Genomic DNA, 490,566 nt, shown 5'->3' with positions numbered 1-490,566 from the left:
AGTCATTGGTAACAGCTAATAAATAGACTGAATGTTAGCTCTAATGCAGATTAGCATCCAATTGTCTCATTGTACAGTTGACTACAACAGTTTTCACACTCCACCTAACCTTTTTATTGTAAGAAACTCCTTACCGTCAAAACTCACTATCCTTTACATAAACATGTTAGCCTTCCTCCTGCTGCTCATTGTCTTGACACTGAACTCACCGTTCAGATCAGGTTCAGTGTTTAGACCAAAATTATACCTGAAAGTACCAACAGTTTTGAAGGGAGGTCTGGATTATATGAGAAAAATGTATAGGGTCAGAGATTTTTCACTTAGCTGGCACTAATTGTCTCTTTGTTGGGCACACTTTCAGCAAAGGCCAGAGACTGAATGAGTCGTGAAATAACTTATCAGTTCATCCGTAGAAGTGTTTCTTCCCTGTAGTATAGGGAAGCTGTAAATGTAAGTTGTATAGCTCCACAGAAACCGGTGGTCGTTAGACAAGGGTGTGGAAGTACTGAACCAACCTGGAGTTATGGAAAATATTTTAGCTCCCTCCTTTCCCTGATCATGTAGGATCCAGCAATATAACTGGTTTCAGAGTAGCAGCCATGTTAGTCTGTATTCGCAAAAAGAAAAGGAGTACTTGTGGCACCTTAGAGACTAACCAATTTATTTGCGCATAAGCTTTCGTGAGCTACAGCTCACTTCATCGGATGCATAAAGTGGAAAGTACAGTGAGGAGATTTTATATACACACAGACCATGAAAAAATATACATTGTAAGGAGAGTGATCATTTAAGATGAGCTATTAGCAGCAGGAGAGTGGGGTCGGGGGAGAGAAAACCTTTTGAACCTTATCACTTCGCTTATGCTCAAATAAATTGGTTAGTCTCTAAGGTGCCACAAGTACTCCTTTTCTTTTTGCAATATAACTGGGTAAATGTCGCCATTTGTCCTGTCAAATTACCAAGGATATTTGCTTCCTTAAATTACTCTAACTCCTAGCTCAGTATAAATATTGTTGCCTTAACAGCTCTTAAAATGTTACAGTATTTTCAGTCCCTCCCCACCCCCGCACAGGTTTAAGGTGCCCTTTGTAAATACTTGGCTCTGTGAAGCACAGAGAGAATGCTCTTTCACTGCTGTGTACAGTGAGTGTGAATTGATACATTACACCACATTAAAGGTTTTTTGTTTGTTTCTAATCAAATTTCAGTATTCTCCAAATCTCACTTGATACATGGCTAGCCATTATCCAGTGTAAGATCCAGATCTCAGAACATTCCTCAGCCTGTAGCCTCTTGGTTTATTCTGGCGGATGCTGCAACCAATTTCTAATCCAAAACTTTAAATCTTAATCCTTGAGTCAGTACCCCTTCCTTCTGGAGAAATGGGTGGGACTTTTCTTTCTTCTGTTTCTATTTACTGGCTGGCCAGAGATTATGTTCAATCACAACTGTTGTAATGAATCTGAAAGCAGCAGTTTAATTATTCATATCTACCTGTTTGAGCATCTAGTATGGGGGCCCCGATTATGATTCGGGTTCCTGTGCACTGCAGCAGCAATACAGGTAGGAGAAGACTGCCCATCCCTCCATGGTTTACTCATCTCCCACCGGCCCAAGACAGGTGACCACCAGGCCTGGAATGTAAATCAGTGTTCCTATGGCAGCGCATTGCAAAAGATTTGATGTCCGTGGGTGCTCCAAAGGTCTGCCATGTGGATTGTAGGATTGGGGTCTCGGTGTAGAACTTTTAGTTGATATTTTGTAGTCTACAGCAGAGATTTCCATGTTTTCTTGTTGATCTAATTGCTCCTGCAGTTCCTTTCTAATGATCGCTGTTGACTCCTGTGTTGTTGGTTGTTTGTGTTTTGCTGTCTTTAAGGTTAACAGTTTAATTACTAATGCTTTCAACTAGCCAGGAAGACTAGTTATTGTGGGTGAAATTCACCCATGTGGAGAACCCCTCACAAAACATATGCACCACTTAAGTTCTCAAATAGGACTTGTGTCTAGACCTTGGGTGAGTCTCTGCACAGGGGTGAATTTCACCCTGTAATGAGAAGTTTCTAACAGTTCATGGCCATGGAGGCACATTCTCCCTAGTCACTAGATAGGATCAGGGGTGGCAGATTTGTATAATTTTTGATGGTGCCCCCGGCAGCACACTCACCTCACACCACTGTCACTGCACGTGCTCCTAGGGACCCTTTCAGATCCAGGAAGTTCCCTCGCCTTCCCTGTGGTGGGTGCACGGGGGAGGAGGGGGCTGCCATCACATGTGCACCTCCTCCTCTGCTGCTGCCCCACTGTAGTCTCACTGGGGGTAGGGCTGCCCCTTGCCCAGCATGGGGCAGGAGCGGTGACTGTGGGCGGGGGGCCCCTGTGCTGGTGGAGGTTCCCAACTGAAAAGGGAAGGGTCCGAGGCGGAAGGGTAGGGGCAGGGTCAGCCTGCCGTGGCACTAGTGGGTCGGGGGGCACTAGGACTGTGCAGCGGCAGTTGATGCCTGGAGCCAGCTGAGCAGAGCGCAATGTGGAGGCAGCCACTTGCTTGAGGCAGGGACACTCTGGGGCTTGGGGGAGGCGCGCAGGGGCAGCAAGTGGTGGTCGGGGAGGCGCGCTGGGGCGGCAGGCGGGGCTGGGGAGAGACCTGGCCCCAAACATTTGTGGCGCCGGGACCCTGGGCACTGAATATTGCTGGAGCCTGGGCACCACAGACCCATATAACTCGCTGCCCTTGGACAGGATGTGGATTCGGAAGGAAATTTAAGACCTTTGTTGAAAAGACATTGTTCCCCTGTCCAGTGACCTATCTAATGGAGAGCTGAGTCAGTGCAAGGAACTGATACATACTCCATCCCGAAGAGGGCAGGAATCCACCCCCAATCCATTGATGCACAGCCATTGCAGAAGCTGAAGAATTTATATAAAAACATAGATATACTGTGTTTTAATGAAACTAGAGAACTCAGTGTTACCACAAAGATGTATTTTAAATTGTCCCATGAGCCATCTAAGATAAAATGTGTAAATAGTGATATTAGATAAAAATAATATATATATTAAAAAAATTCTTGGTAATGTAGTTAACGCCACCTAAAGTTACCAGGAATTAAAAATTATAAATATAGTTGGAATGCCTGAAAACTCCTACCAGGATTGGGACGCTGATATGCTGGGAATTCTGTATCCATTATTTGTCATTTTTTACTATATGTTCGCTTTTTGCATTTCTCTCCACAGACTGTACAGACTTTTCTATACAAACTACTCTGTATAACTCTTTTTCATTGTCAGTGTAACTTTTTTTGTGCACCACCACATTCTCGTTGTGCAGTGTTTTCTACCAGCAAAGGAAGGGTATTTTTCTGTTCTGTTTAGATTTGTTCATAGATTCCAAGGCTAAAAGAGAGCATTGTGATCATCTGGTATGGCCTCCTGTATAACACAGACCATAGAACTTCCCCAAAGGAGTATATCTTTTAGAAAAACATCCAGTCTTGATTTAAAAATTGTCAGTGATGGAGAATCCACCACAACATTTGAAGTTGTTCCAGTGGTTAATTATGCTCATTGTTAAAAATGTATACCTTATCTCTAGTCTGAATTTCTCTAGCTTCAATTTCCAACCATTGGATTGTGTTATACCTTTCTCAGCTAGATTGAAGAGCCCATTTTAAATATTTGTTCTCCATGTAGGTACTTATAGATTGTAATCAAGTTAACCCTTAACCTTCTCTTTGTTAGACTCAATCCATTCAGCTTATTGCTATAAGGCGTGTTTTCTAACCCTTAAACATTCTCACTGCTCTTCTCTGAACCCTCTCCAATTTATCAACATTTTTCTTGAACTGTGGACACCAGAAGTGGAGACAGCATTCCAGCAGTGGTTGCACCAGTCCCAAATACAGAGGTAAAATAACCTCTCTACTACTCATGAGCCACAGTGTCACACTGGGAGCTCATAGTCAGCTGATTATTACAACATCCAAATCTTTTTCAGAGTCACTGCTTCCCAGGATAGAGTCCTCCATCAGGTAAGTACAATCAATATTCTTTGTGCCTAGATGTATACGTTTGCATTTAGCTGTGTTAAAATGCATACTGTTTGCACCCAGCTTACAAGCAAGCCACATTGCTCTGTATCAGTGACTTGTTTTCTTCATTATTTACTACTCCTCCAGTTTTGGTGTTATCTGCAAACTTTATCAGAGATGATTTTGTGTTTTCAGGTTAGGTTATTAGGTTTGGTAATAACTATTTTTTCTGAATATATTTCAATATAAAAATAACAGGCTAATCAAAGGCCTAAACTACTTGACAGTGTTCTCTTTAAGAAAATAAGATTACAAATATTGTACATTTTTTAATGAATAAAAATGACCTTTAATGAATTTGGTACTTAAAACTGTATTGTTACCACATTGTTCACATGGCCTGTTGTAGGATTGTTTGTTCCATTTATCTGCAACCATTACACATTTACTTGATTTTCTTCTGCAAACTTTTCAGGACACTGAAAAAAACCTCTGGAAGCAGAATCTTGACCTGATGGTAATTTAATTTTTCTCAGTTCTAACAAGCAGTGAATCATCATAATTTGATGTGATCACTGGTGTTTGTTGGCCACCTTATGTAAAAATCAAGTAGATAAACTTCCTCCAAAGAACAAAGGTGACTGTAGAGAAAAGACTTAAAGGCAGATCTTACGACACGTGGCTCTATGTTAGGAGGGTCTCTTCCCACTGAGGCAAAGTTTCCTAGTCAATCGGAGACAAATCCTGCCCACTTCCGTGTTGCTACCGAGAGCCCCAGATAGTCAAAGTTTGGATTAGTGGGTAGGATTTTGGGAGCCCTTATAGGACATAAGAATCTCCTGCATCTCTGGAAGTGCATCTAGTCACTCTGGTACATTCTGTATGTACCTCTCTTGCTACAATATTTATTCTTTTGACAGGGGGTCGGGGGTGAATAGAGGTCTGTTTACATCTTATTGTGTGTTTAGTGCCTGACTGCCCTTGGTAATGTTATGCTGCTTGCATCTTCACCAGGTCAAGGGAGTTGTGGGACTTCCTACAGCAGTTCAACGTTTGGCTTTACCATGGCAGGAAGAACTGTGTAGGATATGTCTGATTCGTGGAAGAGGTAAAGACGCGTGCCCTCAGGAGAAGAAAAGTGTGACACCTCAGAGGGGGGTTTGTAAAGTATTGAGCTGTTTCACTGTTTAATGCTACATCTATGGCAAATTGTTGAGTTTGTCCCTCTTCAATTTTAACTAAAGGTATGTCTACACTGACGGTTTAGTTCCCATCTTGAGATTATACCTGCACTAGTTCTGATTGAACTAGCATGCTAAAAATAGTGTAGCCACAGCAGGGCAAGCAGCTAGTCGCCCCAAGCATAATCCTGTCAAAAACTCTAGTTATGTACTCAGGGTGGCTAGCCCCTCCTGTGGCTACATGCTATTTTTAGCACGCTAGCTTGATCAGAACTGGAGTGGGTATGTCTCCTCAAGCTGGGAATTATACCACCCCACTTGAAGGGTGGAGGTATACTGTGTAATTGGCTCCAAACCACATTAGCCAGAAAACTAAGTACTGCTAAGGAAAAACTGGAGAGAGACATTTTTTTTATAGCCCCATTGCTTTCTAAAACTACAAATTACCTCCCCGAGTTCTCTGTCAGCACTCTTCCTGGGGACTCTGGCTCCAGTGTGGCCCTAATGGCCCTCCACCATACATGAGGGCATTCAAGCCCCCTGTGAGAGATGTGGTTCTAGTGCCTGCTTACAGCCTCTGACAGTGCTGTTGTAATATCGACCATAACAGTCCCAAACGTTACACCTGGGTTAGCTTATGGATTCCTGCAGAGATGGAGCATTTTTGTTGGAGCTGGTTGGACAAGGCTTTTTCCTTCAATGAAAAACTTCATTTTTGGCAAAAAATTAAAAACCAAAATATCAGTTTTCAGGCATTCAGCATTTCAATGAAGGGCAGACAAAATTAGCGAAAAATTTGCTGTAGTCAAAACCCAATTTTCAATCAAAAAATCATTTAGATGGAAAAATCTTTGACCAGCCCTAGTTTTTGTACATTATTGACTTTAATCTTGTACAGTTTTGGGAATTTTTTTCCTCCTTATTTAACCAGTCATGTAGTAGTTACCGGTAGTTAAACTTGACAGAGCAGTGATGCTTACAAAATTAATCAGTAGCAGTGAGCGTTACAGATTTTAGCCTGTTTCTGGTTGATCTGGTTGGTATGTAATGAGGAGAATAGTAGTAGATTGCCATTTGGTCTTCCAAACCATACATAATGTATTATCCAAGATTACCAAACGAAGTGTAACAATTATTTTTGAAGTTTGGTTCTTATGTGTATGTCTCCATGTCAGTAGATGCTGTGCTGTAATTTTGTTTTGGGTTTGTGAAGCTATTATTAATATAATGATGAGTATTATAAGACATCCATTGTTGGAATATCTGGGCACTCTTAAAATGGCTTAGATTAAAAGCAATAACACTTCTACAGTATGGCAAGCAAATGCACCATATGCCTCCTTTTACAGAACAGAGACAAAATGTAGTTTTTTGTAATGGTAAAAGTTAATATATTTGTGTGCAGCAGGCTGTCTTGGTTATATGAACCTCAAATTATATGGATTTTAGTTCTGTCACCTATATAAAACTTTACATAATGTAAGCATAACTGAAACAGGCAGCATTTTCTGTGCAATTTGAAGGTGACAAACAGTCTGAGTAGAGAAAGAGGACTTGACGGTAGTCAGAATTGCCCATTGAGTATCCCTTCGTTTGCATATAAAGGTTATGTAGTGTCCAGGGTTGGGGCTGCACAGTTGTAGACTGGAAGAACTGGAGGGTGTTAAATACAGACTTACTGGGACCATAAAGAGAACAGAGAATTCTTACATAGCTAGGATGTAGAGCAACACTGCTATGTCCTGATTTGGCTATAGGCAATTAAAAGCTGACCCATTCCTTGGGACTAGTTCGATGTGTATGTGTCAATCAGAAGAGTCTGATATTTGCATAAGATCCTAATATTTTGGCATCAAAGTGCTGCAATTCTTAATAACAAATTTTCATTTATGTATTGCAGTGGTTTTCAACCTTTTTTCATTTGCAGACCCCTAAAAAAATTCCAAATGGAGGGCTACACCTCTTTGGAAATCTTAGACATATAGTCTGCGGATCCCCAGGGGTCCACAGACCACAGGTTGAAAACTACTGTTCTGTGGTAATGACAACCTTTGCAGATCCCTTAGACATAGTCTGTGGAGAAAACCACTGATGTACTGTAAAATAACAGAACGCATCAGAAATCCGAGATAAAAAAAATTTAATCTCTCTGTGGAAACAGTGCACTGTTTTACAAATGAATTCATTTGGTTTTCAGTACTCCTTTTTATGTAAGTACAGCAAACGATATACAGACCATATTCTCCCCCCTACTCCTGCAGTTCTTTTGTCCATAAAATGAAAACTGAAACACAAAAGGCACCAAGCAAGAACTCATTCTAACAGAACTTCATTATGACAAGACAGAGATCAGAACTGGTTACAGTGTTAAACAATGTCCCAACAATCCCAACTGTTTAAAATAATTTATTTAAAAAACAAATTTGGTGGCTGACTTCTTTTGATTGGTTACAAATCTGTAAAGTTTGAAACCAGCACTGGACATCAAATTAATTTAAAGCAGTTTGAAAAAATTGCTGCTTTTTATACACACATTTGTACAGTTTTTTTATTTTATTTTTTTAAAAAAGTATCAAAATTTAGAGCCTTCAAACATATTTACAGTTTGCTGTTAGTGTTATCACAGACATGTACAGCTCAGTTTTTGTTCTTTCCTTCATGCACACAGTGCATGGACTTGTAGTAGAAGAACTTTGCACATCCACCACTGTTCCAATTGGAGAGAATAGCCTAAGGGGTGCCAGGTCACCTAGGACTGGTATGATAGTCCCAGAGTTGCTCAGCTTTAGGAACAGGTGAGAGTGAAAGGTTTTGTAAGGCAGTGGTCCCCAAACTCCTCCACGCTGCTCCCAATGGTCTGCACCCTCCCCCAGGAGCACAGTTGGGGGCTGGAAGCAGGGCCGCAGTTGGGGCCAGGAGTAGAGCTTGATGGCATTCCCTCCCTGTCCCGAGCTCTGCCATGCCCCCCTTAGAGGGGCATGCCCCACAGTTTGGGGACCACTGTTGTAAGGATTGGTTGTTTTGGGTTTTTTTCCAATTACCTTTTCAGCCATCCTACCAAGAGCTGTATATTCGAGGGCAGTCTGCTGACATTTTGTTCTTTAACCCCTTTCCTGTTGCTCCACATTCCATGGACAACCTGCTGTGGTGAATGCACTGTTATGGTGCTGGATGTTCCAGCTACAGCCACTTGGAATATACCTGCTGTGAATTCTAGGTATGCAAGTTGGACTGCATCTCTGTGCTTCCTAACACTTCATTCATTTTAACAGTGTTAACAATCAGTAGCAGCACAGCAATAAAAGATTTTGTGATGAGCTATCTCCAGGGAGTTGATATATGACTACCAGACAGAGAAAATAATCACTTTTTATAAGCTGTAAAAAAGATTCCCATGGAGGAGAAAAAAAATGACAGATTTAGGTTTTCTTAAAAAATCCTACACCAAATAACCTCCATGGAGACAGACACGGCATAAAGCTATGTTGAATCCTATAGGAGTTTCTTCTATGTGAGATACACTAAGTGAAGAGAAGTCACTGTATGAAGACATTTTGGATGTAAAGATTTTTAAAAAAAGGAAATCAAGGGTGCTAGTGCCTGAGTCCTGGCCAGTACATTTGTCTGGGCTTGAAATACAAAGTAAACCATTTTGACAGCAGAAATTCATTATGGGAGTGCTTCATTCATTGACTGTCCTATTGTACAGCTGTTTCTTACTCCAGTGGCTTTAGACTTCAAAGCAAATTTTCCATAAACATTCCTTAAGAATTCAATCCCCCTAATTCCCATAGACTTGGGCTAGTAGTTTTAAAATATATTTATATGTATATATATGTATATATTTATATGTCTATATATCTATCTAGTCTAGACAGATATATGCACAGCAAGCCAAACATACAAAAAATAAATACTCTCACCCCTCTTTACAGAACAAATCTTATATCCCAATTTTGTTAATAAATATTCTAAACCGCTTGTATAGAATTTTTTTTACTTATGTTGATGGATAGCCACAAAGCATGTTCAACCTATTTACAAAACCTCTATAAATATAGTTTTAAAATGATGCATAGCTATTGAACCCGGCTGGTTATGTATACTGGGTTAGTAGCTCAGCAGTAGTAGCCTCTTCACTATCACGTAGGGGTAGTGCAACAAGTTAAAACGTGTATAAAAGATTATACATACAAAACTCTCACATCCTTTGGATGTTTGCAGTTCATTATAACTTTGTGGTTACCCTTCTGCAACATAAATAGTAATTAATTAGGGGGAAGAAAAGGAAAGGCGGGGGAGGGTTCCATGATCCAAAGTGAATCTGTTCAGTGCATATTATGCCATTAGGTATGGGACTAGAGCAGCGACTTGGTCCTCAAGGTAACCCATCATCTTCCAGGCTCAATGCTACACGCTGTGGAGGAAGGAAAACACAATAGTGGTAAATGCTTGAGTGACAGAGAATCATTTGATCTCTTTGGACCTGATATCTTACTCATGATGAATAACACCTCCCCTCACTAAAAAAAAAAAAATCCCACTGATTTCAATGGAGTAACCCCTACACTGAGTAGTACTTATTAGTACCTGGTCCTTCATGCCTCCAATTCCTCCTCCCCCAAATGGGGATAAGCATTATTTTCTTGCACTACAGATGTGGTGGGAGGCCAAGTTCATCAATGTCTGTGACACACATTAAAATCCTCGGATGGGAGGTATGACAGCAGCGCAAGGATTGCTATTATTACTTAATCCGCGATATTGAGACAGTGCCCTTCCTTGCTCCTGCACTGCTTTTACTCCTGTCTCTTTGTCCTCCCCCTCACGACTCAGTTACTGTTCCTACACTTCATCCAAGCTGCCTGTTTCCTGAAGGGACACTCCCTTGAAGAAACCACACTGTGCGGGTTCTGGTGTCTCCATCAGCAAGTCCCATTATGTAGTTACAGCAGAACCTGTAGAGGAAAGCATTACTCCTCCATCCCATCTCTATGCTAAGGCAACTTTCCTTGACTCCCTTTGGAATCTCATTCACTCTTCACTGCAGAGCATTTCACTTTTTAGTGGTTTGTATCTAATTATATAAGCAGAAAAATATTGTGTTCCCCCTAGCAAATAGAAACTGGACTTTATTGTTGGCAGGAAAAGGCAGTGGATGGAAAAGAGTAAGGCATAAAACTGACTGCAAGCTGGGGGCAGGAGAAAAATCCTCCCCACCGGGGTACAGCCTAACATTTAGCAGCAGTCATTGTCCCTGGTTTGAAAAACTCGTGTATAGGACAGCCTGTTCATTTTTCTTGCATGTTATTAGTGCTTACCACTACAATGATGGGTGTGTCAGAGACATGAATTTCTCAGTGGGGTGACTTGCAGGGATTTAAGCATCCAGTGCCACTAGAGACAGGGTACCTGACTAAATGGACAATTGATCTAATCTCATATAGTAAATTCCTACTGTATGTTCCAAAGATATGGCAACATGAGCTACATACAAGTCTAAGAGTAATCTAAAAGGCAAAAATTTGACAAACCCCTCATTTAATGTACTGTCTGATGCCAAGTAACTGTAATCAACCTCATGATCAGCTGAGATAATTCTGTAGTCAAACCTTCTTAAGAAAAAGCTTTTACTTTGGCAGCTTGCTCAGAGTTACTTACTGCTGGGTAGACATGCCCAATTTGTGCAGTCCGCCCAATATGGATTTCCTCTTCATCCTCTTCTTCTGTTGTCTTTCTGTACACAGGGTTATCAAAGTTCATGCTTTTAGTGTTCTTCCTTTTCCAATTCCTCCAGATGAGGTACCCTCCCATACACAGCAAACCAATGACCACTGAAGAAAAGAAGAGAAAAAGCTGTCATCTGGCTACTTGGGGAAGGCAAACATAGTCCCATGTGGATCTCTGCTCCTGTACCCTTCAAACCTGCAGTACAGTACAGTAACTCCTCACTTAAAGTCATCCTGGTTAACATTGTTACGTTGCTGATCAATTAGGGAACATGCTCATTTAAAGTTGTGCAATGCTCCCTAATAACATTGTTCGGCAGCTGCCTGCTTTGTCCACTGCTTGCAGGAAGAGCAGCCCGTTGCAGCTAGCTGGTGGGGGCTTGGAACCAGGGTGGACCGGCAGCCCCACTATCAGCTCTCCCCTCCCCTAAGTTCCCTGTGCAGCAGCTGCCCAGCAGGCTATCAATTGCCAGCAGTGCAGCTGTCCCTCCCCCACTGCCATGTGCTGCTCCTGCCCTCTGCCTTGGAGCTGCTCCTGGGAGCCTCCTGCTTGCTGTGCTTTGGGGGAGGGGGGCTAATGTCAGGGTGTCCCCCTACCCCCTGCATCTCCCACTTATCCCATCTCCATAGAGCCGGGGGGACGAACGACGACAGGGGATACCACAGGGCTCAGGATGGAGGGAGCTTCCTGGCAGAAGCTACGGTCTCAGCTTGCTGATTAATTTAACAAGGCAGTGTACTTAAGAGTGGGGTCAGCATACTTAAAGGGGAAATGCGCAACACCCCCCCCCCCCATTCATGCTGCCTTGTAGAGTGTGAGGCTACATTAACAATGAGTTAACCCTTAAGGGCTCAGCCAATTGCTAGTTTATCATTTAGCAGGAGGAAATATCCCACCCTCTAACTCCACCACCTCAACCAAGCTTCACAGTCATCATCGCTATGCACAGTATTAAATTGTTTGTTTAAAACTTATACTCTGTGTGTGTGTGTATATAGATATAATAGTATTTTGTCTGGCAAAAAAAAAAATTGCCGGGAACCTACCCCCTCACCCCCCATTTACATTAATTCTGATGGGGAAATTGGATTAGCTTAACATTGTTTCGCTTAAAGTTGCATTTTTTTCAGGAACATATCTACGACGTTAAGTGAGGAATTACTGTGTTTCAATAGTCCTTTGTGCTCCAGAAAAGTCTTTTACAAAAAGTTGTCAGGGAGTCTCATTCTAAGCTTAAATCAAACTTGCTTACCAAGAAGAACTACAACTCCAATAATGGCTGCTCTAACAGTTGATCCAAAACCCTGCCCATCATTGGCATCTGTAACCATAAAAGAACAGTTCTGATTAATCAAACAGCACTAAAGATGGACCATAATTATAATGATAGCTCAAATTTTTTTTAAAAAACTAGGTTAAATTTAAAGGTATGTGGTCTATAAATAATATCTATTGTGTGCTTATATTTGATAATTAATCATCTTTAAACAAGACACTGAATCATAAAATAACTACTTAATAAGCCTGAGCCAGCAGCTTGCCATCTTCCTTAATTTTCATATCTTGCGCCCTGCTATATGGCTGTGTCATAACCATACAGATTCACTTCTAAATAATAATAAACACCTTTGAAATGTGAGGTCTGTTAGTTTGCTAACTCCAGATGTCACTCACAACTGGCACAGTAGGACACAAGGACTAGGCTCTCAAAGGAAATGAGAACCCAAAACAAGGGTTAGCGTTGCTAAGGGGCCTGCCCTTTAGGAAGAACTGGACATACCCCCGTACAGTGACAGGGCTTTATAGAAGGGCACAGTTGACTGCTGAATATGGCCACAGAAAAGCACATGACGTTTGACCAACTCCCTTCTAAACCTCTTCATGCTGCCCCTTCATTAGCTTAACTATTAGGTGAAACCAGGTGCTCCCTCCCTGTTAGAGGCTGAATGCGATGCTGCTACAGCATACCTAGGCCCCTGCTGCCCAGGGACTGTGTAGACCGTGCTTAGGTACCAGAGTTGAGTCTTCTGAAGTCAGAGCACACTAGGGCTAGCTTTAAGAAGCGCTGATGAAGAGCGGGGGGTGTCTCTCAGACAATCAGCCTTCCAGTCTGAGAAGGACCAGCTTGGGGGAGAGCTAGCCCCCCCAAATCCCACACAATGCTAAGAAATACAGCACTTTGCATTACCTACTATCTGTTTGTCAGTGTAAGGTACTGGTAGTACGGATAGAGTGCTACTTATGGCTGTTTCTAGGTATTGAAATATCTCATAAGAATTTCATGTGTAATGGTCCATTGGTTCTCCATGTGAATGGCTCATGGTGTTGTTTCTCCTGGCTCTGTGTGCATGTATCTATTTATGTGGCCACCATGGTACACCCACACCCTGAAGACTGCGTGCAGTTCTGGTCACCCCCTCTCAAAAAGACTTATTAGAACTGGAAAAAGTACAGAGAAGGACAACAAACATTATTAAGGGTGTGAAACAGCTTCCATATGAGGAGAAATTAAAAAGTCTGGGTCTGCTCAGCTAAGGGGGACTATGATAAGAGGTCTATAAAATCATGAATGCTGTAGAGAAAGGGAATAAAGTGTTATTTACCCCTTCACATAACACAAGAACCCCAGTGAAATTAATAGGCAGCAGGTTTAAAACAAACATAAGGAAGTTCTTCTTCACATAACACACAGTCAGTGTATGGAACTCATGGCCAGGAGATGTTGTAAAGGCCAAAAGTATAACTGGGTTCAAAAAGAATTAGGTAAGTTCATGGAGGGTAGGTCTATCAGTGGCTTATTGGCCAAGATGGTCAGGGATGCACCCCATGCTCTGGGTGTCCTCCAACAGTCTGAAGCTGGGACTGGATCACTCAATAATTGCCCTGTTCTGTTCATGCCCTCTGGCACCAGTCATGGTCTGATGACAGTATACTGAGGTAGCTAGACCACTAGACTGATACAATATGCCAGTTCTTTGTTTGGGCACAAAAAGGGAGGGTAGTTTGTAAAAAATCTGGCCTGTAATGGAAATTCTCTGTCTCTGTCAAGGAGAGTAGATGACTCTTCATCTTGTGCAACACAGCTCCCTTTGGTAGCAACACAGCCACCAAGCTATTGCTCTATCAGGAGAAGAACTTTGTGGTTCCAAGCTATCTACATAATGCATTTGAATTATCCTCCTGTGGAGGTGACTACACCAAAGAATGCCATGTGCAATAGCTAAGTTGAGCCTGGAAGGTTGCCTCAAAATTCAAGGGAATGTCATACAAGAGCGAACCAATAAATGTTAATGTCTCATTCTTCAAACTGTGTGTTTTGCAATCTTAACAGAATTAGCACTAAACTCAGAAATATACTGAATTTACTGTGACAAATCAGGAATAATAGAAAAAGAGCTAACTCCTTCATCTACTGAGACACCAATGCATAGAAAATAATGTAAAAGGTAGTTTATCCTTTTAAATTAATCCCCTTGGCAGGTAACTCTATTAAATAGACATTTTACCAGTTAATGAGATAGGTACCATAATAGTCCTTGTTAGAAATATTTTAATAAACATAGAATCTAATTATTTTCAGCTGGGGTTTGGAAGGAGATTTACATAGGTAAGAATGATAAGAACGAATTTGGAAGATTGATTCTGCTTTCTCAAGAGCACTATGCACTGCTTAGCATCAAGTATCATGTGTCCTGTCTTGCTGATGAGAACAGGAATGCATGATTTATTTCTACACCTGCTTTGCAGATACAATGGAAATGATGCCTCTTTTGCTCAGTGCCATGTTTGAAAAGCCAGAGGTCTTCTGTCTTATTGTTTTTAATCAATTATCAGTGAAAGGGGCTGTGTTGGAGGTGGAAATCTTCCTCTCTGTAGAACAGCAAGATTATGGAAAGGCAGTTCAGCTTCCCTGCATTGCCCTGCCAATGTGTTGCAACCCTGACCTACAGGGATCACCTCTAAGAATGGGAAGGTAGTTAAATCCTTCATGGTTTATTCAGTACTTAGCCTCTGTAGAGACCGACAATAAAGAAGCCAGATAGTGCCCTCTGCTGGCAGTATTTTTTGCGATGTGGACATCAATCCACGGAGATACTCGTTTTAATGGAGAGCTTTGTCAGAGGTATTTCAGAGCAGGGCTCCATGAACTTTCAGAGCGCTGTGCTGAGAAAAACAGGTGCAACTTTCTTTGAGAAATAGGAACCTTAAATGCTGTGGGTGTAAGACTGAATCCCAGGGAATCAGACACGACAACCTGGAACCAAAGAGTTCAGAGAAACTGGGAACACTTTTCTATTATCATAATGAAGGAGTTGAGATGAAAAATCTGATTTTATTTCTGCCCATATATGCATGCCTGTGTCTGACATGCATATAGCACATCTGGCCTGCCAGCTCTCATACTAGCCCATGGATCTTTGTGATACTCTTATGCCTGGCAGAAAGTAAAGAAGTAGGAACCTGAATCTTACAGTGCTGGGATAAATTGCTGTTTCCAGTTGTCATTATCTTTGTGCCTATTAGGCTAGACGTGGTTGTGGGTAAGCCAACACCTGGGGTTGTGATGGAGAATTGTGATACAGCTCCTGAGCTCTCTCTACTGACATTGCTGGTGTTGCTAGTTGTTGCTGTAGTGATGGTGGAAATCATAGTTGTGGTGATGGTGGACACCGGAGTTGAAACTGGCTCAGTTGTTAAGGCAGCTGGAGGATCTGAAAAGCAACCCCATATAGTTAAAACAAAACAAGGACTCTGAAATCTGGTAAAAGAAGTCTAAAAAGCAGATATCACATGGCGTTAAGGAGCACTCCTTTCCAGATTTGATAATGGATAGAATAGGAGTCTGGTTTCCATTCCTGATTTGTTATGTGGCCCATTGCCTTGCTATACCTCTGTTTGCCCATGTGCAAGATGGAAATGAAATAATTTACAAAGTTCACAGTGGTGTAATGATGCTTAATTCACTAATATCTATGAAGTGCTATGGGTGGAAGGTGACATAAAGAAGTTCAAAGTCTTTATCGTACTTTTTTGGCTGTGGGCCCCCAAAATTCAGAACTCGCACCATATGGAAATATTAGGTAAAATTCACCACTAGTAGCTCCCAGGAAGAGACTAGAGTTCACTAAAGATGAATGTGGCCTAATATTCCTAAATATACAATATACGCCACTCACACCTCATGGGGTGGTGTTAATGAATGATTTTATTGACCAGCTTCACTACCATGATTTCAAACCACTCACATGTGTAGCACCTGATCCAAAGCCCACTGAATTTAATGGGAGTCTTTCCATTGAGATCAATGGGATTTGGATCAGGAACTTCATCTTTGTTCCCTTTCATGCATTTAGCTTTTCTGATTACTCTTTGTGAATAAACAAATTTTCAATAAAGTGACCCTCCAGACCAACAAAAATATCAGGCTATGTGCAAAAAGGTCCCAAACACACAGACTACCATAGCTAATGGTTCCTGCACTGTTGTGAGAGAGGGAAATTTCACTGATGATGTAAGTTGGTTTCATGGAAGGGTCGGGTACAACTGGTGTGGCTCGAAGGAGCTTGTGCCGAGTAACACCAGGCTAAGAGAACGGTCCCTGCATTAAGGTGGTTGCTTTTACCTTTGTAGCATTTCTTCATATCAGGGTGCAGCCACATGTTGTCAGGACAGGCACACGTATACTTGGGAGAATGGAGAGAGATTTGCGGTGCGGGAAGACACAGGTATTCACAGCCTCCATTGGGCTGGGAGCTGAGCTCACAATAATCTGGAGCTGTTCAAGGTGGGGAGGGGAAAAGACAAATGTATTGTTTCAAACCATGCTCATCAATTTATCTTTGTTCATAGGAAAGAGACCCCTCCCCCGAATGAGATTCTGTTCTAACTCAGAACCCCTAGGAGTTTTCCATCTTCTAGAGCTCTTCCATTTGTATGCAGGAAGGTAGCAGTAGCCGCACCATTGTGCACTCCCACTTTCATATACTATATGCAACAGTTTTGCTTTGCTTTGATGGTTACAGCAGGGGATGGGGAGTCAGGACGCCTGGGTTCCATTCTTTGTTATTCCACTGACTGAGTAAGTCACTTAAGGCATTGTTTTCAAAGCATCCTCTAATTCTGGCCATCCAGCTCCTGCTTTTCAGCGATGCTGAGAACTCATACCTCTAGTGGAATCACTGAGAGCTACAGATACTCAGCATTTCTGAACATCAGGCCCTCACTGTCTCATGCTGGGTAGACCTTAAAATTTTCAGCTTCACCTCTGCCTCAATTTACTTGGCTGCTTAATAACTCTTGCCTCACAGGTGTTTTTAAAGCACTATGAGGTCTTCAGATGAGAGCTTCAAATTGTCTTGTGGGGTTTCCTGCCCAATACTATAGATCAAATGTACCCAATTTACAAGCAAATCATGATCTGAATTTCAAGTTTGTTGATGATCGTCAGTAATAAAAACTCTTCAGTTAGAATTTTGTGCTGATTATGCTGAACCAGGAAAGAGTCCAGCTCCTCTCTTAGTTGTGCAGGCTTTTCAGTGCTAGCCCCAGTAACTAGTAGGACAAACATTTTTCTCACTGAGCCTATCTGACCTGGAATACACAGGGGGAGCATATCTACTGAGTAAGAAGGTGCCATTTCACAGCTGTTGTCTCATAATACCCACAATCTCAAAGCTGTCTCCCAGCCATGTTTTTCCCACTAAGAAAACGGTGAGCAAGTTACTTTGTTCAGAGTTCTTTCGAGTCCTGAGTGACACTGCGAAAAAGTGTCACCTAAAATGAACAGCAGGCAACAGGCTGCTCTGATCACTCTAAGAGTAGACTTCCAAAGGAAAGCTGCTAATTAAATTATTATAAACAAATTGCAGGTTTTTCAATAAAAGCACCCGCTGAATTAACTATGCAGGAATTTCAAATATCAGGCATTCATTTTATATTAGCAGTATCTGCCTTACCACTCCATCCAAGACAACGGGGAGGCATTTTATTTACCAGCTTAAATGAATGAATGGTGTTTGGACTATGGGAGCACTGATGGCATGCCTTACCTTTTGGCTGCTTTAGCTCGTGAAAGACCACAATATCATGAGGGTTATTGAGATTCTCTGCTAAAATGGAGATGTCCAGGCCATTCAACCTGTTTGCACTAAAGATTGCTTCGTTCTCCAGGTCAGTCCAGAACACCTTATCCTGCAGAACACACACAGGCATTTTGATTTGGGTAATGCAAACCTCATGAAGTGTTCGATTCTGGTTCTCCAGCAGCCCCAAGGGCCATTTGGGGCAAGGCTGCCTACATCTCAGCTTCTTTTGCACATTAATCAGAGGCATTTTAAGTACATGCAAAAAAAACAGGTGCTAATTTTTCAGTATGTTATTGGCGTGTCCTCTACTCCAGCTGGAGACAGTGGCAGTCAGCACTTTGCAGAATCGCAAACTAAACGATCTAGAGACATCTACTAAGACTGAGAAAATCTTGTCATTTTGTGGTGCTGCTGGATCATGACATGCCACTTTTGCCTTTCCAACACAAAGATTCAAGTGTCTCAGTGTCAGGAGGTGGTAATAGATCTAGAGAGCAATATTTACAGAAGGACAAAAAAGGCTTAGTTCCTTAGCCCTGGTCTACACTGGGGTGGGGGTGGGGGGGTCAACCTAAGAAAGGCATATCTTAGTTCGACTTACCTGGCCGTGAGGACGGCAGCGAGTTGACCGCTGTCGCTCACCCGTCGACTCCGCTTCTGCCTTTCGCGAGCTGGAGTTCCGGAGTTGACGGGGAGCACGTTCGGGGATCGATTTATCGTGTCTCGAGATGTGATAAATCGATCCCCGATAGATCGATTGATCACTACCCATCGATCCAGCGGGTAGTGAAGACCTGCCCTTAGAGTAGCTTTGGGGCTGGGTGGGAGGGGAGAACACTCTGAGCAGGCTTGGATACAGAGTGGCCATGTCCATTATGTTTAGTGAAAGAAGAGTTTTTGTGACTCCAGTGGCCGTGGATTTTGAATAGGATTTGAAGGAATTTGTTAGAAATCTTAGTGATCCCTGTACCACAGTGAAAGTGCCGGTGAAAGCTGATCTTCCTTCCCATTCCAAAGATGTGACCTCGATTGAGCAAGTATCTCTGTAGGGCAAAACCACTTATATTCTTAAAGATTCTAACACTGCAGCAATGGATAAACACTAAAGAAGGAGCATCCAAAAGACCCACTTCTATCTCCTGCAATGATATCTTTAGAAGCAAGTGGCACTTTACTGCAGATTGAGAGATACCTAAATAGCACAACATAGTAAGACACAGCAAGTGGGAACTGAAGGCTACTGAGACGGATTTAGTTGTAGGAAGGTGACCTGGCCGACAGATGAAAAGATAACACTTGCAGCGTCTTTTAATAAGATGAAATACATAGCTGGAGGGGGAAGGGTCGGTTCTCAGGAGCTAGTTCAGAGGAGATTGTCTTTTATCTTGAGAAAAGATTCAGATAAAGGAAGGGGGTATACAGCACATTCTTGGTTAACAAACACTGTAAAAGGGATTCTGCAAACACTGTTGATGTAGTGCTTAATTTAATGCACAGTCCCACTGAAATCAGCAAGGTTATGCATGGCAATAAGCACACCAGGGCAGTACGTGCCTACAGGATCAAGCCCTTAATTTTGTGGCAAGTAGAGTGTGAATCCTTCGGCTGTCAGGGCTGCGCACCAGAGCACGGCCAACTCAGCTTGAAAGAGAATGAAATGTCTGGGTTTATGTTTAAATTGGATAAGTAAATGACACTTTCCTGGGGAAAATCCTGCCATCAGACAAGTGCACTGGGTCCTCAATTCTTCCCAGGCAGAGAGGCTCCCCACTAACATCACAGCCAGCTCCCAAAGGGCTTGTACAAATTTCTATCTGGGTACACTGATCCTTGTTGCAGACTGTCAAGCAGTAGCATATAATGTCTGCGCAAACAATTAGCAACCTGCCAGGCTGAGGAAGGGAGCACACGCTGCATGAGCCTGGGAAAGTGCAAAGGAAGGAAATCACAGTGCAGATGAGTTGTAAGAAGTGTTCAGAGCAAACTGCAGTGTCAAATTCAAAGCCATTAGCGCACATAAATCCCTGCCATACACCCAGATGAGAGGACGCCCTGTGTTCAAGGGGCTTGATCCTAACAGGATGCTTTAGCGCCTCCTGTGAAGCTCCCACTGAAGTCTTATCTCACAGGAGATGCTCACTCAGCAGGATCAGGCCTTTAGTTAGTGAAAAGCTATATGTCCTGACAATCATAGCAAACTGCCTGTGTTTTCTCCTGCCAATGATTTGGCCATTACACAAGCAGTTAACATGACTAAGATCAAATTTTGCCATTAGCCCACTTCAGTTATGCAGGCGGTATCAGTTTAGGCAGGGTGCTCTTCCCCACCACAAAAGTAATGCATTACATAGCAGCATTTGACTGATTGCGTCTCTCAGTGAAGGAATACTCCTTGCTGAACTCACATCAGATTAATGGCTTTTTGCAGCAGCTGACACATCCCATGAGCTTCCTGTGCTGTGCTCAGGGCACAGCTGTCACGCAAGAGGTGTGTAGAAAGAGATCCTGTGGCTTCCTGCACTCCCCAGCCAGGTCTGCACCCTTCTTCACGCTTACCTCAAACACAGCTACTCCGAAAGGGTGGCTCAGGTCGTCAGCAGAAGAGATGAGAATTTTCCTGTTGCCGCCACTGAAGTCAATGCTGGAAAGTAAGTGCAGCTTGGAGTCCACCCAATAGAGACGCTGATTCAGCAAATCTGAGACAGGAAATGTGACAAGGCAGAATGACTGTACATGCAACTATAGCCTTTTTTGCTATTGCCTGATCTTTTCCCTGTTGGCCGAGTGGCTACTTCTCCCTGGGCTGCTGAGCCCTGTTATTTATGATGGTGGTTGAAACTTTGGTTCACTGCCCAGATGCACTGAACCAGGCGCCCATAAATAATAGGCTCTTATGTGTTTGTGAGAGATGCTCGATCGCCAGCCTGGATCGTGACGTAGTCCCCTCTCTGATCAAGTAGAACAGGCCAGCGGTCTTGTTGGCTTCCCAACTCCACCCCAGCAATGTCCCTCAAATTTGGGCTTGTCTTCGCAGACAGCGTGACAGTGGCACTTTAGTGAAGATGCTACTACGCCGACAGGCAAGCTTCTCCTGTCAGCACAGTTAATCCACCTACCCGAGCGGCCGTGGCTCGATCAACAGGAGACACTGTCCTGTCGACACAGCAACAGCGGGGGTTTGGTCAGTATAACTGCATCGCTCAGGGGGCTGGATTTTTCAAACCCCTGGGCGATGTAGTTATACCCATATCGGGCAACTCCAGGCCTGGAGGGATCTTTTCGAAGGCTGAGAGGCTAGTTCATTCTCCAGACCACTTAATCTGTGCCTTTTACTGAGACTCCTGACAAAGGTGCAGTTAATGCTAGTAATGATGGTGGTTTCCAATGCTGAGTGACTTCACATTTTCATAAATTCATAGATTGTAAGGCAGAAGGAACCATTGTGATAATCTGGACTAACTTCCTGCATAATACAGGCCATAGAACTTCCATGAATTATTTCCTGCTTCAAGTCTAATAGTTGTGTTTGAACTAGAGCATCTCTTAGGAAAACGTCCCATCCTGATTTAAAAATTTCCAGTGGTGGGGAATCCCACTATCTCAAAGCCATTCCTGTGTTTCAGATGAAAGGATATTTCATTTCATGGACAAGGATGACACTGAGAACACAAAAGACTCCACCTTGCCCAGACGCCAAGAGGGGAAGAAGTGGGAGAAGGTGACTTGTGCCACTGTGGAACTTCATGAACTGAGCTTTTCTTCCTGTGACAAATGCTGATTTTGGATGAGATCAGCTAACCTCAATGCAAAGGGGTGATTGCCACTCATAAAAGCAATCATTTCAAGCTCTGGGTTGAAATGCTAAGCATTCATTTGTTGGTGAATTAATAACAAGGCCAAATGTTATGAATTAGTAATAGTAGTAGTAACCTGTGATGTAGTGGACAAAATTGCCTGGGTCCCGCTATCCCCAGCCCATTATATCTGTAACTAATGTCAGGGGGAGAAGAGGAGAGAGTCTGGCTCAGTTTGGGGCTGACTGGCAAAGAGGCAGGAGCTAGCTGCCTCCCTACCAGAGAGGGGTGACTAGCCTGCCAGCTGAGGCAGCCACCAAGGAGTAAGCACTGTCTGCCCAGCCAAGGGAGGCTGTGGAGAAGACCAAGGAGCCTCTGACAACTGAAGTAACTGAATGACGGAAGCCCAGAGGCATTGTGGGGTTTGGCCTCACCAGACTTATAGCTGCCCTGCCCACAGGAGCCTGGGACCGGGGCAAGGTACCAGCCAAAGCCAACGAGAGGGAACTATGGGAGGCAAGCCACCCCAGCGAATTAGACTTTAAGGTCATGCCCCACACTGAAGAGACGGTGGTTGGAAGTAGCCCAGGACAGTGGATTTAGACTCCCTAAGGCCCTCAGGGGTCGACTCATACAGGGTTGTGAGCTGGGACCTGGTGGAGAGGGAGGGCCCATGTCTCCCTACTCCCTCTGCCTAAAAGAATGAGGCACCTTGATGAGGGAAACAAGGGCCAGAGGTCAGGCATGCCAACCATAGGCTGCCTGACCCTCCAAACACCCTGTTACCTAACCCTTCCGCACTGAGCGGGTCTAGTGGTTTTTATTCTCCTTCACTTGTTCACATCAAAATTCCTGACTGCAGTACTAACCAGGGTTAGTGCTGATCCAATGTACTACTGATTAATTTAGGGCCAGACTGCCACTTGCTCTGCAAGTTCAAAAGAAGCTTCCCCTCCTTGTGCAGAAGCAGAGCACAATTTCAGTCCCTCCTTGTGCCACCAGGGTGCAAGATACCACAGATAGGGGACACGGTGCCACCCCTGCAACACCTCAACCAGCATAGCTGGACTGGTGGGCAGGGGGAGTATGCTGGCCCTCATGAAGGGGGATAGCAGCAGGCAGCTGCTCCCCTTTCATGCCAGGAAGCTCCATACGTAATTCTGCCTCCATGGGCTTCCCATGGAATGGTACAGCTCTGCACCATCTCCAATGAATGGCTGTACCTTATAGTCACAAATAAGCCCTTAAGCATCACAGCACATTTATATGGCACTTTTATAAACATGGAGTCAGTCACATCCCTCTCCTGACGAGCTTGGGATCCTGTCAGCATTCACTGACTAGCACAGTGCTTGCTACTGTGATGAAACTACTTACCGTCCTAAGCTTTGAGCTAGTCAGTGAGTGTTGCCAGGACTGCGCCCTAAAAGGAGCAAGGTAAGACATGGGTCAACAGTTCAAGTACAGGAGGGTATGAAGGATGTTCATGGAGGGTCAACACCCTGATAACCTGCCTCAGTGGAGACATAGATCACATTACACCATGACCCTCTGTATTAGAGGGAACTTGCTGGCCACTTGTTTGTGTGACAAATGCTTGTCATATCAAAGAAGCCTGGATTTTCAAGGATTATGTTGTTTTTTCCCCATTCCTGTATAACAATAAACATAAATTTAATGAGGCCACAAACATCAGGAGCTTTATCACTTGCACTGATCTATTACTGATTCTGCGACTTACCTAGTGTGATGCCATTCGGCCACTCAATGTTGTCTGTTACCAGCACTTGCCGATCCATACCATTCAGGCCAGATTTTTCAAGTTTAGCTTTGTCTCCCCAATCAGACCAGTACATGTATCTGAAAGAGCCATAGAAAGGAAAAGTCAATAACTCACACTAAATGCAGGGGTGACCCTACCCCAAGAAATCTGTGTGCATAATTTGAGTAGGTTTCTTAAATCAGGAGGTGTGGTACCCTTTTGTACTCAGTGGTTTAGGCCTTTGCTATTCTAATCCATTTTAACATCTGCGCAATGGAGCTGATGGGTTCCTACTGTATGATCTAACCTGAAGAGCACGTACCACAGGACTGTATTACACCAGGGCTTAAAAATATTCTTTAGCACATGTGAAATAGCTCTTGGAATTTCTGCTGGATCTTTGGCCTTCTCTGTATCCAGCACTACAAACATGTGCTCTTTCAGGTGTGCATCAGACTACCTCAGTTTTATCACAAATCATGTACCCTACTTTAAAATGGACCAGCTCATCCATATCTGACACATGAACAGTGCAAAAGAATTTCTGAGATGTAATTTCAAAGCTGCTTTTAATTGTGACCGGAGGACTCAGTGTTGCAAAGATTTACATGTGTGCTTTAACTTTCAGCACGTCAGCAGTCCCACTGCGTTAGATGGAACTACTCACGTGCTTAAAGTTAAGTACGTTTGTATGTATTGGTAGGATTGGGACCAGAGTTTGAGAGCTCATGAGAGGAGTGAAAACAAGACTGGAACATGCCATGACACAGAACTCCACACCTACCCCCGTGTCGGATCAACTGCAATGGCTCTGGGCTCGCTTAGGTCAGTGCTAAAAAGTGTTGTCCTCTTGCTTCCATCAGCAGTGGCCACAGAGATGGTCTTGTTTCCTGAATCTGTCCAGTAGATGTTCTTGTGAATCCAGTCCATCGCCAGACCTTCGGGGGAGTTCAGTTGACTGTCTATCAAAATCACCTGCTCGGCTGTGTCGCTGGCTTTGTCTATGTAGGCACTGCAAAGACAAGGATCAATTAACAACACAATAAGAACCGGTACAGATAAGCAAGTTGAAAAGCTGCAGCCTTACAAGGAGGAAGAAATGAGTTACAAAGATGAACTCGGCAACTTACTGAATTAGGGTACAAACACAGCATGATTATCTCAGACTCCCTCACTGTTGTAACCTTTATTCTTTCATGCTTTCCCCCCTGCCTTTTGCTTATGGTCACCCCTTTGTTTTGTCATAGCTATTTGGATTGTAAGCACTTTGTGGCAGGGAGCTGTCACGTTTATTTCTTTTAAAGCTCTGTGCACACTTCATGTTTGACAGGATGTCCCTGATTCAGCAGAGCATTTAATTTTAAGCATGTGACTTCAACAGGACTTAAGCACATGCTAAAAGTTAAGTGAATGGTTAAGTGAACTGATGAATAGGGATGGAGTTAAGCACGTGTTTAAAGATAAACGCACTGAAGTGTGTTGCTGAATTAGGACCTATGTAATTAATAATAATTAAGGCTAAGATTATGTAACAGAGGTGGCAGAAGCCACGGAATCCATGACTTCCAGCGACCTCCGTGACATTGGGGGTCCCGGCAGCTGAGCAGCCTCCACAGGTGGTGGGACGCCCACAACTGGCGGCGACCCCTGAGCTGCCCAGCGGCTCTGCCACCACGAGCAGCTCCCCCCCGCCTCCCACTGGCAGAGGGACCCTGGAGCTGCTCAGGAGCCGCGGGTGCCCCCCACCAGCTCCCCAGCCGCCACCACTGGCAGGGACACCCCCAGCAGCTGCTCAGCCACTGCGAGCAGCCGGTACCCCCACCCCCATAACTCCCAGCCGCTGGCGGCAGAGGGACCCTGGAGCTGCTAAGCGGCATGGACAGGGGGGTCCCCTGCAGCTTCCCAGCTGCCATTGCTGGTAGAGGCACCCCTGCAGTTGCTCAGCTACCGTAAGCAGCCCCCCAGCTCCCAGTGGCGATGGCAGAGGCAGCCTGGAGCTGCTCAGCAGCCAAGGGCCGGGACCCGCCACAGTTCCCCAGCCTCTGCTGCTGGCAGGGCCCCCCCACAGTTCCCCTGCCATTGTGGGTGATGGGGGACTGCCCCACAGCTCCCAGCCCCGCAGGGGGACCCCTCCCAGCAACTGGGTAATGGGGTCCCTGCAGCTCCCAGCTGCTGCGGGGCAGGAGGGTCCTGGACCCTCCTCCCTCCGCATTTTGTCAGGGATGTTTTTAGTAAAAAAGTCAGGGACAGGTCACGGCTTCCGTGATTTTTTGTTTATTGCCCATGACCTGTCCATCACTTTTACTAAAAATACCCATGACCAAATCGTAGCCTTACTAATAATTTTTTTTTCATCTACAAATAGCTTAGCAAAGGGATTCACAGTTATGAGAGCTGGGGAAGAGGGTTAGACACTGAACCATTATCCAAGCCGGCTGGGGCACATTAATATCAGTGACAACTTAAAAATATCTTTAAAAATACTAATAGAAAAACCAAACTTCACCTGCACACTCCATAAGTAAGCCAGTGTCACTCCTAACAACACACAGTGAGGCAGCTTCTGCTCTGTTATGCCTGTGTCATTCTGGAGTAACTTCAGTGAAGTGACTCTACACAGAATTACGCTGGATTTGCACCAGGATAAGAATGGAATCCGGCCCTATATGTGCCAGTTTTCTTGAAACAGGACCATTTAATATTGACCACAAGAATAATTTATTATATTTTTAAAATAGATGTAACTACAAAATAATGGGTCATGACATTTTCCCTTGATCATCTGAAAATATAAGACCACTCATCCACTAACATCCTATATTGTTGATCAACCTGGCCCAAGGTAATGAGAAAAGAAGCCAAGTGCTGCCAGAGTACAACTCTGGCGCAGAGAACTGGAAACAAATTAATGTCAAGAGGCAGAAAGCTCTGAAGTCTTGTATTGCTTGCAGCCATAGCAGCCTCTGCTACAATAAACTATGCAGGATCAGGTTGGGTTAATACTTTGGACAACAGACTTTCAAAGGAAGACTCAGGTGATACAACAGTAGTCCTGGTGAGTCAGGAGGTGGCCCTCTGAGCCAATACTAAATGCAAGGCACTGGGATGTACTTCTAGAGGATGGAAAAATATATTTCTGACCTCATTTATCACCTCTATTGAAGAGCCCATAGCATTTTTGTAAGACAAGAGTTAACTGCTGTGTCCTGCCCTAATTCCAACTTGGGTGATTACATTCTGACTATCAGTATTTCCCCCCACAGTTGCAATTGGAAACAGTGTTTTTTTAACTTCCTGTCCCAGACTGTTGGGCAGTAGCAGGGTGCTTTCACCCTCAATGGGGCTGCACCACAGCAGCGAGCACACTGATGTATACCCACGGTTCAGAAAATGCTATGGGATCCTTCAGAATGAAAGGTTCTTGGTTGGAGATGACATTTTCTGCAGCCCAGTGTCTCCCTCAATTCTTGATGTCTGGGCTGCTCTGCTCACTCTTGCAGCTCATACAGGCAGAGCGGCGTTTTGGTGCCTCCACTCTGGCCATGCCCATTCCACTCCTGCTGGCGGCCAGATTCTCTGCCTCGTGTAGATAGCAGTTTCCGTGCTGCTGCCTTCTCATCTGCCTAATGGTTTTTGTTTTTTTTTTTTTTTTTACTAGTTTTTGGAGCAGTTCTCCCTCGCTAGCCCCTTTCCCCACCCAAACCAGTTTTTAATCAGGTGGTGGAAACCACCTCTGCTTCAATGCCTCCCTGCTGGCTCCTCTGCACTTTTTAGGTATGGCCAAGTAGACTAAAAAACACCCAACTCCAAATGGTGCTCCTCTGAGCCTACCTTCCTGGGTTCAGCAGATTGTGCGCTGTGCTCAGCCTGCACTCAGCCTTTCATTCGTAACTCTGTTAGGTCCTGGGACTATGAGTTGGACGGGCAGGTGGGATGCCCTACCCACCAGAGCAGCCACGACTCTAATGTGGGAAAAATGGACTGGGAGTCTCTGGACAGAGCAGAGAGAAGCTCCAAGGACGAGGAGGATCCTTTTCAGCTGACTCAAGGTAAGTCCCAAGGTGCCCCTGGAGAACAAAGAGGGGAGACTCACAGGGTCACTAATCCACCTCAAAGTCTTAAAATAGGTCCTGTGGGGGACCCTTGATTGGGGTGACGCACATGACTTACATCCTGGGAGAGGCCAGAAAGTTGAACGCTTTTTGGACACACACATGAAGCAGGTAAGGACAACATACTTGCCTCGGCCAGGTCAGTACTATAAAGAATAACGGTGGCCTTGTCCTGTCTCATCTTGTTCATCACTCTTAGAATTAGTGGTGCTGGAGGGAATGCGCAGAACAGGCTGTCATAAATATAAAGGGAAGGGTAAACCCCTTTAAAATCCCTCCTGGCCAGAGGAAAACTCCTCTCACCTGTAAAGGGTTAAGAAGCTAAAGGTAACCTCGCTGGCACCTGACCAAAATGACCAATGAGGAGACAAGATACTTTCAAAAGCTGGGAGGAGGGAGAGAAACAAAGGGTCTCTGTCTGTCTATATGCTGCTTTTGCTGGGGATAGACCAGGAATGGAGTCTTAGAACTTTTAGTAAGTAATCTAGCCAGGTATGTGTTAGATTATGATTTCTTTAAATGGCTGAGAAAAGAATTGTGCTGAATAGAAGAACTATTTCTGTCTGTGTACCTTTTTTGTAACTTAAGGTTTTGCCTAGAGGGATTCTCTATGTTTTGAATCTAATTACCTTGTAAGATATCTACCATCCTGATTTTACAGAGGGGATTTCTTTACTTCTATTTACTCCTATTTCTATTAAAAGTCTTCTTGTAAGAAAACGGAATACTTTTTCATTGTTCTCAGGTCCAAGGGTTTGGGTCTGTGGTCACCTATGCAAATTGGTGAGGCTTTTTACCAAACCTTGTCCAGGAAGTGGGGTGCAAGGTTTTGGGAAGTATTTTGGGGGGAAAGCTGTTTCCAAACAGCTCTTCCCCAGTAACCAGTATTTGTTTGGTGGTGGTAGCGGCCAATCCAAGGACAAAGGGTGGAATATTTTGTACCTTGGGGAAGTTTTTGACCTAAGCTGGTAAAGATAAGCTTAGGTGGTTTTCATGCAGGTCCCCACATCTGTACCCTAGCGTTCAGAGTGGGGGAGGAACCTTGACATGGTGGCAGAGTGGTGGGATTAACCTGAAATCATTTTGAGATCCAGTTGAGATTTTTTGAACTAGAATACAGATTTTAAAAAGGAATTTTTTTTTTCCTTTGGAAAGGAAGTCCAGAAAGCAGCTGAAACTGAAAGCAGCTTGTTTTTTTTCTGCTTTGTGGCCAAGCAGAGACAAAAGGGGATTATCTTTGTGAATTGCAGGTTTTCTTTGCCTGGAGGCAGGGTACTTAACTCCTGCAGGGAAATTCACAGTCTTCCAACCCAGAGTTTTTTTTTCCCCTAAAAGTAAACGAGGGGGGGATGTTCTACCCATTTGCCTGGAGACAAAAGTGGCAGGGTTTTTGTTTTTTTTTTTTTAGGATTTTGATTTTTTACAAGGAGCACAAGTTTGAAAAGGAATTTTTTTTTTTCCCTTTAGGCTGTTGGTAAGCAGGTTTCCAAGTAGTTGGAGGTTTTTTGCTTTGATTTGGGCCCAGAGCAGAGACAAGGGAATTGTCTTTTTCTGTAGGCTGACAATCACTATCAGAGAATAGGTATCTATTCCAGCACAGCAAAATTTTACAGCCAAGTTTTGTTTGTTTATTTCTAAACCTCGGGTGTAAAGTTAGTTAAAAACAGAGAGGTTAGAATGACAAAATCCACGGCTCGACAAAAGCTGGAATTAGCCAGATTTCAGGCTGAGGAAAAACGTGCGGCTGAAGAAGGAGGAGAAGGAAAAAGAAAGGGAGGCAGCGAAAGAGGCAGAACAACACCAAGCGGCTGCTCACAGGAGAGCTATGGAGGCAAGGGCCAAAGAACTGGAGGAGAACGAAAAAGAGAGGAAACATGTGGAGGAGATGGAGAAGATAAAGGCTCAGCAGAATATACCAACAAACCCTAGCAATCCTTCTCCAGGTACCACTTCCCATCCCAGAAAGTTCCCCACCTACAAGGCAGGGGATGATACTGAGGCCTTCTTAGAAAACTTCGAAAGGGCCTGCCTTGGGTACAACATCTCTACTGACCAATACATGGTAGAGCTGAGGCCGCAGCTCAGTGGACCCTTAGCTGAGGTGGCAGCTGAAATGCCTAAAGAACACATGAACAAGTATGAACTGTTTAAATCCAAGGAGAGTCAGAATGGGGATAACACCTGAGCAATCTCGTCGGAGGTTTAGAGCCCTAAGGTGGAAACCAGATTTGTCATTTACCCGACATGCCTACCACATTGTGAAACATTGGGATGCCTGGATATCAGGAGCAAGTGTTGAATCTCCAGTAAATTTGCTCTTCCTAATGCAAATGGAACAATTCTTAGAGGGGGTTCCGGAGGAAATAGAAAGATACATCCTAGATGGGAAGCCCAAAACTGTAATCGAGGCAGGAGAGATTGGAGCCAGATGGGTGGAGGCGGCAGAGAAGAAGAAAACTGGTCGCAGTTGGAGCGGAGACCAGAAGGGACAACCCCAGACCACACCCTATTACCGGGGGCCGCCGAAGGCCCCACCTACCTCCCAAAGAACCCTCCAGACACCTTATCGTCCCACCACCCCGTTCTCCAGCAACCCACCTCGCCCCAGTGATCCGTCAGCTGGACGATGTTTTAAATGTAACGAGCTGGGGCACGTAAAGGCCAACTGCCCCAAGAACCCCAACAGATTATAGTTCATTGCACCGGAATCACACCAGAGGTCCGCAGGCCCAGATACCTCCCAGATATCCTTGGAGCAGAGGGAAACTGTGAGTGTGGGCGGGAAGAAGGTCACTGCATGGAGGGATACCGGAGCACAAGTGTCAGCTATCCATGCTTCCTTAGTGGACCCCAATTTAATCAACCCAGAGATCCAAGTGACGATTCAACCCTTCAAGTCCAACTCTTTCAATTTGCCTACAGCCAAGTTCCCTGTACAGTACCAGGGCTGGTCAGGAACGTGGACTTTTGCAGTCTATGATGATTATCCCATCCCCATGCTGTTGAGGGAAGACTTGGCCAATCATGTGAAGCAGGCCAAGAGGGTGGGAATAGTCACCCATAGCCAGGCTAAACAAGCCGTAAGGCCTAACTCTGTTCCGGAAACTTCTATCAGGACCCGGTCAGAGGTGATGGACCCGGACCCCAGGCCAATGTCTGCAACAGCAGTAGTGGATCCAGTCCCAGAGACCCAGACGGAACCAGTCCCAGAACCGGAACCAGCCGAACAACCAACACCAGACCCATTGCCAGCACTGAATCCAGTACTTGCAACCTCAGCACCAGAGGGCCCCACCGAACCTGAACCGGCAGCAGCCCATAACCCTACACAAGAGGCTCAGCCGGAGCCTGAATCCCAACATAGTGCACCAGCGGAGAGCGGTTCACAGTCAACGGAAACAGCCCCATCCCCTACATCGCTTCCAGAGGGACCAAGCATAGGTCCACAATCCAATGAGGAACTGATGTCTCCAGCATCAAGAGAACAGTTCCAGACCAAACAGGAAGCAGATGAAAGCCTCCAGAGAGCTTGGACGGTGGCACGGAGCAACCCACCGCCTCTCAGCTCTTCTAATCGATCCAGGTTTGTTGTAGAAAGAGGACTTCTATACAAGGAAACTCTTTCTGGTGGACACCAGGAAGACTGGCATCCTCAGAGACAGTTGGCAGTTCCAACTAAATACCGGGCCAAGCTCTTGAGCTTAGCCCATGATCACCCTAGTGGCCATGCTGGGGTGAACAGGACCAAAGACCATTGCGGGGGGGGGGTCATTCCACTGGGAGGGAATGGGCAAGGATGTTTCTACCTATGTCCGGTCTTGTGAGGTATGCCAAAGAGTGGGGAAACCCCAAGACCAGGTCAAAGCCCCTCTCCAGCCACTCCCCATCATTGAGGTTCCATTTCAGCGACTAGCTGTGGATATTCTGGGTCCTTTTCCAAAAAAGACACCCAGAGGAAAGCAGTACATACTGACTTTCATGGATTTTATCACCCGATGGCCGGAAGCAGTAGCTCTAAGCAACACCAGGGCTAGCATTCAGAGTGGGGGAGGAACCTTGACACAGGCCCTTCGTCCAGGGAAGGAGAAAGGCATCTCTCAGAGAGTGGTGATCTAAGTGTTCTAAGCGTCCTCTTGAGAAGAATATGGAGTACATCTTGTTGCTGAATGTGACGACTAGATACACCTCTGGAAGTGCCCACTTTTGGAATATCCTGTGAAGAATTTGAGAGTCCAACTCCCATATTTAGTCCTGGGAGAAACGCCTGCTGAGCATATCAGTTGGGACATTCTGGACTCCAGGAAGGTAAATGGCTGAGATCTGAATCTAATGGGCTGTAACCAGTTCCATAACTTGGGCACACAGGGAAGGGAATCTTGGTCCTCCCTGTTTGTTGATATAAAACATGCAAGCCACATTGTCCTTCATGATCTTGATTGATTTGTCCCGATCAGTGGTAGGAACTGAAGGCAGGCGTTCCTGACTGCCCTGAGTTCCAACAGGCTGATATGGAGACAGGCTTCCTCAGGTGACTATCTGCCCGGAGTTGTGAGGGTTTTCTCCCCACCCTAAAACCAATGTGTCCATTGTCACAGATAGTGTTGGAGCTGAGCAGATGAAAGGAATGCCTGCGCAGACACTGAATTCATTTTTCCACCAGTCTAGGAAGTTCTTCGCCTGGAGGGAAACCGTGACCTGTATGTCCAAGCTGTGTCTGGTTGAGGAATAGATCCTTCTGAATCAGCCTAGAAAGCAGAGGAGTCATAGTCTTACATACTTGGTCACGACAGTGCAAGCTGCCATATCACCAAGAGCTGCTGCAAACAGTTCCTTACTATGATATGGGGGCTTCCTTGAATTGTCCCAACCAGGTCTGCCAAAGTTATGAATCTGTCTGTGGGAAGGAAGGCCCTGGCTGCTAACAAATCCAAATGTGCCCCTATAAATCGTATTCTTTGTTCAAGGGCTAATGTGGATTTTTTTAAGTTTAGCTGGAGACCTAATTCCCGGAAGAGAAAGAGGGCTGTCTGAGTGGAAGTTAGTACTGCTTCATAAGACTGGCCCTCAAGTAGTCAGTCATTGAGTTATCAGAAGACTAAAATTGCTTCTTTCCAAAGATAGAAAGCTACTACTGCTAGTACCTAAGATCAGTCTTCACCATCCATCTTTCTTTGGCATGAGAAAATACTTTGAGTAAAACCCTTTTCCCCTGTGAGAGGATGGGACTGGTTCTATCGCTCCTAATTGAAGGAGAGAGTCTACCTCGACTCAGTATACTGTGAGAGGGATCCCTGAAGGATGGGAAGGGGAGTGGGAGGGATGTAAAGTGGATGGTGTAAACCAATATTATAGTCCACTTGTCTGTTGTAATACACTGCTAGGCCTGTTGGAAATGGGAAAGGTGATCTCCAAAAGAAGGAAGCTGGGCAAAAGGTTGCAGCTTGCGAACTTAGAGGTGAGAGAGGAGTTGAGCCCTCAACCAACCTGTCAAAATTGTTGTTTCAATTATGACTGGGTTGGATTGTTGTTTCAATTATGACTGAAGGAGGATGAGAAGCTCCTTTCCTCTTGAGTTTTTGTCTCTTTCTAGTCAGCTCAGTGGTTCTGTGAAATCCAGAGAACTGGGCTGGGTGTGATTTCTTGGTAGTTTGAGAACTGTTAAATCTCCTCTTGTTTGTAGTAGAGGAAACGTCAGTCTGGCCCTGGAGTCCTTCAGCATGTGCAAGGATTCATCTGTAGTCCCTGAGAAGAGCTTCTGACCATCAAATGGGAGGTCCTCAACAGTATTCTGAACCTCTCTCAGGAGCCCCGACAGCTGTAGCCATGACACCCTGCACATGACAACCGCTGTAGAGATGGACCTAGCGGCAGCGTCTGCAGCACCCAAGGACATTTGGAGAAAGGGTCTGGCTAATAACTGACCCTCCTTAATGATGGCCTGGAAGTACTCTCTATGCTCCTGTGGAGGATGTTCAATAAAGGTTGCAAACTTCTTGTAATTTGTGAAGTCATACTTGGTCTTGATTGCCTGATAGTTTGAGATCCAAAATTGGAAGGTCACAGATGAGTATGCCTTTCAGCCAAAAAGATCTAACATCTTCTGGTCCTTATCATAAGGAATAGACCAGGAGTAATGCTGTTTACCCCACTTTTTTACAGCATCCACCATTAGGGAATTAGGTGGGGGAGTGGGAAAACAAAAATTCTGAGTCCCTGAGGGGTACATTATATTTCTTATCTACCCATTTACAAGTTGGCAGGATGGTGGCAGAAGTTTGCCAAACAATCTTTGCTGGATACAGGAGTGCTTCATTAATGGGTAGCACAATCCCAGTGGGTATAGCCCACTGCAGAATGTCCAGGAGTTTGTGTTGTGAGACTTTAACCTTCTCAAGAAATATCTGGAGGCTGTCAGCCACCCTCTTCACAAGGTCCTGGAATTGGCTGGAAGTTGGTAAATTGCTGCCGATACGCTGTCCAAGGATCCCAGTATGGCCGTTCAAAATCAGTCCAGAAAGACCCCTGAGCAGCATGGCAAATCAAAGCTGGGTACACACATGGTTGGGTCAGTTATAAGAGACTGGTTTCTGATGTCAGCTGCAGACCATTCTTCATGCCACATCAACGATGCAGAGAAATCTGGGCAGGGCACGTGGGCAGACAACAGGGGCCTCTCTGACAAGTATGCTTTTTGGGTGGTCGAAGACACTGTGTATAGTGGTAGGCTCAGGTCTGCCCTGATCTTCTCAAACATTGTAGTTGTAGCCTCCACATGACATATATGTGAACAAACGATGTTGCTTAACAGGGAGCCCTGGTACTGGTGTGGGTCAAACTGTCCCAGTCACGATGCACATGGTTGAGAGTAGTTGTGGGTCAACCAACTTGACCTGAGACGAATGTAGCCAGACTGGAGCAACATATTCTGCTGTGGAGTATCAGAGGGCTAAACTGGATGATCAGAGAGTTTGAGCGTTTGCTCCCCATGAAGTGCTGGCCAATTTACTTAGGAGGTTGTCACATGACCTCACCTTAGCTACAGTTTTCCTCAAGTGGTTAAGATATGTGAGAGATCTGATCTAGGATTCCTCTGAGTCAGACTGGGTGGGATTTGTATTTCAAGCAATGTCCATTGAGAAGGACAGTCAGTTCTTGGGCTGCTCTGCCATTGTAAAAATGGAACACATTCGGAACAGTCTTGGTCACATTTACTGATTGTAAGTACCACCAAATACAGTATTCAGCCATCTTAGTCAAGTCAGCATTTAGGTGTCTTCAAGTTCTAGGCATGACTGTGCTTGGACGCCTAAGCAAACGTCATCTGTGCACATGAACTGTGGGACTGGGTAAGCAAGAGGTCATTTGTGTACAGATTGAAAAGCAACAGTGCCAGCCCAGAGCTTTGGGTAGACTGCTGGTTTGTCTTTTCCACAGGCTAACTCTGTCTCCCATGTGCACTTGGAAACATCTGTTGTGGAGAAGGTCAATGACGTTGACTACATATGCTGGAAGTGCTCTTGACAATTTGACTGAGAGCCCCGTGCACCAGACCACATCATATGCTGCTGGCAGGTCCAGAAATATGGCTCCTGTCTTCAGGTTTTTCTGAAAATCATTTTTGAAGAATGTTTTCAAAACTAGCACTTGATTGCAGGTACTCCAACCTGTCCAAAAGCCTGCTTGCTTCATGCTGAGCACTGATTCCACTTCTGGGAGATGCGCTTGGGAGCGAGATGCTCCAGCACCTTGAATGGCACAGACAACGGGGATATCAGTTGATAGCTTGCAATATTATGTGGCTCTTTCCCCAGTTTCAGGAGAGCAATGACTTTTGACATTAACAATGTCTTTGGAATTCACTCTTTGTGAAGAACTGCACCAGTCACTGATAAGCATGAGTCCTGAGGTGCTTCAATCATATGGCAATATGTTGTCATAACCAGGAGCAGTGCCACAATTACTGTCACTTACGATTTGGTCTAACTGTGGCTGTGAATGACTCTACGTGTTGCTGAGTCTCTGACAGAACTGGCAGCTTGGTTTGGTATGCCAGGTGGTTGGCTTAGGGATGGTGACTGCTAAGCTTTGCCGAGACAGCAAATAAAATTCCAGCATTTCCAGCTTAAGTGTATGATGTCTAGATTTTGAGCAGTCTTCCCATTGTGCCTGTCTAGCAGCCTCCAGTGACTCGATTACATGGTCAGCAATACCTGGATCACCAGAGGATCCATAGTGACCAAGCAGTTTAGTAACATTCAGCATGAAGGCACAGCATGTAGACTGGACGGTGGTTGTGCAATATGGATGCACAAGCAGCTTTGAAGATGGCTCCTCGGAATCAACTGAAAGCTTTGTAGACCAGGATGATCTGTGATGGTATGGAGATGACATTTTTCTAGAGCTTCTGTGTACTTTTTCCAGTCTGCCTTTCTGAAGTTCCATCTTGGTTTGTCAAAGGATCTAATGATTGGGAGTTGTAGGCCAAAGTGGATAATGGAAGGTCTGTGTGGGACGTCTTTCAAGACGAGACAATGATACAGGTTGGGAGTGGCCATCCATGGATGACACCCAGCATAAATCAGGAGAGCATTCTCTTGCCGGTAATTATTTGCTATACCACTTGTTTACATCCTGCTATGGCATCTCAAATTAATTACAGATTACACTTCCCCGTAGAATGTGGCAGGTGGAGTTCTGCTCCATCACCAATGGGGCACCAAGGTCTTTTGCATGAACAGTATTCAATATCAGTGCAGATGTCATTATTTTAAACAGAAGAGTTAACAGCTAATAGGTAATTCTGACACAAAAGCTCATTGTGAAGAAGATCTAAGGCCTGTGGAAAAGCTAACACAAACAGGAGTAAAAGAGACAAATGTCCTGCTGCTTGGACAGAAAACAAACTCTTGATGTAGCCATGAGAAGGGCATGAGCACCTATCTGAACTCTGGAGGTATTCACTGCCAGTGTGCTTCAGAAGAAGCAGTGTGTGTTAAATAATTCTCTGTGTATGTATGTGTAACCCTTACCCACCCCAGATACACGTTTTCTAGAGTGTCAGACTTTCAGAGTGAAATCTCAGCATCCATCCCAACCATCTTCCTATTTACACTGCCCCAGTGTGCTCACAGGGCTATTTACATACCTGGCTAGTCACTTCATTACCTCATCACAGCTTGGGCAAATTTCCCTAACCCTGGAATCTGAGCTACGGCAGCCTACAGACACCCTGTAGCTCTGTTACTTACTGAAACTAGTAAATGGCCCTCTGATCATTAGCTGAAAACCAGAACAAATCACTACAGATGCTGCAATAGGGTGCAATACCAATGCAAATGAGAGTGCACAAGAAGGAGGCTTGGTGCATAAATGAAATGCAGCTGCACTTTTTGATTAAACACACGACTAGCAAACACATCTGGATACTGTGTTCCAGTGACAAGCAGACTATGTTTTCAGCAGGTGCCTGTTACATAATATGGGGATGGGTGCCATAAAAACACCTGGAGAGGGGGATAGAGTGGAAAAAAATATGGTATGGTTTAAGGCACTGGACCACAGTTTAGGAGTCACGACTCTGTGGATCTGCCAGAGATTTCCTGTGCAAGGTTGGGCAATTCGCAATGGCTGTATGCGCAATGGGGACATAAGTGATGCAATGCTGAATGTTGCAGCACCTGGCTCTTAGGTGCCCTGCTGCTTAGTGGAATTCACAACCCCAAGTCAGGCACCCACCCAAGCTTCCCACACAATGTATGGGGAGAATTAGGCACCTAAGAATGGGATTCACAAGAGCCAGCAAGCTGAGTGGGGAGCTGTCTAAACTATCCAAAGGAAATACTGTGGGGAAGGGGTGTGGCCTAAGCCCTGCCCCTCAAAAGCAGTTAGGTGCCTAACTTCAGGCCTCCCTCTGCTCAAATCCACAGCTGCAAACCCTCTCCTGCAGTCACAAGCACCTAACTCTGTATGAAATACTTTAAATATTCAGTGGAGCAGGGACTGGAACCTGGATCTCCCAGGGAAGTGCCCTAATCACTGGACTATACAGTTGTTTCCATGCCCTCTCTGGCCCAGTTACCGGTTAAGTATTTCATACACAATGGAGCAGCTTCAGCAGGAGAGACTGGGAGAGACTCATTCCAGGATGCCGCATAGCCTTGGAAGGTGGGAGACCTGGGTTCGTGTCCCTGATCCACATCAGGGAGACAAGGCATTTGAACCCAGCTCTCCCACATCCTGGGTAAGTGCTCTAACCACCGGGGTATTGGGGGAAGGGTCCGTGGCGCTGTCACCAAGTTTCATGCAGGATCTGATCTGTTAGCTATGCTCTGAACACACCCATAGGATTGGGTCCCACTGGTGGAAGAGGTGGGGAAATGCCACATTTGTGAAATCTGCAGGGGCTTAGGTGAGTGAGGTGCCACACTCCTCAGTCCTGTCAGGACTTAGGTGGCTGTGCACATGCCCATAAGTACAAACTTAGGCACCTAGGGATTTTATTGGTGGAAATGTAGGCACCCACGGGGGCTTAGGTAGTAGCTGAGCTGTGGTTTTGTGAATGTCAATGTCGCCTAAATGTTGGACTTAGGCGGCTAAAGTATCAGTTAGGTACCTAAACCCCATTTGTGAACATACCCCTTAGTCTCTGTGCATTCCCCATCTGTAAAATGATGATAATGGCACTTCCTTTCTCCCACTCTTTGCCTCTGTTGTGTATTAGACAGTAACCTCTTCGGGGCACGTCCTGTCTCTGTGTTTTTGAGCAACATATACTACAGAGAGGCCCTGATTTCAGCTGGGGTCTCTAAACACTGTTGTAATACAAATACATAACTCCTCAGGCAATGTGTGTGTGTGCAAACTTGCAGAGGTATCTGTTGGTACCACGAAAATGCTCTTGTGTTCTCCGATCAGATACCTGGTCATATGCCTGCACGTTTTTGTAGGCCCACTTAAAATCTGGGCCAGCGTGTGTAACCAAATAAAAAGAGAGACACTCCGTGGTCCTATAGACAGACGCTGCTCACCATGCCGCTGTTCAATAGAACGGGGGCATCCTTACAGATCATCATTATTATCAGTAGTATAAAATGAACCATACTATGTGTACCAGAACGCGTACCTGCCCTGGCCCATTACCTGTATATCTTTCTGTAGAACAAATCACACCAGTATATCCTGTTTGTTGCCACCTCCACATCCAAAGCCACCACATTCTTCAGCATGGGGATGATGCGAGAGTAGTCCCTTTTCACCAGATCTATCTTACGTACCTCGTGGCGGTTGGTGAAGATCAGGTATGGACTCTTGCCTATCACAGAAAACAAACAGGCATGGCTTTTATTTTACCAGCTGACTTGAGAGCAGAGGTCCAAGTGCCACATCCAGCTCTCATTATGCAGGGCATAACATTGAGGGTGATCTCACTGAAGCCAAAGGCACCATGCTGCCCGCTTTATTTGCGGTTATATCCTGTGAGGGAGTTTTGCTGTGTACCAGAAGCAAATGTCACTATTTCCCAGAGGGGGAGCTGTTACATCAGAACATGAAGAGTCTGAGCAGCAGCAGCAGCTTGCCAGAGCAGCAGCAACATTTGCTCTTATTCTGCTCAACATGTTAAGAAGTCACAAGTGAAAGAAACACTGAGGGGTTTCTTCACTCTAGATGATACATTTTTAACTGGTGTAGGGTCTGATTCGGGTTGCTCATGCCTGGATGAGCTAGGGGGGCTGGGGGCGAGTAGGCACAGCCACCCCTCCCCAACTTGCAAGCAGGGGGCAGTCAGAGGCCTCCTCGGGGTTGCACTGCTTGAGTACGAAGTGCAGAGGGACATTAGTGCCATGTCCAAGGAGATGGGCCCATGCCTGGCCACTGGCGATTGGCTCTGCAGATAGCACATCTGGCACCTCCTAACAGGAGGGGTGGGGGCACACTTAAGTATGCTCCAGCAAGAGCTCTTGGATTCACTCAGCTGGTGTCTGTCCTTTGCAGGCATGAAGCCTCTGGCCCCAACAGCTCATGTCAAATGTAATGGCATCCACCTCTACTGGGGTTGAGGTACTAAGGCCACAGGCCAGCCCAGAAATTCTAACAGGAAATGTCGAATATATTTTTCTTATGACAAACTCAGGAGAGATGGAAGCATATTATCTGTGTTATTTTCCTCAGGAAAAAATGTATGCATCTCAGCTTCCTTTGTGACTGAGTTCTTACTCAGACAAACCTCCCATTGCAGGGAGCGTAGATATGACAAAGGGATGAGCACTGCTTGTAAGGACCGAACCCTGGAGATATGTGCTGTCAGTGACCCTCAAAACCATCAGAAGTGGTGGATAATTCTGCATAGTTTCAGTGTGTTGACCTTTGACCTCAGCTCAGGGGATCAGGTAAATAAACATTTATATCTTAGAAAAAGTGAAGATGCTTGCTAAATGAGTGCAAATTAAACTAAATCTATAATGCAAGCAGGAGTAAGCAAAGAAATGTAAAGGTCATTTTAAAATGGGCTTTTCAGTGAGCCTGAAGCCTAGTATTTAGCTTGAGGCTACTGGTAGTAATAGTATACGGTCACATTAGGTCTAGTACGAATTAACATAAGTAAGTAACCTTGGGTCAGAAGACTTAGCCATATATATCATCTGATAAATGGTCTTGACCACAAAGGCTTTGTTTAGCTAGTCTCCTTAACTTCTATCTGCACAAATGATACAATTGTTGGAGCCCCCAAAATGGGTGCAGGCATGACAAATATGAACAGAAGGCCAAAACCTAATCAAATATGGTCTTAGAAATAGGTGGGTGTAAGCAGAGGTGGAATAAAGATTGGTGGGGCCCTGGACCAGAGCAAGTGGGGAGCTCCTGCCTGCAGCCCTGCCCACATACCCACCCATTCTGTCCCTTCCCTCTGTGTCCCTGCCCTGTTCCACCCACATTCCGTACCCCATCTGCGGTCCCACATTTGCTCCTTTCAGCCCTGCCCCCACTGCAACCCCAAGACTGGAGAAGCTCTGTCCCCCAGCCACGGCCCTAGGGCCACAGTGGGGAGTAAGAGCTCCCCAGCCCTCAGACCGCAGCAGGGAGCTAGAGTTCCTTCAGTCTCAGGGCCGCAGATGAGGTCCCCACACTGGGGCTTCCCCTGCCACCTGGCACTGCTGCTGGGGAGTGAGGTTGGGGTGCAGGGGCTTCCTCTGCCCCACCCACCCAGCAATCCTGCCAGGGAATGGGGTCGGGGCACGGGAGTGCCCATTTTTTCAGGGCCTCCTAATTGGCCAGGGCCCCTGGGCAGAGATCCCATTGGCCCAGTGGCTAATGTGCCACTGGGTGCAAGGAATAAGTCCATAAAAGAGGCTCAAACCCAACCCTCAGCAGGAGTGACAACCTTAATGCTTAATCTCACCCTAAGGGGAACCCAAATTCATGAGTATACCTGATGAGGAATCTGCTGTTACTCTTGTTTTTCTAATTCTGTGATTTTTGTTTCTATTCATCATGGTATTAATAAAACTCAAAGTCTTTCTCTGTCTCTCACAGTCATCATCCTAATTAATCTCTGTGTAGTCCCCAAAGAACAAACCTATTAGTGATAAGTGCATTCTGCACCTCAAATTAATCATCAGACTACAAGTGGGAGCTTTGCTTGAGTAAGGACTGCATGATTTATCCCAGTGTCTCCTATTTTCAGTGGTGAGAAGTCACTTCCTAAAAGACTTGAACTGAGGGGAAAATATTTAAGGAAAGAGTGAGTTTATTGAGAGTTACCCAGCTCCCACTTGGAGGCAAAGGCACCCTGCACCATGGGGGATAGATGGGACACAGGGAACACTGGGAAGGGAAAAAAGAGCGATACAGGAGAAAGCTGAGCAAAGGTTCCATTTGGAGTTCTAAAAATGTGAGCCCCACCTCCACCCTCCAAGCCTGATAGGGCTCTCCCAGCAGGCACTCTGGCTTTAAAGCTACCCTGCAGAGACCCTGAGGGGCCAGGAATTTCTGAGCAGGGAGCAGAAGGGTGGGTCCTAGGACAACCCCTAGGTGACAACTTCAGCTGCCCCCAGACAGTGCAAGGAAGGGGTCCGGCGCGTACATAAAGTCTGCTGGACATGCTGACTTTAAGGACTTTTTATATACAATATATTAGGTATAATAAGAAAACTTATCTGAAATTCCCAGGACAAAACTTTACTGAGCCAGCTCCCTCAGGAAATCACTCCACCAAAGGCCAATCCCTTCCATGAAATGATATTCAACATGGCTGATCCTAGACCTTTTATAATATAGCTTTCCAGCTCCCTGACATTAGCATATTTTCTTTTGCAATGAGCTGGGACGTTTGTTTCTTTTAGAGCAAGTGAGCTGCTGCGCTGTTCTTTTTGAGATTCGTGTAGAGTTTGGGGAGACGTGGGGGATGGGTCTGCGGGAAGGGCTGGCTAATCCAACTATTTTTGATTGTGTTCCTTTTTTCTTATTATTACTTAATTTTTGCTGCACTGTTTTTAAACACCTGTCAAGAGACTTTCCTTTTTAGTCTCATCTTCAAACTGCCAACTGCTGACTGTAATCTTGAGCTGCACACACTGCTAAAATATTCTGATCTGCATGACGAGTGGAGCTGTTGCCTCGGGACACATCTGCTGTAGCAGTTTTGTATAGTTTTAAATGAATGCATTTGGCTTTTAATTTTCCTTTTGTCTCCTTTCCCCCAACCCTTGGCCCATGGACCCACGTTTCTTTATAACACTCATACTACTGGGTCAGTCGGGTTTGAGTGCTTGCCGGGGTTGCCTTACCTACGGCTTTGCAGTTCTTGGACAGGGTGTCCATCTCGTATCCCTCGTAGCATTCACATTTGTAGTCCCCTTTGTAATTAATGCAGATCTGGCTACAAGCGTCTGGATTCTCACATTCATCTATGTCTGAAAGGAGCGTTTGAAACCCATCAATAACTTGAAATCAAACCATCTGTGATGGAGCAATGCTGGAGTGACTATAATTACGTCTCTGTACAGTGAAACAAGAGACTGCTGTTTGCATGTAAATTACCTCCACACGTTTTTTTATCCAGAAGCTTGTATCCGGGAGGGCATTCACATTCATAACCGATCTTCAAGTCTTTGCATATGTGTGAGCACCCACCGTTGTTGATCGAACATTCATTTTGGTCTAAAAGAAGCATACAGATTATGTAGGATAAAGGATGTTTTTTAATTACAAGACTGAGTACGTTAAAAGGCGTTGAGGTACCCAGAAATGTTTCAGTAGCTACCAGCTGCTGGTGATTGGGAGCCAGCAGCATGGAGCGCACTAGTGACTTCACAAATAGAAAACACCCACCAAAATTCTCTCTTTCTCGGTAACACTCCAAACTGACATTTTAAAGTCCCTTTGGACTAGAAACCAGTGGCCTAAAATGCAAATCAGAGACCCTGGGGATACTGTACAAAATTCTTGGGTTCGCAGTTCCCATCCAGTCATAAATCTTTTGCTTCCAGGCATTAACTGCCTGAGAATTATCCCCATTTGACTTCCCCCTCTCCCTACTCTGGTGGCACATACCAAACTGTTTCCTTGAGCTGTAATAATCCATTCCAGGACAGTCATCCGACCCAATGGTCCCAGCTAACTGGGGAGAGTCTATGTGGTATTAGATATTCCCATCTAATACACCAGGGCAATCTATGCTGAGAGAGCCCCAGCATACACCAAGGTACAGTCCTTTGGAGATATTCCCACCTCACTTATGTACAGTCCGTACACAAGACACCCCGAGCTAACAGTGAGATGTGGACAGTCTGACTGCTGACAGCCTAATCTAACTCATGTGTACAGTCTATACAGTGATAGTCCCATCTAAGACCAAAATGCTGTCTCATCAAATGCTGTTTTTCCCCCTTGTGCAAGAGCTGAAATTGAAAGAGTAGAATTATTGCATCCTCGTAACTATAACTGGAGAGAGGTTGAGGAAGGTTGTTTTCTTGCCAGAAAAAACATTTTTCTTGTTGTTCCAATTAACCTATACAAGGTGAAGAGAAATTTCTTCCTCTGTCTAGGATTGCTGATGCAGATGATGTGGGAGTTCTGGGGCATAGCGGTTCACTTGGGCATGCAGCCCATCAGCTTGAAGCTTTACTGTAATATACAGTCAGATTTATTTATTTTTACTTCTTGCTTCTGTGGATACCATTGTGTAGCAGTGTAGCAGCAGAACCATTAAACCAGTACCCTTGGAAGAGAATAAAAACAACAACAAGCCAATTAAAGTCAACGGGCTAGGAAAACATTGCACCAGGAGAGACAGCGACTCGGATGTAGTATGCTTCCACTTTCCTAACAAAGAAATAAGCATGTTATTAATAGCAGCAAGATCACTAGGCTCTGAGTCGCTGTCCACAGAGTCGTACTGTGTGCCATAGCTGTTCTTTGACATTTATTAAATGGAAATTGCCTTTTACTATCGTTATATTGGCCTCTAGCCTATTAGGCTGAACACATGCACACACACACAGACTTCAAAATGCTATAGGTTATTGTAACTTAAACAAGGATTTGCATGTCAATCACACTTCTGGTTACAGGGGTGCTTTGTAGCATGGATATAAAAACTACTCGAGCTCTGGTTCTCTCACTGCAGCTCTTATCATAGGCCTAGAAGTAGGCCAACTGTGCTCAATTTTCTATTATGGAAGAACAGCCAATTACCCAAACTGGGGCCACATATCCACCTGACAATTTAAATAAGATGACTAATAAAACTCTGCATTGTTTGGCGCCCTTCTGAGGATCTCAAAGTGCTACGGAGAGGTGCTAAGTACACTTATGCCCCATTTTACAGACGGGGAAACTGAGACAGACAGTGGTTAAATGACTTGCTCAAGGTCACACAGTGAGCCAGTGGCTGGAACAGAACCTGTATCTCCTGACTCCCACTTCCCTGTTCTAATTACCTGCATGTTGCTGGCGGCGCCCCTTATGTTGTGCCATGTGAGCGCCACTCCAGAGGGTGCCAGAGCCGGTTCCCTCTGGATACTGCTGAGGAAAAAACTTCCGGCACCGGTGCATGTGCCGAGCACACACACCTACTATGGAATGGGCATGAGCAAGCACTCGAAGAAGAACAGCAATGTTAAATCACTGTCTCCCAAGCATACGCTCACATAGACTCCTCTGTGCTGAGTCAGGTGTGAGTGAAAGGCGTCATGCATCAATGTTCACGGGCTGACGATTCTGGGTGGAGGTGGAGAGCCTATGAGATCCCCCTGTACAGGTTCCCCGTCTCTCTGTTTGGGTTGATACGGAGTGACAGGCGACACAAGTGGCTTGGCTGGCCTTTGTCAGCTCAGGGATAAAGGACAAAAGTCAGCACTAGAACTTCAGACCTTGGTCAGGGTCACGTTTCCCTATTTCTGAATCAGGGTTTGAAAGAAAAAAAAAAATCTTCCTATATTTTTTCACCCAGTTACATTTTCTGAACTAGCCTCTTTGTACTACCAATATTTGAAGCCAGATTACTGCTGGTGTGCCAGCAATCTTTGAGGCCAGGTGTGCAAGGGTGGAAGGGAAGAGCACAAGGAGCCTTTCCCATACACCTTTGCATGTGAGCCAGCCACAATCGCAGTCCTTGCACTGCCTGAGTACTCCAAACTAGTGCTGCTGCTGGCAGTATTCTCCTAAAAGGAGGGATGAAAGCTCAATAACCCACCTATTTCCTGCACCAAGGAGTCCTCCAGGAAGAATGGAACTGCTCTTTGGTGGTGTGGTTTGGATTCTCTTGACCTTCTAACAATGTCGATGAGGCAAACAGGTGCTTATCAGAGATGTGCTTTTATGGCATCTGTGATTTTCACTAACTTGGAATCCAATGTAATTTTACACAGAGGGAATTTTTATCAGGCTCATTTGACACCATGCCCTTAATCCCTAACAAAAACCTCAATAACATGGAATCATAGAACACGAAGGGACCTCAAGAGGTCATCTAGTCCAGTCCCCTGCATGTAGAATATGGAACATGTAGAAACTGGAAATGGAAAACACCCATAGAACTCACTATCTGACAATAATACTCAGAAATCAGTTTCTATCTTTAAAGCATTTTACAAACACTAATTAGCCCACACACCAGTAATTACCTGGTGTCAGGGGGATCAGAATTTATGAGTTCCTTGCTCCTGGTCCTGTGCTCAGATCACACATCCCTCCATGAAGACAAAGTGCATTTCTTGGTGGAGTAGAATGGAGCCTCTGGGCAAGCCTCCAGTCACATCTGTGCAAGCCCAATGACCTCAGAAAGCCAGAGAGCCCAATTCTGCTTCCATTTATATCCATGCAATGGGTACAGTGTGTGCAGAGAGAGAGAGAGAGACAGAGTGCAGCTAGGAATGGCATTAGCAGCCACATGTTGTTATTCTGCTAGTCATGAGCACCAGAGAGAGAAGAGGTTAACACAGCAGCAATAAGAGGAAAGAGGTGTGTACTGTACCACATTCTTTCACAGGCTCGTCAGACCCGTCCCTGCAGTCTCTATGTGAATCGCACACTTTGACTCCATCAATGCACTCTCCATTTTTACACTGAAACTTCCTGGGGCTTTCACACGTGGACTCTGTTGTGTTGGGCAAGAGAGGAAAGCGACTAAATTAGATTAGGGTCATGATAATGAAGACTGAACATCAAGCTTCAAGAGGTTAAAATTAGCAGTAATGAGATGGTGTTAAGCAAAAGAATATTTAGACTGAACATCATGCAGGAATTTTTTTTTCAAAGAGTGAGGTCTATTAGGACTTTGGAAAAGTTCCTAAAGAAGCCCCATTACTGGACTAATTTAAAATGCTCTGTAAGGAACAACCCTGCATTGGCCTGGGGAGATGGATTAGGAAAGCTAATAGGTCTTTTAAATCTCCAGTGCCTACAATGCTCTAACTGAGCTGGACTTCTTATTGTATCATACACTGGAGTGTAAGGTGCATTGGCTAAACGTACCGTTAATGCAGCCTGCCTCATCGCTGTTGTCAGGACAGTCGTGTACCTTGTTGCACTGCTTTGCTCCATCGATACAGGTCCCGTCCCCACACTGGAACTCATCAGGGCGGCAGGTCACCAGTGCTTTAAAATGACACCAGGATGGATTTTAAATGGCTTCATACAATAGTCTTTAACCACATACAACAGACTCTTCATTTGTCTTATTAACCTGTACCTAACATGCTCCCTGGGCTCCTCTACCCAATTTAAAACATGAATTATATGCAGAGTTCACTGAGTATATTAAAGGGTTCAACAGAAACTCAGTAACTCTTTCCCTGTGCAGGGAGCTTTAAGAGTTAACAAACTTGGGCTCTGGGAGACCAACAGGGGTGAGGGCTCGTCACTGAGAATGTCCTGCCTGTGGCCCTCAGATGTTTAAACATGGCAGCTGAGGTGCGCCAGTTGATCTTACCACCCATGGCAGAGCACAGGGAGTGAAGTGGGTCTCTAAGCTTAGCCAGGACCAGCCCGTACAGGGCAAAACCAATACCTTGAATAGCAGCCCACAGCCAATCAGTGCAGACAATGGAGCTTCCTGTCGGAAACAACGGTAAGCAAGTGGGCAGCCAAATTCTGTGCTCACGGAAGTTTGAGTGGTCTTCAGCTTTAGCCCATACGAGGCGCACTGCTGCACTCCAATTCAAAGAAGATGAAGGTAGGGAGGGCCATGTGCTGACGCTGGCTACCTTGCCTCAGCTTTTTATTTATTTTAGAGACAAAAAGATTTTTTTAAAAAATACATTTTGAAACATGTCCAGCCTGAGCTCATGGGCCAAATTCATCCCTGGTGTAACTCCACTAAAGTCAATGCAGTTACACCAGGGATCAATCTAGGACTGGAGATGCTGAGTACTCAGAAGTCAAACTGAAGACCAAAGGGAGCTGTGAGAATTCAGCTGAGAGCCAGGCTTCGTGCTACATTACGGTCTGAAAACATCTCGGCAGACTCAGACCATGTTTCAAGCCTGGAACTAATTTTCCTGGTCAGGTTATTATTACTGACTCAAAACAGGTCTTCACAACAGAAACATTAAGAAATCCCTCTGCTACAGAGGGCTAGAGCCTTGCAACACTTGGAGTTACGATGCTTAACTTCTGAGTACCTGGCTGCCTAGTGAAATTCACAACCTTGATTTAGGTGCTCAGGGTCCCTACACAATGCTGGGGGAGAGTCAGGTGCCAGAGAAAGGGATTCACAGAAACCACCACACTGAGCTGCCAAAACTAGCCAGTAGGAAATGCTGAGGAAGGGGTTGGGTCTAAGCCCTCCCCCTCAAAGGGAATTAGGCACCTAACTCCACCAGAGGGAGGCGTCTCCGCCCACTTGGAATTCACAGCTCTGAACCCTTTCCCTAACCCTGGAGTTAAGCCCTAAGCCAGTCCTTTCTGGCAAGAAACCTAGGAGGAGTTGGAGGAAATGGTGATGGGCCCCCTTGTGCTCAAAAGACCAGGGGTTAGGGCACTCACCTGGGATGTGGGAAACCAGGATTCAAGTCCCTGCTCCAAATCAGGCAGGGCAGGGACCTGAACCTGGGTCTCCCACAACATCCCAGGTGAACGCAACTAATTGCTGGGCTGTAGTGTGTAGCACCACTGCCTCCTCTGTCTTCTGTGTGAGTTAGGCGTGTCCTGATGAGGCCCTGCAGGCAAGACAGGTGGGAGAATGACTGATCTGAAAATCCCACCAGGGCTGGGTGTGAGCTAGAACACCAGGTTACTCGGTGGTGTCAGGACTTAGGTGTCACTCTGCTTCAGGCACATATATGATTAGGCAGCAGCCGAGTGGGGTTTTGTGAATGCCAGTGGCACCTAAACGCTGAACTTAAGCACCTAAAGGGGCAGGTAGACATCTACGTCCCCCTTGTGAATCTAGCCCAGAGCCCCTACCTGAAGCCATGTCTTCCTCAAGGTTATGTTAACAAACGGCCTCCATAGCTGAGACTCTCATTTATACTGACAATGAATAAGGCTATGATCAAGTCACAGAGGTCGTGAAAGTCATGGAAACTGTGACTTCCAGCAACCTCTGTGACTTCAGCAGTGGGAAGCAGCAAGGTCCTCTGCTGCCCATGGGGGCTGCAAGCTGCAGGGGCTGCCAGAGGTGGTGGGGAACCCCCAAGCTTGTGGGCAGTGGGGGAACCCCTGAGCTCTCAGCCACCACAGGCCCCCAATGCTGTGGATGGTCAGGGTACCCCACAGCTCCCGGCGGACATGGGAGCCGGTAGCATCCCACAGCTCTTGGCCCCTGCAGGTGGTGGGAGAACCTCCAGCTCCCAGGCCCCGTGGGCCCCTGGAGCTGCGGGCAGTGGGGGTACCCTGCAGCTCCCGGCCCCCATGGGCAGCAGGGGACCCCTCCTGAGCTACAGGTGTATCCCGCAACCCCCAGCTGCTGCAGGTGGCTCCTATCCCCTGCGCAGCAGCCCCACTTCAGGTGGTGTGGTGACCCGCAGATCCCCATTTTGTCCCAGATGCTTTTAGTAAAAGTCAGACTAAAAATATCCGTGACAAAATCTTAGCCTTAACAATGAGTACAGAAGCTCTATAGATGCTCATGGATAGCAGCCGCCAGTTTGATTGCAAAGGAGATCTACAGCCCCCTGGGTATGTTACACATTACAGTTCAGAGGAGACCATCTTCCAAATGTTTCCTCAAAATTCTATTAAAGTAGCAAACCATTTGAAAGTCTTTACTGTTGTGTTTCTCCTTTGGGGGCTGAAGCTGGGTTTTACATGACAGAAAATCATTGCTGCTGAATAGCTATAGGAGGTCAGAGCTGATGCTAATTCATGTAATCCGAAGCCACGTGGCAGCATTTCCTTGACGATTTCACAAACTGTCTTTAAATACAGAAATTATGGCTTCTTCGAGTGCTTGCTCATGTCCATTCCAATTAGGTGTAGGTGTGCCACGTGCACGATTGTCAGAAAGTTTTTCCTCTAGCCGTATCCGTCGGGTCAGCTGTGGAGCCCCGTGGAGTGGCACCTTTATGGCAGTGTATATAGGTCCTTGCTGACACACCTTCTGCTCAGTTCTTTCTTACTGCCAGTGATGGCTGTTGGAGCAGCTCGGTCTTGTGTATTGAAAGTGCCTACTTAGCGGTCTTTCTTTGAATAGTTGTTGTAAATAGTCACCCACTAGCGTTAATTAGTTGAATAGTACTTAGCTGGAAGATCTTCCCTGATTCCCTTTCCACCGGACAGGGGCATGCCTTGGTCCCAGGGCTTTAAGCCCTGTGAGACGTGCCTGAAGCCTATGCCACGTGGTGATCCGCAGGATTCCTGCCTCAAGTGCCTCGGGAAGGGTCATCAGGAGGATAGGTACAAGATACGTAGGGGTTTTAAGCCCAGAACAAAGAAGGAGAGAGACTCTTGCCTGAAGCTCCTCCTAATGAAATCTGCACTTTGCCAACAGCCTCAATGCGCAGCGCACCGGCGTGGGAACCCTTGGCACTGAGGAACGACTCCTGTAAGAAGCATCGACATCGGCACTGCTCCCCGGCCCCGAGGCTCAGCTCCACCTCACGGTACCATTCACAATTGCCGGTGCTGCATAAGAAGAAGATGGACAAGGGTCGCTCACCGGCACGGCACACCAGTGGGGTGTGTCCTGCGTTGGGACTCCCCAGACCTGGCCTGCAAGTCCCACAGCTGTCGACTCCAGCCATGACAGGGGGGCCGCTGAGTCCAGTGCGGATGGGCTCTCCAGTGCTGTTGGACCTATCAGTGGACAGGCCAGTAGTCCTTCCCTTGTTCCCAGACCTCATCACACAAGAAAACGGCAGGATACGACATCCTAACCTGGAGTCCCGCCACCCCACAGCGTGGAAGCTCCATGGTTAAACCAGTCTCAACTTCAGTTCAGGAGGTCTTTCTCGGAAGCAGGAAGCCCTCTACTCGAGCCACTTACCTCACCAAGTGGAAGCAGTTCTTGATTTGGTCTATGCAGAAGGGTACTCCTGCACCACAAGTCTTGATCCCATATGTTTTGGACTACCTGCTCAACTTGAAATGGCAGGGGTTGGTGACCTCTTCGATCAGGGTACACTTGGCTGCCATCTCTGCCTTTCACCCAGGGGTAGAGGATAGGTCAGTCTTTGGAAACCTGATGGTAGGCCGCTTCCTCAAGGGGCTGGATAGACTGTGTCCTCAGGTGAGGCAGCCTCTTCCTCATTGGGACCTCAATCTAGTCCTTGCCAGGCTTATGGACCCCCTCTACTTGAGCCCATGGCAACATGTTCCTTGCTTTACCTATCTTGGAAGGTAGCTTTCCTAGTGGCCATCAGCTCAGCCAGAAGGGTCTCTGAATTCAAGGTGCTGACATCTGAGCCCCCTTTTATAAAGACAAGGTGCAACTTCACCCACACCCTGCGTTTCTCCCTAAAGTAGTCTCTCAATTCTATACAAATCAGGACATTTCCTCAAGCCACATGCCAATAACAGAGATCGCATGCTTCATTAATTGGATGTGAGATGTGCCCTGGCTTTCTATATCAAGCGCACAAAGCCATTTCAGAAGTCCCCAGAGCTCTTCATCACCGTCGCAGAGAGGATGAAAGGGCTTTCCATCTCCTCCCAACACATATCATCTTAGATCATGTCGTGCATCAGGACTTGCTATGACTTGGCCAAGATTCCGGCCCCAACGTTGACAGCGCACTCTACAAGAGCTCAAGAATCATATGCCACTTTCCTAGCTCAAGTGCCCATTCAGGACATATGCAGGGCAGCCACATGATCCTGTATCCATACCTTCACCTCGCATTACGCAATTTCTCAACAGTCCAGAGATGACGCAGCATTTGGCAGAGCAGTGCTGCAGTCTGCAACCAGAGGAACTCCGACCCCTCCTCCAAGAGTACGGCTTGGGAGTCACCTAATTGGAATGGACATGAGCAAGCACTTGAAGAAGAAAAAACTGTTCTTCTTCGAGATGTGTTGTTCATGTCCATTCCAAATCCCACCCGCCTCTCCTCTGTTGGGAGTATTCAGGCAAGAAGGAACGGAGCAGGCGGTGGGTTGGCAAGTAACTCCAGGGGGCTCCACAGCTTACCCGAGGGGTACCGCTAGAGGAAAAACCTTCCGACAATCTCAAAGAACAACAGTTATGAGAGGAAGGTAGCCATTTTTTTTTAGATACCCCAAAAAGAGCCAAGAGACATTAAGTGAACTACCAGCAAGTATCATAAAGTGCAAGCCATGGCACAGTGTTATTCTTCACAGCATCATACAGGATGCAAAATGCAGATTTAGGATGACTTCAGTTGACTAAACTCTAGCATGTACAGAATTGCTGCATGACATTTTATATAGCAATGACAACTGCAGCACCTGTGGAGGCATGGGGGAAACTTAGCATTTATAAATACAGCATGACAAAATAAAGCTGTGAAGCGGCACTGTCCCCTTCCCCCCAGAAAGAAGTCAAACGCACCCAATAAATGCACAAAGATAAACCTTTTGCAAAAAACCCTAAGGGAAAAAGCTTTCCCAAGTAATAAACAGTGTCCTAGGAGCCACAGCTTTGTTACCATCAAATTCTAGAAGCTAAATAATTGTGAGACAGGTAAGTGGATGGCAGACCTCGAGAGCAACATCTAGTGGACCTACTGGATCATCAGTTTCATTTTCTTCCTTGTAGGTGGCACTCTTTCCTCTAAATCAGCAGTGAAGCAATTGCCCAACCCAATCCTACACTTATTCAAGTTAGTGAGATTTTTGTCACTCAGTTCAACGAGAGAAGGCCTGCAGTTTATCAAGTAATTTGGGACTCTCAAGACAAAAAGGCTCTATGCACCTTGAATATATTTATTTATTATTAGTAGTAATATTAGTAACAATAATAAGACTCCCTAATTTAGGTTTTATTTAAAAATAATAATTTAACCAACCTTACTGTAAAGAGAAATGTTTCCATTTTGTAGAAAATGAAATCCATTTGTACGAAACCCAAACCCAATATTGTACAGCTGCATGAGAATTTGAGGGGAAACTTGTTAACACTAGTTTAGTGTCTTTATCCAAGCTGAATGGACAGCAAAATGCATAAATACCAGATGGTGCAAAGACTTAGTATGGAAAAAAATACTTTTACAATTGGAAAAGTACAGTGATCAGAATAATTCACCAGAAGTTTGAAAAGTGTGATTTTCACAGGTGCTGATCACCTGTACCTCCAACTGACCCAATGGGAACTGCACATGCTTAGCGCCTCCGAAATACGGCCACTGAGGGCCTCACATTTGGCATCCGACACTTCTGACCATTTTGGCTAAGGTTTGTAACACAAAAGCCAAAGAAGTTAATAAGCATAAAAGGAACCATAAAACTCCACAGCCTGGGGTTCAACACAGTTCCTATAAACATGGTTTGAAGCCTAACCTTCCCATGAGCCATATCCCCCACTGTCTCTCCAGTGGTCAGTTTATTGCTCTTTCCCTGAACATCTGGATAAGCGGAATGAGCAGCTGAGCTAAATTTAACTCTTTGGTCACCAAGGACCAGGTAGTCCCCTAAAACCCTATCGGATGTGAAAAGAACATTCAATTTTTAAAAATTCTTTCACTTTTATCACCTAAGTGTGACAAGGGGAACAATTTAAAAAAAGAAAAGGAGTACTTGTGGCACCTTAGAGACTAACAAATTTATTTGAGCATAAGCTTTCGTGAGCTACAGCTCACTTCATCGGATCCTCCTGAAGATCGAAACAACAGACTGGACTTCTACATAGAGTGCTTCCGCTGACATGCACGGGCTGAAATTGTGGAAAAGCAGCATCACTTGACCCATAACCTCAGCCGTGCAGAACACAATGCCATCCACAGCCTCAGAAACAACTCTGACATCATAATCAAAAAGGCTGACAAAGGAGGTGCTGTCGTCATCATGAATAGGTCGGAATATGAACAAGAGGCTGCTCGGCAGCTCTCCAACACCACTTTCTACAAGCCCTTACCCTCTGATCCCACTGAGAGTTACCAAAAGAAACTACAGCATTTGCTCAAGAAACTCCCTGAAAAAGCACAAGAACAAATCCGCACAGACACACCCCTAAAACTCCGACCAGGGGTATTCTGTCTGCTACCCAAGATCCATAAACCTGGAAATCCTGGACGCCCCATCATCTCAGGCATTGGCACCCTGACAGCAGGATTGTCTGGCTATGTAGACTCCCTCCTCAGGCCCTACACTTCCAGCACTCCCAGCGATCTTCAAGACACCACTGACTTCCTGAGGAAACTACAATACATCGGTGATCTTCCTGAAAACGCCATCCTGGCCACTGTGGATGTAGAAGCCCTCTACACCAACATTCCACACAAAGATGGACTACAAGCCATCAGGAACAGTATCCCCGACAATGTCACGGCAATCCCGGTGGCTGAACTTTGTGACTTTGTCCTCACCCATAACTATTTCACATTTGGGGACAATGTATACCTTCAAATCAGCAGCACTGCTATGGGTACCCGCATGGCCCCACAGTATGCCAACATTTTTATGGCTGACTTAGAACAACGCTTCCTCAGCTCTCGTCCCCTAATGCCCCTACTCTACTTTCGCTACATTGATGACATCTTCATCATCTGGACCCACGGAAAAGAAGCCCTTGAGGAATTCCACCATGATTTCAACAATTTCCATCCCACCATCAACCTCAGTCTGGACCAGTCCACACAAAAGATCCACTTCCTGAACACTATGGTGCTAATAAGCAATGGTCACATAAACACCACCCTATACCGGAAACCTACTGACCACTATGCCTACCTACATGCCTCCAGCTTTCATCCAGACCACACCACACGATCCATTGTCTACAGCCAAGCTCTACGATACAACCACATTTGCTCCAACCCCTCAGACAGAGACAAACACCTACAAGATCTCTATCAAGCATTCTTACAACTACAGTACCTACCTGCTGAAGTGAAGAAACAGACTGACAGAGCCAGAAGAGTACCCAGAAGTCACCCACTACAGGACAGGCCCAACAAAGAAAATAACAGAACACCACTAGCCATCACCTTCAGCCCCCAACTAAAACCTCTCCAACGCATCATCAAGGATCTACAACCTATCCTGAAGGACAACCCATCACTCTCACAGATCTTGGGAGACAGGCCAGTCCTTGCTTACAGACAGCCCCCCAACCTGAAGCAAATACTCACAAGCAACCACACACCACACAACAGAACCACTAACCCAGGAACCTATCCTTGCAACAAAGCCCGTTGCCAACTGTGTCCACATATCTATTCAGGGGACACCATCATAGGGCCTAATCACATCAGCCACACTATCAGAGGCTCGTTCACCTGCACATCTACCAATGTGATATATGCCATCATGTACCAGCAATGCCCCTCTGCCATGTACATTGGTCAAACTGGACAATCTCTTCATAAAAGAATAAATGGAGACAAATCAGACGTCAAGAATTATAAACATTCAAAAACCAGTTGGAGAACACTTCAATCTCTTTGGTCACTCGATTACAGACCTAAAAGTTGCAATTCTTCAACAAAAAAACTTCAAAAACAGACTCCAACGAGAGACTGCTGAATTGGAATTAATTTGCAAACTGGATACAATTAACTTGGGCTTGAATAGAGACTGGGAGTGGATGGGTCATTATACAAAGTAAAACTATTTCCCCATGTTTATTACCCCCACACCCCCCACTGTTCCTCAGACGTTCTTGTCAACTGCTGGAAATGGCCCACCTTGATTATCACTACAAAAGGTGTCCGCCCCCCCACCCTCATGCTGGTAATAGCTCACCTTAAGTGATCACTCTCGTTACAGTGTATATGGTAACACTCATTGTTTCATGTTCTCTATGTATATAAATCTCCCCACTGTATTTTCCACTGAATGCATCTGATAAAGTGAGCTGTAGCTCACAAAAGCTTATGCTCAAATAAATTTGTTAGTCTCTAAGGTGCCACAAGTTCTCCTTTTCTTTTTGCGAATACAGACTAACACGGCTGCTACTCTGAAACCTGTAATTTAAAAAAATGTATCTTTACAATGTTCTTATAAGTACAACAGCATCATACCTACAATGTTGTGGCAAAAGCTATCATGGGACCTGGTAGGCAGGCAAGGAGTGTGGGAGGTGGTGGGACATTGTCCGCGTGCCTTTTTATAATGAAACTGGGACATAATTCCATTTCAGTATAATTGGCTGAGTGAATACAACAGGCCACCAATCAGGGGCATTCCCACAGCAACAGGATATCCTGTCTTAGAGAGGAGGGCTGTGTTTTTGCAGAGCTCCTCAATGTGCAGAGCTTAGTTTATATGCACCAGCTGTTCACAAAATTGCAGTGCTATTTTGGAGGCTTAAACCAATGAAATCTCAGCACTTTTCTAGCTCCTCTTCAGTTCCACAGAATAGAAACAAAGCAAGAACCTGTTATATTAACTGCTACACATAACACAACTATGTTTTACATTTGCAAACTCTGGACAAAAAGACAAGCTGCTCAAATTCAACATGCACATTCCAGGCTCAAAGCTGGTATTCGCGTTGCCAATTATCCCAGAGTCTTTAATGACACACATGGGGATTTGTGCCAAACAACTTCCATCTGAGGCATTTATTACTTTTTGAAAATAAAGTCACTTTGCAGTTTTATGGCAATTTTCACATGCGTGTCTCAAAGCACTTTTCAGGCATTAACTAAGCCTCAAGATAAGTCCTATTTTATGGATGGAAGGACTGAGGCATAGAGAGTTGGAAGTGACACGAGAAGACTGTTGTAGAGTCAGGATTAGCTCTCAAGAGCCCTGATTCCTAGTTATTTGTTCTAAGCACTGTCCAATATTCCCCTTCTGTATGTACAACCTATATTTCAAAGGAGAACTTTTAAGATAACAGGTCTGGATTGTGAGGCTGATAAATCCAAACTATAGATTATATTAGAAAAATACATTTTGAGTGTATTTATATGAATTCAGAAAAAAAACAACTGTCACAGACAAATTCCTTGAGCCAGTCCATTCTATCCTATTTATTTTCTCTCTCTCTGCCAAAGCATTTTCACTAGTTGTCACCCTCAATGGGTAGCCTAGTCTTTCATTCATCCAAAATGATTATGACAACAAGTGACTGATGCTGGCCTCAAGAGAGATTTTTTTTAAGTGGTTAATATCCCTCTATTATGTATAATACAAAAACCCCAATAGCTCCACGTGCAGGAAAAGATGTCAAATTGATATCGTCTGTCCTGAACTTACTCTAATCAGCTCAAATCTATGGCATTTTTAATACCTATTGTAGAGGTATCAAAGCACCAGATGATGAATGCCATGTCATATATTTGCAATTTCTTCTGTATCTTTAATAAAAAAAAGACTTAGAAAGTTCAGAAAGAGAAGAAAACCTCAGCTGTCTGGGCCAGATCCCCAATGGGTGTAAATCAGGGTAGCTCCACTGAAGTGATTTACAACAGCTGAATATCTGATTCTCTGTTTCCACAACTCTTTGTTTAGCAAACTCAGATCCTTTTGTTTTATAAGGGCACCGACAAACCTTTTAGTTCTCCCATGTCACTTTTAAAGCTGTGTAATAGATGGTACATTTATATTTCAGCTGTGTGCTGCAGAACACGCACCATCTACCGTCACCACCTGGGTGCAGCTTTTTTATGGTTAGGAGCCACACTGGCTTAATCTAGGAATGATCAATTAAACACACAGATACTCACACACAGAGCCACATATCCTCTCTTCTCTGGTGTATTAAGGGTCTCCCTTCCCACTACATACAGCTTTAGTGGACTAATTATACTGTTATTTACACTGGTTTTACATGAGTGTTCTGAACTTCATTTACTTCAGTGGAGTTACTCCTTATTTATATCACTACAAGTGAGAGGAGAATCAGGACCTGCATGTGTCAAGGAGCTCTCCAGAGAAAGGTTGGTGTAACAGTCAAAGCATCAGTGTTGAAATACCTGTGTTTCCTGGAGCCACAGGACCAAACCCAGCAGAGGCAGCTCTGCCATTCATCTCTTTCACATAGGTAAACTGAACATCATACAATTTGCTGTATATGGATTTACTGCAGACCTTGTACACTAAAATTCCTGCCTTCTGAACATGAATGTTAAAGGTCCCAAGGCACTTTCCAAAGGAGTGGGAGTTTGCCCATCTCCCTGGCCATATTTCTTCTTTCCTTCACTATTATGCAGCTGGCAGTCATCACTGCCTCAGAGGAAGTTGCACTATGTGATGTTGTAGGGAGATATTTTGAAAAATTTTCTATACAATTGTGAGATATTACTACTGCTGCCTGCTTTATACCATGCTCCTTCAAAGCTTCCTATCATGATGGCCGGAGCTCAGTGGATACCCTTTGGAACCCATCTCTACCCATGTTGGATCAGGCTAGGGGACGTCCCTGAGTAATAAAGTACTCTCTCGCCTCCAAGGTGGGCTAAGTGTAGTCCCAGTCCTGCCAACCATTTAGCAAAGGCGAGATGAATGCAGGGGTGAAAGTAAGTCGAGTGACTTACCGGTATGCTGGGGCCAGCTCTGGACGCCGGAAGGGGCGGGGCTGAGGGGGTCAGAGCCAGCCCCAGCCCACCCTGTAACGTAAGTGCCCCCTCCCCCACTGGGGTACAGCAGCAGCAGCCCGGGGCTCCAGGGGCTATTTAAAGGGCCTGTGGCTCCCATGCTTCTACAGCCCCGGTCCTTTAAATAGCCCCCAGACCCCTGGAGTAGTGGTGGTGGGGCTCCGGCAGCTATTTAAAGGGCTGGGCTGGTAGAAGCAGGGGAGCCCCAGGCCCTTTAAACAGCCGCCGGAGCCCCACAGCTGCTACCCCAGGGCTCCAGCAGCAGGGCTCTGGAGGCAATTTAAAGGGCTGGGGCTCCAGCCACTGCTGGCAGCCCCAGGCCCTTTAAACTGCCCCCTGGGGAAGCCGGGCTGCCCCAGTACGATGCACCAGCAAGTACCAGGGCTTACTTTCACCTCTGGATGAATGTGACTTGTAAGTGACTTGACTTAGACTCCCTTCTAAACTAAAGAACTGGAGCTCAAAACGGCATTTTCACTGATTTCAACTGGCAAATGCTTCCGGTGACATGTTCCCTACTGCACCCACCTAGGTCCCTTGGATATGGAGAAGGAGAGAGGGGAGCTCATCTTTCTTTACTGGATTGAAGCTTGTGTGTAAATAGTCCACCCTCAAAGGCCAATGCCATTCCAGGGAACGTTCCTCAAGGTCTGAGTTCACTTACTTACATTGTAAGTTCTTTGGAGTGGGGACTGTCATTTTGTTCTATGTTTGTACAGCGCCTCGCACAATGAGGTCCTAGTCCATGACTAGAGCTCCTAGATACTACAAATAATTGTGCACAGAAGGTATCAGAATCAAATGTGCACTAACACAGTAAAGGGCCCCAAGATAACCCCCATGGCTACTAGCACCCTATGACAACCCCCCCGCTCCTTAATAGGAGACAGAGTCCTGCCTGGAATCGGGATCCCACGGACCCACTGCCACAATAGCGGGAGTAGGTGGGAGTAGGATTAAAAATAGCCCCGCACAGGGCTCTACTGTAACATCCTGGCTTTGTGTAGATCAGTGATGTTGCCCTCTAGGGCTGTCCACAGAGAGGATATCAGATCTACTGCTAGTGTTGACTGAGGGAGTTCACCTTCAGCTGCAGCCATTGAGGCCTACATTCCTGAACGTGAAGGACCAGCTCTGTGGCTCAAACAGATCTATTTCATCCCACGAGTAAATCAGTTCCATCATATTGCTCTCCACCAATCACATTGTTATCTTCCTCATATCCAGTCAATCAACGCTTCCCCTCTCAACAAAATCAATCCTCCCCGAAGCTGAGCATCAGTCCTTACTCCTGGGGGCATTCTGCACCAAAAAATTAAAAATTCTGCACCAAAAATTAAAAATTCTGCAAAATTCTGCAAATTTTATTTGTAAAAATAACACTACATAATCACACCAGTTTCAATTATTTTGGTAATTTATTTCAAAATACCCATCAGCAAGTATGTCTGTAACAATACAGACACACACAAAAATCCCCCAGGAGTAGAGAGTTAAAGAAACCCCTATGACAACCCAGTTCCTGTTCTCTGTCCCCCTACCCCCACGCTGGGCGGGGGGGGCCAAACACCCCCCACCAGCTCAGATATCCACACTCCCTCCCCCGCACCAGCCCAGCCATGGAGCCCCCCAGCCCAGATACCCACACCCCTCTTCCCCAGAAGCCAGCCACGGTGCCCCCCGGCCCAGGTACCTACACCCCCTCCCTCCCAGAGCCCAGACACAGGGCTCCCCCTTGTCCAAATACCCATGCCCCCTCTCCCCCCAGAGCCCAGACACAGGGCCCCCCCCAGCCCAGACACCCATCCCTCTCCCCTCCCCAGAGACCAACCACGGGGGTACCCTGGCCCAGATACCCGCACCCCCTTCCCCCAAAACCCAGTCACAGGGCCCCCCCCCCCCACAACCCAGACACCCGCCCCTCTCCCCTCCGCAGAGCCCAGGGATCCAGAGGGAGGAACAGCCTGATGCTGGGTCCCACGCTTGCACGGAGTTTCCTGTGCATGGCCCTCTCCTTCCCTCGGGGCGTGCTGGGAACTGCTCAGAACCCTCTAGCTCCTTCCCCCCAGCAGTGTCTTTTATGTGCGAGCTGGGCTCTGTTGGGTCCAGTGGCCCCTAGTGGTGGCCAGCAGCACTAAACCCCATTTCTGTGGGGGGAAAAGAAATTCTGCGCGCACAATGTTAATTTCTACAAAATTCTTCATTGCACAGTGGTACAGAATTGCCCCAGCAGTAAATCCTGAGCCCACCTTGGACTCCTATTCTGCTGCTGCCCACACCCCCTTTGATTTTCTGTATACCAGCTCTTTCTCCTGCTCCTGAGCCATCTACTCCTTTTTCTTCTCTCCCTACTCTTAAGAGCAGCTTAAGGCTATTCTGCATTTTCCTCTCCCCTCCTGAGCTTCCACTTCCCCCTTCCCCTGTTAAAGGAGCTACAGCATTTGCTCCCTGCCTTTGTCTCCGCTTCACAGAAAGCCTAACTGCCTTCTTGTACGGGCCCTTCCCAAGATGGGACTGCCCTACTAGCCTCACAGGCTGGATTTTTCTGCCCTACTGGGTGCAATGTCTATGTGGACAATAAAAATCCTATGCTTCTGATTCTAAGAGCCAGAGGTTTTCCTGGGTTCCTTAGTTAAAATGTTCAGTCTCTGCAGTTGGTTGTGGCCCTCCTCCCCAGAGCTGCCCACCTTTCAGCAGTGCTGTATGTATGTATATAGCTGTGTAAATATTTTATTTCATCTCAATCTTGTCATTATGAATATTTCAGAGAAACATTTTCTCCATTTCCCTCTTGGTCTCTCTGGGTAAGTGACCAGTTTGAGCAGTTTAGTGTCTGGAAATGGATAAAACATTCAATACACAGCAACAATGTGTTAAATACACAAAACTAACTGAAGAGAAATCTATTATTTATGATCTCTGTGCCTTTAACAAGCCAAACTCTTACACTGAAAGGGCTTAGGTTTTAGAGCACACAGTGCATTTTGAACTGGCTTCTTCAGAGATGCCTTTATTGATTGACTGTTTTATGTTCTGGATTCATAGGCAGAAAACTATATATATATTTCTTTCTTTCTTTCTTTCTTTCTTTTTTTCTTTTTTGCTTTAAGATAGATGTTTCCAACCTGTGAGCTGTGATCCCCTGAGGCAATCTAGGAGTTTTCAAACCTGTTCCCATTCCCCACCTCTGATTTCCAACTGAAACAGATATCCTCAGTCTCTTGCTACCAATTCCTCTGCAGCTAGGCCCCCCACAACCCATTCCACTACCAAAAAGCTGGGCAAGAGGGTAAATTGTTTGCAGTCTATAAGTGCTTACATGGGACATAAATATTTGATAATAGACTCTTCAGCCTAGCAGGCAAAGGTATATCATGATCCAATTGCTGGAAGTTGAAGTTAGACTAATTCAGACTGGAAATAAGGTGTACATTTTTAACAGGGTAATTAACCTTTGGGACAATTTACTATGGGTTGTGGAGGATTCTCCAACACTGGCAATTTTAAAATCAAGACTGGATTTTTTTTAAGATATGTTCCAGTTCAAACTAGATAATAATGCCCCAAAATTATTTTGGGGAAGTTCTATGGCCTGTGTTATGCAGGAGGCCAGACTAGATGATCACAATGTCCTTTCTGGCCTTGGAATCTATGAATCTTCCCCACCCCACCCCACCCTTTCTACTTCCTTTCCAGTCCTGTGTTATTCTTTTAGAACAATTAATTTCCCCCCAAACCTAAATGCTTTCATCTCTCTTTAAGGAGCTATGGGCCAGATTGTGTCACGAAGGTTCTGGCACTGAACAAGGGGCAGGGTGGAGTCACCTTGCCTCTGAAAGGGATTGTGACTCCGTGAGGACCATTGCCTCCTGGAGCTCCTGGAAAGCTGGCTCTCTCCTCCCCACCACGTCAGAGAGGCTCACATTTAAGTCACTACAGAAGCTGCTGTTTAACTCTCTGAGCCTCAGATCAGCCTCTGACTTCTCACTGAATGCAGCATTATTTGCAGCCAACAGAGTTCTGTGCTCAGTCTCATTTGGGCAGGTTATTTTGGTAATTGGGCACTCAGCTACACAGTCTGCAGACACAAATACCCAGTCTGAAGGCATGGATTTGTTGCAGCAAACATGTCATTAGAGGTCTTGGCTGAAATGTGGCCTTTAGTGGCATCCAAAAATTCCCTCTACTCCAAGGAAATCTTTACCCAGCAGACATCCCTTGTCCCCATGCTGCTTAGCCCCGGCAGATACTTACGACAATTCTGCTCGTCTGACTTGTCTTTGCAGTCCTCGTCGCCATCGCACTTCCAGTTCAAGTGGATGCACTCCCCATTGCCACACCTGAATTCGTGGGCCGCACAGGTGTTCAGCACCTGAGGCTTGACTTTGTCGCGACACTTCTCCATCAATTCATCTGAGTAGTCTTCACAGTCGGGCTGGTTGTCACAGACCCACGGCTCTGGGATGCACACGCTGTTGTTGCACTGGAACTCATTAGGGTTGCAGGTGAGTGGCGAGCACTTCCTCTCGTCACTGCCATCTCCACAGTCGTTGTCGCCATCACACACAAAGATCATGGCTATGCAGGTCTTGTTACTGCACTGGAACTCATTGGAAGAACAGACTGTGGGATAAAAACAAACAGATGAGTTGGGAGATCCTCAACCTAGACCCCAATTGGACATTGTGTCCGTATCACGAACCCACCACACACACTTCGGCAGTCTCTGCTCAGGAGAAACCCAACACTGGAGCAGGCTAGGAGTGAAAGACATTAGCTCGGCTGTGTGGAGTCCAGACCAGGAACAGCTAGGGTGTTCCAAGTCAGTAGTGATGCGCATTGGCTGCGTGTGTGTGGAGTCCAGCCGGGGCTGAAATACCAGAGTTGTGGTAGGCTATCACTGAGGATCATTACCACAACTGTGCTTAGAGCCCAGGAATGGAATAGTTGAAGGGCTGAAGGTCAAGACTGAGAAGCACTGGCCGAATTGCATGGGGAGCTTCGAACAGAAGTGCAAGGGAACTGAAGATCAGGAACAAGGACCACTGGCAATACTGTGTGTGGTCCCAGCAGCAGAACAGCAAAGGTGTAGCAAGCTAAGACTGAAGAGCACTATCAGAGCTATGCTGGGAGACAAGCAATGGAACAGCAGAGATATTACAGTCTAGGATGGAGATGCATGGCAGAATTGTGTGACACAGGCTTGCATAGCTCCTGATGGCACTATACTGAGCTCAAGCCAGTGCTATCAGTTCCTGACTTTCATGACTTTCACCAAATTCACCCCCCCAAAACTAAGCAAATTTCAGAATTTCACAGCGTCTTGTTTTGGACATATTAAGTGAGACACACAGGGTAAATATTCAATGAGTTGTGCAGGGATTAGCTGCTGAATCATGTCGATAAATCCCTTCACAAGGTACTGACTATTTCCCCGGGAAGTCACCATTCTGCATTTACATACAAATGAGACTTTTTGAGCTATGAAGGAGAACAAACTTTTTTCCTTTGCATGCCTGATTTACTGCTGAGCCAGAGGAATCTGCTCAAATTAAACTTTCAGATGTCCCAACAATGGTCACTCTTATGCAAAAAGAAGAACACAGCCGCTGGCAAGAGTTCCCTATAACTACTTTTAATTGGTACCTAATTTACTCAGTTATTAAGGGAAAAAATTCAGTTTCAGCAGCTTCGAAGACCCGGCGGAAAATTATGGCTTTTATCAATTAGATTAGATCAAATAATCCGTCTTGAAAAATGCTTCTTTTAATGTCGCTCAGGAGGCTCTCGTCTTCAATAGCAAAAGTACTTATTGCCCCTGCTGCACAGCTCCTGTGACTGTCATAAATATAAAGGGAAGGGTAAACCCCTTTAAAATCCCTCCTGGCCAGAGGAAAACTCCTCTCACCTGTAAAGGGTTAAGAAGCTAAAGGTAACCTCGCTGGCACCTGACCAAAATGACCAATGAGGAGACAAGATACTTTCAAAAGCTGGGAGGAGGGAGAGAAACAAAGGGTCTCTGTCTGTCTGTATGCTGGGTCTTGGCCGGGGATAGACCAGCTCACGAAAGCTCATGCTCAAATAAACTGGTTAGTCTCTAAGGTGCCACAAGTACTCCTTTTCTTTTTGCGAATACAGACTAACACGGCTGTTACTCTGAAACCTTAGAACTTTTAGTAAGTAATCTAGCCAGGTATGTGTTAGATTATGATTTCTTTAAATGGCTGAGAAAAGAATTGTGCTGAATAGAATAACTATTTCTGTCTGTGTATCTTTTTTGTAACTTAAGGTTTTGCCTAGAGGGATTCTCTATGTTTTGAATCTAATTACCTTGTAAGATATCTACCATCCTGATTTTACAGAGGGGATTTCTTTACTTCTATTTACTCCTATTTCTATTAAAAGTCTTCTTGTAAGAAAACTGAATGCTTTTTCATTGCTCTCAGATCCAAGGGTTTGGGTCTGTGGTCACCTATGCAAATTGGTGAGGCTTTTTATCCAACATTTCCCAGGAAAGGGGGGGGGTGCAAGTGTTGGGAGGATTGTTCATTGTTCTTAAGATCCAAGGGTCTGGGTCTGTAGTCACCTAAGCAAATTGGTGAGGCTTTTTACCAAACCTTGTCCAGGAAGTGGGGTGCAAGGTTTTGGGAAGTATTTGGGGGGAAAGACGTTTCCAAACAGCTCTTCCCCAGTAACCAGTATTTGTTTGGTGGTGGTAGCGGCCAATCCAAGGACAAAGGGTGGAATATTTTGTACCTTGGGGAAGTTTTGACCTAAGCTGGTAAAGATAAGCTTAGGAGGTTTTCATGCAGGTCCCCACATCTGTACCCTAGCGTTCAGAGTGGGGGAGGAACCTTGACAGTGACAAACCACACTGCTGAAATAACACTGGTAGCTGAGACATAACATGGGAAGCGCATCTGGAAGACACCAGAATCTCTACTACGTGGAGTTAAGTACTAGCTTTGAGGGTGTGGCAAGAGCACCGGGAGAATGATCTAATAAGGCCATGTCTACACTGTGAGCTAGGGCTTTGATTCCCAGCTCACGCAGACATTGACACGAGCTCTCATCCAGCTAGTGCACTAAAAATCGTAGTGCAGCTGCCTGAACCGTGTGGGTCCATACTCAGCACAGCTATCCCGTGCTGCGCTCCTGCTACCACAGCTATGCTACTATTTTTAAGCATGCTAACTTGACAAGAGCTAGTGTGTGAGAGTCTATATGAGAGCTGGGAATCACACCCCAGCTCAAGGTGGAGACATACGCTAAACAGTGTTATACAGAACTATTCTGGTTTTTTCACCTAGGAAGATAAGCACAGACTGCTCACAATGGAATTATTAGTATATACACTACCTTACTCATGAACTTACCAGGCTGTATGGGCAAAGAGCATAGCTGAAGTTTCTAACTCCCTGAAGTGCTCGTGTTCTACCTATCTGATCTATTTTGATATGCCCTAAAGTAAAACCTAAGAAACCCAAGTCCTCCTTCCCTCCCTGGATCAGTCCCAGCAAACCCAACTTCTTTCTACCTGTCTGGGCATTATTTTGGCTCCCACCACCTAAGTGCCAAAAGGACAAGCCCATTTGAGGAAGCAGAGGTGTTTGCCTTCCTTGGTAGCATCTCACACTGGGCACCAATGGAGACAGAATTTGATGGATCCATTTTTTGATTCAGTGTGGCAAATCCTATGCTTGTATTTTTAAATCCATGGTATCAAATCACTAGTGCACTAAAATTACAAATTATTAGAACCACCAAATGAATTCTTGCTTGTTCGGGGGTTGGTGGTAGAATGGGGCAGAGATGTCTTGCCAATAAGAAAAAGATTCAGGTTCCAAAAAGAGTCAAAGGAGAAGGATGCTTTTGGGCACAGACCACAAACTATTCTATGGCTGTGATGAAGCAGATTTTTAAAGGAATCTCAATTCCACCTTCAATTTTCTGGATGCAATTTTATAACTGCCATTAAGTGCATCTGAAAATTACAGCATTTGGTCATCTAGCTACCTGATTTGTTAGCACACTCAGGTGGAGAGATGTCTAAATACTAGGAACTGCATCTAAAATAACTGCACGGCAGAGCTGGAGTTCATTAAAAGAAAAGAATAGGCACAATCTCTACTTATATGTCTGTCTTCCTCTCACAAACATTTACACGGCACCTGCCTTTCTCCAAAGTTCTAATTATGCATATTTAGCTATTCTGATTAATTGGCACTTGTACAACTGAAAACAAAATGACCTATTAATCTTATCGATCTGTCTTCATCTCTGCAATCTAGCAGCCATTTCAAATGGGTAATGTTATGGCACTGTGGAGTATTAATTTGAAGTAACACAGCTATAGCCTTACTGATCTGATTGAAGAGAGATGATAAACATTAGAGCTGCAGTGACTACATGCAGATAACGTAACAGATCAAGGCTGAGCTGAGGAATACATCAAAATAAATGTTAGAAAAGCTACCTCAGAAAAAAATAAATAAGCAAAGTTCGCATAAGCTCTTGATCCCTAATATTTTGGCAGGGTTACAGCAATTTACACACTCCAACTGTGAATTAATTTCCTTCCCTGAGCTGTAATAAGCACATCTTTCTTCCTTGTTTTCATTACTCCCACCTCTGTCCCTTCTTATGTTTGTATGTGTTGCCTGTCTCCCTTTTGAAATTTGCCAAGTGTGCAAATTAGAGATGGTCACATGTATCCATAGAAAATGGGGGTCGGTCACCTACAGACAATGCAAATTAATATAAAAGCTCCTCCTCCCCTGTACACACAAACCCCACTAGAATATTAAATGTATCGAAAATCTCAAAGAATAAAAGCAATTTTGCTTTCATGCCTCCCCGAGGACTTCTGCAATGAAGCTTATGATTTCCTAGCTACTAATTCACAAGCTTATGATTATTTTATTTTGTTTTTAAAATGTGAATTCAGTGCTGATGCCAGAGAGCACTAGAGACTGAAGTCCTCTTTCCACTGAACAGGGAGGGCTGCCCTGGCACATCTTTAACCCTGGCCCAGAAGCACGTGTAGCTGCTTGTGCAGACAACGCTTCAGTGGCAACAGTGGTGACAGTTACAGTGGTGATTCCTGTGATGTGGTCATCAGGTTACTATGGACTGGACTGTTACCACAGACTCATTTTCCACAGGCCTCAGCCAGACCTCTGCCTAGGCAGTGCACACTGGCACTGTAGTGGCACCCCCATAGAGAGAGTACTCCCCATTCCAGACCCATCTGGCTCCACTGGCTTTTAAGGAAAGGAAAGAGGGAGTTATTGTCTCATCTTCAACCTACCTTGCCCCTCCCTAGCCACTTTCAGAGAGCTAGATTTTATGGAGTGTGCTAGGAAGAAGCAAAGTCTGCACCCTCTAGCCATACTGTGGCTTGCTCTTCTACAGGGCTGAAACAGGGGGAGAGGACCTCCTTACACTCTTCCTACACCCACACAGGAGCCGACCACATGGTGACCTTTTGCATGGCTTTACACCAGTATAAAGTACCCTTAGAGCAAGAAAAGGGTCGCATTATGCATTACTATAGACAGCACATGGAGAGAGATGGTCGGAGGAATAGGTGAAAGGCAATTTACACACACATCATCCTTCCCAAGTCTGATGGGTACTTAGGCAGCCCCCATTATTACAGCATCTCAGAGCTTCCCTGGGGTCATGGATCAGTGTTCATGCCGCACTCTCCATTAATACCCGGCCCCGCTAATGATCCAACCAGCAGACCAAATTCGGTGATGAATCCTGGTCACATGCCATCTGAGGCATGTTGTGCATATGCTAAGAAGTTCTTCCCAAGTATTTCAATAGAAAATAACATTAAACAGTAATTAAATACCCACCATGGCATTTATTTCTCCTTTGACTTGAGCAATTGGTTTACGTTCTCTAATTTGGTACCTGCCCTATCAGGAGATTTTTTGTATAAAAGGGAGAAAACCCAATATTAGTTTCCATTTTTTTCAGTGCAGAGAAGTAAGTGTTGTAGTCTCAGATGCAAAATCTTTTAAAATATGAAGTGATCCCAGTAGAAGTCTTGAAAATCTTTGATTGGCAAGAGTGTTGCAGCTCTGACTGGACCTTGGGCTCCGAAACCCACCCCCTTCCCTGGGCTTCAGTACCCAAACTCCAACCCAAACTGCAATGTCTACTAGCTGTTTTTAGTGCCGTAGCACAGGCCCAAGTCTATAGACCTGTGCGTTGAGACTCACTGCTACAGGTTTTAAAAGCAATGAAGTGGTACGCGTAGTGACTTACTATTGGCACCCTTTTCTCTTAGTCACTATTCAGCTAATAGGACACTAGTAGGCACTAGGATGTTGGAGGTGCCATCTTTCGGATACGATGTAAAACTGAAGCCTTTGTATAGTCAATTCTATGGCACTTTTTGTAAGAGCAGAGAATAGTTACATTCATGTCCTGGTAAAAATTCCTCATCATTTATATGAATTCTGTCTCTGTAAATTCCACATCTGGTTTCATTTGTATATGGCATTCTCTTTTATTTTCTATACTAGTGTAAGGCCATTGGGCACTGCTTAACAGTTGCAGTGTTTCAATGTGGGTAAAGCGAGTCTTATGTATAATAACTTTTCTATAAGTCAGGAATCTATAGAGTAATTACTGTGGATTTTCAAATATTAATTTGATGCAAAACAAAATGTGAAATTGACAATATCCATCATTAATAAAAAAGACACTCCATCATACAGCTGCAGAAGTGACTCCCTAATGAAGGCTGTTACTAGCTTCTCAATAATAAGCCCAATTGATTTTGCCTCCTGTTTCTCAAAAAAAAAAAAAAAATTCATTTTGCTTGAAATTACATGTGTAGTTTACAGCCAGACAAGAACTGTTTGGCAAAATTTGTGGTGAATTGACAAACAATTTCAGAGTTACTGGGGTGTGGAAAATGAGGTGAATTTAACTTTTTGAAACTTTTTTTGCAATGCAACAAATGTTGATGTCTGTAAAAAGAGTCAGTGAGGAATATGGACTATTCCTGCGTGTGATGAAAACAAAATGCATGTGATCTGGTAAAAGAGACCCTGACAACAAAGAACTGAAAACTATGAAATGGCCACCCTAAAAGAGGGAGAGCGGTCACTCATACAGTCTAAGAACAGAGATGAGACTGTGAAAAGAAGGACAGGCCTTGTGAGAGGACGTGACATATTCTGAAACCTACCCGCGTCCTAGGTGGCAGATAGGCATTACCTTGTAAGCATGATAATAAGCTGTTTATTGTTTTCAATATATTTTCTCTGTAATGCTTTTCTTCTGAATAAATAATACTTTGCTTTATGAATGCTGGCTGGTCACTTGTTAACCCTGTTGTTGCCCCACAGAGAAGATGGATGTAGGTGATGAACTAAAGTCAGATCTGCTGAGGTAGTCATAGTGAATTGCAGGATGAACTGCAGCCTAAATCCCCACTCTAGAGAGAGAGTGTTGTGGGATTCTGCCTCAAGAAAGGTGATGACTGAAGGCCTGAGACATAAGCTGGATGCCCTCAAGGAAGCCACAAAGGGGTCAGAGATGCAGTTACCTTGGAAACAGCGACAATATACATTTTCAAAGACGTTGAGGCCATGTGTCAGGTGCCTCTGTTCAAAGCAAGATTCATGCTCCTTGGGGCATTTTCCCTCAGAAGGCTACCCTCTAGGGAGGGCAGCAAAAGAGAGAGAGGTAAATAATGATGACCTTGAAGTGAATTCCTCTGAATAAAGACAGGCCTTCCATAGAGGAAATAATGCAACAGAATTGCAGTCTCACCACTATTAGTGGCTGTTGCTATGGTGATTGATATGGAGAAGCCCATAGAGATGAGGCGTGCAGAAGAAATGGTAATTCCTAATTCTAGTCAAAGCATTAATGTAGCTAAGGAGCCAGGGAAACCATTTCAAATAATCTCACAAATTAATATTTGCATTTGTCTGCTTCTTTTGCAACACAGCTTTCCACAAACACAAACAAGCTATTTTTTCCAGTCTCTGGAGCTGCATTAGAGTAATATTAGTTAATTATAACAGTGTGACCAGACTCCAGAGTTACTGCTGATAAATAATTGTTGATGCAAAAATGCGTTATTGATCTATAGTAAGTTTTCAGAGACTCATGCGTTCATTGAAAATGGCTTTATTTTCGTGGTGGTATAATTAACATACGTCCTTTATTCAGCAGTAACTGCATAGCACTTCAATGAACAGAAGAGTACTGTATATACATAAGACCTGAAAAGTCTTCCTTTTTTTAATATCTTTTTCACTAACATATGCAAAGTTACTATTAAGAACTTGCAGTGTCCTCAGTTCTGTTCTGTAATGGGGAATTGCTACAAGACTCCTGAATACTGAAACAGCACAGATTCCCTGGTTAAATAACTGAAAGGCACATCAAAATAAGTGTGATTCTAATGTAAAGAGAAAAAGGCATTACGATGCATAAGGTTTACATTGTGTAGTTTTATGTTCAAATTGCAGATACCCACAAGTGAAGAGATAAAGACCTATCTTTACGCTTTTTATGTTCTTTTAGAATGTAATCTGTTGAATCAAATTTTAGATGTTCTGTAGTAGATATAATTTTAGTAGAAATATATGCAAGAAAGCGTTTGGATTTTTTTTATTCTTGGAATTGGAACCTGGATGAGATGTGCCCACTCACATTCTCCAGACATGACTTGTTTGTTAAAATGGCAATTTTACAAATTATACTGATTTGGCAAATCACTAAGAACCGTACGAGAATATCGATTAAACTAATAGTTCCATGACATTAACATACAAATTCATACCTATCATAAAATTGTGTTGTTTTTAGTTACTCAACTAAGGTATTACAGAATAAAGCCATGATGCTGCACACGGATCCACAAAGGAAATATTATGCTCATGAAGAGTCCTACTGAAGTGCATGGGACTCCCTCTAGCTATAAGAATTGTTTGCACTGGTCCTTTTGCACGGTGAGGGGCTAACTCTGCCGCTAGGGAATTTAAATCAGAGATGTTTTGCCAGGAAAAGCAGACTGTATGACTGTCAGACCTTTAGTCCATTATACTGAGGTTCACACTGATTATGCAGATATGCTAATATGAAATAAGTTAAGAAGTACTCAAAAATATTTGTCTGAATTTCCATCTTTCCCCTTTAGAAAGATGCTGCTTCTGATTTCCTACTCTCAACTCAGGAAAGGAACTCTGCAGAGTCTTAAAAGCTTTAGATTAGTCAAATTAAATTTATCAGATTACAGCTAGATCTGCTTTAATCCCAGGGAGTTTGTAAACTCCATTTTTGTTGTGATTAGGGGAAAAAAAAGAAATTCAGATTAAGATGTCAGTGGTGCAGTGCATGCTACCTCTTCCTACCTTCAAATTCCCAAGCACAAGGATAAAGCAAACATCAACCACCAGGACCAACTGAACCACCTTTGGGTCATAACTGGTTCTCAGTTAAACACATGTAAAACAAGAGTAATTCCACTAAGTCAACAAAGTCACTATGGATTTATGAGAAAAGAATTTGGCCCATTGTCTTACACTAGAGATTAATAATATGTTTACAGTATGTTTCTTTCCTGGACATCTATAAACAAAATGGTTGCCGGCAATAACACATGACAGCCTCTCGTAGCTTCTAAACACCTACTGTCAATCACTGCATAGCTACTCACACATGTCTCAAAGCCATCTGGGAAAAATAGATTTTATTTTCCAAATTCTTAGGCAAAAGCCAATTTGTTGATTGGGTGGCCCTGTAGGAACGTCTGTGAAAGGCAGAGAGGAGAAAAACAACATTCCCTTCCCTAGAGATATGCTTCTGAATCAATGGGCAAAACAGGTAAGAAAAAAACATTCAAAATGGAAAGCCTGACTTCAGTTAGATAATCTTGTAGTAGCTATGACAACTGAGAGAAACGCAGGCTCCGGAAGTCTAGCTCTGCTGAATAATGAGCTACAAGGCTGTGTTCACACTACAAGCAGTGAGTTCACTGCCCCATAAAAATCTCTACCTCCATTAATTTCATCTGCTTGAAGGGAATTCTTCACAAGAGCCAATATTTCTTTTTACAGTGGTTCACCGCACCATTAGACCTGAATATTCACAGCATTTAGCACACTATATCATTAACTCCTCTGGAGCAAAAGACAAATCAGGAGAAAGCTAAAATTTGCCATGCAAAACCTTGTGCAAAATTTACCCTAATGATGCTGTTATCTCCAGCATTCCCACCAGAACCTGAGATCCTAAACAAGGTGGAGTGAAACTGCAATGACAATTTAACAATTTATGTTTGGAATAAAATATAAGCACGTTGGCTTGTGTTCGCTGGGCAGTCAAAGATTCCTTTTAGATGCAGCAGTAGGGGTAGAAAAAACCCACTACCATAAACACAGGCCAAATTTTCAAAGGGCAACTTAGCCTCTATTTGCAATTCTGGCAGCATTGCTACTTGGTGGGTGACCATGTTTAGAGAATTTGGCCTAGAAACTACAGCTATTCAAATGGGAAGTTCCATAAAAGGAAATCAACATTGATATAGGAATAAACTTGGAAGCAAAAACTCTTAGGCCAAGGCTGTGATCCCATGGGTGTTAACGGGATGGGGATCCCTTTGGTGTTGATTTCAATGGGATTAGGATTTGGCCTTTCACTTCTACAGTTTTTGTATAAAAAGGATTTAGAAACAAAGGGCTGCGTAGGGTTCCCACCTGTCCAGTTTTCACCTGCACAGTCTGGGTTTTGTCTTGTGTGTCCAGGTGCCATTTGGCAAGCCCTGATGTCCAATTTTTTCGATCTGTGGAAAAGGTGACAACTCTAAGCGGAAGGAAGGAGGCAGTGCAGCAGCAGCCGCCATCTCTGGGACCAGGCTGCTCATGTGGCCTGTGGTGTCGCATGGCCCTGTGCAGCCCACAGGTGGCAGGCAAGGTGAAGACACTGCGAATGACAGGGGCAGGGCCTTGAGGGGAAGAGGCAGAGAAGGGATGGGGCCTTGAAGGAAGAGGTGGAGCAGGGGATGGGTCTTGGGGAAGAGGCAGAACAGGGGCAGGGCCTTAGGGGAAGAGGTGGGACGGGGGTGGGGACTCAGAGGTCCAGTTACCAGCCATTAGAAAGGTGGCAACCCTAGGGCTGCACCTCAGTGTATTTTTGGTTCATATCACCAGCACTATTGGTGATATGACACATTAATTCTACATTCATATGTGCAATCATTGCTTTAAACTTTATACAAAATAACCTAACTGTGGACTAAACCTTCCCAGCTATACTTCAGCCCTGAGGTGAATTTTTTTAGAAAATGCAAGCAAAATCCATTCAACTGATTTAATTGTCTGAGGGCAAAAAAAGATAATTTTTCAGCCACAATGAAAATTTTCAGATGTTTTTGTGCTTGGCCAATTCACAAAACAACTTTCTTTTAAAGCTTCAAACTTTTCCTGGCCATAGTCTTGGGAAAGGGCTGTGCCATGTTTGAAGATACTTGGTTTTGAAATAACGTTTTCAAATTGTGCTCAGTTCATAGAGCTATAATGTACTGGCTAGAGGGAGCAAACTATATATACCACTGCGCATAAAAGGGAGGTATGTCCAATCTGCTCAAACGTGTCTCATCATAACGTAAGCCCTTTCACTTCTATACCTAAAGCAGATTCTCTTTTAGTTTAAGTAGTAGAAAGCTGTGTTTGGGGATTAAAAGGTACAGAATTCTGGACCCTCTGTCACCCAAAGTCTTCTAGGTACATGACGTGCAGTATGGCTGGCAGCTATAGAATGACATAGATAGGGGCCTGGATATGGGATTTCTACATCCATGAACCCTAGCCACTGGGGGAGTATATAGTGAGCCAGCTCTGGGCTAAATTCTGCCCTCTGTTGCAGTGACGTAGATAAGGAAGAGGCAACTTCTCCCACTCCAGCAGCAGGGCAGGATCTTTCTCTAGCACTCAAGATGATTGTTTATGCATCTATGATTTCAGGATACGTCCACTGTTTAAGTGTAAATAATGTAAAATATACATTAGGGGAATCCTAAAGTTTATATTTTAATTATCCAAACATCTGAAAGCAATCTTAACTCTGTCCCATAATAATCTTAATTTTGTTCCTTTGCATTAAAATAAAGTATTTCATAACAAGCCCCTACAACCCTGGGTAAAATTGTATTTTTTTCAGCAAGCACGACAATATAATGCCAGTGGAAAGAACTGCACTTTTTAAAAAATGCACCTTCAGTAAAACTGCATAAAAACATTAAGCAGTGAACCTTTACTTTAAACTGCACCTTCTTCCATACCCTTTGAAGAATATTTTATTTACTGAACATACTGATACATTACATGATTTTAGGGTAAAAGCTCCTGTTGTGAATGCATGCACACAAGGAAGAAAAGTTTAGGCTGCTATGGGAACACTGAGGGTCAGATTCCAGGAACTATGTTCTGCTTACTTGGGGTGTGGGGAGGACATCACTCTGCATCAGTTATGGAATAGTATATTTCACCTGCGCTGGCTCCAACATTAGGAAAAAGCAAAGTCTGCTTAACAGCCACCTTTGACCCCACATCTCTTCAACTGCACAGAGCAGAGGTCTGGCACAGCTAAAGCTCTGGCCCTTAGTGTGAATTTCTTGACATGTCCAATTAAAACCTCTACCTTAACATGGCATTAATGTAGGGTTTTACATTTAATTATGATAGACATTGATACATTCATCTGGAAACTACCCTCATTTTTACTGTAAGGGTGCAATTATAACTAACCACCAGGTTAATTTTTTTTGCTTTCTTGTTGTTATATAGCTCAAAACAAATGTGAATACGGAATGAGATATTTCCTAAAGAACAATGGGGATTTTCCTGTAATTTCTACTGCTTTTGAAGGAGATCTAATACTTTAAGCAGTGATAAAGTCAAAGCTGTCCACAGTGTTTAATTTCTGGATAGCCTGGGCATAATGCACAAACATTAATCCCTCCAGCTGTCCAGTAATTAAACATCATGTGAAACCCAGAGGATATCATTGCTTTCCTACTTAATCTTATTTCTGAAGGACTTTCATTTGTTAAACCTACAATCACTTTCTTTCCATTCTTGAGGATAATATTAGATTCTTCCACCAATACAAGTGCACCCAGCATATAGCTATGTTCCCACAGTAGCAAGATTTTTGCAAGAAATACATTTTTTCATCACACATTGAAATAATTAAGAATGGGACACTGGGCACATACTTAATCCATTTGGATGAGTACAATTTTACTAAAATCAATGGGGTAATTCAGAGCAGAATTTGGTCCTGTGTGTTTGATTTTTTCTGAATTGCATATGACTGAACAGCAAGCAGTGCATGTAGCTAATTAATGAAGGCAAAGAACAGAATTCATAGCGATAACAAGGCCTGGTGGAATCTGGTTTATCCTTTTTTTCAATTTCAATGATTAAGAGAGATTTTTTTATTTTTAACTATTATAATTTTTACAGCCATGGAAAATTAAAGGGGGATCGGGGTTAAATCAGTGCTAACAGCAGGGCTGCAGGGGATTCCCAGCACTGACAGCAAGGCTGCAAGGGGTTCCCTGCACATACAAGGGGCCTAAGACACTCTTAGGCAAGGTGCAGGAGAAGCTGTGGGCCCGGTCCAGCAAAGCAGAAATCCCCTGGCCAGGTGTGCAAGGAGAATGAGCTCTCAGCCACAGGGGAGGCCACCCCCCACCACTGAATGGTTCCTGCCCGTGGACAGCCCCCATGCTTCTGGCTTTCGCGTGAGGGACTAGGGCCATGACAACAGAGCCCCAAAGAGCTCCTTGCCCTGCTGACAACACTGGATTCCTGCAGATGCAACATGCGGGGAAGAAGGCAGAGTGGAGACCACTGGCCTGGGCTGAGCCAATCCCTACAGGCACAAAGTGCAGTGGAAGGCTATACTTGCTCTGACCAATAGTAATGGATTTTTTTCGTCGATTTCAGTGTGTCAGCTGAAATTAACATTTACCAAACCCTAGAGAAAGGACTTTGAGGAGGAAAGTGAAGTGAGCAGGCAAACAGGGTCAAAGAGGAATTTCCAAAACAGGGGGCATGCACAGACCAATGGATACTACTTTTAAATTCTCCAGCTCCGAGGGCATGGTGCACACACGTAACCCATAGAGGAATACTATAGGGACCGGTTTCAGAGTAACAGCCGTGTTAGTCTGTATTCACAAAAAGAAAAGGAGTACTTGTGGCACCTTAGAGACTAACCAATTTATTTGAGCATAAGCTTTCGTGAGCTACAGCTCACTTCATCGGATGCATACTGTGGAAACTGCAGAAGACATTATATACACAGAGACCATGAAACAATACCTCCTCCCACTGGTAGAGTGGGGTGGGAGGAGGTATTGTTTCATGGTCTCTGTGTATATAATATCTTCTGCAGTTTCCACAGTATGCATCCGATGAAGTGAGCTGTAGCTCACGAAAGCTTATGCTCAAATAAAGTGGTTAGTCTCTAAGGTGCCACAAGTACTCCTTTTCTTTTTACTATAGGGACCATCACCCAAAGAAGAAAAAACAGTTCTCTACTGGTGTAAATGGGCACAACTTGATTGACTTCAAGGGAGTTTTGTCCATTTGCACTTACGGAGGATTTGGCCAGGACTTACTTGTGGGAGCAGGAGCCCAGGGGTACTAGAACGTGAGCTGACCTGGCAGAGTGAGCAGTGCATCAGAGGCAAGTAATGACCAGATGTCAGCAGGGCCTTGAGGGTTTGAATTACTCAGTGAGTGACCCTCAGATTAAAAGGGCACTATAGAAATACACAGTGTTGTTACTGCCACTTAGTCATGGCATTTACATGGGTTTTATACAACACTGAAAAGGCAAATACAGGAGTCCCTTTTGGGGCAAAAACCTGTGTGTCAGATGATGGAAGGGAAAGAAGAGGGATACACACAGAGAAAAAGAGGGGGAGAGGACATGTGCTGTGACAGAGGGAGACCTCCTGAAATTTCATCTCTTTGTTTTTAGTTTTAGTAAAAGACATTTTCAGTTTAAACAACTCAAGACTGTTCATGTAAGAGATTCCTGTGACAGCCTGTCATAAACATAAAGGGAAGGGTAACCACCTTTCTATATACAGTGCTATAAAATCCCTCCTGGCAAGAAGCAACACCCTTTTACCTGTAAAGGGTTAAGAAGCTCAGCTAACCTGGCTGGCACCTGACCCAAAGGACCAATAAGGGAACAAGATACTTTCAAATCTTTGGGGCGGGGGGGGGAAAGGCTTTTGTTTGTGTGTTCTCTCTTGGGACTGAGAGAGGCCAAACAGAAATCCATCTTCTCCAACCCATCCTAATCCAAGTCTCCAATATTGCAACCAATATAGGCAAGACAGGCAAGGCGGATTAGTTTATCTTTTGTTTTATGTGAATTTTCCCTATGTTAAGAGGGAGGTTTATTCTTGTTTTCTGTAAGTTTAAGGTTTTGCCCAGAGGGGGATCCTCTGTGTTTTGAATTGGAATACCCTGTAAAGTATTTTCCATCCTGATTCTACAGAGGTGATTCTTTTACCTTTTCTTTAATTAAAATTCTTCTTTCAAGAACCTGATTGATTTTTCATTGTTCTTAAGGTCCAAGGATTCAGGTCTGTGTTCACCTGTACAAATTGGTGAGAATTATTATCAAGCCTTCCCCAGGAAAGGGGTGTAGGGCTTGGGGGGATATTTTGGGGAAAGATGTCTCCAAGTGGTCTCTGTCCCTGTTCTTTGTTTAAAATGCTTGGTGGTGGCAGCATACGGTTCAAGGCCAAGGCAAAGTTTGTACCTTGGGGAAGTTTTTAAACCTAAGCTGGTAAGAATAAGCTTAGGGGGTCTTTCATGCAGGTCCCCACATCTGTACCCTAGAGTTCAGAGCGGGGAAGGAACCCTGACAGAGCCCCTGGTCCTTTTCATGTCTGTCTGATAAAAATGTTCCCTTAGACAACTAATCAAAGGGATCAATGAGAGAGGATGTATCCATTAAGTGCACAGATTCCCCTGGACCACAGATGGGTGTGTCTTGGAAGTACACTTAAATTACTGGAAAATATCCTATTACAATAGTAATGACTGCACTGGCAGAACCTGACAGATTGTGGCTGGTCCACGGAGGAAGGAATACAATACAAGGGGCCTTCCTGCCCCTTTGCACCCCTGCACACATGGTCATCACAATTTCAGTCCTGAGTATAATGACAGGCCCCAGCTCAGGCTGCTGGTGAAACTAGACTCAGAAGGAGAGGGAAGAGGTCTTTGAGCCATCCAGCGGAGCTGAGCCAGTACGGGTGGTAGTGGCATAGGAGGAGAGGTGCACCCCCTATACCTTATAGAGGGTGGCAGAGCTCCCATTCAAAAGTTAGTCAGAATTCCTCTTAGGGCTCCTGCTGCTGCATGCTCTTTATTTCATACAACCCCATTCCATTATGGGCTTTAGCTTAAAAGGGGCATCAAAGAGGGGCTTACAAAGTGCTAGTCAGTAATATAAGCCAGCCATGGATGTAACATCCCCAGTGCAAGTGGTTAACTTCTACATTGATCCTAAGTTGAGGCTTTAATTACAGTACCCTGGAGAGAAAAGAATTTCAGTGTGCTTCATTCTCAAGAAAGACTATTGGCTAGCTTAGGTGGTTCCCTGTTCATCTCCTGAGTTTGTGGTGGGAAAGTGCATTTATGAAGGTGCAGTTTGCAATTTCAAAAATTGTTAACCCAGAATTAACTGTGGGTTTAAATTCTACCATTTAGACTGCTACATTCATGATCTGCACATACACTCAGGTACTTAGCCACCTCAGCGCTGGGATTTATACCCACAATTAATCCCAGGTACAGTGGCCGTCTTTGTTGGCACAAATCTGGACCCACAATCACTGGCACTTTATCCACTGTAGTTTGAATGATTCACATCATGGAACCTTGCACTGCTTCTTTCAAGATTATTCCACAGGCTGACAGATCTCACCATTACAAAGTTGTTTTATTATTAACATATCTCACCAATAAAAGCAGAAGCTTGTTATTGCTCATTTTGTACAGGTCTTCCAAGGAGTGCTACAGGAGGGAGGTGGATTCCTCACAGAAGTGACTATCTCTCTGTCCCTTGCAGCAATTTGTGCCTAACAGACCCACACAAATAGTCTTGCCTAGCTGTGGAAGCAGTTTTTTAGTAGGTTAATCCAGTTCTGACTGGGATTAGCAGTGGTCCATACTGTTAACCCTAGGTGTAGACAGCGCAGATAGAATAGCCCTGCTGATGTTTCTGACCAGGAACACTGCACTCAGGACTCATATTTCATGCCAATGAATGCTCCCTGGGCTGCCTATATGCATGACCATTTGTTCGTAGGACATGATGCCTGCCTGCTCACAAATTGGACAGGGCAGGGAAATCAGGAGACAGACTTTTTGATGGTCTTGACTCACCATTCACATATTATGCCAACACGTGCTCCTGCCTACCTGCATTCATGGCCAGATGTGTGGAGAGTGTGCTACCTGCTAACAAGGTGGTCAGAAACTTGACCCAAAGCAGAGATCACAAGCAATTTACATGGGCAGCCTGCACGACCCTACCAGTGGCATCTTTCTCTCTGCAGCAAGGCTCTCCTGGGTGCTAGTCTTACTGACATTTACTTCTGATCACACTTGATGACAGCTAAGAAGAACTGGTAGGCTGCCAAAGCCTGTGATTGAATCCTACGGGGTGTGGATGGCATGGCCCACACTACAAGTTTCCCACAGACCTATACACTTGGCAAAACCCTATAAGACTACTCAGCACAGTAGTGTTTGCACCAGGGCAGTCCCCTGGTAGACACCACCACCACCTCCTCTGTGTTTTGTGAGAAATGCCCATAAGCCAGGTCAGCCCTAACTCGAGGAGAGAATTCATGGCTCTGAATCCTTAGTGGAGGGAAGTGTAACTCACACACCTCCTGGGTGTGGTGTTCTATCCCATCTAGTGGGTGGGTGGGAGGGAAAGACAGAGAGAGGCCTATGGCTTTTAGCTCATGCAGTAGAGGCTCATGCATTTAGCTCCAGAGGCCACAGGTTCAATCCTCCCTGTCGACAACCGGGATCTGTCAGCGTTACGAGTGGGGGCTTGTCCAGGATTTCAACTGGAAAGTCTCTGAAGCTTGGGACGCACTGCCTTGGCTAGGGGAAGTATGTAACCCACACACCTTCTGGGTGTGGTGTTCTGTCCCATCTAGTAGCACCGAGACCACTTAGAGCAGAGGTGGGCAAACTATGGCCCCCGGGCCACATCTGTCCCGTGGGACCGTCCTGCCTGGCCCCATAGCTCCTGGCCCAGGAGGCTTGCCCCCGGCCCCTCCCCTGCTGCCCCCCTCCCAAGCAGCTATGCCGCCGCACAGGCAGCGGGCTGCAAGCACTTGTCACTCTGAGCGGCATGGTGAGGGGGCAGTGCAAGTTTGGGTAGGGGTGCAGGGGTCCCAGGCAGCAGTCGGGGACAGGGAGCAGGGGGCGGTTGGATGGGGTGGAGGTTCCGGAGCTGTCAGGGGTCAGGGAGGGTTGGATAGTGTGTGGGACTCCTGGCGGGGCCTGTCAGGGGGCAGGGGTATGGATAGGTTGGGGCTGTCAGGGGACAGGGAGCTGGGGGGGTTGGATAGGGGGTGGGATCCTGGGGGGGGTGGAGGGAGGGGGGGTGATTCGGGGTGGGGGGGGTCCCAGGAGGGGGCAGTCAGGGGACAAGGAGCAGAGAGGGTTGGATGGATCAGGGGGTTCTGAGGTGGGAAGTGGGAGGGGATGTATAGGAGGCGGGGGTCAGGCTGTTTGGGGGTCACAGCCTTCTCTACCCGACCCTCCATACAGTTTCGCACCCCGATGTGACCCTCAGGCCAAAAAGTTTGCCCGCCCCTGACTTAGAGAGAGAAACAGATTAATGAGTCTGCTCTACAGCCTTAGTTAAGAGCCATATGGCTTTTGGCTCATGTAGTAGAGGCTTATTCACTAAGCTCCAGAGGCCCCAGGTTCGATCCCACCCGCCAATGACTGCGGTCTGTCGGTGTTACAGGCACCTAATAGGAGGTGCTTCTAACTACTTTTGTAGGGTGGGGCTTAGCTCCTCCTCCCCCCCAGCATCTTCTATTGGCTAGCTTAGGTGGTTCCCTACTCATCTTGCTGGCTTTTGTGAATCCCATTCTTAGGAGCCTAACTCCCCATGCATTGCCTACAGAGTCTGGGTACCTAACTCAAGGCTGTGGATTCCACTGAGTGGCAGGGTACCCATACATTAGGCATTGCCAGGCTGAGTTTAAGTTTCCTTTTGTGGATCTAGCCCTAAAAGCCTTACATTTTGCCAACGTTCTGTAATAGTCTTTTACGCATGACTAAAGACAAAAGAGGAGTATGTGATGTAAGCAGCAGGATACGGTAAGGAAAGCAAAGCAGCAGGATAGGTAAGCAGCAGGATACGGACCCAGGACTTCAGGAAAGCAGACTTCGACTCCCTCAGGGAACGGATGGGTAGGATCCCCTGGGGGACTAACATGAAGGGGAAAGGAGTCCAGGAGAGCTGGCTGTATTTCAAGGAATCCCTGTTGAGGTTACAGGAACAAACCATCCCGATGAGTCGAAAGAATAGTAAATATGTCAGGCGACCAGCTTGGCTTAACGGTGAAATCCTAGCGGATCTTAAACATAAAAAAGAAGCTTACAAGAAGTGGAAGGTTGGACATATGACCAGGGAAGAGTATAAAAATATTGCTTGGGCATGTAGGAATGAAATCAGGAGGGCCAAATCGCACCTGGAGCTGCAGCTAGCAAGAGATGTCAAGAGTAACAAGAAGGGTTTCTTCAGGTATGTTGGCAACAAGAAGAAAGCCAAGGAAAGTGTGGGCCCCTTACTGAATGAGGGAGGCAACCTAGTGACAGAGGATGTAGAAAAAGCTAATGTGCTCAATGCCTTTTTTGCCTCTGTCTTCACTAACAAGGACAGCTCCCAGACTGCTGCGCTGGGCATCACAACATGGGGAGTAGATGGCCAGCCCTCTGTGGAGAAAGAGGTGGTTAGGGACTATTTAGAAAAGCTGGACGTGCACAAGTCCATGGGGCCGGACGAGTTGCATCCGAGAGTGCTAAAGGAATTGGCGGCTGTGATTGCAGAGCCATTGGCCATTATCTTTGAAAACCCGTGGCGAACGGGGGAAGTCCCGGATGACTGGAAAAAGGCTAATGTAGTGCCAATCTTTAAAAAAGGGAAGAAGGAGGATCCTGGGAACTACAGGCCAGTCAGCCTCACCTCAGTCCCTGGAAAAATCATGGAGCAGGTCCTCAAGGAATCAATCCTGAAGCACTTACATGAGAGGAAAGTGATCAGGATCAGTCAGCATGGATTCACCAAGGAAAGGTCATGCCTGACTAATCTAATCGCCTTCTATGATGAGATTACTGGTTCTGTGGATGAAGGGAAAGCAGTGGATGTATTGTTTCTTGACTTTAGCAAAGCTTTTGACACGGTCTCCCACAGTATTCTTGTCAGCAAGTTAAAGAAGTATGGGCTGGATGAATGCACTATAAGGTGGGCAGAAAGTTGGCTAGATTGTCGGGCTCAACGGGTAGTGATCAATGGCTCCATGTCTAGTTGGCAGCCGGTGTCAAGTGGAGTGCCTCAGGGGTCGGTCCTGGGGCTGGTTTTGTTCAATATCTTCATAAATGATCTGGAGGATTGTGTGGATTGCACTCTCAGCAGATTTGTGGATGATACTAAACTGGGAGGAGTGGTAGATACGCTGGAGGGGAGGGATAGGATACAGAGGGACCTAGACAAATTGGAGGATTGGGCCAAAAGAAATCTGATGAGGTTCAATAAGGATAAGTGCAGGGTCCTGCACTTAGGACGGAAGAACCCAATGCACAGCTACAGACTAGGGACCGAATGGCTAGGCAGCAGTTCTGCGGAAAAGGACCTAGGGGTGACAGTGGACGAGAAGCTGGATCTGAGTCAGCAGTGTGCCCTTGTTGCCAAGAAGGCCAATGGCATTTTGGGATGTATAAGTAGGGGCATTGACAGCAGATCGAGGGACGTGATTGTTCCCCTCTATTCGACATTGGTGAGGCCTCATCTGGAGTACTGTGTCCAGTTTTGGGCCCCACACTACAAGAAGGATGTGGATAAATTGGAGAGACTCCAGCGAAGGGCAACAAAAATGATTAGGGGTCTGGAACACATGACTTATGAGGAGAGGCTGAGGGAACTGGGATTGTTTAGTCTGCAGAAGAGAAGAATGAGGGGGGATTTGATAGCTGCTTTCAACTACCTGAGAGGTGGTTCCAGAGAGGATGGTTCTAGACTATTCTCAGTGCTAGAAGAGGACAGGACAAGGAGTAATGGTCTCAAGTTGCAGTGGGGGAGGTTTAGGTTGGATATTAGGAAAAACTTTTTCACTAGGAGGGTGGTGAAACACTGGAATGCGTTACCTAGGGAGGTGGTAGAATCTCCTTCCTTAGAAGTTTTTAAGGTCAGGCTTGACAAAGCCCTGGCTGGGATGATTTAATTGGGGATTGGTCCTGCTTTGAGCAGGGGGTTGGACTAGATGACCTCCTGAGGTCCCTTCCAACCCTGATATTCTATGATTTTATGATTCTATGTATCATTTATTCTCCAGTTATGTGACATAACAATGCACTGAGAACGTGTCCATGAGCTGACTGTAGAATGAGCATCTAAAAATCTCTGCTATAAAACTTGTAACCTTTATGAACCAGAGCCTGTGATTTGTTGCTATATTATTTGTTGTTGCCACTGAGTTCTGGACTTCACTCTTCTCTTTGAGCCTGCTCAGCTGAGCCTCACCATTGCCTGTACTGACATGTGGGGAGGGATAACTTCTTACTTTCTGTGCCACACAAATACCATTTCCTTGGTCCTCTCTCCCCTGCTCTTTCCTACTCTTTGTTCTACTCACTCTGATGTTCTGCCTTAAATTAGCCAGAGAGCTTGTTGGGACAGGGATTATCCTTCAACTCTAAAAAAGAAAATGAGTACTTGTGACACCTTAGAGACTAACAAATGGTCAAGGTCCCTTCCCCACTCTGAACTCTAGGGTACAGATGTGGGGACCCGCATGAAAGACCCCCTAAGCTTATTCTTACCATCTTAGGTTAAAAACTTCCCCAAGGTACAAACTTTTACCTTTTGTCCTTGGACCTTATGCTGCCACCACCAAGCATGTTAAACAAAGAACAGGGAAAGAGCCCACTTGGAGACATCTTTTTCCTCAAAATATCCCCCCAAGCCCGACACCCCCTTTCCTGGGGAAGGCTTGATAAAAATCCTCACCAATTTGCATAGGTGAACACAGACCCAAACCCTTGGATCTTAAGAACAATGAAAAAGCAATCAGATTCTTAAAAGAAGAATTTTAATGAAAGAAAAAGTAAAAGAATCACCTCTGTAGAATCAGGATGGTGAATACCTTACAGGGTAATTAGATTCAAAACATAGAGATTCCCTCTAGGCAAAACCTTAAGTTACAAAAAGACACAAAAACAGAAATATACATTCCATTCAGCACAGCTATTTTACCAGCCATTTAAACAAAACAGAAATCTAACGCATATCTAGCTAGATTACTTACTAAGTTCTAAGACTCCATTCCTTTTCTGTTCCCGGCAGAACAGAAGGTGCCACAAGTACTCCTTTTCTTTTTGTGGATACAGACTAACACGGCTGCTACTCTGAATCCTTCAACTCTGCATTTGTACAGCCCTAGCACTATGTCTGTCTGGAGTTATGCCTGATCCTGCCTTGACCTCTAACTACCAGTGTAATACGATCAGCATTGCACAATAATATAATAGCAGAAGTATAGGCCGAAATGACATTCATAACTTCCACATTCAGCATAAGCTCTTCTGAAGGATGATAATATTAAAGCCAGTTATTCCAATCAATAGATGGGAATGGCCCTAGTTAAAATGTGTCCAAAGTGTCACATTAGCTCAGAATAAGAATGCTATTAATATGAATTTAGAAACAGCTAGGAGTTTGGACATTTCAGTTGCAGTCCCTAGTCACCTTCAGCTTGTTTACGGCATGTGCAAGCCCTCAACATGGAAATTACTCCGCACACAACTAAACTTCCCATCCAAACATTTATACAGAGAACTATGTTATATTTTTATTTCAACATGTTTTCTGGCTCTGTGAAAGGAGCAGCCTTTGGTATGACAGGGAGCTCTGCTTTGAGATGCTGCAGTTGACAGTTGTGGATGAAGCTTCATTTAAACAAACAACAACAACAACAAAGTCAGCATAGAAAAGAGATTTTGACTTAGAAATATACTTTTAAAAAAAAATCAAGATGAAGCATACTGAAGAGATAAGAGAAAAGGGATAAAGAAAGATTCTAAATAGAGAAGAAACGGGAATGTTAACAGAGTATCAGTAGACAAGCTTAGTGAGGTTTATCAGATTTAGATAAAAGAGAGGATTGCTATCAATCCTCCACAAGTACTCAGAGTTTAATATGAAAGACAACACATTTGTCCTCGTCCAGGAGAAAAAAATCCTTAATTTGATAAACAACCACATCTAAAGTGCCTTCTTTACAGCATTTCAGTACTTTCCATTCCGTCTGCTTTATTTAAAAGTGAATTTAATTCATGTGAAAAGTGCTGGACTGACAGGCCTGGAGACTGAAAGCCTTTTATTTGTTTTAATGCACAGGAAAGGTGAAACAGTAGAAATATTTTCCTACCAGTGTGCCTCAGCCCAGTCGTAGACTGAGAGAGCAGCTCACCCTACATTTCTGCTCGGTCCTTGGCCTCTCTCCACTGTGGCTGCCAATTAGCATCCATAACACTGGGGGCTGTTTTGTGGCGTGGATACCTGTCCACAAAGAACTGGCCAAAGCCACTAATGTGGTTCACACAGGCTACTTAATAGCTTCAGAAGACGATAAAATTTGTCCTCAGAGTAATTTCCATGTTAAGAATTCACATGTGCATGGAACAAGCTGAAGATAACAACGGATACATCAACTGAAATGCCCAGAAAGGAAATTCTCAGAAGTTTCTAAATCTGTATTAATAGCATAATTAACCTGAAATAAAGTGATACTTAGAACACAGTTTACTACCTTTTTAGGGGTTACTTCTGAGCATTGAAAAAATTAAGTTAAATGCAAGCTATTTAAAACAGCTTTCTATTAAAAATGGACTCAATACTGCAATCCTTGTTTGCGTAAGTAGTGCAACTAAAGTGAGGGTTGCAGGTTTTAGTCCTAACATTGTTTTAAGATCATTAATTCAGCACTCAAAAAAAATCACCTTTTCAAGAAATAAGTAGTTCTGATGTGGAGCTGAAACATCCTCTAATCCGAATTTCTTTTCAGCACAAAAGAAAAATGCATTTAGTATGTACTTTTATGGAAAATTTATATTGAGACATACATATAGACAATGGGTAAAAAATTTTAAAAGGCCTAAGTCACATTTTCAAAAGTGAGGTAGGCACTTTGGAGCCTAAGTCTCAGTGAAAGTCAATGTGACTTAAGCTTCTAAGGGCATCTCTACACTGCCTTGCAGTTCAGACGAAGGGGGGTGTGAATAGCTGTGCACACCAGAGACTACATTAGTGTGAACTTGGGACCTTTTAAGTTTGTGTCCACAGCATACACACGGGGGAGTAGCTCAGCACTTTGGTGCGCACTGCTATTCACACCCCCTTAGTCTGAACGGAGGGGCAGTGCAGACAATGGGACTTAGGCTTTTTGAAAAATGCGTCACAAGAATGTAATTTATACTTATAGATCAGTTTGGTGAGCCATGTCAAGCCTTTCTATGTGACTATGTTACTGCTGTTCTTTTGAACCTGCAACAATGAAAAGAATGATCAAAAATGGTACTGGGCTAAATTCATTTATTTAATGGCTCATTTCGGTATGTTTAGTTTATGAATACAATCCACTAAAAAAAAAGGTTACCTACCTTTTGTAACTGCTGTTCTCCGAGATGTGTTGCACATGTCCATTCCAGGTGTGTGCGCGCCCACATACGTGGTCATCGGAGATTTTTGCCTTAGCAGTAGTCATACGGTTGGGTATGGCGCCCCCTTGAGTGCTGCGCTCGTGCATTGGCATACCAAGCGCCACCGGCCCTGCGCCCTCTCAGCTCCTTCTTGACGGCAACTCTGACAGAGGAGCAGGAGGGAGGGTAATGGAATGGACATGAGCAACACATCTCGAAGAACAACAGTTATGAAAGGTAGGTAACCATTTTTTCTTCTTTGAGTGCTTGCTCAAGTCAATTCCCTTCTAGGTGACTCAAGCAGTATCAGTGGAGGTGGGCTCAGAGTTCATGACCTTGCAGCAGTGCTCTGCCAAAGCCAGCGTCACCTCGAGCTTGTTGCACATAACGAGACGCAAATGTGTGGACAGATGACCAGGTAGCCGCCCTACAGATCTCCGGGATTGGTACCTGTGCCAGGAAGGCAGCTGATGACCTAGTCGAATGTGCTGTCATGATAGCTGGCAGAGGCACCTTCGCCCGCTCATAGCAGTAGCAGATGCAGGCCATGATCCAGGACGAAATCCTCTGAGCAGACACTGGGCGACCTTTCATTTTGTCTCCCACCACAAGGAACAACTGTGTTGACTTACATAACGGCTTTGTTCTATCTATGTAGAAGGCCAGTGCCCTCCTGACGTCCAGGGTGGTAGCCTGCACTCCTCATCTGACGTATGAGGCTTTGGAAAGAAGACAGGTAAGTATATGTCCTGGCCAGTATGAAACTAGAAAACTACCTTGGGCAGAAAAGCTGGGTGTGGTTGCAGCTGAGCTTATCCTTGTAGAAGACCGTATAGAGTGGCTTCAAAGTAAGTGCTCTGATCTTGGACACCCTGCAGGCCAACGTTATCATGACCAGGAATGAAACCTTCCAGGAGAGAAGCAGGAGACAGCAGGAAGCCAGAGGCTCAAAGAGAGGCCCCATCAGCCTCAACAACACAAGATTCAGGTTCCAGGGAGGGATGGGATCCTGGACGTGCAGGCAGAGCTTTCAAAAAACGTGCTGTCATGTTGTGAGCAAAGATCGACCTGCCTTGGAATGGAGGATGGAAAGCCAAGATAGTGGCCAGGTGGACCATGATTGATGATAGGGACAAACCCTGGAGTTTGAGGTGCAATAAATAATCCAGGATTTCCTGCAGCAGGGCCTGCTAGGCCTGGATACGCCGTTCCTAGGCCCAGCACATGAACCTTTTCCATTTAGCCAGGTAAGTCGCTATGGTGGAGGGTTTCCTGCTACCCAGCAAGACCTGCTGAACACGGGCTGAGCGTGCCCATTCGTTCACACTTTGCCATACAGTAGCCAAGCCGTCAAGTGCAGAGCTGCCAGGTTAGGGTGCAAAAGGCTGCCATGGTCTGTGACAGCAGCTCCAGCCAGAGAGGCAGCTGCAACAGGGGACTCATAGAACCATAGAATATCAGGGTTGGAAGGGATCTCAGGAGGTCATCTAGCCCAACCCCCTGCTCAACGCAGGACCAATCCCCAACTAAATCATCCCAGCCAGGGCTTTCTCAAACCTGACCTTAAAAATATCCAAGGAAGGAGATTCCACCACCTCCATAGGTAACACATTCAAAGGTTTCACCACCCTCCTAGTGAAAAAGTTTTTCCTAATATCCAACCTAAACCTCCCCCACTGCAACTTGAGACTGTCATCAGTCTCCTTGTTCTGTCATCAGCTACCACTGAGAACAGTCTAGATCCATCCTCTTTGGAACCCCCTTTCAGGTAGTTGAAAGCAGCTATCAAATCCCCCCTCATTCTTCTCTTCCGAAGACTAAACAATCCCAGTTCCCTCAGCCTCTCCTCATAAGTCATGTGTTCCAGTCCCCTAATAATTTTTGTTGCCCTCCGCTGGACTCTTTCCAATTTTTCCACATCCTTCTTGTAGGGTGGGGCCCAAAACTGGACACAGTACTCCAGATGAGGCCTCACCAATGTCGAATAGAGGGGAACGATCACGTCTCTCGATCTGCTGGCAATGCCCTTACTTATACATCCCAAAATGCCATTGGCCTTCTTGGCAACAAGGGCACACTGTTGACTCATATCCAGCTTCTCGTCCACTGTAACCCTTAGGTCCTTTTCTGCAGAACTGCTGCCGAGCCATTCAGTCCCTAGTCTGTAGTGGTGCATGGGATTCTTCTGTCCTAAGTGCAGGACTCTGCACTTGTCCTTGTTGAACCTCATCAGATTTCTTTTGGCCCAATCCTCTAATTTGTCTAGGGCCCTCTGTATCCTATCCGTACCCTCCAGCGTATCTACTTCTCCTCCCAGTTTAGTGTCATCTGCAAACTTGCTGAGGGTGCAGTCCACACCATCCTCCAGATCATTTATGAAGATATTGAACAAAACTGGCCCGAGGACCAACCCTTGGGGCACTCCACTTGATAGCAGCTGCCAACTAGACATGGAGCCATTGATCACTACCCATTGAGCCCAACAATCTAGCCAACTTTCTATCCATCTTATAGTCCATGCATCCAGCCCATACTTCTTTAACTTGCTACTGAAAGGCTCATCCACGTGCCGAACCAGTGCTGGCAAGGCCACACAGGGGCTGTTAGGATCATTCTCGCCCTGTCTTGCTTGATCTGCACAAGGACACTGTGAATCAATGGCACTGGCAGGAAGGCATACATCAGCACCCCGACTATGGAATGTGAAAGGCGTCTGATAGGGAGCCCCTGTCCATGAACAGAACATGTGGCATTTTCTGTTCTGCCTAGACGCAAACGGGTCCTCCTGGGGAGGCCCCCACCTCTGGAAGGTTATGCTGACCACCTCCAGATGGAGTGACCACTTGTGGCAAGACAAGAAAGTCCTGCTGATGTGATCTGCTAAGATGTTCCTGGTTCCAGGCAGGTGTGCGGCTATCAGATGAATAGCATGCCACACACAAAAATCCCAAAGGCGGAGAGCTTCTTGACAAAGGGCTGAAGACCCAGCACTGCCCTGGCACTTGATGTAATACATTGCAGCAGTATTGTCCATCAGGATCTCCACCACCTTGTCCTTCAGGTGGGGCAAGAAAGCCTGGCAGGCCAGGCGAACTGCTTTTAGCTCCCTGATGTTGATGTGGAGGGCCAGATCGTCCCGCAACCAGCCACCCTGGGTGCTCAGCTTGCTCAGGTGGGCTCCCCAGCCCAGGTCTGAAGCATTGGAGACCAGCGTCAACAACAGGGACACAAAGGGGACTCCCTCCAACACTGACCCTGGGTCCACCCACCAATCCAGGGACAACCTGATGTGGCCTGGCACCCAACCTATCCAGTCTAGGTCATGCCTGTTGGGAATGTAGATGGATGCTAGCCAGGCTTGCAGAGGCCGAGATGGAGCCAAACATGGCTGACCACGTATGTACACGCAGCCATGTGGCCCAACAACCACTGGCAAGTGTGAGCCATGGTGAGCATGTGGTTCTTTACATGGGAGATCAAGTCTGACATGGCCTGAAAATGCGCTTCCGGAAGGTATGGAGTCGAGAACCGCCCCAATGAACTCTATTTGCTGGACGGACATTAAGGTGGATTTTTTCTCGAGACTCCTCTGCATTTGCTCCCGAGACCTGCCCTTGATGAGCCAATTGTCAAGATATGGGAAGACCTGGATCCCTCGACGTCTCAAGTAAGCAGTCACTGGCGCCATACATTTTGTGAACACCCTAAGGGCCGATGAGAGGCCAAAGGGGAATACCGTAAATTGGAAATGCCGTTCGCCCACTATAAAACAGAGGAAACGTCTGTGACCTTGGAATATGGAGATATGGAAATAGGCGTCCTTCAAGTCAAGGGCGGCATACCAGTCTCCCGGATCCAGGGAGGAGATGATGGAGGCCAGGGAGACCATGCAGAACTTCAACTTTCTGAGAGACTTGTTGAGGTGTCGCAGGTCCAGAATGGCTCTGAGGCTCCCTTTTGCTTTGGGGATTAGGAAGTAGCAGGAATATAACCCTTTTCCTTCATGTCGCAAGGGACCTCTTCCACTGCCCCCACGTGCAAGATGTTCTCAACCTCTTGAATGAGGAGTTTCTTGTGAGAAGGGTCCCTGAAGAGGGGCGGGAAGGAGGAGATGGGGGAGGTGGAGTAGAAGGCAGGGCCGGCCGAAAACTGCAGGGTATAACCATGAGACACTATGTCCAGCACCCAACAGTCCAAGGTGACTTGGGACCAGGCCGAATGGTAGAGATGAAGATGCTTGAGGAAAGAGCCAGATGGATCCTGGAAGGTGACTGGGGCATCGCTCTCGACCACACCCTCAAAATGAGCACTTCTGGCCCCCGGGGTGTTTTGCTGAGCCGGACTGCGTGGGTGAGTGGGAGGAGGAAGGGTGACAGTGGCTGAAACTAGTGTCTCTGTCCCTTCTTGCAGATCCCTGATGAGACTGCCAAGGCCTAGGAGGCGAGGGCAACTGGAACTGCTTTCTCGCAGGCTGCAGTGGATGCATGCCCAGCAAGTAAAGGGTGGCCCCAGTGTCCTTTAGGTCATGCAGCCTTGCATACATCTGGTCAGAAAAGAGACCATTCCCATTGAATGGGAGGTCTTGGGTGGAGGTCTGCATTTCTTGGGAGAGACCTGCAGTCTGATGCCAGGAGCTGTGCCTCATAACCACTGCCATTGCAATCACCGTAGCCGCCGACTCTGCTGCGTCCCACGCCATTTAGAAGGAGCACCTGGCAGCCACAGTGCCCTCCTCCACCAGGATGCCAAATTCCTGGGCCAAACCCTGTGGAATGGACTCCTTTAACATATGGAGGGAGTCCCATAAGTTAAAGTTGTAACAGCCCAAGAAGGCCTCATGGTTTGCCACCAGGAACTGCAAACTGGCTGTTGAATAAATATTTCTTCCAAACAGATCCAACCCTTTGGCCTGTTTATTTTTGAGGGTCGAACTGGTATGCCCCTGCTTGTCTTTTTTATTGGCCGCAGAGACCACCAGCGAGCTGGAGGGTGGGTATGGAGGTATTCAAACCCCTTGGCCGGGACAAAGTATGTTTTCCGGCCCTTTTTGAGGTGGGAGGAATGGAGGAAGGAGTTTGCCAGAGGCCCTTGGCAATCTTAAGGACACCATCATGCACTGATGGTGCAACACAGGTTGGGGTAGAGGCTGACAGGACATTAAAAAGGTGTCTGCCTGCTCAGCCATCTTCTCCACCTCCAGTTCCAAGTTCTTGGCCACCCGCCGTAGCAGGGCCTGGTGTTCTTTGAAAGCATCTGGCAGGTTGGCCCTCGAGGGTCCCGCAACCACCTCATCTGGGTGAGGACAACGACTGCACCACCAGGGAAGGTTCTGGAGCATCTTCCCCCATAGGGGAGGGAAGCTTAGGGGTGAGCGCAGTTTCCTCTGCCTCGCCCACCGAGCATGGCTCGTGCACCGAGCCTGGTGCCGTAAGCGCCGCCAGCTGTTGCTCTGAGGTGACGGCCGATGAGCAGTGCGAAGGGGGCATTGCCACAACTGGCATTCCCCACGCACCACAATAAGGCCAGTTCACTGGCCACTGGCCATGCTGCCAAGTCGGTGCTGTCGACGTGGTTTCACGTGCCTATTTGTGCTGGTGCAGTCTAGGTGAGGGGCTAAACTGGGCTTCCGGGTCGTAAGAATTCCCTTCCAGTGACCATGGTGGGGCCACCAACGCCTGGGTTTGTTTGCTGACCGTTGCCATCGGAGACGGGTGCCTGGAGCGAGGTGATCGGTGCCAGTGCCAAGGGGCATCAGAGATGTGATGGGGAGCGCTCCCACGAGGCAGGCAACTGGGAGTACGCCAAGAGGGAGACTGACAGGCAGTAAGAAGGAACTGAGAGAGCATTGGGCGGGTGGAGCCTGATACACCGATGCATGAGTGCGGCACTCAAGAGGGCGCTACAACTGGCTCCATAGACACCGCTAAGGCAAAAATCTCCGATGACCACAAATGTGGGTGTGCACACACCTGGAATAGAATCGACATGAGCAAGCATTCAAAGAAGAATAGTTGATACTGAAACGCCACTACCCGTCACCTACAGCCCCCAACTAAAACCTCTTCAGCACATCATCAAGGATCTACAACCTATCCTGAAGGACAATCCCTCACTCTCAGAGACCTTGGGAGACTGGCCAGTCCTCACTTACAGACAGCTTCCCAATCTGAAGCAAATACTCACCACACAACAAAAACACTAACTCAGGAACCAAACCCTGCAACAAACCCCGGTGCCAACTCTGTCTGTATATCTATTCAAGGGACACCATCATAGGACCTAACTACATCAGCCACACTATCAGGGGCTCATTCACCTACACATCTACCAATGTGATATATTCCATCATGGGCCAGCAATGCCCCTCTGCCATGTACTTTGGCCAAACAGGACATCTCTACGCAAAAGAATAAATGGACACAAATCTGACATCAGGAATTATAACATTCAAAAACCAGTAGGAGAGCACTTCAATCTCCCTGGACATTCAATAACAGACTTAAAAGTGGAAATTCTTCAACAAAAAAACTTCAAAAACAGATTCCAATGAGAAACTGCAGAACTGGAATTAATTTTCAAACTGGACACCATCAAATTAGGCCTGAATAAAGACTGGGAGTGGCTGGGCCACTACAAAAAGAAATTTCTCCCTGCTGATACTCACACCTTCTTGTCAACTGTTTGAAATGGGTCACCTTGTTTATATTGGCCTCATTAGCACTAAAAAAGTGATTTCCACCCCTTCTTGACAACTGTTGAGAATAGCCCACTTCCACCTTAATTGAATTGGCTTGTTAGCACTGACCCCCACACGTGGTAAGGCAACTCCCATCTTTTCACATGCTGTGTATTGATACCTCCCTACTGTATGTTCCACTCCATGAATCTGATGAAGTGGGTTTTAGCCCACGAAAGCTAATGCTCAAATAAATTTGTCAGTCTCTTAAGGCAGTGGTTCTCAAACTTTTGTACTGGTGACCCCTTTCAAATAGCAAGCCTCTGAGTGCGACCCACCCTTATAAATTAAAAACTTTTTAATATATTTAACATTATTCTAAATTCTGGATGCAAAGCGAGGTTTGGGGTGGAGGCTGACAGCATGCGACCCTCCATGTAATAACCACACGAACCCCTGAGGGGTCACGACCCCTAGTTTGAGAACCCCTGCTCTAAGTGCCACAAGGACTCCTCGTTGTTTTTACTGAAATACACCATGAAAAATGTGCTTGTTTTCTTGTGCAACACAAATCCTGAGCTGAGCTGCATGTACAGTGGCAAAAGGAACTGCACTATGGACATAGAGAACAATTTATTTTATGTTGTAAGGTGCATGATGACAAACAGAAGGATGATATGCTCCCACCAACTAAAGTCAGCTCTGCTCTTGAACACATAAAGTCACTGTGGTTGCCCCAATAAATATGAGATCTGAATTTGTCCTTCTAAATGCCCGCATAATATTTTAAGAGATTATCTATTGATCTCACCACATTGGAGGTTGGAAATACTTACAAGAACTGTGAATAACTGAAGAAAAAAAGTGTGTGTAAGTAACACTACCGAGGAATCTTGTAATGGACCATGATCAACTGGTCAATGCACTCAACAGTTCATAGAATTATCAGCAACCGTTAAATACTGCATTCCCATTCCCACATGTGTAAATTAGTGGCTAAAGAAAACTTCCTTGGTTGACTTTTTATGATATTTCCCACTTACTGTGTTGACTTTTTTGTTTTTAATCATGAAAGAATAAATGTTTGAACTAGGAAAAAAATTACTGTCCACAACATCAAAATTAGGGGACATATTTCACGCATAGTACACAAAATCTTTTTCCAAAGACCAAAACACATGACGACAGACACGGAAAGGCACCAGTGGAACAAACAGAGAGATAGAGCCCTTAAGGGTGTAGTAACCCAGAGTTATCAGCAGTTCCAACTTGGATTCCATACTGTTGACTTAAAAAAATAAACGCATGAAGTGTCTGAGAAATGAGCTATGTCATATTGGAGGATTAGAACTGAAAGGCCTGGAGAAAAAAAAGTGAACTTCAAAGAGAAACCTTGCTGAAGAAAGGGAGATCATTTGGGCCACACACAAAAAATCAAGTGTTAATAGCCTTACCAATTTGGCTGTGTGATCTTGTCAGAACTTCTAAATTGACCAGAGGTGGGCATAGCCAGTACCTGGATGGCAGCCCTCAAATAAAACAGAGACTCTGCAAGAAGCAAAAAGAAAAGGAGTACTTGTGGCACCTTAGAGACTAACAAATTTATTTGAGCATAAGCTTTCGTGAGCTACAAGCTCACGAAAGCTTATGCTCAAATAAATTTGTTAGTCTCTAAGGTGCCACAAGTACTCCTTTTCTTTTTGCGAATACAGACTAACACGGCTGCTACTCTGAAATCTGCAAGAAGTGATGCTGGTGATTTAGGAGGAAGCACTCTTTCCCCCTGAATCAGCAATACATCCATGATCCAGAATGGGACCTGAGGCAGTGTGCTGTCTTTAGGAAGACACACAAAACCCATTGTCTACTGCCCATTTATGCCCCTACAGCACTTTCTGCATGAGTATGCATGCTAACCAGTATATCTTAACCAAATTCCAGCTGTGTTCTGTAGCTGTAACTGCATTCTACTAGAGTGACAATAGAATACTCAGTTGTACACAAAATCTACTCCACATTCCTCAAGTAGCTCCAACTGGAGATGTTAACCTTCATTTCTCCTCCTAAAATCTGCTGCATAGCATTGTCAATATAGAGTGACTGTGGAGTTTGTTGGTGAGAAAAGTCATCCATTCATACGCAATCTATCAATCACTTTAAGAGCCTTTTGGAAGAAAGTTGCTATATAGATATTAGGTATTATTATAACTCACCAGTAGTGCAACCAGCCTCGTCAATTCCACTTTCACAGTCTTTTTCCCCATCACATCTCCAGGATGATGGGATACATTTGTTGCTTGAGTCTCCACAGCTAATTTTTTCAGCTGGGCACACTTGTTTGGCTAAAAAAAAAGAAAATACAAGGAAAATAAATGTAGATATGAAAACAGCAGTAGACATTAAAAAGATATTGCTTTAGTAAATTTAATGTGGCCAAATTCTGAAACTGATATCCAGGTAAAATTCCTATAGTAAGTGGCAGAGACCATTGATATCAATGGGAATTGGGCATGTTTAGAATACCAAAAGTCAAATGCAGACACATCACAATAAAAGAACTTCAGAACTTATTTTTATTTAAATATTCAGCAAATAATTTATCAGACACATTTATTATTATTAATTGATCTACTAGTAGCTAATATGGTGGTGGGGGTTGTTTTTTGTTTTGCTTTGTTTGGTTTTTTTTTTGTTTTGGCTGCTATTTCTTTTGTACAGCAATTTCTGAATTTCATGAAGCAAGAGAGATTTCCCCTATAAGACAAGGGAGTTAAGTAGACAAGATAATCATAAACTCATAGATTTTGCACACATCCAACTATAGTTGGCTAAAAATTAGAAAAGACCACAATGAAAGGCCACAATTGAGGAAGATGGCTGTGATGGTTAAAAAACAGCCTGGTTTACAGGGGAAGAAAAGGCAGCTATAAAAAATAAAAATAATAATATAGAACAAATGGAAGGGAGGGGAACTTGATTGTATTCATAGGTATAAATCAGAAGTTAGGAATTGCAGAAAATTGATAAGGAAAGCCTAGGGACACAAGGAGAACTCTATGACACAATACAGTTAAGGAGCGTTTTTTGTTTTTTAAATATTAGGAACAAAAATATCCTGAGAATGGTAGTGCTCCATTACCAGATGGAAATAGCAGAATTATCAATAACAATGCAAAAAAAATGTTTAATAAATATTTATGTTCTGTATTTGGGGAAAAAGCAGATGATGCTGTCACATCATATGGTGATGATAACCCTCCTTCCATTTCAACTAGTTTCTCTGGAGGATGTAAAACAGAAGTTACTAAAGTTAGTCATTTTTAAATCAGCAGGTCCAGAAAAGAGTTTTAAAAGAACTGGCACAGGAGCTTGCTAGACCATTAATATTGATTTTTAATAAGTCTTGGAGCACTGGGGAAGTTTCAGAAGACAGAAAGAAAGCTAATATTGTACATTTTTGGTGCACTGAAACTATTCATGAATTTGGATAGAATTCAGCAATTTCAGCTGAAAAAAAAAAACGTTTTACAAATTGGAAATGTCAAAACATTTTGTTTCAACATTTTCAAAATGAGCCATTTCAACATTTTGTTTCAAAATGACATTTTCAAAGACAATCTCCTGTCTGTGCATAATACAGGAGAAGAAGACCATAAGTGGGGCTTGGCATGGGGGCAAAGGGAGTGGGAAATATTCCCTAGCACATCTGGTTTTGAGGAAGAGAACATATAATGACAACTGACATTGTAATGCAATGTGATCATTGACCTGCAGGAAGGTTATGTAGTATTCACAATTTAATTGTGGGCACTACATCTGTCTGTAGCAGCCAAACAGCCCGGGGGAGCAGGAGGAATGGGGAAGATAGGGACAGAAGAATTCTATTCATGGAGAGTAGAAGAATTAGGTTAATCATCTCATTGACTGAGTAATTAGAGACATTAAAAAAAAGTAAATTAGACCAGATGAACTTGCAGGACGCAAAGACAGAAGCTGTCACTTGTCACAGTTCATCAACTCTTTGCACTGAGCCAGGCCCCCATGGCTACTGTGAGTCCAAGTGATCTTTGCATCTTTGCACTGAAGCCAACTACTCAGCACAAAATGAGGGATAAAAGAGAGAGAAATTGAACAAAATCAAAGTGAGAGTACTGGAGAAATACCCAACAGCATTTCTACAAGCTTCTTCTTAGAGATACCAAGACAATTCAAATGCAATGGGACTTAACATACTGCACAAGCCATGAAACAGTCTCCTTGTAGCAGCCACAAATCATGCTTGGTTTATATATGGGCAGGACGGTCTCAAATCTTGCTTACAGAATTTAGTATGCTTTGGACTTATGTGACTAAAATGTTTAGTTCCTTCTATTCTTCTCCAGTCTTCACACACTTGGGAAGGAAATGGTTAATGTAGTATGTGACAGTGACTGTCAAACCTGTATATCCTGTGCTCATGTAAACTATAGCAAGGTCTGTCTTTTCAGAAATAGACCATTAAACAACTTGGTTAAAATGTCAGACACATCAAAACCAATTTATCACAATGAACGGCAAATGCCAAGGATGGACAACAATGCTTTATTTATAAGGAGACAAGAGCAAAGGAGACAAGAAGGTTCCATTTACTCACTACAGCCAATGACACATTCTTCTTTTTCTTTACATGAGGCTACAAAGTCTTTCACAGAACCATAGAGCCTAACTGGCGCCCCACTGTTTGGCTTCCTCTTATGCCACTGCTGAGCTTTTCAGGCTCCGGACAGCATGTATATTCAAGAAAGCCCAAGAGAACAGAATTGATTTGCTTTCAGAAGACCATTTGTCAGGTTCTCACCATACAGGTACTCTGAGAGCATGCATAAAATGTAATTAAGCAACTTCTACTGGTGGGAAACCTACAAGACTTTTAATCAGCAGACTGTATCTATGAAAAAAGCATCCTTTGTGTAAATGCACCATCTTAATGATGGGGCAGTTTTTTCAGTATCTCTGTTTTAAGAATCCCCAAGACCTTTTTTTTCTTGTTTCTTTCAGAAAGCTTTAATTAGCACAGGAAAAAATGCCAGGCAGAATGGCTTTATTTTATTAATTATTATTTCTGTCCTGTCAAGTAAATTGCTTCTCTTCAATTTCCAGTGCAGCTTTTGGATCTTTAAAACCCTACATAATGGAATCCTCATCAATGGTATGGCCTGTAATTTAAACAAAGGCTTGGGTTTCTTTAACCAGGGCCTCCATACAAACTGTCCTGGTAGGAATTCCTCCCCACTCTTGAAGACCAAGCCCAAGTCGGACACATTTTCTTGCCAGGAGATACTCCCTTTGAATTCACTGAAGGAAAGATCATGCCCTCTGTGCTTCTACTCAAGGCAAGCATTATCGCAAAAAGAAAATTGTTAGAAGCTGGTAGTCAGCAAAAAACTTAACACCGTTAAATGGAATTCTAGTTTCAATTAGGATATGCTCCTGACTTCCGGAGATTTATGACTGAGCAAGATGCATGTGATTAACAGTCATGTTCATCATGCATATGTTTGCATATACGTTCTGAATTCACACTAACTTATACTTTGTGCATTTCCACTGAAGGCACAGGGACTGCATGGGGTCTAGCTCTGAATTTGTTCCTTTCTGAATTATATGTGGCTGCTATTTTACATAGCTCTAGTTTCTGTTAACATCTCCCTTCCTTATGCATTTTCCCCTCTTCATTCAGGAGCTGGAGCAGGTCTGGGAATTAGGAGAACTGGATTCTATTCCCCGTTTACTCATTGATTCATTATGTGGCCTTAGACAAGTCACTCACGCTTCAGTTCAGTTTACTCATCTCTGTAAAACATTAAGATACTCAGTTGAAAGGTATTATAAGCATTAAGTATCCTAATTATTATTCCTATTTATCCCTTCTTCCCCTCTCCAAAAGCAAAAAGCAAACAAAGTTTTTTTCTTATAATCAGTAACACGTTTTCTATTTCTTCTAATAATCACTTACTGCTAATCATGTTTGACCAAATTCACTGACACCAGCACTGAATTTGGGCTGGTGAATTCTTTTGATATTGATACAAAAGTTATATCATAACTACTTAGGGGAACTCCCCTGAACTCACTTATTTAGGTGCCTAAATATGGATTTATATATGAATAATACACACAAAAATCAAGAACACATTCGTGGGAATTCAAACAGAAAGGCTTCATACACTACAGTGCAAAACAGATTAAGATTCCAGTCAATTCCTTCTCTTACCACATCAAGCTATATATACTGTATGTAGGTGTTTATATACAGGAGTGAAAAATTCTGTATGACCTCTCAGCTTCCACAGATGTCACTTTTCAGAGTAACAGCCGTGTTAGTCTGTATTTGCAAAAAGAAAAGGAGTACTTGTGGCACCTTAGAGACTAACCAATTTATTTGAGCATGAGCTTTCGTGAGCTACAGTTCACTTCATCGGATGTCACTGGAACTCAATATTCAGTGGCAGAATTTGGTTCATACATTATATCTATATTTACATTTTAGATATCCAGGGGATTGTTGATAAAAAAGGAGCCTTTTACCTCTAAGGTTTCAGATCAAATCCAGCCCCAGGCCAGCATGAAACATCATGATCGGTGGCTCACATGAAATGAGACTAGGGCATCTACAGTGTTGGAATGAGGACATCAAACAATCAGCACACCTGGCTTCTTTGTTGGCAGTCTCAGCAGAGAGGGAAAGATGCCTGGAGACTAATCTATCCACAACACTTATTATATGGGTCAGGACTGAGGCACATTTGCAGGACACTGGGCAGCTTGCACGGCTGTCATTTGTCTGGACCGTCTGCAGTGGAGATATATATATATATATATATGTATATGTATATATATAAATAAATAAACTTTCAGTGAGTATAAAGGCAGATTATAGGGGAAAACCCTGAAGCATGTATTATTTTGCAGCTCAAGATAATTAACTTCTTCCAGGCTTTGAACATAAATTACTATAAATGACCCAAAGACTAATTAAGAAAGGACAATAAGAAAATATAACTACAAAGCTCAAGAAACTGCAACATCGTTAATGGGATAATAGTTGATAAGCCTGATAAAATATTCACTTCTCCAGTTTGATTTGTCTGATACTGACTTGTTTTCAGAAGTTCTCTGGGGAATGGAACAGGATTTACATGGATTTAATTCTGTTGCACGAAACAGTACAGCCCAAATGCATTCTTGGGTGTTCGAAACAGAAACTGCTCTCTCTTGGGCCACATGGGTTAGAAGCCCATGGTTCTCATCCAACTCCTTTCCTCACTTAGAGATATGATTAAAATGTGCTTACTGTACCAAGGGCTCAACATGCTTAGAGCAGACAGCACGTACATTGCTTTTAGACAGATTAACACACTGCTAATTATCGTCTGAGATCAGAGTAAACTATAACCAGGAATTCAAAATCCCAGGATTAATCCTAATTACCAAAATAATGAGTGACTCTGCAGAGTAACTCTGGCCTAGACTTTTACAGGAGAGGTGTCTGTATGCTTCACAATGAAGAACAGGGGCTACTTACAAAGCTACTTATTGTTGGGATTGATGATAAAAGTGATTCCCGGGGGTCTTGCCAGCAGCTTTAATATTTATTACATAAACTGATTTGAGCACCATGTAAAGAGGCAAGATAAGTTCTGTCACAGACTGAAAAGATTCATGGGGCCAGAATTTCAAAAGGGCCCAGGAACAGATCTGCAGTGCTCTGTACCCACAACTGGAGCCAGATTTTTTAAAGAGCTCAGCCTCCAGTAGTTCCTACCGACACTTATGGCTAGATTTTTAACACAGTTCAATGTGTGGGGTGCCGAGCTCTGTTGCAAAATCTGGCCATTTCCTATCATCTACCCCTCCTAAAAGACAGAGTAATTGTAAGGGCTTATCTACATGAATACTTGGCTCGTGGCAAGCTGGGGTGTACTCCCACACTACCTGCCACACTAGCCTGTACCCCCACACTAGCCTGCTGCTCACTAGGAGTTCATGTCTCGCTGCTACCATGCACTAAAATTTCCCTACCGTGCACTTCAATCAATTCCTGTTTCAAATCAGTGCAGATCAAAGCACACTAGGGGAACTATTAGTGCGTAGGTATCATGGTGCTTGGCACTGTGGTTGTATAAGAAGATCTACAGGTTAAAACCAGGATTCTCTCTTCCCAGATGTGATAGTTGATTAGAGATTATTGCCTTCCAACAATCCATGTAACTATTTCTCATCCAGCATGCAGGAAGTCAGGGCAGAAACCCTTGGGATATAACAAAATGATATCTGATGTGATGAATGCCCCCCAAACTTTCTTGCCATTATACATAGACACATTACTGTTACAAATTCACTCAAGATGTGTCAGGACTGACATGCTGTTTATCCTCTGTGGTTAGTCAGATTCCTCCTTTTATTCTACCTATTTAGAGAGAAAGAATGAGTTCTCCCCATCCCTCTCAAATATCTGAGCAGCCTCAATTTTCTCCATCCCTATTTTACACCAGACACCCTCAGGGCCTGTTTGGCAACAACTCCACTATCAGCTAAGAGCACAACTCACCATGGAGCCTCTCACCTCCTCTCTTGAAGTGGCCAGAGAAATCCCTCCTCTCCCCACCTTTCTCTGTAAAATTAAGAGCTGGGTATGCTACCTCTCCAGATGGCCCAGCAGCTGCTTGCTTGGGAATGAGTCACCAGGATTGAACTGAACTCGGATCTTTCACATGGTGCTGTATAGCTCCTCCGCTAGGTCATGAATGGATGGACAGTGAAAGAGAGGGCAAGTGGGATATGTTAAGATGCTTAGCATGATATACTGTCTGAGAGATGTGAGATAAAGTGCTTGAAATATACAGAGTCGCTAAATATGAATGGGTATAAAACATTAGCAACAAGAACAATCTGAAATGTACTTCAGGAATATTTCCATCTTGTCAGAATTAAGTGAATGAGATAGCAAGAAGTGATTCTAGGTATTATGAGCCATTTGTCACCTCATTCCTACAGAAAAAACATACTGCCTTTCATGAGCCTACAGCCATGTGGTCACAGGGCCCATTTTCTTAGACTGGCCTACAAAGAAAATTAATGAAGCAGCAGCGCAGCTTGGGGCTAGTGTCTGGTCTAATCACTAGCGGGCAGAGCTCCCAGTCTGAGTGGAGAAACAGCAGCTTTCCACAAGCTAAACTCTGGACCCATTTGTCAGTATTTCCATGTATGTTGCTCCTTCAACCCTTTGCAATACCCTCTCTGGGGACCCGCAAGTCCAATTATCTACTCTGGGCTGACAATGGAGAAATATTAAAGTATACAGGATTAAATACTGCCCCAACCGAAAGAATTGGGAATTCTGCCATTGACTTGAATAGGGTCAGGATTTCACCCACAAGCTATAGCTGAGGATTGGCTGACTATAAGATCTGCAATACCAGATCCATTGGTGCATCCCAGCCAGTAACCTGCCTCTGATAATGGCCAATACCTGATGTTTCAGAACAAGGCTTAAAATCAAAATATACCTAACTAATTATGCCATTTGTATTCCCTTATCATTATCTTAGTTTACACGGCTCTAAATCATATAAAGAACTATTTTCACAGTGATTTGAAGAGAATAAATAATACTTATTATTTGTTATTAGTCATAAGGTTGACCAGCATTTTTTAAACTCAGGACGGCATCAACCCTTCCTTCTGATGGTGCATAGGAATGGCTCAATCCTCCTTACAGGAAGAGCTCATTACTCATTAGCAAATCAGCACAGAAGCAGCCTCCATTGTCATCTATGGGTAAAAAATGTACAGCAGAAGAGACTTCACAAGGGCTGGTTCCACAGTACCCTGTGCCCCTGCACAGATCTGGCAATAGGTCAAGCAGAGGGCATGGCCCAGGGCAGGGATTCTCAAGACAATTTTTTTGGTGGCTTCAGAGTGCAGCCACCAACGCTTGCTCTGACACTTTTTCCTAAAATACTTAATTAGCTTTAGGAAAAACAAATAAATCGGCACATAGACATGTCCAAATCATTGTAATTTATTTATTGCTAGCTAGTGAGTCTGCTGTGAAAAGTGATATTAACAAACATACAAGTATCACTTTTCACAGCAGACTTACTCAGCCATGGCAAGCCTGGGGACAAATTAAGCCCTGTATGGGGAGGTCGGGGGAGGCAGCAGGGGCCAAGGGCAACAGTGGGGGTCCAGAGCCTGAAGCCCTGCAGCCAGACCTGAAGCCCCGTGGCCGTGGGATAGGGACGGAGCCCGATGCCGCGCAGCTGGAGCCTGGGGCCTGCCACCACGCAGCCAGGGCCCGGGACTGGAGCTCAAAGCCCCATCGCTGGAGCCTACCGCCCCACCACTCCAGAGGTGAAGCCCAAATCCTGAGCCGCCCCGCCCCTGGGAAGGTGGGGAACTCACCAGCTGATTGCTCCTCCAGCGTTGTGCCCCAGCTGTCTCCAGAGGGGGCAGGGCTCAACCCCTGCTTGCAGCCCCAGCAGCCACCACCAAGTCAGTGCATCTAGGAGCAACAGAGAGGGGGAAGGGCCACTGCTTTGCCCTCTCCTTCCCCCCAGTCACAGCCCAGGAGGCTGAGGCCACAAGAAAAGCCCCTGGTGGCCGCATTTGAGAAACGCTGGTCTAGTGATCAAAAGCTGGGGAATGAGAATCAGGACAGCTGGGTTCCAATCCCAGGTCTGCCACTTAATGAGATATAATCTGGGCCAGTCACTTAGGGCAAGTCTACACTACAAAATTAAGTCAACCTAAGTTACGTTGTCGCACACCCACCACAGTAATTACATCACTTTTGAATGTCCACACTACATTCCTTGTGTTGGCAGTGCGCATCCTCACCAGGAGCGCTTGCACTGATTGAAATGTCTGCGTGAGGCATTGTGGGACTGCTTTTGAAAGCCAGTAACAGTCAGTATAAGCAATGAAGTGTCTACACTGACAAGGAATTGACCTAACTACATCAACCTAAGCACTACGCCTCTTGCGGAGATGGAGTTAAGTCGGTGTAATGGGAGAGTTACATCACTCGGAGCTACATTTTAGTGTAGATGCTCAGAGTTAGGTCAACATAAGCTGCTTCACATTGACCTAACTCTGTAGCGTAGACCAGGCTTTTACCTTGCGTCCTTCAGTATCTTCCATCTCTAAAATGGCATAGTACCTACCTGCCTTGTAGAAGAGTTATGACGCTTCCTTCATTAAATGCATGTGAAGAACTCTGAGATCCTTGGACGAAAGGTCCTACAGAAGCAGAGGCTCCTTCTGTGTATCACATGTAGGTTTTATAAACCTTGACTGTACCTATCCCTTTAACAGGAACATACAGTGCTTCCCATTCAGGGTTTATCTTCAGAGAAGAATTTATTTGTTCTTTTCTGCCATCTCCCTTCTGCTTCACTAGACACTCCTCCCTCTAATTCAGTCAGATAAAACCACCCTTAAACCTTGTTTTTATCACTAGTATTTTTATTACATTTGAAAAAAACAAATCTCCAGCACTGATTAACAAAAAGCTGGATTCCCTATATGCAAGTCCTTCAAATTCCTTTGCAATATTTACAATGTCTTTTTAGCTCTGCTGGTGAGGAAGCTTAGGACCGGGAGCCTCACTGCTAGTGTGCTTAGTCTGTGTGCTGATAGGCAAAGAGTAATCATGAAGAACACTAAGTAAAAATACAATGCAAAGTTGTATGAATTAACTAAGGAATGAGAAACAGATGAAACAGAGCCTGCAGAAGAGGCTTTCAGGGTACCAGGAATGTGCTGGGCAAATAAATAAAACAATTTAAAAAATTTGCTCAAAGTTATTTCTATATAGGCGTCTAGTGGGAAAACTACTAAACATTCTGTTTTATAAGGGAGAGATATTTTTCTACTATCGATTTCACTAACAAGGCAACAATGAGGTTCAAAAATCAAATGGCTTTGGTTGAAAGAACTTGAAAATGTACCAAGTGTTCCCTTTTCTCTCTCTCAATATTCTTTAAACTATCTATTTTTAGAACCAGCTTGGTAGTCACTGATTTAGCACCCTGCTCTGCACAAAACTGACACCCTGACATCAATCTGCCCTCTTACTGCCAGTTGTAAAGAGGGAGACTGCTACTCCGTCCAGGTACACCTGGCACTTTTGAATGCAAAGTGGGCAAATGAGGTCAGAAAAATAGGAATTGGTCCTATTCTTGGCCCAAACACTGAATCCTTATTTTGAATAAACAAAAATCACACCACCCTGAGATGAATGCTGTATACTCTGAGCATGCTCAGTCAGAATGTAGGATTTCTAAAATGGTGCCTTGGCAAAGAGCCGTGTGTGTGTGTGTTCACGCGTGGGGTGGGTGGGTGGTGTAGAATCATAGTTTTGAGGTAAATGACAACAGTGAACATGTGCAAGATTGGTGGCTACTGAGCATGTGCAGTAAGGGGTGAGTGTCAGAAAGGTCAGTTAGGCAAGCAGATAGCTGGTCAGAGCCCACACATAGGGGTCACAACTTGTTGTAAAGGTCAGAGCTATCAACCAGAATGCTGAGGTAATGGTCAAGACTGAGCATGTGCGGGTGAAGTAACTCTTTTAAAGAATAGGAAGGTATATAAAGAAAGAGCTACAATGTTGCATAAAAGGCCTGCTGCCAACAATAGTTTTAGAGTCCAGAGGCTGAGTCTGAGAAGGAGAGAGGCACGTGGGGAGAGTTGGGAAGCCAGCAAGAGAAGCCAAAGAAAAACTGCTGCAGAGAGAGAAAAGAAAGCTGGAGCGGAGGAGAGCTGACTGACCAGGAACTGAACAGCAACAGCTGTGATTTTTAAAAGAAAACAGCAAGGGATTTATAGAGTAAGCTTAATATTATTTTAATTATAGTTTACTATAAGGATAGTATAGAATAATACATAGAATTAGTATGTGTGTGTTTGTGTTTTAATTATATTTTACTTAGGTAAAGTGTAAAGCAATTTAAGATCTGCTGTCAGCAATTTGTTGCAAACTGGCCACTTGCAACAAATTGCTTCACTTAAACTACAATAGCATATAGTTTAAATGATTGTAAGTGCTCTTTAACTTGCAATAAGCGATTTGTGTCTCAGAAATTTTGTGCCTTGTTTAGGATTTTTAGATCATACTGTAATAGGAATTTATTAGTTACTTTAATAAAAAGACACTTTGTTTTGGAAAGAATACAGCCTGTGTCAATTACTTTATCAGAAGGCCATATCAGTGTCCTTCGGTGTCTTCCTTAGCAACACTGGGAACTTTTCCCTTGGGAAAAACAGACTAAGGGGGAGCAATAGGCAGGTTATTATAGCAGCATCCCAAAATTAATTTTTCGGGATAACACAGGCTGTGAAGTCTCATGTCTGTGAGCTCCAAGAAAAGAGAGGAGCCTTCAAAGGGGAGGTCCTAGATGGACTGTTGGACCTCATGAGGAAGCCCGGAGAATTGGAGCCAAGAACAACACGTCATGGTGACAGCAGAGGCCAAGATGGCAGCAGCCAGGGCCACCTGGAGAGAAGTCCTGGCCACGTTCCTACCCTCCTCCATGAGGGCAACGAACTCCTGCCTTGAATCTTGGGGCATGGAGTCCTGAAATTTAGCCAAGGAGTCCCATAGATTATAATTGTATCTCCCCAGCAAAGCTTGCTGGTTGGAGATACGTACTTGAAAGCTACCCGTCGAATAAGCCTTTCTTCCAACCACAAGTTTGTTTCGGGTTGCACTCGACTGGCCCTGCTGTCCCTCTCATTTGCTGCAGACACCACCAGGGACTTTGGGGAGGAGGGGAAGGCCAGAACAAGTATTCGAACCTGCTCGCTGGAACATAATACTTTTTCTCTGCCCTCGCTGAGGTAGGGGGCAGAGAAAAAGAAGTTTGCCATAGCCTTGACCGGTCCCATCACCATGTCATTGATAGTTAAAGCCACCTTGGAGGGAGCTGCTGCAGCCAGGTTATCAATAAGGCTGTGTGATGTCTCTTTGATCTCCTCACTTGTCAGACCCAGGTTTGCAGCAACCCACTTCAGAAGATCCTGACAGTCCCTAAAGTCATCCTGCAGAAGCAGGCTACTGAATCCCACGACAGTCACTTCTGGGGAAGATGAGAAGGCTTGCACCAGAGGAGGGGCTTCTTCCTCTGCCACTGCCTTAAGTATGTCAACTGGAGCCATCTCTGGAACATTGGTACCGGGGTTGATACCAGAGTCGGGGGTCCGGTGCCGAGTGGGAAGGAGTGGTAGTCCATCTCATGGAAACCACCAAGTAGGAGCATGGGAGGCAGGGCCTGGTACTGGGGGACACACCCAGGAATTCCAGTAAGGCCATTGCATAGGCCAGTGACCCACTGGCCAAGTGCCAGCACGGGACCGGCACTGAAGTCCGGTAGCACATAGGCTGGGACAGGTGGTCGGCTTTAGGTTGCACATAAGGCTCTCCTTCGAACTCAGGAGTCTTCTCTCAAAGACCACAGCAGAGTGGTACCCGCTTCTGCTTCCATGCAGTGCGAGGATTCTGGGGACCAGTGGCAGATCAGAGGTGATCAGGACATGGGATCAGGGACAGCTTGCCCTTTAAGATTGCTGGGGGGCATGGTGCCGGGAAGGAGCCTCCCGCTCTTTGTTCCCTCCTGCTTCCCATTACCAGAGCTGATGGGCATCCCACTGGAGTTGGAGGGACCAGAAGAGAAAGTAGGTCCCTAGCCACTTGGAAGCTATCTATTTACACTATACATTAACACTAATTACAAAAACTATATATGCTGAACTATGATAACTAATAACTAAATTAGAGTCCAAAAACCACTGGGAAGAAAGTCTTGCCAGAGCAAGAGGGGTTATTCCAGCAACCGTCACGGGCGGTAAGAAGGAACGGAGAGGATGCATGGCCCCTTATATTGGTGCATAAGTGCACAGCTCCTTAGGGCGTTAGAGCCGACCTGATGGATACCACAGAGGGAAAAATCTCCAGCAACGGCGCACATGGCAAACAAACACCTAACATGGAATGGACATGAGCAAGCACTCAAAGAAGAATTCTGAGCTCTAATCTCAGCTCTGCCACTGACACCCTTTGTGCCCTTATGTAAATCTCGTAACTATGTCTGTTTCTCTACCTGTAAAACAGGGATAATACCTACTTCACAGCGGTGTTGTGAGGTTTATCATTCTTGCTAATGTTTGTGAAGCCCTTTGGAGTTACAAAGAGCCACATAGTATTAACATTGAACTGGAAAACTCACCTTCTTTTTTGCCTTCCCCTTAGACGGTACATATCAAACTAAGCACTTAATTTTAACCAGTTGAACTGAATCTGAGCTGTGGACTTGCTCCACAATTTCTGGGGCACCAAAGGGAGAACCTTGGCAATCTTGGAGCTGCAATGCTATAAGGGAATAGACTTTAAAACCAAGGGCCTCCAGGTAAAGTCACCTATTTCTCCCTTTAATCCAGTGGTTCTCAATCTTTTGTACTAGTGGCCTATTTCACATAGCAAGCCTCTGAGTGCGACCTGCCCTTATAAATTAAGAACACTTTAACACCATTATAAATGCTAGAGGTGAAGCGGGGCTTGGGTTGGAAGCTGGCAGCTCGCGACCCCCCCATGTAATAACCAAATGACCCCCTGAGGGGTCCCGACCCCCAGTTTGAGAACCCTTGCTTTAATCCATTCCCTCCCCACTACATACCCCAGTAAATACCCCAGCAGGGTGATCTCTCTCTCCAGCAGGAGCACTCTCAGACTCCGTCCTCACAGATGATTACACGGCATGTTATTGAGACCTGGACAGAGTTCTCAGTGGCTTTAATAGGACTTTTTCTACATTGGGAGTCTTTCAAATTGAAAGGAAGGAATTGTTTTTACTGGGAACATCAGAGTGAGAAGGATACTGGTGTCCACTGACTTCTCCATCCCCACCCTAGAATTCTACATAATATTCATGCCACTTCACTGGTCCATCCTTACTGTGCTGGACCCAAAAGGATAATGCTAGAAGGAGAGTTATTTCCTACACATTCTGGCAGACTTAACTCTGGATTTTCTTGCTTTAGATGAATTAAATAGACCCTTAACTTTACTTGAGGATTTTAAACCTGTCTTAAGGGACTATCAAAGGAATTAACAAAACTCAGCTGCCTGAGGTTGCTCTTGAACTAAAGATTGGATTAAATTGTACTGGAAAAGTTAGATATACTTTAAAATAATCACTTAAGACAGAGGGCTGCCTCTGTGAGGTGGTCTTTAGTGTAGGTTAAGTACACAGAGAGAATGTGGTTTTGAGCTAAAAAGATCAAAGTCTGTCACACAGAATAGGGGTGGAGTGAATTTGTTAGTCAGCTAATTTGATAAATGAAGATTTGTAGGTTGGGATGAGCCTCATATATAAAAGATGTGAAGAAAATTCAAATGACACGCATAATGAGTGACTTGGGGATTGTCTGGGGCCATGTAATAACCATGTAACACAGGAACTGCTAAACATATAGGGCCAATTTCTGTTCTCAATTACTCCCGTGAAACGTCACTGACTTCCACTGATGTAATGGATTAGAGACTTTGGCTTCTAAATTAAAACTTAAAATGTTGTACATAAATTTGCAGGCAATACGTTGATAAACTGCATTATATAATTTTCCCCATGGCAGTCACTGTTTCCTGCTCTCACCACTTTAACAGCCAACTGGAAAGTTACTGGATGTCCAATACTATCTAAAGATAAGGTAGTTGGTATCAGTTGAATTTGTAATGAATATTTATGCTGTTAATTACATAACCTTTCATCAGTACAGTAGTTCTGCTGTTCACCAAGGACACAGATTAAACAGCTTTTCTGCTTTAGAATTTCTTTATAATTAATAATATATTCTTAGCCACTTCTAAATATAAAGCTACAATTAGATACTTTAAAGAATGCAGGCTGCACCTTTCACAAAACTCTTCTTTTGATCAAAAGAAAAAGAACTGGAGTTTGTTCAAACAGTGGAACTTACCTTTAACTGTGAACTGTCTTTTCTGTTAATTTCCACGACAGTCTAGTCCTGAAATGCAATGCTGCCTATTTCCAGCAGATGGTGACAGAGAATCCTGTCAACTAAAACTTTCCTTCAGCTAAAATTTAGTCTCCTGTTATTGCTGTTTTTTGCACAGACTCAAACTGTATAATAATGCCATCTGTTATATAGGGTCCAGTTCTGCAATTCCTACTCACACTGAACAATACCTAACTGTATGAGCACTCTGACTGAAATAAATGGGACTGTTCTCAGGGTAAATAATTGCTCATTGTGAGCAAGGGTGGCAGAATCAGCCTGATCATGTCTTTCATCCGTGCAACATCATCTTAAGGTACGTCTACACTGCAGCTGGAGGAGTAAATTCCCCTCTCGAATAGATGTACGCGCACTAGCTTTGATTAAGGTAGCCCACTAAAAACAGCAGTGTAGTCACAGCAGTGCCATCGGTTAGTCGCCCAAGTACCAACCTGTCTGCACCCTAGGTAAGTATTCAGGCAGCTATCTGATGCCGCTGCTTCAGCTACACGGCTATTTTAGCACACTACTACAATCAAACCTAGCACGTGTACATCTACCAGAGCTGGAAATCACCTTCACCTGCAGGGCAGACACACCCTAAGCAGGTCTGCTTGTTTTCCATTCCCCAACCCCATCCCTTTTTTTTTTTCTTTGTATAGGAAAGGAGAGATCTCCAAGAATTGCATAGCAGAGATGGGGTTTCTTGCCATCCTGTGTCATGTTTGAGAATCCCAGAGAGCCCGCAAGGGGAAGACCAGTGCTCCACTCCTTCCCCTTTCCAAGACTCAGGATGTTTTCCCTTTAATAGCTCTTTTTCAGCTTTGGGAATTCCTTTCCAAGTAATTTGTGTGGGTGAGTGAATAAGGTGCAGATGGGGTGTGAAAATCAGTTAACTATTTGTCTTCTTGCTCTAAATTGCTGCATCACTCCATCTTCACTTCTCCCAGAGAGAAAACATTTTCTTTCCCTGTCGAGGTGGTTAACTGAATGATGCAGTTTGGCTGCAGCTCAGCTGAAGCTGGGATGAAAGATTAGTATTTCCAAGTAAACAGGAGGGTTTACACACAGGGTTTGTTTCCCCTGCCCCTTACCTGCCTGTGCCTTCTGGGGCTGAGTCTCAGAAAGGAATAAAGCTGCTAGCTACTTCTTGGCTATTAGAAGTGATTGGAACCTGCTCAGACCATCTGTGGCTAATTGAAAGTCCCAGGTGCAGTAATTCCCAAACAGCAGAACCCGCGACAGATTGGAGTGTCTGGGATATACTGGGCCAAATTGTTGACTCGTGTAAACTGGTGCAACTCCACTGAAGTCTATTTACTCTAGATTAGAACGGAATAGATTTTCAGGCCACAAGGGGCCATTGTGTGATGAGTTATCCCTGTGCTACATCTGAGCATGAGTACCTCTGACCCTGAGCCTGCTTAAACCAGGGGTGAAAGTAAGTTAAAGGATTTACCAGTATGCCGGAGTCCTGAGCAATGGACGTGGCCTCAGCCGGAAGAGGCAGGGCCTTAAATTCCCGGGCCCTTTAAATTTTGATTCTTTGGGTTCTTTGGCCTTTGTTATGCAGGAGTTCAGGTTAGATTATCATAATGTGTTGGCCTTCACAGGTAGCTGGCTGAGGCAGGAGCAGATGCAGACTGGAGCAGAGCAGGGGCTGGCTAGAAGGGGACCAGGAATAGCCTGTCAGATCTAATAGGCAAAGGGAGTGCTCCTGGCCAAGTGGTGACATTGAGCAGACTGGAGAGACTGCAACCTGTAAAAACCAATATATCTGCTTTGGGGTCACCTGGGTGAGTCCTTGCCTCTGGATTGGCTGAACTCTGGTTGAATGGCATGAGCCCTATCACAAAGCTGCAGGCAATTGCTTCTTATGATCATCACACTCGGTCTCAGGAATGACTCATTGGGCTTAAGCCAGAGGTGAAAGTAAGCCAGTGCGCCCCGGTACGGTGTACCGCAAGAGCTGGTGCACTGCACCAGGACCGGCTTTCCCACACAGCAATTTAAAGCCCTGGGGTAGCGGCAGCGGGTCTCCGGCGGGGATTTAAAGGGCCCCGGAGCTCCAGCTGCTGCTACCGCCCCGGCCCTTTAAATCCCTGTTGGAGCCCCACTGCAGAAGCCCTCAGGTAGTAGCAGCAGGGCTCTGGTGGGGATTTAAAGGGCCGGGGCAGTAGTGGCTGCTGGAGCCCCAAGCCCTTTAAATCCTCGCCTGAGCCCTGCTGCCCGAGCCCTGGGATAGCGGTGGCGGGGCTCCGGCAGGGATTTAAAGGGCACCGGAGCGCCAGCAGGGTGTAGCGGGGGCTCAGGGCAGGGAGTTGAGGTGCAGGAGGTGTGCAGGGTATGGCAGGGGGCTCAGGGTAGGGAGTTGGGGTGTAGTGGGCAGGAGGGGTGAGGGGTGCGGCAGGGGGTCGGCGTGCAGGGTGCAGCAGGGGGCTCAGGGCAGGGAGTGCAGGAGGTATGCAGGGTGCGGCAGGGGGCTCAGGGAAGGCAATTGGGGTGCAGGAGGGGTTTGGGGTGTGGGCTCCGGCCTGGCGCCGCTTACCCAGAGCGGCTCCGGGGTGGCAGTGGTGCACACCGGGGCAAGGGCAGGCTCCCTGCCTGCCTTGGCCCCGCTCCACTCTGCTCCACTTCAGGAAGCAGCCAGAACCATGTCCCTGGAGGAAGGGGGACACAGGGCTCCATATGCTGCTCTTGCCGGTCCTCCAGGTACCTCCCCCGAAGCTCCCATTGGCCGCAGTTCTCCATTCCCGGCCAATGGGAGCTGTGGGGGTGGTGCCTGGAAGTGAGAGCAACGCACAGAGTCCTCTGACCTCCCCCCGCACAGGGGCCGCAGGAACATGGTTCCGGCCGCTTCAGGGAGCAGCGCGGGGCTTGCAGCGCCACGAGGGTCAATCCTGCAGGCTGGATTCGGCCCGCGGGCTGTAGTTTGCCCACCCCTGGCCTGAAGGTAGGCCGGGGGGTGGGGGGAGCAGGGAGCTTGGCGGGCCACATGAAAGAATCCCGCAGGCCGCATGTTTGAGACCCCTGCGTTAGGCTGTGTTAAAATGCGTATTCTTCAAATGCGCTCACCTTACCAAGGTCAGTCTGTATCACTCACTTGTCTCATCATTATTTACCAATCCACTTTTGTGTCATCTAAAATTTTACCAGGAATGATTTACTATTCTCTTCCAGATCACTGATAAAGATGATAAATAGCACTGGGCAGAGAACAGATTCCTGCAGAACCTCAACAGAAGCATCCCCATTGAATAATGAGTCACCATTTACAATTACTTTTTGCCATCTATCCGTTAACCAGTTTTTAAAGGGGGCTGCATTGTTTTTGTATACGACTAACATTTTTATTATATTGCTAATGTATTCTGTCAAATGCCTTACAAAAGCCTATGTTATGTCAACACAATATCTTTTATCAACCAATCTTGTGAGCTCATTAAAAATAAGTTTGACTGACAACAGTTATTGTCCATAAAATCATGTTGACTGTCATTAATTATGTTACCATCATTTAATTCTTTACTGGCTGTGTTCGATATTAACCTTTCCATGATTTTATCCAGGTTTGATGTCATGCTAACCACCCTATCATTTCTCATATCGTCCTATTTAATCTTTTAAAATATTGTCACATTAGTTTTTTCCAGTTCTCTGAATTTCCCCAGTGTTCCAAAATTTGTTAAAAAATCAACATAAATGGTTCAGAGACCTAATTTGCTAATTCTTTTAATACTTGTGGGTGCAAGTTATCCAGTCCTGCCAATTTAAAAATGTTTAATAGCTGCTCTTTAATATCCTCCCTAGCTACTGATGGAATATAATGTATTTCACTACTACTGCAAGATCATGCATCATCCTGCTTCTTTCTGAATACAAAAGAGAAATATTTATTAAATACTTCTGCCTTTGCTGTTTCATGATTTACAAATTTATCATCCTTATCTACTATTGGAGCTATACCATTGCTAGGTTTGATATATTTTTTCCCATTTAATTTTTATTATAATGGTTTTCAGCTTTGAGAAATTGGCCTTTGTAAAAGCACCACACATACACACACACACACACGCGTATTTGGTTAGGACTATATTCTGTTTGTACATAACAAATTAAATTAGATCACAGCTACTTGCACATAGGCAACCATCAGTTTTTAATTCAGCGATCAATTCTTGTTTATCTGTCAGAATCTGACCATAAACTGTTGTATCAGAAGCCAGGGGACTGTTATGCAATGCAGTCCATTGAGTCCCAAGAGCTAGTTATACAAGTCTTTTTCTTAACATGCTTAATAAAAAGTTATGCCTTTATTATAAGGTATACAGCCTAGCTAAAATATCTAGAAATGTGATCTCTGGCAGAAGGAGCCTGATCTAGATTAGAAATTACTGCAATTTGTTTAATTAAGCAATTTATGGCTTTCAACTTGAAAGATCACATCATTTCTCATGTAGGTCATATGTGATTTCCCTTCTAGAGACATAAAACTGAAGGCAGTCTGATTCAGAATTACCATCCCATTTTCTAATCTCAAAGAACTGCTGAGAATGTCTGAGGTACATGGGCCTGCCCCCCTCAATCATTTTACATTTGCTGTTCAGAAAGATCTTAGTTACAATGGAACAAGTGGGAACCCCCAAACCAGTGCACTCCCTGTATTTGTGCTGTCTTCCCCGAAAGAAAACAGACATCAACCTGCTAATCTCCTTCCTGAGAAGCAGAGTATGCCTGGCAGATGTTTTGGCCTGCCTTGCCTTTGTAGTCTGGGACTGGTGGTGTTGAAGCATTAGATCAGGAATTCTGACGGGTCCCTTTACAAGCTCCTGCCTGCAGTTAATGGCAAAGGTTGAGCTGAATCCGAACAGATTTAGAAGCAGTCAAAATTTAAAAGAAACTATCTTTCAAGTGCCCCCTAAACAACAATCTGAGGTAGAAAAAGCATCTGAATATTGGAACTATCCATTTCTCTGTTGGACGCACAAAGTACTATTGAGGATGTGGAAAAAGCAGACTTATGACATTCACAAACCAAAGACCTATTTCTGGCTGCTGGAAGGAAACAGGTGCCATAGTTTCAATATCCAGACTGAACTGGGCAGTTTGTAGAAGTAGCTGTTTTTGTACTCTCTGTAAATGTATTACATTCCCAAAGCAGCTTATTTTAATCAAAGTTATCATTCCAAAGGACGCAACATCCTGATTCCGTAATAAATCATAATACCAATCTATGGTTTATCCCAGCATTCAGATTGCAGTAGTACTTGATCCACTTATTCTGGGAGCACTACACCATGTGGAAAGCCAAATGCAAACTGTGTGTGCAGACTGCTGGACACATACATTGTGCTTCCACTCGCTTGAGCCTGCAACTCTAATCTTTCAGTTTAGAGCAGAACATTTGGTTGGGCTGCTGAGTATATTGGTTCTATAAACCAATCTAACCAGGTATCTGCTGCATAGACAGGGGAGGTGTGTTACTGTTTCTGATTACGCAAAAGTGTAGGGTTTTTCTTAAATCTATATACTGCATATGAGAATATTTGGGACCAAATTCTGCCTAGATTTACATGCAGTGCACTCCTGACTGAAATCAAAGGTTGCATGGATATAAATGAGGGCAAAAACTGACCTATACCGTATGTATTGTCTCTCTCTCTCTTTCATTTGACACTCACTTTTCATCTCCGCTCCTAAGACTCTAATTTAGAATTCTGAGGATCTCTGGGGAAGAATGTAAGTAATTACTGTACAGAGAAAGTAAATCAGCATGTTTGCTGATTTGAACTATCAAAATTCCTCCTTTGGTGCAATGGGAGAGACCATGTCTCAAAAGCTGAAGCCTGCAGCCCTAGTTCTCATAATACCTGATAGGCAGACAGGAATATATTCTTTCTTCTGGGAGATGGGTCACATGACAGCTTCCAGTTTTACACACTGGTGGGGGAAAAAACCTCTTTCCAAGCCATCAACATGGAAACTAAATGAGAAACTCTGATTGAATAGGAAGAATATATAGAATTGTGATTTAGCCACAAAACAGGCATAGCTGGCCTCAAATCATAAGCTTCCTGATTTAGCTTAATTGTTGAACACTCACTTGGGAACCTGAACACCAGATTCCCCTCTCACAACTGCTTCTCCTAGTACAGGGCTTGGGTCATCCAATTCAGTGGTTTCAGGAAAGCATTTGTGCTGATCCCCCAGTTGTACATATTTGGTAGAATTAAGTTATAGAAAATACTTAATAGGTCAAATAATCCATCTCACTCCATTTTCCTACTGACTCTTAAAATTGGCCAGGCAATGGGGCTTCCACCCTTTGAGAGAATACTCGACCATCTAACAGATATTATGGAAAGGATATTTTTCCTGATTATTTTAGATTAAACTGAACTTTCCTTAACATCATTCTACTACTTCTAGCTATAATCACTTAGAACATGCTACACAGATCCTTCCTCAGTATTTAAAAAGCATCACCAATTGAGTCCTCTGATTAAAGCAGGTGCAAATGGAAAGGTACACATGTTTACATTGCTAAAATAGGAGTCTCATCACAGACTGGTATGTTTCCTGAAGCCAATAACTTTTTACAATAAAGTTTTAACATGTATAATAATTTCTTATTACAAATCAACAGAAGGGGAATCAACTTCAACCCCACAAGTCTATCTATATATCAGAAAAACCACCACAAAAACACTGCAGACTCCATTTAAATTATCTATGAACAGCATGAGCTTAATTCAAGAACAAAGCAAAAGCCTCAGTGTGGCCTATTGGTGCCAAACAATAAAGGTTTCACTGTTCTTTAAAAGCAACTCCTGTCTCAGACAAGACAAACTCACGACACCTAAGACACCGCTTTCGTGGGATTTATTCCTAATGGGTAGCATATGAGGTCTCTACTGAAAGCTTGTATTGATACTCATACCAGTGTGAGATGTGTGTTTGCTTACTATTTAAGGACTAATGTAACAACATTGAACATTACGCCCTCAGTTTTAGAGGTAAAGTGAGTCACCAGAGAATCATGTGTCTTGGTGCTGACCCATTCAAGCAGGAGGCAGTTGTCACCTCTCTCTGACTAGCTGATTATGTCATGTATTGCTCAACTGTCCACTTTTGCACCAACCTGGAAAAGTCAATGGAAAATCATCAAAGCTAAACTATAAACATCGAAACCATCTGACAGTGAAAAGGAAAAATCTGACAGCGAGGGGAGTGCCCTGTCTGTGAACAGAGACAAGATACTGATTCAGTATATCACAGGGTGGAGAAAGACACTCTGGGTCATTCACTGAGAAGATATGTTGATGAGCCAGGGTGCTTCACCTAAAACTAGGTCTTGGCTCCTTGGGGCTGGCAAACGCTTCAAGAGACTAAACTTTTGGGGTCAGAATCTACTTTATTAGCTAGGAAAGCTAACTACTAATAAGTGCAGGCCCAGTCGACATTTTATTATCTTGTTCTGTATGTAAACCATTTCTTTACATCATTCACATTTGTTTCTTGTTGAATCTCTATTTTTTCTTAAACACATTTCCTTCTGTTTTACTATAATTGAAGTCAAGTGCTGTGTGTGATACAGGAACAGTGGTCTACGGTAAAACTGGCAAACTGACGTACACTGTTTCTTTGGGAATGGAGGATCTGGAATTTTTGTGGGTATCCAGTAATCGGGGCTGGATACCACAGGGGGACACGTCAAAGGGACTCGAGGGCTGGGGTACATCTATTGTCAACTGGCAGGACTGGAGTGGGCCAGAGGAGAGTGCTGGTGGTGTTAGGGGGCTGACACCCATATGGCATGGCGTATGCCAGACTCCCTCATGCTGGAAGAAGGTGGCAACAAGAAGACTCACAGCTCTCGGTGCCCTGAGAAGCGTCACCATCAGACTTACCATAACACAAAACTCCCCAATCCTACTTCCTGTATAAATCCTAATACTGGATCCCTTACACATGCATGCACTGACAGAGGCTCACATACCTGGCACAAAGTAATTTCTTTAATTAACAAAACACAGCAGATTGAACATTAAGGCTGAAACCTATGCTTATTTCAGTGAATATCTAAGGGTCCTTGAATTCTATTTTTTTAAACACATTTTGTGTGAAATTGTCCTTCTAAAAATATTACTATATTTTAAAGTAAACCAGGTGTACTGGTTAAACTAGGATAATCTGCAAAAAGAAAAGGAGTACTTGTGGCACCTTAGAGACTAACAAATTTATCTGAGCATAAGCTTTCGGATGCATTTCTTAGTCTCTAAGGTGCCACAAGTACTCCTTTTCTTTTTGCGAATACAGACTAACACGGCTGCTACTCTGAAACCTAGGATAATCTGGTAATTCAAGGAGTTTTGACATATGAGAAACAAGCAAAATTCTGTTTTTCTGTGTTCCTGGTATTTAAATAGCTAAAACATTTCCCTCTAAACTTTCACAGCCAAGATATAAAACTTCAATTATGGAGAGTAATAAGGGAAATTCTGTCCCTGAGCCATAAAGCATTAACAGGTGCTGGGACAACACAATACTATTCTTTATACTCTACTGGGCTGATTTTCAGAGGATCTGAACAACCCCAACTGCCAGTTAACATAACAGTAACCATAGGTATTCATCACTTTTTAAAAATCAGGCGATAAAAGTCTATCACAAGTATCAGAATACCAACAATTTCTAAGACACAATAGACTACATATGGAAAGGTATGGTCTCAGCAAATTTGCGGATGATACTAAACTGGGAGGAGTGGTAGATACGCTGGAGGGGAGGGATAGGATACAGAGGGACCTAGACAAATTGGAGGATTGGGCCAAAAGAAATCTGATGAGGTTCAATAAGGATAAGTGCAGGGTCCTGCACTTAGGACGGAAGAACCCAATGCACAGCTACAGACTAGGGACCGAATGGCTAGGCAGCAGTTCTGTGGAAAAGGACCTAGGGGTGACAGTGGACGAGAAGCAGGATCTGAGTCAGCAGTGTGCCCTTGTTGCCAAGAAGGCCAATGGCATTTTGGGATGTATAAGTAGGGGCATAGCGAGCAGATTGAGGGACGTGATCGTCCCCCTCTATTCGACATTGGTGAGGCCTCATCTGGAGTACTGTGTCCAGTTTTGGGCCCCACACTACAAGAAGGATGTGGATAAATTGGAAAGAGTCCAACGAAGGGCAACAAAAATGATTAGGGGTCTGGAACACGACTTATGAGGAGAGGCTGAGGGAACTGGGATTGTTTAGTCTGCAGAAGAGAAGAATGAGGGGGGATTTGATAGCTGCTTTCAACTACCTGAGAGGTGGTTCCAGAGAGGATGGTTCTAGACTATTCTCGGTGGTAGAAGAGGACAGGACAAGGAATAATGGTCTCAAGTTGCAGTGGGGGAGGTTATGGATATTAGGAAAAACTTTTTCACTAGGAGGGTGGTGAAACACGGGAATGCGTTACCTAGGGAGGTGGTAGAATCTCCTTCCTTAGAAGTTTTTAAGGTCAGGCTTGACAAAGCCCTGGCTGGGATGATTTAATTGGGGATTGGTCCTGCTTTAGAGCAGGGGGTTGGACTAGATGACCTCCTGAGGTCCCTTCCAACCCTGATATTCTATGATTCCTCCCATACAGTGAATACAACACTATGAGTTAAGAATTCCTGAGTTCAAATAAATGCTGGCTCTGACACCGATGCCCTCTGTGATTTTGAGCAAGCTGTTTGGCCCCAGTTTTTTTTAAAGTCTGTGCGCAATAGAGTACATGCTCAAGTCAGAAAAGCTTACCCACAGGCAGATCCCCATCTAGTACATGCACAGATTTTCAGAAGTATCTGCTCGTTTTGGAAGCCTGTTTTGGGGCACTCAATCTGCGTCACCTTAATGGGATCCATTGTGTCTCAAGCTGGTTGTCCAAAAATTGAGGCATCCCAAATAGCCACACATCATGTCTGAAAATCTGTGCATGTATCTTTGCTCATGTACTTTTGAAAACATAGGTCTTACTCCCTGCCTCAATATCCCCATCTGTAAAATGGGGATAATGAAACTTAACTACTTTATAGGGGTGCCGAAGGATAAATTAGCTAATGCCCTAAGTATTAAAGGGCTTCCAATGTGCTCATATTAACCCTCTGGCCACACTGAGCCCATTGAGTAGTGACAAAACCACCTGACTGGAAGTTCAGTGGCCTATGTGAACAAAATGATATTCAGCCCAGCTCCTAGTGGATCTCTGTGCCATGAATAATGCAAACTGACGCCACTTTTGGCAGTCTCAGCAAAAGTATCACTGTTCTCATCTGTTTACATCTCATCTGTTTACAGATGGCAAAACTGAAACATCGAGAAACTACTGAACTTGTCCACCATCGAGGTCACCCCACACATTAGGGGCAGAGCTGAGAAGTCAGCTCAGGTCTCTCGACTTCCAGTCCTGTGCCTGCCACAGGCCTCCTGTGTGACCTTGGCACCTATGATTACCTCTATTTTCAGTGGTGACCTTCACCACTGAAGGCAGCTTCTATATCGCTTCTCTTCCCTTCTTCCTGTCACACTCCTCTGCTTTCTCTCATGTTGCCCATATGCGTGGAGCAGCCTCTCTATACCTTTTCACCAACCTAGCTTCTTCTCCACGTTCAAACGAACCCAATATACCCAATTTTGCCAAACCACTTATAATAATTATCATAATACAATCAAAAAATTAACAAAACAATAGTTGTTCCCTGGCCTTAGCTGAGGAACCCTGTGATCTGTTTACTGTAAGCTTTGTCCTAGTCTACTTTTCACCATTTTGCTTATTTATTTTCCTCATTTTTTTGCATCACGTCTTAATTTAGAGCCCAATCCTGCAAATGGACACATGTAACTTTACTCAGATAGTAAATTCTGTGCCAGAAAGCAGATATATTGGTGTGACCCTGTGCAGAATGCCACTGGATTTAATTAGGCTCCACACAGGTGTGCGGAGTCTGACTACGTACAGGCAGTTGCAGGACTGGGGCCCTAGGTTTTGGCTCTGTTACAGTGCCAAAGCTTTACTCATTTAGTGCTTAGCAGACTTGCTGGTGCTCAGATACGGTACTGAGGTAATTAGAACTTGAAAGTGCTGTGGTTTTTGGATGGAAGAGTAGTAGGAAAACTAAATGGAAAAAGGGGTTTTAAAATGTGATTTTGAAAGTTGTTAAGTGTTCCTTTAAGCCCTTCAATACAATTTATTTACCTTACTGACTGATTGGAAATATAATGGATCACTAACAGTTTTTCATCAAATAAGCATATTATAATTATGGAAATAAAATGGGACTTTAATTATGCAAACAATTTTTAGATTGTACCACTGTAATTTTCCACTGCATTATTTCTTATAAATGAATACATTGTAGAATCTAGGAAGAGGGCACCAATACAAATGACCTATTATTACTAGCTGCGGGTTTTCTTTTGTATGAGCTATTTGTACCAAGTTGTCTATACCTTGGAAATATCTAGAGGTTCAAATAACCTTTACCCAAAGATCACACTATTTTTCCTCATAGATTAATTTATTTCACTATCAGCCAAAAAAAAAAAAAAAAAAAAAGGTCTATTGTTACTTGTTCTTTGTTTCTTCCCCCTGCTCCCCTCCCATGAGCTACATAAAAGCTCACTGCAGAATGATAAATCTAGAGGATTAGAAACACTTTTATCAGTAGCTCACACCCTTCATTCCCCACCATCCACAAATTATTTTCAGCTGTGGAAGCCTCTTTGCTTAGTCTTCAGTTTCCACAGTGACACCAATCAAATGCCTGAAAGCTGAGACATCACTTGTTGCCTTTAGTGAGACGGCCATCAATAAATAGAGTTACTTTCCAAGGTTTGCTCTGGAAAGTCTGAATACAAACGGTATTATTAAGCTCATAGGCAGTGGAGAGATTGGGGGAGGATGGGGGGACGAAGGGGAAGGGAATACTAGTTTGAGATGTCCATAGTGGCAGGCTATGGAAATCTCATATGACGATATATGAAGAGAGATTCTGAGCCAGACTCTGGTTTTAGTTATGCAGGTATAGGAGTAGTGTAACTTCACTGAATGCAAAGTCCCAGCCCCTCAATTATGGCTGAGAAGCACACATTGCAACTTAAGGGTGGGGTTCCAAAAGCAGCTTTGAGATAGCTGCATGCCAATTCAATCCCTAGGTATAAATTACAGAAGCCTGAGGGCTGCTCTAAATTATATCATACAGTGCCCAGGACAAAGGAGCCTAAATCCTGATTGGGACCTTTGGATATTACCATAGTATAAATACTTAATATGTGTATTATTATAGATGTTAATGGCCCAAAAGGGACCAATATGCCAGCCTGGGTTCAGTGGAATACTGAAAAAAATCCAGCCATACCCTCTTTCTTTCAGCCACTTCTACTATGCCAGCAGACAGAAGAGTGGGTTGCACCAGACCCAATACATTAGCTCTATGCAGTTAAAAGGGCACCCAGTACCACCAATGCAGGGGAAAATCTGGCCCAATGACTTCAATGCCATTGCTCCACCTGTTCCCCAGTGTAAATGAGATCAGTATAAATGAGTATGTGCTTGGCATGCTGGATGGTTGAACTCTTTACTTTCTTTGTTTTATCAAGAAGCAATTCTTATCCTATATGTTAGAAAGCAGAAACACTTTAATAATGCATATTGTAATCCATATAAAGCCCACTGGTGATATGAATGAAAATACTGTTCTCTCCAGAAGTCTCCCAAGAGTGGCAAAGAGTCCAGTATGTACCCTCTGACTTGTCTGAGCCTCTGTATTAAGCAGCTGCTCTTTCATTTTCTTTTTGTCTAGATGCATTTTCTTTCTCTCATTCTCCGAGATTACTAAAGTTCTAATCAAAACAGGGACAAGGAGCACAAAATTATACAGAGGATAAAAGAGTCAAGCACCAGTATGAAGATAACCATCTGTAAAAAGATAAAGGCTGAAAAGTACTTCTCATCAACAGGAAACTGAAGCCACCGAAGTTCCCCACAGATGAGCAAATATAATGAAACCTGGCAAACTGAATGAACAAAATTATAAGGACCAATTATGCAGGACTCATGAAACAGCTGGACTACTATCTGGAATTTAGGGTAATATGGCTTTCACTAGCTAGGAATGTTCCTTCTTAAAATGTCTTGCTAGTCACCTGATGTTTGCTGAAATACTGCAATAATTTTTTTAAAGGAAAGGTTCACCTAAGCATGTTATAAACAGTCATATAGATCCCTTGGTATTTGCCATTGCAGTAGCATTTGGACAAGTTTTTGCTTTTTTTCTTGCAGTCCGAACTGGAGTGCAATGTAGCCCTCTGTACTGTACACCTCAATAGTATACCATAACACAAAGGAAGCCATGATATGTCTTTGTTGATAGCACCTTCACCTCTCAGGCAGACACTGAGATGTTACATCAAGATTTTGGTATCCAATTATTACATATCCAATTATTACACTGCACTGCCATAGAAAGGGGTGCTGATATATTAGAGATGAGATGTTAAACTAAGCTGTAAAAAATTACTTGCCAGACAAGAGGCAACAAGTACAGGAGAATCTGGATGACAGGAAGAGCTTAATGCAGGGGTGGGCAAACTTTTTGGCCTGACCGCCACACTGGGGTTCCAAAACTGTATGGAGGGGTGGCTAGGGAAGGCTGTGCCTCCCCAAACCCTAACCCTATCCGTGCCCTCCCACTTTCCGCCCCGACTTCCCCCCTCAGAACCTCCGACCCATCAAACCCCCCTTACTTCTTGTCCCCTGACCACCCCCTCCTGAGACCCCCTGCCCCAAACTGCCCCCCCATCCAACCCCCCCTGCTCCCTGACTGCCCCAACTCCTATCCACACCCCCGCCCACTGACAGGCCCCCCGGGACCCCACCCCCTATCCAACCCCCCCTCTAAAGCCCCTTTCAGAATGTGGGCCTGCGAACATGGGTGGAGGACTCAGGAGGAGCAGGGGCAGCCGCACAGCTGGAGAGAAGCGGTGGTTTCCCCTTCAAAGCGCCGCTTCTCTCCGGCTGGCTGTGCGGCCGCCCGGTGCTCCTCCTGAGTCCTCCACCCGCGCTCCTGCCACCCACACAGCTCGCCTGCTCCCCTGAGGCTGCAGGTGAGCCTCCCTCCCTGCTCTCCCCTGCCTCCACAGTGCAGCCCCCTCCCACGCTTGCTGCGTGGCAAGCTGAGGCTGGGGGGGGAGGGGAGACAGAAGGGGAGGAGAGGGGACTAGCCTCCCCAGCCGGGAGCTCAAGAGCCGGGCAGGACAGTCCTGCAGGCCGGATGTGGCCCGCGGGCCGTCGTTTGCCTACCTCTGGCTTAATGCAAAAAAGAGTTGGCATCAGAAGGCAAGCAAAGAATCAATCATTTATAAAAATCATAACATCCTAAATTGATTTACATGTGCAAATGGAAGGACACAACCTGAATAGTTCTGCTGCTATTAAAGTCTATCTGGAAATATAACTTTAATCTTTTACAAAAAACACTAATTTTAGTTTTTCAGGATGGAATAGTCATTTTTTAAGTCTTTCAGCTGAGATGTTAAAACGAACTGAACCTATTTAGGATGTCACACACCACCAGCAGCATGCAGTCTTATGGCTTGGCAGAACATCCTTTTCCACCTATACCTTGCTAGAAAAGTTCATCCCATACAGTCAACCTCGCTGAGCAAGAATTTGACTCTTAAAAGTAAGAACCAGAGGTCATGCAATTCCACGACTTTTGTGATATTAACATGTGGATTATTAAAACTAAAAGAATGTTAAAGACATAACTTTCAATTGGGACAGTGAAATGAAACCAGGCAGTTTCACTTTTTTAGCTGTCATGCACTAGCATAATACTATTGTGTTTGGGTTTCTAACACAGTAGAAGAATATTCAAATTGTATTTTGCTTTTGATTTCCAGAAATTATTCCTATTCATATTAGACCAGCTGCATGATACCAAACTCCCCTCCTTTTGTTTTAACAAATGCTAAATTTTGAACCTATATTTTGTCAGGACTGTTCTGAAAAAAAAAATGGTAAAATGAAGAAGCTGATAGTTTATATTGTTATCTACCATGATTTTGTCAACCCCAGTAAAAAATAAATCATTCTGAATTCCAAAAAGCAAAGAGGAGGTGAACAGAGAGAACGATGTCTGATGGCCAAAACAAAAACTCTATCTTCCAAAGCTTCTTCATTTTTTACTGTTTCAGTTTTTATAGGCTATAAAATAATTGCAGATACAAAACCTTCACATGCTTAACCCTCACTTTCCCTCTCTTCCTCTTGTCAACTGAAACCGATGTAAAATTAATCACAGCTATAAAATGATAGCAACAAAATCTTTCATTGTCATCCTTGTTTATGAACTGTAAGAAGGCATTAGACCAAGAAGGCAATCATTTAAATGCCAGCATCTTCATAATATTTGACTAACAAATGCGTAGAGTAGATTTGAGGCATGGAAGCATCACAGACATCAAAGTATGGGATACAGCACTGAAAAGTTGTTTTGTTTCTTGTGGTATAATACGTGATTCAGGAATAAGAACAGCATAAACATTTGAGGGGACTTAATAGCTACCTCCTATGGGCTTTGTATTGGCCCTAAAACCTCTGAAAATCTAATTGTGAACTGTTACGATCCTCCTTTAAAATATTTGTTTGTTTAAATAAATATTATTTAAGGGCTTTTATTGTTGATAAAACTAACCCCTAATCATTATCAAACCTGCAAAATTAATTTACACATGTAATTCCATCTGCAGGTGAGTAAAACTCTGAAGCCAAATAACACTAAACAAAAGACATATTAACCACTGATCCAAAGGCTGACTGTCAAGAGGACAGTCTCAGATGAGGTTTGCCTACTACTGAAGGGGAAGAACTCCCCTGAGTTGGTTTCACTAGATTCCACTAAATTCAGAAGGATGGTCCTTAAACAGAGGAATGAGTAGAGCTCTGTGCAAATACAAAATTGATATCCACGAACATCCACGGAAATAAAGCAGATATCCACGGAGCTGCAGGGCTCTACCGGGAAACGCAACAGCAAAAGCAGCAGCATGTCTGTCTAGGCGGGGAGGGGTAGCTCACCGGTTTGAGCATTGGCCTGCTAAACCCAGGGTTGTGAGTTCAATCCTTGAGGGGGCCATTTAGGGATCTGGAGAAAAATTGGGGACTGGTCCAGCTTTGAGCAGGGGGTTGGACTAGATGACTCCTGAGGCCCCTTCCAACCCTAATATTCTATGTTGGGCTGGCAATCACAGGAGCCAGCGCCCCATGCAGGCAACTCTTCCAGTGTGGCTGTACTGCCCTCAGCCCTGCCCACTAGTGTGGGCACCAGGCTCACCAGCATCTGTCCCTGGTTCGCTAGTATGTGCAAGCAGCTCACATGCTCCCTGACAGGAGACGCAGACCGCTCAAGTATCATGCTGAAATGTACTGAATGCATCCGATGAAGTGAACTGTAGCTCATGAAAGCTTATGCTCAAATAAATTAGTTAGTCTCTCAGGTGCCACTAGTACTCCTTTTCATATTCCAATCAATGTATTTTATAATTATATGGTAAAAATGAGAAAATAAGCAATTTTTCAGTAATAGTGTGCTGTGATTCTTTTGCATTTTTATTCTGATTTTGCAAGCAAGCAGTTTTTAAGTGAGGTGAAACTTGGGGTACACAAGACAAATTAGACTCTTGAAAGGAATACAGTAGTCTAGAAAGGTTGAGAACCACTGAGCTAGAATATCAAGATTTAAAATTGGAATCCTCCCTAATTATACTTGGAACTGGTAATATGCTGACAGAGGTTTGTGAACAATATGAAAACTATCCTGGGTATGGAGTTAAAGTATAGTGATAATCAGAAAAAAGAGACTATAAAAAAGCCCTAATGGTGTTCCATCTTTATTCTGTCTTGGTGACTTCCATACTTGATTTGATCAAGTTGACACGTCAAGAAACTAGAGAGCCAAGGTCACACCTTGTATTGGACCAACTTCTGTTGGTGAAAAAGACAAGCTTTCAAGTTAGTCCGATAAAAGATACTGCCTCACCCTGTCTCTCTAATGTCCTGGGACCAACACAGCTACAACAAACACTGTAAGCAAGTCCAGAAATGACTGTTCTATTAGCACTGCAGCTTCAGTCTGAGTATCTGAAAATCAGGCTGTCTTCTTTCTTCCTCTTACATCGCCACACCAGTCATGATAATTTTGTAACTGGAAATTTTCATAATTACATTTCTGTATTCTCTAGCCTGTCTGCCTTATAGATGTAGTGAAGAGTTTGGGCATGGTCTTCAGCATAGCTCCATCTGTCCCATTGTTCTGCTGGAGAACACTAACATTGCTATTATCTGAGCTGCTGTATTTTATGCAAAAAATTGCCATTTGGTGCAGTGAAACCAAGGAGTTTGTTTTATCCATTGTAAAAACAGGCCCCGGGGCATCTGATATTCAATCATCTAATCTGTAATTCCTTGAAATTCTTGTGGGATATTCAGCCATCTGTATAACTACTCATAAAATAGAAGGGTCCTCGAGAATTTATCCTACCCCATCTAAAAAAACCCAACATCAAGCATCACAGTGTATACTAATAGGATTGCTCTGTTAATTGCCACTCTTGTAAAAGACACAGGGAATCTCTGTCTGCAGTACAGCCCCAGGTCCCAGAACTTGATATCTGATTCTCTCTGACTGATTTGGCCTATTTTTTTTCCTGCTCAAAGTTCAATGACCCAGTATTTGTGTGATGCCCTAAATGAGACATTCCATCATTCCCCTCCAGGACTAAAGTCTCATAGGGCAAGAAACAGTCTAACAACTTGCTTTGCAGAAACCTACAGTAATGTCCCCAAACCAAGTCAGTCATGCAGTAGATCTGGATCAAAGAGGAATAACACAAAAACAATTTATTTGGGGGTAAATGAGGAGACAGAAGTTGGGAGCAGATGTGTAGAAGGGAGGAAAGACATGCCAGCAATTACAGTATTTCACTTGGTGCAACTTAACAGAAATCCACAGGACTGAAATAATCATTATAATACACTTTTTATAAAACACCAGCAGCATGCTAGGTTCTTCAGGACCACAGAATAGAATATATTAAAAATAAAACTGTCATGTTCTCTGAGCAGCCATTTAGAAATAAAAGAGAGCACAAACTGTCTGACTTTCTGGTGCTGGCATCTGAGATCCAAATTCAGAGTCTGACTGCAAATTATATCTCCATTTAAAGATCAATTTGCATGAGTGCTGCTCATTAAACCTATCCTCGCTAAATCATCGCTCTATTATGTGTAATATGGTATTAGATTTCTCCTCTTTCAATCCCCGCAAACTCCCCACTATATTTTTCTGTATAATAATTTCTGGTATTCACTGGGAAAGTGTCACGTGTCCGATGAGGAAAAAAAAGTCAGTGCTAAATTTATGCTGCCTGAATTCCTTGATCTCATTATACATATACAATGTCCTGAGGCTAGAGTTTGCCAGCTCAGATTTTCACTTGCTTTTTCTATTCGTTTAGTTTGTGTTCCGATCAGCGCTATTACCATTTGTTAGCAATTTTTATTTTCTCTGGAGCTTTTTTTTTTAAATTGTCTCTCTGATTAAATAACCAAAATACTTCAGAGGGTATTTAAAATTTCCCTTTTCAAATGCTGCGAGAAAGCAGACAGTTCAGTTACTAGGGTGAAACAATATCAGGTGGCTAAAGCTGTAATTCTGCAAGGAGTCTCTGCTAGCTCAATAAGAAAATCCCCAACCCATTCTTTAGCGTCAAGAAATTGGATGGAAGATAGTACAAAATAAACTGCTTAATATTTGCTTCCTAGAAATTCAAGGCAATTCACTTGTAAAGGACAATGTCCTCAATGCAGAGGTCCAAGGAAATCTGCTCACCCTTTTCAGAGTCCATCACATGTCAAATGGAGCCAATATACAGCCTAGGTAAGGACGTAACACTTTCCAAAACTGTGATAATAGGAAAACAAGTTCATTTTGGATTGGGCAGTAATGACACACTCTATTGTTTTGTACCTCTACGTGCAACCGTCAACATTCCTGATATTAAATTTTGTCTCCAGCTATTTCACTATGGCCTGTGATCACACCAAGTTTCACATGCTTAAAAGAATTTTATAGAAAAAGTGCCAAGGAAAACCTACGATGCTGCAGAATTTGGTACTAGGTGACCACTGAGTCATTATGAACCAGTCATTATGAACCACTGAGTCATTATGAACTCCAACATGAAGAAAGCACTGTGTCCCAGCATGGTGTTAGAGGGCACGGTGCTGTTAAAGGTACCGTCTTTTGGATGGATAAAACTGAACTCCCCTGACCTCCTTTGATTATTGAAAGTTCCCATGATGCACTTTGGTGTTCTCACTACGTCCTAATGTGAGATAGTATACCTGCTACCTACTGAAGTTCTCCTTGTAGTTTCACCTGGCTGTGGTGTTCTTCTCTACTGTATTAAGCTTCGGTGAGCAGTTATTTCCCATGCACTTGATATTACTATGATGCAGACAGCTCACCTTGCATCTCAAAATAGCTGCTGATAGGCTTTCATGGTAGGCGGGGGATTAACTAAACCCTAACAGGCTTCCAACTACTCCTATCTGATAGATTTTTAATGATGTTGTTGGTGAGGCACCTAGAATAGAACAGCAAACTGGTACCATAAAAATTAAATGCATGATTATTTCAGAGCACCTTTTGCTGGCTGATCTATAGCAGTGAGCGTGGATTCAGAGAATTTCCTGGCTGTAGTGAAGGAGACACAACAATGCTGCTCTAAGACAGAAGGAGAATACTGTATTCCTCAAAGGAAACTTTATGTTGGTTGTACTCTGACGTTTATCTGAAAATAACACTGAAAACAAAATGTTAAGTTTATTTGCTTTTGCGTATTGGCATCATTACAAGGTGCTGAATTTCAATTAACTGACAGGCTGAAAGCTTAAATAGGGGCCACCACCGAAGTCCACAAAGGCACAATCTGATCAGAATCACAAGAAAAGTGATCCTGGCAGTTAGCATCCCAAAGCAGATGTCCACAATTAGCTGATTTCATCCTCTCCTAGCAACACAGATACAATTCTTTGTGTGTGTGTCAAGCCTCCCCTTCCAGCAGCAGCAGCTTGGTATGGGCATCAGCTATTTCTTTGTTCCTGGCGTGTCTCACCCATCTCTCTGTGACATCTCATTTGTAAAGTATATTTTTAACAGTAAGCTCTACCCCATTAGTATGAATTTAAAAAAATAATTTTCAACCTCATTTAATACAACTTTTTGATCCTGCCAGTGAGTCCTGCCTCTTAGCTGACTGTAAAAATTCCTGAGTTAATATGGCTTTCAGAGACAGTTCACCTCTCCTGATTTAGGGGCTCACCCTGTTCCTATTTAAGTCAATGGAAGTTTTACCATTGACTTCAGAGAGGGCAGGCTCCAGCCTACAACAGATCTCCAAATCAATCAATTAGTAGAAAATAAAGATAGACAAGTTTTCCCAAAGGCTGAAAAAAACTCAATGAGACTCAACAAATTCATTAACCATATACTAGTGCATAAAGTGATAGGACATTCAGAGTTGATGGAGACACTTTGAAACTCACACTGTATGAATAATTTGCTTGGGTGAACCTGAGGAGATGTGCAAATGTTTGGGCTAAAGATCTGCCTGAAAACAGATGAAAAAGGAGAGGGTTGTTTGCGCGCAGTAACCGTTTCCAAAAATACCTTGCTGGATAATTGTGCTGTTTCAAATTTCCAAGAGAGAAACAGAAATCAGTCTTCAGAGGGGTAGCCGTGTTAGTCTGTATCACCAAAAACAATGAGGAGTCCTTGTGGCACCTTAGAGACTAACAAATTTATTTGGGCATAAGCTTTTGTGGGCTATAACCCACTTCATCAGATGCATGGAGTGAAAAATACAGTAGGCAGGTATAAATATAAAGCACATGAAAAGATGGGAGTTGCCTTACCAAGTGGGGGGTCAGTGCTAAAGAGGCCAATTCAATCAGGGTGGATGTGGCCCATTCTCAACAGTTGACAAGAAGGTGAGAGTATTACTATGATATTATGAGGGAAAATTACTTTTTTTAAGTGACCCAGCCACTCCCAGTCTTTATTCAGGCCTAATTTGATGGTGCCAAGTTTGCAAATTAATTCCAGTTCTGTAGTTTCTTGCTGAAGTCTGTTTTTGAAGTTTTTTGTTGTTGAAGAATGGCCACTTTTAAGTCTGTTATTGAGTGTCCAGGGAGACTGAAGTCCTCTCCTACTGGTTTTTGAATGTTACAATTCTTGATGTCTGATATGTGTCCATTTATTCTTTTGTGTAGAGACTGTCCGGTTTGGCCAATGTACATGGCTGACGGGCATTGCTGGCACATATCACGTTGGTAGATGTGCAGGTGAACAAGCCCCTGATGGTGTGGCTGATGTGATTAGGTCCTATGATGGTGTCCCTTGAATAGATATGTGGATAGAGTTGGCAACAGGGTTTTTGCAGGAATTGGTTCCTGGGTTAGTGCTTCTGTTGTGTGGTGTGTAGTTGCTGTTGAGTCTGTGCTACAAATCAGTTTGTGCTACAAAACTAATCACAGTAAACAAGCCTTAAAAAGCCAACCTGGGGAGCAATCCTGCAAACTCTCACTAACTAGATGACTCTGAACCCCCAGTGAAAATAAATAACCTAACTTTGAAATATGGAAGTGTGTGAAAGTTTCTCAGATTGTTCACTTCTTTCACCCCACTGCTCTGTATTCACACTCAGGGTTGAGGAAGGAATTCCTTACTGGGCTTTTGGGGCGTTTTCACATTCCTCTGAAGTACTGAGCAGGGGGACTTACCCTTCAGAATCAGGTAGGCCTGTCCTACACCATCAGTTTTTTGAGTTCGCAGGGAGTAAAAGTCTTTTCCACCTTTGAATCTTCTCCATCTTCTGCTTTTATAACTCACCAATGGCTAAAGAAACTGTTTGGTTTTTTTGGTTTACTAAAACAAAACATCAGCTCTCAGGCTGGGCTCTTAAGCACAAAGTTTCAACCACATTTCTTTTAATGGGCTGAGTTGTAAAATCCGTGAAAGAGGAAACTTTGAATGGAACTGCTCCCAGACAATTAACTCTAGAACAGGAACAGTGTCACTGGGGTGGCACTTGGGTTCATGATTACCTATATCAAAAAATAACCGAATCTTGCGCAATGATGATGCTGTCACCACATCACAGGGCACACGGACACTGAGGGACTTCAGTGCCCTGGGAAGTGCAATAAGCATGTAGGAAAGCCCAGCAAAGAGTGTTTTTCTACTTCTGGAAAAGGGATTTTATACATGCAAATAAGGGAAATAAACTGTTGCATTTTACTGAGCATTATAGACATGGGCATGACATCACTAACAACAAATCAGAAAGATCCAGCTGTGTCCAGAGTGTTAAAGCCATTTAGCAACTGGTCAGATGTCAGTACTGAGAAGGAGAATAGCATCAGTTCTGACAATATTCTAAGCTGGAAGTGTTTTTAAAATGTAACATTAAGCATGTCAGTGCTTTGCCCTCACTGGCTCCAATGGACAATGCCCCAGTGTTGTGTTAATCTAGGTGATATATTGTTTTAGGAATGAACCTGGGATCTGGCAAAGATGCTGCCAGTTATGTGGTCTCTCTAATAGCAACTAATTTTAAAAATGAGTTTGATCCTCCTGCGATGAGAAATCTCAGTTACCCTAACTGCTCTTTTCTGAGGGAATTGGCATGCCTGGGCCTTGTCCAATACTGAGCCGCGATGCATTCTCAAAAAGGAAAATGAGATAGTTAAAGGGGCCTACAGGTGTTTTCCGACCACAGGCACAAACTCAGCAATGCTTTGACCAAAAAGAGGAAGAAAGCAGAGAAGATGGGAGGGACCATATAGGAATAAGACCTTCCAGACTGTTAGAATGTACATTTCACCTCTCACTGATTTTTCACCATATTATTACAGCTATGAAACTGTCCTCAGATTGTGTTCACACACAGTGGGGTGCGGTGTTTAAGTTAGGGGTAGAACATTAAAATAAAAGAATGTCGCCAATAGTTTTTCCTTTGATAGCCCACAGGGTTTATAACCACACTTCTGCCCCAAGTGATGGTGGTAGAAAGACCTACAGAACACTGGAAAAGCTTCCCCCACTATGCTAAATTTACCACACAACCAACGCATACTTATAAATTATGGGTTTGGTCCTGTGAGTTGCTGAGCAGCCTGAACTCCACCTGAAATCTCTTAGAAGTGAGGTATAAAAAAAACAGAGAGGAAAATTCTACAAGTGTCCATGTAAAACTGATAACTTTAAATTCTCAGAACTTTAAAACTACTTGCTTGATTTTCTTCAAACAGGTATGAACTTTCAATTTCAATGATCCTATAAAACAAGCCAAATTTCACATTTCTAGTTTCAGATTTTTCTTTTTTTAGGTCTCTAACTGGAACATGGGAGGAGACAGATTTTCATACTGTATTAAGAGTAGTTAGTAGCAGGGTGGACCCAAGGCCATATATGGCCCTTTGTGAACTTTGATACAGGAGTCATTTCACTCTCTACACAAAACTGAATTGATCTGGCTAAAACTTACAATAAAGAACCAAACACCTTTAGGATGAGATGAAGAATGGAAAATTTCACCAGTAAGAAGGTTTGTTTGAGAAAGTTATTAGCAACTGAAAAGCGGAAGAGAATCGAAATTGGACATCAGCTTTAATGGCAGTGCAAACTATTCATGGCCACTATACTAGGGTAGTGAACTGGTCAGTGTGTAGGTGTAGCACTGCCCACTACATGAAAGAATCAGTGCTGCTTCAACTGTGTGTTTTAGACCCTGTTCCGCTAACGGCTAACAGAGATTCTCCTTTAGCTCCAGTGGTCAGGGCCTGTGCTTGTGAAGCAGGAGGATCTCTTGTCACTATGATGTACCAAGTGGCCAAGCTGTGCAGCAGAGTGACAACCATGAAACCCTAGGTGGCCACAGATGCTTTGTAATGTACCGTGTTAAGCTTCAGGGCCTATTGTTTCTGCAGAGGAGAGAGCATTCCCTGGAGAAAATTCTCAGCGCCCCAACTAAGAGGACATTTTTCCCTGGTGGGATTATGACATCATCTTATTTAAACAAAGAAGAGAAGCTTCCCACCATCCCACTCTGCCGTGCTGTTTGATATGGTTTGAAAACTGTCTTAATTAAAAATACAAAGAGAAAACTGCTTCCATACTGGTACCCCCACTCTCTTCAATGAGCTTCTGATTTCCTGCTCAAGCTCATCTCCTAACAGCAAAAAAATTTTCTCCCACCAAAGGGTTTTTTTGTTTGTCTGAGGTGACACAGTCCACTCTCCGTCCCACTCCCATTTCATATTACAAGGAAAGATGTTTCAAGGGCACAGTTCCCCCATGCACTACCTGACGTGAAAGTAACACAGACTTCATTCAGCCTCTCGTTAGGTTTCAAGCAAAAGCTCACCGCTTGGGACAGCACAGTCACATTCATAAAATGGCTAACAAGGCTGGTACTCGGGTACCTGCACAATCCAAGCCTCGTACACAGCTTGAAGGCTGATCTTCGAGGAAATACATGCATACGTGCTAGAGGAGATGGAGGTCAAAAGAAACACTTGTGGACCTTATGCTGAACTGGTGCTCTAAACATAGCCCATTCTGCTGCCTCTGATAGGAGGTTTACAGACAGAGACTGCTGGGAATGGAACTGCTTATTTATTCAACCCACATCCAGTGACAATCAGATAGTGGATACAGCATTAATAAGAGAGCTTTTGACTAAGAAGGGGGCTGGAGGGACAGAGAGACCAAAACACATACAGTATATAAATATGTTAATGCCATCGTTCAGGTAATTATTTCAGTACTCTGTCTATGGCTTGAAAAAAATAATCCACTTATTTCCTGCAAGAGAGAAGCACAGTTATCTTTCTTAATTAAGTAGCAATGCAGAACTGGCTATCAGGCTTAAAAATAAATAAAAAATATGGTTAATTGTATATTCTTCTTGTGCTGCACGCTGGTGAAGTCAGATAAAATACTTTTCTTGTCACTGTTGCTGACCCATGGGAATACATTTGTGCAGTACATGACTTGAAATTCAATGTGTGGTTTATATTAGTTTACTCTGGTCCTCCCAAGCACAACATGAACACACAACGCATGCACGCTCATGTGCTAGCAAGTGTTTCAATTCCAGTTTCCTTGGGAGGTGCCTCTTCTATTCAGCACCAGTCAATATTTAATAACTCTTCAGTATTCCAGACCAATGGAAAGTGGATGAACCTTCTCATAAAGAGTGAAAGGATAAAGGTAAAATGCACTGAACCAAGGCCACGTATGTCCTGCCTCTTACTAAACTGGTGCATTTATGAAAGACGCTAAACTGAAAGGAGTGTTTGCTGTAGTGACTTTCTGCTTCAGTTTTTCCCCACAGCTGATCCTTCTTCTGTTACAGTGCTCACCTTTCTTCATTCATCTTCCAAGACAAAAATCACTGACACAATGCTATGACACGGTAGTGTTACAAAGTTGTGGCATTGCAACACAAGAGAAAGGCACCGCAGCATGATGAATTTCAGAATGTCACAATCCAATACAGAATAAATCTGAATTTCTTAAAGGGCCTGATCCAAAGCCCATTGATTACAATCGGTTTAGTTCAGACTCCAAATCATAGAATCATAGAAGATTAGGGTTGGAAGAGACCTCAGCAGTGGTCTCTTCCAACCCTAATCAACGACCAACAATGCAAAATCACCGGATATTAAATAAATACTACAGGGAATAATGCTACACCCTTTGGGGAAGGGATTAGAGCAGTGGCTCCTGGTATATGTATCAGTACTAATATTCCAAGCTCTTACACATGGTACTCTAGATTCCTTCTCTTTCATGATAAGATTCAGTGCCAATCTCTTGTGCACCGTTGCTAACCATGACCTATCCAGCTCTCTGAATTCTAATTTGCAACACAGCTAAGGCTGCTTTTAATCCCAGTTATACAACTGAGACAGGCACTGGGTGGTACAGCCTACATCTTAGTCTGGTAAGCTGCTACAGTTACTTGAAAGGTTGGGATCCAATGGTCCCTGTAACTTTTTCCATCCATGTGTGGAATGAATTTGTTATGTTCACTAATACCGGCGTAATGTGTGGATGTGCGCCACCAGGAGAAATAAAAAACCTAGATATAATAGTTATTTTTAAAAAGTTACCATAGGGATAATTTCTCCAGCCAGGACAGGTTAGGCATTTTAGAACTCACCACTCAAATTTAAGCATAAGAGAGAAATAAAATTATGAAATGCATAGACCTGTCAAAAATCCTAAAATAACAGCACTTTAAAAGAATAAAATTCCAAAGAATATATGTACATTGCAGGAAGTACCAAGAAGGAAAACCAACAACAATAACATAAGTATGTGTGGGGAGGTGAGAGAGAGAGAGAGAGTGTGTGTGTATGTGTGAGAGAGACAGAGACAGAGTGTGTGTGTGCTGGCTGCTGGGGAAGTGTATGAGAGACCAGGCGCTGTCTCTTTAAGCACAGCGGCACTCTCCAGTCTGAAGGCTCGTTCAGACTGCTGTAGATGCCAGCAGCTCTAACTCCCGGGCCCTGTTCCTCCTCCTCCACTCTGCAGACATGGGGTACGTTGACAGGGAAGAGGGGGACACCCCGACATCAGTGCCCCCCTCTCCCTGCCTGCTCTGGGAGGGTCCTGGGAGTAGCTGGCCAGGGGCTCCAAGGCAGAGGGCAGGAGCAGCATGACAGTAGAGCGGCGGGGGGAGAGGCACCTGAACACAAGTCACCGGATGTGCGTGGCTCCACTAATCAAGTGCGTAGCACTTGATTGATTTGTGTCACCGCGCAGGTGTGCGGCTTAGAGGGGAACACTGTCGGGAACTTTAGGACTGAATGACCTAACAGAAATTTTCCATCTCTAACTTATTCTATAACTGAACTCTGAAAATTGGGATCATCCTGCAAACTTCAGGAGGGCAGGTGACTCTGTCTTCCGTACCATTCTAAACCATTTCTATTTTCACAAGACACATAGATTATCTACAGTACTCACTGCACGTCGCTTCTGATTCATCAGACCCATCAGGGCATTCCTCTTCACCATCACATTTCCACCTGGCTGGGATGCAGTGGCCATTGTTGCAGGTGAAGTCTGATTCTGCACAGGTTTTCTTCACTGCAAGGAGGAAACAAAAAACAACATAATTCAGCTCAGGAGTGCACACACTCTACACTCCCTTGATCCCCACTAAAGGGAGCACCATACTTGTCATCCACACGAGGAAAAGTAATTTCACATTCTACACTGGCTTCTCAAAGGCAAAGAAACAAGCTGGTATCAAAGAAGGATGCTTTGTCTCTGGACAATCTGAAAATCCTATGTCCCCAATTGTACATGTCTTTAAAATAGACTCCCTCATTTCTATTTTCATTTAGTTCTTGCTAAAATGAGTCAAAGTGGGGAATACTTCATTGACCTAGCATAACTAGCTAGCTTTATTATAATCACTTGTTATATGGAATTGAAAATGTGCATTATTGACAATCACAGTGTGGCATCTGGAAGATATTAATATATTCCTTGTGTGTAAACTTTCTTTCTGCAAAATGAAGTTGCACGCAACAGCCCTCTGAGGGAAAGGCAAACAGAGGGAAAGGCATTCCAGTTAGCTAGATCCACCCAGTGGTCTAATAGTCCAGCCCTAGATAAATCAGCAGGAAAAGAGCAATGCATCCTCTACTTTAAATACTGAACATTTAAGTGTGATCCATGACCATAAATAGACAATGTTGTATTTTTTTAAAATCACGTTTTCCCCTTAGAGAATGCCATGGGGGTAGAGGCTCCTTTTATAGTTTTAACTGCTCCCCTCAAAAATAGTCAAGCAAAACTAATTATCCCCATGAGACCTACACAAATTTGCTTCCCTTTGCTGTAAACAGAACAAGGCAGATTTGTTTCCATAGCTCTCGAAAAATGAAAGTAAATAAGAGGTTACGCACTTTGTGCAGCCACTGTGGTTCTCTGAGATGTGTGTCCCCAGGGGTGCTCCACTTCAGGCGTGCACGCACCTCTCGAGCCCTTTGTGAGAGATTTTTACTTAGCAGTGTCCGTTCAACCCACATATGCGCCCTATGCCTCCCTGTACTGGATAATCAGGACATATAGGGATGTGTGGGTGAAATGCCCTCAGCTCATTCTCCATCCAAACATCCCCCAAATAACAGTCCAAAGCAGAAGGGAAGGAGAGTGGGTAGTGGAGCACTCACAGGGACATGCACCACGAAAAACTTCACTGATGGCATAACATGAACAATCTCTTCTTCTTCAAGCAGTGTCCTTATGGGTGCTCCACTTCAACTGACTTCTGACCAGTATCCCCAGATAGAGGAGGGAGGTTTGGAATAGAGTCCAGAATTGAAAATAGCACTGCAGAACCAAGTGCTGCATTGGCTCTGACTGCATGGATCAGGGCGTAATGTTTTGAAAACATATGCATTGAAGCCCATGTAGCAGCTCTACATATTTCAACATAGCCTTCAGTAATGCCGTAGCGTTTCCTGCAATCTAGTTGAATGTGCTATCACCCTTTTGGGTGGAGGGAGAGATGAATGCCCGCAGCAGCATCATAACAAGGGATATCTGGATGTATTATTAATCTCAATAGTATCTGAGTAGAGATTGATGACCTCATAGACCTATCCAGGAAGGAAATGAAGAGCTTAGGTGACTTTCTAAATTGCTTGGTCCTATCTGAGTAAAAGGCCAATGCTCTACTAACATCCAGGATATGTAAACAGGATTCCTCTAGAGTAGTGGTTCTCAACCAGGGGTCCGGGGCCCCCTGGGGGGCTGCGAGCAGGTTTCAGGGGGTCCGCCAAGCAGGACCAGTGTTAGACTCGCTGGGGCCAGGGAAGAAAGCCTAAGCCCTGCCACGAAGAGCTGAAGCCTGTGGCCCTGAGCCCCACCACCCAGGGCTGAAGCAGAAGCCTGAGTAACTTAGCTTTGTGGGGCGCCCTGTGGCATGGGGCCCCGGGCAATTGCTATCCAGTAATGCCGGCCCTGGCTTTTATATTCAGAAAACAAGATGTTGTGGCACAGGTGGGCCGTGGAGTTTTTATAGCATGTTGTGGGGACCTCAGAAAGAAAAAGGTTGAGAATCCCTAATGTAGAAAACTATCTGGCTTGGGGAAAAAACTGATAGATAATTGACTAAGATGGAACTCTAGCAGAACTTTAGGCAACAATTTAGGGTGTGGATGTAAGGAGACCTTGTCCTTAAAGAACTGTAAAGAGGGGGATCTGCCATCAAGGCTTCAATCTCCCAGATAAATATAACACAAGGGGCCGCAGCAATGGTTCCCTCAACCCACCCAGCAATATTGTTAACCTATCCAACTGTACTCTTAGCCCAGCAGAAGAAGCTGTCCTATCTCGGGGCCTCTCCTTCTGCCCCTCCACCCCCACCAACATGATACAGTTCTGTGGTGACCTACAATCCTATTTTCGACATCTCCGACTCAAGGAATATTTCCAACATACCTCTGAACAACATACTAATCCACAGAGATTTCCCTACCAACACTACAAAAAGAATTCTAGGTGGACTCCTCCTGAAGGTCGAGACAGCAGACTGGACTTCTACATAGAGTGCTTCCGCCGACATGCACGGGTTGAAATTGTGGAAAAGCAGCATTACTTGACCCACAACCTCAGCCGTGCAGAACACAATGACATCCACAGCCTCAGAAACAACTCTGACATCATAATCAAAAAGGCTGACAAAGGAGGTGCTGTCGTCATCATGAATAGGTCGGAATATGAACAAGAGGCTGCTCGGAAGCTCTCCAACACCGCTTTCTACAAGCCATTAAACTCTGATCCCACTGAGAGTTACCAAAAGAAACTACAGCATTTGCTCAAGAAACTCCCTGAAAAAGCACAAGATCAAATCCGCACAGACACACCCCTGGAATCCCAACCTGGGATATTCTATCTACTACTCAAGATCCATAAACCTGGAAATCCTGGGCGCCCTATCATCTCAGGCATTGGCACCCTGACAGCAGGATTGTCTGGCTATGTAGACTCCCTCCTCAGGCCCTACGCTACCAGCACTCCCAGCTATCTTCGAGACACCACTGACTTCCTGAGGAAACTACAATCCATCGGTGATCTTCCTGATAACACCATCCTGGCCACTATGGATGTAGAAGCCCTCTACACCAACATTCCACACAAAGATGGACTACAAGCTGTCAAGAACACGATCCCCGATAATGTCATGGCAAACCTGGTGGCTGAACTTTGTGACTTTGTCCTTACCCATAACTATTTTACATTTGGGGACAATGTATACCTTCAAATCAGCGGCACTGCTATGGGTACCCGCATGGCCCCACAGTATGCCAACATTTTTATGGCTGACTTAGAACAACGCTTCCTCAGCTCTCGTCCCCTAACGCCCCTACTCTACTTGCGCTATATTGATGACATCTTCATCATCTGGACCCATGGAAAAGAAGCCCTTGAGGAATTCCACCATGATTGCAACAATTTCCATCCCACCATCAACCTCAGCCTGGTCCAGTCCACACAAGAGATCCACTTCCTGGACACTACAGTGCTAATAAACGATGGTCACATGAACACCACCCTATACCAGAAACCTACTGACCGCTATTCCTACCTACATGCCTCCAGCTTTCACCCTGACCACACCACACGATCCATTGTCTACAGCCAAGCTCTACGATACAACCGCATTTGCTCCAACCCCTCAGACAGAGACAAACACCTACAAGATCTCTATCAAGCATTCTTACAACTACAATACCCACCTGCGGAAGTGAAGAAACAGATTGATAGAGCCAGAAGAGTTCCCAGAAGTCACCTACTACAGGACAGGCCTAACAAAGGAAATAACAGAACGCTACTAGCCATCACCTTCAGCCCCCAACTAAAACCCCTCCAACGCATTATTAAGGATCTACAACCTATCCTGAAGGATGACCCAATACTCTCACAAATCTTGGGAGACAGGCCAGTCCTTGCCTACAGACAGCCCCGCAACCTGAAGCAAATACTCACCAGCAACTACATACCACACAACAGAACCGCTAACCCAGGAACCTATCCTTGCAACAAAGCCCGTTGCCAACTGTGCCCACGTATCTATTCAGGGGACACCACCACATCAGGGCCTAATCACATCAGCCACACTATCAGAGGCTCATTCACCTGCACATCTACCAATGTGATATATGCCATCATGTGCCAGCAATGCCCCTCTGCCATGTACATTGGTCAAACTGGACAGTCTCTACGTAAAAGAATAAATGGACACAAATCAGATGTCAAGAATTATAACATTCATAAACCAGTTGGAGAATACTTCAATCTCTCTGGTCACGCGATTACAGACATGAAAGTTGCGATATTACAACAGAAAAACTTCAAAACCAGACTCTAGCGAGAAACTGTTGAATGAGAATTCATTTGCAAATTGGATACTATTAACTTAGGCTTGAATAGAGACTGGGAGTGGCTAAGTCATTATGCAAGGTAACCTATTTCCCCTTGTTTCCCCCTCCCCCCGCAGACGTTCTTGTTAAACCCTGGATTTGTGCTGGAAATGGCCCAACTTGATTATCATACACATTGTAAGGAGAGTGATCACTTTAGATAAGCTATTACCAGCAGGAGAGTGGGGTGGGGGGAGAGAAAACCTTTTGTAGTAGTAAGCACTCATTTTTTCATGGTTTGTGTGTATAAAAAGATCTTCTGTACTTTCCACAGTATGCATCCGATGAAGTGAGCTGTAGCTCACGAAAGCTTACGCTCAAATAAATTGGTTAGTTTCTAAGGTGCCACAAGTACTCCTTTTCTTTTTGCGAATACAGACTAACATGGCTGTTACTCTGAAACAGAACAGATTGCTATTGGTTTTAATTGAGGTCTCATAAGGTAACTGGGTCCCAGGTTGCAGTAGGGGTTTCTAATCTGCAGACAAAGATTCCCCAGATTCTTAATAAACCTAGGTTTCAGAGTAACAGCCGTGTTAGTCTGTATTCGCGAAAAGGAGTACTTGTGGCACCTTAGAGACTAACCAAGCTCATGCTCAAATAAATTGGTTAGTCTCTAAGGTGCCACAAGTACTCTTTTTCTTTTTAATACACCTAGATGATATGGGACGAGCAAATATGAAGAATCCTTCCACCAGGGGATGAATGGCTGATATTGTGGCCAAATGGACTTTAACTGAACTAACTGATAACTCCTATTCTTTGGATTCAACAGATAATCCAAGATGACTGAAAGTGGCACCAAGTCAGGCAGGAGGCAACAACACCAACAGAAAAGTCTCTTCCACTTCCGCAGATAAGTAGTGAGAGTTGATCTCTTTGTACTATTCAGTAACAGCTGTCGTACTTCCACACAGCAGGAGGATTCTAACCCCGTGAACCATCAAGGAGCCACACTGAGGTAGAGAACCACTAGGCTGGGATGAAGCGTACAAGCCACATCTGTGACAGGAGATGAGGAATGGTTGGTAGCTTAAATGATGGTTGGGCATATAGGTGAAGCAGGTACGGGTACCAAGACTGTCTTGTCCAGGTCTGTACTATAAGGATAACTCGGCTCTGTCCTATTTGATCTTGTTCATCACCCTTAGTATCAGTGGCATCAGAGGAAATGCATAGAACAGACCTTTCTTCTAAGATAGAAGAGTGGTGGACCAGACCTCCACTTGAGCAGAAAAGAGGACATTCTCTGTTCCTGGAGATGGCAAAGAGATCCACCTTTGGCAGACTCCATCTTTGGAATAAACTGTGGAGAATGTAGGTGTCTAGCTCCCATTCATAACCCTGTGAGAAGTGTCTGCTGAGGACATCAGCTGTGGCGTTCTGGTAGGTATACCACAGAAATTTGGATCTGATGAGCTATGAACCAAATCCATAGTTTTTCACGGCTTCAGCACAAGGATCTTGCTCCTCCTTGCTTGTTGATATAGAACATGCAGGATGCTTTGTCTATCATGACACTACTAGATTTGGCCCTGATGATGGATAGGAAATGAAGGCAAGTATTCCTGACAGCCCTGAAGCCCAACAGATTGATATGGAGACTGGTTTCTTGAGTTCTCCATCTTGAGTTTCTTGAGTTCTACGTCATGAGGATATTGAGGTGGGCTCCCATCCCAACTGTGATGTGTCTGTTGTTCCTTTCTGTCGCTCGGTGACTTTAACACCTGCACAGATGTTGAGTTGATCCTTCCACCAATCTACGGAGTTCCTCACTTGTAAAGGAACCATCAGCTGTCTCTCCAAGGTGTGTGACTGGAAAACAGGTCATTCTGAGCCAACCCTGAAGGCACAGAATTGTAGCTTTGAGTCACAAAGATGCAAGCTGCTAAGTGTCCCAGGAACTGAAGACAATTCCTTACTGTGGTTCAAGGGCTCCCCTGAATTGCTCATGCCAGACCTGACAAGGTTACGAATCTGTTTGAGGGATGGTAGGCTCTGGATGTCAATGAGTCCAAATATGCCCCTATAAACTGCATCTTCTGTAAAGGGGTTAATGTTGACCTTTTTACATTCAGATCCTAAACCAGATCAAGGAGCATCTGGGTGGAAAATAGCACTGCTTTGTAGGATCAGCCCTTGAGTAGCCACACGTTACAGTATTGGAACACTAGGATTACTTCTCGTTGGAGGTAAGCAGCCACTACTGCCAGGACTTTTGGGACAGCCCTTGGGACCATGAAAAGGCCAAAGGGAAGCACTCAATATTGGAAATGACTCTGGCCTTTGTGTTGCATGGGTATCTCCTGTGTGCTGGTGTATCATTGTATTGAAAGAGGCATCTTGTAGGTTGAGAGCTGAAAACCAATCCCCTTTCTCTAGTGAATGAATTATAGCTGCCAGAGTCACCATCCTGAACTTCTGAGACTTTCTGGCTTGTTTAAAAGTCTTAGATCAGTCTCCAGCTTCCATCCTGCTTTGGCACAAGGATATCTGAGTAAAATCCCTTGACCTTGTGAAGAGGAAGAACTTGCTCTATTGCGCCTAATGAAAGGAGACAGATCACTTCTTGTCTCAATAAAAGCTGGTGAGAGGGGTCCCTGAAGAGGGATGGGGAAGGGAGGGAGTGATGTAAAATGGATGATATAGTAGCCCAATATTCTGACATCTATGACCCACTTATCTTTAGTGATCTCCCTCTAAGTATGTTGGAAATGAGCAAGACAGTCTCCAAAGCAGGGGAGGTGAGCCGATAGGCACAGCTGTAAATAAGAACATTAGAACGGCCATACTAGATCAGAACAAAGGTCTACCTAGCCCAGTATTCTGTCTTCTGACAATGGCCAATGCCAGATGCTTGACAGGGAATGAACAGAACAGGTAATCAAGTGACCCTCAACCAACCCATCAAAATTGTTGCTTCAAAGATGAGTGGGTGGTCATGGAGGGCAATTGGGAGGACCTCTTCCTCTGAAATTTATGTCTCTTTCTGGGGGGGTTGGATGGATCTTTGGAACCCGGAAAACTGATCAGTACATGATCTCTGGGTGGTCTGTAACCTACTAAAACTTGGATACCAACGGCTCGGCTGAACTCAGTGGTGCCAGTCTCAAGTGTCTATGCTTACCCTCCTTACTTGTAGATGGTACTAAGGCTTTAAGTTCGAAGCAGATTGCAAAGAGTTACAAAGGGATCTCACAAAACTGCGTGACGGGGCTATAAAATGGAAGATGAAATTCAGTGTTGATAAATGCAAAGTAATGCACATTGAAAAACATACTCGCAACTATGCATATAAAATGATGGGGTCTAAATTAGCTATTACCACTCAAGAAAGAGATCTTGGAGTCATTGTGGATAGCTCTCTGAAAACATCCACTCAATGTGCAGTGGCAGTCAAAAAAGCCAACAGAACGTTGGGAATAATTAAGAAAGGGATAGATAATAAGACAGAAAATATCTTACTGCCTCTATATATATATCCATGATATGCCCATATCTTGAATCCTGCGTGCAGATGTGGTCACCCCATCCCAAAAAAGATATATTGGAATTGCAAAAAGTTCAGAAAAGGGATATGGAATAAATAAATAAAAAATTATTTATTAATAATTAATCAAATTTAAAATAAAAAATAATTAGGGATATGGAACAACTTCCATATGAGGAGAGATTAATAAGACTAGGACTTTTCAGCTTTTCAGCTGAAAAGAGACAACTAAGGGGGGATATGATAGAGGTCTATAAAATCATGACTGGTGTGGAGAAAGTAAATAAGGAAGTGTTATTTACTCCTTCTCATAACACAAGAATGAGGGGTCACCAAATGAAATTAATAGGCGACAGGTTTAAAGGAAGTATTTGTTCCTTTAAACAAAAGGAAGTATTTATTCACACAATGCACAGTCAGCCTGTGGAACTCTTTGCCAGAGGATGCTGTGAAGACCAAGACTCTAACAGCGTTCAAAAAACAACTAGATAAATTCATGGAGGACAGGTTCATCAATAGCTATTAGCTAAAATGGGCAGGGATGGTATCCCTAGCCTCTGTTTGCCAGAAGCTGGGATTGGGAGACAGGGGATGGATCACATGATGATTGTCTGTTCTGTTCATTCCCTCTGAAGCACCTGGCATTAGCCATTGTCGGAAAACAGGATACTGAGCTAGATGAACCTTTGGTCTGACCCAATATGGCCATTCTTATGTTCTTATCTCTCTCCTATACTTATTATACTTATACTATCTCCATTCTTATGTTCTTATCTCTCTCCTATACTTATTATACTTATTATACTTCTCCTATACTTATCTCTTATTATACTTCTAGGAGGCATGAGGCTTCACCACAATTAGAGTGGCCATCGCTCACACGTATAGCCTCTCGGCAAGAAAGTTAACATTTGAAACCCGGCAAGTCAGACATGATCTCTCAGGAAAAAAATAAGTCTCCTCGGAGGGAAAGAGAGTAGTAAAACAATCCTCACACTACTTATCTAGCTAACTATATTAACAGCAACTATAAAAACTATCTTAATTGCTAGAGAAATATTGGAAATACCAAGGCACGCTCCAGGCAGACACGCTAGGGCACCATCTCAGGCCAAGGCAGTTGAGAAAGAACTCTATAAGGCACCCGTGCACCCTATAGAGCCTTGGCATACGGCATGAGGAGCCACAGGATACATGCGCAGGCCGAACAAACACTGCTAACTGACAATCTCCAATCAAGGGCTCAAGAGGCACGTATGCACCTGAAGTGGAGCACACATAGGGATGCTACTTGAAGAAGACATAACATTAGCTGAAAAGCCATGTCAGAATTCCCCTCCTTCTCCATCTTGCATGATGCAATTTTACAGATTGAACCAGAAAGAAGAAGGCTATTGAATCCAACGCTGTGACTTATGCTCTCTCCCCTATACATATACAGTAAATGATACAAGAGAGACTAGAATTCTTCTGACTCTTGCTTGATTTGCCTTAGTATGTGCTTTACCTTTCTCTGCTTCTGGATATATAGTTATGGCATGAACTACAGTGTAGAAAATAATACCAGTGAAGCTGTCGGAGTGACTCAGAACCCAAGGAGGATAATCACTAGTTCACCTTGCCAATGCGAGACTCAGTTTAAAGGAGTAGTTTTTGTTTCTTTTTGTTTCCCGTGAAGAATGTCTGATGGAGAACAAAGTTTTAAAACAAAAAATGTATGGCCCTTATCCTAGTTTGCAGAGTAAAGACTACAGGATTTGTCCCAGAGCAGGAGGCAGGACCGTAGGGTCCTCATTCTAAACTAGCTCTGTGTGTTTGCAATAATGCACATCACTGATTTGGAGAACCAAGTCCCCTGGTATTACTTTCCAACATATCCCCACATATCCCTTAATTTACCCCATTCTTGGTAATGACCCTTCTCTACCTCGATGAGATTAAGAAACAATGCATAAATATAGCCTGGATAAGCAATAGGTATAAGGAGACTTGATAGTTTAAAAATATTTAAAGGACGTCAACTTCAAGGACAGAGAGGAATTATTTAGAGTGGCAATAGGGAATATAATTAGGAGTAACAGGCTGACATTAAAACAGAGAAAGCTTAGGCTGATTATTAGGAAAAAAACTTGCTTGACAATGTGTTAGGCTGTGAAATAGTCTCTTAAAGGAACTGGTGGCAAAGCCATCACTTGGGATATTTAGAATTAGACTGGCAGGGAGATAAACTATGATCTAATTGGTGATTTTCATACTAAACTCACAAAAAGATGATGCGAGTCAAACCCTTATCCAGTTGAAGTCACTGAGAGTCACTGAACTATTTTGAAAGAGTGAACTCCTGGCCCAAATCTTCCTAGTTCTAAAACAAGTTTTAGCATTGTGACAACTGAAAAGTGCAAAATTTCAGGGTCCATTCAGTCAAAGAAATTAAGCAAAGCAAGATAAACTCAACTGAATGTAGCTAGGAGCAGCTGATGTGAAGCTATGGGTAAAGGCTTTGTGGGACAAAAACATCCCTGAGCAACTGCTTTGCAACATAACCAGGCCCCTTGTGTTTTATTTCCTGATGTATACCACTTGCTTCTTGCTATTTTGCATATTTGCAGGCTACAAAACTATGTATTACTTCACAGTATTTTCATAGTTTGTTACTGTCAACACTACTGTACCAATGCAATCAAAAGAGAGCAACAGCTGGTTTCTTTTCTGCCATGAACATCATCAACAATATTGTCAGTAATATTTCAGTTTGAGGATGTTTATTACTGGTGACAATGTATAAAGGCAGAAAGAGCACAGATTAATTTTACAGATCCCAAATTGTCTTTGCAGGGCAATAGTTAGAAAAATCTTTTCTTGGACTTGTGAAGTGCATATAATTTGATGTGACAATAGCAGAGACAATAAACATGTAACCCTTGAATGAACTTCTTTTGTCTGGACTCCTGGATTTGTATATTTCAGATACATTAAACATTCAAGAATATTCTTGTTTTTCCTTTATAATGTATCAAATACTGCTCTCATATAGACTCTGCTCCTACTCCAACTGAATTAATAGAAAAGCTCCCATTGATTTCAATGGTATAATTTCAATGTTAGAGTTTCTATTTCAATGGTACAGAATCAGGTCCTTAAAGTCCAAATGTGTAACCTGTTGTAAATAAGAGCAGAATTTGGCTCTTCATGGGTATTTGGTTTTAGCTGAGCTACTAAAAATAAAATAAAATAAAATAAATAAAATAAAGAAGTGATGTTCTTAAAAAGTTTTGATTTGATCTTTCTATAGCCGTAAAAGGTTATAACCCAGCATAAGAACATAAGAATGGCTATACTGGGTCAGACCAAAGGTCCATCCAGCCTAGTATCCTGTCTACCGACAGTGGCCAATGTCAGGTGCCCCAGAGGGAGTGAACCTAACAGGTAATGATCAAGTGATCTCTCTCCTGCCATCCATCTCCACCCTCTGACAAACAGAGGCCAGGGACACCATTCCTTACCCGTCCTGGCTAATAGCCATTAATGGACTTAATTTCCATGAACTTATCCAGTTCTCTTTTAAACCCTGCTATAGTCCTAGCCTTCACAACCTCCTCAGGCAAGGAGTTCCACAGGTTGACTGTGCGCTGAGTGAAGAAGAACTCTCTTTTATTTGTTTTAAACCTGCTGCACATTGATTTCATTTGGTGACCCCCTAGTTCTTATATTATGGGAACAAGTAAATAACTTTTCCTTATTCACTTTCTCCACACCACTCATGATTTTATATACCTCTGTCATATCCCCCCTTAGTCTCCTCTTTTCCAGGCTGAAAAGTGCTGGCCTCTTTAATCTCTCCTCATATTGGACCCGTTCCAAACCCCTAATCATTTTAGTTGCCCTTTTCTGAGCCTTTTCTAATGCAAGTATATATCTTTTTTGAGATGAGGGGACCACATATGTACGCAGTATTCAAGATGTGGGCATACCATGGATTTATAAAAGGGCAATAAGATATTCTCCGTCTTATTCCTTTTTTAATGATTCTTAACATCCTGTTTGATTTTTTCACTGCCGCTGCACACTGCGTGGACGTCTTCAGAGAACTATCCACGATGACTCCAAGATTTTTCTCCTGATTGGTTGTAGCTAAATTAGCCCCCATCATATTGTATGTATAGTTGGGGTTATTTTTTCCAATGTGCATTACTTTACATTTATCCACATTAAAATTTCATTTGCCATTTTGTTGACCAATCACTTAGTTTGGTGGGATCTTTTTGAAGTTCTTCACAGTCTGCTTTGGTCTTAACTATCTTGAGCAGTTTAGTATCATCTACAAACTTTGCCACCTCACTGTTTACCCCTTTCTCCAGATCATTTATGAATAAGTTAAATAGGATTAGTCCTAGGATTGACCCTTGGGGAACACCACTAGTTACCCCTCTCCATTCTGAAAATTTACCATTTATTCCTACCCTTTGTTCCCTGTCTTTTAACCAGTTCTTAATCCATGAACGGATCTTCCCTCTTATCCCACGACAACTTAATTTACGTAAGAGCCTTTGGTGAGGGACCTTGTCAAAGGCTTTCTGGAAATCTAAGTACACTATGTCCAGTGGATCCCCCTTCTCCATATGTTTGTTGACCCCTTCAAAGAACTCTTAATAGATTAGTAAGACATTATCTCCCTTTACAGAAACCATGTTGACTTTTGCGCAACAATTTATGTTCTTCTATGTGTCTGACAATTTTATTCTTTACTATTGTTTCAACTAATTTGCCCGGTACTGACGTTAGACTTACCGGTCTGTAAGTGCCAGGATCACCTTTAGAGCCCTTCTTAAATATTGGTGTTACATTAGCTATCTTCCAGTCATTGGGTACAGTAGCTGATTTAAAGGACAGGTTACAAACCATAGTTAATAGTTACGCACTATCACATTTGAGTTCTTTCAGAACTCTTGGGTGAATGCCATCTGGTCCCGGTGACTTGTTACTGTTAAGTTTCTCAATTAATTTCAAAACCTCCTCTAGTGACACTTCAATCTGTGACAATTCCTCAGATTTGTCACCTACAAAAGATGGCTCAGGTTTGGGAATCTCCCTAACATCCTCAGCCGTGAAGACTGAAGCAAAGAATTCATTTACTTTCTCGGTGATGACTTTATCGTCTTTAAGTGCTCCTTTTGTATCTCGATTGTCCAGGGGCCCCACTGGTGGTTTAGCAGGCTTCCTGCCTCTGATGTACTTAAAAAACATTTTGTTATTACCTTTTGAGTTTTTGGCTAGCTGTTCTTCAAACTCCTTTTTGGCTTTTCTCATTACATTTTTACATTTAATTTGGCAGTGTTTATGCTCCTTTCTATTTACCTCACTAGGATTTGACTTCCACTTTTTAAAAGATGCCTTTTTATCTCTCACTGCTTCTTTTACATAGTTGTTAAGCAACGGTGGCTCTTTTTTAGTTCTTTTACTGTGTTTTTTACTTTGGGGTATACATTTAACTTGAGCCTCTATTATGGTGTCTTTAAAAAGTGTCCAAGCAGCTTGCAAGGATTTCACTCTAGTCACTCTACCTTTTAATTTCTGTTTAACTAACCTCTTCATTTTTGCAGTTTCCCTTTCTGAAATTAAATGCCACAGTGTTGGGCTGTTGAGGTATTCTTTCCACCATAGGAATGTTAAATGTTATTATATTATGGTCACTATTTCCAAGCGATCTTGTTATAGTTACCTCTTGGACCAGATCCTGAGCTCCACTCAGGAGTAGATTGAGAGTTGCCTCTCCCCTTGTGGGTTCCTGTATCAGCTGCTCCAAGAAGTAGCCATTTAAAGTATTGAGAAATTTTGTCTCTGCATTTTGTTCTGAGGTGACATGTACCCAGTCAATATGGGGATAACTGAAATCCCCAACTATTATTGAGTTCTTTATTTTGATAGCCTCTGTAATCTCCCTTAGTATTTCATCATCACTGTCACTGTCCTGGTCAGGTGGTCGATAACAGATCCCTACTGTTATATTCTTATTAGAGCATTATATTCTTATTATCCATACAGATTCTATGGAGCATGTGGATTCATTTAAGATTCTTATTTCACTTGATTCTACATTTTCTTTCACATATAGTGCCACTCCCCCCTGCACGACCTGTTCTGCCCTTCCGATATATTTTGTACCCCAGAATGATTGTGTCCCATTGATTGTCCTCACTCCACCAGGTTTCTGTGATGCCTATTATATCAATATCCTCCTTTAACATGAGGCACTCTAGTTCACCCATCTTATTATTTAGACTTCTAGCATTTGCAAACAAGCATTTTAAGAACTTGTCACTGTTTATTTGTCTGCCCTTTTCTGATGTGTCATATTCTTTATGTGAATGACTTGTCATGGGAAGAAGCTGCTAGCCCACCTGCCTCCGTCCAGAAATAATGAAAATCATAAAACAGGGTTTCATTTCATGCTGGAAAACTCAATGAAAACTTGGATCATTGGCGTATCAGAAAAACTGACAAGACTCCATCTGAAAAATAGAGAGCAAAGGAGTGGCACCACAGAAGAGCTCAACATCTTACCAGATAAAATAATTGTTTTTCACTTTTGAGACTATGACTAGATGGATGGAAGCATTAACTGCAACAGAAACGAGTGGCTAGCCATCCCCATAACCTGACTACATCATTTTATCCCAGTTTACTTTGCAACACTTAAGAAACTCAACTAAGCCAGTACTCACAATGAGCTAAATATCCCTGATGAATAAGTGTTGGGATCCTCATACAACTTTTGGGAGACATTCTATCATCTCTGGAATATGCACTACTTGAGAGTTAACAGCGGGTTTGAGTTTATAACAGTTCCTCACTACTGATTACATATGGAACAGTCATCACAGTATTACAGACAACCTCCTAAATAACTACCCCTCCAAATTAAATTAAAAAAACAACTCCTAATGAAATTCAAAGCATGTCTAACTCCCTTAAAGTCTTTTGAAAATCCCAGCCGACACATTACAATACTGTTACTGGAGTATTATCAAGTACTATTGTAGAATACTGTAGTATTGATTTTGTAAAGGAGAAGCCACAACATGGAGTATATTGCAGTGAACCTCATCTTTATTACAGACTTGTGGCAGGTAGATCAGTTGTGGCAGGTAGATACTACAGGTCCCAACACACAGTGTTGCATCTTGACCCAAGCATGACTGCCCTTGGTTTCACACAAACACCCTGCATGCTGGGAGTTCTAGTCCCTGCAGGACACATGTCTACACTTGCACTGACAATGGGGTTGGCTGTGAGCAGCACTTCAAACCTCTGCAAGCCACTCTTACTGGGAAAATCCTTTCCACAGGAAATCCCACGGACAGAGACTCATTGTGTTGCTAGCTACATAATGGCATCAGATAAAAGCAGAAAGTTGAGATGTCAGGAAATCCCAATGGACATCCACTGTGGAGCTCTTTCAATTTTCAGACAGCCAAAGACACCTTGAAGTAATGAAAGGGAATATTTAACCAGTGCTCTGAATTTGGCAGAGTTTTGTTACCGCTATCTCAGCAGGCAGGTGCACTTATAAAGGTGAGATTAATCAGATAATCTCACATAGTTGGAAATCCAACAGAGATCACATGTCCTTTGATACCTCACATGAGAGACATTTTAAAAGCAACGTCTCTCATGGAGTCCCTGAACTAGTCACATAAAACAATGTCAGATTAGCAGAAGTATGACTGAAGTTTTCAGGACTCCCTGAAGCCTGTATTACACCAACCAAAAATAAAAGTGTAGCTACTGAGTCTAAATTAGCCTTGCTGATCAAATAAATTTAAAGGAGAAAAGAGATGTCACAGGAGATTTATCTCAGTATTAAAGGTATCCAATATTGTGCATTTCAATGAAAATCATTTAAAACTCTTATTTAAAATTTTTATAGATTCATAGATACTAAGGCCAGAAGGAACCACTATGATCATCTAGTCTGACCTCCTGTATAACAAAGGATATAGAATTTCCTCAAAATAATTTGTAAAGCAGATCTTTTAGAAAAACATCCACACTTCGTTTAAAAATTGTCAGTGATGGAAAATCCACCATGACCCTCTGTAAATTGTTCCAATGGCTAATTACCCTCACTATTTAAAATTTATCCCTTATTTCCAGCCTGAATTTGTCTCATGTTATACCTTTCTCTGTTACACTAAAGAGCCCATAATTAAATATTTGTTCCCCAAGTAGGTACTTATAAACTAATCAAGTCATCCCTTAACCTTCTCTTTGTTACACTAAATAGATTGCATTCCTTGCGTCTATCATTTTAAGGTATGTTTTATAATCCTTTCATCAGCCTCGTGGCTTCTTCTCTGAACCCTTTCCAATTTATCAACATCCTTCTTAAATTGTGGGTACCAGAACTGGACACAGTATTCCAGCAGGAGTCCCATCAGTGCCAAACACAGAGGTAAAATAAGCTCTCTACTCCTATCCGAGAATTGCCTGTGCATGCATACCAGGATCATATTAGCTCTTTTGCCCTCAGCATTATACTAGGAGCTCATGTTCAGTTGATTATCCACCATGAGCCCCAACTCTTTTTCAGAGTCACTGCTTCCCAGGATAGAATCCCCTCATCTTGTAAGTATGGCCTGCATTTTTTGTTCCCAGATGTTTACATGTAGCCATATTAAAACACGTATCGTTGCACTGCACGTGTAATGACTAGTTTATCTGGAAGGGAAGCCGGGGCACCTTATTCAAAATCATTAAAGGCAGGCTGTTTTGTGGTAATGTGCGAAATGAGTTGATGGTTTCAATCCTAGTGGATATGTGTCTTCATCGCCATCAGTACCGGCAATATTTGCCCCTTTGATGGGAGTCTCAGCAGAGAGGTCAAGACTGAATGTACCGTACAGACGGAAGTACCCAGAAGAGGTCCCTTTGAAACAAGGCATGCAGCTCTCTAACATGAAATGATCTTATATGGCAGACATCGCCTTAGCTGTGTAGCTACCAAGATGCTAGCCTGTCTCACCCCAGCCAGCAGTCCAGACTGCCCTGCCTCTACTCTCTGGAGAGGGATCCTCTATTGCATTTCTAAGGATTTAAGATGTAAACAGTGCCTGCCCTGCTGAGCCTTTATGCTCCAAAAGAGGCTCTGCTCTAGAAAAGTTCCACCAGGCCAGTATCTCCTCAAAAAGCCTTCCCCTGCTGTCTGTGTTTTCTTGGGGCTTCATGGATACATACTCCCAGATCCCCTCCCAACCAGCCCCCAATGACAATTTAAGGCTCACAAAAAAGGATTCTGTGGCAGTTTTTCAAGGGAGGTAATTATGCCACCATTTGTGGGGTTGCATAAAATTGCACACCACACAGAATCAGTGGTTAATGAGTGGTTTGAATATTTTTGATCCTACTCCCTCCTAAAAACAATAACCTGAAAATATTCCCAGCTTTGGATGGGAAGGGACTGACAAATCCCAGACCGCATCTTCACTGGATGCTATTGATCATCCTCATTTTGCTGTGATGAGCTGGCAAGTGTGAAAGTGCCTGTCACTCAACCTTCTGAATGTCTTAGTTGACTCTCACTTTGAAAGGTGTAGTTTCTCCCAACTAGCTTATTGGGAGAGAAGGTCACCGCCTGACAAATACACTAATGGGCTCTTAGAGTTAGTAAAAATTGTTATGACTACAGCACCTAGACGCTCCAACAATGATTGTGGCCCATTGTGCTAGGCACCATAAAAAACACACACTGAGAGACTGTTCCAGCCCCAAACAGCCTACAGTCCAAAGAGACAAGACAGACAACAGTAGGGAGAAAGGAAACATTATTTGCCCCGTTTTACAGACAGGAATTTATATGCAGAGACAGTAAGTTACTTGCTTAAAGTCACTTGGGAAATCTGTGACACAGCCAAGTATTGCACCTCGTATCTCCCAAACCCCAGCTCTGTGACCTGAACACAAGACCAAATGTCCTCTCTACATAAAAAACAGCTATCGGTTTTCCCACCAAAAGTGAAACATGTTTCTGTAACTTCATGCTGCTGCACTGTGTCACCTCTTTGAATTACTTGATTCACTCTCACTAATCATTTTGTTCCCAGGCATTTGTTTCACTAAAGTCATCATTGCAAATCCTCTCAGATTTACAATGGTGACTTTAGCGCAAGGGTGGGCAAACTTTTTGGCCCAAGGGCCACATCGGTGTTGAGAAACTGTATGGTGGGCAGGATAGGGAAAGCTGTGCCTCCCCAAACAGCCTAGCCCCTGCCTCCTATCCGCCCCCTGACTGCCCCCACCCAGAACCTCTGACCCCCCCCCCCCCCGCTCCTTGTCCCATGACCGCCCCCCCGGGACCTCACCCCCATCCAACCCCCCTTGTTCCCCGTCCCCTGACTGCCCCCCCGACCCCTGTCCACACCCTGCCACCTGACAGACCCCCTGGGATTCCCACACCTATTCAGCCCTCCCCATTCCCTGACTGCTGCGCCCCCCCCAGAACCTCCACCCCATTCAACCGCCCCCTGGGACTCCCTGCCCCCTGACTGCCCCCTGGGACTCCCTGCCCCTTATCCAACACCCCCCGCCCATCATGCTGCTCAGAGAAGCAGGAGCTCACAGCCTTGCCGCCCGGCAGGAGCGCAGGCCAGAGCCACACTGGCAGTGTGGCTAGGCTGCAGGGGAGGGGGGAGCACAGGAGAGAGGCTGGGGGCTAGCCTTCCCAGCTGGGAGCTCAGGGCCCGGGCAGGACGGTCCCGCAGGCCGGACGTGGCCTGCGGCCATAGTTTGTCCACCTCTGCTTTAGTGAAACAAATACCTGGGGCCTTTGCTGACACAACTGCAGCTCTGATTCTCTGGTTTGTTGTTTTAACACAGTAAAACGCTGTTACAAGACACATGATCTTTGGGGAGAACTATATATAAATTATTTCACAGTAAAAAGTTTCTGAAAATTCCCCTCAAGCACTTGACATCAGTCTGTTCTGCTAATTCTGAGGCCTGTATAACAGGGACCATATTCATCCTTAGTAAATGCCACTAAAGTCAACTAATAGTTTTGGCTCTAGTGGCCTGTTTGCCAAATTGGACATGGATGTTTTTATGCTAGGTTTTATTCACATACATTCTACAATCAGTTTATAGTCAGACTTACATAGCATTCACAAGGCATTCAGTGCTCCTACTTGACAGCACGGTCACAGATAGAGCTATGTAATACTCCCTGACAGAAACAAGAACATAACATGAAAAAAACTTAAACGCTTCAAAGGATCCTCTATTTTGGAACAATCACAATCATCAGACTCTCTAGCTAGAGCTGATGCTGCCCTAAATCCCTTGTGGCTAAATTTCTACTGACGTAGTGGTTCTTAATGACCATCATACTGTATATATAGGGGAAACAATTGATGCAAGAAGTCAGGCTTCCCCCGAACAAATATACTGATGGCTACTTGCTTTAGGAAATTACAAAGAATTCAGATAAGTCCATAGAACAACTTCAGCTCCCACCTATAAACGTGGGTGCACCTTCTCTGATGGGGTATCAGCAAAACCAGTGATTGCACAGCTGCAATTGAAGGCAAAATTTGTCCTATTGTTCTCAGGGCTTGAACTGAGTGAGGGTGGACTAGAAAAGGGGCATATGGAAATGCAGTTCCTTTTGTTGAATGATACATATACAGAGAAAGAATAAAGGGAAAATGTCATTTTTTAGGGTTGCCATCTGCTATGATTGTTATGGGATCATTCTTATTTCAGTATGGTGGTGCCAAGTCCTGTAAGCTTAGCTGGTGGGACAGTCCCAAAATAGCTAAATGCCCATGTAACTTAATCGGATCATGCTGTTGCATCATAATGTTACAGCACTGATCCAACGTGGTGATGCTGTGTCACAGCAGCATCCTTGCATTGCATCGATTCAATGTTAGGACAGCTTTTCAGTGCATGAGTTTAATATCACACATGACATAAAATTAAAGCCAGTAACTCGACCTATAACAAAATTCACCCTTCTTATCCTGCTATACCTGAACTTCTATGCCATCAAACCCATTTTAATAACAAGTAGTCATCTAGTAGTGAAACCTTTTAACCCCTAGTAAAGTCCCTAAGACCACCCATCTGACGTGTTCTGATCTGGCTTCTAACCTTCTTAAGACTTTCAAACCATCTTAAGCTTATAGGCTCATTGTAACCTTCCTTTTCGCAGTCCTATTCAAGGTGTTTTTCTAAAAGCACTACATTAATCTCTAGATTATCCACTTCTGCCTAACCAGCTAATTGTCACTTCAGCTATGTGAACGCTTCCATAAAAGATTCTGAAGTCACATCAGTTTCACCCCATTTTAGGTTTTATTACAAACCTCAGACTTTGCCCTGGTTGAGTAATGATTCATAAATCTTTCAAACAAACCAGGGCAGAGCTTCAATCAAATTTAAGACAGTTTCAACTGAGTTCCCAGCCTCCTTACTGGTTATGGGTAAGGGTTTGTTCTAACCAAAGCAAAATGTGGCAATTTCAGCTGAGCTTCATTTTGAGTTTTCTCAAACTGAAGCATGGGTGGGAGTCAGTAAACCCCTGAGCTCTGAAGTCCCCACTGAAAAATAATAATTCAAGTCCCTCGAAACTAAAACCAATATACTTCTCACAGTGAAGGTCAGCTCCCACATCAATGGAGACAGGTTTCAGAGGGGTAGCTGTGTTAGTCTGTATCAGCAAAAACAACGAGGAGTCTTTGTGGCACCTTATGCCCAAATAAACTGGTTAGTCTCTAAGGTGCCACAAGGACTCCGCATTGTTTTTACACATCAATGGAGCTATGCCAATTTACAACAGATGAGGATCTGGACTAGTATATTTACTATTCATCTTCAAGTTCCCAAATATTTGTTGAGGCTCAAAGCAAAAATCTCAGAGTAGGTCCTTTCACTTACAACTCAACTGCAAAAAGAAAAGGAGTACTTGTGGCACCTTAGAGACTAACCAATTTATTTGAGCATAAGCTTTCATGAGCTACAGCTCACTTCATCGTTAGCTCACGAAAGCTTATGCTCAAATAAATTGGTTAGTCTCTAAGGTGCCCCAAGTCCTCCTTTTCTTTTTGCAGATACAGACTAACATGGCTGCTACTCTGAAACTCAACTACAGTTTTACCACAAGGATTGACTTCATAACCAATATAAACATAATTTAAAATATGAGGTGTATACAGCCTGTTTTTCAAACTCGAGTGTGTTCATTTTGCATGCACAGTTACCATGACTGCATGGGCAAATGGTAACTTAGATATGGAAATTGACATTTGTATGTGCAAATTTACCATGCATAAGTGGGGTAAGGAACACACAAATCAGATGCCAAAATTGCTTGTGAGAATTTAAAAAAAAAAAAATCAGACCCATAATATAAAAATCACAAATTAAATATGAAATTGGAAACCGAGCAGGAAATTAATGTAAATCTCATAATTCACAACAATACCATGATGAGATGAGGAAAATTTCCCCACTGAGACCCCTGAAATCAGGATCCATGATTTACAATATACACAGAAAGACTGGATTCTTTCAGTGGAAAATTATCTTTGCTGTCTGTATGTGCTGAGCAGAGAGGGCAGCAGAAGAGTCAGGAGTAATTGAGAAAGTATTATTGGTGTTGTGAGCAAATTCCCTGTTAGCAGTCATTTGGGAAACGTGACGCTAGCCTAGGCTCTTGAACAGGGAGCGAGATGTGTAGAAATATGCTTTGATGACTCTACTTTGCAGCTGAACAGCATGGGAAATAACAAAACACTCACTACTACTGAGTTGTCCTATATGTTTTTTCTTTATTGGAATTCTGACTGCATTGTATGAGACTTTAAAACATGATCCGGTTGATTAAAATTGAATCATATTGTTTGTACCTTCCTCTCCCTGCCAATCAACAAAGTATAAATTAAAAAAAAAGTATTGTAGAGTTAAAAAATTAACAACCTCGATTCAGTTGCCCTGATGGAAGAAAATACAGCACTCAAAATTCACAACACTTGTCAGGTTTCTCAGAAGCATGATAAGGTATGTCTAAATATGGAAGAAATTGGGGAATCATTTAGGATTTTCCAAAGAGGTTTAAGTAGCATTTCCAGTGTCTCTTGTTTGGTTTTAGCCAAATTAGGGCTCTTTTTGGAGTAAAATCTGTTTTGTTGGGATTATTTAAAAAATGGTCTGTCTTCCTGGGACACTATATTCATCATCCTGCATTCTTTACTTCCTTGGATGTCAAAAAGTGACCAAACAGAAATGGAAATTGAAAAGCAATAACCAATACTTTAAGGAAGAAAAGAGCTACACATGGTAAGTACTAGTTATGTCATCTCATGGACTCATTGACTTTAAGGTCAGAAGGGAGCATCGTGATCATCTAGTCTGACAACCTGTGCATTGCAGGCCACAGAACCTCTAATACTTTACTGGCAGCCACTGAGATATAACAATGAGTAATCCTAATAGAACAGAATAGGCAACATCTAAAAGATGATATAAAAGTCTTATTCGCTCTCCAGCTCTGTCTTATCTGGTCCACAAAGGACAAGACAGTTCTGTTGAACCTGGGCACTGGGAAGCTGGCTGAATCACACACACACACAAACATTTTTAAGAAATCTCTCAGAAGCCAGCATCAGTTGCAGACTGAACAGCAGGTTCATCCTCTGATCCAAATCTGTCAGAGAGGAATAATGCCAAGCAAATGTCTACTAACACTGCACCTAGAATCACTGGTTTGCTGGGCTTTCATGTATTGATATTACATTAAATAATGTGATCAGTCTAAAAGTTTAGCAGTCTCTTTAGCCAAACAGAGCTACCTCCACTGACCTGTTAAAATATTTTATATGCCGTAATATTAATGGCTAACATACTATAGCTATGGAATGACTAGGCACAACATAGGAATCACAATACATGCAATAATGTTTTAGACTTTTTAAAAAAACCATTAGGAACAAGTACCAACAGGTTCGCTTATCTTTAGCTCTATAATCATCGAAGCAAAAAAGACAACAGTATCTACCGCATTTCACTGACTGTTGGGAAAATCCACAATGCCTTACAAATACCTGTAAGATGATCTCATGGTTTGAAGGGCCAGAGAAAACACAAAAGACTTTGCCCTTTGTGATGCATGGGACAAACTGAAGAAAGCACATGTTACCGCGTAACTTTCATGGCTAACTGAATTTGTGAATATTGTAGAAGCAGGTTGTGGAACCAGTGTCAAAATTATTACTGGATACACTTCAACTTGCTCCAGAATTCCTGTAAACTGATGTCAAACTGAAGGGAAGCAGTAGCAGAAACCACTATGGACTGTAGCTTATCTCTGCAATATCCCTGACTAATACAATCCATTTGTTTCCAGAGATATAAAACTAGGGTAATTATTATATGTTACGATTGCTAATAATAATATCACCAGCATGTTTCATTTACAAATTTACATAGAGGAATCACTTCTCCCAGCAATAAAATGCTTCTAACATGCAGCACACTGCAGTTCAACAGCACTACAAATCAGAATAGGACAGGAAGTGAAGAATTCATGTCCACTGCAAATAGGAACTGATACAAAGAAAATGTAAAACCACAAATAAAAGAACCACAAGCAAAATAATAAACAAGGACTTCAGGAGTTTACGATTCTTTGAGAGAACACCACTGCCTAAGATCTCTCTTTCCTATATATAACAGGATTATTTGGACTGCAGAATTCTATTGTCTATTAAAAAGAAAAGGAGGACTTGTGGCACCTTAGAGACTAACCAATTTATTTGACCATAATCTTTCGTGAGCTACAGCTCACTTCATCGGATGCATTGTATTTGGCTTGTTTTACTCACCGGGTTAACCCTGTTGATTTCAATAGGGCTACTTGTCTGAGTATGATGAGAGGACTTAGCCCTATTACTGACACAATTAGGGTAAAGAAGCAACAAACATTTAATCAAACCACATATAAGTGCCAAGTACTAAAGTTGTGGAGATTTGCAATCCCTAACCCAATCTGATTTTCATTAGAGCTCCCAGCAACCTATTAATTAAAATGCATTATTTAAAGCTTCTACAGGGCTGAAACCATGGGGATCCAGTTTATGGAATTTATGCAATTACATAAAGTTGATCTAGCTACAATCCACATTCTTGTTCTTCCACCCCAGTCCTGGAAATTCTATAGTTTTCTTCCCGGCAGTTGTTCGCACAATGCCATTATATAATCAACCTGTGTATGTAACGACTTAATCTGCTGCCATGGAAATGAACAGGAAGCAACAAAGGAATGGTGTTTCTACTGCAGGACTTGGAGGAATAGTGACAGAGTAACGCAGAAAACCCAAGACAAAGAGAAACCAATTTGCCTGGTGCCTTCCAACTTAAAATAGCCCACCTCCTTTATTTAGGTACATGTTGCTGAATACACTTTCCTTTGCTACCCCGGCTTAGATAAATCAACCCTCCTTTGGAGTGAAGTGTTACAGAATGACATGTATGGATAATTCATGGCAAAAGGACATCCAACCATGGAATATTCAGAAGCCAAAAGAAAAATCAAAAGCCAAAAGAAAAATCAAAAGGAGGAATTATGTGTTCAATATATTGAGTAAGAGTTGCCCCCCCAAACATTGCATCAACTTCAAAAAGATCTTCCTCACGTTCAGAGAAAAAAAATGTTTACTCCATTATTAAGCACTCTCACTCATCAGTAATTCCCTTGACGTTGTAGAAAGAAAGTGTTTTAAAACATAGATTAATAGATATGACTGACAAGCATAACAAAGTCTGCTGAGTCTTTGAACTTATTTCTAAAGGTGCCTAGGATTTAAATAGTTTCTCTTATGGGATTTATGGGGAGGGGAAGGAAGCGTCGGGGAGGAGACAAGGAGGACGAAGTTATTTCAGAACTTTGTACTTCTTACCACTTAACATGTCGCTCATCATAATGTACTGAAAATACGAGTGCAATAAACCCAACACCAATACGTACAAACCTCCCTATGGCTACAATTGTTGTTTTTCTTTGTACTTTTTCTTGCATTCCTTGTCAAAGGGTCATTGACTATCCCTATCTAAAACCTTTACTTCCTCACTAAATTCAGTTTCCATAAAGGAGAGTCTCCTTCAGCCATGGAATCCTTGTAATTATAAGCCACTTCCAAAGCCTAAGGTGTGTTTTCCTTTTTATGGTAATACAGTGTCATTGCCATGGGATGCTGTGTTGACCAAAAGTATAGCTGGGTTCAAAAATGAACTGGATAACTCCAATTTACACCAGCTGAGGATCAGACCCCGTCCAGTCTCTCATTCAAATGCCACCACCTGAGTAACATGATGAATTATAAGTACGTGCCAGTGTACTGCTGCTAGTTATAACACACGGTAACAGGTATCCTCGCCATAAGACCAGCCGCACAGCTATCTTTAACAAAAGATTGCAGTTCTCCACAGGAAGTCTATTGCCACAGCTGTTTTCATAAGAGGACTATAGATATCAGTGCCCACAAAAATGACTCTGGGATTACTTTTATTAGCAATACCTCCCCTTTCCAGTGTTGATCATTTGGTGCTTGTCCTCCTTGGTGATGCTGTACCAGCACCTACTCTATTGAAGAACTAAACTGACGCATCATTTATCTTTCAATTTCCAACCTGATACTAGAGAGGGGTCCACAAAATTTAAAACTGAATTTTGAAACATTTCCCACCCTCAAAAGTTTTGGGGTTTAGTTAAATCCTTATCTCCAATCAAAAAACTCTAGTTAAAAACTTCACTCCAAAGCTCTCTTTGAAATGCTCATTAGGTTCTTGAGTGGCAACCATGTTAGTCTGTATTCGCAAAAATTCGTATTCGTATTCGTGAGCTATATTATATATTATAATATATATATATTGGAATGCATCCGATGAAGTGGGCTGTAGCTCACGAAAGCTTATGCTCAAATAAACTGGTTAGTCTCTAAGGTGCCACAAGTCCTCCTCTTCTTTTTTGATGAGGTTTTTGTAGACAGTTTGGTTTTCTTCATGACCAAAGCAAAGAAGCTGACAAAGGGGAGTTGTGTTGGTGATAACTTCTATGCAAAGTCACCCTGTTCACTCCAAGCCAAAGAGAGAGCAATTCTCCCAAAATGTAGGTCAGACTCAATCAGAAGAACACATGGCACTAATAGCAGATTGAGATTTTTAACTAGCTTGTTAAGAGTTTCCTAAGTCATCATATACAGAAACATTTGGGCTGTGTGAGTAATGGGCTCTTGCCAAAAGCTACAGAGACAACAGAAGGGCAAAAATGTATTATACTTCAAAGTGGCTTATATTTCCTTTATTACTGCCACAGAAGATTGTTATAACCACTTCATTGAGGTTCATGACAGAGGCAACCGAAACATGCATTTTGCTCCTACATGAATTCACCAAATTTGCTGGATGCATGTTGAACTGGAAATCAACTAGTTCATTCTTTAGCTTGAAAGGTCCTAGTCAGTCCTGGTCTAAGTAATAACTTTATGGACAAGTGTTAGAGGAAACAACCTAAAAGTAGGATTTCTACAGTTAGACAGACAACATCAATATTCTTTAGAAAGAACAATTTTCTTTTAGATACAATAAAACGGACCTGAGTTCCAGTGACTGGGACTCAACTGCTGATCCTGTATAAAACACAAAACCAACCCTTTTTAAATTTATGTCAGAGCCAGCAGCTGGACTCCAGAAGTGATGAAGTCAGTAAGGGCAAACAGCATTTTACATGAAGGTTGCCAGAATAAACACTTTAAAAGATGTAAAAGTTTGATAAATATGAAATCTAAAAGGAATAACAAACACACTTATAATAATGGGATTTCTAATATTTAACCATATGCTTAAGAATTTTCCTTTGGAACCCTCCCATTTTACAGACTACATTTTAATTCTCCAAAGGATGAAAAATAGCCGCTATCTTTTGAGCCTGCTACTATATGAATTAGCAATAATGAGTTGCAAGCATTGTAATTCAATGACCTCTCACCACATGTACATTAATGATCTGTAGGAATAGAAAGTAGCATCAGCAAAGCCAAAATCAATTTCAGGAGAAGACCAGCATTTTCAAGAACACCCCAAATACCCATTTTCCCATTAGTCTTTGGAAAGGATCATATAACTGCACCTGTTGTCAAAGCTTAAGGAACAGATGGACAGACATACTTATGTATTTCTATACGTTTTTCCTGAGAGACTGGGTTAACTGGGGCATGAGTGGGTTGCAGGGTGAAGGATCTTGTCTGTGGTGCTAGAGGTGAGGAGGCATTTAGTGGTTTTTAAGAGGACAGAAGAAAGCAAACTTTATTTTGGGGGTGGGTAGGGGCTTTTTATGGATGTTAACCCAATGAAAAATGTTGCATGTATTTTAGAAATTACTGTGTGGACAGTACCTAGAGTTCTGGATATTGAAATAAGAAGGTGACAGGAATGCACGGATCCTACTTTTTACTTTTAGGTAATGGAATTAGCAGAGCAGAAGTATTCTACACCATTAAAAGTGGGAATTAACTAGGACAGCATCATGAAAATAACTTTTAAAAGCTCCAAAATCCCTTTGACTCACTTGGAGCAAAAAATCAAGTGTCTGGTGTCTGACTTCTATCTCAAATCAATCTATTAGATAAGAGTAGCACTGGATTTTAATACCAGCAAAAGCCCCTAAAATAGCTTGGATTAGTGTGGTATGTGTTTCAACACTCAGGGTAAGGACAGTAAAGCAGAATGAGCGAGACCACACTAAGATTAGAGGCTTTGAGGTCAAGTTAAAAGGTTCCGTAGCTACCAAACTTTGTACAGCCTGATACAATCAGCATGAGGATTAGTGAGCAATACTGGAACAAAATTTCCCCTCTACAAATGGTTTCCAGTCACCTAAGTGTTGCCAAGACAACTCCAGCCATTGGAATACAAATTACCTTTGGGGTGCCACAGTAAACTCCAAGGCTTACTAACTCTGCATGCAAATTTAAATGACAACAATTTAAATGACAACTGAGTTAACAACAGCAACTATGAAACTATCACAGGAGTCAATGGTACCATAGTCAGGAAAAAATGTTACTGGCAATGGCAACAAAACAGAGCAAGAAGAGGAGGAGATGCACACACATACATACACAAAAACCAGCTTTGTAATTCATGACTGCCAGCTCCAGAGTTCTCAATCCCTAGGAAACATCACTTTTTCTTTTTCTTCTCCTTGTCCTGGATATTAACAGCAAACAAGTCCTGATGTTGGGGCAAAAACTCTGTACACAAGAAAGCCAGCCGACCCTGTATGTTGTGGGATATTTGGAAATAAAAAGGATCAGAGCTACATTTTTGGAGTGATTTTATTTCTGTCTCCTGCCAAAACGTGGAAAAGGACATACATTTTCCTTTGCCTTTGGTGTCAGTGAGCGCAGCTATCCTAAAACTCAGGCTTAGGTAGTCATCCGGGGTATTAAATACATGATCTGGATGCATGGAATGTCCTGCAAAAGGGCTGATAAACCAAGTACAGAAGCAGTTAGGTTACTGGACTGAAAAATAAAGCAATTCAGAAAATAGCTCCAGCAAATATAACCCCAGAGATCTAGGCAACATTACTAGGAATCTGAAGAGATATTAGGGCTCAGAGATGAAAATCAAAATCTGAGAGTGAAAAAACCATTGTGCCTTGTATTCAAGTCCAATAATAATAATACTTTACCCTGGCACAGCACCTTTCACTTGAGGATCTCAATGCTTTACCAGCATTGAGTCTCAGAACACCCTGTAAAGTACGTCCCTTTTGAACCAAAGGAGAAACAGAACTCAGAGGTTAAGTCAAATTTTCCGGGGTGGCTTCTAATTTTGAGTGCCTTCAATTCTGCACATCCAACTTGAGACAATCTGGGCTTCACCAGCAACTCCTACAGGCTTCAGTGAGAGCTATGGTTGCTCAGCATATTTGAATATCAAGCCCTTGTGACTTGTCCAAGTTCACACAGCAGGTCAGTGGCAGAGCTGGTAATAGAAACCAAAAATCCTGATTCCCCATCACCTGCTCTAGTCACTGCAATCAGTTGAGAATAGCAGGGGAACTTGGGGAAGGAGACTGAATTAGGAAAGATAATGTGAGGTAATCCTAAAGGAGCAGAAAAGTATTCAGGAGGAATGAAACTGATCCATTTATTTCCTATTTTCATTAATATTAATATTGAACATTTTTCATTTTTCTTGAGGTGTGTGAATACATTACTATGCAGATTTAAATACTCAAAGAAATGGAAGCTTAATAATTCTTCAATTATATCATCTAATGTTTAGTTTCAAAGGGCTTCATGGATTAAAACAGCATGAAGCACAAACAGCTGAATCTTTGTAAGAAGCCAACATCAGAGCCCTACGCAAGGATGGTGTGGTTTCATGTTTCCTTTTGAGGAGGTCTGCCAGACTAATGCAGTACAGCACAGCATCAAATCATCTATTTAATACTTCAGCAAGGTTAAGTGACCATCTGAAAACCTGACTGCAATCACACGTAGCCTCAGTGAAGATACCATGATATGTAAGGTAAGGCTCACTGTGCATCTACAATAGGTCAGATGTTGATCATTTCATGGAAGACGAAGAGGTATCTGCTCCTGGTGTTTGGCTTTTCCTCTCCCCACTGGGAATGGTGGGTTAAAATTCAGGGGGGTTGATTTCATATTCAGTAAAACTAGCCACTGTCCTCATATATGTGGGTATAAACAACCATTGTACATTCATAAAAACACACCTTGTTCAGCTTATAACACACATGGCCAAGTAGCCCCAGGAGTCTGAGGTATGTAAATCAAACGGACCAGACTGCAAAGGTCTGATATATTTAGCCAACAGAAAACCTTTGATGCTACATATCAATATGCGTTCCAGAAGCTCCCATCTTCAGAGAGACTGAAAATCAGGTTTAAACGGATTTAAATGCAGTTCCACAGGCACTCGGCTGAGTACCTAAAGGAACAGTATCGGCTTCCCAGAACTCAGTAGCCCCTGTCACTCCTGCTATGAATCAGGAAGAGCCGGCCAGCTAGCAGAGCAGCAGCAACCCAGCTTTGAGTGCAACTCTGGGTATCCCCCTGCCAAACAGCTCAGTGGAGATATAGTCTGTCCTATGGGGGCCACTCTCTCAATCCTACCTCCCCAAAAGGCAGCAATTCACTCCTAGTCAGAAGAAATGGGGCTGTGAAGAGGCCACTAAATGGGGAAAAAGGAAGAAAAAAAAGCTTAAAGTGCTAGGGGGCAGGAGAGGATGCAATAACATCACCATTCAGGAGGTGGGGACAGTGGGGACAGGGAAGGGACACACACTTCTTTCTGCCACACACATGCTCACTCCCAGCTGGAATATGCTGAGTAGGTTGTATTTAGGCTTTCCAGACCTGATCAGGCAGGATTTGGTGTTATAAAACCAGTGGTGGCTCACATGTAGGGTCTATTTTATGTGAACCACTAAAATCTCTTGGTGTGAATGCTGAATTTTTTGTTTGTTCGTTTTCTTTAAAAAAAAAAAACACCTAAACTAAACTAGAATTTGAACTATTTTGACAGGATAAATTAAAAAGACTAATTTCCCAGGTGATCACTCTAAAATCTCCATCAGGTGGCTGGCAGAATCTAACCTTGACTACCTCTGCTGCAATTTGCAAAGAAACATTTGTATCTCAGCACTATCCCATGGCTAGACTTTAATGATGCTGGGTGCATCCAGAATACATAGGGCTGAACAATCCCCAGAGTCAACGGGATGTTCAAACTCTGCCAATGGCCATTGACTTTTATTCTGTTTCATCTTTGCACTGAGCTGGCAGCCGACTGTACAAATTCCAGAACTCACCTCTCACTCTGCAACTGTTTGTTAAAAAGATTTCCCTCATCTTGTTCCCACCAGCCTCCTCCCCCAAAACAGTTTGAACCCCAGCACTATATTCTGCCCATATGTCTCACCCTTTCACAAATTTTCCTGGTCTCATTTACCTCTAGCTTCATTGAAAAGCAAACTAAAGCAGGGTTGGGCCCAAAGCGAAACCCCAGAACTTTGGGACTGTTCAAAATCCAAAACCGGATGCGGATCTAGAGTCAGTGATGCCGCTCAATACTCTGCTGTTCAGTGAAGTACTGGCATTTTCCCCCAAAGCCGCTCTGGAGCCCACCACTGGGGAAGAGTCCTGGAGAAGCTGCTGCTTGAGACAAACAGAAGTGCTGTGTTGCTGAAATGGTTGCTGTGAATGTACATGAACTAAGGGCACTCAATGGAATTAAAAGGGGACATTGAAAATTGACAAAAGGAAATACTTTTTCACGTGTGTCATTAAACTGTCACACTCAATGCCATGAGATATCATCAAGGCCAAGGGCTTAGCAGCATTCAAAACAGATTGGGCATTTATATGAATAATGTGAATATCCAGCGTAATAACAGTAAGCATGGCAAGAACAAACAAGAGTTTTAGAAGGAATATAACCATGTTTCAGGGCACACACTAATCTGTAACTAATGGGGGTTAGGAGGAATGCTGAAATAAAACAAAATATGCTTTTCCAGGGCACTTTTCTGACTCAAGGCAATCCAAAGCGCTCTGGAAACAAAGAGTCAGTTGCTGGCAGTGTAGTACCACAATGATTATGAGCTCAACAATAACTGACATGCTGCCTTGGAGATTAAAACCTGTTTTACTAAGACAGAGAAAAAAAAGATGATTGGCTTTGAGTTATCTGTTATTCTCTTCTCTTTATTTAAGCATCATGGGATCTTTAATTCTCACTTTGCATAGTGTGTACCGGACACCACAGATCAATAGAAAGCATCTCAGTTTCATATCTCATTTGCAGATCAGTGCATCTAACACAGGGGTGGGCAAACACTATGGCCTGAGGGCCACATCTGGGAATAGAAATTGTATGGCGGGCCATGAATTGGGGTTTGGGTGCGGGAGGGGGTGAGGGCTGTGGTTGGGGTGTGGGCTCTGGGGTGGGGCCAGAAATGAGGAGTTCAAGGTGCAGGAGGGGGATCGGGGCTAGGGCACGGGGTTAGGGTACAGAAAGGGGTACAGGCTCTGGCTGGGGGTGTGGGCTCTGGGGTGGGGTTGGGGGATGAAGGGTTTGGGGTGCTCCAGGCTGGAATCGAGGAGTTCAGAGGGTAGGAGAGGGATCAGGGCTGGTACAGGGGGTTGGCATGTGGGGAGAGGCTCAAGGGTGCAGGCTCCTGGAGGCGCTTACCTCAAGCAGCTCCCGGAAACAGGGGCATGTCCCTTCTTTGGCTCCTACACGGAGGCGCAGCCAGCCAGCTCTGCACACTGCCCAGTCCGCCCCTGCAGCTCCCATTGGAGCACCAAAGGGGGCCATTGGAGCACGTAGGAGCCAGAAGGGGGCTATGCCGCTGCTTCTGGGAGCTGCATTGTGCAGCCCCCAACCCTGCTCCCTGGCTGGAGCGCCAGAGCGGGGCAAGCCCCAGACCCCGCTTCCCAGCAGGAGCTCAAGGGCCGACTTAAAACTGCTGGTGGGCTGGATGCAGCCACGGGCTGTAGTTTGCCCACCCGTGATCTAACAGTCCAGCTTCTGCCACAGCAGGGTCAGCATAGTGTATGACCCACAAGTGCTGGTGGCTGAACCTGCAAAGCCTTATGGCCTAGTTGCGTGAATATGACCAAATTTAGCACCAAACTGCAACTGATGCATAAATGTACAAGAGGTTTCTTGAAAGCTGAGAAAGGAAGGCAAGATTCAGAAGTCAATTAAAAACCATTAGTCTGAAAGGGAGGGAAGGGAGGTGAGGAAGAGAGTACAGAAGGTTCTCCAAGAACCCCGCTACACAACGACTACAAGGCATAAATATGCTGAGAAGCTGTGTGATGTTTACTTCATTTCCCCTTAATTTCAAAGCACACATATTCACAGAAACAGCAGAGCAAAATAAAGAAAAAAAAAATTCCATGGAAAGCCACAGAAGTCAAGTGCTGCAAATTACTTTGGAGCTCTGGCAGGGTGAGAAATAATTTTGTACTAATGGTTTTGTCCTATTGTACTGGGAGTTGGGAAGTTCAGTCCCAGCATCATTCATCAGTAGATGACATTTTAATTTTCTTTCTATACATGTTTTCTTCAAAGGGGGAGAAATCAAAAAGATTTGTGTGTGTGAGAACTAGAACAGAGAACTTCGATTTTAGCTCCCCCGGCTGTCATAGACAATGACAAAAAAATCTAAGGCCTGGGCTACACTGTGGGGGTGGGTTCGAACTAAGATACACAACTTCAGCTATGCTATTCGTGCAGCTGAAGTCGAAGTATCTTAGTTCGACTTACTTGGCCGTTCTCACCACAGCGAGTCGACTGCGGCGGCTCCCCCGTCGACTCCGCTTACTCCTTCTGCCGAGGTGGAGTATAGGTGTCGATTCAGGGATCGATTTATCGCGTCTAGATGAGACATGATAAATCGATCCCTGATAGATCGATCACTACCCACCGATCCAGCGGATAGTGAAGACGTACCCTAAGAGAAGGGGGACAGATTTCAAGTCTTCCACCTCTAGATCACTAGTTCAAATCTAGCCAAGGTCAGGTTCTGACCAAAAATAGGTATCATCTGACACTCATGCAGTGGCTTATTGTGAAATAAGTCTGTAGTCACAGTCCTGTTCTTAGTGGACAGGTGTACAAAACCCCAAAGCCATCAAAAGTGGCATTAACTGACACATCTGCTAGCAGTGCCCAAAAATTGACTGGGCATGAAAGCTGAACTAATCTCTCACTCCTACCTGGCTCTTTCATCACTTATTTACCCTCTCAACCCTAATCACAGCTGAGGCACATTGGAAGGGCACCTTGGGGAATCTTGCGCAGAGGCTAGGTCTGCAATACCTATTTTATGGATAAATGAGGAATTTCACTCTACAAGCCTGTCAAGCTCACTTCTTTCCCCAGCACTCAATTCACAAGAATGAGTGAACAAAGACCAGGAATGTATAAGATGACCACTGGGATGCCAACTTTTCCAGGACCTTCCTCCTTGACCCAAAGGCCATATTTTCTAGGTAAGGGTAAGATGCAAGTTCTGTCCATATACCTAAATGTCCTGATCCTCTTAAGAAGAAACCAACAACTATTTTAGATCTGATGGACAGAAGAATCCCATATGTACAGCAGAAGTGGGTAATTTAATGATTTAGAATCCTGTCTCCAGCTTGTGTTATCTATCTTGATGGGCTAATAAGGGACTTATTAGAAGAGGGGAGGGATACCAGGGCTTATATACCATTTGCACCCAATATAAACATGGAATCAAATAAACAAACTGCCAATAGTCTGTAGAGCAAAAAGATTGTTATAATTTAGCAATGAATAAAAGTGCTCCACTTCGCACATCTCCCTCTACTATATTCCACCTCTAATTGCCTCTATTTGCACCAGATATGTACACAGTTCATAATTAGCATTTCACTTTGCTGCTAGACCAGTTAGGTTCCATCATACAGTGCAATCCACACACTGGGCCAGGCAGGCAAGTTTTAGCTTACTCAGAGCTGGTACAGAGCTAATGGTTACAATGAAAATAAACTGATCCTCCCTGTGTACAAAAGAGGACAGAGTGACTTTCAAAAATGCTTATGAGCATCCAGATCTGCAGATGGACTGCTTTATAATGGCGCCTTCTTATGGTGAAGTCATTTTTTCCCACAGGGCATTTGGCTTGTCAAAGTTTACTCAGCAACATGAGACTTTCAGTCTACAAGAATCAAATGCTCACTGTAGCTAAAGCCCATCTATGGGGTAGAGGAACAGCAGGGCCGGCCCACAACATTTTGGCACCTGAGGCAGGGAGCTGAAATGATGCCCCCATGCCCCCTCACTTGGACCAAAACTTTGAAACTCTGGGTCCTAGTGGCAGCCTCCCACCCCCCCACCCCAGTCTGGCACCTGAGGCAGCCGCCTTAGTTCGCCTCCTGGTAAGGCCAGCCCTGGTGAACAGCGAAAGGCCATCTGCACAATTAAGCCCTGCAATGGAGCTGTGCAGACGGGTGGCTGCAAGTGAAGTGACCACATGGAATGGGGGTGCTCAGACCTCTCACATGTCAAGCAGGCGGACCTTCATAAGTTCCTAACAGGCTGCTGCATGATGGATTGGGGGCCTGGGGTGGGGGAATCCAAGGAAGAGTTTTGTGACCACATGGATCAAGGGAACCAAAAACCAACTGAAGGACTGCAGAGTGGCAACCCATGCTGTAGTGTAGTGGTCTGCTAGAACGTTGGGGGATTAAATATTTCCCCTTCCCACATCCAGATCCTGCTTAGTGCCTTGCACATTACCAAATTACTCTGGAAATGGGTGGCTTTGGGGATGTCTACACTGCAATTAGACACCTGCAGCTAGTCTGTGCCAGCTGACTTGGCCTCGCGGGGCTATTTAACTATGGTGTAGACATTCCGATTCAGGCTGCAGCCCAAGCTCCAGGACCCTCCCACCTTGTGGGGTCCTAGAGCCTGGACTCCAGCCCAAGCACGGATGTCTGCACTGCAATTAAACAGCCCTGCAGCCTAAGCCCTTCCAACCCGAAACAGCTGACACAGGCTAGCTGTGGGTGTAGATATACCCTCAAAACAGTAAGTCTTTTTCACTCTCTTATATCCACTGCATCTTAACTCAATCTGCTTTATAGCAGACATGGGCCTTATTTCTCAAACCCAAATGTATGACATGAGATCCTGTCTGAGCCAACTGGAGACCAAACAGCGTGCTTGGAAGCACTGAAAGGTTGGCTAATGGACCAACTGCTTGCTCGGTGGCTGTTGCCAAAAATTATTTCATGTCATGTGACCCTTTGTAAACCAAGCCAATCAAATTCAATCAGGACGAAATTCTGACCTCATTTATACTGGTGTAAGTCTGAAGTAGCTCCACTGGCTTCAGTGGTGTCACTCTGCGTTTATGTTGGTATAAACTGAGAGCAGAATCTGGTCTACCATGTTACAGCTGTTTTGACTGAGAAGTGAAATGTAAAGAAACCCAGATGGTGGGTAAAGCTTTACTGAAAGCTGACATAAGACCAGCTGCTTCATTTTAAAACCATCTTTCCATTCTGTCTTCTCAAGAACACATTTAAACCATCACTAATGACCGTAGACAAGGAAGTAAGCAGCTTTTTGAAGCAAGATCAGCAGTATTACAAAGTCTTTAAAGGTGGCACAGTAATGGAAAAACTGTAGGTGGACTTGCATCCCCAATTAATTCAATTTAAGACTGCAGTTCTGCCATGAGAGATTAATCATTACCTTCAAAACAAACAAAGAATCTTAGAAACCTAACTTTCAAAATAATAGTCAAAATTGAAAGGATTTTTCTAAACTTAACCAAATTGGATGATTTAAACATGATTCATTTAACTTAAAAATATGGAAAAGATGCAGCATATTAAACTAGAATATTACCATCTTCAAATAAATTAATATGGTCTTCTACTTCCTATAAATTAATTCTTAATAGTGAATGTTTATGATGGTTTTTATTATTTTTATTTTATGCCCATAATGTTCCTATATTGTAAGTCTTATTTTTCATGTAGTTTCTTACTATGCAGTTTTACTGTATTATTTTCTACACCAGAGTATCTGTTATGCATGTTGTGGATTGGCTGTCAGGATAAAGTCTAGGCTTATAATATTTTCCCTTTATGATACTATACAATGGAATTCCATAGCCTAAATTATACATATACCTTTTATTAAATAATAAACATTTTTATAACATGAAGAATGAAAAGGAAAGAAAAATTAAGCAAAACTGCCCTCCCTTCTTTTCTCTGGGTAAGTAAGTTCATCAATATAAAGGTTAGAAAGGAACGTATTACAGCAGAGAGGTATTCAGAATTCAGAAGAATATCAACTGGTTCTGTGTCTAGACCTGCCTTGTATATAAGAGATATAGGTCTCAATTCACTCCAGGGATTCCACTAGTAGAACCCAGGTTCCAAGTCCACCACAAGGCAGAGAGAATGCTTGTGGTGCAATGGCACAAAACTGCCCACAATCTCTTCTCCACTTAAGAGGCCTGTAGCCAGTTCCAAAACAGGCTGGGCCAGATAAAGAGATGTCTCCATTACAGCTTCCATGGGGGGTTCATATGGTGACCCAGCTGGTTATAAAAGCAGCTCTCTCTTGAGGTGAAACCTCCTGTCTTGAGCAGCTGCATCCCAGCTCCAGAGGGTGAATTTAACCTTCGATCCTGTACATACAGACACATGCATGCACAGCCACAACATATTTGTATTTATTTGCATTACAGTAGCTCCCAGAAGTACCAACCAAGATCAAGGCTTCATCATGCTGGACAAACACAAGCTCAGTAAGAGTTCGTCCCCTGAAGATCTTACAATCAATATGTATATGAGCCATGTTTCACTGGTGTGTGATGTTCTCAGTACCGCAAGATGCCTACATGTCATTTCGCTGTTTTCACGGCATCTCTGCCTTTGAACTTACACATTTAAAAGTTCGGCACGTCAAGTGACTTACAAAAAGAATTTTTACTATGAGTGTGTTTGTGTTATTAAAACTTTTCAGGAACCACCATCCCACTCCAGGCATTCCACTGGGAGTGGCACAGCAGCAGCATGCCAAGGAATTATGCACTGCGCAGGGGGATACTTAATAAGGTGGTGTTCAACACTCCTACCGTAGCTTTTTAAAACCTCTTTTTATTGGAATCTACTTACATTGCACAGAACACAACATAGTTTGAATGTATAAATAGTGTCTTTTATCCAAGAGTCTTAGAAACCTGGGTTAATTCCCATAAATCCATGAGGCAGACCAGAGATATGGAGGGTGACGTCACCTTCCACTGAAACGCAGCCATTTCTGGGCTCTTTAACAATGGATGATAACATTACTGAAGAGTTTATGCAAGTGAAGAAGAATATTGTATTCAACTAAAATTGTTGGGAGAAATTTAACCAAAGCAGAATTTGAATAAGCCATGAATGTTATCTCTCCTACTTTTACGGAAAGTGCAAGGGAACCCTGAGTGATGAGGACTTCAGTGTAATGTCTCATCTCAAAGACAGCATCTACAGCAGCACAGTTCTTCCTTACTCCCATGTGTGGACATTGATTTAGCAGCAACTTAGAGGAAAGGCCAAGAATGACGCATACTGAATCTCTAACACCACTTTCTATAGCACATGGCTTGTTTTTGGCATCTCTCATATCTGTAATGACCCTGCTTAGCTGAGGAGATATAATTATATAACAGCATAAGGTGCCATGGCAGACTAGATAAGAGTTATACAATAAACAAAAGAAAACAACTTAAGTGTTCAAGTATTAGGGTATCTTAGCCAAACAGCAATAAATCTCTATCAGGTACAAAATGCTGCAGATCTCAGAACTGGGAGTGCTGCCCATTCCCAAAAGGGGTGATGCATAGATTTTAAAAAGGGAGACAACCAGCTAGTAAAGAGTGAATTGCCATCTAGAGAAGAATTTTAACTTGCTTGCTGGAAATTAGCTTTTAAACATCCACAACTGCCATGGCCTTAATTATCCATCCTCAGTTATTGGGGAATGTATTTAGCTCTTCAAATGTTATAAATAATACCATAACCATCCAACAGGACAATGCACTCCTGACCACCATCCTGTATTAAGAGACTCACATTCGTTTCTTACTAATGTGATTACATATATTTCCCTGTTCCTTCCCATACAATTTGTTTGTGAACCAATAAACATCCATATGATCACAATACATGGTGGACAAGCACTCCCTCTTGTTTACAGATCTGACAGTTGTCTAACATTCCCACCCCCGTTTTGCTGTATCATATGTGACGTGCAGCGAGAGGCCTACAGTTCTGTTCCTCTGGTATCCTAGAAGACACATTCAGCTTAGTTGCCATATTGGTTCTACAAGTCACTACAATGCAGTCTCCAAACCCTGTCAAACAGCTAAATATAAACTGGCCAGGGCTGAGTGAATGGGCACATTCCCATCTTCCTGATCCCTCATAAAAGCTTAGTCTGGGTTTTATTAGATATTCTAGCACATCATCCATCTGCAGCATGCAGTGCAGTACACAGCCTGATACACATCAGTACTAATGAACACAAGTGGCACTTTATATTTTTAAATCTAAGTGACATGGATAGATGCCAGGGTGAGGAAATGGCAAGTTGCTCATCCCTTGTCTTCCCTCCCTTCCCACAGCCAGTTCAGTGGTGGTGCTGGCAGGTATATGAAAACTGCAATAACTGAGTCTGAATGGAAATCAGGAATGTTCTAGGGATGACTCAAACTAACATTTGACTTGTAGAAACTCTGTGGGAATTCTACACTACAAAAGACAACCCAGAGCAGCAAGTCTCAGAGCCCGGGTCAACTGATTCATGCTCACGGGGCTCACACTACAGGGCTGAATGTAGCAGTGTAGACATTCAGGCTTGGGCTGGAGCCTGGGCTCTGAGCAGGCCATCCCAATTTGTATACAATGGAGCAGTTGGGCTGCATCTCAGTATAAACCACTAAGGGTCTGACTCTCCTTTCACACCAATGTAAATAAGCAGTAACTCCACTGAAGTCAGTGGGGTTACATTAGTATAAAACTGATGCGAGAGGAGAGTAAGACCCTATGGTGACAGTGGACTGCACTGTAAAAACTGACACTAGATTTGGAGCATGTACTGCATTTTGGCCAACTTGTTTAATCCATTTTAGATTGTAGAGGAGAATTTTGCCCTTAAACAGATAAAAGAAATTTGCCTAACAACAGTGAAGGAGGCATCCTTTCTCCTTCACTCATCTCATGCGATCAGCAGCTACTAGGCATTGGCTTGGCCTTCTGACTTGCCTTTGTTTGAATTATTCTGTTCGTATCACCCTTTCACCCTATTCCCTACATTCACATCAGCTTAATTTATTGCTTATTTCAATAATGTGTTTCTTTTGTACCTTGTTTATACAGAGTTCACTAGTACAGATCAACATGGCAGGTTTTTGAATTAGATAACACAATCAGGACAAATAAATACTTTCATTTTAAGCTGGTAACTGCATAGTACTTTACACTCAAATTTCATGTTTACATACTGTGGGTCTTTACTACTATCACAGTTCTTTTTTTGTCTCCCTTCTACTACAGGAAAATCTCTGCCTTGTGACATCTTCAAAGATGGAATCCTCAAAACAAACAGCTACGGCACAATGTGATTTATTTACGGCACCTGGAATAACTATAATCCATTTCAATAATGCTCCCAGCCACTGTCCAAGATTTGGGGACCTAACAGAGCCACTGCATTGCATGCTGCTTTCAAATGACCGTGCTGTTCCGATGGGTCCAGATGAGTTTTTTCCAAAGCCCTAAGGGCTCCAAATCTACTTTTGTTTTCTATACCCTCCATGCATTCTCTTCCCAGAAAGCTTTTCCCCCAACAAGTAATACTGATACCAAAAGCAAACAATTTAAGATTTATTTTTAATTTTTTTCTCCACTTTTGAGGTATCCATTGAGATAATTTGCTGAGTTGCTCCCATAATCTGCTCTAAACCCTGGATGTAGGATAAGCAGACACACATGCCAATGCAACTATTGTTGCAAGGAACAGATCATTTTACTGCAAATACATAGGTATATTTAGTGTAAATAAGTGATATTCAGAAATTAATGTTCTACTAACTGTGACTGTTCATCATAAATTCTAGTACAGCTACAGAAAATCATGTTTACTTGCATAGAATTATAATTTATCATTAATACCTGATAACATCAAGCCACCTTTACTTCCCTACTCCAGAGAAGGACAGCAGAGAATCTAGCCCCAGTACTGCAAAACCTTATTTATTCCCACTAACCTTAAGTAAATAAAAGCTACTCACATAGTAAGAGTTTGTAGGATCAGGTCCTTTAGCATATTAGCACCAGTAAGAGCCAGACACCCCCAGCCTGGTTAGTGGACAGTCATGCATAAAAGCATTGAAAGATTTTCACAATATTATACATGGCTATGCACAGCTGAGGTTAAAATATGGCCTTATGTATCTGTAATATATAAAATTCTGGATTTGTCAGGACAAAGTCTGCACAGTCAGTCTCAGGTCATGAGGTGAACTGCACAGATGGAGCCAATATCCAGAAAGCTGTCGGTTCAGGGGTTTCATCCCCCTGAATGATGAAGGGTATATTTGCTAAATGGTCCAGTGCCTCAGCACATGGAAAGGGTTGGAGAAATTTATTCCTCGTGAAACTCCATTGACTTCAATGGATTTGGACTATTGTGTTTTAGATTTTGGGCTGTAAGAGGGAAAGTGAGGTGTGGTCCAGTGATATGAGCACAGGGAGCCAGAAATTTCTGGGCTCTAACCTGGCTCTGATCCTGATACCTTGAAAGAGTCATTTAACCTCTCTGCCTCAGTTTCCTATCTTTGAAACTGAGATAATATTTACTTCAGAGTGCAGTTGGGGGGATTCATTGTTTGAAGTTTGTACAGTGCTTTGAAGATGAAAAACACTAATTATGGTTAACATTTAGATGTGAGAAGGATTTATGTTTATTTTTGCTCAGAAAAGTTCTGCCATTGATTCTGTTTGAAGGAAGTGTTTATCCAAAGAGAGGTTTATTTTATATACATAAAAATATTCAACACAACTTCACACACACACAAAAAGAGGAAAAACAGCACAGCAAGAGGGGTTCCTGGAAAAATAATGTTAACATATACAGGAAACCTGCATTGTCTGCAAAGCATATTGTAGATTTACACAAATCGTGAGGTGATCCAGCATGCGAGGTATACAAAGTTAACAAAGAGCAAAAATACAGGTATCAGATGGCCACGGATCAAAGCCTTTAGTTTCTAAGCTTCTTGACGAGCCTTGTTTGTGAAGAATTCTGCTCTTCTAAATTCCAGAGAAGATTAGTTCCTCAATACTTAAGGTATTTTACCCTTCTTCTCGCCCTGGTATCAGTGGTTTTTCTGTTGACTTCACTGGATGCAAGATCAGCTTCTTACTCCTTAACTTGGTTCTCTTGCATCTATGTGAAAGCTATTTTGTGTAGCCATGAACTGATAATCAGCACTTAGCAGAATAGGGCTAACTGTAATTGCCAGTAAGTCCCCCTGACTTTTCATGGGTCAAAGATCCTGAAGCAAGCTGGGACCCACAGCAAACAAGGTGTATCACCGCGATTTTATTGTTGCCACTACACGCTACTGTCCCTCTTATACAAGCTGCCAAGTTTATGCTACTCCTCTGGATGTTGATGTTTTAATTTTCTGTCCTTAACCAGATTTTTGCTTTAGCTCCTGGTGTATAAGGAGAGAAGCATCCCAGCAACAGGAGACATTTTTGGATCTGGATTTAGTGTGTTATGAAGAGTTGTCCAAGATCCTCTCTGCACATTTCCCCTTCCCCAGCAGAACTGCAACTGTTATAAATTTTAAGTCTATACAAGGTATGTGGCTTGTCGCTTGCCATTTGGCCTTTGAGTAATCGGGCATGATGTACTGAGTGTGCTCTAGCAGCATCTAGCATTTGTGGAGCACTTTTGCTGGTGCTTCAAGGAAATACATTCATATTTTTGGACAAATGCATTTTGCTAAGGGTGTTTTAAATATGGTGAACCAGATAACCAGCTGGTGTAAATCAGTGTAACTTCACTGAAATCATTAGTGCTATGCTGATTTACATAGGCTAAGAATCAGGCCCTTAAATGTTTTTAGAACATCCCTAGTCGTAATATGGGGGGAGGGATAGCTCAGTGGTTTGAGCATTGGCCTGCTAAACCCAGGGTTGTGAGTTCAATCCTTGAGGGGGCCATTTAGGGATCAGGGGATTGGTCCTGCTTTGAGCAGGGGGTTGGACTAGATGACCTCCTGAGGTCCCTTCCAACTCTGAGATTTAGATTTAAACAAAAACTAAAAACCACCCATACTAAAAGCTTTAGGCACCACAACCATTAATTAAACTTGCAATAACATTATGATTACCAGCCAGCAGCACTAAACACTGAAATGAAGATACCATGTTAATTCAGCCAGCCAACAGTATTACACAATCATATATACATACATTGTAACAAATCAACAATTCAGCAACATATTCATACCATTTTTGCGTTTTAAAGTGGCACAGTTCACATAAAACTTAGCTTTAAAAAACCCTTGGCTTTGTAAGTAACAGCAAATTGGATTATACAGAGAATTTTGAAATTCCTATTTAATTTCACCTTTAATCCTATTGGTTAACTACTTGGACTCAATTTGGACAATTAAATCAGGCTGGTCTATTTCTCCTTGATTACAGTCAGTTTCACTTACTGGATCTCATATACTTTCTTCTATGTAGGTTTTACATGGCACCTATTACTACAGAAATTAAGCTCCTCAGAATTAGTATAGTGCTGCTGTGCTTGAGCTCACAATATGTGAGAAAATCTTTAAAGCAAAATAAATTAAAAATAAAAATCCCAACACTTCTATTCATAATGGCCCAAATTCTCTTCCCCCACCACCCCCATTTTGCCGCATCATAGCATAACCAAAGCAGTCCTGCTATGTGGGCCTGGGGCAAGATGTCAGGAGCCAGAGCAAAGGTTTAAACCCCCAGATACACACCTGATACAGTCTAGCACAATGACTCTAATGACAGGGAATCTGGTACTACAGAGGTCCGCCGGCCTTTTCTCAATGCTACAAAAGTACAACTACAGAGGCTACAGCTTCACTGTCAGCTCTGAGGCCAAAGAAGGAGGATTTCTCCCCTCTATGCTGGTGTGGAGTTCCCCAGAGCCCAGCTGAGTTACTCAGGCCTGGTTTCAGGATCACAATTTGGGATAATATTCACAGTGCCCCTCTAAAGACAGCAGACCCTGCCTGGTGTATTAAAGCACGTGACGCATTTCTGGTTTTCATTTATCTATCTGGCTATCCCACGGTGGTCGGATAACTGAGGAAGAAAGATGGTCTAAGCTAAGAAGCAAGACTCCAGGTAACTTTATGGAGACATAATTGACCAAATTCGGATTGGGTGTGAGTACGCATACCTCCACTGCAGTCAGCAGAGCCACTCTCCCTTAGACCAGCTCTCTGTTTGTTTGAATATATTGAGTCCACAGCCCTGATGCAAGGAAAATATATTCCCTTAATAATGTGGCACACCATCTAGTATTTATTTCAAAGCCCTTCCTAATGTGCTTTATATTCTTTAAGTTTCTGGAAACTATTCTCCCAACAGTTAAATTCATTAAATGATTGGAATACTTCTTTTTTTTTTGTGTGTGTGTGTGTGTTTGCTTATACAGTGAGTTTATTCTGTGGTTTTATTTATAATGTAATGCATAAGGTGTTATTTTAACATATATTGGACAATTTAAATAAAAATATATTAACTAAATCTATTTAAACAATTAGAGTAGGTTTCTGCACCAAACATGGATATGTAATGCAATTCCATTTCCCTACAGCACATTTTGATTGATGATGATATTGCAATAAGGACGCTATGGAGGAGAAATTTCACATCGCATAATACAGCACAGTAGGTACAGCCCTCAAAAAAGACAGGACTGCTGAATCAAGAGGCAAGCCTGATTCTGCACCCACTGGCTTCAGTGAGAGGAGAAAGCCTCAACAGGCTTCAGGCTTCAAATAAAAACAATAATCTCCTTTGGGCTCTAAAAGGTCATGATGACCCTCTGTGTTTTCTCCCAGGCTGATTCTTATGCATGGGAAAAACGCCCATCAAAATTCATAAAGTTCCCACCTTATTCTATTTCAAGCCCTCAATGAAACTTTCCTCTACCAAGATGCCTTCAAATCACTGCCATCTGGCATTGATTAGACCAGTGACAAGATGAGACTTCTGCTTTCTATGCTAAACTCTGTTTCATTGTTAACACATCCATTTCATTGTTAACACCCAATCCCACCCCATTTGTCTGTCTCATCCACCTGTCGTGTCCTGTCTGACACTGAGACTGTAATTTCTCTGTGACAGGGACTGTCTTTGTTACTTGCCTGTATATCACCTAGCACAATGGGTCCCTGATCCTTGATGCTAGCTTGCTTCATACAAAAAATAAAATCAATAAATATTATTAAACATCCTCCTTCTTCATCATAAAAAAAATTATTAGGCCATTAGAGTTCTTGTGCGTGTGTGTGAGAGAGAGACCTGGCTATCGGGCCCACCTGTTTTTCCAGGCAGCACTGAGATAAAAAATCAAGTAGTGAAAATTTACAGCAAACTCTTTTTACTGTTCATGAATCCATCAACAACTGAATTCCTCCTTCACCTTTCTCTAGCATTCAGTGTCTTCTTGCACCACAGTGAACCCCAATAGTACTCAAGTCCAAATTGTATCGTTAGCAAATTCTAAAAATCAAAAATTAGCAAGTGCCCATCTGCACTTGTGGACCCCTCACTCCTGGCCCTGAGGTTGGTTCCAGCAGCTGCATCAAGCCTTGTGGGTTCCTGGCAACATGACTCCTATGGAAATGTGTTTCTAGCAACCTAGAGAAGGACGGGTAGAAGCCAAAATTGTGGAGGCATAGGGCATCTGTTCAGATAGACTTCCCAGGGTTGTGAGTTCAGTCCTTGAGGGAGCCATTTAGGGATCTGGGGCAAAAATTGGGGACTGGTCCTGCTTTTGAGTAGGGGGTTGGACTAGATGACCTCCTTAGGTCCCTCCAACCCTGATATTCTATGATTCTATGATCTTGTCATTCTGTGGAGTGTGACAGGAGAGCAAACCCTGACCCGCCTAGAAAATTATCTCCTGGAAATTCCATGAAGGAAACTATGAAGAGTTTGCTTGGTCCTTTTTTCCCACAGAAGGGGTCACTTGGGGCAAGAATCTCAGAGTGATTCACAGACTACCTAGCTCTATAGGGTACAGATAACCATATTTATTTGCCCGTAAAGTACCAGGCACATATTTAATAAATAACAATGTAAAAATCTACAGTAGCTATTTAAATCCTACAACACCACTACACAACTGCTTAGGTCAGAAAGAGAAGGCAATCTTCTAATATGACCAGGGGAGTTTTAGGGAGGCAACATTTAATTAACCGGAATTTGGCCAGTGTGTTGAAATTGTGATTGTCACTTTTTGTAAAACGTTGGGTGCCCCCATCTTTGGGTACCCAATATGAGTCACCAAAAAGAGGCTTGATTTGCAGAGTGTGGGTGCTTAGCACTTTCTGATCAGGCCCCTTCTGGTGGCTCTAGATGAGCTCTCAAAAACTGGGACAGACAAAATCATAGTTACTATTGAAAATCTTAGTCAAAATCTTTAATGACTACAAATGGTCAGATCCTTGCTTTTACATGTTGTCATTAAGAGAGACAGAGGCAGGTACGTGTGTGCACAAAAACAAATGATTTCTTCAGTACACAATTCCATCATCCAAGACTTGGCATATATCTGCTACCTGGCCAAAGACAGAGAAGTAGCATGTGTGTCTCAGGCTGTTTATATATTTCTGAAATGAACAACATTAAACTAGCTTCATTTCCTGCCAGTGTCAATTTTCTTCATATTTTTCTCCATGCTAAACTATTGGCTTCTTTCCTCGACCTCCTCCTGCCTTGTGCAAATGCCACAGGGTCTGACAGAAAATAGGGAAAAAAAACTGAATGAGGACAGAAATCTCTGAGTGCTGCTGTCTGACATCAGAAACACTACACTGTCTGTACCAGAGGTGTTTTCCCCCTCGCTGTCTTTCAACATAAATGTGCAAGCACTTTGATCTGCAGAGCCAATGAACCAGGAGGTCCCGGGATATAATGGCATTTTAATGACTGGCTTTCGCTGGGATTCTGATTACATTTAGGGTCATTTTGCTCAGTTTGCTTATGGCTGGGAGTCATCTGTGATAATCTCATATTCTTTTTCCTGATGCAGAGAAGCAAAATTTCTCAAGCACTTCAGCTGTTTTAGATTCAATGTACACCATGCATCTGAGCTGACACTCTTTCAGGCGATTTATAGACCAAAGGCCAAATTTTGGCCTTGGATACCCATATGGGACAGACATTCATGGCATTTAATAGCAAAATTTGGCCCTAAAGGCGTTACTACATTCACATACATCATGTTCCCTGAAGCATCTTTTAGAGCTCCTTAACATTTGTGTATCCAGCCTTCATGGTTGCCCTTTTGCTCTTTTATAGAGAACCAACTCCCAGATCTCCAGTCTCTTGTGTCCCTTTCCACTTGGCTCTCCGTCTGATGTCAGGACTTGCTTGGATGACTGTATGTGGAAACCTGAGAGGAACTCAAACATGAAAGGAGAGGCCACAATACTGTAAATCTTTTTGTGGAAGAAAAGTTGGGTAGAAAGAAAGATGCCTGAAGGTGGAGGCTTTTTAAAATCCAGTTTGTATCTACTTTCTGTAGAAAATGTGTGTCAAAAATATTCAAGGACACATTAGCCATATAAAAATAACCCCTGAAATGCTGCCAATGTCAATCAGCCTACAGGTCACACTGGCTGTATGAATGCTGATCCCACACACAGGTTAAAATGGTTATGTGGTTGTTTTGAGTTCCTTAATCAATATTTTAAAATACAATGTGCAGAGGGGATCATGTGGAATTTCTGCCTTTCAGGTCAGCTCCTCTTTTTTTCAGCTTAGTCCTCACCAATTTCTTCCTCCTCTCTGCTCCCTTCCAGATTGTTATTCCAGGTTAGTTTTCCTAGCGAAACTACACGTGAGAACAATTTTTCTGCTTTCAGGCACACATGTAAATCCAGGTAACTCCACCAAAGTCAAACTAAAGTGAATCACAGGTATTCCCTACCTGCTGTCTGAAATAGTGAACTTTGAATTTAGTCTGGTAGACCCAGGAGCAGGATTTGGCCTATGAACGCAGGAGAGCAGCATAAGGCTGCTTTTTCCTTTAAGTTATACTGAACTCCAAACGAGGATCAGGCTGCTCTGTGGGTTCTCAAAAAGACGCAAAGGTGAGGGAGTCCCCATACCTGTACCTTTGCACAGCATCCAGTGGTCTCTCCATTCCTGTAAGGAGTTCAGGGACTGCTCCCTCCATGCACCCCAGGAAATGCATGCACAGACTGAGTATACTGCATCTCTGACCTAAAGGAATATGGTAATAGGCTAACTCCCCCACATGGATGAATTCTCTCCCAAAGCAGGGCTGTGCCTAAATGGCATGACTGAGCCTTGAATACGGTGTTAACAAGATTAAAAGCGATTAGGATCACGGTATGGTAGTAAGAAATGGAAAAGACCTATTAAATCATGGAAACTATTCTCCGGTAAGTGGGGAATAGAGTTCCCCAACAGAGGATGTGTCAGATATTATATTATTACTACACTTCATCTTAGCCAAAAGGTGACAGTACATTATTACTAAGCCAACTGATGCAGCTAGAGCAGGTGTGAATGCAGCTGACTACAGGACTGAGAAGACGTACTGCTTTACTAAATTATGTTATCTTTAAAATATATATATTATATAGACATATTAAATGTGATGTGACAATTTGAGCTAAATTTTCATCTTTTATTTAACTGAGTTAGTATTTAAGCTATTTGAGAGTTATCAGCTCAGGCAGACGGAAAAAAAGGGGGGTGGGTGGGGGGCGTTGTTTGTGCTCATGTGCACATGCACACAGAAGTAGTATGCTTTCCACAGAAGGACCACAAGGAAGGATTTTTAAGAGTACCAGAAAAATATATTTTTGACAAAGTTGGAACTCACAGAGTGATTTACATAAAAAAGAAAGAGAAGAATTTGTAGATTCAGAGCATGAAAATAGTTCAGAAAGTGCTCAAAAATCTGACACAAGAAGAGGAATTATTTAGATGTTTGATTACTACTTCTGGCTTGTTATTTCCCAAGGGCCTTAACATTTTGAAGATTGTGAGAACGCTGGGGAGAGACAACACAATGAGAACAGTTTTTGAACCTAAAACTGATCATTCTGAACACACAGAGATTATTTCTAGGGCATCAAAATAAGAACTGGAACTGTGAGTTCAAGATTAGTCAAAGCAGAGCTGCTTTTTAGAAGTCTCACTGTGAGTAAATAGATTTTGTGCCAGTGAACACTGCTGGTCGGACAGCTCTGGAAACGAAAAAGTCCTCTGTTTAACCACTGAGCAGGTATGACATGAGCAGCTGCACCAACGTTGTCCTGCAGAGACAAGATCCAGGAGTCACTTGGATACTTTTGAAAATGTTACTCTGTGTCTTTAGGCTCTAAGATGAGACTGCTAACAAGGGTGCAAACTGTGAAGTGTACCCTAGTAACCAAACTGAATGAGTCCTTCAATCCCGTTTCAGAGAGTCCCACCACAAACCATTATTATAAGTCACTACAGAGCTTGTCTGAGTTTAACCAACAACAGGGGTAAAACACTCCAGATCCCATTGGCAAGCCCTTAACACAACCATTCCTTCTTATGGTCTTTAATATAATGTAGCTTACTACACAGAGGAAACTGTCTTCCATAAATCATCTCACACAGGATACTAAGGTAAACAAAAAAACCCCACATTTTGGACTCAACTCAACCAGTTGATAATGCATCTACAGTGCCATGTTTCAGTATAGAATTGACATAATAGAACTGATACTCTGATCTGTAATGTTTGTAAAGCTCAGTTAAAGCTGAAAATTGGTGGAATTTCTATGTCTCTTGGTTGAAACTGCTTCTGTCTCCAACCTCAACGTCCCATTTCTCCATTTTCCCACAAGTGCTTCTGCACTGCCTTCCTTGTTGCTCGTAGGCATAGAATACACTCCCTGAGATGGTCCATTATACCCAGTAAAAGACTCACTTATACTGTGACAAGTACACGAAACTTATCAGCCATCTGTGGAAAGGCAGTGGGGTTCTCCAGAATACTCCATATATCCTCATATTAGTAAATTTAAAAAAGGGGGTTTTTTTCAGCTCAAGGTCAATTTCCAAATGACCACTTTACATGTATGTCATGCCCCTTTCTCCAACCCTCCATCTCTCTCTTTGCTTTGCCTTCTTTGAGTTCAAGGTTTTCAGGGAAAAGACCTTGTGTCTTCTTTTGCGCAGTGCCCAGGTGGCATGTAATTGTTGATAGAGTGTCTAGCACATTGTAGGTGCTATTCGAAAATGAATAAATAAATCATAAGAACAGTCCTCGATCACTGTTGGTACATACTGTGACAGAGTTTCTTCTCCGCTTCGGTGGGTCCCGCACTCCCGTACTCCTCTTTCCCCCCAAATTTTCCCCACCCCTGGGCTTGCTGTCCACCTCTTGCTGGAGCAGGGTTCCCCCCACCCCCCGGCCTCCTTGACAGGGGGAGGGGAAATGGAGCCTCTCAGTTTCTGGTAGCCCTTGAGGGCATGGTGGCAACAGACCAGACACCAGTTCAGTCTCTCCCCTCTGGCAGGGTCTCTTCCCTCAGACCTGCGGGGCCCGGAAGGGCTGTCTGCCCCATTGGGCAGGGTGCAAGAATCCCTTTGCCTCTGTACCTGCTGATACTGGGACTAATATATCTGCCTTCCACGATTGTGGGGCCTATTTCTGATCCTGCCTTTGCTCATGTATCCGGGCAGAGTTCCTCTGGGCGGCTCCACTGGCTCCCTTGACACCTTCGAGGAGTAGTGGGGGCTGTCCGGGGTTCTCTGCTCTGTGTCCCTTTCAGGTTCCCTTTGTTTGACCCTTTGGCCTTCACACCTGTCCTGTTAAATTTTTGGTTGTCCCCCGTAATTATTTGAGTTCCTGGACCTTGTGGATCCTCCCCACAGGCTGGGGGAGGGTTCTTTAGCTGTGGGCGGGCACCCACTATGACAAGCGGAGCCATGACCTGCGGTAACCAGCGTGAACTGGCCTGTCGAAGAACATGAAGAAGCAGACTGATTTGGGCAAGTGGAAGTGGTGGGATTACAGCCTGTCGGCTGCTGCCCAAAAGCAAAGAGACTCTGAGATAATGCAGCAGAAGCAGAAAAAGGCCAATGAGAAGAAGATCGTCGTCTCCTATAGCCTGTCACAATACACAGATATCACAGTGATTAGCACACTACACATACATAGATCAATGAGTTTCTTAAACCTTCTGCATCTCCCTCACAACAATGATTGACTTGTTAGGATGTGAATGGAAGAATGTAGCAAAAAAACAGAAAAACATCAACATGACCTTTCATTGTGGAGTTAAAGCACTACTGTATCAATGGCCATTATTCACAGGACTCTGCACCTGAGCAGCCTACCAGGAATCTTTTCACAAGAGGTCATCTCCCAAGTAATACAGGTTAGCACCTCAGGGCTTGTCTACACTACTGGCTGGATCGAAGGGCAGCGATTGATCCAGCGGGGGTCGATTTATTGTGTCTAGTATAGACACGATAAATCGGCCGCCCATCACTCTAGCGTCGACTCAACGAGAAGCTCAAGGGGAATCGACAGGAGAGCGTCTCCTGTCGACACAGCACAGTGAAGACACCGTGGTAAGTAGATCTAAGTACGTGGACTTCAGCTACTTTATTCACGTAGGTGAAGTTGCATAACTTAAATTGATTCCCCCCTTCTCCCCCATAGCGTAGACCAGCCCTGTGAAGCACAAGTTAATTTAGCCATTAGCAAGAGAAGGTTTGACGGACCCTCACTCCAAATCACTCAAGATTTAGGCAAAAATGGATCTCTCTCACACGATACGTATATATATTATATATATATATATATATATATATATACACACACAGACACACACCAGACAAATATTTCTACAGTTTTGAAAGATTTTACTATTTCCAAACCTAGCATCTCTCTAAAAAGGTGAATTCTATTCAGTAGAATACTTCAAAATGGTACTGGGCTTTTAATGGTATCTGCTGTGCAAGGGAGTCTGGATTTATTGATTACTCCTTGTAGCAGTCATTAAGGTCTATGGACCAAAAATTAGTTTTCTAAAGCCATTTCCTATTGGTGCTGATGTGTTTGCCCTTTGCTTCTACTGATCAGTGGAGCATTCAGTTGCAACAATCAGACTGGAAGCTATTTCTTTGATGTCTTCAAAAGGTAAGAAATCATTTCACACCTTTCTGAGTGCCACTTGGCTACAGGTAAAAGACTGTTACAGCTTCTAGATATGCCTGTTAAGAGTTTATTCTAACCTGGCTGCCTAGCCTTGGCATAAAAATGCCTTAGTAGACTTTGCTTGTCCATATTAGATGGGAAGTTTTGCTTCTATGCACTTGTCTGATCTGACATTCAGTGTTTTATGAATTTGGATGCAGTGACCAATCTGGAATTATGATCAAAAGGTCACAGGGTTGGCCCTTATGTCAGGATTATACCACATGGACTAGATCCTCAACTGGGGAAGTCTGAAATAATTGGAGCTATATACACCAGCTGAGAGCATGGCTCTCTATCTGTATAAACAGAAAACACAGGAGCTAGTTCCTGTTCCTCATAAAGGCCACAAGGGATAAATGATGGAGATTTGTGTCTACAACTGGCTTACACTAATTTTTCCAGCTAGTTGCATGAATCAATCTTGTTCAAACTCTTTTAATAAGTGACTCTTTAAATCACATATTATGAAATTCAGGAGAATTACTAACCGTTATCACATTAGTCAAAGAGACAAATGCATAAGGTATAAACAAACACATCATTTATGGAAAATATCAGTGAGACCTAATCCGCAAATATATATTAGGTTGGCTTGTTATTGACAGAAAATGTCAAGTAGAATTTGTACATAAATTGGGCCAAATTCAGCCCTGATACGAGATGACATAATCTGCAAACAGCTGAGGTTAGCCTATACTTTACGATGATCCATAGAAACTTACACTGATTTGAAAGTGTTGTTTTATTTTTATATTAGAAAGTAATTTATTTTAATCATATGTCCATTCCATGTTACCAATCAGATATGAATACCTCAGCCTACTAGGAGATGAAGGTACTTCCATATGGCATTTTATCTCTCTCTCTAGATTCTAAATCAGCGATACTCAGACTGAGGCTCTTGAGCCGCAAGTGGCACTTTAATGTGTCTCCTGTGGCTTTTTGCAGCACGTGATATTAAAACACTGGGTGATTTCATTATTAACCACTCTAAGTTATTAGCCAATCAGAATGCTATTACTATGCTATTAACCAATTGTAGTTGATAAAATAATAATACTTGGTCAGTCATTTTGCTGTGAAAACTGTACACACACACACACACACACACTCTCTAAATATTTCCCTGGTGATACTGTTTAAATATGAATATACAGTACTATCATAAATTAAACAATGAATTCACACTACTGTGGCTCTTTTAGGTAATGTTGATTGCTAATTTGGATCCTGAACCACTGAGTTCTGGGTATCACTGTTCTAAATGTAACTACTCCCACTAAGAGTTGTCAGTAAAGACTGACCAAGGAAACTTCAGCAGCAAAAGAAGAGATTTCAGCTACTTGAACTTTTCTACCAACTTTCCAGGGCTTTGGGTGATGCAACGAACCGGCAGTAGTAGCAGTAAATTCTTATTTTGATGTGGACTACCCACTAAAAGGGAGCCAGTGCAGAACACATACAGCACTTACCACCACAGTATAGGTGCACTGGAAAGGTAACTGCCCTCAGTTTTCCAATTAATTATTGGATTTGACCTGTCCTCATTGTATAATCTCCATACAGGTAATTCAGAGGCAAACAAAAGCATATTTTTTGTATATATGCTAAATTATTTTAAAGAATTCTTTCAATTCTAAAATCTTACTTATTTATACAGAATAGTCTCATTCTTCAGGGTTTATATTCTATGAAGAGTTATAGAAAAAACTAAAATAGCTTGAAAGATAGAAGCGTTATTTATGTTGAACATCCTTCTAAGTTGCATCCCAGAGATTTCCAGATATTATTTCCTCCCAGAGCACAGAAACTGCTGAAAGCTATCACTACACAGTCCCTGTTGCTTTTGCATTAGTTAGTAGGGTGGGATAAAATGAGGTTGCCACAAGCAACAGCAAGTAAATAAAAATATGCCCATTTGGATGCTAAAACTACTTTAAAAGACTGATTAGGATGCTCTCTATTTTTCAGTTTGCCTGGTTGCTAACAAGTCTTCATAAATTAAAGCACTTTATATCTAAAGTAAAATAAAGCTCTTCTCTCCACCCCAGCCATCCCACGTTACAGAGACTTTTTGGCCCCAAAATGTATATCTATAGTTCAGAAAGAACAGTCCGTTGGGATAGATAGACAGATAGATAGATAGATAGACAGATAGATAGATAGATAAACATCTCAAATCAAACTAAACCTGCAGCAACTAAACCAACCAATCATAGATTCATAGATATTGAGGTCAGAAGGGACCATTATGATCATCTAGTCTGACCTCCTGCACAACGCAGGCCACAGAATTTCACCCATCCACTCCTGCGAAAAACCTCTCACCTATGTCTGAGCTATTGAAGTCCTCAAATTGTGGTTTAAAGACTTCAAGGAGCAGAGAATCTTCCAGCAAGTGACCCGTGCCCCATGCTAGAGAGGAAGGCGAAAAACCTCCAGGGCCTCTTCCAATCTGCCCTCGAGGAAAATTCCATCCTGACCCCAAATATGGCGATCAGCTAAACCCTGAGCATATGGGCAAGATTCACCAGCCAGATACTACAGAAAATTCTTTCCTGGATAACTCAGATCCCACCCCATCTAACATCCCATCACAGGCCATTAGGCCTATTTATCATGAATATTTAATTACCAAAATCATGTTATCCCATCATACCGTCTCCTCCATAAACTTATCGAGTTTTATCTTAAAGCCAGATAGATCTTTTGCCCCCACTGCTTCCCTTGGAAGGCTATTCCAAAAGTTCACTCCTCTGATGGTTAGAAACCTTCATCTAATTTCAAGTCTAAACTTTCTGGTGGTCAGTTTATATCCATTTTTTCTTGTGTTCACATTGGTACTGAGATTAAATAATTCCTCTCCCTCTCTGGTACCTATCCCTCTGATATATAGAGAGCAATCATATCTCCCCTCAAGCTTCTTTTAGTTACGCTAAACAAGCCAAGCTCCTTGAGTCTCCTTTCATAAGACAAGTTTTCCATTCCTCGGATCATCCTAGTAGCCCTTCTCTGTACCTGTTCCAGTTTGAATTCATCCTTCTTAAACATGGGAGACCAGAACTGCACACAGTATTCCAGGTGAGGTCTCACCAGAGCCTTGTATAACGGTACTAAAACCTCCTTATCCCTACTGGAAATACCTCTCCTGATGCATCCCAAGACTGCATTAGCTTTTTTCACAGCCATATCACATTGGCGGCTCATAGTCATCCTATGATCAACCAATACTCCAAGGTCCTTCTCCTCCTCCGTTACTTCTAATTGATGCGTCCCCAGATTATAACTAAAATTCTTGTTATTAATCCCTAAATGCATGACCTTACACTTCTCACTATTAAATTTCATCCTATTACTATTACTCCAGTTTACCAGGTCATCCAGATCCTCCTGTAGGATATCCCTGTCCTTCTCTAAACTGGCAATACCTCCCAGCTTTGTATCATCCGCAAACTTTATTAGCACACTCCCACTTTTTGTGCCAAGGTCAGTAATAAAAAGATTAAATAAGATTGGTCCCAAAACCGATCCTTGAGGAACTCCACTGGTAACCTCCCTCCAGCCTGACAGTTCACCTTTCAGTAGGACCCATTGTAGTCTCCCCTTTAACCAATTCCTTATCCATCTTTCAATTTTCATATTGATCCCCATCTTTTCCAATTTAACTAATAATTCCCCATGTGGCACGGTATCAAACGCCTTACTGAAATCTAGGTAAATTAGATCCACTATGTCTCCTTTGTCTAAAAAATCTTATATTAATGCCTTATAAAGATCTAGTAATCACACAGTATAATTAAAAGCAACAATTTATTTGTATAAAAAAGTAATGTATATCTCTGATACATCAGCAATTAATGTATGCAAAGTGTGATTTACATTAATAGTAAAGTCATCTGTATGCACAGAACAACTGATGTTTACACATATGTTTAGAACAGCATGATTAACGTGACCAGGCTTGGATAAGGAAGTAGTCTACTCTTCTGTCCCCAATTAGCAGGATTTACTCACAAAGTGTGATATAATCACTCTCGGGAGAGGGTCAAGGGAAATGTAACAACTGACCTTCTTAGACACTCATGTACAACAGTATATTTTAATTAGGTCTGATTTGAACTGAAATTATTTGCTAGCAGCAATTACATCAACTCTGTAAAGAAACACTTGGAACAAAGCTAAAGCAACACTGATAAATATGTTAAAACAGAACACAAGCCTAAAGTTGTAAAAACTCAAAATAATAAAATAAAATAAATAATGTATATTGCAGTGGGGTTTAAATCACCCTGATCAAATATGCCTTTCTGGCAGGGATCAACTGCACTGAACTGAAGATGCCGTGTTATCTCTGGTTTCAACCAACTGCTGGTAAGCCCATTAAAAATGCATGCGAGAAACTATTTTCTCATCCTGCAAGTCAAGCTTTATTTAAACAAACTGCAAAGAGCCAGACAATTATAAAACTACAGGGAACCAGTCACCATAAACACCTCACAGAATCTTAAAGGTACTATACAGGATGAGCAGTTACTCAAGCCCTGAATGCCAAGGTTATGTTTCCAATTTGAGTCTAAATACAAAGAACCACTACACCTCTCTCCAAAATGCCTATTCCATGCTCTGTGCTGAAGTTCTTGGGAGCCAAAATGATTGGTGTTTGGAGTTGAATACAAATTATTAAATATAAATAAAGGGGTGATTCTTAATAATTACTCTGGTTTTTGTGTCCACAGTTTTGCTCCCACTAATATCTGCAGTCACAAATGAGGAGATGCAGATGCCTGGCATCCTTTGACTAAACCCACAAATCTGAAGGTATACATCTGCATGTCCCCCTTTTCACCTACAAAACTGCAGGTAGAAAGAAGGAAGAGTGGGTTATGCCTCCTTTGAAATTTTGCCCATAGACTAGAAAGACAGAGGAGTGAGGGTTCTTAGGGTACCCAGGATGGTGAATCACCTTGTTACTACCCTGCCTCCAGTGTGAGGGAGCCTTGCTTGTGCTTAGCTGAGTGGCAGCTCCCTGACACCACCAGCCTGTTAGCCACCCAAGCACTCTCCTCTGGGCCACACCGGCCCTTCCTTTGCCTTGCAAGTTAACAATAGGTGCGTCCCAGCCCCTGTGTCCCTTTGAAGCATCCCCCTATAGCGTCCAGCCCCTTATTCACTGAACACTCACAGAAATACCACATCTGCTGTCCCCAAAGGAACAGTGTATACCCCAGCGTGTATGATTCAACTCAGGATCAGAACCTTGCTGCATATCACAACACTTAGCTATACTTACAGTGAAAACAAGATACTTTTATAAACAAAGATTCAAGAGATAACGAGTAAGGATAACGGAAACAGAAGGTCACATATAAAACAAAATCATAACACACTATCTACAAACTGAACTTAACAGGCCAACAACCTGTCTAAAGAACCTTACCTCACCCACAAAGTCCTCTGCAGCATTTCAACCAACACTGACTGTGATCCCGTTTTCATGAATGCCAATGCACTGCCCATTTACTTCCTAGGTGCAAGAAAAGGGGTGTCTTCTTTGCCTTCTATTTATAATCCCAAAATCCATACTGTATGTTCCTAGTCAGGGTAACCACCCGTGGCTTATTTTCCTGTGTACTGCTTCCCTGTTGGTTTCACATCTCCCTGTTGACTTTGTATGTAAATAGATATCCATTGTGTTAGCTTACAATGCTTAATTTATACTTCACTAAAGAGACAGGTGAATAAACATCCCTCGTCTGAGAGAAAAACTGTTTCTCACCCATGCCTTGATACAGACTTCAAAACATATTTTGGGTATATAAAACACAGCTTCTTACATAGTATCTGTACATACCTTTCACAATGACATTAATGACCAGTGTGACCTGGGCTTTCATTTAACATATCACAAGATATTATTTGGTGAACTAGAATGTACATACCTGAATCAAGACATTGCTGAAATCCTCTTGCCATTTGGCATCACAGATGGGGGTTTGCCTTGAAAAGAAAATATTTTTTGCCCAATCATAAAAACAAATGGGGACCAGCCCTCCCCAGTTAGAGTGAAACCTTTCAATATTACATGTTACGCCACCTTTGGGTCTTTTCCGCATGATACACAACTCAATACTCCTCTCATCCAAAGCCTGAAATTCCCTGATGGTTGGGATCATACAGACGTAAACCAATCCACCCATCCCCCAATACACATTATTTCTTAAAATAAACTTCCCTAGGACCTTGTTTTCTCTCGGGCTGCCTCCCTCACTCCCTATATGCCTGTTCCCTGTGCACCTCTGGGAAATGCCCAACATTCTCTATTTCAAATGACATCAGTGCGATCTAAGATTGCTCACCACCTTGCAAGGTCAGGCTCTTACACTCAGATTCCACCCCTCACCAACCAATATCTGATCAGCTTTGTTGGTTGCAGCTGAAACCAGATCTGGAATCTTCCAGAAAACTGTATTAAAACAGCTCCCATGCAGCAAGTGTTAGTGAGAGCCTGAAAAGTAAATGTCTAGATGGAGATGAGGTATAAATTGGAGTACAGGGGTCTGAAAACATCCTATTGGAAATGGGGAAGCAAAGTATCATAAGAAATTATATTATTACTATTTGGCTACCAAGACCTAGCTCCCAGAGAGCCAGCATTGCTGCCTACCTAGCAACCTGTGCATTTCTACTACACGAGTCACTGGGAGATTTGCATAGAACACACAAAATTATGGAGTAGCATCATTTCACTTGGCTAAAGGAATAAACTTTCCTGAGTGTCTTGCGAAGATAAGTGTTTGACAAACTTCAAAAAGCTACAGACTGACTCAAGAATGGATTAATGAGTCACACTCCAAGCAGAGTAAGGAACCTCATGTAAGTCTCATGATGGTTTTATTTTTCTATTCATCTGTATCACATGGATCATATTTTTGGTGTATGTTTCTGGGGAACAATCTCACTGAAGACTTATTCATAATAAATTTTGCTCCTTTTTCCTTTATCCCACTCCAAAAAAAAAAAAAAAAAAATTACCATCTATCCACAACCCTAGCAGACAAGTACTTCAACAATAAATCCTTCTGAAAATCCGGTATACCAAGATGCCAACCTCTTTCCAACACAAACTCATGTCAAAATGGTTCCAAATACAGAACATATTGCTCTCCCCAAGATGATTAACTGTCAATACCTCTGTCTTGTTTTGACAGTAAAAAATAGAATTCACAAGCATACTGCTGCACAAGAGTATTGTTGAGCCAAACAAGATACAGATATCTCTGCCTGGATCTGTTTCATTATTTAAAATTCCCAACATCTTTCTTACATCCTCTGAATATTAATGCACTGAGAGGTGAATATGAATGAGAGACTTTGTACACTTACAAAAAATATCTACAACAGGTTTCTTGGCAAGTGAACTGAAAACTTCAAGGCTAAATCAACTACAAAATGACTGTCAGAGGAGAACGCTCACACTGTTTGTAATGTAATAGGCAACGGAATTCTTGCACCACCAAATTCTCTCAAAAAAGAACAATATTCCTTCAAAATATTCAAACAAAATCAAAACCCCATGCAAGATTCAGATGATCTCTTACTTGTACTTTTGCTTTCTGTGACTCAGATAGAATTGTACTGGTCCTTCTTATTTACCAACTGGAGACAATACATTTTGTTCCAAAGACAGATAAAATAGGCAAGTTAGACGAATAACTAATTAGATAAGAAAAAGGGCTGCCCGAGAGACCTCTTAAAATCCACAAACATTCTCCCACGGAGGTTATATCCTTGCACTGCTTGGATGACAAATATCAGGGTATCTTGAAACAAGATTTCTTTACAAGGGTACCAAAAGTCTCTAAATCTAGGATGTATCATAATATCCCTCCCCGCCCCAGCCATGCAAATGAGAAAGAATTACAACTTTGATACTGGAGAAGATACTGAACAGTGAGTTTCTAATTTAATCTGCAGTTAGCCAAGAGCACTGAGAAATGGAGTAAATTGGAGATGTGGAGAACAAGTAAGTTTATTTTCTTCTTGGATCTTTCCGTGCCTATTATGGTGGCCAAAGGGAGACCAGGAAGAGGCAATATGTTCATCTTAGAGCTTATCTACCCTTAAAATGGGGCAGCAGCACAGCTACACCGCTGTAGCACTTCAGAGAAGACATTACCTACACCGACGGGAGAGTTTCTCCCATCAGTTTAGGTAATCCACCTCTCTGAGAGGCAGTACCTAGGTCAACGCCAGGGGTTAAGTCAGTTTAACTGCATCGTTCAGGGATATGGATTTCCCCCTGAGCAACAAAGTCATACCAACCTAATTTCCTAGTGTAGAACAGGCCTCAGACACTGTATTTAGTGTTTAATATCAGTCCAACTGGTCTTCTGTGCAGTCCTTTCTCACGTATGTAGGGTGTTAATTGAAAATTCATCCTTCATCCAAATTCTTCCTTCATCCAATAATTCATCCAAACAAACAAAAGGAAGGATTCAAACAAACAAAAGGAAGTATTTCTTCATACAATGCACAGTCAACCTGTGGAACTCCTTGCCAGAGGATGTTGTAAAGGCCAAGACTAAAACAGGGTTCAAAAAAGAACTAGATAAATTCATGGAGGATAGGTCCACCCATGGCTATTAGCCAGGATGGACAGGGATGGAGTCCCTAGCTTCTGTTTGCCAGAATCTGGGATTGGGCGACAGGGGATGGATCACTTGATGATTGCCTGTTCTGTTCATTCCCTCTGGGGCACCTGGCATTGGCCACTGCCAGAAAACAGGATACTGGACTAGATGGACCTTTGGTCTGACCTAGTATGGCCGTTCTTATGTTCTTATCCTCAAACACTCCTGCAAGGTAAAGACATATTATAGCCATTTTACAAATGAGGAAGTGAGGCACAGAGTTTAAGGCTATGTCTACACTAGCGAGCATTCGCCACTGTTGGAAGACAGGATACTGGGCTAGATGGACCTTTGGTCTGACCCAGTATGGCCGTTCTTATGTTCTGGTGTTCTCCAATGGCATCAATGACAAAATTTGACCCTTGATGTTTAATACAAGGTACCTGGGTATAAAGTTTACCATTATCCATGATTTGGTCCAAGATAAGGCCCCCGACTTTACACGTATTACTGAGAGCTGACAAAATAACACTACAGAGTCATTATTAGCCCAGATTCTCCTGAGAATCAAGGGAGAATCAAGAAGGTGGCATTCAAGAGGATTGGGGTGAGGGCACTGACCCCCTGGAAATTTTTTTGCCCCTCCCCTGTAGAAATTAGGTGTGTTCCAGTTTCTTTTCCCCCAGTTTCTTAGTCTGAGTTTCCTCAGATGAATGATTGTAGTCCTTACGCCATTGAGTAGAAGTCACAATTCTGGTAGCCAATGGGAAAAATGGGAGTGTATTATTGGCCAGCTAAGTGAAGCCTGGCAACTGCATTATTACAATAAAAGATGGGTAACCCTAGTCAGGAAGTGTCTGCAGAGAAACCTTCTGCAGGAGGGCTTACAAAGTATACAGAGTAGCAAAGTGGGGACACAGGGTTCTGTGCTGGAGTTTCTGAGACCAGACCCTGCCTAGCTGTTTGGAGGCAGGGGAAAAAGGAGAGGAGAGGACAGGAAAAGAAAGGAGAAAAGAGAGAGGTCCTTTCAAACTGAGAGGAGAAAGCTCCTTTTGGAGCACATGAGGGAGCATGGATGGGCTGACTAGAACTGGAATGCTGCTCTAGAGCCCAGAAGAAACCTTAGATGGACTGTCATGCTACTACAGAATCAAGAGGAAAAACCGGTTACCTACCTTTCGTAACTGTTGTTTTTAGAGATGTGTTGCTCATGTCCATTCCATTACCTGCCCTCCTTCCCCTCTTTTGGAGTTGCTGGCAAGAAGGAACTGAGAGGGTGTAGGGCCGGCGGCGCCTAATACACTGACACATGAGTGCGGCACTCAAGAGGATGTCACAGCCGACTCTACGGATACCACAAGGCAAAAGTCTCTGATGGCCGTGCATGTGGGTGCGCACATACCTAGAATGGAATCACATGAGCAAGCACTCGAAGAAGAACTCCTATAGTGACTGGCAAACAGGGCTGTGAGTACCATCTCTGTTAAAGTTGATAAGGCCTTTTGTTTTCCTTGTCAGCTGTATGCACACCTTGGCAATGCTGGTGGAATGGGAACTGATATGACTTTTATCAAACGTAGAGTTTGCAATTAGAAAAATGCACTTCCTAAAGGTTTAATCAAACACGAAAACTGCTTGGTCCACTGGAATGCAATAGTTGATTGGACTACAGCAAGGAGGAGAGATGGTCCAGGTAATTTTTTGCTATTTCTCCATTTCAGTAACAATCACGGTCCAGACACCCCCAGGGGAGAACAAGGCATCTAAGCCCCAAAGAATATGCACTTGAATCAACTGGTTGTATATAAATATATGTTAATTAAGGTCTCTTACGAAAGCTTGTATATGAACCTGATTGTTATTCTGAGCTGTCTATACAGACTGAAGCTATGAATTTGTGTATGTAAGACTATGCTCATAATTTGTGCTGCAATATTCAGCTCTACAACAGTGAGGTGAAGCAATCAAGCAGGGAGGGGCCACCTCCGCAACCAGACGAGACTAGCCCCAAGTACATAGCATTGTTCAACCGAGGAAAAGACAAAGGTGTACCATTAAAGTTAATGAGAAAATAATGAAACAACTTGAAACTTGAATCATGGAAAACTAAAGGAGAGAGGGAATTTTCCCTACCCTGAATAACTATGAGTCACCATGCCAAGAGAAAAGGATTAAAAATCCCAGCTTTTAAAAACAGGCTCTTCAGCACCTATAAAGTTTAAATCCTTTATCTTGAGAAAAGCTCCAAAATTTAATGTGGTGAATCCAGCAAACAAAAAATTTACTAATTTGATGATTTCACTTTATTCGTTGTCTTAAAAACATTATCAATTATTAATTTGATTATACTTAGTTTTTCATAACTTGAACTTTAGTTTAATGAACACAGCTCTTTCATGTTACGATTTACACTTCTATATTTCTGAATCTGAATTTTTTGGATGTTTGAATATTTCTTATAGTGAATAGCCATATAAATACAGTAACTCCCCACTTAATGTCCTCTCGCTTAACATTGTTTCAATCTTATGTCCCTGCTTCATTACAGAACATGCTCGTTTAAAGTTGTGCAATGCTCCCCTATAACGTCGTTTGGCCACCTGCTTTGTCCACAGCTGGCAACCCCCCTACGCGCCCCCGGCCCCTAGCACCTCCCACCTGCGGCAGACCCCGCAGATCAGCGCCTTCCCCTTGTTCCCCCCGCCTCCTGCCCGCGGCAATCAGCTGTCTTGTGGCGTTCAGGAAGCTGAGGGGAGGAGCGAGGACGCGGCGCGCAGCCTCTCCCCTCCCTCCCCAATGCCGCAAACCAGCTGATTGCTGTGGGCAGGGCAAGGAGAGGGAAGGCTGCGCGCCGCATCTTCACTCCTCCCCCCACCCTCCTGAACGCCGCAAACTAGCTGATTGCCACGGGCAGCAGGCAGGGGAGGGAGGGGAGAAGGCGCTGATCTGTGGGGTCTGCCAGCAGGCAAGAGGCGCTGGGGGGGGAAGGGGCGTAGGGGTGCTGATAGGGAGGCTGCCAACCTGTTTAATACCTGTATTAAACTGCTTGTTTAAAATTGTTTAAAATGTATATAATGCCTTTTGTCTGGCAAAAAATTTTTCCCCTGGAACCTGACCCCCCCCATTTACATTAATTCTTATGGGGAAATTGGATTCGCTTAATATCGTTTCGCTTAAAGTCACATTTTTCAGGAACATAACTACAACGTTAAGTGAGGAGTTACTGTATGTATTTTATTTTTCTTATTTCATAAAAATAAGGTTAAAAACGGTTCTGACTGAGACTGTGTTTTCTACTAAGTACGTGAATTTCTTAAGGAAAGCACCATTGTCCCTTTTTACATGGAGTATGCCCCCCGTGTCGATGTCCTAGCTGCAAGCCACTTGTGTTGCTTTTATCTAACCTGAAATGTAGGCACTTTCCCACCCTATCTAATGTAACTATCCCTCTATCTAAAGTATTTCTATAGCATCTCTCTCTAAGCATTGCAATACTATACTTGTTTGAGAATGCTCACCTCATGGAGAAGTCTTGGAACAGATCAAGCTAAAATAGATCTAGCTAAAATGCCTTAACACATAGCGTCCTGGAGACCCAGTGACAGTGCTATATGCTGTCATATGAGGAATTAAAGTTTGAGATGGTGTTTGGTTTCTTGCTCCCAAACAGCTAGCAGGAGGTGGGAATACTGGAGACAAGCACAAGCTCAGCCTCAGAGTGGGGGAGAAGGAACAACATTTGTGGCTGCTCTTCACTGACACATCTGATCAGCTCAAAGCACCACAGAAGAGAGCTGATGAGAATTGCATCCACAGCTTCTTCGGTACTGTGTTCCTTGATGGTGTCTTTTCCTGTGCGCCAGGGACCCAACATTTTCAAACCTGGTTGAATTCAGCAGGTACTCAGCACTTCTGAAAATCAGGCTGCTTATTTTAGGCGGCTAAAAATTGAACAGGTACCTCACTTTAGGCACCAGGGTTTAAACGTTTTGTCCATAATGCCAGGCCTGGGAGAAACAGTTACCAATCCTGTCCAATTTTGCAAAATCATAAGCACAAAGATGCATGATACAGTTTTTTAAAACACATACTGGACAATTTTTATTGGGAGAGTTGACTCATTGGGAAGACTAGTCACACGCTTCTCAACTCGTACTATGTCGATGTGAAACAACATTTTTCTGAATAAATCGTACCCAGAGTTCATATTATCACAGACAAAAGTCAGACCATTCCTGTTCATTTCAGTGGCTGCATCAGTGATCTCAAGGTTTTATATTTACATATTCAAGATACGGATTACATATTCAAGATATTTTAGGGTTGACAGGTATAATTTCATTAAAGAAGCCAATGTGTTTTTGGAAGGGCAAAGGAGGGGAAATTTCCATTTAAACCTAAATATATCCAGACAGAAATTAGCTCCAGTCTCCATTACAACATTAAAGGTAACCTCAAAATGCTTTTGGAAAAAAAATTGTTCCTGCTGCTGCAGAACCACCATGTGTCACTGGGATAAAAAGACTGCTCTTGTAGGTAATAAGCTTTTATTGAGTTCTCAGAACCACATCATCCTTCCACCTGACTTTTCAATTTCCCACATGAACAGCTCGGCGTTATACCTTCTTTTGGTATATTCGAGCAGGCTATAGTTCATGGTGAGGGAATACCTGAACCTAGTGGTAACATTCTCTTATGAATATCCACATTAAAAATTGTTCTTTCACAGCTATATTTAGGTATCATTTCACAAGCAGAGGACTAACTTATACAGAGCTGTTTACTTAAAAAATTTAGCTCTATTCCCTCTGACTATCAAACCTAAAACAAGGTGTAAACCTGCAGAGTCAACATTCTACAGCGAAGCAGACATCCTCAGCACAAATAGTTAAGACTACTTAAAATGGAGACGTCATAGCTGTGTAAAAAATACATTTAACTTAAACACTAGCACCAAAGTCTGAGGGTCAGGTTCTGCACTTAGTGACACCAGCATATAACAGAAGTAACCCACAGAAATCAAAGGACTAGTGTGCAAAGGAGTTATGCACTAGTGTGCATCTGGCAGTTGGTCTATACTAGCAATCTTACTGTTGCTGTCATCCATGGAACTGCGCCAGGGCACAGCAACGGTAGGGGAATTTAAGACAAATGCCAGGATAGACAACCTTAAAGCATGGCTCTGACAGGACCTTCAGGGTATCCATGTTCAGAACCAAGATGGGGTGGGATATGGTCATCCTTTCCTCAGAGGACAGGGAAAAGGTCAGCCACACATGAGCATGTCACTTTGTTCCAAGTGGAAGCTCATCACTCTTGTGCTCACAGAGCTTTCTCCCACTGTGCTCCTAAGCACATCTTTTCTCCTTCCTCTGCTCCCAACCCCCAACCATTCCTGCTTTTCCTCTTCCCCCACTACTCCTCTCTCACTGGTAGCAGCTTCTGCCTTGCTCCACCCCCACCCAGCTCCTGCAACCTCTCTCTCTCTCTCTCTCACACACCCTCCTTGCTGCCTGGTGCCAGCTATGGGAGCATTAAGAGCACAGGAGAGACTGTCTACTGCTCAGTTCCAAGGCCCAGCACTATAATAGCCTCCAGTAGCCAGGAGGAGCAACTGCAAGGAAAGTTCTGCTCAGCCCAGGATGAAGCTAGTCATTCTATGGGGATGACGTGTTCAGTCCAATCAGCACCTAGGAACCATGTGGGGAGGGAGCTTGTTCAATGCAGACCAAATCTTTAGAGAATTTAGTAGCCAAACTAACAAGTCTCTACAGAACATATGCAAACTGAAAGTTTTATGGGGTTTATATCTTGGCCAAATTCAGGAATATTTTCATGGGGATACCAAAATGTACATCCCTGACTCCAGGCCAAGTTTTGAGTTCTTGTTCAAAAGCAAAAGGTCCTGGAGCTTCTCAGCAAAACAGCTGCAGGATTATTTTTGACATGGTATTTTCCCCTAACCTCATTCTCAGAAACAGCTGAATCATTTACATGAAACTTTGAAAAAAATTAGCTTGAATCAGATAGCAAGCATTAAAAATTTCTATTCAAAAGATTAAAGTTTGACAAGGTTACAAGCAACTGAAAATTAGTGTCTTATAATGGGAAATGTCAGGCAAATTTAATGACAGGTGGCGATCCCAGCTTTGCCTCCAATAAAAACAACAGAGAATCAGGACACCTCACACTGCCAATCATACTCTCTAGCTGTTATAATAGAAGTCTTGTATTATCTCCCACCTTTGTATCCTGGTGAGGTGACGGTGCTATTCTGACAGGTTTCAGAGTAGCAGCCGTCTTAGTCTGTATTCGCAAAAAGAAAAGGAGTACTTGTGGCACCTTAGAGACTAACCAATTTATTTGAGCATAAGCTTTCGGATGCATTCAGTGGGGAAAAAAAAACACTGAATGCATCTGATGAAGTGAGCTGTAGCTCATGAAAGCTTGTGCTATTGTGCAAATCTTTACACTGCATCATAATGAATTTTCATTGTACAATTCAACTAAATAGAATCTCATCTTCCTCACAACCAATGAGCCAAATCCTAAGAGACGCTGAGCAACTGGTATTTCCCATTGACTTCAGCAGGAGTTGCAGGAGCCCAGAAACACTCAGGATCTTATATTACTACCCAGACTGTGTATGAACCTCTGTGTATTCCCCATTTCTTTCAACAGTGAACAATGTGGACAGTTTCAGGAGAGTTACTGGAACTGCTGTTTTATGGAAGTAGGTGAGTAATCAGAGTCTATTCTTCAAGCAATGCACACACAAAACTTTGAGGGTTCTTAATAAATTCACAGAGCAGGTATTCTGTAAGAAACTTTGCAAGCAAATTATTTTACTGTAGATATAACTGCATCAGACATTCTATATATATTTGCAAGTATTCTGCATGCATAGTGTTTAAAGGGGACATGTAAAAGAAAGACTGGTCTTGTCCCTTTTTCTCCCTTTCTTTTTATGATGCATAAAGAAAGTCTAAAAGATCTCTCTCACTTTCACACACACACCTTTTTCTGTCTTTTCTCTTTTTTCAAAGACTGGAAAACTCAGTGGACAACTGGAGAACCAGTAAGCTTATGACCTCACAAGTGCCAAAGAAGTGAAACCTAAGAAAAGACGGGATTTTATACAGAGTGTGTAAAACTCTTGGAGAGTTTTGTTCTGCTCCTTCCATTAGGGGCTGAGATAGTTCCCAATCCCTATTCATAAATCACCAAAGGAATCCTTCTTCTCTCTCTTTCTCTCTCTCTCACACACACATTGGGGGGGGGGGGGAGGAGGGGGAAGGATATGACAGGAGTTGACATTCCTGATATTTCCAAGGGAGGGGGGGAAAACAGAAAAAAACCCACATTTTTTTCATTGCATGGAAAAAGAAAACTGCCAAGTCTTCTTCATATATCATAACGCAGCAAAATAAGGCACAAAATTAATTTCCTGGCCTTCTCCCCACCCTTTCTTTTACAAAACGTGCACCAATTTTGTCTGTTTTAGCAAAAAATACGGATAGGTGGCTAAAATAGGGCAGATTATCATTAAGTGAACTCAAACACACCTGTCATTTAATTTAAACAGTTGCTCTATATTATTTAAATAGCAACAGTTTATTAAGGTTTCAGAGTACCAGCCATGTTAGTCTGTATTCGCAGAAAGAAAAGGAGTACTAGTGGCACCTTAGAGACTAACCAATTTATTTGAGCATAAGCTTTCGTGAGCTACAGCTCACTTCATCGGATGCATTCCGATGATTACTATCGGTTTATTACTCTCCCATTTTATTGAGGGATTAACAATAATGAAAAAGAGAAGCATCTCTTGCACAGTTGTAACATCCAAGTGTGTTTTTTATAATGTAATTGGTAATTAACACATAGACTAGCTAATTTATTAGGTGTAAATTAACTGTTTTTCAGCACAGCCAGGCAGCCCCTGGGCCAGCAGCATCAGTTTGGGTGTGTGGGAGGGGGCTAGGGGCCTGGAGTTGGGGACACTTGCCTCAGGGTGGGGGGCTCCCGTGCAGCTCCTAGGCAGCGGAGGGGCCAGGTGGGGCACTTCTGTGCTGCATGCTGCTTGCAGGCCCCACCCCCGCAGCTCCCATTGGCTGCGGCAGCTGGTGCTTGTGGTGGGAGCAGCAGAGCCCCTGCCCTGGCCCCTGCCTCTGCCACCTAGGACCTGCAGGAACGTGCAGCCAGGTAGGAAGCCCCTGCCAGCCCCGCCAACCCCCGCCCCCAGTACCAGTAGGGGTCCCAGCCCACATCCCCCAGCACGCGCGATACCCCCGGACTGCCCTCCCCACCCTCGAGTACTCGCAGCCCCCTGCCCAAGTTTTAGTCAGGGCGGGTATTTTTAGTAAAAGTCATGGACAGGTCACGGGCTAGTGAATTTCTGTTTACAGCCTGTAACCTGTCCATTACTTTTACTAAAAATACCCGTGACTAAAAGGTAGCCTTAATAATAATGTACAAAAGGAAGAAGTTTTCAATAAATATTCCTGGTTTGTATTTGGAAAAAAACCAAATGATGTATTCAAATCATATGATGATGTTGAAATACTTTCAATTTAAACAGTAATGGAGGAGATTGTTAAACGGCAGCTGCTAAAGTTTGCCATTTTTAAATCAGCATGTCTGGACAATTTGCATCCAAGAATTTTAAGAGAGCTGATTGAGGAAGTCTCAGAACTGTTATTGTTCACTTTCAATAAGTCTTGGAACACTTAGAAAGTTCCAGATTACTAGAAGAAAGCTAATGTTCCAATATTTTAAAAAGGGTAAATGCGGATGACCCAGGTAATTATAGATCTGTTAGCCTAACATCAATCCCAGACGAAATAACAGCATGGTTGATATGATATTCAACTAATAAAGAATTAAAGGAGGGTAATATCATTAATGCCAATCATCATGGGTTTATGGAACATGGATCTTCTAAAACTAACTTAATATTTTCTTTATGAGATTACAAATTTGGCTTATAAAAGTAATAATGTTGCTGTATTATAGTTAGGCTTCTGAAGGCATCTGACTTGGTACTGCACAATATTTCCATTAAGAAACTACAGCAACACAAATCAACAAGCCACACACAAAACGGATAAAAAACTGGCTAATTCAAAATGTAACTGTCAACGGGGAATCACTGTCAAGCAACTGTGTGTTTAGTAGTGACATGCTGCAGGAAGCAGTTCTTGGCTCTGTGGCATTTAACATTATTTTAAGTGACCTGGAAGAAAACAAAATCAACACTGGTTGGTTTATGACAAAGATTGGAGGAATAAATGAAGAGGACAGACAACTAATGAAGAGGACCAGTCACTGATACAGAATGATCTGGATCGTTTGGAAAACTGGGTGCAAGCAAACGATATGCATTTCAGTAGAAGCAAATGCAAAGTCATGCATGTAGGAATAAAGAATACTGGCCATATTTGTAGGATGGGGGGCTATATTCTGGGAAGCAGTGACTCTGAAAAAGACTCCAGGATTATGGTGGATAATCAGTTGAACATAGGCTCCCAATGGGACTCTGTGGCTAAAAGGGCTAGTGTGATCCTTGGATGTATAAACAGGGGATATCAGAGAGGAGTAAAGAAATTATATTACCTCTGTATTTGGCCTGGGTACATCTGCTGCTGGATTACTCTGTCCGGTTCTGGTGTCCATACTTCAAGAAGGATGTTGAAAAATTGGGGAGAGTTAAGAGAAGAGCAATAAGAATTATTAAAGGATTGGGAACATACCTTACAGAGAGAGAACCCTGGAGCTCAATCTCCTTAGTGTATCAAAGAGGTTAATGGATGATTTGTAAAGCTATTGAAGTACCTTCCTGGGGAACAAAAATTTGATATTAGAAGGCTCTTGGATCTAGCAGAGAAAGATATAAGAAGATACAGTTGAACAAAGTTGCTGGAAGTTGAACAAATTCAGACTAGGTATAAGCCATAACATTTTTAACAGTGAGGGTAACTAACCTTTGAAACAATTTACCAAAGTTTGTGGTGGATTCTCTATCACTGACAATTTTTAAATCAAGACTGGATGCTTTTATAAAAGATATGCTCTATTTACAACAGAAATAAATACAGGGAAGTCCAATGGCCTGTTATGCAGAAGGTCAGACTAAATCAGGGGTCTCAAACATGCGGCCTGCGGAGTTCTCTGCTGTGGCCCGCCAAGCTCACTGCACCTCCCCCACCCCCCTGAGTTATTTCCTGTGGCCAACAAGCTCCCCTCACACGCCGCCCCACTCCCGCCCCCAGCGCACCACATCCCCACTCCTCTGCCTACCTCCAGGCACTTTCCCGCTTAGCGCTTTCCAGGAGGAAGGGGAGGAGGCGGAGATTTGGGGAAGGGGTTGGAATGGGGGCAGGAAGGGGGCGGAGTTGGGGTGGGGACTTTGGGAAAGGGGTTGGAACGGGGGCAGGGAAGGGCTGGGAAGAGGCGGGGCCCAGTGATTCGGCCCTCGGGCCAATGTACTAGTCCTCATGTGGCTCTCGTGGTGATTTGAGTTTGAGATCCCGGGACTAGATGATCACAATGGTCCCTTCTGGCTTTATAGTCTATGAATCTGTGACAGCTGAGCATGCTTGTGCACTCTTTCTGATGGTGAAATAGCTGTATCAGTGTTGCAAACTAGTCTGGTCACAGGACACACCAGAAGAGTTCAGCCTAGAAGCAGCGCCTCTCTCAATTTCCTTCTACTGTTTTTCTCTTGAATACTAGTCTCTCCATATCCTATTTACCTTCCCACTCAGACGACAAATGGCAAAGAAGATTTCACCTGCTCTGCTAAACAAAGAGCAATCACTGAACAGTATCAAATTGGTGCCAGCACCGCCCTTTGCTGTATCACATGCTTAAACCCACCCACCCTCGAGTGTAACTAAATGTTCAATAAACAATTCCAGTTCCAAGTACCCTTCCTTTATACATGCACTGTGCATTGGTTCAGGACAAGAGACTCCTGCACTGGTGTAAAAGGGACAGAAGTTCAATGAATAACAGATGCTAATTCACCTTTAATGTTGACAATCCCATGTTATTAATCTTTTAGTACTATTATTAGTCATTAAATTAAAATTAAAAATTTTTTAGCTACTGAGAATGGATATTGTTATGGAAATGAGCTCTAAAACAATTACAGAATATTGTGTTTCGTAAACCATAAAATGTGGAAATGTAGTAGGTAGGTATTGAACTTTTCAGAAAATTGCCAGGAGTAAGGAAAGCATCCAATTATTCAGCATAGACTCTAATTATGAAAATATTTGATATAACTGGACTCATCAGGAAATTTACTGCCTGTCTTATCAAAATGCTTATGAAACATGTAGGAAAGAGTAGGAAAATGAATAGGGAAAACATTCCTAAGATCATCACGTTAGTCATGTGTACAGTACTTTGGCTCAAAACATCACGTGCACATCAGTACCACTCAGATTTTATAAAATCCTTAGAAGCAGGCAGGGCACACATCAGAAGTCAAACTCAACTTGGCAGGAGGCACAAACTCCCCAGAGAAGACCATAAACTTCCCACAGGGAATTAGGAAGGTTGCCAAACTTAGCAGGTGTATTGAATATAATAAGCATTATATACCAGACTTAGGACAAATATCCTTTAAGAAGTGAGCATTATATTTAGACTTAACAGATAGCCTTTAAAATAAATAGCATAGCACGGTGTTCTCTGCATGTTTAAAAAACAAGGCAGTAGCAAAATGTATAGCATGAGAAGTGGCAATCCAGGAAAGGTTAGGGTTAAAACCAAACGAAGACAATAGGCATGAGTGTAATAGGGCAGAATCTAGCCCCTCAAATACAGTGGGAAATGGTGAGGATGCTAAAGACGATGAGGAAGCTGTTACACTGTTCACATCACCATCAGAAGATGGTATATATCTCCGACAATTAGCACAAAAATAGAAATTAATTTCTAGATTCCAGATTCCCTCCTAATTTCCAAAGGATAAGTTCAGGATTACACATTTGATGTCTATTTCTGCCCCATTAATATCAGTGAAGGTTTTGCCATTGATTTCAATGGGGAAAGATCAAGGCCACTTGTAGATAAATATTACAAGTCCTCCATCTATCTGCAAGTGACGCATCAAACATGCCCCTGGGTGAGAGATCAATGAGAGTAAGTTAGCACAAAAGAAGATGGAAAGAAAAATGAGAAAGAATGGGGGTGAGGAAATCAAACATCTTTTTTCAAATACAGATTTTTTTAATCCCTTCACAACACATCTTCAGACGAGAGGAGATACATATTTCATATCAGGCTTGACAGTTACTTTGATTAATCATTCAGCTTTCTACTACCAAGAACCAAGCCAGGTCATTGCTGTTCCTTTCAGGCACAGTTTGAATCACAAATGCCATGAAGAAAATGCTGCAGTTTTCAGTGCCTCACATCTCCAGGGCAATCAGTACTGCCCCTCTGTTGCTCTACCGCCATCATTTTCACCCTGTCTTTCCTGAATTATCCTGGAAGGTTTATTTGTGCACCAGATATGCAGCAAAATCTCCTAAGACAATGGTCCTTACTGAATCTAGCTCTTATTTGGCTCAACAAATCAGACCATGCTGCTCAAGACCAATACTCACTAAAGATCAGAGAGCATATTACATTGTATAGTGTAAACTGGGTAACATGAAAGAATTTTGGGCTGTAAGAAAATTTGGACAGAACAACTTGTATTTACTTTGAGTGCCTAGATGTACAAAAAATACATGCAAGTAGATATGTTTGAGGATTTACCAGCTATGGGCCATGTCCTGTCATCAGTCTGTACGTGGAACTCAAAAGTAATTTCTCTGCAACACATGCAGAAATATGTAGAAACTTGATGGTCTGATGTTGTATAAATAAAAGTTTTATCAGCACTTGTTGGGGATGACCTGTGTAAATTCACCAATGGCCAATGTAGCCATCCCAAACTTAGGTTGATAAACTTTCGTGAGCTACAGCTCACTTTATCGGATGCATTCGATGAAGCGAGCTGTAGCTCACAAAAGCTTATGCTCAAATAAATTTGTTAATCTCTAAGGTGCCACAAGTACTCCTTTTCTTTTTGTTCAGAGTTACAAACATTTCAGAGTTACGAACAACATAACCTTCATTCCTGAGGTGTTTGTAACTCTGAGGTTCTACTGTATGTGTATGTATAAGAACACAGAGTCTCAAATATTTTCATCAATAAAAAGGAGGTCAGATACCTATGACTGATGGTGCAACATTATTCATGGATATTCTGATAACCACTACGCAAATATCAGTGAATACTGAAAGTATTACAAATTTTAGTATAAGTATTCATCAGAAAATTTGTGCCAAAGCATATTATTTGCTATTCACTATTTGTTTTTCTCCTACAATATATTTCAGTCAGCCAATCAAGAAGCAGAAACAACTTAGACGACCAACCACAGATCTCGCATAACAAACTCTGAATAGCTGAAGTGGATAGTTTGTAAACAGCCCACAGTCTATGAACACCAAAGACATAAAAAAAAATTAGGGTCTGTTTGTCAAAGATTCTCTAGCTAAAATAAGGGGCTAGATCCATAATGAATATTAGTCACCATACACAGTTCAAGCAGTCCTACTATATTTTGCCCTGTTATCTGAACGCCCAGTCTCCAAAACTCTGGGATACTGAAGTTTACAGTAGCAAGTGGCAAAGGCCAATTTAAGCTGACTGCCATAAGACTCACATTAGAACAAATCACACTCAACTGAGTGCTCTAAACCTGGCTTCTATATGAGGTCAAGGCTTCTGTAAACAAAACTGCAGCTCATCTCCAGTTGCTAGCATTCCACGGTGTTAATAGCAAAGCAACTTGAGAACAGGGAAAATTTAAGTGTTCTCCATTCCCAGAAGCCACAGCAGAAGGGCAAGAAGCAGTTTGACTGGAAGCATGAAATTAGTAGACTTTTCCTTGTTTGTGAGTGGGTATTCAGGGCACTGAGGAAATGATAGGGAGGGACTAGTCAATCCAACTGGAAAAGCAACTTTAAATTCCAGTCTGCCTTCCTTATGGAAAGTATCTGTTCACTTGGAATGAAGAAGATTCCTTGTTTCCTGCCTCAGGGGATAGGCCAATCTTCATGCATCACCAGAGAAAAAATATCTGGTCCTCTTTCTCGCAGTCCTTTCATCCCCATGGGTGAAAAGGTACACTGGAAGGCTTACAATCTGTTTCCATCTGAATTCCTCAAACTGATAAGCATTTTCAAGTGCCTGAATTTCAACCCATGGGGAGAATGGATCTGGGAACTGCCCCATTGTATGCATGCTCTCACACTCATTTTATCTACAGAAAAAACATTTGTTGTAAACATATGGAGGGACACTGCTGGAGGCCAACATTTAATGCTCTAGTTAATAGCATTTTCAAAGAAAAAAGAAAAACCTAAATACTATGGTCTGTAAACACAAACTACATGTAAAGTGACTCTCAGGTGTGAGGTGTTCAAAAAGGTTTAAGTGAGTGCTAGTCAGGCACACCAGAGCCCCAGTACACTAGGGGTATGGCCCTAAAATGATGCACAGAATGGCCAGATGCATGTATGAGAGTTGCGGGGTGCTGGTGGTTTAAACTAACTTGTGATCATTTTGAGGCATCCTGATAGGGTACTGTAATTGGATCAGGATATATTTTTTACATACCAAGATATTTAAGCACAACAGGGTTTTTAAGTGTAACACAATGCTCAGACTTATTTTCCATGGTACCCTTCCTCTGTGTAGTGAGAAGCAGCAGTCTCCCTGACACTGTTGTTTTTCTCCTGGCTAGATTATTTGATTTAGCTGCCAGCATTTTTGTCCTTTTATGACTGGGATTTTAAGCTGATACCCGTGGCTAAAGAGAATGGCCAATCTGGTCTATAACAGGTCAACGTAATAGCAACAGCCCACAACACCACAGAATGAAAAAATGGTTGGATCACACAAAGCAGCAAGTGTGGTTATGGATTCAACCCCAGAATCAGCTATGGCTTTCCCAACTACTTTATCTGGAAGATCTGAACAGCCAGTGGAATGCAGTTTATGGGTCAGGATGTAGCACAGGCCCTTAAAAATGCAACATAGTCACTAAGATCGCCTGTGCCTTGTCCAGCTTTCAAAACACAACACAAAATATGGTCTTACAAAACAAGGGTGAAGTGGTGGAAAATTAGATCAAGGCACGTACTGTCTGGCTCCTTGCTCTGCCCACAAGGGAAGGTAACCTCACTATCTTTATAGAAAACTGGATCAAAGCAGCTTTAGGTTGTAGCGGCGGACAGTGATCTAATTTATATTTTAAAAGCCTACAGGCACCTCACCAGTGAAAGATCATAGGCTGGAGGGATGATAGCTTGTAAACTATGACACTTAAAAAAATAAAGACAGAAGCAGTCCATGAGGGGAGCAAGGTTACGTTATCATTTTAAATCATGAGTTGCATATTTGCTTCTTTCCAAATCTGTACCATGCAAATGCTCAGCCAATGCGCTGCTTGTAAAGCTAAGTTAATTTCTGGAAGCTAAAGATGCAGAATGACCACTATATGAATCTGGTCATCCCTTGCCGTGAGCTGGGCTGGCCTCAGACTGGGATAAAGTTGGTTATTCTTTGCTGTGAGGTGGACTGGGCCAGGAGCCACACTTGGATCAGGATAAACAGATCATTCCTCATGGCAAACTGGATTGGATCCATTCTAAGCATCAAATTGGGATGAAATTGGTAATTTAAAAGTTACAATTGTTACTTATTATCTGTATTACAGTAGTATGCACAGGCCCCAAATGACATTGGCCCATTGTGCTGGGCGCTATACAAATAAGTATTAGGAGGCTGTCTCTATGCCCAAACCAAGGGCCTGATTCAAAGCTCACTGAAATCAAAGGGAATCTTTTCACTCTCTTCAGTGGGATATGGATCAGACCCTAAAGAGGCCTGACAAACATCAGATACTGGGGCGGGGGGAGTGAGGGGAGTATTGCTACCCCCATTTCACAAATGATGAACTGAGGCGCAGATAAATTAAATACCTTGCCCAAGTCTGTGAACTGAACCAAGCTCTCCTAGGTCAGTCCAGTGCCTTAACCACAAGACTATACTTCCTCTAAACAGTAATATTATTAACATTAATAATGAGAACTTATATTGCATTTCTCATTTTCAACTGCTGTACAAACATTAATTACACCCACAACTCCAATGGAAGTTAATGGGAGCCACAAGTACTCAGCAACTCTCAAAATCCAGTTGTATGGATCTAAGGTTGGGCACCCAAACCTTCAGATACCAAAGATGTAAGCAGCTTTTAAAAATGTGGAGCTCTTTGCCTTAGATTCCAGGAGTCATCACTGCTAGAGCCAGGATTAGAAGGCAGGAGTTCTGGCTCCCAGTCCTGTGTTTGGGAACCCAGACCACACCCCTCTACTTAAAGCAAATCACTAGAACAGATTCTACTGGGAATTTATTTTCCATGACAAAGAGAATGTTATGCTCCTTCCCTGCACTTCTTGGGCATCTCATCCCAATTCACTAGCCAGGTTTTTATTTTGGTCTTGTAATTACTGCCTGCCACCAAAGTTACTAACAGCTACAGAAGACAAATGGCGGGCTCTGAAAGCAGCTAAGAACCACTGAATTTGTCCCACATCATTACACAGCATATATTTCATTCAGCTCCTTAACTGGGCAGCACAATAAAAGCCCCGGACCTCCCTAGGCCAGATGCAATTCAGGGCTCTGGGGGAATTATCATGAATAATGACTATTCCGGAGGATCCTGTCACTAATGCAACAAGTTCAACATATATAATTGGCAAACTATCTATGGCTTTCTTTCTGTTGCTCTAGTTTTTGCTTAATTTGCTTTCTTGTGGCCTGACTCTGTTCTCACTCATGTTGGTGTAAATCAGAAGTTACTGAATGAAGCCAAAGCTATGATGCCAGAGCAAGCGAAAGGAGAATCAGGACCTCCATTTCTAGAGTCACTAGTTAGCATTCTCAACTAGCAACATGAGTTCTCAAAAAGAAAAGGAGTACTTGTGGCACCTTAGAGACTAACCAATTTCTTTGAGCATAAGCTTTCGTGAGCTACAGCTCATTTCATCGGATGCATACTGTGGAAAGTGTAGAAGATCTTTTATACACACAAAGCATGAAAAAATACCTCCCCCCACCCCACTCTCCTGCTGGTAATAGCTTATCTAAAGTGATCACTCTCCTTACAATGTGTATGATAATCAAGTTGGGCCATTTCCAGCACAAATCCAGGTTTTCTCATTTCTCATTTTTCATGCTTTGTGTGTATAAAAGATCTTCTACACTTTCCACAGTATGCATTCGATGAAGTGAGCTGTAGCTCACGAAAGCTTATGCTCAAATAAATTGGTTAGTCTCTAAGGTGCCACAAGTACTCCTTTTCTTTTTGCGAACACAGACTAACACGGCTGTTACTCTGAAACATGAGTCCTGCGATGGAAGGCTGGGCTCTTCCGCCCATGCAATCTCACTTCATTTTGGGTTACATCTCAGATCAAATCCCAATCTACAGCAGAAAAAAAAATACCCTCTTCATCCTATATCCATATTAAAGCCCAGGCTATAAACAGAGCATGTGAACTGGATTAGGGGGTCCTGATGCTCCGGAGGCATTAGCATCTCAGGAACACAACAGTTAACTTTCACTTGTACCCTTCTCTTTTAAGTAAGTCTTAAGAACATTAAATAGGAAAAGAGTTGCCATGGCAATGGGATAAGGAGAAGCAATCTAAGAGGTAAGGCTTTACCAGCTTGGGTTTACAGCACTTGCAGGTGATTTTGTAGGACAATGGCTGTATTCAGTTTCCTATTAAAATCATTGCTCTCTTTTCTATAGACAACATTAGTAATATTTCATCATCTACACAGTTCATGGGTAGGGGAGCCAATGCAGAAACACAGACTTTGAATGGAGGATGTTGGGGAATCAATGCTTTATGGTTGAGTCTAAGTTCTTTTTTCATGGAGAGCTTCTCTTATCTTTAATAGAGTAATATCCTGTACTCCAGCAATGCATTAATCCAGCATGTACCTTACAACGCCGCTCTTTCACTGGACTCACCCACACATTTGCTGTGTTTTCTTTTCAATGGAACTGATTTGCTGGCTGTATTTTGTTGTTGTTGCTACCTTGGCAGGGATGGAGGGTAATTACACAGAACATCAGTGTTTGTAATGTGTTAATACAAATCCTTTGTATTGTCAACAGAGGCACAGAACACATCTTTGACCCTGTCTCATAGTAACCACAACAATTTGCTCTCCAACGCATGTATTTTTCCCTGATTCAATTGATGCATTTCTCCCTCGCACCCATTCCCAATCTTCTACTCCCTTTCTCTGCCATTACATCAAACTTACCATACATATGGAATTCAGCTAACAGACTCACAGTTGGCTACAGGAACATTTGTATTTTTATATTTTTCATGTTTACTTCTGTATCTCAAGTTTCTGCCAAATTTCAGAGCAACCTCACAATTCCACTTCTACCATGTAAATACTCCTGGGACATGACAAACTCTGAATGACTTCTATATCAGAAATGTGAACCAGAATTCAGCCAAATGATTATCACTCATGAGATGGTGGAGAAGGGGAGCTCCCCTCCTTCACTCTGGTACATGGGGTCCTTCATCATCAACAGATTTAAAATCAAGAATGAAGTTCTGCATTTTAAACACTAGCTATCCTCATGTGGTAGGTGGAAAGTTATCCCCCTACTTAAGCATTCAGACAGTTTTATTCTCCATAAAAAAAAAGCAGTAGGAAATTAAATGGATTTTGGGGTGAAAGCATACTGAGCAAAACAGGAAAAATGTCCAGACTTCGTCCGTATTATGTGGATAAACTATCTCCAGCTCAGAGCCACAGGACTTATCACATTCTCTGTGTATGGCTAATATTACAAAATGACCTTGATAGCAAGGCCACAGCAAACTATAAGGAGACCCACCTTTCACTTAACATTCTGCCAAAACCATGGGAGAAGCAAGGGTTAAAATGGGAAAGGTGCCACTGCCATGTGTTTTCATATCCCTCCTTGCCCCAGTGGCTGGTTGTGGACTAGCACTAAGGTCTCAACCCTACTTTCGAAACCACAACAGGAGTGCTGTCATCGCAAAAGACAGAACTGGGGTACGGAAGGGTTTATACAGGCTGTTTTTATACAGGTTTCAGAGTAGCAGCTGTGTTAGTCTGTCTTCGCAAAAAGAAAAGGAGGACTTGTGGCACCTTAGAAACTAACCAATTTATTTGAGCATAAGCTTTCGTGAGCTACAGCTCACTTCATCGGATGCATACCGTGGAAAATACAGTGGGGAGATCTATATACATACGGTATGTCTACACTACGAAATTAGGTTGAATTTATAGAAGTCGGTTTTTTAGAAATCGGTTTTATATATTCGAGTGTGTGTGTCCCCACAGAAAATGCTCTAAGTGCATTAACTCAGCGGAGTGCTTCCACAGTACCGAGGCTAGAGTCGACTTCCAGAGCGTTGCACTGTGGGTAGCTATCCCACAGTTCCCGCAGTCTTTGCTGCCTGTTGGAATTCTGGGTTGAGATCCCAATGCCTGATGGGGCTAAAACATTGTCGCGGGTGGTTCTGGGTACATATCGTCAGGCCCCCGTTCCCTTCCTCCCTCCGTGAAAGCAAGGGCAGACAATCGTTTCGCGCCTTTTTTCCTGAGTTACCTGTGCAGACGCCATACCACGGCAAGCATGGAGCCCGCTCAGCTCACTGTCACCGTATGTCTCCTGGGTGCTGGCAGACGCGGTACTGCATTGCTACACAGCAGCAGCAACCCATTGCCTTGTGGCAGCAGACGGTGCAATAGGACTGGTAGCTGTCATTATCATGTCCGAGGTGCTCCTGGTCGCCTGTGTGAGGTCGATCAGGAGCGCCTGGGCAGACATGGGCGCAGGGACTAAATTTGGAGTGACTTGATCAGGTCATTCTCTTTAGTCCTGCAGTCAGTCCTATTGAACCATTTTATGGTGAGCAGGCAGGTGATACGGATTGCTAGCAGTCCTATTGCATCATCTTCTGCCGGGCAGGCAAGAGATGAGGATGGCTAGCAGTCCTATTGTACCATCTTCTGCCGAGCAGCCATGAGATGTGGATGGCATGCAGTCCTTCTGCACCGTCTGCTGCCAGCCAAAGATGTAAAAGATAGATGGAGTGGATTAAAACAAGAAATAGACCAGATTTGTTTTGTACTCATTTGCAAACACACCCCCACCCCCGCCCCCCAGTCTAGGGGACTCATTTCTCTAGGTCACACTGCAGTCACTCACAGAGAAGGTGCAGCGAGGTAAATCTAGCCATGTATCAATCAGAGGCCAGACTAACCTGCTTGTTCCAATAAGAACAATAACTTAGGTGCACCATTTCTTATTGGAACCCTCCGTGAAGTCCTGCCTGAAATACTCCTTGATGTAAAGCCACCCCCTTTGTTGATTTTAACTCCCTGTAAGCCAACCCTGTAAGCCGTGTCGTCAGTTCCCCCCCGCGTCAGAGCAACGGCAAACATTCGTGCATCTGAGTTGAGAGTGCTGTCCAGAGCAGTCACAATGGAGCACTCTGGGATAGCTCCCGGAGGCCAATACCGTCTAATTGTGTCCACAGTACCCCAAATTCGACCCAGCAAGGCCGATTTAAGCGCTAATCCACTTGTCAGGGGTGGAGTAAGGAAATCGATTTTAAGAGCCCTTTAAGTCGAAATAAAGGGCTTCATCGTGTGGACAAGTGCAGGTTTACATCGATTTAATGCTGCTAAATTCGACCTAAAGTCCTAGTGTAGACCAGGGCATAGAGAACATGAAACAATGGGTGTTACCATACACACTGTAATGAGAGTGATCACTCAAGGTGAGCTATTACCAGCAGGAGAGCAGGGGGGAGAAAACCTTTTGTCGTGACAATCAAGGTGGGCCATTTCCAGCAGTTGACAGCAGTCTGAGGAACAGTGGGGGGTGGGAGGGGAGGGGAAATAAACAAGGGGAAATAGTTTTACTTTGTGTAATGACCCATCCACTCCCAGTTACTTGTATCCAGTTTGCAAATTAATTCCAGTTCAGCAGTCTCTCCTTGGAGTCTGTTTCTGAAGTTTTTTTGTTGAAGAATTGCAACTTTTAGGTCTGTAATCGAGTGACCAAAGAGACTGAAGTGTTTTTATACACTGACCAAAACCTACACCATCCATAACACCATTATCTTTGGGAGGCTTTTTGTATAGTAAAAGATTTTGTTGCAGCAAAGGGGACCACAATGGGACAGGACAGAGTAGAAGAGTCAGGCAAAGAGTTGTTTGTTGGAAAGTATAGTACTGGTAAGCATGGACTGCATGATATTTGTATGCATCAACTGGCTTAATGCAGAATGAAACACACACTCACATGAAGGCAACAGGGGGCGTTCAGTACTATGGGTAAATCTATTTCTCACAAACAGTGCAAATGACAGGCTGATGGCTTCCAGCTTCTGCAAATAACAAACTTTCCTGGTCAGAATACCAGAAGCATTTTGTTTCAAATGCTCAGGTGAAACAGATGTCCTGACTTCCAGCATGTGTCATGTTAATGCCCCTTATATTTTTGTATATTTCCAAACAAATCAAGCTCGCAGCACAGGAAGCGTAAATAACCAGTTTCACGGTGTGTTGATTGTTATGGTTATTACGGTGCAAGCTACAGGATAATAAGAATTTGGAAACTGCAGAGACGTACTTTAGAATGATGTAGAATGAATAAGTGAGAAGCCCCCATTTTTATATCCAATCCCCTAGCCCATAAAATCGAACTGCTAACAAAACCTGTGGAAATGATTATCTTAACGTCAACTAGAAGAAGATATTTTGTTATCTTAGGTATGTGCATGAATGCACACATTCTCCCATCTACATATGCTCCCTCTCCTCTTTCTTGGGGATGCATGTTGGAAAAAACAAAATGAGATCATGTAGTTATAGGCTGTATCATATGTATACACACAAAGGGGTCAAATTAAGGTTGCACTGGCAATCATAATTCTTGCATTTCCCAACTTTTGAGCGCTTGACTTTGCAACCTTAACATTTATTTAACAGTTTTTTAAACATAATTATATATACACACAGTAGAATAGTATCAATATAAACAAATATACACAGTACAAAGATCTGAGTCCCTATATATTAGCAAAGTCCCATATTAACTTACATACCCTTGTGCACTTTCACAGAAGTGGAAGGAACTAAAAAGTAGTAAGGTGAAAGGCTGATGTTGTTTGAGTGATGAAGCCTCCTAGCCTGTGTGCTCGCTGCTGGCACGCAAACTGCAGTGATTTCTGCTCACAGCCGTGCTAGCCTTCTATCATTAAAATCATAAACTGTCAGAACACGCAAAACAAATGTCAAGCTAAATTGGTCTCACCATAAATTGGAAAGTACAATAGGGAGATGGGGCAATTGCACAACAAGGTGTGACCTCCCAAGAGATTACTGACTCCTGAGAGAGAGATTGCACACACTCAAAAGGGAGAGTGAAGTGGGGACAATGGGAAGCGATTGGCAGACTAGGTAGAATATGGGAATCCCTCAAATAGGCTAACAGTAGTGAAATGCATGAGCAGGACATATTCATTAACAGCATCCTTGCATCTCCTCCTGTCCCAGGAACCAAGCAAGCGGTTCTTCCTATCCTCATTGCCAGCCTAGTCCAAGGAAGAGGAGTGTGAAGAAGCAAAATCAGGGACCAGGAAGGAATAAGCCACAAGGTAGTGTGACAGATGGGACATGACTGCAGCGCTTCCAAAACACACAGCTTGAGTGGTGACTTGTAATGCTAAGCGCTAGTCAAACATGCTTGAAGCTTTGCAGCAGGCACTTCCACCACCACCACCGGGGAGCATGTCTGTTACATGAGTTGCTGTTTACCATAAGGTTAAAGTGTTTGCTGTGAGGAGGCTCCAGGCAACCCATCACGTATTGCACCTACTCTGAGAGCAGCTAGGGTGTTTCTCACCCTACCAAAAGCAGTGATAACTATCTGAATTTAAGAATATTTGGGGCTCTTGGTCTCTAGATGGACTACTTGAATTCCTGCAGCTTCATCCACACTTTAGTCTGTTGACCAACTCTTGACATGTAGCTAGTAAAAACTGTCTACTGTCTGGTACAGTAGAAAGCAGAATACTGCAAGAGCAACACAAAAGGGCCAAGGACATGTTCACATCACAAAGCTGATTAGCCTCACAAAGCATCACCAACAATAGCTTCATCACTTACGGTTTATCAGATGCACTAATGTGTTTGGTTTTATTTTCCGAACTGGGGCAAGATTACCTATATTTTCCATTTTCTGCCTCTACCCCCAACAATGCTTCATTCTCCATCTCTGTCTGATCTGAGTTCTGTTACCTCCTGCAGAATCTTTTCACTCCCCCCTTTTCTTTCCATTCTGTGCACTTTTCAGTGAGACTGGGGTCCTATTGACAAATAATACATGTTCATGTAATTATAGACCATATCATAACATATAAGCATAAGGTGATTGAATTAAGGTTGCAAGGACAATCTTTGTTCTCGCACTTCCAAACTTTTGAGTGACTGATGTTGCAACCTCAATGTTTTTTTATGTAGATTTTTGTATATAATTTCCTAGATTTAAAAATAAAATCAGACTGAACAAACAGAAATTCTGTCATGTGGAACCATACTGATGCCAACAAAGGTCATCAGCAGGGTTGGAACCTTTATATCCACCACACAGATCTCTGCCAGTTAAGCTAACTGAGTAAATGATAGGTTTCAGAGTAGCAGCCATGTTAGTCTGTATTCGCAAAAAGAAAAGGAGGACTTGTGGCACCTTGGAGACTAACTAATTTATTTGAGCATAAGCTTTCGTGAGCTACAGCTCACTTCATCAGATGCATTCAGTGGAAAACACAGTGGGGAGATTTATATACACAGAGAAAATGAAACAATGGGTGTTATCATACACACTGTAAGGAGAGTGATCACTTAAGATGAGCTAATACCAGCAGGAGAGCGGGGAGGGGGGAGAAAACCTTTTGTAGTGATAATCAAGGTGGGCCATTTCCAGCAGTTGACAAGAACCTCTGAGGAACAGTGGGGGTGGGAGGGAATAAACATGGGGAAATAGTTTTACTTTGTGTAATGACCCATCCACTCCCAGTCTCCATTCAAGCCTAAGTTAATTGTATCCAGTTTGCAAATTAATTCCAATTCAGCAGTCTCTTGTTGGAGTCTGTTTTTGAAGTCTTTTTGTTGTAATATTGCAACTTTCAGGTCTGTAATCGAGTGACCAGAGAGACTGAAGTGTTCTCCAACTGGTTTATGAACGTTATAATTTTGACGTCTGATTTGTGTCCATTTATTCTTTTACCTAGAGACTGTCCAGTTTGACCAATGTACATGGCACAGGGGCATTGCTGGCACATGATGGCATATATCACATTGGTAGATGTGCAGGTGAACAAGCCTCTGATAGTGTAGCTGATGTGATTAGGCCCTATGATGGTGTCCCCTGAATAGATATGTGGACACCATCTATCTAATAAATGATAGTAGTAAGTTGTCATCCTCTATGTCAGGGGTCTCAAACTCAAATGACCATGAGGGCCACATGAGGACCAGTGCATTGGCCCGAGGGCCACATCACTGACATCCTCCCCCCCTCGCTGCCCCCACCCCCGCCCCCACTCCACCCCTTCTATGAGGTCCCGCCCCTGCGCCGCCTCTTCCCACCCCTTCCCTGCCCCCATTCCAACCCCTTCCCCGAAGTCCCCACCCCAACTCTGCCCCCAGGGGGTGCAGGAGGGGTGTGGCAGGGGGCTCAGGACAGGGGGTTAGGGTGCAGGAGGGGTTTGGGTGCAGCAGAGGGTCAGGGTGCAGGGTGTGGCAGGGGGCTCAGAGCATGGGTTTGGGATGCAGGAGGGGTGAGGGGTGCGGCAGTGGGGCTCAGGGCAGGGAGTTGGGATGCAGGAAGGGTTCGGGGTGTAGGATCCAGGGTGGCAGCTGCGCCACTCCACTCCGGGAAGCAGCCAGAACCACGTCCCTGCGGCGCGGGGGGGCCTGCCTTGCCGCTCCTCCAGGTACCTCCCCTGAAGCTCCCATTGGCCCCGGTTCCCCTTTCCCGGCCACTGGGAGATGAAGTGCCTGGAAGCCATGGCAACACACGGAGCCCTCTGAGCCCCCCCTCCCCCAGGCCGCAGGGACGTTGTACCAGCTGTTTCAGGGCGCCATGGGGGGCAATCCCTCCGGCCAGATGCGGCCCGCAGCCTGTAGTTTGCCCACCCCTGGCCTGGAGGTAGGCCGGGGCGGGCTGCTTGGCGGGCCGCAGGAAATAGCCCCACAGGCCGCATGCAGCCCGCGGGCCACGTGTTTGAGACCCCTGTTGTATGTGGACCAGCACTAGAGGGGGCATGAGACACATATTGTTAGTGGGTTTCACGGATATTTGCTGACAGCAGAGGAATGATGAGACTCAGGGATCTTGGGTTCCATTGCAGGTTCTGGAGGGAAGTGTTCTTTAGTGGTCACAAATCATTCTGCCCCTGTTCCTCTCACCCCCCCCCCCCCCAACCCCCGATCCAGTCTAATCTCTTCTGCCCCAGGCCCTCCTTCCTGCCCCAGCCCTACCCCCAACCCCCCAGGCTCCTCCTCTGGGTTCCCTGTCTGAATCCTACTCTTCCCCAACTCTGGCTCCCTTCTTCGTCAGGCTCCATGTCCAGTCAGTTGCAGTCTCCTTTACACCTTGTCCCAGTCTTCTTGCCCCATTAGTCAGTCAGATCCCTAGCTCCTCCTGTGATCTCAGTTTCTTCTCCCAACTACTAGCCATTTTTGCCCAGTCAGTTCTAGTCTTCCACTCAATTCCCAGTGCCAGTCTCACCACCCTCCCAGACTCTTGTTCCAATCTACTCCCACCACCACAACCCTCATCCCAGAGCTCTTGTCCCCTCTGCATTCAGGTGAGGCAGCTTCCTCCTCAGTGCTGTCTGGATACCACCAGGGAGAGCCTGGAGAACACAGGAGTGTTATGCTTATGCTCAAATAAATTTGTTAGTCTCTAAGGTGCCACAAGTACTCCTGTTCTTTTTGCGGATACAGACTAACACGGCTGCTACTCTGAAACAGGAGTGACAGTCTCCCTGATCTCAGTTCTGGTGCCGGGCAGAGCAGTGGCTCCCAGCAGCAGCAATTACAGGGAATGTCCTGAAGATATGGGCTGAACAGGTGTGTACTTAGATTTTACAAAGGCTTGTAACTTGGTCAGATTTTCATGGGAACAGCAAAAGACACATCCCTGGCACAGAGACAAAACCTTGCCAAATTTCAAGCCCTTCCTCCAAAACATAGTGGTGCTAAAGTTATTCAATTAAATGGTTGTAAAAAAATATATATATATTTCTTTCTGAAAAATGACTGAATCATTTTTGCTAATTCTCCAAACAAAACAAACCAGTCAGAGGAAGATACAGAGCATGGGAAATTTCAGCCTGAACAATTTAAGTTTGGCAACATTTAAGCAACTGAAAAGGAGGTCTTATAATGGGAAGTTGTTGGGCAGTGCAACCAGAATAACCCATGGCTGTGGAAGAGGGCCCCTGGATCCAACCATCCAACCCCACAAAAAGATACTAGAGAAACATTCTTTTGTTAAACAATTTGTGAGAGCTGTAAAGAGAGTCAATGGCAAGGAAAATTGTTCCTCTGCCTATTGTGAATTACAGCAGCAAGGTGCCTGTGAATAAGAATAGAGCTACTTTTATTACTGTTAGTCTCTAAGGTGCCACTAGTACTCCTTTTCTTTTTGCGAATACAGACTAACACAGCTGCTACTCCGAAACTTTTATTACTGTTTCACTCCTACCATTCTTTTTCCACTAAGGTGTACAAGATTTATTCTATTAGCTGTGAGAGAACAATTGCATAAAAATCAAATATACTACATGTACCTGTTCTCTTCATAATGATCCATGACGGATACATAACAACACAAGTATTAACTACAGTACATGTAATCTATGACCAGGTCACTACCATTTGTAAACAGACATTTTCTACACATCAAGTGCTTGTGACGCTTTATTTACTGAGTACAATCCAGAATACCTAAATACTATCATTCTGCTTATCTCAAACTCTTAAATTAATTCAGTTCTTTGCAGCACTGGGTGATCATTTTATTGATGCATTCCATTTACAGCAAATCAACCGCTATCGCCTGAGATCCATTTTAAGAATGGGCAATTAATTCTGCCTATTTGTTCAGAATTCAGTTCAGATTTGGAGTAAATATCTGATTACATGAAATCCTAAATGACCGTATCAAATGGGTGAGGACTCACAAACCACCCAAATACAAAATAATGTGCAGGGGGGGAAAAGTTTTTTCCCATTTAGACAAAGTCTAAAGAATAATAACTGCAGAGGAAAATTACTATTAGGCTTATCTACAGTCCAACAGGATTTATAAATCCTTTATCAGCATTCACAATAAAAACTAGATAACAACATCTGAGCCTGCTTAGGCTAGGCTACAGTATCTTCTGACATGCACTTACTGAATTATTGGAATTTAATATTTAGTGCAGTGCCGTTTGCTAGAAGTCCTAATACATCATAACTGAGCTGAATGCCCAATACTCTTTTTAGACCACACAGATTCCCCTGGGGGGCAGGGAATACATTACTGTCATATTTGGGGGGGGGGATCCTTAATATTATATTTGTACTCATTTTAAGTGAGCTGAGAAATACAAACGGCCTGGTCACCTGAGACAGCTGTGTATGTCACTGATGCTAAAATCATTTCTCCACTCCTGTAAATCAGGAGGCCACTGCTGACTTTTCTTTATATGCAAATTGCTCTCAAGGCGCCTCCATCCAACGTTTAATGCTGCTCTTGTTTCCAAAGGAGACACAAAACTTCTCCCTAGGATGCAATAAAAATGTTAGTGTAAGGCCATGTCTATGCTAGAAACTTTTGCCAGTATAGTAATATTGGTTAGAGGTGTGGGTTTTTTACATTTCTAAACTAGCAAAAGCCCTAATGTAGATACAATTATATCAGTATGAGTCCTTTTGCAAGTATAGCTTATTTCACTCGGGGAACCAGTACAAGCTATACCAGCAAAAAACTCTTTTCTCAGTATTCTGCACTAGGAGAGTTTGCTGATATAGCTAGACAGGTATAGCTATAGCAGCAAATCTTTTCTAGTGTAGACGTGACTGAGTGAAAGTCACTAGAAACAGCTCCCTAAGCAGTGTTAGCTGACAGCTGTCCTGAAGCATTCTCCCTACACAGCATCAGGACGGTAAGTATGCACTGTTGTATGCTTTCTGCCTGGCTATACTCATCAAAATGCCTGCTTTGTTTCCGTTCATCCCCTTCAAATACAACCACTCAACTGCATAGGATGCAGAACACATCTGTCACCTAAATGTTTACCAATACATAGGATGTAAAATTTTAGTTTAGTACACAGGCATCCATAGTGTCAACCAGCTGTACAAATAACCAACAATAATCACATCTAAACAAAAAGGACCCAGAAGGAAAATACTTTTAAATAATGAAAGAAATTGATCTGCATAGAAATTACTCCCAAGAAGACCTAAGCAGGGCGAGGGGAGCAAGAGGAGGGATAGAAGGAAAAAACCTTTAGGAAGCTGAAAGTTCTGGAACCTTTTTCTTCTGGGCAACTATCAAGTAATATCACAAGAGTTCTACCTGGGGGATCTGCACCAAATAGCAGAGAGCACTGAGCTACACAGAGAAACCACAACCAAACATCAGGTCACTCAGCTGAGACCCAGCCTCCTCTCGATGGCAGGAAAAAATTTCCCACATTTAAATATTTTAGATCTGAAATACTTTATCAAATATAGTCAGTCCTGTTAGAGCCTTTAGCATAATGAAGAAGCTCACCTCAGAGGAGGGATTATTCTACCATGTACAAACTAATTGCTGCATGAGCCAGAAAGGAACTTTTCTTTTACGTACGCAATGGACTGTATGTATTGCTAGGAGGGCAAGAGGAAGCCATTTGCTTTTCTCTCAGCATCCAGTACTGCTACTGCTGGATCAGACACGAAAAGCCAAAAGACCAATCCACTATGTCAACTCCTCTATTCCTATGTAGTTAACACTGTAAAAATTTCAGCTGCTACAAAAGTCATTACGTGGACAATACTGTATTTATTTTGAGAGGCAGAAATCCTAACTGTGCTTGAGTAATGGTGGTGGCGGCACCAAGTGACAGCAGCAGTTAAGCAAATGCCAGCGAGCCATCAAAATCTGCTGTGTTTTTTCTCACTATTTTTCCAAGGATCTTGTGATTGGAAGCGAAATAACATGCATCTCCACTGAACTACATGGTACTATTCTTACTTGTCTCCAAAACAAATCAGCTGGGCTATTAGTGATGCTCCTTGTAACCCACCTTTCAAAGAACCAGGAAAGCAAATCCAATTCCCAGGGGAAACACCAGCTGTGTCCTCATCAAAGGAGGAAGCTCAGCAGCTCCATTTGGGTAGCCATTTTTCTGATCTCTTGTTAAATAACAGTATTTCACACCCAATGATGAAATGTTTCATCACCATACTTTCCATAAGCGATGTCACTCTTACGGTAGAAATATACTGCATGGTAGGTAAAGTCTATGCATGGAGAAATCCCTGTGCATGACAAAGAAAACATAGCTTCTACGTTAATAAATATTTATTGTAGCCCTTATATGTTGCCTTTCAGCTTACATGTTTTATAAGTGTCCTCCAACATTGCAGGTGCAATTTTCCACCCACATTAAATGGAAAATTAAACTCTGCTTTCTGCTGCACCCTTTTAGATGCCTAACTACCTCGGTGGAAATTCCAGAAGACTCCAATAGGTGTCTCCAGCTGGTCTTCATTGGCTTTTGTTGGTAGATGTTGATTTTGAATGGCCTTTATTGTTTTTAATTAATCCTATTAGTTCTCAACAAAAACCACCTGAATATATCCACAACTGTAATAACATCAATGAATCTGAGAGTGTGGTGCTCACACAACAACAATAGCATTGTCTCATTTGCAGTATACAATAGGCATCAGAAAAACTAATCCTTACTTCATGGTTCTTGCACCTACATAACTCATGAAACAGCACTCAGGCTGGATAAGATGCTCCCTCAACCATACCTCATTTATATTGTGTTCCTCTGTGGTTAATATAATTGCTCTTTGCATACATTTAAATAATTTTCTCCTGAATTAACCTCACATTTCAGCCATTTATAACACAGTATCGAACACCATAAACAGGGACCTCACATACCCAACCAACCAATTAGCTCAGGCCAGAGCTTGTTCTTTCCTGATCCCCTATAATGGAACTCAGCTGCATTGTGAAGTACAATGTACAGTCATTCGAGTCAAAACACTTTCCTATTCCCTTCTAATCCATGCAAGTCAGAGGCCTTCAGGAAATGAATGGCTATAATCAGTACACTTGGCTTTTAATTGAAGAAAATGCACTAGGTGTCATCAGCCACTTTACCATCACACCACACAGTCAGCAGAGGATAATGAGCCCACAGGCCCTGTGCCACTTTAACCATTTTATTTTATAGTTAACATATTATTTCACAGACTACAGTGCTGCCCGTCTCTCTCATGGTTGGGAGAAGAACCTGAGGAAGCTCACTGAGATGAGGCACCTGTATGGCCCCACTAGCAAGCCTTATTTTTTGGGTTGATATCAAGGTTTACCAATCAAGGTTTGCCTCTGCACATGACTTGGTCCAATTCTGATGAGAGTCACAGGCCAATCTGGCCAGCAAAACCCACACACTTGCTTTAATGCTACCAAATGTAGACATATGGGAATTCAGAAGATTAGACAGTAAATAGACACAAGATTGTCTTAGTTTATGGAATTGTATGTATGTTACCTTCCCTTCCCAAGCTACATATGATCACCAACCACTGAAACACTAGCCATCTTTCAGTGGGAGGTGGCAACAATTTAACAAAGCACAGTGAGCTAGATTCTGAGCTCAGTTATACTAGCATAAATCCACAGTAACTCCAAGGAAGTCAATGCAGAGGAACACCAATGTCACAAAGAGCAGAATCTGGCGTACCAATTCTGACCGAAACTACAAGGAGAATTTTAGGTGAGGAGGGTGTAAATTACGGAGAACAGATAGTCTACAAAACACACGGCTGCTGTCCATTCCCCCTTTCCTCTTCATTCTTGTTGCTTTAAAAGTGGTGGGAGTGGCAGATAAAGCAATAGTCATTGCTTGGAATTTCTCAACTTTTGAGATGTATCACAATATTAATATTAGTTAAACTCGCTGATTTGATAATTAACTTTCTGCCTAAAGAAGGCTTGATTTGATAATTAACTTTCTGCCTAAAGAAGGCTTCTGACAGAGAATTACTCACAAATCACACAGTGATTTATCACTCCAAATACCACCCAGCTAATAACTTATAAAAAGAAAATAATATTAACTAACAGTACTAGGATGTTTAAGTGTCCCATTTCAAAACAAACATGCTGTGATTTGCTAAACTACCTAACCAACTCAAATGAGTGACTTCAGCCAAGCTGACATATAGCATTTTATAGCAGCAAGCCACTACAAACTTAAAAAAAACCCAAAACATTATTCAAGTGAAATGTAATAGATCACAGAAAGTGCAAAGCCCATGAAACAACAAAAAATACAATGGGGATAAAATTCGGCATACAAAATACTCCTGATTTAAACAAGTTATAAGCATGATCAAAATCAGACCCATAGGGCATAACCCAAACAAAGCACTTCATTTTAAGCACGGCTAGTTCAGATGACTTCATCTGGACTACTCCCATGCTTAGTTAAAACCACAGGCTTAAGTGATTGGCTGGAGCAGGGTATGAGTGTGCTCTGTGAAGCTGCAGGGAGCAAGCTCACATCCGTGTTCAAATTCAGACCTGGTCAAGTCTGTTTTCATTTAATTCAACCTCCAATCAGCAGTGTAGCACTTCAATAATGATTGAGGTAGGTTTTAGAATAACTATTATTATTATTCATAATTTATTTTATGGTAGCACCCCATGATCCCAATCAGCACTGGAGCCTCATGGGAGGTTTTTAAGAACAGGTTAGACACACACCTATCAAGAATGGTTTAGTTATTACTTAGTCCTGCCCTGGGTACAGGGGTCTGCACTAAATGACCCACTGAGGTCCCTTCCAGTCCTACACTTCTATGATTCTATGACTGCGCTGGGCACTGTTTATTAAGAACACATATATGAAGACAATTCCCTGCCAAAAAGTGCCAGGGAATAATGTGTGATAAATACAGTACTGGATGCTGCTGTAATCTAGCCTGACTATTCTTGATCTCTGCAGTGGTTCTTGTCTGTGTGTGAAAGTCTGTAAGACTCAACAGGAACTGTGGCACTGTATAGGGCTTGGCAGAATGCATGTACTTTAAACTACCTACTAAATCTTAAGTATTTATAGCATAATGAGACATTCCAAGGCTCCTTCTAAAATTTAAATAAAATACATATATTAATTTAATTGTGGGAAATTTTCATTTTTTCCTCCACTGTCTGTCTAAACCCTTCCCATCATAAATTTGATCAGAAACTTGGTATCTAGAAATAGGTCGGTCTTGTTTCCATATTTCACCTTCTGACTTCTTCTAATCATTTACATTTGGCCTTTTTTAATCTTTTAAAAATCTGTTTAACAATAATTATAAAGAGAAATCATGAAGGAAAGGACACGAAGTAAAACTGCAATGAATGTTATCATTTGGTGGCCTACTTGAAATAAGTTGGTGGCATTAGTCCAGTACCCAATAGAGAAGAGTCCACATCATGATAGGTTTCAGAGTAGCAGCCATGTTAGTCTGTATTCGCAAAAAGAAAAGGAGTACTTGTGGCACCTTAGAGACTAACAAATTTATTTGAGCATAAGCTTTGTGATCTACAGCTCACTTCATCGAATGCATTCAGTGGAAAATACAGTGGGGTGATTTATATACACAGAGAACATGAAACAATGGGTGTTACCATACACAGTGTAAGGAGAGTGATCAGGTAAGGTGAGCTATTACCAGCAGGAGAGCGGCGGGGGGACGGGGGGGACAGGGGAGACGGAGCCTTTTGTAGTGATAATCAAGGTGGGCCATTTCCAGCAGTTGACAGCAGTCTGAGGAACAGTGGGGGGTAGGGAGGAGGGGAAATAGATTTACTTTCTGTAATGACCCATCCACTCCCAGTCTCTATTCAAGCCTAAGTTAATTGTATCCAGTTTGCAAATTAATTCCAGTTCAGCAGTCTCTTGTTGCAGTCTGTTTTTGAAGTCTTTTTGTTGAAGAATTGCCACTTTTAGGTTTGTAAGCGAGTGACCAAAAGGACTGAAGTGTTCTCCGACTGGTTTTTGAATGTTATAGTTCTTGACTTCTGATTTGTGTCCATTTATTCTTTTATGTAGAGATTGTCCAGTCTGGCCAATGTACATGGCAGAGGGGCATTGCTGGCACATGATGGCATACATCACATTGGTAGATGTGCAGGTGAACGACCCTCTGATAGTGTGGCTGAGTTGATTAAGCCCTATGATGGTGTCCCCTGAATAGATATGTGGGCACAGTTGGCAACGGGCTTTGTTGCAAGGATATGTTACTGGGTTAGTGGTTCTGTTGTGTGGTGTGTGGTTGCTGGGGAGTATTTGCTTCAGGTTGGGGGGCTGTCTGTAAGCAAGGACTGGCCTGTCTCCCAAGATCTGTGACAGTGATGGGTCGTCCTTCAGGATAGGTTGTAGATCCTTGATAATGCATTGGAGAGGTTTTAGTTGGGGGCTGAAGGTGATGGCTAGTGGTGTTCTGTTATTTTCTTTGTTGGGCCTGTGCTGTAGCAGGTAACTTTCTGGGTACTCTTCTGGCTCTGTCAATCTGTTTCTTCACTTCCGCAGGTGGGTACTGTAGTTGTAAGAATGCTTGATAGAGATCTTGTAGGTGTTTGTCTCTGTCTGAGGGGTTGGAGCAAATGCGGTTGTATCGTAGAGCTTGGCTGTAGACAATGGATCGTGTGGTGTGGTCTGGATGAAAGCTGGAGGCATGCAGGCAGGAATAGCGGTCGGTAGGTTTCCGATATAGGGTGGTCTTTATGTGACCATTGCTTATTAGCACCATAGTGTCCAGGAAGTGGATCTCTTGTGTGGACTGGTCCAGGCTGAGGTTGATGGTGGGATGGAAATTGTTGAAATCATGGTGGAATTCCTCAAGGGCTTCTTTTCCATGGGTCCACATGATGAAGATGTCATCAATATAGCGCAAGTAGAGTAGGGGCATTAGGGGACGAGAGCTGAGGAAGTGTTGTTCTAAGTCAGCCATAAAAATGTTGGCATACTGTGGGGCCATGCGGGTACCCATAGCAGTGCTGCTGATTTGAAGGTATACATTGTCCCCAAATGTGAAATAGTTGTGGATGAGGACAAAGTCACAAAGTTCAGCCACCAGGTTTGCCGTGACATTAGCAGGGATACTGTTCCTTGTAGTCCATCTTTGTGTGGAATGTTGGTGTAGAGGGCTTCTACATCCACAGTGGCCAGGATGGTGTTATCAGGAAGATCACCGATGGACTGTATTTTCCTCAGGAAGTCAGTGGTGTCTCGAAGATAGCTGGGAGTGCTGGTAGCGTAGGGCCTGAGGAGGGAGTCTACACAGCCAGACAGTCTTGCTGTCAGGGTGCCAATGCCTGAGATGATGGGGCGTCCAGGATTTCCAGGTTTATGGATCTTGGGTTGCAGACAAAATACCCCTTGTCGGGGTTCTAGGGGTGTGTCTGTGCAGATTTGTTTTTGTGCTTTTTCAGGGAGTTTCTTGAGCAAATGGTGTAGTTTCTTTTGGTAACTCTCAGTGGGATCAGAGGGTAATGGCTTGTAGAAAGTGGTTTTGGAGAGCTGCCTAGCAGCCTCTTGTTCATATTCCGACCTATTCATGATGACAACAGCACCTCCTTTGTCAGCCTTTTTGATTATGATGTCAGAGTTGTTTCTGAGGCTGTGGATGGCGTTGTGTTCTGCACGGCTGAGGTGATGTGGCAAGTGATACTGCCTTTCCACAATTTCAGCCCGTGCACGTTGGCGGAAGCACTCTACATAGAAGTCCAGTCTACCGTCTCAGCCTTCAGGAGGAGTCCACCCAGAATCCTTCTTTTTGTAGTCTTGGTAGGAAGGTCTTTGTGGGTTAGTATGTTGTTCAGAGGTGTGTTGGAAATATTCCCCACTATATTTTCCACTAAATGAATCTGATGAAGTGAGCTGTAGCTCATGAAAGCTTATGGTCAAATAAATTTGTTAGTCTCTAAGGTGCCACAAGTCCTCCTTTTCTTTTCACATCATGATTGGCATCCTTGCTGGCAATCTGAGCAAAGAGGACAAGGATTGAATGGACTATGGAAAGTGAACTACTCTCTCACCCCTTAGCAGGAGTTTAGGCATACTGTCAGGGGAGGGTAGAAGATGCTTACATTGCCAGGTTTCACAGACATAGTATGCTTACCAGTTTTCAGAGATGTCAGTCTGGCCACTTTCATGAGCCCTAAATTGTAAAACAGAGCAGATTGCAACCAATGTAACCAGAGACATCCTTTGAAGACTCTAATCTGGTAGGTAATTGATTTTAAAACTCGCCTTTTTATGCCACAGTGAGAACAAGTGCTGGATTCGTATAAGAGCTTGCATAAAGCCAAGCCATGGGAAACGGGAAGACAAAGCATGCCTGTGGGAAACATCCTTTTCTTTGGAAGAATATTTTAGACTATGTATATTTGTCATAAAATGTGCCTGGTACTACATAAATGTTTATTAAACTCTTTGGGCCAAATCCGCAGCTCCATACTCAATTTCTACACAGCTCTTACTCAGGCAAACTCCTGCTGACTTAAATGGGAGTGGAGGGGCCTCACTACATCCCACCTAGTGCTCAACACCTTGCAAAAATGGGTCATTTTTGCTCTACGCTTAAGGCAATGGAAAGAGGTTTTACTTGGCCTCAGTGACAGGATTCATTGTGAATCCAACTGCCAGGAGCTAACAGCATATATAACTTCCCCCACCGCCCCTATTCTTTGTTCACTGGGAGCAGGAATGTTGCTCAGAAAATTGTAGCTCTCCTTTTGATGGGCAACAGTCATACCAATAGGTCTCAAACTTCAATACTCAACCATCACAAATGCAGAAATCACTCAGAAAAATCAGAGCTTTTCATACAAAACTAGCAATAGGCTTGTAATTTGTACAGCCATGAATAAAAAGCATCTCAGACTTTGTCTAGATCTTACAATCAGGACCATGGGAAACCTGCACATAACACAATTTTCAGGTCACTCCACAATTTTCCAGCTCTTGATGTGTCAATGTTTAAATAGTTACACTGGTACGCAGCTGGCCCCATGCTGCTTCTCTATCTGCCTCTGGCCCTCCCATCTCTCTCTCACTTTCTTCCATCTCTGCGATACTATGACAGAAAAGAAAGGAGACTTTTATAAAAATAAGCACGATACCACTGGTGTATGAAGAAAGGAGTATGACCAGGGAAATATAGGAGCAGTTATCATTAATTACTGTTTATCAGATTGGGTTTACATATCAAGACATACGTATGATTAGTCATACGTTTTACATATGATTTTTTTGGGGTGTGATTTTTGTGTCTTCTGTGAAAGCACCTAGAACAGTAAATATTATTACACAGCCAGTGTGTCAGACACTTCAGGACAAAGGACCTTATTTTCATATCTTTCTGTGAAGAGCTTGTAATTAAAATAAACATACAAAGAAAGGCGAGAGCAACAATGTAAAAGTAATGCAGTTGAACAGGTTAAAGTTGAGCTCACATCATGTTCATCCGGTGATTTGGCATGGATTTGTGTGTACGTGCGCATGCTTCCATGTTGCTGACTTAGACTCATTTAGAAGAGCATTTTTGCATCAACATCTCCTGAAAACCCTCCTGACAGTTGCTAATACAACTGAGCTGGAGCACAAGAAATTCCATCCCATAATATGGCTGCCTGTCATATTACAGATAATATGTAATATTCCATCCCATAATATGGCTGCCTGTCATACACAAGGGCAGTCAGAGCCGAGGGTCAGAGCGGGGGCAAACCAGAGGCTGGGAGAAGCAGAGGAGTTCATGGTCAGGTTCTAGGTCAGGGTCAATACAAAGGGTCAGAGTCTGAGTCAGGTTTCAAGGTCTGAGTCAGGAGGCAAAGTCCAAATTAAACCAAGGTCAAGGCCAAGAATTCAGACCGGTCGTGGCAGTTACAGAAGATCCACACTGTTTCCTGGACTTGCCCTAGACTGCCCCCTGAGTTTATATAGCGCAGGGAGCCAATAAGGAGCCATGAGGCTGCTGTTTGTTAAACCCTCTAGGCAGAACTTTCCATGGTCTCTGTCCACAGTGGGTTATGTGAAGTGGAGCACTAGGTGGCAGCCTGGAGCTACCTGGTAACTCTGAAGGACTGGGTTCTAGATCTGCAGGGCCTTACACTCCCATGAGGGCAAACGCTGCACGTTCCTTTCTAATCAAGCAAGTTAAGGGCAGGGGTGAGCTTGAAGATGTGTTTTCAGGAAGGACTTGATGGAGGAGAGAGTGGGGACACAGTGGACCAATTCAGACAGAGGTCTAAAGGTACAGGAGGCAGCATGGAAGAAGTCTTTGAAACAAGAACAGAAACAAGACACGGTGACACCAAGGGTTAATTTTGCAGCTTGGGCTGAACAAGGGGAGCACATCAGAAAGAGATGACAGCAGACAGCTGGGCAGGAGCCAGGCTGCTTTGCCTTGTTCCTGCCTAAACAAGCAGATACATTTGTTCCAAATGGCAAGGGGAAACCAGCAGAGGGATCTAATAAAGGGGGACAGCATTCTGGACAGACCAATGCTAGTGTAAAGAATGGAAACTCATGATCAATGAAATGTCGAGGGTAACTATTATTACCAGGCAAACCAGCAGATATGTCAACGTTAACAAGGAAAAACTGGAATGAAAGCTCTTTGTTCTTAAAAACAACTTCACAATTCAGCGGCACACAAAGGGGCAAAACTTTCTGCAAAATTATTTAGAAAATCTGTTGCACCTCATACGTAAAACAAACCTGTCAGCAATGACATTTGTTCCGGATCAGCAGGCAGTGTGTGCGCAGGAGACTAGTGGCTACACTTGGAGAAAGAAGCTTTGATCAATAGACAAGAAAAAAAATCAAGAGTCCTTCAGATTTATCAACATGATTAATTTATCAAGGTAGAAGCTTTTATGATTGTACTGGCTGCTTTGAAGTTCTGTGAACTACACCAATTGTTTATTTATGATTCCATAATCAAACTGCATCAGAAGTGCTGGGCATTGTTAAGGCCAAGGGATTAAAGTACTTCCTAAATGGAGACTGAACACGCACACTTTGGAACACATTTAGACCTGACAGTACTTCATGTTATGCGGTGGTGAGGTGACGTAACAATAATGCTGGCATCTGCGGACAGGAAGAAATTGTGCCTTTCCAAGAGCAGTACCAGCAGAAGCAAGAGGAAAAAAATGCTCTGTAAGGAACGTCATTTTTAATCACTAAATTAAGGACACCAGAGCTTGATGCTTCTACTCAAGGAGGGTTATTGAGCTTCACTGGGCAGGAGTGATGATCTCAGGAGGTGATAGGGTAAAAGAGCAATATTATATATTACATGGCTAGCAGGCTAGTACCTTGGATCTATTCTCCTAACTAGCTGTCTAGGATCTGGTCACTCAGGAAGAACCACATTATGCAGTCCAAGCAATAGCAGTATCATAGAAATTTGAGATCTGAAAGACCTATTTCTGTAGGTGACCTATTTCTACTAGTGCAGCACTGTTCCCCACAGTATATTTTTTAGTGCTTTTTCCAGTCCCAGTTTTGGTCATTTTTCTAAAATTATTTTTTCTGTGTTCACTGGTGTTTACACATCACTTCCTAAGATTACATTATATAGCAGCCCCTATCATCACAGTATCTGAGCATCTCACAAACATAAATGAACCCACAAGAGGAGACGTAATTCCTGATTTAGTCCTAAGTGGAGCACAGGATCTGGTCCAAGAGCTGAATATAGCTGGACTGCTTGGTAATAGTGACCATAATATAATTAAATTTAACATCTCTGTGGCAGGGAAAACACCACAGCAGCCCAACACTGTAGCATTTAATTTCAGAAAGGGGAACTACGCAAAAATGAGGAAGTTAGTGAAACAGAAATTAAAAGGTACAGTGCCAAAAGTGAAATCCCTGCAAGCTGCATGGAAACTTTTTAAAGACACCATAATAAAGGCTCAACTTAAATGTATACCCCAAATTAAAAAACACAGTAAGAGAACCAAAAAAGTGCCACCGTGGTTAAACAAAAAAGTAAAAGAAACGGTGAGAGACAAAAAGGCATCCTTTAAAAAGTAGAAGTTAAATCCTAGTGAGGAAAATAGAAAGAAGCATAAACTCTGGCAAATGAAGTGTAAAAATATAGTTAGGAAGGCCAAAAAAGAATTTGAAAAACAGCCAGCCAAAGACTCAAAAAGTAATAGCAAAAAAATTTGTAAGTACATCAGAATCATGAAGTCTGCTAAACAACCAGTGGGGCTACTGGACGATCAAGATGCTAAAGGAGAAACTAAACGAATTATTTGCATCGGTCTTCACGGCTAAGAATGTGAGGGTAATTCCCAAACTTGAGCCATTCTTTTTAGGTGTCTAAGACTGAGGTGTCATTAGAGGAGGTTTTGGAACAAACTGATAAACTAAACAGTAATAAGTCACCAGGACCAGATGGTATTCACCCAAGAATTTTGAAGGCACTCAAATGTGAAATTGCAGAACTACTAACTGTAGTTTAGTACCAGATAGGTAGCCAGGTTAGTTTGTATCCACAAAAACAATGATGAGTCCGGTGGCATCTTAAAGACTAACAGATTTATTTGGGCATAAGCTTTCATGGGTAAAAAACCCCACTTCTTCAGATGCTTGGAGTGAAAATTACAGATGCAGGCATAAATATACTGACACATGAAGAGAAGGGAGTTACCTTACAAGTGGAGAACCAGTGTTAACAAGGTCAATTCAGTCAGGGTGGATGTGGTCCACTCCCAATAACTGATGAGGAGATGACTGTAGTTTGTAACATATCACTTAAATCAGCTTCTGAACCAAATGACTAGAGGACAGCTAATGTGACACCAATTTTCAAAAAGGGCTCCAGAGGTGATCCTGGCAATTAAAGGAAAGTAAACCTGACTTCAGTATTGGGCAAACTGGTCAAAACTATAGTAAAGAACAAAATTGTCAGACACATAGATGAACATAATTTGTTTGGAAAGAGTCAACATGGTTTTTGTAAAGGGAAATCATGCCTCACCAATCTACTAGAATTCTTTGAGGGGGTCAACAAGCATGTGAACAAGGGGGATCCAGTGGATATAGTGTGCTTAGATTTTCAGAAAGCCTTTGACAAGGTCCCTCACCAAAGGCTCTTAAGCAAAGTAAGCTGGCATGGGATAAGAGGGAAGGTCCTCTAATGGATTGGTAACTGGTTAAAAGATAGGAAAGAAAGGGTAGGAATAAATGGTCAGTTTTCAGTATGGAAAGAGGTAAATAGTGGTGTCCCCCAGGGATCTGTACTGGGACCAGTCCTATCCAACATATTCATAAATGATCTGGAAAAAGGGGTAAACAGTGAGGTGGCAAAATTTGCAGATGATACAAAACTACTCAAGATAGTTAAGTCCCAAGCAAACTGTGAAGAGCTACAAAAGGATCTCACAAAACAGGGTGACTGGGCTACAAAATTGCAGATGAAATTCAATGTTGATAAATGCAAAGTAATGCACATTGGAAAACATAATCCCAACTACACATATAAAATAGCTGTTACCACTCAAGAAAGCGATCTGGGAGTCATTGTGGATAGTTCTCTGAAAACATCCACTCAGTGTGCAGCGGCAGTCAAAAAAGCTAACAGAATGTTGGGAATCATTTAGAAAGGGATAGATAAGAAGACAGAAAATATCATATTGCCTCTATATAAATCCATGGTACGCCCACATCTTGAATACTGCATGCAGCTGTAGTCGCCCCATCTCAAAAAAGATATATTCGATTTGGAAAAGGTTCAGAAAAGAGCAACAAAAATCATTAGGGGTATGGAACGGCTTACATATGTGGAAAGATTAATAAGACTGGGACTTTTCAGCTTGGAAAAGAGATGCCTAAGGGGGGGGGGATATGATAGAGGTCTATAAAATCATGACTGGTGCAGAGAAAGTAAATTAAGAAGTGTTATTTACTCCTCCTCATAACACAGGAACTAGGGGTCACAAAATGAAATTAATAGGTAGCAAGTTTAAAACAAACAAAGGGAAGTATTTTTTCACACAATGCACAGTCAATCTGTGGAACTCCTTGCCAGAGGATGTTGTGAAGGCCAAGACTATAACAGGGTTCAAAAAAGAACTAGATAAATTCATGGAGGATAGGTCCATCAATGGTTATTAGCCAGGATGGGCAGGGATGGAGTCCCTAGCTTCTGTTTGCCAGAACCTGGACTTGGGCGACAGGGGGATGGATCACTTGATGATTGCCTGCTCTGTTCATTCCCTCTGGGGCACCTGGCATTGGCCACTGTCAGAAGACAGGATACTGGACTAGATGGACCTTTGGTCTGACCTAGTATGGCCGTTCTTATGTTCTTATCCTCAAACACCCCTACAAGGTAAAGACATATTATAGCCATTTTACAAATGAGGAAGTGAGGCACAGAGTTTAAGGCTATGTCTACACTAGCGAGCTGACAGCAGCACAGTTCTACCAGAGCAGCTGCGCTGCTGTAAAATCTCTTGTGTAGCCATTCTGTGCCGACGATGGGAGAGAGCTCTCCCGTCGACATAATTAAACCACCCCCAACAAGTGGCAGCAGCCTTGTCAATGGGGGAACTGTGCAACACTACCACTTATGCCAGCGAAGTTTATGTTGCTCAAGGGGTGTTTTCTTCATACCCCTGAACAACATAAGTGGTAGTGTAGACGTGGCCTACATGACCTGTGCATAGTCACAGAGAAAGACTGTGGCACAGGCAAGAACTGAACAGAGAACTTCTGAGTTCTAGGCCAGCACTCAGAACCACAATTAGCTCATGGCCACTGGTACCAATTCAAGTAATCTGACATATCTGCTACCAATTCAAATATTTTCAATATTTAAGAATCCTCCCGTTCTCAGTCTGTTCCTTCTATCAGCAAGAAGTACTATACATCCATGAAGGTTTCTACTCCAGCTGAGAAAGTGAAACAGATTCCTACAGCATGAGATATAAGTAGCCATTGATAAACAACAGGCATCTAGATAGTTAAAACCACAGGATACCATACTCATAATGGATTCTGAGTACCTCAAAGGTTGATAGTGCTTTTTCATTCTTGTTCTACTCCACTTCTTAAGGTCCTTATCAGCTGCCCAGTGCTGTGTAGCCTTGGTTTTCAATTCCTTATATCCTTAGGTGAAGAGTACCACCACGCTTCTCCATTGTCAAATTGCAGCTCACCGCTACAGAACTACAATCCCAGCTATACTTGCCTTTCAATCTCTCTTATTTAGAGTGTACTTATCTAAACTGGCATTCAGTTAACAGCCAACCTGGTTTCAGTCATATCCACTAGATCATAGTCTCCATAATTTAAAAAAAAAAAATTCAAATTCTTCTTGCTCACTCCCCATAATCTTTGCATTAATGCAGAGACATTTCAGTACACCAGTACTTTCTTATTCACCTTCTGTTTCAGAATAACTCCATCTTCAGTCTCATTTTGAAGGTGGGAAGAACCTACCAGCTTTTCTTTCTTTCTTTTTTTTTTTTTAAGTAAAAGTTCTTCCCTCCCTCAGCTCGTTTAAAAGTCCACACAACAAGCACTGACAGCTCTAAACCCATCTGATTTAGGTAGAGACTGTCTAATCCAGAGAGTAGCCATGAATTAGGGATGTAAAATATTAAATGGTTAAATGGTTAACTGGTAAGCAGTAGTTTTATCGGTTAACCCACCCTAACTGTTAACTCCCAGCTCTGGGCTGACCCGCCGACCCCAGGCCCAGGCCCACCCCAGCCGTGCTGGCCGGCCGGAGCTACCCCAGCCCCGGGCCAGCCAAAGCAGACCTAGTCCCTCCCCATTTAATCAATGAACTGATTAAATGATATAATTTTAATTGTTTAAACAGTTACCGTATATACTCGTTCATAAGCCAAATATTTTTGGTAAAAAGGTGATGCATCAAAGAGTGGGGGTCGGCTTATAAACGGGTGTACACCAAAATTTGATGATTTTAAACTCTATGAAATCATTGAATTGAATATCTAATACATTGTCATTTTGTTTACCTGGAGCATCTGTAGGCATGGAGACCCTCAGTTCCTTGTGGCCGCGGTTTGCTGTTCCCATGCCTGCGAACACTCCAGGTAAATAAAGTGTCCCGACCCGCCAGCGGCTTACCCTGACAGGCTGGGAGCTGAAGTTTGCCAACCCCTGAAATATAGGGTCAGCTTATGAAAGGGTCATACAGTTTTTACCATTTTTTACTTATCCATCTTGGGGGGGTCGGCTTATAAACGAACTGGCTTATGATCGAGTATATACGGTAACTATTTAAACAATATTTACATCTCTGCCATGAATCACAGGATGTGTTCCCAAGCTCTGTGAACTCCAAACCCCTCTTCTCTACACCATCAGCTGGGTCTCCATGATCAATCTTCTCCTTTCTTCACTTGATCTTGACACAAGAAGCATGGCTGAGAAGACTGCTCTCTTTTCCTGCTCACTCTTGATTACATAACATCTGACTTTAAATTATATCACTTGTTTCCACATGGAAAATCCCCTTCATTCTTCACGCTGTCATCCTTATCGGGCAATCCTTTGGAACAAGGAAGAAAGGCAACAGGGGTGTGGGACAGCCAGGCAAGCCCAACGGTATTCCCCCTCCTCTGCATTCACACACAGACACAAAACCAACCCTTTGCTGTTTCCCCGTCCCAATTCCTGTGAAACTTAGTCCTGGCTCTGGAAGTGAGGACATTCCAGATTCAAATGTTTCCTTCTGCCTGTTACAATAAGCATGCAAAAAATGGCTCCACTCTGTGGGGCCGCCTTGCAAAGTGGAAATAGCAATAAACCAGAATTCAATTATGTAATGAGAAATTGCTTTAATTAGCAAGTTAATTGACTCCTGAATTGTAATAAGTAAAATAACTTGTTTTTACCAGGCACAGTAATCTCTTTCAGACGTACTCTTAGGAATCAGCTCTGCATCTTCCTTGCCTGATTATAACAAGAAGGAGGATGAGTGATCTCAGAGATCTGAAATCCCTCTGCTTCCCTTGGAGATGTATACAGTTATTACTGGTTTCAGAGTAGCAGCCGTGTTAGTCTGTATTCACAAAAAGAAGAGGAGTACTTGTGGCACCTTAGAGACTAACAAATTTATTTGAGCATAAGATTTCGTGAGCTACAGCTCACTTCATTGGAAACGAAAGCTTATACTCAAATAAATTTGTTAGTCTCTAAGGTGCCACAAGTACTCCTTTTCTTTTTTCAGTTATTACTGTAGTTCACTGCAACAGAAAGAAGTAGACAGGACAGGTGCTGAGTGACACAGCTGAATAACAAACTAACCTTTTGCTTCTCAAGACCTCAGTTCAAATATGAGGCAGGGCACAAATGCAATGAGCCAAACAGTCTTTACATCATTTTCACCTTTCACTTTTATCCATGAAAAACCAAAGGTATACAGCTCCAAACAATAAGCAGACTCTTCTCAAATGAGATCTAAGATTGAAATGTCAGGGGGAGTTTCAGCTCAGACTGAGGTTCATTACCAGAGCTGCGTGCACAAGCCAGAACCTGAACAGGCAATGATTTTTAGGTGCAAAATGAAGTGCTTTACTAGATCTCTGTTGGAGCCCAGGAGAGAATAACTTGGGAGTGCTGCAACATTACATTAGCAAAGCTGAGTAGGGATCCAGGATTAGAATAGCACAGGTGTTCCAGGGCAAACCTGCAGTGTATACTCCTGGGGGAATTCTGCATCAAAAAATTTAAAATTCTGTGCACGTTTTAAAATTCTGCAAAATTCTACATATTTTATTTGTCAAAATAATACTCTATAATCACACCAGTTTTAATTATTTTGGTAATTTATTTCAAAATACCTGTCAGCAACTATGTCTATAACAATACAGAAACACACAAAAATTCCCCCAGGAGTAGAGTTAAAGAAACCCCTATGACAACCCAGTTCCTGTTTCTCTGTTCCCTACCCACCTAGAGCCCAGCCAGGGGGCTAGACACTCACAACCCCTCTCCCAAAAACCCAGCTGCGGGACATCCCACCCCTACCCCCCCAGCCCAGACATCCGTACTCCCTATACTCCCAGAGTCCAGGGACCAAGAGGGGAAAACAGCCTAATGCTGGGTCCCAGGCTTGTACGGAGTTTCCTGCGTGTCGTCTTCCTTCTTCAGGGTGTGCCAGGAACCACAGCGGCTGGGAACCCTCTAGCTCCCTCCCCCTACTCCCGGCAGTGTCTTGTGTGTGTGAGCTGGGCTCTGCTGGGGCCAGCGGCTCTGCAACTCATTTTCTGCAAGGGAAAAAGGAAGTTCTGTGCAAATTCTGCATTATGTATGGCACAGAATTCCGCCAGGAGTAAGTGAACTGGCAAAGCTCGGTGCAAGGCTTGGGACTAGACTGGGCTCAGAACGCGGTACACTGGAAAACATGGTTGAGGGTGGCCAGCTCCTGCCTGTTCTAGGTTTGGTTTTGGCCAGCGGTATTAACCCCTCATCATAAGCCTAAACAATTCCCCATGAAAATGGAAAAAGGAGAAAACAATTACCATTGTAGCTCACGAAAGCTCATGCTCAAATAAATTGGTTAGTCTCTAAGGTGCCACAAGGACTCCTTTTCTTTTTGCGAATACAGACTAACACGGCTGTTACTCTGAAACATGAGACAGAATGAACATATTAATCCTGGGGCCTGAGATATCAGGTGTGCTGTGTGCAGTCAGTCACTGGAATCAAAATAGTAATGATCACAGGGGAGGAAAGGAGAGATGGGGCCAGGTATGACCAAACTACGAAGGAAAAGATACATTTGCTAATACAGAGAGGCTTGAGGACATTTAGGACAAGGATTCTCCAGTGTGAAGGACACTGGGAGCAGACTGGTGAGTTCTGTGACATTTTTAACATCTGTTCACTAATGTGGGGGAGAGCTAGATGAAAAATAGGCACAGCAGCTAGGCAGACTGCTTCTGATCTAGGACTGAGCTTAATAGCACCCTCAGAGACTGCAAGAAAAATTGCAGTGTGAATTGGGAATGGGGGCTGCCTGGGAAAAAAATCAACACTGCAGAATCGTCACTCAACTGTCATGGGTGTGAACGAAGAATTGCATACAAATGTTTCTAAAAACCAACGTCTATGGGTTTGCTTAGAGCTGGCATTTTAAACTGAAGCCTAACAGTGTATAATAAAAACTAAATCACCATCACGTCACTAAACACCGAGCCATTGATTTCAATGGATATTACAGCAGGGATGAATTTGGCCTGTATTTGACGCAAGAATAAATATCACCAAAAAGCTGTCTTCCAGGATCCGATTAAGAGCAGCTTCTCCTTTTGGAGCCTACAGAAGCCATGAGGCACGAAATCCTTCTGCAAGACAGCCTGGACAGTGGAGCTGTTCCAGTACTAAAACTAAAAAGAGGCCCCAAATTCATTAAAATAAATTTGCAGCTTTTGAAACATGGTAACTGTAAACGTGTGGGAAACTGGGTTTGCATCATGGTACGGGATTCTAGAAGGAATCGGATGGCTTGTGAGAGTGCATCAAAGGGAATTTTAAAAACAGATTGCAGAGGCACCCTGGAGGTTGAGAGCAGAGAGAAAAGAGTTCCTCTGTGGTTGCTCCTGTTGCCAAAAATACCCGATTCAAGAGAATGATGTTACTCTTGTTGGCATCACTGCAAAGATCCCTACATGCTCCTGACCGGGAATCCTAAACCATCCATGTAGACAGACAGAAAACTTCACACTAGGTATTACTCAAAATGACCCGATACATGTGGGGACTAGAAAGTTTGGAAATTTATTATCAGTTCTATGCAGACCTGAGGTATACAGCTTGATGTATATCAGGTATGGGCATTTGGTGACCTGCCAGATCATTTTATGTGGCCCTCCACAGCTCAGGGTAGGTGATCCAGCGGCATTAGGGCTGGGAAGTGGGGTTGGACAGGGGATCGCGGGGGAAGGACCCCACTTGCACATGGACATGCGCATCATGAGAGGCTGTGGCGAGAGCCAACAGGCTGGGGCAGGGAGCCCAGCCCTGTCCCGCAGGACAGGCACGTTTCTGAGGGGCAGGCTCGCTCTACAAAAAGCCTAAACTCCCCCCCGCCATCAGTGTCACAACCCCTGGCCTGCCAAAGGGTTTTAATGGATTTCGTGGCCTTCTACTACCTTCACGTTGCCCACCCCTGATGTATACAATGAAACTGTTTGTCCTCCATCTTTATCCAGAATCTCACAGGCCTCACTTCCAAAGGTAAGTTTTTCTCACTGGGGTAAGAGGGGAGGTTGCCACTGGTGCACTTCCAGTATAGAAGCTGACCTACTGCTCTCAAGACAAATCCCCAGGCAGAGGACTCAAACTGACCCTCAATTAGCCACCACCCACATTAGCCCCAGAACCCATCCCCAAGATCAGCCTGAGGGTATGTCTAAACTTCTAACTGGAGGTGTAAATTCCAGCTGGAAGAGAGAAACCCGCACTCACTCTGACTGAGCTACCGAGATACAAATAGAGTGTAGCCACGGTGGTACAAGCAGTGGGAGGGGCTAGCTGACCTGAGTGTGTGTCTAGCTTCTTTAACAGACTTGTACTAGGGGCAACTAGCCCCTCCTGCTGCCATAGCTACAAACTATTTTTATTGCATTAGCTTGATCGGAGCCAGCACGTTTATCTCGAGTTGGAATTCACACCTCCAACTCAAAGCGTACACATATCCTGAGGGAATGATGCTGAACATACTGAAGTGCAAGTAGAGGAATATCTTCAAGGTACAAAACTCTCTCAGGCTGACATCTTAAATTGACTCCCCTTCTTGTCCCTGCAGGCTGAAAGAATTCCTTATATACTAACGTCACTGTCATCTGCCCAATTCTCAACTGTGAAGCCACCAGCAATGTTCTGGAGTTGGGCTCATGATGCATTCCAGGGACATCAAAAAGAAAAGGAGTACTTGTGGCACCTTAGAGACTAACAAATTTATTTGAGCATAAGCTTTCATGAGCTACAGCTCACTTCATTGGAAAGCTTATGCTCAAATAAATTTGTTAGTCTCTAAGGTGCCACAAGTACTCCTTTTCTTTTTGTGAATACAGACTAACACGGCCGCTACTCTGAAAAGGAACATCAAAGAAGAAGGAACTTTCCCCCCAGCCCCATGAGAAAAGGATTAGCCTAAAATGCGGCAAAAACTTTTTTTTATAGGACTGAATCCTACCGATGTAAGGACAGCCTTAATTATGTTTGATATTGAAAAACTAGGTTATTATTACCATGATATTTTCTTTATGATTCATACAATTCCTGTGTTTGACACCAGGATATCATTCATGATGGAATTACAGACTATGAGACTCAATTATTTCACTTGAAAACATAGTGTAGGGAACAATTTGCACTAGCAGGGAAATGGGAAATATGACCAAACAGGTCCTTACATATCCAACTCCTCTGATCTTATACAAAATATCGCCTCCTGCGGGGTCGGATGCAGTAGCCCTTATAGCAGTACCAACAACACTGCACAATAGTTTCAGAGCAGGGAAGGAAGATTATTTTGCCCGACTGATGTAGCAGGAGAAACTTAAATAAGCAATTACCCAAGATAAATTTGGCCTCAAAATTTGACCTGAATTTGGTAAGGAAATTGTTTGATCTACCGAATTGAGTTAAATTTGTAGTTAGGAACTTAGTATGAAACTGAAGAAGATAAAGGTATATATGCAGCAAAGCAGACAGCACACATGTAAGAGAGAAATATACCCAAGTTTGTGCAGAATAAAGACAATGTCAGATATTATGGGGCCCACTTCAAAGAATCCATTACTGGGCCTTTGGGGAAGGGAACTATTCAAAGAATACAGTATCAATGCATGGAGCACCCAAAAGAATTCTGATACTCCTGTAGACAAACAAGAAATTAGGGTGCCAAAAAAGTACTTACGGTGTGAGAGCAGTTAAAAAAGGACAACAAATTATACAGTTAAATTGAACAATTTGTTCAATCATAAAGATTTTGTGGGTCAAACTGAGCCACACCATGCAGTAAAATAACATTGCCATGCTTTAAAGTTAACACCTAACAGAGTAATAGTCCTGCTATAAGCAGGACTTGATTACCATCACATATTGGGCTGTGGCCTGGGTTTCCCAAACTGTACGGCAGACTGGCCTCTCAAAGTGTTATTTAATTCAGCAGGGCCCTTTCAGTCACTAGATGTTACCACTGACATTCAGCGATACTTGTATATTATCCATGACCTCAGTGCCTCCTTAAGCACAGGTTTGTTATACTTTATATAAAAAGTAAGACTTCTTCATATTCCCACTCACACGATCATCTTCAATCAGCCAAGCAGCTCCTCTCGGTAGGTCTGTGTACCTCCCACAATCACCCATCCTGCCCATATTAAGGCAGTGAAGACTGTGCAGAAAGCCAAAGATGAACACAGCATTATGTAAATGAAATTAATGTACATCTAGCTTCCAAATGGCACTTCTAGAGGGGCACAGACCATTCATTACACTTCATAACAAAACCCTTGTCTGGAAAGGAGAAAAGATAGACAGCATTATACGTACCGTAAGGGCCACACTCATGAAGGAAACAAGGGAACCCTCCAGAGCCAGCCATGCCGTCTGTTCATTCATCTGTTTGTTTGCTCTTTCAGACTTACACGCCTGAGCAGATTTACACAAGCAAGTGCACTCAAGAGGTAGGCAAATTGAATAGGGAGACTAAACCAGCTGGCTGTAGAGACTAGAGGAGTGAGTTGTATTCATCCTATGAATTTCATACCGCATGGGTGGGCAAAGCTCAGCCTGCAGCCCATGGAGTTCTGCAATGTGGCCCAACAGCCACTCCATCTCTATATAGAGCTGTGCCCTAGGAAAACTGCAGATCCCCTCCATCAAGTAACCTGGTTGTACTGCATACTGGGAGCTGCAGTCCTGTCCTCCCCAGGCTGCACTTCCACATTAAAGATAAGGGCAATTATTTGCTTGTCCATTTCATGTTTCTGGGCAAGTTGCTAACAAGACACTCAGGGCTTGTCTACACTTGGAATCTTACCAAGATAACTATTCTGGAATAATTATTTCAATAGAAATCCTGTTTGGCACTCTTATTCCAGAATAGGAATGCCCTTTTCTGATTCTGCTTGATCCACTTCCAAAGTGATCCACTTCCTAAATGGATTAAGCGAAATTGGAAAAAGGTGCTCTTATTCTGGAAAGAGAGTGTCCACACAAGGGCATACACCAAAATAACTCTTCTGAATAATTATTCCAGAATAGCTATTTCAGTAAATTTCCAAGTACAGATAAGTCCTCAGCAGGGCAAACTTTGGGCACTCCCCCGTGCTGCACCCTGAGCTACTCCCCTGCCCATACACAGCCCCTAGCTACCTCCTCGCTACACCCTGAGCTACCCCCCTGCCCATACACAGCCCCTAGCTAATGCCTGTCTGCAACCTGAACTGTTTTCAAACTTTTTGAGCTGAGTCCCCGCTTTGAGTTATATTTTTTTGGTTGCGGCCTCCCCACAACCCAGACAGGTGGGTCAGGGTGTGGAGCTGGTGCTCCCTCCCTGGACTCTGCTGTGCAGAGCTGTCCTGAGCCCCAGCAGCCCTTGCCCCCTCCCTCCAAATAAAAGTCAAACTATGCCTATGACCAAGGGTCCCCCCTGGCCCGGAGCCCTGAGTCTCCCCCTCGCTGGTCCCTGGAGTTTTTATAGCATGTTGAGGGGGGGGCCTCAGAAAGAAGAAGATTGAAAACCCCTAATCTACACCGATGGGAGGGCTTCCCCTTCAACTTAGGTACTTCACCTCCACAAGAAGCAATAGATGTGTCAAGGAGAGAAGCCCTCCGGTCGACATAGCGCTGTCTACACAGGGGGAATAGGTCGCTATCACTACTCCACTCACGGGGTGTGGATGTAATTATACCAATATAAATTTATAGTGTAGGCCTGGCTTTGGATCACCTTTTCTCCAGAAGCCAAACGTGATCTTGTAGCAAATACTACTTGGCAGGAGAATCTGAAAAGTCTTGGTTCTCTCTCACTTAACTGCAATTCAGCTGCAGCAGGAAAACAGCTTAAATATCAGGGGAACAAGACTTTGTAAGAATTGGCCAGAAAAGAAACAATCTGCCAAAGATGATGTAGAATCAGCTTCACTGTCTCAAAGGCTAGATTTGACATCGCTTCCTCTAACATGGGTTAGGGATAATGACATCATCTCTTCCACGATGAAATGGGGGACAGAAGGATAGATGTTTAGATACCAAGCTGATGGGCATGATGATAGGTAAGCACTAGAGTCCTTCCCAATTCAAATGATTTTATTTAACTAGTGCAAGGAGACCAGCAGTGTCATACTCCTGTCTATTTAATTAAGAAAGATACCTGGCAAAAATCTAAATGCAATACCAGTCAATGAAAGCACTGGTCTCTTCAACACACAGCTGAATTAGCTGTACAGAAAGGTGTGATACAACAAAAAAAACTTCAGAAGACTTATTAGCAGTCAGTCTTGTAAACGCATATGGAGAAGAGAAAAAACTCTCAAACATTATCCTATTCATCATCATCTCCTGAGAGGAGTAATCATGACCTTCTTTACGTGGTCTTTCATGGAAAATTAAACTGGAGCATTTTCACTGCCGTATCAGCTAGAATATGATACAATTACCTAGGTGACAGGCTAACCAGTTTTCCTTCTATCTAGCATAATTACCTGATTGAACTGATGGAGCAATGCAGAATTCAGACTTGCAATTCTCCTCTCCTGGAGCTGCTACCTATTTAACTTGCAACAAGGATTCTTTCAGAGTGACAGAAAGCGTTGGCACCATTCTGTCATGTGAAAACATCACAGGCACTTCCACCAATGCAACATGCCATAATGTTAACAGCATGACACTGAAAACTGTATTTGGGCATAAAAAGCTGCAGGCTTAACTGAAAACTGCTTAGAAAGTGCTCCTGTCTCTAGAACCCAGATACCCAGCTCCCAATGGGGTCCAAACCCCAAATAAATCCATTTTACTCCATATAAAGCTTATACATGGTAAACTCATAAATTGTTTTCCCTCCGTAACACTGATGGAGAGACATAATACCTGCTTCCCCGGGTATTAATTCCTTGCTCTGGGGTAATTAATAAAATCACCTTTTGCTTATTAAGTATAAAAAGTAGGATTTAAGTTGTTCCAAGTAGTAACAGACAGAACAAAGTAAAATACCAAGCAAAATAAAAAAAAACATGCGAGTCTAAGCCTAATAGAGTAAAGAAACTAAATACAGGTAAATCTCACCCTCAGAGATGTTCCAATAAGCTTCTTTCACACACTAGACTCCTTTCTAGTCTGGGCCCAATCCTTTCCCCTGGTACAGTCCTTGTTCCAGCTCAGGTGACAGCTAGGGAATTTCTCATGACGGCAGCCTCCTTTGTTCTGTTCCACCTCCTTATATAGCTTTAGCATAAGCCAGGAATCTTTTGTCTCTCTGGGTCCCCAGCTCTCCTTCTAAATGGAAAAGCCCCAGGTTTAAGGTGGATTCCTGGTGCAAGTGCTAGACGAGCCAACTAGGGGGGGAGCTTTTCTTGACCTGCTGCTCACAAACAGGGAAGAATTAGTGGGGGAAGCAAAAGTGGACGGGAATCTGGGAGGCAGTGACCATGAGTTGGCTGAGTTCAGGATCCTGACACAGGGAAGAAAGGTAAGCAGCAGGATACGGACCCTGGACTTCAGGAAAGCAGACTTCGACTCCCTCAGGGAACGGATGGGTAGGATCCCCTGGGGGACTAACATGAAGGGGAAAGGAGTCCAGGAGAGCTGGCTGTATTTCAAGGAATCCCTGTTGAGGTTACAGGGACAAACCATCCCAATGAGTCGAAAGAATAGTAAATATGGCAGGCGACCAGCTTGGCTTAACAGTGAAATCCTAGCGGATCTTAAACATAAAAAAGAAGCTCACAAGAAGTGGAAGGTTGGACATCTGACCAGGGAAGAATATAAAAATATTGCTCGGGCATGTAGGAATGAAATCAGGAGGGCCAAATCGCACCTGGAGCTGCAGCTAGCAAGAGATGTCAAGAGTAACAAGAAGGGTTTCTTCAGGTATGTTGGCAACAAGAAGAAAGCCAAGGAAAGTGTGGGCCCCTTACTGAATGAGGGAGGCAACCTAGTGACAGAGGATGTGGAAAAAGCTAATGTGCTCAATGCTTTTTTTGCCTCTGTCTTCACTAACAAGGACAGCTCCCAGACTGCTGCACTGGGCATCACAACAAAGGGAGTAGATGGCCAGCCCTCTGTGGAGAAAGAGGTGGTTAGGGACTATTTAGAAAAGCTGGACGTGCACAAGTCCATGGGGCCGGACGAGTTGCATCCGAGAGTGCTAAAGGAATTGGCGGCTGTGATTGCAGAGCCATTGGCCATTATCTTTGAAAACTCGTGGCGAACGGGGGAAGTCCCAGATGACTGGAAAAAGGCTAATGTAGTGCCAATCTTTAAAAAAGGGAAGAAGGAGGATCCTGGAAACCACAGGCCAGTCAGCCTCACCTCGGTCCCCGGAAAAATCATGGAGCAGGTCCTCAAGGAATCAATACTGAAGCACTTACATGAGAGAAAAGTGATCAGGAACAGTCAGCATGGATTCACCAAGGCAAGGTCATGCCTGACTAATCTAATCGCCTTCTATGATGAGATTACTGGTTCTGTGGATGAAGGGAAAGCAGTGGATGTATTGTTTCTTGACTTTAGCAAAGCTTTTGACACGGTCTCCCACAGTATTCTTGCCAGCAAGTTAAAGAAGTATGGGCTGGATGAATGCACTATAAGGTGGGTAGAAAGCTGGCTAGATTGTCGGGCTCAACGGGTAGTGATCAATGGCTCCAGGTCTAGTTGGCAGCCGGTGTCAAGTGGAGTGCCCCAGGGGTCGGTCCTGGGGCCGGTTTTGTTCAATATCTTCATAAATGATCTGGAGCATGGTGTGGATTGCACTCTCAGCAAATTTGCGGATGATACTAAACTGGGAGGAGTGGTAGATACGCTGGAGGGCAGGGATAGGATACAGAGGGACCTAGACAAATTGGAGGATTGGGCCAAAAGAAATCTGATGAGGTTCAATAAGGGTAAGTGCAGGGTCCTGCACTTAGGACGGAAGAACCCAATGCACCGCTACAGACTAGGGACCGAATGTCTAGGCAGGAGTTCTGCGGAAAAGGACCTAGGGGTGACAGTGGACGAGAAGCTGGATATGAGTCAGCAGTGTGCCCTTGTTGCCAAGAAGGCCAATGGCATTTTGGGATGTATAAGTAGGGGCATTGCCAGCAGATCGAGGGACGTGATTGCTCCCCTCTATTCGACATTCGTGAGGCCTCATCTGGAGTACTGTGTCCAGTTTTGGGCCCCACACTACAAGAAGGATGTGGATAAATTGGAGAGAGTCCAGCGAAGGGCAACAAAAATTATTAGGGGTCTGGAACACATGACTTATGAGGAGAGGCTGAGCAACTGGGATTGTTTAGTCTGCAGAAGAGAAGAATGAGGGGGGATTTGATAGCTGCTTTCAACTACCTGAGAGGTGGTTCCAGAGAGGATGGTTCTAGACTATTCTCAGTGGTACAAGAGGACAGGACAAGGAGTAATGGTCTCAAGTTGCAGTGGGGGAGGTTTAGGTTGGATATTAGGAAAAACTTTTTCACTAGGACGGTGGTGAAACACTGGAATGCGTTACCTAGGGAGGTGGTAGAATCTCCTTCCTTAGAAGTTTTTAAGGTCAGGCTTGACAAAGCCCTGGCTGGGATGATTTAATTAGGGATTGGTCCTGCTTTGAGCAGGGGGTTGGACTAGATGACCTCCTGAGGTCCCTTCCAACCCTGATATTCTAGGATTCTATGATTCCAGTACCAGATGACAGGTCACATGTCCTGTGAGACCCCAAGCCTTCATTCTTCCCAGCCTGACTCACACAAAGGCTTGCAAGTAAACAGAGTCATCTACAGTCAACTGTCCCGGTTAATGGGAGCCATCAAGATTCCACCACCACCATTAATGGCCCACACGTTGCATAATTACAATAGGACCTCAGAGTTATATTTCATATTTCTAGTTTCAGATACAAGAATGATACATTTATACAAATGGGATGACCACCCTCAGTAGATTATAAGCTTTATAATGATACCTTACAAGAGACCTTTTGCATGAAGCATATTCCAGTTACATTATATTCACACTCATTAGCATATTTTCATAAAATCACATGGAGTGCAACGTCACAGTCTCCTCTTTTTGTAAGCCTAGGATCACAGTCTCCTACCCCAGGAAATGACTCCCATAGACTTTAATGGGAACATGGTAGAAAATAGGGATCCTAGCTGTTTGCTTGGTAGTGCTGCTATCCAATGCAAATGAAGTGGCAACTGGAAGAAAGTGAGGTTCAGTGCTGATGAAGCAACTGACAAGTACCAATCCACAACCTTTCTGAGAGGCAGAAGGTTTCCCAGAGCTCTTCATGCTAACCCAGACAAGGATACCGCATGCAGTAGGTAAGGTAAGCCACAGAATTAATAATTTTATTAAGATAATGTTGAAGTAAAAGAAAACGGTACAGACAAAGGCAACACCTTACCTTGCAATTGAGAAGCTGTTTGTTCACCCAGCGGCCTCTTCTCCTGGATAACACATATGTTTATTGGGGTACCATGTAAAACTACCTCTCTCTGGAGAATGAAACTGTCTCTTTGTATACTAAAGACTGCGCTAAAAAATCTAACCAGCATAACAAACAGAAGCGCTGTTCACAGCACACTCATGAGACCAGCTGAATGAGACCAAGGGGATGAGCTAAGGGAGTTTGTTTACATCTCTATAACCAAAGTGTCTCTGGAGCTACTCTACTGTAGCTAACTGGGTTCTAATCCATGGAATATAGGTTTCAAGGAAAGTTGATTCTAGCAGAGTGCTTGCTCCCACAGGATTTCACAGGTGACATGCCTGCCACATGGTGAAGTGGGATTTATTCAGTACTTTCTTCCTCGCTTTCCTTTCTTCTTCACCATTACCTCTAAAGCTAAGACAAAAATCCTTGGTGAAGATGCACACCAGCAACAGTTGGCACTAAGTACCAAACACTGCCCAGTGACAAATATGGCATGTCCTTTAATGGAAAAATTCTTAGGCTCAGACTGCATATGCATTATTATACTATTAATTATTATTACTACTATTTATTATTTGTAATTATTGCAGTGCCTAACAGTCACATTCAAGGATGTGCCTGGCAAGTGTAGCCAAGGAACAAAGCTGGACTCTTCATCCTCTCATGCTGCTCTTTAATATCACCACTAGAAAATCTGCTGAGTTGGCTCAGTTCAAGTAAACAGGGATAAAAGCCCAAGTTCACTTTCTGGGGATACCCAGAGACTGGTTGCTGACTCCATGATATACATTACACTGAACAGGAACCTGTGGATGAGCACATAGACCTCACTCCGGTTGGCATTCACCTTCATTGCTGGTACTGCTGAAGAAATCAGCCTTAAAGGGAAGTGCGGCTGTACTTAGCTGAGCCCAAGTACCTTGCCATGTACAGTAACTAAGGTTATGTCTACACTGCGCCCCTTACAGCAGCGCAGCTGGGCTGCCGTTGTAAGCTAAGCAGTGTAGCCGCTCTTTGTCGCCAAGAGAGCTCTGCTGATGACAAAATAAAACCACCCCCAACGAGGGGCAGTAGCTTCATCGCCGGGAGAGCTCCTTCCAATGACAAAGCACTGTCCAAATCGGAGCTTTTAGTTGTTAAAACTTTTGTCATTCGGGTGTGTTTTTTTTCACACCCCTGAGCGACAAAAGTTTTAAAGACGAAAGTGCCAGTGTAGAAACAGCCTTAGGGACAATAAAGTTCCGCCCACACTAAACAAATAAACTGATTTTTAAGCCATTTACTTCAATGGAGTTTTGCATATTATACGAGCTGAGGATATGGACCTACTTATTACACCCTTAGCAATCAACTTTTTGTCCCAACAATACCCAATATGCAAACATAATCATGGCTGACTACATTACTGATGGAAAGGCTGAAAGGCCTGACAGACAGATCCTTCCCAGTGCTATCCTGGAGCTGACATTGCTCTGTTGTGGCTGACAAAAGGAGCTTACAACTAGTCAAATAAGCATGGGCAGCGCATATTGTAGGCTGAGGGATGCTATGCCTCCACAAACAGCCTGTCCTGGCCCCGCCCACAGTCCTCCTGGAAGGCCCCCTCCTGCTTGCCCTTCCCCCTTGGCCCCAGCCCAGAAGGCTGCTTGTCTTCAGGGAAGCATGCTGTGGCTGTGGCTAGGGCTAGGGTGGCTGGGGCTGCCTAGCGCTGGGGGGCTGGGGACGCTGGCCTCCTGCTTGGGGACTGGGGTCTCATGTTTGTACAGGCCTTCTCCTAATGGAACCACACTGATAACATCCACCTGGCTGGCCACCAACTACACTTTATCCCTTTTGATATAATAATATGATACTGTCTCTGTGGTCCATCTAACAGAATCAAAATACTTCCAGTATTTCATCTGTACCAGCATAGTTACCACTCCATGCAGTAACCCATAACACACGTAAAACCATTTGGAAGCAGGGCAACCTTAGATGTACTAGTGAATGAGATAAAAAAAAGTTTTGCACTAGAGAACAAGATAAAAAAAAGTTTCGTTCACCTCTGCTCAGCAAACAAGAAGGTTGTCCTGTCCGCCCCTCTTTTTCCCTTCCCCCATCTCTTTTCTCTCCCTCAATCACCTTCCCCTCATCATAGATCATAGAATATCAGGGTTGGATGGGACCTCGGGAGATCATCTAGTCCAACCCCCTGCGACCAATCCCCAATTTTTGCCCCAGATCCCTAAATGGCCCCCTCAAGGATTGAACTCACAACCCTGGGTTTAGCAGGCCAATGCTCAAACCACTGAGCTATCCCTCCCCCAAGGGGAACTTGTTTTCCCCTTCCTCTCATCAGGACAGGGAAACTTGTCTTCCTAGCCAGCAGCCTCCTTGTGCATTCTGTACTCTGAGGATGAGCTCCCAGAGTTTGGGATCTTTGAGCTAGATGACTTCTTCTTGAAGTGGAACTTCTCCCAGGGTCATGGGTGCCCCCTTCTCAAATGTTGGGCCCTAGCTGGCAGCTGTCTAGTCAGTGCCTAAATCTGCCTGTTTTCGGAATAACAGTTTTCTGTTAGAACACAACACACACAGCTCCTGTTCAAGGAGAGGGTTGAAGGAGATTTACACTAGAGCAAATGGCAGTAGGCCAGACTCCCCACAGCTTTCCCACCATTCTTTGATTCAGTACAAGCTGAGCCAAACATCCAGATTCAAAAGGTTTATGGAAAGTGACTAGAAATGTTTTAAAACACACTCTATGTAAGTCACCACACTTGTGAGTCCCACATAATCTAGTCATTAGCCAGCTCTGTATTCAGGAAATCACTGATATATAAACCAACTGGCATCTGGCAGCATTCCAATACAAGGGGACTATTGACTGTATATGATGAAGTCTGTGCCTAAAAAGCATCCCTTCTAATAGTGGGATGGGAACCAGTATAAGGGATACTCTCTCTTTGCAGCCAAATTTGGTGGTTAGTAGTACCTTTGGGACATTCGGTGAGAAAAGATAATGAGATCCTTACCCCAGAGACTGTTGTTAAGACTTAACGGGCCTCTGGCTTCATATGGTGAAGGGATTGGCATGTGTCTGCAGCCAATAAACCTTATCTGGATGGAGCAAAAGAAAAGCTTCAGAATGACAAATTATGCTTCTGAACATGCAAAGAATGTTTGTAAAATTGTAAACCCATCGAAAAATAAATGCATACTTATTTCACCAGTTTTTCTGACTGTGGACTCTTTAGAGCATGAGCACATCTCCCTGTGTCAGGGTACAGCGCCCATCACATTGTAGGCGAAACCAGAATTCAGACAACAGCTCTGTAAATAAGGGGCAGTCCAAGTACAACTCCGCAATAAACACTGTTCATAGAACTTTACACTGTAGCTGCCCTTTTTGTTAATATGAAGGAAAGCACAGGACCCACGAAGCAATTCTGTAATTTCATCCAAGGAAGGGTTTTGGCCCCAGTGACTAGATCAGTGGGAACTGGCAGGAAGTTGGTGTGCATTATGTCTCTTACCCTGCTATTCACTTGCTGTGTGAACTTGAGCAAGTGACTTAACCTTCATGTGCCTCCGTATCCCCATTTCTAATAAGAAGAAGATAATAATGACCTACCTCACAGAAGTTCAATTAATTAATACAGTACTTTGAGATCCCGAGATGCCTTGTTAATCCCTGCACTATCCCACTGGATTTCTCTGGTAAACTAACAACTCATTACTCAGCTACATTAATGATTGACACTGGTATTTATACATGTATTGTATGTTTCAGACAGATGTGTTGGCGAAGAAAAAAAAACCTCAGCATCAAATATATTAAGCCTGAAGGGGATAGCAACAGCTCTTGGTAAGAAAACCTCCTGCTGCAAAGCATGCATTGTTAAAGAAATAGTGAAACACAATCCTGATCCTAATGAGATCATCAGAATGATTTTCTGTGATCCTGAAATTACTCCGCTGTTATTACACAAAATATGCACCAAATTCTCATACTATAAACTCTTAAAATAAATTCATATACTAGCATCTTTTATTAATGGGGACCATTTGGAACAGGTTTACAATTTCTCCTGCCCCATTTCCTACAGCTACCCCATTTGCCTTGACTTCTACTTCCCATAACACATGCGTGCATGCAGGGCTGTCCCTAGCTATTTTGGGGCCCTACGCAGCCCCCCCACAGGGTGGAGGGGCTGGCTTGAGGGGTCAGAGGGAACCGCCCCCCAGCACTCACCGGCGGCGCAGCTGGGGCCGGGTCGCTGCACTTCCCGCCGCTGGCGACTGCAGGCCCAGCCTTGCTGCAGTCCTCAGGGAAGAGGGGGTGTAGCTGGGGCGGACAGGGGCAGGAAGGAGTGGGGCTGGGGCAGAACAGGGCAGGGGCTTTGGGAAAGGGGTGGAGTGGGGGCGGGGCTGGGGCGGAGCAGGAGTGGGAAGAGGTGGGGCTGGGGCGGAGCAGGGGCCACGGGGAAGAGGTGGGGCAGAGGCTGGAGCAGCACGCAGCTGCGCAGAGCACCAGGCAATTTCCTACGCTGCTGTGTGCTTTGCGTATGGGTAGGGACGGCCCTGCGTCCATGCACACGCACACACACACACACTTTCTTCCCCTTCTTCTCTTTTACGAATCACACCATACTCTGTAAAAGTCCTGAATCCACCATCAAATTGCAAATCCAACAACAGTTTCATCAGAAAAAGTCACAGAACATTTGGCAAGCTTACATCTTAGGGCAGTCCCTTCCAATTCCCCTTCTTCCCCACGATCACTCAGAGAGGAAAACCCCTTCCCCCCAGTTTGTACCTATCTTTCCCACAAGCCCCAGGAGGAAGCCCATGAGCAGAACACCAGTGACACTTCCTGTATTCATGGCTTCTCAGTCCTCACGAGGAGTCTGCCGCATCTTGTTTTTTCACTCCTGTTTTATTAAAACGTACCTGTCTGTCCTCTCCACCAACTGTAATTTCAATATCTATTCACAGACACACACACACGTGCACGCAACCTGCTGCTCTCACACTGGCTAGTTAAAGCTAAACAAATGAAAGCACTCCTAGTGGATGCACCTGTCAGAACTGATGAAGGCAAAGTCTAGTCAGGATAGGAATTGCTAAACAAAAGCTGGGAACTGCACCAGATCAGCACTCTCATTTTCAAGGTGTTCCTTTAAATCTGGACCCCCATATCACATGGAACTCAACTCCAACCCTGAAATAAGACACGTGGAGCAGTAAAATGTGATTTAGTCCATCAGTAGTACCACAGGCAGCAGTTAAAAAAAACAGAATCAGACATAAATCACAAAGGCAGCTGCTTTGTGATGCATCTTCAGAACCTTTGCTAAACAGTTTATACCCCACAGTATACAAGTCTGAACATGACAGAAAACACTGATTTATTTGTAGAAGGACCCATGGAAATCTACAAACATATCCAAACTATCTGTTCCCTGGCTCCAGATGTGTAATAACTTCCCAACTAAGGAACAGATTTGTCTCCTGTGTTTTGTGGTATTTTTCTGTGGTTTTCATTAACCTTTGCTAAATATATTAAAACACATTATTCACCTTGGACTGTTGCTTCAAGACCTTAGAGCTCAAAAAAGACACTGGTACACAGACTTCATGGCCTTGTCTAAACTAGGAACATTTTGCAAATCCTCCCACTGTTGCTAATATTGGTTCAATGTTGGGAGCCTTAGTGTACCAGCTGCCATTGATATTGTAAGCACCTGAGCCGGGGTTAAATGAAGGGTTTAAATGCTGGCAAGTGGTCTATACCAATGCTGACAACAATGCCCCAACTGATGAAACTGAGCTGGTGTCAGCAACCAGGGAAACGTTTTCAGTTTTCTCAGAGCTGCAAGGGCATTTATCTCAAGAAATTCCCCTTAGATAGTTCACTTTCACCTACCACTACCATCCCAAGGAATTTCAGTAATCAATTCACAGCTTGCTTTATATCTTTTTGAAGAATGGAAGAAATACCAGAGCAGTGAGACCCACATTGGGGATAGTAACTGTCCAAAAGGAAAAATCAGAGAAAAGGAAAAGAAAGCAAACTGATTAGATATTTATAGTGTGAAGGAAAGGGGAATAAACATTTTTCTTTGGAAAACAAAGATCACATCACAACAATAAAATTTTAAGATCTTTCTCATTTCCAAAAGAGAGACTTTTTTTTAAAAGAAAAATGATGGATTTGTAAGGTCTTTTATGCATTTTCTTCCCTTAAATTTTTAGTCTGTGACACCAATTCTGTTACCATGGGAGATCCAAGTCCTAGTAGAGAGATTCCAAATCATATTTATGAGATAACAAGAACAAAAAGAATACATAACGTGACTAAATCAGTGAGAAAGAACATATAATCTGCATCAAGGTTCCCAGTAATGCTGCTTACATGTTGCAAGAAAAGCAGTGGGGGGGAGGGAATCTTCTTCCTTGATGTAAAACACAAAACCCCAAAATATTTCAAGCTTGAGTTAAGGAGGTAAATATGTATCAAAAACGTAAGGGGGGAGGGAAAGGCATAAAATAATGTGTGCTTAAAAAAACCTCAGAGAAGCAGGAAATCTGCAGTGGTTTTGTAGGACTTAAAAGCATTGTAAGCTGTGCATCACACATTATAGCCATTACAGAGACTATAGGCTGCACCTCATCTATTGCACATATCTAGTCACAAAGATAACTATGCAGAGACAGTCATCTCTCATAGTATGAGGGTCAGTTTTAAAAACAAAGAGAAGCACATATTGAAAGCAACATGATAGGTACCAACTATCTTAATACCCAGTTGGGAATATCTATTTAGCAACCCATCTGTCAAAGGTGGATAATATTTACCTACCTCACAAGGGTGATGTACGGCTTAATTAATTGTCCGTAAAGTGCCTTGAGATCCTTGGCTTTAAAGAGCAAGTATTTTGATGGTGACAGCAATTCTAACCAGTTCTTTGTTTGGTTTCTGACTCCTTATTTTTATTTAGTTTAACAGTTCCTCAGAGATTTTGCCATAACTAAGCTTGGACAAAGAAAGGTATTTCTGGAGCTTTCTTTTTTCCCTCAGAGGTCTATACATTTGCTGTATTACTTATGTTCTATTATGTAAACTTAACTATATAATAAATGTATCCATCTTCTGGAAAGTATCCTGTACATTTTGCAACATCTTTTTCCTTACACCCCAAGCAATAAAGACTTTTCCATATTTTGAATGTAGTAGCTTTGTCTGTAAAGATCTCTCTTGTGCACCTACTGTGTCTTTTAGTATTCTCCCAGACCCCACCCATTGTCACGGAGTCCCCGGGTGATGCTCTGGAACTGCTCCCTGCAAAGCCAGTCAGGACTCTGGGGAAGTCTCCTTTCTGTGAGCAGACTGTCTGCAGGACACACAGCTTCCACCTTCCTGGGTCTGACCTCGGAGCATTCAGCATCCTCTGCCCCTCCGTGCGCTTCCCACAGCGAGTCCGCTCAGGTGGGCTCCTGGGGAAGCCAGAGGGTCCTGCCCCCCAACTCCGCAGTCAGACGTGACTCTCAGCCAGCCAGTAAAACAGAGGTTTATTAGACGACAGGAACATGATCTAAAACAGAGCTTGTAGGTGTAGAGAACCGGACCCCTCAGCTGGGTCCATTTTGGGGGGCAGTGAGCCAGACAACCGTCCACATTGGAACTGTTAGGGAATTGTTACATTAGGGAAATTCGCCCGTCAAAAGGCATACCCAATTCCTATATCAGGATTGTGTGCCTTCAAGCATCACTGAGCTAAATTCTGCATTCATAACCCATGAAGTCCCAGTTACTTCTGGGACTCTAAGGGTATGTCTACACTGTGATAAAAGGCCCACCGCAAGGCTGCAGCTGGCCAGGATCAGCTGGCTTGGGCTCACAGGCTCAGGCTGCAGGGCTATAAAACTGCAGTACAGACATTCAGGTTCAGGCTGGAGCCCAAGCTGCTATTTTAAGCCCCACAGCCTAAGTCAGCTGACCCAGGTTCTGCAACTCAGTGCTGCAGGGTTTGTTTGTTTTTTTAAAATCACTGTGTAGACGTACCCCAAGGTATAAATCAGGGCTCAAATTCCCACTGACAAGTCAATGTACCGTCAGGTGTTTTGAGTGTTCTTGAGTTAAAATTCTGTGCAGCCAACACATACAATTTACTGCACAGAAAACCTATAGTAATATTTTAAAATATCTTGCAGATAAAATATTTCTCACATCTTACAAGACACCCTTCCTGGCATGCTTCAACAGCCAAAATTAGAATTAGCCATGGAGACTGAACTAATCTTATGTCCCCAGGGCCAGTTCCGAGTCCCAGCTCCATCCTTTTTGTGCTACTAAAATGGTACAAAGGGCTGCCCTAAGAAGACAGTCAGGGATTCCCCTGAGGGATTGCGGATAAGTCAGGGATGGGAGGGAGCATGCCAAGGATGTGACAGAAGCATGAAGGGGTGGAGCCACTGATCACTATGGTGATTTTTGGCTATTTCCCATGACAATTTCCAAATAACATTTTTCTTTGATCATCCATCTCAATTACATAAACTGGGCGGGCATCAAATTGAGTCCTGCCACCTTACAGTATAGTGTTTCTGAAATGAAAAGGAAGATATCCCTTCACAGCAAGAATACACATTGGATTACTTTCTGCAGAAATGATGACAGGTGACACAGACTACAATCAAGGTAAATTACTGCTGTGTTTATGATTGTATAACCTTTTTTTTCACTTTGCCTTACTGGTGAATAGGATGCAGCATATTATATTACAATACTAACATTCACACCAGAAAAAGAAAACACTTTTGTAGACAGTGCTCAACGCTACAGATTGGATTATTCCATTTCCAGCCTTTCTGCCTCCATGAAAAATTTTACAATGAACTTTATCTTACAGCAGCACTGTAACAGGTGCCTAGCAGAACTATTATCATTATAATTTAAGAACCATGTTAACAATGAAAACAAGCTAGAGCCAAATCATAAGAAAAAGGAAATCCTTTGATTCTAGCAAAAACTTCCAATGAAAAACAAACACTCGATTCACAAGTGCTGTAGTTACAGAGAGAGTCAAGAACTAATCTACCATACTAATTGGATTGAGATTCCGAGTTGGTGAATTTTGGTGGTTGCATTAAAAAGCCATCTTCGCTCCAAGGCAAAAAGCCAATGGAACGAAGAAAAGGCAGGAAACACAATCTAGGGAACGCCGTCAGAGGTTAAAAGAGGAGCTTGTAGTCTTTAGAATAGAGGGGCAGCTGATTTCCATGAAGGCTGAGTTTCTCTCTCCTTTTTCAGTTCAAATTTTATTTGATTTTATTACCAAAACCAGCAACTGGAAAAAAGATTTACCAGAACATTATTCTCATCATTATAATAATAATAGGGTCAATTAAAACTCAGTTGGGTGGTAAAACTTTTGTGTAGTGGATTGACTCTAAACCACTATTTCAGCTAAAGTAATAAAACAAAAGTGATAGTAGGCAGTTACCCTTTAGATTGAAAGTTTAAATGTGCCAAATCTTTTTCCTAAAGAAAAAATGAATAAACTAATACAAAATATTTCTCAATTCCTACAATGGAACAAGTTCTCCAGCAGGATTTGACTTTCTAGAATAATATCGACTGTTTCTAAAATGCTGTTTCCTCTTTACTGTCTGTAACGGGGTGGCACCCACCCCTTGCGAGCACCCACTGGTTTAGGTGTGTGTCGGCACCTCTTCCAGCCTGTGGTGACTCCTTCTGGCAATTTCTCTAACGGTATGAAACACAACTCAAACAGACCCCTTCCAGTCCTTCCTATTAGTCCAACAAAGTCTTTAAGCCAGGGGTAGTCATTAGGCAGACCATGAGCCAAATCCAGACCACCAGACACTTTTGAATGGACCTTTAAATCTTTTTATTCACTTATTACCATTAGTTTATTTTTATTATTTCCTCGGGAGTCTGGATCTTGACTCTACCTTGACCAAGAAATTGGACCTTGGCAAAAAATAATTGACTTCCCTTTCTTTAAGTGTTCCTGGCCCTGGTAGGGGCCGTGCCCCTAAGGCTTCCTCCCTGGAGACTCTTTGCCCACTCTGGACTGTCATGGCCCTAGCTCTCCAGCTGTGCCTTTTAACAGTCCAGATCCCCTTGTGGGGGTCTACCACTGTCCAATTGTAGGCCAATTCCCCAGTGACTTATGGGGGGGACCCAGACCCACCCACTACTCCAGGTCTCAGCCCAGGGATCCTAAGAATAGCAACCGTGCACCGCCATTCCACAGTTCCCTGGGCTACTTCCCCACAGCCCCAGTCTTCACCAATGCTTCACCCTTACCTCCTATATGCTTCACTCAACTGTCTAACTGACGTCAAAAGGGAGGAATTTTTGTGCACACATTATGTAGAACTGGACCCTTTGTTTGCCCCAACACAGCAGAGCTTTGGCTCCCTAAGCCTTGCAGGGAACAGAAGACCAAACTATATATTAGCTCATCATGGCACAGAATGGTGAGCTAGACAGTGTTAAAATATAGTGACAGAAATAACTTTTATTGTCCACCCAGATGGACAGGTTAACAGGTATGACTTTTGTTTTATTGCTAAACATTTGCTTTAAGATACGTACTGATAGTGAAATACCATTTCTACTTCAGACATAGCCAGTAGCGAGGAAAACCTCCTTTTTGTTTTGTTTCACAAATCCTTTCTCCTTCATCTCTAAAACAAAGCTGGGCCTGAGTTAAAACCCAGAATCACTTTGGAAGAATTTTTAAAAACCCTCAGTCCAGATTCCTGTTCTGCCACTCGCTTCTATCTCTAACTAAAAGCAACTCAGAGGCTTAGATTATCCCAACAGCCACTACAGTAGTTTAACGAGTTTTCTAAGTTTCTAAGTTTGATAACCTGATTCTTTAAGAAGCTTTTAATTTTGCATCTGATTTCAAGAGACGAAATGCTGGCAGCTCTGCCTGGTCTTGAATGTGACAAAGAGAAGTATAGCAAGGTCTCAGCCATACTCTGATATTTCTGACAGATACGGCTGAAAAAATTATTTGCCTGGTTTATCCGGCAATAAAATATGCCTGAAAATAATGATGGATGATTTTGCTGTTGTTCTTGCATGTGTTGGTGAGAAACACTAGCGCTTTCTTCTCAGGCATCAGCAGGACTGACTAATTAATTATAACCACCCTGTTAAGGTTGGAGAGAAATAAAAAAATAAATACAGTAGTTTGTCTGTGCTTATAGAAATGTGACTGCACACTTCACTTTCTGCCTTTTCTTCTTGCAGAGTAAACAAAGGGGAAGGAATAGCACCACAAGCTCTGAAAGAGCCTCAGAAATTCAAAGCTGAAGATATATTCCCACTGATGAAAGGTAATGAGACGAAACCACTCTGTCTGAGTCCACTGTACCAGATAACAGAACTTTGCCAGGCTAGGACAGGCAGTATCTGTTTCCTTAAATGTGGTTTATCAGGGCATATCAAGGCTTCAGTAATGTTATTGCACTTTTAATAACTCTGGAAGCAGTCTGTGTCTCTCTTGATTAACGTCTATGCAGCCATCACCCCAGCTCCGTTGCGGTTGTCATTTTGCCGCCTGGAAGCATCAGTAATTGGTTTCACCAACTGAAATGGGCTTTTCAGTTTTCCAGCCCCTTTTATATTGTGGATCTTAACTAAGGGACAAATTTTCCACCAACAGACACCTAAAATGAGCCTGCAAAATATGCGACTAAGTGGAAATAGGTAGGCATGCATGGGTAACTGTGTGCACAAGCACTCACAGAAATGCAAATGTGGCATTTGGGTGTGTGTGCATACATGGATCTATAAAATTGTAATTACCTGTTTGCACAGTGATAACTAACAGTGACAGCTGAAGTGCCTATTTTGGCAAATCTGGCACTAAGAATCAAACAGATGTGTGCAACTTCTACTAAAACCAAAGGGAGACTAGATGCACCTCCAAGACCAGGATTTGTCCCTGAAATTTTTTTTAAGTGTCTGAAAATAAATGGGGAAAAATTATTGTGTGCCAGAAATAATGAAAAGAGGGTGACAGTGTTAAATGCTTTTAAAGAACACTCTTGGGACTGAAACATTTTTGGCTTCTTTCATATATTTCTGAAAAATCTACAAACTGCTATTTGTGGAAACGTAAGTATCTTCCCTCCCCAGTCCATTGTTTAACCAATTTCACCTTGAGTCAAGTTCTTTTGTAGATAAATTTTATTATTTTTGTTCATGCTAAATGAAAGTGAAACCAGGGCATATGGACAACAGTAATTAAGGAACCATATTTATCAAATATTGCTTTGCCAAAGTTTGGATTTCACTTACCGCAAAAAGCACGTTAGGGAAATCAGTTTCAACTTGAAAGATAACCTGTTGCCAATTAGCCATCTTCTCAATTATCAGAAATACAAAAAAATATATTGAGCCAAGACAGTCACTTATTTCATGAGCTGCTTTTTAGAATAAATTAAGTAATCTGCATCTAGAGCAATAAAAAGTTTTAAAAACTATATTAAAAGGTTAAATCAATTTTCCTTCAAAGACAAATAACATTATTTAAGTGAGTGGATTGTTCATGAAAGGTGTGAGATTAACAACTCTCAAGAGAGAAGTTCACAGTCTAGGTACAGGATGGATAGCAGCAGTTCAAGATTCCTCACATTGAGATAAATGTACCTAAAACTGTTTAATTTAGAGAGGAGATGAATAAGAGGGGCCATGACAGAGGTATACAAAATTCTGAACAGCATGGAGAAGATAACTCAGGAGCTCCCAGTTACCCTCATGAGACAATAAGAAAGAAACAATCAATAAAACCGAAAGGCAGCAAATTTAAAATTGATAAAAGAAAACATTGTTTACACCAGGGATCTCAAACTCCAAATCACCACAAGGGCCACATGAGGACTAGTACATTGGTGCAAAGGCCGCATCACTGACACCTTTTCACATACAGGTACAAAAGCCCGCCCCTCTGCCCCACCCCCACTCCACCCCTTCCATGAGGCCCCTGACCTGCCTCTTCCCACCCCTTCCCCGCCCCCATTCCAAACCCTTCCCCAAAGTCCCCACCCCAACTCCGCCCCCTCCCTGCCCCTATTCCAACCCCTTCCCCAAATCCCTGCCTCTTCTCCGCCTCCTCCCCTGAGCACGCAGCTCCCCACTCCTCCCCCTCCCTCCTGGAAAGCGCCTGGAGGTAGGAAGAGGAGCAGGGATGCAACGCACTGGGGGGTGGGGTGGGGAAGCGTGGGGGAGGGGAGCTTAGCAGCCACAGGAAATAACTCCGGGGGGGGGAAGAGGGCAGGGGAAAGCTTGGCAGACCGCAGGAAATAACCCCGTGGGCCGTGTGTTTGAGATCCCTGATTTACACAGTGAATGGTTTGCCTGTGGAACTCACTGCCACCAGATATCATTTAGGGCTTCCAAACAGGGTTAAAACACTTATATGGATTATAAGAACGTCCACAGTTACATTAGATGAGATAAAGATTTTTTAAAATAGGATATAAACCCTCCTGCTTCAGGACCCAAAACAACCACTAATGGATTGAGGTTAGGAAGCAACTTCCCCTCAATTCCCTAGCTCTCCACTATTTGGTTTCTTGCACCTTCCTCTGAAGCATCTAGTACAGGGCTCTGTCAGAGACAGATTATAGGAGCAGATGGGCCATTGGTCTGGTCCTGTATGTCAATTTCAACATTCCTGTCAATCCTGCACTGGTCACAGGCAGATGCATTCGATGACCTAACAGGCCTTTGCAATCTCTAATTTTTATGAAGGCAGCTACATAAATTTTACAGCTTTGAGAGCATTAACAAGGATAATATTCAATCCACACATATTAATATAGTTTATTTTCACAGTTTAAAATCAACTGAAAGTGAAAAAGATATTGTTCTGCAAGGGGCCTTTCTTTGATTTTTCTACCATACAATTCTTTCTATTCTATTTAAAACCATTCATCCAAATACAAGAGATGCTCTAAGATGCTATTAGAAAAAGTCTGCACAGAATTCAAGCACAAGTGGCTATTTTTAATTATCTGAACTATTCACTGAAAACAAAAGTTTATTGCACAGCTTCACAATAGACCTTTCCTTGTGGGAGAGAAAAAAATGAAATAAAATCACAACAGCAGCTACAGGCTAAGGAAAACCTCCCTATCTCAAACCTCCCTGCCTGGACCAGAACTGTATATCAGTCCAGGTGAAACATTTTGGACTAAGTAAAGACGAAACATGCTGGCATCTCTGTTACAGACACAGCTACAAATAATTCAAGCAATAAACAGCACAACATGTTATTCTTGGCTTTGTGCCTCTTTCATCAAATCAGGGGGGAAAGCTGCTTTCACAGGCCACAACTTTGTCTCTGAAACAATAAACCTTCCCACATTCCCACCATCTAGGAGAGAAAGCAGGACGAATTCAAGTGTCTGATGGGATTACAAGATAATGTAGAAGTGTGTTAACAAAAGCAGACAGCCGCTGTGGTTTAAGGAATCAAAATGAACGTCCCAACATACCCCTTTTAGTCTGCACAAGCGTACAGTTGTTATTGCACTTGGCCTAAGAAGAGTCTGAAATCACCATACAGAGCTGATCAGTGATTCTGCTCCATGCTCTTTGGCTGTTTTTTCCAATTGCCCTGAAAAACCATTAAATTATACTTTGGACATTCTCTTTTTTGTTGTGCCAACTGCCTCTGCTAAGGCTCCCACTGGTGATGGGTGAACCTCAAAAAATGTTAAGAACAAAAAAACTCTGACCTTCACACAATGCTGGACTGCATATGTCATGAGTCTAAGCTTTTCCAGTATCGGACTCAAAATACCACAAAAACATCCTCCCAAGGGGTACTTTGTCATCTGAAGGAATGCAAGGAAAGATAGCAACATCTAGAAGACGCAGCATGATGTCTACTGGACAAAGTACTGGGTTGGGATTCGAGACCTGAATTCTATTCCTGTTCTACCACTTTCCTGACGTATGATGTTAGGCAAGTCACTTCACTCCGCTGTTTCTCCTCTCACATCTAATGTCTTGTCTATTTAGATTATAAACTCTTCAGGGAAGGGACTAACCTATATGTCTGTACAGTGCCTAGCACAATGGCGCCCAGATCTTGGTTGGGGCTTCTTATCCTGAGATTACAGATGAGGAAAATGAGGCAAAGAGAGGTTAGGTGATTTACTCAAAGTTACTCAGGAAGTCCAAGATATAGCTAGGAACAGAACCCCAGTCTCCTGAGTCAGACTGCTATCATCCTTTTCTAACAAGACCACCTCTCTTCTGTGTCTTGGGAGATGCCCGAGGGTTTTAAACCAATTCCCTCATTCGTAACTGCGGCAAAGAGTCCTGTGGCACCTTATAGACTAACAGAAGTATTGGAGCATAAGCTTTCGTGGGTGAATACCCACTTCGTCGGATGTAACTGTCACCATTTGGAATCTCTACTTCAAGACAAGTACCATTCCAAAAGGAGTTTTAAAGACCTCTGGAGGTCTCCGGGGACCCCACAAAGATCTGCATATCAGATGCTCTGAGGAATTTCTTTAGTAGTATTTTTTAATATATTCTTTTCTGCCTTTTTTAGGAAAACCATTTCTTAAGACATGTGACCTTTTAATTTCCAAACAAAGAGCTTTACACGTGTGCGTGCGTGTGCACAAGCGTGTATATAAATAAAAGCAGGTGTTCGGGGACAGGTTGGAGTGGAGCTGGTGTCCCTCTCTCTGAGGGTAAGTGGAGAATCGCAGGGAAGGGTGGTCACTGGCCCTTTTCCAGGTCTGCCCACTAACCTTCAAAATCAAGTCACAGGGAGAGATAAGGACTAACAATAGAGATTTGGTTACAAATGTAAAGCTGTTGTTTGCCAGTCTATAGGAAGGCCCCTTTAAGTGACTAGCAGCCTACTAAAGTCAGCTGAGGTTGTCCCAAATTTTGACGTGTGAAAGTGCTGGTTCACTACAGGAAGGTTATAATGACAGAAGCCAGAACAACCCATACCACAGGTACTAAGGATACATCTATACTGGAGAACCGCATGGTTGAAACTTACACTGGCCTGACTGAACTGGTGCAAGCTGCAATGCATGCGCACTGTGCCTCCTATTTCATGTGCCACACAAAGCATTCTCTGCATGTATGGAAGGGACTGTAGATCGTTGCACCCACCCCACAATGGCAGTACAGCTTCTTGGATCAGGTATATAATGATAATGGCATTCTGTATCTATTCACATCTCTTCTTTCTTTGGTTTCTTTCATTGCCTGCTTCAGATGCTTCTATCCTGCATGTGGAGTCACATGCATGTGCATGATGAGAGGCAAGGGCTATGTCAACACATTGCAGACGGAGAATCAGCAGTTTCCTCCAGATCTACTGTTGGAGCATCTGTGGGCTTGGAGGTTCGGCATATATTCCTGGCCTTTTTTGAAAATGTTGGCTTTAACCACTCTGCCTACGGTTTCCCATTCATAAAATGTGAAGAAGAAGAAGAATATTTATACACACACCACTCAGGGCTGCTGGGAGACTTAATTAGTGAACACCTGCAGAGAGCTTTGAAGACAGAGAGCACCACAACATATATGGATAAAGCATTTCTTATTATAATGGAAAGTTAACAGACCACAGAACGTCAGAGGACTTGCAGGTCACTGTTTAATCTAGTTTCAAACTGAAGCTGTGGCTGTGTTCTGTTAGACAAAGCCCACAGCTGCACTGTTAATAATCATACAGCTATTCTGTAGATGCAAAATAACTATGGGAATGCTGAAAATAACCGCAGAGATAGAAGAGGTTCAGGTCTGCGGTGGAGATAGAGGAGCTGGCTATGACTTCACAGCAACAGCAGAGCTGAAGGACAGAGGTGCACACTACAAAGAGAGGATAAAGAGCCTCCTCAGTAGCCAATATCTATGATGAACACTGTGTGAAGACTGCGTTCAACTCAGACTGCTTGCAGCTACGTCGAGAGATAACTCCCTACATAATCTTGGCAGCTGCCATAGGAAAACAGCAAGTTCTGTACCATTATGAAACAACATAATATAATACTTAGCTCTTATATAGCAATTTTCATCCATACATCCCATAGTGCTTTACAAAGCTTGGAATGCACTATTATTATTCCCATATTATACACTGAGGCACACAGAGGTTAAGTGACTAGCCCAAGGCCATAAAGACAATAGAGGAATCCAGGAAGAGAACCCAGATCTCAAGACTCCCAATGCAATGCTATATCTCCTGGACCACACTGCTGAAGTGCAGCGTCTGCACTTTTAAATTACTAGAAGTTTTGTCATGACTTCTTAGGACAGAGGTCACCAATCCAAGGGGCGTGGAGGAATGTTCAGGGGGGCACAGCTGGGGCCCAGGCCAGCCCCCACAGGAGTGGGGAGGGAGCACCACCCAACTCCACTCCTGGCCTGGCCACGCACCCAGAGCTCTGCTCCCAGTCCTGCACCTGGGGCTCCGGCTGCCAGCCCCACACCCAGGGCTCCGGCTCCCAGCTGCAGCTCCACTCCCACTCCCAGCTATGGCCCCCACCATAGCCTCCCACCCTTGTCCGCATCCCCACCACCCAGAGCTGTGGCCCTGCTCCTGGCCTCAGCTCTGGGGGGTGGGGACAAGGGTAAGGGAGAGCACAAGGTAAAAAGTTTGGGGACCACTGTCTTAGGAATTCCTGTTCAAATTCAGCAAAAAGAATGAGGAGTACTTGTGGCACCTTAGAGACTAACAATTTTATTTGGACATAAGCTTTCATGGGCTAAAACCCACTTCATCGGATGCATGCAGTGGAAAATACAGTAGGAAGATATATATGTACAGATAACATGGGTGTATGTTTTTTTCATGTTCTTTGTGTGTGTGTGTGTATATTTTCCTACTGTATTTTCCACTGCATGCATCCGACGAAGTGGGTTTTAGCCCACGAAAGCTTATGCCCAAATAAATTTGTTAGTCTCTAAGGTGCCACAAGTCCTCCTTTTCTTTTTGCTGATACAGACTAACATGGCTACCACTCTGAAACCTATTCAAATTCAGCTCACCATGTCTTCTAAAAGTCAGTAGGCACAAGAAGAAGGAACGATTTACACCTGAATGACTCACTGTATTCATTGTCGGCCATTTCCTTTCTGTTAGACATGTAACAGCATGGTGAGTTATACTGTACATCCATCAGTGCCACGCCCTATGCACACAAAGCTGCCTCAATAGCACTGACAGAGCCCCACAAATGCTTGTTGATTTTTCCTTTGAGTAAACAGATGCATTGTAATTTCTTGCATGTAGTCTGATCTGGCACAGCACAGCAATCCGGCTTGATGTATTAGATCACATTTTCTGGGCCACCTTCTTCTTCTTTCTCTTATCTTATCATCTGGGGTCAGGTTGCCATAAAAGCATCCACCATCTTTGTCAGTCCGAGGCAACACTAAGATCCACCAGCTTATCATCATCTTTGATTCAATTCATCCACCGCTTCCTCAGTTTTCCTGGGGGTCTCTTTCTTACCACCTTCTCCTGCCATGCTATCTTCACCAGATCCTCTTCATTCATCTTCTGTATGTGTGTGAACAAGCAAAGTCGGGTTTCCTAGATTTTGTCAGCCACATCATAAACTTTGATTTCCATCCTAATGCTTTCATTTTACAATCTGTCCCTTCACGTAACTCTTGTGACTGAGCAGAAATCCCATTCAGAACACCTGTAGGCACTGACCCAGTCTTTTTTTTACCACCAATATTTCTTCACCGTACAGTGTTTCTGGGCGCACCGTAATTCTACACAACTGAGCTTTCAGTCTCAGTGGCATACACAACACCTGAGACGTTATTCCACACAATTTCAGCATTCCCCAGTCTGCACTGTATCTGACATTCAAGCTCACCATCTTCCATAAACCACCCACACAGGGACTTGAACTGGTCAGTCTGGTTTAGTCGTAGTCTATTAATCTCTATATCCAGTTTCCCTGTGGCACTTCTACTGACCCACAGACCTCAGTCTTCGTCATGTTCATTTTCGTTCCATGCCTGCTTAGCTGGTCATACCACTAGTTCCCAGTTTCCTCTAGGTCTTCTTTTGAGGACTCACTTATTGCTATGTCATCTGCATATAGCAGCATCTCAGCTTTTCCCATGGAGACAAATGCGAAGTAACGCACATTGGAAAACATAAGCCCAACTATACATACAAAACGATGGGGTCTAAATTAGCTGTTCGCACTCAAGAAAGGGCTCTTGGAGTCACTGTGGATAGTTATCTAAAAACATCTGCTCAGTGTGCAGCAGCAGCCAAAAAAGCTTACAGAATGTTAAAGACCATTAGGAAGGAGATAGATAATAAGACGTTAAATATCATCATGCAACGATATAAATCCATGGTATGCCCACATCTTGAATACTGCGTGCAGATCTGGTTGCCACATCTCAAAAAAGATATATTGGAATTGGAAAAGATGCAGAGAAGGGCAACAAAAATGATTAGTAGTATGGAACAACTTCTGAATGAGAAGAGATTAAAAAGACTGGGACTTTTCATCTTGGAAAAGAGACGACTAAGGGGGAATATCATAGAGGTCCATAAAATCTTCACCCGTGTGGAGAAAGTGACTAAGGAAATGTTATTTACTCCTTCACATAACACAAGAACTAGGGGTCACCCAATGAAATTAATAGGTAACAGGTTTAAAACAAACAAAAGGAAGGACTTCTTCACACAACACACAGTCAAACTGCAGAACTCGTTGCCTGCTGATATTGTGATAGCCAAAATTATAATGGGGTTCAAAAAATTCTGGCAAGTCAAATAAAAAAACTATAACTAGGCAGGCCAAAAAAGAATTTGAAACGCAACTAACAGAAGACACAAAAACTAACAGGATTTTTTTTTTTTTTTTATGTACACAAGAAGCCTGCCAAACAATTCTGTGGGGCCACTGGACGATCAAGGTGCTGAAGGAGCACTCAAGGAAGACAAAGCTGTTGTGGAGAAGCTAAATGAATCCTTTGAATCAGTCTTCACTGCAGAGGATGTGAGGGAGATTCCCACACCTGAGCCATTCTTTTTAGGTGACAAATCTGAGTACCTGTCCCAGACTGAGGTGTCAATAAAGGAGGTTTTGGAACAAATTGATAAATTAAACAGTAATAAATCACCAGAACCAGATGGTATTCACTTAAGAGTTCTGAAGGAACTTAAATGTGAAATTGCAGAACTATTAACTGTAGTATGTAACCTATTGCTTAAATCAGCCTCTGTACCAGATGACAGGCAGCTAGCTAATGTAACACCGATTTTTTAAAAAGGCTCCAGAGCCAACCCTGGCAATTACAGGCGGGTAAGCCTCACTTCAGTCCCAGGCAAACTGATTGAAAACTATAGAAAAGGAAAAAAATTATCAGACACACAGATAAACACAATATGTTGGGGAAGAGTCAACACAGCTTTTGTAAAAGGAAATCATGCCTCACCAATCTGTTAGTGAGGGAGATCAAAAAACATGTGGACAAAGGTGATCCAGCTGATAGAGTGTACCTGAACTGTCAGAAAGCCTTTCACAAGATCCTTCACCAAAGGTTCTTAAGCAAAGTAAACAGTCATAGTATAAGAGGGAAGGTACTCTCATGGATTGATCTCACGTCTCAGGATTGACAGACAAATTAAATTCTGTTTTGGGATTAAACTGGACTTTTTACAATGACCAATAATATATCAGCATGACAACAGAGATTATAGTGGGCTCAGAGGTTAAATCAAGGTCTTTCCTGCTCTGAAGATTAATGATTCTATGTCTGGAAACAGCCCAATGCCCCTGAGAGCTGCTGGGTTAACCTTGGAGACCTTTGGCTCCAACAGATTTCAAGTTCAGCTCCTGGTGCTGACGGTCAGTAGCGAAGCTTCAGAGTTTTAGAAGGGCTTTTCTGACTCTGGGATAAAGAAGAAAATAAATTGCCCAGCAGGTACTAAAAAATATTAAAGCGTCTCCATAGGCACCGACTTCTGCTGGCATCGGTGGGTGCTCGACGCCCCTCTGCCCGCAGCCCCGCCCTGACTCCACCCCTGCCCCACCTCCATTCCAACCCCTTCCCCAAAGTTGCCGCCTCAACTCCGCCCCCTCCCTGCCTCGATTCGACTCCTTCCCCAAATCCCCACCCCGGTCTCGCCTCTTCCCCTGAGCGCCCCACGTTCCCACTCCTCCCTCCTGGAGCTTGCTCTGCGGTGGCAAACGCTGGGAGGTAGGCAGAGGAACGGGGATGCGACGGAGGTGAGGTGGGGTGGGGGGGCGGGGAGCTTGGCTGCCGGTGAGTTAGAGCACCCACTAATTTTTCCCCATGGGTGCTCCAGCCCCGGAGCACCCACAGAGTCGGCGCCTGTGCATCTCACCATGAATTGAAAGTTGTTCCTACCACAAAGGAACACAGCACTGATGGAACCCATATCCTCCTCTGCATGCTCCAGCGGTCATCAAGGCAGAGGGAGAGAACTACAGTAACTCACTTACTGGCTGTCTATCAAGCACCTCTGCAGCTTAGCTGGAACTGGAGAGTAAAGGAGTCTAAGAACTAAACACCAAATTTTGAAACCCTCTAGGGCAGGGGTGGGCAATAATTTTTGCAAGGGGGCCACTCCATTAATTTTGGTAAGTAGTCACGGGCAGCACATTTCTACTATATTAATGGAGGGGGCGTGGAGTCTGGAAGGGAGTTTGGGTGCAGGAGGGAGCTCTGGGCTGGTTGAGAGTGTTGGGGTGCAAGAGAGGGTGAGGGGTGTGGGCTCTCGGAGGGAGTTTGGTGCAGGAAGGGGCTCCAGGCTGGAGAAGGGGATTGGGGTGCAGGAGGGGGTGCAGGGTCTGGGACGGAGTTTGGGTGCATGAGGGGGTTCTGATTTGGGGCAGGAGGTTGGGGTGCAGGAGGGGGTGCGAGGTGCAGGCTCTGGCCGGAAGATGCTTATCATAGGGGCTCCTGGCCAGCGGCACAGCAAATGCTCCGGCAGGCTGCCTGCATGTCGTGGCCCCAAGCTGCTCCTGCAAGCAGCTGCGTCTCTGCGTGCCCCTTGGGAGAAGGGAGGCAGTGGGTGTCCATGCACTGCCCATGTCCACCAGCACTGCCCCTGCAGCTCCCATTGTGAGGACGGTGCTGGGGGGTGCAGCGTGCGAAGCAGCCTCCCCCTGCCAGGGGCGCGCAGAGACATGCCAGCAGCAGCCGGCCACTTCCAGGAGCAGTGTGGGGCCATGGCAGGCAGCCTGTCTGAGCACCCCGCTCTGCCGTGGGATTTTTAGCAGCCCGGAGATAGCAAGGGGGCAGCCAAAGAGCTTGGCAGGCTGGACACGGGCCGGATCTGGCTCACAGGCCGTATTTTACCCACCCCTGCTCTAGGGGCAGCAGAACCTACAACTTGATCGGCCACAAAGATCCCCAGTCAGATCTGTGGTTTCTCGCTCAGACACCTCAGTTTAGATGATAAATCACCACAAAACAAACTGAAAATAATCAAGAAGGGGGAACGAAGCAGTTCTGTAAATCAGACACAGGAGAGATTGTCCCTACATTGGTCAAACGCTTAGAAAATATTCTACAAAGGTAACTCAGATTGAAGGAAAAGTTACCTGCATGGACTCTGCAGTATAATGCCAGGATACAATTACCAGGATGTTTAAAGATACACAACATGTGAAACGTAAACTTGGCTCTGTCAAGAATGAGATGCAAATTAAAATTCTCAGAGGGGTTGAGTTCCCTGATAAAGTGAACCCCATTAGAAGGAGGAAGTTGTAAGAAAAGAGTATTATAGAAACTTAAGTTTCACAAGGCCTCAGGAAGGATTCCATAAAAATCAGAGCGCTACCTCTTAAAAATGTAGCCAATCTAGTAAGAACAGCAATGTGTAGATGACTCAGTTCTTCTGAGATTTCACTCTATGCCTGCCCAGAGACAATATTAATTTGCTGAACAAATATACTAAGAGTTTTATTTATATAGAATCTGATCACCAGATTTCATCTTCTACACAGCATATATACAAAGCAAGAAGGTTCTTCGGCAGTCTTTAAAAACATTCACAGACTTAAAATAAGATTATGCCTTACTTTAACTAGACATGGCTCCAGTTTAACTTTGGAGCAAATACTCCTATTTCTTTACAACAGAAGTGGCTACTAAATTTGTGAATCACTCGATCTCGATAATGAACGGCTTTCATCTTCCATTGACTTTAACAGACCAGTTTGCTCAGCATCTTGCAGGCCTCGACCATAGTTTAGTAAAGCTGAGACAGAATCAGAGGAATCAGAAATGGACACTTTGGACCAAAACTGAGTTTACTTTGAAAATATTTTGTTCTATATATGGTCCTATGAAGTTTTAAAAGTCATTATTTTTACGTGTCATCATCTCTGGTTCCTTGCTTGAAGCTACTGTTGCTTGCCAAAGTATATTTCTTGGATGTTGTAAAAAAACCAAAACGAATACTGGAAGGATTTACTAAGTAAAAGCTGGCTTCAAAAGGAGACCTGTCACCTTGAGGGTCTAATTGAATAGGTGGGTATACCAGGTTGAGGACCAGTTATTTTCATCCTTGTTGTCTCTGAAGTGCTGGTGCACCTAAACAGTATCACATCAAGGACAATTGCTCACAATATTTAATATGGTATATTTACTTAGTAAAAAGAGCTGGATTTAATTTTTTTCAATTGCAATGAGTCTTCCATTTGATAGTGTTGAAATGATATAGCCACTTTATAATATAAAAACAAATAGAGCAGCGGTTCTCAAACTGTCGGTCAGGACCCCAAAGTGGGTAATGGGGTCGCCAGGGCTGGCATTAGACTTGTTGGGGCTCCCAGGGCCAGAAGCCTAAGCCCCACCGCCTGGGGTTGAAGCCCGAGGGCTTCAGCCCTGGGTGGTGGGGCTCAGGTTACAGACGCCCCGTCTGGGACTGAAGCTTTTGTGCTTGGGCTTTGGCCCCCTGCACCCAGTGTGATGGGGCTCAGGCTTCAGTTCCTGCTCCTGGAGTCATGTAGTAATTTCTGTTGTCAGAAAGGGGTCACAGTGCAATGAAGTTTGAGAAAGCCTTTCTAGAGCTACACCACCAAAAGTGTATGTGTTTGTATGTATGTGGCAAAGTGGGGAAGTGAGTTACAACATCCCAAGACTAAAAAACTTTTGAGAATATTTTGTGTTTATAAAACAGAAATCATAAGTCATTCTAGAACTACATCCACATTCCTTGTTCATGTTCCACTTTGACTTTTTTTAAAACTCCATTTCTTTCTCCAGTGTGAAGTGTATTAGCACACTTTAGAATGCAGATTAACAGTGGTATAATTCCTACTTCCCTTGAAGGCTTGAGATTCAAAATTTTCTATTTTGTTTCAGTAGAGTAGAGTGAAAATTTTAGCCTTCATTACCCCCCTACCATCATCTGAATTACAAATGACACTAAAAACACTGTAAAACAAAAACTCAGCACTAAACAGCTTAACAAACTCGAGGCAATACTGTTGCTCCTGAAGAGCTCAGCAGATGTTTACTGATTAAAGTCTGGTTTTATCTATGAGATCTTAAGCTCCTTTTTTATGCTCCTAGATGGATGAATCTATTTGTGTGGAAATTTGCAATTCTCCTACATTAAAAATATCAAAACCAAATGCCCCCAAGAGTACATCTCTGCAGCCAGAAACATCCAGTCATATCGCAGTGCAGATTTGCAAGACATCTGCTTTACAAACCTAATTATCCCTGATAGCACAGATGTAAAAGCCATATGAAATATTAGCACCTGAGACTGAAAGCTGATTCAAGCCTTTTTCAAAAATTTAACAAACACACATGTCTACAGCTATGGGTCTGCTCCAACTCCTATTCAAGTCAATGAAAAGACTCCTATTGATTTCAGCATGATTTAGGTTGAGCCCTAAATCAGAGCTACGTAAGCAGCTACATTATCCCAATTACCACCAACGGGTCTTCACACATTGCTTTGATACACAGCATAATCACTGAGGTTCAGCCTCAGCTTCCATGATCTTCCAAGCACTCTCCATGCCTCTTAACTTCCAGGCTGGAAATTCTGCACCGAAGGTATTGCCTAGCATCACTGCTGCTACCATCCAGAGTAGCATGGCCAGCTTCTCTGGGATCACGTAGCCCCAGTGGATGCAGTAGTTCAACCAGTCCATTGGGTTTCGTATCTGCAGTAGAAATAAACCCAAATTTCGATGGGTACATCTCAAAAACCAGGGGTGTTTGGATATGGGGTACTGATTTCGGCCCCAATTTGCAGAATTCCACAAGGTGAAGGGGTTCTGCATAGGTTCAGCTGAAAGTGGCCCTTCTACTTTACAGAGTCTTTATTTAAAATAAAATAAATCTCCACGTTCTACAGTGATGGCCCCAAACACTATAACTTACAATAATGCTACAGCTCAAACTGGCATCTTGTGCTGTAGGATAGTAGAATATTTCTAAATGGGTTTTATTTTTTACAAATGTGACTGAGAAATTGCTTGCCAGCAAAGCATGTAGTCCTGTTCCTAACCCATTTAAAAACTGGTACCCAAGAACCCCTATGAATTATTTTTTCTTCTTGCGAAGACACACCATTCTCTCTGTCTCTCATTGTTCCTATTTTGGCTCATTCTTCTTGTGCATGTGGCAAACTGCCAATTATTCACCCTGGGCTGACAGTGTGGGTCACCTACAAGTTAATTGATGCCACAAAACTTCCCTCTGGGACACCATCTGGGATGAATTCAATGTTTTCAATGGCGTCTGAAGCTCCCTCCACTAATACTGAAAACCACTTGTCTTGACCTAATACTAATTTGTTGATTTTTTGTTGTTGTTCACAGCTTATAAGAAAATACTAATACTACTTAGTTCTTGTAGAGCCCTTTCCATACATAGACTGCAAAACACTTTACAAAGATGAGCAAGCATTATTACCCCCCTTTCACAAAGCTGAGATGCAGAGAGGTGAAGTGACTTGCTCAAGGCAAATCCAGGAATAGTTGCCAATGTTTTCAAAAATGGGTGTTTCAAATTAGGCATTTAACCTCATCTATAGGTTCCTGAATAGATGACCTCATTTTCAAACATGCTAAGTACTCAGCAGCTCCAACTGACCTCAACAGGCCACTTTTTTATTTTGAAAAATCAGGCCACTTATTTAATAGTCTACATAGGTTTTAGGGGCCTGGTTGTCCTACCACCTGCTATGCAGATAAATTAAACGCTTTTGTTTTCCTACCCATTTCTTATTCCAGGAGTAAATGTACATTAGGGGCAGGGCTTTCCTGCTCTTTGAAGTGACTACAATAGGCTGTGCACTGTGCAACCAGATTCCACAAGGAATAATAGTGAAGAATGAAGCAAAACCCCTATTTTACACAATGTCATGTACCCACTGCTTAAAGTTTCAATGGTTTAGGGACTTGATAATGAGATATGGGGCCTGTCACCTCTACTGCAGGTCAGTCATGACCCAGCTGACCACATGATGATATGAAATGAGTTTGTGGTCCCTCTAGTTCCCAACAATAGATCTCTGTATTGTAAACAATACAAATACCATCAAAATTAGCCCCCGTGCTGGCTATCTCAGTAGAGTGGCTAAGGCAGGGGTGGGCAAACTTTTTGGCCTGAGGGCCACATCGGGCTTCCAAAACCGGGTAGGGAAGGTTGTGCCTCCCCATACAGCCTGGCCCCTGCCCACTTCCCACCCCCTAATTACTCCCCTCAGAACCCCCAAGCCATCCAACCACCCCGCTCCTTGTCCCTTGACCACCCCCTCCCGGGATCCCATCCCCTATTCAACCCCCCCGCTCCCTGACTGCCCTGACCCCTATCCACATCCCCGCCCCCTGACAGGCCCCCCAGGACTCCCACGCCTATCCAAACCCCCCACTCCTCACCCCCTTACCATGCTGCTCAGAGCACCAGGACTGGCAGCCGCACCACCCGGCCAGAGCCAGCCATGCTGCTGCGCAGTCTGAAGGACCGAGGCAGGCCAGCGGTTCTCGCAGCCAGGCTGCCCGACAGGAGCTCGCAGCCCCGCTGCCCAGAGCTCTGGCGGCACGGGGAGCTGAGGCTGCAGGGGAGGAAGGACAGCAGGGGAGGGGCTGGGGGCTAGCCTCCCGTGCCGGGAGTTCAAGGGATGGGCAGGACGGTCCAGGCCGTAGCTTGCCCACCTCTGGGCTAAGGAGTGAATGGTACTGGCATATAAACAACCTTTCATCCCTAGAGACTTTCTTCCTAGCAGACTTCCTTTCTTCCTCTCCAACCTTCCTAGCTGCCTCCTGCAGTTTACACTCCCCTGGCACTTTCCTAGTCTTTTAGATGTACCTGGAAATTCCTGTTTCTCTCTTATTAGATCTTCTCAGGAAATATAAGAAGGGCTATGTGGCTACATATCTAGGGCAAAAAGAAATGGAGTACTTGTGGCACCTTAGAGATTAACCAATTTATTTGAGCATAAGCTTTCGTGAGCTACAGCTCACTTCATCGGATGCATAAAAGTGGAAAATGCAGTGAGGATATTTTTATACATACAGACCATGAAAAAATGGGTGTTTATCACTTCAAAAGGTTTTCTCTCTCCCCACCCCACTCTCCTGCTGGTAATAGCTTGTCTAAAGTGATCACTCTCCTTACAATGTGTATGATAACCAAGGTGGGCCATTTCCAGCATAAATCCAGGGTTTAACAAGAATGTGGGGGGGGGGGGGGTAGGGGAACAAGGGGAAATAGGTTACCTTGCATAGTGACTTAGCCACTTCCAGTCTCTATTAAAGCCTCAGTTAATTGTATCCAGTTTGCAACTGAATTCCAATTCAGCAGTTTCTCGCTGGAGTCTGGTTTTGAAGTTTTTCTGTTGTAATATCGCAACTTTCATGTCTGTAATCGCGTGACCAGAGAGACTGAACTGTTCTCCGACTGGTTTATGAATGTTATAATTCTTGACATCTGATTTGTGTCCATTTATTCTTTTACGTAGAGACTGTCCAGTTTGACCAATGTACATGGCAGAGGGGCATTGCTGGCACATGATGGCATATATCACATTGGTAGATGTGCAGGTGAATGAGCCTCTGATAGTGTGGCTGATGTGATTAGGCCCTGATGTGATGGTGTCCCCAGAATAGATACGTGGGCACAGTTGGCAACGGGCTTTGTTGCAAGGATAGGTTCCTGGGTTAGTGGTTCTGTTGTGTGGTATGTAGTTGCTGGTGAGTATTTGCTTCAGGTTGGGGGGCTGTCTGTAGGCAAGGACTGGCCTGTCCCCCAAGATTTGTGTGAGTGATGGGTCGTCCTTCAGGATAGGTTGTAGATCCTTGATAATGCGTTGGAGAGGTTTTAGTTGGGGGCTGAAGGTGACGGCTAGTGGCGTTCTGTTATTTTCTTTGTTAGGCCTGTGCTGAGTAGGGGACTTCCGAGTACTCTTCTGGCTCTGTCAATCTGTTTCTTCACTTCCGCAGGTGGGTATTGTAGTTGTAAGAATGCTTGATAGAGATCTTGTAGGTGTTTGTCTCTGTCTGAGGGGTTGGAGCAAATGCGGTTGTATTGTAGAGCTTGGCTGTAGACAATGGACCGTGTGGTGTGGTCTGGGTGAAAGCTGGAGGCATGTAGGTAGGAATAGCGGTCAGTAGATTTCCGGTATAGGGTGGTGTTTATGTGACCATCGTTTATTAGCACCGTAGTGTCCAGGAAGTGGATCTCTTGTGTGGACTGGTCCAGGCTGAGGTTGAGGGTGGGATGGAAATTGTTGAAATCATGGTGGAATTCCTCAAGGGCTTCTTTTCCATGGGTCCACATGATGAAGATGTCATCAATATAGCGCAAGTAGAGTAGGGGTATTAGGGGACGAGAGCTGAGGAAGCGTTGTTCTAAGTCAGCCATAAAAATGTTGGCATACTGTGGGGCCATGTGGGTACCCATAGCAGTGCCGCTGATTTGAAGGTATATATTGTCTCCAAATGTGAAATAGCTACGGGTGAGGACAAAGCCACAAAGTTCAGCCACCAGGTTTGCCGTGACATTATCGGGGATAGTGTTCCTGATGGCTTGTAGTCCATCTTTGTGTGGAATGTTGGTGTAGAGGGCTTCTACATCCATAGTGGCCAGGATGGTATTTTCAGGAAGATCACCGATGGATTGTAGTTTCCTCAGGAAGTCAGTGGTGTCTCGAAGATAGCTGGGAGTGCTGGTAGCATAGGGCCTGAGGAGGGAGTCTACATAGCCAGACAATCCTGCTGTCATGGTGCCAATGCCTGAGATGATGGGGCGTCCAGGATTTCCAGGTTTATGGATCTTGGGTAGTAGATAGAATATCCCAGGTCGGGATTCCAGGGGTGTGTCTGTGTGGATTTGATCTTGTGCTTTTTCAGAGAGTTTCTTGAGCAAATGGTGTAGTTTCTTTTGGTAACTCTCAGTGGGATCAAAGGGTAACGGCTTGTAGAAAGTGGTGTTGGAGAGCTGCTTAGCAGCCTCTTGTTCATATTCAGACCTATTCATGATGACAGCAGCACGTCCTTTGTCAGCCTTTTTGATTATGATGTCAGAGTTGTTTCTGAGGCTGTGGATGGTGTTGTGTTCTGCACGGCTGAGGTTATGGGGCAAGTGACACTGCTTTTCCACAATTTCAGCCCAGGCACGCCGGCGGAAGCACTCTATGTAGAAGTCCAGTCTACCGTCTCAGCCTTCAGGAGGAGTCCACCCAGAATCCTTCTTTTTGTAGTGTTGGTAGGAAGGTCTCTGTGGATTAGTATGTTGTTCAGAGGAGTGTTGGAAATATTCCTTGAGTCGGAGACGTCGAAAATAGGATTCTAGGTCACCACAGAACTGTATCATGTTAGTGGGGGTGGAGGGGCAGAAGAAGAGGCCCCGAGATAGGACAGCTTCTTCTGCTGGGCTAAGAGTATAGTTGGATAGATTAACAATATTGCTGGGTGGGTTGAGGGAACCGTTGCTGTGGCCCCTTGTGGCATGTAGTAGTTTAGAAAGTTTAGTGTCCTTTTTCTTTTGTAGAGAAGCAAAGTGTGTGTTGTAAATGGCTTGTCTAGTTTTAGTAACGTCCAGCCACGAGGAAGTTTGTGTGGAAGGTTGGTTTTTTATGAGAGTATCCAGTTTTGAGAGCTCATTCTTAATCTTTCCCTGTTTGCTGTAGAGGATATTGATCAGATGGTTCCGCAGTTTCTTTGAGAGCCTGTGGCACAATCTGTCAGCATAGTCTGTGTGGTATGTAGATTGTAATGGATTTTTTACCTTAGTCCTTTTGGTATGCTGTCCATTCATTTGCAAATTGGATACAATTAACTTAGGCTTGAATAGAGACTGGGAGTGGCTAAGTCATTATGCAAGGTAAACTATTTCCCCTTGTTCCCCCTCCCCCCGCCCCTTCCTCAGACGTTCTTGTTAAACCCTGGATTTATGCTGGAAATGGCCCACCTTGATTATCATACACATTGTAAGGAGAGTGATCACTTTAGACAAGCTATTACCAGCAGGAGAGTGGGGTGGGGAGAGAGAAAACCTTTTGAAGTGATAAACACCCATTTTTTCATGGTCTGTATGTATAAAAATATCCTCACTGCATTTTCCACTTTTATGCATCCGATGAAGTGAGCTGTAGCTCACGAAAGCTTATGCTCAAATAAATTGGTTAATCTCTAAGGTGCCACAAGTACTCCATTTCTTTTTGCGAATACAGACTAACACGGCTGCTACTCTGAAACATATCTAGGGCAGCCACAGACCTCCTGAGCACGGTGACTGAAAGAGTCCACCCTCAATAAAATAGAATAAATCTGTTATAATTATTTGATCCCCTAACTCTGATTCAGACAGCTGGGTTTCCTCCCCAAAAGAGGAAGAATTCTTTTTCTTCCCCTGCCTTTCCCTCCCCCCACATTTTCTGTGTTTGGCCCTCTGACCTTGTTTCACCCTGGTGATTAGAGCTTTCCCTACTCTCAGAAGCTGGTCTTATTCTCTCCTCTCCCAATCTGGGACCTGCTTCTGGATCTCTCCAAGAAATTGGCTCAAATTCAAGCATGGACTCGCCAAAAATGTAATGCCTTGGGACCAGGTGCGCAGGGTGGGAGGCCCTATGGCTCTACTCCTCCCAACTTTAAGGGGTCTCACATGGGCCTGTGTTTCCCCAAGGCCCTTTACCACACTCTTTAGCACTGCATCCAAAAGCCTTCTATTTGCAGCCCAAGGGAACCCAAATGGGGAGGAGGTGGCTGGCTTCAAAGTCAGGGGCATGGCTGCTGGTGCAGGTTCTGGAGACAAAAATGATTTTCCATCTGATGCTCTCCTCTTCAAACGTCGCTCCCCTCGTGGAGATGGGGGAGCGGGAGCCGGATTTCCAATCCTGCCTTGCTTTTTTCCTGCCCATGGCAAGGCAGGCCAAGGGGACACCTGCCCACACTGGAACCTGAGGGGAAAAACTGCAGCCTGCCCACAGAGAAGGCCAAACGCTCCAATCTGATTTTCAATAAAGGGGAGAAAAAACACAGAGCCCTTTCCTTTTGGCCTTGGCTTTCTCCGTTTAGCTTTCTCTTCCCCTCAAAAGACAAAGCAGAACTGAGGGGAAATCTCCCCAAAAGGCAAACAAAGCCCTGTGACACAGCTGGGATTTAGACAAATGATTGAGCCAAACTGTTAGTCAGAAATCTGAAATAAAACACTGGGATTTTCCTCAGAGACTTGTGCAGCAGGGGGGTCTGGTGGAACCCGCTTGCTCACCCCTAAGGAGGCAGAATGGAGCCGGTGAGGATTTCAGGAGTGGAGCATTCCACTGCCACCACTAAACTGAACGCAGGGTGAAGCAGCCATTCCAGTGGATCTGTGGTCCTTAGCACAATGAAGAAAAACACATTCCTAAGAATTTAAGCAGCATAAATCAGACCAAGCCCCAAACTAACGTTATATTTCTCAGCATTTCTACTGTAATCTATAGAGAGTGCCATCAGCTGAAATAGATAGAAAACTACTGGAAATCACATAAAATACCACCATGAATTTGGCCAGACTCACAGAAAACACCTTCTCAAAGTCCCTCAATATTTTGATTTCTAGATCTTACAACTCATGCACAGACAAGATTTTAAAGTCAAGTAAAAGCTCCATGAGGAATAAAATTGACACACACATAGACACGCAGTCAACAAGTCTTAGAAGAATTTCTGCATTAATTGGCTGTCACATATCCAATGTCAGACAGTGAAACTTACAGGTTTTTATATGACAAATTGCTGTGAAAATATCTGCTTGCAGAAACAATACAAAAGCCATAAAGTAACTGATGAAGTGGGCTGTAACCCACGAAAGCTTATGCTCAAATAAATTTGTTACTCTCTAAGGTGCCACAAGTACTCCTGTTCTTTTTGCTGATACAGACTCACACGGCTGCTACTCTGAAACCTGATATTGCTTGGTATTTATCACACAAAAATGACATAACACATGCCCTTTTCTATATTAAATGTAAACCTTATGTATTGAATAACTTCTTCTGCAAGTGATTCAAATTCATCTGACCAGGCAGTGCAGAACAGCAACACTGGAATAAGTTCTGCGTTTAGATTGGTTTAGGAAACAGTTTTAAGAAAAGTCTTCAGTGATTTCAATTCTTTGCCCCAGCTCTCCCCTAGGTTCTTTCCTATTTTCAAAAATTCCCATTTCTCTCACTAGTGCCAACATATTTTGGATAAAGTAAGATGGTTGTGTCTCCCTCCAGAGCCAATCAGTGCCACTCTTAGTGGGAAAGAGGTAGCTTGAAATTGATGTAAGAAGGTGCTACATTCTCCCTACAACCCTCCATCAATCATTGAGTGTAATATTCATGCTCACGTTCACCCACAAGAAAGGGTTGGAGCAAGGTCAGTCCTGAATTAGGTTCCCCTCCCCGGGAGAACAAAACACCTCTTTCTCCACTAAGCATATTCCTGCACTTAAAAACACCCAGCACTCTTTAAACAAAAATATATGCACAACCCAGTTCTGATGAGCATCCCTGTGACTAGCAAGCAAGCAAGCATGCACAAACCCACTCTCATGAGCAACTCTGTAATAACCACCCAGCATGCACAGATAAGGATGGAAAACCACCAGTAAGGCCTTGTCTACACTGCCAATTTACAGCACTGAAACTTTCTTGCTCAGGAGTGTGAAAAAACACACCCCTGAGCGATGCAAGTTTCAGTGCTCTAAAGTAGCAATGTAGACAGTGCACCAGCGCTGAGAGCCGGGCTCCCAGCATTGGTAGCTACTCCCCTCGTGGGGGTGATTTTTTTTACAGTGCTGTGAGAGCTCTCGCCCAGCTCTGGAGCCGCGACTACACAGACACATTCAAGCGCTGCCATAGTGAAGACATACCCCAAGAAAGTATGTTTCAGTTTCTAGCTTGAAAACAACTATGCTTTCAAAAAGTAAACTTTAGTGTGGATGAAAGATGCCAGGTTGATAACCCTGAGGACTGTAGCTCCCTACAATCCCACAGGACAATTCTGGTTTTGGCAGCAATAATGCAGAGTGCTCTGCTAATGTGTCTCAACTCTGACCTCCAGGGACCACTTCTGGCATGAAAGTAGTTGAGTCTCCATAACCACTCAGTCAAACAAGAGTGCCGATTGTAGTGGTGGTTTTTATTCTGGGGACATGTATCCACTAAGAACTTGTCTGAGACCACCAACTCTTCTCCTAGCCCCCCAAGCGTTCATTGGATGGGAATGCCTTTTGGATGCTGCCGGCCTGAACTGGATTTGAGCCAATGATAGAGAGGTAAAGAGTTCTATGTCAGAACCAATCCCCTAAGTCATTCAGTCTCCACATCAATGACCTTTTAATTGTAGTACACCGAGTTTGGAGTTAATTCCCAAAGTTTAAAAATAAAGTGATGAACTGAATGTCTGTATGCACAGTGAACTTAGCAGCTCCCAGAAGCCTGAAGTGCACTGTTTGTGCAGGAGCTGTCGATCCTTTCCACAAGTACTTACAAAAAAGGTCAGCAAGCATTCATGTAATCTTGTACATAATCAGCTATGGAAAAGTACTTGGTGTTCTCACCCAGGCTTTGCACAGTCTCTTTCAATGCCAGGGCAAGAGAGTGTTGATAAAGACTTTGTGCATTGCTGCTGGAGAACTGGCATTTCTGGCTGGAAAGCAGAGGTGTGAACATTACTGGCCAAACTTATGCAGGGTACTTGAAGGAAAGATTCCAGCAAGGCAGAGAAGTGCATGGTGCAGGCCTACAAATGGCTCCATGTTTCTCACATATGTATGTTTTATTTCATGAAGCCTGCAATCATGAAGATAAAATATACCACGCTATCTATAATACTCCCTTGGGAGCAGCTTCTGTATTTATATCGCAGGCCTCGGGATAGGATTTCTCCCTGCTCTAATTTCCTACTTTTTGAAGTACCATGCCCCAATCAGAGTTCCTCCAGAGAAGAAAAACTGGAGAGAACAGATTGCTTTCAGTGCCTGGCAATGCAGTTTCTTAATCCTTATTCAACTGCAGGGACCAACATTAACTGGCTCATTTGGCAGATATACATAGCATATTACTTTATAGAATGAGAACAAATTCAGTTCTCAATAACACCATTGTAACGGAGAGCAAAATTCACCCCAGCAATGCCTCTAAGTAAAACATGCAATTTCAACACGCCAGTGTGAACCAAAATCCTGACTGAGATTGTTCCACGCCTCTATTTGAACCTGTTTGCTAATCTGCCATCAGAGAAACTTGTCCATGAAATATACACCTTTTAAATTATGTAATAAATCCAACAGAATCACCTATTACCTATAACAGGTGTTAATTTTAATCCTAATTGTTATTTCTACTAGCCAGAGGTACAGCACTGTTTTCCAAGCTATGAGAGAATTTACATCTTTGTTTAAATATAGCAGCTATGGATGCTAAACTTTGCAACTGGGTTGGGGTTTGATTTTTGTTGTTTGTTTGTTATGAAAGGGGAATGTAGGGAGGAAATGAGGTGAGATGAACAAAATATACAACAATGAGCTAAAATTTCCCAAGCATTTTAGCTAGTGTCAAGTTTCTTGTTGGCCAAAAAGAGGTTACTCCCCCTGTGCAGTAACTGTGGCTCTTCGAGACATGTCCCCCTATGGGTCCTCCACATGAGGTGCTCATGTGCCCTACGCACCTTGGATCGGAGATTTTCACGAGCAGTATTCATTTGGCCCATACAGCCTCAGTGCGGGCCATGAATGTATGTATCGGGCTGCATGGGCAAACCACCCTTCTCTATTGTCAAGTCTCAGAGGGAAATCCTGAAGCAGAGAGGAAAGAGGCCAAGAAGTATAGCCCACATAGAGACACGCATATCAAAGAACCGCAGTTCCTTACCCTGTGCAGTAACTTCTTTTTGTTCATCAAGTAGCATCCATATGGTTGCTCCACTTCAGGTGACTCCTAAGCAATATCCGTCTAAGGAGGGGGAGCTTCAGCATCAAGTCTAGAACTGAGGAAAGAACTGCACTGCCAACTGCCACATGAGATCTAGAGGCAGTGATGAGGGCATAGTGTCTGGAGAAGTATGTGCTGAGGACCATATAGCAGCTCTGCAAATCTCAGATACGGGGGACGTTTTTCAGTAAAACATAGATGTAGCCTTGTGACTTCATAGAATTAGCTGACAGCACCAACCACACTGTCAATCATTTAATAAATATTAAAATAATATTAATGTCTCAGAAAGAAAACATCTCCTTTACAGCAATTTGATAGCAAGGCCCCTGCTAATGGCCCTCAGTGTTATTCTAATCTAAACCTCTTATAAATCCCATTCTCTAGTAGATTCTAGAGCTCTACTGTTAAATTCACTCTTTGTGACAACTCTGCAAGGTTAGACTAACTGCCAGATTCTGACTCAGAACTACAAAAGCCAGGTAATCTGGAATGAAGAATGAAATTTTATCATTAGCCCCACAGGTGCCTTTGGGCAGGCAGCATGCTCAAGTGGATTGGACACTTGGATTTAGGATATCTGAGTTCTGCTCCTGGTTCTGCCACTGATTTACAGTATGCCCTTGACCATACACTAGCTCTCTGTGCCATAGTTTCCTCACCTGTATAATGGGAGTGATGCTACTCACTCACCTTACTGAAGAGCACTGTGGAGGTGCTAGTTATTTCAATATATAGCGAACCAAATTCAAGCCTCAAACGTGATCATGACTCTTCAGATTCAAACCTCTGAAGAGATATGAAGGTTCACCTTTTGTTTGGAGGCAAAGGTAACAGGTAATAGAACAGAGCGCAGGTCTGCTGGACCCATCATCTTCTTATTACACAACAGTCTCTTTACTGAGGTAGCATTAAAATGGAGTTTTAACCCCCACTCTGAATTTCCTGGCTTCCCTTTATTTAAAGCCTGACTCCTGACATTATTTTAACATTAGATTTTTTTGTAAGTAGTTCACAGAATTATTGTAACACATTAATTAGACTTTACAAGTTATCTTTTGCATTTCAGCAGGAATTTTCATGGAGCAGAAAAATTTGCATGAATTATATCAAAATATTATATATATTACCCCTACCTTGGAGTAATCTAAATATTAATGATTTTAACAGGAAAAGGCATTTTAGAAGAAATTAGGCTCCGCATTTCTAACATTTCCTAACCATGTAGCATAAAAGTATGCAGCTTCCCTTTGGCTAGAACCAGGCGCTTGTGCTAGAGGAGAGTTACACAGGAATAGACCAATTGCTTTCGACTAGGGACACTGCAACAGTGCAGTAAAACAAGAAGCAATACTCGAAAACTCAAACAGAATCCACACATTTTTCTGGGGGCTTGGAAAAAATATAGGGATCAGAAACCTCTTATAAGATGTGTAATGATTCAGAAGGGTGGAGCTCAGTATGGACACTATGCGCTTCAAGTTCAAATTTAAAAATTCCAAGATGTGAGGAGTGTGGTGAGCAAGAGAGCTAGCAGCAAGGCCAGAAAGTGAAGTAGATAGTACAGGGAGCGAGAGACGTTCATGACAAACTAGTATCCCCTCAATAATGAATGTCCCATTCCTAATGCCCTACTGCCAATGCTTCTGTACCTCCCACATAGCAAACTTCTCAACTTGACCCCCCTCCTTAGATGCCAAAATCCATCTGCCTCTCCCACTTACCATTTCCCCTACAACCCTTTCAAACCTGCTCCCTCCCTATGACAAGAACAGCAAATATATCTGAGCTTTGGGTTTCGAAAATCTAAAATCAGGAAGAGAAACATCAAAGAGCCACTGCAAGTAGGTACGGTCTAAAACACAAGAGCACTATCTATTTTTTAAAAATCTATCACCAAGAAATTAGCGAAAACACAAGGCAGGGAGAAAGGGGAAGAAAACACTCAGACAAATTCACCCCTGGTGTGACTTTCACAAGCCTCCAGAGTCACACCAGGGATGAATTTCACCCAGCACATGAGCTTCCACGTTGCTGCAGTTTGCCCTGCTCCTAGAGCAGTATGCATTACTGGCTAATAATCAAAAACGGAAGCAAACAAAACAAAGCCACCTGGGCTCTTGTCCATTAGAAACAGACAAAGGTATCAGTATTTGTCAGATTTTTTCAAGCCTCTACAGTGAGCTGTACAGAAAAGCTTCAAAAACAGACTCCAATGAGAAACTGCTGAGCTTGAATTAATATGCAACCTAGATACCATTAACTTGGGTTTGAATAGAGACTGGGAGTGGCTGGGTCATTACACATATTGAATCTATTTCCCCATGTTAAGTAGCCTCACACCTTCTTGTCAACTGTCTAAATGGGCCATCTTGATTATCACTACACAAGTTTTTTTCTCCTGCTGACAACAGCTCATCTTAATGAATTAGCCTCTTACACTTTGTATGGCAACTTCCACCTTCTCTGTATGTATGTGTGTATATATATATCTTCTTTCTATATGTTCCATTCTATGCATCCAATGAAGTGGGCTGTAGCCCACGAAAGCTTATGCTCTAACAAATTGGTTAGTCTCTAAGGTGCCACAAGTACTCCTGTTCTTTTTATTTAGAAAATGTAGCTAACAACTCTGTCTTCAAAAGTAGAAAAACAAAAGATTTGCTAGATCAGAACTCATTCATTCCACATTCTCCTTGACCTTAGGAAAGCTTCTGACACCATGGATATCTGCTTACTGTACTCCTGGGGTATAATAGGCCAAGGGAGATTCTGCATCCCCTGATGCTCCTGCTGCTGCCAGACAACCAGTTGCAGGTTTGGCGACGGAAGTTTTTGCTTTATGATGTCCCATGTGGGTTCCGGGGTTGCTAAGGAGGCAGTATGTGCTATTCAGCTTCCCGAGATCATCAGTAATCTCCTTGGACTCCAGAGAGATTACTGATGAACCCAGGAAGCTGAGTAGCAAATACTCAGCCACCCCGGAACCTGCATGGGGCATATCAAAAGCTCAGGTCTTCTTTGGAAAGAAACACAGTCACGCTGCGGCTTTTCCCAGGCTTGGGGTCTGGGGAGGGGAGGGGAGGTGCAGCTGCGGCTGGCCTGGGGCTCCTTTGGGCAAGTGGGGGGGAGCGCTCAGGGCTCCTCGGGGCAGGTACAGGGGGCAGGCTCGAGGCTTTGGACAACCCAGGGCTCCTCCGACCTGGGGAGGGGCGGGGGTGCTTGGGCCTCCAGCCAGCCCAGGGCTCCTCTGGCCAAGGGGGGGGGGTCATTACTCCGGCTGTGGGGGGGCGGGGGAGAGGGTTGTGGGTGGAAGGGAGGGAGCTGGGGGCTATCCTCCCCAAAGGGGGGCTCCACCCGCTACAAAGTGCAGTTGTGACCAGAAAAGCAACCGAGCAAAAAAGCTATCTTCCTACTTAACCACCTGCATATATCTGGTGACTTTAACAAAAAATCCTTTTTCACAACTTTTGCCTCCTGTTAGCACTGCAGAGACATCGTAACTTGGCAAGAAGGAGCTCTGTTCTCATTACTCCTGATAAACTCTCTTGTCCCAATTCCTCTCCATCATTGGCATTTACACTCTTCAAACACTATAGATGATTACTATGTTCCCATTTAGTTGTCACTTAGCTAAGCTACACCTACTTATTCCGTTCTTCAACTTTCCTCACAGATCGATACCTCCAGCCTCATCATTTATGTTGCTCTGTTCTGAAATACATTTGCCTTCATAATGTGAGTAGCACTTGTAGTCGTTAATGTAGGATGGACCCTTTAATATTTTAAATTAAAAATATCTAAAGTAAATAAAATAGTTTAATGTTTCTGACTCTAATAACACTAAAATGGCACCATACTATGGACTGAAATAGTACCTCATCACAGCGAAGTCAGAGGCACTTAAGAAAGACTCTGCAAATATGTTGGATTTAGATATTTTTAATTAAACCGAATCTTACACACACACACACCTATTAGTATTTTGTATCCTTATAACTCTTCCAGATAAATAATCTCACATGACAACACACTCTACAAAACCACATGACCAACTCCTAATCCAATTAGTCTGAGGGTCAAAGCCTTCTCATCTTACTCACATAGGGCCAAATTCTGCGGCCTGCCCACATAAGTGTTCCAGGGACGCAAAGTTGCCTTCATCAACTATAGCAGGACATATGACTGGTTAAAGGTTTAAAAAAAAGGCAGATGACCCTCAGTACCTTTTTCCTTTTTTTAAAGAGAGACAGTTCCCAATTCATCCCTTATTTAAAACCCCTAAAATAATGGAGTTAGCCCATGGAGGAATTTGACCCTACAACTTGTGAAACTGCTATATGACCATGTTCCAGGTCTGACCTAACCCCTTTTAAAAATTGGGATTGGGTAATCTTCCATATCCAGTAACTAAAGAGGCATCACCATTTCATCCCTTGATTTCCATTTAGCCACACTCATTCTACATCAAATCCTTGACAGAAAGGACAATTCTTGATTACTACCTGTCCCATCCTGCGGTGCAATCCAGATCAGTGAGGGGCTGTATCACCACCTGCCCTGCAATGCTGGGTGCCTCGCAATGTTTTGCTGCTGGAGCTCCCACCTGGGCTGCTCACAAACAGCCTGCCAGCATGCAGGTAACATCCTGTCTGGGTATAACTGCAGCCCTGGTCCAGCAGCTCTGAACCCAGCAGCCTGTCAGCAACACACCAGACACACTCTGGCTTTCACCAGCCTTGGTTGTTACTTGCAGGGTGAAGCAACATACTCCCAGTACTGAATTTTCCCGAAGTGTGTGTTCTGCGCTGTCCAGCCTTCTCCTAGACACTCAGATATTAAGATCTATTACCACTGTAAAGAGTCAATATTCAACAATTTTCTACTTTAACTGGAGTTACCAGACAGTTCAGTTTAAACACAACTGGATGGGTTTAAAGACAAAACAAATTTATGAACAAAAGAAGATGGATTTAAGTGAATTCAAGTATGAGAGATAAAGATCAAAACTGTCACAAGCAAATAACAGTGAAAACACATCTAAAAGTCTTAGATTTAATCTGGTAAATTTTGGTTCAAGGCTTTGTTTAAAAAGGCCTGTCTCACCCCCAGTCTTCCAGCAAGATGGTGACTGACAATTCTTTGGTCAGGATCTCCCCCAGAGGCCCAAAGATGCTGGTGCCTGAGGTCTGGTCTACACTATAGAGTTAGGTCAACACAAGGCAGTTTATGTCGATTGAACTAGGGAAGTCTCTACACTTACGTGGGCAGGAGCGAAATGTAAATGCCCCACTACGCCGACTTAATAACTCCACCTCCACAAGCAGCGTAGAGTCAAGGTCAACAGTCAGGTCAACACTGTGTTGCTTATGCTGCCTGTTACTAGCTTTCAGGACCCATCCCACAATGCCCCACACTGACAGTACAATCAATACAGGTTCCTGGGGAGGATGCGCACCGCTAAGACAAAGAGCAAACTGTAGACACAAACAAGCGATGTAATTACTGAGGCGCCTGCAGTTAGGTCGACTTGATTTTGTAGTGTAGCCATGACCCTTTTTTGTCTTCTTAGGTGAAAGAGACACAGCTTAGGGGTTTTCTGCCTCTTTCTTTTACAATCCAGTGAATCTTTGATGTGGATTCTTCTGAAGATTACCCCTCAAAGCAAAGTTTATTTAAACAGTGAGGCAGACAATATACAGGTTTCACAGTAACAGCCGTGTTAGTCTGCATTCGCAAAAAGAAAAGGAGGACTTGTGGCACCTTAGAGACTAACCAATTTATTTGAGCATAAGCTTTCGTGAGCTACAGCTCACTTCATCGGATGCATACTGTGGAAAGTTTAGAAGATTTTATTATATACACACAAAGCATGAAAAAAATACCTCCTCCCACCCCACTCTCCTGCTGGTAATAGCTTATCTAAAGTGATCACTCTCCTTACAATGTGTGAGCTGTAGCTCACGAAAGCTTATGCTCAAATAAATTGGTTAGTCTCTAAGGTGCCAAAAGTACTCCTTTTCTTTTTGCGAATACAGACTAACATGGCTGTTACTCTGAAACCTGTCTTAATATCTTGCTGGTCAATAACATCATGGTGAAAATGTATGTAGCAACATTATTTATAAAGCCGTGAAATCCCCCTGTATGATGTGGTTAGTGCATATTCAAAACCATACGGACCCGCCTAGGCAAAAGTTGTTGAACAGGTCTAGCCTAAACAAAGGAATGTGTGTTTACCTCAATTTACATGTAAGTAGTAAATGGGCCTCAAGACAGCAGGGGGAGGAGATGGCAGGAGACAGCATATTTGCATGTCAACATCAGACTCTATATTGTCTGCAAAAAGAAAAGGAGGACTTGTGGCACCTTAGAGACTAACAATTTATTTGAGCATAAGCTTTCGTGAGCTACAGCTCACTTCATCGGATGCATACTGTGGAAAGTTTAGAAGATCTTATTATATACACAGAAAGCATGAAAAACATACCTCCTCCCACCCCAGTCTCCTGCTGTTAATAGCTTATCTAAAGTGATCACTCTCCTTACAATGTGTACAATAATCAAGTTGGGCCATTTCCAGCACAAATCCAGGTTTTCTCACCCCCCATTTTCTCACCTCATTACCAGCAGGAGAGTGAGTTTGTGTGGGGGGGAGGGGCGGGGAGAAAACCTGGATTTGTGCTGGAAATGGCCCAACTTGATTATCATACACGTTGTAAGGAGAGTGATCACTTTAGATAAGCTGTTACCAGCAGGAGAGTGAGTTTGTGCGTGTGTGTGGGGGGGGGAAACCTGGATTTGTGCTGGAAATGGCCCAACTTGATTATCATAGGTTTCAGAGTAACAGCCATGTTAGTCTATATTCGCAAAAAGAAAAGGAGGACTTGTGGCACCTTAGAGACTAACCAATTTATTTGAGCATAAGCTTTCGTGAGCAACATCCGATGAAGTGAGCTGTAGCTCACGAAAGCTTATGCTCAAATAAATTGGTTAGTCTCTAAGATGCCACAAGTACTCCTTTTCTTTTTTCAAGATATTAAGTTTTCATATGATACCTCACAAGGCATATTTTGTACAAAGATTATTACAATAATATGTAGGGTGCGAATACAGGGATGCTTTCAGACACACTACTCCCAATCAAAAAGGAAGAAATTCAGTGGAAGAAATCAAGCCGAGAGGAAACCTCTATGAAGCACGGTGCTCAGACTCCTCCTTTGGAATCTCAAATTCCTTGGAAAAGTCAACAGTAGACTCGCCAGGCAGTAGAGCAGCAGAAAACAGGAAAAGCCTCAGTCTGTGTACAAAGGCGGCTTCTAGCAAGAAGCACATTGAGTACTGCCACTCCATCAACTCCCTATTTTCCCACAAGCAGAGAGTAAATTGTCATCTTCTCATAGAACTATTCAAAAAAACTGAAACATTTTGTAACAGAGCATTTCAAGGGCAACAACCACAAGGAGCCGTTTATTTTACAAGCTGATCATTTACATACTAGCCACAAGGGTTATCCTAAAAAGAAAAGGAGTACTTGTGGCACCTTAGAGACTAATGAATGTATCTGAGCATAAGTAGCTCACGAAAGCTTATGCTCAAATAAATTGGTTAGTCTCTAAGGTGCCACAAGTACTCCTTTTCTTTTTGCAAATACAGACTAACACGGCTGCTACTCTGAAACAAGGGTTATTCTGTTTCTCCTAGAAGTGAAGATAAATACAATAAGAAATCTGTTAACACATGCATATCACATACTTCTGAGAAAGTTCTGAGCTAACTGAATTTAGAGACTGGTTTCAGAGTAACGTGTTAGTCTGTATTCGCAAAAAGAAAAGGAGTACTTGTGACACCTTAGAGACTAACCAATTTATTTGAGCATAAGGTTTCGTGAGCTACAGCTCACTTCATCGGATGCATACTGTGGAAAATACATAAGATGTTTGTATACACACAAACCATGAAAAAAATGGGTGTTTATCACTTCAAAAGGTTTTCTCTCCCCCTACCCCACTCTCCTGCTGGTAATAGCTTATCTAAAGTGATCACTCTCCTTACAATGTGTATGATAATCAAGGTGGGCCATTTCCAGCACAAATCCAGGTTTTCTCCAACACCTCCCCCCCCCCCAGCCAAAACCCACTCTCCTGTTGGTAATAGCTTATCCTGATCACAAAGCTATTACCAACAGGAGAGTGGGTTTGGGGGGGGGAGAAAACCTGGATTTGTGCTGGAAATGGCCCACCTTGATTATCATACACATTGTAAGGAGAAAGAAAAGGAGTACTTGTGGCACCTTAGAGACTAACCAATTTATCTGAGCATAAGCTTTCGAGAGCTACAGCTCACTTCATCGGAGTGATCACTTTAGATAAGCTATTACCAGCAGGAGAGTAGGGTGGGGGGAGAGAAAACCTTTTGTAGTGATAAACACCCATTTTTTCATGGTTTGTGTGTATAAAAACATCTTCTGTATTTTCCACAGTATGCATCCGATGAAGTGAGCTGTAGCTCACGAAAGCTTATGCTCAAATAAATTGGTTAGTCTCTAAGTGCCACAGTACTCCATTTCTTTTTGTGAATATAGAGACTGAGAATGGAATGGTCTGCCACAGCATTTGCCACTACAGGGCTATATATATTTTCCTTTTCCCTGTCCATCACTCCTTCAGTAGTTAACTGTGGAAAATTCAAGTTCTTCGAATGTGTATATTCCGAATACTGTTTTTAATATATTATTGTATCTTCAGTAGCAACAAAAGGAGTGTGTTAATCTAGAAACAAAAGCATACTGAACATACTCTGGGTACATATATTATGTATCCCTTAAAATGTAATAGTTTGTGTATACCTGTGCTTTATATTATAAACACTCATATATTTTCCTTTTAACATTATTTCAGAGAAATCAATGTTCAGCAATAAGTAAATATAAGCTAGCAAAAATAAGCATGTGAAAATGTAATTTGAACGAAGACCATTTGAATGAAGTCCACTGCAAATTCCATATTTTAATTAAATGATCAGTCCATATGGGAAATTTCTATAATACACCCACCTAATCCATGTTCATATGCTAGTCTGCACTCTACAATATAGTATAATTCCTTACATATGTACCAATGACCCCTTTGTTAACATTTACCAGCAAACAGAATCCCAGTCACATGCCATAAAATGCCTTTTCTCAAAAAACTCTAAAAGCTGCAGAAGTAAAACTCTAAGAAAACACAATTACATACCTGATCGATCTTACACGGCACAATATAACCAAATCAGAGCTCCGTCAAAATATCATTTTTACATTCCTTATCTTTTCTGACTCGGTATTTCATGGGAGGCCTGGGGGTGGGGAGGTCCTGATCCTTACTCAGTCTTGCTTTTTAAGAAGTCTCACTGATTCTAATGGGACTATTCAGAGGGTAAAGGACTATTCATTGTGAGTTGGGATAAAATAATCAGAACATTAGGAATCCATTCAGGCCATGACCATACAACCTTTATACAAACAAAACTCCCACTGAATTCAGTGGAAGTTTTGCCTAAGAAAGGACTGTAGGATGAGACTGTAAATGTTAAATTGATTAAAAACTGCAAGGATGTTAATAGCAAGAAATAGAGTGAAAAATGCATGACCGTAACTTATTCCCTAGACTCTGCTGCCATTCATCAGCTGCTCATGTTATGTTCTTGTGGTTTATGAAGTCTGCAGAGCTCATCCCATGAATTACAACAAAGTGTGAATTCAATGGCTATTATCCTATACAGTATATAATTCTCAAGACATGCCTTTGGTATTTCAGGTCAGCTGCCACAGCAAACCTGCAGTGCTGTTTTGTCTCTTGTAGATACAATGGACTTAATTCCATATTTCTTTGCTTTCATGGATGTTTCTTGCATACTTCGGTTGAGAGAAGTGCTGCTACCCACAGAACTTACATGGCAACACACAAGGGACAAGCATGTGTACTGATAGCATAACAAATGTGCAACTGTCTGGGACTTTGGCATCTTGCCAACCGTAACCCCAAGGCCAACTGAGACATCACAGGAACAGAGGAGGTAGAACTCCAAGCTGCCCTGCTCCAAAAGCATAAACCCTCTTCTTCTCCCACTTACACTACTATATTCTGTTACCAGCACGGGGCTTGATGACACACAACTGAGTAGTTCCGATTCTATCCAATAGTAAGCAGTTGTGCACATGCACACTGGCTAATTCACTATATTTTTTTCAAAAAGAACAGGAGGACTTGTGGCACCTTAGAGACGAACACACTTATTTGAGCATAAGTTTTCGTGAGCGACAGCTCACTTCATCAGATGCATTCAGTGGGGGGGGGGAAGGTACCACAAGTACTCCTTTTCTTTTTGCGAATACAGACTAACACAGCTGCTACTCTGAAACCTGTCATATTTGTTTCAGTAATCCTTGTATATACATACTTAAATTGAACTTCTTTCAAGATCTGTCCTATGAGCAACTTAATAAAAAACCACCAGGAACTAAACCTGAACAATGATTTCTCCTTAGGGTTTTCCCACATACACAGGATTTGTCAAAACAAGGATATAACAGTAGGAGAAAAGAGTAGAACCATAAAAAGTCAGTGTTTAACATATGGAGGAGGAAGATTTTGAAAACTATAACTCTCCACCTCTTTAACGAACTTTGACAGGTTTCAGAATAGCAGCTGTGTTAGTCTGTATCGGCAAAAAGAAAAGGAGTACTTGTGGCACCTTAGAGACTAACAAATTTATTTGAGCGTAAGCTTAAGCATATGTAGCTCAAGAAAGCTTATGCTCAAATAAATTTGTTAGTTAGTCTCTAAGGTGCCACAAGTCCTCCTGTTCTTTTAACGAACTTAGAATTTTTCAGGATGAATCACCACCAGAACAAGATTTTGTAGGTAAAGAGTGGAAATCATCCCCATCGCTAAGCATTTCACTTTGACGGTGCAATAATAAACAGCTTTGCCTTTGTAAATTTAGCCTGTCAGGGCACTTTCCCCAGAAAACCTTCACAGCCTATCCTCTAACCTAGGCAAGGGCACAAGGGAGAGTCTTGGAGGAGGATGGCCGAGGGTGCACCAAATAAAAACTAGTCAACCCTTCCCACTTTTCTATAGGCAGCTTGTGCCATGTGGCTGATCTGGTGTCTCCCAGCAGCCAATCCGAAACGGGGCCGGCAAAAGCGACGGCTTCATTCAAAAAAGAACAGGATGGAACCGCAAATTTACAGTCGTTTCCTCTGGGCCAGGTTTTGCGGCAGGAAAGCGGCAGGGCAGGACCCGCTACTGTCACCCAGGGGATACGGGTATAATTCGCCCCCAACACACGCGCGCTGCGCTGCGCTGCTCTCCCCGAGGCTCAACGCTGCATCCGCCCCTTCCGGCAAGAGGGAGAAGCCTATCCCCGAGCAGCAGCGGGGGCTGTGATGCGGCCCCAGGGGAAACGCAGGCGGAGAAAGGGACAGCAGGGCTGGGAGACGTCTCTCCAGCCTGCGCGCGGTGCCCAGGGCTCCCCGGGCGCCAGCTGCCCCGAGTCTCCGGACAGGATTGCTTTCTAGGCCGGCTGCGCGCACACACACCCCCCCCGGGGGTCGAAAACTCCTTTCCAAACACAGGGACACACGCCCCGGGAGCCAGGCGCCGCCGGGTGCCCCCGTGCAATGCATGGCGCTCCCGCAGCCTGCAAGAGGCCGCCCCAGCGGAAGACACGAGCTTGCTCCAGCTCGCCTCTGCCCCACGCACCGCCCGGCACAGCCCACCCTCCCCGCGGCCAATCCGGCACCCCGGCCGAGCGGAGACCCCCCCCCCCCCCTCCGCACGCCTGCCTGCGAGCGGGGCGTCCGGCCGGGAGCGCGGCTCGGGCACTCACGGCAGTCCGCCTCGTCGCTGTTGTCCGAGCAGTCGTCGTCCTCGTCGCACTTCCAGACGGCGGGGATGCAGCGCTCGTTCCGGCACTGGAACTGATCCTCCTCGCACTCCTTGGCGGCGCCTGCGGGCGGCAGAGGCAGAGCCGCGTGGGCTAGGGCGCGCTTCCCGGCCGTGCCCACCCCGCCCGGGGCATGCTTTGCAGGCCGCATCCTCCCGGCCCGGGGCCTCAGGCCACGCTCCCGCCACGGACTCTAACTCGCCGCACACACAGGGCTCCCCTGGAGAGGGGCACGGCATGGGGGGAGCGCTGTTTTGCATGGGGGGGAGGCATGTGTTTAGTAACACAAGGACAATGCACCTCTGCTTAAAGTAGGTTACCATAATCCCCTTCTCCCCGGCTAAATGTATCCCCCCTTTGAAAAGCGGCATCGTGCACACACCAAGCACCTAATTCACGCACTGTGGGAAATAACCCGGCATTGATTTAAGGGCAAAAGGAGGTTGGAGGGAAGGGTAAGGAAATGCCACAGTAAAAGCACCAACGACCTAGCGGCTATTCATTGTCAGTGCAAAAGGCAGATCGCATGTTGAGGGACCATTGTCAGCTTCTCCGTTTACCTAAATATTTTCCTTCCCCCACAAAATGGAAACTGACCCCAACCTGAAGCTGAGAAGGGGACCTGCTCCTTTGCAGAGAGGGAGCGGGGCTCCTGGGTTTGGGTTACGGGTGACCACACAAATCTTCCCTTAGCTTAAAAGATGAATTCCTGTCACTACCGGTCGGCTAGCATCGGTGATAGCCTTTCCCTTCAAACAAGGTGTCAGCCCTTCCCCCCAGTATAGCACGGATCAAAGTTAAGGGAACCCCTGCAAACTGGCTTCCTGTGCAGGGCCAGGAATCCCACACACAGCGCGTGCACCCAGTCGTCAAAAGGGAGAGCGAGAGACCCAGGCAAATGCATGGCTTGCCCTTGCTCAGGTCCCAGCGATGCTGCGTGGTTACCCCCCGACACGCGCGCGCGCACGTGCGGAGGACATGGACACGGGGCTCCCGACCCACCTTTGCCAGTGTGCAGCTTGATCAGCAGCAGATGGAAGAGCAGCAGCCGGGTTAGTCCTGGGTGGCACATCGCGCTCTCTCCTTCCGTGTGATAATGCCTTGAGTGCTGATTGCATGCAGCCGGGCTTACCGCCTTCGCTAACGGAGTGTTTACCGTCGGCTGCTGCCCTGCTTGCTTCCTCCGGCGTGTGTGCATTGAAATGGGAGGCGGTGACGTTTCTGGTTGGGCGGGCTGTCTGTGCGCTCCAGACCTGTGCGTGCCCGCTCTGCGCGTTGAGCGAGACCAGGTGCCACGTGGGGATGAGGAGTCCTGAGAGAAAGCGCTGGGGCAATGCTGCCACAGAAGGTGCTTTTTTTTCCTGAAGCGTGGATGGCGTTGCTTTGCTAGCCTGACCCCACTCCTGGAAAAGCAAATGCATTGTTGAGCTGAGCAGGCGTCGGGGGCAGGGTACCACACCACAGATAATGTTGGACCTTCATTTTATATTACTCAGGCTGGCAGAGGGGCAAAGCCAATCTCCATTCCCAAGGGCAGCTAAAAATAGTCTCCATTCCATCATTTCTTTAATTGGACAAGGCCTCAGTTTCCTCACCTTTAAAATTAATAAATGGAATATTAAGCAACCAGCAGATTGCAAAAGGAAACGCTGCAGCAGTAAAAAGAGATTTTCAGACCAACTAATTCTGTTTATTTGAGGGGAACAGAGGTGCAAGGCCAATGTCTGTTCTCATTTCTACCGTACAGCCCCACTGACCAGCCTTGCACCAGTGTAGCTGAGAGCAGAATTTAGCCCATATTATTTGATTGCCTTGGGGATACTAATAAATACAATAACTATTACCTAGCTCAGAGGTAAGATAACAATATGTCTTTGTTCCTGGTATATAAAATAATAAACAAATATGGAGTGACCCCCACTAAAGTCAATGGTGTTACACTGATTTTACAGTGGGTTTAAATTTTGCCACAGTATTTTCTGTTTAAAAGCTACACTCAAGAGGCCAAATTCTGCCCTAATTTAACAGCATTGCATGTTATAAATCAAGGTTGAATATAGCCATTGCGCTTCAGAAAACAAACTGTAGGAAACATACTGGTGTTTGCCATCTTCTTTCCTATGTTAGAGACCTCAGAGACAGGTTACATAATAAATTAACTGTAATATTTCTGAAATCTTGTATATAATACACTAAATGCAAATAACACACTTCTATAATATAGGGCCACATCCTCAGTTGATTTAAATCTGTAGATATGCTGATTCACAGTGAAGATCTGGCCCGTGATCTTAATTTTATTAAGTAAATGAAACAAACACGTGCTGTTTTAATGTCTTTAAGAAAATAGTAAGTCAGTTACACACTGGGTGTTTTCTTCATTATTTTAGCTTTCTTGTAAAACAGGGATTTCCTGACTATCCTACCCACATAACCTTCTGCGCTTTATTGTAGTCAAATTACAAAGAGAAGAAACTGTAAAACATTCCAGAGGTGGTAATCTCCTTTCTAATGGAGAGGTAATCTGTGTTGTTCCACATGCCAATACAGCTTGTTCAGCAAATGGAATGAAAACAAGTTTATAAACTCTATGGCATAGGGACCATGTCTACATCTCTGTATAGAGGACCCCCGATCCTGATCACAGCCTCTGGGCTGTACTGTAATCATAAATATTGGATTGTGCTAAATTAGCATTGCAGTGCTATTCACACTACTAGAGTTAAGGTCATTTCAGTACTCTTATTGTCAATGATGTTTTTCAGGGAATAATAACAGTTTTAACAATTCACAACAGAGTTAAAACTGTTAAACATCAAGATCTTAAGTCTTGGACTGATTTTTTTAAACAATTTTGAAGAAATTGCAGTCCACTTCAAAATATTAAACTGATATAACAAAGTTGTAAAAGGTTTCCGACTTCATTTAAAAAAAAAATCCTTAAATGAGGAATAATCCTGCACTTGTCACTCAGACAAAAGTTCCACTGACTTCAAACTGGGTGCACAATTAAAAATGCATTTGCTTCTTTAAACAGAAAATTTGCAAGCTACTAGTCAATGGAGTGACTAATGTGTTTGAATAACATGAAGAGGAAAATAGCTAATTGTTGAATTACTTCAGTGACAACTTGCAATGTATTAACAGGTTTCAGAGTAGCAGCCGTGTTAGTCTGTATTCGCAAAAAGAAAAGGAGTACTTGTGGCACCTTAGAGACTAACCAATTTATTTGAGCATAGGCTTTCGTGAGCTACAGCTCACTTCATCGGATACATTCATGTTCAACAAATATTTCTTAATTTTTAGAATGCAAATATAGTGCACATTTGTGCTGGTGGGATTGCTGTAACAGATTATAATAAATACCTCATTTGCTTTGAGCTATTATAATCCATCAGGTCAAACCTCTCTTTTAAAAAATGTGTCAAAATACAGATTTACGATAGTTTTACAAATCCTGGTCTCATTCCTCCCTCTCTCTCTCTCTGTCAAAATAGTGTACATCAGAGGTAACTCCAGTTAAGACAGAGGACCTACACTGGTGAAGAAAGAGCATAAGTGAGAGGAGAAAAAGGTCCAGAAACTGATAAATTTGACTTTTGGTGTGTTTTGTTGTTTTTTTTAAAAAAAAAAACACAATTTTGCTAAAATGGCGTCCTTTAAAAGAGACAAAGAAAAATGCTGTCAACAGTTAATCCTCTACCCCAACAGTTTGCTTTGGTATCACCTGGCCCACGGAATGCCCATGGCCTCTCCTGGGCAGGCCCCAGCCATAGGGGTTACCTGTGCCATCTCATGGACACCCAAAGAATATCACAAGGCAAGAGGAACTAGGCTAGAGGGAGATAAGGAAACTGACAGTTTGGGGACTAAGTGAGAAACTAAATCCAGTTACATCTGATATGTTCCAATAGTTTAACAAAAGCAATTCACTAAAACCTGAGGTTCCCTTCTTCCTTGAGAATGCTACACTACTCACCATATTTCCCTAGATGGCTTCAAATTAACCTTCCCCCACTTCATTTCTCTCACTCTGGAGTCCTTATATCACAGGGGTGGCCAAACTTACTGACCCTCTGAGCTGCATCCTCAGAATCTTCAGAAGTTCAAGAGCCAGGGCTGGGGCTCAGGGCTTCAGCCCCGTGTAAGGTGCCTTGTGGATCTTGGGTCTTCAGCCCTGCTCCTGCTGAAGCCCCGAGTCCCGGCAGGTGCGCCCCACAGGGCTGAAGCCCCAAGACCTCCCCTCCCCACCGAGCAGAAGTCCCTACTCCACCACCCTGCTGCAAGGCAAACGTCCCAAGCTTCCCGAGTCTGGTAGGTGGAGAATGGGGGGAAGTGCATGGGGGGGCTCCACGAACCGCACATTAACTGTAAAAGCTGCATGCGGCTCACGAGCCACGGTTTGGCCACCCCTGCTATAGCACAACCAACAATCTTTCAGATAAGGAGAAGAACAAGACAGGGCTGCCTTAGACTTTGTGGACACTTCTTGTTATTCAGCTGGAAGAGACTTTTAAGTCACAAGAAGGTTTTTACCTTCCATCCCCACCTCCAGGTTGCCCACATTGCCTCCGTGGTACTTCCAGATGCTATGGCTTTAGGGCCCAATCCACCTCTCACTGCAGTCAATAGAAATCTTTTCAGTTAATTTTAATGAGAGTTAGACTGGACCCTTGTAGGGAGGGGGAGAAATCAAGAGTAGATTTCAAATCCAAGTCTTCTGCATGTCTGAGGAGTACTGCCAAGGGGCCAGGCTGCTTTCTGCCATGTTACAGTGTTGAATCAGTGAAAGCTGAAAGAAATGCAAAAAGTAAACCAAGAGCACAGTTAGTGATAAGTACATGGGAATTTTTAAAATTGTTTCACTTTAAACAATCTATGGTGATATTAGTAACATAGGTAAATAAATTTGCTAATTACAACACATGATTTGTAAATTGACAATGTCACTTGAAAGCTACCACTTAATTCTTTAGTGCCTCTGTGCTGGTAACACCCAGGTGCTGCAGAACAGCAGATGGAGTATGTTAGACCACTTACTGCTCTTATGTTCCTGAAGTGCTTAGGCACAAGAAAAGGTATAGAATAGAAGCACTGATACTGAATTTCTTTTATATTTGTGTGTAAGTTACACATTCAGGGTGTGTTCCATTCCTCATGTGAACTATTCATATAGGCCCCAGTTCTGCAAAGACTTATGCATGTGTATAAATCTCTGCAGGATCAGAGCAATAAGGCCCAATTCTGTGAGGTGCTGAGCTCTCTCGACTCCACTGGCCCCATGAGGAGGCTCTAAGCACCCTGAAAGACTAGGGCCATAACTTTTTTAAAGTATTAACACCACCCAGGAGAAAAGAGTCCCAAAATGAGAATTTAGAACAATATCTGCATGGAATGGTTCTTGTAATATTGATGAGGTTTTTACACAAGGTCAGAAAACTTTAAATACAGTCTTGCTTTCAAGATAGGGAGAAGTCATAGACTCAGTTCTAAATGGCATACAGAACCTACATAGCTTAATTCACATTCCATCAATAAGGAAAGATAAACTCTGATAGATGCTTGACAAGATTGCTACTTTTTAAAAAAGGGATGGCCCATTAAAAAGCCAATGTCTGATTCAGAAGGCTGTTCTTCCTGCTTCCTCATTTGGTTTATTAGCTTGTCTTTAATAATATTTTTCAAGGTAGCATGTTAGTTCCTTTGCTCTCATCACTGTCAATTGCTAAACCACCAGAAAATGGATGCACATACCCAAAAAATTTGCTGTGTCAGAAATGAATAATTAATCTCTCAAAGAGAATAATTCAAATTCATTTTTAAAAATCCTTCCAAATTTTTTTAAAAAGTGAGTCATTCTATAATAGGAGACACAGAGCCCTATTCTGATTTCACATACTTTGGGCCTGATTCTGCCACACTTCCTTACTTTGATTAGTTCCTTCTCTGCAAATGATACCATTTAAATCAATGGAAGTACCGATGGAGTATGTCAATGGGGATAATCCCAATTTATCTCAATGTAAGCAGGATGAGAATCTAGCCCAATGCTGTTCAGAAGAATTATCTACTGCTTTCAGGAGTTAAGAAACACTTGTTTCTTCAAAGCTAAGAAATTCTACTGCAAATATTTCAAAAGAAAAGAGCTGACCCCATTTTCTTCATGTGTAGCATCCACTGATTTGTCTGTGTGCACATTCTCAGAGCAATCATTCCTTTAAACACAGTTTTCAGAAAATCATGTCCTTTCAAATCTCCTGCCTGTTACATCATGTTGTGACCAAGGTGCTTGATGCATCAGACCCTTTGGCATTTTGTCATATCACATAATAAGTCAGTAAGTGATGGATGCATCCCAGAGTAACATGTCCTAAAGACATCATTTTCAGAAATACTGCATGTAACACCCCACCCCTGCACACAAACAAGTTTCACTTCACAACACCTTTTTACTTTTAGTTTTTTTTCTTGCTAAAACCTGTGAGCAAATTTAGCACTCTTGAAAGTGAGAGGCTAATTTAAATGGATCAAGCCTGACGTAGTGGAAGCAGTTATATGCAGCATTTGCCATCCCCACACAACTGCCAGTACACCCAGCTCCTGGTTTGCCGCACCTCTTCTGTTTCCATCCCAGGATTCCCACACAGAGGGCCGGCCTTATGGAAAACTGGTGAACTTGTATTTTGGCACCCCAGCCCTCATAGGCGTGGCAACCCCCCCACTGCTCCTGGCCCCCATAGGTGCCCCCCATTGGCCATTGCTCCTGAGGGTGCCCCAGGCTCCCCACCCCCTGCCCTGTGCCCCTTTCACCCCCTCCTACACTCCTAACTCCTGCACTGTGCCCCCTTTGCTCCAATCTCAGCACCCCCCTCCTGCACCCCAATCCCTGCCCTTTGCCCCTAACCCCTGCACCGCCCCCTCCTGCGCCCACATGCGCAAACTGACCTGGATGCATGGAGCAGTTGGCATTGCTGCTCACTCCCCCCTTCAAACACTGCTCTTCCGCACACCCTAGGGGGCTGTGAGGGGCGGGATTGAGGAGCGACATCAGGTCTCCCTGCATCCAGGTCACTTTCCCCACCCGGCCTGCATCAGGGGAGGACAGGAGAGCAGCAGCGTAGATGGGGAAAGTGACCTGGATGCATAGAGCACTTGGTGTTGCTTCTCACTTCCCTCTCTACAGCCCCCTTGGGGGGCACGGAGGAACGTTGGGGAGGGGAGCAGTATCTGTGTGTCACAGCTCGCTTCCCCCCCCACCCCACCCCAGTTCCTCTGCCAGGGGGAAGCAGGAAGAACTCTGGGCGGCCCTCCCCAACACGGCACTCCCCTGCCAGCCTGGATCAGTTTCTGACTCTACACCAGCACCGCATACCTCTGCACTGCCTCATGGCTCCCACTTGTCCACGGTGCCCCTGGGTGGTTGCCCAGGTGGCCAACCCCTAAGGCTGGCCCTACCCACACAGCTCTGCCAAGGCACCACACTCCTGATCCATCACACTCATATCGTTCTATCCCTGGACTTTCCCACAGCACTTCAGTCCTTAACTGCAGTACCCCTACTGTTGTCTACTAGTTTTGAGGACCTCAGAATGTCAAGTCTAATCTCAGAATTAGTTTTTTTCTGTAAGTTTCTAGCCCTTTTTCTTCTGAATTCAACTTGGAAAATATAAGCCAATCACTAGAGTTGAACATTGGTCACTGTTATTATTCCTAAAGATGACTGGTTATTGGTATCCCCCTACAGTTACCCATCCCAGGCTGGTCTTTGTGAAATAGGTCCCTCAATTCGTGGGCAGAGGGAAGTACAGGACACCAGGCCAATACATAGCTGTTAAGGAAAATGCCAAAGGGGCTTCTGCTGATGGTACTAGGCCTGCTGCATGCTGCCACCCAGCTGTGCAGACTCCTATGCTAAACAGTCAATGAGGACTCTGGCCACATCATGGTAGAATAGCTCAGTAATATTATGGAATCCTAGTTTAGAGGACCAGGCACAGAACTGAGGTCAAAAGAATCCTGCACTCTAATACCAGCTGGGGCACAGATTCCTCTGTGGCCTTCAGGTCCAACCCGATTTCCCAATGAAGTCACTGGGAGTTTTTCCATTTGCTTCAGTGGCAACTGGATTGATTCCTTAGTCAAGACATTTAACCTTTCTGCATTAGTTTCCACATCTGCAAAATGGGAATAAAACTCTCCTATTAGGCATACAAGTATTTATTATAATTAGTTACAGTTCTGCTGTCAGCTACACTGGAGTATACCAAAATAACTCCATTCAACAATGCATTTATTCTGGATTTACAAACATTGGGTAAAATTCTGCTCTCAGTATAAAGAGCTGAAATTCAACACAAACCACATAACACACTCTAAATCCCTGTCATCTGAAAACAATTTTTTTTAAATGTTGGCAGCTGTTCCTAGACCCAACCACAAGCAGCTGGGCTCCACTTCTGCAGAGAGATGCTGTATGGCACCCAACATCTCTCCCTGCCCCACACTTGTCCTTCTACGTAAAGATCAATAGAGCTTGGGAGGAGGTAAAAAAAATCACTCCTCTAACCCTCCCCCAAATCTTCAGGCAGCCTTGTGCATAGTGGTCGACAGGAGTCTATTACTTTGTGGGGTGTGGAATTGTTTCATAGGTTCACCCAAAAATGCTAAAGCCTCTCATGCATAAACTGGCATTTGTGCACTGGGAATACATGGAGAGTAACATGCTAATCCAGGACTTCAGAGGTAAAATGTTAACACAGTGAATCATTCTGCTATCTCGCACAGATATGCCTTGTCTACACTGCCACTTTACAGCCCTGCAACTTACTCACTCAGGGGTGTGAAAAAACATCCCCCTGAGCGCTGCAAGTTTCAGCACTGTAAAGTAGCCGTGTAGACAGTGCACCAGCGCTGGGAGCTACTCCCCTCATGGGAGTGGTTTTTTTACACTCTCCCAGCGTCGGTGCCGCAACTCCACAGCCACGTTAAAGTGCTGCCAGTTGCTAGTGAAGACATAACCATAGAAACACAGCTCCTTAGCCAATTTGTACATTTTCTCAACTACACCCCTGAAACAGATAAAGTGAAGATAAATGGTCCAATTTAAAAGGGCAAGTGAGCAAATACTAGTGCTACTGAGGACTGATAACTAGCGTATTGGGGTAGATTGTGATCTCATTTACTGTGGTGTAAATCTAGAGTAGTTCTATTTAAATCATTGGAGTTACTCCAGATTTAAACCAGGGTAACTGAGATCACAATTTGGCTGCGTGTTACAGAAGTCAGGGGAGGGAGAAGAAGGAGGTTGGGTTTTGGTTTCTGGTGGAATCTGTTTCTTTGTTTTGGCTGTTAGGTTTTAAATTGACTTTAAAATCTCTTCTTTTGAAGAATTCTAGTGAATTTTGCACTAATTTATGAGCACTCTGAAGTCAGTGAATGCACAGATGTAAGTCAGTACAGAATTCATCCCCTTTTTTATCTTGCCATGTAACAAAAGAGTAATATAACAAGAGTTTAAGCCTTTTGTTAATCATTTGACAATCAGGAACTGTAAATTCTCTTCTGGGTCTCATTCTTTCATTTATCCTACTACTCTAAGAGTCCTGAAAGGATGATGAGAACTGGACCAATTTTGACATAGAGCCTTAGTCAGATATAACTGGCAGGGATATGCAGTTTCACTTAGTCAGCCACCCACATTTTTGATTCCCAGCCATCAAACCTCACTCAAAATTGCATTTTATCTACTGTCAGTTTCCCCACTGTGACCAACAGCACCCCATATTCACACCCTACACATCACTGTAATAATCTTTGTACAAAATATGACTGGTAAGGTATCATTTGAAAGCTAATAACTCGCTCATCAATAATATCATGGTGAAATGTATGTAACAACATTATATGTAAAGTTATGAAAACCCCCTGTATGATGTTATTAGCACATGTTAAAAACCACACAGCCCTGCCTAGGCAAAAAATTGTTGAACAGGTCTATCCTAAACAAAGGAATGGGTGTTTGCCTCAATTTATATATAAGTAGTAAACAGGGGCCTCCACACAGCAGGGAGAGGAGATGGCAGGAGACAGAGCAAATTTCCATTTCCGCAAACTCGGGTAAGGAGAGAGAGAATGGAGCCTCCTTCATCACCAGACTCCCTGTCACCTACCTCACTGAATAAATTTTAATTTGAAGGGCAATCTTCAGAAGAATCTACTTCAAAGGTTCACTGGACTATAAAAGGAGGCAGAAAATCCCAAGTTCTCTTTCTTTCACCTAAGAAGACAAAGGCACCAGCACCTTTGGGCCTGTGGGCAAGATCTTGACCAACGAAAAGTCAGTCACCATCTTGCTGGAAGACTGGGGGTGAAAAAGGCCATCTTAAACAAAGCCCTGAACCAAAATTTGACACATTAAGTCTAAAACTTTTAGATACTGTAAGCAGGGTCTGCTGTCCCTGACAGCTAGCTGGGAGGGGGAGAGACTTCAAGAGCAAATTGTATTTACATGAACACCTTACTCTGTTTAAAGAAAAGAAGTACTTGTGGCACCTTAGAGACTAACAAATGTATTTGAGCATAAGCTTTCGTGAGCTACAGCTCACTTCATCAGATGCATTCAGCAGATAGAGCGGTGTGTTGCTCAAAGTGATCAACTTTGGCTGGTGTTGGGTTACAAATCACCTTAGTACAGAATGAAGGGGTAGTGAAATGCTGTTACCAATGCTGGCATTATTGTGAATAAAGAGGAGCAGAACTGTGCTTAACCTGTCCCAAATGAGGGGGGTCACCCTCAGCTGAAAGGACCTCGATAAGCCAGGGGCTCGAATGTCAGAGCCCTGTGGAAGTAAGGGGGGTGGGAACAGGTGTCCCAGTTTCCTGGACTGGTTTAACCTGTTCCCTGTCCCCCCCCCCCCGTTCAAAGAAAGGGCTAAATAGTCTTCATTAGGAGCCTCTTTGTTATTTTAAATGCTCAGTCAGAGCTGAAATCACTTGAGATAGGCAGTGTTTCTGCAAAGAGTGAAAATTACTGAGGGCTCGGCTACACTTGCAGATGTAGAGCACTGGGAGCTAAACCAGACTTCAGAGACCACAGCAGGGAAAACGCTGCCATGTGTTTACGCTGTCAGCTGCAAGCGCATTGGCAGGCCACATTAGCAGCTCTTGCAACACCACAAAGAGCAGTGCATTGTGGTAGCTATCCCAGTGTGCAAGTGGCTCCAACATGCTTTTCAAATGGGAAGGGATGGAGTGTGACAGGGAGTGTGTTGTGTGTATGTGGGGGGAGAGACAGTGTGTTTTGGGGGGCTGAGAGTGTGTCAGCATGCTGTCTTGTAAGTTCAGACAGCAGCAGACCCTCCTCCCCCACACACACACACACTCACAACAGCAGCATTCCACACTAATGGTATGCTTTGTCCCGGAGTACATAAGCATGCCGGCTCTCAGAAACGGAGCTTTGAAAGGGGATATCCGCATGTCTGCAGCCGATTTCAAAACAATGAGAAGAATGGTCACTTGACTTCTGGGGATTATGGTACGTTTCCGGAGGCCAATCACAGCACAGTAATGCAACACCTCGTCAACGCTGATGCCCGGGAATTTCAGCCGGCGTGCAGGAAGCTTTATGCTTCTCATGGAGGTGGATTACCAGGAGCGCTCCAGCTGCAGAGTCCAGATGCGACACGTGCCTTGCCAGGGTGGACACCTCAGGAGTTAGGGCGCACGGGGCTGCTTTAATGCACTCTAACTTTCAAGTGTAACCAAGCCCTAAGAGACTGATGTGCAGAGGTCATAGCAGAGAGGCAGGTGGCAGCAGAAGTTGACTGACAGTTGGCTGGCGAGGCTGCGAGGAACCATGACTGATGGGGCAGCAAGATGGTGAGGAGCAACACCTGGCAGGGCGGCCAGGTGGCGCAGCGAGCGGCCAGCAGGGCAGCTGGCAGAGAGGGCCAGAGCAACGCCCTGCAGAGAGGGGCGGCGAGCAAGTGCCCGAGCAGCGGAGTAAGTAAGGTGCCTCCTTATCACCCCCCTCCACCAAAGGTGGGAGGTGAACTCTGCAGATGCACTTCTGAACTCTGGGTCAGCACTGACCAAGGACAGCAACGGTGAATGGGTGCAAAGAAGGGATGGGCATGTTAAAGGGACTTTTGGGTTGTTGGACTTAAGAACCTGAGGGGAAAAGGACTCTGCCCAACCTACTTGGGGGTGGGTCTTTTGCTCATGGTTTATGTTTATGAACCCTCTTTGCCGTGTTTTCCCAAATTAATGCCAAGTTACTTCCCTCCTTTTATTAAAAGTTTCTTTTCTACACTCAGACTCTGTGCTTGTGAGAAGGGAACTATTGCCTCTCAGAGGCACCCGGGGTGGTGTGTAATTTTTCCAGGTTACTGGGTGGGGGCTCGAGCCAGTTCTGTGATATATCGATGGAAAGGAACCCCTAGATATTGAACCCGGCCCTGGTTGCTGCTGGCTCCACCTGGCAGAAGGGTTACAATACGTTTTTACTTGTATTTGTGACTGTTTCTATCTTTCTCTCATACTTGAATTCCCTTAAAATCCAACTTCTTTTGTTAATAAACTTGTTTTATTTTTTTAATCTAAACCTATCAAGTGCAGTGTTTAAACTGAGCTGTTTGGTAACTCCAGTTAAAGTAGCAAACTGTTGAATATTGACTCTTTACAGGGGTCAACAGATCTTAATATCTGAACGTCCAGGAGATGGGTGGAACAGTGCAGAACACTTGTTTTTAGGGAAAATTTGGGACTGGGAGCATGTTACAAGTAGCAACCAAAGCTGGTGGAAGTCAGAGTGTGAGTGGTGTGTTGCTGACAGGCTGCTGGGGTCAGAGCTGCTGGACCAGGGCTGCACTGCGGGCATACACACACACTCAGGGTGTGACCTGCATTCTGGCAGGCTGTTTGTGAGCAGTCTGGGTTAGGCGCTACAGCAGCAAAGCTGTGTGAGGCACCCAAAGTTGCAGGGTAGGCAGTCACAAAACCCCTCACTGGTCTGGACTGTACCCCAGAATGTGACACCCACCCATTTAAAAGAAAATACAGATAAAGTAATTCCAGTTTTAAAGAGAGTTCCTTTGATTAGTGCTAGCCCTATACATTTTCATTCTATTGCTAATCTCCCCTTTGTAGAGAGAGGCTGGAGAGCGGTGGCTGCATTGATGCAGATGGACAATCACTTCCATCAAAAATACCCTGCTGGAAAAGATCCAGTCTGACAAGTGCAGAAGCCGATGTTTCAAACCCCAGTGCCTCAGCTATTTTTATTTCCCAAAATAATCCAAAGTAAGTAGATGCTGCTTTTCTAAACTAATCTTTTCCCACATTTTATTGGTCAAGGCTGTTCTCAAGTGACAAGTATGAGCACAGAAGAAAAAATCTTGTAGCAATCAATTTTGTCTTTTGTTGTGTTCTTAAAATCCTAAGCAGTCAAACTCAAATTTTTGGAAAAATAGTACAAGGATTGATCTCCTGTCTGAAATTTTGAGTGTCGAGTTTCAGATAGGAGCATATTCTATTTTTTAAACAGACAAGTTATTAACTGTGCAAAGAGGCTATTATTAATTATATTCTTCTTGGGTCTAATATGACTATCAGCCTCTCGCAAATTTGCTAAGATAGAAAAAATCTATGCAAGACCCTGACTTGGGGGAAGAAAAAGAAAACTGACCCAAACTTCTAGGTGTGTCTAACAGAGGCAGGCTGTAACCTCAACCAGCTACATTTAAACACTTGATTATTTGTTTAGTGTTTTTTGATGCTGAACTTAGAAGTTAATTCCACAAGTAGCCTGACAGAGGTAGTCAACTCTTTTCTGCACCAGATACCATTCCTGGCTCACTGAAGAGGCCCCTGGGAACTTTAGTGGGGGCTGCAAAGACCCCCAAAGCATTCCACCAAATTTTTTGGGTGCTTTTCGTTTAATAAAAGGTTGGTGTATATTTTTATTAAGGCCTATAACTCACAAGGTCCACTATCCTTGGCACTTATACAGACTTTTGGACAGTGGAAAGGCAATTCTCTAAAGATTGGCAGTATGATGGAAATGGGAACATGTGTCAAATCTTATCAAACCAGCATGCAGCTTAAATGCTGCTTGCATGCAGGTCACTTTCAGCACACATGAAGCTTATTTCCAGTTTACATATAGCCAATATTTAGCATGCATACATTTGTATCCAGTTCAGATGCTGCTTTCATGTGGCTTACATTCAGCGTGCATGAAGACTGTGTCCAACTATGGACATAATTTACTATAACAGATGAGAAAAGAGTAATTTCCAGGGGAGACAGACATAGCTCAGCTGCTCCCACAGGTCAGCCAAAGGGATGTTCCTCCACCAGATAAGCTGCTAAAGCTGCTGCCTACAGATCATGCAAGTTCTGATCTGCATCTCAGCTGCCCAAGAGACACACTACTCTCTGCAGAACTCTCCTGATCACCTTGGAGCACTTGTCATTTGGCAAACGAACAACAGGGAACAAGCTTCACCGAGCCTTTTTTTCCTCGGGTGCTTGTTTTATCCCTGTAAACCAGACCACAGCCCTCAGAGAGTCTCTAATAATTTTATAACATTATAAGATTGCTTAACAATGGGCTAGATTGTGCAACTCTTACTCACCTTGAAAAGCACACATGTGTCTTAGGAGTCCTATATTATGCAGCTCATAGCATGAATAATCACTACTCAAGATAAGTAAGGTTTACACAATCTGGCCCTATAGGATATCTCAGGGCTGATTTAAATGTTACCATTGTTTAATTATGCAGAAAATCCACAGATACAGGACCACACACATCATGCATCTGGAGGTGAAATTTGTCCTTATGACAATAGTAATCCATTGCTGTACTACTTCTTAAAAGATTTAAGTAACCTGGAGTCACTTAAGTATCTCAAACAAATTAGCAAATGCTAAAATAGGAAAGCAACACCTTTCCTTAGCAAGGAGAAATCCTGCAGAGAGCAAAGGCCTGTCTGCTTCCTCTTGAAGCGTGGGATTATATTTCATGGATTTGGATTACATCAGTTTTTCAAGATGATTTCTACATGATTTGCAAATCAACTTTAAAATCAAAAGGCACTGTATAATTTTGCTGTAAATAACAAGCAATCACCTGAACTTTCTATAGAGAAGTGCGTATGTTTTACAGAGTGACAATTCTTACAGGAGACCTGGCCTATCATCCTCACTATAACACTGAAATCTGTTAGAGTCCTGCTGCAAACGTTTACTTGTCTGAGCAATTTAAAGAACTCTTTTGTCACTTTCTTTATAAAAAATGTAAGACTTTAACATCATCTCTTTATAAAAAATTTAAATAGCATGGTTGGCACCCTTATAAAATTTTAAATTGTCATTGTTGTCATGTTCTTGATGTAAATTAAAGCCACATCCATTTAGACATCTTTGGGAATTCATCCAGCTTCAAAGTCAGCTCAAAGGGAAAGGCAGCTCTCCCCTAACTAGCCGTGAGCACACGGTTGAGGTAGTACAATATGTTTCAAATACAGATGCTCCCCGACTTACGCAATCGTTCCGTTCCAGAACACCTTGCATAACTTGAATTTTGCGTAAGTCGGACACGTATACCTGACCATTATGCAAAAAAACCCAAAAAAGCTCCTATTTCTAGCTTACGGAATTTTTTCTGTAAGTGCGGATTTGCATGAATTGGGTTTTATGTAACCCGGGGAGATACAGCTGTCAGAAATGCAGGTGTCTAAAAGAATTTCCTTGGAAGAAAACTACACCCATTTTGCTTAGCACAGTAATCTGCATGTTTGATTTTGAATAAAACCATATGGAACATTTGAAAAGGGTTGTAAAGTAAAGTCTGTAGCTGAATTGCAGCCTGAGCTTATTGCTGTTTAAGGGCCTCATGTTGACTAAACACACTTGGGACACAGATAGTCTAGTGCACTGATCACAGGCCAAGCAGGCACAAACACTTGACTGTTAATTCTGCTCTGACTCTAATCCCGTTCTTTTGCTTTGGCAAGTAACTTAATTTGTCTGCCTCGCTTTCCCCATCTGTCAAATGGGGAGATAATACTTTTTAACACCAAGCCTCTGGACCACAAATAATTATACTTTGGTATCTCTAAAGCATTTTACATTCTTCCAACACCTTTGATATTTTCCTACAGTTACACTTAAGATATCAAGCTGGGGCCAATGCTCTTTCAGTTTAGATTGCACTCATCGTCCAATCTCATCAGTGCTAACCAGTGTTTGGTTAGGAGTGTAGGTATAAAATAAGAGGAGTCACGGCCTCCATACTCGCTTCCCAGAGATAGACCAACTCTAGCAAGTCTCCAATGAGCATGTGCAAACTGCAATGTGTCAAAGGTTTATAACTTGGCCAAATTTGGGTGAATTTTAATGAGATGACAAAAGGCAAAAAGGCAACCTCCAGCCAAATTTCAAGTCCCTCCTCCAAAGCATGGGGATACTAGAGCTTCTCAAAGAAAAAATCAACAGAATTTTTTTTAACCTGCGCAAAACAACATATTTTCCGCTAAACTCTTTCTCAGAAATGGCTGAACAAATCTGGCTAAAATTTTCTCAGAAAAGTTCAGCCTGAATCAGACAGCTAGTATGGAAGATTTCAACCAAAACAGTTAAAGTTTGGCAAAGTTATAAGTAACTGAAAACAGGATCTTATGCTCAGAAGTATCCAGCAACCTTAATAGTACAGATGGGTGCTATCAACCTCATCCATAGTACAGATGGGTGCTATCAGCCTCATCCATCATAATATACCAGCACTATTTTTTGTGTTTGTTTTTGCTAGGAGATGTACAAATTGCCATTGAAATATCACAACTTTTTACTCCTACATGCACCAGTTAATAGTCTCCACATATAAGATCATTAGAAAGTTTAGGCGGCATCTCTCTGAGCAGCCCCTGGTTATCTGGAAATTCTCTAAAATACCAGATTTACAGAAGACACACTATTAGAATATGTTGAAAAAAAGGAAAACTTTTTTTTTTAAAATTGAGAAGCAGGTATCAACCTTAACCTTCTTGTGAATTACAGATGAGGAAAACAAGAATTCTTCAAGAAGAAGATGACTAAATAAGGAGATGTTTCTTAGGGCTGGCTGTCAGGAGCTTAGGTCTCGCAACCATGAGGGTCTCACTCACCTGGAGCATCCTCATCTCTGCTCCCAACTGACCTCCAGGTTACGTGTAAAATACCCGAAGATAAATAAAATCAATCCTACCATTGGGACCGATTTGCCTTCCCGTTAAGGGGTCCTAAAGGGGATGGAAATAAGCCCTGAAGTAAAACTCTCTATATAAGGGGTCTTTCCACCTGACACAGAGCTGCAGGAGCATGGTATAGGACCTGTCAGGGATGGGATGGGGGTAGGGAGGGAGATGTGGCTGAATGCACTGAGCCCCAGCTATTCTCCACTTCCCAAGGGCCACAGCATATGGGAAGCGCAGTATAAATTACAGCAGCTCTGAGACTACTGCTGGCCCCTGAATGGCTTAAAGCTACCTGTGCGCCCCACCACTCTCTCTGTCCTTGTCGTGAGCACAGAAACGTGAACAGCCAAGCTGTGGTGTTTGTGAAACCAAACACCCAGCCTAAGGAAGTTTTTATAACCAATACTGGGATAGATTGTTTCAGTGAAGTTTCCTTGTACATACATAGACCAAATCTTCCAAGATTAACAGTCCCTCTTGGCAAGTTGACTGATGTCATTAGTGTAACAATGTTCTCTTCACATCATGGACGACTCGTGGGAGGGTCACAACGGGCAGGGAAATTCATTACATATAAATGGCAGACTTACCTTGTTCTTTTTTGCTAGAATCCTCTTTCCACATTAACAACCAGGCAAAATAACACGGGGCTGGCAAAGCATGATAATTCACTGCATTGGTACACCTTTAATCCCTTATCAAATTATTGCAGAGATATGACTTTCAGGCAGCAAGCACCAAGATAAATCCTAATTGTGGGGGCCTGATCAGGAAGGTTAATAACCATTACAGATAAAGCACAGCTGGGTATACAGAAACTGTATGTCAGTTCTGTAAGCTAACTTTGAGTCAGAAAGGAAGGTCTTGAGAAGTGCCCCAGGCTTTGGGAACTGAGAGATTCCAACTGAGCTTGTGTTATTCACTCACCATCTTCTCAAATGCATGTGTTGTAAAACAGTACTTGGGCAACCTCATGTCTGGCTCAGAAATACCAGCCAATTCCCTTTGTGAACAGTATCTAAGGGCTCCTGGTGGGAGGCATAAAAACGATTTTGTACCTGTTCCTAGCTAGTGTGTGTTAGGGGATATCTGATTTGAAAACAGAGGGGAAAACTCATCAAAACAAATTCCTTGTAAGGCAAAGTAACTCGCAGAGAGGACTGATGTAAAGACACAAAAGTTCTGGTGGAGTTGAAAGGGCTTCCATACTTGAGAAGCCAAATCATTTTAAACTCAAGAGTCATAGGAGCAAAGCTGAAGGGATGGAGAGAGTGGAGGTGCAAAGAGCTTGAGGCACTAAGGGACAGATTTTTATAAGTATTTAGGTGCCTAACTCCCATTGATTTCAATTGGAGTTAGACACCTAAATATCTTTACAAATTTGGCCCTATAATTCTGTGATGATGGAAACAGTATAAGAACATGAACAGAAGGCTTCTTCTTAACGCTGAGGACTGCATCTTGCTCTCAGCCTCACATATTTCCACACAGCCTATACTCATACTTGTGCTGGAATATAAGAAACATGGACTTGATCTTGCACCGACTGAAGTCAATTGCAACCTCCCACTATGGTGCATAGTCAGTCTTTTGCACACTGCACATGGACTTGTAGGATCAAGGCTCTAGCATCCTCTTGAACTGGGTCCAAGCTATTCCATGTCATAACAGCCATTTACTAATTAACAAAATTGACCTAGGATCAATGCACGTAAAGACTAGTCTTTATTGTGTTTTAGCGGACTCACAAACCAGAGCAATCTGATGACGTCCTTTATGGTTGTTATTAAAGTGACTCAGCCAAATACGTTTTTGTTAAACTTTCTGTTGTTGGTCACCCTCTAAGAGGTTTGGAAGTCACATTTCTTTCCCTATCAGTTTTGTCATTGTCTAGCTGGCAAACGTTTATTTTTTTCACTCCATCTTGCAAACCTGAAAATTTCCCTTTCCTTTATATTTTTATTGTTTTGACTTGCCTGAAGAAAGTTGTTGCTAGGAGGACTGGATGGCTCAGAGATGCAGTAATAGAATAAAGAGCATTTAAAATCTAAATTGCTGGCATAAATCCAGCCCAGATCAGATGAAACCAAAAGTTATAATCTGAGGGTTGCTTGGTGGATTTGTGTGACATTTTTAGTCCCGCTGCCAGTAGGCAGGGGTTCACATCGTAAAAACCATCACCGCCACAACTGACATTAACACTGTTGTTGGAAGCCTCCGAAGATAGGCCAAGGATTGATTGGACACGGAGACTCATCTAGCCTCCCAGCCTCAAAGACAGTCCCTCTAAGTCAGTGGTTCTCAACCAGGGGTACCCCTGGGGGTAAGCAGAGCTCTTCCAGGAGGTACATCAAGTCATTTAGATATTTGTTTAGTTATAGGGTTACCAGATAGCAACTGTGAAAAAACAGGATGGGGGGGTGTAATAGGCGCCTATATAAGAAAAAGTCCCTAAAAATGGGACTGTCCCTTTAAAAATGGGACATCCGGTTGCCTTACTTAGTTATACAACAGGCTACATAAAAAGCACCAGTGAGGTCAGTACAAACTAAAATTTCATACAGATAATGACTTGTTTATACCGCTCTGTATACTATACACTGAAATGTAAATACAATATGTATATTCCAGTTGATTTATTTTATAATTATATGGTAAAAATGAGAAAGTAAGCAATTTTTCAGTAATAGTGTGCTGTGACACTTTTGTATTTTTAGGTCTGGTTTTGTAAGCTAGTAGTTTTTAAGTGAGGTGAAACTTGGGGGTACACAAGACAAATCAGACTTCTGAAAGGGGTACAAGAGTCTGGAAAGGTTGAGAGGCCCTGCTCTAAGACAAGGGTGGGGCATACTGAGGGAAGCTTAAATCATCACTGTCCAGACTGTACCTGTTTGGTAGATAAGGAAAGTGCTTCAATCTCCAGGGCTATCAATCCAGCATCTGTTATGAGTAGACGCATGGATGCATTCATACAGAAGTACCTGATCATGAAGAATCAGCTGGAACAAAATGATGTTCCCAGAAATGCACTACAGAAATTACAACTAGGGGATGAAGCTGGTTAAATGCAGAAGGCTTGAAGTGAGTAAAAAGCTGAAAACCGCTATGTAGTGCATTAGTTCCATATCTGATATGTGCTGAAAGAGAATGATGACAGACATCTGAGAGCTGTAGTGCTGGAAAAAATGAGAGAACACTCCACTACTATCAAAGAATCTTTACACTGCATGAGGATGGAAGAGGGCTTACACTTCGGATTTTTCCTTCTCCCTCTGGACTGCAGTGTACACATTCAGGAAGATCCAATAGACATCTATAAACTAGAAACAGAATTCACTCTGAACTAATATCCTCCACACATATTCTGTGGGTAGCCTTATACAGTTCATGGGAGTAAGCTCTGCTCAAGGCATCAAGGATATGTACTGCATATAATGCCAAGATTTTTATCTCAATTTGAAGTACGAGACAGTTGATATGCAGCGGTATATGGACAGGTGGATATTGACACAACTGATTAACTGCTGTTGGAAGTATCATGCTTCCAGGCAGAGCACATTGATTGTGCTGCTGAACATTTCTAATAGGTATACAGAGAACTCACCCGCTGTGCTGCTGGGTAGTCCAGGCAGAACACACCTGCTGTTGGATGGTTCCAGGTATACACCAGCAGAATGCACCTATTGTGCCACTGATGTTCTAGACAACGTACTTCCAAACATTCCATTAACATGAAGATAACGTATCAATCCAAGGTGTCAATGCCGACAGCAGCAGTAAGGTGGTAGAGGACCAGCAGCAAAAGGGTTAAACCAAAACTACACAGCAAAGAGCTCTCATTTATTTTATGCTTCGCTGAAGATATCATATGAGATCTGGGGGCTCTCTTCTATCTGGGGTTATGCTTTGCTGCATTTTTGAATATGATGTGCCTGATCTGCAGAGTTTTTCCCAGGCTACACTGTTGTATGATCCCGTGTATCTCAATAGAACAACCAATAGTTTTTAGAGACATGTTTGCTCACATTCGTTTATGATTCAGAGATTGAAGTGACTGGTTAACCCTCTCCAAGATGATGATTTCATTTATGGTATTCAAGAGATAAATGGTTATTCCAAAGCACAAATTATTCTGTTTAATTGTATCTCTAGTAAATGGTAAGCCAGAATTGCTCACTACCCGTACTTTCTCTGCTATAGTGTCCTTTCCATTTAATAGTGGCCTAGATATCATTTATATGGGGTGGCCACATCTGGAGACTTTATTGTATTAAATTAGAAACTGTATTTCCATATTATCTGTGCCATTCAAGATGCACCTCTATTGATATTTTCCCTTGGTTAATTAAGCATTAAGCTGAGTATTAGCTCATGTCCTGGCCTTCATTTCAGAGGCTGGGGTGAGCTGCACCTTCTCTCAGTGAGCTAATACATTTCAGCTGAGAAATTAATTGTGGGATTTCTCTCTGCTGTACCTTATATAGAGAGATTCTGTCTTCTGTCCTGTATTCCCTTTGCTTTATTTAATACTGTTTTGTCTCTGTATAATCTGCATTGATTTTTGCTCTGTGAAGAAATAAACCACATTTTAAAAAAAATCAGAAGTGCTACATTAACAATAATGTAAAAGGAAATCTGTTTGGGTAGTGTCTGTGCAGAGGGTGTGAGCCTCCTGCATGTATGATGTATGTAGGTATGGACATGTATGTATTTTGTGTTTGTGCAGATTAATGAACATGCAGTGAACTTCCATGAACAGTGTATATTGCGAGCAGACACAATGTGATTCTGCATACAGCGTGTGTGCGTGCAATGCAGTGTACACAGTCTGAATACACGTGCCGAGCATATACTAATACATGTGTGTGTGCATGCATGAGGTAATGTACGGGGAATCTACTAAAATCTAGACAATTTGTGGAACAGACTAATTTTGCATTGGTGAGAGGAGCTCAGCAACTCCCCATCTTTGCTGTAGGCTGGACTGTGCAATCTTTACTCATGTTGGAAAGTCCTTAATTCCACAAGTAGTCCCATTGACGTCAGTGGAATAACTCATGGGAATCAATGCTCACCAGTGTGAGTACGGGTTGCACAATCTAGCCCTGTGTTTGGTTGGAGGGGCGGGCAGGGCAGGAGAGAGGAAGGGTTATTTACATCTGTCCTCACACTCTGCCCCACACCTGGGCAGGTGTTTTCCTGTCTGACTCCTCCTCTTTCCCCACCATACTGTCAGGGGACTAGGGAAGATAAATTTGGCAGCTCCATGTGAAGAGGGTCAGAGATGGAACTTCCTTTGGAGACACTTTATTGTCCTGAGAAGACATCACACAAACACACACACACACACATATCCTGAGAACAGCAGTAATCTTTCCAATTGTGATTTTCTGAAATGGATAAAGTTATTATTCAGAAAGACTTGGGAAGCAGCCCAGTTTCAAGTAAGTAGAATGGAGAGTGCTGTGCCAGTTTGATCAGCCAGCGGAAAATGAGCATTGATCAGCAGCTAGTGGTGGGCAGGGACCCTATTTATTCTCCCTTGGATCCTACCAGCATTCGATACTAACTACAGTTAGCAGTGGGTATCTACTAGCATTATCAACTATAAACATTTCTCAAGTATCAGAGAGATAGCCATGTTAGTCTGTATCCACAAAAACAATGAGGAGTCCAGTGGCACCTTAAAGACTAACAGATTTATTTGGGCATAAGCTTTCATGGGTAAAAAACCCACTTCTTCAGAGGCATAGAGTGAAAATTACCAATGCAGGCATTATTATACTGACACATGAAGAGAAGGGAGTTACCTTACAAGTGGAGAACCAGTGTTGACAGGGCCAATTCAATCAGGGTGGATGTGGTCCACTCCCAATAACTGATGAGGAGGTGTCAATACCAAGAGAGGGAAAATTGCTTTTGTAGTGAGCCAGCCGCTTGCAGTCTCTATTCAAGACCAAATTAATGGCACTAAATTTGAAAAGCTACAATTCATTTGCAAATTTAACACCCCAACTGCTGGGTCGGGGAGGCTAGCCCCCAACTCCACCCCTTCTTCCCTCCCCCATCCCTACCGGAGCCCAGAGCCCCCCCCACCGCAGCCACTGGTCTCCGCCCCGGGCTAGCCCCCACAGCCTCGGAGTACCAGGAGGGCGGGTGGTGCGGCTCCAGCCCTGGAGCGCCAGGAGGGCGGGTGGGTGGGTACACAACTCCAGCGCCAGCCCAAGCTGGGGCCACTGCACAGGGGAACTGGGAAGAGTGGGCCAAAGTGGGAAGCAGGAGGGGTCTGGGGGCAGAGCATGGGTGGGGCCACGCCTGGCTGTTTGGGAAGGCACAGCCTTCCCCAGCTTGTGATATCCACAGCCCAAGGGTAAGGGTGAAGTCAAGGACAGTGTGAGATGCACTCTCTGCCTCCTCCCGTGCAGTAATCCCAACCCCTGCTAGGATCTGACCTAGGATCCCAGATACAGCTGCATATGGCGGTGGTGTATTTCTAGTGAGTATTCTTTACTGTGGAGAGTTAAATGGACTAGATGTATAATCAGGATGCGCATGTGATCAGCTTGTGCACAAAGAGCCAACTGTCTCATACTTCATCCAGGACTTAAAAATGCCACTCTAGTGCTCTGATCTCACGGTTACAGCAGTGTTTAATTTGTGCCAGGGCAGAGCCCCGGCACCTCTGGACTTGTTGCATCAGTTATGAATGTAAAAAAAATTGCTTAAGCCCTGGCACCTTTCATTACAAATTAAGCACTGGGTTACAGCAATAGGGCATGGAGTCAGGACTCCCAGATTCTGTTTCCAAATCTGCAACTGATCCTTTGTGTAGTGTTGGGCATGTCATTTAACTGCTCTGGGGCTCAGTTTACCTAGCCATAAAGTGGGGGATAATGCTCACTGACTGTATATGGAGATGTTAAATAGTAACATTTCACTTAAATGAGTCTTAGTTCATAATAAATTCTTATATGGTGCATTTTTCAAAGCACTGTCCATTTCCAAATATACTAACAACAAACTCGTGAGGTAAGTCTGTATTATTACCATCATGGTAAAACAGCAAAGTTAAGTGACTTGCCTAATGTTGCTCAGCAAGTCTGCTGTAAAACTGGGATAGGAACTCTCTGGTTCCCAGCACAGCCTACCCTTTCTAACATTTAATGTTTTTAAACCCTAGATGAGAAGCCCTGCAGAGACCCAACATATTATTATTAATTCCCTTTACCTAAAAATGAGCAAAAATTAACACGAACAGAAAACGGTCAGTGATTTCCCTAATACTTAATGAGAGGTTAGTATCATAATGAGAGGCAGATCTATGTTGTACTCCCATGGGGTTTGTATCAAGATGTTAGCAGTGAGATGACCATGCTGATGGCTTTCTTGTTAAACAAATTTTATTTTTTCACTCTAGTCAATGAAGCATAGAACGGCTGCCACATTCCTTCATTTGAAAACCGTAGTAATAAGACATAACAAGTATGCAGCTTTGTCAAGTATTAATCAGTTGCTTGTACTGTTTAATTACTATCTATTCTTTTATGGTTTTAATAAAATATTCAATGGAATTAATCCCCAAAAATCAGCTTGAATCAATGTTATCTAATTTGGCTTTAGCAATGCAAAAACAAATACACAATTTCAATATATTTCAGTGCTATTTATGACTACAGAGGATGTAATTTCCAGGAACATGTTAATAAGAAAGATACGTGATATTAATACAAGTGATAAAAGGAATATGACTATCAAAAGAATGATCTAATTGAATAATAAAGTATCCACTTTTCTAACAAAGCCATTTAGAGTTAGAATCTTTTTTGTCTGTTTTAATAATAATCACTATATTTTGCTTGCATATCCCCCTAAAGAAGAGACAAGATGTTAGGGGACTTATTCCTTCACCCACTTAATTCCCTGGTCCTTCTCTCATGAACAGAGAGCAACAATACCCGAAGTCCAAAGGTGCAAACAATTTGATGTTTATTGGGGTGAACTTCCAGCAAGCAGGATTCCAGTTTCCTTCCTTAGTGTCCCCCTTCCCAGCTCCGACACCACTGTGTCCCTGTTCCCATTCCCCACCCCTCCCTTAGCTGATTCCAATTTCCCCACCCCATTCCCTGTTCCCATTCCCCCCCTTACTTCCTGATTGACTGCAGACTATATAGTAAAATTTGAGTTCTGCTTAGCTATACCTTAACCAATCATTTTCCTGAAATTTAACTAACCAATCCTAACATATTGTAACATGATTATTTAACCAATTATATCCCACCACCTTAATTAGTTTACACCCAGCAAAATTAATTATACACCAGACAGAAACAATCACAGAACCAGACGGAGATTATACAGACAAACAATAGGGAAATGGGGACTACAATGATAAAACAACACAGAAATGAGGATTTCACATCCCAGCTATTGATAAGTGAGTTCTTGCCAGACAGGATGCTATCAAACTAAGTTTCCTTTTACATTTTCTAGGCACTTCCTTTTCTCTGGAGGTGATAGGCATTATCAGGACAGGACTGTATTCTTAACAGCCCAATAGCACCTTATTTCAATGTGACTAGTTTGGAATGTAAGGATGTGACCGTTCGCTTCCCAGTTTACGGCTGCCTCTGCTGCTTAGCCAAAGATGTTAGCCTAAGAACAGGGCCTCAGATTGCCACAGTAAGAGAAGGCCCTTACACCAGCAAACAGTGATTTTGAGTCTTTCTTTTATAACTCTATAACTAGCTAAGTGATAAGAATACACCTAAATTCTTAGAGTATAGGCCTTTACAGACAGGCCTGAATATCTATATCCTAACACAATACAGCTTTTATTGCCAAAGGTTTGCCCAGATTCACACACAACAGAAGGTTATAAAACATATTTACAGTGATACTATTCAAGACAAAGAATGGGAGGGATGGGAGGGTGAAACTACAACATGGAACACTGAGCAGCAGTAATGTAAAAACAATCCAGAGCTGAGCATTCATTACTTCTCAACTCCAGAGCTATTGATAAACTGCAAAATGAAAGTGGTTTTGAAGCAGAAAGCAAGAAAAACATGAAACTGTGACACAGGCGAAATCTTAGAAGGGGTTTATAAATAGCCTTTTCCCTTTGTCAATGTTGTTCTATAAAATAGTAAGTGTGCTTGAAGTTATGATTTTAATCGGATTGAATTGGGAACAAAATGTATTAAAGATATGAATTAAACTCACAAAGAGAATCCAGCGTGATTCTTTATCTGCTGTATGAAAAGTGATTATAAGAGAAAATCACTCAGGAAATAGGATGTAGAGTTTTTAATTGTGGTTATGAATGAGACAAGCACTATTATCAATCATGCTTAAAATTCTGCTATGTGTTGCATATGAATTTAGCAGGAGATATCACAGCCAAACGAAAAAGAGACTCTAGAAAAATGACTCACTCTGGGATTCTAGGAAGTGGGAAATGTGCACCAGACCGGAAAACAAACAAACAAACAAACACTGAGTAAAGACTGCCACTGGTGGTAACTCATGGTCACTGTTATGGTCATACCCTATAACGGAAACCTACTGACCGCTATTCCTACCTACATGCCTCCAGCTTTCACCCAGATCACACTACATGATCCATTGTCTACAGCCAAGCTCTACGATACAACCACATTTGCTCCAACCCCTCAGACAGAGACAAACACCTACAAGATCTCTATCAAGCATTCTTACAACTACAATACCCACCTGCTGAAGTGAAGAAACAGATTGACAGAGCCAGAAGGGTACCCAGAAGTCACCTACTACAGGACAGGCCCAACAAAGATAGTAATGGAGCGCCACTAGCCGTCACCTTCAGCCCCCAACTAAAACCTCTCCAACACATCATCAAGGATCTACAACCTATCCTGAAAGACAACCCATCACTCTCACAGATCTTGGGAGTCAGGCCAGTCCTTGCTTATAGACAGCCCCCAAACCTGAAGCAAATACTCACCAGCAACCACACACCACACAACAGAACCACTAACCCAGTAACGTATCCTTGCAACAAAGCCCGTTGCAAACTGTGCCCACATATCTATTCAGGGGACACCATCATAGGGCCTAATCACATCAGCCACACTATCAGAGGCTCGTTCACCTGCACATTGACCAATGTGATATATGCCATCATGTGCCAGCAATGCCCCTCTGCCATGTACGTTGGTCAAACTGGACAGTCTCTACGTAAAAGAATAAATGGACACAAATCAGACATCAAGAATTATAACATTCAAAAACCAGTCTCTGGTCACTCGATTAGAGACCTAAAAGTGACAATTGTTCAAAAAAAAAACAAACTTCAAAAACAGATTCCAATGAGAGACTGCTGAACTGGAATTAATTTGCAAACTGGATACAATTAATTTAGGCTTGAATAGAGACTGGGAGTGGATGGTCATTACACAAAGTAAAACTATTTCCCCATGTCCCACCCTCTCCCCCCACTGTTCCTCAGACGTTCTTGTCAACTGCTGGAAATGGCCCACCTTGATTATCACTACAAAAGGTTTTCTCCCCCCTCCCCACTCTCCTGCTGGTATTAGCTCATCTTAAGTGATCACTCTTGTTACAGTGTGTATGGTAACACCCATTGTTTCATGTTCTCTGTGTATATAAATCTCCCCACTGTATTTTCCACGGAATGCATCAGATGAAGTAAGCTGTAGCTCACAAAAGCTTATGCTCAAATAAATTGGTTAGTCTCTAAGGTGCCACAAGTACTCCTTTTCTTGTTATGGGAACTTTTTCCCCTCCCTCCTTTTCTGAAACTTTTTATTAAGGCAAAGTTTCAATAAAACATTAACATATTACACTGCACATTACTTATTATAAATCCAGAACCAGGTTCAAAGAACCTAGCTAAAGATTCTGGCTTCCAGACTGGAGAGTCGTCCTCCAAGTCCACTAAAAAGGGTGACCAAATGTCTAAATACCTATCTTCTTTTTGGTGATTCTCTTCTGTGCGTATTTGGCGTAAAGCTTTTCCATTACAAGAGCAGTCCATATTTTATAACAACACAATTCCATAGAAGTCATCACATTTTTCCAATAATGTGTAATACAAAGTCTAGATGCTAACAATAAAAAAAAATTAATTTGTTGTTCTGTTTAAAATGCAGCTCCTTTACTGAAGCATTAAATAAGCTAGTCAGGGGATCTCTAGGAAGGCAACATTTTGTGTTATGGGAACTTTTTAAAAAAGAAACGAAAAAGCTTTGGCCAATGAGAACACTAGTTAAGATTCCAATCAGTAATAAAACCTATGTCTGATTCTCCTCTCACTTGCACTGGTGTAAAATCAGGAGTATCTGTTATAATAGCATAAACTCCCCAAATGGTAAGAAGTTACATTTTATAATAGTAACAATTTACAGGTTTGCAGAGGAACTTTCATGCCAAATCACTTTACAGTCTGAAGTGCCAAACCGTGAAGTGCTTACTCAGTTTTTACATAGCCACTAATCAGCACAATCCCACCAAAGCCACTGGGATCTTGGCCTGATAAGATCAAATAAGATAAAATGGAACAAGAACTTGCAGGTTTGGTCCTATACACACGAGGAATCACCTTAACCACCTCTGGGATAAGTCAGTTTTCTGGTCTCTTAGGCTTCCCATAAAATACTACACATCTAAGCAGAGCTCAAAACAGAGTGTATTTCCAGTGGTTAGAACAAGCAGCTGAGAATATATAGTTTCTATTTCCAGATCTGCTATTGAGCCCCTGTGTGCCCTTGGGCAAGTCACTTAAGTTTCCTGCATCAGTTTAGCCATTAGTAACATGGAAATAATATTTCCTCATAGACAGAGCTGTCCCTATGTTTTTCCCACAAGAATTAACACCGATGGGAAGTTATCAGTCTCCATTTCTACCTGTGATTGGGCACTTCTCCCCACCCCCTTTGCATACATATACAACCCACTGCTTCCCTGTCATTTTTATTATGTGAGACCCCCCACCACAGTTCTTCTTTTTATGAGGCTCCCCTGGACTTTGGCGACCCACCAACACGCCTTGAGAAGCCAGGAGTGGACCAAAGTGAAGTCTTCATACAGGAAGCAGGAAAGGTGATTAGAGAATTAATTCTCTGCCACGGCCCACTCAAATGTCGGATGGATGTATCCATATGTCAAGGATGATTCTCTGGTCTGTGGATTGCACATTTGCGGTGTAGGGCCCCGATGCACTTGCACAGATCTAAGGCTGGCCATTTTTTACATGGGAATGCTTTAAGCATTTTAAGATTCTTGGATGAAAGATGCTATGTCTGTATAAAGCATTATTATTAGCATCGGGCTGGTCTTACTAGCAGTTCTGTATGTTTAACTTCCCTCTACGTTTTAAGATTGTGGTATATTTATGGTTTAGCGGATTTTCTTATGCACTTAACATATTATGGTCCAAGTGTTCACAATTGCAGCTCAAAAGTGCATATAAATAACTCTCTGCTTTTGGTGCCTACCAAGTAGTTGCTTGATTCTGAGCTTGCACTGTCAGTTTTTTAAAGCCCTTTAATGGGCTGTTTATCCCTGATATATTTGAGACCTCCTCCTCAAGTTTTTTCCTGAGGGTGGGGGTTCCTAACAGATGGGAGGCGTCTGAGCAGAGATACCGTTCACGCCCTATGACAGTAGGAGTTTGTAATAACATTATGGTGCCTCCTAGGACGTCAGAACTCCCTCCCCTCCTGAAGCCAGTGCCTCCGACTTATCTTCCCACCTTTAAGAAACATCATAAAACTTTTTCCACAGTCATTTTCAGGATGACTGTTACCGTCCCCTTAATTATTACCTTTCCCTCCCAATTTTCTCTTTTCCTAGTGTTGCACAAACCCTGTTTGGTTTTATTTGCATAATTTTAAGGATTTTTTTTTAATCCTATATTGTAGCTTTAATTAAAGTATTGCATTACTTTTATTACTATGCACCGGGGGTACTTTAAAAACAAAAAATACTATTTTTTTCTATTTTAATTACGTTAGATCAAATTTATCTGTGCTATAACTCGCCTGACTCCAACGGAGTCACACCAGGAATGAATCTGGCCCTTTGTCATTATTTTGTTGCTATTACCCATAATTACTTACACCACGTGTTGCTGTTGTCGTCTCAGCACACTGTACGTTTTTCCTTGGTACCCTGCTCTTTTTATGCATATTTAGACAAGGTCCAGTTTTCAAAGCATAAAAGGAAGTATGCTAATTCAATTGGTCCAGCTCTTCAGATGTATTTAAACTGTGATCTTAAACAGACAGTTCATCTCTCTTTGCCAAGCAACAGCGGCTGCATATATTGAAAGCCTTCTCAGAATTCAGACACGATCACTGCTCTTGCAGTTGAAATGACACATGAACTGATGTTTCAATAGGTCACCAGGACAGTGAATTAAGACTTTCTTTTCTTTCCTTTAACACCTCAGTGTGGACAAGGAAGATCTGTTCAGTTCAGTCCATAAAACAGCCCTGAAAGAAGGCTGGAGACAATAACAGAAGTCTTTACATCAATCATCCATTTGGAACCTGTTCACTGGCAAAAATAGGTTTGTCTGTCTCTTTTGTTTTAAAGCCTTCATTTTCCATCCTTTTCACTCTCGCTTTCTTCTTTGATGCCCAATATCTGGGCACTGGGGGTAGGTGATCTTATTTTGGCCAGTATAGCAGGCCTGTCCCCTGTCAGATATGTCACTACTGAAGTTACAATATAATCCCAACCAGATCAAAAATACAGAATGCAATCCAAATAATGTGCTGCTTAGAAGGAGCTGTGCTCATGTTGGCAAGAAAATACAGAATGATCCAATCACCATCCCAGTGTCACTGTAGATCAGGGGTTCTCAAACTAGGGGTTGGGACCCCTCAGGGGGTTGCGAGCTGTCAGCCTCCATCCCAAACCCTACTTCGCCTCCAGCATTTATAATGTGTTAAATATAAAAAAAAGTTATTTTAATTTATAAGGGGGGGTCGCATTCAGAGGCTTGCTATCTCAAAGGGGTTACCGGTACAAAAGTTTGAGAACCACTGCCGTAGATCATCTCCAGTTAAAGGACAGATCTTTCTTTGCTGTATACATGTCTAAACATAAATGCTTTCAGATAAACTTCACACCTATTCTGGCATTTGAAACTATCATTTGAACCTGTAGACTAAATCAAATAGCATGGTTCATTCCTATTTGTTGTCTTTTGTCCCACAAGCAGAAGCAGCTTTTGGATGTAAAGAAACTGTGAACACTGCTGTCCTCATGCTTGTCTTTTCAGAGGCGCTTTTCATTCAGACCTTCTTTTGATTAAAGTTCAGGCAGGAATTTATTGCCAATCTGGCTTTCCATGTCAGAAAATGAATCAAGCAAACAAGTTTCTCAGCTCTTTCACTTTATCTGAATCAAGATTTTTCTAACTCAAGAAGGAAAAAAAGCACTCTCCCCAACCCCACATCACAGACAGAAATCCAACTTCTCTTACTAGTTTCAATGGACATCTCTGACCTCTCTCAAAGTTTTATTTATCAGTTAGAAGATTTGTCCTTGGTTGCAGCAGAGGAATATGTGATCAAGGGTTTTGATGGTCAGCAATTCCTCCAAAGGGATGAAATTCTTATCTTCCTCCTTTTTCACACTACTGCATCTTCCTCTGTTCGTGTTAATTAAAGTACATAGCTCAAAAGACACACACAATTGTGGCCTTAAAGTTCAAGTTGCTAGTGCTACTTTCATGGAAGGCACTTAATTCGGTTACTATATTTGAGTCCACAGACTGATATTACAGCAATTTGTGGGACTCTCCTGAATACAATGTTCCAAATAGGCACATTTGGTTTTTAGTGCAAAACAGTTCAAAGATTTCAATTCTTAATGTGTTTTCTCTTTAGGAAAATCAGCGCACACACACACACACACACACACACACACACTTTCTTTGGTTCAAAGAAGAAAGAAAAAAAAATCAGTGCTGGATGTAAGAAGATGGTCAGAAATAATATGGGCTAGATTCTCCCAAGAACAAGCTCTGCTTGGTGCGGGGAGTACTGGAGAGGGAATCAGGAAAATAGTATGTACTACCTCCAATTCTTGTGTAAGTTAGAACAGCCCAGGGGCTGCTCTAACTTATGTTACTGGCCTTTGGCTAAGTAAGGATGGTCCACTCACTAGCTTGCTAACCTAAGCTGTAGGAGACCTGGGTTCAGTTCCCTACTGTATCACAAACATCCTAGGCAAGTCACAGTCTCTCTGTGCCTCAATCCTGATCTGTAAAATAGAGATAATAGAAATGTGAGGTTAAATATATTTAAAAATTGTGAGTTGCTCAGATACAATGGTGACATGGACTGTACAAGAACCTAAGAGATAAGGGGACTATACACCAAAGGAGGCTCAGTACAGTGGAACAGAGCTTTACCATATACCTCTCCTTATTCTGCCCCTATGTCAGAGGTAGAAGGGGGTAGCTGGCACAGGAGTCATCTTTGCTAGCTGAGAGCTCCCCTCCACTTGATAATTTTTTGCTGACCATTTGCAGCCAGAATCCAACACCTTTGCACTAATTGTAATAGTAAAACTGTCCCTAAAATTAATTATGCCAAAGACATAAGGTAAAATACCCTGGTGATTAGTACATTAGAGATAGTTAAGGACAAAGAGACAGACAAGATGGATATTTCCATGTCTCTTTGCATAAAAAGTACCAGTTGGTTCCAAGAATTAGGAACTAATTAACCCAGGTAATGATGGCACTTTTCCCAAATTGAGTAATAATTGTAGGTGCCTAATTTGGGACACCTTAAAGAGACCTGATTTTCAGAGGACAGATGCTCAGAACTTCCTGAAAAAACATCAGGCTGCTTCAAGGCATCTCTAGCTGGGCACCCTGTCTGTCCCCGTCCCCCCCAGATCACTACATTATTGAAAGTCCTTACCAGTGCACATCAAACCTTTTTGAATTGCCAAGGGGTTGTTGTATTTAAACAGATGTGGACAAACTAGTAGAGAGAAATAAAATAAGATCTCACTCCCAGGTTTCTTTCCAACAAATCTTCACATCTTGTTTGAGGTTCAAAAATCCCCAACCCAGTAATTCTGGTAAACTGTTTTGTGTGTGCCTGTCTACATTTCTAGATTTTACCGAGAAGCAGAAGTGCCAAAATGCAGCAAGGCAGGCTGATCTCCAACACAACAGGAAGGAAGATTTCCAGAGCTGCTTTCAAGAAAGTCTGTTATTGAGAGATTTCTGGCCCAATTCTGCCAACTCAAAAGATTCAGATAAACTACTGAATTTTGGGGCACTTATGCGAACCTCCAAACCTCTTAAAGTTCCCCCATCATTTGTGCTGAAGCATTTGTATAACTATTGTTTTTTTATAAGCATACACAAGGATGGTCATTATTTTACTATTACCTATTTAAGTATCAACAGTGTGCTTAGCACTGTAGAAGAGACGGAAAACATGGTTCCTGCCCCGGGGAGCTTATAGCACAGGATAGCTGGAAAAACATGTGCCAGTGTAGGCTCTGTTAGTCTCTCGAGGCTAACTTTTATCTTGTGCTTTTGGGCTTTGAACCTTTCCATGAGGTTTCAGCTTCAAAGCAGCATAATAAGGAGCCGGAATGCCTACCTCACATTACAGCACCAGAGGCAGCTGCTTCTATTGTCTACTGGCTAGACCCAGTCATGCAACACATGGTACAAAGAGCAAAATAGATTAAAACATTTCATATGAAAGATAGCACAGGGGAATTACACACAGTATCAGATGACAAAATATTAATTAGATATGGCAAGCTATCCAAGGGAATAAAAAGTACACTATGGCAGAACCTGACTGTCTTTAATGTCTTTGAACTGAATGACACATAAAACAGGAGCTTATTATGTTCAGAACCGGTCACAAATAATTTGACACTTTTCAGACTATTAGTTTTGCCAGCTGCTGCATGAAGGATATTAAGAACTTTCTCGTAGTGCTAGACACAATTTGAGTGCCAGCTATAGGATAATTTTGGCTTAAATCACTGGGATCAATAGATTTGGAAGGCAGCTCACTCACAGACTATTTCTTCTATTTAAATCATTATTGAAAATACATCACGAGTACATTTTTCTTTTTGCTGGCAATTGATTCCTTGCAATAAGTGGCAATAGATGACTTGTAATTGCAAAAGAATACAGACTGGTAAGATTTGTATCACTTCTTGCTGATCTTTTTCTCTATGAGAATCTGCTAACTTACAGTAAGTAAAGCTGACATAGGTAAGCAATAGAGGTGCATTAAGGAGCCAACCAATTTAAATCAGTGTGCTTAGATTAAACACCTTAAATATTTAAATGTGACAATCCTCTAGGAAGTGTTTGTGACAAGCGTATAATTGTTCAAGGCAAAAGACAAAGAGGAATCCATCCAGGCTCATCCATATTTAAATTTATGTGCTCAATGCAAACATGACTTAGGGAAAAGTGATGGCATCTCAGAAATCTTATGATAGGTTGCAGGCAAGAATACAGGCAAAGGCAACTAGGAGAAATAGAAGAGACAAATAGGCAAGCTGACAGTGAGGAATTGTTTGAGTATAAATGAGCTCAGTGAAAAAAAAACAAATAAGATGTCACTGCCTGAGAGTTCATGAAGGATGGACTAAAGCTTTCCAGACAATGGTATTCTTGCAAAATCATTATATGCTCTTTGACTATTTCTACTATTGTGAATGGGGAGATACATGAGAAAAGTAGTGGCAGATTAGATTATTTAGCATCAGTTGTCAAAAAAAAAAAAAAGAAAAGCTAATCATGAAGGATAGGAGCAGAGAATAGCAATAAAACAGAGAAAGCTGATAGAAATATCTCAAAAAGGCTTCAATTTACAAGTGAGTGAAAGTCATGAAGTGACCTAACTCAGATGAAGTGGACAACAGGTATAGTAACTGAACAAGAAAGAGGAATTTGTTGTTTCCTGATTATTTTTTTTCCTGGAATATACAGGTTCGGCATGACAATGAGTCTTATTCTGCCCTGCAGCTGCAGGAGGCAGGACCAGACCAGTCAACCAGAGAAAGGATGTTTGGCTCTCACATTCTGTTAATTCCAGCCATCCCCTGGTCCCAACCTGAAACATGTTCTAAGAACGTTGGAACAACAGTATCAACATCATTAAAACACTACATTACCTTATTCTGAGGCATCCATCTACAGAACATAAAAGACTAAGGTCAAATGTAACTAAGCCTCAAAACATCTCAAAGCATTTTTCATAATAACAAGGTACAGACTGAGGTTCAGATTTACTGACGACGGGAATGTTGATAACAATGCTAGGGCAATGTCGTTTTTTTTTTTTTGGTCATTGGATTTTTAACTTCCACCTGCATAGTCACTACAATCAGGCCACAGAGATTATGGCTGAACATGTTATCTGAGCACCTTTAATAACGCATCATCCCCTGGTACCAGGCTGCAGTGTCAGCAGTGAGCAGGGAAAAAACAAACAAACATCTAGCACAGAGGTAAGGATGCCACCTGCTGAACCATACTGGCATATGGTGATAAGAATACAAGTGTGATCAAGTCACATGTTCTCTGTCAATGTCAGACAAAGATGGAACAATAACTGCAGAAAAGACAGCTGTCTACCACACTGAGAAAAGTTTAACCAGCATCTCTGCAAGAGTTTAGCCACATAAACAGGGACTTACCACGTATCAGCAATTCTTATGACATGCAGAATGAGCAATGAAGCACAAGAATGAGATGTATCTCAAGCAATGAGGGAAGATGGGAAAGCAACTACAGCAGGAATGAAGGCAACAAAAAAATGGAGACAATCAAATCTACTTATATTTTGGCTCCCTATATTATCATAATCTGATTTTTTGTAGTATTGTTGTACACAGATTTATAGGAATATTTCCCTGCATTGTTAACATATAATGTAAGGCCACATTCTATAGGATTTTGAAGAATTAAAACTAGAGATGCGCCAAAATTGGTACTATTGATCCAAACTCACCTGAACTTTGAGGAACTTCAGTAATATGAATACTGGATCTGCCCTATCTCTGTTTTCGACCAGTTAAGGTTTTAGAAATAGGCCAAAACCCAGAAGCATTTATCTGAACTTCCCTGAACTTTGGGGTTCAGCTGAAATAAAAGTAAAAAATGAGATACATGGATCCAAAACCTCCCAGGGGTATGGCCCTGACCCAGCGAAGCACTGAATTACTGCCTTAAAATGTAAGCATGTGAGCAGTCACAGTAACTTCAAGCCTGCAGCTTGAGAATGTGACTACAGGCTTTCAAGAAGCCATGCCCCTCCTCCTCCACAGTCTGTCCTACTCTCATCGAGGCACAAAATAGTTTAAACACCGATCCTTGCAAACTATTTGTGTAAACCTAGCACTGTCTTACACATGCCAATTAAAACCACAGCTTTCCTCAATACTATCTATCTGTGTAAATTCATATCAGTTTTTGGTCTATGTGGACACTGGAGCTCCATTTTTGTTGCCCAATCTTCCATTTACACTTTTTTCTGCAAATCAGTCTCCAAATTTGCATCCTCTCTATCACACAGAATGAAACTGCTCATTAGAAATTGGGACATATTCTACAGCCTGTATATATAAATTTGTGCTGCCCACTTTCATTTGTCGCCTAATATGCTAATGTGGCCTTGAGTGGTACAGCAGGTGAGAAAGTCAAGTACGTCTTTAACGTGATGACTGAATCTTTACAAGTAAACATGTGAGACTGGATTAACAGGGGAGCCAGCTGAGGTCACTCAATTAGGGTGAACTGCAAAGAATGGGGCAGACAATCCCCAAAGCTGGCGGATATTCCAAGACTTAGATTTACCAAGCCAGCACAAAACAGCTTCTTTATTACCTCACTGGTTACTCAGAAGCCAAGAACACAGTTCCCTGAAAGTAACCCAGCCTCAGGCCTCCACCTAGACACCCAAGTCAGATATGACGAGGATTAATGAAAATTTTATTCATCATATAAAAAAGTTCTACCAATCCCAAAGGATCGGACACATTACCTCCCAGGTTAATGAATATTCCAGATCTTACCCAAGTACACACTTAAAGCCAATTCTTATTAACTAAACTAAAGCTTATTAAAAAAGAAAAGCGAGACAGTGTGGTTAAAAGATCAGTATACATACAGACATGAGTTCAATTCTTGAAGTTCAGATTCATAGCAGAGATGGTGAGCTTTATAGTTGCAAAGAGTTTTTAGAATGTAGTCCATACGTTATAGTCCAATGTCCAATATCATATTCAGGGTGTTCCAGCTTAGGACTTGGATCTCAGTCCTTATGGCTTAGGCTTCCCCTGCATGAAGCTTCAAGCAGATCGGAGATAAAAAGGATTGGGACCCAAACATCTTTTATACAATTCAGGCCTTCTTTGACAGGTTTGAGTCCCTTGGCGAACAATAGGCCCTCATTTCCTAAGCATCTCCAGTAATTATTCACACAGATTAACATAAGGAAATTGCCTGTTTTTCCACCATTTGCAGATGATTTGCTATACATTTCAAAGAGATGAATACAACGCTATCCTATATTTACAGGTCATTTATGTCCCTTTGATCTCTGAATTAAGAATACAGCATAGACAGGGACTGTGGGATTACATTGTTGACCACGACCAATATATATGTAAGTACACAAAACCACAAACATTATCTCCCCCATGTCTTTAAGGGTTGAATTTGAATCATTCATCCTGCAGGATGCTTAACCCTTTCTGGTCGTGCATCACAACATGAAAGCAGATATTTTCGTTTATGCTACGAGTGGCTCCCAATGCCTATTTGCAGTAGCTTCAATGAAGCAGTTGTGTACTCCATTTCCATTCTTTCCCATACAGACTTCACCCTAAGACAGGTGAGGCTGGACACCCCTTTCAGCTATTTGGGGGCAGGGAAAGAGAGGGACCTACAAATGTACTAAAGCACCTCTTCAGGAACTGAAGCCAACAAGCCTTGGAAGAACACATTAATAACACAGAATCAGCATTAATCACTTCAGAATGGTTAACATGGCATTAAAATAAGGCCACTCCTGCTGAAATGCCCCAATAAAATAATTTATTCAGCCTACCAACATAATTTGTGTCATTTGCAATTTTTCTCTACACTTACACTCACACACACACACTGGACATAGTTGTAGAGTAAAATCAAGCCACCCTCTCTGGTTAGAATTTACACTCTCTCCTGGCTGCTAGTTTCACAGAAATAGTCCAGCCAAAACACGATGGAAATTCAGAAGGTTCCAAAAGCAGAAAGTTAGTCATATTGCAAAACTATCTGATTTACTGACTACACTTTATATGTAGCTTTACTCTGACTACCACAGCCAACGCAGTGGGCTGCATTCTCACCTGCTGAGAAACTTATTCCTGACAAAGTTGCACACCTACACTTATGTTCAGATCCTGCTCCTACTGAAGTTGCAGGTAAAACTCTCACTGACTTCAATGTGAGCAGGATTTGGCCTACAGGCTTTTAATGCAGGCTAGTTTTAATCTCCCCATCATTTTTTAACCCAGAGGGTTTTTAAATGCCTTTTTTTGTTGATGATGTTTTTACCGCCCTTGCACTGATTTTCCCAGGAAGCTCATTTGTTTCAAGATTTGTAGAACTGACCGTGTTTGTCATCAGCCTGTAGAACTGATTGAGATAAACAACGTGCAGCTATTCAGATTAATGGCTGCAATGACAACAAATGCATTACAGAAATGAGCGAGCAAAAGGTCTTCACAGACTACTAATGACTATTGCTATGGTGAAGTTGAGTGATTTTTACAGGCAGGTAATTGAAAAGAGACACTATCTTTGTAATGGATCTATTAATAATAAACCTTTCTAAAGAAAACAGGGCATTTTGAAGATGGATTGCCAAATGCAACCCACTCATCCATGGATGTTCAAGGAAGGTGTTCCTTCAGTTGAGTAATTCAGTGGAGCATAGGTTATAAAAAAAAGAGTGATCATGTTGCTTTAGATTTGAGCCCCATCTCGCCACACAGCTTTATGAAGTGGTGCACTTAATCACAAAAATCTAAAAACCCATGCCAAGCTCAAGTCATTAGTGACCAAAAGCGGTCACTTTCATGACTGCTACTTGGTAGGTTACATACAGTCAATTTGGTGTTTTCAGGACTGCCTCTATTGGATGAATGTGTCACCAGCAAAAAAACATTACCACCACAAATGGTATTAATAGCTACACATATTGGCAGTGGCTTCAGAGCGTCCAATGATCAAATGGGCCTGGAGAGTAACTTCTTGTTCACCCATAGACATCCCAGTCCCTCCAAGTCTGGACTGAGGCACACTGGCAGGACACTGTGGTGAAGTTATCAGTTCTGAAGCACATTTGAGATGGGCCTCTGAGACCTCAAGGAGACTGTGTGCTCTGCAGGGATCCAGACTGTCTCTTTTCCTTTTGATTGTGAAATTCAGATCTGATGGTAGCACCAGAAACTTCACTGACTTCAGCAGAGTTGCTTCAGCAAGTTTCTGCCTGGTCCAAACTTGGCCCTTCATGCTTATATGCTCCAACATGAGTTTATTACATGCAACTATAAACCTTCAAAGTTCATTTCTAGGCAGCTGGCACCATGATTATAGTGCTTCCTGCATGGGAGGCAGTGCCATCTTTACACAGCTTTAGTACCTAAGTGACTTTTTAAGGCTGGGTGCTTCACAGTTGGCAAAAGCTTATCTCTAATAAAAGAGATACTTAGTCAGAAACCCTGCGTTACAAAATAATTCCCCTACCACCCTACCTTTTTTTTTCATAATAAGAATTACATTAATCAGAAATAGTATAAAATGATACTTCATTAACAGAATATTCATAGGAGTATGTTTTAAAATATATTATAACCTATGTGAGTCTCTTTCTAATTTCAGTAACCCTGAATACACACATACATTCACATTTGAATGTGTCTATCATATCTCAACCTCCTAATACCAAGATGTTGGACTCAATGTGTAGCAGAGATTCAATACAAGAGATACAAGAATAAATAAAGGACAAGACCTGTTCCCTAACTGATTCCGTTAGTTCAATTCATTCCTAAGGTGGAGCTTGCTTCACTAAAGTGAGTGGGAACTGGCCCCAAAAGTGCAGGAAGCTTTAAATTATTTGGGTGGTATCAACTGTTTGACCATAAAATTATAATGTTTACGTATATCAGAAATGGGGACTCATGAAATAATGATTTTATTTACAATTTAATGGCACTCCCAGTTTGCTTGTGTCTAAAATGAGAAACAGTTGAGAAGTAAGGCCACCCATTCTGATCTCATGTTGCTGTAAATCTGGAGTACCCCTTTTAATTGTTACTCTATTGATTCAATTCAGTGGGATTATTCTGGATTTACATCAGTACAACAGGGCTGCATCTAACCAAGACTATCTAAAAATAAAGGGCTAGATTCTGCTCTCAGTTACAGTGGTGTAATTCTGGACTAACTCCATTAATTTTAGTGGGATTACTCCAAATTTACAATGTTGTAGCTGACAGCAGAATCCAACCCAAAGTAAGCAAGGCAAACTAAAATACCCAGTATTTAAACAGTACATTTATCTAGATAATTTTGTACAGTGTCATGTAAAGCAGCACTGAGGAGGAAGAAATCAATGTCAAGTCAAAAGCAGAGTCTCTTCTCTGGGCTGCCAGATCTCCAAGGATTGTCAGTGTGCTTATTTGCCTGGTTGCTGAATCCTCTATGGTTTATATGGTGGATATGCTTATTAAACTATACCCTCTTCTTTAAATGTTTGTGAAGTCATTAATCATAGTGCTAATATGAAAACAATAATTTAGAAGCCACTGGTAAAAATAATATACACAGTTTAATTGGAAGTGATTCTCTTAGTAATCAGTAAATTAGCATCAATTTACTTCCACCAATTTGCACTTAAATTAATATTAAAAATGTGTTTTTTTAAGGTTCCCAAGCTTCACCTTCTCCAACTCCAAATGCCTTCATCAGATAGAAAAGGTCAGAGTACAAAGCATACAGGGGAATATACTGACCACACTACAACAATTCACAATGCACACACCTATTTCCTGCACACCATGGCTCTTATGCATGATACGGAACTGCACTTTAATACATTTCCAACAGTATTTTTGTAGAAAAATTCTACATATCCATGTTGAGGTGAGCTCCTCGTTACTTCTTGCTATTATTCTCCAACAGCTGTACAACAATCCCATGCTTATATCTACAATATTGAGATTAGGGCAGGGCCAGTTAATTCAATACCATAACTGTTGATTAGCTATCAATGGTATTTACTCTAACCATGCAAGTGATCTTGATAATATAGTAACTGAGGTACAGAACAGTTGCCTCTTTAAGCAGGTAACTGCTGATGAACATACAGTTCCAGGTTTCTCTTGCAATAATCAGGCAACTCCTCTAATGCTGAACGTACTGGGTACATCCTGACATTCTGTGGGTTCCAATGCAGTAGTCATTTAAACTGATGGCAGACCCCATCATTAAGGATTTCACAAGTAAAGGAGTGAAATCATTATGGTGGGTTTGTAGCAACAAACAAATACAATACAGTACAACCTCACTTTGAACAAAACTGTACCCCAAAATGCTTAAGAGCATTGAAGAGACAAGGTGGGTGAGGTAATGTCTTTTATTGGACCAACTTCTGTTGGTGAGAGACAAACCAAAGTCGGGCCAAATAAAAGATATTACCTCATCCACTTTGTATCTCTAACATCCTGGGACTGACACGGTTACAACAACATTGCATACGAGCATTAAATACAGTGATGCAGTTATAACTATTATTAATCATTTGTTTTATGGCAGCACCCACAATATGCTAGACAGGGATACAGCAGTTACCAGACACAGTAAGAAAGAAGTGTGCTTTCTGCACATCAAATAGCTTTTCTTCATAAGCATGTGGCAAAATGTCTCAAACCAGAAAAATGCTTCAATCATCTTTTCTAATTGTCCGACCAAGAGTCCTTCCTCCTGGCTCTGCAGTCGGCTAGTGTAATCAGGAGAAAAATTAGTTTCCTGCCGATGGCCACAGCACGTGCTGGAAATGGCCTAACCTGATGATCACTTTAGATAAGCTATTACCAGCAGGACAGTGGGGTGGGAGGAGGTATTGTTTCATATTCTCTGTGTATACATAAAGTCTGCTACAGTTTCCACGGTATGCATCCGATGAAGTGAGCTGTAGCTCACGAAAGCTCATGCTCAAATAAATTGGTTAGTCTCTAAGGTGCCACAAGTACTCCTTTTCTTTTTACCAAAAAGCAGCATCCCCAGGGTTACAGTATCACAGAGTGAAGAGAATTTGTCCAAATGAACTCTCTGCCACCTGAACTCCACAACGTTTGCTAATGCAGCCTGTCTCCCTCTTGAGGGGCTGTGCAGCCAACTGTACCTACAACAGCTCTTGAACTGGAAAAGAACTAATTCATCCCCTGGGAAGACAGAGTATCCTGGTCTGGCCAAAAGGTTTGGAGGAATAAGATAAAACGAAAATAATAATCCCTACATGGGCTCCCTTCCTTTTCAATTATATTCACCTTCAGTGGACCTCCACCTCTCTTCTCTTGCCAAGTTTCTGAAGGAGCTGTAAGCTGAGAATGGGGCAGCTCTGGCCAGCAGTGTAATACGTAATGCATTGCTACTAATTGAAGTGAAGCCCCCTCCTGGAGACAAGAATAGCCTCTATAGCTATGTAGCATGGGAGAATCACAGAGTTTCTGTGGGCCACTATACATGCAATACATGGAATCACAGGACTAGAAGGGACCTCGAGAGACATTCTGCCTGTTGGCAGGAAGGATTTCTCTGGACTTTCCTTACACAGGGAGAAGAATTCAGAATTGCTCCCAGCACTTGCTTTGAACACTAGCAAAGGAAAACTTTGCCCGCTTCAGCTGGATGCATCAAATGGATCATGGGGATTTTGAACTGGAATGGATTGCTGGCACTCCCCCTTCCCCCCCAAGTACACACCTAGGACATCCAAGTGGGTTTGTACTTGGGTGTCTAGCCCAAACTTTCCGCCTGTGCTGCCATGACTACACTGCTATTTTTAGCATGCTGCTCGAGCAAATCTAGCCCTATGTCTACTTGCTGCAGGAAGCACACTCCCAACTACAGTGTCAACATACCCAGAGAATCTCCTCCCACCTGTACCTCTTTCTTCCTTCCCTCCACTGGCTCCTATACTCCTAGTCTCTTCTCTCCTCTTTACCCCACCCTCAACCTCTTTATCCCTCCTTGGATCTAGGAACAACTCCCTCCTCCCTTCTGTATCCCCTTGCTTCTCACCACTTCCTGAGGTCTTGTTTCTCAATTCACCTGGGATCCCACTCATCTCTCTTGCCCACAACATCCCCTCACTCATGCCCCACCTCCCTTTCTAAAAAGTTTCTCCTCCATTCCCCTAGAATCCTCTTCTCTCTCACCCCTGGAGTTTCTCCTACAATCCTATGGACTTATCCCCTTCTTTAGGGTCTCTTCTCCCAACCTTGGCATCTCACCTTTTGCTCTGTATGTCCTCTCTCCCTTTTGCAGTCTCTTTCTTCCTTTACTCTCTCTCTAACCCCTAGCCTCCTTTCACAGAATGTTTGAGTGTTGAGGCACGCGCACACCCACACCCACCCACCCACCCACACACTGTGATCCTCCCTCCATCGTCTCATCCTTTTCCTTCCTGCCCGAGGAACTCCTCCCTATTCTGCTTTCAGACCACAGCACCTGCACCACGCTTCTGTCCAAGCTTCCCTCAAGCCATGAACTCCTTGTGTTCCAGTCCTTCCACTGCCTCTTCTCCATCTACCTCTGCCCTCCATCTCTCTATGCATCTCTGCCCCCTCCTCTTGGCCCTTCAGCCACAGGCGCCGACTCTGTGGGTGCTCCGGGGCTGGAGCTCCCATGGGAAAAAAAAATGGTGGGTGCTGAGCACCCACCGGCAGCCCCCCATCAGCTCCTTCCCCCTTTCCCCATGCCTCCCGGCTGCTGTGATCAGCTGTTTCGCAGCATGCAGGTGGCGCTGGGGAGAGAGGGGGAGTGATGGCGCGGCATGCTCGGAAGAAGAGCCTGAATGGTGCGGGAAGAGGTGGGGTGGGGTGGGGCCTTGGGGGAAGGAGTGGAGTGGGGGCAGGTCCTGGGGCACAGCCGGGGTTCAAGCACCCCCTGACACTTTGGAAAGTCGGTGCCTGTGCCTTCAACTCCATGCCAAGTTCTTCCGAGGCTCTGTCTTTTGGCTCTTGCTCCGGAACTCTTTCTCCCCAGTGACATCTACTCTGCCTCTCCTCCTTCTCTGGATCTGTGTGCTCAGAGGAGGCAGCCAGCAGGGGGAGAGGGAGAGTGGACCTATTACTTTGCAAGGGAGCCAACCGCACAGCAGCCACTGCTGGGGGAAGAGGAGAGAAATACGGCGATTTTCTATCTAGCGCCTCATTCCCAACTTCCCTATGGCAACAGGCCTGGATACATAAGTAGTCCAGTCAGTTTCAGTGTAAAGTTAAGTATGTGCTTAAGTCTTTCTAGGACAGAAGCCCAAATCTGTGCTTCAGTTCCCAATCTGTAAAATATGGATATTTCCTTTGTCTTGGACAGAGTCTGTTAAGACTGTAGGCTCTTTAGAACACAGACTGTCTTTTACTGTGTTTGTACAGCAGCCAGCAAGTGGCATCCCAATCTCAGTTGGGAACTCTAGGAATTACTGTAATACAAATAAGCAAACTGTTCTGTAAAATATTGCACTATGAATATACCACACACACACACACACACACACAATCTTTCCCCATTACACAACATAGAATAGATGTGATCAATCCAGCTTATTATTAAAGCAGGCAGCTTTCCCTCTAGTGGACTGATCCTACTATATTAGCAGATAGGGGTCCCTTCCTATGAATACAACCACATGATTAATTTGGTGATCGGCCTAAATATAGTCTGAAATAAATGTCACTTTTTATTAATAAAAATCAGAGCCATGAATCAGATAACAAGCACAGTAACAGGGTTTTTCAAAAGGAAAATAATTATTGCTTTGAAAAACAAAAACCATAGCAACACTGGGCTAAATTTTAGTTATCTGCATGATATATAGTAGAAATTAAGTTAGCAAAACCAGCTGGTGCTTTATTAACTGATAATGAAATGCCATACTATTTGGGTTAGTTTATGGCAATCACCATTTCTCACATAGCAACCCACATGTAAAAACACAATTAGCTACAGACTTTCTATTCTGGATCTTTCAAAACATTGGCCATCTTCTAATGCACAGAATTTTAAATGCTCCTCTTTCTGCTGTGCACTCAGAGTTACACATGAGTGTAATGTTTAATCCTGGAGGAGAGAGAGCACCAGCCCTATTAAAGTCCCTGACAAAACTCCATGATGTCACAGATGTTTGGCCATGGACAGTGCATGCACCCCTCGTTTGGGGATGCTAGTCCCCTGCCCCACCTCCACTCTCTCCCTTTCACATCCCCTCTTCCAGGCTGGCCTATTGGCACAGGCCCGAACCTCGGCTGGCGCCGCCCAGAGCAGCCCACTGATACCTGGAGCAGCTCCAAGCTTCGGCCAGCCTGCTGGCGCCCAGAGCAATCCGGAGGAGCCCCGAGGGGGCCAAGTCTTGAGCTTGGGCCACCTAGAGGAGCTCTGAGCACCACCTGCCACCCAGCCCCAGGGCTGAGATGAGGAGCGTTAGCGGGGGCTTAGCCTCCCCCAGCTCAATTACCCGCCGCCCATGTGTTTGGCTGTACATTCTCCCCTAACGTATAAAAAGCTGCCTGTCATCACAAAAGGTGGAGGTAGGATGGGGAAGAGGTTAATCAGGAAAAAAAGATGTTTCTCAGGCCTGGTCTGTTCTATGAGTTTATGTTGGATTTAGCAGCATTAAATCAAATTAACCCTGCACCTGTCCACACAACAAAGCCATTTTTTTTTACATAAAGGGCTCTTAAAACCAATTTCTGTACTCCTCCCCAATGAGGGGATTAGTGCTGAAATCAACATCGCCTTTTCGATTAGGGTTAGTGTGGACGCAATTCGAAGGTATTGGCCTCTGGGAGCTATCCCACAGTGCACCATTGTGACTGCTCTGGACAGCACTCTGAACTCGGATGCACTGGCCAGGTGTACAGGAAAAGCCCCGGGAACTTTTGAATCTCATTTCCTGTTTAGCCAGGCGAGCTCATCAGCACAGGTGACCATGCAATCCCAGAATCGAAAAAGAGCTCCAGCATGGACCGAATGGGAGGTACTGGATCTGATCGCTGCATGGGGAGATGAATCCGTGCTACCAGAACTACGTTCCAAAAGACGAAATGCCAAAACATTTCAAAAAATCTCCGAGGCCATGAGGGACAGAGGCTACAATAGGGACGCAACACAGTGCCGCGTGAAATTTAAGGAGCTCAGACAAGCGTACCAGAAAACCAAAGAATCAAATGGATTCTTCGGGACAGAGCTCCAGAAATGCTGCTTCTACGCTGAACTGCATGCAATTCTAGGGGGGGCCACCACCACTACCCCACCCCTGTCCGTGGACTCCGATGATGGGGTACTCTCCGCCATGCCTGAGGATTTTGCGGACGGGGAAGAAGAGGAGGATGAGCTTGAGGAGAGCTCACAGCACACCATTCTCCCCGAGAGCCAGGATCTTTTTATCACCCTGACTGAAATACCCTCCCAACCCAACCAAGCCGGAGAAGGGACCTCTGGTGAGTGTACCTTTTAAAATACAATACATGTTCTAAAAGCAAGCATTTTCTAATGATTAAATAGCCCTGAGGCCAGTACAGCTACTGGAAAAGTCCGTTAATGTGTCTGGGGATGGAGCGGAAATCCTCCAGGGACATCTCCATGAAGCTCTCCTGGAGGTACTCTAAAAACCTTTGTAGAAGGTTTCTGGGGAGAACAGCTTTATTCCATCCTCCATGGTAAGACACTTTACCATGCCATGCTAGTAGCAAGTAATCTGGTATCACTGCATGACAAAGTCTGGCAGCGTATGGTCCTGGTGTTTGTTGGCATTCAAGCAACGTTCATTCTTTATCTCTGTGTTATCCTCAGGAGAGTGATATCATTCATGATAACCTGGTTGAAATAGGGGAATTTAATTAAGGGGACATTCAGAGGTGGCTGTTCCTACTGGGCCGTTTGCCTGTGGCTGAAAAGAAATCCTCCCCGCAGTTAGCCATGTGGTGGTGGTGGTGGGGCCTTTGGCGCTGAGCCGTTCACATTTGGCTAGCAGGAATCTTCCCTGATACCAGCCAGGCGGTGGGGGGATGGGAAAAGCGATCATCCCAGAGAATTGGATGTGTGGGGGCGTTAGTTTGGTTTCTGCTGCTGCATGTTAACAGGAAAACCACAGCACTAAATGGCCAACTCAACGTGCTTTGCTTGGTATGGGAGAGGAGGGCGCTGCTGTTATGAAAGTTGTAGAAGCCGAAGGACTATGGCTTACCATGGCCGCCTGCAAGCCGAATTCTGTTGCCCGGCCCTGCGTGTGTGATCTCTCACACCAAAGCCACAGGCACTCAATATAAGATGCAAAATGCGACCTTGTACCAAAATCACATGTGCTGTGTAATGTGAATAGTGTCGTTCACCGTGAAAGAGTATAGCCATTGTTCTGTAAAATGTATCTTTTTAAATACTTCACTCCCCATTTTTCCTCCAGCAGCTGCAAATGTTTCAAGCCTCCTTCCTCCGTCCCAAAGGCTATCTCAGATAAGGTGGCAAAAAAGAATGCACGCGCGATGAAATGTTCTCCAAGTCATGCAGTCGTCCGGCACTGACAGAGCTCAGCAGAATGTGTAGAGGGACACAATAGCAGAGTACAGGAAAGCAACTGATGAACGTCAGGAGAGGTGGCAGCAGGAAGATCAGAGGAGGCATGAGGCAACGCTGAGGCTACTGCGGGATCAAACGGACATGCTCCGGTGGAGGTTCATGAATGGCAGCAGGATCACAGACTGCCATTGCAGCCCCTGTTTAACCACCCTCCCTCCTCCCCAAGTTCCATCATCCTCACCCAGACGCCCAAGAACACGGGGGTGGGGGTGGGCGGGAGGCTCCAGGCACCCACCCACTCCACCCCAGTGGACAGTCCAAGCAACAGAAGGCCGTCACTCAACAAGTTTTGAAGTGGCCTTTTCCTTCCCTCCTCCCACAGCCAACCCGGGCTACCTTGTGAGTTATCTCCCTATTTTTATAATCAGTTAATAAAGAATACATGTTTTTTAAATGATAGTGACTTTATTTCCTTTGCAAGCAAGCTGTGATCGAAGGGGGGAGGGCAGGTGGCTGACAGGGAATTTAGAGGCAACCAAGGGGGCAGGTTTTCATCAAGGAGAAACAAATAGAAGTGTCACACGGTACCCTGGCCAGTCATGAAACTGGTTTTCAAAGTTTCTCTGATGCGCAGCACTTCCTGCTGTGCTCTTCTAACTGCCCTGGTGTCTGGCTGCGCGTATTCAGTGACCAGGCGATTTGCCTCAATCTCCCACCCCGCCATAAACGTCTCCCCCTTACTCTCACAGAGATTGTGGAGCACACAGAAAGCACCAATAACAATGGGAATATTGGTTTCACTGAGGTTTGAGCGAGTCAGTAAACTGCGCCAGCGACCCTTTAAACGTCTAAATGCACATTCTACCCTTCCTCAGCCTATAGTTGAACAGCTCTTTACTACTGTCCAGGGTGCCTGTGTACAGCTTCATGAGCCAGGGCATTAAAGGGTAGGCTGGGTCCCCAAGGATAACTATAGGAATTTCAACATCCCCAACAGTTATTTTCTGGTCTGAGAAGTAAATCCCTTCCTGCAGCCATTTAAACAGACCAGAGTTCCTGAAGACGTGAGCATCATGAACCTTTCCCGGCCATCCCACATTGATGTTGGTGAAACATTCCTTGTGATCCACCAGTGCTTACAGCACCAATGAAAAGTACTCCTTGCAGTTTATGTACTGGCTGTCCTGGTGGTCCAGTCCCAAGATAGGGATATGCGTTCCGTCTATAGCTCCACCACAGTTAGGGAATCCCATTGCAGCAAAGCCATCTAGTATGACCTGCACATTTCCCAGAGTCACTACCTTTGATAGCAGCAGCACAATGATTGTGTTGGCTACTTGCATCACAGCAACCCCCACAGTAGATTTGCCCACTCCAAATTGATTACCAACTGACCGGTAGCTGTCTGGCATTGTAAGCTTCCACAAGGCTATTGCCTCTTGCTTGTGAACTGTGAGGGCTGCTCTCATCTTGGTATTCTTGCGCTTCAGGGCATGGGAAAGCAAGTCACAAACTTCCATGAAACTGCCCTTATGCATGCGAAAGTTTCGGAGCCACTGGAAATCATCCCAAACCTGCAACACTATGCGGTCCAACCACTCTGTGCTTGTTTCCCGAGCCCAGAATCGGTGTTCCACGGAATGAGCCTGCCCCAGTAATACCATGATCTCCAAATTGCCGGGGACCGCAGTTTTAGAGAAATCTGCGTTCATGTCCTCATCACTGTGCTGCCGTCGCCTCCTCGCCTGGTTTTTCAGGTGCTGGTTCTGCATAAACTGCATGATAATGTGTGAGGTGTTTACAATAGTCATAACTGCTGCGGTGAGCTGAACGGGCTCCATGCTTGCCGTGCTATGGCGTCTGCTTGGGCAATCCAGTGAAAAGGGCGCAAAATGATTGTCTGCTGTTGCTTTCACGGAGGGAGGGAGGGTTGAATGACAACATTTATCCATAACCACCCGCGACAAATTTTTGGCCCCATCAGGCATTGGGAGCTTAGCCCAGAATTCCAGTGGGCAGCGGGGACTACGGGAACTGTGGGATAGCTACCCACAGTGCACTGCTCGGAATCTCAACACTTGCCACGGTACTGTGGACGCACACCACCGAATTAATGTGCTTAGTGTGGACGCATGCACTCAACTTAAAACAATCTGTTCCCAAAAATCGACTTCTGTAAAATCAGAGTACTTTCGTAGTGTAGACATGGCCTCAGTCTCTATCCATGTTTTATATATCACTGAATGCTGAGACAGAGAGTCATTTATTTCAACCACCTCTACTCTGACCATGTATCTGCTGATGCGGTTTCTTCAGCTTTATTTATTTAGGGGCAGGTGACCCAGGCAATTGTCTGGGTTGCCGGGCTTGGGGGGAACTGAGCTCAGGTTGCTGGTTTTGTTGTTAGTGACACAAGAGAAAATAGAATGTTTGAGGTAAATGTTTCAGGTATTCCATATTTGCTTATACATGGCATGAATAAATACAAATGTACAAATCCAGCGGGAAAATTTATCATCTTATATGACAGGGATAAATCATGCATGCAAATCATGATTCAAAGTTGTGAAATGGGTGGGGAGGTGCCGGAGATCCTTCTCACCTTGGGCACCATTTGGTCTAGGGCCAGCCCTGTCTACAGAAATCATTAGCTAATCCTGAAAACCCAAATATATCATGTAAATAAATATCAAAGCCCAGAGTGAGGCGTTAATACAAAGCCTACATTTTGTGTGTGTACACACATGGGAGAAGGGGAGAAGTACTGTAGCAGGGAGAACCCCCAGTGGAATTCTTGCTGACTCTACCAAAATGCTTTGGGGATTGTGGAAGAAGTGCATGCTTTTGAAAAAGGTGCAGAATGCACTCCTTTTTTGTTGGGTTCCATCTGCTGATGGGCATGGAGGAGGATGGGGCATGGCTACACTCTCACGTCACTCTTTCCTAGCACCTTGGAGAGGGTAGCACAGGTGCTAACCTGAAACAGTCCTCACCTTTAGTGTGTGGAATTCATCCCTGCAAAGGGCCACGCACAATGACTATGCACCACTTCAGTCCCACTTAAGTCCTTCATAGGCCACATGCTGGCCCTTTGCATGGCGGTGTTGTGGAAAATGGGGCAAGACTCTTTTACCCCATCTACTCTCTCATGCAGGGCCAACCACAATCCGTCCCCAATTACTCAAGCTAAATGTTCATGTTAGTTCAACTGTTGGTGTTTAATCGTTAAGTGATGCTACTTTAAGTAAAGATAGGGTGTTAGGTCCTGATTAAAGTGAAAATGTGTTTGCTTTCCACCATGTGTCCCGGGTGAGGTGCATTGGTAGAGCTCTCTGTGGAAGCTTACCCTGACTCGGTCTGCACTAGGGTTTAAATTAAAACTTTCTCCTGAAATTGAGGTATTAATATTTTTTAAAAATTGGTTGGTGAATTTAATGTATTTAATGGTACAGCATGAATACTAACAGGGAAAATGTACATCTCTGCTTGTGACTAATCTCCAAGTCTAGCTGGCTGGAGGCACAAGAAGAAAATAACACATTCATTGGAAAAAAGAAAGGCATTCTCAGAACTTAAAGTGCAAGAAAACCATTTTAGATTCATGAAAATAAAGCAGTATGCTTGGAAAGAATTTAAGGGACAGATCCTCAGTGAGAACAGGTTGGAATAACTCCACTGTCTTTAACTGAGCCATACCTATTTATACCTGCTGAAGATCAGGCCCTAAATTTAAAGAATGTTTGATTTTTCCCATTCTCATGGACTTGAGTCACTCAAATTTTGGAAAAATATCAAAATTTCATACAAAAACTATATTAAAAGAACATTAAGGTTGCAAAATCAAGCACTCAAAAGTTGGAAATGAGAGAAGTAAGTAATTTGGCCCTCTTGTGCATATGCATTATGATACAGTCTTTAATTACATGATCAAATATTACTTTTTCCACTAGACCTCTGCGTCATTCAGTGCACATGACAGGATGGACCATGCTCTGGTGATTAATTGGGGTTGTGTAGTGAAGAAATCTGTAGTCTGCAGGACCTTTGCCTCATTTATGGCAGAAGTTGGAAGGTTTCTAATGAATGAAGCAGGGGATTGCAGGAGCTAGCTAAGAAACTGGTAGCAGTAGTATACTGTCATCCTCAATAGATCAGCCACTTAGAGGGTGATGAGACACACTTTGCAGGTGTGATTCATAACTATTTGTTGACAAAAAACGAATGGTGAGACACAGGAATATTGAGTTCCATTTCAGGTTCTGGAGGGGACTGTACTATATATAGAGACTACAGACCGTTCTGCCTCTATCCCCCACAAGACTGTCCCTAAGCCAATTTTATCAATACTCTCCCCCCCGACCACTCACACACTCCTCATCATAAACCCAGTCTCTTTGCCTAGCCAGTCCCAGTCTCTGTCCACCAGTCTCATTTCCAATCTCCTTGCCCAGCCAGTATCCCATCTGGGCTCCTCATCCAAGTCCCAGTCTTCACCCCATGACAGACTCCAGTCCCAGTGATTGTTCTTGGGTTCCTAACCCCAGACCTCCTCCTCACCCCAACACCATCCAGACTCCTTGGACAGTCAGTCCCAGTATTCCCCCACATCCTGGCTCCAAATCTACCCTCTCCACTTCCCCATAGGCCTGGCTCCTCTCCCCTCTGCATTAGTCAGGCTGCTTCCTCCTTCTCCATGCTTCCTAGGCACCAACAGGGTGAGCATTAAGAGCACAGGAGTCTCCTTCTGAACTCAGTTCATGTGCATAGTGACACAACAGCCTGCAGCAGCTGGGAGCAGCAACTGCATGGAAAGTCCAGCTCAGCTGCTGTACCCCTGAGTGGGGAGCATGGTCAGTATAGATGGAATCTTTGGAGAATTAAGCTGACAAACTCTAAAACGCCTCAGAGATTGTGCAAACTGAGATTTTTCAAAGATATACCTTGGGCAAAAATTTGGGCAGTTTTTTTTTTCAGAAGGACAGCAAAAAGCCAATCCTGACACAAAGGCAATTCTCTGCCAAATTGCAATTGCTTGCTCCAAAGTATGGAGGCGTTTCTTAACAAAACCCTCGTAAAAAAAATGTTTAAAACATGGGCAAAAAATATTTTTCTCTTATCTCATTCTCAGAAATGTCACAACCATTTCTGGTGAGATTTTCCTACAAAATTCAGGATGAAGAAGACACCTGGCATGGAAAATTTCAGCCTGAATGATTAACAGACATATTAAACTTCACTCACTGGGTGTGAGACTCACTCATTATCATGCTGTCTCACTCACACATACATTCCTAATCTTATCTCACTCATTTTGAGTAAATATATAAAGATTTAAAATATTTTTACTCAATCACTGAAAAAGACAATATATCCGGGGCCTCAAGCATGGGGCTTGGAGCTTGGAAAGCTGCTTTCCAAGCTTGTGTACTGTGATAACCATGGAGACTACAGGCGCACCCCAGAGGAGCGAGGAAGGAGGGGGAGGAGAGGACAAAAAATACGAATTCACCCAAAAAATGAGCAGGACGTGATCAGAAGTTTGCAGGTTCTGCAAAATACAATTCAAAATTTAAAGCACACAGGACAAATTCATGGCCCTTCATTGTCCCAGTAGCTGGCAAGACTTCTGTTTTAGAATATACACTGTGTTGCCAGAAGCTGTTCTGTTTTGCATTGCATATAGAATTCTCACATGCCCTAGAATTTAATATGAATTAGGACATTTAAGTGTTTCATATGCAATATTGAGCAATGTATATTTTAAAACAAACTATTAATCTAATTGCCTTCTATGATGAGATAACTGGCTCTGTGGATGAGGGGAAAGCGGTGGACATGTTGTTCCTTGACTTCAGCAAAGCTTTTGACACGGTCTCCCACAGTATTCTTGCCAGCAAGTTAAAGAAGTATGGGCTGGATGAATGGACTATAAGGTGAATAGAAAGTTGGCTAAATTGTCGGGCTCAATGGGTAGTGATCAATGGCTCCATGTCTAGTTGGCAGCCACTATCAAGTGGAGTGCCCCAAGGGTTGGTCCTCGGGCCGGTTTTGTTCAATATCTTCATTAATGATCTGGAGGATGGTGTGGATTGCACCCTCAGCAAGTTTGCAGATGACACTAAACTGGGAGGAGAGGTAGATGTGCTGGAGGGTAGGATAGGATACAGAGGGACCTAGACAAATTGGAGGATTGGGCCAAAAGAAATCTGATGAGGTTCAACAAGGACAAGTGCAGAATTCCTGCACTTAGGACGGAAGAATCCCATGCACCGCTACAGACTAGGGACCGAATGGCTCGGCAGCAGTACTGCAGAAAAGGACCCAGGGGTTACAGTGGACGAGAAGCTGGATATGAGTCAACAGTGTGCCCTTGTTGCCAAGAAGGCCAATGGCATTTTGGGATGTATATGTAGGGGCATTGCCAGCAGATCGAGGGACGTGATCGTTCCCCTCTATTCGACATTGGTGAGGCCTCATCTGGAGTACTGTGTCCAGTTTTGGGCCCCACACTACAAGAAGGATGTGGAAAAATTGGAAAACATCCAGTGGAGGGCAACCAAAATGATTAGGGGACTGGAACACATGACTTATGAGGAGAGGCTGAGAGAACTGGGATTGTTTAGTCTGCAGAAGAGAAGAATGAGGGGGGATTTGATAGCTGCTTTCAACTACCTGAAAGGGGGTTCCAAAGAGGATGGATCTAGACTGTTCTCCGTGGTAGCTGATGACAGAACAAGGAGTAATGGTCTCAAGTTGCAGTGGGGGAGGTTTAGGTTGGATATTAGGAAAAACTTTTTCACCAGGTGGGTGGTGAAACACTGGAATGCGTTACCTAGGGAGGTGGTGGAATCTCCTTCCTTAGATATTTTTAAGGTCAGGCTTGAGAAAGCCCTGGCTGGGATGATTTAGTTGGGGATTGGTCCTGCTTTGAGCAGGGGGTTGGACTAGATGACCTCCTGAGGTCCCTTCCAACTCTGATATTCTATGAGTCTATGATAAGTGCTGGACTATTGGATGTTGCCAAGGACCAAATATGAGAGTCCCTGTCTTAAGCAATGACAAACATGCCACCTGGAAAGTCTCACTCTTTGGCCTTGAATCTCACTTCTTGGGACTGCAAATCTCACTCTTAAGGACAGCCAACCCTTGGCATCTCTGGATTAAATGTTGGCAAAGTTATACGCAACGTGTCTTATAATGGAAAGTATTGGAAAATCTTTACAAGCAGCACTACAAACTCTGTCCATAAAACAAAAAAAGGAATAGGTCCTCAGCTAGTGTAAACTAGCATATCTTTGTTGGTATAGCTCCACATACTTCAGTTTAATCCAGATGAGGATCTGGTCCACTGTTCGTAAATATTAATTAAATTCTCACAGCACCGTCAAGTACAGTAGGTAAATAAAATGCTATTTCTGCATTATACAGCTACAGAAATTGATGCCAATGAGTCCAGTGACGTGTACTGAGTCACTCAATGTCAGAGTTTGGATTAAAATGTAGGACTTCCTAGCTTCTGGTATTTCGCTCGTACAGTAAGAACATGTCCATCTAACACTGGAGAGTACCAGTGATCCAACTTGCCCAATCAGGCTCCAGCCTGCAGAATGATTTTGTCCAGCCCTGTACGTGGCGCAGCCCAGAGAGATCCAGTACTATGCAGTCCCATGGGCCCCCTGTGTAGAGATCTGGTATATGGTCTACAAACAGTCCCCCTCCCTGCAGCTGGCCCACCTGGAGCAGGAAGCTCAGGGGATTGGTAAGGCCTCCAGTCCCCTACAACCCTGCAGCACCAGGACTCTGGCAGTGGCTCCCAGCTGGAAGGAGATGTGAGTGCCCCAGCCCATTACCTCCTGTGTGAGCAGTGGCCACGCAGCTGTCTAAGGCGTGTCTAGGAGGGGAGGCAGCAGCTACTGGGTCTCTGTGGCCTCAGAACTGGCCAGTGGGTGGGGATAGGGGTGCAGCTGGGCCCCCTAGCCCTGTATTCTGCTTCCCCTATGATCAGTGCAGCCAGAAACCCATTCTGCAAGTCGGGGAAGGGAGAATCTTTACTGCTGCACAAGCCAGAGGGTCTGAGCATATATATGGACTGCAGTGAGGCCCCTGCCAGAGTCTCCTCTCTGAGTCAGGATGCAGAGGGGCATGGTTACCATTTAAAAAATTTCTGGGTGTGCCCCTGAGTTGATATCTCATTGAAATTCAAGAAAGAGGTGAGCTAGTATCTTTTTGATTTAATTTTGTTACTTCTTAACCCCATTAGTGCCTTAATGGCTAAATCCTAAAATCGATTCTGGAATTATATTTCTGTATGTGGTCCACAGAGGTGCTGCAAAACTAGCATCTGGCCCACAGCATTGAAAAGGTTGGACCACAATATGTAGGAAAGGCTAGTTGAAGTGTCCTTGCAGGAATTCTATGGGCCTCTCTTCTCCAGTGTTAATTAACCTGATTATAATTTAAGATATTAACAACCCAAAATTATAGCACACAGACAGCAAGATACAAATGAATTCAGTAAGACACAGGAAGAAGAGGTTGTCACTGAATCTTACTAACGTTCTGCCATCTTTCCATTTTGTAACAAGTAGCCATTTCCTAATACCTTTCACAGCTTTGATTCTGATGGACAGAAAAAAGCAATTATTCGCCAGGTAGAAAATCTGCTTAAAAAACAAACTACAGAAAGGATATTGGTTCATCTGTGAATTATTGGCTGCTATGAGATTTTTACGGGTAAGTAATCCTTCTGATCTTATCAAGCTAAGGAAAGAACTATGTACTTGTTAATAAAATTGAATAATTATGTCTTCCCTGAGTGCTCCAAGCATGTTCCATAAATCCTCTGAACTACAACTGAACCTTATCGGCAAACATAACTGGGAAAGGCAAGGCAGAATCTCAGAAGCAACGTGACCTCCAGGACTGCACGGAACTGATAAATCCTGTTCCAGTAAATAATGTACCACTCTTCACTCCTAATTTCTTTATCCAGTCTAGTAAAATTTTTGAAAATTTTTAACCAACTAAAGCCAATGTTTAAAGAAAGAATAAAATTATTTTGAAAACCATAAATTATAAAGGTTTAAGCATGATTCCTATTTCTACTCACAGGAGAGTGAAGCAAATGAGTCCTGAATTCCTACTTTTAGCCACTCCACCAAACTTCCTTAATCTCACATTATTCCATTTTATGGACCTTCTTCAGATGATGGTCCAGATCTCCAGCTGGTGTAAATCAGCATAAATTCACTGAGAGGTCAATGGAGATATGTCAGTTCCCACCAGCTGAAGATCTGGTCTTATTTATCTATTTAGGGGGATCTTCCAAACTGGCTGACCTGTTTGGAGTATCAGAGTCCAGCCCTAGCAGATGAGAGCACTCAGCCCCTCAAAGATTCAGGTATTCAGTACCAAAGCTTAGGGCCTAACCCTGCTCCCATAAAACTAGACAAAACTCTTACAGTATTGATTTCAATGAGAAAAGGAACAAGCCCTTGTTTGTTGTACATATTAAGATGTCTTTGAATGCTTTTATTGTAATGTTTAGAAGAACAATGAAGTGACAATATAATCAACCAGGTCACAGAGTAAAACAGAAAATTTTATTTTTAAGGCAAATACTGACAGCTAAAATGTCCCTACGTCAGTAAGATTATCCACCAGGCCATGCTCTCATTGTTCATATTTTATCATTATAGCAAAGAATTTTCAGCTGATAAGTTAGCTACTAACAGCGAGTACTCAGACAAGACCATGAACGTAACATGCACGTATAGAAAATGACAAGGAAAACTAAAATAAATAAATACTGTATATCAGGACCAAAAATAATAAAAGGGATTATATAACTGAGGGGCTTTGCCCTGAGAGAGGCTAAGTACACCTTTAAAACGGAAAAAAACAGCATACAAATATATTTCATCCTGGAACTGGTATCTTTGTACAGTTGTTGGTTTCCTACTGGATTGAGATATGAAGTAGTTCCACCAACTGAAATCTATTCCAGTTCCCTCCTTAATTACAGGAATTTTAAACAGCTTGCTAACTAGCGTTTCTTATGCTGAACAAGTACAATTAGAAGTTTTATCAGCAACAAACCAATTGCTCTTCTGAGCTCTAGATAACAGCTAAATGAATCCAAACTTTATTGTTATTAAAAATTCTAAGAAGAATTGTCTTTTTAATACACAAAAGATACCTTGTTCCCAACCTCCTATCCAGGGGCAATCTTCTGCATCATTATGAGAGTCATGAGGGCTTCTTCTTTTACTCGCTCTTACCTTCAAGGCTTCATGTCAAGGCTACAGTTCTAATGGTCAAAGAGCACTAACCCACCTTTTGGTATTTATCAGAACTTCCATTGGTCAGACAGAAGGGTTACCATCATGTAAACTTAAGACGGCAGCCATATTTAAACCAAACCTTATCAAAACACTACACTGCACAGACAATTTTCCCACCAGGTAGAAGACGAGAGAGAGAGAGCAAACCACACATGACGAATTTTAGTCATATTGGTTAATGTCCTGGGAAGATGCTCAGATACTATGGTGATAAGGATTGTAGAATAAACAGTATATTATCTTAGTATCCACTGTATAGTAACAGTGGCTTCCTCCCTCCACTCCACCCCTAGGTCCCAATGGACGACAGGACAAGATACTGGAAGCAGGAACTTTAAAAAATGTATTTCTATTGGAATGTCACATACCAGATTTGTAGAAAGGGGTGCTGGATTTTGAAAATTCTACCAAAATCAAGCTGAATTGCTGTGTCATCCATCCATTATTTTTAGTGTTGATCTGTTATTCAGAAGAGGTTGGACAGGTGCTTACATTACCTAAAGAGAAGAGAAAACAGGATACAGATTTAGTCTGATTTATGTTGGCTAGCTCTTATCAGTAGTACCATGAGGTGTCTTTATTATTATTATTATAATAAATCAAACTCAGGCTGCAGTTCTGGGGAGTTTTCTTGTCCCTTTTAGACAAGTGCTCTTGCACTTCACAGATTTGAAATCTGAACAACTACAGAATGAGAGAGTTCTGTGACTTTGTTTTACTGGAAACCAGCACCTTAGAAATTTCCTTTGTGAAGGAGTGACTTGAAGTCAGAATCTGTAGTTGTCCTTATGTAATCCATTTTTTCCTCTCTCAACTTCTTAGAGTCAGAGGGGAAGAGAAAGAAATGGCCCTCTGAGAACTAGGATAAGGAGCATACCCTGACCACATGATCTTTCCCTTTGTTGTGGGGCAGAAAATAAGTGATCTCCATGTCCTAAGGTCACCGGGTATCTCTGATGAGGATATCTGAAAGGAGAACCCCACCGGCTGCATGCTCTTTTGAGATGATTCATAAGTGAGCTCTTTGAACTTTACAGATGCTCCATTAGCCTATGGTTAGGAGAGGAACAGAAGACGACTTCACAATCAGCAGATATTTTGACTCTCTAAGTCCCATAGTACAGTGATTCAGAATATTTTCCGTACAGGGATCCTCCTCCCTTCTATCCAGTACCCCTCTTACTTAGGCTGGTGGTTGCAATCCCTGCCACCTGTTTGTTCCCTCCAGCTTGAGAACCCATGCCATAGAGAGTGACCACATGAGTCACCCATTTTGTGTCACCAAATCCCAGAGAACAGCCATTTTGTCTGGGATTCAATGAGACAAAATGGCTGCACCCTTGTGATTCAGTGTGAGCGTGCAGCCATTTTGTCCTATGGAATCCCAGTGTGCGCATGGCCATCTTCTCTCACTGATTCCCACTATCAACTTGGTAGTTACATGAGAACAGACCCACAGCTTGATAAAGTGAAAAGAAGGGATAGACAGAAGTCAATGGTGGGCGAAGATTCCCCTTACCACTTCCTTGTTGTTCCAAATTTGGGCTGTTCTTCTTGTCCTTCTACATTTTGTTGCTTGGAGGAGGGTGAAGAAGCGATGAGCATGCTGACCCATAGCAGGAGCTGTGGATGATTGGTGATACATGGTGGCCCTCAGCAGGGGCTGAGGATGGTAGTCTAGTCCATGGGGCATGGTGGCCCTCACCAGGAGCTGGGGTTGGCTGCCCAGAAGATTTTGCACCCTTTCCTGCCGGCATCCTTGTACCTTGGGGTGCCTGTGTGGTGCAGCTACCTGAGAAGCTTACCAATTCACTGGAAGCTGGTGCATGCAGTTACTTCAGCATTAGAAGAGGGGATTTCAAGCAAACTATTTGAAGAGCCCTTAGGCTAAAAGACAATTCAGTAAAATGCAATAAACCAAATAATAGGAAGAAACATCCCTTTTAGAGTTGGGTTGGCTTGTGAGAGTCTGGAAAAGCCTGCCTGCAACCCTTCTGTTTGGGTTTTGCCTTCTCCAGCTTTAGGGGGAGGGTTACAGCCAGAGAGTGGAGGTGGAAAAACTCCTGTCAAACCCTCCTGGCTCCTACATGGCTAAATAGGGTAGCCCAACATGTTATTTTGTTGTAGAATCAAAGCGGGAGCTCTGCTAGTGCCTTTCTGTGTCTGTTGTAATGAGAATGAACTGAGGGGTAGGGAAGGAAATCTTCATGGGTGTGGCCACTTCTAACCTGCCTTGACTGACAGGTCAGGTTCTGCCTACAGGAAGCTGCAAGTGGAGGGATACCCATTGTTATGCATATACAGACTTTTCCTGCAAAGAGAAATGATGATTAACATTAGAACTGATTGAAAATATTTATTCAACAAATAATTTATTTTCAAAATAACAGCAAAAATTAGCAATTACATTATTTAGCACATACTAATCAACCAACTCTGATCAGCATAATATTATTTGGGGATGGACAGAAGTCAGGATGTCAATTTAAATCAATAAACTTACTTTGTCTCCTTAGTGCTCAGTTATATTGTTTTCTACTAAATGTGTGTCTATCTCCTTTTGAAACACATTTGACATCACAGGCTTTATAGCACCGCATGCAATAATGACCATTTATGGTTCACATATATGCTCTTTGTGCTACTTTTTAATCTATAATCCAGATTGATATCACATTCCTGATTACATTCTGAAAACTAGATCTGGATTCAGTTGCCCCTGTACAAGATACAGACATACACCATATGCAGAGCAGAGACATGGCTTCGCAATCCCTCTTCTATGTTTTGGTCTCCAATGTAATCCCACTGCAGGGACTTTTGAAAAGGTCAACTTCATAAACCTGGAGAATAGGGTGTTAACTAATTATATGCCCCTCCCCACCACCAAAAAATCTCAATAATTCACAATCTTTTATGTATTTATCTTCATAACATCCCTGTAAGGTAGGGAAGCCCATTCTGCAGACAGGGAACTGAAATGGAGAAAAACTAAATAACTTGCCTATGGGTCAAAACAACATAAGAATGGCCATACTGGGTCAGACCAAAGGTCTATCTAGCCCAGTATCCTGTCTTCTAACAGTGGCCAGGTGCTTCAGAGGGAATGAACAGAACGGGTAAGTGATCTATCCCATGTCGCCCATTCCCAACTTCTTGCAAACAGAGGCTAGGGACACCATCCCAAGAAGTCTGTAGCATATCAGAGAATTGAAACCAGGTCATTAAAGCCCCAGACTAGCACCGTGACCGCCAGACCATAATTTAAACACTTGCACTGTGCTTTCTATATTGTTTTAAAACAATTAGTTCAGAATTACCTTTTTGACATTAAGAGAAAGATTTTTATTTTGGACCTAATAAAGAAACAGCTATATCCTATACTAATACAGGTAGAATATGAAATACAGATTACTGGACTTCACTAGCACATCCAAATTGGAGCCAGACTATGAATTTAGCAAACAATGCTTTTTTATACTGATATAAATTTAAGGAGATGGCTGTATTTTTTAAACAGAAGGTTTCATTTACAAAAACAAGGATAAGAATATAGCTGTGTAACCAACATGCTATAAGACAATTTTCAAACATTGTGTAGAATCAAAACTGGGGTCTTGCCCTTAGTAACAATAAGATAACATAGCAGCCAACTCAGATCTTCTCCCCAAACTTGACTACTCAGTCTTCTCTCCCCAGAGAATCCTTTCCTATCTCCCTTATATCAGGGAGAGTAACATGCTGACTGAAGCAGGTGATTCAACTAACATGGGCCCAGATCCACAACTGACTTAAATCAGGCCATCAGCCTTTTCATGGTGGGGTGTTTAAGGCAAATAATTCTTTTTGCTCACAAACATGACAACACCGACTCACCGATTTGACAAGTATCAGAAGTACAATCAAAAACCTGAATGCCAAGCATAAAAAGTTTGGACTTTAAAATACTAGCTAGGATATAGGCTCTATTTGATTATATTAACCTGCAGCATAGTAGTATGCAGACCATGAAAAATACCCATCCTTCCTTTCTTTTTTTCCTCCTTCCTTTATCCCTCTTTTCTTTCTTCCTTAGCAAGCTCTTATGAACTCTCTAATGGCTGCCATTTCATATATTCTTCAGGGTAACTAAACAAGAAATTTAAATCTAAATGTAATCTGGTTTACTACTAGTTAATATCCTAATTTATATGGCCTTATGTGGTTCAGTGTATCAGGTATTAATTACTAATGCACACTTGCAAGTGATAATTATAGTTGCACATGAATTCTTAGAGAACAGCAAAGAACCCACTTCCCCCCTCTTGCATGAACCCATTTGAAAGCTGGTGCTGATTCTTTCAAATATTAATCATTTGCACACATGCTATTCTTGTCAGACTCCTCCACATTCTAGTCACCTGTGAAAGCAGCTTCTGGCTGCCGGTGCTTTAAGCCACTTATCCACCAACATTTTTGTGCACATGTTCTTTTTTGTTCTCACATCTGTGAGAATATCCATTTAAGCTGAGTACCATATTACTGCTATTTCAGTGAGAGCAGCCACCTTACTTCCGTCGGTGTTTCTTAATATACTGGATTTGTTTTGTCCTTCTAAGTCTGATGGTATTTCTCAATCTAAACTTAAAAACCACAGCATACCTTTAGCTACAATACTTGTAACAGAGTTAATCAAACCACCAGATTTTTATAGCTTCTCTGAAACCAAGCAGTAGCTATGAGGTAAAAGACTAACAAAAAAGAGTAATAAAATAGTGAAAAAATGGCTGGTTTGTTCTGTCATGGGAGACAAATTTAAAGAGCAAATGCACGATATCATTTGGTTGTCAGTGGGCTATGGGGGCTTATCTGAAAGTTTGATAGCTCATAACTCATGAGCTGCAGAGGCTCAGAAGAGTTTTCACACAAGAAATAACTTGCTATATAACACACTTCTAGCAATCTACTTAGCTCACTCCATTTCATTCCAAGACAGAATTTCTTTGTAAAACTTTGCAAGTGCTGGAGTTGTTTGTACAGACTCTCCTGAGTTGGGAGCTGTTTAAATAGTGCCATAATTTAAAGGGTTGGTTTCGGTTTGAATTAACAATTATAAGGTTGGTCCACACTGTCCAATCCAATGACAGAGCCGCATGGGCATTGAATATAAACAACATAGTGTATGCACACAGTAGGATGAGATCAGAAGCTTCTTTAGTTCAGCTATGTGGACTGCTTTATAATCCACACCAGTTTTTTAAAACCTACAAATCCCTATATTCAGAATATTTCAGAAGCAGATTATTTGGTAGAAGAGACATCTCTCATGAAGCAGAGGTGGAGCTCAGTAAATGTTGTTCTCCTTTGAGTAGAACCTCTGAACAGCTCAAGTGATCTATGATCACTTACTTAAACCTGCACAATGTCTCACCATAACCTTCCATATTACACAGCAACCTCTTATTGTTTTAAAACATATTTTCTTGCAGCATGCAATGCTGACAGAACACATACAAATATCCAGGATACACAAAACTATCATTTCCTCCAGTACTGCAAAACAGGATCATTTCCACTTGATGACTACAGCCTAAGAGAAACGTTGGCTTGTGAACGTTATCTGAGATGGACCTGTTGGGATTATTGTCAGTTTGCACTACTGCCACAGTTTCTTAGATTACCCGCAATGTCTGCATAGCTGGAGCACTGGCCAACATTTTCTTTGCACTTATGTACAGCAAGGAATTGGCTTCATATAAGCTGCACAGTAGGGGATTTTCTTTTGGAATCCAGGCATACTATCATACGGAAGCTTGTCATAATAAAGGGAGATAATTAAAGTATGACATTGCATAGAGTAGGAGAAAATCTCTGGCAGCTGGGTTCACAGATGTCCAGCCAATGGTTTATTGAATTAAGTGAAAATTCCTATTCCTGTGGCTTTTATTATTAAGAGCTAATTACTGATTAGCTTTAAGATTGACATATACTAATTTTAAATAAAATAAGCAAATACTAGCTATGATTCTCCTCTCCTAGATCCTTGTTCCTGTACCGAGTACCTTGCAAGGCCACTCAGACACACTCCAGGTCCAATCGCATTTTTAGGGTGCTCTCACCATTCATGAATTTCATAGACTTTCCTATGTCTCATTTGCTTCCTCCCCATAAGGCAAAGCCACAGGGGAAGGACAGTGACCTGTTATAGGTACACCATGCTACACCATGGTGCAATAATCACCTCCCCTACTTCTCAGTGAATAAGGACATTCTCTCAACAGTGCTGCCACCATGGGAGAGGTTTGCAAGTTTGTATTATCTAGTCATGAAATGTAATTTGTATTATGAACCAAGTACATTCTCTCCTGTATATAGATTGCTATACAATTCTAGGAATGCATTAACACATCTTGAGTAAGAAGTACAGTCTCTTACAAGTGTTCACGATATGTCTTCTGAATGGGCTCCTTCATACTTTTTCTTAGTGCTGGGCCAAGCAAGCAATTTCCATATCTTACTCTTCCACTCACATACTTTGGCTTTATTGTATTCCACTTGTGCGATTAGAAATTAGTTCCACATATAGTTGCCTTTTAGTGGCTGATTTTTGTAGCATGCATATACCTTTCCTGTCAGTACTGTAATCTCTTTCAGTGCCTTAACATTCCTGATCAGCCGAGACCAATGGTCATTGATGTTTTTGTTTGCAAGTGTTGAATAAAACATAATTTGACACTGGAGGTAAGCTTTTGTTGAATCCTAAACCCAAGTATATGAAAGATCAGTCCCTTGTTTGTGTCCAGAGCTTGTGTGGATTTAGATTTGATCTAAAATATACAACCAGATCCACTCATGCAGTCTCTCCCTTTATAGTGTTCTAACAGAGAAAAGGACAGAGAAAACTGTTGTACCTCCCCAGCTAGATGTTCCTAGTGCCCACCTGGCATAGAGCAGGAATAACCTGCTCCTACACAAATTCCCAATCCTCACTCACTGTATAGGAGACATGTCAGGGGCCTGCAGGAGCAGGTGGGAGTATTACTGCACTCCAGCTATTCTCCATCTGAGAGTGGCCCTTTGAGGTCTGCAAACAGCCAGCGTATCCTAGAATGGCCCTGGGGCTCCTGCCCTTCCAAGCCATGCTGAGGGTATGTCTACACTTTGAGCTGGGGGTGTGATTCCCAGCTCAAAGAGACATACTTGCGTTAGTGCTCATCGAGTTAATGCACTAAATACAGAGTGCAGGCCCAGCAGAGTGAGCAGAAGGACGGGCTAGCCATGCCGAGTACATGCCTAGGGTTGCAGATGGGTACTAGGTCTTCTTTCATGTTGACCTAGCCATCTTCAGACTGAGTACCAGTCCCTCAATTAGAGATATTGTATGGCCCTCTAGGTAGATATACTCTATGGTCCCTTTGACAAACACACTGCTTTATTTGCTCACAAGTATTTTGCTTGTTGCTCAGGGTTTCTATTGTTGTTTATATACTTTGCATTTTTAGGAGCCACAAGCAGAGGAAAAACGACAATACATGATTATATACAAGTACTAAAAACATAGAGATATTACAGTGAAGAACTCTGTGTGTGTCTATGCGCGTGCATGTGTGTGTGTGTGCTTCACTACACTCTACTGGATACCATCAGAACTCTTTCAATGGTTCGTCATAGACCCTAGCAACTAAGCAAGATTCTCTTTCAGCTGAAGTGATGGGGCTCTTGTAATTTCAGAGCCAGAGGACCTGAATTCTATCCCCTACTTTCTCTTTGCACTTCCACCATGGCCAAGGGGTACAACAGTGACAAATGTGAAGTCCAATGAAGTAGTCATAGCTTTGGTATGATATTATTCAATCTTAGTCTCTGATCCTTTATGTTATTCCATTTAAGTGCAGAGGTCTGCCAATGCAAAGTGACTTGCATGACCGGGGATTTCTACTGTAACTATCTATATAAACACGAGAAGGGAGGAAACCAATTTTTCATTTTGTGGGAAATACTGCAGTTTTGCTTTTTTCCATTCTGAAACAAAACCAAAACAGGATAGATGTTTCCAGTGAAACAAACGTCCGAAAAAATAATCCTTTCAGGATGATCAAAATGTTTTGTTCTGATAAAAACAAAACAGTTCCTTTCAATTTTGACTTTCAAAATTTGATACTCTATGATAACTTTTAATTAAATCTTCTAAAAATTGTATTTTGTAATGGAAAATTCAGATATTCCATTTGGAAAAGGCTGAAACAGAATACTTTGACCTTGTCGGAATGCAACATTCTGTTCAGCCCTCCCAAAAAACAAAATGTTGTCAAAAATCACACATTTTTGCAAAATATTTTGCTTTGGATGAATCAGCATTTTCCAACAGAAGAACATTCTGTAAGAAAAATTCCGAAAGCTCAAGTATAAACCTCATTCAGCTACACTAATGAAAAAACTTGTGTCAGGATGTAGATAAATTTTACTCTCAGATATTAAGAAGAAATTATACTGAACAAAGTGAAGGCCTCAAAGAAAAAAAACAACATACCATGACATGAATATAAGAAAGAAAAGGATAATGTGCCTAAAATCTTTATAGATGCATCTGGAAGGAAGTGGGAAAAATAAAAGTTAAGTTCCACCATAAATAATGCAGCATGAAAGTTATCCGATGACTGCAGTGCTATGAAGTTAGATGGGTCTGTAATGATGACAAATATGCTTGTCTTTGGAAAGTGACAGAAAATTATTCCATTATCATTGTGAAGTTATTGATGTAGCACAGATATGTTTAAGACACAAAGGGCTTAAAGGCTCAAAAATTCATAAAAAATACAGACAGAGCCATAACATATTGGATCTGTATGTTGCAATGCATTTTCAATAAGCCACTCTTATGAAAACAAGTACCTCATTAATGAGGTATAAACAAATTACAGATGCACCTCTCAGAAGAGGATATTGTTCTATGAAAATTTCTATAATTACTGTAGATGACCCTATAAAGTATTAGTCACCCCTAGCTGTCAATCTTAGCCAGCCCTTAATAACAGAATATTCCAACTGCAGGTGTCACAATGCCTACAACAGCTTACTTAGGAAATCAGTACCAGGTTTACCACACAAAGGTACCGCCTTTCTCCATGCAGAGGTAAACTAGAAGTGTAAGACATATATGCAAGGTCTAGCTAATTAAGAGAGCAAGAGCATCAAATTTATTCCTCTTGCAACTCCAGTAAAGGGTATGGAGTTACACCTGAGGTGAATCTGGCTGTGTGTGAGTGAGAGAGGGAGAAGGATCAGCGTGATGATGTCTTTTAGTCATTTTTAGTGTTTTGCCATGTCTTAAATTGTATTTTCACTTGGTTTTGCAGCATGTTTCTGGGCCTGATCTAACTGTCCTTGCAAAACTCCAACTGAAGACAATAGGCATTTTGCCTGAATTATAAGTAACGACCAAAGAATTGGGTTATGCATATCAGAGTGATTAGTTTTCATTGAAAAATACTTGCAATATCTGTGAACATTCCAAGAGGTGGGGGAAATGTCAGTTTGTATGCAGATGTAAGCTGGCTCTGTGGCCCTATACAGTGTTTGGGATGGGTTCTGAAAAATTAGAGATGTATAAGAGATGAGAGGATAAAACAGCTGCTATGTCACAAATAAATTAGTAACAACATGTGTATCATTCAGTTTTAAAAAACACCAAACAAATATTGTACATGGCTGGCACATGGAATTGTGTTTTTGCATGGGCCACACTGACATAAATGGTCAAGGGCATGTTGAGCACAGTTGTCTGGGGCAGGCTTCTGACATATTTAAATAGACACCTTTCTGCCTGGGGCTTTAGAATGCCGCAGTAGCCTATACAAGGGAAAAAAACCCTCTCTTATCTCAACACAGATATTAACATCGACTAGAAGACAGTCCTGCCAATGCACGTTAAGTGCACAAAGCCACAAAAGAGAGTCTATAGCTATTGTACCTCCAGATGTACCTGTTTAACATCTCTCCTTTTTGTTTTCTTTCTTTCACTTTATTACTGCCATACAGGAACCTTTCCCTCCTTCCACCAGTTTCCAGGGAGGAGGATTAGGGGCAATCAGAGATACTATCCTTCGCCTATGTGTCTCTAACTTAAGTTTTAAGAAGTAAAGCAAGGAAGACAAATGACTTGTTTGTTAGAGAGAGAGAGAGAATGCAACACTAATATTAAAGACATATGTCCCCTATAGCTTTGACCACTGCAGAAGATTCACCCAACTTCCTATTTACATGCTCAGATGATGAGGTCTCTTTAGGGATGGAACAAGCAAAATAACTTAACCAAATAACACAAATGTCATCCATGTTTACTGAGCAGAGTGTTTCTGAAGTAATTGAAAGCACTCAGCTGTCAGATATTTAGGGGTACGTGTGTTAAAATGAAGACAGAGGGAGACTTCCTCACAAGAGCGTTCCAGCCAACAAGTGATCTGGTTTTAAACTTTCTGTCATGTGACCTAAGTGAGCCATTCTGCTTTGATCCTACAGCCTTCAAGCCCTTTTCTGTTCTTCTCTCAGTGATTCCCAGACTAGGAGGAAAAAAAACCAACAACTCTCATTGACACAGTCACTGTTCCAAGCAAAAATACACTCGTAGTGTGTGTACACCCCAAAGTACTGTTTCTTACCAGGTGTTTGTAGATGACCTAGCACAATAAGGTCCTGATCTCACCCCGAGCCCCTAGGCTGTAACTTAATATTTATTTTTATTATTTGAATTAAGTAATAGCAGACCACATACCTAATTTCCATATTCCTGCAGAGCTAGACTCTGGAAATTAGGTACTGGACACATCAGTCATTATGGGCAGCTGAATACAGAAAGTAATCCCAAATTTGACCTTTCCACCAGAGTCATTTTTATTGGATTTCAACCCTTAAAGGCACATTACGGCTAATAGTATACAGCAATTGTCAATTTCTTCTGTGAGCCGGTTATGTAGATAGGAGGCTTACAATTTTGGTGAAATGAAAGTTATCTTCAGTTACCACATATATGTAATACATTTTAGCCAAAAAATTACTATTTTTGTGGTGGTGGGGAAATAAGCATAAAAATCACATTAATTTAAATGTTACATACTGCCGCCTACGAGATGACATATTTCTCACAAGCATGAATTCAATCACAGGCTGATAATGGAGTGTTAGTAACAGACTGGGGTAAACAGAATGATTACATCCCTCACGGTGACAATATGGTAATTCGACATCTTCTAAACAAGCCCAAGCAATAGTATGTTCTTGTGACATGAGAATGATCTCTCTACCACTTTTACAATTAAATTACGTCATTCCATTTTTAAACAGACAATGAAAACCCTACAGGCAATGTCCGCAGGAGGCTGGGAAGCTTCACATTTATGAGTTAGGGATCGATTATTAAGATAAAAACCTCCCTTTATTGGCCACCAGCTGCTCTCTTTGATTAAAAAAATGAAAGAGTAAATATCACAACATGAAAAAGTCAGAGCTCTCCAAGGGCAAACAAGCGTGCCATAGGCACTAGTGTTAGGGACCTCGTGCACCCACAGAGCAGACAGCTCTGTCTGGCTGTCAGTCAATCATCCATTCACGCAAACATCATCTATGTGCAGGTCATAGCCATGCGATATATTGCATGAATCATGATCTTTAGACAATGGAAAGAGAAGACCCCATGGACAGCTTGAGATATGACTCAGATCTTGGGAGATCACTAGCTTCATGGTCCTCCACCTTCCAGCTCGCTATCAGAATCACACTGTCAAGGATCCTGCACCAGCAGACACCCCTGGGACCACCCATGAAGTTCCCAACCAGAGTGCAGACCTCCTGCATGGTCTGTGGCCACATGGGTGAAATCATTGCTTAAGCATAGGCAGTGTTGCAGATCATTGACCCCTGTAAAGCTCTTATGTTCGGTTTTGATTTCTCTAGTAGGCTTTTAATGTTCAGAGCCATACTGCACCTCACCTGTGGAAGGTCAATATTCCAAAATAATTGTTTATTCATTGGTTTCAGAGTAGCAGCCGTGTTAGTCTGTATTTGCAAAAAGAAAAGGGGGACTTGTGGCACCTTAGAGACTAACAAATTTATTTGAGTATAAGCTTTCATGAGCTACAGCTCACTTCATCGGATGCATTCAGTGGAAAATACAGTGGGGAGATTTATATACACAGAGAACATGAAACAATGGGTGTTACCATACACACTGTAACGAAAGTGATCAGGTAAGGTGAGCTATAAGAGCCAGAAGAGCACCCAGAAGTCACCTACTACAGGACAGGCCCAACAAAGAAAATAACAGACCACCACTAGACATCACCTTCAGCCCCCAACTAAAACCTCTCCAACACATCATCAAGGATCTACAACCTATCCTGAAAGACGACCCATCACTCTCACAGATCTTGGGAGACAGGCCAGTCCTTGCTTACAGACAGCCCCCCAATATGAAGCAAATACTCACCAGCAACCACACACCACACAACAAAACCACTAACCCAGGAACCTATCCTTGCAACAAACCCCTTTGCCAACTGTGTCCACATATCTATTCAGGGAACACCATCATAGGGCCTAATCACATCAGCCACAATATCAGAGGCTCATTCACCTGCACATCTACCAATGTGATATATGCCATCATGTGCCAGCAATGCCCCTCTGCCATGTACGTTGGTCAAACTGGACAGTCTCTACGTAAAAGAATAAATGGACACAAATCAGACATCAAGAATTATAACATTCAAAAATCAGTTGGAAAACACTTCAATCTCTCTGGTCACTTGATTACAGACCTAAGAGTGGCAATACTTCAACAAAAAAACTTCAAAAACAGACTCCAATGAGAGACTGCTGTATTGGAATTAATTTGCAAACTGGATACAATTAACTTAGGCTTGAATAGAGACTGGGAGTGGATGGGTCATTACACAAAGTAAAACTATTTCCCCATGTTTATTCCCCCCCCCCCCCCAACTCTTCCTCAGACGTTCTTGTCAACTGCTGGAAATGGCCCACCTTGATTATCACTACAAAAGGTTCCCTCCCCCCACTCTCCTGCTGGTAATAGCTCACCTTACCTGATCACTTTTGTTACCGTGTATATGGTAACACCCATTGTTTCATGTTCTCTATGTATATAAATCTCCCCACTGTATTTTCCACTGAATGCATCCGATGAAGTGAGCTGTAGCTCACAAAAGCTTATGCTCAAATAAATTTGTTAGTCTCTAAGGTGCCACAAGTACTCCTTTTCTTTTTGTTTATTCATTAGTTCTAAAAATGTCCTCCCCTCCCAGATGATGCTTAGGTAATCAATAATACTATAGACATGAAAGCTGAAGCCACTTCATTAATGCTTACATTCTTTTATATAAAACCTGTAATGTTTGCAATTTGCTCATTTGAAGGTCAGGTCACGTCTGACATATGGAAATCTGTATTTTTCCATAAAGGTTGGTTACCACGGGTACCTCTGAACTGGGATCAACACCTGTTTTCAATTGGTCAGCATGAGAATTGCTTGAGTTAAAGAGCAATTTCAGGTCTATTATATAAACCATAATATTCTGTAACTATCTTGTATCTGTGCCAGCAATGCCACTCTGCAGTGTACATTGGCCAAACCGGACAGTCTCTACGCAAAAGAATAAATGGACACAAATCTGACATCAGGAATCATAACATTCAAAAACCGGTAGGAGAACACTTCAACCTCTCTGGCCACTCAGTAACAGATTTAAGGGTGGCAATTTTGCAACAGAAAAGCTTCAAAAACAGACTCCAGTGAGAAACTGCTGAGCTTAAATTAATATGCAAACCAGATACCATTAACCTGCATTTGAATAGAGACTGGGAGTGGCTGGGTCATTACAGATATTGAATCTATTTCCCCAGGTTAAGTATCCTCATACCTTCTTGTCAACTGTCTAAATGGGCCATCTTGATTATCACTACAAAAGTTTATTTTCTCCTGCTGATAATAGCTCATCTTAATTAATTAGCCTCTTACTCCACTTTTACATGTTCTCTGTATATATATATATTCTTACTATATGTTCCATTCTATGCATCCAATGAAGTGGGCTGTAGCCCACGAAAGCTTATGCTCAAATAAATTTGTTAGTCTCTAAGGTGCCACAAGTACTCCTGTTCTTTATCTTGTATTGGACATCTATGATGTTATCCTCCCAATCTCCCATTCTTCAAGACAGGAAAGACAGGCAGAACAGTGCAGGCAGCATGCTCAGTCCCTGAGGTGGTGGCAGACAGATGGTTTGCTTCAATGAACAGCATCCCTTCCATCCAATCAAGACTCCAAAATTGATGGGCTCTGGAGACAATTCCATCCAGGAAAGAAGGGAACATGGTTCCCAAGATGTGTGACATAAAGCAGGAAAAAGTGGTTGGGAGGAATTCTCATGGCTCACCCCAGGGCAGACTGCCAGAGTCTTGCCGCCTCCAGGTTAGGGATTGGAGTGAGGGGGAAGCACGGGTTGCCTTCTAGTGGGGGACTCAGGGAGTCAGGGAAAGGAGAGCCAGATCCCATGCTGCCTCCTGGTGAGGGATTGGGGGAAGGGCGGAGAAGGAAAGCCTGAGCCTGGGAGGCAGGGCTCCAGCTGTCCTCTTTATCCCCACCTCCTGGGTGTGCACAGCCCTTCTGCATGAGCCCCAGTCACCCAGGGCTGACAGCCAGAGCTCTTAAGGAGCACACAGTTCACACCTCTCTGGGAGGCCTGCTGCGTAATTTGAGAACTGCTGCTTTAGACACAACGTTAAGGACCCGCCTGTGGGAAATGACATCTCTGAGAATGCAGATTTCCAACAGGACAGTACGAAGTATCATGCACACGTCCGGCTCCATCTAAATAAATAATAATAGATGGGGTATTATGGGAACAAGGAAGAGAGAAAACTGGATGAGTAGAGTTCAGATGTTTATGGTTTTCCCATAGCAGTCTAACAAACAAATCAATGGGGAGTATGCATATATCACCGTGCACTAACAGAGGTCAACTTCCTTTCAGGAGTGAGTGTAATACTAGTGCCAGCTCTGGCCTAGGCCATAGGCATCAGCCAAAAACCGACAAACTCACAACTGGAAACCAGGCCAATGCACTTGTGTACATATAGATCAGAGGTTCTCAACCTTTTTCTTTCTGAGGGCCCGCCCCCAGCCCACCTGGGCCACAATAACTGGTTTTCTGCATATAAAAGCCAGGCCCGGCATTAGAGGGTAGCAAGCAGGGCAATTGCCTGCGGCCTCTACGAAGCTACATTGGTCAGGCTTCGGCTTCAGCCCCGGTTGTCAGGGCGCAGGGACCTGGGCTTCAGACCCATGCAGTGGGGCTTCAGTTTTCTGCCCTCGGCCCTAGCAAGTCTAATGTTGGCCCTGCTTGGAGGCCCCCACTGAAACCTGCTTGAGGCTTCCTAGTGGGCCCCAGACCCCTGGTAGAGAACCACTGGTATAGATCAAAGTGGTTGTTGAAAGTGTTTGGTGCTTACACCTCATGAAAACTAATCGAATGTTGCATGCATAGTTTTCACTTATCTGTATTCTGTTAGAACATAGTAGCAAACATTTACATTGTATATACCCTATATCTAAGTTACGCATCAAACAGAAAGAAGCCTTGTGTCATGCAAATGAAGGACTATAATAGGAAGGTGCAAATTCCTGCACATTTCAAAGCAAGTGGTCAGTGTGTGTGATGATCAAACACTCAAAATGCATTCCCCTCTCTCCATCATCAAGAAGGAGCCGACGTGGGTAGCCAAACTGTCAACTTGTTTTTCTGTGAGAAGAAGCCATAAGTATGGACAAAAGGAAAAAAAAATCTTCATTACTGGACTATTTAGATTCTAACTGGGCAGAATAACTGAACAAGAAGACCAAGATCCCCAGAGTTACTCTGGGCAGCACTAAAAGATTTTTGGGAAATTGGCAGATTACTATATAGAATCATAGGAATGGAAGGGACCTCGAGAGGTCATCTAGTCCAGTCCCCTGCACTCATGGCAGGACTAAATATTATCTAGACCATTCCTAACAGGTGTTTGTCCAACCTGCTCTTAAAAATCTCCAATGATGGAGATTCCATAACCCCTGTAGGCAATTTATTCCAGCGCTAACCACCCTGACAGTTAGGAAGTTTTTCCTAATGTCCAACCTAAACCTCCTTTGCTGCAATTTAAGCCCATTGCTTCTTGTCCTACCCTCAGAGGTTAAGAAAAACAATTTTTCTCCCTCCTCCGGTAACAACCTTTTACGTACTTGAAAACTGTTATCATGTCCCCTCTCAGTCTTCTCTTTTCCAGACTAAACAAACCCAATTTTTTCAATCTTCTCTCATATGTCATGTTTTCTAGCTCTTTAATCATTTTTGTTGCTCTTCTCTGGACTCTCTCCAATTTGTCCACATCTCTCCTGAAATATGGTGCCGAGAACTGGACACATTATTCCAGTTAAGGCCTAATCAGCGCAGAGTACAGTGGAAGAATTACTTCACATGTCTTGCTTACAACACTCCTGCTACCTTTTGAAATTATAGCCTATGACTCAGCTGTCCATATATTTTTACCTGCTTTAATCTCTCAGTAACTCTCATTCCTTTATCTTAGCTAATACACCTTTAGTTAGTTTACTATAGAATTGGCTACCAGTGTTGTCTTTAGTGAGAGATCTAGGATAGAAATCAACCTGGGTGAGTGACTGGTCTCTTGGGACTGACCGTAACTGGAATATTTTGTGATTTTTGGTGTAAGTGACCATTTATCACATAGTTCAGCTTGCCACGATGGCAAGATAGAAAGCGTCTTAGGGGACTGTCTGTGATTCCATTATAAGACTATCGTAGTACTTTAGAGTTCACATTTGGTACTGGGTTGGTGAAAACTAATTATAGAAAATACCACCAGTTTGGGGTGTCTGCCTGCTTATGACCATCTGGCCTTTGGTAGGCACTCAGGGTTGTGAGTGACTCCAGAGAGTGGGACAGTGAGTATTCTAAAGTTTGTGTCATCCTTCTGGTGGATAAGAGAAAAGTACAGTATACCTTCTACTCACGACACTATTAAAAGATTCCTTCATTTCCAAGTGATAGCTTGGATTCCATTCTTACCTGAAAAATCTCAAAGTATTAGCCCCAATGTTTGCCTTCTTTAAAAAGCCTATATGTGACCAGAATCAAGCCCACACTTTCAAAAGTGACCTCTATTATTATTTTGGGTGCTTACCTTTAAACACGGCTTGATTTTCAGAGGCACTGAAAATGCTAGTCTCCAAGGGCATTACAACTTGGGTGCATCCTCTCTAAGGTCAAACATATTCCCATGGGAAGGGGCTCAAAATTGAACTCAGAACTCCTGATTCACAGCCCTCTTCTGTACCCATAGGTATAATCTTTCCTCTCTCCTGATTCAGAAGCAAGATACCTTCTTTCAGTCTAATAATAAATATCATAGTTCATTTTTGCTCACATTTAGCAGAGACACTTGAGCACGTGATGATGGATTTTCTGGCTGAATTCATGCTCAAATAAATAGAGTAACAGACAGTGGATGGCTCATTTTAAGGCTGAGCTCTCCTGTCTCTGTGGCTACAAGAACTTTTTGGAAGCAACCAGATTAGTTGTGTATAACATGAACATTTATTTTTGTGGTTGTTTCGAAGGTTATATTTTGAGCTGATACTGTATCACTTACTTATGTTTTAATTGTCATTTTATAACTCATGTACATGATTCATGAGACTGCAATAGACATATTCTACAGAGTAGAAAATATACTAAACCTAAGTTGTGGATTTTTGTTTGCTTTTTGGGGTCCTCCCCACCAACAAATGGAGATAAAACATGCAGCATACAGACTACAGCATAGCAAACGATAACATTGCAATTTCTGCTAATGGTGCAATTTGTGATGTCAATAGAGGAATATGTTGAAAATGCACAGCATGTTCATCAGCCATCTGTTTGTAACAGTGTATCAATCTCTCTCTGGTGTTTGTAAGGTGCCCATCACATTGTCACTCAGCTATTCTCTGTATCCCAGCTGACCTTCCTCTTCTGTCATTGCTATGGTGTTCTTTCCAACGAAAAGGCAAACAAAAGCATTGCAAATGCCCTCAGTCCCTGCATTCCAGGGATAAAAGGTGTGAAATATTTTACTCTGAAAAGTTTCAATGGAGGCAGGATCAGGCCTCAAATCAGCTGCCATTCACCAGTTTATATGGTTTCTTTATGTGCAAAATTTTTGCCACCTTGTGAAGATGGCCTAGATCAACACTACAACTGGAGGGCAGGAAAATGCTAGTGGTCTTGTTTTATTCAGTAGGTTATGCAAGATGCTGGTCTTTAATTAAAAAGGTAATCTCTCTCTCTCTCTTTTCCAATATGTAGCCTCTCAAGGATTACCCATGCATGACCACACAGATAACAAATCCCATTTTATACAACTTTGACATTTGTATGCTGGTGATGTGGCAGCTCTTAAAGCATGTCTGCTGCACATTGCATACAAATGGCTCTCCCATAAAATTCTCAATGAAATCTTACATTAACACCACATGAAGATGTGCTCCCGAAGTTGTAGGATAGGTGAAAACTGCTCTCATTCTGCAGTGATAAAAGAATGAGGATATGCATGTTACAACAAGAAATAAAACAGTCTTTTTAATTTTGCATTTGAGATGAAGAACTTTCGATACAGAACTGTATTGTTTTACATAAATCTGCAGCAACAAAAGTTGATCCTTTATTTAGAGGTGTAAATTACATACTGTTGCACATCAGCATTATTATTAATTGCCATGCCCAGAATTAGGATGGTGGAGAGGCTATGAATGGCAAATAGTCTTGATTCCAAGCAGATGTGCAGACTGAAGGATGCCAATTAGCTTTTGCTCTTAGATTAGATCTCCATGGCTTCTATTGTCTGCTCTGTTACATCATTTAGGACGTAATAGAGCAGACTCTGTGTGTGCAGAACTTTGCGTGTGCTGACAGTTTTGTTTTATTCCCCCTCCTGCCTTAGAAATACCCAGGAGACTAAAACAGCTTGAGCTCTTGAAAGATGTTCATGAAAATACAGCAGCTGCTTTTATGATCTTTTCTATTCTGCTCCTCACGAAAGGACTCAATCATCTCTTACATCAATGGTCCCAAACTAAACAGATAAAAAAGAGGAAACTGGCTAACAGCACTGAAAATACAAAATTTTGGATGCACGAGTTAGTTATATTTGAAAAGCAAAACATGTAACTACAGGTCCCCAGTATTTCAAAATTGGGGGGATAGTGGTTTTCTGGTTATAGCAGGAACAGGAAGTTAGAGCTTCTAGGCTCTTTTCCAAGATCTCTCACTGACCGTTTTATTATTTCATGTTGAGTGCTGACATTCTGCTTGGCCATTGTCCATTCTTGTAAAAACACCCACAATTACTGCCCCAAAGCACTTAACAGTTCTGATACAGACAGACTCAAACCAGGTGAAGGTGGAAGCTCAAAACAGTGGAGGTATCTAGGAGAGATAATTACTGAAAGGCTTTATAGAAAATCATGTTTTAGGGTGGGAGTTGGAGGTGAGGGAAGTTGATGGATGAGAAAAGGGAGGAGACAAAGCACACCAGCCTGGCTTTAGAAACATGGGCAAGTGCCTTAATCAGTCTGTGCATCACTCTTCCCGTTTATAAAAAGGTGGTAAGATTTCCCTACCTCACAGGGATTTTGGGCAGAATAATTCTCTACTTATGAAATATTTGTGAAGGACACTGAAAATCCCGGATGAAAGGGACTTTAGCTGCGCAAAGAATTATTATGGGGAAGATATGTTATTTTCGTTAAGGATGCTACATGAAGTCAGGGCTCATCCTTGCTCACTTTCCTCTCTTCCTCAAACAAAACACATCCAGACATGTGTGCATAAAGACAATATAATGGAAAAAGGATGTTGTGACCCTAATAGCTTCCCACTGCAAGAAGGCAAAGGGCTTATTGGTATCTAATAGTGAATTTCATCTAGACTGTCTCTAATTCATTAGTGTCAAACTGTATCTGATGTGTGTCATGTATCATTTGAAAACTAACACCACACTCATCATTAACAATCTGGCCAGGCATAGCGTATGTACAGTGATCATCCAGGGAACCATGCAAATGTGAAGGAAATGTGAAACTAACATGCGTTTACCAAACAAGTCTGAGGAGCCAGTAAACAGGTTTCTCCCAGACAAAGGATGAACCGAGACCTCCAACCAGGTGTCATCAGTGTTGACTGGCAATCACAGGTCAAGTAGCCATTCTTTAGAAACGGAAGGGGCAGGAACAGATCAATTCGCATTACAGCAAACACCAATAGGGGAGGAAACCTGCATGGAACTTCTTCACCACCAGACTTCATGGCTCCTTCCAAATATCTTGACTAAACTTTATTTTGGTGGGTAACCTTTAGAAGAATGTATCTGAAAGGGTCACTGGACTATAAAAAGAAAGGGATAAAGAACCCAGTGTTATCTTTCACTTAAGAAGACAAAGGAACTGAGCACACTGGACTTTGTAGGAGATCCTGTCCAAGTGGGAGGTCAGCCATCTTGGTGGAAGGAGTTGTGGTAAGAATCTTAAGAAAACTACCATCCTGGTTCAGGGTAAATCCTATTCACGAGAAAGCATTTTTTCCATTTTGATTTGCTTGTAACCATTTCAACTACTACAGCTACTAATTCTTTAAAGGAGCAAACAAACCTTATTATTCCTCTGCATAGTCCAGGAAAGCATGGACATTGCAGAACATATGGATATGGGAAAATTCAGGAATGTGTGTGTGTGTTAGAGTCATCTTGCCCAGATGTAACCAAAGCTGGTAGAAACCAGGGAGTGACTCTGTTGCTGCAAAAGGCAAACTGCTGACATAGGAGTACCGGACAGCACACAGACACAAAGTGCATGCTTGCTGTTGACCATGAGCATCCCAGGTAGAGAGCATTTAAAGCAGTTGGGGTTACAGGGCAAGTGGTGACACCCCCCTCACTGGTCTGGATTTCACACAGAACGTGATAGTTGCCAACTACATGAAATTTCCCAGCGCGTTTTAATTTTCCCCTGTAAAAAAAACAAACAAAAAAAAAACAAACCAAAAACCAAGCCATCCTGTTGTGCTTTCAAAACACAGAACTAAAATTCCATATAAATTTGAAGAGAAATATCTGTAGAATAAGGCTCAGGGAAGCGGAACAGAGTGGGGACTTTCCTCTGTCTTTTGCAACACCTTCCTGATAAAGTATTAAACTAAATCACTGAACAGGTTTCTTTGTTGTCTTTGACAGGCTAGGCCCATTCTGTCCCTGCCTTGTTGAGCAACTCCTCTCTGCTACAGTGTTTCTTTCCAGTCTCGTTCTGAGCGACAGAGCATTTTGTCACAGTAGACGTCAATGACCTGGAAAACTATTATCCGTAAACATTTGTTATGATGAGGAAATATGTTTAAGGGTCCTCCTACGTGCATCTTTCACTTTATATATCACAATTTCTGCTTTATTTTATCAAAGGGTTTCTACTTAGGATTTTATGCGGTCTCTAAACGAAATCTGTTTTCAGCAGAGATGAGAGGAAGAGGATGCAATAGTACAGTAAATGTTAATAGCAGCTAATCTTTTAGCAAGCATGACAAAGAATCAGAAGCCAAAATGTTACTATACACATCTACCTACTTATTGTTCCCCCCCCCATCTGTTTTCATTTAGAGATGGTTTCAATGGGAGCCATCTGAAAATGAAAAACGTATTGAGCAATTTTATAAAATATCATGCCAACAATGGGAGTCCACACTCTCACATTTTTCTGTTTTAAATTAGTTTTGGATTTTTACCACTGCACACGCAGAAAAATTCTCCAAATCAAAATCAGTCAGTGGGAGTTTTGCAGGAGTAAGGGCTACAGAATTTGATTTTCTTCCTCTCTGGAGATAGGTGAAAGGTACCGGGGCCCAGGTAGCAACAAAAGGCGAATGTAACTACTCAGTGAATTATAAATTTGCATTATGGTAGGTGCTCTAGAAGTCACTCACTCTGGTGCAGATGACCATAATTTGGCTCAACCCCCACCCAATTCCCACCAAAATAAGGCTCAAATAAAACTTAAAAGGTGCACACGCCTTGAGCTGGTCATCTGCACAGGGGTGAACTCTACCCTAGGTGTATAGAATATTAAAAAAAAAAAAAAAAAAAACCCACCACACACACGGGATGGTGAACCAAGAGACCTTGCTGGTATTTAGATCAAAGTAGCAAGGTTTTCTGGACACAAACAGAACTTTGCTTTGTCTGAACACCAGGAAACAAACCTGTCACCAATATCTCTGTTTGGCCAACACTTTCACTGTGACAAAGGAATAAAACCAGGTTGGTTGATCAACAGCTCAGTTTTGCTGCTTGTTGGTGTGTATTCCTTCTTCTACCTTATCCAATCAGTAGGCCCAGTTCTACATGCCCCCTTACAACCTCACTGAACTCTGAAAGCTGGGGCTGCAAGGAATGCAGGATCATGACTGCCAATTAATTCATTTATAATGATGGTGATAACAGTATACAACCACCACACAATCTGATCAAGAGCAGGAATAAGCTCAAAGGAAACTCTGAATGATGAAGCTGCTTTGCTGAATGCAAAGAGAGGGAATAAAGAATATGTTTAGTAGATGATGAGACCTGTATCATAAAAATAAAGCACTAAACACTTCCAGTGCAAGGACAAATGTTTTTCCATTACAAAGTCTCTCAGTGTCTTTTTTCAAATAGTCCTGTATATGCTTATAATTCTTATTTTTATTATCTTCAAAGATGATCATCAGATAGATACACATAAGCATACTGAGTGAAATTCACCTCTCTTCAGCGGGCCAGCACAAAGTCTATGCACCAATTACATTCTTCTTAAGTCCTAAATAGGGCTTAAGTGCTACACAGATCTTATGCTGGGCTCTCTGAAGAGGGGTGAGTAAATTGTCTTCTTAAAGGGTTAAAATTTCCTCTCTAACCACACAGCGAAAGTAGAATAAAATAGGAAATATACTGTCATAAAATACTGGAAAATTAGACAGCACTGAAGCCCTACAAATAGCATTAGAACCCAGCCATATTACCAGCCCACCCATCACAAATGATTTGCATTTAAATTGCAAAAGTATTTTTAATTGTTGCATGTTGAGTTGTGAGAAGTTTAGGTGAAGTCTGATGCAAGTCAGAAGAAAGAACTCGTACGATGAAAAACCTGACATCACACCAAAAAAGAACTTATTTGATAATAAAGCTGTGCAATGTGTTCTTGATTGCAGAGCATAAAATCTCATTATTTAACTGATCATCAGGATGTGAAGTCTGAGCAGATATACAGGGAAAATACACATCTGTTCTTTAAGGTACAGTCAGCCTGATTCGGATATCAAACTAATTTTACATCTCAACAACTCCATTGAGCTAATGGAGTTCCTCTTTTTTTTTTTTTTTTACACAGCTGTAACTGAGAGGACACTCAGGTCTAATACATGCACCAATAAGTGGCCAGTGAAGAAGAATCCTTTTCAAGAACATTTTGTTCAGCTTCCTGTGGGTGCTCATGTGGATAAAATGATGATGTGAAGTCAGAGAGACACCCTACAGTATAATTGGTACTAACAGCCACTCATAAATCTGATGAAGATTTGGGATGACAGTGAAGATAAGCAAGTTAGCATTAATTGTAATCCATCCCATATGATTTATAACTACTTGTCATGTCAAGAGTCTTGATAGACAGATGTTGATCACTGATTGATTGGTCAACTACTCTTATGTGCATATGACCAGATTCCTGTGGTATCCAAAAGAGGATTCCTTTTGCTAGAACTTCATGATTGAATGTTAAAATAAGTATGAAAGGGGTGCTGGAGGTCTCAGAACACAGAATACATACTGCTCACTTAGCAATAAAGGTCTGTGGCAACATATACATCAGCCTTAGAGCTGTGGCCAAGATTATTGAGATGACTAGTGATTTTGGATGCCTCAATATTTAATGGCCAACTTCAGCTACTATAGATGCTCAGTGCTTTCATAGAATCATAGAATATCAGGGTTGGAAGGGACTCCTGAAGGTCATCTAGTCCAACCCCCTGCTCGAAGCAGGACCAATTCCCAGTTAAATCATCCCAGCCAGGGCTTTGTCAAGCCTGACCTTAAAAACTTCCAAGGAAGGAGATTCCACCACCTCCCTAGGCAACGCATTCCAGTGTTTCACCACCCTCTTAGTGAAAAAGTTTTTCCTAATATCCAATCTAAACCTCCCCCACTGCAACTTGAGACCATTACTCCTCGTTCTGTCATCTGCTACCATTGAGAACAGTCTAGAGCCATCCTCTTTGGAACCCCCTTTCAGGTAGTTGAAAGCAGCTATCAAATCCCCCCTCATTCTTCTCTTCTGCAGGCTAAACAATCCCAGCTCCCTCAGCCTCTCCTCATAAGTCATGTGTTCTAGACCCCTAATAATTTTTGTTGCCCTTCGCTGGACTCTCTCCAATTTATCCACATCCTTCTTGTAGTGTGGGGCCCAAAACTGGACACAGTACTCCAGATGAGGCCTCACCAATGTCGAATAGAGGGGGATGATCACGTCCCTCGATCTGCTTGCTATGCCCCTACTTATACATCCCAAAATGCCATTGGCCTTCTTGGCAACAAGGGCACACTGCTGACTCATATCCAGCTTCTCGTCCACTGTCACCCCTAGGTCCTTTTCCGCAGAACTGCTGCCTAGCCATTCGGTCCCTAGTCTGTAGCGGTGCATTGGATTCTTCCGTCCTAAGTGCAGGACCCTGCACTTATACTTATTGAACCTCATCAGATTTCTTTTGTCCCAATCCTCCAATTTGTCTAGGTCCTTCTGTATCCTATCCCTCCCCTCCAGCGTATCTACTACTCCTCCCAGTTTAGTATCGTCCGCAAATTTGCTGAGAGTGCAATCCACACCATCCTCCAGATCATTTATGAAGATATTGAACAAAACCGGCCCCAGGACCGATCCCTGGGGCACTCCACTTGACACCGGCTGCCAACTAGACATGGAGCCATTGATCACTACCCGTTGAGCCCGACAATCTAGCCAGCTTTCTACCCACCTTATAGTGCATTCATCCAGCCCATACTTCCTTAACTTGCTGACAAGAATACTGTGGGAGACCGTGTCAAAAGCTTTGCTAAAGTCAAGAAACAATACATCCACTGCTTTCCCTTCATCCACAGAACCAGTAATCTCATGATAAAAGGCGATTAGATTAGTCAGGCATGACCTTCCCTTGGTGAATCCATGCTGGCTGTTCCTGATCACTTTCCTCTCATGCAAGTACTTCAAGATTGATTCTTTGAGGACCTGCTCCATGATTTTTCCAGGGACTGAGGTGAGGCTGACTGGCCTGTAGTTCCCAGGATCCTCCTTCTTCCCTTTTTTAAAGATTGGCACTACATTAGCCTTTTTCCAGTCATCCGGGACTTCCCCGGTTCGCCACGAGTTTTCAAAGATAATGGCCAATGGCTCTGCAATCACAGCCGCCAATTCCTTCAGCACTCTCGGATGCAACTCATGATTTTGTAAAAATCAGGCCCCTTTAAGCGGTCTCAAATTGGGCTCCCAAAATCTGAAGCACCTAAATTCACTAGTTACTTTTGATAATCCTGGCCTAAACTGTTCAGAATAAGAACGGCCATACTGGGTCAGACCAATGGTCCATCTAACCTATGTAAGCTCTTGGGGCCAGAAGTGGTTTGGAAAGCCCCTAATCATAGATGCCAACATATATATAATAAAAATAAAAACTACTGATCCCTCACATTTATGACGGACGGTGCAGAGGGAAGCTGCCTATTTCAGGAACTGGGAAAAGGGAACCAATAAAAGGGAACCAATGCAAGGTTTGATGTTCTATATCTCTTTGATAAGACTCTGTGTACATCTGAGAAGAAGTGAGGGTTAAGAAGTTCATTGGTTTAGTATAGCATTTCTATTATGTATCAAAGCATTTTTCCCCATTTAGAAAAAGCAGATATCCTCCTTTGCTATCTGATGGGTTTTCTCAATGTTAAGATTACTTTGATTTAGTTGTTTTTGTAACACCTTAGTTCAGGGTTTCCCAAACTAGGGGCGCCGCTTGTTCAGGGAGAGCCCCTGCCGGGCCGAGCTGGATTGTTTACTGGCCGCGTCCACGGGTTTGGCCGATCGCAGGTCCCGCTGGCCGCAGTTCGCCGCTGCAGGTCAATGGGAGCTGCGGGAAGCGGCCGCCGGTACCATAAACAAACCGGCCCGGCCCACAGGGGCTTTCGCTGAACAAGCGGCGTCCCAAGTTTGGGAAACACTACCTTAGCTGATGGAAGTATATGTATTTCAGGGCAGATCTGCTGGGGTATCTGGTGTGGCATCATTGATCTCAGTGAAGCTACAAGTATTGGGCCCTTTATATATAGTGAATGACAAGTAAGATGAGCTACAGTCACCTGTATGACTTACTTCAGTGTCTTGAGATCTAGGTGACTGGTGTAGCCAGGCTTTTCAGAGAATCACCAAACCAAGCAAACAGCCAGCCACAAACCTCACAGGCAGTAGCTTGAACTGAGCTCACTCAGGCTTCCCTCAGCCTGGCTCCTAAATTAACTTTATCAAACAGGATGGTTTTGATTCTTGTTTCCAACTAACATTTCACTCCTTTCTAACCCCATCCCCCAGAAAGGTGTATCTGGCTTCGTATGCCTGATATTTGGAATCTCTTTGAGCACAACAGGCTAATAGCATGCTAGGGACAACTGATATTCATCACAGCTGGCTCATCCCGCATACCCTGACAAATCCTGTGGCTGGGGGACACACCTGTGGAATTTTCCCTTCTCAGGAAGGGAGTATTGAATTTTTTCCTCCCAACCCCTGGTTGGGGTCAGTAAACCCCATCTCCCTCTGCTTCTGTATCTATATCTGGTCAGCCCAAACAATCTACCTGATAGTTTACTCCCTGTGCAGATTAAAATTCCTGTCTAAGCAGTTACTCTTATGTCCCATTTGGTACATCTCAACTATGTCTAAAGCATTAAAAGCTTCATTTTCATTTACAGATGCTTGTTTGAGCCCAGGCAATTACTTTTCAGACCTAAAGGATTCTGTTATTTTAATTGTGTTTTTACATCCCCTGAAAGGCACTAGTTATCATGAAGGACTAACTGGAAGCAGACTTTAATTTTTAAAATGTCAGACAAATAGTATTTTAAAATAGGAGATTTATTTGGCTTTCACATAACTAAAGTTGGATAGATTTAGGGGTCTTCTAATTTATATTCAAAATCATCAGTTCAGTACTAGTGATCAAAATTTCATAAGTGAAGAAAACAGACCATTTTAGAAACGCGTGTGCACATTACAGAAATGCAATAGCCCAATATTTGCTTGCATCAACTGGCCTCTGCATGTTAATAAGGGGTTTTGAAGGCAACCTTGTCGCAATCACATTTGCAAATTCAGCCTTAGTTGCCAACATGATGTTAATTAAGATGACCAATACATAAACACACCCCTGGAGAGCTCAAACACCATAGATAATAGAAACCTGAAGCAAAGAATGAAATGGCCCTAGTAAAACAGGGAACTAACTTCGAGGAGTAGAGATGGATCCCTGGTAACTCTCCAGACTGCAAATCAGCCTTAATGAAAGTAGACCCTTCCTGTTATCCTGGCATCTGAATTCTAACAGATTCCAACAGTCGAGTAAGCACAGGCAAGGAGCATGTGCTTACCGTACACGTATGTATGAGGATACTTTCTGCTCTGTTAAACTTGCCCCTTATGTGAGAGATGAAAATCAGGGTTTCTGTCAAAAGAAAACTCATGTTTCTTCTTGTCTCTAATTTGTATCATAAAAGTTTTAAAAGTACCTATTATAGCTCCTGCCTTGGGATGGGATGAAGTCACACTTTCACAAAGATGCTAAAATAAGCTGGTCACTTATTATTACAGTAACATCTAGAGGCCTCAGTTGATATCAGGGCCCGCAGTGTACATACATATAGTAAGAGGCAGTCCCTAAATTGAAGAATTTAGGATCTAAATAAATGAGGCAGATAAAGGAAGTATTAGCTCCATTTTACAGATGGGGAATGGAGGCAAAATGGAGTGAACAGGGCTACTGCTGTGTGTAATCACTCACATATTTGAGTAAAGATTCCACATTTTGGACTGAGATGATTTGCTCCAGGTCACACAAAAAGTCTGTAGCAGAAGTAGGAACTGGACCCAGGAGTGGCGGAAGCGCCTTGAAAGGGCGTGGGGGGGAGGAAAACACCCAAACCATGGTCCCACCCCCATGTCGCCCCTTCCCCCTGAAGCTCCACCCCTGCACCACCCCTTCCTTCTGAGGGCCCGCCACAGCGCCGCCCCTTCCCCCTGAGCCCCCTTCCCATCACTTGCCCTTACAGCAGGGAGAATGGAAGAGCATACCCTCCCACTTTTAAAAGTGGGGTGGGTGGGCAGGGGGCATGGCCCCCTCTGTTCTGGCGCCTTTGAACGGACCCAGCTTTCCTGAGTCCCACTCTCGTGTCGTACCCACAAGATCATCTTCCTTCCTCATCGCTCACACTTTTGATGGATTCTTTTACCCCACAAAAATACTGCTTGTTAAAAAAAAAAAGAAAAAGTCAGAATGTTTAATAGCTACTGCTGAAATAAAGAGCAATTACGACAGAATGTCAACAACTGTTTCAGGTCCCACTGTGCAAAATGCAACCAAATCCAGCTTCAAATGACATCATAACAGACACATTGTAGCATATACAGCTTTGCATCTTACATGTGTTGTTTTACTCCTCATTGATCAATTTATCAGTTCATCAGAAGATCACAGCTGGAAGGAAATCTCCAATTCTCTCTGCATCTCTCTCTCTCTCTCTCTCTCTGTAAAAAAATGTATACAATTAAGCTGTACAGCACCCCTGTGAAACAATTAAATATTCTTATCTCCATTTTATAGACATGTAAACTTGAGACACAAAAGAGCTAAGAGATTTACCCAAGGTCATACAGCAGGTAAACAATAGAACCCAGGTGACCTAACTGCTGGATTTCTGTTCCAGTAAGTACTCACTTAACACTCCTATGTGGGTTTTGCTTTATTCATAATAGTACCATATCTTCACTGAAAGAAAACTTATTCTTGGCACATAAATATACTTGGGAAAATATAATCAGGCGGTTGGGTTCTTCTGCCACAGACATTCATACTTAATTCTTTATTTAACAGGCAATAGTATAACCCAGGGGTGGCCAAACTATGGCTTGTGAGCCTCATGCGTCTCTTTTACGTTGAAGTGCAGCTGGCAAAGCCCCCCCACACTCCCCAACCCATTCTCTGCCTACCAGGCTTGGGACTCCCCTTCCCACAGGGTTGAAGCCCCAAGCCTTGGCAGGTGCACCCCAACTCTTGAACATCTGAAGACTGTCATATGCAGTTTGGAGGGTAAGTTTGGGCACCGCTGGTATAGTCTACAGGAGAAGTGTCTACCCACAGACCAGTGCATGTATCAATTTACCAGTTAGGATCACAGTAAGTAGAGATGGAATAAATATAACAGACTTCCAGTCAGTCCATCTTTTGTAAGTGCAGGATTTACGCCCCTAGCCAGGGCCGGATTAACTTTTTGTGGGCCTGGCTCCAAACATATTTATGGGCCCCCCCGGGGAATGATTGTAAAAGGGGCTGAGGGCAAAAGCACAGTGGGGCAGGAGCTAGGGTTGGTCCCTGGAGCAAGGGAGGGGCCAGGGGAAAACTGCAAGTGCAGCAGGGCTGGGGAGGGGGTAAACAGGATCCCCCCCCCGCCCCGGCCCCTGCCAACATAGAGCGGGTACCTACCTCCTCCCTGGTTCTAGCCCATTCTCTTCGTCTCTCTCTGCACTGAGCTGCCTCTCCTCCAGTGTGACAAAGTGGGAATGTTCTTAATGTTTTCTCTGAATACTGTGTGGGTGCCTCAGTTTCCCCTACGCATTTCTTAAGTATCTAGGTGGTGGGATAAGGGTGTGTGATTGCAGAGCCCTAGACAGGTGAGATGCTGTCTGCACAGACAATGGTTGACACCCTGTCTCCTGGCAACCGATGGCCTGGGCCCCTCCCCTGCAAGGTGCCAACTGAAGGTGTTGGAGAACAAAGATCAGGTGGCCACCTGGCCCGCGAAAGAGACAAAGGACAGAGGAGGAGCTGGAGTGGATTGCAGTTTGGAGCTGGCTGGGGAACCGGAAAGAGGTCCAGCACTGGTGTCTGGGCTCCCTACCCCACAAGACAGACCTCACTGAGGGGTCCTGTTTTCCATACCTACAAGCTCTGCTTTGACTGTGTTCCTGTCGTCTAATAAACCTTCTGTTTTACTGGCTGGCTGAGAGTCACAGTGAATCGCAGGAAGTGGGGGGTGCAGGACCCTGACTCCCCCACACTCCATGACATCCAGAAGCAGCAGGACAGGTTCTCTTCCAGCCCTTTGAGGTGGGTGTTGGGAGTGGGAGGAGTAGAGGCTAATGTGGTTACTCCTATAACCAGACTTAGTTTCCAGTCAGCACTGCTAACCGGACACCCAGGTCCCATTTTCTACCGGAGTTTCCAGTCTAAAACTGGAAACCTGGCAACAGGGATGCCAAAAAGCTGGGGGGGGGGGAAGGAGGGGCAAGCAATCATTTTTAGAAGTGAGAGGGCTAAGCCTTAAGCCGTGGGAAGCAAGGGGTGGGTGGGTGGGCTAGGGAGTGGAGAGGAGCTAACGGGCAGGGCCATGTCTGCTGTACTGCCCAGGTAGTTTGGAGACTGTGGGGATCAGCTGACACAGTATCCCCAGCCCAGGTGACGTGATGGCCAGTGGTGGATTTAGAGTTAGTGGGGCCCTTCGGCCCTGTGCTCAGCTTCATTTTGGGGGCCGCTCCTTGGGACCTAGCCAAGAAAAAGAACATTCTCTCTTATCTCCCTCCGCCCGCGTTTTTCATTCTTTTTTCCTTCATCCTCCTCCTCCTATAAGTAATAGCAACTAAACTAAAATAAAGTGAGGTACCTTGACAGACTACAAGAACAAACTTATTTTTCCACAGACCACTTAAAAATCGCAGAGGGTCTTGATGGACCACTTAATGATCTTTCCAAATATTTCTAAAAAACACTGGGGTGCGGGGTCTGGCCAGGAGCTACGGTGAGGGAGGGGGCTCAGGGTTGGGGCAGGAGGTTGGGGTGCGGAGCACTTACCTGGGGCAGCTCCTGTTTGGTGCAGGTGGGAATGGTGGGGGGGGGTGTGTGCGCACGCAGGAGCTCCTGTTTGGTGCTCAGGATGGGGGTAGGGATGTGGGGGGGGGTGCAGGGGTCAGGGTGGGCAGGGGGTATGCCCCAATTCCAGCCCCTTCCCCAAGGCCCTGCCTCTTCTCCTCCCCCTCCCCGGAGCAGCAAGCATGCTGAGGCTCTGCTCCTCCCCCTCCCCCCTGCTGGCAAACAGCTGATTGGTGGCCAGGGGGTGGGGGGAGGAGGGAACGTAGCATGCTCAGGGAAGAGGTGGGGGAGGAGCTTGGCTGCTGGCTGAGCTTGCCCTGCCGCAGCAGGGGCTGGCAGCACTAAGCTTCTGCCCCCACAGAGGGTGGGGCGGAGAAGAGAGGGCTGGACCGGGGCTCCTTTGGACCATGGGCCCGGTGCCATGGTAAATCCGGTACTGCCCCTAGCTGAAAAAGGAGGTACTCAACCACTGCCACTCTGGATCTTAGCATTCCCAATGTAAAGTGTAAAAATAATAATAATAAAAAAACACCCTATACACTGTAAATTTATTTATTGAAGGATCTATTTTAATTACTATTCCAGCGCTTCCACCTACTTTAATGTCATTTCACTTTACTTACTATTTTAATGCACTACCCTGTTAGACAAAGGCTGCTCAAATAGGTCTTACTCTTCTCAAAAATACATTCAATCCTCTGCACAAATTTAAAATAGAACATTAATTTCTGTCTCCTAATAAAGAGACTCCTTTCCCTCTCACTGTCCCCCAGAATCTGATTCTAAGCTTATCTGCACAGCAAGTTACTGTGCTTCAAGATAGGATGTACAGCACACCATGTTGCCATGCACAAACGTCCCATGTTGACATAGCTACAGTACACCCCAGGGATATTCATTGCGCTGTAGCGGTGTACATATAGGATGTTACTGTGTGGCAAATTGATGCGCTGTACATCCTGGCTTTCAGTACAGTAACTTGCCATGTAGATATGCCCTTACTCTGATGTAAATCAGGAGTAGCTCCACAGAAATCAATGGAGTTACATCAGTGTAAAATGGATGAGAGCAAGTTGTTTTTTACACCAACAAAAGCAAAAAAAATTAGAGCCAGGAGTGCCACTCATCCCATTCTGCCTAGGTATTACTGTATGATGACAGAGACTCACACACAGTTCTCAGAGCCCTGTAGTGCCTAAACAAAATAAGTTGTAAAAAGAAGCATCACTAACCTTAAATCTGAATGTTCTTGCTTTGGGCCCAATTGAAAGTCCATTGGATTCAATGGACGGACTCCCGCTGACTTCAGCAGGCTTTCGATCAAGGCCTTAGTAAAGTTCACACTGGAACACTAGTATTTATTTATATTCCCCACTACCAGTCCAGTCAGTTTTGTTTTCACCTATCCTAGTATTCCCTTGCATTTTTCACAAACCTCTCTCTTTGTTTAGCACAACTGTTCTGAATTGTGGGGAGCCTTAAACAACATCTTAGAGGAAACACAAATATTCCTGTCACATTCAGCAGAGAAACCCTGCCAGGCAATGGAGGGCTCGTTAGTACAGGTCAGCAGAAATTCAGTTATCCCCTCGTAACAGCTACACCTGAAGGGGTCTGGATTACCAAATACCTGTCTGTCTTCCTCAGCACGTGTGACACAGCACAGTTTAGGGTATAGGGAGGCAGCCTAAAACGTAACTGATTGTTATAGTCCAGGTTTTTTGGCATCCATTCCTCTGACGAATACATGAACTAGCTTTTGAATAAAAATAAAATACTAATTCATCTGTGTGTACAGCGGGCAACACAGCACAGGTTACCCTCACAACTTGCCCTCAGTCCTCTCATGGGAAAACTCTGCCCTGGCCCTTTGAGTCTGTTACTGAGACATGTTGACGGACTTCATACATAGAGCTTGTGCTGGTGTATGAACCCAATTGTCAGAGGCCTATGTCTGGGCAGCTGATTCCACATCTAGGTGCTTAAACTGGCACTCAGATTCTTAAAATAGATATTAGGGCAACACAATCAAGAATTGGACACCCTGATTCAGGCACCCACATTTTCCTAATTTGCATCCTTTATTCTAATGAAGCCATTCTTGACAAGTAGCTTTTCCTTTGCAATGTGAGAGGTTTCTTCGTAGCACAAGCAAGTTTATGCGCAAAATTTTGCTCTCACTTACACCAGTGCAACATCATTGATTTCAGTAGGTAAATGGCCTAACTGAAAGCAATTTGGCTCTTCGACTATTATTACAAAACATTCCTACAGTCCTCTCTGAGCTGGTTTGCAATGTCACTTCCCTCTCCTCCTTCAATTTCTTAAGATACAGATAAGAAGAACTGATTCCTGGATCACAAGCTAGCCAGCATAGTTTTTCTTGAGTGTTGTAAAATAACAAATAATTATAATGTGCTGTGGGCAAATTGCTCCACTCCCATTTCCTGGCATATGCACAAGTGTGCGTGCACACGCCCTCACTCAGAGTGGTCTCTCTGTTTTCCCAGTGATAATGTTTTATCTCTTTGGTATACCTTCCACCAATGGTTAAAGCACTGCACAGGTACATACAAGGTGGTGTTTTTGTTTTGTTTTTTTAAACGATAACTACTGGACTGTCACAGTCAGTCACTCATCTTATTTGAGTTCTGGCCCAGTTGATACACTTTACTCTTGTGTGACACATTCTTTCTGCTGCAAAACCTCTGCTCTTGATGCACTCGATAGTGCATTATCTGCAAAACTGAAGGTCATCCATGTCCTCAGTGCCAGGGACCATGGCTCATTTTCTTTCGTCGTACACTTGTTCAGATAAGCAATCTACCATAATATCAAGCAAGCTGAAAGTGGGGGTGGGGTGGAAAACAGATTTTTCTGACTCCACTTTGCACTGGAAAGTAACAAAAAGAAAAGGAGTACTTGTGGCACCTTAGAGACTAACCAATTTATTTGAGCATGAGCTTTCGTGAGCTACAGCTCACTTCATCAGATGTATACCGTGGAAACTGTAACAAGTAACAAGTAACAAAGTAACAAAGTAACAAAGTAAAAAGTAACAAGCTCCCTTTATAGAACACCTTATGCCAAGATACCTCTGGATGCTTTAGGAGAGAGGTACAATAGTTTAATAATAGCCTGCAAAGTTGAGCTAACAATTGAAAGTAAGATCATTGGATTTGCCTTAAGGAGTTATGATAAACCAGTAGCATCCTACACATACAGAGACAAGGTGGTCACGGCTGAAACTATGTTCCTCTCTCACCCACTGTACCATGTTTAGGTACAAGACAGACAAGCAAGTCAGTATCAGATGACTGCAGCCGTGTTTCAGAGTATAATAAAAAATAACTGGGTTGAAGGTGCAGTCCAGACCAAAATTTTGACTTTCCAGGACAAAACCCCACCTACGTTAATAGGAGGGGATTCTGGGCAGCTGTCAGTGCAGGGACTTCTCTGGAGCTCCACTGCCAGGAGAACTGGGAGACAGAAGGAGGGAAGGCAGGGGGCTCTGGAACTAGCGTCTCCAAGGGACCCTTGGCTCTTCAGGGATCTGTGGGGTTTGGGAGCTGAACTGCTATCTTCCATTATTGCGGGATAGAAAATGGAATAATTCGTCGGAAATTTGTGAAAGGCCATCTTTCACAAGATGTGAACACTTGTGAAAGATTTTCTCCCCCAGAACCACACAGGAGAGCATAATAATATCAATTTGCTTGCACGCACACAGCATGCAGTTTATGGGCTGGATTCTCCAGTACATGGGCTACTTTGTGCTGCTCTGGTGACACACAGCAGCCATAAACTGAATTTACCTGGTTAGTTAGGCTGGTTTACCTGGTTAGTTAGGCTGGTTTAAGGCTGCTTTGCACAAAGCAGCAGAGGTGATTCTGGAACTATATATGCATGTCTGTGTGTACAATATATTTTCCTGATGACTACATTTATCAGCTTGGTATAACTGATCCCACTTAGGCCAACTTAGGACTTGTACTGCTTAAAGCAAGAGCCTCTATTATTTGAGCCAAAGGACTAAGAGCCACATTTTCAAAAGGTATTTAGGCACCTAAGGAGGCAGATAAACACAGAGTGGAATTTTTAAACACACACCTAAGCAGGTTAAGCTTGATTGATTTCAATGGGAGTTTGGCACCTAACCTGCTTAGGCACTTTTGAAAATTCCACTAGGGGTCTACCAGAATCTTTAGACATCTAAACGTCCTTGAAAATCTGTCCTTGGGCCTAGAAAGTGTATAAGCAGTAGCAGATTTACAAGCTACATCTCTGAGTCAGTCAACCACTAGAGGGGGGCAAAGACCAACAATCTCCTAGCAAGGGTTGCATGCATTTCTGTGACAACCAGGGCTTGGCAATCACTGATCAGGGCACTGCAATTTTTTTTTTTTTCCTCCTCTGTTCAGTACCATGAGCATTCTCTAGCATTCTTTTCTTGGAAAAGGTAACCTGGCTTTTCCTTGAGGTTCAGTTTGCAGGTCTCACACCTGCTCCATCTGTGTGGCCATCTGCTACACAGTGCTATATGGAATGGTTGGTGCATATACAAAGTTTGTGAATCTGAAACTGCTTATATCTATGGGACTAGAGTGAATTGACAGCATGAGAAGATAAAGCTTGTGGAAGTGAGCACATTGTTGGTGTGGAAATTTGCTGCAGACTCTCCAAGGCACTTAAAGTTGCTTCTTGGGGAGGTCTGTTTTCACTTATTTCAGAATGTGTAATTATTTCATCTTCCTGTTTTTCCCCCAATGTTCCCCACCATACATGAAAGTCAAGTCAACAAGAACCATGGATCTAATATCAAACTGTCTTCCACAGAAGATAAGTCATCAGAATTCATGCCAACAGGTCTCATAAGTGAGATACTCTAAAATACCTGGAAACAAAGGCGTCTCTTGACAGACAAAGGGTTTTCCTCACTCATTCTTTTTCAATCTTAAAGTATAGAGATATAGCCCAGTTGGGCTGATGGTGGAATATTTGGTTGATAATGAGCTAATGACACGAAGATTGTTAGATTAAGACACTGGAAGGAAAAGTCTGCTCTGGTTGAAGCAGAATGGTTTGCATGCAAGTCCCAGAGAATGAGAAAGAAAGAGGACCTAACAGAGGCTATATGGAAATCTCTAATGGATTTATACATAATGGGAATGCTGTTTCTTAAAAATAATGCAATTTATTGTCACCTCATAGGAAGGTTGGGGCTAAACATCTATTCTGCTAGGATTATGAACCATGAGTTTTCTTTACATTATTGGGGGGGGGGAGGGATTGTTTTAGTTCTTTCTCCCCCCTCCCCCTTTGCAGGGAGTGGTAGGCGTAAATCCTAACACTAGAAATGCAGGCTTTGGGATACAGATTGGCCACAAAGCTTCCTAGGAAAGATCCACTAAATCGTTAAGTGAATAGCGAGTCAGAGGAGCCTCCATTCCCATATTTAGACCTTGGGGATGGGTTATATTTCTCACCACTTCAGAGGTCTCTCATGCAAGTCCTTCTAAATAAAGTTATTGGGCCAATTCCAACTCTGGAGGAAGCCCAATGAGGACTTAGCCCACTGTGACTGACACACCACAAAATTAGACGAGGCGCCAATTTTTCCAGTATCGGATCTCCTTTACTGCCACCCAGATTTACAATTGCTGTGCCCTCGTCTTTGTAGAGCTCTGTTTTAGGGAGGTCCTGTAAATCACCCAGCTGGATTCTTTAAAGAAAGAAGCAGTACATGAGCATTTTTTCCCCCTTGGGCACTGCATAAAACATTTTTATATGGAGTATTCATTCTCTATAGCTTAGCTGCATGCAAAATGCTTACTTGGTCTTTGGTACATTTGAAGTAAAATATCACCCGGTTAGAACACAGCTTGAATGACATTCTGATTATGAATGTAAGCAAATCAGCTTTTACAACCAGATTCCTACCTAGGGAGCCAATTCGGGGAGGTGTTTTTTAAATCATGGATTTTATACTACTGATTTATAGCAGCAGAGTCTGTCTGGCTTTATCCCTCTACTTGTTGTCATGACCCCAAAGGAACAAAGCTACTGACTAGCTGTTTCATAATAATTACTCCACCAAGCTAGAGCCGGACAATAATCCTTGGAGCTGTTTCTTTTTGCTTCATGCAGGTTTTGTTTTTTTTTTTTGCCAGAACTGTAAAATTTTACTCAGTTCTTTGCACTGTGAAATGGGATGGAAATTCATGATCGGGGCAGCAGCCTTTTACAACGTTCATAGTTATTTTGTGAATAAGGCAGATAATATGGTATCTTTTATTGAACCAATTTCAAATACACTTACAGTTAAAATGTTTGTCTTCCTCCAGAGAAAACCGTCACTGTTGGCAGAGTTCCACAATCCCAGAAGAGGGCTGGCCAGACCTCCTCCCCTTTTTGACCCCTGGAGTAGTGCCTGTACTTCCTTGCCTGGCACAGGGCTGAAGGGGTTGCACTGTCAGGCCATGTCTTCAGGTGAAGTCAGTGAAGCTATGCTGATTTCCACCAGCTGAGAATCTGCCCTGCTATCTCTAAACATAAGGCATCTCTTTAGCCCAAAGAGATTTAAGGTAGATTAAATGAATGGTTTCTCTAGTAAACAAGTTTCAGAGTGGTAGCCGTGTTAGTCTGTATCAGCAAAAACAATGAGGAGTCCTTGTGGCACCTGAGAGACTAACAAATTTATTTGGACATAAGTTTTTGTGAGCTAAAACCCACATGCATTTAAAGTAACAGAGCCCATCCTGCCCCTTTTTGATGCTTTGCTCTGAAGTGGAGCATTTCCTGAAGCATTCATTGCACTGTGTATAATATTTCTTTAACAGCCCTTTACCCACACACAAAAAATCTCCAAGGACTATGGGTCTTCTCAGACCACTAACGTTTGCCTTGACATTCTGGCTAAAGCTTAGGCCAGCAAGCACTTTAAGAGAGGAAAACAGGAACTGGGAAATCACTCATAGGAAAGTGAGAAAATTAGCCTAATTCCATTGGACTCTTTCCAAACATTAGATACTGGATGATGATAGCAGGGGAACTGATCAAAGCTTCCACAACTTCCAGCCAAGGGATGCAAACAGACTGAGTATTAAATGGATGGGATGATTCCTTTATACTGGGTTGGACTGATTGTTCTTTTTGCATCCTTTGCTTTCTGGTTGTGGAAGCTTTAAGTCTCTATGTGGATTATTTGTTGTAAGACACAGAGGAAAAGATATGGGACAAACTGGAATTTTCTTCCAGGGCCAGCACAACTTTGCCCTCTAGCATCTATGCTCAATACCCCTTTTCCTCAGGTTAACCCTAAATCTGTCTACGTGTATTATTTGGGAGGTCCTCCGGCTGATACACTATCTTAATGTAATTCCTTTCTCCCCCAAAACCACTCTGGCTGCATCTATAGATGCCAAGGTTGCTTTTTGACATTGCTGCCTGGAACAGCTTGTTTAAAATTCTGAATAAAATTTGGCCTGGGAGCGGGTGCTGTAATGACAAAAATGCACATCCCAGGATTCTTTTGATACGGTCTCCCACAGAATTCTTGCCAGCAAGTTAAAAAGGTATGGATTGGATGAATAGACTATAAGGTAGATAGAAAGCTGGCTACATTGTCAGGCTCAACGGGTAGTGATCAATGGCTCGATGTCTAGTTGGCAGCTGGTATCAAGCGGAGTGCCCCAGGGGTTGGTCCTGGGGCTGGTTTTGTTCAACATCTTTATTAATGATCTGGATGATGGGATTAATTGCACCCTCAGCAAGTTCACAGAGGACACTAAACTGGGGGGAGAGGTAGATACAATGGAGGGTAGGGATAGGGTCCAGAGTGACCTAGACAAATTAGAGGATTGGGCCAAAAGAAATCTGATGAGGTTCAACAAGGACAAGTGCAGAGCTCTGCACTTAGGAAGGAAGAATCCCATGCACCGCTACAGGCTGGGGACCTACTGGCTCAGCAGCAGTTCTGCGGAAAAGGACCTGGGGATTACAGTGGACAAGAAGCTGGATATGAGTCAGCAGTGTGCCCTTGTTGCCAAGAAGGCCAATGGCATATTGGGCTGTAGTAGTAGGGGCATTGCCAACAGATCAAGGGAAGTGATTATTCCCCTCTATTTGGCACTGCTGAGGCCACACCTGCAGTACTGCGTCCAGTTTCGGTCCCCCCACTATAAAAGGGATGTGGACAAATTGGAGACAGTCCAGTGGAGGGCAACGAAAATGATTAGGGGACTGGGACACATGACTTTAAATAACCCCAGTTCCCTCAGCCACTTCTTTTGTCTGCAGAAGAGAAGAGTGAGGGGGGATTTGATAGCACCCTTCTATTACCAAAGAGGAGGGAGCTAGGGTGTTCTCAGTGGTGGCAGATGACAGAACAAGAAGCAATGGTCCCAAGTTGCAGTGGGGAAGGTCTAGGTTGGATATTAGGAAACACCATTTCACTGGAATGGGTTACCTAGGGAGATGGTGGAATCTCCATCCTTAGAGGTTTTTAAGGCCCAGCTTGACAAAGCCTTGGCTGAGATGATTTAGTTGGTGTTGGTCCTGCTCTGAGGAGGGGATTGGACTAGATGACCTCCTGAGGTCTCTTCCAACCCTAATATTCTAGGATTCTCCTACGCTATTGGTTATAATAGGTATGTACTGCTCAGGTGTTTTTGCCAGGAGTAAAGGGACAAGTCGCAGATGCCTGGTCAGTATATCAACTGTTTTATCCCCTTTGTTGTGAAACTTTTTGACATCACTCTCATCCAACTGTTCTATTGCAGGCAGTCAAGAGTCAACTCACAAGAATGCAAGGAAACACTTTACAGAGACAATATACATATTCCCCCCCCATCTTTCTCTCCCCCGCCCCTCGGGTTCCAAGTAGCTGTCTCTTGGATTAACTTTCTCTGATCTTAGGGTTAATTCTGGCATATCTGTAGATAACCTAGTACAACTGGAAATTTAATTTATTATTAATTTTTCTCTTTTGACAGAGTTTCACAGGGTTTTCCTACCAAGCATCAATAATTCCTCTGCATAAACGTAATTAGTTGTCTGTATCTATTTTTCCCCTTCTTTAACAAAAGATCAAAGGACTTGGACAGATGGAAATTCCAGCCACTAAATGTATTTCAGTTAAGTAGTTTAATTGAAAAGCCCTTATGCCTGAATTTCAGATGCTACACTTAATAACTGAGCGATAACAATCAAGACCCACAGTACTTTCTGGGAAAAATCGAAAACCAGCTGGGCCAGTAGTTGGCTGAAGCGGAGGACCTATAGCTCCAGAGATAGTCATTCAGTCCCCAGTCAATGCTATGCACTGAGGTTGCTATTGCACTTTAATCTTTTTAACTGAAGAAAACCAAAATATATGTTTTGCATTATTCCTAGCAGATCCAGCACTCCTTCAGGGTACCCGAGGAGCAAGTTTTAGTGGTGATACTGTGCTGCTGTACAAGGGATTTCTGCTACAACAACAGCCAATTGCAATGCCTATTTAAGTTTCTGCTACCAGCATCAGAATTACAGGAGATCCTAGAGATTAGTTACATAGAGAAAGGCTGTTTTAAACTAAATCAAAACAATACATGGCAGTACAATTAGGAGACAGCTTGCTTTCCAGTTAATGAATTTACTTTGTAAGGAGCCTGCTCTTGCTCCCATAGATGTCAATGGGAGTTTTGCCATTGACTAATGTAGCCTGCTGTAGTCTGGCAGTCCATGGATATTGGATGGGCTCAAAGCCAATGGCACCCATTGGAACTTTGTGTGCAAGTTTCTTGTACATTTAGAGGTCCACTAACTTGGCCCAGAAGCTGAAGGGAGATCAAAGCAGTAGAGACTCCCCAGGGAGATGCTGCAACCCCTGCCCATCAGCGATCATGGTGCCAAATCTCTGCAGCAAGGAGCGCAACCAATCCTCCATGCATCCAGCCTGGTCCAAGAGCCACTGAAGGCTATGGAAGGATTCCCACTATAGTTCTCCAGCAGGCATTGGATCAGATCTTTAGGGCAACATGTCCTCTCAGAGCACAGAGATCCAGATGTGCTACTCCTTCCCATCACCTGCAGTAGTGGCTGCCGTCCCACTAAGTAGGAGCCTGTGTGAGGAACATTCCATCCCCACAAACCATGGCATGCTTCCTGTGAAAAAAGCCTTTTTATCTCATCTTTGTTTGTTGGATCAGAATTCAGGCCCCTAAGCTCCTAAAGTACCATTTATAATGAACCCTGCTCCCCATAAAATACTTCGCACATCCATTTACAGAGCTCACAAAGCTAGGTTACATTACCCTGATCTTATAGAAAGGCAAACTTGAGGCATAACAAGGAAGTGACTTGTTCATGGCCACACAGAGACTCAGCAGCAAAGGTGTGAATGGACCTGAGGTCACCTAAACCCCATTCCAGCATCCCAGCCATTGGGTCACACAGCCTGGCTCACCTTGTTCTCACCTTTAATAGTTTGTTAACATCTATCTGAAAGCCTATTATCCCTGTTTAAATTAAAAAAAAAAAACAAAACAAAGTATAAAAGAGCACCTATTTCTCAGTTCTAGTCACGTTAGTGTACACACACAATACATGGCCAGACACTCCACTGGTCTAAGTCAGTATAGTTGCATTGACTTCATGGGTATTGCATCAGTTCAGCAGACAAGACAAAATCAGCAGCTTCTCCCCATAATAAGCCAAGATATAACCTCAAGATGAAATTGGACTCAACAATTCCCCAGCTCTTCCACAAATTTAGCCCTTATGCCCTTTCTCCCCAAAAGTCTGGGTAAACAGATGGGCCTAGCAGCATATTAGCTACTCCTGGGGGAATTCTGCATCACTGTACAATGAAGAATTTTGCAGAAGTTAACACTGAGCATACAGAATTTTCTCCCCTCCCTCCCACCTACCCCAGAAATTGGCTGCAGAGATGTTGGCCACCACCAGGAGCCACTGGGCCTGGCAGAGCCCAGCTCACAAACAGACACTGCGGGGGGGAGGGGGAAGGAACTGGAGGGTTCCCAGAACCTGCAGCTCCCCGCATGTCCTGAAAGAAGGAGGCGGTGGCATGCAGAGAACTGTGCAAGCCTGGGACCCAGCATCGGGAAGTTTCTCCCTCTGGTTTCCTGGGTTCTAGAAGGATAGGGTCTAGAAGTGTCCGGGCTTGGGGGGGAGGGGGAGCCACGCGCAGCTAGCCTCTGGGTGGAGGGTGAGAGTGTCTGGGCTGGGGTGCCCCCCACGGCTGGCCTCCTGGCTGGGCTCTGTTGGGGGGGGGCAGGGCAGAGAAGCAGGAACTGGGCTGTCATAGGGGTTTCTTTAACTCTACTCCTGGGGGAATATTTTGTGCATCTGTATTGTTACACACATACTTGCTGACAGGTATTTTGAAATAAAGTAACCAAAATAATTGAAACTAATGTGATTATGCAGTGTTATTTTGACAAAATTTGCAGAATTTAAAATTTTGTGCGCAGAATCTGCCCAGGAGTAGCTACTACAGAATAACCCCTTACAATTCACACAAAAGGATATTACAAACATCACGAAGAGAAAACTCATAGGGGATCCTTTTCTTATTTTGGGACTTCTAATTAGTTCTCATCTATCTGAACAGTTATTTCCAAGGTATAATTTTCCAAAACAAGTTATTATTCTTATCCCATCAGCCATTTTATTAAGGGCTTCAAAAATCACCTAGTCTTCCTTGGACATCTTGTCTCTGGTCACAGTACGCCATTATCTTCTGATATGTTAAAGAACTCTCATAAGCTTCCGTCTCTTCTTTTTGGTAGATTACATTAAGACTGCATGTGCTTTAAATTCTGAAACTACTACATGAACTTCTGTTTTTTAGGAAAATTCTTGGTGCTAATTTTGGAGTTATACGGATTTTATTCCAACCCCTTCCTCTATCAAACTCAGTATTCCCCTCTTCCCAAATTTTAAACAATGATTTAAAATATATTAGTGGGGATAGTTATCAAACAAGAAAAAGTGGAGGGGATGATCTGAAGAATAACAAAAAGCATCACAATGCTGGAGGGACTGAGTTATGAAGAAAGATTAAAGACCTAAATATACTGTATACCTTAGTCTGAAAAAGGTGAGTAAGGGCAGGCACAATAACCTACAAATATCTGAAGAGCAGAAACAATAAGGATGGAGAGGAATCATTTATGGTGGGACAAGGATTATAACTAGGAGTAATAGTATGAAATTAAGAAAGGGAAAATTATTAGGAACAGATTTCTGATCATGAGATGTCATAAGCTGTTGAATAGCCTCTCAAAGGAATTGGTGGAAGCAACAGCACTTGGGTTATTTAAAACACTAGGAAAATGTACTCTACATACCTGCAGGGGTGGACTAGATACAAGAGACACATCGCTAACGTTATGCCGATAGAATATAATTTTTTAAGAATAAGGTTCATAAATCCCTAGTGATTATTTAAGGATATAATTTACTCTTATACTCTCTAAACAGCTGTATATTTAGCTGACTAGTGATTCAGGACTAGAATTATTTACCTCGGAGCCCCACCTACTGACACAAGAGTGATATAACTTGTTAGAAACAAAGAATCGCGACTTTTGTACTGTTATTCTTTGGAAAGCATTTGCCCTCTAGAATACGTCATTCTAAGTAACTCCCATTGACTTCAATGAACCTTAGATCAGGTCCATAATTGGTATCTTTCCACTAATCCCAAATATATTTTTCTGTAGGTTGCATCTCCATTACATTAATCACTTGCAACCATAAACTGAACCATAGAGTAAACCACAAACATTTGCTGAGTGTCTAGATTAGCATTTACAATTGTGCCTATTAACTTGAATTAACTGTTAGTAACTCAATTTAAAACTGGACCACAGATCTTGTGTATACATACTCTGAATGCAGACATGCTGCACTGGTATAAAAGGTAACTTGCCCCACTGTAATTTAGCTCTGTTTCAACTCACGGTATCCACATTGATGCAAGTCACTTTTTATACCTGGGCAGTACGTGGACACTAGCTTATCGCCTGGGTACAGTAACACCAGTGTAGCTACAATGGAGCAAAAAGATAGACAAGGCCTATCTCCTGAGGTCCCTTCCAACCCTGATATTCTATGATTCTAACAGACACAACTGGTTCACACATCTAACATACCACAATGAAAATAATATGGCATGCATGCACACACACCCCAACCCCACCTCTTTAGAAACTGAATGCAGGTCTTCTTTCTGCTAAGACCCAAATCACTTTCAGCCAGATTCAAATACCTTTAATCAAACTGAATAGTAGCTTACTCCTCAGAAACTACGTGATCTCAGTGGGACTGCTTGAGGAGTAAGGTGTCACTCAGAGTAAGAAAAGGAGGACTTGTGGCACCTTAGCGATTAACAAATTTATTTGAGCATAAGCTTTCGTGAGCTACAGCTCACTTCATCGAATGCATTCCTGATGTCCATCTGTTTGCATCTGGAAAGGAAGATGATGACAGAGTAAGGGCATCACAATTTGGCCCATTATCACCTCTATAAAAATGATTCATCCCTTTATGTTTTAGAAAGCATAGGCCACTTAAAACATCTTGACCACACAGCAGGATTTGATACCAACTCTCTTTATAGATAATAGGATCATTTTAAAAAGGTGAATGAGGAACTACTTACATAGAAGAAATTGAACTTGTATGGAAGTAGGAGAGGGAAAAGGACTGAAAGTTTGAACAGGGAATAACAAGGATGTAACAAAGCTCTTCTGACTGACTCCTTACAGACTGCTCATAGGGTTGCCAACTTTCTCATCACACAAAACAGAACAACCCTACCCAGCCCCTTCTCCAAGGCCCTGCCCATGCCCCATCCCTTTTCGGAGGCCCCGCTCCCACTTGCTCCATCCGTCACTCACTGTTCCCCACCCTCACCCACTTTCACTGGGCTGGGGCCGGACGCAGGAGAGGGCCTGGCCTGGGGTCCAAGCTCTGGGGTGGGGCCTGCCCTAGCCCGAGACCCACACTGCGCCGCAAACCGGATTTTTAACAGCCCGGTCACCGGTGCCAACCGGAGCTACCGAGGTCCCTTTTTGACCAGGTGTTCCTGTTGAAAACTGGATGCCTGTCAAACCTAACTGCTCAGGAAGTGCATGTTGCAGTCTGGGGCTGCATTCTCCCTGTGCCAGTGCAAGGACAAAGAAGAGACAGCTCAAACCTCCCTCCAGCCTGTGACTGCCAGGGACTAGTTCAGCAGCCATTGCTGATCAGAACAGATTTGACAGCTGCCCTAACCTGAACCCCAGCTAGGGTTGCCAAGCGTCCGGTTTTCAACCAGAACACCTGGTCGAAAAGGGACCCTGGCAGTTCCGGTTGGCACCGCCAATGGGTCCGTTAAAAGTCCGGTTGGCGGCATAGCGGGGGCCCGGGGCTAAGGCAGGCTCCCTGCCTGCCCAAGCTCCGGGCAGCTCCTGGAAGCAGCCACCACGACTCTGTGTCCCCTAGGTGCATGGGCAGCCAGGGAGGCTCTGCACGCTGCCCCTGCCCGAGTGCCGGCTCTGCAGCTCCCATTGGCCAGGAGCCACAACCAATGGGTGCTACGGGGGCAGCGCCTGAAGGCACAAGGGCAGCACATGGAGCTTCCTGGCCATGCTTCTGCCTAGGGGCTGTAGGGACCTGGCAGCCACTTCCTGGAAGCCGTGGTAAGAGCCACCAGGACCCCACACGCTCTCACGCACCCAAACTCCTTTCTGGAGCCCACACCCCACAACCCCCCCTACCCCACAGCCCCCTCTGTCCCAGCCCTGAGCCTGCTCCTGCACCCCAAACCCATCATCTCTAGCCCCACCCCAGAGCCCACACCCAGAGACCTCACCCCCTCCCACATCCCAACCCCCTTCCCCAGCTGGGTGAAAGCGAGTGAGGGTGGGGGAGAGCCAGCGACAGAGGGAGGGGAGATGGAGTGAGCAGGGGACAGGGGCCTTGATGAAGGGGCAGGGGTGTTCAGTTTTGTGCAATTAGAAAGTTGGCAACCGTAATCCCAGCTGCTATGGCCTCTATGAGCCTTGTAGCAACCAAGGCATTCAAATATCCCAGGCTTTCTCCAGTCTAGACAACTCACAGAATAATGCAGGAGATTCAGCAATCCATAGTGAGGGCTGTGTGCCACTGTAGCCCAAAACTGAAGTAACAGCTGCAACACTCTACTGGTACAGCTGCAAGGATGCCTTGGGGTGCTCTGCTGAGGCTATGACTCATCAAGAAACTTGGAGGTCTATGAATGGTGCCTGTGGCTTGCAGAGATCTCCCAACTGACACTAATATTACACACAGTCCACTGGCAACACTGAGAATGTGACATACAAAGTCACAAAACACACCATTTTACATACCAGGAGTAAGAGAACCATGCAATACATAAGTGCAACTTACACATGTCAGCAAGATGACCCCATCAGATCTCTTGTCCTCGATCCTCAGATTCTGTTCAGGATGCCAGATGGGAGATGAGGCAGATGCCCTCTGGCCCATACACCTGCAGACCCATGAGGAGAGTGATAAGAATATAAAAGAGGAAAACGGTGACCCTAAAGCCCACCATAAGTCTCAGTTGTAAGAGGTGGTAAAACAGAAGTCTTTACAGACTGCTCTTCACAGGAAACTCTTTCTATCCTCCCACCAGAGGTCTTTGATGGCTATTGATTAATAGATATTTATAAAGTCCACCCCACACTCTTCTGCATTTTGAGGGCATCAGGGAAACGCAAGGTCAAATTGTAATAACCAACAACCCTTAAACCAGTCAGACAGACATTTAAAAATCATGTAAAACAATAAGAGGTCACAGTGAGATTGTGCTGTCAGACAAGTCATTAGACCAAGAACCATCTCTGATAAAGTAGTATCTTCAATAAGCTTTTACTGGCTGCATTCTTTGACATAGTGCTTTTGAGATCATGTCCCAGGTTTATTGTACATTTAATTTTTTTCCTTATTAATGCTTTTCTTTAATATGTACGATGCATTACAAAGCATTAAGAGCTGATTTTACAGCTCACTAAGAACAGAAGCATCAGTAACAGATCTATCAGTGTGGGCTCTTGTTTTTTTATTGAGTTTTGTTACGGTTCTGCCCCAAATAGGAAACAGCTACTTAATCCACAATGTTTTGCTAATTAATCTTTTCAGATATTACTGTCTACAAGAAAACTGCCACCAGGCGTTAGAAGAGAAGCAAAACACAAATGCATGAGATAAAGAAATAAGACCTAAGCAGACCTAGCTAGATGTTTCAATGCCGTAAGTGCCTAGATTGATTTGAAATTCTAGAGTTAACATCACTGTTTACTGAAAAGCCCTTTCAGTTTCACGTTGCCATAATAATAGCAAAGTTTTGTGATGCATGTTAATGGACAATGAAAGAGGTGGACTGCAGAGAAGTAGCTGTAAAATGAGTAAAACACTAGCTGCCAAACCAAACACAGCAAACAGCAATTAGTGCATAGAAGGGTGCTGTCATCTGGAACAACCACTTGGGCTGCTGTGCTGGAGAATCTGGCTGTGCACATCTGTAGGGGCCTGGCTATAGTCTACAGATTAGGCAGCTTCCCCTTGCTGCCTCTAGGCTGCTTGGGCTAGTTCCCCCTGCTCCTGTATTTTCAGTAGGGCTGATATGGGATCCATGACCTCAAAATCTTTAAGTCAGGCAAAAAAGCCCAAAGAAATCCCTGCCTCAGGGAAGGTTTGTAGATGGTTCAGGCTCTAGGAAGCCTAAATCCGTGCCAGTGTTCAGCCAGGGAGGGTTAGGTGTATTCAGAACAGTGCCTTTTTTCCCCCCTTTTGCTGCTACTTTTCAGACCCAGCTGGACAAAGACCCAGCAGCCTCTAGAAGCCAGGGAGCCACCAGACTAGAACCGAGGGAAATCAACCGGGGAAAAATAAAATAAAATAGCTAGCCTCCTTTCCATAGCCACTTCACCCAATAAGGCCTGGGATCCCTTCAGTTCTCCTGATCCCTTCTCCCACACATGACAGCTACTCCTCCATGGCATGGGAGTGGGGCAGCCCTGGAGCTGGGGTTCACTTGCTCAGGCTACAGCAGTTCTCCTGTCCCTTCACAGAACTGGACTGCTCTTCTCACTGTACAGCATTCCCTTCACTGGGCTCTACTCTCCCACCCATGGCTGCTGCTGCTGAGACACTCTCTTTCCTCAGCTGCATTGAGCAGTCACCCCAGGGAAGAGGCAAGGCTCAGGGAGGAGACCAGCAGCTCCCTCAATCCTCCTATTCTTTGCCTGTAGAGGGGTCACTCACCAGCCAGTGCACCCCTTCTTGGCCAAGTATGGTGTAGCAGACTCTTCAGCTGTGGGGTACCCACCATCACTAATCACTTCAGTCCCTACAGCAGCCTGCCCCTTCTCACAACTCAGTCCTCCAGCCAGGTCACTTGTAGTCCCACCCCTTCCGAGGTAATACAGAGTCCAGTAAAGTAAAAGTCTATTGACTCTGTTTCAAGCCTCCGGCCCCACCCTGGGCTTGATAGTCCTTGTCCCCATTCATGTCTGGGTTGGTTTGTTTTCTCAAACCTCCCCTTCCTGGTGTAGGGATAGGGTTCAGTAGGCCAGGGAACCCGGGCCCTCCCTCTCCTCTGGGTTCTAAGTCAGAGACCCCATATTAAGCAGCTCGGGTCTACTCCCATAAAGTCACTATGCTTTCCTGGGCCGTTTCCAACCTTCAGGCTCATACAGAGCCCCCTTAGGCTCCCTAGCAGCACACAACCCCTTGCAGGGTAGGCCTCCTCCAGCTATCTGGGAGGTCTCTCATTAAGTTCCCTTTTCTGGAAGGTTCCCTGGGTGTAGAGCTCTGTTCCACTACACTATTCTCTTGCTAAGAGGCTTTTCTTTCTAGGAGCAGCCTTGTCTCAGCTGTTGCTGGTCAGCCATTTCGTCTCATCTGGGAAGGTAACTGTTCTGCCTATTAACTCCTTCATGGCTACTACACTATAGGGTTTAAATACCCCATCACAGAGCCCCGCCCACAATTCATTTATTCCCCCTCCCCCAGTTTATCCATGATGTGCTTCCTTCCCTCAATGAATTCAGTGCTCCCCCCAAAATTTCAGTGTCTCCCCAAACAAATCCCATCTCTTCCCCCAGCCGAAGGACCATGTCTCACTTCTGAGGCAGTGCCTGCATACCCCACAATTCCCCTTAGCAGCAGCCCTATGTGGAACGTTTCTCACAGGAGAGGTGGTCACCGATTGTCCCCTCTCCCACCCAACCTGGACAAAGTAAGGGGCAGGGAGGCACAAACCCCTGCAGAGTACTGGGAGCGAGTGGGAGGCTGGAGCTATTTCCCTTCTCACACTACACATTCACTGGAAGCAGCTGGTAGGGGAGACTCAGCCCCCTGAGTCCTATCTCCAGGGAAGGTGTAGGAAGCACCTGGTGGGTGCCTGGGTTACTAAGGATTATTTGGTGGGGGGCTCTCTCCTCAGCTTGCGGTTGCTCCCTTTTTCCTGCTTAACAGCCTAGCTGCTGCTCTATGAGGCCTGAGAGCCGGCAGCATATAGAGCAGCTGCTGAGAGGAGTAGATTGTGACTGCAGAAGTCAGAAGGGTCACCCTGCATAATGAACAGGAGTACTTGTGGCACCTTAGAGACTAACAAATTTATTAGAGCATAAGCTTTCGTGGGGTACAGCCCACTTCATCGGATGCATAGAATGGAACATATAGTAAGAAGATATATATATACATACAGAGAAGGTGGAAGTTGCCATACTGGAACTAAGGCAGGGCCCTGGACTGTAGGGCCAGAGCAAGCTGCAGACTGTGGTTTCTGCTGTGGTTCTGTTATCTTTAAAAAAAAAAATATGGATTGATCCAGGCTCTCATTGCTTTAATGTAGTGGTTCTCAAACTGTGGGTTGGGACCCTGTGTTAATGGGGTCGCCAGGGCTGGGCTTAGACTTGCTGGTGCCCGGGGCCAAAGCCCAAGCCTGAGGGCTTCAGCTCTGGGTGGCAGGGCTCAGGTTACAGGCCCCAAGCCTGGGGAGATGGGGCTTTGGCTTTGCCCCCTTGCCCCTGCGGTGGCAGAGCTTGGACAGGCTTATGCTTTGGTCCCCCCTCCTGGGGTCCTGTAGTAATTTTTGTTGTTAGAAGGGGGTCGTGGTGCAAAGACGTTTGAGAACCCCTACTTTAATGTAAAGAACAACACAGGGAGATGGAGACAAAAACAGCAGCCGCAGTGGCCCTAGGGGACTAGGCGGAACCACACTTCCATCCAGTGCATTGCAGTGCACACCAGGCAGGCCTAAGAGAAGGAGCAGCAGCACAGGGAAGTGACATAAAAGGTTGTTAAGAAGAGGAGTCAACTGTTCATGTAGGTTTCTTCAGAATATTTTGTCTAAAATTTTGCAACTAAATTTAGGCATCTAAAACCATACTTAGGCATCCAAGAGGCCTGGTTTTCAGAAAACAGCTACATTTCTGGATGCTCAGCACTTTTAAAACCAGGTCATTTTGGTATCTAAATATAGAATTAGATTACTAGTTTTAGGCACCCAGGTATGAAAATGTGGCTTTTATATATACCCTGACAACTTCCATTACCTTGTCTTTTAATTTTATGGGCACTGCAGTTATGCCTCTATCAGTCATTCAGTGGAAAAATAAAAGTATGGAACATGCATATCTGTGTGCCTGATTCGCCTTTAATTAAAAATTACTCTGGTACAATTCTAGTAGGCTGGATTCTGCTGTCAGTTACACTGAAGTAAATCCAGAGTAACTTCAGTAAGTTTAGTGGAACTGTTGTGGACTTACATTGGTGTAATTCATAGCAGAATCTGTCCCAATAGAATGACACACTATAAAACTGGTGTAAATAAGATCAGAATCAGGCCCTATATTTTAATTATTGACCAACTCAGTTGCTGTGGTTTACTTTTCTTCAAAGCTTGGGTGCTCTGTGAGTGGTGTGTTGCTATCAACTTCATTGCTAAGTTTTGTCTGAGGTAGTTGATCCATGCTTTCCACTTGGTTAAAGATTGCCTGTCCAGACAAAGATATATACTGGAAGCAAAATAATGTATGTAGTATATAGCAAGGCCTTGCATATTGTATATAATTAGTAAACTGGATCCCACTGTGGGATCCAGATCCCAAGTATCTGGATCCCACTGTGACTGTGGGTTCTTTCATAGTTCACTTGTGTAAAGAGCAAAAGACATCCTGATTCTACACTCACATTGGTGTAAATCAGGAATAACTCCTCCAAAGTCAATAGCATTTCATCAGTGGTAGATGGTGTGAGAGTAGAATCAAGCCAGTGAATCCAACCAGTCATTTAATTTTAGTGTTTTCTGTTCAGCCATTTTCATTCCCCAAATCCAGTTATTTTTCAGTTCCAATTGTATTTCTAAACAATTCGTAATCTGATAGCAGCCATGTTATTATAGCACTATTATATGCATGCATAGTACAAATATACCTTGACCTTTCACGTTACAGCTCATATATAGAATTGCAAAAGTTCAAAAGCATTGCAATTTCTTATTTATTGTGGCAAAAGCTAATACATTTCATTGTTAATAAAATTGTGACTTAACAAAGGAACTTTATTATGAAAATAAATCCTGCTGGTAACTATCTTACCAGACATTTTGTAATTAAAGATAAAAATATGCAGTAGAGAAATGTAACATATAATAAACTAGCCTGTTTCATTCATCTGCACAACACTCCTGTTGATTTTTAGTCATTTGTACATACTATATTAAACTGTTTAGAGATCCATTCTTATTGACATACATCTAATTTTATATTTTTAGATCAAGACCTCCTAAATTAAGGGGACATATCAGGCTACAAACAATGAGTTTGATTTTAATTTCACCTGTGCCTGTATAACTCTATTGACTTCAGTAGAGTTACTCTGGAGTTGTTTGTGATTTACAGGAGCGAGAACAGAATTAGACCGCAAAATATTGTTAACAATTCAGTTTTCTATGTTACTAACAATAGTTATTAAAATGGAATAATATTTTAAAATCTAATTAACTTTTCACTATTGAGATGTTGTTTTTTTGCATTCTTGCATCTTGTATTCTGAAAATAGACTAATTCCAGATGTGTTTAGGGTCAGTTTCTAGTGAATTGTATTTTTGTTAATTATTTCAGTTGGATTTCTTTTTAATCATGGAAGCATGGTGTTTTGTAAAAGCTTGGTCTGTATTAACTTAAGTTTGCACCAAATTAGACATGATAGGCCCTGATTCTGAGTTCCACTGAACCCACACTCATCATAAGAATGAAGGGAATAGGCCTACTTTGTTCCTCATATATTCAAAGGCTGTTTGTGGCCTGTCTGGCCCCTGGTGTTAGTTAGAGCAGCATTAGGGTAGCTATGCCAGGAGCTGGGAGAGGGCTGGCTTAAAACTACTCTGGCAACTCTGTCTGATGCATTTTATTCAATACAGTAGTCCCCAGGGGCCATTTCCATTCTTTACATCATGTAAAGGGGTCACAGTAAAGCACGGAATAGGGACCAAGGAGTTCTAGCCAGGAGCCAAGAAACCAGCCCAGTAGGAAGCCAAACAGTCAAGATGGGATAGCTGTTTTGGATGGGGGGTGGGAGAGGGGAGGACTTAGTAAAAGGTAGCTGGGAAATATTTCAAAATTTGCATAGGAGGAGGAGCCCACTTCAAAGTTCACTTTTGGGCAGCCGTGTGCATTGTTATGTCATTGCTTCAGCTATATTAGATCTAAAACATGTATAATCATATATGATTAATACAAAGAACAGCTAGTATCAACTATAGAACTGCTGATTTACTGAGACAATGTTAGAATGGACATCCAAAATATAACTACAAATTCTAAAGACAGGGGTTTAGTATCAGATTTAATCTCCTAATATTTAGAGAATATTTTTGATTGACATTAATGGAAGAGGGGTTTTGTTTATATAAAATCAAGACCACTCACGAGCATAGGTATAAAACAAGAATTCTGCGGGGACAAGCACTTTTCACTTGTGTTTTAGAATGTTAATAACTAAAATTTCAGGACTAGAACACAAGCATTTTGTAAAAAGTGAATGTAATATCCTGCAAATGCTCACCACTTAACTGCATTGCATTATAACATTGTAAGAGCTCCAAGAATTAGTTGCAGGCTTTTGTAAGCACATTTTTATCATAATAATTCAAAATCTTAGCAGAACAATTTACATGCTAAAAATGCATTCACATTATAAATTGTTAGAAGGAAAGTCAGAGAAAAACATCTCCTGATTTGTTGACTTATTTTGCCAACAGCACTATAAACTGTACAAAAGCCAAAAGGAAGGACAGACTTTATTGCTATTGATTTCAATAACATGAATCGTCCAGTTTGGTTTCTCTTTGTTTTGGCAAGATAATCATTCCTTTAACTATATTTTGCTACAAAATATTACTTGTATGTACTTCATGCTATAGTTTCTTTATACTTTTCCCAAGATATTGGGTAATTTTACAAATCAATTCTAGAGGAAATAGATTCTTTATTGTCATTGATTGTTTTGAAGTGTGGAGAAAAGAACATATAATGGGCTTCAAACAAAATCCTGCCCATCATGCCCACATAAACAGCCTCACTCAGATCAATTGGGAACATAATATCTTCTCGCCTTTATAGTTATTCTCTAGTTGCTAATCATGTTTTATTGTGGAAGAACTGAAGATTGTACAGTGTGTATGTGGATATGCATCTTCTGTTTGGCCAGATGGCCCAGGGAGGGTGGCAATAAACCCTACTAATGAGTTACCAAAATATATGCACATGAGGGAAGAGTAATAATTTGTTGTCATGGCTTCTGGCATTGAGTCTTTGTGGACTTGTCTCTATATTTCCTGGAAGCAGAAAAGTGCTAATGTAATGTAACGAACAGTAGCTCATAAACTAAAGTGAGGGTGTGATGGCAGTTAGCGTAGACATATCTGGGCTAGCATTAATCTACCTAGCTTGAGTACCAGAACTGTGAAGCCACAACAACAGAGGCTTCACTGCAGGCCATACAAACCTGCCTGGAACCCTGGATAATTACTTGGGCAGCTAGAATGTCTACACTTCAGTCACACCCTGTGACTGCAGGGTAGGCATACCCATAGCAGCTGGCAGCAGTACAACTGGTAGGTGGTATCCAAATGCATCTAGTGCTCTGGACTGTACAGGCCCAATTCACCATTGCCTTGTACCTTGTGCAATGACATCAGTGCAAAGTGGGTGTAAATTATTAGCATTCTGATTTGCTACATTTTACATCCATTTTGCACTCAGCTTGCACTGGTGTAAATGACTACACGTGGTGCAGGATGAGGACCTGGGGTCCAAGAAGGGAAATATTCATTTCATTTTAAACTTAAAATATGTAAAATATAGTTACAATTTTTAAAAACAATTTGTATTTTGACACCCCCCCCAAAAATCAAGAGAATGTTTGTGCTGAGTTTTTAAAAACATGGTCATCTTTCTCCAGCCTGCTAATCAAATGAGTAGGACTCTAAAACATTTACTGGTCGACCAACTTAATTCATGAGATTTGTGCAGTATCTCATTTACAAAACATTATAGACAACATATCAGGAGCCTAAAATATATAATTTGTTAGAATTACTGCTTAATTATAGATGCTTTTTCACTTAAAAGTGAATTAGTACAGAGAAGATTGAAATGGTTTGGCACTTACGTATAACTGGCTTCCAGTTTGTGTTGTGTCTCAAGGCCAGCAACAGGGTGCAAACTTGGGAATTCCCAAGTTTACTATGCTACGCAGGACCCATTGGCGACAATTCAAATGCACCTTCTTTTCCCTCTTCCACTGTAATATCATCTTTGGAAAAAGATGTATAACAGCAACAATGGTGAGAGGAACAAGATGAATGGAAAGTGATAGCTGGTTACATATTTGATGAGAGTACAGTTCTCACTACTTTTAAATGTATCAGAGGGGTAGCCGTGTTAGTCTGGATCTGTAAAAGCGGCAAAGAGTCCTGTGGCACCTTATAGACTAACAGACGTATTGGAGCATAAGCTTTTGTGGGTGAATACCCACTTTGTCGTATGCATGTAGACATGTACCTTTAAATTAATACTTCTCCCACATCTCCATGGGACTGGGATGTTAGTGTCTTGTCTATCAATTACTGTGCTCCTTAAACAATTGCTAATTTCAATATAATTGCTGGGATGTCAATGAACTTTAATTAAGCTTAGTATCATTGTAAAACTCATATGTTTTCAGCTTCAATTGCAAAACATAAATGGGAGTTAATGTACATTTCTCTGTGCTTCCAAAATTACATGTATTGAAATTAGAAGGTGTCTTTGGATTTTTTCTAACATCAAGCTAAAGAACTGATTCTTTCAGCTCTGTCATTGTTTATTCTTTACAACTGCTTACCTGAAAGATGGCATATAACAGGGGTTCTCAACCTTTTTCTTTCTGGGGGCCCCCCCAGCATGCTTCTAAAAACTCCACAGCCCACCTGTGCCACAACTGGTTTTCTGTATATAAAAGCCATGGCCAGTGTTAAGGGCAATTGCCTGGGGCCCCATGCCACAGGAGCCCCGGCAAAGCTACATTGCTCAGGCTTTAGCTTCAGCCCCCACGTGGTGGGGCTCAGGGTCCAGGGCTTCAGGCCCATGTGGTGGGGCTTTGGCTTTCAGCCCTGGGCCCCAGTAAGTCTAACGGTGGCCCTACTTGGCAAACCCCCAGAAACCTCCTGGCAGCCCCCCAGAGGGCCACGGACTCCTGGTTGAGAACCACTGGCATGTAATATATATGTTCAGATTTTTAACCCTTTTTGCACGTCAGTGAATTCAAGATGTAGAACAGCAGCTTGTTGTGGGCCATTTGATATTTTGTGTAATGTAGTATATACATGCAAGCATTTCAAAAGGGTAAAAGAAATGTATATTTCTGGTCACATATTTCTTGGCCATTTCTTGTGGCTATTTTAATTCTCCAGGAAACTGATCCAAAGCCCAGGGAAGTCAATCAGAATCTTTCAGCTGATTTCACTGGACTTTGGATTAGGCCCCAAGAACAGAACACTATATTTTTACATTTATTTAGAAGTGTTGCAGAATTGTCTTTGTCATTCCATTCAAACAACTGTAAATGCCCACAGCACATGACCTGTGTACTACAGTTACTTTACTGTCTTACTATAATAGCAGCAATTCCATAAAGATTCTATATTTCCACAGTGACTAAAACATTTCTATAAATAATGATTTCCGACAGGACAAAAAGCATTTTTATTTGCTTTATTAACTATTTAAATTTTCACATAACATTTCTAAACATTTAATAAATAACATTCTTGGGAAAATTATGTTCAGATGTATATTATGTCTGGCATTCTTGCATAAATGAGTGACTTGCAGGCCATATCTCATTTAAGTTACACCATGCCCATATCCCTTTTATCGAAGAAAACCCACAGCATACATCAATTTGATCTATGTTTAAATAAAGGAGGGTGTTTGCCACATAAGAGATAGAAATGGCACCAAATTAGGGCATATTATACTTATTTTTCTATCCCAAATTATTTATTAAAAATAAGGTATGTAAATGAGAGGTAAGCAGGATTAACTCTATTTTTTGCCCAGTTTTTCTAATTTCTAATTTTCTAATTACCTTTATGTAATCAACCATTAACAAGTACTCCTTCAAACATTTCAGCAGTTTTATATCAAACACACATAAATAACTGTCATTAATATTCTAACCTTTACAAAATATAACATTCCATAAACAAAATTGCAAATATGCAATTCCAATAAACAACGTGGGTAAACACTTTTGTCTAGGGATACTGTAAATTATTCTATTCTGAACATATTAACTTATATTATTCATAGCCATTTTTAATGTTTTGGTTCCACTAAATATTGTATATAAGTGTAAAATAAGCACCCATTTAAAATACATGTCAATTTTCTCTATAACAGGGGAATATGACTCTGTTGTGTTTCAAAGTTTTCAGAGTCACTATCCACAGCAAACAAAATAAACACAAACATTAAGAGCCGCATACTGATAGATTTAAGCCTTTGCAGAAATAGACCTTTAACAGAGCTGTCAAATGTAAATTCATGTCTAGGCAAAAGTCCAGAGATGGAAGCATCTACGATGATGGTTGGAACCTGAAATTGGCAGAATGAACTATATAGTGAAGTGACAGTGTAACTGCAAGGTCTGTGGGAAAAGGCTAACCACTCCCCTCAGTCTCTATCTGGAGAGGTAGCTTTTTGAGATGGGAGTTGGTCCAGGAGCCTGAAACAGATCCACAGAGTCGCAAATGAAACAGTACAATGCAGCAGGAACTTAACTCACAATGCAGCATCTATGGGCTGAATCTACTTAAAGAAAAACCCCTCTTTCAGTGATGCAGGCATCTCTGGTGGTGGGGGCCGAGGGAGCCTGAAATAGACCTTGACTGAATCATAAATGAACCACTGCAGGGCTGTGAGGGTGCCAATCATGAGGATGCGGGGAAAGAGGCCCTTCCACACGCCTATGAAGCCCAGCTTCTTGAGGACTTCCACAGCGCTGCTGCCCTTTTCCTTGTTGAGCACAGACACCACAGAGTCAGCTGGGTGGGAGACTATAGCACAGAAGATACCAGCTACATAGCCAGCAACAAAGGTGACGCCAAGCTGCTCAGCCTTGGAGCACTCACTGCGCGGTTTGGGCACCACATAGGCATAGAGGGCCTCCAAGGTGCGCTCAAAACAGGCAAACTTCATCATGGTGTAGGGGATCTGGCGCATCCAGAGCGGAGCCACCCCCTTGTAGAAGGCCCAGAGCCCCTCCTCAAGGTACATCTTGGGGAGAACCACCCGTAATGTGTTGCCGTAACCTGGCTGTGTCTGGATTCGCACCTTGGCTGCCTCCATGGGGGACAGAGCAATGTCAGCGAAGAACTCAGCACTGGCTGAGGCGGCCAGATAGAGGCTGGTCCGCCACAGGTAGGCTCGCTCAGGTCCCAACATGTCAGCATAGCGCAGCTTGAAGACTTCATATAAGCCAAACTTGCAGAGGCCCTGCATGGAGTAGCCCACGCAGGTGGGGGCCCATCCCTTGGCCAGGCCACGCATCCCCTCCTCTTCCACGGTGAGAGCAAAGCCCTGCAGCATGCCCCGGTAGCGACTGGGCTCTGCCTGCATGCGGCACTTCACCAGGTCCAGTGGCACCACAGCCGTGTGGGTCAGGCCGCAGCTCACCACGCCACCCAGGCCGCACAGGGCCAGATACTTCGCAGAGCCATGCTCGCAGCTGTATTCCTCCTCGCCCCAGAGGGCAGGCAAGGCGGCCGCCCATAGCCGGAACTGGCGCTCACGACGAGGGGCAGTGCTGCTGTTGCTCCTCTCTGGGGCCCCTAGATGCACCTCCTCCTGGCTGCTCAGGTCACTGTGCTGAGGGAGGGCGGCACTGCTGTCACCCCTCCCCAGGCTGCAGAGTGTGGGGAAGACGGCTGCCCACAGCCAGGCTGGATGCTGAGCAGGGGAGGCCGGGCCGCTGCCCATTTCCCAGCTGCTCTGGGGCCTGCACCCCTCTGGGTCCCCTGGGGGCTGGGCCATCTCTGGGGTGTGGAGGGGCCCTGCTGCCGTCTCCTCTGGTGTGATGTGGCGGGGGGGGGGGGGGGTGCTGCGTGTCTCTGGGGCTGTTGTCGTGGCCTCCTGCCTCAGGCTCCTTCCAACTGCCAGTGCCCTTCGGAGGCCACAGGATTCTAACCATAGAGACTCTGCCTAGAGTGTAGCCCAGCCGGCCGCCACAAGCATGGGTAGAGCGCCAGCATGACGGACAGGGTGACAGTGTGTCGGCAGCCACTCTAGCCATATCTCTATGGCCCTGGGTGGGTAGGGGGCTCATGCTCCATGACTCATGCGGCATCAGGGAGCATAGTGTGGCAGGGGAGATGGGGAGGACAGGAGAAAACTTGAGGGCAGATGTAGGGAACTAGAGAGAAGTGGTGGACAGGGAGAGAGTTGAGTGGGGAGAGGAGAACCTGTTGGTATCACCGAAATGGCAAACAGCGGAGACCCAAATTGAGGGCTACAGGGAAAACGCAAGGGGAGGCGCAGGCAGAAATGGTTGGTGGAGTGAGGGTGGGGGATTTTTGTGGAAATAAAGTGATGAATATCACTTGCAAATATGCAAACAAGGGTTTTCCATAAAAAAAATCTCCAAATTTCTGGGACTTCAGCTGTAACACTCTTCTACAACAGTGGGACCCAGCATCAGTATGTGAGACAACTCTCAGCTGCTGTGGTCCATTTGAGATCCTAGTGTCCAGGCCCATGGAATCAGCAGGTCCCAATGTATAGCAATCCATCCTGATCTGGAGCCCCAAGTCTATAGAAATGACAGGTCCCACCAGACCATTCCTACGGGGTCAGTCACAGGCTGTGGTCAATCACAGCCATTTTTTAACCATCACTTTGCCAACCATATTGCTTGGCCATAACTTATCATGCAGCATGTTGTGCCTTTTACATCCAATTATACAACATCCATCAAATACACAAACTCATTTGGGGTTATTGTACTGATTACTTCAGAACTTCAGTAAGAGCAGAACAGCCTCACTTCACCTTGATACTCTAGTTAATATCCTGAGCTTTACAGATATAATAGAAATCCATTCAGCATTTCAAGGGTTTAATTAATTTTTTCAGCTTAAAAAAGTTTTTTTGTTTTTGTTTTTTATATAAAAAGGATGAAGAAATATATACCGAAAAACTGACCAGAGCATTGTGGTCCCCTCCCAACAGGATGGGCTGAGAATGGAGGGGCCAGATCCCAGCTCTTGGCAATGCTGTTTTGGCAACTCAAAACAGTCAGGGTTCCCCTGGTGTAGAGGAACCCCCACTGTTTGTATAGGGCCACAGTACAAACTCTATGCCACCCTCTCACTACCCCAGAATGAGGGGCATGTCAGAGCTATCGAAGAGGTGAAGACTGGAACCCTGCTGCATTTGAGCAGTCCCTGGCTGTAAAACAGTCTTTTTTGCAGCCAGGTGTAATTTAGAGCAGCTCTGAAGCTGCTCTAAGTTTTACAGGGGGAAGAACTGGTCTCAAGGATCAAAGGAGCACAAAGGTGGGTAACAGTCACTTGTGCTCCCCACCTCTTTCAGCTCTGAGCTCTGATGCAGCTAAAGATCTGACCTGCAGAATCAGCTTTGAGTTTGCTTGCCTTTATGAGAACAATTCAGACCCTTAATATTATGTAGCAGTCGATATTTATATTTAATTTCTGTTACTGTTCTTTTTTATTATTATTTTATTATTTGTTTTACAGCAGGGCCGGAGGATCAAGGGCCATTGTGCTAGGTGCTATGCAAAAACAGAATAAGAAATACTCCCTACCAAGGAGATCTTAGAATACAATATCTTCAATGTAAGCTTCTCTGCTATGCTTTATTTATGGGCTTGAATTCCTTACACACCCAGAACTTCACTGACTTTACTGGCAGTTTGGGGATGCAAAGAGAACTGGAGAAGATTTAGTGTGCCTCATGCCTGCCCTGGAAGAACCACTCCTGGACTCAAAGAATTTACTCCTTATGACCATTGGTTTCTTGGTCTCTGTCCAGATGCAAATTAGAACTAATTGGTAAGGTTTTTGGTTGGTTGGTTGGTTTTGTAAGGTAGGCAGATGTTCACTAGAAATTGGATTGAGACCATTACACATAAATCACCAAACATCCAGCAGGAGGCAATGGCTTCTGATCACTACTGACCTTGTATTTCATTTCCTGATTTTTAATATGAATATAAATAGAGAGGAAATGAAGCATGAGTATAAAAGCTTTTCACACAGATAGGTTAAATTTGTGACTTAACTCTACGAGATGTGTGAAGAGTCTGAGTACTGCTGCTAGGCAGCTTGCTGCCTTTTCATTTCTTTCTGCTGCTGTATTGATGGGTGGTGGGGATGGCTTATACAGCTGCCCAAAGCACTAGTGCTTCAGAGGAGCTGGTCTTATTCATTGCCCTGAGAGACAGCTCCACTGGTGAAGGGACAAAGCTAGAGAGGGGGATTCCTGGGGGAGTCACTGCTGTGTAGGTCAAGCTCTCCAACAGCACAGCCCTGTAGCAACTGGCAACCTTTTGTGACAGTTGGGTCCCACAGCTCCTGGGGTGATTCTGACATGATTTTCAATCTTTTGTTTTTATTTTTTGGAGATGGTCAAACTAAACTTCTATGATTCAAAGTCACTTTTTGTAACAGGTTCTAAGATAATAATCCAAGACCTGATTCTGTAACCGTTACGATGCATAGCACCTTTCTCTGCAAGTAGTCCCACTGGTTACAATGGGCTAAACTGTGATTTTTCAATCATATACAGAGCTGGGGGTAGCAAGTAGATGTATCCTCCTTGGCTTCCCTTTTGCCTCCAGGGTGATGATAATTTGCTACTGGTCCATACCAGTATCTCTCACTCACTGTTGGTCTACCAGTGGCCCTAGGGGAGAGGGGGCCACATTGTCAGGTGAGTGCATTTTATGTTCAGTGCCGCAGTTATTTTTCTTTTTCAATTTCTACATCATGCTCATGGACTTTGTAGCTGCAACATCCAGTCAAGGTAGCTCATCAGCACATTTCATTGTTGCAAAGATGTTCAGGCGGGAAATGAGTCTGTGATGGGAGCAGAGCTCTGATTACCCAATACAGCACTTGGGCACTTTCTCCTAAGCTGTGTTATTATTTTAAAATTTACAGACACCCCCTCCAGCAAAAAACAACACAAAAATACCCCAACAAATGCAAATAAATTGGGAAGTTTCTGCTGTAGTTGTCTAGAGCAGGCATTTTATGTTGGCAACATGAAAGGGAGAAGAAAACTCCTGGGTTGGATTCATGCAGCACAGACTAGACTTGACTGGAATCAGTTGGTGTTAAAATGTGCTTTGAATTTAAATATAGAAAATAGACATCAGAGATGGAAAATACCTCTGATCATTAATTAGTCCGTCCCCCTATCTTGTTTCCTAGAGTCTTGGATGTGCTCTGTCTAGCTTATTATTTACTAAGTACCGAGAATGTGCGTGGTACTCTACATGATCAGTTTGCTGCTATTTGGCCATTTTGTGTTTTTTAGCTGGTTTAATATAGAATATATCTGAAGTGCTCAAACTGGAGTGGGTAAGGAGTGGGAGGGAGACTTTGCTATAATTTCTCTCTCTTGCCCAAGTGTTTCTTAGGTGAAAGTCTGAGCTAGTTTCTAAATTACTTTACTTTATACTATGTAAGAAATTTCAGATATTTTCAAAACTGATTCAGCTCTGAGATAGAGAGATAATCACATATCAACGTACATGCCATAAGTATGTTAAAAAAAGAACTATGTAAGTTCACGGAGGATAGGTCCATCAATTGCTATTAGCCAGGATGGTCAGGGATGGGAGCTGGGAGCGGATGACAGTGGATGGATCACTGGATGATTGCCTGTTCTGCCAATTCCCACGGAGGCACCCTGCATTGGCCACTGTCAGAAGACAGGATACTAGGCTAGATGGAGTGTTCGTCTGATCCAGGATGGCTGTTCTTACGTTTTTATGTGTACAAGTACTGGACTTACAACAGTTTCCCAGCTTGGAATCCTGCCCTCAGCAAATACATTTGATGTTTATAGTAGTCTTTCAGCTGCCTACCCACTGACCCATCTATAACCATTGCTGTGGGCCTGCTGACAAGGTGATATGACAGTTTCACTAGATAGGTGCTAAGCACAGATGAATCTAGATGGCCAGCCTGCTTGATGCCGCAAGTACTGTTGTTTCTGCATGAAGTGCCTTTGTGGTGTTTGGAGGTATTTAAATTTTATTTTGTGGTATTCTTGTCTAATGTAAGTTGACAAGAACTATAGCTGAGAGGAAGGAGAATGAGGACTCTGGATTAAAAGTGTGTTTATTTTTCAGGGCAGAAGATTGATTGTCAGGCAGTGTTTTGGAATCAGGGCTAAATCCTACCAAATTTCTGACACATCTAAATTAGGATGGCTTTGAGCAGATGTCATTGCTGTGTATAATCTGAAGCAAAAAGAGAGTGATGTATTCCAAAATTGCAATTTCTCTTTATGTCAATGTCTGCTAATGTTGCCTTTCTGAAGGAATTTGTATTAAAATGCCTGGGCAAGATCCTCAGCTGGTGTAAATTAGAGTAACACCACTGAAGACAATAGAGCTACACTGAACTACACACACTGAGGAACTGCCCCAGGATCGTTTTTATCTTGTATCAGTATTTGTATATTGTAGCTATATTAAGGGATGTAGCATGAGCACTCAAGGAACCTGTAAGATTCTTTACTGGGAAGATGCTCCAAAGCACTGAGGAGCATAAATACTGTTATTATTTATTTCTATTACCATAATGCTTAGAAGACCTATCATGGACCAGGACCCCATTGTGCTAGGTGCTCCACAAAATGAAAAGATGGACCCTTCCCCAAAGAGCTTAAAATTTAAGTACAAAATGAGAGATAGCTGATGGATAGAGATAGATGGAAGTACATAAGTATGGCCATACTGGGTCAGACCAAAGGTCCATCTAGCCCAGTATCCTGTCTTCCAACAGTGACCAATTCCAGGTGCCGCAGAGGGAATGAATAGGTAATCATCAAGTGATCCATCCCCTGTCGCCCATTCCCAGCTTTTGGCAAACAGAGGCTAGGGACACCATTCCTGCCCATCCTGGTTAATAGCCATTGATGGACCTATAGTCCATGAACTTATTTAGTTCTTTTTTGAACCCTGTTATAGTCTTGGCCTTCACAACATCCTGTGGCAAAGAGTTCCACAGGTTGACTGTGCATTGTGTGAAGAAATACTTCCTTTACAAGGCAACAAGGAGACAGCATTGGTCAGCATGATAGGCAGTGATCTCAGCACACCAGCAGCCTGACTATGTCATGTTTATGTAGGCATTATGGAAAAGAAGAGTGTTAAGGAGAGATCTGAAAGATGATAATGAGGTAGCTTTATGGATGTTTACGGGGAGTGTCTCCAAATCATGACGGGCAACATGGGAGAAAGCACAAAGGTACTTGTCTGAAAATTTAACAAGTGGGCCAGGAGGCTGGCATGATTGGCCAATTGTAGGCAGCAGTTGACATCTCAATAATGACTAAGCGGTGATAAGTATGGGATAAGTTGTAAAAGACTGAAAGTGAACATAGAAGCTTATGTTTGATGTGCTAGAGAAGGGGGTGCCAGTGGATGCAAAGAGAGAGGTGACATGGTCAAAGCCACAGCTAGGAAAATGATCTTTGTAGCAGCATTCTGAATGGATATCAGTGGAGCAAGATTGCATTTGTCAAGGCCAGGGAGAAGGTTATTGCAGTAATTATGATGTGAAATGGCAAGAGCCCAGAGGAGAGGTTTCGCGGTTTGACTGGATAGGAAAGGCAGTATCTTAGAGATGTAATGCAGAAAGAATAAAGTTTTAGAGACAGCCTGGATGTGGGGACCTAGAGGCATCTGAGTCAAAGATGATGCCCAGGTTATAGGCTTGAGTGACAGGCAGGATGGTGATGTTGTCCACGGTGATCAAGAAAGGAGGTAGTGGAGAGGGTTTGGCAGAGAGATTACAAGCTCAGTTTTAGCTACGTTGAGCTTGAGCTGATGGCTAGATATCCACAAGAAGATGTCAGAGAAACAGTCTGAGATATTAGTCTGCAAAAAAGATAGATCTGGAGTAGAGAGGTAGATCATTTACCCACAGAAGGAGAAATCATCCTCAATTGTAAATGTCATTATAATGTTTGCATTTATTCTGATACAATGCTATGGTGTCTGTGGCGCATTCTCTCATATTGAACTGTATCAAATGTATAATAAAAAAATGAAAAGGGAGGTAATGTATGCATGTAGCTAACAGCTGGAAAAAACATAGATCTGATTAGTCCTTAAAGAATTGTAAGAAATGATAACCAAAGAAAATCCACATTGAACCTGAATATCATGATTCATAAATGAATCACTGATTTAGTGAAAAATATCTATTTGATGAAACATTATTGTGCTGAGAATACCTTGCTGTTTGGCGTATTCATATTTTCCTTTCCTAAAATGTTCTGCTCCCTCACCCCATATTCCATATCACATCACTTATGAAAAGAGAAACTTCAATGCAGTCAAGTAGCAACTGACCAATCAAGTGCTTGGGAACCTAAGTCCAGGGATCCCATCAGAGATGACTCATTTTATTAACAGAGCCAAGAAGAAGGCATTACAGCTCCTATCTGTAAAGGGGAGAACCATGTAACCCAGTGATAGTGGAATGGATCTGAATAAGCCTTGCCTTCTAGTAACAGGACAGGAAGAGCAGCTCTGATGTTCCTTGCTGGTTTAGAGCATTCATTCTTTCAGCCAGGGTGTTGGTCCAGAAGGGAGGCTGAAAGACCTGTCTGCCGTCCAGTAAGGAGATCAGGAAATTAGCCCAGAAGCTTATCTACCAGCGCAGGAAGCCAGCAAAGACACTAGCAATCAGTGATGGTAGGAGACCATCTACCAGCCCATCAGGGATCCTGGGAGTCAAGGTACTTGAGTTAGGATGGATAGCAGCGAGGCGCAGGATATGGCAAGAGTGGTGGTGAGCATCTCAAAGGTGTACAGGAGGGCAAGTACACTTCAAAAATCTTTGCTTGGGCAGCCACATGTATTCTTATGTCATTACCTCAATTATACCATATCTAATAGCTGTAAACAAAGGATTAATTGACTGTAATATATGATGAATATGAAGAATAGCTAATAATAAAGCTGCTACTATAGCACCATCAATGTCTTATTGCAAGACATAGCGGAGGCATCCAACATACAAACAGAAATTTTAAAAACAGGATTTTATCTTTACCTCTTAACTTCCGCTGGAAGCCAGCTTCAATATGACTAGTAATGGTGAGAGCCTGATCGCGGCAACTTTGCCCCAGTCTGAAACCGGCCCATTCCTTTCTCAGTATGGCTTCAAAGATAGGGATGAAATGGGCCAGTAAAACCCTCTTCATTCACCTGTAAGTTGTGGAGAGGAGTGATATCGGGCATCATTTGATGGTTTCTCACATTTGAGGAGGGAAACGAATATCACCTCACACCAGCTTTTTGGAATCTTCCCTATCAAATGTACGTTAGCGAATAGGTCTACCAGTCATGGCTTGTCCCTTTGGCCCCAAATCCTTGAGGAATTCAGGATAAATGCTGTCCTTACCAGCCGCTCTTTTGCTTTTAGTGGCCATGGGAGCCTTGTTTATTTTTTCTATAGTATATGGAGAAGATAACAATAAAGGGGTGGGGCTATGTCAGACATTTAGAAGGAGCTCTTTCTGAATCTTCCATCTAGTCAGCTTGTCAGTTTTCGTCTTTGAATTACAGAGAAGGTATGAGGCAACAGCATTAGCCATCACTTTTGGTTGACAGTGTTTTACTGGGTTAGCAGCATCAAGCTTACAGAAACATGCCTAGACTTTGTAACTGGTATGTGTGAAGTCAGGACCCTTCACTGTCTCATTCCATTTCTTCAGGTGGGCAGAGTTCAATGACTATTAGTTCTTTCATGGTATCTGGTTCACCACTCTTTTCACATTCTTTTAACAGTGCTTCTGTTTCCAGCTGCCCGCAAGGAGTATAGGCCTTGCAATAGTTCTAAGGAATGGGGGGAGGGATAGCTCAGTGGTTTGAGCATTGGCCTGCTAAACCCAGGGTTGCAAGTTCAATCCTTGAGGGGGCCATTTAGGGATCTGGGGCAAAAATTGGGGATTGGTCCTGCTTTGAGCAGGGGGTTGGACTAGATGACCTCCTGAGGTCCCTTCCAACCTTGATATTCTATGAATGTGTTTTGTGACAGCTTGGATAAGAAGGTGAGGTAGTCAAAGTTTTCTGGACTCGGATGATACAGTGTACCTTGTCTTCAACTTCTGCATATCTTCTGATAGATTTATCCATCACCTTCCACCTGGTATGGAGACATGGGCTGTTGCTCAAGGCATCAAGGCTCATCAGATGCCGCAGCACTATGCAATTCCTAGCCACAGTGTTGAGCAACCGTAGATGCCACTTCCTTTTGAACTGGCAGATCAGCAAAGCATGCACCCTCAGTGATTGTCTATCTCAAGTATCCATGCTGACCCCTTCACTATTCAACATCTAGAACAGTAACTTACCTGGCAGAATTTTGCATACATTAATATATGCCAGTGACATCGCTCTTGTGGGTACAAGCAAAGACCTCACCACCATCAGCGACATCCTCTCAACTGACCTCAAGATAGTGGTGGAATATTTTCAGTGCTGGAAGCTCCATCCCAGTGCTTCAAAGACTTTGGTAATAGCCTTTTACCTAAACAACAAAGCTGCCAAAGAGCCACTTAATATCACCTTTTTCAATCAATGGATCCAAAATCAGCCCTATCTGAAATACTTGTGTGTGACTTTGGGCAGACGCCTGACTCGTAAAGGTCATCTGGAAAAGACATGTAAAAAGATAAAAATAAAGACTGGCCGAATTGGAAACTCACAGGAACATGGGGTGCATATGCGCACACTCTTCGAACCTTGACTCAAACAATGATATACTCAGCCACTGAATATTTCACAGCAGTCTAGGTAGGCAGCTCACATACCAAATCTCTGGACGTGCAGCTCAATACTAGAATGAGAATTATAACTGGAACGTTATAATCAACACCCATCCAATGATTGCCCACTCTGGCACATATACCCCCACCCAAAATCCAGAGGGACGCACACAGAAACATGAGTACAATCAAACAATGACCAACCTGGAACTTACCAATTAATTAGGATCTCTGGAACCTTCTAAAGACACATGAAATCCTGCTAGCCTTTTTTTGGATCAGACAAAAGCTCTTAAAGCATCTTAATTCAATCCTGAAGCACAATGGAATAATGCTAATGTCCCAAACAACAGGGTCGGCCTTACCCATACGCAAAGTACGCAGCTGTGTAGGGCACCAGGAAATTTGGGGCACCAAATTTTCTGGTGCCCTGCGCAGCTTTGTGCTGCTCCAGCCCCTGCTCCAGTTCTTCCCCAGGGCCCCCGCTTCTGCTCCAGCTGCGCTGCTGGTGAGTGCTGGGGGGTGGTTACCCCTTGTCCCCCAAGCCAGCCCCCCGCCCCCGGCGGAGGCCTGGAGCCCTCTCGCAGAGGCCTGCCCCCCCTCATGGGGGGGCTGCATAGGACCAAGAATAGCTAGGAACGGCCCTGCCAAACAAACACCTGATTGCTGATACCACAGAAAGAACTTCCAGGCTTCAACCTACCCTGGAAATAATGGTCTGCACTGAATCTTTTCAGAACATCACATGGCAGATGCTGTCATTTCTTGCACTTCTGGAAGATGAGACACAATGTGACTGTGGACACCAGTTGCAAACTGGAACACATTGTAAATCAGTGCCTGCTTTGACTGATTGCTGGTGTCATCTCAGACTTAAAACAAGACACTTTTGAAGCGACACATTGGCTCACTGAGCTGTACTTGGTTATTTGAACGTTGCTAATCACCTCTCTTGCCATACAGAAGAAGAGGAATAAGGAATCTCTTAACTATTTAAAAGGTATACTTAATTGGCCTTAATAGAAAAATGTGCTCATTTACAGCGAAACGAGTCTGCGAATGTTTTCAGTATAGAACCAAGGGTTGTGCAAGAATGAGTTGCTTTCACTTGGTTTTTTTGCATGTTAGTAATATCACCAAAACAGTTTTTAAAGAAAAAAGGCAATGTGCTACAAATGTTCATCTGCTAAATACATCTTGTTATAACATTATTATAGCTCTGAGAAGTGCTACAGACTTCAGAAATCCCAAAGCTAAGCACAACAACTTGCATGCCAAAAATATACTTACATCATATAATATTAGCAGGAAAGTCAGAGAGGGCAAAAAATCCACTGTTTTTGCCATTTAATTTGATGATAACCAACTTCCTGATTTGTTCCTTTCTTTTGGCAAGAGCATTGTTTTTGTTCTTTGTGTTTTGCCCATAGATCTCCATACAGAATTATCTGTGTACCAAAACCATGCTTTATACTCTACACAGTACAGAAGTCAGAGGGAAATACAGACATTATTGCTATTGATTTCAATACTGTGAAACTTCTAGATTGCCTCCTCTTTATTTTTGGCAAAATAATCATTCTAGCAAACTCTATATTACTACAAAATGCTAACTGTATATACTGTGTGCTATGGTTCCTATATATTTTACTCCACATATCGAAGTAAATCTAAAAGCCAGTTCTGGGGAAAACAGGATTTTTTTATTGTGCTTTACTGTTTTTCCAACAAACATATAATAGTCTTTATGCCAAATCCAGCTCAACTTTTTCACATGGATTTCTGCATTATATTCAGATTTGTGACAAATTGGGTGTTTATCTTCTCTGTCTGGTAGTTTTGTTAATTCTGTGTGATAGGGTATCTAATTAAAATGTATATATAAAATTATAGCAGATTGGGAATAGCAGGATTCCTCAAATTGTCTGCAGAAGTGAATATTCATCTCACAAGGAAAATAAAAAACTCACCCCTTTACAGAGTCTTGCCATGTTTGAAACAAATTATATGGAATGTATAATAACTCTTCTATACTTAAATGAAAAATGTTCAAAGCTTTCGAAAGTCTGGTTTTATTTATGTAGAAACTATTAATGTCCACAGCTTGTCTTGAGGGATAAGAGAAATAAATAAATATGCTTGATTAAATATCCTGAATATTAATATTATGTGACTGAGAGAACATTTATCATAGCAAATGTACATAACCCACCAATATCCTCTACTTTTTTAGTATCCCAATGAATTTGGATGTATTATGTATCTAAGGCAAGATACATACTTTTTTTTTTTAACTTTACAGGTAAATCTGCATATGTACACAACATATGGTAACAACACTGAGACGGACGATATGGAATCTGCCAAAAAACTGCTATAGAGTAGAATTAATGTTAAGAATAATTAAAGAAATATCCTCCATCTTTCTAAGGCCCTGATTCAGGAAAACAGTACTTCAGGACATCACTTGCGCATGTGCTTAAATCCTATTGAAGTCAAGTTAACCGTGTGCTTCAGTTCTCGCCCGAACTGGGACCTAAGGGTAAAAATTTCAAAAATGTCTAAGGCTATGTCTGCACTGCTGATAGCCCAGGGTTTGAACTCAAGCTCAAGCCTAACCCCTCTTCGGTCTAAACACAAATCGTGCTAACCCAAGACTTGGACCCAGGGTCGCAGGACCCCACAGAGGTGGAGGGTCCGGGCCTGAGTCAAGCTAGAACCCAGGGTTCAAGCCCTGTCACTTTGCAGTGTAGTTGCAGCCCCCCTGAAATTGTGCTCTGGGAGTCCACCAAAAGCATCCCACAGGCCAACTTTCTTTGCCCTCTAGATAGTTAACTTTGGTGAACTATTAAATTTTCCCACACAGAGTAGCCACATTTTGGGAAGGTGCTAGGAAGTCTGGGATATTGGTGGTTGGACTCGGGCCCTCATAATGCAGTGTAGGTGCTGGAGCCCCAGGTTGGGTCCTAGGGTTCAACAATGCCTAACCTGGGTTTACAAGTGAGTGTAGACACTTAAGCCCTAGGTTAACAAAACCAGGGTCTGCTAATGCAAGTTCTACTAACCCAGGGCTTATGGCTGCAGTGTAGACAAAGTGACTTTGGGTATTTCTACACTGCAATAAAACACCTATGGCTGGCCTGTATCAGCTAACACAGGCTTGTGGAGCTTGGGTTGCAGGGCTATACAATTGCAGTGTGGACATTTGGGCTCGGGCTGGAGCCTGGCTCTGAGACCTTCCCCTCTCATGAGGTCCCAGACCCTGAGCTCCAACCCAAGCCCAAATGTCTACACTGCAATTTTATAACTCTGAAGCCTGAGCCCTGTGAGCCTGTGTCAACTGACATGGGCTAGACGTGGGTATTTTATTAGGGTTGCCAACTTTCTATTTGCAGAAAACCAAACACCCTTGTCCCGCCCCTTCTCCGAGGCCACTGCCTCCTGCTCACTCCATCCCCCCTCCCTCTGTCACTCGCTCTCCCCCATCCTCACCCACTTTCACAGGACTGGGGCAAGATGTTGGGGTGCGAGAGGAGGTGTTCCCTCTGGTGGTGGGGTGCGAGCTCTGGGGTGGGGCTGGAGATGAGGGGCTTGCAGTGCAGGAAGGGCCTCTGGGCTGAGGGGTTTGGAGTGTGGCAGGGGGCTCCAGGCTGGGGCACAGGGTTGGAGTGTGGGAGAGGGTATGGGCTCTGGGCTGGGGGTGCGAACTCCAGGGTAAGGCCAGAAATTAGGAGTTCAGGGTGTGGGAGGGGGCTGTGGGAGGGGGTTGGGATGTTGGAGGGGGTGCGGAGTCTGGGAGGGAGTTTGGGTGCAGGATGGGGCACAGGGTGCAGGCGGTGCTTACCTCAGGCGGCTCCAGAAGCAGTGACATCTCCCTCTGGCTCCTAGGTGGAGGCACAGCCAGGTGGCTCTGTGTGCTGTCCCTGCCTGCAGGTGGTGCCCCCGCAGCTCCCACTGGCTGGGGTTCCCGGCCAATAGGAGCTGCGCAGCTGGAGCTCGGGGCGGGGACAGCGCCCCCCTGGCCTCCCCTCTACCTAGGAGCCAGCGGGAGATGCTGACAGCTTCCTGGGAGCCACGCAGAGGTGGGCAGGCACCCTGCCTGCCCTGCTGCAGGCGGCCAACCAGACTTTTAAAGGCCCAGTCAGCAGTGCGGACCAGTTCCGACAGGGTCCCTTTTTGATCGGGCGTTCCGGTCAAAAACTGGATGCCTGACAAACCTATGTTTTATTGCAGTGTAGACATACTTTTTGAGGCCAGATTTTCAAAGCTAGTTGGGCACCTAAAGGTTTCAATAGCTGTCTTTTCAAAAGTGCCTAAGCAAGTTAGGCACCTAACTCTCAGATTTCAATGGGACTTAGGCGTCTAAGTCATTTGAGCACTCTTGAAAATTTTCCCTAAGCTAAGTCGGAAGACCCAGTGGAACTCACACATGAAAGTCATTTAGAATGACATTTTCAAAAGCTCCTAAGTGTCTGACAGGAGACTAGTTTCAAAGTCAACAGCTTTTGTTACGATTTCCACCCAGAGGGGGTGGGAGGTGCATACAAGCCCTGCAAGGAAGGATCTGTGTCACTTTGAAACATATTCTATTGCTTATTAAAACTCTCACAAAGCAGCAAGAATACATACTTCACCTTGTGACAACGCTCTTGAAGCTGATGCGTAAATGAAGGACTATTTTATGGTTAACTGTTGCTTTACTTTAAACAGTTTTTTCTTTTAATGAAGGAAACGTAGAGGCCACTGACTCACCACAAGGTCACAAGGTTAACTCTTCTCATCTGAAAAAGATTTGCTGTATTCTCCCTTCCATTGCCTGGGGTTTAGCTTTGCCCTGAAAATGGGCTACTGTATACTAGTGCTAACCCAGTGGAACAGTAACAACACGGGTAGTTTTACAAGCAATATTGAAACTAGAGCATTATTACAAAGAGAGATAGATGGCTGGAGGAATTAGACATGCTTTCTGCCCTCGTCATGATACGCTGGATTAGATGAACATTGTAAAAAACAGAATGGGAAATCAGTATTTTTTCTACTGAAGGAGTGAGACTCTCTCTCCTGTTCAAGAAAAATACATTTGAGTTTGCAAAAAGGAACTGAAATAATGATTCCAGTATAATAAGATGCATGCAAAATATGATGGTAACTGTGGGTATCAAAAAGGGAAGATTGCCTTTTAAATGAAAGGCAGAAAGGACCCAGAGTTGCCAACCCCCCAGGACTGTCCTGGAGTCTCCAGGAATTAAAGATTCATTTTTAATTAAAGATTGTGTCATGTGACAAAAACCTCCAGGAATATGTCCTACCAATACTGGCAACCCTAAAAGGACCCCAAGTAAATTCCGCTTTTATGGCCAAAAATACCCTTTTGCAACCACTGCTTTTGCATGTGTAAATCAGGTGTGTTACTCTCCAATCTGTACATGCAAATGCAAGGGATGTGCCCACAAACGGTTGCTTGTGCAGAATCAGGAGTCATGGTTTTGCAAACTTGGCCCTGTATGTCTTCTTTTCAAAACCACACTGATTCACTGTCACATCTTGGACCTGCAAATGCATAGAAAAGGGACGAAAGTCAACATGCTGCACTCACAACCCCAGCACAGTGCTTACTTCCATCCCCAGCAGGAGATCTGCCCACTTAGCCCTGCTGGAATGGAGGGCTCTATCTCAGAGTAGCTCTGGGCCCCACAGTGCTGGGGATGCCAGCTGCCGGAAAGTGCAGAACTGTTCTTGCCCAGATCCTTGGAGCATTGCTCTTCCCTCACCTGCTGCTGTCCCAGCAGCACTGAGATCTATGCACACTACCTCTTACTGGGAGCAGAGCTCAACTGCTCCTCCTTGCAGAAAGGCCAGCAGGCTCAGTTGCGACATTGTAGCTAGTGGTTGTGGGCACACCAAGTCTCTGCCCCGCCCTGCCCCTGTGCTGAGCTTCTTCAAGTTCTGCTGCACATGGAGCTTTAGGCGCCTGCCTGGCTGGGGGTGCCATGGAGGCCGAGGTGGCAGCGATGGCAGAGAAGGCAGCTCTGCGCACCCCCAAGTGCTCCCGCTGCCGGAACCATGGCTTTGTGGTGCCAGTCAAGGGCCATACGGGCCACTGCCGCTGGAAGCTCTGCCCCTGCGACAAGTGTGCGCTCATCACAGAGCGCCAGAAGATCATGGCGGCTCAGAAGGCGATGCAGGGGCAGGACCCGGATGCCCCACCCAGAGAGATGTCTCCGCCTGTGGCCTGCACCCCGGTTCATGGGAAAGGTCGGAAGGTTCCTGCAGTTGGCCCCAACACCTCTGAACACAGCAGCCATGTGGCCGGGTGTGAAGGAGCCAAGACCACCCCAGCAGCAAGCAGCAGAACCAGGACCCGCAGGGCACTACCTGCTCCCAGCTCCCCGCTCTTCGGGGACTTTGGTAGGGACCAGCTCAGCATTGGGGTGTCTGTTCCTTAGGCCTCCACACAAGATGATTAACTTCTATCTCTGTGTCCATCTGTCTGTCTGTGTCCATCATTCAGTGTCTGTCCATCTATCAGTGGGTACTGTTGGGTCAGTGTCTGTCCATCCATCGTCCATGCCTGTCTAGTGCCTCAGAAATCTTTAGGTCCCAGGTGTCCTGTTCCCCAGGGCTGTTGAAGCTGCTCTCACTCTACTTCCCCGTTCCGGGGACATGTTTTCAGGCAAGTGTGTTTTGTATGCAATGCTGCACTTATTGTTGGTTTTGCAAAGTTTCCAAGCTGTGCTCATGGACTTTGTAGCTGTAGGAACCACTGTAGGCAGCTCCTCAGCTTGTTTCCTTGTTGCAAAGATAGATTCGTGCTACTAGTCCTTGTTTAAGAGGGAAATGAGTCTGTGACAAGATCCTGATTATTCAGTAGAGCACCCTGAGCACTTTCTTCTGAGCTGTTATTATTTTTACATTTACAAACATGCCCTCCAGCAAAAGAAAAAGAAAAAAAACCACAGAAAAACAGAAAGTACAGATAAATTAGGGAGTTTCTGCTGGAGTTGTTTAGAGCAGGCATTTTATGGTGGCAACATAAAAAAAGATAAGGAAAGCTCCTGGGCTGGATTTATGTAGCACAGACTACATTTGGCTGGAATCAGTTGATGTAAAAGTTTATTTTGTATTTAAGAACAGAAAACAGAATGCAGAGATGGAAAATTCCTATGATCATTTAGTCCATCACTTCTGACATCGTTCTATACACAGTAGAGTATGTAGTGTGTGCCTTGTCTAATCCATTATTATTATTTATTAAGACTCCCACTGACCACAGTAGTCATTCGACTGGGACCCTGGAGAGCTAACAATCTAGGAGACAAGGCAAGAAAGACCAGATGCTCTGGGAGATGGGGAGGAAGGAATCGCTTTAGATAGTTCCAGCCCTGCCTCATCTACCAACGATTATTTAATTTTTATGTGTATGGGCCTCACAGGAGAAGTGGGCTTTCAGGAGGGATTTGAATGGATGAGGCCTTGAGACACAGATATAGTCTAGTCATAGATGATGGGGATTCCACTACTTTGGAATATCACTTTGTGAACAAGATTTTTTTTAATAGCAAAATACAGTGGTTCTTTGAAAATTAACTCTGTAGAAATGAAACCAGGTGGGTGAGGTAAATATCTTTTATTGGAGCAACTTCTGTTGGTGGAGCTTCAAGCCTCACAGCTCTGCAGGTGACCCGAGGTCAAGAAAGAGCTCTGTGAAGCTCAAAAACTTGTCCCTTCCACCTACAGAAGTTGGTCCAATAAAAGATATTACCTCACCTACCTTGTCTTTCTCATATCCTGCAAACAACTCTGTAGAAATGACAGCTATCACAGGGTACAGAGCTCTTTATTCCCTCTCATTCATTTCAGTATTAAATTTTAATACTTGATTTACAAGTCTAAAAGGTGATTATTTTCTAACTGTTGCCACAGGAAACTAGAAATCAAGCTGTTTGTCACACCTGTTACGGCAGCAGAAGTATTAGAGATTCTGCAATCAGTAGTTTGCTGACAACTTGGTTCAGGATGCATAAGGCAGACTTTGCTCTCCCAAAGCTGTATTAACCTGTCTTCCATCACTGTTGAGCTCCCTTCTTTCCTCCCCAATCCTAATTTTCTAATTTAAAAAAAAAGAAATTGAATAAGAAGTGAATGTAAAACCAAAGGGTCAGATTCTGCCTTCCGTTGCACTGGCTGAGGACAGATTTTGGCTCCATGACTCTCTATTTCTATTTACCTTCGAACTGTTTGCAGTGATATTTTTGCTTGTTTTTATTTTTCCTCGCTGCTTGTTTCATAGCCCATCCTGCTTTGCCTCAAGAATGTGTTGTCAGCCCAGAATACCAGGAGAGAGAACCTCCAAAACTGTATCCTGGGTACTCTGGTATGTACTCATACCACCCATTCCCCATGGGATTTGCCATCAATCAGCCCAGCTGCAGAGGAGCACCAGTGTCTCCGGGGATCCCCCTTCAAAGAGGTTTCAGACATGTCCCTAGCAACCATGGACCAGGGAGTGCTGCTCCTCTGTCAGTAAGTAGTGGTTTCTTTTAATTGCTGCTGAACACATTTCTCTTTGTATTGTAGGATGCTATCTTGCCATTAGAGTAGCCATGACAAGTTAGCCTGGCCACTAATTACTTCAGTGGTATCTTGATACATAAGCTGATCAAAACAGGCACAAATAATAATGTTAAAGGTCTGACCTGAACCTAGAAAAATCAAATGGGTTCAAAGTTGTGGGCCAGATTCTGCAAGCCCTCTGTGCTCACAGTTCTTGTTGACTTCGGTGGCATTTGTGTGTGCAGAAGCCTTGAAGGATAAAGATTCGGAGGGAAAATGAACCACTAAAATGTGACCAGTTTGTATCAGCATAGCTATCACAAAATGTCTCCTGGGTTCCCCAGTGAAATCCTCTTAATATAGCAGGGACTGCCCCCCCAGGACAACTGGCTGCCTGGTGGAAGTTATGGCATAGGAAAGATCCAGAGTGGGACAGATCAGGAGCTGGCCAGAATTGGGAGAGGGCAGATCCGGTGCAGGAGAAGGCAGTACTACTCCACTGTGATCATAAGCACCTAGTTCCTCAGTTCCCCGGGGGAGGGGGTGTGCTCAACCCCTGCTCCGCCCCAGGCCCCACCCCCACTCCATCCCACCCCCGGGAGCACCCATGGAGTCGGCACCTATGACTGTGATTCCCATCTGCTGCAACCCCCTGGGGCTATGACAGGCAGGAGCAATTTAGGGGATCTCTATAGCTGCCCTAGCCTATGTCTTAGCCTCTAGCAACAGCAAAATAGGAGCAGCAAGAATAACTTCTCTTCTGCCACTGCATGAGACAGGGATGAATCTGACCCTAAAATTGTAGATCCGTGTTTAAATGTTTCTTGCTATCGCCATATGTATGGTATCTTAGGTCACTGTGGCAAAAACCTGACATCTGAGACACTGCCAAGCAGCCTTTTTGGTTGTTGTTTTTTTAAAATAAAAATATTTTAACAATTAACAGAAATGGGATTGGCAAATTTAAAAAAACAAAAAAAAAAAAACAGTTAAAGCAGTGTTTTGTTTGGATTTAAATAAACTGTGTCCCCCTGCATGTTTGCAAGCCAAACGTGCAGCAGTGTGCTACTGCGTGGGAATCAGAAAGTGGCACTGACAAGAAACATGAAAAGTGAAATGGACTAATCGACTTAGGGTCTCCCAAGTGAGAGAATTGCAAAAAAAAATTAAATTCTTTTTTAAAAAAATTAACAGCATAAATGGTGAAAAGTATATGCATTTTCCCACCAATCTAAAATAGTTATGTATTGTTAATCACACAGGTAAGAATAACAGTAATAACTATTTATACCTATAGTGCTTTTCATTAGTAGAGCTCAAAGTGCTAAAAAGCCTGTACTTTCATATTTTTCTGTATTAATTTTTTGTATCTTTCTTTTGGAAAGGGAGGAAATCTCTCTGGTTCCCCTTCATTTTTCTTTTATTCCTCCACCAAATCCTTCAAAGAGGGTTTAACTCGATTCCCAGCAGAGCCTATGAATCTTGCTTCTGTGTGAGACTGAGGGGTTGCTTTGAGAGCAACAGTGTGTGTGAAAACTTTGCCAAGCAGTTATGGCACAGTAGAGGGAAATGTGATGCTAAATAGTGAGCCTTCTGCTCTTCCCTCTGCTGCTCTGGAAGGTGGGAGTAGAGGCCAGGTTAAAAAAAAAATCAGCAGAAAATTTCAACAAAAATGGAAAGAAATTAGCTTTTGTCTAATTTCATAACAGACAACTTTGATTTTTTGGCAAAAATTCAAAAACAAATTTCAATAAAAACTGAAATATTTTGATTCAGAAATGCTGTTGTGGTGTCTCATGGGATTTGTATTTCAGGTGCTCCATATTCCCATTCTCATCTATAGGCTGGGCTCCCTGGTTGAACAACATCTCTCACAATAACCCTGGTCTCCCCTGTAGGGGGATGCACTACCTTGGTGCATCATCGGAGGTGTAGTCCCAAGGAGCACTGCCCTGAGAGGAGAATGGGGACATGGGAATTGCAGTACATTTGCTTATGAGGCGCTATAGCAGCATATGTAATTAAAATATTTCTGGTCTGGGGCATTTGGTTTGGAGCATTGGTTTCTCAACAAAAATTGAATTTTTTTGCAGAAAGGAGACACTTTACCTGAAACAATGTGTTCTACTGAAAATTAATTTTCCATCAAAAAACAGTTTCAACAGAACATTTTTGAACAGCCTACTCAGAGGTCAGCTGGAGGGGGAAGCTGGTGAGGAATGGGTCAGCGGGGAAGGGAATCTCGGGAGGCCCAGAACCCAGGCTGCAACCTGAATGTCTACACAGCAATTAAACAGCCCCATAGCCTGAGCCCGACCCCATGAACCTGAGTCAGCTGACGTGGGCCAGCCACCGGTGTTTAATTGCAACATAGACATACCTTCAGTCCTTGTCCTCAAAGGAAACCTGCACAGTACCTTCAAAAGATGAGCCTGGGAGCTTAAATTCAGAACTTTGCTAGACACTTAAGCTATGTCTACACTACAGAGCTTACAGCAGCACAACCATACCAATGCAGCTGTGCCACTGTAAGATCTCTTGTAGCCGCTCTATGCCGACAGGAGAGAGCTCTCCCATCAGCATAATTAAACCACCCGCAATGAGCGACGGTAGCTATGTTAGTAAGAATAGATCGCCCGCCGACACAGCACGAAGCACACTACCACATATGCTGGCATAATTATGTCGCTCAGGGGGATGGAATATTCACATCCCCAAGCGACATAAATTTTGCCAACATAAGTGGTACTGTAGTCAAGGCCTAAGAATCTTGGACTCCATAGAAATACTGGTTTTATGTCTCATTATAACCATCTGTAACCAACTAACCCATCTTTGTCATATTACTGCAGAGGTGTTAATAGCCTACTCCATTTTGAATGGTCCCTTGCAACACGTGTTAACGCCTCGCTTAACAATCTGCTCCACCTTGTATTTAGCTTTGATGCTCTGATTACCTTTCCCAGCCCTGAAGAGCCTGCTGTAGCTCAAAGGCTTGTCTCTGGGCTTATCTACACTTAAAAGGCTACAATGGCACAGCTGCGCTGCTGTAGCGCTTCAGCGTAGACGCTGCCTACGCTAGGGGTTCACAACCTTTTTTTACCCAGAAACTTTTAAGCTTTTATAGACAAACCTGCGGACCAACAACCAGAGGGAACGTGTAGAGGCGTGCTCCCAAATTTCTGCCTTCCATTTGGCCCTGCTCCCTGAAGTGCTGATGTAACAGAGCAGAGAAGTGGTATGTCTCCTTGGCTAGCTGCTGCCTGTTCATGGAGTCACTGGCTGTTGGGCAGACCCGTCTGATGGCAGGGGGAGATCTCTCTTCAGCAGTGACACTGCAATTTTTGATTTGCGCCCCACCCCCAACCCAGACAGGCTGGGTGCCCTCTGAGATGAGTCAAGGGGTGGCGGTGGCACTCCCTCCCCAAGTCCAAGCTCTCGCAGGTGAAGCCCAGTCCTTGGTTGCACCCCTGAAAACTGCTGCTTGAGAATCAGTGTCTATGTCAAAGGGCGGGGTTTTCCCTTCAGTGTAGGTAATCCATCTCTCTGACAGGTGGTAGCTTGGTTGAGAGAAGAATTTTTCATTCACCTTATGCTGTCTACCCATGGATGCAGGTTGGCTTAACAACACTGCTCAGGGGTGTGGATTTTTCACATCCCCTGACCGACATAGTGAAATTGACCTACTTTTCTAGTGTAGAGCAGGCCTGTCTCTTCCATCAACAGACGTTGGTCCAGTACAAGATACTGGACCCACTTTGTCTTTCTTGAATCCAATTATGCATGCATATAAGTACCTACTTCCATGTGTTACTGTACCAGTCTCCAGCCATTGCTAACAGATGCTCACTTTTATGAGGACATCAAAACAAAAAACAAAACAGGAAACAACTGAACTGCGGATTAAAAGTGGCTCCTGCATGTGCACAGTAATGACTGACTTTTCATACATTTTCATATGACTCATTTGGCATTAAGGATCCCTAATACAAACCAGGAAATAAGTCACCAGCAGCTGCTGTTTTTTAGTTATGGAGCCAGGGTAGTACCTGGAAATATGGATTTTAATTCAGTGTCTCATTAATAACAAGCATTTCCTGCATTTGTTGTGTTCTATGCTGCAGGTGTATTTGGGACAAATCATTAAGACTTTACTCACTCATATTCCATTGCTGGTGTAAAACTTATATTCGACAGGTAGGCTGCCTTCAATGAAGTTTTGCCTGAATAAGAATTCTGTGATTTCCCCTGTAGCAGGGTTTTAACAATAGAAAAACAAACAGAAAAATACTGACCAGTGAAGTAAATTATGGCCTTTCATTTTAACATATCATATGTAATGCCACTGATTTCACTGCATGTGGTCTGGAAGTGAGAGTGGTGGTTTGATAGGGTGGTTAAGGCAATATCTGGACTGAAGGAGCTTTGTTTTATGTGTTCGTGCAGATGCAAGATGCAGGTGGAGATTTCCAACAAGGTTACTACCCTACTCTTCCTCAGTTTATACCTCCGGGCTTTCTGCCAGGGATTCACTACATTCCACCACCCCTTCCACTTCTGGCTGAAACACCCAAGGAACCATCTGGTAAGTAAGTGCAAGGTGAGCGATATTATGCATGAAGCATATCAGATCTCAGGGAGCTGTTTTATATGGTAATTTGTCTGATGTGTCCTGCTCATTGGTATGTAAAATACAACAAAAGCTCTCAACTATATTGTTTTCATTTTTGGTTGGTAAATTCTGTGCATTTGTATCTCCCTTACTGACTATATCATGGCCCACTAAAATCAACAGGAATTTTGTGCCTGGAAGGACAGCAGAATTTGTCCTTTATTATCTGTAATAAAACCTCTCCAATGGCTCTAATTTTCATCCCAAAGTGGCATACATTCCACACAAATACAGTGGCCTCTCACTGTTGTAGTTGAAAATGATGTACATCAGTAACAATAATTTCTTCAGAAACTGAGATCACAGAAAGTTGTGCACACCAAAGGGCTATATCCCACAGCAATTTACATTTTCTGCTTGAATAATTTTTTATAGTCCTCAGTTTGGGTCTTTGTCACATGTTGCGTCCCACATTTGGGGCATGGCAGGTATGTCTGTAATGATTTTTTTAAATTTCGGACAAGGTTTCTATCCAAATACAGCCATTTGTGGCCACAAGAGGGAAGAACTGCTCAAAGAATAAATCACCAGTATCAACAGAATGAAGCACTTGGGTTATGTCAAGCTCTAGTTCAAAATATTTGTATGTGCACTTCTATATTTCAATGCTTGGCTTATTAGAGAAAAATGAGAATCTGATTAAATGCCGTGTTCTTGTGACAGATGATTTACAAATAATATCCCTTTCTTACACCTATTGGGAAAAGTCCAGTATCTCTTGAGTAGAGGTGAGGAGTAAACAGAAGAGTACTTCATCTTCATTGCATCAAATAATAGTGATTGTGGCTAGTCATAGCATGTGGGACAGTTGAGAGTTTGTGAGGATTTTTACTGTAATCGTCAACATTATTTCATTTGAATCAATCATTAGAGACAGAGATGGACCCAGAGAGCGAGGTTTGATTTCAAACTTTTCCTGGGTTTGGGGGTATTTGTTGGATTAGAAATTCTGGCTCAGGCCAGTTTCAGGGATAGCCTAAGCCATAAAGGTCAGCTCTTGAATCAAACTTTCCTAGAGTTCCAGTTAGAAGCCAGCCTGAATAGTCAGAAATTCTGCACTCAGGTACCTGCCTGGAGCTCACATTGAAATCAGTGGGACACCCCAACATGTACCTGACAGTAGAATTCGATTCTAAGTACAGGACTTCCTGGTATTGATCTTAAAGGGCCAGTGTCCTCATTTAGCACTTTTTTGTGGCTTTTTCTTTCAGGGTGAGGGATATAGAGAAAATTGACTCAGCCATATTGTACTTCAGCTTCAGGGGGAGTAGGACTATCAACGGTGAATCAGTGAGGGATTATTTCTGTAGGTTACAAAATAGCATTTCAGCAGAAGATACAGAATGAGAGGGGCTACAGTGAAAAGGGGCTACAGTGAAACTAAACAGTGTTTGATCCCATTTTTCATGATGCATTTTGTTCTGGTTTCAAATCCGGTGAAAGACTAATAAATAGTGAAGAAACATAGTGCAAAACCCTCTGAAAATCAGAGCAGACAGACCCATAGGGATCTTGTCAAGTTCAAACTTACTTTGTTAGATCATTTGTCCAAAGGGATCTGCTGGACTCAGGTCAAACTGGGGCAGTCAAGGTGACAGGGGCTCCTCCTGTAGTCTTTGGCAAAGTAATTAGGAGAAAATTGATATAGAAAAGTACGGCAGGAAAAAAATATGCCACTGAGCCTCTGGCCTGATGGAAATTCCAAGACAAAGGGAGCTACAAACATCATAGCAGAAAAGGCTTCTCCTCGGCTAACAACAGCTGCTGGAAAGTCTTGAATCATAGGCCTTCCAGCTAAATGACCACAGTCTGTATTCATTCCTAAGTCAGGTTTTATAATGGTGATTTGTAATATATACTATGTTATTATAAAATTTAATATCACAGTAATTCTTTTGACATAAGAGATACTACGCTGTAACTCTTGCTAACTTTCCCAATTTGCCCACCAATGCTCGTGCTGAGTAGTATCTGAGGGCAGAAGCCGTTAACAGGTTTTTTTTTCTTTAAAGAACAGTGCTATGTTGGCGGAAGAGCCACTTATTGGGGATGGATTAATTAAGTTGATGGAAGTGCTCTCTCCCTTCTTCTTAGAGCAGCTACACTAGAGAGTTTACAACTGCGCTGCTATAAGCTCTCTAGTGAAGCCACAGCCGAAGAAAGAATTGTCTTATGTGGGAAAAGGAGAGAGCTTTAAATACAAACTAGCAAGTCAACATTATGAATTAAGGACTGAGGTCTCCTACTTATTTCCTTCTGTTTTATGTTCTGTTTATTCAGTCAAGGCTTTTGCACCTTCAGAATTGAAAAAGTGTATATAGTGGGCATGCGATAAGGCTCACTGTCATCAAGGCTGTAAAACAGCTCGCATTACAATCCTGTTTTCATATGCGCTTAAATTCCTAAAATACTTGCCAAGAGGGAAATTCATGCCCTTTGCCATTTTAAAACAGTCTCGCTGCACTTCTTTAGACCTGGCTGCAGCAAAATCAGCTGGTGTTTGAAATATGAACCATGACCTAGACAGTCATAGTCCTCATGATCTCAAGTGCCTTTGACTTGGTTGAGGGAAAAACTGGTTTGGATTAACTAAAGTTATTTTATATTGAGCATTCACAGCTAAAAATTTTGAGTTCTATTGGATGTAATGTCAATTTAAGTGCAATTTTAAAAAGCACTACAGTGTTATATTCTGCTTTTGTTTTAGCTGGCACCACTGATAGCCGGGATTCTGGGGTGATCTGTGAATGCAGCCAGCCATCTCCTCAGGAAGAAACCAATGGAGACCATGCCACGTATTCTAAACACTAAATGTATGTACGTGTACTAGGGAACAGCTGCAGAGCATGCAGCACTCTCTCTCGGAGAGAATATCATTAGTTAATCTTGGGCTAGATTGACACTAGCCCTAATGCAACCACACAGGGCAGAAGAGGGAAGTCCCCTACATCACTTCACAGTTGCATTAGGGCTACTGTAAACACAGTTCTGGCTCCCTTGCTGCGTACAGCCCCAGGGCTGCCATTGCTCCACTGGCTCCTACCTTACCAACTGGCAAAGCTTTCCCAGGGTTACAGTAAATTACTCCCTTCTGGAGCAAGTGGAGATCAGGGGAGGAATTGTGACTTCAAGCCTTCCCTGAGGCTTCTCTTGGGGCTTGTCTACACTACAGGTTATGTTGGTATAAACTTATGTTGCTCAGGGGTGTGAATAAGCCATTCCCCTGAGCAATGTACATTATACCGATGTAAGTGCCAGTGTAGACAGGGCTGTGTCGCAGGAGAACAACTCCTGCCGACATCACTACTGCTGCTCGCGGAGGTGGTTTTATTATGCTTATGGGAGAGCTCTCTCCCGTCAGCACAGAGCACCTTCACCAGACGCAGTGCAGGAGACTAGCCCTTAGTGACACCCCATGGTTGGGGGCTGAGCATAAAGGCTCAATCTAGCCCTTTTATGTTTAAGGCATTGTTCAAAGGGGCATTGTTTGTAGGTCTGTTTGCTACCACGAAAAGCTGGTTCTGAATATTGTGGAACAGTTAAGTGATGAGATTTAGTGCCTGAAAATTGGGTGATGGGGAGAGGAAGGTTTTGGCAGCTGATACATGTAGCAGAGTCAGGGCTTGATACACTGGAGTTCAGGTGGGCTTTGGAAGCGTAATAGGTTAGGGGGACTTGTCAGTGAGGCAGTGGAAATAGTTTTGGGGAGGGTCTGATCTTCTATACTGATATCCAGGGCCCCCTCATCACCTTCCAGATGAACTCGAGGCCCTGCTGCCTTTACAGGGCACATTCACTTTAAATTGTGAGCATGATGGCACATAGTAAAGTCTGGTCGCTCAACCTCCAGGATTTTGTGTGCCCGAGACACCCTGTACATCAGTTCCAGGGAAACACACTATGCTGGGAGCCCACACAGTGGAAGCTGGCCACCAGATTTGATTTAAGGGGGTGTATGGGTTGCCCAATATAAATGGATTGGAATTGCATGGTGAACTACATAAAATGTGGAGAGATCAGCTAGCCAACTGGTTATAAAGTAACTAGGGCAAAACACCAGTTTCAATAATAAATCAGCTAAACCAGAACGTATCATCATCGATGGACAATAATGTTTGAATAATAGTGAATGGAGCATTCCTCTTTCTGTACTTTCTCAAGAAAATGTGTTTTGTAGTGAGTAGATCAGTTGTTAGTGTTTGAATTGATTTTGCATAATTAAACATGATACATTAAAATGTTTTGTTCTGTACTTAAGTTTTGAACCTTGTACATTTATAAATAATTACTCTAGGCAACTTTTAAACGTTCCAAAGAACAATTCTATATAACAAACCAGCCTACAATGCTATTTAGTCTTGGAAATGTTGCTTCTGCAGTCTTTGAATGCTATTATAGAAGTGAAAAATAAGAAGGCAAGATAAACAGTCTTCCATTTCTTCTGTTTGGTATATGTGCTAACAATCTTTTGCTAAATGAGAGCTTTAAAGGAACTAAATTCAACTGCAAAATCACTTTACTTTTTAAAAATGTAGTAAAATAACAGTTCAAATGGTTTATAGCACTCGTGGAAGGTGTTTGGGGATCTACAAATGGAGACAGCATTATTTTGAATTGCCAAGAGGAAAAGGTAAAAACTTGTTTTTCTATAGTGAATAGCTTGCTGTACTGCACAATATTGGCCAGATTTTCAAAAGATCTGAGTACCCAGCACAACAACTGGAACTGCTGCATGCTGAGGACTTCTGAAAATCTGGACATTTCTTTTAAGAATCTACATGAGAGCTGAGTTCTTTTGAAAATCAGGCCATCTGATTAGAATTGCCAATAACACCCATAAAACAAGGTCATCTATAGTTTTTACATTAAGATTAAAGGCTATATTAAGGAGTGACAACATACAAACAGTGTAGAATACAGTTTTAAGCATTGTTACAAATATTTTTCATAATCCACCCTCCATGTTGTATTTCACTCTTTAAAACACAGAAGCAAGGTAGACTGCAGCACATTTCATTCAATGATTGCAAAGCACTGTCACTGGAGATTTACAACACTCGCTCTGGTACACTTGTCAAGGAGAAACTTTTGTCATGGCTGCCTACTCTTCTTTGCTTCATTTGGGTGGGGGAAATCACACAGAATGATTTCCCCACCCCCTGTGGTACTATGGAACAGGTATAATGAGGCATTAATATGAGCAAACTCTTGTCTTTCAGAAATGTAGCACCATCCTGGCTTTTGAACTCCAAGCCTGAAAAAAAAACACTTAGCCCTGATCTAAATCACAATGAAGTCAGCTTGAATCATTCATTTGACTTCAGTAGACTTTGAATCAGGCCCTTAGCTAAATTTCCATTAGAAAAAAATCTAAAAAGGAACTAAGCCATTTATGTGACCAGCCAGCTTTCTGTAGACCAACAGCAAGTGTCCTGCTGACCATGATTTGGGAAGCTTTTGATTACAGCTTCCTCCAAGTAGTCCAAGGAGAGAAGAATTTCCATTAATTTTTCCCAGTATCTGCTGTAGCTCATTGCAGGTCACAGCCATGCAGGTTGGACTGCTCAGAATGGCTCCCCACCAGACTCATAGTGATCTCATCACCAGACAGGAGGCTGGAGAAGAAAGTCAATAGAGACAGCCACAGTTGGAGAGACAGTTAAGTGTATGGTAGATAAAAATTTTTTAAATAAAATGGGCCAAATTCTCCTGGCACTTAGTAGGGTGCTATTTCCACTGAAATCAATGGAGATTGCACCCATATACCTGCACATAAAATATGACCCAATACACATTCTGGATATGTTAGCAATCTTGCCACATGGGGCTTGAACCTGCTTCTATTGAGTCCATGGGAGTTTACCCAGGTGTATCTGTGGGAGTGGTACTACGCTCCTATTTACCTTTATTTTTATTCCCTTCCATTCATTCACAGTGAGGTTATTTGTTGACAAGACTCTTTCGTTCTAAACCACTTAATTTTTGGAAAGCTTACCTCCTGGTGCTGACATTTCTCATGCTTAGTCTCATCCCAAAGGAGAACTACTTAACATACATATTTTATTTAGGAAACATTTGTACACAATCCCACCAATTGCTTTTGTGTTATCTGAGAAAACACATTTAGTTTTTCCACACTTTCAGGAAATTTATTCAGCATTTCCTTTGTGCTCACTATTATACTAAAAATCAGGGTAAATTGGTAAGAGATCCACAGTGAATGACTCTTTAGCTGACAATGGGGATTATCTGGAGATGTCATGGCATTGGTTCTGCCTTCCATTTTACCCTCACCTGACCCTCTTTTAACCAAAGAAAGAAAAGCTCATTGTAATTGGTATTTTAACACAGTAGGTTTAAAAGGTTCCTCGCCAAATCACTGCAATTCCAAATTTAATATAAACAAGTTTTCTTCTGATTTTTTTTTTTAAATTAATCCACTGCTAGGAATAATGAAACCAGTTTCAGCAGGATGGAATGGTTTGGACAAGACAAATCACTAGAAGGCCCTTCCAATCCAAATAATTCTATGATTTTTATTGGTTTATGTTGGAGCTGAAACTGCACAAATGCTGGTCAAGTTAACAGAATTTAAATTTTTTTAATCTATGGCACAGCACCTGCAATCCTTCCGCAAGCAAAGCTACCATGGACCGCAGTGGGAATTGCGGGCATGAAACACACTTTCAGGATCATTATGTTTCTATGCATTTTTAGGATCAAATCTTCCATTGTGTGCACATTTCTGTACCTGCACTTTTGAAGATGTGGCTCTTAATATTTGACATGTTTCATTCTCTGCTACAAACCACTGTCATTCTGTAATGAATGAAATGCTAATGATTGTTTACATACTGTGGGAGATAAGTTAAAATTACAGCCTTGATGCTTCAAACCTTACTCACACAAGTAGTCCCATTGCTTTCTCTGGAACAACTTGTAAGAGTATAAAGGCAATTGATATGAGTTTAAGCTATGCAAGACTGGGCTCCAAGTTTTGTACAAAGGTGTCTGTGACATTGTCCAAAAGCTCAGAATATCGTAAATTTGCTTCTGCATTTTCTGTAGGAGCTTTGGGGTAAGAAAAACAACCTAACGGTTTCCAAAAAGGGGAATAGTATTTGCATTCAGCAAACATATGTAAAAATCATTTATCACTGTTTAAGTGCCATGTATTAAGAGTAGACTGCAAGATGTTAACATTCTGCAGTGTCAGTTTTGCTTCTGGACTAAGGCATGCTTTCATATGACAGTGCCTAGAATGGGGGAACATTAACTCTTTCCAATTTAAAGAAAAAATAGACTCAGAATGTAGGTTTCTTCCTCTTCTTGGAATTAGATGCAGACTATAGAAAGCCCAGGAAGAATATACCTGTTTTTTCCACATTAATGAGTAGTTAATTTTGAACAGTAATCCAGCTAACTGAAGAACTATTTAATTGCCGACCAATGAAGTCAACAGTACGCTGGAAAAATTTCTACCTCCCCTTTAAAAAAATAATTTAAATGACTGAACTATTTATAATGACTGAAAAATACCTACTTTGGAACAGCGAAAACTTTAATTAAATCATTCTTCATAGGCAAATCTCTCTGGTTTTCCTATTTTTCAGAAAGTATTTTAACTACTGCAATGTTAGCATTAGTCACAGAGCTATGCCAGTGTTGTGTCTGCCAAAATGTTTTGAGAGGGATCCAAACTTAAGGGAAGGTCTTGTGGAATCTATTCTTAAAATCAGAGCATCACTAAACATCTTAGTTCACCATAGTCCTTCATTAGAGCAATGATTTCATCACATAAGGCCACACGGTGGAACTCTCCCTCACCTGGCTGAGCACATGACTCACACAAGCAACTATACTGGTTTCAGTGGGACTATGGGTATGTCTACACACTGCAAACACAGGGTGTGACTGCAGTTTAGTAGACATACCCAAGCTATTTTTAATCTAGCTCGCTTGGGTACCAGAGTAGTGAAGCAGGGTTTTAAATATTTATGGGGTGTGAAGTGCAGCATGGCAGAAAGCACAAAGGTTCTTGTTTTGAAAATTTAAATGGCGGAATCATGCCACCTTCTTATCTTAGTTACCCCAGTGTAACTAAATATGCTTGGATAGTCTCCAAATTCTGGAGTTATTCTGGTTATAATTGGGTAGACTGAGAGCAGAATTTGCTTCTTAGGACATCTTGGAGTCGTTTTCCAGTGAGAATAATTTCAACTTCCTTAAACTTTCTGACTTAGATTCTTTATCACTGGTGCCATTTTGATTTAATGACAGTATTATTACCCTACTACACTACTCCTTCAGAGTAAAAAATCCTTCCTGTTCTTAGTCTTAACTTCCAGTCTGGCTCTCTCCAGGTGAGCACAGCCTTAGTGCCAAGGGCTATAAGAAAACAAATGACTGTGCCTGTCCAAAAGGGATATTATAAGTAGGGATGTGGGAGGGGGAAAATCATATATGTACATAAAGTAAATTGCAAAATATGGCACAGATGGGTCTTGACAGCAGATATGTTAGTATATGACAGCATACTGTGTAAGAAAATGAGCAACAAGGGACATTTTGTTTAACTTTGGGGAAAGTCACAAGTCATAAAAAGAAAAGGAGTACTTGTGGCACCTTAGAGACTAACCAATTTATTTGAGCATAAGCTTTCGTGAGCCACAGCTCACTTCATCGGATGCATATCCGATGAAGTGAGCTGTGGCTCACGAAAGCTTATGCTCAAATAAATTGGTTAGTCTCTAAGGTGCCACAAGTACTCCTTTTCTTTTTGCGAATACAGACTAACACGGGTGTTACTCTGAAACCTGTCACAAGTCATAGTGCAGCATACTTTCATAAAAGTTAGAAATGGAAAAGACCTATTTACCCTACTAGTCATCCAATCCATCTGCTTACCAATGCAGGTTTGTTTCCTGTATATTGTTCAGTGTTTTGTTCTGTATAGTTTTAAAAATCCCATGTGTTGGGACTTCCAGCATATCTGTTGGAACTCAGGAGACGATATTCCCCATCACAAACTCATAGTCAGGAGCCTTTTTCTGATATAGTCAAGCTCTTTTTTTTTTTCTTTTCTTAATTCTATCCCACTGCTCCTAGTTACACCAGTGCATTACATCAAATAACTCCTCTCCATCCTTTAAGCAGGGCACCTCAGAGCTCATAACCCAGGGAGTGGAGGTGGGGGGCTCTGGTAGCTTTAAAGCAGCTTTGTGCATTTCCAATCCTGAGCTGGCCTGCAGTGTCTAGTGTAACTTAGACAGCCCTGAAAGTCCATCTTGAAATTTTAGCAGATCTTTCTCGTGCAGGGTATGTGACATTATAGTACCATAAACAGAAATTGCTAAGCATCCACGTTCTGAAAATCAGACCCCCTTCAAACGGTGTTTCAAATTGGAAACCTAAAAAATTGTAAAAAGAACGGGGAGTACTTGTGGCACCTTAGAGACTAACAGATATGCTCAAACAAATTTGTTAGTCTCTAAAGTGCCACAAGTACTCCTCGTTCTTTTTGCTGATACAGACTAACACGGCTACCACTCTGAAACCTAAAAAATTGTGGAACTCAAAATTACTAGTTACTTTTTAAAACACGGGCTATTAATTCTCACAGCCCCCCATGTTAAATGTATAATCTCCATTGGCCCATAGAAAAATGGAAGCATGGGGATTAAATGATTTGCACATCACACATGGAGACACTGTCACGCCTGGAGTTAAAAACTGGACAACTGGCTCCCACTTCTGTGCTCACACCACACCTCTCTCACACACAGCAAAATGTAACGTGTAAAGATGTGTGTGCAGCTGGATCTGGCCAGCTGAAAGATGACTGCGGAATTAAAAAGATCTAAGTCTCAGATGACAAGGTGGGAGAGGCAATATCCTTTATAGAACCAATTTCTGTTGGTGAAAGAGACAAGCTTTTGATCTACACAGATCTCTTCTTCAACAATGCAAACATAGACGCACAGCTTGATCAATCTCAAAACACCGCTGAATGTACTACATTTCAGACTCTCAGCTAGGCTGACCACAAGCCAGCCTTTCATCTAGACAGATTTGTTCTGTTAGATGGCCAGCTGAAGGAGACATTTGTTGGAGAAGGGGCGGGGGGTGGGGGGGAAGTTGCTTAGAATGCTCCTGCTTTGCCCAGGTTTCTAACTTTATTTGGATTTTAACTAACTGTTCTGAACTTCTAGGTTCTCATCAGGGAGTTTACTATTACACTCCAATGCCTTTTTCTAAAAAACTATAAAAATAGTTGCTCATATTCTTGGAAAGAAGGAACAAATCAGCCTATTTTACTCAATCCTAATACTGCTGATTTATACTGTAACAGCAGGCAGGTTGTAATAAAAATCAAGTGTGCTGTGGCACCTACAGAGGGCAGGGAGCCTGTGTTCCAACAGGAGGGGATTCCTAGGTTTTGGAAGACAGTTAAGAACTGAGCCCTTCCTCTTTCCAAGCAGGAAAGAGCTGAATCTTGGAGCTGTCAAAGCACTCTGGGGAGTTGACAAAGAAGGGAAATGTGATAAAAACACCACATCACCTGTGGGAGAACACTTTTCACACAGCCATCACTCTGTATCAGACCAATCAGTCCTCACCTTCAAAGACAACCTGCACAACACTTTCAAGAGACGAGCCTGGGAGTTTAAAGAAACTGTGCTAGACACTACAAACCATGGACTGAACAGAAACACTGGACTTACCTCTTATTGCAACGATCTATAAACCCACTAACAACCCCCACCCCCAGTTACCTTTTCCCCTCCCCTCTCTTCCTCCCCCCCCCCCCCATGACTAGAACCAATGGGCCCTACTTTTGCGAAACAATTTGCTCAAATCTTGTATTGCGCAGTGACCCTCTGAGGGAGTTTCCCAGATCTGAAGCAGAGCTCTGGGCAGCTGCAAAGCTGGTCTTGCTCACCCACAGAAGTTGGTCCAATACAAGCGACCAGCTCACCTACCTGGCGCGGCTAAGGCAGCAGAGGGGGGGCTGCAGGTGCCTGCCAAGGGGCCGGGCTGAGGGCTCCCTGCCCCGAGGGACGCACTGCCGCCTGCTCCGCCGGTGCTGCCCGCCCGCCCCCCTTGCCTCGGAGGGGGAGGCCGCTGACGTCAAGGTCTAGCGCGGGCCTGCCTGGCCCGTCATTAAAGGCTGGGCTGAGCTGGGGGCATGGCCGGAGCCGCGGAGCAGCCGCGGGAAGCTCAAGGAGCGGGCGGTGCCAATGCCGGCCCGGCTGTAGAGGGGAGCAGCCGCTGCAGGAGCGGGGACGCCCCATCCCGCTGAAGTTAGTGCCTGAGCCAGCCCGGGCAGGGGACTCGCCGCCCCTGCGCTCCGCGGGCTGGGGCTGCCGCGGCGAGCCGGATGCCGCCCGGGGAGCTGGAGAAAGGGCGGCGCAGCGGCTCCCCGGCCCAGCCGCCGCCGCCGCCCCCGCTCGCGGCCGCGGGCCGGCGCTCGTGCCGGGTGCCCAAGTGCGCGCGCTGCAGGAACCACGGCGTGGTGTCCGGCCTGAAGGGCCACAAGCGGCTGTGCCGGTGGCGGGACTGCGCCTGCGCCGCCTGCCGCCTGGTGCTGGAGCGGCAGCGCGTGACGGCCGCGCAGGTGGCTCTGCGGCGGCAGCAGCGCGCTGGCCAGGTGAGCCCGGGGCGGCCCCGCGCGCCGCCGAGGCAGGGCTGCAGTGGCGGCGGCGGCGGGGGTAGAGTCCGAGAGGGGGTGGTAAGTCTCCCACCTGGTGAGGTAAATGTGGTATTGAGAGTTGTTCTGTTAAAGGACTCAGGCGAGCTGGGTTCTGTTCCTGGCTTAGCCACGGGCCCGGTGTGCCTCAGTTTCCTTCTCTGTAAAATGGGGATAGATAATGGTGCTGCCCTCCTGTGTAAAGGGGTTTGAGTTCGCTGGATGAAAGGCACTGGGTAAGAGTTAGCATTGCATTAGCAATAGCTGTACCCCTGGCCCCTGCTTGGTTCGGTTTTGTACAGCCTTGCCCTGGGGGCCCTGGCTGAAGCTTTATTACATTTTAGGATGATAGAGGTTAATTAACATTTTATTGGATTTGTTAAATGTTCCTGCAAATTTGAAAACTGGATAAATGCTCAACATATAATACACTACTTCAGCTCCTACCATAAATCCGTATTTAGCTACCTAAACAAGTAGCCAGGTTTTCAAGTGCCAAACACCCACCAACTCCACTGACTTCAGTGGGTGTTCAGCACTCTTGATAACGGATCCAGGTACTTAGATGCCCAAATATGGATGTCAGAACCTAAATGTATTATGAAATACTTAGCTCTTACATAGCACTTTTCATCAGTAGATCACAAAGGACTTTACAAAGTATCATTATCTTTCCCTTAGACTTTTGTTCTTAAACATCTTGGCGTAGGTATTTCTTACTATGAAATTGCTTTACTTAGGCTTCAAGAAAATGGAGCTCTGGGTTAAGCTCAAAAGCTTGTCTCTATTATCAACAGAAGTTGGTCCAATAAAAGATATTACCTCACCCACCTTGGCTCAGAGTATTCAGTATGAACTGTAGCATCAGGACCCTTTAATGCTGCTGTGTGTATATAAAAATAGTACTGTTAATGCATTATTTCTGTAGAATTAGACTGCAGCCCCAAACAATTCAGGGTTGAAGTCTCAGTTCCTCTGTAATTATCCTAATATTAAAGGACTGAGGGAAGTACCAATAGGCCAGTCTGACAAGCGTTTTCCAAAAGAACTGGCAATCCTACAGGAAAAGGAAATGTAGATTGTGATGTTCTGAACAGTCTCCTGTTGGATGAAATCATGGTGCAGTAGCAAGTCTGCTTTTTATTGGCAGAATCCTGTTGTAATTCCTTAGTGGGGTAAAGGAAGATGGAGTAATGGACAAAAGTTATTTCCCTTTCTTAAATTGGCAACAGAATGAGTGTTTATTCAGGTAGCTAAATTAAGTTTCCAAACCGATCTCTAACAAGCATTACATTTAACAAGGTTGAATGCATACTCAGTATTCACAAAATAGGATCCTAACATTTTTTTTCGTCATTTGGAGTGATATTTTCCCCCGCCCTTCAAAATACTTTCAATATGCTTGCTATACTGACTTTAGTAGTATCTTAGTAATGAAAACATAAGCCCTCAATCAACACTTAAAACTTAGTTCAATATGGCTATGATGCTCAGAGGTGTGAAAAATCCACACTGCTGACTGAAGTAGCTAGCCCAATTCTAGCCTCTGCTGTAGGCACAGCTAGGTTGATGGAAGAATGTTTCCATCAACCTAGCTACAATCACTAATGGTAGTGTAGTTCCTACAGCCATGGAAAAACACCCTTCCATTGCTGTAGTCTGCATTAGGGGGTGTACAGTATAGCTACAATGGCGTAGCCATGTCACTGTGGCACCCAAAGTATAGACATGGCCTAAAATGGATTGCATGGTTTATCTTATTTTCTCTTTCCATGACTCGGCACAGGTTAAGAAAGATGAAGATGAACATTCTCTATCAACCAGTTGCAGATTAAACTATCAGCACTATCCCAAGAATACCAGCACCTGGGCCAAAAGCATACTGGCAGGTAAGGATCTGTCTATCTATGGCCTCAACTTGGCAAGATACTTATGCCTAACTTGAAGCATCTGAGTAGTCCCATTGAATTCCACAGGACTGCTCTTGTGTTTAAAGTTAGCCATGTAGTCAAGCATGTTGCTGAATCAGGATTTTTTTTTTTAAACAAATGCACATCAACACAAAGTCCTTCCTATATCTGTTTTATTTACGCTAAATCAATATGATAGGGATATGTTGATTTTAATTTTAGCACACTTATTTAGGACTAGATTGTGATACTTACTCATGTAGAGTAGTACCCTACTTCAGAGAGGTGGCCTGTAGTGTAAGATAGATACTTAGCAATCTGGCCCTTAATGATACAACTCACAAAAATTTTAAAAAATTACATGGCTGCTGTGTCCCCAGTTAAATAATCTGTAGTTTGATATTTGATTAAATTCTGTTGTATTTCTTCACTACTCCTGGTTTTCACATTTGCAGATGACCTACTGAACATATAAGTATAGTACACTAGTTAGGCTCCTACAGTAAATCTGTATTTAGCTACCTAAACAAGTAGCCAGGTTTTCAAGTGCTGAACACCCACCAGCTCCATTGTCATCAATGGTTGCATTACACTTCTACATTCTCCTTTTGTGACACTGTCCATCTAGGGTGACCAGATGTCCCGATAGTTGTTTGTCCCACGTCCCGACCGATGTATGGTCGGGACGGCATTTGTCCCGATATTTTGCTTTGGCGGCACTCCGGCTTTTTTTTTTTTTTAAACCTTGGGGTGGCAAAAAACCTAGAGCTGGTCCTGGGAGGGGGCGGGCGGGCGTGAGCCTGTGGCTGCCCCCCCATGTGTCCCAATATTTTGTTCTTGTCATCTGGTCACCCTATAGCCATCCCAAAATAGCCTCTCTAACAGTTGGCCTTTGGAATTTCCAAGAAGGATGCTCTCTGTCTCAAGGTAGAGTACATCCCATATTTCACTTGAGGAACAGATTTAAGCTAAAATTAAACATGTTACTATTAAACCAAAACAAGTGCCCTGTCCAGTTTAAACTGGTGTAGATATGTGTAGACAAGGCCAAAAGTGCAAAATTTTGACAGTATGGGCAATCGAACATTAGAACAGACTAGCAAGGGGTGTCATGGATTCAGTCATTTGAAATCTTTAAATCAAGACTGAATGTTTCTAAAAAGATATGCCCTAGTTCAACCACATTGTACTTGGCTTGATGAAGGAATTATGAGGTGAAATTCTATGGCCTGTGTTATGCAGGTCAGATTAGAATATCATAATGGTCCCTTTTAGTCTTAAAGTGTGTGAATTGAATGGGGATTAGGCATAGAGCTGGGCGAAATTCTCAAAAAAATCTTTCATAGAAAAATGTGGGTTTTTTCAGGGCCCAAAACTATCAAATTGACAGTTTTGGTTGTATTGTATTTATTTATTTTTTGGAACAAGTCAACATTTCATTTAGACTTCATTTTGAAAAAGCAGAAATGTTTTGTTTCAACTCTGATTTGAAATAGCATTTAAAGAAGAAACCCAACAACAACACACCACGAAAAAAAGGGAAGACACCTGAAATAGCTGAATTGAAATGAAAAAACTTGGGGGGAAAAGTTTTTGTTAATTCAAAACAATCTGAGTTTTTGATTTAATGAAAAAAATTAAATTGTTTTGATTTGGATTAGTTTGGATTTCTTTGGGGGATTCATTCAGCCCCTGAACTGAAAAATTCATTATTTTTTCATTTTGACTTAGGAAGAAACTTTCCCTTTTGGGTATGTTATTCTATAAGTGTCTTCTGAAGCAGATGGTCCTGGGCACTGTAAAAGACAGGATACTGGACTATACAGAGCACTGGTCTGATCCGTTACAATAATTCCTATGTTCCTAAGATATTGTCAGTGATGGACGTAATAGGGCCACAGGCAAGAAGCTATGTTACCTGCATTGACCTGAGTGAGAATGCTGAGGCCCTATGTTTGTAAAGCCCCTTGTACATTTTATAGCACTGAATAGTTATTTAAATTTTAATCGTAATGCAAAGGTGTAGTTCCACTTAAACATAAAATCCTAACCTTGCTAGTAAATGTTTTGCAAATAGAGGACAAGGATCATGACTTATGAGGAGAGGCTGAGGGAACTGGGGTTATTTAGTCTGCAGAAGAGAAGAGTGAGGGGGGATTTGATAGCAGCCTTCAACTACTTGAAGCGGGGGGTTCCAAAGAGGATGGAGCTAGGCTGTTCTCAGTGGTGGCAGATTACAGAACAAGAAGCAATGGTCTCAAATTGCAGTAGGGGAGGTCTACATTGGATATTAGGAAAAACTATTTCACTAGGACTGTGGTGAAGCACTAGAATGGGTTACCTCAGGAGGTGGTGGAATCTCCATCCTTAGAGGTTTTTAAGGCCCAGCTTGACAAAGCCCTGGCTGGGATGATTTAGTTGGGGTTGGTCCTGCTTTGAGCAGGGGGTTGTACTAGATGACCTCCTGAGGTCTCCTTCAACCCTAATTTCTATGATTCTATGACTGCTAATGATCAAAAATATGTGTTTCTACTTTCTAATTTTCATCTTTGATAGTCCAGACTAGTGAGAGGGTTAGACAAGTTATCTCTTACACGATCCATGTAAGAATGAAGTCAAATCTATGTGACTGTTTTTTAAATTAATAAAAACCTTTCAACAAATATTTCTAGGAGGCACTAAAATAATTAGTCCATTAAGATAAGTTCTTAGTCTATGGGACAGCATGGTGTACCAGACAGAGCACTGGACTAGGAATTAGGAACCTGGGCAAGTTACTTTCCTTCTCTGCATTTTCCCTCTCATCCTTTGTCTGACTTGTCCAGTTAGACCGTAAACTCTTCCAGGCAGGATCCAGGGATGTCTGTTACTACATGTTTGCACAGCATCTAACACAAAGGGGCCCTGATCTTAGCTAGGACCTACAGTACACTACAGTAATGTACAAATAATTGATGATGATAATGATAAGAGTACTAATGGAAGCTTTACATTTGTTCTCCTAGGGTATAAACCTCCTTCACAGGAAACCCAAGTCCTCTTTTCTAACCTGAGTGAGAGAATGCGAAAACGAAGAACATTTGCAGATAAAGAGCTGGAATGCATAATGCTGGAGAGAGAACTTAGGCAGAGAGAACTAAAGGAATTAGCTGTAGCTCAAAGTCTACAAAGACCAAATGAAGACTTTTTACCAGGCACAGAAACAAACCCATTTAGGATTGGACACAGCCAGCTTTGTGACTCAACATATTTTAACCACAATTTGATAAATGTTTGGTTTCCTTTGATACATTCAAGCACTATGCTTTATCAGACTAGAGATTTTTTCCTGCCAAATGTAACTACTTTTACATCAGGTCAAATCGAAAGTAACCTTTTACAGAAATATACCTTTACTAAGAATGCAGAGAAATATGCACAAGTGTGTAAGGAGCTGGCTCAGGCCAATATTTTATCCAAAGAACTTGGATCCTTTCAGAGCGATTTGAGATTGAAGGCAATAAAAACACAAGCAAGTTTTGAAAATGGTAAAGAACATTTTGTGACCAACCAGAAGCAGGGCATTGGCTCAGAAGGTTTTATCTTACAAAATGATCCATCCATACCAGAAAAGCAGCATGTGAGCCAACATGTGAAAAATAAGTGTTCTGTGGCAAAGGAGAACCTCAGACACTTAGCTAGAATATCCCAAGAGTGTTATTCAGAAATGAAAATTAAAAATCAGAGTTTGTCATTTTCAGTGGAATCCTTGTTAAAAGTCTAAACAGGTATTCAGAGCCCAGTTCTACTTCTTTGGAATTCAATGACACTGAGTCAGTAAGATTTTGTATCAACTGTGTGCCTGATTCTCTAACCCTTTCTCACATGAGTAGGCCCATTGACTTGAGTCTGATCATCATGCTCCCAATGAAGTCAATGTAAAACATCCAATCTTTAGTTGGAGTCCAAATGGGACTACTTGTGAGAGTAGCAAGGTTAGGCTCAATGTTGAAGATATTATGTTTTTTCTTTACTTTACTCGCAGTCAGCACTCTGAATCTATGTAATATTATTTTAAGAGTCTGTTATTCTAACAATGTATGTTTGTATATAAAATAGTCGTAGTTTTGATTTCTTTATTTAAAATATCAAAATATATAGAACTACTGTAGATTTTATAATTTTAAACTAAACATGTATTGGGGGTAATATTTTGGCTTTTTAAAAATTACTTGTTAGTGCATGTATTTTGCAAGACTATAAATGGGTGTGTTTTGCATACTGAATAAAAGTGATAAGATTTCATTTTGTGGAAATGGAAAACCAGTTTATTTGAATAAAATGGGCTTAGTTGATAAAGGCTTAATTTGTTGATGTATTATGATACAAGGGCACAGTTTTACATCATTGTTCCAGATTTTAGGGCATCATTCAGTTGTCACATTGGTATAAGCTAGGACTAAAGTCCATTGAAAAGAGTCCCACTGATTTTTAGTGAGCTTAAATGACCAGTGAATCAAACCCTAAAATGCATACAAAAAAAAAAAATTCAGCACTTGCTCTGTTTTCAGCATACCTAACAGAATATTCAAGCAAACAAAATAATGTAATCATATTTAATATGTACACTCTCTGGCTTGACTGTACAAGACAGATTCTGGGCCACATCCTCAGCTGCTATGCACACAGATGAAATCTCTAACATCCTAATAGCAGCCTAATAGATATTCACAGGCAGAATTTGGTCCCAAACTGGAGGGAGTATACTACAGGGTGATGTGCCCTTGGGGAGAGGAAAAGGCTTGCCAATCGCTTCAGATATTCATACTCACTCCTCCCACAGGGCCACATTATGCCATTGATTAACTAGAACTTCCGCTAGCAGGTAATAGGGAGCTCTGTTTAAAAAATGACTTGTATCCAAATGGATTTTTAAGGAAGGGGATTCAAGCATTACACATGTGAGAATCTCATTCAATTAACAAGAAAATGAGCTTTTTGCAGGGTAGCTTGAGGGAGAAGCTTGCCCATGTATTGACTGGGTTATTCCTGTTCTATGCACAGTTGAGTGCATCTACACTAGAAAGATTGGTTATCATCCCCTTCCCCCCCACCACCACCCCATCATTACTGGAGCTGCACTGCTGGTGGAAAAACAGGCATGATTTTCCTTGTGAAGACAAGAACCACAAGAGCTTTGGTTTCCAGGGCTGTGATGTTTTACATGAATTTTAAATTAACCTACAAAAATAAGTTATATGAGTGTTTAATGAGAACAACATTAGGGCCAAGTTCCTCTCCCCAGTGCCCTGCCTGAGCAGTTTGTCTTGACACCAGGGAATCTAGTGAATCCTCCCACTAAGCCACATAGTGGGAATAGAGTCAATCTGCTATTCACCCTACTAAGCAGGGCCAAAGGACTGCAGGAATAATGTAATAGCTGGTTGTCTACCCCAAAGGAAAATCGCAGATGGGGTTCCTGTGGCAGTGGCCTCTGCACACCCCTTTCATGACCTCCCCATTTTGTGTCAAAATGGTGGATTAATTCTGTGGTAAGAACAGGGGTTCTCTTTAGGGGAACAGACCCTTCCCATATGTAATGAGAAATCTTGTATTTGAACAGTAACCAGCCCCTGAGCAAAGCAGCAAAATTCAAAGGTTTATTTTGCCAAGATCTCACTCAAAGATCAGGAAGTTATCTTTTTTCAGCAGGATAGCTAATAGAACACAGGCAGGGTTTCTGGAAAACAGTAGTAATAGTAAGAACCCAACAAAAATATGAGGCCTATATTGGATACAAATGGCCCAGTTTTACACCATCATTCAAATACATTATATTATGCCACTTATAAACACACTCAAATATGTTAACAGATTTCAGTGGTGCCCTGTCAGTCCTATCTGAAGTCCTATTGATTTCAATAGGATTTATGCACACACAGGGTTTACAGGATCAGGCTCAAAATGTTTGACTATGATGTATCTTATTAGGTGCTGATAATTTTACATTTATTGGCCCTGATTCTAACTCTGCCAAAACTCTCATGGATATGAAGAGGGAATATTTAGCTCCCGCATTAAAAGGCAGAAAAATATGGAGGTAATCATTCTTTACATGAATCCAGGAATGACAAAAGCTTTGGGCTGGAGCAAATAGCTGATAGCATTACCATGAAAATTTTGTGGACAACTTCAATATTTGACAGCTGTCATAGAGACAGTAAACTCTGTGGGGAGGGACCATCTCTTTGATGTGTTTATACAGTGCCTAGCACAGTGGAGCCCTGAGCTATGACTGGGATTCCTATGTGCTACCACAATATCAGTTAATAATAAGAATCTTAAAAAACAACCAACATCACCAGATGTGGATATGCAGAAAATTCTGAATACTTGCACAATACACAGTGAAACTCTAGTTGTAATCATAGCTTGGTTGGCAATGTGACCCAGAGCACCAATTGTTATCTAATGCAATCGAGAAGATAAATGTGAGTAGCAGCACCCTCTGAAATATTGTGAATCCAAGAACTCATAAATATGTGAGAAGGCCATTCCTGGGTTCAGACAAGTTACTTAGTACATCTGAAATTGAAAGCAATTCCATTTGTTTTCAAAAAGAGGAGATAAGATTTTGACTACTTGGTATTATACAGTCTGCACCTTGTACTCATTTATCATTCGTGCTAAGAGACTCCTATCAGGATGCAGGCCGCATAGTGGTGGGCAGTGTACTCGTATACTAAAGGACAGTCCCTGCTCCCAAAAGCACACCGTTTAGATTAATAATGTCTAATAATAAGTATTCTCTTAACTTCTTTCATAGTTATGCAGCTAGGTTTGTATCCTTACAAAATATTTTTTCAATAGTGAAATATTATGTCCTGATCTTTATCATGAAAGATTCATCTAAAACATTGGAGTAAAATTAAGGATTGAAAAAATTTACCCTTTATTCTTAATCTTACAAAACTTCCATTAACAGAGCACTTTCTCTCAGTTAAGGATCACATATTTTAGCCCACCATTCTCAAAGTCACTGTTCAATTAGGCTGGAACCTAGACAGCTTACTAAGCAGCGTAAAGAGGCACTGGTAGAGCCATGCTTTGTGTACATGCTATTTGATAAACATTCAGGGTTTTTTTTACTGAAGTGTTCATCCATTAGGTAAGTTTAAGTTGATTAAAAGCTCAGGAGTGTTTTGTCAAATTTTCCAAGCCCAATGAATGGAGTTAAAAATGTAATCAACTTAAAACAAATAGAACAAAACATAAATCTAATGTGTCAGTTTCAGGCTGACTGGAAAGAAAACACTGTTCTTGTGACCCATGACCTTGATGCTTATGTTACAATACAAAGTTCCCCATCATAGAAATGGAACACAAAACCTTTCAAAATTCAAGTAATCTGTTGAAGATTAGGATCACAATTGATAAGGGCCATATGCTTTGCAGTAAATGTACACAAGGGCATGGATCTGTAGAAATCTTCTACAAGAATTAACTAAGTTAACACACATAACATGCCATCCAGGCAGGAAAGAATATTTGTGGTCTGTAGTAACTGGCAGTAGAGCTGCTAATAAACCAGGGATATCTTGCTAGGACAGCTCCATAGCCCTGCAGTAAACATGGTAGCGTATGAAACGGGGCAAAGGCATTTGTAAATATGCAGTGAGCTATTTTTTTTAAACCTTTTTCAATTTGACATGGAACTCATGCACTCCTGCCCTTTGCAGATGGCACTAATATGCTTAGAAATCACCAAGGTCTCAATCCAGCAAACCAATTAATCATGTCCTTAACTCAGAAGCCCATGAGCAGTCCCATTGACTTCAATGGGATTATTTGTATGCTAAAATGTTTTGCTTGATCAGAGTCTAAAAACCAGTAATGTTATTGCGTACAAAGATTCAGACTTCTGCTGAGGGCATGGTACTACTACTTATATCAGCAGTAACTTAGCAGCCACTTCTGCAGTAAGTTGTTGTTTTGGAACAGTGGTTTTCAACAAGTGTTCCGTGCACCCCTGGGTGTCCATCGATTATGTCTAAGATTTCCAAAGGGCTCCACACCTTCATTCAAAATTGTTTAGGGATCTGCAAATGAAGAGAGGTTGAAAACTACTGTTTTGGAATAACTGAATTGCTTTCAAGGGCATTATACAGAGTAGTTTGACTTCCTTTATACTTCCATGTTGTCACATTCCACATCCCTCTTTGTATTTTTTGCAGAGCTTTTGAAAATCTTCTGCATGAGCCCATTTAGTGTGCAAGCTGTTATGGCATCATATCAGTAGTAGGTTTTGCCTTGGGCTTTTGAAACAGTTTTAGTAGTAAGCCACTATCAGTTTCATACTCTTTTGTATGCAAATTATAGGACCATAAACAATAGCACTTAATTCTTTACATTAAAATATTACCTAAATTAGTGCTTGCAACAATCCTGTGAGATAGTAACTATTTTATTCCTAATTTTTGAGATGGGGAAACTGAGGCACAGAGCAGTTAGATGATTTGCCAGAAGCCAGAGAGCAAATCAATGGAAGAATAAAGACGACAGCACAGATCTCAGAACTCCTAGCCCTAATCTTAATCCAGTAAACAACACTGTCTTTCAAGCTGGTAACTTCTACATAAGGTTTTTTTTACACGACGCAGATAATTCAGTCTAAAAAAATACTCAGAACATACAGCCTTCTTGAAATGTCCACCTGCACCTGAGCTCCTGGTGAACCCAGCATTCTCCTAGACTAACCTTCTAGTTCACAGGTTAGAAAACACAAAAAAAAAAAAAACACTGAGAAATGTGTGACAAGTGGTTCAAAACCCTTGTCAGATCTCAGTCTTGGTAGCCTATCAGTCCAGTCTCCCATAGTAGTCTGACCTAGCACGATTCTTGTAGCCAACCTATAGGAACATTATTTTGTTTATAAAAGGTTTTATTGCCGTGTTTCTAAGCAATTGGAGTCTACAACTAATAAAGGTGTCATTCTCCCCAGAGATACTGGCATCTTCTAGCTTCTCTCCCCCCTGCCCTTGGGCTGCAGCTCCCTCCACAGTCACACAGTGTCCCCTACACCTTTCCCTCAGCCAGGGCTCTCCTAGGGCTAGAGGAAGAGGTGCAGCAAGCCATGGCTGAGGTGATTCCCTCTTCTGTTATAAATTCCCAGGATGGACTCCACAAACGGATGTAGGCACTGCTACACTTAGGCCAGGTGTACACTACAGACCCATCATCAGTTTAACTACGTTGCTCAGGGATGTGGATTTTTCACCCCCCTGAGCAATGTAGTTATACCAACGTAGCCCCCCACATAGACTAGCGCTAGGTCGACAGGAGAGCTTCTCCCATTGACATAGCTACCACCTCTCAAGGAGGTGGATTAATTATGCCAATGGGAGAAACTCTGCTGTGGGCATAGGAGTGTCTTCACTAAAGTGCTTCAGCAGCCCATCTGCCCTGGGAATGAGTTAGGCGCCTGCCTTGCTCCCTGCAAAAAACGGCCAGAGGAGGTGCTGCTGCTACCACGCCTCCCTTGTAACACGTATCCCAGGAGTTAAAGCACTCACCTGGGATGTGGGAGACCTAGGTCCAATTCCCTGTGCTCTGTGCAGAGCCTCCCACTTCCATAAGCAGGCTCTAACCACTAAGATATGGGATATTAGGATGTGGGGTTCCTTCAGTCTGTTGAGGCTCTTCACTGTAGATAAATAATGAAAGCATGATTGGGTCAGAGAGCACACGAGCGAGAATAACTCTTTAGTCCAATGGTTAGGGCACCCTTCTAGGGGGCTGGAGACCTTGGGTCAAGTCCTACTGCTCCAAACTTTCTCTCCCTCACTCCTGTGCTTGGATTATTGGGACAGGCAGGTAAATTTAGTGCCATTAAGAAATATGTAAATATTTGTGAGTATCCTGTTGGTGCTTTATTGATTTTCCTTCCGACATAACTACTTCAAGCTAAAGCTAGTGACCTTCCCTAATGCACTTTGCCTTATTGTGTGATTTCTCAGGTGCTTTGCACTTTTTATTTACACAATAAAAAAAAAAGACTAGAGGGAAAACAATGTTTCTTTATGTTAGAAGTATAGTGGCCTCACATGTCAATATTTCTTTTCTCCCTATGCACTCAGACTTTATTTATTTTTTTAAACACTTTGGCTTCTTTTAAGGAGATTTAAGTTTCAGAGCAAACCCGTTAGCAGCAACTTACTCAGCTTCATATTGCACACTGGGCTGATCACATTTGTTATGTCTACCAGCTGACAGAGTTTTCTGAAAATATTTAGCCTGTAATGCAACCCTCCTAGTCTTCTGTTTTTATTGCAAACATGCAATTAATCACCCTAATTGTTCCAATTACCCAGAAGCCCAAGTTATTATGATAAAAAATAATGAAATTAGACTATAGTCAAAGTTTGAAAGTTTAAATGTTCACTTTAGTAAAGTGAAAATGAATTCAACTATTATTTATTTGTATATAGGAGAAACCGGTGAGTTAGATCATGTAATTCTTCAAGAATGCAAATGAGAAATTTGAATAATAATGAAAGTTGCCATAATGTGCAAAATGTTATTTGTGGATCTCAAAGTGCTTTACAAATTCTAACTGACTGTCACAATACAACCAATAGGTAAGTGAGTATTGTCACACTAGTTGTATAGATGAATAATCTGAAGAACAGAGAGGTTAAGTAATTTGTTCTAAGACTATACAATGAGACAATGGCTGAGCTGTGAATGGAACTCATGCCCAGACATAGCTCTAATTACTAGACAACATTACCACTCATGTAATATTCTTGCATGAGGAAGACTTGAGGAAATTAACATACATGCACACAGAAAATAATGGTTAGGCAGTATTATAGTTGTAAATCAAATCAACAAGACCAAAGAAATGAAGAGATAAACCGCTGATACCCTTTACTTCTGTTGCTATATCTACCTAGTGTTGCAATAGATTATTCTAGTTACGGAAGATAATTGTTTTCCACCCTTTGTCAATGCCCAGGCCTACTGCAATATGTCTGGTCCCGGGGGGTGGTAGGTCTGGGTAAATGCTGATTTTTTTAATCATACCCAGTGTATTTTAGTTAGGGTTATGGAACAAAATTTCAATTCAGAAAGTGAAACCAAAACAGTTTTGTTCTTACATAAATTAAACACACAGTTAAGAAATTCCCCCAAAGAGTCCCTGTGTTAAGAGCTTGGATACTATAGGTTTCATTAATTTGGCATAAATTTTCACAGCTAGTTAGGAAATCCTTGCACAGAGGTTTTTAAATTTAAATATGGACGTAATCCTGACAACAGTGATCCTTGTGGGTAGGTCTTTAATAGTTGTGGCGTTCCAAGAAGGTTGAGAAAATACCCACAATTCCAATCAGCCTTGGAGAAAATAACTGTAGTGTTAAGTGCTTCTCTGTCAAAGGAAGTGACCTTTGTATGTACAAAAAAGCAAGTCATGTGATTTCATTTTGCACCCCAGAGGCTGATCAGGATGTGTTTAGTGTTTGCTTGAAAACTGTTTTGAAACAAGAGGGCCTGATTCTCCCCTCGCATTAGTGTAACTCCATTGATTTCAATGGGTTACGCTTGATCTACACAGAGGTGAGTGAGAACAGAACGTGGTCTGGAGCGTAGAGCTGAAAAGTTGTTTGGGCTCATACGATTTGTGTCTACCTCTGGTGTATGATTACCACCATACTTCCCAGGATGTCTATTTAATACTGACTAACAACTGGTAGAAGGTTAGTGTAGTCATTAGATCTAGTATGATAGATAGGAGTCCTCAGAGTCAGTGGTTCTCAACTTTTCCAGGCTACTGTAACCCTGAAGCCCGAGCCCTGCTGCAAGGGGCTGAAGCCCACCGCCCAGCATGGAAGCACGTAATTTAGCTTCATGGGGTCCCTTGTGACATGGTTGCCATCTCCTAATGCTGGTCCTGCACTTGTGACACCTCTAAACCTGTCCTGCAACCCACCCTGGGGGTTGAGAAACACTGAACTAGATGAGTTGATGTACCCCCAGGAAGACTTCTGGGTACCCCAGGAGTACACATACCCCTTGTTGAGAACCACTGCTGAGTGTACCTATCAAAGGGCAAAAAAGAATATATGTATTTAGCAAATCCAGACCAAGTTCTTCTCCCAGCAATCCATGCTTTGTATTCTCATAGGAAAATGATTTGTTTGGTTTGGTTTTATTTCATTTCTTACATAACAGGTATGACTTCAGTGGGCTTGGAATCAATGGGAAGATCCCCTCCTTTGCCTTCAATGGGCTTTGGATCAAGCCCTAAGGCCCAGATTTTTAAAAGTATTTAGATGCCTAAAAATGCAGATAAATGCTTCGTGGGATTTTCAAAAGCAACAAGGTTCAGATCCTCAACTGCACTTACCTTTGAGGATCTGGGCCTATGCGCCTAAATCTCATTGAGTTCAATGAGAGTAAGGGGCTTGGGGATGAATCTAGGGCTCCTACAACCCCCCTCCCTTTATTCACGCACTTGATTGCAGCACTGTAGTGGCAAGTAATGGGTTAGAAGCCCCTGCTTTACACACCATAACCAGACATTTGCTCTAAGCAGGTGGAGCAGAGGCTTACAGGGGTTTACTCCCCTGTTCAGCTGAATAAACGGTGACAATCTAGCCCTATGCCTATACATTACCTAGCACAGGGGTGGGCAAACTATGGCCCGGGGCCGCATCCAGCCCTTCAGATGTTTTAATCTGGCCCTCGAGCTCCTGACAGGGAGCTGGGTCTGGAGCTTGCCTTGCTCAGCACGTGCCATGGCTCCAGGCGGCTCCCAGAAGCAGCAGCATGTTCCCCCTCTGACTCCTATGCGTAGGGGCAGCCAGGGGGCTCCACACGCTGCCCTGCCCCAAATGCTGCCCCCGAAGCTCCCATTGGCTGGGAACCATGAGCATTCATGGCCCACCATACAATTTCCATACTCAGATGTGGCCCTTGGGCCAAAAACTTTGCCCACCCCGACCTAGCACAATGCAGGCTCCACTCTGTTTGGGGCTTTTTATTATATTCATGGCCTACACAAAGACAAGTTGGAGTATTTTGTGTGTTTATCTTTCTGGAAGGCTGCAATGTAATACTGCTCTATTTCTTAGAATCCAGAACTCTAATATGTAAGAGCCTAAACCAGAGTGAGACAAAGGAGGCTGCTACTTAAGGCAGAGAGGCACAACTCAACCCACCTTACCTGGTCTGCAAAGAGCCAGCCTAGACTCCTGAGGAAGCACTGATCACATGATTCCCTACAGAATCCCCTAGCCTGGAAGCAGCACCAGGAATCCTCTTACCCTTAAAGTGATAGCTTGTCATAGTGACACTTTTCACTACACCACTGCTGCTAATGTAATGCATACAATAAATGAAAAACTAATCTTTCCTTCAGTGCTACACTTAAGTTGTAAAGTTAAAAACAAAAACAGGATTGACAAACTGGTTTAGATGAGAACACAATCTGGAGTAACTCCATTGAAATCAAATGGAGAGAGAGATCAGAACCATGCTCAGAATAAGTTTTTGCAAGAAGTGTTGCTAATTTTGCATCTTCTCTTCAGAGTTAAATAAGGTAGTAATTAGAACCTTGAAACTCCACCTCCCCAAAGCAAATTGTAAAATGTTTTCCCAGGAAAAATCATAAATGTCTTTGAAAAATCTTTGCACTGAACAAATATAGTATTGCAAATAAGCTACAGGATTTCAATAGTTCCAGTGAGGCTGGCAGAGTTTGAAGAGTAAGGACATCATGTATTGTTAATACAGATTGATCAGTTGGTTTTGGTCATTGGCTGGACACTAAAGAAATGTAGCTTTCCATCAATTATAGTTCAAACTGGCTGTATATATCTACCCAGGAAGTTAAGAACAAAGAATTATATTTTAAAAATTAAAGTGTATTTTCATTGGGGAAATTAGTCTATTGCACTGTTAAATAAGTATTTATGAAAAGCTATACGCCACATAATAGTAAGGACAAAACAGGTGCCAGTTAAACCTGTATACTTTGGTTCAGATTTCAGCTGCAATCTGTGCCAATTAGAAAACTGAATGGAGTGACATAGTATATTAAGGAACATCTAATTTGTCATCCAATGTCAACATTGCTGGCATTTTACAGTTCTTGAAGTGTCGGTCCTGAGCCAAGACTTATTAAATGTCCCAAAATCTCATTCAGAAGACTGAAAAGTGCTTTCATTGTTAATTCTCTAACTACAGTAGAAATGTGCATTGTAGTAGGACGACTTTGACATACATAGCTTTGCTAAGCTCTTTTAATGCCTGGATTTAACTTGTTAAGTGTATGTAGTAGTTGAAGCCAGCTCTGACAGAAAAAGCTGTCCATTTCAGTGGTCATATTGGCTGAAATAATATTTACTTGAGATAATGAGTGGATGGCTCACAATCTGTTTTGATCATCACTGAAGTTTAAAAAGAGCTTGGGGAGAAATTCAAGTTTAGGATATATTTGGAACGAGCTAGCGTGTGAAGTGAACTGAATCCACTATGGTGGTGTAATTTTAAATGATTGCCCTTTAACTGACTGCCTGTTCCACTTCCTGGACTGATCCACTTCCACTGATCCACTTCCTGGACACTACAGTGCTAATAAACAATGGTCACATAAACACCACCCTATACCGGAAACCTACTGACCGCTATTCCTACCTACATGCCTCCAGCTTTCACCCTGACCAAACCACACGGTCCATCGTCTACAGCCAAGCTCTGCGATACAACCGCATTTGCTCCAACCCCCAGACAGAGACAAACACCTACAAGATCTCTATCAAGCATTCTTACAACTACAATACCCACCTGCGGAAGTGAAGAAACAGATTGATAGAGCCAGAAGAGTTCCCAGAAGTCACCTACTAAAGGACAGGCCTAACAAAGAAAATAACAGAACGCCACTAGCCGTCACCTTCAGCCCCCAACTAAAACCCCTCCAACGCATTATTAAGGATCTACAACCTATCCTGAAGTATGACCCAACACTCTCACAAATCTTGGGAGACAGGCCAGTCCTTGCCTACAGACAGCCCCCCAACCTGAAGCAAATACTCACCAACAACCACATACCACACAACAGAACCACTAACCCAGGAACCTATCCTTGCAACAAAGCCCGTTGCCAACTGTGCCCACATATCTATTCAGGGGACACCATCACAGGGCCTAATAACATCAGCCACACTATCAGAGGCTCGTTCACCTGCACATCCACCAATGTGATATATGCCATCATGTGCCAGCAATGCCCCTCTGTCATATACATTGGTCAAACTGGACAGTCTCTACGTAAAAGAATAAATGGACACAAATCAGATGTCAAGAATTATAACATTCATAAACCAGTCGGAGAACACTTCAATCTCTCTGGTCACGCAATTACAGACATGAAGGTCGCTATCTTAAAACAAAAAAACTTCAAATCCAGACTCCAGCGAGAAACTGCTGAATTGGAATTCATTTGCAAATTGGATACTATTAATTTAGGCTTAAATAGAGACTGGGAGTGGCTAAGTCATTATGCAAGGTAGCCTATTTCCCCTTGTTTTTTCCTATCCCCCCCCCCGCCAGATATTCTGGTTAAACTTGGATTTATGCTGGAAATGGCCCAACTTGATTATCATACACATTGTAAGGAGAATGGTCAGTTTGGATGAGCTATTACCAGCAGGAGAGTGAGTTTGGGGGGGGGCGGGGGGGTGAGAAAACCTGGATTTGTGCTGGAAATGGCCCACCTTGATTATCATGCACATTGTAGGGAGAGTGGTCACTTTGGATGAACTATTACCAGCAGGAGAGTGAGTTTGTGTGTGTATGGGGGTGGGGGGGTGAGAAAACCTGGATTTGTGCTGGAAATGGCCCACCTTGATTTTCATACACATTGTAAGGAGAGTGGTCACTTTGGATAAGCTATTACCAGCAGGAGAGTGAGTTTGTGTGTGTGGTTTTTGGAAAAAAAGGCGGGGGGTGAGAAAACCTGGATTTGTGCTGGAAATGGCCCACCTTGATTATCATACACATTGTAAAGAGAGTGGTCACTTTGGATGGGCTATTACCAGCAGGAGAGTGAGTTTGTGTGTGCGGGGGCGGAGGGTGAGAAAACCTGGATTTGTGCTGGAAATGGCCCAGCTTGATTATCATACACATTGTAAGGAGAGTGATCACTTTAGATAAGCTATTACCAGCAGGAGAGTGGGGTGGGAGGAGGTATTGTTTCATGGTCTCTGTGTATATAATGTCTTCTGCAGTTTCCACAGTATGCATCCGATGAGGTGAGCTGTAGCTCACGAAAGCTTATGCTCAAATAAATTGGTTAGTCGCTAAGGTGCCACAAGTACTCCTTTTCTTTTTACTCATATTCATGATCACTTACCCTTATGGGCAAGGATATGGTCAATGATATGAGTAAGGATTGCACAATCTTGGCGGGGGGGTGAGGGAGGAGGAGAGTGTTTCTGACTTTCCTTCTTTAGCTCTTACCAATGGCACTAGTTGGAAACAGAACTGTTTCACCAATTTTAAAGTGTTTGATTTACTTTTACAAATCAATTAAATTGTTTTGTTGAAGCTGCTCCAGATCAGTTACTGATCCAGAAACATCTGCTTTGGAAAAAGGGTAAAATCACAGATGTGGGGCCCAATCCTGTTCTTGCTCAAGTCAATGCAAACAGGTTTGGGCATGTGAGATACTGAAGTTATTATGTATTACTGTACAATGGCCAAAAGCATGGATTCCTTATGGATTTGTGCCAGGATGCTATTAGTAGTTATGAATTGAGTCCTTTGGAAGTGAGCACCCTGGTCACTTAGAACACACAGGGCACTGGATGTACTTAGAGGAGGAGTTTGGAAGAGTAGAAGGGATCACTTGCGGTGACAGGGAGCCTGATGGGCTGATTAGCTCTCCAGCTAGGTAGCTCAGAGAAGGAAGCAAGCAGGATACCAGGCTGAGCCAAGGAGCAGGAAGGGGGCTCTACATGACAACTGCTATGTGATGATGTACCTATAATATTAATAATAGAGACACTTGATGGAGGTACTGTAGTGTAGTACTGCCAGCCAGGTTTCCAGGAGCTGAAGGGTGAACCCATTCACAATAGTGATAAAAAAAGTGTATCTGATTTCAGAGGGGGGAATGGATGTCTCTGTGGTATGATGCTCTTTGGGTTTTGTTTTTAATAAAATAAATAGGGCTGTCGAATAATCACAGTTAACTCATGCGATTAACTAAAAAAATTAACCATGATTAATCGCAGTTTTAATTGCACTGTTAAACAATAGAAATTTATTAAATATTTTGGATGTTTTTCTACATTTTCAAACATATTGCTTTCAGTTACAACACACAATACAAAATGTACAGTACTCACTTTATATTATTTGTATTACAAATATTTGCACTATAAAAATGATAAAAGAAATATTTTTCAATTCATCCCATACAAGTACTGTAGTACAATCTCTATCGTGAAAGTGCAGCTTACAAAGGTAGATTTTTTTTGTTACATAACTGCACTCAAAAAACAAAACAATGTAAAACTTCAGAGCCTACAAGTCCACTCGATTCTACTTCTTGTTCAGCCAATCGCTAAGACAAATTGTTTACATTTATGGGAGATGCTGCTGCCCATTTCTTATTTACTGTGTCACCTGAAAATGAGAACAGGCATTCGCATGGCACTTTTGTATCCGGCATTGCAAGCTATTTATGTGCCAGATGCAAAATTAATTAAATTTTGCATCTGGCACATAGACTGTGTATATTTAATCTAATCAATTCCTAGCCCAATCAGAAGATAAGCATGTATACATCAAGGGATTATTTAATATTCAAGTGTAGACTATTACTCATACAGGTGGTCCCTATTCACATTGGTAAGGAGCATTAGCAAAACAGAGTTTGCAAGATTGGATCCAAAATCATACACTGGAATTATTCTTCATTTGTACTACTGTAGCATGTACAGGCTACATTAGTGCAATGGGGCTTCACTATCAAAACACAACACAAGAAGAGTCCCTGCTCTGATGAGTTTATTGTCAAAATAAACATGACAAAGGATGGAAGAAAGGAAGCATTATCCCAGTTTTGCAGATAGAGAACGGAGGCACAGAAACATTGATGGCTTGATCCTGCAATACACTGAACATTTTGGACCCAATCCATCCCAGCACTGAGGCATGTGTTGAACTTTAAGCACTTGCATAATCCCAGCAGAGTCAATCTGAAAATAATTGCGTGCAGTTAAGAAGCAGCTGACATCTCAGACAGATGCAGAAAAGCAAGGATGAAAGGCAGCAAGATGAGGAGAGGAGACTATGGAAAGGAAGCAGAGGGGAGTTATTTTTTGATTAAAAACAGGTTTTAAGGCTTCCAAGTCCTATAAAGTAAAGTTACCTAATGGATGCATGTTCAGGCAGAATTAGAAGGATATCTTGAAGGCTCCATTCGACTCAGATGTGCCACTGAAATATCATGCTCTGCAATGCAATATGCTGCTATAGATACTACAAGCTAGATCCACAAAGGGCATGAACAAAGCTACCTAAGTGCTGACAGCAATGAGCTGCTCAGCACTGAAGCCTCAGTGGGATCTTCCAAGTAGGAGTTCTGAATTGTCTGCTTAACTTGCCTGTGTGGCCTGATCTAGTGGCAGTTGTCAGCGCATGGCTAAACTGATACAAAACACAGCCAAGGAGGAGCTAGTGCTGTGGTCCCCCTCATGCCCCATAGCCCAGTGACCCAGAACCCATTCTGCCTGATTTGGAGCAGGGACCTGAGCACACGTCTCTGCCATCCCATGTGAGTGCTCTAAGCACTGACCTGTTGGGTATGGGAAGGATGCAACCTTCTCCTCCTTGCCTGTGATTCCTGTGGGTTAGGTGTCTGAGAAACATCTACCAGATTATCTCACCTGTGGGGCCGCAACAGGGAAATGCCTCATTTGAGGATCCTGAAGGGGACTTGGCACTGAGCTGTTCACCTGTCAAATGTAGGCACCCCAGAAATTTAGGCATCTACAGATTGGGCAGCAGCTGAGTGGGAGTTTTGAGTATCTAAATTTTGGACTTAAGCATCCAAAGTAGCTATTAGGCACCTAAATCCCCTGTGGCTCTAGCGTTGGTGCCTAGGGACTGAGATTCTTAAGTCACATAGCTGCTTTTGAATATTTACCCCCAGAGACTGTTAATATGAAAAATGGCAAAACAAATAAATTTTACAGCTGCAGCATTTCCCTCAGCTGTTGTAACCACAAATGGTAGCAGACTATTTAAATGCCCTTTCCGATTTAAGGCTTATTTGTCCTTTCCCATGGAAAAAGCCACAGAAGGGAGTTCTGGAGTAGGACACAACATGAGGCGTCCCTGCCTGAGTTTCCCCTAAACTGTGTGTGGTGGGCAGGATTTGTCATCCGGCAGACCAGGCAATAGGTACACCCTCCAACCCAGTTACTAATACAAATAGATAACAGTATTAAAATAGTACCTACAGGTCCCAGCCAACAGCAGGACACCATTATGGTAGGCATTGTAGGCATACACGATGAAAACAATCCCTGCCTCAAAGAGCTTACACAGTTTAAATAGACAAGACAGACGAAGGGTTGGAGGGGAAACTTAGTCACAGAGACTTGAGTAAGGTCACACAGCATGTCAGAGATAGAGCCAGCAACAGATCCGAGTTCCATTGACTCCTAGATGGTGACCTATAGATTAGACTGCCCTATGTCTCTGACTAGTGCTATCAATTCAGTGGTCCTACTTACACGATTAAAGGTTACTTGACATGAGTAAGTGCAAGATGAGGCTCCAGCTCTTTCACAATTCCCTCTCTCACACACATTTTTGACCTCTTAACTTACTGCTACAACACAATGGCATGCAGAACAAAGCCTATTCTGCCTGGTTAAACTTAATGTAATTGGATGGCTTTTTTTGCCTTAGGAAGATGAAGTTGTTATGGCTGCAGTAAAATATAAAAACAATGCTTTGCACTGGGGAGGAGAAATATATGACATGCAATCTCTTCTTAATGCGTTGTGCTTACACAACTCATTAGGAGAGCTAAGAGCCCATTTGTGTCTGTAAGCCAGGCTAGACTGTAAAGTCATCTTGTCTAATATTCTAGAAACTCCTATAAACACTAACCTGAACTAATGCCTTAAAAACGCTTTGATTGCAAAGAAAAAATGAATGACTTCAATTCTGCATATTGTGAAAAACGATCTACAGAGACAGCAGAATTATTTTTCTTACGCTGTCATAACTACAGCTTCCTTTCAGAAAGAGGCTTCTGATAACTAAACTAAATCTGTAGGATTGTGGATAATTTTTGGAATAAAGGTTAAAATTTTCAACTTCCATTCAGTCCCTTTCATGATTTCTTCATTGCTGCATAATTTAACAAATCTTTGTACTAAAACACCCAGCTATATGTCCTATGAAGTTTGATTTGCAAAAATATGCCTATAAATATAAAAATACAATTATAAAGATAGGATCTTGATTCTGCCATCTTTACTAAGTTAATTCACAAGTATTTCCATTGAAGCCAGTAGGACTATTTGCACAAAACAATTTTAGTAAGACACAGAACAAGAGTCCTATGGGCTAGTAAGAGTATTGAGATTTCATATATGCTTCAAATAGAAACAATAAGTGGAGACTGACAAAACATTCTTATTCCATTTTGTTATATTTTTAACAAAATAATCTGCTCTTATTACAAGGGGCCAAATTCATCCCTTGTATAATTTCACAGAAGTAAGCTACACTAAGGATGAGTTTGACCCATTGCTTTATGGAATTTTTACTGAGTTTTTCATTTAAAAAGAGAGATTACTTTATTATTTTGGGGGCTGAGAGGTAACATATCCCAATCAAAACACTGTAATTAAATATTCCCTAATGCAAACTGCCCTCCTTACACATTGAAAAAGACCATACAAGTAGGGAGACATTTAATACTAAAGTTCTAATGTTTGCTTGTTGAATGTTTCTGCCTGTCTAGCTAATATAACTAGATATTTATATTGTGTACCTCACCATCATAGCTGAGTGCCTTACAGAACTACAGAAATCCTCATGTGTGGTCTACACACATCTGAGTTCTATCTTTCCCAGAAACTGGCAGAAAAGAGAGAATATCCTAGAAATTCTCTTACCACTTCTCTCCCCATTCCAAGAATATTCAGAGCCGTGTAGTGGTGTTTTATAAGAATGCTATAGAAAAGAGGTAGGTCTTACATTTTGTCCTGAAGGCGGTCAATTTTGTGGTCATCTTATTCTGACTGTGGAACTCCTTTCCACAATCATAGCCAGTAGCCAAGAAAAAAAAAAAACCCGCACCAAAAAACCAACAAAAACTCCTGTTCTCAATAGTCACCCTTGCCTTTGGCTGCTATGATCCTCAGAAACAAAGGAACCCTCATAGACATAAAGGTGAAGGAGGAGGTAGTCTCTAAGATAGTGAAGGCTCAGCCCAACAAAGATCTGAATATCAAGACAAATACATGAAACTTGATTCAATATTTGACTGGTAGCCAGTGTAGTGCCTGGAACAATGGACTGATGAGGTGTTCATGAACATTCTGTATTTGGAGTTTCACTAGTGTCTCTGGCTTCATTCCAATATACAGTGCACAGCAGTCATCAAACCTGGAAATCACAGATGCAGTGATCAGGTCTGCAGCTGATAGAACAGGGCATGATCTCTTGGCCAGCCAAAGTAAATGGAATAAGTTATTTTCTTACTGCTATTCCTCACAGATCTGAGGCAAGCCTTTAAAACTCATGGTCAGTCATTGGAAATGCTGCAGAAGGACGAAGATGGATGTTAGGCAGATAGACAAAGAAGCCGCGCTCTTATTTGGATATTATATAGCCCCAGTCAGGAATGCTAGGAAAGCATGACCCAGCTCGGGCATCGACAATTGCAGCTCACCTTCCCATCTTCTGACTGTTGATGAAGGTCTGTGTTTTCAGCCTTGGACAATCAGTCTCTAGCAGCCATAACCACTCATGTCAAACGCTGAGGCATGCCAGAGCAGGACACATTTTGGAACCAATCACAGTCCCATGACTTATTGAGCAAAAAGAAAAGGAGTACTTGTGGCACCTTAGAGACTAACAAATTTATTTGAGCATAAGCTTTCGTGAATTACAGCTCACTTCATCGGGGTTGGTTGTTCCCCCCCCCCCCCACTGCATACATCCAATGAAGTGAGCTGTAGCTCACGAAAGCTTAAGACTAACACGGCTGCTACTCTGAAACATGACTTATTGAGGTAACCCTATTGGATGGCTTGCATAAACCATTGAACTTCAATGAGACTACTCACATGCTTAAAAAGTGTATGCTTCAGGGGGTTGCTGAATCAGGGCTTTAATCCTCTAGTATCTTACAACATACAGCATGTCATGTAAAGGGCTACATTCATTACACCATATTCACTAGCCCTAGCCACTTAGTTGTTGCTAAATTGTAATAAAAGGATCTGTTTTTAAGATATCATATGTATATCACTGTAGTTTTTCCAAGTAGTATTTAAGCTTGATCTGGAAGAATGAATTATAGTGAATAACATGTTAGGATAATATGGAACTTTGTTTACACCCATATCATACAGAAAATTTCATTTCCCGTAGAAGAAACTAACAATTTTTTGAGACAGACCAGGTGCTTTTAGTCACATTTCTTAATAAGATATTCACAAACACCTCAGATTCAGACACTTTAGAGTGCATTAGTAAAACTGATGGAAAATTTCCATCCTTTCCCTCCCTCATTCTCTGTAGCCCCCCCAAACCCTATATCTTGAAAAGCTAACCCTTCTACTACACAATGATAAAGAATATGTATAACTTTCACACAAGTGTTCCAGTGCAACAAGTAGTGAAGTTTGGCCCCCTTGTATATATTACGGTGGGGGAAGGGGGGATGAAGCGGGAGCCAGCAACAGGTTGAATAACCCGTACAGGTAAACAGCAGGCAAAGTATTTTCCATCAATTGCCTTGTGCAGGCAGACTGGAAAACAACAAACTAGTGAGCTTTCACAAAAGGGCTTTATTTCACCACCTTCCTCAATAAGAAAAGGAGTACTTGTGGCACCTTAGAGACTAAAAAATTTATTTGAGGATACATCCGATGAAGTGAGCTGTAGCTCACAAAAGCTTATGCTCAAATAAATTGGTTCGTCTCTAAGGTGCCACAAGTCCTCCTTTTCTTTTTGCGGATACAGACTAACACGGCTGCTACTCTGAAATCTTCCTCAATAGTGTCAGTACCATAGATTCAAAAAGAGTAGGCATTCTGCGGTAGAGAAGAGTGGCAATTAAAATGAAACAAATTATCTCTAGTTCGTCTACTGAGGAGGACCTACAGCTGAGAAGAAAGCTGAGGAGATATGAGAGATTGGCAGGATTGCTCCATCCTGCCAGTGGTTTGCTGCCAACTGAACCAGGTCCTTGACAGAAAATAACACATCAAACTTAATTCTTCATGCTGAGCCTGAAGTCAGATGTACAGAGGATACTCTACAGCACTGAAGTTTTTACTCGGGGTGTTGACTATAGTGTCAGATAGGAATTTTTCCATCCATTTACATTTTGCAAAGATCGCTGGTTTGCATACCCCCAAATCCCTAAACACAGATCTTTGTGTTTATTCACTTTTCTTTAGATTTCTAGTTACTGCACTATAATGTAGCTGTTTAAAAAAACCCAAACATTAAAAGAAAAGAAATAAGGAAGGGAACAGGGGCCTGACTGAGATCACGGACAGGAATCATGTAAGGTAGCCTGTATTTGAACGCTCCTTAACTTTTCAAATGTTTTCACCTTGATTTCTTAAAGGGGCTCAAGAGTGGTAGATGGTTCATAGAAATGTAATACTTGGGAGTTTGTTCCACTAACACAATCTGGCCCTAAAGCCAGTTTAATTGGTCCAGTGAGGATCATCCCAAAGTATGGGCAATCCTATGATGACTGAGACAAAAGGAGTCATGCCCAGAGGAAAGAGAGAGTTGCTGGGACTCCTTTGTGTTGTGCTGATACTTGACTGCATTTTTAGTGACTGCTGCACAGAGACTGGTTTAGAAAATGATGTCTTGATCCGACACGTCTCAGCACTTGAGATGGGTGGTTATAGCACCTAGAGATTGACTGCTCTAAACCCTGTGCCCATTGCCAAAATCTCTTGGTAACATTGCCACTGCAGCCAGCATCCACATCACAGTTTGTTAACTGCTTCAAGCATGGAATTTGTTCAGACACTTCTTCCCACTATATGTAAGGTGACCATATTTCCTTATGCTGAACACGGGACACTCCCATACACCTCTCTCACACGGGGTGGGGATGGGGTGACCAACCAACCCAACCCCCCCCACCCAGTGCTCCCACCCTCCATGCCTGGCTGGGTCCCCAGGACTGACCTGCCTGTCCTGGTACCATGTCTTCCCAAGGCAACTCATGGGGGAAGGCATGCAGGGTAACATGCCCCCCCTCCCCAAATTTCTGCCAGGGTTCATGTCAGAATGTGGCCAGCAGCAGCCTTTCAGCACCTTGCAGGAGGGAAGGGATGGGAGCTGCTTCTAGCTAAGGCGGAGGGGGAAGGGATGACCTGGCCCATGTCTTTGAAGATCTCATCTCCCGCCGCCCCCCCGCCCCCCTCCCCCCACGTGGCGGAAGCAGCTTGTCCTTTCCTGCCTGCACAGTGTCAAAAAGTAGCTAACACCTCCAGGCTGATGCTGGCCACTGACATAACCCAGCCGCCTCCTGTCCCCCGGCTACAGCAAAGGCAAGACAGGGTTAAGCCCTCAGGATGTATTGTGCACAAGAGCCCAGGGAACCTGACTGCAGGGGCTTCAGGGCAGCCTCACACGCCCTGGGAGCATGACCCAGGGTGGGCAGGTTGGGAGGCACGGGTGAAGAGGGTGTGAAGGCCCCTGAGGGTGCTGTGGAGCCTGCAGGGTTAGGGTGCGAACAGGCTGAAAATCGCTCCCCCACCACCACCACTCCAGAGCTTAGCTGAGGGGCATAGAGGCTTCCTCATGCAGACGCTGTGTGGGGCTTTGGCATAGGGAGGGCTTGGCTCCTCCTCACCAGCGCCCTGGGCTGGAGGGTCTTGGGCTTTCCTGGGGCACCAGGCCAGCCAGAGGCAGTGGGAGAAGGAAGGAAGGAGCCTGCCAGCCAGGCTGTTGGTGACCCGGGCACTCCGACCAGGGGCTGATTCTCCACCCAGTGCTGGGAATGGGATGCACACTGGAGGAGCAGAAGGGCTTGGCGGGGGGGGAATGAAGGGGCAAAGCCAGGAGAGGACAGCGAGAGGGGGAGAACGTAAAGGGCTAATGGGTGGGCAGCAGAGGCGACATGTAACCGGCCGCCACCTGGTTCTGCCTGCACTCACCACCTACTGCAGCTGGAACGAGGAACTGACCCCTGCTTGCCGAGAGCCAGCATGCAGCAGGGACTGCGGTGACAGACCAGCAGGGGAGCGGCCAGCCCCGCGCACTGCCTCTTCACCCCACCGCCAGCCTTGCACACCCAGCTCCATTATTGGCCACTGGACCCTCCCACTCACCCCTGGTGGGCAGGCAGCTGGCAAGCAGGGATCCTGCCAGCACCAGGAGTAGACTCGCCCGTATTGATGGGGGGAGTGGGAGGAGGCAGAGGGGAGACAAAATACGAGACAATTTGTCCATTTTTAACAAAGAGTTGGACACTTGCAGGAGGGCTTAAATATGGGACTGTCCCTTTAAAAAAAAAAAGGAGGACATTGGTCACCCTAATTATGTGTTTCAGAGTAGCAGCTGTGTTAGTCTGTATCCGCAAAAAGAACAGGAGTACTTGTGGCACCTTAGAGACTAACCAATTTATTTGAGCACATATTTGAGCATAAGCTTTCGTGAGCTACAGCTCACAACATTGGATGCATTATGTGTGTATTCTTTAAGTCTTCCCTCTGTTCCCTGAAGATTCTGCTAATTTTTTTTGTTTTTTAAATAAGATACCTTCAGAATACCTACTATTCAATGTGTTTTCTCTTTTCATCCATTCGCCCCTGTGAGGTCTAATCTAGATCAGTCATCCCAAGCCTACACTGTTCCAGTGAGGTCTCTGCTCTTCCTTGAAATGTCAGTCTTTTCGTCAGAACCAGCCTCTAGTTAATGAGAAATCTTACATTATAGAGTGTCTTATCTAGAAAGCACCTGACGCAGGGTCACTTCTCACTACTGTGGCACCTCCTTGTGGCCCATCTGGGGATTAACTCATGACCAGTCTGATGCCCTTCCTTTGGTTTCTTTTCCCATGGTCTCATGTTATTTTTTTGTCAGGTTACTTCCTGTCATCGCTCAGGGTGCTCCCTCATTGTGGCATGGCCATCTGGCCAGGTCACGATAGTTCCTTACAGGACAAGTTTTACAGGACAAACTGTCTCAGGCAGCCTTCTGCTCCATTGTCCAGTCGGTCACTTTTCCAGTAGCTGGTAGGGAAACTCAGACTTGCCCAGTACTCTGGGTTCCAGGCCAGGGATCCTACATCCAGCAGAGCCAGTACTAGCCCATTGGCGGCCCTAAACAGGAATAATTTTGGGCACTCCCCCCGCCAATACTAAAACAAGCAAGTTCTTATTATAAAAAGTGAAGGGAAGGGAAGCACCACCACCCCGAGCTGCTCAGGGCGCTAAACAATTACTTCATCTGCCTATGCACCGTGCTGGCTCTGAGGCCCAGCAACCATGGTCTGCTCAAGCTCTGACCTTGCTGCTCTTTCCCTGGGCTCCTTCCTATCTTCTGGGTTACCTTGTCTCTTGCAAACTCTCCTCCTCTCTAGGGAGAGACTACAGTGATTCTCCCTACATCCCTCTTACTCCCAACTTCTTCTCGTTATGCCTATTCTGGCTCCTCCTCTAGTTGGGGTTCATGAGCCATTAGATCTTATCAGCCCAGTCTCTCCCCCAGTTGTAGCCTGTCACAGGGTTAATTAGCCCTTTTTATCTCATCAGGCCTTGTGTGGGGTAGACACCCCCCCACCCCAAAAATCACATTTCCCAAACTATTTTACGAATGGAAGCAGATTCACGGCGGTGCTGCAGCTGCTTTGGAGTGCTCCAGTGATGCAAAGCAGCCTTCAATCCAGTTTAACTAGTTTAGTAATGCAGTTTTACCTGAGTGGCACAAACCAGTCAGAGCATACCCATGAGTCTGACCCATCACATACAGAGGGGTCACTCACCCACCAAAGCCTAACCACCTCTGGGATACAAGCCTAGTTATTTCATCACCAGTGACATACAGTACACAGCAATCTATGGGAGGATGAATGAGAAGTAACTCCTATTAAAACTATAGGGACAACTTGGAGGTAAGCAAAATGGTGTGTGTAAGTTGGCCAAGATCTCAGGATTAACATCCTTTCTCTAAAAGCACCAGGAAGTAATCTTTTAGTATTGAGTGGTCAGGAGTTCGGTTATATTTCTCACCTGCAAGATTCCCAGTTCCCCTTGCACCAAAGTGGTCATCAGTGCAGTGCTGACAGAGGAAAGTGTCTCATGTATTCTGTAAATACTTCCTGGGGTTTGTGTGTGTGTGTTGGGGAGTGGGGTGTCTCCCACCCAAGTACTAGCCACTCCTAATAATGCTTCGCTCATGAGCGGATTACAGAGCAAGGTTGTATGGCTGACTTCCTCCTGTCCTCTCCCCTCCCCTCCTAAGTAGTAGTTCAGTACATTAGGGTCTCTTCAAATGACCATTTTTGAATAATATCTTCCTTGATGTGAATCCACACTGTGCATTTTGTTGTTAGCATTGCTTGGTGTTGATCCAGTTAGCCTAATGAGCACAATATTCTCAGAAGACAAAGCTATCAATTCCACTTGTCTTTTCTTATTACTGCTCTTGTGGTTCCCCCATTTTCCTGGAGCAGATATAACCAGGGTTGGTTTTCAACTTTCCCTGCAGCTGTTTACAGTCTGTGAAGAGAAGATTCTTTAGTGTAGCTCTTCTCAGATTCTCCCCTCTCTTCTGGCCTTCTCCACTTTCTGCATAGGCTATTGCTCTTCCATATGGCCAGCTGCAGGATTTTTCTGGGGTTTTGCTCCCTTCCACATTAGGAATTGATCCACTGGGAACTAGATACTGAGACAGAGCTAATAGTGAATGCTGCATAGTTATCCTTTAGACATGTCTATCAACCTTTCAGGAAAAGGTTTTGTCCTCAAACTTATCAATTAGATCCCCAAGATTTGCTGATCAGAATGCCCCCTACTTCCTTAAGTCTAGTTTTAGATCTACCTGTAGTATACAGTATTTAGGACCTGACCTTGCAAGGAGCTGAGGACACTCTTAGCATGTTGCAAGATCAGGCCCCAAGGTGCAGTTGCTAATAAGAGCTAAGAACTTCCCCATGCCCTTACTTATATTATGTAGGTGATGTGGCAGAGTGATATTTGCAGCAAGCATCATCCCTGGAGGGCCATCATGTTGTGGAAGCTTGTTTAGAAAGACTGAATAAATTGAATGCTAATAGTATTGCTATTCACTAGGGATTTGGATCAATTTACACAATCAGTGGGGATACTCATCTGAAGTCATTGTAACTAGCAGTGCTAGCCAGATTTTGCAGGACTAGGTCTTATTATTCAGCTGTAGCTATTTAAACACATGTACAAGCAAAACTTGGTTAGGTACTGACGGCTTTATACATTGGTTAGTGTTCAGTAAAAATTTGACTGCAACACAACTTCAGCTAAAACCAACCAACCAGACATGAAAATTATATTTTCAGTCAAGTTTAATCCGCCAGCATATATGTAAACTCTACCTAGAAGATCTTGTCTCATATTGCTCTTTGATTTTGAAAGCCTCTATATATCCCTGTACATTTCAGTTTGACATTTCTAAGTCCCTGGTCAGACTGATGAATATTTTTGAACTGGTTTTGCTTAAGAAGCTGTTGTGAGGATAATCAAGGCTAACAGTGTAATTCCATCACCCAAACACCTTTCTCCTCATTTTTATCCCTTATCATTTATTTCATTGTTTGATGAAGCATAGTCTGACCCAGAAATGTCTAAATATTTGTATTAGTTTCTAAAAATTTTAAGGAGGCAAAATAGTGAGAAGGAAGTTAAAGTGACACCCTCAGTCTCTGAATAATATTTTTCAAGGTTACCTTTTAATTAGGGCTATCAATCAGTTAACTCACATGATTAACTCAAAAAAATTAACTGCAATTAAAAAAATGAATCGTGATTAATCTCCCTGTTAAAATAGAATATCATTGGAAATTTAATATTTTTGGATGTTTTCTACATTGTCAAAGATATGGATTTCAATTACAACACAGAATACAAAGTGTATAGTGCTCACTTTATATTTATTTTTATCACAAATATTTGCTCTGTAAAAAAAGTTTTTCAATTCACCTAAGTACTGTAGTGCAGTCTCTTTATCATGAAAGTTGAACTTATAAATGTTGAATTATGTACAAAACAACTGCATTCAAAAATAAGACAATGTAAAACTTTAGAGCCTACAAGTCCACTCAGTCCTACTTCTTGTTCAGCCAATGGCTAAGACAAACAAGTTTGTTTACATTTATGGGAGATACTGCTGCCCGCTTCTTATTTACAATGTCACCTGAAAGTGAGAACAGGTGTTCGCGTGGCACTTTTATGTTGCTTTAAATAGTGTGTGTGTGGATTCATTTTCGTGTGTGCAAATGGCTAATTTTAAGATAGAATACAGTAATTCTCTGATTAAAGTAATAGTATTTAAACAGTATTTTCCTGCAGAAGTTTGGATTTGTTTATTAGTATTAGTTTATTTATTGCTTAGTTTTTTCCATATTGATTTTCTGTGAATAAATGTTGTAGCAGTGAGCTGCAACAGAGGACATTTAAAACTGGTCGGTCTGTATATATTTTTAGTCTCCTTTTGAGGATAAATAGACACACATTTAAGTGTGTGTATTGTTAATAAAATAAGTATGTGTGCCCACAAGATTTATAGTGCAGCCTCCCCAATTTTCTGTCTAGCCCACCTCAGCTGCCCTGACCAGGAAGAGGCTGGCACTGCTCCTGGGTGTTCTGTTAGAGCTTGTATACATCTAAAGAAATAAAATAAATGTAAAACAAAGTATCACATATAATAGAAAACTAAAGAAATATGAATGTAATCACCCCTCAGCATTCTAAAGCATCATCAAGTTTTTCCCCTTAACCATCTTTTCATGAGTGAGAAACATGAGATTTTAGAAACCACAGAATGATCAATTTTTCATTTTGGACATATGTTTTCACCCAAACAACCTGAAACTAAACCTGTTCAATTGCTCAAGCAAACTGATTAGGAAGAATTTTGCTTTAGATTCCAAAATTGGAGCTCCCTCTTGTGGGAATAGCAAAACTTCAGCACATTTTCACATCATTGTTAAATTATGTTATAGTTACTGCTTTTCTACCGGGACAGGTAATCTAAATAGACTTTCCAGATGTTTCACTCATTCACACTAAAACAAGTGGAAAATACCTGGCAAAAATAGATTGAAAATACCCCTGTTGCTTTTGGATATCAGAGCCATAGAAGTTGCATTTTTAAAATGTTTTGTTCAGTCTAGTTTTAAATGTCCAAAGTAAAGGCCCCTCCATGATTTCCTCATGAGACCAGTCCATAACTTAATGCTACCATACATCTTGTAATGAATTTTTCCCCACCTCAACATTCATCCTCATTTTTCCCTTTCATAATTTCATCCCATTCATTTTTAGTCATTGCCTTTTGTATCACTTTAAAAGCAGTGACTTCTTGGTGTTTATAATTCCATACAGGGGCCAGATTATGATGCCCCTACTCATACTGAGAGCAGAGCATTCCAAGTGCAGTCTCACTAGACCTGTATAGCATGGGACTCAGCTGATGGAAATTGGGATAATTCTTAGACAATTTTAAATTTTGTAAGAGTTGGTGGCAGTCTGAAAATGGAAGCTGAATGGACTGCCCCCCCACACAATGGCTTCTGGTGGACTGGGCTTATGCCTTCCCCCTCCCACTGAGCAGCCTCTTGGTGTCCAGGGCTCCGTTTCACACACTCTGCCTTGCTCCTCCTGCTTGTGGAGGTCAGTGGCAGTTGGTGCCAGTTTCCTGCCTCCAGGGAGCCTCTGCATGGCTGGTGGTGAGAGATTCTAACCCCCGGCCTAGGGCAGCCTATGGTGCTGCTGGCACCTCCATACAGATACGTAAGAACGGTCATACTGGGTCAGACCAAAGGTCCATCTAGCCCAGTATCCGGTCTTTCAACAGTGGCCAATGCCAGGTGCCCCAAAGGGAATGAACAGAACAGATAATCAAGTGATCCATCCCCTATAGCCCATTCCCAGCTTCTGGCAAACAGGCTAGGGACACCATCCCTGCCCATTCTGACTAATAGCCATTAATGGACCTATCCTCCATGAATTTCTCTAGTTCTTTTTTGAATCCGGTTATAGTCTTGACCTTCACAACATCCTTTGGCAAGGTTGACTGTGTGGGGTGAGTCACAAAGGCCTCTGCTTCCTAGAGAGGTGCTCCTGCCTCAAATGCTCAGCTCTGCCCAAACAATAGTTACCTGTCTGCAGCACACATACTTCATAGCCTTTTCCTCACCTCCCTGTCCCTGGAATTGACTTTTACCACAGACACCCTCCTCCTTCACATTGGGCTTCATTTATTCTTACCTGTCCCGTGGCTATGATTTTATTCCTGAATACTTTTTGCTTTGGAGTGCACAAATTATTCCAAAATAAGTCAGTTTATTCCAGAATAGTGTTCCCATGGGGAGCTACTGTGGAATCCCAGTCAATTTCCCCTGCATAGGGAAGTCCTTAACTATTTCAAAACATATGAATTTCAGCCTTTGGAATTCACATTACATTTTAATTGCCTGCAAAATTTGCACTAAAGTGTTTTCATTATTTCCAGTGAGAACCAAAAAGTTGGTAAACATTCTGCTATATGAATATTCTTCTGAAAAGTAAAAATAAAAAGCTGGTAACATTGAAAAAACGGGGGTGAGGAACTTTACTTTGAGGATGAGACTTATGATCGCTCAGAAAAAAATCCTAATTTTTAAACTAGAAATTGAAAAAAGCTTTATATTGATCAAACGTTTAGTATAAATTCAGATAAAAATGATTTCAGCATGTGTGTTTTTACTGTATTTTCCACCACAATAGTAATACCTGTAAAACAATAAATGCTACATTATAGCATAGCAAGACTAGTAGATACTCAGTGGATAAAAGTTATTTACAAAATGCCATTATGGTTTCTTTTGGAGAAGTAATGCAACATTTATTTTTAAAATATCCCTCATGGATTACCTATAGAATGTTGTGATGGCAAACAGATCTAGGAGCATTAAAGATGGAATGTGTACATTGAATTACCTACCTTCACGAAACCATTCTGGGCCAAAATTTGCTTTCATACCCACCTGTAATGGTGTATACAAACCCCATACTGCGTAGTACTGCATAACTCACTAACCTGAGTTCATGTGGGCTCAGGTGACTCTGCCCCCCTGTGAAAGATGTCAGGCTTTGAGGGAGGAGCTTAAGAACACAGCTCAGTGGGTAACCGACTAGGGAGGAGAACAGGTTTTCACTCCTCAGCTTTTGAAGAGAGGGCTGACTGAAAGCAGAAGCGCCCAAGGTGCCTGCTGCCCAATGGCCCCTTCCCTGAAGGAAGTGAGGGCCAAATGCTGACTCATCTGAGAGAGGACCATTCCCCTATATTACCTGGGAACTCAGTTTAATGCTATAGCATGAGGACTGCCCTCTGAAGGAAGAGAGCTTTAGCCCAACTTTGGGGTCATTCACTTGCGTTAATTCACCTTGTTTCCTGTTTGCTGACTATCCTGGAAGTGGACAGTCTTTAAAATGACCCAGTCGGAGGGCCAAGGAGAGGCAGACTGCTGTAGTGACTGTTGGCCAGAGGTACCTGAAGGGGGGAGAACTGCTATGCTATGCCTGGTCACCAGGAGGTGCTATTAGTGAGTCAGCCCCTGTATACCACTCCAGAGCTCTCTGAAATATAAACTAACTTATTAAACATTTACTATGATGACAGCAGCCCTACTCTGTGTTACACATTTGCGGTGATATTCAAAAGGAACTAAAGGAGGGGCACAGTGTTCAGAGTACATCATGTCACCTCCATTCTGAAAAAACCCTGAATGGACCAGAAAGGTTTCTGTAGTTTAGTGAGTTTGTTCTCTACGAGAGTTCTTCCAGCCTATAAACAATGCTGAGCTTCAGTTCCATATATTTATTACCATTTTAGTGGGATAGGTTTTAGTGGCTATTTTAGCAAAAAGCATAATTTAGATATGCTATTATCTGAACTAGGTCATAGATCTTGAGCCAGTTTGGTGAATGTAAGAGACAGTTGACAATGGAAATATTAATTCATGCTCTTGACCCTCCTCAGATACGTTGCAGGTAAGGAATGGTCTAATTCTGCCTCTTACTCCATCTTTCAGTGAACTTGGATTTAAAAAAACCAAAAAACCATCCTAAAACTCAAGTATAGAGATGACATTTCCTAGAGGATAGTTCTAGAAAAAAAGTTCTAGAAACAACTGAATGCCTGAAATCATTACTGTGCATGTGTGTTTTAGAGCTCACGTAGGAAGCATATTTTGACCATCTTAATATTGGAATTAGAAGGTTTCATGTCAGACAATGAGAACTGTGTCAGTAGTTTGCAGGTGATAGCACCCCCGCTGTGCCAATAAATATTTGGCCTGTTTCTATTATTCTCTGAGTGTTCTGATGCCTTTAACTTGTCTCTGGAAAAATCAAGCAGCAGAGATACAAAATGAGCCACAACTTAAAAAAAGTCAAGTCTGTCAGACTTTTTAAAGCAGCACCTCTAGGCCCTAATTACGCATCAGGCGCCCATTGTGCTAGGTGCTATATGAAAATATTACAAAAAAAGATGCCCACTCTCCCTCCCCACAGAGATTTTTGAGGTGTGCTTCACTTCGCTGTAGTGCAATGAACTTGTTGAAATTTGCATCAGCTGACATACTTGTTTATAAGCAGAGGGTTGCCTCTTTTGCTTAAATTGTTTGCAACTGTTGTAGCAGGGTTGGTTGGTTAGTTCCAGGATATGAGATACAAGTCTTGAAAGCCTGTCTCTCTTACCAAGAGAAGTTGGCCCAACAAAAGATGTTTCCTCACCCACATTGTCCCCCCCCCACTTTTTTTTTTTTAAACTTAAGAGCCAAATGAGTTCTGTCATTAACAGCATATCTAGGAGGGGAACCCCACAACTGTTACAGTAGCCCAGTTTCTGAAATTTCGCACATTGGAGAACCTTCACAAAACCCTCTGTGCCACACACCCCCTCCGCCACACACCCCCTGCAGAGGTCCCGAGCCTCCACACGAACTATCTGCATACCAGAGATGGGCTCTATTTGCTTCCAAATAAGCTAACAAGAGGGTCATATACAGCTGAAGAAATGATAAATCTGAATTTTCTTTGGTACATAGAAATACACTTTACAGTTTAAATACATTTTACTAATTCAGATTTCACAAGAAGTCAATGACAGTAATATGTCTTTATACAGTTTTGTTATGTGTTTGTTCCACGCCTCGCACAATGGGGCTAGATTTTCTAGATGCTATGGCAATACCAGTAGTAATAAATACAAACTGTTCCACCCTGGCATAATGCTAGCTGAGAATGTGATGTTTAAGATTACTGAATGACAAAATGTTTCACGTAGGGTGACCAGATGTCCCCATTTTATAGGGACAGTCCCAATTTTGGGGTCTTTTTTTATATAGGCTCCTATTACCCCCACCCCATCCCCTGTCCCAATTTTTCACATTTGCTGTCTGATCACCCTAGTTTCACATCTATG

The 490,566-nt window shown here is 43.2% G+C and overlaps 3 protein-coding genes and 1 pseudogene across 3 annotated transcripts; 2 read left to right on the top strand and 2 right to left on the bottom strand.

Annotated features, from left to right (window-relative positions):
* Positions 1–7,296: 7,296 nt before the first annotated feature.
* Positions 7,297–303,654, bottom strand: LRP8 (LDL receptor related protein 8). The gene is made up of 19 exons (XM_077824837.1): positions 303,459–303,654; positions 302,400–302,519; positions 138,181–138,303; positions 96,211–96,339; positions 62,549–62,917; positions 46,668–46,790; positions 46,168–46,290; positions 42,732–42,851; positions 42,479–42,604; positions 38,835–39,006; positions 24,368–24,595; positions 23,563–23,681; positions 20,584–20,723; positions 17,992–18,133; positions 16,566–16,718; positions 15,415–15,654; positions 12,195–12,263; positions 10,874–11,046; positions 7,297–9,629 (listed from the first exon to the last, which is right to left on the bottom strand). The coding sequence occupies exons 1-19, from the start codon at positions 303,652–303,654 to the stop codon at positions 9,591–9,593; spliced, it is 2,904 nt and encodes a 967-aa protein (XP_077680963.1). The 3' UTR covers positions 7,297–9,590.
* A 114,707-nt stretch (positions 303,655–418,361) lies between these two features.
* LOC144269346 (solute carrier family 25 member 3 pseudogene) lies at positions 418,362–419,804 on the bottom strand (annotated as a pseudogene).
* Positions 419,805–434,794: 14,990 nt separating this feature from the next.
* On the top strand, positions 434,795–444,840 carry DMRTB1 (DMRT like family B with proline rich C-terminal 1). The gene is made up of 4 exons (XM_077825378.1): positions 434,795–435,212; positions 437,095–437,327; positions 441,804–441,942; positions 444,737–444,840. Exons 1-4 carry the CDS (start codon positions 434,795–434,797, stop codon positions 444,838–444,840), a joined length of 894 nt encoding a protein of 297 aa, XP_077681504.1.
* Positions 444,841–453,409: 8,569 nt separating this feature from the next.
* On the top strand, positions 453,410–459,642 carry LOC144269598 (uncharacterized). The gene is made up of 3 exons (XM_077825377.1): positions 453,410–453,760; positions 455,505–455,607; positions 458,634–459,642. The coding sequence occupies exons 1-3, from the start codon at positions 453,410–453,412 to the stop codon at positions 459,389–459,391; spliced, it is 1,212 nt and encodes a 403-aa protein (XP_077681503.1). The 3' UTR covers positions 459,392–459,642.
* Positions 459,643–490,566: the final 30,924 nt, after the last annotated feature.

Source organism: Eretmochelys imbricata, chromosome 8 (genome assembly GCF_965152235.1).
Source record: "Eretmochelys imbricata isolate rEreImb1 chromosome 8, rEreImb1.hap1, whole genome shotgun sequence".
In the NCBI taxonomy this organism is placed as follows: Eukaryota; Metazoa; Chordata; order Testudines; family Cheloniidae; genus Eretmochelys; species Eretmochelys imbricata.
The sequence above is the reverse complement of the archived record's forward strand: the minus strand, read 5'-3'. Positions and strand labels throughout refer to the sequence as shown.

Coding starts and splice junctions, on each gene's coding strand:
- LOC144269598 (XM_077825377.1), top strand. CDS start 453,410: ATGCCGCCCGGGGAGCTGGAGAAAGGGCGGCGCAGCGGCTCCCCGGCC. Junction 453,761..455,504: donor GTAGAGTCCGAGAGGGGGTG/GTAAGTCTCCCA, acceptor GACTCGGCACAG/GTTAAGAAAGATGAAGATGA. Junction 455,608..458,633: donor GGCCAAAAGCATACTGGCAG/GTAAGGATCTGT, acceptor TTGTTCTCCTAG/GGTATAAACCTCCTTCACAG.
- LRP8 (XM_077824837.1), bottom strand. CDS start 303,654: ATGCACACACGCCGGAGGAAGCAAGCAGGGCAGCAGCCGACGGTAAAC. Junction 302,520..303,458: donor CAAGCTGCACACTGGCAAAG/GTGGGTCGGGAG, acceptor TGCCGCCCGCAG/GCGCCGCCAAGGAGTGCGAG. Junction 39,007..42,478: donor CAAGAACTGCAAAGCCGTAG/GTAAGGCAACCC, acceptor TTTCTGTGATAG/GCAAGAGTCCATACCTGATC.
- DMRTB1 (XM_077825378.1), top strand. CDS start 434,795: ATGGAGGCCGAGGTGGCAGCGATGGCAGAGAAGGCAGCTCTGCGCACC. Junction 437,328..441,803: donor GGAGTGCTGCTCCTCTGTCA/GTAAGTAGTGGT, acceptor GTGTTCGTGCAG/ATGCAAGATGCAGGTGGAGA. Junction 441,943..444,736: donor AACACCCAAGGAACCATCTG/GTAAGTAAGTGC, acceptor CTTTTGTTTTAG/CTGGCACCACTGATAGCCGG.